This window comes from Culex pipiens, chromosome 3 (genome assembly GCF_016801865.2).
Source record: "Culex pipiens pallens isolate TS chromosome 3, TS_CPP_V2, whole genome shotgun sequence".
Taxonomy (NCBI): Eukaryota; Metazoa; Arthropoda; class Insecta; order Diptera; family Culicidae; genus Culex; species Culex pipiens.
In genome coordinates, this window is record NC_068939.1 from 140901039 (window position 1) to 141429938 (window position 528900).

Consider the following 528900-nt stretch of genomic DNA (forward strand, 5'->3'; position numbering starts at 1 on the left):
TTCTCGTTTACCTCTTAAAGGGGATCTTAGATTATTTGCCGACGATTCTTCTTTATTTTATAACAGTAGACTAAATTCTGTAAATGATTTAAATTTGAAACATGACCTTTTGATTGTTTCTGAATATTTTAGAATAAATAAACTTACATTGAACATTAATAAAACAAATATCATCAATATCAAAAATTCCAGCCTTTCTACACCTAACCCATTAATTCAAACTAAAATTGAGTTTCCAGATATTGATATTGTATCTGAATTTAAATATTTGGGTATTCTTTTGGACAGCAGGCTTAATTGGTCTTCACATGTTAACTCGTTAATTCTAAAACTTAATAAAATAACCGGTATTGTTTTTAAAATAAAGCATAAGCTTCCAAAAAATGTTCTCATTCTGATCTATCATTCTTTATTCAACTCTTTACTGTCTTACTTAACTGCCGTCTGGGGGAATACTTACGATTATCTTCTAAATAAACTTCAAATAGTACAAAACAAATTTCTTAAATCGATTTTCAACCTTCCACTTAGAAGTCATACCGTTGATCTATATACTAAAGAGAAAAACATTATGCCTGTCAGAGGAATTTACATTATTCAAGTTTGTTCTTTTATATATAAAAGTTTATCAAACCAAACTCATACAAATACAAAATTCGAACTTTCTTCTCACCAACATGGTACAAGAAATCATAATCTGCTTAAACGTCCAAATGTTTCCACTTTGTCTGGTGAACGTAGTATAACCTTCAAAGGTGCTAATTACTTCAATTTCTTTTTTAATAAATTTGGCTTATGTTCATCCCTAAGCATTTTCAAAGATCGTTTGAAATTGTATCTAGCTCAACCTGAAATAGTTGAGAAACTTATTAAATCCATTGACATTTTAAGTTAAACAATATTTTATAACTATTACTTCATGTTTCCTTTATTGTTCCGATACAGTTGTCCATTCTATATTTTCATTTGCCACATTCATCTCGTAGGTTCTTTTTTTCTTTTATTTTCTGTCCAGCCCGTAACAGCCAGTTCCGAACTCCTGTAAAGGTTTCCACCGATGGAGTTCTGTCTTCAGCCGCAGTTCATTATTTACTTTATAATTGTATTTATTTATTGTATTTTTTTAACCGAAAAGAAGCAGGTTTTTATGCCAGCATTCTAGTGGCTTTTCCTGTCCAAGGAAAATTGATCAAATAAACAAACAATCAATCAATCAATCAATCAATTTATCATTCTGTAGTAGAAAATGTGAGACACAAGCAAAATATGTAAAAACAGACTGTTAAAACACTAAACTAGAAAGGCAGAAGGAAATGATGGGTGGTGGTAATTGTGGTAATGAATATTATTGCGCGTCAGTATCGTGTTAGCAGCTGTGCCGGGATGACGGATTTTTGTGGTGTTCTTTTTGTGCTGTATTCGTGATCGTGATCAGAGGGCATAATTGGCAAAGGGAGCGCGTGGTCGAAAACAATATTCGGAGTGAAAAGTGACTTTTTTGTGTGCCTTTTGTTTCGCTTTTTTGTCGTGAATTGTGTGCTGCGACGAGGCGCTTACCGTACTGAATAGAGCGTCCAATTTCCCGTCCCGGGAAAAAATTTCCCGGGAATTCCCGGGATTTCCCGAAAAAATAAAATTCCCGTTTCCCGGGAAATTTATAAATTTCCCGGGAATTCCCGAAATTAAAGCAAAAGTACACATTTTTTATACTTTTTGGAACCGTTTTTTTAGATGCTCAGAGAAAAATAAATGAAGATGATTTTGTTCAATTAAATTTATTTTATAGCTCATATACAGACACTTTGATATCTGATAATATTAATTTTTGAAGCTACGGGAAAATTAAGTAAGCTTTTTCAAGAATATTTGGAGTTATTTCATAAAAAATATATTAAATTGAAATTTTTTACGTTTTTGTTTACCATGATCTAATGAGTTGAAAATCAAAATGGAATCTTAACATTTTTTAAATAGTTTTGAGCAAGAAGAATTATTTCAATTCGTTAAATACCTGGTTGTATATTACAATATGTAGTAAAAGAAAAATGGAGCACTGGTGTAACAATTGGTGTTAGAAGGTTAAATATCAAAACATGTAAGACTGATTGTGACATGATGTTAATTCGAAATATTTGAATACATTGAGTTGTTTGAAGTAAACAAACAAGAAAAGTTTGATTTTTGCTTTGCCATTTTGTCCAAGAACTGAAACCACTAATTTCTGCATGTTTTTTCCAACTTTTTGTATCAAACCACACTCTCTTTTACTGGTCACAGGGGAAGAAAATAATGTGAATGATTGTGGATTCATTTTAGAGGAAAATCTCGTAGGTTTCGCAAGTTAAACACTCGCTCCTAACTCCATCCAATTTGCTATTTTTTTCTATTTAGACATCTAATTTTGCAAAACTTTTAAAAGTAACTTGCTTGCGCACTTGTTATTGAGCTATTTATCACTCTATTTCAGTTGAAATCGCCTTCAATGAGTTGTAATTGAACGTCAAAGTGCTGACCTTTCAACATAAGAGGTACGACGGAATTAGATGCTGTTTCACTACTCACTCTCTAATTAGCTTAATAAAAAAATAAATGACATTATTTTTTGATTTATTGTACTATTGGAGCTTATAAAATAAGAAAAAGATAACATTTTCTTGCAGTTTATGATTTTTTACATGCAGTTAAGCTATTAATTGATCTTCACAATTGTTTTATTCTTTCAGTCGCTGTTCTAAACAACTAAGCTGCAGCAGAACCAAGATCTAAACAATTTTCAATAAATTTAAATTTCCCGGGAATTCCCGGGATTTCCCGGGAAATTGGTTGAAAATTTCCCGTTTCCCGGGAAATTTGTAACCCCGGGAAATTGGACGCTCTAGTACTGAATTATTTGTGTCTTGAGCGTCATTTTCGTTGAGTTGTTTGTGTGTTATGTGCTTGTGCAATCTTAATTAATTGTTTTGTTATTTTCAAAGCCCTTTCTATATCAACGCTGATCGGAAGGCACGGCGTCGGGTAAATTGTGTATACATTTTTCGAATAAGGTTTTTTTTTACGGTGAAAAAGCCATTTCTATATAATGATCGATAGACGCGCTGACATTTTGGATCGTCGAGATAAAAGTGAAGCAAAATAACTGTGTGTGAGTGACCTTTCCACAGCATCGTTGCTCGGAAGGCTTGCCGATGGGTCTGTTATGAAAGTCCTCCCCATAGCATCGTAGCTCGGGAGGTATCGAAAAGCCGATACCTTATCCTACTAACCCAAAAAATATTATTCACGTGATGCTTGAAGGAGATGCTGTGAATTCAACGGTCTCACGCGGTATCGACAGGTATATAGCGAAAAGCTGTATGCTTGATGAGTCTGCAACTTCAACTATCGGACTAACATTCCTCCCTTTCGTTGACCTGCAGGTTTCTTGGGAGGGCGCCGGTATTGACTAATAAAGTAGGGATCTTCAGAGGTTAAACAGTGAACGGATGGTTGGCTCCCACTGATCATTTTTGATTCAGCTGATCTGTCAAAAACGGATTAGCTATTAGCAGTCAACCATGCTCATGCTCAAATTTTATTGTTGTTTTAACTCAACGATTTATTGTTGAAATAATTTTTAATTTGTTGTCGTCGATTTAACTTTAATGAAATTAAAAAAAATATAAATACAAAACTTCATAAAATTAAAGTTCAAGAATTTAAAAATCGCAAAATGAAAAATTTTTAACTTCAGATTGGATTGATAGAACTTAAAAATGTAAAAGCTTAAAACACTTAAACTGTAAAACAATTAATATTAAAAAAAAATCTGCGGAAATTTGTAAACTAAAATTTTAAAAAATATATTTCAAGTTTAAGAATTTGATAATTTAAGAATTTAAGAATTTAAGAATTTAAGAATTTAAGAATTTAAGAATTTAAGAATTTAAGAATTTAAGAATTTAAGAATTTAAGAATTTAAGAATTTAAGAATTTAAGAATTTAAGAATTTAAGAATTTAAGAATTTAAGAATTTAAGAATTTAAGAATTTAAGAATTTAAGAATTTAAGAATTTAAGAATTTAAGAATTTAAGAATTTAAGAATTTAAGAATTTAAGAATTTAAGAATTTAAGAATTTAACAATTTAAGAATTTAAGAATTTAAGAATTAAAGAATTAAAGAATTAAAGAATTAAAGAATTAAAGAATTAAAGAATTAAAGAATTAAAGAATTAAAGAATTAAAGAATTAAAGAATTAAAGAATTAAAGAATTAAAGAATTAAAGAATTAAAGAATTAAAGAATTAAAGAATTAAAGAATTAAAGAATTAAAGAATTAAAGAATTAAAGAATTAAAGAATTAAAGAATTAAAGAATTAAAGAATTAAAGAATTAAAGAATTAAAGAATTAAAGAATTAAAGAATTAAAGAATTAAAGAATTAAAGAATTAAAGAATTAAAGAATTAAAGAATTAAAGAATTAAAGAATTAAAGAATTAAAGAATTAAAGAATTAAAGAATTAAAGAATTAAAGAATTTAAGAATTTAAGAATTTAAGAATTTAAGAATTTAAGAATTTAAGAATTTAAGAATTTAAGAATTTAAGAATTTAAGAATTTAAGAATTTAAGAATTTAAGAATTTAAGAATTTAAGAATTTAAGAATTTAAGAATTTAAGAATTTAAGAATTTAAGAATTTAAGAATTTAAGAATTTAAGAATTTAAGAATTTAAGAATTTAAGAATTTAAGAATTTAAGAATTTAAGAATTTAAGAATTTAAGAATTTAAGAATTTAAGAATTTAAGAATTTAAGAATTTAAGAATTTAAGAATTTAAGAATTTAAGAATTTAAGAATTTAAGAATTTAAGAATTTAAGAATTTAAGAATTTAAGAATTTAAGAATTTAAGAATTTAAGAATTTAAGAATTTAAGAATTTAAGAATTTAAGAATTTAAGAATTTAAGAATTTAAGAATTTAAGAATTTAAGAATTTAAGAATTTAAGAATTTAAGAATTTAAGAATTTAAGAATTTAAGAATTTAAGAATTTAAGAATTTAAGAATTTAAGAATTTAAGAATTTAAGAATTTAAGAATTTAAGAATTTAAGAATTTAAGAATTTAAGAATTTAAGAATTTAAGAATTTAAGAATTTAAGAATTTAAGAATTTAAGAATTTAAGAATTTAAGAATTAAAGAATTAAAGAATTAAAGAATTAAAGAATTAAAGAATTAAAGAATTAAAGAATTAAAGAATTAAAGAATTAAAGAATTAAAGAATTAAAGAATTAAAGAATTAAAGAATTAAAGAATTAAAGAATTAAAGAATTAAAGAATTAAAGAATTAAAGAATTAAAGAATTAAAGAATTAAAGAATTTAAGAATTTAAGAATTTAAGAATTTAAGAATTTTAGAATTTAAGAATTTAAGAATTTAAGAATTTAAAAATTTAAGAATTTAAGAATTTAAGAATTTAAGAATTTAAGAATTTAAGAATTTAAGAATTTAAGAATTTAAGAATTTAAGAATTTAAGAATTTAAGAATTTAAGAATTTAAGAATTTAAGAATTTAAGAATTTAAGAATTTAAGAATTTAAGAATTTAAGAATTTAAGAATTTAAGAATTTAAGAATTTAAGAATTTAAGAATTTAAGAATTTAAGAATTTAAGAATTTAAGAATTTAAGAATTTAAGAATTTAAGAATTTAAGAATTTAAGAATTTAAGAATTTAAGAATTTAAGAATTTAAGAATTTAAGAATTTAAGAATTTAAGAATTTAAGAATTTAAGAATTTAAGAATTTAAGAATTTAAGAATTTAAGAATTTAAGAATTTAAGAATTTAAGAATTTAAGAATTTAAGAATTTAAGAATTTAAGAATTTAAGAATTTAAGAATTTAAGAATTTAAGAATTTAAGAATTTAAGAATTTAAGAATTTAAGAATTTAAGAATTTAAGAATTTAAGAATTTAAGAATTTAAGAATTAAAGAATTTAAGAATTTAAGAATTTAAGAATTTAAGAATTTCAGAATTTCAGAATTTCAGAATTTAAGAATTTAAGAATTTAAGAATTTAAGAATTTAAGAATTTAAGAATTTAAGAATTTAAGAATTTAAGAATTTAAGAATTTAAGAATTTAAGAATTTAAGAATTTAAGAATTTAAGAATTTAAGAATTTAAGAATTAAAGAATTTAAGAATTTAAGAATTTAAGAATTTGATAATTTAAGAATTTAAGAATTAAAGAATTAAAGAATTAAAGAATTAAAGAATTAAAGAATTAAAGAATTAAAGAATTAAAGAATTAAAGAATTAAAGAATTAAAGAATTAAAGAATTAAAGAATTAAAGAATTAAAGAATTAAAGAATTAAAGAATTTAAGAATTTAAGAATTTGATAATTTAAGAATTTAAGAATTTAAGAATTAAAGAATTAAAGAATTAAAGAATTAAAGAATTAAAGAATTAAAGAATTAAATAATTAAAGAATTAAAGAATTAAAGAATTAAAGAATTAAAGAATTAAAGAATTAAAGAATTAAAGAATTAAAGAATTAAAGAATTTAAGAATTTAAGAATTTAAGAATTTAACAATTTAACAATTTAAGAATTTAAAAATTTAAGAATTTAAGAATTTAAGAATTTAAGAATTTAAGAATTTAAGAATTTAAGAATTTAAGAATTTAAGAATTTAAGAATTTAAGAATTTAAGAATTTAAGAATTTAAGAATTTAAGAATTTAAGAATTTAAGAATTTAAGAATTTAAGAATTTAAGAATTTAAGAATTTAAGAATTTAAGAATTTAAGAATTTAAGAATTTAAGAATTTAAGAATTTAAGAATTTAAGAATTTAAGAATTTAAGAATTTAAGAATTTAAGAATTTAAGAATTTAAGAATTTAAAAATTTAAGAAATTAAGAATTTAAGAATTTAAGAATTTAAGAATTTAAGAATTTAAGAATTTAAGAATTTAAGAAGTTAAGAATTTAAGAATTTAAGAATTTAAGAATTTAAGAATTTAAGAATTTAAGAATTTAAGAATTTAAGAATTTAAGAATTTAAGAATTTAAGAATTTAAGAATTTAAGAATTTAAGAATTTAAGAATTTAAGAATTTAAGAATTTAAGAATTTAAGAATTTAAGAATTTAAGAATTTAAGAATTTAAGAATTTAAGAATTTAAGAATTTAAGAATTTAAGAATTTAAGAATTTAAGAATTTAAGAATTTAAGAATTTAAGAATTTAAGAATTTAAGAATTTAAGAATTTAAGAATTTAAGAATTTAAGAATTTAAGAATTTAAGAATTTAAGAATTTAAGAATTTAAGAATTTAAGAATTTAAGAATTTAAGAATTTGATAATTTAAGAATTAAAGAATTAAAGAATTAAAGAATTAAAGAATTAAAGAATTAAAGAATTAAAGAATTAAAGAATTAAAGAATTAAAGAATTAAAGAATTAAAGAATTAAAGAATTAAAGAATTAAAGAATTAAAGAATTAAAGAATTTAAGAATTTAAGAATTTAAGAATTTAACAATTTAACAATTTAAGAATTTAAAAATTTAAGAATTTAAGAATTTAAGAATTTAAGAATTTAAGAATTTAAGAATTTAAGAATTTAAGAATTTAAGAATTTAAGAATTTAAGAATTTAAGAATTTAAGAATTTAAGAATTTAAGAATTTAAGAATTTAAGAATTTAAGAATTTAAGAATTTAAGAATTTAAGAATTTAAGAATTTAAGAATTTAAGAATTTAAGAATTTAAGAATTTAAGAATTTAAGAATTTAAGAATTTAAGAATTTAAGAATTTAAGAATTTAAGAATTTAAGAATTTAAGAAATTAAGAATTTAAGAATTTAAGAATTTAAGAATTTAAGAATTTAAGAATTTAAGAAGTTAAGAATTTAAGAATTTAAGAATTTAAGAATTTAAGAATTTAAGAATTTAAGAATTTAAGAATTTAAGAATTTAAGAATTTAAGAATTTAAGAATTTAAGAATTTAAGAATTTAAGAATTTAAGAATTTAAGAATTTAAGAATTTAAGAATTTAAGAATTTAAGAATTTAAGAATTTAAGAATTTAAGAATTTAAGAATTTAAGAATTTAAGAATTTAAGAATTTAAGAATTTAAGAATTTAAGAATTTAGAATTTAAGAATTTAAGAATTTAAGAATTTAAGAATTTAAGAATTTAAGAATTTAAGAATTTAAGAATTTAAGAATTTAAGAATTTAAGAATTTAAGAATTAAAGAATTAAAGAATTAAAGAATTAAAGAATTAAAGAATTAAAGAATTAAAGAATTAAAGAATTAAAGAATTAAAGAATTAAAGAATTAAAGAATTAAAGAATTAAAGAATTAAAGAATTAAAGAATTAAAGAATTAAAGAATTAAAGAATTAAAGAATTTAAGAATTTAAGAATTTAAGAATTTAAGAATTTAAGAATTTAAGAATTTAAGAATTTAAGAATTTAAGAATTTAAGAATTTAAGAATTTAAGAATTTAAGAATTTAAGAATTTAAGAATTTAAGAATTTAAGAATTTAAGAATTTAAGAATTTAAGAATTTAAGAATTTAAGAATTTAAGAATTTAAGAATTTAAGAATTTTAGAATTTAAGAATTTAAGAATTTAAGAATTTAAGAATTTAAGAATTTAAGAATTTAAGAATTTAAGAATTTAAGAATTTAAGAATTTAAGAATTTAAGAATTTAAGAATTTAAGAATTTAAGAATTTAAGAATTTAAGAATTTAAGAATTTAAGAATTTAAGAATTTAAGAATTTAAGAATTTAAGAATTTAAGAATTTAAGAATTTAAGAATTTAAGAATTTAAGAATTTAAGAATTTAAGAATTTAAGAATTTAAGAATTTAAGAATTTAAGAATTTAAGAATTTAAGAATTTAAGAATTTAAGAATTTAAGAATTTAAGAATTTAAGAATTTAAGAATTTAAGAATTTAAGAATTTAAGAATTTAAGAATTTAAGAATTTAAGAATTTAAGAATTTAAGAATTTAAGAATTTAAGAATTTAAGAATTTAAGAATTTAAGAATTTAAGAATTTAAGAATTTAAGAATTTAAGAATTTAAGAATTTAAGAATTTAAGAATTTAAGAATTTAAGAATTTAAGAATTTAAGAATTTAAGAATTTAAGAATTTAAGAATTTAAGAATTTAAGAATTTGATAATTTAAGAATTAAAGAATTAAAGAATTAAAGAATTAAAGAATTAAAGAATTAAAGAATTAAAGAATTAAAGAATTAAAGAATTAAAGAATTAAAGAATTAAAGAATTAAAGAATTAAAGAATTAAAGAATTAAAGAATTAAAGAATTAAAGAATTAAAGAATTAAAGAATTAAAGAATTAAAGAATTAAAGAATTAAAGAATTAAAGAATTAAAGAATTAAAGAATTAAAGAATTAAAGAATTAAAGAATTAAAGAATTAAAGAATTTAAGAATTTAAGAATTTAAGAATTTAAGAATTTAAGAATTTAAGAATTTAAGAATTTAAGAATTTAAGAATTTAAGAATTTAAGAATTTAAGAATTTAAGAATTTAAGAATTTAAGAATTTAAGAATTTAAGAATTTAAGAATTTAAGAATTTAAGAATTTAAGAATTTAAGAATTTAAGAATTTAAGAATTTAAGAATTTAAGAATTTAAGAATTTAAGAATTTAAGAATTTAAGAATTTAAGAATTTAAGAATTTAAGAATTTAAGAATTTAAGAATTTAAGAATTTAAGAATTTAAGAATTTAAGAATTTAAGAATTTAAGAATTTAAGAATTTAAGAATTTAAGAATTTAAGAATTTAAGAATTTAAGAATTTAAGAATTTAAGAATTTAAGAATTTAAGAATTTAAGAATTTAAGAATTTAAGAATTTAAGAATTTAAGAATTTAAGAATTTAAGAATTTAAGAATTTAAGAATTTAAGAATTTAAGAATTTAAGAATTTAAGAATTTAAGAATTTAAGAATTTAAGAATTTAAGAATTTAAGAATTTAAGAATTTAAGAATTTAAGAATTTAAGAATTTAAGAATTTAAGAATTTAAGAATTTAAGAATTTAAGAATTTAAGAATTTAAGAATTTAAGAATTTAAGAATTTAAGAAGTTAAGATTTTAAGAATTTAAGAATTTAAGAATTTTAGAATTTAAGAATTTAAGAATTTTAGAATTTAAGAATTTAAGAATTTAAGAATTTAAGAATTTAAGAATTTAAGAATTTAAGAATTTAAGAATTTAAGAATTTAAGAATTTAAGAATTTAAGAATTTAAGAATTTAAGAATTTAAGAATTTAAGAATTTAAGAATTTAAGAATTTAAGAATTTAAGAATTTAAGAATTTAAGAATTTAAGAATTTAAGAATTTAAGAATTTAAGAATTTAAGAATTTAAGAATTTAAGAATTTAAGAATTTAAGAATTTAAGAATTTAAGAATTTAAGAATTTAAGAATTTAAGAATTTAAGAATTTAAGAATTTAAGAATTTGATAATTTAAGAATTAAAGAATTAAAGAATTAAAGAATTAAAGAATTAAAGAATTAAAGAATTAAAGAATTAAAGAATTAAAGAATTAAAGAATTAAAGAATTAAAGAATTAAAGAATTAAAGAATTAAAGAATTAAAGAATTAAAGAATTAAAGAATTAAAGAATTAAAGAATTAAAGAATTAAAGAATTAAAGAATTAAAGAATTAAAGAATTAAAGAATTAAAGAATTAAAGAATTAAAGAATTAAAGAATTAAAGAATTAAAGAATTAAAGAATTTAAGAATTTAAGAATTTAAGAATTTAAGAATTTAAGAATTTAAGAATTTAAGAATTTAAGAATTTAAGAATTTAAGAATTTAAGAATTTAAGAATTTAAGAATTTAAGAATTTAAGAATTTAAGAATTTAAGAATTTAAGAATTTAAGAATTTAAGAATTTAAGAATTTAAGAATTTAAGAATTTAAGAATTTAAGAATTTAAGAATTTAAGAATTTAAGAATTTAAGAATTTAAGAATTTAAGAATTTAAGAATTTAAGAATTTAAGAATTTAAGAATTTAAGAATTTAAGAATTTAAGAATTTAAGAATTTAAGAATTTAAGAATTTAAGAATTTAAGAATTTAAGAATTTAAGAATTTAAGAATTTAAGAATTTAAGAATTTAAGAATTTAAGAATTTAAGAATTTAAGAATTTAAGAATTTAAGAATTTAAGAATTTAAGAATTTAAGAATTTAAGAATTTAAGAATTTAAGAATTTAAGAATTTAAGAATTTAAGAATTTAAGAATTTAAGAATTTAAGAATTTAAGAATTTAAGAATTTAAGAATTTAAGAATTTAAGAATTTAAGAATTTAAGAATTTAAGAATTTAAGAATTTAAGTTTTTTTCAAAAAACTTCAAAATTTCAATGAAATTAGAAGGCAAATCAACTGAAAACAATTTAAGAGCGAGTTTTTCACCAATGTGAAACAGGTCGTATCGAGGTGCTCCGATTTGGATGAAACTTTCAGCGTTTGTTTGTCTATACATGAGATGAACTCATGCCAAATATGAGCCCTCTACGACAAAGGGAAGTGGGGTAAAACGGGCTTTGAAGTTTGAGGTCGAAAAAACATTAAAATTCTTAAAAATGCTCGCATTTCCGTAAAACTTCATCAATTCCAACTCTCTTAGATGCATTCGAAAGGTCTTTTGAAGAACTTCAAAATGTGTCATAGACATCCAGGATTGGTTCGATTTTTTCTCATAGCTTTTGCAAATTACTGTTAAAAATGGATTTTTTTAAAACCTTAATATCTTTTTCCAACAGCCTCCAACACCCATACTCCCGTAGTTCAAAAGATAGGTAATTTCATGGCCTATAAGCCTACGGAAATAACTTTTTGGCCAATCGCAGTTTTTCTCATAGTTTTTCGATTTTTCTATAACAAACATTTTACAACGTTAGTTTTTGCCTTGTAGGCCGTCATAGCGGCACTTTTTGGTCTCAATTTTGTCATATTCGGAATCCTCGGAAAATTTCACGTAAGTTAGAAGTATTGGAGTTGTAAATTTGATTTCAAAAATAATTAAATAAACATTTTTGTAAAAAGAAATAGATCTAATTTACCTTGTGATCGAAACGTCAAATGCCGTATTAAGTAGGCGAATATCTGTTTTACTCCTAATCCGACAAAATGTTAAAAAATATTTTAATTCATTTTAAATTGCATTTTTTCCAATCAAATTTTCAACTCCAATACTTCTAAGTTACGTGAAATTTTCCGAGGATTCCGAATATGACAAAATTGAGACCAAAAAGTGCCGCTATGACGGCCTACAAGGCAAAAACTAACGTTGTAAAATGTTTGTTATAGAAAAATCGAAAAACTATGAGAAAAACTGCGATTGGCCAAAAAGTTATTTCCGTAGGCTTATAGGCCATGAAATTACCTATCTTTTGAACTACGGGAGTATGGGTGTTGGAGGCTGTTGGAAAAAGATATTAAGGTTTTAAAAAAATCCATTTTTAACAGTAATTTGCAAAAGCTATGAGAAAAAATCGAACCAATCCTGGATGTCTATGACACATTTTGAAGTTCTTCAAAAGACCTTTCGAATGCATCTAAGAGAGTTGGAATTGATGAAGTTTTACGGAAATGCGAGCATTTTTAAGAATTTTAATGTTTTTTAGACCTCAAACTTCAAAACCCGTTTTACCCCACTTCCCTTTGTCGTAGAGGGCTCATATTTGGCATGAGTTCATCTCGTGTATGGACAAACAAACGCTGAAAGTTTCATCCAAATCGGAGCACCTCGATACGACCTCTAGAACAAACCGAGCAATATTTACAAATACTGCCTCTTAAATGCATTTTCCTGCATTGATAATCATATTTAGCATGTTTTAGCTCGTTTAAAAATGTTTTGAATTTTTATGAAATTCAAAAAATACAATTTTCGTCGATTCATCGATATTTCGGTACCAATGATTGCAAAACAATTGGACAGGTGTATAATGCATTTTAAAACGCTTTTTTCATTCAAATGTGAAAACATGGCTCATAATTTCAATTTTTATACTTTTTTTTATTTTTTTGGAATGCAAATGGGGAATTGTTCGCCGTCCACTGTCAGCGCTGTTCCATCGGTTTTAAGCGGTTTGAACTTATATCGAACTTACCTGAATTGAAATTTCTCTTCGACGAACCTTCCAAGTCCCAGTGTCATCCTTAAATCAATAAGAAACCCAAATAATTACTCGGCAATTTTTTTAGTACAAGAACTTCAGCTCGTTCCCCATCATTTTTTTTTATTCGGTACAAACAAACAAAAGTGTCGGGACACTGACCCTTTTACAAATCTTCCAACTAAAGAGAACTGGAGTCTGGCCGTTAAAATAAGGAACCATCAATTTGAAATGTTTTGCTTTACTTCTTTTACTGAACGCTAAAAGCCTCACAAACCAGGGAGTGATTTGGTAACATTCGTACCACAAAATGGTTTTTTGAGTTGTTTCTTTTTTTTCTTGTTTTCTAATCTAGTGTAAAATCAAGTTTCTCGTGGCAAATGTCGCTTGTTTTGATATAGGTTTTTGTTGTTGTTGTGAAATATAAATAATAGTTGCTGATTTTAAGCTTCCGGTTCCCTTTTCCGCCACGCATGAATTTGTTAGTTTGAATAAGTCTAGTACAATTTGTTACATGATTTCGTCTTCTTGTCTGGTAGACACAAATATCAGCCGCTACAAAGAAAATAAGAAGAAAACGAAGTACATCTACATAAATTATGAACCTTGGTTTTGCTTTATTCCACATCGCGTGCGTGTGTGTGTGTGTTGACCCTCGATTCGATTTGCTATCCAGCTTCATCGAGATAACGTCACGACTCTATCATGAAATTGCCCTTTTGCGTTCCGAAGAATCCTGGAACCACACGCGGTTTAAACTAGCAGCAGTACATTGAGTTGTTGATACGGGTTACGAGTAGTACAAGAAGTGGCCTCACTGTTGACCGCATTCATCGGAACCAGAGCTTGAGCCGCAGCGCGTCCACCCCGTTCAGATAGTAGTGGAAGAGCCGCTTGTCCCGCACGAAGCCCAGGTTCTCGTACAGCCGCAGGGCGGGTCGGTTCGTGATTTCCGTCTCCAGCACGACCTCGTCGGCGTCGTCCTCGAGCATGGCCTGTTGGATGAGTGATGAGGAAAAAATAAAAAAAAACTTGTTAAATGTCCAATGTTTGAGCCCATCACCAACATTTGTTTATTCTTTGCATTCAAAAATCTATCGAGAAATTAAAAGTGAGAGTGTGTGCGTGCAACATGGAGTTAAACTTTTCAAAGTGCTATGATAATCTTCACAGCAACTTCACAGAAAGTTTAACTCCATGTTGCACACACTCTCACTTTTAATTTCTCGATAAGCTAAGTACGGAGATTATGGAACGCAGGTAAGAAATGTTGCGCATTCTTTTCGTTTTTATGAATTGAAAAATAAAAAAATATTTTAAAAAAAAGCAAAAACTAAGGTTTTTAAATTCTGGAATTTTGAATTACTTAATCCACCTTGAGGTGGTTTGTGCCTTCCTCAGACTAATATACTCCTAATAGGGTTGTCAGATGTTCAATCTTATGTACTGATGGGATAGGCTGTTGGTTAAGCATTAGGGTGACAAGAAAAATTGATTAAAAAAAACCCTGAAGAGATACCCCCTAGCTCGGATCTTCTTGCACTCTTCGACAAAATTATAGGAAATTAAATTTCCTACAGGAATCTCACACTTTGACAATTTTGGGCAAGACCTGCGCCTTCTGCTGCCAAAATCCTGAAGCGATGTTTTTCCCCATACATTTTTGCGATTTTCCCCATATAAACTTCAACGATAAAAAAGCGACCCTTAAACCTTAACAGAATTGGCTCAAAATTGGCACAGATATTTATTATTGCCTAAGGAATCGATGGTGTCGTTTTTTTTATTGTCACCCTAATGGGTAATCAAGAGACCTTTCCAACGAACCCAAATTATTGACAACCCTATCAAAAGTACTAAGCACTTCAGAGTTATTTTAAACTTTTTTGAGGCCCTGTATTCTCTTAATGAATGTGAGGAAGGCACCAACCACCTAAAGGTGGATTAAGTAACGTTTTTGAATTCTAAGTTGTAGAATTTTAGTTTTTTTCATTTTTGAAATTATAATTTCTTTGAATTTTATTTTTGGAGCATTATTACATTTTTTGATTTTAAAAATTCCGTCTTTTTTCATCAATTTTAATTTTTGTATTTTTTAATCCGGCAGAAACTTTTTTGGTGTCTTCGGTATGCCCAAAGAAGCCATATTGCATTATTAGTTTGTCCGTATAATTTTCCATACAAATTTGGCAGCTGTCCATACAAAAATGATGTATGAAAATTCAAAAATCTGTATCTTTCGAAGGAATTTTTTGATCGATTTGGTGTCTTGGGCAAAGTTGTAGGTATGGATACGGATAACACGGTAAAATAAATTTGTTGATTTTTTATTTAACTTTTTGTCACAAAAACTTGATTTGCAAAAAACACTATTTTTAATTTTTTCGATTTTTTATATGTGTTCCGTCCGGAAAGAGTTTAGCGTGCACTCGAGCGTTGCTGAAGGGAGCGCTAACCAAAACAAACCACACACACAAAGTTGAGGAAAAACGGCGCGTGCAACGACAACAGAAAGTACCGCTAGTTTTGCTCCACACCACGACGTCAGCAGCATTCTTGATCCACCTCCCGTCCGAAAAGGAGGTGTACGACACGCGAGGGCAAGTTTCGCCCAACATCGACGCGATCCGACGCGAACCCCGAACCGGCTTCCGAGGAAGCAAACCCCCGACCGCGAATCGTTTGTGAACTATGAGAAATAGAAGTTTAGTTTAGTAATTCATTAGTTTGATCCGCCCTCCATCCGATTCTGCCTCCGAAAAGTGGTTCCTCCGTTGTCCACCAAGGGTGACCGCACCCGAGAGTCCGCCGTCGCCAAAATTACAGTCCACACGCTCCGTAGTTCGGTCCCGACCGAACAATATGTTTTAGAGGACTTCAAATGCCAACTTTTCAGAAATTTCCAGGTTGTGCAAAAAACTTTGACTGAGTCATAAATTTTTTAATCAAAAACGAAACTATTGGCACTACGCCCCCCGGGGCATGGCCTTCCTCTAACGTGGGATTTCTGCTCCAGCGCCTCTGACGAGACAGGAGAAACCGGGACCGACGTTTTACTTCACCATCCGATAGAAGCTCAGTGGATAAGGCGAGAATCGAACCCGCGTCTCATAGCATCATCGGGATCGGCAGCCGAAGCCGCTACCCCTGCGCCACGAGACCCAAAAATTTTTTAATCAATACTGATTTAAAAAAAAAAACGAAATATTGGTCGCAAAAATATTTCACATTCACTTTTTGATGTAAAATCAAATTTGCAATCAAAAAGTACTTTAGTGAAATTTTGATCCCTGGGCCTTGTAAAGTCAAGGGGCATGATTTGATCCTAGTGTATTAGTTAAAATTTGGGTATACATTCTTTTTTATAAGCACTATGGACACCACTTCATGCTACGAGAACTCGCTTTGTCGCAGCCCCAGGGCTTAAGCGTTGACCGATAAGCTGTCTTCGTGAACTAGGTAGTTCTCCGATAGTGAAAATATCACAATTGCACAAGACACCGCTGCTTCTGTGACTTTTTCACTATCACAATGTGGGATTTAGGTTGGGACTTCAGGATAGTACAATTGATTTGTTGCTTAGCATTAGCATTTAAAAAAATCTGTATCCTTTCCAAATCTATTTGATGTTAAAGTTAGTTGCAATTGTTAAGTAAGAGTAATGCTGTCAATAAACTTTGATTGATGTAGAATATTAGGCATTCTTTTATGTCAAATTGTCCATAGAGTCTCGATCAATCAATAATGTAATGATATCGGACAAAATTCGTTGATCTGTTGAACTAACGGTTTTCGGATTATGGTTGTATTGACCATTGTTGCGAATCGAGGAACTACGGATCTTTTGACGTAAATGGTCATTTCTTTTTCAAATCGCGGTTTCTATCCTATTTGTATATCAGTTCATAAATTTTCATTGTTTTTGATAGAAGTAGTACTACAACAGTTAAAGGAACTTTTACTTTTGAACATTAAGTTTAGAGGATTTTAGATTAAAATTTAGATTTTCAATCCAAAGTAGTTAGCAAATGAATATTTGGACTTAAATGAATAATTGAACATTTTGGACTTATGAATAACACTCAACTGTGCATTTATTCTAGAGTCAGATCCATACAGCGTCAGTGTTTATTTGGTCGAAGTGTACTAATTCATTGGCAGATCTGATTCTAGTTGTAATGTACGACAAGACTACTGACGGACGTGACAGGACGAGGGCCCAGTTTAGAGGTTTCAACATCAACGATGTGCGGCTGGACCACCCTCCCAAAAAAAAAAAAAAAAAAAAAGTACTTTAGTGAAATTTTGATAAAGTGCACCGTTTTCAAGTTAAGGCCATTTTTAGGTAACTTTTTTGAAAATAGTCGCACTTTTTCATTTTTTAAAATTAGTGCCCATGTTTGTCCACCTTTAAAAAAAATATTTTTGAAAAGCTGAGAAAATTCTCTATATTTTGCTTTTTTGAACTTTGTTGATACGACACATACTTGCTGAAATATTGCCATGCAAGTATTTAAAAACAGGAAAATTGATGTTTTCCAAGTCTCATCCAAACAACCTACCATTTTCTAATGTCGATATCTCAGCAACTAATGGTCCGATTTACAATGTTAAAATATGAAACATTTGTGAAATTTTCCGATCTTTTCGAACACATTTTTTTCAAAAAATTTAAATCAAGACTAACATTTAATATTACGCCCTTTTAAAATGTTAGTCTAGGTTTAAAAAAATTGAAAATATTTTTTTTGCAATTCCGTCGTGAAACTACTTACTTTTCCTGTCATTCTTGAACGACGAAATAGCCTACTTTTCTGTACCAAAAATAACAGAATCGAATAGCAACACTTTTCAAAATAAATGCTGAAAAGTTCTACTTTTCAGCACTCAAATGGGTGCTGAAAAGTTGAACTTTTCAGCACTTGTTTTGAAAAGTAACACTTTTCAACATTTTTTTTGATTTAAACGATTTATTGACAAAATACATGAAAATTTGACATAAAATTTCACTCAGTGTGTGTTTTTTGGAATTGCAAAAAATGTTGTATGGAACTCGTTGCAAAACTTGATTTTTTCAGCACTCTTCGTATTTATCCAACTCGGTGAACCTCGTTGGATAAATGTACGACTCGTGCTGAAAAAATCCTCTTTTTGCAACTTGTTGCATAAACTACTATTTCGAAAAGATCGGAAAATTTTACGAATGTTTCATATTTTAACATTGTAAATCGGATTATTAGTTGCTGAGATATCGAAATTAGAAAATCATGGGTTGTTTGGGTGATACTTAGAAAACATCAACTTTCCTGGCAATATCTCAGGAACTAAGGGTCATATCAACAAAGTTCAAAAAAGCATAATATAGAGAATTTTTGCAGTGTTTTATGTTAAACAGTTGGGGCGCCAAAATCAATAGTTTGTATATTTCTACAGAAATGATTTTAAAATATAATTTAAAAAAAAAAACAAATTTATTTTTTTGGGGCTCGCAAGAATAAAAAAAAACAGGGATTCTAAAGTTCGAAAATTATTCTGATTTCTGTTGCTTCATGTTATTTTGCACGATTTTTTAAAATTTATTGCCATATTTTGAGTTTCTACGAAATATATTTAATTTTAACATCGGAACATACACTTTTCTATTGAATTGTTACATTTTAAAATTAAGATATCTCGATTTAAAAAAAAACTTTGAGATATTTTAAACACTTGAGGTGCTCGATGTTCCCTTCCTTTAGTTTAAGCAATCAAATGGCTGTAACTTTTATCCAATAAGACCAATTTTGTTTAAATAAAATGTTTGCACGTAATCTGAAAATCACTTTTTATTTTTGACGTAACCAGCGCTGTTTAGGTTTAGGAGGTTATCAATTTTTTTTCTCAAAAGTTGAATTCTGGTTTGAAACAAAATTTATTCAAGGTTTAAGAATTGATTGACTTACGAACTAAAAAGATAAGAATGGGGAGATCTCTGAACTATATTCCTACATTCTAAAGATTAATCAAATTTTTATGCGTTCATTTTTAAAACGCATAGCATGAAGACAAGATAAGAATGTTATACTGTACTTGTTTGGTAACTGGACAGAGAACGTAGCCCAGTCACCGAATGCTGCTCGCTAACTAGGCTGAACGAAAAATAACGAGGGGATTTACAATGCTTACTATTAATATTTCTTTAATTGTGCCTTGAAATCAAATAAAAGTTTGAAAAAAGTTTTTTTTTATTAAACATGATTTTGTATCCATTAACCCCTCGGCCGTTTCGGCAGGCCAAGGATTGATACCTAAGAGCATGCAATGGCACTGACCTTGTTGCGTGCTCTTCGGTTGACGTCCACGTAAGGAACATCCTGGAAGGAGCGTAACTAACTACATCCGTAGTTCTGTTAGATCATCCGAATTATCTTGATCAGAACAGTATAGCTCTGGTTCCTTGCGAGTGTCCTATTTTCTTACCTCCACGTTGGCTTGGTTTTCATGATGACCTAGCTGGTGGCCTGTGGAAACGGATCGTAAACCTTTGACCATCGCGGGTCAGAGTCGAGACGGCTAAAAGAAAGGGGCGCGACAATGTGGGAAAGGGAAGTAATTTGTGATTGTAGACGGTATTGTTTTGATTCGCAGTATGTTGAGTCAACTGCTGTGGATGTACCTGAAACATCGCACAACGGGGTTTCTCTTCTCTTCATTCTCAGCTACCACCTATCTCCTATTTTTATTTTGCTCTTCTGATTCCCAATTCTTCACTGATTCTTTTATTTAATATCCAACATTTGATTTTAATTTTACTAACTTTTGATTCTCTTATCTCTCAAAGATTTTCCACTCTTTTCTATCAATTGATACTGCTGTAACAAACTTTGTTTTGTTTTTTGTTTCCTTAAAAATATACTTTTCCTTAATGTACTAGTAATATCAAGTCTATTTATCATTCGCCTAATCTTTTTTGATTTTATTGCGAATTTAATTATTTGAATGATTCTTTATCTAACCTATAAATTATCATTACTATAATCTAAGCTTGTTTTGTATCTCTATTTATTAACTATTGTCTAATTTTACATCTAATACATCTAGCTTCTCATTTTTATTCTTCAAAATACACTCATCATTCTCTTACTATTGATACTTGATTTTTATAAAACAAACTCTCTTTTACTGTCAATTGTTTTCAATCTTCACCCTTTTTTCAAACAAGTGAGGTTTGAGCCCTTACTCAATTTATGGAATGGTTAAAGGATTAACACAAATAATACTATTGTATTTTTGGTAAACTTTTAAAACATGCTTAGGACCAAAAATTGTAACAAAACACCGCGACAAAAGAAATTGCAACAGATAAACACGACTCAACAATAGGGAAGATTTCAGGAGAAAACAATATACAGTAAAATAACAACTAGTTTTTAAATTCAAACTAAAAATAAAACAGTTTTTGCTTTAATGAAAGTTGATAGGCACACTATAAATGGTTAGGCGCTTATACTTACATCAAACCCTACGTAATGTACCACCCCCGGCCGAGTTAAAATGCGTAACCGGAAAAGAAGGTGTGCATGCCTGGCACGAACACTCAAAGCGTGTTCTAGCGTGCTGCTCGTACTGACTCAGAGCAAGGGTGAGATGTAGGTGTAAGGGCAGTGCGTGTTCGTTGGGAACCTAGTGCATAAGATCGGTCAAGGCCCGTTCTTACACTGAAAATTGCGAATTGCGAATTAACGATCCTGAAACCTTAACTGATTTGGCTCAAAGTTCCTTATTTTTGCCTAAAGAAACGATTCAGGGGGTATCGCTGATGACGATTTTATTTATTGTCACCCTAATGGGTAATCAAAAGACCTTGCCGATGAACCAGAAATATTGAACATATCCGGAGTTTTTTTTTCCGAAAAGGTCCAATAAACCAAATTTTCAGTTTTTGCTTTTTGGGTGTTTTTTAATACATCTGACTCAAGGCGGTCTCAAAAACACCCAAAAAGCAAAAACTGGAAATTTGGTTTATTGGACCTTTAAAAAAAAAACTCCAGATATGAAATGAGTAATGAAGCATAATTTGTTAAACGTGTTAAGGGGAAATTATGCAATTCTGACTGAATGGCACCAACCACCTGAAGGTGGATTAAGTAACGTTTTTCTAAGTTTGGAATTTCCCCAAAAATTTTCAAGTTCGACAACAAAGATTAAATTTTCATTTCATCCTCACCTGAATCGCCTTCTGCACCAACGTCGTCCCGATCTTGAGCTTTCGGTAGTCCTTGTCGACGGCCAGCATCGCAATGTAGCCCCGGCGGATATTCTGGCGGTGAATGTCCAGCTTGCAGACAATCGCCCCGACGCAGCGGCCCTCGTGCAGCGCCAGAAAGCACAGCCGGGGCCAGTTGTGGATAAAGTACCGATAGGTGTAGATCGAGTATGGTTCGGACAGGTCCTTCTGGATCAGCGCCATGATGCTGGGCATTTGCAGCTCCGACTCGTACTCCCGATAATCGATGGCGGGCTTGGGCGGTTCCTCGGGGACTGGCGGCACGGGCTCCGCAACCGGTTTGGCCGGGCAGTGCTGGACAGCGACGACGGGGGGCAGCGACGATTCTTGGCAGTTCCCACTGACGGCGACGTCGGCCACCGGCGGTTGGGATTTGGATTTATGCTTGTTCCGGTGCCGTTTCTTGCTCACGGCACCGTTCGAGGTGGTCGTGCCGTCCTCCGGATGGTGCTCCTCGCAACCGGACACGGTCCCGTTGGTCAGCCCGTTCTTGGTCTTATTACTATTCAATTGCAGTGCTTGGTCCAGCTTTTCACTAACTTTATCTACTGAATTTTCGTGCGTCGTCGTCGCGTCCTCCTCCAGAAGACCATTCTGCAGCCGCTTCCCACTAGTGCTAGTCCTATTTACATCAATTTCGGCTGAATTTGGCTGCTGCTCCGGACTCAGATTTGTGCCGATATTTTTAGACTTGTTTCTCTTTTTCGCCTTCTTCTTTTTGCTGCCGCTGGTCGCCGTCGATTCCAACCCATTTTCTGTTGCCACCACTGCCACTGCCGTTTCCTCTGCCGTAACTTCCATCGGAGGGGGAGGAGGAGGATAAGATCCGATTCCTCTTTCCTCTTGCGAAAATCCTCCCAAGAAAAATAAAAAACCGTTCCGCGATCTTTCGAAGGCTCAAATCAAAACAAACTCTTCAACAGGGTATTACATAACGGGAAGAAGCGGGCAAACGAAGCACACGGAAGGCCCCGGAAATAGCTCTCGAAACCTTTGGGGGCAAATTTGGTCAGAAATTTTCACGCAAAACCTCGAAATCCGACCGACTTGGTTCTTTTCGCTCGCGCACTGTCACGAACGATTTTTGATGGACCTTATTTTCCTTCTCTCCCTTCACTGCAGATGACGTTTGTCAACAGGGCGCCCCAGGGTAGGGATGTCACAATGTCAGATCTCAGAGCTAACAGATGTGTTGGTATATTTGGTACAGAGTTTTCGATGGCAAACCTCTGCAAACAGAAAAAAATCCTGTCTAATAATTTTGAAAGAAAATATTTCTAGATTAAATTTTCAAAAGGTTCTATCTGCATAGGAAATGCAAGAAAGCGTTTAGGCTTCTGGAGTTTTTTTTAAAAAGGTCTAATAAACCAAATTTCCAGTTTTTTTTGTTTTTGGGTGGTTTTGAAACCGCCTTGTGTCAGGGGTATCAATTTTAAATTGTTTTTTTTTTTTTTTTTTAATTTAAAATCTTAAAATGTTAGAGTTTTATTATTTCAGAATTAAAGAATTGCAGGCCAAGGATTGATACCTAAGAGCATGCAATGGCACTGACCTTGTTGCGTGCTCTTCGGTTGACGTCCACGTAAGGAACATCCTGGAAGGAGCGTAACTAACTACATCCGTAGTTCTGTTAGATCATCCGAATTATCTTGATCAGAACAGTATAGCTCTGGTTCCTTGCGAGTGTCCTATTTTCTTACCTCCACGTTGGCTTGGTTTTCATGATGACCTAGCTGGTGGCCTGTGGAAACGGATCGTAAACCTTTGACCACCGCGGGTCAGAGTCGAGACGGCTAAAAGAAAGGGGCGCAACAATGTGGAAAAGGGAAGTAATTTGTGATTGTAGACGGTATTGTTTTGATTCGCAGTATGTTGAGTCAACTGCTGTGGATGTACCTGAAACATCGCACAACGGGGTTTCTCTTCTTTCCGTTTTTATCTACCATTAGAGAGCCTGGAGCTTATTGGAGAACGGACATCTCAAGCCTGAAGTGCCGATCGAGGCACGGGAGCTGTCAGACGGAGGTGCCTATCGAGCAAAATCCTTTGTCTTTTGCTCGATTGGTATCTCCGTTTGACAGTTCTCGTGCTTCGATTGGTGCTTTTGGTTTGGGATGCCCGTTCTCTAATAGGATCCAGCCTCTCTATCTACCATCTATATTCTGTTATTTTCTTGATTCTCTTATTTCTCAACGTTTTTCCACTCTATTTACTTATTGATGCTGCTGTAACAAACTGTCTGTTTTCCCTTAATTTGGCAGCGATTTATTTTGTTGTTAATTTCTTTATCTACTTCATCAATTACTATCTTTCTTTTACTATTGATTCTTCAAATAGTTTATTTCTTTCACGGTCCATTGGTTTCAATCTTCAACCTTTTCTTCAAACAAATGAGGTTCGAGCCCTTACTCAATTTTTGGAATGATCAAAGAATAAACACAAATATTACTATTGTACTTTTGAAAAACTTTTATAAAATGCTTAGGACCAAAATATTGTAACAAAACACCGCGACAGAAGAAATAGCAACAGATAAACACGACTCAACAATAGGGAAGATTTCAGGAGAAAACAATACACAGTAAATCACAATAAGTTTTTGAATTCAAACTAAAAATAAAACAGTTTTTGCTTTAATGAAAGTTGATAGGCACACTATAAATGGTTAGGCGCTTATACTTACATCAAACCCTACTTAATGTACCACCCCCGGCCGAGTTAAAATGCGTAACCGGAAAAGAAGGTGTGCATCTAGGTGTGCATGCCTGGCACGAACACTCAAAGCGTGTTCTAGTGTGCTGCTCGTACTGACTCAGAGCAAGGGTGAGATGTAGGTGTAAGGGCAGTGCGTGTTCGTCGGGAACCTAGTGCATAAGATCGGTCAAGGCCCGTTCTTACACTGAAAATTGCGAATTGCGAATTCAGAATTAAAGAATTCTATCCAGGTTTTTAAGCGAAAATGACGTTCGAAAGGTGAACGCCCGAAATGTCAAAATCACGCAATGGTACCAACATTACGAAAAAAGAGTGCCATGGCATGACAGCCACATTTTTTTTCTAATGTTGGTACCACTGCGCGATTTTTGACATTTCGGACGTTCACCATTCGAACGCCATCTTCGCTTGAAAACCTGGATAGAACCGTAAAATTTTCATAATTTTGGTATATTGGAATTTAAGGAGGATTTTAGTTTTTTTATTTTATTCTAAATTTTAGAATTTTAGAATTTTAGAATTTTAGAATTTTAGAATTTTAGAATTTTAGAATTTTAGAATTTTAGAATTTTAGAATTTTAGAATTTTAGAATTTTAGAATTTTAGAATTTTAGAATTTTAGAATTTTAGAATTTTAGAATTTTAGAATTTTAGAATTTTAGAATTTTAGAATTTTAGAATTTTAGAATTTTAGAATTTTAGAATTTTAGAATTTTAGAATTTTAGAATTTTAGAATTTTAGAATTTTAGAATTTTAGAATTTTAGAATTTTAGAATTTTAGAATTTTAGAATTTTAGAATTTTAGAATTTTAGAATTTTAGAATTTTAGAATTTTAGAATTTTAGAATTTTAGAATTTTAGAATTTTAGAAATTTAGAATTTTAGAATTTCAGAATTTTAGAATTTTAGAATTTTAGAATTTTAGAATTTTGGAATTTTAGAATTTTAGAATTTTGGAATTTTAGAATTTTAGAATTTTAGAATTTTAGAATTTTAGAATTTTAGAATTTTAGAATTTTAGAATTTTAGAATTTTAGAATTTTAGAATTTTAGAATTTTAGAATTTTAGAATTTTAGAATTTTAGAATTTTAGAATTTTAGAATTTTAGAATTTTAGAATTTTAGAATTTTAGAATTTTAGAATTTTAGAATTTTAGAATTTTAGAATTTTAGAATTTTAGAATTTTAGAATTTTAGAATTTTAGAATTTTAGAATTTTAGAATTTTAGAATTTTAGAATTTTAGAATTTTAGAATTTTAGAATTTTAGAAATTTAGAATTTTAGAATTTCAGAATTTTAGAATTTTAGAATTTTAGAATTTTAGAATTTTGGAATTTTAGAATTTTAGAATTTTGGAATTTTAGAATTTTAGAATTTTAGAATTTTAGAATTTTAGAATTTTAGAATTTTAGAATTTTAGAATTTTAGAATTTTAGAATTTTAGAATTTTAGAATTTTAGAATTTTAGAATTTTAGAATTTTAGAATTTTAGAATTTTAGAATTTTAGAATTTTAGAATTTTAGAATTTTAGAATTTTAGAATTTTAGAATTTTAGAATTTTAGAATTTTAGAATTTTAGAATTTTAGAATTTTAGAATTTTAGAATTTTAGAATTTTAGAATTTTAGAATTTTAGAATTTTAGAATTTTAGAATTTTAGAATTTTAGAATTTTAGAATTTTAGAATTTTAGAATTTTAGAATTTTAGAATTTTAGAATTTTAGAATTTTAGAATTTTAAAACCTTAGAATTTTTAAATTTTTGAATCTTGAATTTTGAATTTTTGAATTTTGAATTTTTGAATTTGGAATTTGGAATTTGGATTTTGGAATTTTGAATTTGGAATTTGGAATTTGGAATTTGGAATTTGGAATTTGGAAATTGGAATTTGGAACTTGGAATTTGGAATTTGGAATTTGGAATTTGGAATTTGGAATTTGGAATTTGGAATTTGGAATTTGGAATTTGGAATTTGGAATTTGGAATTTGGAATTTGGAATTTGGAATTTGGAATTTGGAATTTGGAATTTGGAATTTGGAATTTGGAATTTGGAATTTGGAATTTGGAATTTTGTATTTTGAATTCTCGATTTCGAATGCAGATCCATTCGTATTTACGAATCCGCTCTGTTTTACAGTAGCCTGCCCTCCTTTATGTATTTAAGTATCAAAAGCGTGATCAAAAGTGTGTTTACTTTTGATTTAAAAGATTTTTACTCTCTTTTTAAATTTACCAATAAGGCTTTCTAGACAGAAATTTATCGACACATTCAAAGTATGTTCACATTACAGCTGGAGATTTGTTTGCATGAAGCTTTCTATCTCTTGTTAGCATTTTTTTTTTGTCAGGCGACTTCTAGCTGGTTTTTTTTTTACTGACCGTTCGAAATGTCAGCCAACATACTTCGCAGGGCTTTGACAGCTCGAGCTCAGTCATAAAGTTATCTAAGCCCGCTCTCACGCACACTTGCACGCCATTTGTTTTGCTGGACGGTACAAAATTTAACCTCAATCTTTTTCGTGTACGTACACGCAATAACTATATTGTTTGCATCAGGACACTGTGACGGGAAGTACGTCATTTTTGGGTTGATGTTTTTTTTACTTGTGCCTAGAAAGCCTTAAGCGGTGTATGCACATCGGAAGGAATCGGTCAAGAAAAAAATCAAATGAGCAGCAGCGGCAGCGAAAGCAAGCCAGAGAGGATGAAGAAAAGCCCCAAGAAAACGCTCCCTCTCCTTTGTTCTGCTGTTCGTAAAGCTGTTTCTTGACCCCTTTCCTTCCGATCTCCATACTAGCCTTTATTCGTACTGCAAGTACACAACCATCGACATTTTTGACCAAATAGTATCTGAAAAAACCGCTTAAAACATGATTATCTTTCGAACACAGACGCAGAACTTTGTGCCTGCCATCGTAGTCTCAAATGTTATCGACCACTGAATAAAGCAACCCCTGAAGATTGTCTAGCGAACTGGCGCGCAAAGTTCTGCGTCTGCGTTCGAAGGGTAATCATGTTTTTAACGATCATTTCAAATTTCTCCAGGCCAAATCTGCCCGATCTAGCCGCACTGCCGTGCGCTACCATCCGAATGACATTTCTTTTGCGACGCGTCGTCGTCGTCGCTACCAATATCACCTGTCAAACTGGTCCGCCGCCGCCATCGTTCTGTCAGTCATTCCCGTGGTGTCACAAAAGAAGAGGAAGCGAAACGCGAAAGCTGCAAGGAGCAAATTTTAGCCGCACTTGAACTCGTAAATTTCCCCGTAAAAAGTGGTCCGTTCTTGCTGAAATTATCGCCAAAGGTAAGATTGGCGCGTTGGGAGTTGGTTATGGGTGCGCGTTTCGCTGGCGGCGTGAAATTTGGCCGTATTTCGGTCGATTCCGTAACCTTGTTGACATATCTGCGTTGGTAGCAACTCGATGACTTGTGCGATTGTGGAGCAGAAGCTTCGTGTTTCTCCCTTTTCCGCCAACTTCCTCCGACCCTGCGCCACCGTTCAAGAGGATCAACTTTTGTGCTCAATCACGACGGGCGTTTGTTCGAGAATAAAGATCTTTGTTTTTGGCAGGTTTGATTCGTGCGTGACAAAGGAGGAAAATTACGTTACGATCCGGAAGTTCCGTTGAAGCAGCTGTGTAGAAGGATGGCCGGAGCAACGATGTTCGATCGCGCTCAGTCGCTGAACCAGATGAACCGCCAGGACTTGTCCAAGATTGTGGCCTCGGACTTGGAGGTTGATGAAAATGATGAGGAGCAGATCCGGCAGAAGGAGCAGCGGATTCTGGAGCTGGGCGAAGCGTACAAGAAGGAGGGTAAGGCCAAGGAGCTGGCCGATCTGATCAAGGTCACGCGTCCCTTTCTGAGCTTCCTGAGCAAGGCCAAAGCCGCCAAGTTGGTGCGTTCGTTGGTGGATTTGTTCCTGGACTTGGAGGCGGAAACCGGAATCGAGGTCCAGCTGTGCAAGGAGTGCATCGAGTGGGCCAAACAGGAAAAGCGCACCTTCCTGCGGCAATCGCTGGAGGCTCGGTTAATTGCGCTTTACTTCGACACCGGAATGTACACCGAAGCGCTGGCCCTGGGAAGTCAGCTGCTGCGCGAACTGAAGAAGCTCGACGACAAAAATCTGCTCGTCGAGGTGCAACTGCTGGAGAGCAAGACTTACCACGCGCTCAGCAATCTGCCCAAGGCGCGGGCCGCCCTCACTTCGGCCAGGACAACCGCCAACGCCATCTACTGTGCGCCGAAGGTTCAGGCCACGCTCGACCTGCAGTCGGGCATTCTGCATGCAGCCGACGAGCGCGACTTCAAGACCGCCTTCTCCTACTTTTACGAAGCGTTCGAGGGCTTCGACAGCGTCCAGAACGCGCGCGCTCTCACCGCGCTCAAGTACATGCTGCTGTGCAAGATCATGCTCGGCCAGAGCGACGACGTCAACCAGATCGTCAGCGGGAAGCTGGTGAGTAGCTGCGTAACCCTAATCGCGTAATTCGCAGTTCTAACCCGAATCTTTCGCAGGCAATCACCTACTCGGGCCGGGACATTGACGCGATGAAGGCGGTCGCGCAGGCCTCGCACAAGCGCTCTCTCGCCGACTTCCAGGACGCGCTCAAGCAGTACAAGCACGAGCTGGAGGACGACGTCATCGTCAAGGCCCACCTCGGCACCCTCTACGACACGATGCTCGAGCAGAACCTGTGCCGCATCATCGAGCCGTACGCCCGCGTCGAGGTCGCGTACATCGCGGCCCAGATCGCCCTGCCGATCGCCCAGGTCGAGAAGAAGCTGTCGCAGATGATTCTGGACAAAAAGTTCAGCGGCATCCTCGACCAGGGCATCGGCGTGCTGATCGTGTTCGAGGAAACCCCCGTCGACAAAACGTACGACACGGCCCTCGAAACGATACAGCACATGGGCAAGGTCGTGGACACGCTCTACCAGAAGGCCAAGAAGCTGACGTAAGCGAGCCGAGACGAGACGAGAGACTTCTTCCCCCCCCTTTCACAAACACACACACACGTTTATTTTGTTCTCGTGCTGAAACCGTGTTCTCGTTTTGCTTAAAAATTGTCCAATTTATTGAAAATACAGTTCGTTGTTCGCGCGGCAGCGGAAGAAAGAAGAATAAAAACCACAACACATGCATTAAAAAAAGCAGAAAATTTGTAGTGCTACCGACTTAAACTAACAGAAGAAAAGAAAAAAATGAAACACAAAACACAGTTGATTGAAAATGATGATAAAACAAAAGAAATAATAATGCGATTTATAGGTAACAGGAGTGCGTAATCCTTTGCAGTAAAGTAATTTAGAATGAGCATAACAAATTCAAATCATAATCAAATAAATTATTTCGTAAAAATCCAACGAAAATGTTTTTTTTTATATTGATGACTAACTTATCGTGAAAGTTTCTCTAACTTTAATTTGAATATTATGGTTTTGATGGATTTCAGTCCTTTACTTCGCCAAACAAAATTTATATTTAAAGCTTTTAGAAAATAGTTTTTGCAGGGGCGCTTGCCCTTAATGACGTTTTCATGATGTTGCATGTAACTTAAAAACAGCGCACTTGAAACAGATAAAAATTTTGCAGTTGATTTTGCAGCTGAAAATTATTATTGAAATTTAATTGACAAATTTTTTCGATTTAAAACAACTTTTTTTCTAAGTGTATTTCTTCGGAACAAGGTTGTCAACGTTAACATTATCGAGGTTCGATAACGATAGTTCTACCGTTATCGTCGTGACTATAACGATAATCTGTCGTTATCGTTATTTCGATAGATCTATCGGCGATAATCTTTAGCGCCGATAATGGACGATAACTCATTTTAAAATCTTTCTAAAATCGATTAATTTAACCATTTCCAGAGTTGTTACGGATGGCGCGTATCGCGCGGATTTGGCGCGGATAGCAATTTTGATAAACAAAATAATTGAGAACGATAGAATTTCTTTCAAACTACAAAGGAAAATATTGTTAGAAATTAAATAAATTCAATCTTTTTCGTTGAGTGCGAAAACATCAATTTCTAAGAAGTTTCTTCTAAAAATTATTTTTTCATACGAAACTTTGAAATAATCTTCAAGGAGCGATTTTTTTAATGTATTGAGATTTGTTATATTAATTAAACATAGCATTACAACTCATTATTTTTAAAACATCTGCTTAACAATTCAAAAAAATACCAATTTTATTAAAATCAAAATAACAAAATTCAAAAAATTACAGAATTTTAAAAAAAATGAAACTATGAAACTTTTTAGATTTTTTATGTTTTTTCACTATAAAAAAATATTTTTTAAATTTTTAGTTTATTGAAAAAAAAAACAAAATTCTGTTGCCACTCTGATTCAGGTAGAATTGAATCTACTCCCAATTATCACAACATGACGAAATCCACTTAGAAATTTGCTAAAATCTCCGTCTGAAAGCGAAACGTAATATTAAAATTAAAAAATAAGAAATCTGGAATTCAACCATTTGAAATAAAAAAAAAAAAACAGAATTCATAAGGCCGATGCAAATATTTAAAAAAGTTTTTGTCCCTCGGTCCTGGCCGAGGTTGAGGGGGGGGGGGGGGGGGGGCAAAAAAATAAAAAAAAATATAAAAATTTAAATAACAAGCCATAGTCTTGACATTTAAATGAAAAACGTGTTTTAAAATGCATTTTACACTAGTTCAGTTGTTTTGCAATCATTAGTTTTCAAAAAATCTAAGATCTGACAAAAAAAAATGTATCGAAAAAAAAAGATTTTGCATCGAAAATTTTCAAAAAATCTTAAGATTTTTTAATAAACCCAAACATGCTAAAAATGATTTTAAACGCAGAAGAATGTATTTTAATTTGATTTCAGCTAGTTGCACTTGAATTTTCATTGAAATTTTGAAGTTTATTGTAAAAATATTTTTTTGCCCCCTGATTTTTCGGGCCAATTTTGAAGGGGGGGGGGGGGGTCCCAGCACCGAAAAAGACCTAATAAAAAAATTTTATTAAAAAAACCATATTGCGCATTTTAAAAATTTTAGTATTTTCGAAAAAATACGGTTATTTGTCAATATTTTAGTATTTTCCAAAAAACTCTAATAATGTGTAAAAGCATACAAAATTTCGCTGATGCCCGTTTGCATATTTTGATAATTTGAGTATTTTCGAAATATACTCAATTATTTGTGAAAATTGTAGCATAGACTAATTAAAGACTAAACACTCCGAACAAAATTTTCCAAAAAATATGACTCATAAGCTGTGAACCGCGGGTACTACGTTGAACCGCATCGGCTCGCCCCTTGTATGACAGATCAACCTGGCAGCGCTGGCCTTTTTCGATTCTGTTTTGTGCTGATTTACGCGCGCATCTTGTTTGGTTTTGTTTTGTTTGGCAATCAAGGCAGCAGGCAGCAAATAAATCTGTTCAACAGATCGCCGACGACCTCACCGCCGGATGATTGGTATCATCTCAAATCCGGTCAACTCGGTGGTCCCGATTGCCTGCGACACTCTACCCAAGGTCGGAGTTTTGGACACTAGGCGCGTGTTAGGCATTTCCACGCTGGAAATTATCCGTGCCAACACGTTCATCGGTGAGGTTGTCGACATCGACGGGTCAACATTCCGGTCATCGGAGGTCACTCCGGCGAGACCATCATCCCAGTGCATCCCAGAGCTTCCCAAGAACAAGATTGCCGCCCTGACGGAACGCATTCAAGAGGTCCTCATAGCCATGGCCAGTGCCGGAGACTGTTTTGCCCTCGCTCTGGCCCAGAGCCACTTACTTCTCATAGCCGCTTGCTGCTGGGCAAGAACAGTCTCGAGAAGAGCCTTGGTCTGTCCAAGATGAACGACTACGAACACGGAGCTGCTGAAGAAGGTTATTCCAAAGCTGATGAAAAACATCCAGAATGAACAAAAAAACAATTTATCTAGATTAAGTCGAAAATGTTTGTAATCAATTTATTGAACATAAATATTCAAGTGCATGATAAAAAGTATCCGCAACGTTATTGCTGAGGTTCGGAATGCCAAGTTGGCAGTTCAGGGCAAAGATCTTGGCCGTGTGGAGGTACGTCGAGGCCCAGATGGCGTCTGCATGAACTTTCTTGCCTTTTAGGGTGACGATTTCGGGTTGGAGGAGGTCGGGTTTTCCCCGGCCATATCAAACGGAGGCGGCCCACGTCTTGACTCTAGATACGCCGACTTTGCTTGGCAAACCCGACGGTGTTCACGTGGTCGTTTTCGGAGAGGGTGATGATTAACAGATTGTGAGGCCCTTGTTGCCGTTCGAATCCCGAAATGGCCTTCAAGCGTAGGCGTTTCCACCGTTCAGCAGACACGCGGAATGTGAATCGCTAGAAATTCGACCGCCCTCGGGATTTCACTTGGGATCAAAACAAAAACACAAACAATAACATTCCTCGAAATGTCATGTAAAAGTCAGAGTTGCCAGTTGATGACATTTCGATCTGTCATTTTTTGACAGTGAACCGGCCGTGCCGAGGGGTCATAAAAAGGTTGAGTCATGGTTCAGAGCCCACTGTGTAGTCTTTTATTAGTCTATGATTGTAGTGTTTAAAAAAACTCTAATAAATTAAAAGCATACGAAATTTTAATTTGTTCAATACCCATATTGCAAATTTTGAAAATTTGAGTACTTTAAAAAAACGGTATTTTGTGAAAATTTGAGTATTTTCAAAAAAAAAACTTTATTAAAATGAAAAGTCATACAAAATGTCGCATCGCTTAATATTTTGGAAATTTGAGCATTTTCGAAAAAAAATACGGTAATTTGTGATTTTTTTTGGATTTAAAAAAATTCACACGAAATTTCAATTCGTTTGGTACACATATTGCAATTTGGAAAATTTGAGCATTTTCGAAAAATACGGCATTTTTTGAACATTTTTATTTTGTGAAAAAAGCATACAAAATTTCGCTTCGTTTGATGCTCGTTTGCATATTTAGAAAATTAGAGTATTTTCGAAAAATACTCAATTATTTGTGAAAATTGTAGTGTTTAATAAACTCTAATAAATTAAAAGCATACTAAATTTTAATTTGTTCAATACCCTTATTGCAAATTTTGAAAATTTTAGTACTTAAAAAACGGTATTTTGTAAAAATTTGAGTATTTTCAAAAAAAAAAACTTTATTAAAATGAAAAGTCATACAAAATGTCGCATCGCTTAATATTTTGGAAATTTGAGCATTTTCGAAAAAATACGGTAATTTGTGATTTTTTTTTGTATTTAAAAAAAACTCATACGAAATTTCAATTCGTTTGGTACCCATATTGCAAATTTGGAAAATTTGAGCATTTTCGAAAAATACGGCATTTTTTAAACATTTTTATTTTGTGAAAAAAGTATACAAAATTTCGCTTCGTTTGATACCCAAATTGCAAATTATGAAATTTGTAGTTTTTTCGAAAAAATACGGTATTTTGCGAACAATTTTTAGTACATTCATTCATATTTTGAAACTTACTACATTTTCATAAAATATATTCTTTGTGAAAGCATTGAAAATTGAACAAGATATGGTTGAATTAGGGAAACAGCATCCAATTCCAGCGTGCCTCTAATGTTGCCATATCAGCACTTTGGCATTCAATTACAGCTCATTAAAAGCGTTTTCCATTGAAATCATGTGATAAATAGCTCAATAAGAAGTGAGCAAGCAAGTTTCTATCAAAAGATTTGCTAAATTAGTTGTTTAAATAGTAAAAATCAGCAAATTGGATGGAGTTAGGAGCGAGTGCTTTACCAGCCAAACAAACGAGAATTTCCCCTTCTTTTTAAATGTTTATGATAAAATTTATCGTTCCCCAGTTATAGCTTATTTTTAAGTATACATTTTCGTTTTTTTTTGCATTAAAAAAATGCTTGTTAAAAGAAAAGCATCCGGTAATATTTTTGACTAGCTGACAACATTTCCTAAAATTTGCTCTCTGCAACATTGAAAATCGAATAGATTCTGAAATACAGCCTCACAAAGAATTCGAATCGATGAAAATGTTTTTGTCACCTAATGGGCTTGCAATTTTCAACTGACGATTTTCAATGTTAAAAAAAGGAATTTTGGCGAAATTTTCTAATCTTTACAATAAAAATATTCCAAAATTTCTATAATTAGGTCCTAACTATAAAATTCGGATAGTTATCAATTTACAGACCTTTTTAAAAGTAAAACTTGTTTTTAAAACAAAGAGCGAGTTTGTTTGTCATAGTCTAATACCACGTTTAGCAATACAAACATGTTATTAATCCTACAATGCATTGTATTATTGCCTAAGAAAGCCACAAAGCTCTCCAGTTTGGATTTACCAACAACGAGATCGAGTTAAAGATTTAACAGATATTGTCGATGATATTTTAAATTGGATATTGAACCTAGTGATATTTTAAAGAGCGCACATATGAGCGAATTACGAGCACGAGCAACGAGCAGACATGAGCTGAAAAATAGTAGCGAGAAATGAGCGCTCACGAGCGTGTTGGCGCGTGAGGGCCGCAACACTGCTACAAAGTTTCATTGATATCGGAGAGGGTCAAGTTAAAAATCACCTTTTATTCCGTTAATCGTGAAAAAATCAAGATAAAAAATTTAAAAAAATATAAACATGGAAATTTAAATATTTTAAAATTTAAATGTAAATATAATCCATATTTGATTATTGGCGTTCAAGAGCCAAACGATATGCGACACCTAGTGTTGAGTAATAGAACAGAGCGAAATATGACGATTGAAATTTCCGCTCTTTGAGGTTATGTATGCGAATTCTGTTTTGAGCAAAAATTCGAGCTGATCTTTTGTAAACTTTTGATGCTCTATCAACAATATTTTTTTAATTTTTTTTTATTGTGTTAATTTATAGAGGGCATAAAGTTTACACTTATACTACTTGATTTTTTCCCAATAGTTTTTCTAAGAGCGGTAAATTCAATTTTATGTTTGCATTCCTATATAAAGGCTAGTATGCAGATCGGAAGGAAAGGGGTCAAGAAACAGCTTTACGAACAGCAGAACAAAGGAGAGGGAGCGATTTCTTTGGACTGGTGAAGAAAAGCCCCAATAAATCATTTCCTCTCCTTTGTTCTACTGTTCGTAAAGCTATTTCTTGACCCCTTTCCTTCCGATCTGCATACCAGCCTTAACCGAACAGCGAAAATTTGAATCGCCATTCTTCGATGCTTTGCCCCATCTGCAGGAATGGAGCACTTCCATTCGAGCAGTTTTTGCTTTTTTCTACAATGTATTTCTTATGGAGCGAACTGTCAAAAACTGCTCGACTGCGGGTGCTCCATTAATGAAAATTAAGTCCAGATTTTTGAAGCTACGTAATCTTTGCATGTCTCTCAAACCAAATCTGTCAGGCCCACCAAAGTGCCCCCCGTCAACGTCACCTGTCACGGACACGAGAGAAAAAGAGCGATGACCGCCGCAAATCGCAGAGAGAGCGGGAGAGAGCAGCACTCACCGCTCAAACCAACCGAAGGCTTGCTGTGCACTCACTCCAACTTCCCTTCAGTCTCTTTCGCAGTCACTCTTCGGCACACACTTCGGCAGAAGACACGGAAAATGTACATTTATTGGTGTAATTAGCGTTCATCTTTGGCCGATTTCCGACGGATAACCGTTCCAAAGTGTTGTAAATAGTGAAAATAATCAAGTTGTGAGTGCGGGTCGTGGGGGGAGTGTGGAATCGGGGCGGAAAAGTGCCGGAAAAGTTGGCAAAAATTGCTTTGTCTGGGGGGCTCAGAAAACACGATTTCGCCGGATTTTTTTTTGGTGAGTTGCGCGTTCTGAGAGAGTGAGCGACCGGGGACGGACGACGCTTGCACGCAAACACACGCAACGCGAAGGCTTGCTCGTTGCTTGTTCCGCGACTCTGTGCTTCTTCCCGAGGTGAGAGTGTGTGAGTGTGGGCAAGTTTTAATCGGCACGCAGGTCAGTACACTCTGCTGCTGCTGAGCGCGGTGAGAGTGGTGAGTGTGAGTGGTGCAGGTCAACGCGGGCCAGTGTTGTAAGTAATGGTTAATTTTTGTTATGCGTAGTTACAAAGGGACTTAAAATCTTTATAAAATTTGGTTAAATCGAACAGTTTGTCATTTGTCTTTCGGTCCATGTAATAACGGGTCACTGGATAGTTTTGATCAAAACATCTAAGAATCGGTCTTAAAAAAAAGGAAGTCTTTGAAATTTATGGATAATCGGGAAAAAATCAATCCAGCTAGACGTGAGACAGAGCCGTTCTTAAAAAAATAAATAAATAAAAGCTTTAAATTAAATGCTAAGAATTTTCAAAACCTTGCTAAACTAGCTGAATTTTGTTTTTTTCAGCTATTTAAGGATTTTGGGCCAAATATTAGCAAAATCAGTCATTATTTACCCATTGATATTCGATGTTGAAGTTTGTATGGGAAAAATGGGATAAATGTTTGGAAATCCCTATTTTCTTACTGTTTTTTTTTGCATAATATTATATTAATATTCGAAATATTTACATTCCCAAAAGTGAGATTCTCATTAAGATTTGATGCTCTTCAACTTTGTCGAAGATACTAAATCTGTAAAACTACATCCTGAAAAGTTATTAGTAGTTGAAAAACATGTAGAATAATAAAATTATGTTTAACTTAGTATATTAAAATTTATGTGTAGAGTTTTTTTTAAGATAACCAAATTAATAAACGGGAATTCCCGAAAAAAAAAACGGGAAATCGAGCATTTTTCGAAGACCATTCCCACGAAATTAGGCCGAGACTCGCGGGAAATTTTGAACTTATAAATATTGAAGCAAAATTATATAAACTAATCAGAACATTATTTGAAAAATTGGACGTTCAATGTTCGATGTTCAAGATCGAATTTGAAAATTTCGAGAATCGTCACCCTCTACGCGCAAGCTTAAATGCGCCGGCGTTAGAATCAACTTGATCTGTCAAAATTTCATCAAAATGAGGGAGGCATGGATTTACGGCAGCAGACTTGGCCGAATGGTTACGCTGTCCACTTTGTAAGCGGATGATCATGGGTTTGATTCCTATCTGCTCGAGCCTTCCATAGGATGGGGAAGTAAACGTCGGTCCTGGCCTTAGTTGTTGTTACGTCGTTAAGTCATTCCAGGGTAGGAGTCTCCGCAATTAAAAACCATTTCTGATAACTTTTTCCATTTGAATGAAAAACAAATTTCAACGATTTAAGCTTAATTTCAGAACTTAATTGGGTCCTAAAATGATGCTTAGATTGCAGATATTATTGTTTACAGCGATAAAGCTTATTTTTCTGAGTACAATGACCCTTTGTACGACCACAAAGAGTTTAAAATGGATTTTTAAATCAATTTTGAAAAATTAACCTCGCGGTCCTTCTTGACAGAAAAGGTCCTACTTGACAGCTCGTTCCAAGGGGACCATAGTTGATCCATCGAAAAAATGTTGTCTTGTCGATAACTTTTTTTTGCATAAAAATGAAAAAAAGTGATCAGAAATGGTTTTTAATCTTGTTTTTTACCGTTGTACATGAAAATTTACATAGGGCTTTAGTACCCAATTGTGGAATACCTGAAACTAACTGATAGTTGAATTTTTAAAAATCATGCAATTCATAAATTTTTTTAAAAGGTTGAGTTTTGTTGAGTCCATTGCTTTAAGTCATTATTTTGTAAAAAAATGCATTCCTGAAGAAAACCAAAGCTTGTTTACATCCGCAAGAAAAAGTGTTCCGAATTTGTGGATTTCAAAGGTTACTGTTTTTCTTCAAAAACTTGTTAAAAAACGTAAAAATGTACAGTCATTCAATCAAAAGAACACAAGAAAAGCTTTCAAATGAAGTTAAAAGCGAACCATTATGTCAAATTATCGATTGTTATTTTATAATTATTAAAACATTGGGTGACCTGTTAAACTGTTCTGAATGTAAGGAGTGACTGTTTTTAGTGTCGTCACACAGTTGTTGTTAATATTTGCCAGCCTTTACATAGCCTCACTTTTTTGGCTTCCTCCTCGAAGTCGCTAATACTTTATTTCGGATAGGGGAATCAAAAACATTTTATTTTCGTTTTCATATTTAGGATCATTTAGCCTAAATATAACACATTTAAGGGGTTACATACATGTAGAAAATCACAAAATTTCATATTACAGAAAATTTATTGAAACCATTAAAAAGATGATTTTCAATCACTTCTGAAACATTCATGAAGATATTCCATGATTAAACTGAGTTAGAGACGATTTTAGGCTCAACATTTTGCCGTGCGCAAAGCGGACTGTCAAACTTTCTGAGTGTTTTTTTCGAAACACCGAGTTGATTTACGGGTGCCACGATATCTCGAGATGGGATGAACCAAATTGGCTGAAATTTGGAGTAAAGACTCCCAAGACATATCTCGTGTGCATGACAAAGCCCGATTTTGAAATTTTACTTTTTAAAAAAATACAAAAATCAAAAACTGACGATTTTTTATATGAAAAACAGAACAATATTTTTATCTTTTTTTAAAATATTTTTTTTTGAAAATCGGTCTTCGTCATGCACACAGGACTGGTTTAACGAGTCTTCACCGAAATTTTGAGCCGATTTGGTCAAGGCAGTGTTGAGATATCGTCTGTGTGTGTGGTGGGATGTTGATCAAACACATTTGTACTGGATTATCTCGGCACTGGCTCAACCGATTTAGTCTGTTTGGTCCCATTCGTTCCGTCTTGGGGTCCCATAAATTAAATTTATAGAATTTAGTTAAGTACTTCAAAAGTTATGCTAAAAAACGATTTTAGCAAAAGTTCGGAAATTGTAAAAAGGGTGGTTTTTGAAAGAAATCCCATCACTATACATTTTCAGAAAGGTATTTAAAAGACCTTTCCAACGAGTTAAAAAAATTGAAGATCTGACAATCCTATCAAAAATTATAAGCACTTAATTGTTATTTTTGCACTTTTTGGAGGTCGGATCTCAGATATTTTGATAAAAACGTTGTCCGGATCTAAAATGCGACCTATCGTTGGATAGGTACCGTAAACCGGAGTGACTTTGATAGGATTTCAATTTGTTTTTGGAATATTTTCCAACAGGTAAGGTTTTTCTCAAGATTATTATTTTTAAAACATGTACTGGGGTAGGCCACACAAAGTCCATGCACTATTTTGCTAAAAAAGGTTTTTTAATGGTTTTTAGAAAAATAGTTCCGTCAAAGATTCTTAGTTTAAATTCCGGGGTTACTTTGATAGTCATAGTTTTTCTTGTTAAAATCATATTTAAGATGTTCAAACTTTATTTGTACGTTAGATGTACCATCACTAAAGTAGCTAGTATAGTTTTAAAGAAAAAATCAATGTTTATATTTAATTAACTAAGTTTATAAGCTTTTTAACAAAATACGTTTAAATTTTAATTAAAATTGTTAAAAATTCGGAATTTTGCAAAAAAATTTTAAAATCGTTTTGTTTATAAAATTATTGATTTATATTGCATTTTTTAATGAATTCGAAGCACGAATCACAAGTTTTCACATTATTGTAAGGTACGCACATCGGAAGGAATCGGTCAAGAAAAAAATCAAATGGGCAGCAGCGGCAGCGCAAGCAAGTCAGAGAGGGTGAAGAAAAGCCCCAAGAAATCGCTCCCTCTCCTTAGTTCTGATGTTCGTAAAGCTGTTTCTTGATCCCTTTCCTTCCGGTCTGCATACTAGCCTTAAACATGAAATTTGTTGAACTGAAATAACCTAGAAATTTGGAGATTTTTTTTAAATTGTGTTTCATAAACACATATATTTATTATTTATAAATTTATTTAACCTTCTCCTAGTGGAAAATTGTGCAATGAATCCGAAAATGCATTCCGTTTACCGATTCTAAATAATGTTCATTGAGAAAATCATGACAATATGAGAAGTTTAAAATAATGACTTTCATCAACATTTTCTCAACTATAAATAACTAACTTTTTAAACTTTTCAAAATTTTATGAAGAGTTCTTCTTGAGGTACTTTGAACACTTCTCTACCACGGTCAGTATGATTCTAAACCATTCCATACGTATTTTAATTGTACTCTTCATTTTGCGGAATAATCGCGATCCTATCAAAGTCACCCCGGCTATCAAAGTCACCCCGTTTTACGGTAATCCAAAAATCTTTCTAACGAGTACAAAACATTGAAGATCTGACAAACTTATCAAAAGTTATGAGCACATAAGTGCGCTGGTTTATGAAGATCTGACTACTCTATCTAATGGTATGAATAATGAGTCAAATTGATAGAACACTGAAAGGTCCGCCCTTTTGTGTCTATTTTGGATAGCATTGCGCTTTAAATGTGAGGAAGGCATCAACCACTTAAGGGTGGATTAAGTAACGTTTTTATATTAGAATTTTAAAATTAACGCACTGTTAAAGGCTGATTAGAAATCTCTCGCTTAAATTCGGGCTAAAATTTTAGTGCACGGTATTCTATAGGTTTCAAAAAAGCTGTTAACAGCAAAACAATCGATAATTTCTGGAGTTTTTTTTGAAAAGGTCCAATAAACCAAATTTCCAGTTTTTGCTTTTTGGGTGTTTTTGAAACCGCTTTGAGTCAGGGGTATTAAAAAACACCCAAAAAGCAAGAGCTGAAAATTTGGTTTATTGGACCTTTTCAAAAAAAAAACTCCAGATTTGTAAAACAATTTGAAAGGAGTCTTCAGAACTTCTGCTTTGCTTTCCCGTTGCTTTGGACGCTTATGAAAAGTACGCTCAAAAAAAGGTTTGAGTGCCGACCGTGGGATTCGAAATGGCGACCTTTTGGATTGTGAGTCCAGGAAGTTGTTTTCTTCACGCAGAAAAATAAGGCATATTTGAATCAACAAAACGTTTTGTTGATTTGAAAATCAATTTTTTTGTTGAATCAACGCTAAACATCAAAGCAGCTTTTTCAAAACAACAAAAGACTTTTGTGTAATCGATAAAGTCAAGGTTTGTTTCAACGCAAAATCGGCGTTGATTATATTCAACAAAAATTTTGTTGATTCAAACCTCGTACAGGCTGATTCTACAAAACTTTTTTCTGCGTGTTCTTATTCCAAAATTGTCAAACTTACGGACCCAATCCTGCAAGAATCTGATTGTAAAAATAGTCAAACTTTGTTGTAAATAACTATAAAGACAGTAATTTAGTGGTTGAATAGAAAATTATATCGATAGTTCCCGTAGTTTTGAAGATACTAAAATTTCTGTAACAGAAATCTGGGTGCTGCTGTACAACTTAACACAATGTTTAAAATGTTTTAAGAAAAATTAAATATTAGTCTTCAAAATTATCTTCATCTCCTCACCCCACATCTGGCACCACTGCTCACCGATAAAACTCGAGTTCCGCTAGTTCTGCGGGTTCTCGCCTCTCTGAGTGACGATCGCTGTCTTTCTCGCGAGAGACCTCAAACCCGACAAACCACTCACACTCTCCGCTTTGCGCTCCTTCCCCGGACCGTGTTCCGTTCCGTCCGTGTCAGACTACAGCCGCCTCGGTCTCCTGTATGTACAGCAGCAGCCCAGAGTGAAGAAGAGCCGTGGTGTGTCGTTCGTGTGTCTCTCGGTGTCGGGTCGCGAAAAAACAAATGGCGTAACACCGTGTGTCCTCCTCATCCCGGAATCGTTGGAATCGTCGTCGTGAATGTTCCCGAAAGTTTCGAGAGTCGGCCGCGGAGCGTGTAAAAAGTGTAGAATAGTGTTTTGGGCCCCGTTGTACATCCGGCACTGAGCAGGGGGAAAAGTGGAAGCAAAAAGCTGAAAATTCTTTGTAGGATATTGTGTGTGTGTGTGGGGTTGTACATAGAGGAGGTTCCGCCGTGCGCGTTCCGGAACCCGGGGGTTGGCCGAGGTCGTGTGTAAATAGTGAGGGGCCCCTTCGACAAAGCAATTTCCTGTGCAGTTACTAACCATTTCCGGTTATTTTGTCTAGTTTAAACCTCTTACGGTGAAGATTCTCCGGATATTCCCCGGAAGCTCAGTTCCCCGGAAGAATCTGGCCAAAAGCGCCACCGTTTGTGTGTGTACAGTTAGTTATAAAGACGACGACGACGGGAAAATCTCGAGAGCTGCCTTTTTTTTTTTGCTGGTGGCCAAATTTGCTGCTGCGTTCTTTGCCCTCCTCTCCAGTTTTCGGGTCGTTCCCGGGGAAGAAGGCGACCAGCAGTGCGCAGAGGGTGTGTGTGGCCGCGAGTTGCCTGTCTGTGTGCGTGCGAGCGAACGAGCTTGAAGAACCGTCTCTGGAAGAGCTCCAGCACCTGAAGAGTGAGAGCAAGGCGCGATTAGCATCAGGAAGATTTGCCCGGAACATCCGGAAGATTGTGTGTGAGGAAGAATCGATCCCGGGGTGGAATTACGGTCTACCAAGGAAGACTAGTATTGTGCGTGTATCCGCTTGTACTAACGCAGCTTCCGGAAGAGAGAGAGGAAATAACATCTTCAGAAGAGTGCACTTACCGGGGATTTGCCGTTGCGGAACCGGTTCTTGCCGCAGAAGATAGTGTGTAAACAGGCCGCGACGACAACATCAACAGTGCGTTTGTTGTGTGGTTTTTGTTTGAAAACAACAATATCAGCGTTTGCACACGTCGTACACACACACATCTACGCGAGTTTGTAGTCGGTCCACCCACGACGACGGCGGCGAATAGCCAAGCCAAGAGTGTTAAGGTCACTAAGTGCAAGTGCAACGGCGGGGAAGGGAAGAAGTGAGTTAAGCGTGAAGGTGAGTGAAGAAGGAAGATAAGCTGCGGCGCGGCAACGACGACGGTTTGTAACGCGACGCTCAGCTCGAAACGGACATCGGACATTGCGCAAGGTAAGTGTCCAACACACCGCGTTGGGGATGGTTGGGCTTGGGATGAATCTTGTGATATAAGCTGGGGTCTGATGATAACTGAAATAAATCCAATTTTAACCAAGTGAGATTTTATCTAAGGCAAGTATTTTTTATTGTAGAAGGTATTGTTTTGATTCACAGCAGTTTGAACGAACTGTTGTGGATGTTTTTGTATTGTATTGTAATTTGCAATGGTGCACAGAAAAAAAAATCATGGTAATATTACATCTGGGAAGGGGTACATCTTTTATGTCAGAAAAAAGGTGTAATTTTACCGCTGGAAATGTGTAATTTTACCACTATTCTGGTGTAATGTCACTTTTTCAGTCTAAATTGAGATAAAATTACATCATAAAAGAGGTAATATTCAACATTCCAAAATTACAGCTTCCAAATTTACATTATTTTTTTCTGTGTGGTGTCAAACGAAGCAAAATTTTGTATGCGTTTTCAATTTACTAGAGTTTTTTTTTGTTGGAAAATACCAAATTTGCACCGTATTTTTTTCGAAAACCACGATTGCACATTTGTAAAATTCGAGTATTTTCGAAAAAATGCGGTATTTTGTGAAAATTTTAGTAATATCCAAAAAAAAAAAAGTCTAAAAAAGTGAAACAGCATACAATATTTCGCTTCGTTTGAAACCCATATTGCATAATTTTGAACATCCAAAAAACTACCGTATTTTGTTGAATATATTGTATTTAAAAAAAAAAACTCTAGTAATGTAAAAAAGCAAACCAAACTTCGTTTAATACCATTATTGCACATTTTGAAAATTTGAGTACTTTCGAAAAAAAAACGGTGATTTGTAAAAAATTTAGTATTCTCAAAAAAAAAAACTCGAATACAGTCATCGCACTTATTCGGAACATTTTTGTGATAATTAATCAGTAAGATGGCAAATGCAGCTTTTCTGTCGACCCTACTATTTTAAGGACCTTCATTTGGACATTCTCTTGCAATTTCACAAGTAAAATTAATACCTTTTGAACAAAAAACATCATTTCAAGACAATTTTATCCAGAGCAGCAAAACACTGCCTCCAATTTGCCTGTTCCATAACTGTGGGATGCAGGGTTGCGAATGAGCGAGCGCTCACGGAAGGAGTGCTCGCTCCAGCTGGAGCGTGAGTTTTTATCAGGTAGCTCGTGCTCGCTCACGCTCACCGGAGCATTTTGCGCTCACGTGAGCTGGAGAGCCAAAGTAGGTAGTTGTTTTTCCCTGTTGAAGCATCTGCCTGTTTGATGCAAAGTTTCTAGAACTATCTCAGCACAGGCAGCAAAAACAAACAAGAAAGTGGTCAAACGAACAAAAGTAAGCAATGAAATTGATTTATTCGGCGAACCGAAATATACGTTCTATTTTAAATTCAGAATTAGCCAAGGGGCAGAATAATTCACTCTTGAGTGAGCTAACAAAGAGCTAACTCATTCTTAATATAAAAAAATCATTGACGCGAGGAGATACACTGATATGTAGAAAACATTGAATTATAGACAAATTATGTTCATTTCAAGTTTTTAGAATCCGGACCCAAAGCGGTTTAAAAAAAAAACAAAAAAAAAATAAATTTGTGTTAATGGACCTTTAAAAAAACCTGCAGTAAAATTTATTAAAATTATAATCATCCCTCATATTCGAAACATTTTAGAGAATGTCCATATTCAAAAAATCATTTATATTTTCAGAGGCTTGTTAGCGGAAGTGTTAAATATAATTTACTTGGGGGAAGATGAGCCACCCTTTATGTGGTAAAACAAAACAATGACAATTTATATTGCTTCATTCAAATGGGTTATTTCAAACACTAGCAATTTGGAGGTTTATTTGTAAAAAAAGAACTGTTTCAACAATTTACGCTATTTTCTAGAATGAGAAAGAGAAAAATTAACTTTATAAAAATGATCAGGGGTTTCCAAGCACTGAACGATTTGCTAAACGGAATGACTTTTTTAATGGTTGATCATTCTGACTTGCACGCTGGAAAAGTAGTCAAAATACTGTTTAGGTATATAAAACAGTTTAATTTTATATTTTAATCAACCTAGCATAAACATTTAATCGAACTTACCACAGCATAAATCTTTTCGAAATAATTCATTGTTTTGAAAGTTTATAAGGTTTCCAGTCATTTTTGTTTACGCGCTCATATTCTTCCCCAAGTAATTGTCTCTGCTTACCTTAACTATTATTAAGGTAAGGCCGATTAATTCGAAAATATTTATATTTTCAACTCTGACTGTAGGTCTCCAATATGATTTGACCCTTGCGAATCCAATTTATTATTCAAAAACATAGTTAATGAGAATAAGCTATTCCAATTAATATATAAACAAATGTTCCTAAGTGATGTTTCCACTGACATGCTGCGCCTTATGCACAAACTTTAACTAGGATTGAAAAACAAAAACTTTCTGAAAAACGAAAAACTATTCGATTCGCGATACTTCCTAAGTGAGCGCTCCGTGAGCGAAAAACGAGCGCGAGCGCGAGCGTGGGGCAAACGCGAGCTGAAGAAATCGGAGCAAACGTGAGCTAGCTCGCGCAGCGCTCCTCCTCACGAATGAGCGAAAAATGAGCGCTCACGGGCGCGTGAGGATCGCAACACTGGTGGGATGTTATTGTGCCTCCCACAATTGTGGAAAACCTGAATTTAACTGATATTTTCACAAAAAAAGTTATCAGACCATTCATAAAACAGAAGTTATTATTTTGTAAAAAAAATGTACTCATGGAGAGAACCAAAGTTTGTTTACATCCTTAAGAAAAAAAAATGTTCCGAATTTGTGGATTTCAAGGGTCAAAGTTTTTCTTCAAAAACTTGATATGAAAGTTAAAATTTGCAGTTGTTCGATACAACATTCGAAAGATCGCAAGAAAAGCTTCAAAATGAAGGCAAAAGCGAATCATTAAGTTCGATTTGCTATGATTTTTTGAGCATTGGCCGATCTGTAAACCGTTCCGAATTTGAGGGATGACGATACAGTCCAGACTCGATTATTCGAAGGCCTTGGCAAAATTTCGCTTCGGATAACCGAAACTTCGGATAATCGAACCAAGAAAAAAAAATCTTTTTCGTTCTCTGCTTTAGTATGACCTTTAAACTACTCTAGAGAGTGATTTGGAATTTGTAAATCCAAGATTGCGGCTAAAATGGCGATGATGAAATATTGAAAAAATGCATTTTTTAATTTAACATGCAATCAACCATTCAAATTTGACTAAAATTGGGTCGCAGAACTGGAATTTGATGTTTAAAGTAAGATTTGAAAACGATATAAACGATGAAAAGCTTAGAAAGCTTCTATTGGAAACCAATAAACTCTGTTAAATAAACTTACGAAATCATGGCAAAATGAAGCCTACTTAAAGGCGATTTTAGGAGCACATGGGAAACAAATTGTATGTTGCCGGATGAATGTCCTATGTCACAAAAGTTCTTGCATAAACATTGGACAGTTATGCAAAAACGGACAGGGCAAAAGGAATCGAAAAGCTATGATATCTTACATGTTGTAGGAAACATCGGTAGACAAGCTACTATAAAACGAGTATAAGTCGAGCCACAAAATATATGCGCCAGCATTCTCGCGCCAGTATTCGAAGCTCAACTTGACGACTTGGTGACGAAGCGTCGAAAATCGATGCAGTGTGATTTTTTAGCGATTTTTCCGATTTAAATTCATGCTGGATCGTCATATTTACGAACATGGAAATGACGTCCAGCCATAAAGTAAAACCTATACCTTTCTTTAGTAAGAAAGGCAAAAAGCTATATTATTGTATTGTGGGTCTACCGTCGTAACAAGCCAGATGTCGACGGTTTTTGACCCCGGAACATACCCGCATAGCTTCAGTGAGTATGGTAGATGTGTTTGGATGTCCTGGGTCATTCAAGGACTCTCTGGAGTTATGACCTTTGGGTCTACTACCGTAACACGCCAGAGGTCGACGGTTTTTGACCCCGGAACATACCCGCATAGCTTCAGTGAGTATGGTAGACTACTTTCCAGATGTGTTTGGATGTCCTGGGTCGTCAAAGGACTCCCTGGAGTTAAGATCTGTCGGTCTACCGCCGTAACAAGCCAGAGGTGGACGGTTTTTGACCCCGGGACATATCCGCAAAGCTTCAGTGAGTATGGTAGACTACTTTGCTGATGTGTTTGGATGTCCTGGGTCATCTAAGATCTCCCTGGAGTTAAGATCTGTGGGTCTACTACCGTAACAAGCCAGAGGTCGACGGTTTTTGACCCCGGAACATACCCGCATAGCTTCAGTGAGTATAGTAGACTACTTTACAATACACTAAGCACTAATTCTCCATACAAACTTTCGAGACAAACCTTTCGGCCCTGTCTAAATATATTTGAAAAATTCGAAGCGCACGAGTTTCTGGGGACTCCAGTTGGGCCTGCGTAGAAATTTTGTTGGACGATGTAACATGTCTACAAAGTTTCGTTGTTATCGGAGAGGGTCGAGTATAAAAGTACCTTCTATTCCTGATTTGGGCTGGAATCGCTCTATGTGTGCTACTATGTGATATACTGTGTGGCAGTAAATTACAAAGGCAAACCAACATAACTAAACAAGCTGCTACTGTTTTAGCAAAAGAAATGGCTAGATTAGCGAAACATTAGCAAAATCAAATCAGAAAAACTCTTTCTGCTAATTTTAGCAATGGATCCTTTTTCTGTGATTGTCTTTCAGTTAGTGGGGATAGAAAACCTTAAATTTGCATTGGCCTGAATACGTCAAACTCTAGAAAAACAATGAAAATGAGCCAAAGACGAAGTGTGAACAAACAGTCCGACTTACATTGTCTTGGTTGATTTTGTGTCATCCAAATCAGGGTAGAAGTTATTTTTTTGTTCAAGAATAACATATTGAATCATGGCTTGCCAAAGTCATGAAATTCCAATGAATTCCCGTTCATCACCCTCTCTATCAACACAAGAGCCATTTTAAGTTTGAAAATGTAATATTCGTAGAATAATATGCAGTAGATTCGCAGTTCTCAATACTATTTCGCAACTCTGCTCAACTATTGCTTCTTGCACATCCCACTAACGTTGTCTTTTCTCTCTCTCTCCGGTTTCTCTTCCATGTCCCATAGACAACGCCGCTTCTAGACAACGACACCGACCACTTCCCACCAGCAAACGCGGCGGCAACGATCCAACACACTCCTCGCACCCGGCTAAGAACCGTGGGATCAACAGCGTTCACTCGTTGTAACACTGCCAGTGCTGTGCCCGCAAAGCTACCAAAATTCATCTGGAAGTGGTATGTATCCCGTGGTAAGAACTCCCCTCATGAATCTACACATTTTTCTTTATACTTTTTGCTTTCGGTTTGATTTGTAGCGCGATACTTTTGGGTTTTTAGAGTTTTCTGGTAGCAATTCTAACCGTAGACTTGGGTGTACACCCAAACGAAGATCTTGTCAGCGATTCCATCGTTTGGGTGTCGCGTCGGGGGTTGTCGTAGCGAAGGACAGGTGTGGACGGCAGTGAGAACACGAGGACGTGCGAGGTCCGCGACGAGTTCTAGGCCAAGTTTACGAAGATCTGCGATTTTTATAGCTGAGAGTTTTGCGGTCAATTCCCGGGCCAACTCAAGAAGACGTAAAAGTTGTGCCAACACACACTCACACACGCTGCGTACAGCAAGAAGACGAGCAAGAAGAAGAAGGGTCAACAACTGGAACTGCTGCTGCTGCTGCTGCTGGACTTGAAGCTATAGTTGAGATAGGACAAAACCCAGAAGGCAAGAAGCACTCTTACGGCGGTCGTCTCTCTTGACGATACATACAAACCAAGCACTGAAATTGGTGTTGTTGTCCGGTTGTGTTCCGTATTGCATCTGCTGCCTCTCGTAGTCGGTTCTTGCATGCATGTGTGTGTGTGCGTCGGTAGATTGTGAGTTCCCACAGCAGAAACTGTAAACGGGAAAAAAGTACCACTCACAGCCAGCGGAGGTTCGACACTGAGAGAGGCAAAAAAAAAAGTGTTTGTGGTGTTCAGACGAGATGCTTGTTTACATCGAACTAGGGTGTGTGTGTGTGTGCGGCGCCCGGAATGATTTCCTGAACGAATACACGGGCAGGGCTGCCGCGCGCACTGTGGGATTTGTTGACGGAAGAATCTTGTGTTTTGGAGTGAACAGCTGCTTGAGGGTTTTTTTTTTCTTTAGAAAATTATCATTCATTAATGAGTTCATTGTTATTTTGCATTTTTTAACTGTAGAAAAAATGTTTTGATGTATAAAGTACGTTGTATAATACTTGTTGTCTTCAAATTGTGACGATTTGGCCTGGAATTTGAACAAGGCCGAGAGACAAATACTTTAAATACAATTTGTAATGTTATAGTTTAAGTATTAAATTTAGAAAAAAGACTTTATTTTACTGCTTTTTAAATCATCACTAGGTGTGTTAAACACAAATGTCTGACCTTATAAATGGGCGTTTTTTTTTAAATATTTTTGGAGGTATTTCAATTGAAAAAAAATCATGAAAGTTCATCGCACTAACACTCTAGTAGTGTTATGTTCAGTTTTCACAAAAAAAAGTTTTTATAAAAAATACGCGCTGTGTTTTCAATATTCGAATGAAAACTGTCTAAACATATTTTTTTACTGGGCAGGTGTCAGTAAACCTTGAAAAATATTTGCAACTAATTAAAAATCTTTTTTTTTTCGAGCCAAAAATGTCATTAGGGTACACAACCAAAACGTAAACATTCGGGATTATTCCACTATTCCATTCATTAGTACATTCCCTCCAAAAACTCAGATTTATAGCAAATATTAGGAAAAAAATGGAAAACACAAAAGGGCCAATAACAATGTTCACTCCAAACAAAAAAAAAGGTCAAATGTGCCCTTTTCTTTTTCGTTAGTTTTTCGTAGTTGAGGAGCTTTTTGTGCTATAAAATGAACGTTTCCTAGATTCTTAACACTAATTCACTTCAAAACAAAGTCTGGTGAAAAATAAACCAAGGGTTTCTACAGAAATACAATATTTAATACCATCCCGCGTCTGCTGTTCAGTGCACTTTTGAAGAATTTTTATGTTTCACATACTGTCAAACGGCGTGACTTTGATAAGTTTGCGATTTTTCCGCAAAATGAAGAGTACAATTAAAATACGTACGGAATGCTATGGAATTGTACTGACTGTGGTAGATAAGTGTATCAAAGTACCTCAAGAAAAACTTTTCGTAAAAATTTGAAAAGTTTAAAAAGTTAGTTAACTATAGTTAGGAAAATGTTTATGAAAGTCATTTTGTATTCTCAAAGTGTCATGATTGTGCTTCGTGCTTCGAATTCAGTATGAAATGTAATATAAATCGATAATTTTCTAATCAAAACAAGTTTTAATAAATTTCAGGCAAAATTCCGACTTATAACAATTTTTCCTAAAATTTATATGCTTACAAACTTAGTTAACTGAATATAAACATTGATTTTTTTTCTTAAAAACTATATCAGCTACTCTAGTGATGGTACATTTGACGTACAAATAAATTTGAACATCCTCAATATGATTGTAACAAAATAAACTATGACTATCAAAGTCACCCCGTAATTTAAACCAAGAATTTTGAACGTAACTATTTTTCTAAACACTGTTTAAAAATACACTTTTTTTACTTTGTGTAACTTACCCTTGAGAAATACCTTACCTGTTGGAAAATATTCCAAAAACAAGTTGAAATTCTAAGTCACCCCGGTTTACGGTACCTTATCGACACAAAAAATCACAAAACTTCACCAATTATCAAAATTTTCACTAAATTTCTCATTATTTCTAACTAAACAAAAGGGCCCATCAACATCATTCAAAACAACAACCCGGTGTCAGTGCTTAGGAGCCCTTTCAGTTCTCTGTTGGAAAATTAAAAAAAAAGCTTTTTTAACGAAATTTTGTTATTTTTTTTTTGAATTTGCGAAAATCAACATAAATTAAGAAGTATTAAAGCAGAGTTGAGCATAATTATGCGTTTCATCGTCTCATCAGTTAAAATACCAATCAGCCAAGCTTCTTTTTAAAATAGGGTTTGAAACAAGTTGTCCACTTTTTGCCAGCGATTTTCTCGACCGGCGGTTTTCGGTTTTGTGCTCGAATTAAATGTTTGGCTCGATTTTTTTTCTTTTTTTCTTGTTACAAACGACGAACGCTGAAAAATCTGAGTTGAGTTCCATCTTTTAAATTGGATTTTTCATTGAAACGTTTGTTTCCCTGATTGAATGTTATTTGCCGTGTCAAACTTCAAATCTGACAGGGTGGCCACTCAAGTCGGGAAGTCCGGAAGTCGAAAAAAATCCGCAAAAAAAAAAAATCAGGAAAAAGTTGGTAATTTGTTTTTTTTTTTGGTAAAAATTGATGACTTATTGGAAAATATAACTCCTAAAAAAAATAAACATTTTTTAACAATATTCAAATCTATTATTTATTTTTAGCTGAGTTGAGTACAAGTATGAGTGATTAAAAAAGAAGATAAAGCAGGGTTTTCATTTATTGGAAAACTGAATTGGAGTGAAATTCAAACGTTTTTTTTTCTTTAAAAAGGGTTTTTTTTACCACTTGAAGTATAGTTCATCATTTGTCATTTAGACATTTACAAATATGCTTATAGAATTTGGCTTTTCAAATGTTTTGCATAAAATAAAAGGTGAAGCATGCATAATAATAATCTGGCTTTTGCATTAAAAAAAAAATGAAATATGAAAATACTGACAACTTCATTTATCAACATTGATATTCAAATATTCATGGCAGCAGGCTTGGCCGGATGGTTAAGCTGTCCGCTTAGTAAGCGGAAGATCGTGGGTTCGATTCCCATCTGCTTCAACCTTCCAACGGATGGGTAGGAGTCGTCTCCACGCTATAAGTACAGTCATCCCACATATTCGGAACGGTTTCCAGATCGGCCAATGTTCAAAAAATCATAGCAAATCGATAATTGAACTAAATGATTCGCTTTTACCTTCATTTGAAAGCTTTTCTTGCGATCTTTCGAATGCTGTATCGAACATCTGCAAATTTTAACTTTTATATGAAGTTTTTGAAGAATTACTTCGACCCTTGAAATCCACAAATTCGGAACACTTTTTTCTTACGAATGTAAACAAACTTTGGATCTCTCCAGGAGTACATATTTATTACCAAATAATGACTTCACACACTGAAACCAATGAAACTCAAGCTTAGTGATGTTTTATACATGGTTTGATAACTTTTTTGTGAAAATATCAGTTAAATTCAGGTGTTCCACAATTGTGGGAGGCACAATAACATCCCACAATTATGAAACAGGTCATTTGGAGGCAGTGTTTTGCTGCTCTGCACAAAATAGTCTTGGAATGAAGTGTTTTGCTCAAAAAGTACTACTTTTACTAGTGAAATAGCAAGATAATGTCCAAAAATAGTACGGTCGACAGAAAAGCTACTTTTGGCATGCTATTGACAAATTATCATCAAAGTGTTCCGAATTTGTGGGTGTTCCGAATATGTGGGATGACTGTACAAACAACTCACCAAACCAAGCCTGCTCCGGTGGTATCGCTGGCGGCGGTCCGCAATCCAAAGGTCGTCAGTTCGAACCCTGGAGTGGAAGGTTCCTTGGAGTAAAAAATAGGTTCGGGTGCTCTCCCCATTCAAGCTTTTGAACTCCTAGGTTCGAGCAGAAACTTGCAATAGAGACCACAAAAGACCCGGGGGTTGTGAAAGTGAATGGTTTGATTTTGATTCAAATTGAATATCAAAATCTACAAAAATAAACGAAAAGTAGACTAAACAAGATTTTACGCGAATCCCCAGATATTTCTTTTTTATGTTTTTTAGGATTTAAAACTGCTATCGTGTTTCAAGTTATTTGATTTAAAAAATGGAAAATTTAAGAAAAAAAAATCCCTTTTATGGTGATGAATGTTTTTGCTTGCAATTAAAAAAATAAACCCTGATTTTCATTTTTTTTTTCAATCAAAATAATGTGTTTTTAACCCTTTGAGGCCTGAATTTAGAAAAAAAAATGTATTTAGTTAATGATGGGAAAATGATCTGAAAATTATAGGCTACTTTCGAAAATGTTAATTGTTTGGGTCACATAAGCAGGGTTACCAGGTCTGAACAAAAAAAAATCTGGCAAAAAATCTAGAAAAAATCTGGCAAGCCACTTTTCTCAAAGTAATTAGCAATTTTGTATTCAAAAACAGTGTATTTTCACTTTTTATACATAATAGATTTACAAAATAAACAAAATGCATCAATAAAACAATTTAAGGAAGAAATAGAAAATTGTTTTTTTTTTCAAATTGGTACTCAAAAAATCTGGCAATGCCAGATTTATCTGGCAACCTGGCACCCCTGCACATAAGGGTTAAAATATTTTTTAATTGTATTTTTTTAATAGTTTTTTTATGTTTCTATTCTCAATGTTTTTGCCAATGAGATAAAGAGGGCATCGAGTATGAAGGTAGTGAACAAATCATGGGCAGGTTGAGGTGAGAGTGAATATCGACAAACAAATAGTTGGTTGTATTTTTTCATTTATTTCCTAATTTTTTAATGCATAGCTAATTTTATTAACCTTCTTTAGTAGTTAATTTTCCCAAGGCGCTAATATGGAGTTGCGTTGGAGAATTTGAACGGTGTGCGTCGCGGTACTCGCGCAGGATTTTCGTTGCCGTTTCCGTCTTTGTTGTTCCCTCGATTGTGCGTGTATTTCGATCCGGGCGGTTTCGCGTTTTCGCATTTTAGTTGGTTTTATCTTTCCACAGCCGGCTGTCTAAGATTAAATCATTTATGCTAAACTCAACACCAAATAACCGGGAATAGTCTCATCCGCATACTCCGACAGTTTGCCTTGAGAATGCATAATACATCACACCATTAAACAAAATTTATTGATTATTGGGTCGCATCATCATCCTCTATGTTGAATCCTGGCCATTACCCTTACCCACTAATAAAATCCCAAGTAGAAGTAGTTTTCCGGCACACGCGGGGGTGTGGATATCGTATAGAACCCACCCTTGGTAGCAGCCTGTGCTAACTAACATTCCCGTCCCATTCCCTCGAGATCTACAAACTGACATGGCGGGCGCCGTTGGTGGCCAACGACTGTTTCCTATTCGCACCGGCTCTAGTTTTGATGATCGTGATGTTTTATCTTTTCAGCGCATTCATGCATGCTGTTGATAAGGGAAACTTTGATCGTTGAAGCGTGTGACCGGTTGTGCTGATGGGATATTATGGTCCTGTTCAGCAACGGAGAAGGACAACCACGGGTGGTCTCTCATGCTCATGCTCATGCTCAATTTTCTCAAGGCGCTAATATGATTATAGTTTTGTTTTTAAGATTCTGAATATTTACATTTTATTTTTGTTTGGTTGGCTGTCAAATTTGTATGGAAATTGACAACTCAAAATCCTAATATTATTTCTTTGGTTATTGGAAAGCCCATTTTTTGAAATTCTGAACCGGCCGTCGGTGTGCCTTCCAAGCGGCAGTGACATGATAAGGGTACCTTCAAGGGCAGCATAATACAAAATTTGCTTTATGTTTAAGCCGGGAAATGCTCAATGACTTTCTCTGCCATTCTGAATTTCGCTGCCGGCCGGTGGATATCGCATTTGAACACACACAAGCATAAAAATAACACCTCAAGCGATGTAACTTAAAAAAAGTTGTTAGTCGAAAAAAATATTAAAGCCTTTTCAGTTAATGAATCCGAGTAGCTGTAGCCTAGCATTTTCCTCAACAAATTTCCGAATACCTTCACATCGGTTATCCCCTGAAATCATCCAATTTTGCGCGGCATTGCGAACTCATTTCGAGCACGTTGGAAAGCAACAACATCACCAGCAGCAAAAAATAGTCAGCTTCCTTCAGTAAATTGGCTAATAACTTCATATATGCAAAAGGGGCCAATTATTGCCTCGCGCTCTCGCCAAGATCGATTCGCTGCCTTCAACAAAGCACGCCATTGCCTGTTGCTTCTGTTTCTTCCTTCCTTTCGGAAGCCCGAACGAAGAGTAGTTGTTCAGAACAGAACCGAAAGGAAAATGTTGATTCTAGCGCTTTTTTTTTTGCTGCTGCTGCTTCAATTCGTTGTAAAGTTTGATGGTCAATAAAACCATTGTCCCGGCTGGTATTGGTGTCCTGACGCATACACACATGTTCAACATCAACGAGAGAACCCCTTTTTTATGGCGGCTCTTCAAAGTTCTGTTTGAGTACCCATAGTACGACCAGTGTACACGCTCGATTCTCACACTACCACAAGCGAAATTGCAACGAGTGTGATGGTATTTTTTGCTGTGTTGCTGCACGAGGGTATTGTGGTTCTTGTTTTCTTTTCTGCCCGATCGCACTTCTTCAAAACCCAGAGAGAGAGAGCCAATATAAAACTCCCGATTACACCTTTCTATAATGTCAAAAACCTGACAGGCAAAAAGAAAAAAAGAGGAAAGAAGAACAAGAAGTTATGCTGCCGGTAAAAAGACCATCAGTCAGAACCAGAAGAATTGCGACGAGTGTGTAATGAAAGACGGAACAAGAGCACTCCCGTTTTTCCTCTTTTCCGTCACAGTACAGTAAGACTCCGATAGCTTGACGTTTGATTAGCTGTCAAATCTCCTTGTTCTTGCTCGATTGTCCAAACCTAAAAAATGTCAAACCATCAAGGTTTCCCCGTAGAACCGACCGCTAACTCCCTGTGGTGGTTTCCGCCGGGGGATCTGCGCCAAGCCATCGCAAAAAAAAGAATAGCAACAAGAGGACCCTTTACTCATGTCTTGTTGTCACCCTATGTGTGTGTGTGTCTGCGTTCTTTGGCATGCATGCATGATGTTCCATAATGTGTAACCTAACTATCTACCTCTTCCCCTAATAATTGATTTTTCTTCCAATTTCCGCCCCGGTGCTGGTGCCGAAGGAAGAAGAAACGAGCACAAGTGTAAGGCCCGGAACAAATTGACCGCCCGTGGATGGCGTTTGTCGGTGGCGCCATCTTTTGGGGTTTGTTTTTGTGTGTTGAGGAATTTGTTGGCATCCGTCGCTGATAGAACTGGAAGAAAGGGGATAGATGGATTTTCTTTAAAAATGATTTCAAATGAGGTGTTTAACAAATAGAAATTTCTAAAGTATTTTTAAGTTCAGAAAGTTAAGGAAATTCTAGCTGAAAAATTAGAGATTTTTTACATGTATTTTTTGTTTTTTTTTTGTTGTAAATTTGGAAAAAAAAATAAGTACAAAGAAACACAACTAAATTTGCCGATTTTTTAATCAATAAAAATAATTTCAAAATCCGCCCGCTTTTCTTTGTTTCTAGTAGAGGTGGGCAAAAAAAGAGCGAGCCGCTCAAAGAGCCGGTTCATTAAAAAGAGCGAACGAACCATGGCTCCCAAAAAATGAACCGCGGTTCTTTTTTAAACTCCGGTCTATTGCAAGAACCGTTCCAAAATGGAATAATTTTTAAACCTGTTATAAATATAATTTATTGAATTTCTATCAAATTGTAGTGTTAAATTTGTTTTTGAGAATTGATAATACAATTTCAAATATTTCAACGCTAATAAAAAAATAATCCCAACATTGTCCCTTAATGTATTTTTTCAAGTACTTTATGATTAAACGACATTTTCAGAGCTGATATTTCATTGGAGAGTCTATAGCAACTTTCTTATCAATATATATTGAAAGACTCTCAATAGAATTGATGTCAATCTGTGAACACCACTTGATAGTTTTCAAGCTTATATTTTCAGTTTCCAACTGTTTTTTTTAAATTCCAAAAGTAAATGTTTTTTAAAACTAAATGAAGAAACTTTTTTATTGCATTCATCGTACATTAAAGTATTCCCCGAATAAAAATTTGAGCATTTCAAATTGCCTAACTTGTAAATTATTAGCAAAAATCTACTAAATAGCTTCGAGATTTAGGAAAAAATAAACCCTCTTGGCCGAATAAACTTCAGCGTTTATAGACTTTATTTATCAAATCAGAATGTAGAAAAGAGTTAACAGTATATTTACTCTTAATATAATATCATCATGAGTTCAATTTTGGCAGTGCCATTTTAAAATTAATAGAAATTTCTCCAAAGTCCTCGATTTAAGTAGAGTTGGGCAAAAAAAGAGCGAGCCGCTCAAAGAGCTGATTCACTGAAAAGAGCAAAAGAACCGTGGCTCACAAAAAAAGAACCGCGGTTCTTTTATAAACTTCGGTCTTTTGAAAGAACCGGCCCAAGATGGCATGATTTATGTTATAAATATAATTTATTGGACTTCAAAAAAAAAAAAAAAAGTATTAAATTTGTTTTTGAGAATTCAAAATGCAATTTCAAATATTTCAATGCCTATTAAAAACAAAAAAAAAATTTTTTTTTAAACAACATGAAAATATTTTCCACTTTACAACTGATTATAAATTAAAGTATTACCGGAATACAAATTTGAGCATTTCTAATTGCATAATATTATCAAAAATCTTCTGAATAGTTTAGAGATTTTGGAAAAAAAATCCTTCTGTCCAAATCGACTTTAGCGTTTATAGACTTTATCGATTAAATCAGAATGTAGAAAAGAGTTCACAGAATGTTTTCTCCATACAAAATATCAGCATTAGTTTAATTCTTGCAGAAATAAACGCAATTTTAAAATCAATAGCAATTTTTACAACATCCTGGATTTAAGTTTGGATGCCATTCAATTACTCGATTGTTAGGTTCGAGTCGAAATCTTGACATAGAGACCGCCAAGACCTTTGGGTTTCCAGGACATTTTCTCGTTTTCAGTTTTAATTTTTTTTATCAAATAATTTGTAAAAGTCCAGTGTGAAATAACTTTTAAAATCACGAAACGAAACTATTGGCACTACGCCCCCCGGGGCATGGCCTTCCTCTAACGTGGGATTTCTGCTCCAGCGCCTCTGACGAGACAGGAGAAACCGGGACCGACGTTTTACTTCACCATCCGATAGAAGCTCAGTGGATAAGGCGGGAATCGAACCCGCGTCTCATAGCATCATCGGGATCGGCAGCCGAAGCCGCTACCCCTGCGCCACGAGACCCACAATAAAATCACACGATTCTTAAAAAAAACATTTCGATCAAACATTTCGAACAATAAAATCACACGATTCTTAAAAAAAACATTTCGATCAAATATTTGAAAAAGAGCGAAAGAGCCGTTCAAAAGAGCGGATATTTTTAATGAGCGAACGAAAATGAGCGGCTCCTTAAAAATAGCGATTTTGCCCACCTCTAGTTTCAAGGGACACCAACCCGTAACTTTTGAGTCATAGAAAAATACGGAAAACAATTGCTATCGAGTTATATATATTTTAAATACTTACTCCAAATATTTAATATAACACTTTTTCATTTTAGTCTTTATAAAAAAAATCAATATATATTTTCGAAGAGATCAGAAAATTTAAAAAATGTTGAATTTGTTTAGATTGCAAATTGAATTATTAATTGCAGGAGTTAGACATTTTTGAACTTTTCGAATTACATAAATATTTTCACAGAGGGACACAATTTTAAAAAATCGAAAAGGTGAAATGTTTAGTTAAAATCAAACTTCGTGTGGCTATATCTCGAAAACGACGCACTTAAACGTTAAAAAAAGTAAGATTTTTACTTTCCAAAAATCACCTTTGAAAAATCAAAACACGACTGCAACATTTTTTTTCCGTACATCTCTATGGATCTTGTTGCAAGATTTTGTCCCTGAATTAAAACATTTCTTTTAAAAAATTATTAGATACGGATTTTGGGAAATTGATTTTTTGTACAAAAAATTATTTAAAAATCGACAAAAACAGGATCGTGTACCTATTTTTACAAAACAGTCCTCATTAATATCGCAACTTTGTCGAGGATACCAAATCGATCAGAAAATTTCTCCAAAAGATACAGATTTTCGAATATTTCCTTTTGTGGTCAAGGGAAGAAACCCACAAAATTTTAGTCAATTAAAAAAATACACAAAACTGGCCGATTCCATGACAAATTGCTCAGCTAATTACATGATCTCGAAGTATGGAGTGTAAGGTGTTGTTTTGCTATGTATTATTTATTAGATGTTGACTCGGTCGCAGCACCTAAGATGACCTAAAAAAATAAGTTTTATGAATAAAAAATAGCTTATTTTGTTTAATGTTCAAAATATGTTGGAACTATTGAAAAATCCATTGCTGTCTGCGCAGCTATTTCTTTTCTTGGTTTTTGAAGGGACTCCGACTCCGACTCCAAAAAATATTTTTTTTTTGTATTTTTCAATCCTACTAAAACTTTGGGATGCCCAAAGAAGCCATTTTGCATTATTCGTTTGTCCATATAATTTTCCAGCAGCTGTCCTTGAAATAAAAATTATAAAAATTCAAAAATCTGTATCTTTTGAAGGAATTTTTTGATCGATTCGGTTTCTTGGGCAAAGTTCTAGGTATGGAGAATGCCAACTTTTCAGAAAATTCCAGGTTGTGCAAAAATCTTTGACCGAATTATGATTTTTTCAATCAATACTGATTTTTTCAAAAAATCGAAATATTAGTCGCAAAAATTTTTCAGCTTCATTTTTCAATGTAAAATCAAATTTGCAATCAAAAATTACTTCAGTTCAATTTTGATAAACTGCACCGTTTTCAAGTTAAAGTCATTTTTAGGTAACTTGTTTGAAAATAGTCGCAGTTTTTCACTTTTTTAAAGTAGAGCACATGTTTGTCCACTTTTGAAAAAATATTTTTGAAAAGCTGAGAAAATTCTCTATATTTTGCTTTTTTGAACTTTGTTGATACGTACGACCCTTAGTTGCTCAAATATTGCCATGCAAGTGACCAAGACTAACATTTTAAAAGGGCGTAATATTGAATGTTTTGACCTTTTGAAATGTTAGCCTTGATTTGATTTTTTTGGAAATATTGTTTTCGAAAAGATCGGAAAAATTTCACGAATGTTTCATTTTTTAACATTGAAAATTGGACCATTAATTGCTGAGATATCGACATTAGAAAAGGGTGAATTGTTTGGGTCAGACTTAAAAAACATCAATTTTCCTGTTTTTGAAACTTTGCATGGCAATATCTCAGCAACTAATGGTCGTATCAACAAAGTTCAAAAAAGCAAAATATGTAGAATTTTCTCAACTTTTCAAAAATATTTTTTCAAAAGTGGGCAAACATGTGCATTTATTAAAAAAAAACTGCGACTATTTTGAAAAAAGTTACCTAAAAATGGATTTATCTTGAAAACGGCGCACTTTATCAAAATTCCACTTAAGTACTTTTTGATTGCAAATTTGATTTTACATCGAAAAATGAAGTTGAAAAATTTTTGCAACCAATATTTCGATTTTTTGAAAAAAATAGTATTGATTATAAAATTCATAACTCGGTCAAAGATTTTTTGCACAACCTAGAATTTTCGGAAAAGTTGGCATTTGATGTCCTCTAAAACATATCAAAAAATAAAAAAAAATAAAAATAGTGTTTTTTTGTAAATCAAGTTTTAGCGACAAAAAGTTAAATAAAAAAACACCAAATTTTTTTTACCGTGTATTATTTTTTTCCAGTGTAGTCCGTATCCATACCTACAACTTTGCCGAAGACACCAAATCGATCAAAAAATTCCTTCAAAAGATACAGATTTTTGAATTTTCATACATCATTTTTGTATGGGCAGCTGCCAAACTTGTATAGAAAATTATATGGACAAAGGGAGCGTTCTTTTATTACGTAACGCAGGGGAGGGAGGGGGGGGGGGTCGGAGGTCGTGTTACGCTCCATACATAATTTTCAAAATTAAAAAAAAAAATTCAAAATTTTCAAAATTATTAGAGTTTTTAAAATTTGTATAGAAATTTTGTTACGAGGGGGGGGGGGAGGGGGAAAGGGGGCTAAAAATCCGATTTTTTGCGTTACGTAATAAAAGAATGCTCCCAAACTAATGATGCAGAATGGCTTCTTTGGGCATATTGAAAGCACCACAAAAGTTTCAGCCGGATTAAAAAATACCAAAATTAAAATTCTAAAAAAAAAACGATGTCGCAGAGAATTGTCATATGCTTTGTAGGTGAACTATACCCTTTCTCAGCCTATTTCTATTATCGGCCTATCAGCACTTTGATCATGAATTACAGCTTATATAAAGTGTTTTTGACTGTTCCAAAGTAATAAATAGCTCAAATAAAAGTGAGCAAGCAACTCTCCATTGTTGAAACATCTGAAAATGTTGATTTAATAGCTGAAGTTCAGTTTGCTGCCGAAGGGGAGAATAAATTGCTTCATGCAATCAACGCCAAAACAACACGCAGCATCCACAAGCCAAACCAGCTTTCAACGAGTTCCCAAAGCTAGGAAGGACTGAACTGCTCGCGTTCCCCTGTTCTCGTTCTCACTGTATCTACCTACTGCACACAATCCTACAAGTCTAAAATGTTTCACTGACCGTCGCGAGCTCGTAATTTCTTATTTTATTAATCGAACTGTTTATGTTTTGGTTTCTTACTTGTTTTTTTTTTTCCTCCACTTTTCAGTTGCAGCATCCACTCGAGCCCGAGGCGATGAAGCTGCTCGGCGGGCACGACGACGGGGGCGGACGGGGGGCGGCACCGATCCGGTCACAGGACGACGCCGCGGTCGGGTACGTGTTCCAGCGGCACCCGAACGAGACCGAGTTCAACCAGTTCGCCCAGAAGCAGTCCCGGTGGGCGTCCGGCGATGACGCCATTATCGACGTGAGTACTAGTGCCGGTGTGCCTTGTGAGCGGCGTTGCTAAGAAAAGTGTTTTTTTTTGTTACCTTCGCAGAACCAAGACAAGTGGAAGTACAACCCAACGCTGACGAACCACAGCACCGGAGGGCTGCTTCCGCCGCCGACCATCTCGTCCGTCACGAAGCACCAGGTCCACCAGCAGCACCAACAGCATCAGCACGCCAACGCCGTGGCCCAGCAGCAACAACAACAGCAGCAGCAGCAGCAGCAACAACAGCTTCAACAGCACCAGCAGCAACTCTCGATGATGAACCATCCGTCGCAGCAGCACCAGCAGCTGGCGAACCACCTGGCCAGCCACCACCAGAACCATCTCAACCAGACAATGCTCAACCACACGGCCGCGGCCGCCGCTGCCGCCGCCATGGGCAACGTGCCCACGATGCAGATGCAGATGCAGGGCGCGGCCGGCATGTACGACCACCTGCACCCGCCGAACGTGAACGTCAACGGGGTCGTCCAGAAGCCGCCGGGGCCGCCCGGCCAGGAGCAGCTCGTGTATCTCGGGGGCGGCGCGCAGCAGTACGGCGTGCTGGCGCCCCAGAACCAGTACATTGCACGGAACAACGCCGCGGTGAGTGTGGGTTAACAATAGCAGCAGCAGCAGCAGCAGTGACCTCAACCTGGTGGCTGGGTTGGGGTGAAAATTGGCCCCAGCGCACGGGCCCCCAATAGCGAACAGATTAATGTTTGATTGAGTTTGCTCTACTTTTGCTCTTCTACGATGGGGGGGAAGGAGGCAACGATTGTGGTGTGGGAGATGGGAGGTTCGAAAGCTGCAGACAGCTGCTGCGGCGGTGTTGTCCCCATTTTTGGGGGCCGCGCGGAATACGATACAATGACCGTGGGTTACCGTATTTTTTGGCAAAGGCTCCCTCGCTATCTGCAGTAGATGTCCAAATAAATAGCAGTCAACTATGCTGTAAGCGACCAATGCCCCTCATATTACCTGTTAAGCTCTTTAAATGTCTACTCCAAAGTGGGAAGCAGCAAACCCAGCCGGTCGCTACCCGGTTTGACGACTGGGTTCCCACCCCAGACGAATGTTGTCTCACCTGCTCTGTACGTACTCTGTGTGTGAGTACGCGCGGTTGACGACTCTTGGCCGGCCTTGACTGTGGTGCTTGCGCGCCGCTGTCCAGCTCTTATCGAGGTTTTTTCTTCTTCTTTTTCTCTTGCCCCACGTTTTGCGAGCTTCTTTTTTGTACGTGTGCTTCCTTTTCTAGTCGCGTTCGTTCCAAGTTGTCTGTGCTCTAGCTGGGACTGTGAACTCCTTCGCAGCGACCTTCTCGAGCCGAGTTGTTCTTGCTGGTGTCTTTGGCCATACATGGAGCATATCTAGCGGTAGCCGGTTCTGAGAAGACCTCCGTAATCGCATGCAACGCCTCAAATAATTAGGAATCGCTCGTTCTACTTTCACCCGACTTGTGCTGATCAACATCGCGTATTGCTGCTGCGCCGAACAGCGGCAATTATAAATTTGAAATTCAAATGCTAATTTAATTATTTTTATTTTTGCGGAGACCACTCTTCCAGAACACGCCGACACTTGGCTGCTTGGCGCAGAGCTTTGGCGGAGATTCTCCCCTTCTCCAATTTGGTGCGAATGAACGTGAGCTCTTTTTCCGGTTGCTGGATTGAAGAAATCTCCTGTAATTCAACCAATCCAATGTATCTAGCTGGCTGAAATATCGAACCCGAAGTAAATTTATGGGAATAATTCTCGTTTTTTTTTCGCAGATCGAATTTTTAATTTCTTTTAGTTTTTGTCACAAATGTCAAAGATGGCCATAAAAAATGGGTATGCAAATGTATAAAAATCTTGAAAACTAATTTTCGGATCAGTTTGGTGTCTTCAGCAAAATGTTAACACTACAAAATTTTTTTTTTTCATTGCACTATTTATTGTTGGTTTCAAAAAAAATGTTTTAATATTTTAGATTACAATACTTGTTCACTGATCTAAGATTTACGAGGAGATAATCAATGCATTTTTTTATTATAGTGGAAATAAAATAACTAATATTTTTTTTCTAGAGCTTACCCATTTGAAACTTCTTTGCATGTGCCTCAAAATTTCTTTTAAAACAATTTTACCCCTTGATCATTTTGCTTTGTTATTGTTTGCTGACATTTGACTGCTTTTTAAATGCGCATTAGCTGTAGCCAGTTATTTAGTACTGATTTATGTCAAGAAAGAAGCAAAATTAGACAATTGTATGATTCAGATTATTTTTTTTGTTTTTTTTTTAATCGTTTAAAAAATTATTTATTTTTTTGGTTTTTAAGTATTTTAACACAGTGTAAAACAAAAGAAAATTGTTGAATTTTTTTTCTCTCAGCTATTTGAAAATATTTTTCGCAGAGATGATCAAGAATAGACTCTATTTTTAAATTTGAAAAAGACACATCTTTCGTCAGATTTAACATAACTTGGAAGCGGTGCTTTGCATCAAATATCCACAAAAGCCCACTCAAAAATTATTTTTGGAAAACAATCGTTTTCCTAACTTTTCAAAATTCACTATTTGTTAAAAAAATCTTGTTCCGCATGCACTGCAGCTTAAAAGTTGGAACTTTTTGTCCATTAAATCATTTCAAAAAAAAAAAAAAATATCGATGGGGCTAAAGTTTCGCAAAATTATATTTTTGTTGTTAAAAATGAAATGAACTCATGTTTTTTTCTGAAAAGTCCTACACCATTGCTAAAGAAACAAAATCGATCAGACCTTTCCCATGGAGGTATTAGACTTTGACAAACAAACAATTTCACACTTTTTAACAGTTTGCCTGCATTTGTTTGCAGAAACGTCAGCCTGCATTCATTTTGCTTTGCTTGCGAGGTTGGCAAACTGTCAAACACGAAAAAGTTTGCGAGTGTGTCTGTCATAGTCCAGTACCTCCTTCACTTTTGGACACTTTTTTTGTAAACAAGCTAAACAGTGCTTGAAAATATTTGTTTAAGACTGTAACAGAATCGGAGACTAACATTTCAAAAGGGCATATAAGCTCTGTAAACGAAGAGCGTGTCCCACTCACTCAAATTGTGGGGTGAATAGAGCGTAAAATTTTTCGTTTCCCGGGAAATTTACAATCATTCCGGGAATTCCCTCAATTCAAGTTGAAGTATATATTGTCTTAACTTGATGTAAAGTGGAACATTTTTTTTGAAATGTGCTAAAATTATAAATATTTGAAAGAACTCAATTACAATTTAGGGGAAATTCTCGTATGTTTGGCAGGTTAAGCAATCGCTCCTAACTCCATCCAATTTGCTGATTTTCACTATTTAAACAACTAATTTTGCAAAACTTTTGATAGAAACTTGCTTGCTCACTTCTTATTATTGAGCTATTTATCACTCGATTTCAGTTGAAAACGCTTTTAATTAGCTTTAATTGAACGTTCTGACCTGCCAACATTAGAGGCACGCTGGAATTAGATGCTGTTCCCCTACGTAAGGTTTTTACATATTTTTTTCGTCTTAATTCTTTTGCCCCTTCCTGCCAAAGCAAAATTAAGATTTTTTAGTGTTTGTGTTTACTTCAATCAAATTAAATGACAATTGACAGAAAAACGTTCAATTTTTTGCCTTTTTGAAATGTTATGCTTGATTTTTTTTAAATTATTGTTTTCGAAAAAATCGGAAAATTTCACAAATGTTTCATAATTTAACATTGAAAATCGAACCATTAGTTGCTGAGATATCGACGTATCGAAATATCGAAACATAAATTTTCCTGTTTTTAAACCTTTACATGGCAATATCTCAGCAACTAAATGTCGTATCAACAAAGCAAAATATAAAGAATTTTCTCCGCATTTCAATTTTTTTTTCAAAGGTGAACAAACACTAATTTTAAAAATATGATAAACTGCAGCTATTTAAAAAAAAAAAACTTAAAAATTGCTATAACTTGAAAACGGTTCACTTTATCAAAATTTCACTGAAGTACTTTTTGATTGCAAATTCGGTTCTACATCATAAAATGAAATTGAAAAGTTTGTGCGACCAATATTACAATTTATTGAAAAAATCAGTATTGATTCGAAAAATCATAACTCGGTCAAAGATTTTTTGCCCGTTCTGGAAATATCTGAAAAGTTGGCAGTTGATGTCCCCTGAAACATATCAGAATATTAAAAATGTCTTCGTTTTGCAAATCAAGTTTTAGTCACAAAAAGTGTGATTAAAAATCACAAAAAAATAACCTTGTATCATTTTTTCAGTGTAATTCTTATCCATAGTTACAACTTTGTCGAAGACACCAAACCGATCAAAAATCAAATTTTCAAGAAAAAAAAAATGATCGTTTTGGAAGAATTGTTAGCTACTGAATAATTTGAACGCTTATAGTGGGGGCTATCCATAAACCACATAGACATTTTAGAATCGAGGTGTTGCTTGAAATTTTGTTAAATATTTATTATCGCGGACTTTCTTTAATATAAAACAATGTACACTTGTTCCGTTGTACTTCAACTCTGCTCGTCCAAGGACGAGCTCACCTTTATTAAGTATTTCCATGTCGGTAGATCAACTACCTCCCTAGTATTATAATTGACTACCTATCGACTTAACTTCATTTTATCTCCTAGATTTAGTCATTGCGTTTACCTGTTGACGTACATAAGTTTTATTGTCTTATATCGCCAAACAGAGATGGTAAATATGGGAAAAAGGGCGTGTTGTGGTTCAGGCCACAACAATTTACAAAAAAAAGCAAAAAAACTACGCGCTTTATGGACGGTTCGGTGACTGTTAGACAATTCAGTTCCCAAAAAATCGGGATATCGTGGAGAATTTCCCTTGTCCCCAAGTCTCGAAGCGAAGCAAAGTTAAACCAGATTTGGAACAGATTCAATTGAATAAACCTTGGTTTAGTAATTTGGCCGATTTACTTAATTTAATTAAACAAGTTAACCAGCTCTGGTAGTCATTCTTATGAAAACAATAACCAAAACTGAGAAATTAACATGTTTTTTAAATATTGACAGTTTAGATCTATAAGATTCAAAAACGGGTCAAAATCAGTTCAATGCTGCTTGCACTGGTTGATCGTTGTCGTGGTTATTTGAAAAAAAAAACATGTTTTGAATGAATCGTATCACAGAAAAAAAAGTAGTAATCCAGCTGCGTGTAAAAGGCCTGGGTGTAAAGTAAATGTTGCATTATTTTATGAAATTATATGTAATATTACACCCTGAAATATGTAGCCCATTAGTATGGGAAACCTACTTGTCCGAAATGTCAAGCTCATATATGGGTTTATCCTTTTCATTCCTCATCGGTCTGATGGCCGAGCGGGCTAAGGCGCCAGTTCGTACTGTTGGTGCTGGGTTTGAATCCCGTCGCTTGCAACTTTTTTTTTGTGTTTACAAAACTTTAAGTGTCTTTTTGACGAAGGTGATGTGCATGCTTTTGCATGCGATTTTACCATCGGATTTTTTGCTGTGTAACCTTTCCCTCAATGGGAAAGGCAAAAGTTGCGAATCGTAGAATTGCAACAAAAGACCAGAAATTGTATAAAGTAAGGCATTGCTATTGCTCACCACAAGCTAATTACACCACCGATCAACCGGTAGAAGAGACTGTTCTACCTTGAGACGGTAGATGGTCTGTCATGGTCCCCCGCCATTACCATTACTGCTCAAATTCTCACGCCACCGATCTCTTGAAGCTCATCTTCCATTGCCATTTTGTAGGTCGCCGCAGAGCGTTTTGTTTCACGGGCTTCGCCGGCCGGTAATTATTGATCACCGGCAGAAAACTTTTCTTTCCGCCTTTGGCTCTCTTTTCCTCTCTGTTTCATCTTCCATCCTTGAATGCAAAATTGGTCACTGCCGCAGCTGCTTTCCCCTTTTGTCTTAATTCGATGACGTCAAATGTAGGGGAAAAAGGGGGATTGTCACCACACATGCTCAATAACTATTGTTTTGTTTGGTGTCTTCCACAGATTAACACGTCGGCCACGAAGAAGCTGTGGGAGAAGGGCGGTGGCAGCAGCAACGACGTCAAGGTGGCCACCGGAGCGGGCGCGACCGGGCCGCTGGCACCGCTCCAGCTGCACGGCAGCACCGACCACCAGGTGTGGCGCGACTCGACGTGGTCCACGCAGGGCGACGCGATCCTGGCCTCGCGGCGCATCTTCCCGCACGCACCGGACACGAACCCGACCGGGTCGACGGGGATTTTGAGGTGAGTTCAAGGTTAAACACTCTTAGTAACATCAAAATATCTAAATTTGTTTACTTCTTTTTTAGCCCACGAGACTCGACGGGTGGCCTCGGCGTCAAGATGGTCGAGTACGTACTGGGCGGATCGCCCACGAACAAGGAGAGCCCGCTTGCTAGCCTAGAACCTCGATTTAAGGGATTGAAATTCGATGATAATGACAAGGTGAGGAACGTTGGACTTTGCCAAGTTTGTTGGACGATGTTTTATCTATTATATATACTTGATGAGATTAAATTAAAACATTTAATAAATATAAATGCATCGTTTGATCAGATCTGGTCGAATAGAACTTAAACTTGAAGAAGTGTTACTCTATCAACGACCATTTCCAGCATTTTTTGCTATTCAAATCAGTTTGTTTTCTTCGGAAGCTCCAGGTCATGTAAAATCTTACGTAGGATTTTGCTTATTCTGATCATTGCCCAGGATTTTGTTTTGCTAAAAAGTCGAACAGCAAAAAATATCCATCTGTAAAGAGTAAAATGACAAAAAATATTTTAACACCTAAACTAACAATCATAAAAAGTTACCATGCTCGTTGGACTCGTTAGATGCGGATAAACCTTAAAAAAATACTGTTCACCTTCAGATTCGGTTTGAAAATGTACAATTGGAAAATTCACTTTTTTTTCTGCCGATTTCCGTTTTCTGCCACATAAGCTGAACTGTCGATTTTTACCGCTTTTTTGTTCTTGGATCATTTTATTTTTTCAACAGAATATCTATTCCTGCTATTGAGCTTTTCAGCCGAACCCGGACAGACGGTAATAACAAAATTCATGCCATTTCAATAACAAATACTGTTGAAATAACAGAAAATGTTATGGAATCTTCTTGAAAAATATGTTTTTACAAAAGAGTTTAATAACAGTTTATGTTATCATAACAAAATTTGTTTTTGGACTAATATTGGTTGAAAGCCAAAACAACTTGGGAATAACATTTTTTGTTATAGAAGAGTTGTTAAAATAACAAAAAATAATAAACAAAGATTTGTTCAAAGAATAACTAAAACTGTTATTAGTCTTTGAATACAATAACAATCCAATAACAACAAAAAAATAACGACGAATAACAAATCCTTTTATAAATAACATAAAATGTTATTGGCCTAGTATTTTCAAACATCAAAAAATGTTATTCCCAAGATGTTTCCGTCTGCCTGGGAATGGTTTTTTCTGACATTTGTTTATTTTTCATTCTGATCAAAATCTGACGAGTTAACAATTCCAGGCACTTTGGCGAATGATATTGCGCTGACTATTATGCATTTTTTTCTGTTAAATCTGCCTTTTGATTTATCTGCCGAATGGTCATTTCTGTTTTTTATTTAATGGAAATCTGCCGAATGATCATGAAAATCGATGAAAATCGTCCGAAGGACAATTTCTTCCAGTTTAATTTTTCTGTCATTTCAATCGATCGGCCTTCCAATTTGCTAACGACCCGGGCAGACGGTAATAACAAAATTCATGCCATTTCAATAACAAATATTGTTAAAATAACAGAAATTATTATGGAATCTTCTTGAAAAATCCATTTTTGCATAAGGGTTTAATAACAGTATATGTTATCATAACAAAATTTGTTATTGGTCTGATATTGGTTGTAAGCCAAAACAACTTTGGAATAACATTTTTTTGTTATGGAAGAATACCTGAAACTGTTATTGGGTTGATCGGATTAGCTTTTAAAATAACAAAAAATAATAACAAAGTTTTGTTCGAAGAATAACTAAAAATGTTATTAATCTGTTATTACAATAACAATCCAATAACAAAATAATCATAACGTCGACTAACAAATCTTGTTATAAATAACATAAAATGTTATTGGCCTAGTATTTTCAAACATCAAAAAATGTTATTTCCAAGTTATTTCCGTCTGCTCGGGGAATGATTTTCTGCCTCTCTACAATTTCTGATTTTGGTCATTCTCCGCCAAGTTTTTCTTGCATTTTTTGTCTGTTTAGAGTCCATTTCTGTTTTATTTGAAAATTAATCTGCCGAATTAGCATGTCTGCCTTGAACAATTTTGTTTTCGATGGGACTCAGCTATTACGTTAATAATATAAATTTTTACTGCAAACTAACTATTTCTGCCATTTTATTTGGTCTTCCAACTGATCTGTTCTGCTGTTTCTTTATTTTGCGAATCGATGGGAATCAGCGGTTACAAAATCTGTTGCAATGGGAATCTGCCGAAGTTTATTTTTCCTGCTATATGAATTATCCGGCCCTCCAATTTGATAGCGATTGATTTTTTGACTCATTGTCTGCTCTAAAATAAATGAGCTCATTTTTCTGCCATTGTGTTTTCTGCCTTTTTTAATTTTTCGATTCGATAGGAATTAGCTGAATTATCATTTTCGACGTTCCTTAATGTTTCGATTCGATGAAAATTTGGGGTTGAGATTTCCAAAAATGTGCCCACGTGGTTTATGGATGGTCCTTTTCTCAATTTTGTGATTCGTTGGGAATCTGCCGAAGCAGTATAAATCGTAAAAAAAGGTGTTGCAATGGGAGTTCGAGTACAGTACAGTTTCTGCCATTTATTTCTGCTGTTTTCTGCCATTTACTATGCATTTTTCGTAGAATAACTAATTCTGCTATTTAATTTTTTTTGGCTAACAGTAATTTATGTTGTTACATTACTTTTCAATACGTTATATTTCGATTTGATAGAATTCTGCCGAATCGATTTCTGCTTTTTCAATAGGAATCTGCCGAAGTACAGTTTCGGAAGCGATGAAGCTTTTTTCGGTTACTTGTATTAGAATTTGAAAGACAAAATCAAATGGCAGAAACGGTTATTCAGACACAATTGAATGGCAGTAATATTTATTCTACTATAAAATTATTCATAGTTAATGGCAGAAAATTATATTCGACAGTAATTTATGTATGCCGAAGTACAATTTCTGCTGTTTATTTTTCTGCCTTATATCATTCGGCTCTCCAGTTTGGTGGCTGCTGAATGACAACTTCTGCCGTGAACAAATCTGCCGAGTAGTTCTTACTGCCTTAGTCTACCCAATGGCATGTTTTATTATAATAATCTGCCGAAGTGCCATTCTGCCGAATAAATAAGTTTATCCGATGGAACCTGCCGAATCTTTTATTATAATAATTGTCTAATTTTTGTCGTTACTTTTTCTGCCATAATTTTGCTTGCATAACCTGCCAATTGGTAATTTCTGACATTTCTGTCGTTAAAAAAGATTTAGGAATCTGCCGTTAAAACGTCATTGCTTCTTTAGTATTACTTCTGGGTGATCTATTTTAGTTCTGCCAAACAACTCTTTCTGCCCTTGTCTGCCGAATGGTGCCTTCCATTTATTTGATTCCAATAATATGTAATTTGTTTTTTTATTCATCTGCTGAATGGGCATTTCTGCCGTTTAGGGATTTTACATTTCTGTGTTTCAATTATTCTATTCATGTTGGCAGGTTCCTGCCATTTTACGATTCGGCCTTTAAATTGTTAGAAAAAATGATTTTCTGCCCTACGAAATACCTATTGCTGCAAGGTGGTGTTAATGTTGCTAACATGACTAGAAAGGCAGAGAGCACTGTTGGAATGTTTTTCACTCAACCTTAACTGTCGTCTGACTTTTTCTGAAAAATAATCTTTAAATTTTTGGAACGATCTTCATATTGCCGAGTTTGGAAAGATTTAGAAATATTTAGAAAAAATAAAGCTGAAGCAAATGTGCGTAAGCGAAGTCGGCAGAAACCATTTGAGAAGCTATCCCAGATACAGATGAAAAAATAAAAAACAGAAAACAGAAAGAATCAAGATTCGAGCTGGAGATCCTCAAATTTCTTTTAAGTTTTACACACAAATTGTCGCAAAATCTGGAACTTGTTTAGCGAATCAATATTTAGACTGTAAGTAAGCTTCGTAAGTTACGTAAATCTTATCTTAATTTGGTGCAAAATTCATGTGTAGTGTCCATAATACTAATTAAAATTTTCCTCTTTCCTTTTCAGACATCTGACGATAAAGATAAAGCCAACTCGCCATTCGAATCGAACGGTTTGAAAAAGGAGGAAGTGAACTCGACAAACGGAGTTGTGATCGTGAACGGAATTGATGACGACAAGGGATTTAAGTAAGTCTTTCAAGATTCCTTTTGGTGAAAGATTTCTCACTAACGGCAAATTCCCACTTTCCAGTCGCACTCCCGGCTCCCGCCAGCCATCGCCCGCGGAGGAGCAAATGCCGCGCGGCTCCACCCTGCTGGACGCGCCGTCCCACCACGGGTCCGGCTTCCCGCAGCACCCGTCGCTGCACCACATGCTCGGTTCGGCGGCGGCCGCAGCGGCTGCTGCTGCCGCAGTCGGCGCCGGTGCCGCCGGCGGAGCGAACGACGTGGCCCAGCAGGCGGCAGCCGCCGCGCTCGGCTCGTACCACCCCCAGATGATTAACCAGATGAGCCAGATGAGCCAGCTCAGCCAGATGAACCAGATGAACCAGCTGAACCAGATGCAGAGCCACGTGATGAACGGCGTGGGCGGGATCCCGCAGATTACGCAGGTGGGTTGCGGGTTGGGCGATCCGCGTCTGTTGACTTTGCTAAAAGAATAGTGTTTTGATTCCGTTTTAGAGCCAAATGGTTAGTCAACCCGGCCAGGGTCCGAACCAGATTGAGTCTCCTGCGAATCTGCTCCAGCAGCCGCATAACTTCGACGTACAGGTAGGTGTTGCATGTTTTCTTTCATTAGTCGCCAAACAAAAGCACAAATGACAAATATCACAAACGAAGCGAACGAACGAGGGTTGCAATCCTGGATAATTGGGACAGCGCGAATGGCATGTTGCTGAAACACGAATCAGCTGTTTCGAAGACGTTCTGCGCATGTGCTCACCTGTTGATCACAGAAAACATTGAAAGCCAGATGGCAGCACAAGCGATGAGAAGAGTTCCACGCCAAACAACACATATGTGTCAAAATTTGTATTTTCACTTAATTTCTGCGGAATACCAACGTGACTGGCTTAATTTTACTAGTTAAATATTGCTTATTGCGAGATAAAATCACTTTTCTCCTACGCTATGACTGACAGGAGGTTACAGCCGCCGAACTACCGCTTTGTAAAAATCAGCAGGTTGAAATGAAATTCAGCGTCAGTTTGCCTGCCAACCTGATTTGTTTTGAATATTTTCCAAAAAGTCAACAGAAAACTCAAGGCTACCTTTGACAACAGCCAAAAATTTGTTCTGTGGCTGTCATGCGGCCATTCTTCTGCGGTAATATCAGCGCGCGTGGACTCTAATTATTAACGCCCGCGATAATACTAAAAATACATTTAGAAACCATTGTTTTAATTTGAAACCCCTATTTCTAAAGAGATGAGCCATTACTATAGCACAGCCGCTTGGAAGGCACGTCGGCGTTTTTTTTTTGCGAATGATATGTATTCGAGGGTTGTCACCACCTAATACCCAGGACTGGAATAACCTGTATCTGCATAACCCAAGCCTGATATAAATTATATTTTCCCATAATTTCGCTGCCGGTCAGCGGGTATTGGATTGGACCACACACACACATCCCCTTAAAAGTACTGTATACAACATTATTTACAGCAACGTTTGACTATTTTTACAATCACATTAATGCAAGATTGGGTCCGTAATTTCGACAATTTTGGAATAGGAAATAAAGACACTAACTTCCTGAGTTGCCGGCACCCTTTCTTGTTTTTGTAAGAGAGCATTTTTTTTTTAATTTCATAACGCACCCTTATCTCTCTTGTAGATAACTGCACATACAAATTTATTTTTTTGAAAACAATAAAATTCCAGCAATTTTCAATCTTTAATAATGAGGCTTTCTTTGTTTTTTTGTTTTCCTCTTTTCTGCATTATTTGATAAAATTTGATGTAATATTACAACCAGAAATATGTAGCCAACCAGTACGGGAATCCTACTTGACCCAAATTTCAGGTTCAAAAGGCGTTTAACCTTTCCATACTCAACTGGTCTGATAGCAGAGCGGGCTAAGGCGCCAGTCCTCTCTGTTGGTACTGGGTTTGAATTCCGTCGACTGCAACTTTTTGTGTGTGAATAGAAAAACAGTACATGACTTTTTCGCACAAGGTAATGTGCCTGCTTTTGCATGCGATTTTACCATCGGATTTTTTGCTGTGTAAGGCAAAAGTTCCAAAAATAATGTTTACATGTAAAAAGTCTCAAAAATTCATATTTCCGATTATTTATTAAATCCTTTCTAAAGATTATTTACTCATGAATGTTTCATAAATATATTTCATTACTTAAGTGAGTTGAAGACGATTGAAGTTTAAAGTTTTGCCATGCGCAAAGCGAACCGTCAAACTTTGTGAGCGTTTTTCTCAAAATACCGAGTTGATATGCGGGCGCCACGATAGCTCGAGATGGACTAAATTAACTGAAATCTGGAGTGAGGACTTTCAAGACATATCTCGTGTGCATAACGAAGCACGATTTTGAAAATTAGGTTTTAAAAAAACAACAAACATCAAAAACTGTTGATTTTTTTTTATATGAAAAGCAGAAAAATATTTTTATCTTTTTTTGAAATAAACTTTTTATGAATCGGCCTTCGTCATGCACACGGGACCCGTTTAGTGAGTCTTCACCAAAATGTTGAGCTGATTTGGTCAACGTAGTGTTGAGATATCGTGGCACCCGTTTTTTTTGAAACTGCTAACTTAAAATAGCTATATCTCGGCAATGGTACATCCAAATGTCTTCATATTTATTTTGTTAATAGATGAAAAATTATATTTTAATGCCCTAAAAACAAATTTAAAAAATATTTAGTGTATACTCATACAAACCCTTTACATTTTTGCCAATTTACATGTATGTAACCCCTTAATATCGGACGAGAATGAAAAAAATATTAAAAACACAAGTTTCATAAATCTAAAATTCAGGATCAATTCGAATCGTTTTGCATCTTTCGATAAAGTTGCTGAGACTTTCTTTCAAGAATCTTACACTTGTACATATTTGGACGGGATCTGCGCCACCTGCCGACGGAATCCTGAAGTTTTCTCCATTGTTTTGCCTTTTTTTCAAACAAATATCAATACTCAACAGCGACCCCCCCCCCACCAAACCTTATCCGATTTGACACAAAACTAGCTCAAAAACGAAAAAGGTGACCTCGAAGAGTTCTCCTTGGGACAAACCATAAACCCCGTGGACACTTTTTGCCTTCCTCACCTAACTGAGGAAAGGCTATAAAATCACTCGAAAAACGAAATTCTTAATTTGACCTCCTAGACCCACCTTCATGTATACTTATCGACTCAGAATCACATTCTGAGCAAATGTGTGTGTGTGTGGTGGGATGTTGATAAAAAAAATTTGCACTGGATTATCTCGGCACTGGCTGAACCGATTTGAACCGTTTTGTTGTCATTCGATCCGTCTTGGGGTTCCATAAGTCGCTATTAAAAATTATAAAGTTTAGTAAAGTACTTCAAAAGTTATGCTTAAAAAACGATTCTAACAAAAGTCCAGAAGATTGTAAAAAGGGTGGTTTTTGTAAGAAACCCCGTGATGTTATACATTTTTGGAAAAGTATTCGAAAGACCTTTGCAACGAGTTCAAAAGATTGAAGATCTGAAAATCCTATCAAAAGTTATATGCACTTAAGTCTTATTTATGCACTTTTTAGAAGTCGGATCTCATATATTTCGATGAAAAGTTTGTCCGGATCTATCATGCGACCTGTCGATGGATAGGTGATCAGAAGACCTTTCCAAAGAGTTCAAAAGATTGAAGATCTGACAACCCTATCAAAAGTTATGCGCACTTAAGTGTTATTTATGCACTTTTTAGAGGCATATATATTAGGGTGGGTACGTTTTTCAAAAAGTTCTCGGATCAAGTTTTAGTATGGTTCCCCTTGTAGGGCATGCCCATAGGGACTTTCATACCAAATATCAGCTCATTTGGTTGTAAACTGGCTGCGCGCATCAGGGTTAAAGTTTACATGGGAATTACTATGGGAAAATTGGACTTTTGGTTCAAGCGCTCCTACAGGTCTGGGAAAATAACGCGCCAACTTCTGGTATGGTCAGGCCTATGCGGAATGGTCTGGAGAACAATTTCCCGAAAAGAGCATATGGATTCGTTGTCCCTAGACCTGGCGCATCGGCAAACAATCCGATGTCTCCGGAATCAACGGTTTTTCCTCAAAAAGCATCAAATTTTCCTTAGCATGCTATGAAAGCTTGATGCACACCGCGACGCCATAGTCAGGTAGCTACCACGTGGGTGAGAAACGGCTGGAATATACAATTGCAAACTTTCTTTTAACTAGAAAATGATCATTGCGAGCAATCCTGATATTATTCAGTCGAATTCTGAATCTTTGCATAGCAAATTTGTATTTTTTTTGCAAATTTTTCATCCACGTGGTAGCTGCCTGACGTATGGCGTCGCGGTGTTCATTAAGTTTTCATAGCATGCTAAGGAAAATTTGATGCTTTTACAGGGAAAACCGTTGATTCCGGAGACATCGGATTGTTTGCCGATGCGCCAGGTCTAGGGACAACGAATCCATTTGCTCTCTTCGGTAAATTGTTCTCCAGACCATTCCCCATAGGCCTGACCATACCAGAAGTTGGCGCGTGATTTTCTCAGACCTGTAGGAGCGCTTGAACAAAAAGTCCAATTTTCCCATAGTAATTCCCATTTAAACTTTAATCCTGATGCGCGCAGCCAGTTTACAACCAAATGAGCTGATATTTGGCATGAAAGTCCCTATGGGCATGCCCTACAAGGGGAACCATACTAAAACTTGATCCGAGAACTTTTTGAAAAACGTACCCACCCTAATATATATATTTCGATGAAAACGTTGTCTGGATCTATCATGCGACCTGTCATTGGATAGGTAACCAAAAGACCTTTCCAACGAGTTCAGTAGAATGCAGATCTGACAACCCTATCAAAAGTTATAAGCACATAACTGCCGTTCTACGCATAATTGTCCCATGTCAGTTTTTGACGATTTTGACTTTATGCCATTTTTAAGTTAAGTCTGATGTGTACTTTAAGAAAAACACATAAAATCTGGTACTTTGTTCGGAAACTCATCAAAAACAGCACCAAGTCTGTTTGTCCCATCGTTGAACTTCTACGCATAATTGTCCCACCAAGTATTTTCTTACACGGAATCATTAGTTTTACTAAGCATTATGCCTTGTTTGCCTGATGTATAGCAAGAGAATCACAAATAAGGGTGATAAACTGCTAACTGGGGCGATTAGGGACACATAGGGTGAATAGGAACCCACGGGACAATTATGCGTAGAAACACAGAAATCGGTCGAAAAATTTCAATCGCGTTTTTCTCAGTTGCACTTTTTTGAACATGGGACAATTATGCGTAGAACGGCAGATAAGTGCCCTGAATTATGAAGATTTGACTACCCAATCTGATGGTATGAATAATCAATCAAGTTGATAGAACACTGAAAGGTCCGCCCTTTTGTATATATTTTGGACAGCATTACCCTCTAAATGTGAGGAAGGCAACACCACCTAAGGGTGGATTAAGTAACGTTTTTTAAATCTATTTGTTTTCTAAGGATAGGAAGTGTTACAATTCAACAAGGCTGAGTTCTTTTTTTAAGAACATCCAGTATTTTTAGATCTTAGTCAAACAAAGAAAGCTCTTCAAAGCTAACATTGTACCGTTTGAAGGTGAGCAAAGGACACCCATGCAGCACCATAAACTTTCATTTACTCTGCGCTATCGTTCACCTATGTACGTACGTACACACAGGAGGACACACGGTCCGTGATGGGCAACCATCACGACACACGTGTGGTGTGGTGCATGTGTGCTAGCCGAGGTGGGGAGCAGGAACGGCTGGTCGTTTGGTTGACAATGATGACGACAATGTCAACAAATATAACTCTATCACGTTCGATAATGACACTGACGAGGGGCGATCTACAGCCGGGGTGCAACCCCCGGACTGGACAGTTGAATAATGTGGGTCGCGACAACTAATGATTATTGCTGATGGGTTCCAACCCCTCTGCCCCACCCCCAAAGCCATTAACACGGGCGCACCCCGTTCTGCGCTGCACCTTGCCACACGAAACATCCTGTGTGGATGCCGCCATCCATAACGTAATCTTGCCCCAAGTGCCGATAGTTTCTGGAAAGTCATTCCGCCACAGACGGTGTCCTTGCAGCGGGTGTCTTTAAGGGGGATAGCAGCAGAGTTGGGAAATAAAAAAGAGGGGGGTTTCCTTTGATTTTATTGCTTGCAACACCACCACCCCCTCGCACGATGTGTGATGATGGTTGTTTTCGGCTTCTTTCACGAGGGGGATTTCACTTGTCCCGAAAAAAAAAAACGATTCTCCGATGGGGCGTGAAGCAATCGCACGGTGCGACTCCCATTAACTGCTCCGGGTATCGATATGGGGGTCCGGTCGTTATTTGGAACATATTCGTTTTATGCAAAACTAAAAGCGGGGGGCTGGCATGTATGTAAATGTGAATCACCTCCCCCGTCCTCCCTTCAGGAATGTTTTTATGTGTCCCGGTGTGTGTTACGCCATGGACACCATCACTTTTTTTTTGTGTGTGGGGAGAGTCGTACATTGCGCGCAAATAGTAATAATAATGATTGTAGTCTCGAACCACCTCCCCCGAAAAACCTGCTCTATTTGAATATGTATGATGATATTTTTGTTGTGAATTTGGGTTACACGGGCACAGCCGTGTGTGTGTGTGTTTTGGGTGGGAGGATGCGGGTACGAAACTATTTTGTTATTTTCCCCCCTATGAACACTTGGTGCTGTAACAAAGATAGTGTGAATCGATGAGGGTTGAGTGTCATTATCAATTCGGTGGGGTTCGGTTTGAGGGAGTGTGGGTCTCGTGGCGCAGGGGTAGCGGCTTCGGCTGCCGATCCCGATGATGCTATGAGACGCGGGTTCGATTCCCGCCTTATCCACTGAGCTTCTATCGGATGGTGAAGTAAAACGTCGGTCCCGGTTTCTCCTGTCTCGTCAGAGGCGCTGGAGCAGAAATCCCACGTTAGAGGAAGGCCATGCCCCGGGGGGCGTAGTGCCAATAGTTTCGTTTCGTTTTTAAGGCGAGTATTCATCAGTGCTTGATTTCGTATTTTTTTCTTTCAAAAATGGAATCAAACACTAACTTTTGACGCATAAATTTTCCTTAAGACTCTTAGAATTTTAAGAATTTGTTTTTTTTTATTGCGGTTAATTCAAATAATTTGCAATAATTCCAAAGGAGAGTAAAAGTTTTCTTATCTAATCTTAACTAACACAAACGCAGCAAGTTTGATGAAAGCATGCTGGAACGTCTCTTGATAAGATTATGCCCAAGCTCTTTTCTTGTCAATATTGATAATTGCAGTTAGAGCGTCCAATTTCCCGGGGTTACAAAATTCCTGGGAACGGGAAATTTTCAGCAAATTTCCCGGGAAATTTGAAATTTATCAAAAATTATTCTGATCCTGGCTCTGAATAATATTTTGCAACAAAATTTAAAGAGTACCAATCTTAAATAGTTAAAACAAGTTCAAAAACATTCAACATTAAGATAGTATATATTTTTTCAAAATGTATAAGGATAATTCTCCACCAACTCACACGAAATCGGAAAAAGTTGCCCCGACCCCTCTTCGATTTTCGTGAAACTTTGCTCTTAGGGTTAATTTTGGTCCCTGATCACGAATCCGAGGTCCATTTTTCGATATCTCGTGACGGTGGGCGGTACGACCCCCTTCATTTTTCTGGTTTTTTACTAAGACACGTTTTTCAGTGATTTGTAGCTCGCAACCGTGAAGAGATAGAAATTTGATGTCAAAGGGACTTATGTGTAAAATTAGACGCCAGATTTGATGGCGTACTGAAAATTCCGAAAAAACGTATTTTTGATCAATAAAAGTTAAAAAATAGTTTTATAATCGCTGCCATTTCCCGTTACTCAACTGTCAAAAATCGTGAGACATGTCATTTTATGGGAAATCTAATGTACTTTTCGAATCTAAAATAACCCAGAAGGGTCATTTTTCATTTAGAACAAAAAATTTCATTTTAAAATTACGTGTTTGTTCTAACTTTGCAGGGTTACATTTTAGAGTGTAACAATGTTCTACAAAGTTGTAGAGCAGACAAAACAAAAATTTTGATATATAACTCGTGAAGAATACATGCAAACCTACTGAAAAACGTGTCTTAGTAAAAAACCAGAAAAATGAAAGGGGTCGTACCGCCCCACCGTCACGAGATATCGAAAAATGGACCTCGGATTCGTGATCAGGGACCAAAATTACCCCTTAGAGCGAAGTTTCACGCAAATCGAAGATGGGTCGTGGCAACTGCTGTGTGAGTTGGCGGAGAATTACCCATAAGCATCTTTTAATTCGTTCAAATAATCAAAAAATAATGACAGTGAGTTAACCATAAAATTGCATATACATTTGTGATAAATTATTTAAAATAGATAAATTAGTTGAAATGAGAAAAAAAACATGCAGAAAATTTGTTTTTCTTGGCAAATATTTTTTTCAGAACAAATCTTACTGGTTTGAGGTCATGAATAAAAAGCATTGAAATTACCTTAAAAATCTGCTTTTTTGCTCTTAACTGACACTTTTAATCAAATTAAGCTAGTTCTTCATACACAACCCTCTTTCAGACATATAATGAAACCAATGCACATCACCTTAGTCAAAATAAACACTTCATATTATACACTGCATGTACAATTTTTGCAAACACAAAAAAAAGTTGCAACCAACGGGATTCCAACTCAGCACCAACAGTAAGGACTCACGCCTTAGCCCACTCGGCCATCAGATCGATGAAAAGCTGTAAGGATAAACGCATCTATGAGCTTGACATTTTGGTCAAGTAGGTTTCCCATACTGATGGGCTACATATTTCAGGATGTAAAATCACCCCTTTTACACGCAGCAAGATTACAGTCATCCCTCATATTCGGAACAATTTCCAGATCTGCCAACGTTTAACAAATCATAGATAATTGAACATAATGATTTGCCTTTTCCTTCATGTGAAAGGTTTTCTTGCGATCTTTCGATTGATGTATAGACTTGCTGTACATTTTTACGTTTTATATCAAGTTTTTAAAGAAAAACATTGACCCTTGAAATCCACAAATTCGGAACACTTTTTTCTTACGATGTAAACAAACTTTTTTTTCTCTCCAGGAGTACAATTTTTTTACAAAAAAATGACTTTACACTCTGAAACCAATAAAACTCAAGCTTAGTGATGTTTTAAACATGGTCTGATAGCTTTTTTGTGAAAATATCAATTAAATTCAGGTGTTCCACAATTGTGGGAGGCACAATAACATCCCACAATTATAAAACAGGCAATTTGGAGGCAGTGTTTTGCTGCCCTGGATAAAATAGTCTTGAAATAAGGTTTTTTGTTCAAAAAGTACTATTTTTACTAGTGAAATAGCATGAGAATGTCCAAATAAAGGTCCTAAAAATAGGAGGGACGACAGAAAAGTTGCATTTTGCATCCTATTGACAAATTACCACAAAATTGTTCCGAATTTGTGGGTGTTCCGAATATGTGGGATGACTGTACTACTTTTTTTAGCTGTGTACATTCTTAGTTGTGAACGTTTCAGAAAATAATATCATCTGAAATAAACCTTGAAATTAAATTTAGAAAAAAGACGAATTAGTTTAATAAGAACAGTAAATTGAATGTTATAAAATTATATACAGTTCTCATGTACCAAAAAGTTAAGAAAATTTCTACTTCCGCTTGAATTTCGGTAATTCCGGGGAAAATTTCCCGGCAAACGGGAAATATTTGTTATCGGAAAATTCCGGGAATTCCCGGGACGGTCTAATTGCACGTACATCCGCGAACGCCCGAAAATGTATAACAAAAATTAAAGTGGCCAGCCCTACTGCGTTGAGTTTAACTCAGAGAGAATTCTAAAAATTGAGCATATTTCACAGCATCTACAGGGGAGGAAGGATGCGTAGACATACCGTACCGAACACTCCGATTTATGATAGCATTGTTGTTGTGTAGAGTTTGTTAAGTGTTATAATATATCATTAGTCATCTTTAAATTCATCATGTTTTGTGCATTAAATTACCTTCAGATCCTGAAGTTATAGTACAGTTTAAGGGTAATAATTATTGTTTGTTTAAAAAAAAAACAATTTAAACAAATTATGAAAATAATAATAAATGCATCTGAAAATAATTTCGAAAAATATAAATAATAAAGAACCCACCCATTTTCATCCAAGAACGGATAAGTTATAAATTTACTGAAACTCTTATGTCAAGTGCAGTTATTAATTACATTTCATACAAGCATTGGAGACATAACCGGAACTAATCACGCTTATGCAAACTTTGCCAACGTCGCGTTCGATTAAAAGCTGTATGTCCATAGATAACCGCAGGATAGATTGTTGCCTGCCCTGGTATCGTTATCCTTCCGAAGTGAATATCCCAATGAATAAAACAGGGAGGGAAAAACAATAACACACAGATCTCGCTCCTGTCAGCAGCAGAGCTTGCATCATCAACAACATCGACGTTGTGTACGAAAGTATTACCAATATCGGAAAAATAAAAAAAATTAAATGCGATACAATATCTCTATAAACATTGTACAGAGCAGAGATGGGTGGCAAGAGTGTATGAAGGAAGAAAATTAATTTCCAACTTTGTCCTGGATCGTTCAGGATTGCAAGCTCGATAGGTTGCGTTAAAAAAAGCAAAATGACTACCCTTCACATTGTGGCAGCACTACCGGCAACTATCGATGAATACATCGTCCTGCAGAATGTGCACTTTTGAGTTCCATTATGAAGCACCTAGAAGGATGATTGCAGCACACGTGTGACGTTTCCTGGGATATGACAGCAGCAGTGCCATCATAAAGCGCCGCGTCAGTCACTCGGGCCTGGGAAGCCCCCCCCCCGCTCGATTGTAAGTGGCAATCAAATGTGCTTCCCTCACGTGTCGACCGTGCGTTCTGAATGTTGGTGCGTAAGGATGATGCACCAGCCCACACTCCGTGACCTGCATTGCTGGTGCACCATTTCGAGAAGGCGCACTTTTGCCTTGCATATCTACCTTCTTTACGACAGTGCGAAACGATTACCATAAACCACACCCGCAAGCAAAACAGAGTTTAAGTTTGCCATGGTTTAGAAAATTGCAGCCCGCATTTCACTCTCAAACGGTATTGCCGCCCTTTCGGAAGAGTTCTAGAAGTCCCCTTGGACGCACACATTTTTAAGCGGCGAGAGTTAGAAACTCGGTCTGTGGGACACCACCAGCAAAAAAGAGTTCCACAATTCCACTTGTTTGTGAGACAGCGCGCGACAACAACAAGAATTGTTTACCACTCCGCCCAGGGTCAGCTGCGCCAGAGAAGTTGTGGTTGCGTAATGTCAGGCAGCAATCGCGTGTACACACCTTTATTAGCGATGCGATGATGACCTATAAAAGGAGCTGCAAGCAGGGGAGGCTGGTGGGAGACGTCACCCGTTGCGTAATCAAATATACTTCTTTGCGACATTTGACATTAGTTCTGATAGTTCCGTTTAGTCAAGTGTCATTTGAGTTAAAATTTATGTTGAAATAAATTCCTTAAAAATATATCAATAAAATGACATAAATTTTGAAAACTATTTGCAACGGCCTAAATTCTTCAATTCTTGAATTCTTAAATTCTTGAATTCTTAAATTCTTGAATTCTTAAATTCTTGAATTCTTAAATTCTTGAATTCTTAAATTCTTGAATTCTTAAATTCTTGAATTCTTAAATTCTTGAATTCTTAAATTCTTGAATTCTTGAATTCTTAAATTCTTGAATTCTTAAATTCTTGAATTCTTAAATTCTTAAATTCTTAAATTCTTAAATTCTTAAATTCTTAAATTCTTAAATTCTTAAATTCTTAAATTCTTAAATTCTTAAATTCTTAAATTCTTAAATTCTTAAATTCTTAAATTCTTAAATTCTTAAATTCTTAAATTCTTAAATTCTTAAATTCTTAAATTCTTAAATTCTTAAATTCTTAAATTCTTAAATTCTTAAATTCTTAAATTCTTAAATTCTTAAATTCTTAAATTCTTAAATTCTTAAATTCTTAAATTCTTAAATTCTTAAATTCTTAAATTCTTAAATTCTTAAATTCTTAAATTCTTAAATTCTTAAATTCTTAAATTCTTAAATTCTTAAATTCTTAAATTCTTAAATTCTTAAATTCTTAAATTCTTAAATTCTTAAATTCTTAAATTCTTAAATTCTTAAATTCTTAAATTCTTAAATTCTTAAATTCTTAAATTCTTAAATTCTTAAATTCTTAAATTCTTAAATTCTTAAATTCTTAAATTCTTAAATTCTTAAATTCTTAAATTCTTAAATTCTTAAATTCTTAAATTCTTAAATTCTTAAATTCTTAAATTCTTAAATTCTTAAATTCTTAAATTCTTAAATTCTTAAATTCTTAAATTCTTAAATTCTTAAATTCTTAAATTCTTAAATTCTTAAATTCTTAAATTCTTAAATTCTTAAATTCCTAAATTCTTAAATTCTTAAATTCTTAAATTCTTAAATTCTTAAATTCTTAAATTCTTAAATTCTTAAATTCTTAAATTCTGAAATTCTGAAATTCTGAAATTCTGAAATTCTGAAATTCTTAAATTCTTAAATTCTTAAATTCTTAAATTCTTAAATTCTTAAATTCTTAAATTCTTAAATTCTTAAATTCTTAAATTCTTAAATTCTTAAATTCTTAAATTCTTAAATTCTTTTAGGTTTGAAATTCTCCATAGGTTTTTTAAATTTTGATTGTGTTTAAAGTTTGTAAATTTTTAAATTCTAAAAAAATAATCTCAATAAAAATGATTAGTGTTTAAAACTTTTAAATTTTTAATTCTGAATTCTGAAAAAAAAATCTCGATAAAAATCAGACTTTAAAAAGAATTTTAAAATTTTAAATTAAATGCAATTAAAAAACAATTAAACTTATTTTATAAATATGCCAAATACAACTAAAAATTAAAGATTTTTTTAATGGAAACTTCCATCGCTTTTATTAAAGTAAAAGTTTCTACTGAAAAAATAACAATCCAAAATTAAAAAAAAACGAAGATTTATTCTAAAAGCCAAATTTTAAAGCCACCACTTGTAATTGTCCTAATCGGCAGATGATGAAAGCAGCCCAGTGTTGATGGATGCACCACCCGTCGACCATCGTCTAAAGCAAGTCTAAACCGAGTAAAACGGGACGACCAAAGTTGGTGAAGGATGTGACCCAGTTTCGCCCGGGTGTGTGCATTCTGAGCGCAACCAAGGGGGCAGGATGTAACTAGCAGAATAATTTTCATATTTTTGCCCTGCTAGGTTTTTCATACCTCTCCTCTCCACGTCCTCCCCTCATGAGGGAATGAACTTCAAATGGCCAAGTCCGAGTAGAAACTGGAATGTGTGCCTGAATACAGATGGAAGCATTCATGCAGTTGAAAATGGAAAGTTCTCCGCCCCCTGTTCTGTGCAAGGTTGAAGGCCCCAGCTTGGTCCAGTTTGATTCTTGCGTGCCTAAAGGTAGACAACCCGGGACCAAAGCAGCTGCACTAACCTCTGGCCAGGCAGTCGCTTGAAATAATGATCGCATTTGTAAACGCGCAAACAAAAGACCATCATTATACCATTAACGCGACTCTCTCTCTCTCTGTGTGCGACTCGACTGTATGAGTGGGAGTTACCTCCCATCCTTCCCCCTTTCCACTCAAAACCAGTGCTCCCCGCCAGAGTGCGCTAATCGCTCTTTACCCCGCAATGTATGCCACCAGCAGCACTGCTTGGCACTGTTGTTGGCGTCGACGACAATATTAACAAACAATGCATAAATTACGGCGCGGGGAAATCCCAACCCTTACTTCACCGAGGTCCTTTGACGGACCGTTTGAAGAAGGTGCTCCTCACCTGTGTACGTCAAAGGACACGGAACCGGGGTTTTGGTTTATTTGCGCGCGCGGATTACTCGCGCTATAGTGGTTGTAACCCCGAGAAGGTTTAATTAAGATTGCTAATGAAGTTACTGTACAATTTACTGTTGCAATTCAAAAAATAGAGAATCTGTTTCGAAATAAATAAAAATCCACACAAATTTGCATGTTTATTAACGTGCCATACCAGCTGCGTAGTTGAGAAAAAAAATTATAAGGATTGTAGATGGAGTTACAGTACAATTTACAGTTTCCGTACAAAAGCAAGTAAATCTGTTCCGAAAATGTCATTTTGAAAATCTACACAAATTTTATTTTTTGGCGACGTGCCCTTCGAGCTGTGGTGCCATAGATTGAACTGCTCAAAAACAAAAAAAAACTAAATTTTGTAGTTTTTATGGTTTTCTACGGTAACAACCAGTTTTCGTTTGTTGGGCATCTTCGAAAGGTCAAACAAGCGCGGGCGCCACACTTTCATGGAAATGTGGAAGAAAATAAATATTCGAATAAAAATGTGGTCCAAGCTAACTCACAAAGAACACTTTCGAGAGGTGTTGCCAGGGGGTGGTAAACGGTGTTTGTCTATATTTAGGCTCCCTTGTGTGGTGCGGTGTGCCACCTAGCGGTAGAAAACGACATCTTCAGGATGTGTGACGTGCCCACAATTGCTCACATGGCGTGCACCATCAGGAATAAAAGTATTTCTGCTTGTCTGTCGATGATAATGATGTATTCCATGCAACATTGTGTAACGACTGACTGTCTCAAGAAGGTAGAGAAAAAGGTTTAAACAAACTACTCAAAAATCGTCGTCGAACGTCAATCCTCCAAAAAGCCGCAGCCCAATGCGACCAGTCATCAATTATTCCGCCAGTAGTATGGTCACCCAACTGAAAGTGCCAACAATATCCAACTTTCAGTAGCCATTTCTGTAATATTGATTTTGACCACCTTTTGAACCCCCCTCAGCCAAGTTACATTTGACAAGCACCAAGTCCAACCTGAACAGCGGTGTTGATAAATAGCTTCTAACCATTTCACATCCAGCAGCAGGCAGTGTTGCCATTATTGCTGACGGTTGATTGCTATCGTCGACGCCACACTTTCCTTCCGATTTTTTTTTGTGTTGTTGTTTCGTTTGCCACACCTACGCCGCCCAAGATTCAGGTGATTTTTACCTTTTTTTCTGTTGTGCGCGAAGACTGAAACTATAAACACGAACACACCATATTTTTTATGCCCTTCCCTCCGTTTTTCGTACATTTGCGTCGGCTTGATTTGAATTCGGTTCGATTACTGATGTTTCGTGTGTTCTTTTTCGAGAGGAAATAAAAATTGAATATTTATTTGAGGATTTTTGTTCCTGTGCGAAGAGGTTTTACCTTTAGCGAGGGTGGTTTTTGTAACTCTATTTTTTTTAAGGTATTTGCCAATTTTTTTAAAAAAACGTCGATTTTAATATAATTCCTCACTTATAAAAATGGTCTTTCAGAAAAAAAACCTAATGTTAAAGCAAACTTTAAAACATTGAAGCTATAATTCACTGAATTTTTAAGACTTCTTTGTGATTTCTTCATGTGTGGTCAAAATTTTATGTTTTTTTCAACTCAGAAAATTCTACCGGAAAGTTTTTTTTTTTGTAAAAATATAAAAATCTGTATCTTATGATGGCCATTTCTAATTGATTTGAAGTCTTCGGCAATGTTGTTGTTTCTTACACTTCTTTTTGCCTAAAAAAAAAGCTTTGATTTATTTCCATTAATAATTCAATTAACATTTTCCAGCTGGTTATTGAGGTAATTTAATATATTAAATATTGCTATTCATTTTATTCATTTATTTGATAACATTTAAATAAATATTATTACACTAAACACGTTTGCTACGGTCTGTCCACGCATCCCTCCTGCCTTGTAGATTTTATGAAATATAATCCGTTCATATAATCTTCTCTGCGGTTAAAACACCGCAGTAGGGCTGGCTGCTTTATTTTCGGTAATGCATTTTCGGGAGTTCTCAGATGTACTGTAATAATTACATAATAATGACAAGAAGACTTTCCTGTATGCTTTCATCGAAATGGCTACGTTTGTGTCAGATTAGATTGAAAATTAGAGATTAGATTCGAATTTGTTGTATATGTGTTATGGAATTCAAGGTATTTTTTAGTGATTTTTGTGAAATATATTGAAAATGTCAAAAAATATTTTTAAATACTCAATTAAATTTGCAATTGAAAAGCACCGATTTTTTTTGATTAAGTGCACCGTGTTGGAATTATAGTCACATTAAGGTTATAATTTCCAGAAATTTAAAAAAATCGCTTTAAAAAATACGTGATGAAAAAAAAACAATCCTTAAAAGACTTTGATGAGCTGAAAAAATCATAAAATTTTCTCTCTGAGACTCATTAACAATTGAAATAATTGAAACATCGTCTGATGTTTTCAATAAAAATAATTTTTGTTTCAAAACATAACATGAGAAAAAATAACTATTTGTAGACCTTTTCATAATTTTAAAATTTTGTTTCAAAATATAAAATGAGGAATTTGATCTATTAGTAGACCTTCACAAAAGTTATACTTAATTTGAAAATTTTAAAATTATTTTAATTGAAAAGATCAGAAAATTGCACAAAAGTTTCTGTTTTTTACATTGAAAGATGAACCAATACCTAGTTTCCGAGATATCGCCAGCTTAATTGAGATTGATATATCTAAAACCAGATTATGCACCATCACCATCACTTGGCTCCAAAGATATCTTTTTGAGTCCATAAAAAGAATAAATTTAGTTTGGGAATCCAACTTTTAGTAAAAAAAGGTAAATAAAGAAATGGATATTTTGTCAGGGTAACAGCTCAAAAAATAAAAAATCGTGATATAATTTGCAAAAATCTAAAGAACTATTCATAAAATATTTTTTGTAAATAAATGTTCCAACTCCTTGCTCGACTTATTTGTAAATTGGCCACATCAAAAGGTGCTGGTGGTTATGTTACACATGACCAATATGACAAAGAACTTAGAACTTTTTTGTTGAGTATGCTTCAGATCAAGGTTGTTAACGATTAAATTATCGAGGTTCGATAACGATAGCGATAATTCTATTTTTATCGTCGGGACGATAACGATAATCTATCGTTACTTTGTCCGATAATTCTATCGGTGATAATTTTCAGTTAATGTTTTAAAGTACAAATACTATTTTTTTAAATACCGTATTTATTTGAAAGTACTAAAATTGATCTAATTTGCAATATGGGTATTAAACGATTCGAAATTTTGCGTGCTTTTTCACTGTGTTAGAGTTTTTCACTAAAATTTTCACAAAATACCGTATTTTCTCGAAAATACTCAAATTTTTATTATTTGAAATATGGGTATCAAAAGATTCGAAATATTGCATGTTTTTTAACTGTTTGTTTTTTAAATTGATTGAATGAAATACTTAAATTTTTACAAAATACCGTTCAACTGTTTTAGAGTAGAGTAGAGTAAATGAAAAAGCAGCTTAAATTTCGCTTTGTTTGAAACCCATATTGCAAATCATGAAAATTTGAGTATTTTCAGAAAATTCGGTATTTTGTGAGTATATCATTCAAAAAACTCTAAAACAGTGAAAATGCATACAAAATTTCAAATCGTTTCATACCCATATTGTGAATTATGAAAGTTTGAGTATTTTCGAGAAAATACGGTATTTTTTGAAAATGGGAACATTTCAAAAACAGTTAAGATACATGCAAAATTTCAAATCGTTTGATACCTATATTGCGTATAATAAAAATTTAAGTATTTTCGAGAAAATACTGTGTTTTGTGAAAATTTTAGTATTTCACTCAACAAACTATTAAACAGTTAAAATACATGTAAAATTTCGAATCGTTTGATACTCATATTGCGATTTGTAAAAATTTGAGTATTTTCGAGAAAATGCGGTATTTTGTAAAAATTTAAGTATTTCACTCAACAAACTATTAAACAGTTAAAATACATGTAAAATTTTGAATCGTTTGATACCCATATTGCGATTTGTAAAAATTAGAGTATTTTCGAGAAAATACGGTATTTTGTGATTTATTTTAAATATTTATGCTTTTAAAATTACCAAATTGTCAAAAAAACATTTACTATGGGGAAGCTTGAAACTTAAACATGATTTGGTTGGTTATAACGATAGATTATCGTTATAGTCCCGACGATAACGATAACGATTATCGTTATCGTAAGACGATAATATTATCGACGACAAATCTATCGATTAAGAACCTTGCTTCAGATATTTCGGGTTTAATATAGATAAAGTGATTCTTTCACAGTTTTGTCTAAGATTTTTCAGTCATGAGACTTTTTTTCCATGTGGATAACTCGACAATTCCATGCAGGTTTTAGTTGGTTGCCTAGTAAACTCTTTCAATCAATTAAAATTGATTCAATTTGTAAGAGACTCCTATTAAAATAAACATCAGATTGTTTTACGAGAAGAAATCTGTTTCAAAAACTTCCAAAGTACCCCCATCTGAACAGCCCTTCATTTTTGGAGAAACTTCCTCCTGGGCTCAAACCCCCTCACTCCGGTTAGTCTTTATCGGTTATTGCTGGAAGTTGCCTCTACTATAACATGGTAACGAAGAGAGGTGTTAATTTCAAGGTCAATTACATTTCGAAACCCCTCGCAGGTTAATCCACTTTTCTCGGCTGGCTGTGGTCCCACATCGCGGCTTGCTTTCCATTTCCCTTCTGGCTTTTCCGGTCTGGCTGGTCGAATTGGGAACGCTCAGAAATTAGCTCGGAAAGTTGGCTTTTTTATCGTTTTGACCTCGGGGCGGCCATTAAAGCATTTTTCGAAGAACTTGCCCCTCCCCCGGGATTTTGAGGTGGGGAATTTCTAACCCAGGAGCACTAGCAACTAGTGAAGTGGGAATTAATCGCTGGTGGTGGCATTCGACATCTGTTTCATTATTCATGCAGCTTTCGGTTCTAAATAATTAACGAAAGCATCTATCGCTAGTGGGGCCGATCAACGCGATTGCGTTTGGGGGCTTTCCGGGGATATCGAGAGCGCCATCGAGCTAATTGATGGTCCACTTCCTACTTGATTTAATGAAGTGAATTTTAATTTTAAGCACAAAAACACAAAAATTCGCTGTGGATTTTTGTTTAGGATTTCGAAAAGGTTAGAGATTTTCTATTATTAGTAATTTCTGGAAAATCAATGAAATTCTTTTTTTTTATTTACGAGAAATCTTAATTATCTTGTTTGAAATAAAACACAGTTGCTGCCATATTCTAACCATGTACCATTTTCCTGCTTTCTTTTTTTAAAACAATAACCACGTTCATCACAACATAATCAGCTAAACCGATCGATGGTCTTCAATTTCTCTGGAAATTACATCGTAATAAAAAGAAACAAAACCTTCCCACTTTATATACTGGCCATCACGGCACGTGAAGCTTGTTTGACCCAAAACATGGACTTTTTTCCCCCTCTTCTACCCTAGAAGAATCAATTTTGGTCTCATCTCGTCCTTAATCTAAGCCACAGGCGAACTCAGCCCATAACTAGATTTATTGAGGGGTGCTGATGGAATTAATTAGTTGGTCAACTTTCCGACACCACCCTCGGTGATTCACCCAAATTGATACGGTTCAACTGGTGGAAACCACCCTCTCTTCTTTTCAAAATGTTTTTTTTCCAATTAAATTCCCCATCGACCTCCTTCACTGCTGAACAACAAAAGAGAACTTCTAAGCAAAGATCAACATTTGCAAACGTTCAATATTAATCGCTCAACATCATTGCTGACGAAGAATCTTTCCGCAAAAAAAAGAAGAGAAAACAGATTCGTCCGCGTAATTAGGACAAACACGCCCAGAAACAAACTCTTTTCCTCGCCGTAAAAGGACCGCGTCCCGTAGTCCCCCTCCAACCTCTCCTGTTTCCGCGCTAGCACAGAGTCCCGCCGGGAAAAAAAACTTTTCAATCTGTTGCGCTCTCGATGGGGCCCCCCCTTTTGTCGTTGATTGTCGCGGCGCGATGTCCGAACATCATCATCCCGGAAGTGGATCGAGGATGGGGAGGGGTGGGGAAGTTGTTGCTTCGCTGCCAATAATGTCCTCGACGTCAGTACATTGGGCTATTGGTAGTTCATCGATCCATGCTGGTGGTACCCCTCGCGACCGGGATTTGATTTGGATCGTTGGGGGATGAGGGTCGTTGGGCATTTTCTGGAGTTGGGCCAAATTAGTCGCACTCTTCTTACGAGGGAAGTTGTGTTTAGACTGGGTCGAGCAACAGTTTTCTTCTGGACGAGGTTGTCTTCCGTTGGGTAAATATTGGATGAATACTTGCGCTTCCTTCAACAGGAAGGAAAAGCTTTAAGATATGAGGTTGTCTCAGCTTTGGGTGGAAACTGAAAAATGAACTAAGTTCATTATTTTTTACTGTGGTAAGATTATAAGAGACAGATGAATATCTGGAAAAAAAATTAATTTGTTGTTGGTTTGAGATAAAAATGTCTTTTTTATCACAACGTAACTTATGGATGGTCTCTAAACCATCGTTCTTTAAAAAGTTGAGCAGTTCTTTACAAAATCGATCTTTTTTTTTGAATTTTAATTTTTGTATTTTTTTTTTTATCCGGCTGAAACTTTTTTGGTGCCTTCGGTATGCCCAAAGAAGCCATTTTGCATCATTAGTTTGTCCATATAATTTTCCATACAAATTTGGCGGCTGGCCATACAAAAATGATTTATGAAAATTCAAAAATCTGTATCTTTTGAAGGAATTTTTTGATCGATTTGGTGTCTTCGGCAAAGTTGTAGGTATGGATATGGACTACATTGAAAAAAAAATGATACACGGTGTCCTCTAAAACATATAAAAAAAATAGTGTTTTTTTGCAAATCAAGTTTTAGTGACAAAAAGTTAAATAAAAAATCACCAAAATTTTTTTACCGTGTATCATTTTTTTTCCAGTGTAGTCCATATCCATACCTACAACTTTGCCGAAGACACCAAATCGATCAAAAATTCCTTCAAAAGATACAGATTTTTGAATTTTTATACATCATTTTTGTATGGACAGCTGCAAAATTTGTATGGAAAATTATATGGACAAACTAATGATGCAAAATGGCTTCTTTGGGCATACCGAAGGCACCAAAAAAGTTTCAGTCGGATTAAAAAATACAAAAAAAATCGAATGACCGAAATCTGAGAGAACTGCTCAGCAAAAAATACTGGAAAAATACGTATTTTTTGTGAAAATTTTCATGTAACTAACGTCATGATTCGAAATCCGGACACTTAGTACCATATTATTTTTGTTATAGCTGGCAAAAAATCATGTAATAAGTTGGAAATGTAGAAATATCATCAGGATATAGTATAAATAGTCAGTTTTAAGGGAATGCATGCAAAATATGTCTTTTCTAACAATTTCTCATCAGAATTTTAAAATTAAAATGACTTGTTGTGCTTCGAATCCCGGACACTGATAAGAGCTGATTCGAAATCCGGACACTTTTGCTTCGAATTCCGGACACTCGATTTTACTTATGAATAGCACAAATTTGGACTGAAATGTTAGTGAATGGCATTCTTTAGGTCTCAAATAAGCTGTTAACATCAAAACAATTGATAGTTTATATAAAAAATGGCTAGAATTTAAGGAAATCAAAACCACTAATTTCTGCTTTGCCTTCCCGGTGCTTCGGACGCCTATGAAATATTTCCGTTGAAATGTTTCGCATTTTTGGTAAACTTATAATTTTATTTTATTTAATTGTTTCGGCATTAACTACAGCGTTCAAGCAATCTTTAAATGAAAGTTGATGTTAGAATTCATCAAATAACACAGTTTTGACATTCATAATGCGCACTTATATCCAAATAATTGATAAAGCAAGTTAAAGTGTCCGGGTTTCGAAGCGTCCGGGAATTGGGTCCTAAAATGAAGCTTAGATTGCTGATATTATTGTTCACAGCGATAAAGCTTATTTTTATGAGTACAATGACCCTTTGTACGACCATAAAGAGCTTAAAATGGATTTTTAAATCAATTTTGAAAAATTAACCCCGCGGTCCTTCTTGACAGAAAAGCTCCTACTTGACAGCTCGTTCCAAGGGGACCATAGTTGATCCATCGAAAAAAATGTTGTCTTGTCAAAACAAAATTTTGCATTAAAATGAAAAAAAGTGATCAGAAATGGTTTTTAATCGTGTTTTTTTACCGTTGTACATAAAAATTGGCATAGGGCTTTAGTACCCAATTCGAATCATGACGTTATAATAACAATGGATAGCTGCCATCATCCCGATTCCAAAACACGATAATTTTTGGATGTTTGCATGATTTTTCATTCGCTTATTGCCAATGAGCAATTCTCTCAGATTTCGGTCATTCGATTTTTTTTTGTATTTTTTAATCCGACTGAAACTTTTTTGGTGCCTTCGGTATGCCCAAAGAAGCCATTTTGCATCATTGTCCATTTAATTTTCCATACAAATTTGGCAGCTGGCCATACAAAATTGATTTATGAAAATTCAAAAATCTGTATCTTTTGAAGGAATTTTTTGATCGATTTGGTGTCTTCGGCAAAGTTGTAGGTGTGGATATGGACTACATTGAAAAAAATGATGCACGGTAAAAAATATTTTGGTGACTTTTTGTCACTAAAACTTGATTGGCAAAAAACACTATTTTTATTTTTTTTTATTTTTTGATATGTTTTAGAGGACATCAAATGCCAACTTTTCAGAAATTTTCAGGTTGTGCAAAAAATCTTTGAGCGAGTTATGAATTTTTGAATCAATACTGATTTTTTCAAAAAATCGAAAAATTGGTCGCAAAAATTTTCCAACTTAATTTTTCGATGTAAAATCAAATTTGCAATCAAAAAGTACTCTAGTGAAATTTTGATAAAGTGCACCGTTTTCAAGTTAAATCCATTTTTAAGTGACTTTTATGAAAATAGTCGCAGTTTTTCATTTTTTAAAATTAGTGCACATGTTTTGAAAAGCTGAGAAAATTCTCTATATTTTGCATTTTTGAACTTTGTTGATACGACCCTTAGTTGCTGAGATATTGCCATGCAAAGGTTTAAAAACATGAAAATTGATGTTTTCAAAGTCCCAACAACACACCATTTTCCATTGTCGATATCTCAGCAACTAATGGTCCGGTTTTCAATGTTAAAATATATTTTCAAAATTTTTAAACCAAGACTAACATTTTAAAAGGGCGTAATATTGAATGTTTGGCCCTTTTGAAATGTTAGTCTTGGTTTAAAAATTTTGAAAATATTTTTTTCGAAAAGATCGAAAAATTTCACGAATGTTTCATATTTTAACATTGAAAATCGGACCATTAGTTGCTGAGATATCGACATTAGAAAATGATGTGTTGTTGGGACTTTGAAAACATCAATTTTCCTGTTTTTAAACCTTTGCATGGCAATATCTCAGCAACTAAGGGTCGTATCAACAAAGTTCAAAAATGCAAAATATAGAGAATTTTCTCAGCTTTTCAAAAATATTTTTTTCAAAAGTGGGCAAACATGTGCACTAATTTAAAAAAATGAAAAACTGCGACTATTTTCAAAAAAGTCACCTAAAAATGGATTTAACTTGAAAACGGTGCACTTTATCAAAATTTCACTAAAGTACTTTTTGATTGCAAATTTGATTTTACATCGAAAAATGAAGTTGAAAAATTTTTGCGACCAATTTTTCGATTTTTTGAAAAAATCAGTATTGATTCAAAAATTCATAACTCGCTCAAAGATTTTTTGCACAACCTGGAAATTTCTGAAAAGTTGGCATTTGATGTCCTCTAAAACATATCAAAAAATAAAAAAAATAAAAATAGTGTTTTTTTGCAAATCAAGTTTTAGTGACAAAAAGTTAAATAAAAAATCACCAAAATTTTTTTACCGTGCATCATTTTTTTCAGTGTAGTCCATATCCATACCTACAACTTTGCCGAAGACACCAAATCGATCAAAAAATTCCTTCAAAAGATACAGATTTTTGAATTTTCATACATCATTTTTGTATGGCCAGCTGCCAAATTTGTATGGAAAATTATATGGACAAACTAATGATGCAAAATGGCTTCTTTGGGCATACCGAAGGCACCAAAAAAGTTTCAGTCGGATTAAAAAATACAAAAATTAAAATTTAAGAAAAAAGACCGATTTCGTAGAGAATTGCTCCAATGTCTCTCATATAGCCAAAATCCCATAAGCTTCAGTTATGCACGCCTCGGTTTTGCATCCCCCATATGCGGTGCTAAATCGATGCATGACTGTATGTCTAGGTTTCCAATAAAATAATTTTTTTTTGCTTTTTGGGTGTTTTTGATATCGCTTGAGTCAGTGGTATTCAAAAACATCCAAAAAGCACAAAATGAAAAAAAAAACGCCAGAAGTGGTTCCAGCCACAACAAACGTCCAAATGGTAATTTTTATGCGAAATTTGCTGAACCTTTTGAAAAAATACTTTCAAAAGCACACGATGGAGTTTCAAGGGTTAAAAACTTAAAAAATCAGGTAAAATAAAGCCAAAATCATCACTTTTTTTAAATCGTAAAACTTTGATGTCTCCCGAAGAAAACATGCAAACCCATTTTGTTTATACATCAAATTTGTGTCTGCTCTACAACTTTGTATAACATTGATGCACTATAAAAAGCCACCCTGCAAAAAACACTTCATTTTAAAATGAAAATGTTTTAAATGACGTTAAACATTAAATTTCTCATTAAATAACATGTCTCTCGATTTTTAACCATTGAATAACGGGAAATGGAAGCGATTTTAAAAGTATTTTTGTTTCATTAAAATTTGTTGTTTACGGAATTTTGAGTACGCCATTAAATCTGGCGTCCAAGTTGTACACAAAAGTCCCTTTGACACAAAATTTCTGTCTCTGCGGTTTCGAGCTATAAATCATCGAAAAATGGACCTCGGTTTCGTGATCGTGAGTTGGCAGAGAATGATCCAACACTTTTTAACCGACTTCCCTCATTTGGGTGTGAGCTCGGTCAAATCAAAAACTCTTCCCCACAATCTCGGTATAACTTTGCTCTTCGATGATACGAGTTTGCCAACTTGGTGGAAACATGGCTTATTTTTTGTAGCATTTCATCTCATTCTCGAAACTCCAGTTCCCAGCGGAGATTCCGTGCGAGTGAGGGAGGAAAAAGTGTTGATAATGATGGCCCTGGTTCATGCTGAACTATCTATCTAGCTGTATGTACAATGTGCAGACTTCAGCCTCTCGGGGGGCAGGGAGGGTGTGAGCAATACACTTCTTGTCCGGACCTGACGATGATGGAAGCGCTCGGCCGAGCGAGAGCATATTTTCAGTTTCATTCAATTAAATGTTATTAAATAAAAAATAAATTGAATGCTTACTGGCCAGGCTCTCGGCGGCCAGACATCTGCCCGAGTGTTGCAGTTGGCTGGGAGTGCAGTGATGCCAGCAGATATCGTGCCCTCCCAACAGTGGGAATAAGTGCCCGGAGTACATAGCGTGTGGGGTGATCTACCGCGCTAGATGCTGGTGTCTTCCTGCACGGCTCTAGCTGGTGGTGAACTCTGTCTAGTACATACAGCTGAACAGGCCTACCCCTGAACGTGTGACAGATGACTGGGTAAACGGTATAGAACGGGACTGTAAATTATGGATTTTTTTTTTGGTTGAGTTTCCAGACATCTATACATTGAGCAACACTGAAGCCATTACATGAACTCAAAATAAAATCCTTGCTTTGCGGGTCGATTGATTGCTCACGGACAAGGCGATGCCGTGCGCCACCACGGTCGATCCATTTGCACGTGAACCTGTTACAGAAAGGCGAAACCCTCAATTTTATTAATACGTTCCCATTTGTGGGCTGCGCTGCTTTCAGCCGAATCTCCACAGCCTTAACCACAGCGCAATTCGATTACACGAACCCAATTCGAGAGTGTTTTGGGCGACGCCACCTCGGACAACTGTGCGTGCTCCCGGAAGAAAGCCTCCCTCTACGGTCTGTAATTACGCGTTGGTTGTTCAAGCGCGGAAGGGTTCGATTGGGCTTTGAATTGTAGAGTTGTGTTTCCAGCTCTGGAAATCGATAAACGAGCGCTGTCTTAATGACTCCCTGAGGTGTGTAACCTGGAACGGATCAACGGGATGGGGCGATTAGTTTTATCCCGGAGTTTGGTATTAATTGGAAACGCTCTTGGGGCCTATTTTGAGGGGCCAAGTTTTGCACCCGGGGGCAATTAACGGTTTTATGGTGGGTTGTTAGGGGCATGATGGAAATTATAGCTGTTTCTTGTTTTCTTATGATTTTAAAGAAATACCGGCAAGATAAATATGGCAATTTCAGAAAAAAATATGTGAATTTACTCGACACGGAAAAAAGAATCACATGTAAATTCAGTTCATGTAAATTTGAGATTCGACGTAAATGGTTGAATCACACGTAAAATCATGTTTTTACGTATAATTTGTTGCAAATTTACATCAAATTGCATTTAATTTTAAATGTTTAATGGCGTGCAAAAGTGTTACATCATAAATGATTTAACATTTAGAAATATTTTTTTTTGTGTATTACATCCGAGAATGGTGACTAATTTTGCGTCAATAAACGTGTTGTATTGGATCAGATTCATGTGATATTTTCATCAGTTTCTGTTGAATTTCACATTTTACCTGGCAGTTTACACATTATTCGAGGTAAAATTACATAAAAATGTGGTACCAAATTTTCAACCTGCAAACAAAATTTTTTTGTCTGTGTGGTTTCGAATTTGGAAATCATTTGTACACTCCTTGATAAAAAATTAGAGCGTCCAATTTCCCCGGCTTACATAAATTCCGGAAAACGAGAAATTTGCAGCCAATTTCCCGGAAAATCCCGGGAATTTCCGGGAAAGTTTAAAAATTATTGAAAATTGTTCAGAACATGGTTCTGTTTAATTTTTTTGCAACAAAATTTTATAAGACAGCGACTTCAGCGGTTTAAATAAGTGTGTCGTTCAATGAGTAGTTTGACTGCATGTAAAAAAAAAACAATTAACTTTAAGAAAACACATATTTGAATGATGAATTTAGGTATATTTCGTTGAGAAGTATTTATTTTATCAAGGTTTTGGACAGTAAGTAAAATATATCCATACTCCACAATCATAAAACTTACTTTAAACTTGCTTCTATGACCAGTTTGAGAGACTGTGATTAATATTAACATGAATTAATATTGATATTTACACATAAAGTTGGAATGGAAAAAATCAGAAATAATGTTTTTCATAAAACATATTTTTTCTAGCGCAGAGTCATATTTGTTTCTACTTTCAAACAAAATAGTAATAGAAATTAATAATAAAAAAAAATAAAATATTTACAATAAATTTTCTTACCTTCTGATTTATTCAATTATTACAGAAAATCTAATTGAAAAAAATCGTAAAAAAAGCTTAAGATTCGCGAATTCCCGGGAAATTTACAAATTTATTATACTGTGTACGTAATTTTTAGAAGACTCCCAAGATACAAACTTCTGTATTTAAGATGCCCACCGGAACAAACCCCTGAATGCCCGCCAAAAAGTCATTTTTGTTACACTCTATTCTGTATATAAAAGTCAGTGAATTAAAAAATCCAAAAATTCAAATAGGTGCAAAATGTCCAAATAGGTACAAAATGTCCAAATAGGTGCAAAATGTCAAAAAAATCTGTAAACAAACAATTGTATTCGTGGATTTTGGATGAAAGTTATTTTATAAGGTTTTTTGCCATATGTTCATGATTCCTGATTAACTGTTTAAATTTGGAAAAATACTTTTAGATAAATTTTCTCATAACGATACGTCAATTCTGCAAGGCACCAAGTTGTTTATTTGATTTTTTTTTTGTTTCTGAACTTTAAAGATTAATATAAATATTTAGAATGGTTCGAAAATATGACGTAAGTTTTGTTGCTTTGTTAGGGATTATGACTCTCAATTTTTTTAAATTTATTTTTATGATTCGAATCGAAGCAAGATTTTTTAAATTCGATTCTTAAATTAATTTATCCCACTCCAACTCCGAAGCTTCACTGAAATTCTAACTTCCAATAAATCAATCATATTATTCCAATTAGTCGTTACACAACCTTTGAGCCCTCCAAACGTCTCCGATTGCTCATGCAGTGCTCTCGACGTTCCATTTGCATAGCCCTCTTTTGAATTTCATATCGAATCCAACACCCCAGTTTTAACCCCCCCTTCAGCTTCATAAAAATGTAAGCACGAAAGCCCCCCAAAATTCTTCCCGCTGCTGTAATCAATCTCTGATACTGCTGTAATCATATTACCAATCTGATGATTCCTATATTATGTACCGTCGTCGTCGTCGTCATCCCAATTACATAATCCTGGAGCAACTACCAACACCCACCAGCAGCGCGAACATCAATGACGTCACTCGGAGGTTGTGCCGGCTGCTCCCCAAAATGTCTGTACAAATCGTTTACGTAATTTGCAGAGATTACCCGAAATCACCCACAACTCTTTCTAGAACGCTCAGGGTTTTGTAGTTTGACTTTCAAATTTACTAAATCGAAGATTTATGCCCCCGGGGAGGGTGGTTAAGTGGCAGATTATGCTACAATATGGTCCCCCAAACGCGAGAGCGGGACTTTGTTTTGGGTGGACCGCGACTACCGTAGCCGAAGGCTATTTTGATTGCCCACTAAACTGTGCGAGAATGGGAGCGCCGGCGCTCTCACGAGCGCGCGAGCTTCCGGCGAGAAACTCAAACTGTGCACCAAAACAATTCCGTCTAAGTGACATTTTAGCCAGATGTTGGCCAGATCGCCGCAAATTGAAATTCATTGGCCCCGATGTGAGGCTCAATTCTGCGGGAAGGGAACCCGCATGCAAACCGGTCCAGGAAGCGGAGCTCTCCGTCCCGCGGCATCCCACCGGCATATCTGCACGAGCCTACTTCGACTACGGGAATGACATTTCGAGCTGCACTGAGAGTACGTGCGCTCCCATCTAACGGTTTCTCGCTCTCGCGTCTTATGTACCAAGCTTTTTGATTACGTTTTTCCGTGTTTTCTTACTGTCCGGCTGTTCTTCTGAGTTCTTTCGGTTTATGTACTTTCTCCCGGCGCTCTCTGTTTTGGTCCGTTGCAGTCATGCGCTCGAGAGCGGCGCTCTCGTGAGTGTCCGCTCTCTTTGAGTTGGTTTACTTTTCCACGCGCTTTTCCAACCCATCGCGCTATGCGTTTGCTGGAAAACTCTCGGCGAAGCTTTGCGAGAGGGAGAGAGCGTGAGTTCCCGTGGGGGTGCTCACGAGCTTTGGCGAACTGTTGATGGCCGCAGGTCTGCGGTCTCGCCGTCGGACCAGTTAGTCGATATCTGACTTGAAATGGATTAACTTCCTCGGACGCGCGGCGGAACCAAGAACTCGAGAGAGCAGAACAGAACTTTCACCAAAACATAACAAATAATAATAATCGGGGTAGGACGTGCGGCGCGTTTCTTGGACCCGACGACCCGGTGTGTCATTTGTTGCCTTGAAGCCCAGAACATAGCGTATATTGTGTGCAAACCGTCGCTGTAAGCACTTAGTGAATGTCTTAGTTAATCGTAGTTCAACTCTATGGTATTTGCGTAGTAGCACATCAAATATCGCGTTACTCTATTTAAACTCGATGTAATAACCGTAAGCTGTGACGTTACACTATTTACCCACCGGTCTCACCTGACACCACCACCAAAATACACCTTCCAGTGAAGCAAAAGTGACCAGCAATACCTATCTAGAACCACCACCCGCGCTACAATCAAAAGCATCTTGTGCAACCTAACCGGATTTCACCGTAGTCGTGTACACTGTAACAAATAAAAAAAAAAAGAACAAATCTATTTTACCGTAACAGCGCGCTTCCTGCGAAGTGCTGTTCCTCATCCCCAATATCTCCGGCGCAAGTGGCGAGTGATTGATAGAACAGAAACATCGCCGATATTCCCCAAGTCCAAGTCGCAAGTGCGAAGTGATTCGTGAAACAGTAAACAGAAGTGGTGTGCTCGCGCAGCGAAGGGAAATTTGAGCGAGTGCTAAACAATTTCTCAAGTGCGTGAAGAGTGGAGTTCGGGGCGGAACACCGCACACAATCCAGTAAACATCCAGATCGTGGAGCAGAACCACCACACTTTCGGAAAAGGTGATTATCCCCCCCCCTTTTACCTCCTTCTCGCATTTTCTCCGGCCATTAATGTATACACACTTCCAAATCATACTTCTGGGCGGAGGTCGGTACGCGCGATCCAGCGATCGCGCACTTGAAGCGATGCTGAAGAGGAAAGAATTAAAGTGTGAAGTTCATTGAATCTAACAGTACCGCGCTGCGAACCTCCAAGAAGACGAAGAGAGAGAGAGAGCGTTAGAAGTGGTTGGAACAGGTCGTCGGTGGAAGAAGAGCGGGTGCAGATTCCGGAACGACGAGCATAGCTCTGGGAAAGTCTGGGTAGGGGCGAAGCCCCGAAATTGGGCGTTTGAGAGGGGCGGGCGGAAATTCATATGATCCGATTCGCACGCCTCGTTGATGGATGCTTGGGAAATTTGTCTTTGCTGAAGCTTTTGGCGCTTCGAGACAGAGACGATGACGTGCGGTGATCCATTGTTGGTGGCTGAAGAGTGGCACCCCCCGCGTAGCTGTGTGTGTGTGCGCGCGCCAGGGAATGGGAAATTTAATTTCCCAAAGCTGGAGCTGGAATGTTGACGTGTCGTCGGGGTTGATTGGGTGCGTAGTGGTGCCTTCTGGTGTCTCCTGAATAGAGAATAGATTATGGCTGCTCAAGCTGACGGCGAGAATTGGGACCGACCGGGGGAATTGACCACAGGACGTAGTTATGGTATGGTATGGTTGGTTATCGTATCTATTTTTAAAGATAATTTGATTGTGCCTCTTGTCTTGTGACTTTGAGGTTCCTTATCGTATTGAATCTAAGGAATCAGTGCTTGCCGTAAAAACCGAACGAGGGATGTCATTTATGTTCGGTAGTAATTTGACATGAAACATGTCAGAAAACTACGTATTTTGATGAGCCCAATCAATTTCAATAAATCATCTTTGCGTTTAACTTTACGAGGTAGGTCTGGCCCCTGATTTTTCAGCATTCTCTGGCTTTTGATTCTGACAAAATTCGATATCAATCGTTTTGCTTGTAATACAAATTATATACCACCATTCTACAAAATATTGATTTTCGTATCTGAATTGTTGACATTGTGGCAGAACAGCTATTTATGATAATTGTAACCGTCACGACTAGATTATTCGAAGTTCTCGCCATAATCTTACCCCGGATAATCATTTTTATCGAATTTACTTCATGTGCATCCATAATTCTATTAAAACCATTTTGACAGCCATCTTGGGTTACATCGTAACTTCACATTTTAGAATTTTACAATGGGTTTTCTACGAAAAATCCTAAATACGAAAGTTAAGGTCTTTTGTTGATAAGTTGAAAATGAGTGAAAGACAGATTCGTACCTACATAAATTTTAAAATACTTGAAAATTTCTGCGGAAAAAACACTTTGAGTTGAATCTTTCCAGAAATGTATTCCAGAGATCTTACAAATTTGGCAACCTTGCCTAAAGTCATGAATACTCAAGTGATTTTATTAAAAACTTTTCATGGCCGTATATCATGAAATCGAGATCAACATGACTCCCACAATCGTCGTCTTCGGAAATGACCTCTTTTGTCAAAGATCTGGCAACTCTACTCAAAGCCATAAATTCTCACGGAAGTTTTAAAATAATTATAGCTGTATGTGATTGAGTTTCGGTATAAATTACTTCCAAAACCGTTTAATTGTACGTCCTGGGAATGATGCTTCTTTAAGAAAATTACCAAACTTTTGGCAACACTGTCTCTAATGAATACTCATTTGTTTTTCGAATCGATTCTTGTTCAAATATTGTGAGCTGTGATGAAAAATATCCGTTTGTGATACGTTTATAAACAGTATATTTTTCTTCAAATGTTAATGATCTTTAATTGTCGTATGTCGTTAAATTGAACCGTTTCAATAAACGTCTTTGGAATATTTTTTTTTTATTCTTTCTAAAACATCTTCGTGGGTCCCGAGCCGTTCCTTGGAATCTCAAAAAGTGCCTAAAGCAAGAAATAACTAATTGGGGACAATCGCAAATCGCTTCAATCCGATCCAATGGATACGAGTAATTTGTAGTATGGACAGTAACCAGGGTACATCACAAAAGATAGCCTTCTCAGGTGGTCGCAGTGAACTTAACCCAATGCCCATTGGGCAAAAAAAAAAAGTTATGTTTCATTATGTTTTTGACATAGGACTATGTCTTTACTTACTATATTGGGGGGCCAGTTCAGAAATTCGATCCAAAGCGTCACTTTTAAGCGTTAAAAAAGGGGACATTTTGAACGCTTATATCTTTTTTCCCTGTGAATCAATCCAGATGGTTGGACCACCAATCGAAAGAGGAAGACTTCAGCTATTGTTTAACTACATAGATAGTCAGACTAAACATAGTTAAAGCACTTAAAACATGCAATCAAAATGAGTAATTTTTCAGTACAAATCGGACAGATGACCAATCAGAGCGAGCGTATGCATTCGAGACCGCGCCCCTTTTGTGCCGTTCTCCGGCTCTGCCGCTATTTAAGCAGAAAATTTCGCAAAAGCAAGTCACTTTGGAACGAGCACTCGAACTGTGCACGTCGGGCCGGCGCGGAGCAGCAGCAGCAGCGGCCAATAGAAGAAGAGGACCAGCAACCAGAAGGAAGAACCACCGGCAGCAGAAGGAGTGAAGCGGACCGCGTTGAAGTCACTATGATACGGCGGTTCTCATGAAAAATGACGAATTGGTGGTGGCCACAACCTGGAGTGGCCGGTGCCCTCAAAGAAGGTTCCCCCGGGGCCTGGGGGGACATTTACAGAAACATACGAGTTGTTGCAATATGGGTATCAAAATTCATGGTTTTTGATACTGAACATGAAAATTGACAATTCGACCGTAGTGGCCACAACCTGGAGTGGCCGGTGCCCTCAAAGAAGGTTCCCCGGGGCCTGGGGGGACATTTACAAAAACATACGAGTTGTGGCAATATGGGTATCAAAATTCATGGTTTTTTATACTGAACATAATAATGGCCATTTCGACAGTAGTGGCCACAACCTGGAGTGGCCGGTGCCTTAAAAGAAGGTTCCTCCGGGGCCTGGGGGGACATTTACAGAAACATACGAGTTGTGGCAATATGGGTATCAAAATTCATGGTTTTTGATACTGAACATAATAATGGCCATTTCGACAGTAGTGGCCACAACCTGGAGTGGCCGGTGCCCTCAAAGAAGGTTCCCCCGGGGCCTGGGGGGACATTTACAGAAACATACGAGTTGTTGCAATATGGGTATCAAAATTCATGGTTTTTTATACTGAACATAATAATGGCCATTTCGACAGTAGTGGCCACAACCTGGAGTGGCCGGTGCCCTCAAAGAAGGTTCCCTTGGGGCCTGGGGGGACATTTACAGAAACATACGAGTTGTGGCAATATGGGTATCAAAATTCATGGTTTTTGATACTGAACATAATAATGGCCATTTCGACAGTAGTGGCCACTACCTGGAGTGGCCGGTGCCCTCAAAGAAGGTTCCCCCGGGGCCTGGGGGGACATTTACAGAAACATACGAGTTGTGGCAATATGGGTATCAAAATTCATGGTTTTTGATACTGAACATAATAATGGCCATTTCGACAGTAGTGGCCACTACCTGGAGGGGCCGGTGCCCTCAAAGAAGGTTCCCTCGGGGCCTGGGGGGACATTTACAGAAACATACGAGTTGTTGCAATATGGGTATCAAAATTCATGGTTTTTGATACTGAACATAATAATGGCCATTTCGACAGTAGTGGCCACAACCTGGAGTGGCCGGTGCCCTCAAAGAAGGTTCCCTTGGGGCCTGGGGGGACATTTACAGAAACATACGAGTTGTGGCAATATGGGTATCAAAATTCATGGTTTTTGATACTGAACATAATAATGGCCATTTCGACAGTAGTGGCCACTACCTGGAGTGGCCGGTGCCCTCAAAGAAGGTTCCCCCGGGGCCTGGGGGGACATTTACAGAAACATACGAGTTGTGGCAATATGGGTATCAAAATTCATGGTTTTTGATACTGAACATAATAATGGCCATTTCGACAGTAGTGGCCACTACCTGGAGTGGCCGGTGCCCTCAAAGAAGGTTCCCTCGGGGCCTGGGGGGACATTTACAGAAACATACGAGTTGTTGCAATATGGGTATCAAAATTCATGGTTTTTGATACTGAACATGAAAATTGACAATTCGACCGTAGTGGCCACAACCTGGAGTGGCCGGTGCCCTCAAAGAAGGTTCCCTTGGGGCCTGGGGGGACATTTACAGAAACATACGAGTTGTGGCAATATGGGTATCAAAATTCATGGTTTTTGATACTGAACATGAAAATTGACAATTCGACCGTAGTGGCCACAACCTGGAGTGGCCGGTGCCCTCAAAGAAGGTTCCCTCGGGGCCTGGGGGGACATTTACAGAAACATACGAGTTGTTGCAATATGGGTATCAAAATTCATGGTTTTTGATACTGAACATAATAATGGCCATTTCGACAGTAGTGGCCACAACCTGGAGTGGCCGGTGCCCTCAAAGAAGGTTCCCTTGGGGCCTGGGGGGACATTTACAGAAACATACGAGTTGTGGCAATATGGGTATCAAAATTCATGGTTTTTGATACTGAACATAATAATGGCCATTTCGACAGTAGTGGCCACTACCTGGAGTGGCCGGTGCCCTCAAAGAAGGTTCCCCCGGGGCCTGGGGGGACATTTACAGAAACATACGAGTTGTGGCAATATGGGTATCAAAATTCATGGTTTTTGATACTGAACATAATAATGGCCATTTCGACAGTAGTGGCCACTACCTGGAGTGGCCGGTGCCCTCAAAGAAGGTTCCCCCGGGGCCTGGGGGGACATTTACAGAAACATACGAGTTGTGGCAATATGGGTATCAAAATTCATGGTTTTTGATACTGAACATAATAATGGCCATTTCGACAGTAGTGGCCACTACCTGGAGGGGCCGGTGCCCTCAAAGAAGGTTCCCTCGGGGCCTGGGGGGACATTTACAGAAACATACGAGTTGTTGCAATATGGGTATCAAAATTCATGGTTTTTGATACTGAACATGAAAATTGACAATTCGACCGTAGTGGCCACAACCTGGAGTGGCCGGTGCCCTCAAAGAAGGTTCCCCCGGGGCCTGGGGGGACATTTACAAAAACATACGAGTTGTGGCAATATGGGTATCAAAATTCATGGTTTTTGATACTGAACATAATAATGGCCATTTCGACAGTAGTGGCCACTACCTGGAGTGGCCGGTGCCCTCAAAGAAGGTTCCCTCGGGGCCTGGGGGGACATTTACAGAAACATACGAGTTGTTGCAATATGGGTATCAAAATTCATGGTTTTTGATACTGAACATAATAATGGCCATTTCGACAGTAGTGGCCACAACCTGGAATGGCCGGTGCCCTCAAAGAAGGTTCCGTCGGAGCCCGGAGGTTTTTTTACAGAACCATACGAGTTGTGGCAATATTGGTATCAAAATTCATGGTTTTTGATACTGAACATAATAATGGCCATTTCGACAGTAGTGGCCACAACCTGGAATGGCCGGTGCCCTCAAAGAAGGTTCCGTCGGAGCCCGGAGGTTTTTTTACAGAACCATACGAGTTGTGGCAATATTGGTATCAAAATTCATGGTTTTTTATACTGAACATGAAAATTGACATTCCGACAGTAGTGGCCACAACCTTGAGTGACCGGTGATCTCAAAGCAGGTTTCCCCGGGTCCCGGAGGGTCTTTAACAGAACCATACGAGTTGTGGCAATATGGTTATCAAAATTCATGGTTTTTGATACTGAACATGAAAATTGACATTTCGACCGTAGTGGCCACAACCTGGAGTTGCCGGTGCCCTCAAAGAAGGTTCCCCCGGGGCCTGGGGGGACATTTACAAAAACATACGAGTTGTGGCAATATGGGTATCAAAATTCATGGTTTTTGATACTGAACATAATAATGGCCATTTCGACAGTAGTGGCCACTACCTGGAGGGGCCGGTGCCCTCAAAGAAGGTTCCCTCGGGGCCTGGGGGGACATTTACAGAAACATACGAGTTGTGGCAATATGGGTATCAAAATTCATGGTTTTTGATACTGAACATAATAATGGCCATTTCGACAGTAGTGGCCACAACCTGGAATGGCCGGTGCCCTCAAAGAAGGTTCCGTCGGAGCCCGGAGGTTTTTTTACAGAACCATACGAGTTGTGGCAATATTGGTATCAAAATTCATGGTTTTTGATACTGAACATAATAATGGCCATTTCGACAGTAGTGGCCACAACCTGGAATGGCCGGTGCCCTCAAAGAAGGTTCCGTCGGAGCCCGGAGGTTTTTTTACAGAACCATACGAGTTGTGGCAATATTGGTATCAAAATTCATGGTTTTTTATACTGAACATGAAAATTGACATTCCGACAGTAGTGGCCACAACCTTGAGTGACCGGTGATCTCAAAGCAGGTTTCCCCGGGTCCCGGAGGGTCTTTAACAGAACCATACGAGTTGTGGCAATATGGTTATCAAAATTCATGGTTTTTGATACTGAACATGAAAATTGACATTTCGACCGTAGTGGCCACAACCTGGAGTTGCCGGTGCCCTCAAAGAAGGTTCCCCCGGGGCCTGGGGGGACATTTACAGAAACATACGAGTTGTGGCAATATGGGTATCAAAATTCATGGTTTTTGATACTGAACATAATAATGGCCATTTCGACAGTAGTGGCCACAACCTGGAATGGCCGGTGCCCTCAAAGAAGGTTCCGTCGGAGCCCGGAGGTTTTTTTACAGAACCATACGAGTTGTGGCAATATTGGTATCAAAATTCATGGTTTTTTATACTGAACATGAAAATTGACATTCCGACAGTAGTGGCCACAACCTTGAGTGACCGGTGATCTCAAAGCAGGTTTCCCCGGGTCCCGGAGGGTCTTTAACAGAACCATACGAGTTGTGGCAATATGGTTATCAAAATTCATGGTTTTTGATACTGAACATGAAAATTGACATTTCGACCGTAGTGGCCACAACCTGGAGTTGCCGGTGCCATCATGGAATGTTCACCTTGGGAGAACATTTATGACAATTTTGCCGACAAATCTATGAAACAAAATAAAATAATCTTATTTCAGATTTCACTAGCAATCCAAAAACACATTCAAATTGTTTGGTCCTATGTCTTTCGGTTATGTCTCTGACATACCATCTTGAACTTTTTTTTTCAATAATTCATCATGGCCGTATGTATTTTTCGATAAAAATATAATTCTAAAACCGTTTTGGGAATGTTTTTTTTTCGAATGACAGATCTGGCAACCATGCCGAATGTCTTTCAGAACTGTTAAATTTTATGTCTACGCAGGATTTTTTTTATAAACCTTCCCGATGATTTAAACACAAAACATTGCAGTTCTGGCAATCCTGTGAATGAATGTTTTTCTTCTTCTGAATTTATCGGACTTTAAAAAGGAGGGTGTTGTAGATTTTGTTGGTTTTTTCCTGTGCTTCATTGAATAAGTGGCAAGTTTTCCTTTAAGAAAAATATCGAAGAACTGGCAACCCTGTTTTAAGTCATGAAATTTGATTTAAAAAAAATACTTCCAGAACCGTTTTCTTGCATTTTTTGGAGAATTTTTTTTTCGCTAAATATCTAAGATCCGACAATCCTGTCCGAAATTGTGACCGCTTCATTGTACTATTTGGACAAGTTTTCAGTTCGGAAAATATCGAAAATCTGGCATCCCTGCCAAACGTCATGAATATTTATGCAATTTGGAAAAAAAAATCATAGCGTATCTCGTGAACTTTCAGAACATTGTCATGATAAAGTTTCGTTTTTTGAATACGAGAGTTCTGGCAACCCTGCCTTATATCTTGAATTCTTATGTGATTATTTTTAAAATGTTTCATTCGCCGTAGGTTATAAACTGGATTGAAATAACCCTCAGTAAGTTATTATTGTACTACTTGAACAGTTTTTTTTTTATCTTGGGACCTGTCGAAAAAATTATTAGCATCGAAATTTTGGCAACCCTGTATATTAAAATATTTGTCTCCTATGGAATTTATCAGACTTTGAAAATGTCGGGTGTTGTATTTTTTGTTTAAAAAAATACTGTAGGAGTTACAAAAATGTATTCATGAGACAGAGCAGGAAAATTAGAAAATCTGGCAACCCTGTTGCAAGATATCGTCAATGCAGTGTGATTCAGGTCATGTTTCAAACCAGAATGTTGTGATGCTTGATGAAAATGCCGCTCAGACCTTGTTACATTTTGGTGCATGAAAATTTGAAACACATTCCGACAATCTGAAACCTTTGCCGAGTGACTGTATTTGGCTGCAGCATTGTTTGTTAGCGATCATTAATTTGAGTGTAAAAATGAAATTTTCAAATCTTCAAATCTAACCGAATTCTTTCCCAAACAATCTTCATAAAGAATCCGCTCGCAGCGGTCGTTGATCTTCCGGAAATCTTAACGAATTCCTCTATCTAAACAAAGTTATCAGTCGAAACTCGTTATCATTCCTCATCTGAAAACTGTCCACTCTCTGCGTTCTGCTCTTTTTTTTGTGTGTCCCATCCAAATGTTTTCCACGAGAATTTTTCTGTCATCCGGCACAATAGAAACCTTTGTCGTGTCCCATTTGGGGATGTTTACCAGAACGGAGATTCCTCGTCGTCCTCCTACAACACATCGCAAACATCAGTAAAAGTCGACCCTCTGTGTGTGTGTGTGTGCGATAAGCCATGCGGCCATCGCCATAATTCTCCGATATAAATTCATAGTGCACCCTCCGGACCGCTCCACCACCGAGCTTTCGTCACGGCCAATGTCTAGTGTAGAACACACACCGAGGCTGAACAAGAAGGAAAAGTACGCTCGCGTTCCGCCTGGCCGATGATAACAACGTTGATTATGCCTCCCAGACCCCGAGAGCTTCCCCAGTCTGGAGCATAACGAGAAATCACAAAGCGGGGAAATGAGGCTGCTCCTCGGATAAATATTCATGCTTGGATTCTTCGTTTGGGCCATGTTCTCCTTTCCGACAACATGTGCACCACCCCAAGATTCATAGACCAGCGCCGAGCGCGATTGTTCAGCCCGCCGAAGACGAACTTCTTGACTGTTTCAACCTTCGATCGGGTTCGCCCCCCTTCTTCCATTCGCCAACTAGTTGCATAATTTTAATTTCTTAGATAGCTTTTCCTCGCCGTTTCCGCTTCTTCCCAGCTCGCTTGAAAAGCCGGGGATATCGAAAGTTCTACACAATACACACACACACAATCCATCGCATCAAACCACAGTCGGAAAGTTTCCGACCAACTCTTCTTCGGGCAAAGGGTTGGTTGTTTTGGCTGTGGGTGTCGGAGTTGGTATTGAGTTTTGAGATGAAAAGTTTCGACGGTAGCGCGCAGCACGGAAATCAAGAGCTTAATCTGGCTCGTATCTCACTTACGCGCCGAGATTTTGAGCAGGAGGAGGAAAGCTGAGGGTTGTTGGGTGTCTGATGAGAGCGTTCTTTGTTTCGCCGTGAAGTTTTGCGTGATTGTTTGTTTGTGTTGGCGAACGTAAGGATTTGCCACTGACAGGAGATTGATAATACTTGTATGGGAAGAGGGAGGTACTTTAAGCTAACCGGATTTTTCAAGCTCAACGGAAGCTTAAGTTTTTTTTCTCGATTGAAGTTGTTGTTAGACACCACACACAGACGGTCGAGAGTAAAATGCTCTCGATTTTGTTTGAGAGGTTTGTGGTAGCATAGAGAGAATAATCCTTTCGAATTACAGATCTTCTAACTCGTCGAGTTGTGGTGGCCGACCCTGTAAAGGCGTGGTATTGTTGTATCCAAGATTACGGGATCGAATTCCGTTGTCGGCACATTTTTTTCGTTTGTACAATTTTCCTTTTTTTAGAATGAAACTGAGAGTAAATTGCTCCTCACCGCTTTACTTTCAATGTAGACATTTCCCTTACTTCAGTTCTTCTATAGCTTGAAAACAGCATTTCCTGCAATGCAATACGTCCTTCAATCCGTGGTCCGTAATTTTACCGCCGATATTGGAGCTTTTTCCTCTCAGATTTTGTTTACTTAAAAAAGTAAAATTTTGGACACCAAAAACCAACAGACTTCGTCACACTTTAAGAGAACTGTGCCTCACTACGCCATTGACACTCACAGGAAAAAATACATAAAGATATCAAGTCACAAACATCAACTGCGCGCTCCCTTCTGCCCAATTTCCTCCGGACTGACGGACGAGTCGTTTTGTCAATTGAGAACGTCGACGACGACGTATGTATGTGCAATCCGATCGGGTGTGTCGTTTGCTTGTCTGTGTGACCTGTTTGATTTTATCTGTACGGTCAGTTACGAGGAGGGGGGGTTGAGGACGACCGGGTCAACAAATTGCTCCAGTACGCAGATGTGTGTAGGGTAGGCCGGTCTATTGTTGGCATTTTTCTAGTAGATTGACAGATGTTCCCACCTTTCTCCAACCACCTTGGTGCGACGAAATTTCTCATGTTAAAGACGTGTTTACTTTGACATCGGCGTACAAATAAGTGAACGAACAACGTGTCATCCATCTCTGCGTGAGTGTGAGCGCCGAGTTCGTGCGTAATGTACGCCAAGTGGCTTAATAAATTGATGCCTCGACATTTTTTATACCACTTGGGGAGCGCGCCTTGGTTCCATTCCCAGCGCCGAAGTGTTGCCCTTTGATAAAGCCATTTTGTAAACACACACACACTCACACATGTTTGTGTGTTCAAATACCATTCTTTTGGGGCGTATTTGCGATGCATGAAAGTTGTGGCACAGTAATAAAAGAAAACGCATAAAAATTCAATTTTTTTAAGCAACTAAGATAAGGCCGGCTACGAAATTATGAGAAAGTTAAAAATCCTTTTTTTTGGCGTTCAACAGTTCAAAACCCGTGAATCTATAAGAAAGTATACCCGTAAGCCGGCCGGCTACGAAATTACGAAAATGTTGAAGAATATCTTTACTTTTGTGTGTTCAACCAATTATTAATCCTTAGGCCGGCTAAGAAATTATGGTAAACTTTAGGTCAACAAATTGGCCTATCTGTTTCTGTTCTAAAACTCAACCTCAACATTTCGTCATCAATCATAACAATAACAAGTCCCTTTCTTCATCCCGCTCACGTGACCCTTTTTGCCGTGAATTCACGTCGTTTTCTTGACACGCCAAAGTCCTCTCCCGCGACAAGACAAATTGATCTGGCGCTCCCGGTCTTCGCTGCGCGGCATCGCCCTATTAGAGAGTCCATCATCCTGCTCACGGGTCGGGTGTGTGTGTGTGGAACGTATCAAGAATGGTTCAATTATCGGCGGTGACGTTGACGGGTCGCTACTGGTCTTGGGCAACGCTAGTGAAGACCATGCCGGCGGTGTATTGATTTTCGGTTATAATGTCAAACGGTGCCGCCGCAGGGTGGTCTCTCCGAAAGGCCATTAGCAAGTAATTTGATCAGCTTGGCTTGCGGTAGAAATTGGTTGATTTGACCGGTTTTAGAGAGTTGTCTTAAGAATTCGGTTGGGAACTTACAAATCTTAAGCGAAACGCTAAGAACTTGCATCTACTTCAAGTCTAGGCCCGCTTCGGAGGGTCGTCAACCCTACAAACGGGGTCCAATTAAAACGGGACTGCAAACAACGGCGTCCGCGCTTGGCGGAGCCTCGGATTTTACGCTGGAAAAGGCACACAAAGCGGAGTCCGCGCAAATCAAACTAAATCAAACAGCAGCCAAAACAATTTCTGGCTGCGCTGGTATGGTGTGGAATTTGCTATTGGCACCCACAGATGGCGCCCGCGGCACCGGTTCCAGCTGGACATTACTCAGCTGTTAAAGGGCTTGCGGTGGCGACCGGTTTTGAAATTTAACCTTTCCACAATGGCCAAGTGCACAGTAAGCAATCGAGCTACTAGTTGGCAGATTTAGTGCTAACTAGCATTAAATTCTGCAGAAAATAGCTCTATATGCGCTTGTAATGCTGATTTAGTGCTTAAAGCTGGAAATCCCCGCATTTTAAAGGTTTTAACTGTAGCTAAACGTTTCCAAACCGTGGACCGCGACCAGCGGTGGTCGTTTTCCCCAACCCAAAAAAAAATTTCAGGATTTTCACTTTTCGCGTACCTCGCGGTACGCAATTATAACCGTTTCGAAACGTTACTACACTTTCTCTGTGGGCACATTTATCCGCGCGCTTGACGTAAATCACCATCGGTTCATAATTGAATCTTGAATTGCTCCGCGCGAAACCCGCAAATCTCCGCGCCGCGGGAGATTGATTAACAACGCCGCCGCGGACAGGTTGTTTTGGCGGTCCCCTATAAATAGTTGATTGGATCAAACTGTTTTCAATTGTTGCGCCCAGCAGCATCAGCTTTGAGCCGGACTTCCATCCATAATAAATCCCGCGACAATCGCCCGGCGATAAGCTCTAATTTTATTACCGGGGAGTTGGGAGGGCGCGCAGATTTTCCGTCGTTTAGATTTAAAAATTAAAGCTGATGGAACCACCGTCCAGGGTTCGCTTCCAGGTCGACCTAGTGCACGGCGCATAAATTAGCATAAATTGGCGCGCGCGACGCCGAGGTCAGCTGTGGAGACAAATCTCCTCCAGAAAAGTTTGTGGAGTACACCCAAACGGAAGCGTTGTGACAGGAAGTGTTTTGTCGATTTTAGAAGCATTTGTTGACGAATTTTCGGTTGTCGGTATCGGGTAACGTTCTGCCTAAGGTCGTCAAGCATCCCTATCATAGCGGTAGCGTCACAGAACGTCGATCAAATGGTTCCAGGTTCGAATCTCGAAAATTCAAACACTTTTTTCCCTTGATTTCTGCACTCTTTCCCAGGTTTGAGTGCACAACCAAACGACCTCAACGTGACTGCCACTCGACTTTGCCACCTTCGCCGAGAGCCGCGCTCAATTTGTCTTCCCAATTCGCCGGAGGTTTATTGAATTACGTGGTCCAAAGTGCGCACTTGCTGTGCTGATTACCGGTGGTGAACGTTGATTTGCCGGAATTTTGGGACGGTGTAAATTTTGAGGAAAAAGCGATTTAAAGCGTTCAAAGAAATGCTGCGAACGAACTCCGGCGGGACAATGGCCGATTGAGTTGCCGCATCGTAACGGGATGATCCGCGGACTGAACCGTTGATGGCGGGGCACTCCACAGACTTCAACGATATTCCAATCAATGTGCCAGGTACTTCTGGAGTGTGTGTATTCTCCGCCGCCGGATCTAATGAGGTTCGTCGTGTGCGCGTTGAGTGCCGCCCGTAGACGAGCGGAGAAGAACTTCAAACTGTGTGTAGAAGCGCTTCTTGTTGGGGCATCACCTGGAGGTGCTTCAACCTATATACAACGTCTAGGAGAGTGAGGGAGAGAGTGTGCGAGAATCCAAGTGGGTTAGCCCCGGACGGGCGGAAAGATTGTAATTGAGTTCCAAAAGTCAGTGGCCTCATGAATTATGAATCGCGCTTGGCAGCTTTTGGCTCATTATTTTCTTTTTCCTCCGGAAGGTTTCGATTTTTTATGTTTCTAATCAGAGTGGAAAAGAAAAGCAAAGCTCGCGCGACCGTCCGACGACGCCAGAGATGCCAACTTGTGATAACGGTCCTTGTGGGGTACACGCGTCCGGTCCTGGACTTTCCTTTTTCCGAAGAATTTGAATAACTGTTAGAACGGTTAGTTTCTTCGACCTCGAAGGAGGTTGACCACTCCCTTCCCCACACACTGCAGATAAAAAGATTGTGGACTATTGTGCTGGCCTCCTTTATCCCACTTAATCCCTTCGGGGAGTGGCGCCGACTCTCCTGGGACCACGTGGCCAACCTTCGTTGACATTTTCAAGCGGTGGCACGTGGAGCGCTAACAAAAGGGTTTCGTTTTTTTTTCGGGGCGTATTTGTTGATTCTTTCACTTTCTCTCGGGTATTTACCGAGATAAGCCCGAGATGTACAGCGAAACCATCATCCGGTGGTGCCGGCATATCGACATTTGTTTTGAACAAATATTTGCGCTTATCACGCACATAGCCTCGAACGGTTGTTTTGCTGGTATCAACTTTCATAAAAAAAAAAATGTTGAAGATCTCCGACTCGACCAACTTCACTCAAAGTACCCGCTTTAATTACTGCAGGGTGGCCACCTCGGGAAAAAACCGGGAAAACCGGGAAAAACCCGGGATTTTTATCCACCGGGAGAAAACCGGGAAAAACTCGGGAATTCGACTGACAAACCGGGAAAATATTTTAAGTTTATTTAAATTTTGACAAAAGCCCTCTTCAATGTATTCAATATGTTCTTTTCTCAAATAGAATATTATTCCTGTTATTCTAAATGAAGAAATCGCGAAAACTAGCATTTTTTTTCCTCTACAGCAGCGGTTCTCGACCACATGTACCCCTGTGGGTACCACGAGCGGTCTCAGGGGGCCAGAAAAAACCCCTCAAACGTAATATTTAAGAAAAATAAATTGATTTGAAGCAAAAGCTAACAACCATATTTAAGGTGCAATGAGTTCCGGGCGAATTATTTTTGACCAATCAGAAAATGTTTAAAAAAATATTTGAATGATAAACCTATAATTTGCATTCGTTAAGAAATTTTAAGAATTTAAAATAAAGTGCACCGTTTTAGAGTTTTTTCTTTTTGTTTTTTCTACGAATATTTGTTTCAAATTTGTAAATTGTGCCATTTAATTTAAAACATTCAAAATATTTGTAAAAATAATCATATGTTTCATAATTTGGATATTGTTAATTTGACCTTTGTTTGCTAAAATATTAGTTGTGCATAAAATTTAAATCAGGATTTTTTTTTTAATTTAATGATCAAGATTTGTCCTTCAAAGAAAGCAGTAAAGAATTTTCTCAACCATTCGATTTTTTAAAGCTAAAATAGAATGATTTTTTAATGAAAATAGCTACAACTTCTAAAAAATACTATTAAATAGCATGTTTATATCTGAAATCAAAACTATTTTTGAAAATTTTTCAAATGTATATTTTGGGCAGTTTAAAAAATCTCTGTTCCAAAAACAATTCGTCGGTCATCATAAATTTATACAAAATTATTATTATGGAATATGGAAGAAAAAATAATAGAAAAAATAAAAAAAAAGTCAATGAATATTTAATTAACAGAAAGAATATCTCCAAAATGCTTGGCATTTTCAGCAGATAGTTTAAGAAATACAGAAAAACATTTTATTTTGAAGCTTTACTAAGAAAACTGATTTGAAGAAATGTACATGGACGTTAAGTAAAAAAACAAAAAAATAAAATATAACAAAAAAATTAAAGAACAAGTCATAGTCTCAACATTTGAATGCAAAAAGTGTTTAAAAATGCATTTTACACTAGTTCAGTTGTTTTGCAATTATTAGTCTTCAAAAAATGTACGGAAAAAACTTTTTGCGATATTAAAGACCGAAAATTAAAAAAAAGTTCAAGATGGTATGTCAGAGACATAACCGAAAGACATAGGACCAAACAATTTGAATGTGTTTTTGGATTGCTAGTGAAATCTGAAATAAGATTATTTTATTTTGTTTCATAGATTTGTCGGCAAAATTGTCATAAATGTTCTCCCAAGGTGAACATTCCATGATGGCACCGGCAACTCCAGGTTGTGGCCACTACGGTCGAAATGTCAATTTTCATGTTCAGTATCAAAAACCATGAATTTTGATAACCATATTGCCACAACTCGTATGGTTCTGTTAAAGACCCTCCGGGACCCGGGGAAACCTGCTTTGAGATCACCGGTCACTCAAGGTTGTGGCCACTACTGTCGGAATGTCAATTTTCATGTTCAGTATAAAAAACCATGAATTTTGATACCAATATTGCCACAACTCGTATGGTTCTGTAAAAAAACCTCCGGGCTCCGACGGAACCTTCTTTGAGGGCACCGGCCATTCCAGGTTGTGGCCACTACTGTCGAAATGGCCATTATTATGTTCAGTATCAAAAACCATGAATTTTGATACCCATATTGCCACAACTCGTATGTTTCTGTAAATGTCCCCCCAGGCCCCGGGGGAACCTTCTTTGAGGGCACCGGCAACTCCAGGTTGTGGCCACTACGGTCGAAATGTCAATTTTCATGTTCAGTATCAAAAACCATGAATTTTGATAACCATATTGCCACAACTCGTATGGTTCTGTTAAAGACCCTCCGGGACCCGGGGAAACCTGCTTTGAGATCACCGGTCACTCAAGGTTGTGGCCACTACTGTCGGAATGTCAATTTTCATGTTCAGTATAAAAAACCATGAATTTTGATACCAATATTGCCACAACTCGTATGGTTCTGTAAAAAAACCTCCGGGCTCCGACGGAACCTTCTTTGAGGGCACCGGCCATTCCAGGTTGTGGCCACTACTGTCGAAATGGCCATTATTATGTTCAGTATCAAAAACCATGAATTTTGATACCAATATTGCCACAACTCGTATGGTTCTGTAAAAAAACCTCCGGGCTCCGACGGAACCTTCTTTGAGGGCACCGGCCATTCCAGGTTGTGGCCACTACTGTCGAAATGGCCATTATTATGTTCAGTATCAAAAACCATGAATTTTGATACCCATATTGCCACAACTCGTATGTTTCTGTAAATGTCCCCCCAGGCCCCGAGGGAACCTTCTTTGAGGGCACCGGCCCCTCCAGGTAGTGGCCACTACTGTCGAAATGGCCATTATTATGTTCAGTATCAAAAACCATGAATTTTGATACCCATATTGCCACAACTCGTATGTTTTTGTAAATGTCCCCCCAGGCCCCGGGGGAACCTTCTTTGAGGGCACCGGCAACTCCAGGTTGTGGCCACTACGGTCGAAATGTCAATTTTCATGTTCAGTATCAAAAACCATGAATTTTGATAACCATATTGCCACAACTCGTATGGTTCTGTTAAAGACCCTCCGGGACCCGGGGAAACCTGCTTTGAGATCACCGGTCACTCAAGGTTGTGGCCACTACTGTCGGAATGTCAATTTTCATGTTCAGTATAAAAAACCATGAATTTTGATACCAATATTGCCACAACTCGTATGGTTCTGTAAAAAAACCTCCGGGCTCCGACGGAACCTTCTTTGAGGGCACCGGCCATTCCAGGTTGTGGCCACTACTGTCGAAATGGCCATTATTATGTTCAGTATCAAAAACCATGAATTTTGATACCAATATTGCCACAACTCGTATGGTTCTGTAAAAAAACCTCCGGGCTCCGACGGAACCTTCTTTGAGGGCACCGGCCATTCCAGGTTGTGGCCACTACTGTCGAAATGGCCATTATTATGTTCAGTATCAAAAACCATGAATTTTGATACCCATATTGCAACAACTCGTATGTTTCTGTAAATGTCCCCCCAGGCCCCGAGGGAACCTTCTTTGAGGGCACCGGCCACTCCAGGTAGTGGCCACTACTGTCGAAATGGCCATTATTATGTTCAGTATCAAAAACCATGAATTTTGATACCCATATTGCCACAACTCGTATGTTTTTGTAAATGTCCCCCCAGGCCCCGGGGGAACCTTCTTTGAGGGCACCGGCCACTCCAGGTTGTGGCCACTACGGTCGAATTGTCAATTTTCATGTTCAGTATCAAAAACCATGAATTTTGATACCCATATTGCAACAACTCGTATGTTTCTGTAAATGTCCCCCCAGGCCCCGAGGGAACCTTCTTTGAGGGCACCGGCCCCTCCAGGTAGTGGCCACTACTGTCGAAATGGCCATTATTATGTTCAGTATCAAAAACCATGAATTTTGATACCCATATTGCCACAACTCGTATGTTTCTGTAAATGTCCCCCCAGGCCCCGGGGGAACCTTCTTTGAGGGCACCGGCCACTCCAGGTAGTGGCCACTACTGTCGAAATGGCCATTATTATGTTCAGTATCAAAAACCATGAATTTTGATACCCATATTGCCACAACTCGTATGTTTCTGTAAATGTCCCCCCAGGCCCCGGGGGAACCTTCTTTGAGGGCACCGGCCACTCCAGGTAGTGGCCACTACTGTCGAAATGGCCATTATTATGTTCAGTATCAAAAACCATGAATTTTGATACCCATATTGCCACAACTCGTATGTTTCTGTAAATGTCCCCCCAGGCCCCAAGGGAACCTTCTTTGAGGGCACCGGCCACTCCAGGTTGTGGCCACTACTGTCGAAATGGCCATTATTATGTTCAGTATCAAAAACCATGAATTTTGATACCCATATTGCAACAACTCGTATGTTTCTGTAAATGTCCCCCCAGGCCCCGAGGGAACCTTCTTTGAGGGCACCGGCCACTCCAGGTTGTGGCCACTACGGTCGAATTGTCAATTTTCATGTTCAGTATCAAAAACCATGAATTTTGATACCCATATTGCCACAACTCGTATGTTTCTGTAAATGTCCCCCCAGGCCCCAAGGGAACCTTCTTTGAGGGCACCGGCCACTCCAGGTTGTGGCCACTACGGTCGAATTGTCAATTTTCATGTTCAGTATCAAAAACCATGAATTTTGATACCCATATTGCAACAACTCGTATGTTTCTGTAAATGTCCCCCCAGGCCCCGAGGGAACCTTCTTTGAGGGCACCGGCCACTCCAGGTAGTGGCCACTACTGTCGAAATGGCCATTATTATGTTCAGTATCAAAAACCATGAATTTTGATACCCATATTGCCACAACTCGTATGTTTCTGTAAATGTCCCCCCAGGCCCCGGGGGAACCTTCTTTGAGGGCACCGGCCACTCCAGGTAGTGGCCACTACTGTCGAAATGGCCATTATTATGTTCAGTATCAAAAACCATGAATTTTGATACCCATATTGCCACAACTCGTATGTTTCTGTAAATGTCCCCCCAGGCCCCAAGGGAACCTTCTTTGAGGGCACCGGCCACTCCAGGTTGTGGCCACTACTGTCGAAATGGCCATTATTATGTTCAGTATCAAAAACCATGAATTTTGATACCCATATTGCAACAACTCGTATGTTTCTGTAAATGTCCCCCCAGGCCCCGAGGGAACCTTCTTTGAGGGCACCGGCCCCTCCAGGTAGTGGCCACTACTGTCGAAATGGCCATTATTATGTTCAGTATCAAAAACCATGAATTTTGATACCCATATTGCCACAACTCGTATGTTTCTGTAAATGTCCCCCCAGGCCCCGGGGGAACCTTCTTTGAGGGCACCGGCCACTCCAGGTAGTGGCCACTACTGTCGAAATGGCCATTATTATGTTCAGTATCAAAAACCATGAATTTTGATACCCATATTGCCACAACTCGTATGTTTCTGTAAATGTCCCCCCAGGCCCCAAGGGAACCTTCTTTGAGGGCACCGGCCACTCCAGGTTGTGGCCACTACTGTCGAAATGGCCATTATTATGTTCAGTATAAAAAACCATGAATTTTGATACCCATATTGCAACAACTCGTATGTTTCTGTAAATGTCCCCCCAGGCCCCGGGGGAACCTTCTTTGAGGGCACCGGCCACTCCAGGTTGTGGCCACTACTGTCGAAATGGCCATTATTATGTTCAGTATCAAAAACCATGAATTTTGATACCCATATTGCCACAACTCGTATGTTTCTGTAAATGTCCCCCCAGGCCCCGGAGGAACCTTCTTTTAAGGCACCGGCCACTCCAGGTTGTGGCCACTACTGTCGAAATGGCCATTATTATGTTCAGTATAAAAAACCATGAATTTTGATACCCATATTGCCACAACTCGTATGTTTTTGTAAATGTCCCCCCAGGCCCCGGGGGAACCTTCTTTGAGGGCACCGGCCACTCCAGGTTGTGGCCACTACGGTCGAATTGTCAATTTTCATGTTCAGTATCAAAAACCATGAATTTTGATACCCATATTGCAACAACTCGTATGTTTCTGTAAATGTCCCCCCAGGCCCCGGGGGAACCTTCTTTGAGGGCACCGGCCACTCCAGGTTGTGGCCACCACCAATTCGTCATTTTTCATGAGAACCGCCGTATCATAGTGACTTCAACGCGGTCCGCTTCACTCCTTCTGCTGCCGGTGGTTCTTCCTTCTGGTTGCTGGTCCTCTTCTTCTATTGGCCGCTGCTGCTGCTGCTCCGCGCCGGCCCGACGTGCACAGTTCGAGTGCTCGTTCCAAAGTGACTTGCTTTTGCGAAATTTTCTGCTTAAATAGCGGCAGAGCCGGAGAACGGCACAAAAGGGGCGCGGTCTCGAATGCATACGCTCGCTCTGATTGGTCATCTGTCCGATTTGTACTGAAAAATTACTCATTTTGATTGCATGTTTTAAGTGCTTTAACTATGTTTAGTCTGACTATCTATGTAGTTAAACAATAGCTGAAGTCTTCCTCTTTCGATTGGTGGTCCAACCATCTGGATTGATTCACAGGGAAAAAAGATATAAGCGTTCAAAATGTCCCCTTTTTTAACGCTTAAAAGTGACGCTTTGGATCGAATTTCTGAACTGGCCCCCCAATATAGTAAGTAAAGACATAGTCCTATGTCAAAAAAATCAAAAGATTATTAAATCAACCCAAACATGCTTAAAAATGATTCCAAACGCAGGGGAATGTATTTTAAATTTTAAATTATTTTTTTTGAAATTTAGATGTTCTATGAAAAAAAAATTTTTTTGCCCCCTGATTTTTCGGGGCAACTTTGAAGGAAGGGACAAAAACTTTAAATAAAATTTGTACCAGCCTTATGTGTTGTTGAAAAAATCGCAGCTCGATCATTTTTTATGATTTTTTACCATTTTGTGTTTTGGGTATTTCAGACAGTTTTTCTAAACTTACCGAAGATACTTAATCGATAAAAAAAAGTGTCAAGATACCGTTTTTTTTATATTTGTATGGAACTTTCCTGCACTGCTGCCAAAGTGTATACATTTTTGTTTGGACTAATGATTCAAAAAGACTTTTTGGTTAAAAAGAAAGTACTCACCAAAAAATAATAATTAATTCACAGAAATTGATAATTCTTGGAATAATCGTTCTTCTTGAATACACAAAACCTTTTTTCAAAGAAACTTTACGAGCATTTATATAAATGTTGATAACAATGTATTTTTGCAAATCTTTTCTACAAAATTAATAAATTGTAAATGCCATTTCCTGCTTTCTAATAATAATTAATGTTATTCTAAAAAATAAAAAAGTTTTTTTTTTATTTTTGGTTTGTAAAATCTATAGAGCATGATGATGAAAAATCCCAATCATTAGAAAAATTAGAGGTTTGGATTGGAAACAGATAAGAACGGCTTCGTTTTCAACTTACTTACTTTGTACTCAAGATATTTGAAAGCTTTCTTGAGGATCTCAAACTTTGAACCAAATGTATGCGTTCCAAAAGTATGTTGATACCAACGTTAGCCTAAAAAAAACATTGTAATTTGGTTTAAAAACATTCCGGAAAATTCCCTTTTGGTCTCGGGAGAAAAAAAAAAAATAATTGAAAATCGAAATCTGGTGGCCACCCTGAATTACTGCCAAAAACCATCCATCACAGACCAGCTTCGGGCACGAGCTCAAACTTTGTAATTCACATTAAATTATTTCCAAAAAATGGAGGGAAAATTCCTCTTACATTTGGAGTAATTCCAGCTCTGCCAATATTTGCGCGAATTTTACGTGTCAAGGGCGCGGCGTCTGCTCCAGAAGAGTTCCCATTAGTCATGGGCTTGCTCGCACAAGTGCGGGCTGTCTGTCATGCTTTTGGAAAGAGAGGCAATTGTAGAAAATTCTTTCGGTGTCGTTTGTCAAGAAAAGCTGCTCAAGTTGAGGAACATCTCTTCGCAGATTAGTTTTGGTTTGTGTTTTTTGGAATGATTTGTGAGCTGGAATAATCGATAACGTTTGTCTTCAAATTACAGTTGAATTCGAGCTAGAGAAATCGAGTTTTCCTAATTTCGAGCAATTGTCGTTGCGGTTAACTTTACGTTTGTAGGGCTGGCCGCTTGAAAGACGGCTATTTTTGGTAGTCTTGCAACACTACAGTCATTAAAATTATTAAAAAGGCGATTTGACACAACTTCAAACAAGAAATTTCAAAAACCGACGCCGTGCCATTCAAGCTACGATGCCATGCAAAGTGTCAAGTACCTGTCCAAACTTCATCTTTAACACGACCGTACAAGCAATTAACAGCAACACGCATCACGAAATTCTTCCCATTGCTGCGGATGTGTAACAGGTTTTATTGGCCCGCGCGAACGTTTGTTATTGGCACACAAACAAAACACTCACGAAGCCGGAAGATTTACGGCAATTGCCTCCACCAAAAGGTCGTAACTCACGACGGTGTGTGTGTGTTCACGTTGCTCCAGAGGCAATTAGGACCTGCTAGGGACATATGCCGCGGGCCCCCAGATAAGTCCAAAAGTTGGCCATTCTTTCCGTGACCCTTCGTACGTGAGTTCCGAGCGAAAAAGTTAACTCCACGACACTACATAACCGGTGGATCTAAGTTTTGGACCGTTCCGGAAAGGTCGAGCGGCAAAAAAATCGATTCCCTCAGAATGTAAACAATTCAACAGCCCCACCGGTGTCGTCGCCCACTTCTTCGGAGATACCAACCATTTTTTTTGTTTTCTCCAGAATCGGTTAAAAAAAGATCCGAGCTTTCGACGGAGACCTTCGGGGGGGTGTCGAGTAGCGGAACACGCCCCGCTTTCCGACTTTTGTTCACAAATTCATTACCCGTACCCCTTTTTTCGGTCCTTGTGCGGGGGGGAAGGGTTTTGTTTGCTTTTTCGCCACACTGTGCTGTGTGCCCTCTCTGGAAGCTCATCGCTTATTTATATAGGCAATGTCGGGGAAAAATTGAATGGAAAAGTGTCCCCCACGGCCTCCGGGGATGCTGACGGGGGTGGTCCCTTTTGTCCGGTGTGTGGCCTTCCCCGGATTGCAAACTTGTATAGAGGAGTACACCGCAGGATAGCTGGATATTGGTGAATGGAAGAAGTTTTTGTGTTTTTTGCCTGAGCTTTCGGATATGCTCGAAAAAATCTGGACAACGCGCGTCTGGAGAGCAGCGAGACAACATGGTTCAGAGTTGCGGGGGAATCCTGCAGGGATTGGATGGAATTTTTGTACAAACTCCAGAAATAACCGGGAAAAAAACCCCTGTAATTTTACATCAAATATGATGAAGATTAGAGAAGCAATCGAAAATATGTAAAATTACATATAATCAAAATAGATCTATTTTTTTGCGTCAAATTTCATGCAATATTACTCTATACCGTGTAGTTTTACAACATAAAGCAAGTACATATAAAAAACGTGGTAAAATTACATTCTATAAAAGGGGTAAATCTTTTATGTCAGAAAAAATGTTTAATTTTACCTCTAAAAACGAAAAACGAAACTATTGGCACTACGCCCCCCGGGGCATGGCCTTCCTCTAACGTGGGATTTCTGCTCCAGCGCCTCTGACGAGACAGGAGAAACCGGGACCGACGTTTTACTTCACCATCCGATAGAAGCTCAGTGGATAAGGCGGGAATCGAACCCGCGTCTCATAGCATCATCGGGATCGGCAGCCGAAGCCGCTACCCCTGCGCCACGAGACCCACCCACATTTTACCTCTAATAATGTGTAAATTTACATCTGGTAAACGCTAGGAGAAAATAATCCCAAAAAAATATCAAACCGGCGATTGTTATATCTAGCTTACTAAGTCCGCGCCCTCACCCGCACGGCCAACTCGCCGCTGTGAAAACCGAACGATCAAAGCCGATGTATCTCTTCGTATCTTGTAAATCCCATAGAGGTATATTGGCTCGTCCACTTTTCACAGCGGTGAGTTGGCCGTGCGGGTTGGGGCGCGGACTTCGTAAGCTAGATATAACAATCGCCGGTTTGATATTTTTTTGAGATTATAGATATTTTTTCCTAGCGTCTGCCAGATGTAGATTTACACATTATAAGAGGTAAAATTAAACCTTTTTTCTGACATAAAAGATGTACCCCTTTTAGATGTAATTTTATCACGATTTTTTGTTACAGTGTAAATGAAAAAAAAATCGTTTAAATTTACATCAAACAGTTTGAGGAGCACATAACGATACGTAAAATTACGGGTCTAGCTCATTTCCCCGAATGACATTTCCCCGAATGCCATTTCCCCGAAAATCATTTCCCCTAATTGGTCACATCTCCGAATACCACTTCCCCTAATCATCCACATCCCCGAATGCCATTTCCCCGAATATCATTTCCCCTAATCGGCTATATCCCCGAATGCCATTTCCCCTAATCGGCCATTTCCCCGAAGTGACACTTACGCCAATTGCCGTTAATTTAAATTTAAAATTACCCGAATTTGCATATCCCCTAATCATCATTTTCGCTAAAGCCTTTTTCCATGACTAACAGTTATTTTCTTTCTCAATTTTATGAACAAACAGCTTTTTCGGGTATGCTGTTGATTAAATGTTGTAAATTGGGTAGTAAAGCCCTTTGTCAATTTTTATGAACAACGGTAAGAAACACGATTAAAAACAATTTCTGATAACTTTTTTTTCTTCATTTTTATGCAAAAAAAAAGTTATTGACAAGACAACATTTTTTCGATGGATCAACTATGGCCCCCCTGGATCGAGCTGTCAAGTAGGAGCTTTTCTGCCAAGAAGGGCCGTGAAGTGAATTTTTAGAAATTGAATTAAAAATCCATTTTAAATCCTTTGCGATCGTTCAAAGGGTCATTGTACTTAGTAAAGCTTATTTTTCTTGTGAACAATAATATCACAAATTTAAGCTTAATTTTAGGACCCAATTACTAAATTTTTTGTTGTTCAATTAACATTTGTGTTCAACTGCATGATTAGATGTTGTTTTTGAGAAATTTGCAAGGATTTTTTTTCGAATTTTGTTCAAAAATGCAAAAAATCGAACAAATAGTTACATAAGGCTGGTACAAATTTTTGTTGATTATACTTTTCGCCAAATCCCAAACCAGCAATGTGAATAAAATGATCAGTGTGAACTGGGTTCTACTGATACGGGGTACTACGAAAATCGCACGGTATGTTTTTGAATCATAAAAAATAACAAAACTTCTATTGCATTATTATTATCATGTCTATAAGAAAAAGGTATTTGTTTTGAGAATATATAAAAAAAAACTGTAACAATATTCATTGTATTTGAATGAATAGTACCAAACCTTCTAACACCACTTCCCCCCTAAAATGCTACGTCTATTCTGAGTGAAGCCAAAAAGAAAGTTGATCATTCAAGGCCAATACGAACCTTTCAAGAAATATTATATGTAGTTTGATGTGATAAAAAGTGCCATCATTTTTTTTTCTTATAGAGCTGTCGATCTTCTAGATATCAATAATTCTCCATCTATCGATGAATTCTTCAGTCCCTGTTTGCTTTAAAAATCTCTTCCGGTTGTCAATAATTTCAGTTTTCATGGCTTGCACAGACATTTTGCTCGGCGAAACGAAGCTTTAAAGGGTGTTTGAAATTTGTGTGTTTTTGTTTGATGGACGTTGCCATGATTCTCTCCCATAGCTGGGTATCAAGAAAAAAATATTTTCAATCGAGTCTTCATTTTGCATCGTTCTGTAATCTGATGATTCTCTTCCTCGACGGTCCCTTGGATATTGACAAGCAGAGAGTCGACTGTAAAATGCGATTTCCCCGAACGCGGTCAAGCCGAAATGCCCGGTGCCCAGGAGCGCGCGCGCTCCGGGGCACCGGGCATTTCGGCTTGACCGCGTTTGGGGAAATGGCGTTCAGGGAAATGACTATTCAGGGATATGACTAATCGGGTAAGTGGCATTCGGGATTGTGGCCCATTCGGGAAAATGGAATTCGGGAATGTGGACGATTAGGGGAAATGGGAAATTCGGGTAAATGGAATTCGGGGAAATGACTATTACGGGAAGTGTCTTTTCGGGGAAGTGGCATTCGGGGAAATGTCCCTTCGGTAATATGGGTTTCGGGGAAATGTCATAGATTCGTTAAATTCAAAAATTGTTATCTCACGAAGAACGAAGTTGACTTTATACACCCAAAGGAAAAATATATCTCAAAATCTGCAACAGTGGATTTGCTGCAGAAAATGTCACATTTTATAACATTTTTTGCAGCAAGCCCCTAGATCATTTTTGCTCGCGTGTAAATATTTCAGCGATCTGCAGTTCTCACCAACACATATAAATCTGTGTTGCTCTAACATATACAGCTGGCCGGTCCCCGAGCAACAATCCAAAGAGAAAAATATGTTGGTGCTCTTTCACTCTCTTTTCATCAATCGTCCATGGCGCGGTGGTAGCGTGTCGGATTAATAATCAAGAAGTTGGTGGTTCTGTTAAAGTTTTGTGAAATACAACCAAAAAGCCGTCGGTAATGTCGATAATTGTCGGTAACGGGCAAAAATGTCATACCCCTCATCGCAAAAAATGCATGAGGACAGTTTTCATGCAGATTCTGATATACTTTCATGCCGCCATGCATCAAAATCATGCGACCGCCGTTTGGGTGTAGCTGTCGGCCACCATTGCTAGTACCAACCACTAGTGTCTTCCTTTTTATCTACAAGGACTTCGCCGCCCTGGGTTCCTAAGTGTACGAGAGTATGGCACGGAGCGACGGCGCCGAATACCCATATTTACACAAAGAATTTTTAGAGCGCCTGCCGCGGGATTCGAACCAGCAACCTCTGGATTGTTAGTCCAGTGCGCGGTCCGATTGATCCACACGGGCGGGACACACCTTTTGATACAAATGTACGCAGAAGCCGGGTGAAAAATACATCTTCCGATGTAAATTTACTACATTTTCACATGTGTATTTTGGAGTTAGTTTCGTGCCCAGATAGCGGAATGTCGAACTTTATATTTGTAGCAAAACCATATACATCAGTTCTGACATGCACAGAGGATGTATGGCAAAAGTTTTGGCTTGGGAATTTCACTCAAATTGCTAGTGTAAACAAACTTTAAATTCAACGTGAAAAGTTATGCACTGAAACTGCTTCCTTGGCAGGTATCCCTTGGATGTGTGTAGAATACGCAATTTTGCTGCACTAATCCTAACTGTGATAAAATTGACTTTCTCACAAATAGGATTATTTTGATTCAAAAATACTGGTGCTTCATTTCAGAGCGTTTTCCTCCATTATCGAGAGCTTAAATTCATCCGTGTTCAAAAATTTAACCAAAAACACTCGTTTTGCTGATTCTATAGGATGGTGAACTCTACAACCTCAGCCAGGTAGATTTCAAATTTCTTTCGCATTTATGTGCGCAAAAAAAGTTCAACTATTTTGGCCCTTTTCTTCGTTCTCAAACTCCACGTTCCTGAAAATAAGTTACCCTTAACAAAAAAGAACCGGTGTACGAGCGCGGGACTCCTAATGGTGTCGGAAACTGCTTAGCTCTGAATAAATTAAGCACTCCCTCTCCCCTGTTCGAAAAAAATCCCGCCAGCCCCCCATAGTCGTCGTCGTCGTCGTCGAGTAGGGATTGTTTTTCCTAATTTTCTCGTGCTTTCGCTGGCTTTCGAACAATCCGGCAGGAAAAGCTACTCCGCCGTCACACTTGAGACTTGACGAGTATGCAGAGGGGGGGAGCGCCGAGGTGTTTAAAGTCGTAAAATGGGATTATTTTGGATCTTTCGCGTTTTTCCCCGAGCTTTGTAATGTGAGTTTTTGTTTCCGCGATTTGCAGAGGGCTCGTACGGAGTTTAGACAGCGCTTAAGGTATTTTGGAGGAGCTCGTATTAAGCGAAATTAAAGTTGTGCCCCGAAAGCAAAGTGGCGTATGGTTTTGAATAAATTATTGCGTTTATTTGCGACCTCCGGCGTACTCGCACAAGTGCGATTGGAAATTACCCCGTTTGATCCTTGACGGGGCTTTGATCCCCCTCCATGTGCCAACCCTTTGCGTCGAGAAAAGGGGTCGTACGGTTAGGTAATCGACCGTGAAAGTGTGGAAAATCAACGCCCCCGTGCAACAAAGGGTTCACGCAAAACTGGCTCGTCCCTGCGGTGTGTCACGTGAACTGTGAATTTTGCATGATTTGAGGTAAATATTTGAGAGCGGAACGATCTTGATTTTGAACGGAGCGTTTTGCTCTCAGGTTAAGAGTAATTTGCTCTCATTTTTGAAGCACTTTTACGACGCCGAAATAGTTCAAATTGTAACATGATTTGCGTCTCGAAAGTTCGAATCTGACCGAGGAGAGTTTCAGAGCGGAAGGCTCTCGATTTAAAACTGAAAGTTTTGCTCCCAAGAAAAGAGTTACTTGCTCTCATTTTTAAAGCTCACTTACGACGATGAAATCGTTCAGATTATAAGGTCAGCCAACACGATTCTCGTGACTTGAGTTCTAATCTGAATAGTCAAGTGTAAGTTTGAGAGTAAAACGCTCTCGATTTTAACCTGAAAATTGCTCTCAAATTAAGAGCAATTTGCTCTCAAGATTGCGCTCTCGATTTTGAACTGAACTTTTTGCGCTCAATAAAGAGCAATTGTTCTCATTTTTACAACCTTAAACCACTCAAAACTGTAACATGATTCGCCTGATGCGAGTTCGAATCCGACACGTTATAGTTTGAGAGCGAATTGCTCTCTTGTCTTGTTCTCAAATAAAGAGAAAAACTCACTCATTTTAGTCCGACGAGCGTGAAAACTAAACGTTCTCGATTTCGAACTAAACGGTTTGCTCTCAAATGAAGAAAAATTTGCTCTCAAATTAAGTGCGATTTGTTCTCAAGATTGCATTTGCAAGAAGCAAGCAAGTTGCTTGGTATAGAAACGCTCTCGATTTTGAACTGAACATTTTGCTCTCAAATCACTCAAATTGTAAGGTCACATGACTCGCCTGACGTGAGTTCGAATCCGACAGGTTATAGTTTGAGAGCGAAGTGCTCTCCATTTCGAATAAATTGTTCTCTCATTTTAATCCGACTGGTGAGAGTATGAGAGCGAAACGCTCTCGATTTTAAAGGAAACGTTTTGCTCTCAAATGATCAGCCTAAATTAAGAGCAATTTGCTCTAAAATTAAAAGCAATTTGCTCTCATGATCGAGAGGGCTTGCATGAAAGCACACAATCAAGCTGCTTATGAGTGAAACTCTCTTGATTTAGACTTGAACTGAGTAATTTGTCATAATTTTTTGATTTTTTAAGGTAACAATTGTAACATGATTCGTGTTAAAATCCGACAGGTTAGAGGTTGAGAAAGAAATGCTTACAAGTTTAAACGGAACAAATTCCTCTCAATTTAAATCGGCCGAATCCGACCGGTGAGAGTTTGAGAGTGGAATTCTCTTTTGATTTTGAATGTAACGATTTGCTCTCAAATGAAGAGCAATTTGCTCTCAAATCTTTTCACTGTCTGGTTAGAGGTTGAGAACAAATCACAGGTCTATCATTGCTGAGCAACTAAAGATCTCAAAACTATTTTTTTGAGTCTTTTTTAAGATGTTGACACAGCTCAACGTTGACGATCCGCTCGTCGCGAGTTCGAATCCCAGCGGCGTCAATTTTCAAACAGTGTTTTTTCTTATATTCTTAGAATTCTACTTTTTTCCAACACGTTACGATGGCATTTCCGCTTCGCAAAAGTTTCAATTTACCGCCGCGTCCAAACCATGCACCTTACACCGGGCTGAGTTATGCACTTTCCCGGAAAAAAAATCGTGTTGTTCCCAACCCACGGCGAAATTGGAGTTCAGGGCTGCCATTAGAAACGGTGGTCCTCGCCCCACAAAGGGGTGAACTTGTCGAACTCTCGCCGTGCCAGCCAGCCAGTCCGGCGGAGATCCGGTGACTCGCCACCTGTCGGGCGCCGGAATGTTGCAATAAATCAATTTTATGTAACTCCCCCCTTACCGACCGTGTTCTAGGAGTGTCCTGTGCCGAAATTTTTCTCTGCACTCTGTTGTGTGTTGGGGAATGTTGTCAAGGTGGTTGGCGTGCTTTTTTTTTTTTTGCTCCACCTCTTCACTGCAAGCTGAGAGCAATTTTCAACGGGTTGGAAAATTGGAGCCCCTCGTTACAAGCTTGTTGAATCGTGGCACTTTTCATTAGATCGAACTAGGGAGAGGGCGGAGGTTCGATCTGAAGGGTCATCGTTTTTATTTTCTGCGAGCTTGCAGCTTCGCGACGATGATTTATGGTGAGAACTAGGTGGATTGCGGTGTCAGAAATTGTGTACTACACGGTTACGTAATTGGGAGCGATTATCTCATCATTGAGTTGAAAATAATCCGCAATAGATCAGACTCAGACTAACATTCCCATCCACTTCCCAGAGACTCTCCTCTTGTCGTAGCCGGCGCCGGTATTGATCAGCAGAACAGATGCAAAACGCAACCATGTTTTTTTTGTTCAGTTCTCTCTTTCTTTACTCAGTTACGATTGCGAGAATATGGCATTAGATGCCGTCAACATTTCCTTTGGGTGTACCAAACATAATGTTGTCATCACATTTTATTCAGAAAACCTCTCCAAACAAACTTCCACATTCTGCAATCAGTGCAACCAAGCCCATCTCAAAATCCCATTTCCATCAACGTCGGTGCAGAACCCGGCAATTTTAACACAGTGCGCTTAAGTTTTTAATCACATTTAGCTCCGCTTACAAACGGCTTGTAATTCAAATGCGACGCCGCTTTCTCCAGCGAGTTGACTTAAACGCTGGTAATCCGAGATGACACCGCCGGATTATCACCGTGTCCTGTCCTCGACGTGGCCGATTCGAGGTCGCCAGGAGTGTAGTTGAAAAGGGACGAAATGCATTTTTGAACAATAGCCTCGCCCTACATAGAGACACACTCTTTACTGACTGAATTCTATTATCGTTTGTACGGCGTCACAGACAAAAATAACGGTCAGTTTGAATCAAAACAAATTTTCGCTACTGAAACAGAGATGGCGCCACATCAAATCAAATTTGAGTTCAAAGTCAGACCAAGAGGTTGCGCTAGTGATTTCAAGATCCACATCTGTTTGTCTGTGGCCCTACTATGTACCGAAGGATGCCAAGCCGACCGGGAGGTCGGGGGAAGTTCCATGGAGTGGCCATCCAATGGGATGGCGCAATAAAAACTAGTGGTTGGATTACTGCTGCCGTCACACAGAGCTACTACACCACTCAACAATGTGACAGATAGAAGTTCATCATTTTGTGTTTAACTTTTTTTCCTGTTCCATCTGTGTCCCCTCGGCCGAAATTTCCCACTTTGACGTCCAACATTTATCATTGTTCCAGCTGTTTCTCGTGCGCTAGGGGGGTTTTTTTTCCGGTGGCCGAAACTCGCCGCAAAGTGGGAAGAGTCTGGCGGGGCGCACACACCCCCATAGTGTATTAAATTAAACATCATTTCCATTTGTTATCACCGCTATCAAACGGCCATGCACGGACACGTTTCGGAGCCGGACGCCGCACAAATACGGTGACACGATAAAACACAGACGAAGGTGGTTGAAAAAGTGAGATTGTCGGAGGATTAAGGGGCACTGTGAGAAAAAATCATGACCTTAGAGGCGCTTAGCTATACAAAAATTGAAGCATTGATAAAATTTAGAAAAAATATATTAAAAACGCCCTTAACATTTAAAACAGACGAAAAGTATCAGGGCGTTCTGTCTTTCAGAGACGTCGCTGTAATTTTAAAAAAACTCTTAAAAACTTTAAGAGGGCGTTTTCATGAATTTATGAAGGGACGCTTCTGATCAAAAGGGCACTTGAATTCAAAAATAAAAAGAAAAAAATCATTGAAAACGCCCCTATCAAATTCTAAATAGACCATAACTTTGTTAAATTTGAAGGGCGTTTCGTTTTACAGGGGCGTTTCTGTGTCACTATTCAAAGTCAACTCTTAAAAATTCTTCAAAAGGGCGTTTAACTTAAATACTCTTTAGGGTGTTACTGATCTGAAAGGTACATACTTAAAAATCGTGAAAAAAGGTTTTTTGATGAAACGCCCTGCATTAAAAATTACGATGTTTTGTTATAAAGGGCGCTCCTGTAAAATTTATTAAAAAGCTCTCCAAAAATGTGAGAGATAGCGTTTCTTCTGAATTTTCTTTGATCAAAATGGAACATGTACTGAAATCATTAATTATTTGAAGATGATTTTAAACGCCGTACAAATTCTTTAAGGGAAAAACGTGTTAGATTTTGGGGGGCGTTTTGTGTTTTAGGTCTCTATGATTTTATTAAAAAAGTAAAGTAAAGTAAAGTACATAAAGAATTCAAAGCCCTGAGGAATAAATAAAGACTTCATTCCGAAATGCGTTGTTGGAGAAGAAGGGCGCATCCGGCTATAATTTTTGAGGGGGCGTTTTAAATTTTTCTAAGGGGCGTCTCTGTGTAATTTTTGGAAGTAAATTCTAAGAAAATATTGGATATAATTTCAAGTTTTTTCCGCAGTGTCCAACCCGATCGAGTCCACATCCACAGAGCACGGGTCAACTGTTCACCTCCGTAACGCCCCCCGGTCTCAACCGCCCCGCCGGATAAATATAATCACACTAAAACGTTACGGTTGACACTCCTCGCCATCGTCCATCACATGCTAAACGCGCATATGGTGTGGTAGTTTTCTCTTTTCTTTCCGTAAAAAAAATCCACGCCCTTCCGGCGTCCGAAGTCCTTTTCCTAGACTTGGGGTTTGCCTTCTTTTTTGTTATCTTGAATAGCGAAGTTCGCTTTCGGACATTTCTTTGTCCCTAACCACATACCGTCGAGCCCTGATAACGGCGGATGACTTTCCGACAAATTATTTAGTTTCAGCGCGCGGAACTGATTATGTCATCGCCGTCGAGTCAGACCCTGATTGTTTCGTGTACGTACTTTGTGTTTCGAATTACGACGTGTAACGTCGCGCACAAATTGAGAACAATCTCGCAGATTGGGAAATAAAAGAGTTTTTTGCCTTTTCCGTCATCTTCGTGCAACAAGATTACACTCGAAAGCGGTTGAGCTTTGCGGTTCGTACTTACGGAATTCGTTTTCAAAAGCCTTAAGTGCGGCGAGCCCTCCAAGACCGCGACCCGGAGTCTCCCGCGAGAGTTCGGCGAAAGACGGTACGAAAAGTCTTACCTTTTCTAGTGTGGGTACCCGGGTAGACAGTAACCATTTGGGTACTATTAACTGTATGGTTATTCTACTTCACGTCAAATAGTCTTAAAATGTTTCGGATATGGTAAACCCAAGTTTGGTGAGGTAATTTTACTGTTTTGTACGGTAACCAAACAATCCTCTTTTACCCGGGTTGCTACATGGAGCAAAAGTGGAGGAAGGCGACGGAACAAAAAATAACTTTGAACACGAAACTAAAAAGACTTTTTGAATTATTGAAGATGCTAGCGAGCGCAGCGTCGGCGGTGCTGGTGGTGCTCCAGACTGTAATAGCAAAGTACTTTACATACAAGAGAGAAAAAAAGCATCACGAAGGCAAGACCTGGGAAAATCAGACCAAAATGAAAATGGGAAGAGAGGTTAGGTTGAACGCAAACAGCGCAGTACTTGGAGGTACTACTCCGGTAACCGCTCGTCTATGTGCTCGTTCTCGCTATAATACAGAACTAGTGTAACAAGAAGAGCTGGGAAATCTCGTGGCATGTTCCGTGAATCGCTGCATAATTGGACGAATGGTAATTCCACTTCCGAGGAGAATAAACCACCTGTTTGCGCGTTGCGTTACGCAGAACGTGAAAATCGGATGAGCTCAACCCTAGGTGATGAGCTCACGTGACACACTTTCCGGGGCGCAAGTTTTCTAATTTCGGTGTCAGACAGCGTGTCGTTGCCGCCAAACATCTATCACATTGTTTGATTGGGAGAAATTTGTACGGTAAAACCTGTTTCGTGGCATTTCTAACAAGATGATGACAACCGCAGGTGTGCGGGGATTTCGAGGTTCCTTGAACCTCCTCGGCGGATAGCATAGTCCGCGGATCAATTCTTGAACTGCCCATTCCCGGCGGCGGAATGAATCACAGACTATCCAATTGTGTGTTCCACTTTGCTCTCCACTCTTCTTCCTTATATACCTCTGTGCTGCGATGGAGTAATAGCCGGAGCGCTCCACTTCAGCGCTTGTATCGGGCATAATCTAAGATAATTTACCATTTACCCGGGGCTGCTACTCCGCGCGCTGTCCAGTTCACCAGCTGGCGTCGTCGCCGGACTAGGCAGAGGGGCAGATCTATCTTCTGCCAACCACCTGCCGTTCCCACGGCCAAGGCAGCCAGTGGTACCACGTAATAGTACGGGTCCGTTGAACTCTCAGTCACGGTACGGAATTTCATTGCTGGAGAAGTTCTACGTTTTGGTGCGGATTCCAACCTTGCAGTTCTAGGAGGCTCATAATTGACCGGAATGACGACCCCGGACGCCGGAAATTAGGGTAGTCTAGCCTGGAGTACGATTTTATGGTTCCACGCTTCTTGTATCACTTTCAAGTCGGGTCTTCAAGTCTGCATCCAATCGAGAAAATGGCTCACTTAAGCTGGAGATCGATATTTTGACGGGTCGGTTTCACATTTTTTTATTTTTCTCAATTCAAATCAAGCTCATTTTACTCTCAGTCAACTGTTCAGACTGTTTGGGATCTCTCATACCGTAGATCGGTAAATTGAGAGCATTTTTCTCTCAGTTGACTGTTGAAGAGACTGTAGATTGGTAATTTGTGTATATTTTGCTCTCGATTTCACTTTTATTCTTTCAATTCAAATCAAGAGCTTTTTTCTCTCAGTTGACTGTTGCAACTGTTAGAGAGCTCTGCAACTGTAGATTGGTAATTTGAGAACATTTTGCTCTCGGTTTCTCAATGATCCGCTCAACTCAAATCAAGCTCATTTTATTCTCACTGTTTGGTAGCTCTCATACTGTAAGTCGATAAATTGAGAGCATTTTACTCTCAGTTGAAACTGTTTGTGAGCTCTGCAGATCTACAGTGATTGGAAATTTTAGGTATTTTGCTCTCGGTTTCGCCATTTTTATTCTCAATTCAAATTAAGATTATTTTTCTCTCAGTCGACTGTTGTGACTATTTGGAAGTTTTTACTGTAAATCGATAAATTGAAAGCTTTTTGCTATCGGTTTCACCATCGTTCTCTCAATTCAAATCAAAAGCATTAAACTCTCAGTTGATTGTTTAAACTGTTTGAAAGCTCGGTTTCACAACTATTCTCTCAATACCAGTGTTGCAAATGAGTGATAAAAAAGCTATCAATAGATTATCTCTGCACCAAAAATATCCGAGAGTATAGCGGCCGTCACTGTAGCTTGTGAGATCTCTTCTTGTGTCTCGTGATTTCCAGCGATGTCATTCTCTCTCTTTCACTCCTCCCCTTTTCCTCGACTATGCGCTCTCACCGCTGAGTCTCTCAATCTCTCCGAAAACTGCAATGAGAGAACGCGAGATGGCGATTAGGAGCCGACCACGCATGACGTCCTGTTAAACTGCGTTTGCGAAATTGGTTTTGTGGCGGCTTTTATGGTTAAACGCTGTTGCGGTAGCATGATCGTGGAAGCGGGAATGAGAGAGAAAAGGAAAATGTCAATCGCGAGTGTGTAAACACGAAAACGTGTTCGGCTATGTTCGGCGCTGAGAGTTTCAATGAAGAGAGAAGAGCAGTTGTATTTGAGGCATGAATATTCAGGCGAGATAATTGTAGTTGCTGAGAGCTGATACTTTGATATTTTAACAACCCTGCTCAATACTAATCAAGATAGATCAGTAATTTGTGAGCATTATGCCCTCAGTATCATCATTATCCTCTCATGCTGAACCAAGATCATTTCACTCTCTGTCGACTGTTGCGGTTAAAAAGTCCGTAAGGAAGTAAATTTCAAAGTTACGGGTCGTAACAAGCAAGACCCTAAGGATACCTGCTCAGGTCCAATAAAAGTGAGCATTTTCGGCAACCGTCCAGTACAATGACCTTCGGCTTACGGTCTACCAAATTACACCAGCCGTATTCGCTAGAAGATACGCAATGCGAAATGTCTAGTGCTGCGGACTGCGGACATAACCTCCTTCCCGCGTGAAATGGGAGTTGCGTGAGGAACGGGTGATTTGCCGAGGAAGTAAGGCGCAATGATACGACCCAGCAAGGACCGGGGATATTGGACGACGTTATGACTAATGATTGTTTGTTTCCGCTGACGAAAAAATGCGACGGAGAGTAATGGTCCGCCGTCAACCCGTATCAAGAATTTTAGGGTTCCTTAAGGTGGTATCTCCAGAAGTTCACCGTTTCAAAACTGTAACACTGTACTACTCTTTTGTGGCACATGCATCCAAACCACACACGGAACGCATTTACCGGTGTGGCACTGAACCAATTCAGTCAAGAATCAAAATTCCACACGTCCGAGGTTCTACAGACTGCTCCGTCTCGTAGGTCACCGTCTTGGAGCCGTAACGCAAACATAACCTCACAATTTTTTGACAGTTCGATGCGCTTTGTTTACATGCTTATATGCGAACTGTCAAAAAGTGAGGTAACGGTAACGTCGCAGGGGGACCGCTGTAACCAGTAAGAATCGCTATAATAGCACAACTACCCCGGGCGCAGTTATTCGCGAATAACACTCTTGCAATAACCGAGTCGCGACACACAGGGTGTGAACCATTGGGGGGTCGTACACTGCCTGCCGGTAACCAAAACATTCCCAAAATATGCCCCGAGAACGTCTCTCCAGCGGATTACTGTGTCTGTGTCTTTATTTTTCTTCTCGGCAATTTTCCGCCTTTCTGTGTGTGTGTTTTTGGTTCGTCCCTCCTCACACAGAGAAACAAACAGAAACACTCCCGCACGTGTGATGGACCTGTCACATCATCATTATATCGTCATCAGAATGTTTATTTTTAATACACGCTCTGTTTCGGCTTTTGTGTGTGGGGGTTGGCCGAAGAGGTTCTTCTGTGTGGCTTCCTCCAGGTGTGTGTGTGTGTGTGTGTGTTTGTGCTCTGTCAAACAGTCAACAAAGACGCGCGCCCCAAAGGAGTGCAAGGATTCATTTTTTTTCCGGACAGCCTTAGGCGAAGTTATGAATAGACAGTGCTCGCTCCCCCCTTCTCGTAAGTAGGTAACAACCCCATTTTACACTGACTTGCAACGGGGGGAAAATGCACGCAAGGTTGAAATGCGATTTTTCATTTCATGTTATTTATTATTTTGAGAAATAACTGTTTATTACCCTGAGGAAGCTCAACCGAAACGTCGGAAGTTGTCAGATCCTTGTTTTGATTCTCCGAATTTCGGAAACTTATTCTCATGTTTTTTCTTTCCTTTGGATTTGGATTTCAACGAATCATCGTTGCAGCTAAAGTTACGCAGTAGGGCTGGCCATTGAAAAAAAAAATCTAGATTTTTCGCTTGCCATCGAAAGAATGACTGCGCTTGTGTTTAATTCGTTTGGTGGTTAACAAATCGACCTTCACCACGAAGCGAAAAACAGGCGAGACTGTAGGGTCACGCGACGGTGATCGTCGCGACACGAGTTCAAACCCCACCGGAATCAACTTTTTTCTTTTGCTCGCTTCACAACTCAAATCTGGGTGTCCAACCCTGCCGCAAACATAACGGAAAGCGAAATAGCTGCTACAAAAAGGGGAAAATCATTTATTTTAAGGCCTTTTTACCTCCTCCGCTGGGACCTCCGCCGTCGACGTCGTGTGGGGTTCGTGCAGTGAAGGAATTTTCCGGCGCTCAACTTGAAGTAGCCAGAGACAGCCTAAGGCTCCCGATACGGTGTCACGGTGAAACTATTTTCCACAGGTAGCGCCACATAACTGTGAGCTTCGGAGAATCGCTTGCGGGCGCCAAGACCCCTCCTGTAGACGACCCGCTTTGTACACACGGACGGGCATAAATGACTTTCCAACCGTGAGTGTGTGTTGGTGCACTTGTGGTCTGGAGAACATTCTTCACACAGGAAGTTTAGCCTCCTTGGGCTATTTCGATAAAGGTCGGAGGTAATCAGGACGTTGAGTCACTCTGCCTGCAAAGTGACAAATGTATGACATTGTCAAGTTTTCGGGAGGGCGAGAGTGTTGTAAACGATACAGGCTCGACACGAGTAGTTGCAAGTTGGACCTGCTTGTTCAACATACATTTTGCATCAAAAGTCACAAAGTTCTGGCGACAAGTTTTTCTGCTACGAGTCACGTGGTGGTGGCGCGGTGCCACGTGCACGGTACAACGTGTTCGGCAACAAGTCCATTGTTGTGTCGAAGAAACTTGTTCTTGGACTCCCGGGAGAGCAACTTTTCCAATTTACGCATCACAATGGCGCTCTCTCTTACATCACCTTCGACGGATGCATTCTTCAGACTTCTTCACCATCTACTCCCGGATGAAGGAGAAGTTTCGCTTCTGGATAGAGCTGATTCTGATCCGGTTCCGTGGCATTTTGGGTGTCGACTGTAATGCGGAACTACGGAAACTTGGACGTGGTTGGGCACTAAGAGTTGCTTAAGATGGGAATGAGCAAGCGGAATCAGTTGCTTAAATTTTGTGACTTCTCTCTACCTCTCTTTTAAACCTTAAACTATCGCTCCCAGCGGAGTACACGGAGAAAAATCAGTTCCCAAAATCGTGAACAAGTGTTCATGAAATTGAGAACCATGAATAAAGTGTTCAAATTTCATGGCACGTTATTCAAAAATTTACCATGGAATTTGAACACATTGTTCGTGGTTCCCAATTTCATGAACACTTGTTCACGATTCTAGGAAATGATTTTTTTCCATGTAAAGAAACTCGGAATTGAGTAAATGCTAAACGTTTCATTAGCCTCCTACGCAACACACTCAGCTCGTATCAACCAGCGCCAGACAGTGCAGGGATCTTCGCGATGCGGTCAATTAACGGTTGACCAGCCAACCCCGGACCATTGATGCTGCTGCTCCACTGCGAAACCAGGATTTACGATGTTTCCAGTTGGATGAAGCGCCTCAAAGAATTTTGCTAGCACGCGCGCTGATGCGATATTGGAAGAAGGCCAACCTGGTCAAGCATGCAGACGGCGTGCAACGTGCAAGCGGATAGGTGTTTCGACAGAACCAGTTCTAGCAGGGTTCTGCACGCACTGCTAAACTTTCCAAACGTGAAACACCCGTCCACGTGGGGTGTGCGCAACAAAGAGAAACTATGCAGTCTACTGACCACCATTAATTACACGCGAGATCTTCAAGAGTACCTGCTGCCAAAGGGGTATAGCTCTATATGCGAAGAAACTAGACACCAACAGGTCGGAAGTGAAACCCAAAACCCCCACCCCCCACAAATACACATTGCCGGTCTAGTTCTTGTCGGAGATCTCTACCGGTTGAATGCCGAGTTGATTACTGAACAACTGCCGCGGAATCTCATTGCGCATCGCGAGCTCAAACTCACCGATCCGAAATGGAGTAATATGTTAAAATTTATCCAACATTTTCCTGCTCCTGCCCCGCGCGTCGCCGCCTCTACTTCACAATTAGGGCGTCCAAATTTCCCGGGTTTTGAATTTCCCGGGAAACGGGAAAAATATTTTTGGAATCCCGGGAATTCCCGGGATCCCGGGAAATTTATGAAACAGTCATAAAATCTATGGTTTTATTATATTTGTTATGTTTTTTAAGCTTAAATATATTTCTTTTTTATATGACATGATCAGAACAGCTTAAAAAATTTATTTGAAAATATCTTTAAAAAAAGACAAGAGGCGACAACAAATAAAATGACAACAGTCAATGTAAAATTTTAGATAAGTTTTGATAAGTTTTGAATTTGAATTAGCGACTTTTGAATTGATTTTTTTTCCATAAGTAAATAAATACACCGTTAAAATTACAAAAATATAAAATTTGCTTATTGATGCTTGTATTGAAAAGTTCAACTTTTACAACAAAAAAAACTTTGCAGAAAAACATATTTTAAAAATTATCTTTAAGTTACTAGGAAAAAACAGGAATACAGTCTGGATAGATAAGTAGATTTTAAAGCAAAAAATTTAAAAATCGGTGTTCTGTGAAACTGTTTTGTTCTGTTCCTGTTTTAACCAAAGTTATTCAAAACATCATGCAAAAAATGGCTAAATAAGTGTCTTAATTCGTTTCATTTGTTCTGATTTGCCCCTCCTGGCACTGTTTGATGAAAAATAATTTGATTTGATTTTTATTTTAAATCATAAATATACCTGGGTATTTCAATCTTTTTTTAAAGCGCTAGGCATTTTGCAGATCGGTAAACTAAAATTTCAACAGTTTTCCCTAATTACCAAATCATGCTGATATATGCCGAATACAAGTTAAAATGCATTAAAATTATTATCTTTTATGAGGTATTCAACTGTTCATCTATTTCCACAACTAAATCTAAATTTCCAGACTAAAAATTGTTTTTTTTTTTTTTTTTTAATTTCGGGAATTCCCGGGACAAATTATGAAAAATCCCGGGATTCGGGATATCCCGGTTTGGGAAAAATCCCGGGAATTTTGTCCCGGGAATTCCCGGGATGGACGCACTATTCACAATGTTGTCTTACAATTTCTCGGAAAACAAACCATACTTCAACTGCGGCCCCACAGCAGCAGTTGAAGAGAGGAGTTCAAGCGGCGTCTGGGTAAATACCAATTGCTGCTTCTTCTTGAGCTGAAGCGTGCACGTATGTACGTGAAGAAAACCGGAACGAAACCCAGTTGTGTACGCTCTTTATTTTCCCTACCTTTTCTTGGTGGATTTTTTCAATTTTTAATGCCTGTTTCCGCGCCCCGGTGACCTGTCCCACCCCTCTACCCTTCAAACCCGTGTACACCTGACCGACGAAGTCGGTGTGAAGAGATGATACCGGGGGAAACTCGCGTGCGCTACTTCCGAGATTGGGTTTTTGGAGCGGGGTTGGGGCGCGGGGTTGCGGGGTGGTGTGTAATGAAAATTAATAAATACCAGATGTACTTCTTCTGGGCCTTTGGATCAAGTTGGTGGGTTCAGACTAGAGATAGCAAGAGATTTTTATTTCCGGCGTCTACGGGATTGTGTGCCTCTTTGGGCTAATAAATCATCTAGACTCGGTGGAGTTCGGTGAACTCTGGGCGTAGAACGCTGCGGATGTTGGGTGATCTTTAATTCGAGTTAGACTTTACATAACTTTAAGCTATTCACAAATTAAGGGCAGATCGCTCATTTTCAGTTGCTTTGATTTGTATCCTCCTTAAAACAGTTATTTTCTCTCAAATCAAGAGCCATTTTTGATCTTTCTTATTATAGGTATAGGTAATTCTCTACAATTTTGCAAATTTTTCGCGATTTTTCAACTTTAATTTTTTGATTTGTATGAAACTTCATTTATGAAGTCCGTGTCGATCAAAAGAAGCCATCTTGCCAAAATATGTATTTTTTTATTTTCGATTTTTATATGTTACATGGGGATTAAAAATGACATCCTTTGATCCATGGTGCGTGAAAAATTTGAAAATAGTGTTTTTTTTTTTTGGAAAATATCGAAAATATTTGCAAAAAATATTAAAAATATTTTTTTATCATCGAAAAGCATCACAAACTTTAAAGTGGCCACTACTGAGTAAAGTTTACGGCAGTGATGATTCGTTTTTAAACGTTTCCAGCAATATTAAAACCTGTTCTGCATTTAGCGATTTTTCTCTTACTATTTTCTAATCCAACTAAGCCTATCTTATATAAACAAAATTCCAGACGATTGACTACATAAGTTTTTGTTCTCTTGTTGTCAATTCAGATTAAAAGCCGTACTATACATTTTCAAACGTGGAGTGAAACTTAAACTTTATCACGATCTAAAATTAAAAAATTTCAGAAAATTTCATACGACAGCTGCTTCCCGTAAAAACTATAACCTTTAAACACATTATGCCGTTGCCTAGAGTATATACTAGGCCTTATACCCTCCCAAAAACAGTTCAACTCCAAGCGAAACTTATTTGAGGCGATGTCGAACGCAGTGAAGATTTTTCCTTGTCCCCTTAAAAAAGTGGAGCATCAAACCGCGATGGACTGCTGTCCTGTTGCTGTCCTGGGAAATCATCATACATACATGGCGAAATCCAGTCTGCAATCCGCTAAAATCAAGATGGTGAAGCGATGCGACAGAGCAGAAAATTTCATAATATTTTTAGTGTTTAACATTGCAAATAGAACCAATTGAATCAATGTAATATATAGGGTTATTAAGTGGCAATGAAAAAAACTATTTTTATTAATTTATTCTAAAATAATGACAATTTTCGGAAGTTTTCTCTTCCCTTCGAAAATATTTTTGGCAGGAGTGCTTTTGCCTAATGAAATGTTAGTCGTCCACAAAATACCATTTTTCGAAACTGTTAACCTAATAATGCCTTAAAATCGAAATTGTGCACTTTTTTAAAAATTGATGAATTAATTTAGCATTTTTTGATTTTTTTTCAATATATTTTTCTATAAATAGTTACGATAAAATGAATTTTAAGACTAATAAACTATACAACAAAATAAAAAAGAGCCTATTTCTAAAAATATTTTTCTCGGATTCCTCGGAAAATTTCAAAGAAAATTTGAGTTTTTCGACGCGCCACGCTCAAAAACAGGAAAATGACGAAATCGGCAAAAAATAAACTTTTTTCACTAAAACTGCGATAACTTAAAAGTTTCAGCGATGACCTATACATGTTATGGTACCAAAATTTTGTTATTAAAACACGCAACCTGCGCTGCGAAAGAGCAGAAAATCCCACGAAAGTTTTTGTTTTTAACATTGCAAATCGAACTAATGGAACTTAAGGGTATAATTAGGTGGGACTGAAAAAAAAATCTTCACAAATTTTTAACTTTAAAGATTATTCTAAAAAATACGTCCAAAAAAGAAAATTTCTCAGTCTTTCTTCATGAAATATCAATTGCTCAAAAATAATAAAATATACAAAAAAATTACGTATTCTACAAATTGAACATTTACTTAAAGAAAGTTAATAAAAATTGAGACTTTTTTCTCTGTATATATTTTTTGTACAACTTTGCCGAAGACACTAAATCGCTTAGAAAATTCCTAATGTTTAATAGTCAGGACCCGGTGCCTGCAATCCCCGTTACAGTTTATATGGAATTCCAATAAAAATGTAACAGAAAAATCAGGCTTCGGGTCCAGACTGTTAATGTCAATTTTGTATGACCAGCCCTCAAAATTGTATGGGGACTTGTATGGAAAAACTATTGATGTAAAACGACTTCTTTTGGCCTATGGAATAAATTGAATTTTCCTTAACAAAAAAAAAACAATAAAATTATTTTTTTAAACTACGAAATTTTAGAGAAATGATAAAATATGTTTATCGAGCTAAAAGGAAAAAAACATAAAAACGCGCTTTGAGATTTGAACAGAAGCTCTTTGGATGAGTGTCCAATATTTTACCGCTGTGTCACGAGATCTTGCAATGATGGTCTTCGCCGTTGCACTCTTTCTTTCTAAATCGGAGATGATATCGTCATTCATTTGCAGTAGAGCTGCAAGTGGATGTCATCAGCTTTGTTGCCATTGAATGGCAGTGAATTAAAGGGTTTGGGTGTAGGAAATTATAGCGAATATTTTAAATCGAGTTAAGAGGGAAATTCTCCCTATTTTCAGACATCGTGTTTCGGTTACATCAAATTGAGAACGTTTTTCTCGATATCCTATTTTTCCCTTTCGTTCAAGACTAGTTATAAGAGTTTCTCACCTTCTGCGAGCCTTGAGAAAAGACCAATTTCCGAAATTGACTTTAAATTATGACACCCAGCATCGCCTCGCAAGGGTGTGGCGGCGATGTCTCGCGGTTCGCGAGGGAAAAAAGGCGAGTGCGCTAGTCGCCGCGGTAGAACGGTATTTAATTAACTTGAAAGCATGCTGCCTCTTGAGGGCCGCCCGTTGTCACCGAACGGAGACGTCGTAATTGGTGTCATCACGCGACACCATGTTCTCCGCGAAGAGTATGATTTGGAAGTGTATGTGTGTATAGATCCGGGTCCCCAAATTTCTCCACCTCGCCCCCTGTGTAACAACAACAACTCTTTATCGCTTTTCAGTACGCTTCCACAACAACGCCCGGGCAAAACAGGTCGGCGGCCACAACTAATTGATAGCGACATCATCGATAAGAGTGCGCCCCATTAGGCCCAATCAAACACAAATATCGACGACGTGATAAGGCGCTCGGAACTACGCACTTCACACGGGCGGAGTGCTCGATACGACGTGTCTTCAGAGTTGGACCAGAGTTCGCGCGCGACCAAGCGCGAGCGCACAACACCTTGAGGCTTTAAAGAAGAGTTTTCTAGTTTTTAGAGAGTTTCTTGTTTTTTTGTTGATGTTTTAAATAGTTTGATAACCGTTGGATTTCGCGGAAGAGCAGAACACACCAGTGGCCTCTAAGTAGAACTTGTAGCACAATATAGTTCGTACCAGTTATCCGGAAGCCTTACTACACGCGCGAGAGTACAGCTGCGCAGGATATGACACAGAGTGGGTTCGAGTGAAGTGTGTGATATCTCGACGTTACTGTTATCAGGACCAACTGCAGCAGCACCAACTCAAATTGAGGGATTTCCAGAAAGTGTCGCGCTGTGGCACCACATACATATTCATGGTGCTTTGAGATATCGCCCACTATGCAAAATACGTATTATTTACGATAACAGAGACGCTCAAGCCACAGAGAGAGCAGTCAAGAAAAAAAAACATATTTTTCCATTTGTAACCGACCGCGCGCATAGTGATTCCTGAAGTGAAGTCATCTGTGTCAAAGCAACGACGACGACGACGATGACGCGCCCTCTATAATAAAAGATAATGAACGGAAAAATAATCAAAATAATAAGAGCTGTGCTATAGTGGGTGGCGTTCCAGGACTTCAAGGACGACGACGGCAGGAGGAAGCCATCCAACTAAATTAACCGAGAAGAAGACAAGGAAGAGAGACGCCAGAGTGTGACGAGACGACGACACCATCAACTCATCCACCCGAAGGGTGGTGTGGGGGCGCGCGTTGAACGCAGAATAGTAACAAGCGTGAAGTTTGGCTACGCCTGACGGAGCACACTTTCTTTCAAGAGCTGATTTGTACCCACCCGAAAAAGGAGCTCCTCCTCACTCCGTTGGAGTTGCTGTAGAGAGGTGCAATCAGAGCGCATCGTAAAAGAAGTGAAGAAAATCGAGTGTGAGTTGTGCGGAAGAGGGGAAATTTTTATATTTTTTTTATTATATCGCGGTGTGGAAAGTATAACGAGAAGAGAGTCGAGCGAGCGTGAAAGGGTTCCGGAGATCGTAATCACGCGAGATAGCGAGCGATAGTTGTGACAGGAGGACGACATCTATCTGAGGGGGGAAAAAGCGTTGATAATAAAAATCCAATAAAATAAATGAAGAAATAAGTGGGCCAGAAGTCGAATTCAATTTCAAATCCCCCGAATCAGTGTGTTGTGTTGTTGTGTCCTGCGTGGAAAAATCAGTCGCGTATTGCGGAGGAAAGTTCGTAACATTTCGTGGCCACTGTGTGCCACGCTAGATTGTTAATCCTTAGAGGACGATGGTAGTGCTGGAACACGCCACAATGACGACCGCCCTGCTGGGTGGACCGTACGCACAGGGTGCCCCGGCGCTCAAGCTGATCCCGAAGCGCTTCCTCGGGCTGCACCAGTGGCTCAGTCCGATGTGCGCCGCCAAGGACATGAAGGAACTCGTAAGTGTTGATGTATTTTTGTTTGTGGAGAAAAGGTTTCAAAATCGTTGTCATTATTATTGTTATTTTTGGAACTTATTTTACTGCTTTTTTGTGTCAAACATTGTAAAATACTCACCAAAAGTCTTTGGAGTCTTATACTTGGTTTATCTTTTCGCTTCAGGGTGTCGCCTCGATTCGAAATATCAAACTATAACTGAAGTCTGAAATTGAGTTTGACGTCCTCAAAGCTGCTATAAAATTTAGCCACACTTTCCAATATTGGCAATTTTTATTTTATGTTTTTTAATTGTAACGTGAATAAAAACTTTAGGAAAATCTTTTATTTAACCCTATGGGTCATATTGGTCAAAAAATCAAAATTTTCGAAACTAGCATATAATTTTCGCATAGTCATTAAAATCATTTCCTCATTATTACCAAGGGGATGATGTAAGAAGAAGATTCACAATTCCGCATACTTTATTGCAAGATGCTTTAGGTAAACATCAAAAAATTGGATAAAATTTTAAATAAACAAAAAAAGCTATAAATCTTTTTATTTTATCTGTTTTTGATAAGAAGCCAATTATTTGAATCATTTTATAGTCGATAGACTATTTTTCTAAGCTCCAAAACATATTTTTTGTTGAAAAAATATTTTTGTTGCAAAATTGGCTTGCCTAATTTGTGTTCACCAATATCAGTGTCTTGAGTTTGTTTATCTTTTGCTCTTTGGTCTGACAGGGGGATTGGCAGCCAAACCCACTTTGGTCTGACAGTTTTGGTCTGACAGCTTTATGCTGGATTTTGGTCTGACCACGCGGGGGATTGGCAGCCACACCCCCTTGATTATTACCTTAAAAAATCAGGCCTGAAAGGGTTAAGAGCGAGTCCACGAACAGGGCGTACCCCTTTGTATAGGACGTCGTTTGGACCTCACCAATCTGCTTGAAATTTTCAGGGGTTGTTTGTACACGTAAAACTAGCATCCGGCTAAAATATGAGCACTCTAGGTCAACGGGAAGTGGGGCAAGTCGGGTCATAAAGTTTGAAGGTGCAAAACGTCGAAAATATTAAAAATGCTGTAACTTAGGCAAAATTCAATTTAATTTCAAAATTCAAATTGCATTTGAACGGGTTAAGCATTTCTTATTTAAAATTTTAAATTAAATTGACTGGGATTAGTAACTTTAGTAAATCGAAGCCGATCCTTTATCATTGAAATTTTACTCTAATTTTGCAACAAAAAAGAAATAATCATGCATATTTTTTGGAAAGATTATATCGGCTGTGATACTACTAAAACTCATCCTGATTAGGTAGAGAACAGGAAAACCAGAATATTAGAAGTAATCAAAAGTGGCTATGATATTGTACAAAAATCAAAAAAGAATTAATTTTTGCTTTAAATTTTACCCTCAAAATTTGTTTTTGCCTGAAAAATAAATAAATTGATTATAGATATTATACGAAACAAACAAATTCTTAAATTTTAAATTATTCTTCCACCAATTGCTGCATAGAATTATATTCCAGCAATCTTAGAACAAGAGAATACACCGGCATCGATTTACTAACGTTACTAATGACAACAAAACATACACTGAAATAAAAAAAACAGTACCAAATTCCTTTAATTCTAGGAATTTTGCATCTTTTTCTTATTTAGTAATCGGGTTTTTGGATTACTTAATAAGGAAAGGAGCCAAAATTCCTAGAATTTAGGAATTTGGTACTTTTTTTTTCAGTGTATGCAAAATATCTTCTAGGGTAGGCAGAAAAAAATGAGGTAAAAAAATGCTAGAATTGCAATTTTGTAGAACAATTTAAAGTAAAATATTCTGAAATCTAATCTAATCTAATTTGTTTATCTTGCTCTCGCCAATGGATGATTTCATTTGACATAAGCAGGATAGACTGATTGTTTACAAATCCACATTGGGCCAATCACATTATTTTGTTTGATTTACAGTTGAAATAATGGGGTAACTTACCTGTTTAAATTTATTATCGAATAAAAGAAAGCTTCTCGAAGGAACACGTGCTTATAGAACGAATTTTAACAATTTTGAATATCTTGCGAGTAAATTAAATATTGCTGATCTGGCAACACTCTCTTGAGGTATGAGAAGTGAAGTAAAACTTACAACGCTTTTGAAATCCTGAAGAATTTTGATGAATAGAAGTTCCAATACCGGCAAAACATTGCTTGAAAGCTATTGGAAAAAATCTATCCAAATATTTGGTGCTTTTTATGGTAATTTGTTTTCATAAATTTGCTGAAAACATTGATGAGATAAATCTTTTATAACTGACCTTTTCTTAGAAATGTATAAAAACTTGCATGAATGATTCAAGGATGCAAAATGGCTTCAATGACGATTTCCAGGGTTTTTTTTAAAAGGTTCAATAAATAAAATTTACATTTTTTTTGTGTGTGATTCAGGGATATTCTAAAATACACAAAAAGCACGTAAATTAAATTTTGTTAAAATGTTCTTTTTAAAAAAATTCTAGATTTGGGCTGCCACCCTGTCAATTGCATCACCTTCATGTGTGCAAAACAATTTTTTTCTCACAGAGAAGGAGCTGAGAGAGAGAGTGAGTCCTACAAGCAAAATATTCATATCATATGTGTGATTGAGGTTTTTTTTTTTTGCTTGCTGTACAACCCACTTTTTGCCTGTTGACAATATGTTCAGCGTAGACCACATGTGAGCTCGCTGCGTGTTCGCTTTTTATGGATGTTTTTATTGATTTTGGTTGGTACTGTTTTTTTTGTTGTTTATCATTCGAGGAGGGTCTCCTCTTCTTCAAAGGGCCTCCTGTGCTGTGTCACCTGATGAAGATATGGCTCGTTTCGCGTGCATGCCAAAGTAGACAGAAAAGAAGGTGTCAGGCTAGGAAATTGATTAAAAAGGTCGAGAACGCCCCCTCACGGTTTATCTATAATCTTTTAATTCCGCCTGTCAAAATGTTCGTGTTCTACCCGCGCGCGTACTTTCTAACCAGCAGATGGCGCGCAAATTAATCGCTCGGAAGGGTAATCAGGATCGCAAGTAGACTTAAGTAGCATCCCGTAATGAAGAGCTGCCAACGTACAGAAAAAGAACACATTCATCATCCTTAAGCATTAACCCCGCGGGGTCTTCATCCATCGAACAGAATTAAGTTAGCTCACAGCTCTTTAAATTAGACCATCGGAAGAAGCGCAGCGGCGAAGGAAGTCTGCACATCAAGATACCTCTTCTTCCGTTTTTTCTCAGTCATCCGGCGTTGGATATCGACGGCGAGGACATCAAAAGCTTCCCGTACTGGTATTTTTTTTTCTTGCTCGTTTCGACGCGCAACGGAAAAGCGCAGCGCCAGTCTTATCTCTCTAATGACTCTTACAACATTACGAGAGGGCGGGTGTCATAAACCGAGCGCGCTATAGCCCTCTCGCGGGAAAGTGTCTCACTTAGTATGGCTCCCTGTTTTTTCGCTGGTGGATTTAATCGATTTTTAGATAAGAGTTATACGGCGACGACAGCTTCTATCTGGGGTGTTAAACTGACAAATTACTAAAGTATTGCTAACGTTGTTGCTAAACGTCAGAAAAAAAACTTGACTTCAATAGGATTCGAACCTACGCCTAGCGCCGAACCTGTCACTTTACCAACTAAGCTACACTCGCTGGCGGCAAAACGGTCGCTGGTTACCTCCACTTTCAAATGGGTGTTCCATACCGTAAAATTTGGCTTTCGAGCTGGAAAAAAGCCCGCTACGTAGTTACCACTCTGTTTATCTTTTCGATTATGTGTCATTAGTGCACGCGGGCATAAAATGCGCCAAGTGCGATGTGTAGCTGGGGTTTCACTAATGACACACTTTTAAGGAGTGTGGTGCGCGTATCGTGCTGCATCGTAAGGATGAACAACTTCCTGCGAGGAAACGATGTCATTGCCAAGCTCTGCTTCGTCGAAGAACTTGCGCACGATTTGCTCGGGAAAAAACTTCGACGAAACTATTTGCAGAATGGGAAACTTTGTGCTCGCTCGAGTGGTTGAAAAATTTCATTACCTGAAAGCTTTCGTATGGAATTTGTCCTTTGGAAAATGTATACCTTCACGTGATTTAACAGTGCATCTCATCACGTTGCAGGGATCATTTCTTCCGAGAATGTCTTGAGTCGCAATCCATTAGCTGCAAAGAGTAGATTTCTGCGACTTCGCGATTAGGCCACAGATCGTGCACCAGTCAGGAAGTGAGCTCTATTATTACCTCCAAGTCCCATCCCCGTGGACAATTCCACGAATAGAGAGGGCACTTTGTTTGATGGAGCCATAGTCGTCGTCACCATTGGCCATCACATCATTGTGGTCGTATACGAGAGCAAACAATTTCGACACAATGGCAGTCTTCTTCTTTATTTTTTCGTTGTACAAACACCATTGCCGCGGCCGGTTACTATCGCGAGGTACTAACCCATATATCGATTCCATACCCCACCAACAACAACAACGACGAGCACTTGGAACCGTGCGCGTCAAGTTACGGCGCGACGGAACACGTGGGGGTCACAGGAGCAAACAAGACAGAAAGAAGACGAATAAAAAAAATGTTCGAAAAATGAGAAAAGGGCGTATCATCATCGTGTACAAACAGCACTTAGTTTGACGCAAGGAATGGGTGGGCACGGTGAAGTTTGGAGCAGAACTTGGATTTCTAAATGGTCAACAATGTGTCGAGGAGAATGGTACAGATGTTACCTTTCATTTGGTGGGTGAATCAGAAAATTTGGTTGAAATAGGTTGAAGTTATTGCAGTTTGAAATCTTGCATTTAAGCGTTTCATAAATTTAAATAACATCAAAACGGAAACTCTCGACTTAAATTGAGAAGTTAAAAATTAAATCTGAGAGAAGAAAAAACGTGTAGCTCTGCCCTTTCGTTGGGTAAAATATCAAATTTGGTTGAAACAAGTTATTGACGTTTGAAATCTTGCATTCTAGCGTTTCATGCGATTGCAAATGTCAAAACGAACACGCACAAAAAACGGGTGAGAGTAAAATGCTCTCGATTTTTAATTCGAGATTACAACTGAGAAGAAAATACCTTCGAAGTACTAATTGTCGCGATAGCCGATACTGCAAAGGCACGGTTCTGATAACTGAAAGGTTCTTGGATCGATTTCCACTGATTTTTTTTTGCGAGAGTATTTTTTTTAGAATGATTTTGGGAATAAAATGCCCCTGTACAGTTTTACAATCAATTTTCATTTATCTTTACTCTCGATTGGATGATTTTTTCGCTTTAACCATGTATTAAGGTGTCAACAATGCATTGAAAGAAAAGGCACAAAAATCCCATTTGTTTGATGGGTGAAGCGCCTAATTTAGTTGAAATGAGTTTCATTTTAGCGTTTCAAATATATTTAAAGATTGATGGTGGAGCTGAGACGAGAACGCCATCAAATTTCTGATTGTCGTGATGACCGATCAGGTTTACCAGGCCATTATTTAAAAAAATCTCGCAAAGTATCGATTAAAAATCTGTAAAAGTATGGCAAATGAAAATCTAACAATTTTGAAAGTTGAAGGGATATGAAATAATTCAATAGTTTGTAGAATTGATATGGTTGATTTTATGGCACCAAACATGTTGAATTTTTAGAAAGATAAACCCAAACGATTTTTTTTTTGTATTTTCATATAAAATCATTCATTTTAATCAAAAAGATGATAAAAATGGTCATAAATGAAAAATCTGGCAAAACCTGATAAGATCTGGCACAGAGAAGGATAAATCTTTATTCTGGCTGACACTTGAAAAATCAGGAATTCTCAGATTTATCTGGCTACCTGGCAACCCTGTGGCCGAAACAGTAAAAGCACGATACTTATAAGTCAAAGATCACGGGATCGATTCCCGCTTCTTTTATTTTTTTCTCAAATTTTGTACAGTTTATATCTTTAAAATGATCTTAGGAGTAAAATGCTCTCAACTTTTACCGTGCACACCCGAAGCCCGGTCCCACAGTCCTTCCAGAACCAACGACGACGGCGAACTCCGGTGCCACAGTTATGAAAGTTTATTGTGTCATGGATCGGGTACTTTTCTAAAGGCCTTCACACTCCGGCTGTGTCTACACACAAAAGCTTACACGACTCTATCGTTGTGTGTTGGTAAATGCCACGTGCTTAAAACCCTAGAAGACCCAACTAGTTCTGTTTATACGACTCTTTTTTTTTTTATAGTCAACACTATAAAAAGGAATCAACCCCGCCTTGGACGGAACTAGGAGTCCCCAAGGGTGTGCAATGCGAACGTTTTCCCCCGTCATAATCCAGCCCAAGTTTCGGCTTGAATGCGAGCAGAGAAAAAAAATATGAAGAAGACCACTTCACTTTTGTTGACATTTACGACTGTTTGATGTTTGCACAACTAATGTGCAGGATTTCTGGACGTTCCGGAGAGCAGTTGTTCTGGGACGGGAAGTTAATTTTTCCTCCCAGAATAATCCGCCGAATTGCGCAATAATGAATCGAAATGCCTCGTTAGTGGCCCGCCGAGAAAAGTGGACTTTATTGACGTTTTATTCAAAAGTGTCCTGCTTGACCTTTGGTCACGTCTGCGAAAGGAACGTGACGGAGCCCGAAAAAGGATGCGGCCAGGACCTTTGCCAATGGCGTTCCAATTATTCACAAAATGTGAAAGAGAAAAAAAGTGGGCGACTCAAAGTTGCACCTTTTCCGAAAGAGCGACTTGAAGAGTGAGGTTATAGCAATAATCGAGTTTTGCTCGTTTTACTCGCTGTGCGCTTGCAACATGGTGGCAAAATTAATTAAGTTGGAAAATTGTTTGCTTTAATGGGTTTTATTTGAGTGCCGAAGTTTTCGAGTGGCAATCGTGAAAATGAAAATATAAAAAAAAAACTTTGAAGACGGCGAGACTTGAACACGCGCCATGCGCGTTGGTCCGCCCACTTAACCAACTGAGCTGCCGTCGCTTCGTCGGAGTGCTTGACCAAACAGCTTTACAATGGCGCGTGGCATTTCAGCGCGTTACTGGTGTCAGTTCAGGGTGACATTTCGTGCATTTGAACTTCCATACCGGGATATCACATCCATTGTTGGGAGTGTTGCAGTCTTGCCGTGTCATAAATAGAACGCCACTTGATGAAGCTGGCATTGTGTTTGTATCGGCAAACATAAATGTCAAAAAGTGCCATTTTCCGTCCCGGGCAGAAGCGTCATCCGTATCTCTTCTAGAGATTGAACGAAGAACGTCGTCGTCGTCTTGGTGTTGTAGACCGGTATGTTAACATGTCGATCACATGCAACCCACTTCAATTTGAATATTTCATTCTGCTGGCTGCCACAACCAGGCAGGACCCGTTGAGGAACGATGACAATGACGACGACGTTCACTTTATTTTCGCTTATCTATCAAAACATTTGAAGACTTGGGGCCGCACAACGACGGTGTTGCGCTGTCACCGCATCAGCAGTAACTTCGAAAACCGATACCATCGTCGTCGTCGTCGGCGGAAACTTTGTCCACACGGGCACGTACCTCTAGGGGAGCTATCCCAATTAGTGGCAGCCCCCCTTCCCATCTTCTACAAGACCTCTGGAAGAAGATTTATCGCGCTGCCAGGAAACGTGCTGACGCGCCACTTCTTGCCCAAGTGTCGAATCCGTGCGTCTTTGGTGTGACAAAAACCCGTCACTTGACCCGTTTGGCCGAGCTGTTAAGCCGACATTTTGCGCTGACGCAAGCGCGAAAGCTCTCTTCAACAAGCTAATAATAACAAAATCGTCTACGTTTGGGTTGATTTTGTTGCTGCAACGCAAACCCTTTTCGACCGTCCAAAGTTTGACTAGTTATGACTTGTGATGGAAGAATGGGAACGATTTTTTTTAAAGGTATGTCTATTTAATGTTATCGAGGGGCTGGACACTGTTGTAAAAACAAGCAAGCTGGATCGGGCTCGTGGCAGGCGCCGGTACTGATCAGTGTGGCTTCTTGTTTAACCCCACTTTAGCGCTGGTGTTCATTTCAGAAGATTTGACCGAGTATACGAATCTGTTAAAAAAAAGGTATTTCACCACCAGCTCCTAAAGAGCTTACCGGTCTCAGTTCAGGATTCCTCACTGTGTCTACAGGAATCCATCTCCAAACGTATAAATAATAACAGTAACAACTGGTGCAGTACTTCTATGAGCTACCTCCATCACAACGATGACCTTATACCATCCTCATTCCACTCTAACCAAGCAGGACATCGGAGCCGGACGGACAACCAAAGTGGGGCCCATCCAAATGTAATATTCGGAGTGACATTTAAAGGACCAACGGGGGAGGGGTGGATAATGTTTTTACTTTCACGTGACGTTGATGTGGCGTTTTGTGGCTTTCCTTCCCATCATTTCTCGATGGCTCTGAATAATTCAGCAACCTTTAATAGTTGGGCTACACTAAATTCGGGTGGATTAGCGTTCTGTATAATTTCTCGGAATTCCAGCCAACACGAAATTTGTTACCTTGCTGTAAAAATCGAAGAAGAAAAAAAATACGAATGACCATGAGCTTTTCGTGCAAACAAAGCCCTGCTGGTCAGCAGAATTCTGCAACGTTCCAAACTAAAGCACAGCTTAGTCGTCCCGACTAATAACCGCAGTGACAGCAAAATTCGTTCGCTTCGTTTAGTGCCGAGAAGGGCTGATGTTTTGGCCCGTAAAGCTTCATTACATTACGCCACCCTCGTCGGTGCGCTGCCGTATATTGTTGCTCTAATTAACCGAAAATATTGTTATTAATTTCTGCCCTTTTTTCTCTTTTCTCGTTTTAGGTAAGTTATTAGTGCACGAACGGCGGGGGGTTTCTAATTCGTCGTCTGGCGCTCTGCAACCCACGGGAAGGTAGGAACACACCGCAGCAGCGGCGATGTTGTGGAGGTCGCATTTCCAATTAACAACCTTGTCGACGCGGAGGAAATTTATTTAAATGTGGCGAAAATGTGGTTAAGTCATTCGCTACCGCCCCAAGGTCGTAGGATGTGTCCTTGATGACCTACGCTAGAATTTGGGTTTTCAAGAGTGTAAATCGTTTCGATTTCATCCTTTTCATATTGAATATCAGAGATTTTTGGCTGGACCGGATTATGCCCAATTTTCCCAATGACCTAACGACCTCGGAATGACCTACCAAGTTCGAGAGTGCGAGAGTTAATACCACACCCGGGACTATACTTTTCCATAGCTTCGCTGCCGGCCTGCGGGATCTAAGCGTTTTTACAGTCTGACCAACCTTTTCAGTCAATGTTTCGAGCTTCAGATTTTCCCGTAAATTAAACCTGAAGCTCCGAAGTCCTATTGTTTCGGACGACCTATCAGCATAATTGGAAAAAAGCGGCTCAAGTAAATTGAATCAATTGAAGCCCAAACAAAAATAACACTCAAATCCATCACGAACAGGGCTCAGCCAGTGACTGATGGATAGCTGACGCCAACGCGCGGTTAGTATACAGTGGAAAAAAAAGCCAACACTACAATTGTAATGGATTATTGATTGAATCCGTGTGTGTTTGTGCGCGCTGGTCAGGTGAAGTTGATTGCCACCCCCTCGCGACTCGCGTGATCATTGTTGGACGGGGAAAAATAACGGCCGCGAATGGAATGGTTAATGGTTTCTGGACTCGCTCTCTCTCTTGTGAAACACACAAAAAGCTCACGTGGCGAAGGACCGGCATTCCAGAAATATGATTGTGCTCTACGACCTATTGGACGCGACGACAACAGTGCCGAAGGATGTTTCCATTTTAATTACGGAGTTGTCGTCCTGGACACAACAGACACCTGGGCTCAGGTGGCCACTCGTTGGTTGTTATTGAATCGAACATCGCCGACACAACAGGCCCGATGTAATTGTCACTCTCAAGTGTCGCTTTTCATTTCGCAATCGATTTCATTGTTTACACGTGAATTGTGTTATCAGAGCGACGACAGCACCTTTACTTGTGACTTGGCATCACAGTAAAAAAGACATACTATGAGTTAACAATTTGAAGGTGTAAATTAACAACTTATTTATGTAATTTTACCCATTTCTTATATAAAATTCAAATATGTAATTTTACATTGCCAACTGTGTAATATTACATAGGAAAGGTGTGATTCTCATCGTTTTCTATGTAATTTTAACCTTTACATTTTATTCATGTAAAATTACATGCAATGAAAATTAAGCTCTTTTGTATTTAATTTTACCTAAATAACTGTGAAAATCTAGTTTCTTAAGAAAAGATGATAATTTTATCTCGCTGATGTTATTTTATCCAGTTTCGTATGTAACATTACAAATCCGTAGTTTCGCATTAGAATTTGTGTAAAATTACACCACCAAGGTTATTTTTTCATTGCTTTCAGCGATTTTTTTTCACATAATGTAGGTAAAATTACATATAATTACATTTTAGCTGTGTCGGTTAATTTTGTTTTAGCTGTGTCAGGCTCCTCGAACACGTTACCTTTTGTACCAATCAATTGTCTTTTGGACGACACTCTGTGATAACCGGGGTTCTGGTAGAATGTGGGCACTCTGTGTTGGGGGACGATGAGTTGCATGTCGTGTGCAGATAGCATCGTTTCCGAACGTAAGTAACCCACATTGCACTTTGTTGTAATTGATTGTTACGTTATCTTGTGTAATGTTTGTCTCCGCAAGTGTGACACACTGTTTGAGCGATGATAAGGGCTTCAATCAGGTTATTAATTATTTTCCTGAGGAGGAAATGTAGCTTGTTGTTGTTCATTTGCAGCAAGTAACAGACGACACTGGCGGCCAATTCTTCACTCACAGACTGTCCAGGGTTAAAATACTCTGGATTTGAACTGAGAGAATGAATCACTACTGAATCATTTCCAGTTCTTCTCCACTGATTGTTAGAAAAACCCGTTGCCAAGCAATTCTTCTCTCATAGCAGTCTATCGAGAGTAATATGGACTCGTTTTACATTGAGAGAACGGTCACCTTTGTGAGAAAAAGCATGAGAGTCATCTCCAGATTACCAAGGCCGCGCCCCAACCCTCTCGGCTATCTACACGTTTTCTCATGCAATATTACATGCTTTTGCTCACAAAGGTGATGTACATACTTTTACATGCGATTTTACACGGAAATTTTTTACTGTGTACGATGTACTGTTCTACAACCAGTTCGAGAGCTATTTCCTCTTAGATCGACGACGTGCCACCCGAGCATCAATATTATGCAATGGACTCAATAAAACAAAAGTTCAAGTTTATTTTCGCCGCTCCAACAGCATGAAAGTGAGCTTTCCACACAACTAAATCATCCATTTTATCTCTCCTTTTTTGCGCAGTCGTACCTCAAACATGAACCAGAAACGGCAAACTGTGTTTACGACCAAGTTTGCGCAACCCTTTGCCAACTTCACAGCCAGATGTACAAACACCAACGAAAAAAAAGAAAATTTGTGCTCAAAAATTTCCTGCCAAGATTCCCTCCTCAACCACATTAGTCAGCTTTCTCGCACCCCCTTCCACAATTCGCAGGAAGCAAGGACGATTGCGTTACACAGCATCCCTGAACCCGGCGGGCGAAAAGAAGGAGGGCTTTCAAAAGTGAATTCAATTTTCGACTTTCTTCCACAACCCATCTCGGAATGCGCGCATATTTCTTGCCTTTTTTCTGTTGTTGCTCTCTCGTTAAATTTTTTCTTCAAGTCAATTTCAAACAGCAAAGTTTTGATGTTTTTTTTGCTTCGCAAAACGAAAGGCATACATGCGATCGTATTGATGCCTGGAACTGGCAGAACATTTTAAACAGTCATCATTTGCTGTTTGTGCAAGCATATCGTACAGAAAGTTGAAATTTAATATTTTCGATTTTCGTTTTTAACGGTGGCTGCATCTGGTCGGGGGGGGGGAGGTTTTGATTGAAGTTTGTGACTTTATTTGAAATCATTTCACGTTCGTCACATAAGGCCCTCTGATAAGGTTTGTACACTCACAGAAAACGGTCGAGAGTAAAATGCTCTCGATTTGGACCGCTCTTGAATTGCCAACCTGGCCGAAACTGTAAAGGCATGAGCTTGTGAGGCAAAGGTTGTGGGATCGATTTCCGTCAGTAACACTTTTTTTTATAAACTTGAGGGTAAAATACTCCCACTTCGTTTTGGTAGCAAGTACTTTTTTGTTTGAGTGTACCCAGCAAACTTTCACTCGATGTTGCTTCAGGAAGCGATTAAAATTCCATTAAAATTTTGTGCTGCCAAAGTTTAAAAATAAAATTCTTAAACACACACAAATTAGCCTCGTGTGACGTTCGTGCACTTTACCGTGTCGTGACTTCCGGTCGGTAAAGTGAAAAATTATTGTTCACTTAATTGTTGCCAACTTGAGCGTGTGTTGTGTGAGTGTGACATAAGCGAACGAGACATCCTTGCAAAGTGGTGGCCACTTTCCCCTGCGGGGGGACCAGCTTTCTCTAATGACCTTGGCCCCCAGACGTTGGCTGCCACTGTTCTTTTTTTTCGAGAACTTCCGGTCACGTACAGGGGCTACCTTCTTTCTCATGATGGAAATAGTTTCGCATCTCGACTCCCGAGAGGATGAAGATGTCCGGTTTGAAGTGGCTCCATCAGAAAATGACGACGATTGGGGGGTTCGGTCACGTCCCGGTAGTGACCGCCGGGAGTGAAAATGACGAGCTTCGGAACGGTGCTGGCAAAACCGCAAAACGATACCAAAGTGTGGTGGTGGTCACCGAGTGTGAAGATCTGGGTCAAGTGGCAGATGGATTTTGGACGGGTTCGACTCCATGTGATGGGATTGTTATTTGTGGGCTCTAGGCGAGAAACTGAAAAAAATGATAATATGAAGTATGGCCGCAGGTTGAGTGGAGAACACTGACGAGGAGGACGTCAATGGCATACCGATTCTGACGATTGACAGAGGGCCAAAGTTTGAAAACCTATTGAATTGCGGTTGATGGACCACACACAACTTCAACAAATGGATTTTTTTTTTCGTAGCCAATTTCGGTGAAATTTGGAGTTCCAAAGTTGCGGAGGAATTAATATTGAATAACTTGAACATCATCGCGGAATAATATCGAAATTTCTGTTAGGACTTTGCCTTGAGACGCCTATATTGTGGCTAGAAGGACTTAACCCTGCGACTTTCAATAAGACTTTTGTTTGACTTGAGACACTCGGACGCACACAGCTTCAACAACAATTTCCATGACTTTGAATTGAGGCGTCTAAACAGGAGTTAGACTTGAGACGCTTAAATAGGACTTCAACTTGAAGCGTTTCTAGAGATTTTCTTGTGACGTCTAAGTAAGGATTTTGACTTAAGAGACGTAGAAAAAATATTTTGACTTGAGACCCCTAAACGAAACTTCCACTTGAGACGTTTTAAAACACATTGACTTGAGAAGTTTAAACAGGTCTTTGGCTTGAGACGTTCAAATAGCACTTTGCCTTGATACAACTAAATAAAACGTTTACGTCTTAAAGAACATCGTCCTGAGACGCTTAAATATGGATTGACTTGAGAGACGCCTAAAACGAACTTTGACTTGAGATTTTCTATAAGGCTTCGGCTGGATACGTTTGATTGTGAATTTGACGGAATTCGTCCAAATAGGGCTTTGGCTTGAGACGCCTAAAAAGGACTTAGACTTGAGACACCTGAAAAAGAATTCAACTTGAAGTGTCTCAAATTTTTATTACGCTCAAATTCTAAGTAGGTTTTTGACTTAAGAGACGTAGATATGATATTTTAGGTTGAGACGCTTAAATAAAACTACGTGAGACGTGTAAAAACATTTTGACCTAAGACGCCTAAATAGGACTTGATACGTCTCAATAGGGCTTAGACTTGACTTGAACTTAATGAAACTTTACGTCTTAAAGAACTTTGTACTGAGACGCTCAAATGTGACTTGGGTTGTGAGACGCGTATAAAGGCTTTGACTTCAGAGACGCCTAAATAGAACATTGACTTGAGACTCCTTTATAATACTTTGGCTTGATACGTGTTATTGTGAATTTGACTGTAGTCGTCTAAATAAGATCTAAATAAGACTTAAGCTGGAGATGTTAAATTTGGAATTTTCCGAAATAAATATGACATTCACCTACGATGCCTAAATAGGACTATGCCTTGAGACGCTTGAAAAAGATTTTGACTAAACACTTAAAACGGAGAAGTCTTATTTGGAATTTGATGTCTAAAAACGACATTGACTTGAGACGCCTTTATAGGCTTTTGCCTTGAGACGCTTAAAAAGGACTTTGGCATAAAACACCTCTATAAGAATTTGGCTTGAGACGCCTAAACAAGACATAGACTTAAGAATCTTAATGAGATTTAATCTGGAAATTTTTATTTGGGAATTTGGTTTCAATTGCTAAATAAGTCTTTTACTTGAGACGCTTGAAAATCATTTGACTAGTGACGTTTCAATACGACTTTTACTGTGGTTCACTTGAGAAGATTAAAAAGGACTTTGACTAGAGACGTCCTATTGCTAGCAAATTTTGAATTCAGACGTCAAAATTATTATCTAGAGACGTTAAAAAGGACTTTTGAGACGCCTCAATAAAAACTAGACATCGACTTGAGACGCTTTAAAAAGACTTTGATTTGAGACGCCTAAACATAACTTCAATTTGAGACGGCTAAATAAGACTGGTCCAGGGTTTTCTGAAATTCTCTCCACCGCAAACCAGTTGATCGATTCTCGTAAAACTTTGTCCTTATCTTTCATCAGAATTTTTATGTACAGCACCTCTTCTAATCGCTTTCATCACGCAGCCACCTTTTTTTTGAATGCCAGAACTGCGGCTCCCCAAACCACATCCAGTCTATAATTTAGATTTCTGTTTTCTTCTCCGGCCTGCTCCAACCAAATAAATCAACAACCAAACATAAATTACATCGCACTCCGACGCCGCCGCCGCCGCTAATGTTGCTTTGGAAAAAGTTTGATCGCGCGCGATTTGAAGCGTTTTAGGGCGATGTTCTGGAAGTGCTTCGAGCAGCATAACCGCCGTGACACAGATTCCGCGCGTCTCGCTTCGAGGTCGTTGACGGCGGTGCTTCCCCAACTCCAGCGTTCAACCTCGACATTGTGCGTGAACTCTTTGGCTAACTTGTTCACCTGGGAGAGAGAGGAAAAGCGGAGCAAGTTGAAACTTTATGGCGCTCGTAAATTAGGGTTCGCCAACCTGTTTTTTTTTTTTTGTTTGAGGAGTTTGCCACTTTCGCCAGCGGCTATTACGGCGGATTTTGGGAAGATATCAGATTAGCGGAGAATTGACTGTAACAGGCTATATAAACAAGCGAAACGCCACACGCCCTACCAGGTGTAAATCAATCCGCCGGCGTCTCGAACCAAATTCGAATCCAGAAGTGGCGTGTCCTCAAGATATTCAGCGACACGCCATCATCGCGCGCGGAATTCTTTGGAAGAGCTCGACGCTTGACGCAGTAATTTATTTTTAAAACCAACTCTCGACTCGTGAGCGGGAGTTCCTTCGGCGAAAATTTTCCCCTAATAAGAAAAAAAACTGAAAAAAATGAAAAGGTGAAAATGAGCGTTCTACGCGCTGACTGACCGACGGCAATCGTCGTACACCCAAAGAAGAAAATACTGACAAAGAATGTCACTCGCCACTGCGCGAAGCGATTCGTCTTGACATGTTTAACTACCTTGCGTTCTACGCTTCGATTCTCCGAAGCCATCGTAGCATAGCGGTAAGGCGTCCGAATACCAATCAAAGGGCAAGGGTTCGATTCTCGGTCCAGATGTTTTTTTTTTTTTACGAATTCCTCCTTTTTGTGTGCCCACCGCTCTGCGTCCGTTCCACCGGATGACGGCGTCGGAGGTAACTGAATGCCGCCGCCCGGTTGATGGACTGATGGATGGCCGGTTGATTTTCGGCTTAGTTAGTTTTTAACGTGCACGGCTTCGTCAACACTTCCATGACCGCGCGCGTCCTCAGCTGCAAATAGGTACCCCCATCGCTGTGATCTGTTTTCGTTCATTTCGGTGGCAAATCTTCCATCTCGGACTCACGTAATTTCAGCTCTGTATGACGTACGAGAGATGTTCACAATGGTTTGCGTCGTCCGAAGAAGAAGCCGTTGTTGGAACTGCTGAAAAGTGCAGTTTTTCTCCCTCTGTTGATAGCCGGAAAATCTTGTTTATTATTGATGCTGAGTTATGTTTTTCCGTCTATCCGCTGAGCTCTTCCCCGCATTCTCCGGATTCCCCCCCACATCCTCTTGTACGCAACACATGTTGCGTTCTCGCCGAGATTTGTTTGATGATGATGGTTGAATCCCGAGCTGCTGGTGTGTGAATCTCAGTATAGGGACTCAAGCCGTTGTTGACCAAGCCTCGGCAAGAGGGTGGGCAAGATTTTTATTTTTATGATTTTATAAATAAACAAATACACACATTTTCACACTCATATTTTTACGAACGTGGCCGTCGTCATCTCGAGAGGGAGAAAGAGAATCGCGTTGGAAATGTGCAGCGGCACTCTGAGAAATGGTTTATAGAAGACCACGACTGGCGAGTCCCGCGGCCCTTACGGCATTCCGGCAGAACAGTCTGGGCACGCCAGCAAGTCTGCAATCCTAGCGCGATGGTGGTGCAATTTTGTATATTTTGAAGACATCATTACCCCCTTTGCGAGCTTTGATTGATGCGAGCGCGCGCTAACCAGTCGGAGGGTCATTACCGGGAGCTCCTGTACCGGCAGTGCCAACTGCTGTGATTTTGCGGTCGATGCGCGATTATTAATAGTCTGTTTACTGCGCAAACTTTGCCGCTGGATACATTCCGTGGGATTGTTGCGGGCGATCACGTTAAGAGAGTAGCTGAACGGGAATTGTTCGATACGGAATGAACTTGCTTTTTAACCTCTCATCTTTGATTATGATTTTGTCGCTGGCTTAGGGCGTACAATTTTCAATCGTCAACGGAACAACTCTTCTGTGTATCATTTCCTAAATCTCTTCTGAACTCTCAAAACAATATCAATGAGTTATTGATATTCTCATGATTTTTTCTGTAAATTCCTGAGCCTAGCTACACAGAAAAAAAATATCATAATATTCATCACAGAATGGTGACAGATTTTATGTTAAAAAACGTTACTTAATCCACCATTAGGTGGTTGGTGCCTTCCTCACATTTTGAGTGTAATGCTAGGAAATATCTGAGATCCGGCTTTCACAAAGTTCATAAATAACATTTAAGTGCTTATAACTTTTGATAGGGTCGTCAGTTCTTCAATCTATTAAACTCGTTAGAAAGGTCTTTTGAATACCTTTCTAAAAATGTATAACATGACGAGGTTTCTTACAAAAACCACCCTTTTTAAAATCTTCCGGACTTTTGATAAATTCGTTTTTTTATCATAACTTTTGAAGTACTTAACTAAACTTTATCATTTTCAATAGCGACTTATGGGACCCCAAGACGGACCAAATGAGATCAAAACGGTCCAAATCGGGTCAGCCAGTGCCGAGATAACTCAGTGCAAATTTTTTGATCAACATCCCACCACACACACAGACATTTGCTCATTATGATTCTGAGTCGATATGTATACATGAAGGTGGGTCTAGGAGATCAAATTAAGAATTTCTTTTTTTGAGTGATTTTATAGCCTTTCCTCAGTAAGGTAAGGAAGGCAAAAAGTGTGCTGATGAATTTGTATCAGTTTTTGATGAATTTTCATCATTTTTACATTTTTACCACCAGCGTGCACAGCATGGGGCAACATGGGACAGTTTCCCTTCCATCCTCAGAAATTTGTTCTAAAACTGGTCAGGGAGTGTCCATCACACTTTTTTTGACACAAAATATATCACTCACAATTCCCGTTTTTTCCGAAACTCTCTTGAAGAAAATTGTCATTACTGGCAAACACTCACGAATATTTCACTATATTGGACTGTTTTAACTTATATTTTACTGATAAATAAATAAAGCATAATTATTTCATTCAAATTTTGCTTTTATTTATTTTAAAACTGGATGTGCGACAAAAGGTCGAAAGACATAACGTCGAATGGAAAAAAGGTCGAATGCCAAAAGGTCGAAAGATATAAGGGCGAATGGACAAAGAGTCAAAAGTGGACAAAAGGTCGAATGGAGACAACGAAAGGAACAATAGGTCGAAAGGACAAAAGGTCGAAAGGACAAAAGGTCGAATGTGAAAAAAAACTCATATTATTAGTTATGAATTTATAAAATATTTTTGAAAAATATATTTTCTTACAAATAAATTCGTTTTTATTTGTGAGAGTTCATTCATCCTTTTAATAATGATTTTTTTTCTCTTATAAACAGAAAAATTCCAAAACATTTTTTGACAAGTTTTCCATTTATTAAATAATAGAATTTCATATAATAATATTTTGTAATAATATAGTGATTATTATTATTTTATTTCAAACATAAGCAGTTCTTTAAAAAATGCGACTACCTAAAAAAATATTCCAAAAACAACCTACTCTCGATTGCTGTAATATTTTTGTGAGTTTTCCATTCTTTCAAACATGAGCAGTTCTTTTAAAAAAATATATATTTCTTGATTTTTTTAAGTTATACATTTTTTCTTTTTTTCCTTTCCACGTTTTACCCATTCGACCTTTTGTCCATTCGACCTTATGTCTTTCGACCTTTTTTCATACATTCTTTAAAATAAAAAAAAAAACAAATTATTTGCTCTACAGCATTGCCTTGGCGTTCTCGATTGTGAGATTCCTACTCGAAACTAAGTGTCCGAAGGCTTGATTGTTGAGGCAATTGCAAACCTCTTTTTACACCTTAGCTTCCATCCACCTTGGGATTCGAACTGACGACCTTTAGTTTGTTAGTCCAACTGCCTACCAGCGACTCCATCGAGGGAGACAACTCCTACACCTGGACTGAGCTAGCGACCTAACCCCTTAGGGTAGTCCGGGGCCAACATTTACTTCACCATCCGACGGAAGACGTGGTGCCACCGGGACCGTCTGGGATCAAACCCAAGCCGGCTGGGTGAGAGGCAACCACGCTTACACCGCGGTCACCAGCAATTCATTCTTTAAAACTTATGCTTAAATATCTTTGCAAAATCTCAAGTTATTAAAAATCTTTTCATACTTTAAATTTGTCTGATCAGAGAAGAAAATTTCAAATGTTAACAAGACAAAGCCAAGTTTTTGTGTCCTACTTTTATTATGAGTTGACTAGGTAAAATAATTGACAATAAAATCATTGTTAGGTCAAACTTTCAACAAGAAATAAAATTAATAAATTGTTATCAGTTCAATAATTTTTCAAGACATTTTTTCATTATAGTAGAAATTTTGGTATTTGGATCAAAATTGTTTGCAAAATTCTTTTCTAGTATATAACATTGTGTGACAGTTTTTAATCAGTACGGTTCTTCAATTTGAGTTTAATTTTAAATAGAATCTGGTTAACAAACAATCATTTGGGACTTACGCAAATAATGGTTTATTAAATGAATATATTTTCATCATCTGGTGCTCATTTAAAAATGCTGTATCTTGAAATTTTCTGATCGATTTGGTTGGTATCTTCGGTACAGTAAAAAAAAAAATAAAACTATGGAATATTTGAAGAAAAAAAGCTTTAGTTTTATAAAAATCATCCAATGTTTGTTTAATTTTCTATAAAAAAATGAAATTGCGCCTACATACAATTTTCGATTTCGGTATATTTGAAAAAAGTATGTTTTAGATGAATAAAAATGCCAATTGTTTAGCCGAGGCATCTTTTACATTTCTGATATTTTTTTTTTTCGAAAATATCGAAATAATGGTAGCTTACATTTTGGCAATTTCATTATAAAACTGTTTGCGTATCCTGTCACGGAACAGCATGCTTTTCATCTAAAAAAATAAAGTAAATAAAGTTTCACTAAAAATGCAATTTAAAGGGAGATTTCCGGAATTGTAAAAAAAAACAGTTGTTTCTTCTCGTTGTAAAACTTGATATTTTCAGAACTCGTCGTTTATTTTTTTATCGTTTGATAACATTACGACTTTTGCTACTTTTTTCAACTTATCGTACAAAATCCTACTAATTTAAATAAATATTTTGTTATGTTATGGATTTTTTTTTTTTCATTTCTTCATTTTCAATCTAACAACGATACTTTTGACTCTCTTTAAGCATCAAATCGATCAGAACATATTTTTGAAGCATTTTCGATAGAATAGCTATCAAATTGGAAGGAGAACTCGCATGAGTGAACAAAAGAAATAATAGAGAAAGTAGTTGCTAAGTTTTGACCCAACCATTGAAACTTTTGAGTTTCTAGTTTCGCTAAAAATTCAAATTCTAATTTTCAGCGAAAAATCTCCGGTATGAAATCATTACCAAGTCTAAAACGTTGTTCAGTTCCAAGAAGACGGGCCTAGAAATAAGAAGCTTATCAGGAGCCTTTTGCCATGTTCTACACTGTTTATTCTGTGCTTCAAATTCCATTTCCTGCACTTCGTGGTAGAACCTTACCTTCAAGTGCTCAATTTCTATTTCAATAAATGTACTGTTTCCAGCAAGGTAACTCATTAGGTCAACTCACACCACACTAGCTGGAATTGTTTCCCACTAGCATCGTTTGCAAAATTCTTAAAGTCATTAGGTCTCGAACACCACCAATCAATCCCTCCGCTCCGCTCGACCAGCCTTATCGCCGCTTGAGGTAGGTCGTAAACGCCCATCCGATTTCCATTCAATAAAGCCCCGCCCCCCCTCGCTCCCGCACGCCACTTGCTTTAATCCTTCCCCAGTGAGGAGGAATCCTCACTGCTCACACACAACACAACACACAACACAAGAGGAGGCATTATTTACATTCTCAAAGCATGAAACCTTTTGCGAACATAGCTCTGACGCGGCAAGATTCTGGTTTCTTCTGCACATCTCTTTAAGCTAAAGTTATGCTGAAGTATTCCGGGGGTTGGGTGGGGTGTGGGCAGGACCCGAAGGGATGCCTCATCCAACTTTATGGAGGCCTGCCCTTACCGTTAGTTTCTGGCCAGCTCTCTTCTCCATCGTCATCTCGAGCTGCTGCCAGAGTTGCTGAAACTGGTTTTTGCGTCGTTTCTGGTTTGTTGTAACTGTTTTCGGCGTGGTGTCCGAGAGCAGCGTTCTGAGCGGACACAGTACGCAGCAAAACTCTTGATTACAGGACAGCCTCAAGGCGGAAGTTCTGAAATGCTGAATTTTGCACTGTGCGCGCACCCCCCCCGGAAACCCTTATCACACAAGTGGACGGTCCGAAACTTGGGACTTGGAATTTTGCACTGTAATTTCTTCCCCTGCTGCCATCTTTCATCAGATTGTGGCGACGACGGCCTCGTCGGTCGGTTGTGTACGATTATTATAACGTTTCTTTGTTGCAATCATCATCCAGTCCAGTTTCGGGGAGGAAAGCAGCGACCTGCAAAAAAAGAGAGACGAAAATGGGAAAATAACTTCCTCATTCTGGTAATTCCTCTTGTGCTTTGGAGCGGCTGCGGTTTTATGGTGGTCATCTCGGGGGAGCTCCGAGTCTATCATCGTTTGTGATGTGCCGTCCCACGCCCCACCCCGAGAGTCCGTCCTAGTTCCGGCTGCTAAACGTTGCCAAACGTTGGTTGGCTGTGTGATCCTTCCCAAGCCGGAAACGAGGTCAACAAACCGCAATACTTGTGGTTCTCCTGCACAGAGATGCTCTGCGGAGGATTGTGCTGCACCTTAAATTGAACATTTCATTTCATGAACATTCATCGAGCCTACGATCATTCAATTTGCAATCTTTTTTTTTTTTTTTTTTTAATAAATCCACAATCTTGAACTCGGAGTATACTTAACAAATCTCAACGTTTTCGTAAATAGACTTTTCGACTGGTAGATGTTCTAGACGAGTAAGGTAGCCTTCAAGAGTGAGCTAACAAATTCCACCAATTTAACTCAAGTAGGTCCAGCACTGAGCTTGCGAGACTCCGTGCAGCACCAGCTTCCCGTTTTTCCCCCAGAGTCAAGTCGGGTGCATCCAAGAGAGAAGGGCGCACATTTATCATATTATTTAATTTTAAACATCCGCCGGAAGTTCGTTTTTCTACACAAATCTCCCCGCAGAAGCGGACGTCGGAGACAACCGGTTGTTGCTGGTGTCTAGTCCGTCCGACCGTTTCTTCGTCAAGCAGCAGGTACCGGATGAACCGACCAGAAAAGTTGAGGGTACGTGCCGCGAGGGACGGGGTCAGCCGGAAGGGGAAAGCTTGGAAAAGTTTCCGGGAGCTGGTGTTTCCAAATTCTTCCACCCTTGGGCATTTTTTGGGTGAAAAGGTAGGATTCGCCACAGACACATCTGTTCGTGAAGGTTGGTTGATAAATTTGATATTATTCCTTATCGATTTTCACATTAGTCTTCCAGGGCCTGGCTACCGTGGTAGCCGTAAGGTTACGGACAAATCACGTCCAAGATTGGAGTAGAAATCTTGCTATTCTCCGATTGTCTGTGATTTCTGCTCGGGTGAGTAGTAGGGTCAAGACCAGGAGACCGTCATCATTCATGATTTATTGGTTTCGGCAGTCTTCCCGGTCCCCCTGCTCGATATTTCAGGCATTTTGCCTTCCCGTTGCCGCACAGGAAGTTAAAGGCAGAAATCAATGACGGGAGATCGATGCGACACCCGCACACACGTCGAACCAATTCTCGCCCCAAACTAATTTATGGTGATTTATGACTTTTTTGCTCGACCAACTGAAACAAAACACTATCACACAACAATTGGTGCACGGTTGTGTTCCGAAAATTCATAACTTCATTAATTATGCATGTTAAACCGGGATAAAATTCGCGTTCGCCGCCGTGATGAAGAGGTGCTGGCGATAGGGAATAATATTTATTTTACTTCTTCCCCCCAAAAAAAAAGCCATAATTACCGTCGAACCAATAAAATGAAAGCTTATTTATGACCGGGTGAATTAATTATGAATTTTTATCACTCACTTTCCGCGCCGCGCCGGCCAAGTAGGACAAAGAAGTGAATTGGTGTTAATCCTGCCTCTTTCCTCCGTTAGTTCGGTGAAGTTGCGGAACGGTGATGGTTTGGTGCGATTTCCGCAAAGTTAACCTTAATTTTTTCGAGCAAAAAATCATCAAAATGAAATGAAATGTCAAATTGAGGATATTTGTTGTACTTGGATTGCTTTTTAATGTATACTTCTTATTACTTTATCGCATTGTTATATAAAAAACAGCTTTTTTTAATTGATCCTGAACATAATACAGTTAGATTGAACTGGACATCGGCATACGAGAGGATAAAGAGCACGATTCGGTAGTAAAATGGTACTGTGTGCGGACTGAGAGGATAAATCCTGAAATTACCGAGAGTACTTTACTCATGGGTTCATCTACATAAAAAGTTCATCATCAAAAAAATGTACCGGTACCGAGACTCGAACTCAAGACCATCGGCATATTGAACCGTGCCTTTGCCGTATGGGCCATCATGGTTCGATGACGAAGTGGCTGTCATTTGTCCATATAAGCCACTCAATAGGATGAACTGTTCCAATGAACGAATGAACACGTGAGAGGACTATACTCTCGCAAAATAGCACTTTCCTCACGTTTCTTTTCGTGAGGACTATCCCCTCGTTCTTTAACTTTGGGTGTATGATTGCTGGGAATCAATGATTTTTTCGAGAGTAAATAGATTATAAATAGATTATTTTCGAAAAAAATCAATTTCTGCAATGCATTTTCTTGTTTTATGTTTAACTGATACATTATGAAAAATAAAAATAAAACACTCATTTTCGACCTTTTGTCCTTTCAACCTACTGTTTTTTGACCTTTTGTCCATTCGATCTTCTGTCGTTCGACCTTCTGTCGTTCGACTTTTTGTCTATACGACCTTCTGTCTTTCGACCTTTTGTCCATTTGAACTTTTGTTTTTTGAGAGTAAGTTATATTAGATTATAAACAGATTATTTTCGAAAATTATCAATTTCTACAATGCATTTTCTTGATTTATGTTTTACTGATACATTATGAAAAATTTGAAAAAAAAAACGCTCATTTTCGACCTTTTGTCCTTTCGACCTACTGTTTTTTGACCTTCTGTCCATTCGAACTTCTGTCTTTCGACCTTTTGTCCATACGACCATCTGTCCGTTCGACCTTTTGTCCATTCGAACTTCTGTCTTTCGACCTTTTGTCCATACGACCTTCTGTCCGTTCGACTTTTTGTCCATTCAAACTTCTGTGTTTCGATCTTTTGTCCATAAGACCTTCTGTGTTTCGACCTTTTGTCCATTCGAACTTCTGTCTTTCGACCTTTCGTCCATTCGAACTTCTGTTTGTTCGATCTTTTGTCCATTCGAACATCTATCTTTCGACCTCTTGTCCATTCGAACATCTATCTTTCGACCTCTTGTCCATTCGAACATCTATCTTTCGACCTTTTGTCCATACCTCGGGTGAGTTTTCAAAAAGCCGTAAGAGCCATTGTGACCTCTGACACATTTTTTTGTTTTTCTCGAAAATGAAACAAAATTTCATTTATTTTAAATTTGGGGCACTTGAAGGACGTGTAGATGAACAATCTCGAGCATTTTTGATATAAGTTTTTCGTAAGTAGGTCGAATACCGATGCAAAAAGGACTTTGTTTACCAATGGCTCTTACGGCTTTTTGAAAACTAATCCGAGATACGACCATTTGTCCGTTTGAATTTTTGTCCATTCGAACTGGTGTCCGTTCGACCTTTTGTCCATACGACCTTCTGTCTTTAGACCCTTTGTCCATACGACTTTCTGTCTTTCGAACTTTTGTCCATTCGAACTTCTGTCCGTTCGACTTTTTGTCCAAACGATCATCTGCCTTTTGACCTTTTGTCCATTCAAACTTCTGTCCGTTCGACCTTTTGTCAATTCAACCTTCTGTTCGTTCGATCTTTTGTCCATTCGACCTTTTGTCTTTCGACCTTTTGTCATACGTTTAAAAAAAATCCAGTTTAAAGTTTGTTTTTCGGTTTATTAAAAAAAACAGTTTTATCATGGCAAAACTTGATTTTTTCAGCACTCATACACCCAACCGGCGGTCGCATGATTTTGATGCATGGCAGCATGAAAGTATATCAGTATCTGCATGAAAACTGTCCTCATGCATTTTTTGCGATATAGGGGTATGACATTTTTGCCCGTTACCGACAATTATCGACATTACCGACGGCAGATTGATTGTATTGCAGAAAAAAAACATTAACAGAACGAGGATTGAACCATCAACTTCTAGGTTGCTGATCCGACACGCTACCACCGCGCCATGGACGCTTGATGAATGGTGAGGGACAGAGCGCGAACATAATGTTCTCTCTAGATTGTTGCTCGGGGACGCGCCAGCATTCTATGTGTTGGTGAGAACTGCAGATCGCTGACGTGTTTACACGCGGGCAAAAATGATCTATGGGCTTGCTGCAAAAAATGTAATAAAATATAACATTTTCTGCAGCAAATTCACTGTTGCAGATTTTGAGATATATTTTTCGTTTGGGTGTAGCATTTATCCAACGGGGTTTACCAAATTACCGAATCGTGCTGAAAAAATCTACTTTTTGAAACTTGTTGCAGTTACTACTATTTTGATTTTTGTTTTGATTTGATGATTTTTTTTTTAATTCTAATTAAATAAAATTTCACAATTAGTATTTTTTAACAAAATTGGTAGTTGAAAATCGGTAAACCTGCAGCCAAAATGTTTTTTTTTTTGCAATTCCGTCGTGAAACTACTTAGGGTAAATATACCCATTTTAATCACTCTAAGCCGTTCGACCAATTCTCATCACTTTTGCTGTTTTCGCTATTAAATCAGCATTTTCAGCTGTATCAACAATGGAGAGTTGCTTGCTCACTTTTATCTGATCTATTTATGACTTTGAAACAGTCAAAAACACTTTATGAAAGCTGCAATTCATGTTCTAAGTGCTGATAGGCCGATAATAGAAATAGGCTTAAAAAGGGTATACTTTTCCTGTCATTCTTGAACGACGAAATAGCCTACTTTTCTGTACCAAAAAAAAACAGAATCGAATAGCAACACTTTTCAAAATAAATGCTCGGTGAACCTCGTTGGATAAATGTACGACTCGTGCTGAAAAAATCCTTTTTTGCAACTTGTTGCATAAACTACTATTTTTTAAATCGGATGTACGATGAATCCTTTGATTGATCCTAATTTAATGTATGAAAACAGATTAGTTTTATGTAGCCCCTCGCCAAAGCGCTAAATTACAAATTTCGATTTCTTAATTTCGTGCAACTGAAATTAACTAAAAATAACAGTTGTTTAAACTTAAAATCCTAAAGAAAATAAAAAAATAAATTCAAATATGGATATCAAACTAAAAAATTAAAAAATAAAATACAATAAACCACCGAGATTTCATGAGCAAAACCCATCAAACGATCAACCAATCCAAGCTAACGCGCTGATCCCGTTCGAGTTGATCACGCAGCAGCACCGCAAAAAGAAACGAGTTTGACCTCCTTTGGGGAGGAGTTCTTCTTTCTCCATTCGAGGCCGACGCAGCAGAGGAAGCGAAGGAAAATTGGATCATTCGCGCACGCGAGAAGAAAGTTCAAAACGAAGAGAAAGGCGAACGACGACAAAACCAATGATCCGAAGCTCGCCGGGAACCGCTCAAGAACACCTCTCCAAAACCAAGCCAGCAACGATGCGTGGTTGTCTGTGTGTGTGTGTGTGAGTATCTCGCAGTACACAAGAGGAAGCATAATTTCTGCCGTGCGACGACGTACACACTAACCGTTATATAATCGGTCAAAGTAACGGTATTCTTCTGATTCTTGTTTGGAGTCGCGAGTCACGAGTCAACGAGCGTCTCAAAGAAGGAGGAGGAAGAGAACTCAGAGATTTTTTTTTTCGAGAGAGAGAGAGAGAGGTGTGCGTGTGCGAATGAACGAAGTAGGAGGAAAGAGCAACTCGCGTATTTTCCAGATGATCGAAGCTTTGAAGCGGGTGAAGAAGAGAGTGGGTGAGATGTCAAAGAAGTGGATTGTAAACAAACCGTTTCACTCGTTTGTCGGATGAGGCTTTTGCTCCCTCGGTAGTGATCCTTTGCTGATCATCATTTATGATCATCATCGAGATCGCGAAGCGGACATGATAAGCTGAGCAAAGACGAATGATCCGTCAGAAAGATCAACAAATGTAACAATTGCACTGATCAACCCGATCGCGTCCTCCTTGTACGTGATCATGAATCAAACCTGCTCGCCGACCTACTAAATGCGGGTGGGTGCATGAGTGTGTATTTCTTTGCCCACCTATGTACTCCACAAAACCCGAACTGCAGATCACACACTTTACTATGTACTTGATCAAGCTCGATCGCGCTCTCTCTCTCTCACGAAGTCTCGATCATTCAACAAAACAGATGTTCGCTCTCACCCCAAAGAGTTCGCTCAATCTCCAACGTTCGAGCAGTTTTGAGTGTCTCTCACTCGTGGTTTGTTGATCTTCGATCGACGATCTTCGGTTCGGCTCTTTCGCGAATGCGGAACGCGACTCTGGTCTTTGTCGTCAAAGCCGGGGTTGGCTGGAGAAAGGAGAGTGCCTCTCTCCGGCAATACACAGTTATTCTGCGGTTAATGGGTGCTTTAATTTAAATTGAGGATGCCCGGGCTGGTCGTCTTCGGCATCTTACAGACCCTTCTCCAGGAAATCAAATCAAGCTCGCTTTCGGTAGTACCTACTAGCGTTTAGAAGCAGGCATCAGCTGTCTCGCGGTTGGGATGCTAATCATGGCAAGAAGGAGGAGTGCTACCGTATTTATGCTTAGCCCTTCCAGCTTTTTTTTGCGTTGTTGTTCTGTCTGTGGTCGACCGCCAAGAAGTTTGCGCGCTACCGTGAAGCTTTTTTCTTCCCGTCCCCCTCTCGGGTCGTAAAGCTGTAGAGATTTTAATGAGGGCACAGCAGCAACTTTACACCGACTAGACTTGCCCCTTTGCGGGGTTGAAACCAGGAAGATCGCCATCTATTTCTTGGGATTTGTGCTGTGGGGCTAGATGTTTATAACGCGATGTTGTTCTGTGTAAGCTAGATTTTTTTTTTCTTTCTCTCGTTTTAGTTCGTTTTCCTTTTTTAATTAGAAGTAATAACCTCACGTTTACCAACGCGAAAACGTAACGGTTCACGTGGCGTGGCGTGGCGGGCTTCCTGAGGGTTATGTACTGAATTGGAGTTGGACTGTGCTTGGTGGAAGTGGAACGATTTCTTACGGGTTGGTGGGCTTTTTAACTCCATCGTGTGGAAGTCTTGCTATTACTCATCAGCAAAGTCGAATTTCTTACAAATTTGTCAGAAGTTCTGACATTGAATATCATAAGAAAAAGCATTAAAAAAATGAAGAGATGTTAGTTTTATTGGTTGATGTTTCAACACTTTTAATTTTCTTTGATTGATATCATCGAAATAAACAGAATTTAATCTATATATATAAAAAATTTCGACGGTTTTGTTCGAACGCGAATCAGTTCAATATGGAGCGTCGGATCGAGGTGCTTTTTGTTGCGTTGGGTTCGTATAAGCCCAAGGAAGGTTTATACGCTACCTAATTGACACATTGGCCACTCTGGAACCGATTCCGGAGCATCCGCAAATTGTATGGAGAAAGTTACGTAATACCAAATTTTGATCACAGGAGGCTTAAAAAGCAAAAAAGCAAAAAACGTCAACAAACGAAAAATAAGGCAGAACGAAGTTTGTCGGGTAAGGCTTGTTTTCTATAAAAAGAATGATCGTGATATGTTAATTGAACATGGTTCAAGAAATCTTGAAGATGTTTTTCCTTACTGATTCAAGCTGGTATTTTTTTCAAACAATCCAGACTCGATTTTTAGAAAAAATTGCAAAAATTTAAATTTGGCTTATAAATTTTTGGAAACTTAGGATAATCAAGGATTTTGATAATTAAGTCTAGACAAAAAACAATACCAACTTAATTATAATTAAAATGATCAGTACAAATTTTATTTAATATTTTACTTCCACTCTCCCTCAAGTTATTGAAAAATTGAATTGCAATTGATTTTTTAAATCAAAGAAACCCTGTAATTGGTCATTTAGAAACATGAAGTTTGGAATCACAGTTATGGAAAATACGTCAAACTTGAGGAGAAAAATATTTCCATGAATTCTTAGGAAAAATTGTGATGCATGGCAACATGAAAGTATATCAGAATCTGCACGAAATCTGTCCTCACATATTTTTTGCGATATAGGGTTATGACATTTTTTTTCCGTTACCCACAATTATCGACATTACCGACGGTCTTCACTGAACGAGGATTGAACCTCCAACTTCGTGGTTGTTGATCCGACACGCTACCACCGCGCCATGGACGCTTGATGAATTTTGTGGGACAGAGCACCACCAAGTCATTCTTCTCTTCGAAGTGTTGCTCGGGACGCGCCAGCATTATATGTGTTGATGAGAACTGCAGATCGCTGACATGTTTACACCCGGGCAATAATAAGCTATGAGCTTGCTGCATGAACTGTTATAAAATGTAACATTTTTTTTTTTTTTGCAGCAAATCCACTGTTCCAGATTTTGATATATATTTTTTCTTTTAGTTTTCCAAAAATACCCGAAAATAAAATATAAAATAAATAAACATAAACAGTTTTTCATGAAGTTTATCAAAGTTTAAATATTGTGTGTGGTATTCCAGGGTTTTTGAAATTAAAAAAAAAGTTTCACAACAACAATTATGCTCTTATTATTGGTTATTTTCCGTCTCTTTTGTGTCGCTGTTCGAGTGCATGGGGGGGGGTGATTGGTCATTATAATTAAATAATGGCATCAGTAGTGCGTTGCCTGTGTGGACGCTCAGTCCTGTTTTTTCGTGTTATTTTCCGTCTCTTTTGTGTCGCTGTTCGAGTGCATGGGGTGATTGGTCATTATAATTAAATAATGGCATCAGTAGTGCGTTGCCTGTGTGGACGCTCAGTCCTGTTTTTTCGTGTTATTTTCCATCTCTTTTGTGTCGCTATTTGTGTACATGGGGTGATTGGATTTCTTCTGATTCGTGTTGTTTTCATCTCTTTTGTGTCGTTGTTTGAGTGCATGGGGTGATTGGTCTTCTTCTTCTTCTTTTTTCTTTATTTTTAGTTCGCGCGTTCGTTGGCCAATGAGTTTATTTTTGTTCTCTTTACATAGTTTTCGATAGAAACGATCCGAATTCTTTTTTTTTCGAGACAAGCAAGTCGTATTGCTGGATTAAGTCCTTTCTATATCATCGATGATCGGAAGGCACGCCGACGAATATGTTTTAAGGCTTATGATATAAAATTATTTTAATGAATAAAGCCCTTCTTACATCACCGTTGATCGGAAGGCACGCCGACGAAGAATTTCTGGAGGATCGCGGTCGAATTAATACTATATTTAAAATTCTAGATAGCTATCTTTCGGATTCGATTGTGAGTAGCGGGACTTCGCGGTTACTATGCAACGTATTTTTTGGAGTCTTTTTATTTTTTAAATTTATAAGTCCTTCTTTTATCATCGTTGATAGGAAGGCACGCCGCCGGTTAAGTTCGTTTAAGTTATTGTTTTAATTTCATTACAATCAGTTACGTGGTGTCCTGTTTTCTTTTCGTTTATATTCGTTGATCGTAATAATTTATTCCAACTGGCAGCTTTAGTATTAACTCATCTACTATTTTTGACATTTGCTCGCGTTATCTTAATTGTACCAACAGTAAAAATATACTGATAAGTCCAGCCCATAGCACTACCGCTCGGTTGGCACGCGTTCGATTAAAACAAACTTTTTAAATAATCAATAATTTATCTTTCCGCAGCCGGCTGCCTAAGATTTAAAATTTCAACCGATAAACAAAATGCTCATGGTCACATCACTGCCACTCGTGAATCCTGACCTCATACCCATCTACTAACCCCCTCAAAACTCATGTGATACTTTGTCGGAGAAGCAGTCGATTGGGCGGTCTCTATCACTCAAGTATCGGACTAACATTCCCATCCACTTCCCCGTGACCCTACCACTGGTCGTGGCCGGCGCCGGTATTGATCAGCATGATAGGGGCCTTTGAGAAGTTGCGAAGCGAGGAAAGATAGCACCCACTTATCTTCCACGGCTCGTGGATGTAACTTCTGGAGGTCCTGGTCAATAACGGAGTAGCAACTGCGGGTGGGCACCTATGCTTATGCTTATGCTTAACAATTATGCTCTTATTATTGAAATACAGAAATGTTCAAGTGTCATTTTTTAACGCGAACTGTTCACCCTCTAAAGCCATTTTTTTCTTTAAAAAACATTACTTGTCTTGTTTATTTTTTTTTATGTTTCATTTTCAAGTATTTTAATTTACATTTATTTTGTTTAGTTCGTCTTTATTTTTGATAGTATTTGGTTAACTCTACCACCTCCTATAATCTTTTCTTAGCTTTTCATTTTACTTTTTTAAATAATTTTAAAGTCACTTTTTCAATGTTTTGCTTATTTTTCATATAATTGCAAAATTGCGTATAGAGGTATAGTCTGGGATATTACAAAAATAACTGCATATTTATTTAAGCATGACATATAAGTAATGTTATTCAAAAACACAACCAAAGTTTACCTCTGAAAAATTACACTTTTAACATTGGAAAAGTCTCATTAAAAATTTGAAAAAATTAAAACCTAAAATTTCGTCGGCGGTTGGGTTGTATAGGTGTACCTTTAAAGAGATCTACAGATATTTCATATAACAAATGCGAAATCATAATGTTTAAAAAAATGAATCGTGAAGGTGTGAATTTCATCACTTTTTATGTTTCAAACTCATATTTATTTATTTGAAATCATTGTGATTTATTTTACCGTGGATTGAAAATGATTCCAAAACGCTGATGTTTATCATTTATGTTGAAATGGCAATTTCTAACTCTTTTTCAAAAACAAAAAAAAATGGCTTTGGAAATATGGAAAACATGAAAAAATCAACTTTATTTTTTCAGTCAATATCATTGAAATTATTGATCCGATTTTCGACAGATAAAATTTAAAGTTTCGTGAAATTTTAGGATTTTCCTTTACAGAAATCTAAAATTGTATAATTTAGCACTTTGGTCGTGCACACAATACAAAAGGGAACATCAGTTAGGTGTAAAATTACATGGTTTAGAGGTTAATGTATTTTTACATAAATGGAAGTAATTTAACAATTCTTTAAGTGATTTTTTTGACAATGGTTGATGTACACATTTTTAAATGTAATTTTACTAAGATTTCCTACTCGAACGTAAATTTTATACTACCTTGTCATCAGAATGGCTGACAATGACCTTATTGAATGGTAAACGGGTATGATTGATAAAAGGATTAAGTTATTTGATAATCCATTAGAATTTCTGGGCAGCGAATGATCGCGTAGGTTAAAGCTGTCGCACAGCAAATAAAGTAGTAATCCAGTTGCGTGTAAAATGCCTTGGTGTAAAATAAATTTTGCATTATTTTATGGAATTCTATGTAATATTACACCCTTTCATTTCTTCATCGGTCTGATGGCCGAGCGGGCTAAGGCGCCAGTCCTTACTGTTGGTGCTGGGTTTGAATCCCATCGGTAGCAATTTTTTTCATGTTTACAAAAATTGTACATTCAGTGTGTAATATTAAGTGTCTTTTTTGACGAAGGTGATGTACATGCTTTTGCTTGCGATTTTACCATCGGATTTTTTGCTGTGCAGAAATAAAGAATTAACAACAACAACATTAGAATTTTCTATTTTTAATGGTTCTAGTGCTATAACGACTTCAACTTTATCTTCCAATTACACTTTGATCACGCTGTTTTCAACGAGATAACAACTCCAACTCTTCTCCCCTCTGTTCCACACTCTATTAAAGCTAAAAACCCATTCCCATCACGGTTAATAAGCTCGTTCGCCAGAATCACCTTCCCCTTACTAAGCACATCGATGAGCGGAGCAGCCGGTCCCGACGAACCCGTCCCAGATAGCCGGATAGGTAGCGATCTAATTTCCCGCATACCACAAGCTCGGCATTTTCGCACGGGACACGTGGAGTACTGCCGAGCTTGTTATTATGATATTTTTTTTGTATTTCGCAAGCCTTTGCACAATCTGCGGTTGTTACGGGGGGAGTGCCGGTTGATTGCGATCATCTTCCACAGTGGAGAATCGTTCTTTGATATCGCGGGAATATGGCGGGGTAGGAATGTCCGTATTTGTTTGTGTTATAAAGTTATTTGAAATGGTATTTGCAAATCATGTTCTGTGATTCGAAATGCTTATCATCCTGTTATTTTTTCACAGTTCACAGGTTTGGTTCAAGAACTCCCTTCCAGGGATAAAAAAGTTGATAGCAAGACTCAGCAGATTCCGCTTTGGAGCACCAAAATCCAATTTCTACAAATCTCGTGTGTTTGCACAAATTCCCTGCAGCTCCACATCGATTTCCATGCCAACGTTATCCACGTGAACGCCGTCAATCCCCCCCTAGGGAACCTGCACCTGACCCCAGTTATTAACCTACCAGATTTAAAAAAAAAAGAAGAACCCATTTCGGTTACGGATTAAACACTGGATCCCGGACTTTAATTGGTGTACCCAGAACCAAACTAGGGATCCTGCTCCGAAAAGCTCATCCCTGACGCGACGACAGGACCGGGCTGATTTAATCGGAACAGGCCTGATTGGTTACGTGCTCGGTCAGTCGCGAAAGTGGGCTTAACGTTTCGTCCAGAGAGCAGGTATAAGCCGGGTCACGGGACTCTGCGGGATCCCCGGGTTGGTTAGATTTTCAATTAGCAAATACTACCGGAAGGTCCTTCGCGGAGAATAGCGTTTTGTTCTCACATTTAATTCTTCGTCCAATTACCCCGAAAGTGTGTGTGGGTGTGCGTCTTCCAGCTTTCCAATCAAGTTCCCGGCGGCCGTCGACTTCGTAGAACAACCAACGGGGTGAAAATGAATCTTCCCAGAACAAAGGATTGCGCGCGCGATGAGATGAGAAATTACTTTTTAACGAGGTCCTCGTCGTTTTTTTTTTTTTGTCTCAACCTGCTGCTCGTGGGAACGAGAAAACTTGTGCAATTTTATCAATTTTTCCGGAAAATTAAATTCCCGTTTCGAGCGGCGAAACCGCACCGGCGACGACGCTGACCTTTGCCATTTCCGGCGCCTTGAGTGAATTAAAGCTCAAAGATGTATCTTATGTGGAGCTTTGATTTTTTTTTTCCGTTTGGGGGAGCAAAAAACACCCAAAAGCGATTTATGGCATCATTTCGCCCCCGCTTTCCCCAACCGAAAAAAGCGCACAAGAGACTCTTCTCGTTGTAATATTTATGAAAATCCGTAAGGTGAATGCGAGAGGAGGAGCCTTTTCGCCTCTTTTCAACGCTCCTTCCGAAGGATATTGGGGGCGGCGTTCAGGACGACCTCGTGTGGTGAAAATGTATATGCAAAAACCTTTGCCTTTCATGTTTTGCAAATTTAAATCGTCTCAACGCTTTCTTTTTTCTTCTCTATATCTGAGTTTGATTTTTATTATGCTTCCATTCGGGTTTTTTTTCTTCTGCTTTGAGATGGTGAACACTTCTTGTCAGAAGTTTCGCCCATCTGGTGTACATCAGAACGTCACCATGTTGTTGATCAAGCGGAGCACGGTGGGTTGATTTAGGGAGGGCGTCGAGAAAAATGTGTAAATTTGAGTATAAAACTCAAGATTCTGTGAAATGTGGTCCTTTTACAGATTCCTGTCTGCGGTGGGCTGGCCGATTTGACCCTCTACAACACTAAAATAGAAAATAAAAAATCATAAATTATGCTACAGTTACAGTTACGCTACCATCATATATTTAGAAAATATCAATGAATTTATGAAAATATCTTTATTTTTCTTAAACTTTTCGTTTGTTTTCTCAAAATAACAAAAATAAAAAAGGTTTCAAAAGTTTTTATTTTATAAAAAAAAATATACATAAATAAGTATTATGCAATGTATTCTGAATGGTTTAAATCGATTTCGCAAGTTATTCAGAGAAAATGTACATCAAGTATTTTTTTTTTTTGCTTTGCCTCTTGATTTTTAAGAAAACTTTGAAGGAAAGTATGATAAAATGCTTTATACATCGTTACAGTTATGCTACCATCAAAAATTGAAATATATCAATGAATTTATGAAAATATCTTTTTTTTTCTTAAACTTTTTCGTTTTAAGTCTCAAACATCAAGATTTGTCAAAAGATTCAAAAGTTTTCACTTATTTAAAAAACTTTAATAAGTATTTGGAGTGTATTCAGAACTTTTTACAATTGATTTTACAATTTTTCAATAAAAATGATTTTTGTTTGCCCCCCTTGATATTTAAGGAAGAGACAAGAACTTAGAATAAAATTTGCAATGGCCCAATTAAAGCAAAAAAAGGTAAACAAGAAAACGTGGCAAAAATAACATGAAAAACATTAATACTTTATTGTGAAAAAATACAACAAAATGTAAACAAGTTAAATTTATACTAAATTACTAAAAATATGGTATACAAACACAATATTAGAAAATTATGAATTTTCGTAGGACAAATATTGTACCAAATAGCTAAAATAACACATAATATAAAAATAAATTGTTAAAAACAATTGAGCTGAGCTGTTGTGAACAATGTTTGCGTTTGTATCAATAGGCAAAACTCATTACGCACACAGAAAACAAAATTTTTGATGTTACATCATAAAGGATGTAAAATTTTTGCACGCCATTCAACCTTTAAATTTTTATTTAATTCGATGTAAACTTGCAACAAACCATGACTTCGAATCTAAATTTTGCATCAACTGAGTTAAAATGTGATTCACGATTTCCGTGTCGAGCGAATTTACACTTTTTTTGTGTAGTTTTTGGGTCATTCGCTCAACAAATTCGTAAACTTTGAAAAATACGACCTTACTATCATACACAAATTGAACAAATTCAATCCATGGGAAAATCGTTTTATTTTATCTACCTAAGCTTTAATTCATTGATGTGTAAAAATGATTGCATAGAAAAAGACGAAAATTACACGTCGCTTCTGTAAATTTACCTAGTTTTTATGTTTTTTTTTAATTATTTATTTATTTATTAGAGTGTAGTTTTAATCTTTCTTTTATCATTATTTAGTCTTTGACTCAGAAAATGGGTGAAAAATCACTTCTTTTTTGTGTACTTTTTCCGGAGTGTAAACAATGAATTTATACAGACGAAAATAAAAATTTCACTTGCCTCTGTAAAAAAAAAAACATTTCTACTCTTCCCTGATGTACTTTTGTTTAACGTGTAAAGAATTAAATTACATTGACAAAAATGACAGTTTGGCAAGTTGTTGATGAATAATTATACAATTAAAAGAAAAATGTAATTTTACATGACAAACATAGTAAATTTACATACTGAGGTAATGTATTGTCTTTTTATATGCTACACACAAAAAAATATTTCCGAATGTTACATCATTTATGATGTAACACATTTGCACGTCAACAAACATTCAAATTTAAATGCAAATTAATGTAAATTTGCAACAAATTATACTTTAAAACATGATTTTACGTGTGATTCAATCGTTTACGTCGAAATTCACGTTTACATCAACTGAGTTTACATGTAACTATTTTTTTCCGTGTCGAGTAAATTCACATATATTTTTCTGTGTTTATCATCTTAACACATTAATCTAGATTAAATTATATAAAATTGTGATTAACTTACGACTTAAAATATTCATGTTTTCGAAGATGTTGAAGTTATACTAAAATCTTTATTTCAAAAATCTCAATCAAACCCACCTTGTCTGCAAACTTTCATTCACCAAAAGCTCGTTCCCGGGTTGGCGGCGACGGCGTGGGTGGCACTCCAAAACATAAATTTGCATAACAAAAAAGATGCTCGAGACGCGAAAGGACAGGGACAACAATGACGACGACGACGGAGCCGATAGCTACCGACGTCAGCTGGGTGAAAATCACAACAATACCGAGCGCATCAGACTCGCCGTTGTGGCCAAGTTGTTTGTACAATGTTGAAGGTTGATGGCAGCATACGGTGAAATGGATGTTTTGCGTTTGTGGAAAGAATTGGGGAGCGTTTTTCATGCAGATTAGAACGTCGTGGTTTGTGGTGTTGTGGACGAAAGAGTAGAAAGTTGCTTGAGTTGCAGACTCTGAAGGTTCTGGTGCTAAACGAAATCTAGAACGAAGAAAAAGCTCACTTTTCACCTCACTAATTCGACCAATTGCCAAGAGTTACATCTTGATAAGCTGAAGAAGTCAACTCTCCAATCCGTTCGAAAATGTTATCCCTTAGAAAAACGATCCAATCTCTCTGTACCTAAAATAGTACCTTGTGTAGGAATCAACCGTTCGTTTAGTTTCATCGTTCTCGATTTCGCTTGATTGTCCTCGGAAAAGTACTACCCTCCCACACCTACGAGCCCCAGTGAGTGATGTCCGGGGATCCTGTGTCCTGAAGGAGCCCGCACGACAGAAGAAAGCAGTTTGAAGCCACTTTTGAAGAGCGTGTCGCTTGGTTTCATTCTTTGCTTCATTCCGGTGATAAATGATATCCCTGGCCTAATCAGTTGAACAAAGACGCTTTGCAGAAGGGGGGAGAAAAATTGCGAACCCGAACGGATAAGACAGTCCCCACTTGTCCCCCCAACTCGAACTTTCACAACAATCCGGCGATACTAAAAATAAATAAAAATAAAACATATCATATTGTTCGAACGTTGGCGAGAACATCCTTCCGATTTCTTCTTCGTGGCAGTCCTTGTTCCCGCAAGGACGCTGAAGGTTTGGGTTTCCCACCGGGCCAGGATTTATGACCGTCATTGCGCGCCCGATGCTACGAATATATCGCCTGGAAATCTCAGATCGAATTGCATTCCGGTTATTGTACACCTGTTCGCGGGGGGCAGGGAGGGGGTTGTCATTTTCACTTGGGCGGAAGTTTTTCTCACGAAACAAGACTCGGCCAAACAAGATTTTCCAAGTTTCTGCTTTACTTTAAACTTGTTCGGACAGTTGTGTCGCGCGCTGTGAATTCGATATGGAAAAAGGGTGTGGGAAAACTTTGAGTGTCTCGGATATCTTAAGATTAAGGCTTGAGTTGGAGTAAAATCTAACAACAGTAAGCCTCTGCTATTAACTTTTCTCTGAATAATTATAAACGCGATTTAATTAGTCCTTCTCGTAGCATCGGCGCGTGGAAGGCACGTCGGTGAATATTTGGTAAGGTCCAATTTATCACCAAACTTCCTTTGAATTGCTTCTAAAAAATCACAAATTCAACTCTAGATTAAATAAGTCCTTTTAGCAGCATCGCTGCTCGAAAGGCACGCCGGCGAAAAAAAATATTTTCCTAATATCCAGCTTCTTTGAGGACCAATCTTAATTTCTGCGAAAAGAACAGAGATCCAAGAAGCAGAAACAGGCAAACGGCGCGCCCAACCGCGGAAAGATTGCATTTCCGCCGCCGCAAACAACAATCCGACAGAGAGCCGTTTCCGCCTTATTGTTCGCTGTGTTGGGCGAAGATGGCCTTGCAGACAGTGAAACACCGATGGTTTGACAATGGCATCTATTGCATCGTTCGAAAAAAAAACTTGACTTTTCCAATGAGAACCAGATAGTATCAATACTTAAACCTCTAATGTACATTTAAAAAAAAAAAGATGAATTCAATTCCAGTCCACAGAAATAGTTAGGTCTATGAGGGTTAACCTGTAACCGGTTCCCGGACACCTAAAAAACGGCCAACTTAACTTTTTTTTTGTAAAACCCCGTCATGCTGTATGTCAAACTTCTTGAAATTGAAAGATACGAAAGTATAAGGTCATGCCGTTATTCTCTGACAAAACCAGACTACTCCGGAATCGGTAACCGGTGGCCATTAGAGGGCACTTTCAGAATACGCAGGAAAACCTATCATGCGACATTTCAAACTTCATGAAATGAGTAGATATGATAGTTATAGGCCATGCCGTTGTTCTCTGACCTAACTTGGCCACTCCGTAATCGGTAATCGGTGCCATTAGAGGACACTTTTGGTATCTGCAAGAAACCCTATCATGCGATATATCAAACTTCGTGGAATTCGAAGATATGACGATTTGAAGTCATGCCGTTGTTCTCCGGAACCGGTTACCGGTGGCCATCAGAGGACACTTTCGGAATCTACTAGAAACCCTATCATGCGACATATCAAACTTCATGAAATCGGAAACTATGACAGTTTAAGGACATGCCTAGCCTTTCCGGGACTGGTTATTGGAATCCGGACTCGGACTCTAGGCTTTTATTTGATTTTTGGAGCTTACAACTATTCCAAGAATAAAAATCTTAGAAGTTCAGGCCACCATGAAATGACAGACATGACAGATAGCTAGTTTGTTTTTGAAGACTTTGAAATCTGGCAACCCTGAATCTAGATCAATTTACAAAATTTCAAAAATGAACAACTCTAGACATAATAGAAATTTGACTTCGCCAATCCTCAGCAAACAAATTATAAGATGTCGCACCACCGAGGTCCCACTGTAGTTGGCTCCACCGAGGGGGACAACCAGCCAATGATTCGAACATCCTACGGCGCTGTCTATACCCGAAAAAAAAAGAACGCGACTCCTTGTCGCTGGCAACACTGCCGGGCTAGCGTGGAAACTTTCTGCCCGGAAGATGCTTTTAGTTTTGGTTCTTATCCACGGAGGGCGAGGGGAAAGGGGTGGAAAAAGGGACATTCCGTGCGCGTGGGAGCGCAAAGTTTTGTGGCTCCAGGCTGTCTGTCGGATTCGTCGTCGAGATGGGCTGGTTTGGCAAGGTGTTCGCAGGGGGTTCCGAGAACGATTTGCGGCGAGTGTCCCTCGCGAATTAATTGGAGTTTGGGGCGAGTTTTAAGACGCGTTTGGGGGGGAAATGTTGTGTTTGAAGAGTGTGTTCCTTGGCGTGGGACGGAAGACGGAAAGTTTTGAGCCGCTGGGGGAGTTTTGTGCGGTTGTTTGATTGACGGTGAATCTGATTAAAATAGATTAAGTTCGGTTTTTTGCTTTTAACTGACGCACGCTTTTCCTCTTTCTCGTTGCAGGTACGTAATTATTAAAGTTTAATGGATCTTTTCTCAGCGAACGGCATTAGTAAGTAGTACCATTTGGAGCAGATGCTGCGCTCGAACGAGCACGGAGAAGACCCCGGAAAAACAATGACCATTAAATAACCGTCATAAAATGACGCTTTGGGAAATAATAGCCATATGGAAATGTTATTGTCCTTACCCTATACGAGAGTGGTAGTAACGGTAAGACGTATAGTTTGACAACCTTGTGGTGAATAGTATCGTCATGGTTGTTCTCTACTCGGGAAGACATCAACCTCCTCTCTGAAAAGTATGAACTCGCATATCAAATAAAATATGCTTTTGTCAAATTGTTTCGCCAGAGATTGCAGAAATTGGTTACGCTTTTCCTCCGTTAGTCGCGAAACACACCACTTAATAACATTCGTGCTCAACTTCCATGAATGCGAAAAAAAAATCTGATAAAAGCTTTTTCTCGAGCACATCTCGGCTACAGTTTCACTCTTAATGACTCCTCCTCGGTCACCATAATTGAATATTCAATCATAATGGCGGGGAGACGCTGCCAGTTTTCTGGAGGGGTCCCCAAAGTTCGTGACCTTCCTCGGAGTGGTGTCCCATCTCCCTCCTCTTAGCTGTTCACGAGAAGCCGATCGAAATCAAATTCCAAACACACAAATGGCATCGAATTAATGGTTCGTCCATCAGCAGGCCCTGTAATCAATCTCCGGCGCGACCTTTAGGCGTCCGCTGGAATGCCACCTACTTTTTTTGCTCCGATTGCCAGAAGAAGGGCAGTCGTCGTCGGGGGCCATCCACCCGTTTGTAATTTAATATGTACATACATTGACGTTGAATAGTTTCACTTGTCCCGGGGTCACCACAACTTGACACCCGACTGGAAATGTCACCAAGTTGGGGGTGGTGTGCGTTGCCAGATGGAAAATTTCCACACTGAAAACAAACCGATTGCAAACTTACCACAGTAAGGGCTTTCCTAATCAGATTTTCCAATTCTTCAGATTGTTTTGCTCTGATTGCGTTCGCCGCCAACTTCAAGCTGGTTGTGTGCTATACTTGAGAAGCCCCGTGCTTTCTACGCGATGAAATCTAATAAATTTGCATTTGCATATATTAGCGCGCGTGTGCCCATTAGCAGTGAAAGCTCCTCGCCGCAGCAGCAGCAGCCGGGCAAGAAATTATTAAAGCTTGCGACGGTCGATCTCGCCAATTTATGTATGGTTGAATTATGCTCAAGTGCGCCCGCGTCTCTTATCGTTGCTGCGCCACGCGAAGGATGCATGAATAATGGAGCAGCAGTCAGCAAATGAGCAGGGTGAGGGCCCCTTAAAGATTGATAAGAAAAAAAAAAACAAATTTTGAAAGTCGTGTCACTTGCCTAGAATTGTTATATCCAAGTTAGTAAAACACTCTTTTTTTCTCGTACTGTATGTACCATAAATTATAAAATCATAATTTGTCAATGGTCATATCACTTGCTTAGGGCGTATCCTGGCCTCTTCCTCTATCCTAACTTAAAAAAAATATAATTTTTTAAACCAAATTGACGAAAAAAACATTTGTTTTGTCATTCAGGGAGTAATTTATATCGCTTGACAGTAAAATCATACTTTGAAGGTTAATCTTGTCGATGTTCATAATGCTTGCTTAGGGCGGATTCTAGACCGTTACCCTATCAAACCTCCAAGTTTAATTCAAAATTGAACCATGCAAACACAATTCAACCTAAAAGCAAAATTTTTCAATCGTTACGGTTGGATCCAAGAAATTTACCGTAATCTTATTTACGGAAGTCTTTTTGACAAATTCTCGGAATTCTGAAAAATATTTGTATTGAATATCCAAATTTCTGCGGAACTGGAAACTTTTAAACATATTTTCAAGTTTTGTTACGAGTCATTTTAAAATATTTTAAAAATTATTGCAATTATGGTGTAGAGTACTGCAAAATATGTTTTGAATATGTGTTTTTTTTTTCATATTTTGCTCATACATTGAGAATTGTTTCTTTAAATTGTTTACATAATATTAATATGAAGATTTGCACTTAACATTTTAACATAGCTGTTTTTTAGATTTTTAAGATTCGAATAAAATCCTTTTGAATTTTATGGTAAATTTAACTTTTTCTCCTGAAATAATTAAAAAAAATGTTTGTTCAAGTGTCTACAAAGGCCGGGTTTCCCTCCCCGTAAAAAAATACTAAGGGCAAATTCATTTATAAACTTGAAAAAATTACGTGGCTTTTTTTTCAATACTCTTTTTAAAAATATTTTAAATTAAAGCACTTCAAAAAAAATATTTCCAATTTTTTTTTCTTTTAACTAAGAATTTTTATATCAATATAAAAAAATTAAAAAAATCTAGCTATTAAAAATTCAAGTTGAAGCTCAATATTGTGGAGGTAGAATTTTCAAAAATTTCAAGGAGCATTGTAGTAGACAAACATCAGTCAAACTAAAAAATATATAGAATCGCTAAACTCAAACTCTTAACTAAACTCACTTACCTCGGAGAACATTGGATACTCAAATTTCTGATCTCATTGTTCCCCCTTAGACATGAACAAACCTGTAATATTGACTAGAAATCCGTGTAAATTTACATCATGTTATGTGTGATTGCAGTTTTCCCACCTAAATTAAGGTAAAAATTACATCGAAAAAAAATCAAACCATCCACTTTAACGACACCCAAAATTCCGAGTCTAGAGAATCGTTCCCTCAAACATTATTGAGAGCCAAAATCGAGAGAATAACGCTACCAACTCCCACCAGCATAGAAAATGAGTTAATTCGTTAATTGATACAATAAATCCCCAACAAGTGTATGACCACTCCTTAGTCACCAAGTTGTGGTGGCCGATGCAGTTAAGTCATTGGGTTAGTATGTCAAAGGTCTCTAGTTCGATTCCCGTAGTCGACACTATTGGTTTTTTGTATTGACGGATGAACTTTTTTTTTGTGTTCTCTGTGTCCGTAAATAGTACCACTTTTCTCTCGTCTCGAGGCCATTATTCTCTCGGACTAGCGCTGCCGAGTTTTGGGTGAAGTTTCTGCTCGAACCAAGGAGTCCAAAGGCTTGAATGGGGAGAGCACCCAAATCTATTTTTACTCCAAGGAACCTTCTACTCCAGGGTTCAAACTGACGACATTTGGATTGCTAGTCCAACACATCTTGCTTAATTAGCAATTTTTGAGACTTCGGACAAAGATTTTTTTTATTTGGATTAAAACTTGGTTTTTACATTTTCTATGAACAATAAATTATTTTTGGAAGTCCAGACAAAAAGTCTGTTGTAATAGGGGAAAGTGGGGCAAGTGTAACAAGCTAAGGAAATGCTCGTTATAACCCATCAAAAACGTTAAAAATCTGTCGGATTTTTTTATAATCATCTTGTTCCAGGTCTTGACTAAGACTTTGATAGAAGAAGTTTTTAAAAAATCCTGTTTTTAATGTAAAAAAATGATTTTAAAAAATTTGATTTTCCGTACGTTCTTCTCAACTAGCGGGGCAAGACGAACAACCCGTTGGGGCAAGAGGAACAATGCATGAAATAACATGTTAATTTGTTAACAATTGAACTGTTATCACTTAGGTACATCAGATTAGAATGTATTTGAAACGTTTCTTTAATTTTTAGATTAATTAATAATATTTTACTAAAAAATTGATCGTTTATACAAAAACAAATTATTACATAGATGAAAAAAAGGAAATTTTCATAATATCACTATATTTTGTACGGAATTTTTTTTATCAATTGTTTATCAGTTTTTAAGTACTTTTATGTATTTATTTCCCAATAAAATATGATGTTGCAGCAATTCTTTTTTTTTCTATAATAAAAATCCATATGGTACACTTGCCCCACCTGGACAAGGTTTTTTAAAAGCTCTCAACAAAAATAGCCAAAAGTTAAATCATACTTTATAATAGGTGCAAGTCATTGGTAGGGACACTACTGATCTAGGAAAAATAGCATTTTGATAAAATGAGCCTTAAATCAAACCCTAAGCCTTATTTTGTACTTTCCAAATATTATAAGAAAACAAAGGTTTTGAAAAAAACTTCATTAAATCTCATGTCCCGTGGCGTTTACGTCGTTTTGGCGGTTATGTGGTAGTAGAATCAGCTAATTGCATTGCTAGCAACAATTCCTCATACTGGAAATAATCAAAATTGTAAAAATTACGGCCGTACGAGCGATTGTTCCTCTTGCCCCATATGGTCGTCTTGCCCCACCTTCCCCTATAAAAAAAATCTGTTTTTCTAGATTTTCTGATCAACAAATTTGTAGGCATTGCTGAGTAAAGTAAAGTAAATCTTTCCCAGTTCCTGAGGGGAACACCCTTGAAGAGTATCGGGGCCGGCATTTACAAAGCGGATTCAGTGGCAATTTCATTCTCAACTTAATGTTAACATGTTAAGGTTAATGTTAACATTCCCTAAGGTGTCGTGATAAGGTCCAGTTTGTGACGATACACTACCTTCCCTTTACTAAGCAATCGATTCCAGAAGGGAAAAGATTACCAGTTGTGTTGGTCCGAGACGGGATTCGAACCCCGATCTACCGCTTACGAGGCGGAAGCGTTACCACTGGGCTACGTGGCTCGTGGCATTGCTGAGTACTTCTCAGAAAAAATAGTCCTAGACTTTAAACCTATCTTAAAACAATTTGAGGTAAAAAGGGATTTTTTAATTCAATTGTATACAACATCGAGTTCAAACCATGTCGGTCGGCGAAATCGGAAGCTGCACGCACACACACACACACCCACACTCACGCCAAAGTCCGGAAGCCCGGAGCCTAGGATAACACCAAGGCAAAAGGACACATCGATTTTGCCCGGCGGCATGGTGGGTCCTTCTATGGTGGCGTCGTCGTCGTCGTCGTCGTCGGCGGCGTCAGCAAACATCAGCCCCCGCAGCACTAAATGGATTTAATATGCGAAGCATTTTTCATAGTTTTCCGCTGTGGGAGGGGACGGCTGGGAAGAAGTGAAAATATGGTTATAAATTTTACATTTTTATGATGCCCGCGATAGGATCCCAACAACGGCGGCAGCGAGCTTTTTTCATAAGGATGAAAGATAGTGACAGCTCGATTTTATGCGAATTGATGGCTCACTCCCCTCGCGGAAGGATGTATCCAAATGGAGCGCGAATGAGTTGTGAGTAAAAGTCGAAGCTGTTACAAATTTGCGCTTGTTTGGATCATCGCGCGTATCGTGATTCAATTAGGAATGAAAAGCGTAATAATTGAGTCAACCCCTCATAAAAGTTTTGAAGGAGTGATACCAAGTCGCATTCAAACGTTGGCTGATATTGTTGGAGTAGTTCACGCAAATGTATTTTTCCCGTTGATTCTTTGCAGATCCTTAACGTCAGCTAAATTGTCTCCCTCAATCATAGGCCGAACAAGAAGAAGTGTCATCGTCACGACCTCTCGACCCTTTCCCAACCCCAACCCAGGCTGACGAACTTCACGAAATGTATTGTCGGTATAAATCAGCAAATTGGAGTTCTTTGCCCCGGTGTAGATCGATCAAATCATTTTTTTTCCCCCGGCGACGACGTTTCCCAAAACGGGGGTAAAAAAAGCCTATCGATTTTATATTTTTCTCCGGCAAACGATTTTCCCCGTTTTTCTTATCATAAATCGGGGTGTGGGGGGATCCTTTTGTGTTCCGGCAGATAGAACGAGAGAGGACGTCACTCTCAGGCATGAAATCGGATCTACGGCAAAATTAATAGTTCCATACTGACTAGGACCGATAGGCTCGTCGTTAACCTTGTGTGTGTGGGGCGCCTTCTCCGTTGGATTTTTTTTTCCAGGAATTTCCTTTCCCGTCAGTGTAGTGCAGCTCCTCGATTTGATAAGATATAGTGAGGGCGTTCTGGCGTGGAGTTCCCATGTACAGTGGTACCGGGATGAATCCTCTATGACGGAGCGTTCTTGGGACTGTCCTCGCCACGGTCCAATAAAGCCGATATAATAGGGGAAAAGAGGGGGATGGGGTGAGCACATTTTTCCACATTGTCATCACTCGTGCGATTATCACTTGAATGCCGATGTGATTCCCATTTTTTTACGCTGGGCTTGAAACGAACTGCTTGATTGTCGTAAAATCTGAACGTTTGAAAGGATTTGTCCCAGCAGAAAAGCAGTGTATCTTACTCTCATGTTTATTCCCGAAAAAGTTCATAAAAAACGGGAATCGACCCTGAGACACCTGACTCAACAACACAGCAAAAAATCCGATGGTAAAATCGCATGCAAAAGCATGCAATCACCTTCGTCAAAATAAACACTTAATATTACACACTGCATGTACATTTTTTACAAGCATAAAAAAAAGTTGCAACCGACGGTATTCATCAAACCCAGCACCAACAGTAAGGACTGGCGCCTTATCCCACTCGGCCATCAGACCGATGAAAAGCTGCAAAGATAAACGCATATATGAGCTTGACATTTCGGTCAAGTAGGTTTCCCATACTGATGGGCTACATATTTCAGGGTGTAAAATCACATATAATTGCATAACATAATGCAATATTTATTTTACACCCAGGCCTTTTACACGCAGTTGGATTACTACATTTTAAGCTGTGAATACAGGGCCTATACAGTATCGGCCACTTCGTCTCGATAGGATCACGTAGGCAACGAATCGATATTTTACCCTAAGCGGATATATAAAATGTTTCAGCAACGATTTTTTTTTGCTGGAGTGCTTTATTAAAGTTTAAGTTTTATTCCATACAAAAAAAAAAAAATTGAAATATTCAAAAGTATGTATTGATTTTTTTTTCGTATGTAGATCAGATAAGGTAAGGCGTCAATTCCCAGCTGTCAAAATAGTTAGCACGAAACCCGGATTTTATATGGGATCATCCATAAACCACGTGGACACTTTTTTGTGAATCTGTTACCCCCCTCCCCCCCCCCCCTCGTGGACAATTGTCCATACAAAAAAAAACTTTTTTGTTTGGATCGTGGATAATCGCCAAAAAATCATAGTTTTTAAAAACGTTGAGAAAAAGTCGAAATTTTTCAGTTAATTTTTAGAGGTAAAATCAAATTTGCAATCGAAAAGTAGATAACATGTATTTTGATATCGTGCTCCGTTTTTGAGTTATAATTTTGTTTCACGTTTTCAAAAACCATTTACTTTTTCGAAAAAAATGGTGTGCCTTTGCTGAAAATATTTCATTTTTGGTCATCTCCAACAAATAAAAAAAAAATTGTAATTTTTGCGATTTTTTTGTATGAAACGGCCAGGGTGGCCACTCAAGTCGGGAAATCGGGAAAGTCATTCATTTCTGCTTTAGTAACTTACTTTAAATTTAAGGATCTTTTCACTATTTCAATATATTTGAGTATAGAAAAGCTGTTAAAGGCATTCAAAATCTTAATGAATATTGGAGTCTTTGACACAGATTTTCATTATATTTTTTATGAATCAAATGATCGCTTTAATTTTTGTTCATCAAACAAGAGGTAAAGTTAATGAAAAACTAATATAAAAATAGAGCATTATGGCCAGCTTAAAATTATGATTCTATTTCATTTTGTCACATAATTGGATATTTGGTAACAGATTCCAACTTGAGTTTGGCGTTGGTTTTTTTTTTTTGGTGAATATTTTTAATTGTTTAACTAAATTCATTTAGTAATTTGAAATATATTTTTTCCAAATGTTGCCCTTGAACTTTTTTTTGTGAGTATGGCTAAATTACCTATCATTGATAAAGCTTGATTTTCAGTTTTCGGAAAACATAAATATCGAATAAAATCCAAAATTGAAAAACTTTTTTACGTTTGGGAAACATAAAGAAAATATTGAAATTGCAAAAAAATAATCCAATAAATTTTTAGTTATTGCAAAATTATTTAAAAAAAATTGTTTCTTCAATTATTTTGCTTAAAATAAGTGGGAAAACATAAAATCGTATCAAACTTAATTTTCATTGAAAAAAAAACAGTTAAATACTGACCACTAGATAAATTAAAATTGATTAGAAAATTTAATATCAAAAATTACAAAATTAAAATTAAATTTTATGAAAACCTTGACATTTTTCTTAATTTTTTGAATGAATAATAACAGCAATTATGTTTCAATCATTCTTTGATTTAAAATGATGATGAAGTTTTGAAAAAAAGGAACGCTATTTTAAGTTAAGTTATCTTTAACTTTTTGTTATTTTCAGTTGAAACGAAGTATCAAAAACTATACGTTTGCCAATTTGAAAAATAACATGGAAGTTATAAGTATTGTTGAACATTCGATTATTTTTTCAAAGACTAATTGTTTGTGTTTCTACTCTGAATCATAATAATGAAATTCCTTTTTGAAGTGTTTTTTTTATTTATTGTTTAGTTTTTGTATTTACAAAAAATGCCTTTTTTTGGATTTTTTTAAAAAATCATTGTGATTTTTTTTTCGCTGGTAAATATTGACTGTTCTTATAGAAAGTTTTTAGTTTGAAATCATTCTTTAGATAAGAAATGCCTATTATTTGAGCATTCTGGAAAAAGTCGGGAATAAGTCGGGAATTTGAAAATGGAATTTGAGTGGTCACCCTGGAAACGTGAACTTAAAAAATAAGTAAACTTTTTTAAGAGTATTACTTTTTTTATGATATAAAAATCTCAGAATTTCTCAGAAAAAAATTTATTTTTTCAGCTAAGCACCTACCGAAGACTCCAAATCGATCAGAAAATCCGTTCTCAAGATATAGAATTTTGAATATTTTTTGTATGGACAGCTTTCAAAATTGTATGAAAATGTTCTACTTTTCAGCACAAAAATGGATGCTGTAAAGTTGAACTTTTCAGAAATTGTTTGGAAAAGTAATACCTTTCAAAAAAAAAAATTGATGTAAGCGATTTAGTGTTGGATCGTTGGATCAATGTATGACTCATGCTGAAAAAAATCCTCTTTTCGCAACTTGTTCCATAAACTACTATTTCTTATCAAACTGACTAAGTTTTGAAATTTAATTTTATTTTCTGAAAGTACCTAAACTTTTTTTAAAATCATTGAAACATTGAAGATTGGCCACTGAACGAAATAATTACGATTCACGAGATATCGGCAACTGCTATTAATATTTCAGAAATCTGGAAAAATTGTTTAATTAATGTAAGTATTACAAATTGTCATTAAATGTTTTTTTTAACGTTTATTCAATTCGCTTGTACAACTTAGTTTTTTTAATTGGTCGATTGAAAGATACGATTTGAATCATGCTAGAAACAACCGATTGTCTCAAGTTTCCACTCAAACTCACTAAAGCCCGGCGCTCAAACCCAGATGTTCACCACAGCTCGCCTTGTCAGCAGGCACAAACAAGTTCAAAGACTTTTATGCTGCCTGTCTCTGCACTTGTACTTGCTCATGTACGGCCGCGCGCGCCACCAAATACCGTTAGCCTGGCCAATCTGGTCATCGGCAGCACTGCACTTCTCTCCGATCATAAACCTGTATCTCGAGGAGAGGGGTATCTTTCTATTGCCTCTGCACATTCAAATTACCCTTTCTTCTCATCGTTTGAACGCCCTTGCGCACGCCAGGACCATCGTCGTCGACGACGACGACGATATTATATGGCTTATTGCAACATAATGAAAGGCTTTCCTCGCTTCATGGTCAATGCCAGTGCAATTGCTCGGCTGACTCCGCCGTAATGACCAACATTAAGTGAGAATCAAGCGAACGAACAAAAAAAAAACGCGGACATCGGGACACGATAATGATGGATTCGATCGATTGGAAACCCGTTGGTTCTCGTTGACCGTTTTTTCCCACACTGCTGCTCTCCGAGAGAACCGGTCCCAGGTCGTTAGAATGTAATTGAGGTCCCCCCGCAGCCAAATCACAGGCCTTCAAGAAGGATTCACGTGATGCTCTGCTCTGCACAAACGGTTTGGCGCTCATCAATCTTGTTTGGTGGTTTGCTGTGTTTGACGGATGCGTGCGCCAGAAGAAACTGTCACCCGTATTCGATTATCAGCTGACGTAACACCCTCACATTGGTTACCCGTAGAGCGTTACGGGTTATACCGTGAGAAGGGGAGTCTAGGAAGAATTTTTCTTCCCTTAAAAGGTACTTGGAGGAAAATGGGTTCCCAAAATCGTGAACAAGCGTCTATGAAATTGAAAACCACGAACAAAATGTTCTAATTTCATAGCAATATTACATCTGGGAAGGGGTACATTTTTTATGTCAGAAAAAGGTGTAATTTTACTTCTGTAAATGTGTAATTTTACCTCTTTTCTGGTGTAATGCCACTTTTTTGGTCAAAAATGAGGTAAAATTACATCATAAAAGAGGTAATATTCAACCTTCCAAAATTACAACTTCCAAATTTACCTTATTTTTTACTGTGCATGTTTTTCCAAAACTGGAATGGGATTTGAACACACTTTTTCCGTGGTTCCCATTTTCACGGACGCTTGTTCACGATTTTCGGAACTCATTTTTCTCCGTGTAAGAGCTGATGCAAGAAAATTCTAAACTTTGCCAGTGACTCACTTATTGAAACAAAAAGACGGTCCCGCAGTGGAGAACAAAACAAACCTGGTGGTTCGATCAATACCAACGTGCGGGTTTCCAGCAGAGGAAACAACACCGCGATTGAGCACGTCAAAGGAGGCGTCGAAAAACCAACCAACACGTGACAACTCCCTTTTATCAGTCAGTGTCCTTTTCCTTAACCAGGGCGGATATAGGCACGTAGTCCTTCTCAGCAAAGTCCACTGTGTTGTTGCTTCTTTTTGGGACATCCGAATGTAGATTTTCAGGGGTTAGGGGAAGGTGTCAAGAAATGGACTTATGAAAACTTTTTTTTTTACTAACAAAAGAATGCTTAAGAGCAGAAAACTGTTGTTTTTGTCAGTCAATTCGAACAAGCTAGTGAAGCTGAATTGGGTCCTAAAATGAAGCTTAGATTGCTGATATTATTGTTTACAGCGATAAAGCTTATTTTTCTGTATACAATGACCCTTTGTACGACCACAAAAAGTTTAAAATGGATTTTTAAATCAATTTTGAAAAATTTACCTCGCGGTCCTTCTTGACAGAAAAGCTCCTACTTGACAGCTCGTTCCAAGGGGACCATAGTTGATCCATCGAAAAAATGTTGTCTTGTCAAAAAAAAATTGCATTAAAATGAAAAAAAGTGATCAGAAATGTTTTTTATGCGTGTTTTTTACCGTTGTACATAAAAATTGACATAGGGCTTTAGTACCCAATTGCTCAGCTTCAAGAATGTCAAACCTTTGAGGTCCAAAACTGGTCACTCTACCCTAGCAATAACGGCTATTGTTTCATTGACCCGACCTCATCACGTTTCGTTATCTCTTCTAGCTGTGCAGCAGATCGAGTAGGCCGGAAACGAGGCCAAACCGTCCAAGGTGACGAAAACCGCCCAACCCATCGGTCACAAGCCAGACAATCGAATCGCTGGAACAACGGGGAGAAATCTTATTGTTTATCCCGGTTACATCACCGGCCACGTGTCCGTCCCCAAAACCAACATCCGACGCAAATTTGTACAATATCCATCATCTGCAGGCGCGGTCGTTGCCGAAATGTGGACCAATCTGGCGGCGGTGGCCACAGAGTGACGGTTATTTGGTTAAAGGAGGTTGGAGAATTTGGAGAGGAAGATGACGACAACGCATCGTTCTTCGTCAGTATCGACAGGCGCTCTTCTCGGCACGCAGTTTTTGATGGACATGTCAGGGTTCTCCGACTCTGAGTGCCTGTCATCGGGCCGGCTCTGGTGACGGACTTTCGAGGGGAAGAACGCTTGCTCCCGCCGAGATGGAAATGAATATATTTGGTGTGGCGAAGAAAGCAATCAGTACGATGTCAGTTTGGACTGGCAAGGTTTGTTTTTTCAAAGGCGGTTATCAGCAGCTCGTTTGCGAGCAATATCCAAAAATAGGCCGAACTCTGTGGTGTGTTGACTTGAGCGAACGAAATTACGTAAAACGTATAAGCCGCCCCTCTGATGTTCAAGGATTATCAACCGGCGTAGTCTGGAGCGGAACTCCCATTGTTGATAGCGCGGAAATCGCCCCGTGTAGCAAACACCATCCGGTGCAGAACACCGTGAAGAACAATGCCGCCGCGCCGAGTACACGACATTTTCATTAGCAAGCTCTTTGCCTCATTATTGCTGGTCATTAGTCACGAACCGAGCAGCAAAATAGATGAGATAACAAATTTCCTTCGTCAGTCGAAAGGCGACTTTTTTGTGGACGAAAAAGCCACAGCTTAAAATAGCATCGTCGACTTATCGAGAGAGAGGGGACGCAGAAAAAAACTGTCAACCCTGTTCTCTCACTCCACTTCCGCGTCAGCATAATTTCCATTACCCAAACCAACCTCCCTCTCTCAGTAGATTTCCCCATTTTCCTACTACTTTATGAGGGGGAGGGGACCATCGATATCGTCGTCGATTTGAAACAAAAGCGACCCCGCTGCTCACCCCCTCAACCAAGTTCGACAGGCCAATCCCAAATTGATAGAAAGCGTCAACTCATGGCAAAAGATCAACCGAGCGCCGAACTTGGACGGTCTTGTTCAGCGGCTTTTAATTCGATTGAGCGAGCGCGATAACAAAGGGTCGTCGTCGTGTTCGTCCTTTTTCCCCGGTGAAAGCTGATCCTTGCTCGGCGGTTTTCCCGGTCTAAGACATAGACGTGCTGAATTTATGACGTTTTGGGGCGTTGACGTTCGGGGTTTCGGTCATGCAGCGTTTGGAGATTGCAAGCTGGAGCGCTTCTAGTTTATTAAAGTCTCTTCTATGTTATTAAAGACTCGTGAAATGTCCTTTAAGATCGTCAGACCATTTTCCTCTTAATTTTCCTGCGAAACGCTGTGGACTTGGCATTAGATTGTCCAAGTACAAAAATCCGATACCCAAAATAGAAACGTCATTTCATCAGCTGTCAATTCGTACGATTTTCAAAGCATATTTACATACAAATCTATCGGATGTATTTTGGACCCATGTGCTAGTTGCTGACAACTAATAACTGTGTATTGCTACGCGCTGTAAGTATGTATGTATAAGCTCTCATAAATCGACCTGTGACTGCATTTGTATTGGTAAAATGACATTGGTTTAACTAGGGTATTTTAACCATTAGAAGACCCCCTAGTAGAGCCGAAGCACATTTTCTTTTAAACAATTTTGACTATTTGTTCCATCAGTTATTTGTTTTTGAGCAGAAAAATTGCCATTTAAAAAAAAGTTTTTTTTGCCTGTTATGGACCCCTTTTTCCTATAGTGGGCCCGGGTCCATAATCCGATTGTGGACCTGGGTCCACTATAGGCAAATTGTTATTTTTATACCAAATTTTACCGATATTTGATGTTTTGATGCATGGTGTAGGTCCAATGATAGATATAATGAATAAAAGATGGATTTTGCTCACTTTTCATTATAAACAAATATGTTTATTTCCGAAAACGATCAGAGAAAACGTTTCAAAAACAACTATAAGCATAAAAATAATCAAAAAAGTAATTTTGATGCAAATTTTTCCATATTAATTACATAAATGGTTGAACGAAACTAAACAATAGATTTGTTTACAGTTGCTGATAAAACCACGAATGTTTATTAAAAAAAATGTTTTGTTGTTGATTTATTATTATAAAATATCATTTCAAACTGCAATTATGATGTTTCAGTTAAGTACAATTAACTAAAGTTTTGATTAATTATAAATTCTTACAGCTTCAGCATTTTTGGTACTGCGAGTTGTTTGTGGCTTTCTCAGTCAATAAAACACTAGTGCACTAATTAGCTCCTTTAAAAATGATTTTCCCAACACTAAAATAGCCCGCAAAACCCTCAAAACAAATTCCCAAATCCTCAAAAACATCCGTGACCCAGTACAACCTCTGCAAAAGTCCAAAGTTGTTTACAGTATCCCCTGTAACAACTGCCAAATGACATACATTGGCATGACTAAAAACAAACTCCAAACCAGAATGTACGGACACAAGCACGATGTAAACAAACTTCAATCTGTAGTGGTAAGTGGCATTACCAATATCGAAGAGCAGAAAGACAAGCTAAAGGATAGAACTGCGTTAATTGAACATTGTATTGAAGAGGGACACTCGTTTGGTCTGGACAAGGTCCAGATCATCGACAGTACATTCAAATCCACTGCTCTGCCGATATTGGAAATGTGTCATATTGCTGTCAAAACAAACACAGTTAACCACCGTACCGATGTAGAGAAGCTTGGCACTACCTACACAGGAATACTACACTCCATCAACACACATATTACACGCAAGAACAATATCAGCACAAACACGTCCCTAGAGGAACTCACCAAAAACCAAAATGAACCCAACATTTGAGCCAAAACTATTGAGCCAAAACTGTACCAATCCCATGTTGTCCCAAAAGTAGCCAAGTGATCGTAACAGTGCGTAGTGATAGTATGAGATCTCCGAACAAATCTCATGTTTGTGCAGTATGTTCTTTAATTATGTTTTATGTTCAAATCTAACCGTTCAATTTTTGTACCAATAGCACCACCAACAACACCATCCCCCTAGACACGTCCCACCGTTTGCAACTAACGTTTTTAACGATAACGATTAGACCATAAGTAGGGTATTTTAACCATTAGTGGACCCCCTAGTAGAGCCGAAGCACATTTTTTACAAATTTTTAATATTTTAAGCACTTTTTCATAACCCTCTGTACAAAACAATGAAATCTGAAGTCTTTTGAACAATTTTGACTATTTGTTTCATCAGTTATTCGTTTTTGAGCAGAAAAATAGCCATTTGAAAAAAAAGTTTTTTTTGCCTGTTATGGACCCCCTTTTCCTATAGTGGACCCGGGTCCATAATCCGATTGTGGACCCGGGTCCACTATAGGCAAACTGTTATTTTTATACCAAATTTAAACGATTTTGGATGTTTTGATGCATGGTGTAGGTCTAATGATAGATATAATGAATAAAAGATGGATTTTGCTCACTTTTCATCATAAGAAAATATGTTTTGTTAACAAATTTGGCTTTAAACAACGAAAAAATCTAACAGACATTTAAACACATTTATTTCCGAAAAAGATCAGAGAAAACTTTTCAAAAACTACTGTTAAAATAAAAATAAATTTAAAAATGTTATTTTGATTCAAATTTTTCCATATTTATTACATAAATGGTGGACCACTCACGTTTATTTAAAAAAAAATTGTTATTGATTTATTATTATAAAATATCATTTCAAACGACAATTATGATGCTTCAGTTAAGTACAATTAACTATAGTTTCGATTAATTTTAAATTCTTACGGTTTCAGAATTGTTGGTACTTTTAACATGAAATCAGCTATATTTATACTCATAATTGAAAAAATATGCGTTTGGGTTGATTACAACAAGCATTTATTGTATGTTTAAGACAAACTTTTGCTTAAATACAACGTTTTCTTCATTTTTGAAGGTTAAATTTACAAGGGTCCACTTTTGGAAAAGTTTGGATTTTCGTTGTCCTATATTGGACCCCCCAAATTTTTGCTCAAAAATGAGCAGTTCTTCGCTTTATTTTAGTAAAGTTCCTTAAACTTACATTATTTCGACTTGCTGAAGTTAAATGATCAGTCAAAAATGATTGGATAGTTAATTCAATAATAAAATATAAATGCTGTTTTGTTGTGAAAATGCTAGTGGCCATGGCTGATTTCAGATGTCGAACTCAAAACAATTATTTTGATGAAAAGGACGATTCAATGTCAGTCAACATTGTTTTAAATGATGCTGAACATGCCAAATAAAAGATTTGTAGACAACAACACGCTTGAAATTGTGATTTTATTGAATTTTTCATCAAAAACCCCTCAGAGGGTCCACTATAGGAAAGGGGTCCACTAATGGTTAACGTACCCTATGTCCATTTCTTTGTTTGTTTTGATGTGTATTTTAACTTGTTTCAACCAATTATAGTTTCCCTTGAAAAAGGCTCAAACCCGAGCCGAAACGTCGGGCAATTTCAAACAACAAAATCGTTTGATCTGTTTTATTGACTGAGAAAGCCACAAACAACTCGCAACAAGTGTACCAGTCGAAAACAACCCATAAATTTTTGGTACTTTTAACATGAAAACAGCTAATAATTGAAAAAAAATATGCGTTTAGGTTGATTACAACAAGCTTTTATTGTATGTTTAAGAGAAACTTTTGCTTAAATACACAGTTTTCTTCATTTTTGAAGGTCAAATTAAAAAGGTTCCACTTTTGGAAAAGTTTGGATTTTCGTTGTCCTATATTGGACCCTCGTTTCGTTTTATACATGCAAAACCAGTCTCCACATATTTTTTTCCAACTGTCAATACAAATATTTAAAATGTTGGAAAAATTGTATTGTGAGAAGAAACATCGAAAAAAAAAAAATATTTTTATGTTACAATGTTTATGTCCTCATGAACTTTTGAACCAAGACAAAAACTTTTTTAAATATTTGCAATAACCTAGGATCTTGAAATAAGTTACACTCTAAAAAAAACCCGACTCTTAGCACACAAAAAAAAACATTTTTTTTTAAAATAACCATTTTTGTAAAATATATTTTTCGATATGTTTAATTTCACAAATGGCATCTTTTAGTCAAAATACATTTGGCAGTGTTGCCAGTTTTTCAAATTTTGGCAAGGCTTTCGAATAATCGTGTCAGTACTGTGTACTATTAATTTTCATATCGTGCCCCTTTTTTAAGTTACAGTCACTTTTTTTGTAAAAAAAAATTGTTCTGCAAAATTGCTTTACAGACATTAAGGATTGGCCCAAGGCAGCGGATGTTTTGTTCAGGATTCTGAAATCAACTCTAACATTAGATATGGTCATAAATATGTGTTTTGGGCGTTTTTGGTCCCTTCCAAATGTTGTTGTTTTATTGAAAATTTCGGCAACTATTGGCCTATCTCAATGTCCTTTTTGCAAATGTAAAGGAATCTTCCAAATCTTTTCGAAAAATATTTTCAGAAATGGTCAAGCTTGATCATGACTTCTACAAGTCAAAAAATCACGTTAAAAAAATAAATTTAAGTGGCCTCAACACAAAAACGGTCCACGCTATCAAAATTTGCTTTTTGATTGAAAATTTTACTTCACAGCTAAAAATATTTTTTTTCACGGACAGCGTGAAAGCCGCGAAATATGGCTTTTTCCGCAAAATTCCGTGAAATTTTATTTTTGCGTGAAACTGTAACGAATTTTCTCAAAATAATTTATGAAACTCAAATTGGAATAAAATAGTAGTTTATGCAACAAGTTGCAAAAAGAGGATTTTTTCAGCACGAGTCGTACATTTATCCAACGAGGTTCACCGAGTTGGATAAATACGAAGAGTGCTGAAAAAATCAAGTTTTGCAACGAGTTCCATACAACATTTTTTGCAATTCCAAAAACACACACTGAGTGAAAATTTATGTAAAATTTTCATGTATTTTGTCAATAATTCGTTTAAATCAAAAAAATGTTGAAAATTGTTACTTTTCGAAACAAGTGCTGAAAAGTTCAACTTTTCAGCACCCATTTGAGTGCTGAAAAGTAGAACTTTTCAGCATTTATTTTGAAAAGTGTTGCTATTCGATTCTGTTATTTTTAGTACAGAAAAGTAGGCTATTTCGTCGTTCAAGAATGACAGGAAAAGTAAAAAGTTTCACGACGGAATTGCAAAAACAATCTTTTGAACTACTGTAGAGTTAAGCGAGTGAATAATTAATAACACTACTCGACAAAACAAAACTTGTGTCAAGGGATTGACGATATCTCATCGGTTCCTCAGAGAAAAGGCATCCCCGAATCCGATGCAATCGACAGAATTTGATTTTATGTCCACGCGGACTGACGAGAAGCTGGTAAATTTTTTAACATAAAAAAATCGAACAATTTAAAAAAAACTTGCGTCTCCTCCCAACTATATGAGCCATCTACAAAAATATGGAGGCGCCTGGTGCATAGCCATTTCCTTTAAGCACAAAGGAAACAACCAATACAAATGTATAAAAAAGTTGTCAAGTTCGGGGGGTCCACAGCTAGCATTTTTTGTACGATTATAAAAATAAATATTAAAAGTTTAAAATTAAAATATTTGAAAAACTTTTTTTTTAAATATATTTGTTTACTAAAATTTTATGTTTCTCAAAGGTCTATGGGTACTTCGGGATGTCCATGGTAATCCAAGGACTCCCTAGAGTTAAGATCTATGAGTCTACCGCCGTAACAAGCAAGAGGTCGTCGGATTTTGACCCCGGATTATGTGCGTATAGCATCAGTGGATATGGTAGACTACTATATGAATGTAATGGGATGTACATGGTCATCCAAGGACTCCCTGGAGTTAAGATCTACGAGTCTACCGCCGTAACAAGCAAGAGGTCGTCGGATTTTGACCCCGGATCATGTGCGTATAGCATTAGTGGATATGGTAGACTACTATATGAATGTAATGGGATGTACATGGTCTTCTAAGGACTCCCTGGAGTTAAGATCTACGAGTCTACCGCCGTAACAAGCAAGAGGTCGTCGGATTTTGACCCCGGATTATGTGCGTATAGCATCAGTGGATATGGTAGACTACTATATGAATGTAATGGGATGTCCATGGTCATCCAAGGACTCCCTGGAGTTAAGATCTACGAGTCTACCGCCGTAACAAGCAAGAGGTCGTCGGATTTTGACCCCGGATTATGTGCGTATAGCATCAGTGGATATGGTAGACTACTATATGAATGTAATGGGATGTACATGGTCATCCAAGGACTCCCTGGAGTTAAGATCTACGAGTCTACCGCCGTAACAAGCAAGAGGTCGTCGGATTTTGACCCCGGATTATGTGCGTATAGCATTAGTGGATATGGTAGACTACTATATGAATGTAATGGGATGTACATGGTCTTCTAAGGACTCCCTGGAGTTAAGATCTACGAGTCTACCGCCGTAACAAGCAAGAGGTCGTCGGATTTTGACCCCGGATTATGTGCGTATAGCACCAGTGGATATGGTAGACTACTATATGAATGTAATGGGATGTACATGGTCTTCTAAGGACTCCCTGGAGTTAAGATCTACGAGTCTACCGCCGTAACAAGCAAGAGGTCGTCGGATTTTGACCCCGGATTATGTGCGTATAGCATCAGTGGATATGGTAGACTACTATATGAATGTAATGGGATGTACATGGTCATCCAAGGACTCCCTGGAGTTAAGATCTATGAGTCTACCGCCGTAACAAGCAAGAGGTCGTCAGATTTTGACCCCGGATCATGTGCGTATAGCATCAGTGGATATGGTAGACTACTATATGAATGTAATGGGATGTCCATGGTCATCCAAGGACTCCCTGGAGTTAAGATCTACGAGTCTACCGCCGTAACAAGCAAGAGGTCGTCGGATTTTGACCCCGGATTATGTGCGTATAGCATCAGTGGATATGGTAGACTACTATATGAATGTAATGGGATGTACATGGTCTTCTAAGGACTCCCTGGAGTTAAGATCTACGAGTCTACCGCCGTAACAAGCAAGAGGTCGTCGGATTTTGACCCCGGATTATGTGCGTATAGCATCAGTGGATATGGTAGACTACTATATGAATGTAATGGGATGTACATGGTCATCCAAGGACTCCCTGGAGTTAAGATCTACGAGTCTACCGCCGTAACAAGCAAGAGGTCGTCGGATTTTGACCCCGGATCATGTGAGTATAGCATCAGTGGATATGGTAGACTACTATATGAATGTAATGGGATGTACATGGTCTTCTAAGGACTCCCTGGAGTTAAGATCTACGAGTCCACCGCCGTAACAAGCAAGAGGTCGTCGGATTTTGAGCCCGGATTATGTGCGTATAGCATCAGTGGATATGGTAGACTACTATATGAATGTAATGGGATGTACATGGTCATCCAAGGACTCCCTGGAGTTAAGATCTATGAGTCTACCGCCGTAACAAGCAAGAGGTCGTCAGATTTTGACCCCGGATCATGTGCGTATAGCATCAGTGGATATGGTAGACTACTATATGAATGTAATGGGATGTCCATGGTCATCCAAGGACTCCCTGGAGTTAAGATCTACGAGTCTACCGCCGTAACAAGCAAGAGGTCGTCGGATTTTGACCCCGGATTATGTGCGTATAGCATCAGTGGATATGGTAGACTACTATATGAATGTAATGGGATGTACATGGTCATCCAAGGACTCCCTGGAGTTAAGATCTACGAGTCTACCGCCGTAACAAGCAAGAGGTCGTCGGATTTTGACCACGGATTATGTGCGTATAGCATTAGTGGATATGGTAGACTACTATATGAATGTAATGGGATGTACATGGTCTTCTAAGGACTCCCTGGAGTTAAGATCTACGAGTCTACCGCCGTAACAAGCAAGAGGTCGTCGGATTTTGACCCCGGATTATGTGCGTATAGCATCAGTGGATATGGTAGACTACTATATGAATGTAATGGGATGTCCATGGTCATCTAAGCACTCCCTGGAGTTAAGATCTACGAGTCTACCGCCGTAACAACCCGCATAAAGTTTTACTATAAACCTACAGTAGATGTTATGGTTATCACACGATAAATTCTATGGTTATTTTTACCATGATTCTACAGTAGCCGTTATGTTTTTTCACCATAGAATATATCTTATTTTGGGAATTTATTATAAAAAAGGGGTATTGTTAGGCACAGTCACCATAAAAATTTCGACTTTTCCCTATACAAAAAAAAACCAAATACTATACATTCTACCGTATTTTCATTGATGCCTTTTCCGTCCAAAAAATTACCCTGACTATAGAAAACATAATACATTTATAATAAAAACAGTAACCATTACAATGGTTTGCACAGTAAATTCACAGTTCTTCATGGATTTTTCCATACTAAATAGTACGGTTTAAACTATATTCGTACATTGAAATAAATAATAACTACAGTAAGTTTTATTGTATTTTAATTTTATTTATTTTATTTTTTCTCCACTAAATTGTACTGTAAAACATATATTTATACATTAAAATTAATGGTCAATATGGTAAGTTTTATTGTATTTTTATAGTTTTTTTCGTAGATTTAAAAAAAATAGTACTTTTTTTCCGCGTCGTTTTCTTTTAATATTCTGCTTCAATCCGAACTTTCTGACGTTGTTCGAAATGTTTGTAGCCGGTGCCGGAACTACTGCTTCGTACTTGGGATGAACTCTCGCGTATTTATGAAGAACAATCCTCATTGGAATAGGCCCCTGTAAAAGAGAAACACACTAAATTAGACATAGGGAATATTTTCATATGTTTGTTTCGGTACAAATGCTATTAAATTAGCTGTTACTAAAATTCTAAAATTCTAAACTTCTAAAATTCTAAAATTCTAAAATTTTAAAATTCTAAAATTCTAAAATTCTAAAATTCTGAAATTCTAAAATTCTAAAATTCTAAAATTCTAAAATTCTAAAATTCTAAAATTCTAAAATTCTAAAATTCTAAAATTCTAAAATTCTAAAATTCTAAAATTCTAAAATTTTAAAATTCTAAAATTCTAAAATTCTAAAATTCTAAAATTCTAAAATTCTAAAATTCTAAAATTCTAAAATTCTAAAATTCTAAAATTCTAAAATTCTAAAATTCTAAAATTCTAAAATTCTAAAATTCTAAAATTCTAAAATTCTAAAATTCTAAAATTCTAAAATTCTAAAATTCTAAAATTCTAAAATTCTAAAATTCTAAAATTCTAAAATTCTAAAATTCTAAAATTCTAAAATTCTAAAATTCTAAAATTCTAAAATTCTAAAATTCTAAAATTCTAAAATTCTAAAATTCTAAAATTCTAAAATTCTAAAATTCTAAAATTCTAAAATTCTAAAATTCTAAAATTCTAAAATTCTAAAATTCTAAAATTCTAAAATTCTAAAATTCTAAAATTCTAAAATTCTAAAATTCTAAAATTCTAAAATTCTAAAATTCTAAAATTCTAAAATTCTGAAATTCTAAAATTCTAAAATTCTAGAATTCTAAAATTCTATAATTCTAAAATTCTAAAACTCTACAATTCTAAAATTCTAAAATTCTAAAATTCTGGAATTCTAAAATTGTAAAATTCTAAAATTCTTAAAATCTCAATTTTCTAATTTCCTAATTTTCTAATTTTCTGATTTTCTAATTTTCTAATTTTCTAATTTTCTATTTTTCTTATTTCCTAATTTCCTAATATCCTAATTTCCTCATTTCCTTATTTTCTAATTTTGTAATTTCTTAATTGTTAATTTTTTTAATTTCCTAATTTCCGAATTTCCGAATATCCGAATTCTGTAATTTCTTAATTGTTTAATTTTTTAATTTCTTAATTTCCTAATTTCCTAATTTCCTATTTTCCTAATTTCCTAATTTCCTAATTTCCTAATTTCCTAATTTCCTAATTTCCTAATTTCCTAATTTCCTAATTTCCTAATTGCCTTATTGCCTGATTTCCTAATTTCCAAATTTCCTTATTTCCTAATTTCCGAATTTCCGAATTGCCTTATTTCCGAATTTCCGAATTTCCACATTTCCTAATTTCCTTATTGCCTGATTTCCTAATTTCCTAATTTCCTAATTTCCTAATTTCCTAATTGCCTAATTGCCTAATTTCCTAATTGCCTGATTTCCTAATTTCCTAATTTCCTTATTTCCTAATTTCCTAATTTCCTAATTTCCTAATTTCCTAATTTCTTAATTTCCTAATTTCCTAATTTTCTAATTTCCTAATTTCCTAATTGCCTTATTGCCTGATTTCCTAATTTCCAAATTTCCTTATTTCCTAATTTCCGAATTTCCGAATTGCCTTATTTCCGAATTTCCGAATTTCCACATTTCCTAATTTCCTTATTGCCTGATTTCCTAATTTCCTAATTTCCTAATTGCCTAATTGCCTAATTTCCTAATTTCCTAATTGCCTGATTTCCTAATTTCCTAATTTCCTTATTTCCTAATTTCCTAATTTCCTAATTTCCTAATTTCCTAATTTCCTAATTTCCTAATTTCCTAATTTCCTAATTTCCTAATTTCCTAATTTCCTAATTTCCTAGTTTCCTAATTTCCTAATTTCCTAATTTCCTAATTTCCTAATTTCCTAATTCCCTAGTTTCCTAATTTCCTAATTTCCGAATTTCTGGATTTCCTAACTTCCAAGTTTCCTAATTTCCTTATTCCCTAATTTCCTAATTTCCGAATTTCCTAATTTCCGAATTTCCGAATTCCCAAATATCCTAATTGCCTAATTTCCTTCCAAGATTCAGCATTTTGAGATTCGGTCTGATGAGCAGCTCTATATGTTTATACATTAAATACAAAATTATGTGAACATTTCTCGAGTTTTATAATTTTTAAAAATTTTATTTTTTGCATTTTGAGTGTTTTTAGAACCGCCTTGAGTCAGGGGTATTCAAAAACACCCAAAAAGCAAAAAGTGAAAATTTTGTTTATAGGACCTTTTCAAAAAAAACTCGAGATTTGTAATTATCAGTGGCATTCAAATTTGCAAATCCTATTATTTCATTTATTCATCAAAACAAATTTAACACTGGCACCGTGCCAATAAACGTCAAACGCTACTTTCTGTTTCTGTTATTTTTCAGTTGCGTACCACTCAACAAAATTCTTTTCGTGACCTTTTCCTTGACTGTTGTTTGAACGTTCACCGTTGAGCATCAACACACAACTTACCTAACGATTTTCGCCTCCAGACGAAACGACCATCCTGAACAAATCCGGCCGGAAGTGTCCGCAGCAGGCGCCGGGTCTGGTAGAAGAAGTCCCTGTAAAAAAGAGGGACACACACAGTTTGTTCAGACAATTGCTCTCGCAAACTTGACCTTGACCATTCTCTTTTGAACATAACCAAACTTGTCCGCACGATCAGCAAACGTCAAATCAAAACAAATTGCTGCCGAATCTTTCTCCGGATCTCTTCCGTAAAAGATCCGGCAACAATTCAGTAACAACTTTTCAATAGGGCGAAACCCTCAGATGTAAACAAACTGAGTTTTTGTCAGAATCATATAAAGCGAACAAAACTGATCCTAAAACACCCTCCATCATCACAAAATTCCGAAAATACGTAGTTTTACAAGCAAAAAACAAAAGGGCTAATCAACAACATCAATCAAAACAAACCAAATTGAGTTTCCGCCCTTGTGTTTTCATCCAATCACGAGGGGCGAATGTAGTGTTTTCTGCAAGTTCCGACGTATATTTAGAAACACCAAATTTTCGTTATAATTTAGTGAATTTTAACCTGAAAATCCTCAAAATGGATCAAAATGTATGTTTCTGATGTCTCTGACCACAATTCCACAACAAACACAGATTTGTATGATCCTAAATACATAACTTTTTAATTTCAATTATTGTAGTATCGGATCTGGTCTGGATTCAGAATCTAGATATGAAGGTCCATAATTTACCGGTTCTTGGAACATCCGGGGATTCTGGGTCTAGCAGTTGCAGGACAAAAAGTTAGTTTAGGAGGAATGCCGTACAAAATCATCGCCTCTGTAACCATTGAAGCTATGCAAAGATAGAGAAGGCAGGATGGTGTCGCGGGGTGGTCTAGTCGTCAGGTGTCATGTCTCCCACTTCCGGCGGGGACACCCCAAGGAACGTCACTTCAATATAGACCACACCGTCAAACCGACTTGCTTGTTACGGTGTATCCTGGCTCAACGATTCTTGGCCTGAATCGGACTCCTTCTGAAGGATCTCTAGACCAATTTTTTTATCACAGAGGTTGCAAATATCACTGTATTATCACTGACTGTAACGTTTCACAATGATAAAATAGTTGTTTCACCACTTTTTTCTTTAAAAACCCGAAAAATGAACAAAAAACAAAAGGGCGAATCTGTTGTTTACTTTTGCTTTGCGGCGTAACCTGACGGGCTAAACCGTTGTTTTGGTTAAGTGGGTGGCGAATACGGTGGGGCGAAAATGGAGGCACGCTCTTCAAAAAGGCGTAATTTGTTTTTCTCAATTTTTAATAGCAAAAACACCTTAATTAATTTCAAATTGCTCTCTATGATGAAATTATTGCTATTTTCTATTACGTTTTGACAAAATTGATGGTTTTCATGCTTTTTTGTGGAAATAGGAATTGATCGGAATTGCAAAATTTTGAATGTTGATTTTCCCGAAATGGCAGGATCGTAGGTTTCGCCCTTTTGAAATGTTGTTACTGAATTTTGTATGGCTTGAAGTTTGCGGAGGGTACCAAAAAAAGGTAAACAAATCACTTTGTGCATCAGCCAATAGCTTGAGAAATTTGCCTGAAAATGCCTGCTGCTGTTGCGGGTGCGATTCCGCCCTCTCCAAGTTCAACAAAACTCCTTATACTCACCCAAATATGAAAAAGTTCCGCCATCCCAGAGCCGTTCCGGTTCGGTCACCCGGCAAATTTGTCCAAGACCGTGTTGGACAAACGCCGGATGTTGCCTTTTTCACGAACACACGCGATTTCACTAACACTTTTTCGATTAAACAGCGGCCAAACACGATCGACACAAACATGATCGAACACGCGCGCGATTGAAAACAAATGACAGCTCGCCATGGTGCGTTCGTTAGGGGAGCGTCGCCCAGTTTAGGTGTCATGGTGCGTTCGTTAGGGGAGCGTCGCCCAGTTTAGGTGTCATGGTGTGTTCGTTTTGTGATCCTTAATATTTTTTGCCGTTTTTATTATTGAATAAAAATGTTTATATGTTTAAATGTTTAAATGTTTAAATGTTCAAATGTTTAAATATTTAAATGTTTAAATGTTTAAATGTTTAAATGTTTAAATGTTTAAATGTTTAAATGTTTAAATGTTTAAATGTTTAAATGTTTAAATGTTTAAATGTTTAAATGTTTAAATGTTTAAATGTTTAAATGTTTAAATGTTTAAATGTTTAAATGTTTAAATGTTTAAATGTTTAAATGTTTAAATGTTTAAATGTTTAAATGTTTAAATGTTTAAATGTTTAAATGTTTAAATGTTTAAATGTTTAAATGTTTAAATGTTTAAATGTTTAAATGTTTAAATGTTTAAATGTTAAAATGTTTAAATGTTTAAATGTTTAAATGTTTAAATGTTTAAATGTTAAAATGTTTAAATGTTTAAATGTTTAAATGTTTAAATGTTTAAATGTTTAAATGTTTAAATGTTTAAATGTTTAAATGTTTAAATGTTTAAATGTTTAAATGTTTAAATGTTTAAATGTTTAAATGTTTAAATGTTTAAATGTTTAAATGTTTAAATGTTTAAATGTTTAAATGTTTAAATGTTTAAATGTTTAAATGTTTAAATGTTTAAATGTTTAAATGTTTAAATGTTTAAATGTTTAAATGTTTAAATGTTTAAATGTTTAAATGTTTAAATGTTTAAATGTTTAAATGTTTAAATGTTTAAATGTTTAAATGTTTAAATGTTTAAATGTTTAAATGTTTAAATGTTTAAATGTTTAAATGTTTAAATGTTTAAATGTTTAAATGTTTAAATGTTTAAATGTTTAAATGTTTAAATGTTTAAATGTTTTAATGTTTAAATGTTTAAATGTTTAAATGTTTAAATGTTTAAATGTTTAAATGTTTAAATGTTTAAATGTTTAAATGTTTAAATGTTTAAATTTTTAAAAAATTAAATGTTTAAATGTTTAAATGTTTAAATGTTTAAATGTTTAAATGTTTAAATGTTTAAATGTTTAAATGTTTAAATGTTTAAATGTTTAAATGTTTAAATGTTTAAATGTTTAAATGTTTAAATGTTTAAATGTTTAAATGTTTAAATGTTTAAATGTTTAAATGTTTAAATGTTTAAATGTTTAAATGTTTAAATGTTTAAATGTTTAAATGTTTAAATGTTTAAATGTTTAAATGTTTAAATTTTTAAAAAATTAAATGTTTAAATGTTTAAATGTTTAAATGTTTAAATGTTTAAATGTTTAAATGTTTAAATGTTTAAATTTTTAAATGTTTAAATGTTTAAATGTTTAAATTTTTAAAAAATTAAATGTTTAAATGTTTAAATGTTTAAATGTTTAAATGTTTAAATGTTTAAATGTTTAAATGTTTAAATGTTTAAATGTTTAAATGTTTAAATGTTTAAATGTTTAAATGTTTAAATGTTTAAATGTTTAAATGTTTAAATGTTTAAATGTTTAAATGTTTAAATGTTTAAATGTTTAAATGTTTAAATGTTTAAATGTTTAAATGTTTAAATGTTTAAATGTTTAAATGTTTAAATGTTTAAATGTTTAAATGTTTAAATGTTTAAATGTTTAAATGTTTAAATGTTTAAATGTTTAAATTTTTAAAAAATTAAATGTTTAAATGTTTAAATGTTTAAATGTTTAAATGTTTAAATGTTTAAATGTTTAAATGTTTAAATGTTTAAATGTTTAAATGTTTAAATGTTTAAATGTTTAAATGTTTAAATGTTTAAATGTTTAAATGTTTAAATGTTTAAATGTTTAAATGTTTAAATGTTTAAATGTTTAAATGTTTAAATGTTTAAATGTTTAAATGTTTAAATGTTTAAATGTTTAAATGTTTAAATGTTTAAATGTTTAAATGTTTAAATGTTTAAATGTTTAAATGTTTAAATGTTTAAATGTTTAAATGTTTAAATGTTTAAATGTTTAAATTTTTAAAAAATTAAATGTTTAAATGTTTAAATGTTTAAATGTTTAAATGTTTAAATGTTTAAATGTTTAAATGTTTAAATGTTTAAATGTTTAAATGTTTAAATGTTTAAATGTTTAAATGTTTAAATGTTTAAATGTTTAAATGTTTAAATGTTTAAATGTTTAAATGTTTAAATGTTTAAATGTTTAAATGTTTAAATGTTTAAATGTTTAAATGTTTAAATGTTTAAATGTTTAAATGTTTAAATGTTTAAATGTTTAAATGTTTAAATGTTTAAATGTTTAAATGTTTAAATGTTTAAATGTTTAAATGTTTAAATTTTTAAAAAATTAAATGTTTAAATGTTTAAATGTTTAAATGTTTAAATGTTTAAATGTTTAAATGTTTAAATTTTTAAAAAATTAAATGTTTAAATGTTTAAATGTTTAAATGTTTAAATGTTTAAATGTTTAAATGTTTAAATGTTTAAATGTTTAAATGTTTAAATGTTTAAATGTTTAAATGTTTAAATGTTTAAATGTTTAAATGTTTAAATGTTTAAATGTTTAAATGTTTAAATGTTTAAATGTTTAAATGTTTAAATGTTTAAATGTTTAAATGTTTAAATGTTTAAATGTTTAAATGTTTAAATGTTTAAATGTTTAAATGTTTAAATGTTTAAATGTTTAAATGTTTAAATGTTTAAATGTTTAAATGTTTAAATGTTTAAATTTTTAAAAAATTAAATGTTTAAATGTTTAAATGTTTAAATGTTTAAATGTTTAAATGTTTAAATGTTTAAATGTTTAAATGTTTAAATGTTTAAATGTTTAAATGTTTAAATGTTTAAATGTTTAAATGTTTAAATGTTTAAATGTTTAAATGTTTAAATGTTTAAATGTTTAAATGTTTAAATGTTTAAATGTTTAAATGTTTAAATGTTTAAATGTTTAAATGTTTAAATGTTTAAATGTTTAAATGTTTAAATGTTTAAATGTTTAAATGTTTAAATGTTTAAATGTTTAAATGTTTAAATGTTTAAATGTTTAAATGTTTAAATGTTTAAATGTTTAAATGTTTAAATGTTTAAATGTTTAAATGTTTAAAGGTTTAAATGATTAAATGTTTAAATGTTTAAATGTTTAAATGTTTAAATGTTGAAATGTTTAAATGTTTAAATGTTTAAATGTTTAAATGTATAAATGTTTAAATGTTTAAATGATTAAATGTTTAAATGTTTAAATGTTTAAATGTTTAAATGTTGAAATGTTTAAATGTTTAAATGTTTAAATGTTTAAATGTTTAAATGTATAAATGTTTAAATGTTTAAATGTTTAAATGTTTAAATGTTTAAATGTTTAAATGTTTAAATGTTTAAATGTTTAAATGTTTAAATGTTTAAATGTTTAAATGTTTAAATGTTTAAATGTTTAAATGTTTAAATGTTTAAATGTTTAAATGTTTAAATGTTTAAATGTTTAAATGTTTAAATGTTTAAATGTTTAAATGTTTAAATGTTTAAATGTTTAAATGTTTAAATGTTTAAATGTTTAAATGTTTAAATGTTTAAATGTTTAAATGTTTAAATGTTTAAATGTTTAAATGTTTAAATGTTTAAATGTTTAAATGTTTAAATGTTTAAATGTTTAAATGTTTAAATGTTTAAATGTTTAAATGTTTAAATGTTTAAATGTTTAAATGTTTAAATGTTTAAATGTTTAAATGTTTAAATGTTTAAATGTTTAAATGTTTAAATGTTTAAATGTTTAAATGTTTAAATGTTTAAATGTTTAAATGTTTAAATGTTTAAATGTTTAAATGTTTAAATGTTTAAATGTTTAAATGTTTAAATGTTTAAATGTATAAATGTTTAAATGTTTAAATGTTTAAATGTTTAAATGATTAAATGTTTAAATGTTTAAATGTTTAAATGTTTAAATGTTTAAATGATTAAATGTTTAAATGTTTAAATGTTTAAATGTTTAAATGTTTAAATGTTTAAATGTTTAAATGTTTAAATGTTTAAATGTTTAAATGTTTAAATGTTTAAATGTTTAAATATTTAAATGTTTAAATGTTTAAATGTTTAAATGTTTAAATGTTTAAATGTTTAAATGTTTAAATATTTAAATGTTTAAATGTTCAATTGTTTAAATGTTTAATTGTTTAAATGTATAATTGTTTAGATGTTTAATTGTTTAAATGTTTAATTGTTTAAATGTTTAATTATTTAAATATTTTAATATTTTAATATTTTAATATTTAAATATTTAAATATTTAAATATTTAAATATTTAAATATTTAAATATTTAAATATTTAAATATTTAAATATTTAAATATTTAAATATTTAAATATTTAAATTTAAATATTTAAATATTTAAATATTTAAATATTTAAATATTTAAATATTTAAATATTTAAGTATTTGAATATTTTAATATTTTAATATTTTAATATTTAATATTTAAATATTTAAATATTTAAATATTTAAATATTTAAATATTTAAATATTTAAATATTTAAATATTTAAATATTTTAATATTTTAATATTTAAATATTTAAATATTTAAATATTTAAATATTTAAATATTTAAATATTTAAATATTTAAATATTTAAATATTTAAATATTTAAATATTTAAATATTTAAATATTTTAATATTTTAATATTTTAATATTTTAATATTTTAATATTTTAATATTTTAATATTTTAATATTTTAATATTTTAATATTTTAATATTTTAATATTTTAATATTTTAATATTTTAATATTTTAATATTTTAATATTTTAATATTTTAATATTTTAATATTTTAATATTTTAATATTTTAATATTTTAATATTTTAATATTTTAATATTTTAATATTTTAATATTTTAATATTTTAATATTTTAATATTTTAATATTTTAATATTTTAATATTTTAATATTTTAATATTTTAATATTTTAATATTTTAATATTTTAATATTTTAATATTTTAATATTTTAATATTTTAATATTTTAATATTTTAATATTTTAATATTTTAATATTTTAATATTTTAATATTTTAATATTTTAATATTTTAATATTTTAATATTTTAATATTTTAATATTTTAATATTTTAATATTTTAATATTTTAATATTTTAATATTTTAATATTTTAATATTTTAATATTTTAATATTTTAATATTTTAATATTTTAATATTTTAATATTTTAATATTTTAATATTTTAATATTTTAATATTTTAATATTTTAATATTTTAATATTTTAATATTTTAATATTTTAATATTTTAATATTTTAATATTTTAATATTTTGATATTTTAATATTTTGATATTTTAATATTTTAATATTTTAATATTTTAATATTTTAATATTTTAATATTTTAATATTTTAATATTTTAATATTTTAATATTTTAATATTTTAATATTTTAATATTTTAATATTTTAATATTTTAATATTTTAATATTTTAATATTTTAATATTTTAATATTTTAATATTTTAATATTTTAATATTTTAATATTTTAATATTTTAATATTTTAATATTTTAATATTTTAATATTTTTATATTTTTATATTTTTATATTTTTATATTTTTATATTTTTATATTTTAATATTTTAATATTTTAATATTTTAATATTTTAATATTTTAATATTTTTATATTTTTATATTTTTATATTTTTATATTTTTATATTTTTATATTTTAATATTTTAATATTTTAATATTTTAATATTTTAATATTTTAATATTTTAATATTTTAATATTTTAATATTTTTACATTTTTACATTTTTATATTTTAATATTTTTATATTTTCAAAACTTTTATTACATGATTCGCATTATTTAAAAAATTCGTTCAAAAAAAGTTCACACTGTGCAACTATAACATTACAATTAAACTTACTGTAACAAAAATTTGGATAAAATGCATTATGAGATTTCCAATAACAAAACCATGTTATTTGCTGTCTTCATGAATTTTACGGTAGTTTTATTGTTTCAATTTATAACATTTCCAATAACAAAACCATGAAATTGACTGTAACCATGAAATCTACGATAGCTTTATCGTCATTCCAATGAAGTTAAAAAAAATCAACCATAAACTAACCATAGATATTATAATATCTATTGTAACTGCATGGTTTTGACAATGCAAATCATCATATAATTTTATGCGGGAAGCAAGAGGTCGTCGGATTTTGACCCCGGATTATGTGCGTATAGCATCAGTGGATATGGTAGACTACTATATGAATGTAATGGGATGTACATGGTCATCCAAGGACTCCCTGGAGTTAAGATCTACGAGTCTACCGCCGTAACAAGCAAGAGGTCGTCGGATTTTGACCCCGGATCATGTGAGTATAGCATCAGTGGATATGGTAGACTACTATATGAATGTAATGGGATGTACATGGTCTTCTAAGGACTCCCTGGAGTTAAGATCTACGAGTCCACCGCCGTAACAAGCAAGAGGTCGTCGGATTTTGAGCCCGGATTATGTGCGTATAGCATCAGTGGATATGGTAGACTACTATATGAATGTAATGGGATGTACATGGTCATCCAAGGACTCCCTGGAGTTAAGATCTACGAGTCTACCGCCGTAACAAGCAAGAGGTCGTCGGATTTTGACCCCGGATCATGTGCGTATAGCATTAGTGGATATGGTAGACTACTATATGAATGTAATGGGATGTACATGGTCTTCTAAGGACTCCCTGGAGTTAAGATCTACGAGTCTACCGCCGTAACAAGCAAGAGGTCGTCGGATTTTGACCCCGGATTATGTGCGTATAGCATCAGTGGATATGGTAGACTACTATATGAATGTAATGGGATGTCCATGGTCATCCAAGGACTCCCTGGAGTTAAGATCTACGAGTCTACCGCCGTAACAAGCAAGAGGTCGTCGGATTTTGACCCCGGATTATGTGCGTATAGCATCAGTGGATATGGTAGACTACTATATGAATGTAATGGGATGTACATGGTCATCCAAGGACTCCCTGGAGTTAAGATCTATGAGTCTACCGCCGTAACAAGCAAGAGGTCGTCAGATTTTGACCCCGGATCATGTGCGTATAGCATCAGTGGATATGGTAGACTACTATATGAATGTAATGGGATGTCCATGGTCATCCAAGGACTCCCTGGAGTTAAGATCTACGAGTCTACCGCCGTAACAAGCAAGAGGTCGTCGGATTTTGACCCCGGATTATGTGCGTATAGCATCAGTGGATATGGTAGACTACTATATGAATGTAATGGGATGTACATGGTCTTCTAAGGACTCCCTGGAGTTAAGATCTACGAGTCTACCGCCGTAACAAGCAAGAGGTCGTCGGATTTTGACCCCGGATTATGTGCGTATAGCATCAGTGGATATGGTAGACTACTATATGAATGTAATGGGATGTACATGGTCATCCAAGGACTCCCTGGAGTTAAGATCTACGAGTCTACCGCCGTAACAAGCAAGAGGTCGTCGGATTTTGACCCCGGATCATGTGAGTATAGCATCAGTGGATATGGTAGACTACTATATGAATGTAATGGGATGTACATGGTCTTCTAAGGACTCCCTGGAGTTAAGATCTACGAGTCCACCGCCGTAACAAGCAAGAGGTCGTCGGATTTTGAGCCCGGATTATGTGCGTATAGCATCAGTGGATATGGTAGACTACTATATGAATGTAATGGGATGTACATGGTCATCCAAGGACTCCCTGGAGTTAAGATCTATGAGTCTACCGCCGTAACAAGCAAGAGGTCGTCAGATTTTGACCCCGGATCATGTGCGTATAGCATCAGTGGATATGGTAGACTACTATATGAATGTAATGGGATGTCCATGGTCATCCAAGGACTCCCTGGAGTTAAGATCTACGAGTCTACCGCCGTAACAAGCAAGAGGTCGTCGGATTTTGACCCCGGATCATGTGAGTATAGCATCAGTGGATGTGGTAGACTACTATATGAATGTAATGGGATGTACATGGTCATCCAAGGACTCCCTGGAGTTAAGATCTACGAGTCTACCGCCGTAACAAGCAAGAGGTCGTCGGATTTTGAGCCCGGATTATGTGCGTATAGCATCAGTGGATATGGTAGACTACTATATGAATGTAATGGGATGTACATGGTCATCCAAGACTCCCTGGAGTTAAGATCTACGAGTCTACCGCCGTAACAAAAAAGAGGTCGCCGTTTGGCTAAAGTGGTAAGCAAGGACTTTTGTTCATCGTTCAAACTTAAATATTTCGATAACTTTACATCGATTGTAGATCTTAACTCCAGGGAGTCCTTGGATGACCATGTACATCCCATTACATTCATATAGTAGTCTACCATATCCACTGATGCTATACTCACATGATCCGGGGTCAAAATCCGACGACCTCTTGCTTGTTACGGCGGTAGACTCGTAGATCTTAACTCCAGGGAGTCCTTGGATGACCATGTACATCCCATTACATTCATATAGTAGTCTACCACATCCACTGATGCTATACTCACATGATCCGGGGTCAAAATCCGACGACCTCTTGCTTGTTACGGCGGTAGACTCGTAGATCTTAACTCCAGGGAGTCCTTGGATGACCATGTACATCCCATTACATTCATATAGTAGTCTACCATATCCACCGATGCTATACGCACATGATCCGAGGTCAAAATCCGACGACCTCTTGCTTGTTACGGCGGTAGACTCATAGATCTTAACTCCAGGGAGTCCTTGGATGACCATGGACATCCCATTACATTCATATAGTAGTCTACCATATCCACTGGTGCTATACGCACATGATCCGGGGTCAAAATCCGACGACCTCTTGCTTGTTACGGCGGTAGACTCGTATATCTTAACTCCAGGGAGTCCTTGGATGACCATGGACATCCCATTACATTCATATAGTAGTCTACGATATCCAATGGTGCTATACGCACATGATCCGGGGTCAAAATCTGACGACCTCTTGCTTGTTACGGCGGTAGACTCATAGATCTTAACTTCAGGGAGTCCTTGGATGACCATGGACATCCCATTACATTCATATAGTAGTCTACCATATCCACTGGTGCTATACGCACATGATCCGGGGTCATAATCCGACGACCTCTTGCTTGTTACGGCGGTAGACTCGTAGATCTTAACTCCAGGGAGTCCTTGGATGACCATGTACATCCCATTACATTCATATAGTAGTCTACCATATCCACTGATGCTATACGCACATAATCCGGGCTCAAAATCCGACGACCTCTTGCTTGTTACGGCGGTAGACTCATAGATCTTAACTCCAGGGAGTCCTTGGATGACCATGGACATCCCATTACATTCATATAGTAGTCTACCATATCCACTGGTGCTATACGCACATGATCCGGGGTCAAAATCCGACGACCTCTTGCTTGTTACGGCGGTAGACTCGTAGATCTTAACTCCAGGGAGTCCTTAGAAGACCATGTACATCCCATTACATTCATATAGTAGTCTACCATATCCACTGATGCTATACGCACATGATCCGGGGTCAAAATCTGACGACCTCTTGCTTGTTACGGCGGTAGACTCATAGATCTTAACTCCAGGGAGTCCTTGGATGACCATGGACATCCCATTACATTCATATAGTAGTCTACCATATCCACTGATGCTATACTCACATGATCCGGGGTCAAAATCCGACGACCTCTTGCTTGTTACGGCGGTAGACTCGTAGATCTTAACTCCAGGGAGTCCTTGGATGACCATGTACATCCCATTACATTCATATAGTAGTCTACCATATCCACTGATGCTATACTCACATGATCCGGGGTCAAAATCCGACGACCTCTTGCTTGTTACGGCGGTAGACTCGTAGATCTTAACTCCAGGGAGTCCTTGGATGACCATGTACATCCCATTACATTCATATAGTAGTCTACCATATCCACTGATGCTATACTCACATGATCCGGGGTCAAAATCCGACGACCTCTTGCTTGTTACGGCAGTAGACTCGTAGATCTTAACTCCAGGGAGTCCTTGGATGACCATGTACATCCCATTACATTCATATAGTAGTCTACCATATCCACTGATGCTATACGCACATAATCCGGGGTCAAAATCCGACGACCTCTTGCTTGTTACGGCGGTAGACTCGTAGATCTTAACTCCAGGGAGTCCTTGGATGACCATGTACATCCCATTACATTCATATAGTAGTCTACCATATCCACTGATGCTATACGCACATAATCCGGGGTCAAAATCCGACGACCTCTTGCTTGTTACGGCGGTAGACTCGTAGATCTTAACTCCAGGGAGTCCTTGGATGACCATGGACATCCCATTACATTCATATAGTAGTCTACCATATCCACTGATGCTATACGCACATAATCCGGGGTCAAAATCCGACGACCTCTTGCTTGTTACGGCGGTAGACTCGTAGATCTTAACTCCAGGGAGTCCTTAGAAGACCATGTACATCCCATTACATTCATATAGTAGTCTACCATATCCACTAATGCTATACGCACATGATCCGGGGTCAAAATCCGACGACCTCTTGCTTGTTACGGCGGTAGACTCGTAGATCTTAACTCCAGGGAGTCCTTGGATGACCATGTACATCCCATTACATTCATATAGTAGTCTACCATATCCACTGATGCTATACGCACATAATCCGGGCTCAAAATCCGACGACCTCTTGCTTGTTACGGCGGTAGACTCATAGATCTTAACTCCAGGGAGTCCTTGGATGACCATGGACATCCCATTACATTCATATAGTAGTCTACCATATCCACTGGTGCTATACGCACATGATCTGGGGTCAAAATCCGACGACCTCTTGCTTGTTACGGCGGTAGACTCGTAGATCTTAACTCCAGGGAGTCCTTAGAAGACCATGTACATCCCATTACATTCATATAGTAGTCTACCATATCCACTGATGCTATACGCACATGATCCGGGGTCAAAATCTGACGACCTCTTGCTTGTTACGGCGGTAGACTCATAGATCTTAACTCCAGGGAGTCCTTGGATGACCATGGACATCCCATTACATTCATATAGTAGTCTACCATATCCACTGATGCTATACTCACATGATCCGGGGTCAAAATCCGACGACCTCTTGCTTGTTACGGCGGTAGACTCGTAGATCTTAACTCCAGGGAGTCCTTGGATGACCATGTACATCCCATTACATTCATATAGTAGTCTACCATATCCACTGATGCTATACTCACATGATCCGGGGTCAAAATCCGACGACCTCTTGCTTGTTACGGCGGTAGACTCGTAGATCTTAACTCCAGGGAGTCCTTGGATGACCATGTACATCCCATTACATTCATATAGTAGTCTACCATATCCACTGATGCTATACTCACATGATCCGGGGTCAAAATCCGACGACCTCTTGCTTGTTACGGCAGTAGACTCGTAGATCTTAACTCCAGGGAGTCCTTGGATGACCATGTACATCCCATTACATTCATATAGTAGTCTACCATATCCACTGATGCTATACGCACATAATCCGGGGTCAAAATCCGACGACCTCTTGCTTGTTACGGCGGTAGACTCGTAGATCTTAACTCCAGGGAGTCCTTGGATGACCATGTACATCCCATTACATTCATATAGTAGTCTACCATATCCACTGATGCTATACGCACATGATCCGGGGTCAAAATCTGACGACCTCTTGCTTGTTACGGCGGTAGACTCATAGATCTTAACTCCAGGGAGTCCTTGGATGACCATGTACATCCCATTACATTCATATAGTAGTCTACCATATCCACTGATGCTATACTCACATGATCCGGGGTCAAAATCCGACGACCTCTTGCTTGTTACGGCGGTAGACTCGTAGATCTTAACTCCAGGGAGTCCTTGGATGACCATGTACATCCCATTACATTCATATAGTAGTCTACCATATCCACTGATGCTATACGCACATGATCCGGGGTCAAAATCTGACGACCTCTTGCTTGTTACGGCGGTAGACTCATAGATCTTAACTCCAGGGAGTCCTTGGATGACCATGTACATCCCATTACATTCATATAGTAGTCTACCATATCCACTGATGCTATACGCACATAATCCGGGGTCAAAATCCGACGACCTCTTGCTTGTTACGGCGGTAGACTCGTAGATCTTAACTCCAGGGAGTCCTTGGATGACCATGGACATCCCATTACATTCATATAGTAGTCTACCATATCCACTGATGCTATACGCACATAATCCGGGGTCAAAATCCGACGACCTCTTGCTTGTTACGGCGGTAGACTCGTAGATCTTAACTCCAGGGAGTCCTTAGAAGACCATGTACATCCCATTACATTCATATAGTAGTCTACCATATCCACTAATGCTATACGCACATGATCCGGGGTCAAAATCCGACGACCTCTTGCTTGTTACGGCGGTAGACTCGTAGATCTTAACTCCAGGGAGTCCTTGGATGACCATGTACATCCCATTACATTCATATAGTAGTCTACCATATCCACTGATGCTATACGCACATAATCCGGGGTCAAAATCCGACGACCTCTTGCTTGTTACGGCGGTAGACTCATAGATCTTAACTCTAGGGAGTCCTTGGATTACCATGGACATCCCGAAGTACCCATAGACCTTTGAGAAACATAAAATTTTAGTAAACAAATATATTTAAAAAAAAAGTTTTTCAAATATTTTAATTTTAAACTTTTAATATTTATTTTTATAATCGTACAAAAAATGCTAGCTGTGGACCCCCCGAACTTGACAACTTTTTTATACATTTGTATTGGTTGTTTCCGTTGTGCTTAAAGGAAATGGCTATGCACCAGGCGCCTCCATATTTTTGTAGATGGTTCATATAGTTGGGAGGAGACGCAAGTTTTTTTTAAATTGTTCGATTTTTTTATGTTAAAAAATTTACCAGCTTCTCGTCAGTCCGCGTGGACATAAAATCAAATTCTGTCGATTGCATCGGATTCGGGGATGCCTTTTCTCTGAGGAACCGATGAGATATCGTCAATCCCTTGACACAAGTTTTGTTTTGTCGAGTAGTGTAATATAGGGTTAGGGATTTTTGACGATTTCGTGGACGGCGTGAAATTCGTGAAATTTATCAATTTTCTCAAATCATTTTTTTAAATAACAACACAAAAAATATTTCATGCATTAAGACTATTTAAGTAAATGTTATTAGGTTTCAATTGAAAAGCTTAATATGAACCATTTGAAGAATTGTTAAGATTTTTCAGGTTTTTCAGAAACGAACTAAATTTAGTAATATTTTCATTCGCTGTTATACAATTTTTTTCTGTTCTCATTTGAATACAATTTTCGATTTCGTTACAAATTATATTACTTTTGCCTATTGTTTTTAAATCTATTTTTTGTTCATGGTTTTCATCTCAACCTTGAAAATTATTTTAAACGTCGCAGAAAGTTTGAATTATTTTACTCATTTTGGCTATACAAGATTGTTAAATCTTGCTTTGATATGAAATTCACAGAAGCAAATCACCGAAAACTTTTTAGCTTTACTAATCGAATACTAAAAAAGCAGTTCAGTAAATGAGATAACGCATCCCCCACATTTTGTTTCAAAATATATATAGCCCATCCATAAACCAAGTGGCATTTTTTTTGAAAATTACGAGAATTTTTTTGTGTCACGTTCAAATGTAGTAAAGATTTTTTTTAGTTTATTGAAGAATAAAGCCTAAAAAGAAGTTTCTGTAATTTAAACACAAGATTTTCAGAATTATTTTAACATTTTTTACGTTCCGCAAAATTTGTGTGAAATTTGGTGTTTTGAAATAGAGATCCCCGTGAAATTGGCAATTTTTGAGCGTGCAAATCACTAAGCCTAAGGATGACTAATGTTGCAAAATGTTTTCTTCGGTCACCGAAGGGGGGTACTCAAAGTTTTATCAAAATCGGATAATACAAAATATAAATTTGTTAACAAATGGCTCATTATTCAGAAAATTGATCAACTCGATAGAAACGATAGACTCAAAAGAGGGACATCTACCTTGTAAGAAGAAATTATTGATAAAACCAAAACCTTACAACTATTTACAGTATTTTCGCCCTAATCGTTCAAAATTTGCGATAGTTAAAAGTTCTTACTGAAATTTCTTGTCGAATATATCCAAAACTGCTCTCAAAATTCCAATGATTCGATGAAAATTACAGGTTTCGAAATCTTGCGATAACAAACCCCCTCGAAAAGCGTAATTACCACTAACGAATGGCCCCATTTAATTCCATCTTTCGTCAAACCACTCAAATCAGGGATGGGTGGAGGAGCCCATTAGTTTGCTACTATTCAACCAGAACACAACCACGGTGGGGTCCTTCAATGCCGGCGAAAGTGCGCGAGGTGGTATCAAATTACGACGACTTTATTGAGCGCCTTTTGAAAAGATTTGCCCTTATTTCTACCCCCGCGTTCTAGGACGCGTTTGGCGCGTGCCTTAATTTATGGCCTGCCTGACACCCCCGTGGAACTACGAATTCGAGAATGATGCCGATGATTATGTTTATGATGACGATGATTATGACGGGACGGTTGGTATCGCGAACTACTTTGAATAACAACTCGGGGTGTAGCGATAATATTTATTTATTTATTCTCACTATATTTTATTCCGGCTTCGTTACACATTACGAAAGTCGGAGGTCCTTTTACGAAAGCCGAACACTGAGCGAGCGTTAAAAGGAGGCCATTATTTATCACCACGCCTAAATCATTAGTGGCGGTGTGGTGAAATTGAGAAATGGATAGACGTAACTTTGTTGGCGTTCTACTGGTTACAGCTCGGAACTAGGTTATGAATAGGACCCATTACGGAGACCACCTTTTTATGGCTGTTTGTTGGAAATTCACTCCCCTTTGCCAGATAAGCCAGTCGGTGACCACACAGATTGGAAATAGATTCCGTTCGTGAACCACGAGGACGACGACGGAGGAAGGCGACAAACACTCACTTAATTAATATTTGCGTAAATTTATCGAACCTCCGGGGGCGACAGGTGATCAAATCACTCCCAGAGAGTCGATAAGACACACTGTTGAGACGTGGCTGCTCTAATTGAAGGCTCGTTTGCTCGCCACCCGGCGAGGTGCGATGGAAAATTTCCATCGCGATGGAAAGGGAACCACTTGCTGAAATGTCCCTGTCTCGATTCGACGAATTCCCTCGCGATGGCCAGGCAATACCATCTCTGCAATCCAGGACACAGCCTGTCAATAAAGTCCTCTTCCCGAACACTTTCAGGCAGTATCGACGCGAGGGGGCCATCGACGCCAGTGACATCATTGGCGTCATGTTGTTTTTAATGAGTTTACCCCTCCCCCCTTCATCACCCATCAACAGAGGGAGTGTATCATCATTGTTTTGATAGTAAACACACACACCCAAGCCAAGGGAAGCGGGCCGTCCCCCGTGTCGATAAGATTGTCTTCCCGAACTCATTACATCCGATTATTGCCAGTCGACCGGGTGGTGGTGGCACAGTTAATGGAACTTTGATAGTTGGAGAGGGGATTTCGATCCAAAGTTTCATCCTATTACAAACAACAACCCCCTCCTGGAAGGTTGTCGTTACGAATAGATAACGTGTGTCGTCGTTTGGACTACAACCGGAGCGTTATCGCGTTTGAGTCGTGTGATTCGTGACCGAAATACATCCAGGTGAATCCTGGGGCTTGAATTCATTGCGTGATAAGCGAGCTTTTGTTTTGTTTCGTGAATCATAGCGCGGATTTACGAAGGTGGTCGATAAGCGGTCGAGGGCTCGATAAGTCCGAGTTGACGTGATTCAGCAGAATTCAAAGCTGAAAATACTAGTTCAGACTCGATTATCCAAAGCCTCGATTGTCTGAAGTTTCGATTATCCGAAAGCTTGTTTGGGGCTTCGGATAATCGAATCATAAACACAAAAAAACGTATTTTTTTATTTTCTACATCCATAATTCAGAGGCGAGAGACTCGTTCCCTCAAAATTTATTAAGGGCTCAGTGGCAAAAACGAATGAATTATGCCACCAGCTCACGTTTTCATTCGTTAAGTGAAACAATAATTCTCCAACAAGTGTCGTACATCGACTTCCGAACCATTACTTGGTCACCAAGCTGTAGTGGCCGAGGCAGTTAAGTCATTGGTTTAGGCTGTCTAAGGTCTCTGGTTCGATTTCCGTGGTTGGCAATTTTTGTTTTTTTGACGGATGAACTTTTTTTGACAAATGATCCTCGAGGGAATCTCTCGTCCATTTCGAGCTATGTTCTCTGTGTCCCTAAATGGTCCCACTATTCTCCCGGCTCGAGGCCATTATTCTCTCGGCTCGAAGCCATTATTCTCTCGGCAGCGCTTGCCTAGTTTTGGGTGTACTTTTAACTATAATTCGGGTTCTGAGAGAGGAGCAGCCATATTGGCTTCGGTCGTGTTGTCTTTCGTCGCGTATAATTTGAAGAAATTTTCGCTGAATTTGTCGTTTTCGTGAACTGAAAATAAGTGCAATCGGTAGAATAAGTGATAAGCTATTCGGGGAAAGTGGAGTTTTCTCAAATATTCCGGTTTTTATGTGGTTTTTCTGTGATTTAGTTTTGCGGAGTTGCCTATTTCTGCGATGTTTTTTTTTCTTCTCACAGAATTGAGAGAGGGAAGCGTGCGTGTGGTACTCTCTTTGGTGTGAAGATGACCAACCGATACAGTGGTATTAGTGTTCAGCTCTCAGACACCAGAGGTGTGCACTGTGCTTGTGTATGCTTTGATGTGGGAGAGAGTGATGATAGGTTGATGGTCACGAATTGTAAATGTGTGTGGGTATTAAGAAACATCAGCCTACTGTGATAATTGATGTGATGTGCCTGTGTATTTGCTGCTGCTGTTTGTGGTGTCACCGTGGTTTGGGGGTGGTGTGGTGCAGCACCCACTATAGCGCCAGCGGTGGGAGAGATTTGCTGTCAGTGTATTTTTTTTTCATTCCCTTCCGCTGCATGCTGGGCAAAGGATTCGTGCTCCACGGAACCATCGGTGTTTTGGAGGCACTGGAAAGGCCGCGGTGCACCGGGTTGTGTAGGCGGCGATTGACTGCTGTATGCTGTTGGGACTATAGTCGAACGGAGGGAGCATCGGGTCGGATGTTGAATACACGGAGCAGTAAGGCCGACGACAAACGGATTTGTGCGGTGCTGCAGTCGTTGGGCGTTGTGGTCGGGTTGCACCTGATTTCGATGCTGCGGCGGCGGAGCAGTCTCCAGTCTTCAAGACCCCGGTGAGTTCGTTCCTTGATGACATCTCAAGCGTGTGTGTGTGTGTGTGTGTGTGTGTGTGTGTGTGTGTGTGTTAAAGAATGAATCATGAGTGTGAGAGTAAAAACCATTTGCGAGTGAGATTTTTTTTTCGCGAATTAATTTTCTCCTTGGCACGAACTTCTACCCAATTTAGGGTACTTTGACAGTACAGGCTGTTTTCATTATATTGATGCCTTTCAAAAATAATTACAAGTCTAATTTAATAATCTTTCTCACTATAATGTTGAAGTCTAAAAATGTAAATTAGTTTATGTGTGTATGAGAGTGTGAATGAGTTTTTCTATATTCTTTTTTCAGCCCAATATATTCACCCGCGTAAAATCTCCAGAATCGGTCGATAATTCCAAATAATATCTCACTGAAAATAATCGTTATAGGGTCATCATTAAATAACTAATAATACGCGTTCTTGATCATTTTGCTGTCGTTTCGTTAGTTTGTTCACGCAATTCAAATAATGTGTTAAATTTTCACGGTGAAAAACTAATTTCTATAGAATCGTTTATCGAAAAACACGCTGACATTTAGGATAGACCATTAACTCGCGTTTTTGCATTTTTTGATTCGATTGTGAGCAGTGGGACCTCGTGGTTACTCTGCAACGTGTCTGTCGGAGCCTTTTATTTGATATTTTATTTTTCAAAAGTCCTTCTTTTATCATCGTTGACTGGAAGGCACGCCGCCGGTTTAGTTCGCTTAAGTTATTTTTTTAATTTCATTACAATCGGTTACGTAATGACCTGTTTTCTTTTCGTTTATATTCGTTGATCGTAATAATTTATTCCAGCTGACAGTTTTAGTATTAACTCATCAAACTATCGATTTTATTAAAAGTAAAGCGTCTTTTATTTACTATTTTTGAAATTTGCTCGCGTTATCTAAATTGTACAAACAGTAAAAATATACTGACAAGTCCAGCCCATAGCACTACTGCTCGGTTGGCACGCGTTCGATTAAAAAACTTTTTAAATAATCAATTATTTATCTTTCCGCAGCCGGCTGCCTAAGATTTAAAATTTTCAACCGATAAACAAAATGTTCATGGTCACATCACTGCCACTCGTGAATCCTGACCTCATACCCATCTACTAACCCCCTCAAAACTCATGTGATACTTTGTCGGAGAAGCAGTCGATTGGGCGGTCTCTATCACTCAAGTATCGGACTAACATTCCCATCCACTTCCCCGTGACTCTACCACTGGTCGTGGCCGGCGCCGGTATTGATCAGCATGATAGGGGCCTTTGAGAAGTTGCGAAGCGAGGAAAGATAGCACCCACTCATCTTCCACGGCTCGTGGATGTAACTTCTGGAGGTCCTGGTCAATAACGGAGTAGCAACTGCGGGTGGGCACCTATGCTTATGCTTATGCTTATGCTTTAACTATAATTCGGGTTCTGCTACCTTATTTAAGTCAAATTAGAGTAGAGCCCATTTAATAAAAAAGTGCATTTTTTCCATTGGATTAAAAAAAATCTTAAAACAGCGTTTTTTTGTTGTTCGTATTATCCAAAGTGATTTTTCCTATACCTTCGAATAATCGAGGCTGGGCTGTATTAGAGCAATTCTCTAAGATTTCGGTCATTCGATTTGTTTTTGTATTTTTTAATCCGGCTGAAACATTTTTGGTGCCTTCGGTATGCCCAATGAAGCCATTTTGTATTATTAGATGGTCCATATAATTTTCCATACAAATTTGGCAGCTGTCCATACAAAACTTATATATGAAAATTAAAAAATCTGTATCTTTTGAAGGTATTTTTGATTGATTTGGTGTCTTCGGCAAAGTTGTAGGTTTGAATAAGGACTACACTGAAAAAAATGATACACGGTAAAACATTTTTTGGTGATTTTTAATTTAATTTTTTGTCACTAAAATTTTATTAGCAAAAAACACAATTTATAATATTTTTTTTAATGTTTTAGGAGACATAATATGCCATCTTTTCAGAAATTTCCAGGTTGTGCAAAAAATCTTTGACTAAGTCATGAATTTTTTAATCAATACTGATTTTTTTTTTCAAAATTCGAAATAATGGTCGCAAAAAAATTAAACTTCATTTTTCGATGTAAAATTAAATTTGCAATCAAAAAGTACTTTAGTGAAATTTTGATAAAGTTCACCGTTTTCAAGTTAAAGCCATTTTTGAGTAATTTTTTTGAAAATAGTCCCAGTTTTTCATTTTTTTTAAATTAGTGCACAGTAATTTTGAAAAGCTGAGAAAACTATTTTTGAAAAGCTGAGAAAATTCTCTATATCGATCCTTTCGAAAAATTTTGTTTTTAAATTTTCAAATGAAGACTAACATTTCAAAATGGCGTAATATTGAATGTTTAACCCCAGGATTTACGATATAATTACAACTACCATTAACACATAATGCATATCTAGTTGCTACACAAATCCAGGGAAGCCAAATTCTTTGATATTGAATGTCTGAACGCGAAGCTCGTCAAACTCTCTAAATAATTTCGTATCGTCCGGAATTCGAACCAGATTTTTTGGGTAATATATATAATTCTGAGGATTTGATCCATTTATTTCATGTAAATTTGATATTTTTTTTTATGTGAATTCAAAGTTTTTGACAACTTATTTAAATAAATTAATAATCGTCGACGTGCCACCCGAGCTTCAATGTTATGGAGTGGACTTTCTCCATTAGCTAACGCGACCGTATTTGAACTCGTTTAAATTTTGATAAATTATAGTTTGCAGCTCCAGTAACACCCTGTAAATTGCTTAAATTGCCCTGGAATTCGTGATTCTAGCAATTTTTCGTCTGCATCGCTCGTTCGCTCCCTCCAACCTGTGTAACGATATTTTCGAAACCATCAAGCTCTTCACCTGTGCAAAATTTATGGAATTTTCTACCGAATCAGCTTCTCTTTCTTCTCCGGACGTTTCTATGCTTCAGACTGACCAGCAGGTCCACTTCTGAATTTTCAGCGAATTTCTTCGTTGCCGCGCGCTACGGCAGTTAGGTTTTGATCGTTAATAAACATTTTATTCCCCGGAATTCCAGTTCGCTACAACACCACCGCGCTTCCCCCCAGAGTTCGGCTATAAAGTTATGACGATCACAGTGTGTCCAAGTTGACCCACATTGTAGCGCAAAATCTTTGCGTCGCGAAACGATTTTCGAAACTAGGGCCGAATTTACCCGTGCAGGTGCCTGTTTTGACGCCGATGATTCGCCCCTCTCGACAGCGAGGAAGAAAGCAAGCGGAGGTCAGGAAGTATTCGGATCGGAATTCATATTGCACTTGTTCTGGCCGGTCGTTTGATGATAATTAAAATTCCGGCCGAGCTCGCCCTCGTTGGTGTACGGTCCCGAACAGAAGGCAGAAGGCTGACGACCAAGGGACACCTGGGACGTCGGCTGCAGTTGACGCGGCTGTTGCTGCTAGAGTGTCCGGAACGTCATTAAATATGGGCCGAATGGCGCTATAAAATTTGATTGAATTTAGGGCGAATTAACGGTTGCTGAGATGAGCGGGAAGGACTTTAACTGACTTACAGTCGTCGCATAAACCTAGAGAAACATGATTTTGATTAGAAGCGATAAAGATTTGACTTTGACTTTGCCTACGACTCTGGCTTTGACTTTGACTTTGACTTAGACAGGACTTTGACTTGGAGCAGGACTTTGACTTGGAGCAGGACTTTGACTTAAATTTTGACCGAATCCTTAGGTTGGTCTTTGATTTGACTTAGTTTGACCTTTTGAAATATTAAAAGTGCCACAATTTCCACTCGCGCTGAAAAGCATTTTGATGGATTACCTTCAGTCATTTCTCTTCTTTTGTGGTGTCTAGAAATGTTGAAAAGTGCAACACTGTACGCCAGCCAGCAAAACCATCCAATCGATAATGGTGCCGGCTGGCTTTTCAGCTGCAGCCACAAATAACGTCAACAAAAAAAAAAACTACAAAAGGAACAAATTACAAGTGCTTTCTTGCCTTTACAGCTAGCGCTTTCAGAGGCATTGTTTTCAAAAGGATATAGTAACGTTTTGTTAAAATATGCTAAATCCATGAAATCTCCTCGTAACAACATCCGGCTTTTGTTCGTCGAGGGAGAGAAAATCTTGTTCTAAAAACCAAATCACATTATCGTTTTGTTTTACAAACACCCCACACACGTGTGACACTGATATGATTTTGCGCCTAGATTTCCGCAAAGACACACAACACAACCGCAAAAAAGGGAAATCATTTTGCAAGCGCCGCCACCACACATTTGAATAGACCATTGTGTCTGCGTCGGTGGTGAGGAAAATCCTCCCACGGCACGTTACGTTGGCACTCCTGCAGACGTGCAGACATCCTTTTCCAGCTCTTGCACGAGTGCCTTTTGTGTCGAGTGGCAGGGTAGGTGGTCCTTTATTGGTTCTAACCTGCCTAAAAATATTACACAGACAGTTCAACTCACGTTGCGCTAAAAAAAAACAATGGGTCGAAATTGGGCACAATAGGACCAAAAAAGGCACACAGGCCCATATTTCCCGCGTCACTCGCCGTCATAATCGCGTACATGCTCAAGAGGCCGGAAGCGCGATGAGAGCGGTGTCCACGGCTGTCTCATCCCTTCCAAAACGCCCGCGCGACAGTCTGGCTGCAAGCTGGCAGCACTGGTCGCAGCGCAGCGATAATGTCATTAGGAGCGCGTTATTTCACGCACAATTGAGTTTTGACTTTCCGTGCAGCGATGCGGAAAAAAGGCGCTAGTTTGTGCTAGAATGTTAGTGGGTCAAACATTGTTAGTTGTTGGGATATGATGGCAACACTGACTGGTGACGGGGGGGGAAACAAGGAAAATTTCAAATTTCATTAAAATAAGGACCCCGGTTGGGATTATGATCAAATCAAACGTTCTAAATTGCAATCGAATCATGCATGTTTGCACACACACACACTGGGTCTGAAAAATCCCACCAGATTAAGCATTGATTCCGCATCTCATCCAATTGTTTACGTTGCGAGCAGATATCAGGTTCTGCACTGAGTATCGATTACTGATTCACGTGGCATCGCCATTCGCACACACGCGACTCCAAAACCAGATGAAATCGAACTCAAATCAACTCACTGATACCACAAGTTGAGGGAGGAACGAGGGAGGCACCAGTTATTTATTCGCTCACAAACAAAAGCTTTTTCCCGCGAGGTTGACGCGGTACAATTTTCCAGCTGCATGGATGTGGCAAATTGAGATGCACTCGACAGTGATGCCAGCTTTCGAGCACTTTCTCATCATCTATTGATTTGCGTTGTCATGCTTTCTTTCCATATGTTGTTGGGTTTCTTTAGACGGAAACTGACATTGTAATTCAGCATCCATCAGAAAGTGTATGAAACGCCCACAAATGTCGCAAAATGTACCCATCAACTTGTGTCTCATGGGAAGATTGTATAAAAATGGAATTGCCTCCGAAGTAACTCAAAACTTTCAAGCTTAGCCAGACATATTTTCAGGGATAGTTGGCAATGAAACATGTACAGACATGAACCTCTGAGATCTCAAATTGATCTTGACAATTATTATTTTTATCATTTTCTCTGGCAAACAAAATCCAAGATAAAATTTGGCAAACTCTGTCCTTACTATCCTACTGTACTGTCTGTTTATCTATGCCAAAAACCTTCTAGGTTTCTGGCCCAGAGCACTCGAAAAGTGTTGGGTTGCTGGAATATTTGACTGCATGTTTTATTTTTTTTCTCCAGTCTGCAAACGAAGCATTTATCAGCCTGTTTATTTTCGAGTCTTGGTATCATTTTATTCAATATTTAACTCTGAAATAAAAATGGAGGTCAACAAAATCAAATGCAAATCTTATCACCTCAAATCTCATGGCCAATGGTCGCAGCGCTTGCTTCGAGCGTATCCTAGACCTTTTACCTTCCCAAAAAACCGCCCGAATCCAAGTGAAACATACTTGAGCACATCGTGGAGATTTTCCCTTGTCCTCTTAAAAAAGTGGAGCATCAACACTGCCCGTCTTCCAAATACCCCTGGTGCGCGGTGGAGATGGGAGCGGCTGGCAATGGACGGCTGTCATAATGGTGAGAATCTTGTTCAGGTGAAATTGGTGCTATTCCCAATTATCAATTCATAGGCAACTTGGGCTTAGGGAGCGTTCTTTTATTACGTAACGAAATATTTTGGATTTTTTTACCCCCTCCCTCCCCTCGTAACAAAATCTTCATACAAATTTTAAAAATTTTGTATGGAGCAGAACACGGCCTCCAACTCCCCCCCCCCCCTCCCCCCAACTACGTTATGTAATAAAAGAACGCTCCCTTAGACAATCTAATGTGATGATGGCTTAATCTACGATCTATCCTACATGGTTGATGTCTTCCTCACATTTTGCCAACAATGGCTGATATGATGGATTTGGGACAGAAAAGTATATAAATGTCACTTAAGTGTTCATAACTTGAGGCAGGGTTGCTAGATCTTCAATGTTTTTAAACCGTTGGAAAAGTCTTTCGATTACCTGACCACCGATGGGTCGGATGATGGATTCGGACATAGTTCGGACATTTAAGTGAAATCCGGCCTCAAAAAAGTTCATGAATGTCACTTAAGTGGTCATAACTTGAGACAAGGTTGCCAGAACTTCAATGTTTTGGACTCGTCGGAAAAGTCTTTTGACTATCTTACCATCGATGGGTAGATTATAGGATTATAACCTTACCTCAGTGAGGAAGGCAAAATAGTTAAACAGAAAAAAATCCGATTTGTTTATTTCACCCTGAAAATTTTTGAAAAAAATATTTAAAATAAAAATTAAAGTGTGATTTCACCCCTAAAGGCTAGTCTGCAGATCGGAAGGAAAGGGGTCAAGAAACAGCTTTACGAACAGAAGAACAAAGGAGAGGGAGCAATTTCTTAGGGCTTTTCTTCACCCTCTCTGACTTGCTTGAGCTGCCGCTGCTGCCCATTTGATTTTTTTCTTGACCGGTTCCTTCCGAAGTGCGTATACCGCTTAAAGATGTGTGACATCTGTTCCAGCATAAAATCACAACATAAAATGTTCACCGTACTAATTAACTTTCATGATTAAAACATTCGTGATATTTTTTTCACGTGGGTATTTCAAAACCGGATTGAATTTTAAAATTTGATTCCATGATCAGAACAATTTTTAAATGTGACATTCCGGTCGCTAATGTTTTTTTTCCAAATTTTAATCATTCTTTCTTCTAAATTAAAGACATTTACTGCACAGAAAAAAATCTGATGGTTAACACAAAAAAATAGTTGCTACCGACGGGATTTAAACCCAGCACCAATAGTACGGACTGACGCCTTAGCCCGCTCGGCCATCAGACAAATGAGCAATTCTCCATCACAACCGGAAATGGATTTTATTTGTATTTTTTTGATTTGGCTCAAACTTTGTGGGGGCCTTCCCTATGGCCAAATATGCTATTTTGTGTCATTGGTTCACCCATACAAGTCTCCATACAATTTTGGCAGCTGTCCATACAAAAATGGTATGTAAATACTCAAACAGCTGTAACTTTTGAGTGAATTTTCCGATCAATTTGGTGTCTTCGGCAAAGTTGTAGGTATTGTTGAGGACTTTTGAGAAAAAATAGGTACACGGAAAAAAAATTGCAGATTTTTTTATCAACTTTTTTTCACTAAAACTCAATTTCCCAAAATACGTATTTTTTTTATTTTCGAGATTTTTTATATGTTTTAGGGGACAAAAATCCGCAACTTTTGAGCCATACAGAAAAATGGTCAAAAAATCTGCCGCCGAGTTATGAATTTTTGAAAAAATAGTGATTTTTGGAAAAAATCGAAGTTTCATGCAAAAACAAGTTTGACATTATTTTTTAATGCAAAATTGAATTTGCAATCGAAAAGTACTACTATCTCACCAAACAGCCCACCATTTTCTAATGACGGTATCTCAGCAATTAATGGTCCAATTTTCAATGTTAATACATGAAACATTCGTGAAATTTTCCGATCTTTTCGAAAAAAAAATATTTTGAAAATTTTTAAATCAAGACTAACATTTTAAAAGGGCCAAACATTGAAAATAACGCCCATTTAAAGTGCTAGTCTTGATTTAAAAATTTTCAAAATATTTTTTTCGAAAAGATCGAAAAATTTCACGAATGTTTCATGTATTAATATTGAAAATCGGACCATTAGTTGCTGAGATATCGTCATTAGAAAATGGTGGGCTGTTTGGTGAGATTTTGAAAAATTCAATTTTCGTGTTTCTTTTTCTTAAAGCGGCTCTATCTCAGCAACCCGAGGTCCAATCTTCAATGTCTGTTAGACAATTTTATAAAAAAAATTCTGAACTTTTCAAAAACTATATTTTTAGAAATGGTCACTCATGGTCACTATTTTTAAAAATTGAAAAACTGCAAATATTTCGCTAAAATCAAACTTTCGGTGGCTATATCTTGAAAACGGAGCCCTTTATCAAAAAATCTGTTAAGTACTTTTCGATTGCAAATTCAATTTTGCATTTAAAAATAATGTCAAAGTTGTTTTTGCATGAAAGTTCGATTTTTTCCAAAAATCACTATTTTTTCAAAAATTCATAACTCGGTGGCAGATTTTTTGACCATGTTTCTCTATGGCTCAAAAGTTGCGGATTTTTGTCCCCTAAAACATATAAAAAATCTCGAAAATAAAAAAAAATACTTATTTCGGGAAATTGAGTTTTAGTAAAAAAAAAGTTTATAAAAAAATCTGCAATTTTTTTTCCCTGTACCTATTTGTTTCTCAAAAGTCCTCAACAATACCTACAACTTTGCCGAAGGCACCAAATTGATCAGAAAATTCACTCAAAAGTTATAGCTGTTTGAATATTTACATACCATTTTTGTATGGAAAGCAGCCAAAATTGTATGGAGACTTGTATGGGTGAACCAATGACGCAAAATAGCCCCCACAAAGTTTGAGTTAAATCAAAAAATACAAAAAATAAAAATGGTCGAAATCGGCCGATTTCGTAGAGAGTTGCTCAAAAGTAGAATTGATTGGATACACGCATATATGAGCTTGACATTTCGGTCAAGTACGTTTTCCATATTGATTGGCTACATATTTCAGGGTGTAATATTACACAGAATTTCATTAAATAATGCAAAATTAATTTTACATCCGGGCCTTTTACACGCAGCTAGATTACTACTTTTTTGCTGTGTAGGTTGACTTAGTATAAAGAAAAATAAACTTTTCATTTTCTGCCCTCATATTTTACCATACTGGAAATGTAAACATTCCATAGAACTGTGATCCATTAGGTTTCTTGAACCAAAAAAAAAAACGTCATTTTTTTAGTTGTTGTCAGTTCTATCCATGTATGATAGATTTGGACTCCCTGAACGCGTTCCACTCGACAGAATCGATTTTTAGTGCATTCCCTACCAGTAGATACAATTCTAAATTTTGTATATGAATGCTACGGAATCATGTTGAGCAACCATGCGCACCTCTTTATTTTTGTGACACTATGGAAATTTTCAATTTTATTTTTGTCAGGAAATTCACTGAAATTCAATTTTGTCGATTGGAGTATGTTTAGGGAGCCCAAATCTATTGTAGCTTGACGCAATTGAAGCGTGAGTTGTGAAATGTTGTAATTTTGAATCCCCTCACAAAAACATGTGTTCAGCTTTAAATCATTTTTGTTGCGCATATTCTGAGCGTAGGTCAAATTCTATCATTTTATCATATTTTTCGTTCGGAGCAAATTGGTCCATATTTATTCAAGAGAATGCATTCCAGGTGCTGAATACTAATGCCGTTTGTTCCAGGAAGCTCCCCATGTGAAATTCAAAACTAACATCTTTTTTCTCCTCCCTTCTCCAGCAACTATTCCGATCGAACCCGGGCCTGCCAGCGGCCAGCTCGGCCGTACCGGGCGCCCCCAACGGCCAGCCGCTGCCCCAGTCGGCGCTCTCGCTTTCGGCCCAGCAGCAGCAGTTCCTGGCCCAGCACAATGCGGCCGCTCAGCAGTACGCAGCGGCGGCGCAACAGGCCGCCCAGCAGCAGCAACCGTACGTCATCAACCCGGGCCAGGACCCGTCACCGTACATGGGCGCACTCATCACGGCCGGCGTCCCGCAGTACTACGGCGTGGCGCCGGCCCCGTGGGGCGTCTATCCCGCCAACCTGATCCCCCAGCAGCCCCAGTCACAGCCCCGGAGGCCACTGACGCCGTCACAGCAGGGCGCCGAAAATCAGCCCTACCAGGTGGGTGTTCCGAAGGGACCATTTATACCAATTAGGCAGTTTTAGTAGTCACGTCGTGTAGCGCGTTCCAACCCAGGTGGCTCCAGGTCCTAGTAGAGGTCATTTGATTTTAAACGGTTTCGATGCTCCACGTTTACACAAAATAAATAAAATAATCGCATTTACGCGATGTCAGCGTTGTCCTGGAACCATCCTCGTTCACTTATATTGCGAATATTTACTCGCGCTCTCTAAGCTTCATGCATTATTCAGTGCCGAGCCCAAATCACTCACTTGATAAAGTCGAAGCTAGCTTCTATAGAGTTGTGTAAAGTGTATATTTGTACAGAAAAAGGGTTCGAATCGCTCTGCCCCCCAGAAGGCCGAGCCTCTTCAATCCCCCCACGAGTTGTTCCCACCAGCGGGTTATTCCCATGGTGCCAATTTCCGGCAGCAGCAACAGCAGAAAAAAAGGAAAGGGTGTAGTGCGATCCTGTTTTGCAATTCCCATGAATTAATTAGCAATAGAAGGTTCTCGTCCTGCCTCGTAACTGAATCCTTTGGTGGAAAACAGTAACCAACATTTACCAACCCCCACTCACAGTTGATTCAATTCATTAAAAGCGAGCCTGGAAAATGAACGGGTAAGCGATTGCATTTGATGTTGCATCGATGCGCGCCCGGATTAAATGGTGATTAAACATTAAAACGCGCGCGCTACTAACGGTAATTGTGCTTAATCATTCGCACGCTGGCTGGCAGAGGGCAAACAAATTTGGATAAGAGGGCGAAGCAGGAGGAGGGCCATTATTTTTACGTTCATTATTAAACAACTGAACGGGTTTCATTTACATTTGATACGCTGGTGCTAATTGGTATTGACCAGTTTATTCATGCTTTTCAAATCAAAATGCTTTCACAAAATTATGACTAAAATAATTAAATTCAATTCAAATTCAAACCTTGTAACGTGTCCAGTTGGCATAATAACTATATACACAATGCAAACGACCTGATAATCCTCAGCAAAGAGTCCTGACACCGTCGGTGAGGGGGAGGAGGAAATTCATGTTTAATAATTGCATCACGGGATTACGTCCAGAGCGATTTCCATCAAAGGGCAGTCGAAGGGTGTTGTTTATGTCACAAACGATGTTACGGGGGAAGTAAGGTTTACGACAAATTGAGAGTTGATTGGACGTGACCCTGCGATCCAATAAGCGTTGAATTTGCTTGTAGACCATTTGTTTAAATTATTTTTTCGACTTCAGCCCAAATTAAGCCATTTGCAAAAAAAAAGTAATTCATTGATTATCGTTAATTGTAAAGTATAGAATGTGAAATTGAAAAAAAACTGTCGATGTCTCAGAAATTATTTGTTCTATTTTCTTTATTGCAAAGTGGAATAATTCGATTTTCTTTGTAACAGAATGAAACTATTGTGAAATGTCAAGCTCACAAAAGGGCAATGTCTAAAATAGGTATATAAAGCATTTTCTAAATGTTTGGTATCATTTCAAAAGAGCAGAGAATTTCACAAAAGTTATTTTTTTTCAATGAAAATCGAGAAAATAGTTTTCAAAAAACCCGTTCCTTCGTGAAATATTTGAAAATAAAAAAATGTTTTTTTTTTCTCGAAAATTGACATAAAAATGTCTATAACATACAAAAAATGTGATCTCTTTGAAAAAAAATATTGCTTAGGCTGGTACAAACTTTATTAAAAGTTTTTTTTTTTCATATAATTCACATTTTTGCGAAACAGATAATTTTGTTTTCTGGTATCATTGTTTGAAGAAAAAAAAAATATAAATTTGAATCTGTTTTTATATTTTATATATTTTTTGTGTTGTTTAGAAAACAAGTTGGTTTTATAAGATTAGGCTGGTACAAATTTTATTTCTAGTTTGTCTCTCCTCCCTCCCCCTTCAAAGTTGGCCTGAAAAAATCAGGGGGCAAAAAACTATTTTTTCATAAAACTTCAAAATTTCAATGGAAATTTAAATGCAATCAGCTGAAATCAATTTAAAATGCATTCTCCTGCTTTTAGAATCATTCTAAGTATGTTTTGGTTGCCTTAAAAATCTTTAGTATTTTCGATGTTTACGCAAAAAGTTATTTTTTCGCTAAAATGTTTGTTTTCGACAAATCTTTAATTTTTTTGAAAACGAATGATTACAAAACAACTGAACTAGTGTAAAATGCAAGCAAATGTTGAAACTATGGCTTGTTATTTCAATATTTATATTTTTAATTTTTATATTTTGGGGTATTTTTATTTTTTCTGTGTTCAGGAGTTCATTTTTAGCAACTTTTGTTCTACGAAAAACTTTTTTTCTCTTGTTTTATGCACCCAAACGGCGGTCGCATGATTGTGATGCATGGCGGCATGAAAATATATCAGATTCTGCATGAAATCTGTCCTCATGCATTTTTTGCGATATAGGGGTATGACATTTTTGCCCGTTACCCATAAAAAAATGCGACATGTCCGTTTTTTCACAGTAAAGTGGTTCTATTGAAAAATGTATTTAACAATCTGATATTTTTATTTATCATGGTGTTAGTTTAGTATGTTTTGAAGATTTTTTCAAGACAGTTTTTTGCAGTTCGCCATAATTGGGTATTGGCAGGCTACAATAATGGATGTATTTATAGTACAAAAATTAACAAAAACCGGAACATTTAAAAATATCCAACCCTGTACCAAAAGCATCGTTAGAAGTCCCTCTTAAATACGCCCAATTGAAAAAGTTTATCAATTTTGATAGAATTAGTCATTTTAGAGAAAAATGCCATTTGGGTTATAATCTTGAGTGATTCGGTCTAAATAAATTCGATGCCAACATTTTAAAAAGCATCATGTACAAACTATGCGTTTTGAGAAAAACGCATTTGAATGTTGAGCATCCATTTTCAATTCCCATTTTAATATAAAAGCAAAATAAGATGTTCTAATGATAACAAACGATGAAAAACGTTTCTTTTATTGATACTTGATCATCCAAAATCAATAAAACATTATTTCCGTAATTTTATTTGAGAAAAACAAACATAAATTCTTTTGAAATCACCAACGTCTATATCACCCTGCTGTGCTGTTACATTTTTTAAAGTTAAAGAAAAGGGTTTCAATGCATTATTTGTTCGTTTGGATCCTATTTAACATGTACTCATGTTACACACATCGTAAATAGTCAAAGCAGGCCCGATTTACCCCTAATAACAATGTCGCATTTTTTATGGGCTATACTGTATTGCAAAAAAAAATCCTAATAGAACGAGGATTGAACCATCAACTTCTTAGATGTCGATCCGACACGCTACCACCGCGCCATGAACGCTTGATGAATTGAGAGGGACCGAGCATCAACATATTCTTCTCTCTGGAGTGTTGTGTTGTTGGTGAGAACTGCAGATCACTGACATGTTTACGCGCAGGCAAAAATGAGCTATGAGCTTGCTGCAAAAACTGTTATAAAATGTAACATTTTCTGCAGCAAATCCACTGTTGCAGATTTTGATATATTTATTTCCTTTGGGTGTGCTTTTCTTGTTTCATATATAGTAATTTAGTTTGCATTTATCTTGTTAAGGGAACGTGCTTTTAAAACGTAACGCAAAAAATGGATTTCTGGACTCCTTCCCCTCCTCGTATCAAAATTTCCAGACAAATTTCAAAAATTTTGTGTGGAGCGTAACATGGCATTCGCTTATACCTACCCCAGAAAAAATACATTTTTAAAACATTGGCAAAGTCCCATAAAACAAGTCAAGCTTCCACCCTAATTTTTTTATAAATTTTAATAATTGGAAAGATCAAAAATTGGTCGAAAACTTAATTTTTGGAATATTTTTAGATCGAAGACCGCCTAGAGGCGGATTTGGGTTTTAGAGGGTTAAATTTGCATTCTAGAAAAATCGTACAATAAACAAACATTCTAACCTGGCGCACCACAGCTGATCTCCCGGACATGCATAATGTCCACAGTCTACAAACGGTCGTCGCGCCGCGGCATCAAGTACCCGCAGGAAGAATTAATTTAACAGTAATTAACCTCCTCAACCACGCCACACTGCACTCGGCGTGGGGGCATTCCGGTCTCAACCACCATCCATCGCGAGCTTCTCTTCCGAAGCGCAGCATACAACCGGCCGTAAACATTAAGCGGTCACTGATGCCCAGCCCGGGAGCATGTTGACAGCTCCCATACAAACTGAGCGTACCTCTTTTTGTGGGCCCAGTGGGCCTAAGATGGCGGCCCTTGATATTATCTAGCCAATTTTTTGAAAATGGCGAATAGTTTAAATAAATATAGTTTTTGCCTTGTTTCGGTTTAAAACGACAAAATAAGCAGTTTGGAATCATTTTTGTAAAAAACTTGTTTAGAGATACGCCTCGTCCAAATATTAGTCTAGAACAGTTGAAAGGAGCGTGCCACGAAAGCCGTCACGAAAAAAAAGATTCCCATGCAAATATTGAGTTGCGTAATTAATGGGCGGATCCGACGAGGCCCACTGGCCATCTGTCGGTGAATACGCGCAACTCACGAAAACTGTCATCTTAGGGTCCGGCTGCTGATGCCCCTTGTTTCGCACACGTACTGCTACTGGCACTGTGGAGGTATTCTCCAGGAATCCAGACCACGAGTCAAGAGTCGCACACGGTCGTGTAACCTTGCTGCTGCTGGGGGTCCTTACCAGGTCACGTTACAACCACCATAAAGCTGGATGGGGCTAATGTTGCCACAGTAGTTCTGCAAGTAGTGCACACGTTTTCGGGTGATGTACCGTGGCGGCGGTCATTGCACGACCACCATGAGCACAGGTTGTTGAACACGCCGTGCACATATGGTTCGCCGGGACCATTTCTTGTCAGGGTTGTGCTCGCTTGACTCACTTTCTCGAACACGAGATTACAATTTTCAACCATTCGTACGACGTGTGGCAATGGTGCACTCAAAGCTAATTTGGCAACACTGGCAACCCTGGTGGCGACGTCTACGCCAAACTTTGACCCAAACCGATGGTTCTGTCACGGGAACGGGCGACCTGTTGCTGCGCGGTCGTGCGTGCATGGGTCCGTGCTGTGCTAATTGGAAGGGCAATTTCATGCCAAAACTTGTACCGCACCAGCTATAACCGGTGTTTGGTGAAAGGTACCGCCGCGTCACAGCCCAGTTATTGGCAGCACCCTTCAAAAGTTGTGCAGTAATAACACGCGACACTTCACCTGAGTGTGTGTGTATGTGTTTTGATAGTACAGGAAGAGGTGTGAAATTTTGCACTGCACGCGTAGCATAAAATTGTTGCTTATGAATAGTTTGCATTTAATTAGCATACGGCAGAAAGTTTTGCGCAAGCTTTGAGGAGGAGTTTTCGAGGTTTACGCTCGCAAAAAAACAGCTAATTTGATGCGCAAAAACTATTGCAGTTTAATGAACGCGAGTGAGCGAGCTGGTACCATCAACGCAACAACTTTGGAGAAAAAAGTTTAACATTGAGGGCTTTTTTTGCACTGATAAAAGTTTTATCTTAATTTTGACCATAATCTTCGCTTGATGTTGTTTTATGAAGCAAAATATGTTAAATGATTTTTGTTTTTTTTTTCAAAGACAAAAATATTTATTTACAAGGCCAAACCAAAAAAAATGCACATTTTTTTCAGTGTATCCAGTGTGAAAGCTGTCTTAAAAGTGTGGTACAGTCATCCCTCATATTCGGAACAGTTTACAGATCTGTCAATGTTTAACAAATCATAGAAAATCGATGATTGAACACAATGATTTGCTTTTTTCTTCATGTGAAAGCTTTTCTTGCGATCTTTCGACTGATGTATAGGCTGTACATTTTTACGATTTATATCAAGTTTTTAAAGAAAAACATTTACCCTTGAAATCCACAAATTCGGAACACTTTTTTCTTACGATGTAAACAAACTTTTTTCTCTCTCCAGGATACATATTTTTTACAAAAAAATGACTTCACACTATGAAACCAATAAAACTCAAGCTTAGCGATGTTTTAAACATGGTCTGATAACTTTTTTGTGAAAATATCAATTAAATTCAGGTGTTCCACAATTGTGGGAGGTGCAGGTCATTTGGAGGCAGTGTTTTGCTGCTCTGGAGAATATAGTCTTAAAATGAATTTATTTGTTCAAAAACTACTATTTTTAATAGTGGAAAATGTCCAAATAAAGGTGCTAAAAATAGCAGAGACGACAGAAAAGTTGCATTTTGCATCCTATTGACAAATTATCACAAAAGTGTTCCGAATATGTGGGATGACTGTAGCAGATAGTTAAAGTTATCTACTTGTTGTGACTGGTTCTGCACTCAGAGACCATAAAACGTGTTGATTTATATGCAAAAACAGTATGACATGGATAAAAAATTTGTTTGTTTTTGAAACGAAATTGAATGCTGACATTTTTGTTGACTAAAAATTGTTTCAGATGACGACTTCCATCATTGCCATGATTTTTAGTGAGACGATATAAATGTGGCTTCGTTTACAATAGTACGACAAAATTCTTTCGACAAGTAGAGTAGCATTTTGGTACTGAATACTTTTTGGTAACGATTTTCCTCTTCTTTGTGAAGTTATGAAAAAAAATATTATCGCTTTTTTGACGTTACGAGAAAATTGCGTTTTAATGTTTGACCTTGAATAAACCAAAACTAGCGCACGGAATGTAAACAATAACAAACACGTTTAGTTTGGTTGGCCATTCTGTGCATTGTCCTGAAGTTTGGTTGAATTTGGTTGCAGGAGTCCCGAGTTATAAATGCACATGTTTACGGTAGTCGGGCGTGTACGTGTGTCAATCGCGTGCTGACTAAAATTCTTTGGGCCAGTTGTCGCAACTTACAGCAATTTTCAGGGTGGGTCAAGAAAGCACAATCAGCTCGAAACTTCTTTCATATGAAAAGTGACAACAATGAACGGAGCCTTTCCGGTTTTTATTGAATATCTCAGCATTAAATTGAATTTTAGTTTCTGTTAAGGTCAAAAAGTGTGTGTCCGAGCTGCACAGAATGGCGTTCTCAACTCAATTTGGTTCAAAATGCTCGTGCGACATGATAGGACGACAACGACGATATGCTGATTCATGTGATGATCAGCTTCACCAGAATTAAAAAACAGTACTCAAAGAATTAAAACTATTAGCATTTTGCAGATTTGATTTGCATAATATGTACAAATATTATTTAACAAGATTTTTTGTGTAGGTAAATAATGACCTTGCAAATTCTTTTCAAGGCCATTAAAAGTTTCATGAGCCATTAAAAAATTAATATTTCAGATAACATAAATCCAGAAGTATTCAGAATTTCCAAAATTTAATTTTGAAGAAAAAATGTGGCTCCGTTAAGCTTCGTTTACATTACCATTTTTATAAGTACAAGATTTATAGAAAAAATATTAAATATCTATCTAGTGTGAGGCAAATACCCACGTTTCAAGTGTTGCATTCACGCCATGAAAGCTATCAGTATAATTGCCATTTTATGCAACAACCACACATAATTAACACGAAAGTAAAAACACACACATACACCTACCCGTACGTACCCCCTTAACTTTCCAGCGCTTCGATGGCCGCGCACGAGCCACACGAGTGCAAGTGCGAGTGCATCCTCGCGCAAGTGCCACGCCGCAAACCGTGACAGAATAAGTATTCTTTAATTGCTAGATAAAAATGCAACCACTATTGCTGCTGCTGCTCTTCCAAACCCACTTTCCAGCGACTTAACACACAAATCATTTAAGCTCCCCTCCGGTACGGTAGACGAACCTATTATCGTCTGCTGATCGGAGGAATAGGCACGCAGTGGTTTACCAACTCTTAATTATCCGGGCTGGAAGTTTGCGCTTCTTGGTCACGTGTAACCGGCGGAACCAATAAACTTCTGGCGGGCGCCGGTAATGACCCGAAACACTCGATGTGTTCCTTCTCTCACACAGGAGTTGTGTAATTCTGTACATTGTATTGCAAAAAGCTAGTAAATAAGAATCTTTCTCTCTTTAACACTGCCCGTTACTCACTCGAAACTCATTAAATGTCCTTTATTTTTAAATTATTCACTAAGCAATTTTAGACGTTAAGGTGCTGTACATAATGTCAATAATGCCCTAATGTATGTTTGTATATTATTTTCTCTCTCTTTTTCTCGTTTCTCGTTCATTCGACTATATATCACACCACCAACACACGAACTCAATCATGCTAAACCCAAATCGATATAAAAAACTAAAAAAAACAACACCTGTTCAACAACAACATCATCAACGACGCCGAACAAACAACAACAACAGGTGATATCGGCGTTCTACGACCAGAGCGGCTCGCTCGTGATGGGTCCCCGCACCGGTACGCCGATGCGGCTGGTCAGCCCAGCGCCACCGGTGCTGGTTCCGCCGGGCGCGGGCGTTCCGCGGGCACCCCAGGCACCGCCCACGATCTATCCGCCGCAGCCCCAGACGGCCCAGCAAAGCATGTACTCGGCCCAGAACGGATCCGGTGTCGGCGTCGGAGGTAAATCGAACTCTTTTTTTTATTCTCCTTCTTGAGGCATCCCTAATTTCGGCCTTGTGTACCATAAAAAAAATCTACTAACGTCTAAAGGGTGCAACCTCGACAGTTTGACAAATCTGTATGAAACGACACTATTTGCTTCGCTCTTTTGTCACTGTCAAACTATCGAGGTTTCACTCATTTAAAAAATAACCTGCATTTAGATCGAAAATAGGTACATTTACCCCCAAAACTGAACCTAGTTTACACCCGATTGGGTAATTCGGTTGGGCGCGACAAACAGGGTGGACGGATCAAAGGATGTCATGAGCTGTGTTGCTTTTTTTTCGTCTGTTTGTTTCGAAACGTTGGTCACCGCCGCCCACCGGTGGGCCAATCTGGCAATCAACGGTTCGATTCATCAGGAGATTCTCCCTGAGGGGTAAAAAGTGGCACCATGGCCATGAGAAAAAAAAAATCTTTGCACTTCTGAGAACATATCAGCTGCTGGGATATGGTCATTTGGTTGACAGTTTTTTTACTGACTTTCTTTTTTGGATTTGCAAATCGATAAAATTATTTGCTGATTGGTCGCCAATTACGGTGTGCGATAAAACAAAAAGTGGAAAGCAGATCAATGGGAGTTATGCTGTAAAATTGACTTATTTTAATTAATGTTTCATATTCGGTTTCAATTCAAGAGTTTTGTTTTTGAAAAGGTCCTATAAGCTATTGTGTTTCATATGTTTATAGGAACTTTAAAAAAACTCTAGAATTTTACTACCGTCATCAGGGGTGAGATTGGGTAATAAAAAATGCTGAAATTTGTATCTCCCAATCTCACCCCCAGACCCAATGTCACCCCTGATGACGGTACCAGGTTCGATAACGATTCAATTGTGTACACTTCAATATATTTACTTACGCATCTTTTTTGTGTTTTTTTTTTAAACTACAATCTTCTAACAAATCTTTGTATTTATTGTACATTTGTTGTCTAATTTCAAACATAATTTTTCAGCACTAAAATTTTTCAGCACTTGCATTTTTGTTGATGATAAGTAGGCCATTTTATCACTATAGAATGACAGGAAAAGTCAGTATTTTGTAAACGAAATTTAGAAAATTGATTTTTTCGATACTGTTTTAGCTTTTTGAGTTGATGAAAAACAAGTATTTTGTAACTTTTTCAAAACTTAATTTTTCGTTAAATTGCGATAATTCCTCACACACCAAACTCTCATTACTGAATTCAGTTAAATTTACTGAAATCTGCACCATTGAAATTTTCAGCAAATGAAAACTTGCTGAAATTTCAGCAAACTTTGACAGCTCCATACAAATTTTAACTGAAGTTCAGCGAAAAACTAACTGAAAATTTCAGTAGTGCAGTTTTCAGTAAATATTAACTGAAAACGAACATCAAAATTTGCTGTGCATGTTTATACAGAAAAGTTTTGGAATTGTCTGCTCTACAACTTTGTAGAACTCTGTTACACTTCAAAAGTCACAACAACACAAAATTTCTAAACATTTTATTTATTTTAATTGAAAAATGCAGACTTAAAAAGTAGGGGAAATATACCCATTTTAAAATTGACATGTCCCAAATTTGTCTAAATTCGAGTAACGAAAAAGGTTGAATTTTTGAAACCATATTTTGTTTGTTTGTTTTTTTTTTTCGATGATAATTTGTTTTTTTTTGGAATTCTGAGTACGCCAATTATACATAAATGTCCCTTTGACACCCATTTTCCATACCATCAGCAAGCAATTCTGGCTACAAATGATTGGAAAACACGTCTTTAGGGAGCGTCTACTATTACGTAACGCTAAAAAAGATTTTTGGACCCTCTACCCCCTCGTCACAAAATTTCCATACAAATTTTAAAAATTATGTAGCACAGCCGCCCAGTAAGGAGGGGGTTCAGAGATTGTCCACGATCCATACAACAAAGTTTTGTTTTGTATGGAAATTGTCCACGAGGGAGGAGGGGGTGGAGGGTCTGATATTTCAAAAAAGCGTCCACGTTTTTTATGTGTAAATTTGCTAAAATGTTTGGGGAATAGCCAAAAGTTCAAAATTCCACCAAAAGGTGGCGTTACATGTGTCAGATCATTATCAAGTGTGAGTTCCTTTTGTAAAATTTTACAATAGAGCAGTTCTCTCAGATTTCGGTCATTCGATTTTTTTGTATTTTTTAATCCGACTGAAACTTTTTTGGTGCCTTCGGTATGCCCAAAGAAGCCATTTTGCATCATTAGTTTGTCCATATAATTTTCCATACAAATTTGGCAGCTGGCCATACAAAAATGATGTATGAAAATTCAAAAATCTGTATCTTTTGAAGGAATTTTTTGATCGATTTGGTGTCTTCGGCAAAGTTGTAGGTATGGATATGGACTACGCTGGAAAAAAATGACACATGGTAAAAAAAATTGGTGATTTTTTTTACTTTTTGTCACTTAAGCTTGAAACATTCAATATTACGCCCTTTTAAAATGTTAGTCTTGGTTTAAAATTTTTTTTCGAAAAGATCGGAAAATTTCACGAATGTTTCATATTTTAACATTAAAAATCGGACCATTAGTTGCTGAGATATCGACATTAGAAAATGGTGTGTTGTTTGGGTGGGACTTAGAAAACATCAATTTTCCTGTTTTTAAACCTTTGCATGGCAATATCTCAGCAACTAAGGGTCGTATCAACAAAGTTCAAAAATGCAAAATATAGAGAATTTTCTCAGCTTTTCGAAAATATTTTTTTCAAAGGTGGGCAAACATGTGCACCAATTTAAAAAATGAAAAACTGCGACTATTTTCAAAAAAGTCACCTAAACATGGATTTAACTTGAAAACGGTGCACTTTATCAAAATTTCACTAGCGTACTTTTTGATTGCAAATTTGATTATACATCGAAAAATTATGTTGAAAAATTTTTGCGACCAATTTTTCAGTTTTGAAAAAATCAGTATTGATTCAAAAATTCATAACTCGCTCAAAGATTTTTGCACAACCTGGTAATTTCTGAAAAGTTGGCATGTGATGTCCTCTAAAACATATCAAAAAATAAAAAAAATTAAAAATTGTGTTTTTTTGCAAATCAAGTTTTAGTGACAAAAAGTTAAATAAAAAATCACCAAAATATTTTTTTTTCAGTGTAGTCCATATCCATACCTACAACTTTGCCCAAGACACCAAATCGATCAAAAAATTCTTTCAAAAGATACAGATTTTTGAATTTCCATACATCATTTTTGTATGGCCATCTGCCAAATTTGTATGGAAAATTATATGGACAAACTAATTATGCAAAATGGCTTCTTTGGGCATATCAAAGGCAAAAAAAATCCAAAATCCAAAACTTTTAAATTAGTGTAAATGTTTGCTCACCTTTGAAAAAATATTTTTGAAAAGCTGAGAACATGTGTCAGATCATTATCGAGTGTGAGTTCCTTTTGTAAAATTTTACGATAAACAACTTTGTCCAAGACTGCAAAACGATCGGAGCTAGCCCTGACAAGTTATTGGCGATTCAAAGAAGACGTTTTTGTATGAGAAGATTTTTTTCACCAACTTTTACGATCAATAGTGAATCTTAAACCTTTATTAATTTCGCTAATAAAATCACAGTGACTTATTTTGAGTTCGATTTTTTTTATTGCCACCCTAATGGAAACTTGCACGGGATCGACATTGGTCCCAAACTGAAATCTTACTTGACACAAATGATTGGAGCTTTGACGTCTTTGGAACAAATGATCTGAATGGTATGGTGGACATTAGGGTTATCAAATTTTTAGGGTGTTTCAGATTTGGTTTCTCCTTGTGATGACAAGCTAGCGTTTCGATGTCTTCACTAAAGTTGTAGGGAACGCTATTCTGATCAACTTTGCTGAAGGTGTCCAGCTCTATCTTTAAACGGAATGATTTTAGATCCAATTTCGTGGTTTAGGTTAGGGTGATTCGAAACAAACATAGTTTTTATTGATCAATTTAGTCTTGCGCCGTTTATTTGTTTATTGGGTTTATTGTTTGTTTTTATTTGATTCGACTACAAAAATGCTCTAAAGTGATATGAGAAAATGTTATCCAATATGGTGGCGATGAACTAATCAGATTATTCATTCATTTGGTAATGCGATACAAGCAATCAACCACTTGAACTTGACTATTAAGGGAGGATTCTCGAATGCTATTTCAAAGATAAGAAACAATATTTTGTTTCAATTATGCGATGTTTGTCTGAAGAACTTCGGATAATTGAGACTTGAGAGTTTGGATTGTGTACAAAATTTCAACAACAAGAATCATACGAAGAAAATTACTCAAATTTCAACCAATTACCTTTCCTTGCTTGTGACATCAATCAATGTTTTTGATTAGCCTCGTCACTTTCGCGTTTCATTATTACCGATTGTCACTACCTAATCGTCTCAAACTGCTGCTCTCTCGCCATTCGGCAGCAGACGAAATTGTACGATACCGTACGATTTTTTGTGCATTGCAATTATAAATTTCGCTTATAATCAGCAATTCCATATCTCCATTGTGGTTCGGCTTGGCCTCGGCGAAGTAGGAAAAAAAAATTCAAGCGAAACTAGATCATGCACAATTTGCAGGAAAATTAGCTTGCGATGAATTACTCCGGAGACAGCATCCAATCACCAGCCACAGTCAGTCAGGCAGTGCTGCCAGTCAAGATGGAAGATATGAATCGCTCTCGATCTCCAGCCACGGCCGTCGTCTTCTTCGGTGGAAGTGCAAAAATCAACCCGCACGGGGAAGGAGGAGGAGACGCCATCGTCGAGCTGTGTATGTGTTCCAGTTTCTCCGATTTTTATTCCGCACAAAACTGCACAAGTGATGATGAAGATCGTTTGGCATCACAAAGAAAGCATGTGAGCATCGACGAAAAAAAAAAAAGTTAAATGCAACGACGAGGCCACTTTCTCCAACACCCTTCGAGCGTCAAGTGTGCAGTTCCAGACATAAATGGTGCATCGGCAGCAAAACTTTGGCTGGGACCGGGACAAGCGGGGCAACAACCACACATTCAAGTAATCAAGTAATTGATGCCCTTAATACCAGCACCACCTTCTCTAACGCGTTGACCGACGGACGTCGACTGTCAGCCAGAGCAGGTCTCAGGACCGAGGTCGATGAATCTACATGATGGTGCCGCCGTCACTGACGGACTGGGTGCGGTGGTTGAGTGTGGACTAGGTTTGATGGATGACCATGGCCGCATCTCAATGCCCTCATCCCCAGCAGCACACACATGAAATCCGCTCTGCTCTGATGTGTGTTGTCCAGTGTTTGGATTGGTATGACTCTAATTGAGATGAAAGTCACCTTATCACAGAGATTACTGTAACAGATGATTGATAATCGTCGTCTATCTAATCTGCGAAATGAACACAGTAAAAAAATCATGGAAATATTACATCTCGGAATGAGTACATCTTTTATGTCAGAAAAATGTGTAATATAACCTGTGAAAATGTGTGATTTTACCACTTTTTTGGTGTAATGTCACGTTATCAGTCTAAATCGAGGTAAAATTACATAATAAAAGAAGGAATATTCAACCTTCCAAATTTACACATTTATTTTACTTTGGAGGAGACAAGTAAACAAAACACGAAATGACAAGGCAGTAAACAAAAATTGGAAGGTTGAATATTCCTAGGGCGTCAAATTTTCCCGGGTTTTGAATTTCCCGGGAAACGGGAAAATAATTTTTGAAATCCCGGGAATTTTTTAAAGCTGTCATAAAATCTATGTTTTCATAATATTTGATATGTTTTCAAGCTTAAAATCATAGAATAAGCAGAACAATATTAATTAGTGACAATCTACACTTCAATCTAAACAAGGACGACCGTTTTGAAATAGATTAAAAGAAATTAAAAACTGTTTTTTTTACCCCCTGTCGTGCTTTGGATTTTAAATAAACTTAAATTTTTAATTCAAATGTGATTCAAATTAACTAAGTGTTTTAAATGAATATATTTCATTTATATATTTTTTATATGACATGACTACAAAAGCTCGAAAATTTTCTTTGAAAATGTCTTAAAAACAATAAGCGACAGCAAATAAAATGATTCCAGCCAATGTTAAATTTTAGATAAGTTTTGAATTTCTTGTTTTATATAAAACATATTTTACAAATTATTTTTTGTTACTACCGCCAACTGATGAAAATCAGGACTACAGTCTGAATAGGTACAGGAGATTTTAGAGGAATATAATTGGAAATCGAATACTAGGAATTAAAATGATCTGTTCCTGTTTGAACCGAAGTCATTATGCAAAAAATGGCTTGAATAGCTGTCTTAATTCTCTACATTTGTCCTGATTTGCCCCAGATTTTGCCGGAATTTGATGAAAAATAATTTAATAGGATATTTTTGTAAATTTAATATCCTAAATATAAGTAAATATAATACTCTTTTTTGATTTTTTTGAGATTTTAATGCTTTGAAATTCGTATCGCTTACTATGTATTCAACTGTTCATCTATTTCCACAACCAAATCTGAATTTTCAGACCAAAATTTGTTTTTTTTTTTTTGCAATTCCCGAGCAGACGAAAATAACTTGGGAATAACAATTTTTGATGTTTGAAAATACTAGGCCAATAACATTTTATGTTATTTATAACAAGTTTTGTTATTCGCCGTTATGATTTTTTTGTTATTGGATTGTTATTGTAATAACAGACTAACATCATGTTTAGTTATTCTTCGAACAAATCTATGTTATTATTTTTTGTTATTTTAACAACTAATTCGATCATCACTTTCTGTTATTTTAACAGTATTTGTTATTGAATTTAGTTATTACCGTCTGTTCGGGTTTCGGGATTTCCCGGGACAAATTACAAAAAATCCCGGGATTCGGGAATTCCCGGTTTTAGAAAAATCCCGGGATTTTTGTCCTGGGAATTCCCGGGATGGACGCACTAAATATTCCTTGTTTTATTATGTGATTTGACCTCAATTAAGACTGAAAAAGTGACATTACATAAGAAAAAAAAGGTAAAATAACACATTTTTAGAGGTAAAATTACACATTTTTTGGCGAAAAAATGTACCCATTCCCAGATGTAATATTACCATGATTTTTGCCTTTCTTACTAAAGAAAGGTATAGGTTTTTACTGTGCTGGTCAGGGTGAAGGTGTTGATGAATTGATTGACAAGAAAAATTGAAAATTTTATAAAATCTTGGGATACTCCCTGGTCCGATTCTTAAGATAAGATAAGATAAGAAATTGTGCCAATTCTGAGCCAAAACGCCATTTTAAGTTTTCATGCGACTTTTTGAAATGTTAAGCTAGATTTTTGAAACTTCTTACTATTTTTCCCAAAAAGCCAATCTCATCACCTTTCTTTTGCGTCTAAGACAGCTAAAATCGGATGAAATTACGCGGAGATATAATTTTTCGAAAAAAGAGGTTTTTTTTCGAAAAATTACGAAAATTGCCTTTTTTAACCACCCTAGCACGATGTAGGTCACCGTTATGGCCAAACAAAAAAATACGGGTCTAATAATTTTGACCAAGGAACCCCCAGAAAATTTTTGAGCCCGATCGGAGAACTTTTTTTCGGTTTAGGCCAGGGGTGCTCAAAGTTTTTGAATGCCGGGCTAAATTTGAAGCTCACACGAGCGTACGAGCCAAATGTAAAAATTCTTTGAATGAAAACAAAATATTTCATTTCATTATATAAACCGAAAAATACATTTACCTTGGATTTTTTTTCTTCGAAAATTCAGGTATTTTTTGTTTTTTTTTTGTCGTTTAAATATTAGCTAGAAAAAAAAATTCCAGCAGTTTTGTTCAGAAAAGCTTCCAATCAAATGGTTCAAAATTATTAACCAAATACAGAATTTTTGTAGCAAATGTTATCAAATGCCGTGGTCTGGTCCAGTTCGAGGGGTGAATGAACATTTTGTGGCTGGAAACACCAATATTTTCACAAGGATAAAGAAATTGAAAAAAATAAATTAATTCACTTGTATTTTCAACATTTTTTTTTATTTTAAAATGTCCTATGCAAAATTATGTATTATTTTAAAATAAAAAACAATTGCAATGATAAATCGTTGCAAAAGGATGTTTTAACAATTATTCCTCCAATTTCAATAAAATTTAAAAAAAAATGTCTGTCTGAATCAGATGTTATGCACAGATTCGTAACCAAATGTCATTAGTTCAAATCCCGAGGAGGGATCATATCATATAGGAGCAAAATAAATTTGAGGCCCAGTTTTTTTAAAAAATAATATGAAATACCTGTATTTTTGCAATCTTCGCAGTTCTCTACTTTAATCAAACCAGCATTCTCATAAACACTCAACCAAACCACACAACATTTGTTTCGTACAGTCAATATCAAATATGGAAAAATCTTTATTTTTATTTTTTTTAAACATCTCTAACAATCTCGTAAGGTTCATTAAAAAAGCTTGAACTAAACCTTAATTTTTAAGAATTAACACGTTTGGCCCGCGGGCCATACTTTGGTCACCCCTGGTTTAGGCTCTTTTCAAATGGAATTGCTGTATAAATGTATCATTGTCAAATGTGAGATGAAACTGTAAAATTTTATGTCACACAACTTTGTCGAAGACCGCAAAACGATCCGAGTAAACTCTGACGAATTATTAGCGATTTAAAGAAGACTTTGTTGTATGAAAAGTTATTTTTTCATAAACTTTACGATCTATAGCTAAACAGATTTCGCTCAAAATTTTCTCAACTATTTTTGCCAAAGGAATCGAAGCAGTGGGTATCCCTGAGGTCGATATTTTTTATTGTCTCCCTTATGTTGAAGGTAGGTCCTTGAGAAATGAAAGATTTTTTGGTCAAAATGTACATTTTTTTGTAAATATTGCAATGCAAAATTATCAGCATCACGATAAATAGTATCATATTTGTATAAAACGGTCCCTTTCAACTTAACTTTTGCATCTTAATATTGGAAGTCATTTTTCAATTAAAAGAACATATTTACAAATTTGTAAAATTATCATACTTTTTCCCTTGTGGATTAAGTCTTGAGATTCTGCAACAATTTAACAAACAAAAACAGTTAAGATTACGTTAGAAAAAAGATCTAATGTTAACTTTAAAATGTTTTAAATTCACCATGTTTTAATTAAAATTGATGTAATATTACATCACGAGAGAGGTAATATTACACCATAAAATTTGACACCTACCAAATTTACACTTTCACACAGCAAAAATTCCGATGGTAAAATCGCATGCAAAAGCATGCAGATCACCTTTGTAAGAAGGGTTGCTGCACTTCCTCTGATGTGGTAGCTGGTTGAATACACAAAACTCTTGTCTAAACTGCAAAATGTGAGCGACAAAAAACAAAACCAATTTGTTTCACTATTCCATACGACGAAAATTTCCAATTTCCCGTTTGCTTTTTTTCTTCTCCAGTTTAATTAATATAATAGCTTAAAGCACAGCGACCAAGTACAGAGTACCGTTTTCTAAAAATCACTGTAACGTGAAATAAGCCACCCCCCAACACTGACCGCTTACTTCTTGCGGTGTTTCAATTAGCCTAGCGCGCGTTACTCAATCGTAGCGTGGCGTAGCTAATCGAAGTTGGGAGACACAAATTAGTCCGGCTGATCAGCCGTGACGAAAACTCCGTGATGTAATTTACTTACCAAAGCGTATCGTTTTTTCCTTCTTTTCTGCAGGTCTCGCCCTAAGCACATCGTCGCTGACCGCGCGGAGGGACTCGTTTGACCGGAACACATCGGCCTTCAGCCCCTCGCTGGACTACACGTCGGCGTCCACGAACGCCGTGGTGAGCAATGCGGCGGCCGCAGCTGCAGCCGCTGCCCGGAAGTGGCCCGTCGGAGCCGGCAGTTACGGCGGGTTGAGCGCGGTGGCCGCTTCGGCGAGTCCGCTGGGTGCTTCGATTACGCCACCGCCCGTGTCCGGGCTAGGTGCGCTCGTGACGAGTCGGGCTCCGGGTGCGGAGACCAAGTATCGGCAGGTGAACCAGCTGGCGCCGGGAATCTCCGGCAACGCCATGTTTGGCTCGAGCCAGTCGCTGTTTTCGAAGCTTTCCGGATCGGTGATGCGACCTGCAGCAGCAGCCGCGGCTGCCGTTGCGGCTGTGGCGGCCGCTGCCCCGGGTCTGGATCGACCCCCGGGACGGTCTCGGCTGCTCGAGGACTTCCGAAATCAACGCTACCCGAACCTTCAGCTGCGTGATCTCACCAATCACATCGTGGAGTTCTCCCAGGATCAACACGGATCTCGGTTCATCCAGCAGAAGCTGGAGCGGGCGACGGCCGCCGAAAAGCAGCTGGTCTTCAACGAGATCCTTGGCGCGGCGTACAGCTTGATGACGGACGTGTTCGGCAACTACGTCATCCAGAAGTTCTTCGAGTTTGGCTCGCCCGAACAGAAGCAAGCCCTGGCCCAGCAGGTCAAGGGGCACGTGCTGCCGCTGGCCCTGCAAATGTACGGCTGCCGCGTCATCCAGAAGGCGCTCGAAAGCATCCCGGCCGAGCAGCAGCAGGAAATCGTCCGCGAACTGGACGGCCACGTGCTCAAGTGCGTCAAGGACCAGAACGGCAACCACGTGGTGCAAAAGTGCATCGAGTGCGTCGACCCGGTCGCGCTGCAGTTCATCATCGACGCGTTCCGCAACCAGGTCTACTCGCTCAGCACACATCCGTACGGCTGCCGGGTCATCCAGCGGATACTGGAACACTGCACGCAGGAACAGACGGCGCCGATCCTCGGGGAACTGCACGCCAACACCGAGCAGCTCATCCAGGACCAGTACGGCAACTACGTCATTCAGCACGTTTTGGGTAAGCGATTCCCTTCATTTTTTAACTCCGATCACATTTTAATCTTGCCCTTTTTTTTCTTCCTAGAACACGGCAAGCCGGAGGACAAGTCGGTGCTGATTGCGGCCGTCCGCGGCAAGGTGCTGATTCTGTCGCAGCACAAGTTCGCCTCGAACGTGGTGGAAAAGTGCGTGACGCACGCGACGCGGGCCGAGCGCGCCCTGCTGATCGAGGAGGTGTGCTCGTTTAATGATGCGTAAGTATTGCTGGTTTTGTACGTCTTGAGGGGAAATTTTAAGTTTAAAATTGCTATTTGGTCCAGAACAAACATACTATCAAATTGCGTCAATTGTAAAGTGACGTGTGCCTTACCGAAGATCTACACAGAATAAAAAATACAAATTTTGAATGTTCCATCTGATTTGATGTGAATTTCCATGCAACTTTCTTCAAAATTTACATCATTTTGATGATACCTTTTGGTACAAAAGTAACATGTAACATTTTTCTAAATAAAAAAAAAACAAAGTTAAGGGGGGGAGGGTCCACCAACTCATAGGAAAATGGAAAAAGTTGCCTCGACCTCATCAATTTCCGTAATACTTTCTTTGCTCTAAGAGATAATTTTGGTCCCTGACCACGAATCCGACATCCATTTTTCGACATATCGTAACGATGGCGGTACGACCCTTATAATTTTTCTGGATTTTAACTAAGACACGTTTTTTTAGTGATGCGAGCTCGGAGATAGAAATTTGGTGTCAACGGGACCTTTGTGTAAAATTGGACACCCGATTTTTGATGGCAAAATCAAAATTCCGTTAAAAACGTATTTTTCATCAAAAATCGATGCCATTTCCTGTAATTCAACTATCAAAAATCGCGAGACAACTCATTTTATGGGTAATTTCAAATTTAATGTACTCTTCGAACCTGCAATAACCCAGAGATGTTATTTTTCTTTGGGAACAAAAAATTTAAAATTAAATGTTTTTTTGAAACATTGCAGTGTTACTTTGTAGAGTGTATCAAAGTTGTAGAAAGTTGTAGTGCAGACTAATACAAGAATTTTGATTCATAAACAAATGGGGTTCCCCATTTTTTTAACGAGTTATCAAAACTTTAATTTTTATGAGAAATTGTTGATTTAGAAAATGTTTGACCAGTTTTTCGAAGTTTAATCCCTAAAACTCCAAAGTGTGCCCATGAAAGATTTTTTTTTTTTTTTGATAATTAAGCGAATTCTGCATATGAATGACCATTTGAACGTTTTAGTGGCTCGTGTATTGCTAGAATTAGAGGATTTTGTATTTAATTTTACATCCACCGGATATTTTCTGTAAGTTTACATCTTTACATGTGTTTATTAATCACAAACGATGACTTTTCACCTCAATTTTAAATACTAGCAACTTTCATTTATTCATGAAATATTGTAGCTTTCGCTATTCAGTGATTTCAAATGTAGGAGGTCCTACATGTACAAAAGGGAAAAGGGATACCTTAAAACTAACTTATAAACTATATAAAGAGCGGATCAATGCAGCTGAAGACTGCAATGATTTTTGTCGAAATGCATCAATTATCTTATTGGACATAACATCCAAAGTGTCAACTTCGGCTAATTGATGAAGTTCACTGGTGCTGAACCAGGGAGGAAGTTTCAGAATCATTTTCAGAATTTTGTTCTGAATCCTCTGAAGTTTTTTCTTCCTGGTTAAGCAACAGCTTGTCCAGATCGGCACAGCATAAAGCATGGCAGGTCTGAAAATTTGTTTATAAATTAACAGTTTATTCTTGAGACAAAGTCTAGAATTCCTGTTTATAAGTGGATACAAACATTTAATATATTTGTTACATTTAACCTGGATACTTTCAATGTGATCCTTGTAAGTAAGGTTTTTGTCAAAACCAAGTCCAAGATATTTCACTTGATCCTCCCACTTTAAATTTACCTCATTCATCTTTATAATGTGATGACTTTTTGGTTTAAGAAAATCAGCCCTTGGTTTGTGAGGGAAAATAATAAGTTGAGTTTTTGCAGCATTTGGAGTAATTTTCCATTCTTTCAAATAAGAATTGAAAATATCCAAGCTTTTTTGTAATCTTCTTGTGATGACACGAAGGCTTCTGCCTTTGGCGGAGATGCTTGTGTCATCAGCAAAAAGTGATTTCTGACATCCTGGGGGCAAATCAGGCAAGTCAGAAGTAAAAATATTGTATAAAATTGGACCCAAAATGCTTCCTTGAGGGACGCCAGCACGTACAGGTAGTTGATCAGATTTGCTATTCTGATAACATACCTGCAGAGTACGATCCGTCAAATAATTTTGAATAATTTTCACAATTTTTCGAAAATTGAATTTTCATTAATGTGCGTCATCATTCTATTAAGAATTATTCTTTCGAATAATTTACTAATAGATGAAAGCAAACTAATGGGCCGATAGCTTGAGGCTTCAGCAGGATTTTTATCCGGTTTCAAAATCGGAATTACTTTGGCATTTTTCCAACTACTGGGAAAATATGCCAAATCAAAACATTTGTTGAAAATTTTGACCAAGCTACTTAAAGTTGCTTCTGGTAATTTTTTAATTAAAATGTAAAAAATGCCATCCTCACCAGGGGCTTTCATATTTTTAAATTTTTTGATAATAGATTTTATTTCATTCAGATCCGTATTAAAAACTTCATCTGATGAAAATTCTTGTTCAACAATATTCTGAAATTCTATTGAAATTTGATTTTCAATAGGACTCAAAACATTCAAGTTGAAATTATGAGCACTCTCAAACTGCTGAGCAAGTTTTTGAGCTTTTTCCCCATTAGTTAATAGAATATTATCACCATCTTTTAAAGAAGGGATGGGTTTTTGAGGTTTCTTAAGAACCTTTGAAAGTTTCCAAAAAGGTTTGGAATAAGGTTTAATTTGTTCGACATCTCTTGCGAACTTTTCATTTCGCAGGAGAGTGAATCTGTGGTCAATAACCTTTTGCAAATCTTTTTGAATTCGCTTCAGTGCAGGATCACGAGAACGTTGATACTGTCTTCGGCGAACATTTTTCAGACGAATCAGAAGCTGAAGATCGTCATCAATAATGGGAGAATCAAATTTGACTTGGACTTTTGGAATAGCAATATTCCTAGCATCCAAAATTGCATTAGTTAATGATTCCAAGGCTGAATCAATATCAGCTTTGGTTTCTAAAACAAAATCATGATTTAAATTATTCTCAATATGATGCTGATACCTGTCCCAATTAGCTTTGTGGTAATTAAACACAGAACTATTGGGTCTGGTAACTGCTTCATGAGAAAGTGAAAAAGTTACTGGAAGGTGATCAGAATCAAAATCAGCATGAGTCACTAAAGGACCACAATACTGACTTTGGTTTGTCAAAACCAAATCAATTGTTGATGGATTTCTAACAGAAGAAAAGCAAGTTGGCCCATTCGGGTATAAAACCGAATAAAGACCAGAAGTGCAATCTCTGAACAGAATTTTACCATTGGAATTTACTTTTGAATTATTCCAAGATTGGTGTTTGGCATTAAAATCACCGATGATCAAAAATCGAGATCTATGCCGAGTAAGTTTATTCAAATCCCCTTTGAAATAATTTCTATTTTCCCCAGTGCATTGGAATGGCAAATATGCAGCTGCAATCATAATTTTCCCAAAAGAAGTTTCAAGTTCAATGCCCAAACTTTCAATAACTTTTAACTTAAAGTCACGTAACGTGCTATAAGTCATACTACGGTGGATAACTATTGCAACTCCACCGCCATTTCGATTCATTCGGTTATTAGTTATAACTTTATAATCTGGATCACTTTTCAAATAAGTGCCAGTTTTTAAAAATGTTTCGGTTATAACAGCAACATGCACGTTATGAACTCGTAAAAAGTTGAAAAATTCATTTTCTTTCGCTTTTAAAGAGCGAGCATTAAAATTCATAATATTGATGGAATTACTTAGATCCATGATTAAACTTCAGGGTAAGAACAACATCATTCGCAAATTTTAATCCAATCTGGATTGCTTCCATCATGGATGTAGCATTACTCATTGTTTGAATCAAACCAAACAGTGAGTTTTGCAAAAAAGTCATTTTTTCAAACGTAACATCGCCGAGATCAGAAGATCCCAAAGCGTTGCCAGCAGAAAAATTTTCAAATGAGATTTGAGGTATCTGCCCAATTTCAGAAAGATTGGTAGAGGATTTAAAATTCGTGGATGAACCCGAAACGACGTTAGCATAAGAAATGCCATTGTTGTTACCTAACTTTTCCACGGTAGGGGTATTTCTAGCATTGTTCGAGTGAGACAGCACGAACGTTTGATTTAAAGATGCAGGTACAACCTGACTTTGAGAAAATTTCGGTTTGGATTTCGGCTGATGCTTAGCACGAGAATCCAAAACCTTTTTTCTGATGGGGCAATCCCAGAAATTTGATTTGTGATTTCCACCACAATTTGCACATTTAAATTGGGTGACTTCTTTCACGGGACAATTGTCCTTGTCGTGAGAAGAATCCCCGCAAACCATGCATTTTGGAACCATGGCGCAATGATCAGTACTGTGACCGAATGCCTGGCAACGCCGGCACTGGGTCAGATTCTGGCCATTACCGCCATGTTTCTTAAAATGCTCCCACTTTACCCGTACATGGAACAAAAACTGAACTTTGTCCAAAAGTTTCAAATTGTTGATTTCATTTCTGTTGAAATGAATCAGATAAAATTGTGAAGTCAAACCAAAGCGAGAAATATTCCCGTTTGATTTTTTCTTCATCGGTATTACTTGGGATGGGGCAAAGCCAAGCAACACCTTAAGTTCGTTTTTGATCTCATCCACCGACAAGTCGTTGGAGAGACCTTTCAAGACCGCCTTGAATGGCCGAGCATTCTTGGTCTCATACGTGTAGAAATTGTGTTTGTGGTTTTTCAAATAACCAACAAAAGTTTGGTGATCTTGTAAAGATTCCGTCAACAAGCGACATTCACCTCTTCGACCAAGCTGGAACGAAACCTTCAAATTGCAAGTTTCCTTGCAATTCTTCAGTTGCGTTCGAAAGCTGGCCAAATCGGAGACGGAAGTCACAACAATTGGCGGAGCCTTTACTCGTTTCTCGACGGCAGAAGGCTCAGTACGAGGAGAAGGTTCCTTGTCATCAGTTTCGGATAAAACACCGAAACTGTTTGTCAATGGAATTGGAGGATTGACCTCACATTCAGAATCAGAATCAGACCTCAGAAGAGGCTGTTTTCTTTTTCTGTTTCCGTTAGCCGGTTTAGCGTTCAAACGCTTCACCGACGTAACGACCAAATCTTCAGAAGATTTGCGTTTACCTTTGTTTTGACGCATTTTGCAAGCAAAGTTCTCTTAAAAAGATGGCTTCGTTTGTAAAATACAACAAAATTTCAGGTGGGGTTAGTCTTGAAAAGACTGTTTAGAATTTTGGAAAATAACTCAGGTAGTCTTTAAAAAGACTGTGAATTTTGTTTTGAAATAACTCTGAGGTTAGGTAGTAAAAAATACCGCAGCTCTAGTGTCCGTTCACCACGAAGGTTCGCAAGACACTGAAATAACAGAGCTTTAGGACCCTATTGGAAGATGAATTCTTATGTTACTTTAAGAATATGACTTAATTTATGACCAATTTATTGAATGGTCTAAAATAATTACTGACGATTTATTAAAATGTTGAGCTATGGTTTCCAATTTCAATAATTTTTATTTTTCTTAATATTTTTTGTAAACAAACTTGGTGAGGAAAATTAAGTTGAAATTTCAATACGAATCAAACTCCCGAACGATATTTAAATCATTATAGGCCATAGGAAAAAAAATCCATTTTTTTGCGTTACGTAATAAAAGAACGCTCCCTTTATGAAACATTACACTGAAATAGTGGTAAATTTACACATTTTTAGAGGTAGAATCGAGATGTATCCCTTCCCAAATGTAATATTACCATGATTTTTTTTACTGTGTAGGATTTCCATCGTGCAACGTACTAAATTTCAGTAAATTTAACGACTGAATTTGGCCAGCGGAACCGGTTCCAGGTGATCTGATAGAGGACATTACAGAGATTTTCTGAGCGATAAGTTCATTGTGTGACATATCAAACTTCATTAAATTTAATCAACAGGCCATATATGGCCACAAGAACATCCCAATGTCCTATCTGGCCACCGGAACCGGTTCCCGGTGTTCCGATGGAGAGGACATTACAGAAAGTAATCTTCAAATCCCATCATGCGGCATATCAAACTTCGTGAAATTTCTTGATATGGCTTAATGTGGCCGTACGAACACCGTTAAGACCAAAGCTGACGGGTGGAACCGGTTCCCGGTGTTCCGATGGGGGACATAACACAAATGTTCTTGGATTCATGTCGTGCGACATATCAAACTTCATGAAATTGAATGCTTTTGCCAAAATTAATCTTAAGAACATCATATGACCTAAGTTTGGCCGCTGGAACCGGTTCCCGAAGTTCCGCTGGGGGCAATTCTGGAAATGTTCTTGAAAAACCCATCGGTCACTCCGAAAGGTATTACCGGTAGAAATTAATAAAGTAAGAAATGATGAACAAAGGTGGCAAATCCTTTCCGTGTAAATTACTAACAAAGAACTTTCCCCTCTTCTACCCTTCTTCCCGCAGTGGCCTGCACGTGATGATGAAGGACCAGTACGCCAACTACGTGGTGCAGAAGATGATTGACGTGTCGGAGCCGACGCAGCGGAAGGTGCTGCTGCACAAGATCCGCCCCCACATGAACTCGCTGAAGAAGTACACCTACGGCAAGCACATCATCGCCAAGCTGGACAAGTTCTCGCTCAAGACGCCCAACTCGATTGCGGGTGCGGGTGCAGGTGCGGGTGGTGCGGCCGGCGGCGGTCAGGTGGTGGCGAACGCGCCCGGCGGCGGTGTGACGGAAGTGACCGCCAATGGTACGCCCAATGGAACCACCGGTGGTCAGCAGCAGCAGCAGCAAGGGCAGCAACAGCAGCAGCAGGTGGTGGTCGCTAGTAATGGTGTCGTGACGGCAATGGACACTGGGGCGGCAAGCTTGGGCCCGATTGGACCACCCCCGACCAACGGGGTGATGTAAGCGAATCTGGTATGATTTATACATATATATATACATATAAATATGTTAGCGGTTAGGGAGAAAGTAAGTGGAAAGTGAGATAGCGCTAGCGCGGAGAATCTGAACACAACTCCCCACCCCGTTTAAGGACACAACAGGAGGTTTGTTTGGGGAATGTGTGGAGGTCCGGTTGGGAGCGTGCGCGCGCGCCCCCTGAAAAAATAGGCACTTTTGTAAATACTGTACTGTTTTTACGCTCGGAGATATTTTTCATCTCCTTCGAAATCATGTTCGTGTGTTAGGCTAACGTTTTCGATTTTAGTTAACACCTTCTCATCTCACTCTTGTTAGTAAACTGATTATTCTGTAGGCAGAAGACGGATCTCACTCAGCAGTGTCCTAGCCGGAGAGCGCGTATAAACTATTTCGTCGTCGTTTATGTTTTAGGTAATATTTTTAATGATGAAATATTCTTAACGGAGATTGCGCGCGCGTGCGCGACTTCAGGACGCACGCATTCTGAACAAACACACTCCACGCACACTCAACGCCATAGAGTCAAAAGACTAGCAGAATTTGATTTGCTACTCGAGAAACAAGCAACCACAAACCCGCAGAGATTATCGTGACAGAAATTTTAAAAACCCCCAAGTAATTTTAACCTTCCAACAAACCACAGAAACACAATAGGCAATTTAAAGTATTCTGGACTTCTCCAACACACACAACCCTCTTCGGAGAAGAAAACAGATTTTGCGCGAACGCTTTTCGAACGACGACGATGACGGCGGTTTTAGATTTGTAAGGGCAAAGTAACGGGAGAGAGCGCTCGCTCGCGGATGAACGCTAATCACACAGAACACTCTCTTTGTGTAGGATTTTTGCATTATATAAATATAAATTATTGATTAAAAAGCGACAAAGAGATCCGCGCAGAAGTGTGGCATTGGAAAAAAACACACACTCTCTCACACACACACACATAAACATATAAATATTATAAATACTTTAGGTGTATTCTTGTATTGTAATCACAAAAAGGTAGAAGAAGGAAAAAAGTCTCAACTCTAGCGCGTAGTAGGAACTGAACTTGGCAGGAGAGAAGGGATAGCGCATGGATAAAAGGCCAACACCAACTCGCGGAACGGAAAGTCGGTCGTGTTTGCGCAGGGATTTTGCAGGCAAAACGTGTAAAGAAATCTTTGTTGTGTGACCCGTGGAAAAAAAAACTTGATAACAAAACAGTGTGAAAAAACGAGATCGTTCGAGTTTCATTGGGAGAGCCAACTTAAAAGTTGGCAAAGATTGACCAGATCGATTCAGGGTGGCCACTTAAGTCGGAAAATTGGGGAAAAAACCGTGGGATATCTTATACCTTTTGAAAATTTAACCGTTTTATGAAAATATTGTTGATTTTGTTTTTCACAGCAATAAAAAATAAAAAAAATATTTTGAGAAATAAGTGTTCCAAAATTTTCTTTATAGATTGGGGACAAAAAAATGCATAATTAAATTAACTGGAAATAATTTCCTGCATGCAGATTATTATAAAAGTACAGGTAAACTGATTAAATCTGTATGAAAGAGAGTTGCTCTCTTGCTTACTGTCTTGCTCCGAAAAGGACTAATAAGAAAAAGGTTTTTTGCAATTAATGGAAAAAATAGGCGTTTTTAAAAAGCTAGAAAAGTTTTTTTTCACAGCTGCCGTTTCAAGACGAAAATGATCAAAAAGTATTTTTTTTAAATTATTTTTTTCAGTAAGCAGTAAGCAAGAGAGCAACTCTCTTATCGCTCTTTCTACTCTGTTCTTGCTCTAAACAGCAAAGTTATTATTTTTTATTGAGACGATGAGCAAGAGAGCAACTCTCTCACCGCTTTCTCTACTCTGCTCCCGCGCTCTACACAGCAAGATAAGTTTTTTTTTTCTATTAAGACAGTGCAAGAGCTACACAGCAAGAGCAAATTGTACGCGATAGCAAAGAAGACTCAAAACGGAAAGGGAGTTGATTTCTTACTTACTGTCATGATCGAAAAAAAGATCTGAAAAATATTTTTTTTATTTTTTTTTTCGTAATTGAAAGTTGACAATTCAGATAAAAAAGATTTACCGATATTTTTCAAATTGTAAATTTTTGATTACAAAATGATAAGTAAAAACGTTTTTTTTATTCAATTCTCCAAAGAGCAAGAGAGCAACTGTGCTTTAACCTCACAGCAAGAGTAAACTTTAGCAAACGTGGGAGCAAAGAAGAGTATAAATGGAATGAGAGTTGTTCTCTTGGTTACTGTCATGATCAAAAAAGAATTCTGCAAAAAAAAAAATTTGTAATTAAAACTTGAAAATTTAGAAACAAGAGATTTACCTTCTATTTTTTCGAAACGGTTAAAAAAAGTATTGTTATGAATTCTCCAAAGATCAAGACAGTGAGCAAGAGAGCAACGCGGTTGCAAAGAAGAGTAGACATGGAACGAGAGTTGCTGCTTTGCTCACTATCTTGTCCTGAAAATAATTCCTGAAAAATATGTTACGAAGCAACAAAAAACTTCAGATTGACCAAAATAATACTTGAGAAATTCTTTCCCGATCAAGACAGTGAGCAAAAGAGCAATTCTCAGCAAATTTGTAGTGCTCTGCTCTGCTCCCGCCATAGCAAGCGCAAGAGTAAACTGTAGCTAATCGGGTGCAAAGCCGAGTAAAACGGCGAGAGAGTTGCTCATTTGCTTACGGTCCTGCCTAATTCGGAGAGATTCGTTTCATGGAGAAACAACTGTTTCAATCAGTTTTTTGGTGATCTGCATTCAAACTTCGCATAAAATTTCAAAACTCAAGTAGTATATACTTTCCCATAATTTCATAGCCGGCCGAAATGTTATTAGCTTGGCTTAAGGTGGCCACCCTGTGCACAACAACAGTTGCAGCGGGAAACTAGGAAGAAGAAAAAAAGTCGGTCAAAATCGGATTATCCCGGGCAGATTCCACCCTACACGTTTCGGTTCCGATGCACTAGAGCGACAAAACAGCAGCGCGTGCCGCGCAATGTTTTAAACCTTTGAGTAACTTTAGAAGTAGGGAAAAGCTCGATTGTTCGTTTTTAAGAAATAAGGCTACCGTAGGAAACAAAAACAGAAAGAAAACTGCAAGAAACAAGCATTTTAACGTTTTTTCAAATGACGAAATGAGTAACTGCGAGAGAAAAAAATAAACCAAGTTGGTTGAGAAAAAATGTTAGAATCACGCAAAACAAAAAATAAGCAACATCGTATCAATTAGTTATTTTATTGTTAGAAAACCAGCTGGCATAGGGATCATTTTTTCGATGGAAATAAACAAAGAATTTGAATAAGTACACGTAAACCAGCGAGAGAAGAGGCAAAGAGGGCCCCCGCAATCCGGAAGGGGTGACAAAAAAAGTTAAAAATCATCTCTTTTCTTGCAATTTCTCTCTCTCTCGTATGAGTTGGCTGATTTAGTTTAATTGATACTTTATAAGGGACTGATTTGAAGCTTGAACGATTGTGGTCGGGTGACGAATATCCTCAATTTTCGTTGCTGGAAATATGCTCTCTGTCAAATATGATTAACCTATCGTGGCTAATGAAAATTGTTAGGACAAAAATCGTGCTGGTGAGAAATTAGACAAATTTAAAAAAAGGAAATCCGTATCGTTTCTCCACAACTGCAACAACAAAAAACTTAACTCTTTCCTCAAAACGACAAACAAAACTCAACAACTAGGCATTTAACGCCGCGAAGAGTGGCAAATTTTGGCAGAGACGATCGATCGATTTTATGTTTTCTCTCGTTCCGGCGTTGCGGGAAAATTGCGCACGCATTTAATTTAATTTTTAAACCCCATTTAAAAAAATCCAACAAGGTAATACAACTAAATATAATCCCATAGTGGAAGTAAACTGCGAAGAAGAAAAAAAACATGATAGCATTTATTAAGAAGGAACGTAAACTTGAATGGAAAAGAGGAAGACAGTATAAAAAAAGAGCAAGCAAATGTGGTTATCTCTCAAATAATTGAAGGTAGTGTTTAAAACTGCAAGCAAAGAAAGGATAAAATAAAATGAAACTCTTCAAACACATAGATAAAGCGAAATAAAAAAAGTGAACAAGTAAAATCAGTAGCAGTAAGGAGATAATTCCCACGTTTTACATGCATTCATTTTCTGTCAATTTTCATGTAACTGTCAAAGGTTAAAGTAAGGTAGGAAGTCGAATAAAAAAAAAAAGAAACTGACATAAACTTAATTCGCGACAAAAGTTAGAAAAAAAAAGTAAGCTAAATTTTAATTTTTTGAACGAATATTTTTCAAGCAATTTCATCCAAAATCACTCAAATTTCGTCAAAACCAAGCTGCGCCAGCTTTTTTGAGACAAACGTCAGAATTTGGCTAAATTTTACCCTAAAATGAGTACTTTTTTGATTTTGTCAACTGTCAGATTATGCTAGATTTTGTCTCATTTTAATCCAAAATTGAGTCTTAACACTAATTTCTGCGTATGTTTGGTTTTAACAAAATTTGAATGTTTTCAGATGAGGGTGCTTTTTGCAAAGTTTGCCTTTCGCATCGCTTTGGTGAAAACACAGGAATCGCATTTTAATCATTTGGCTAGCGCAATTTCGACTGGCAATGGCTAATTAAATTTTGCGTAAAATGCTTCCATCAAGATAATCAGTTTTTAGACAGGTTTGTTTTTGCTCATCTCATAAACTGCTTTAAAGTACTCAAAATTGAGTACTGCCTCGAAGGTACGCACACACTCAAAATAATTCAATGTTCATCAAAACCGAACCTACTCAGAAATGAGTAATCGGGAGAAATGTCAGTTTTGAGTGACTTTCACTCAGAATTCTACAAAAAAATGATTTAATTTTACTCAGATCTGACAGTTTCCATTTTCTCATTTCTGAGTAAGTTCGGCTTTGTAGAAAACATGAAATGTGCTCATAAACTGGTTTGAATTGTTATTACTTGTTTCAGAGTTATTTTTACTCATAAATTTTAAAAATCAAAACCACTCCGAATTTGATTTTTTGTGAGTTTGCTTTAAACTCGTTTCACAACAATTTAATTCAACTTCCTTTTTGAAAAAAATCTCGAGCGCAAATGAAATTCATTTGAGAATTAAAAAAATGGACTCAAACTTTTTTCCAATACGGTGTAAGCAATTTTGGGTAACTACTTACCTTTCCCAAACTGAATTAATTTGCTGCAAGCTGCGGGGCAAACTGGCAATCATTCGATCCTTAACATTACGTCGAAAACTTTCAAGTCGCAAAATTAGCGCGATTGTCTGATTAGGAAAAACACAAACTTGGTGCGCAAAACATACACACACACACACTGCGAACGGGGTAAACACGTGCCTTCTTTCTCACACGAATCTCGTTTCGTCCTTGTCTTGCTTGGTTTTGTCTAGAGAGCCTGGAGCTTATTAGAGAACGGACATCTTAAACCAAAAGTACCAATCGAAGCACGAGAACTGTCAAACGGAGGTACCAATCGAGCATAAGACAAAGGATTTTGCTTGATTGGTACCTCCGTTTGACAGTTCTCGTGCTTCGATTGGTACTTTTGGTTTAAGATGTCCGTTCTCTAATAAGCTCCAGGCTCTCTAGTTTTGTCTAGTTTGATTATGTTCTAACTCGCGGGACGGAATACACGTTCAGCTCTGCTGGGTGTTGTTTTGCGCATCGAAGGGGCTTTACCCTAAATTGGGTACGCTGCAGGTGTTTTGTTTACTTTAGGGTTTTTTTTATCGTTTCTAGATAAACTTTTCCACTTTGAAAAGTGTAGTATTTTTGGTAGGACTATTAATATTAAAATATATAAAACTTTTCTAAAACTAAACCAATAAAGCAAGCCACTGAGACTCAGTGAGTATAGTAAAGAGGAAATTAAAACGATGAGGATGTAATTTGAGTAATCCACACACACACACACACACACAATTAAGGTGAAATAATGTTGTATATCGCTGTACAAAATTTATATAGTTATTTTATACCGGACTAAGACAGACCAGAAAAGCAACTTTTAGCAAAACGGCAAAAAAAATCACACAAAAAATAACAATTGGAAAAAATAGTGTTAATTGTACATTAGAGTTCACATGTAGAATTTTGAAAATGCATAACAAACAAATAAAAAAACGCAAATCAACATCGCCTCCTCCAGCCGTTTGTAAATTTGTGCAGTTACTGCGAAAGTCAGGAAAAAAAAACAAGTGTAAAATTTCGTGTAAAAATAATGTGTTTTTTCGTGTAGGAACATTTTTAAAAACGCAAAACCAAAATCGAGAGCCACCTTTCGAGCTCTTACGAGTTGGATCCGTGTGCAACTGCAACCGGCGCAGCTCTGTGCGCCTTGCATGTAAATAACCTGTGTAGTATTATTCCACCCTTCCCCCCCAGTCCGGTGGAAACCGACGCGCGAAAGTTAGGAATCGGAGGAAAGGACGTCACGATTCCAGTGTAATGGTGTTTTGATAAATTTTCGACATGTTTTCCGAAGCGTGTTGAGGGGGTTTTAATCGCTGTCCGTTTTTAATTTTCTATTTCACGTTTAAAATGTTCTATTTTTCGTTAAAAATGATGGTAATGACCCACTGAACAAACAACGGTGCAAGATAATTTAACCTAAAAGGACTAATTACTCATCAAAGTGCAGTCATGACAACAAACCGCTGTCACTACACTCAAAGTAAAAAGTATCCTTTTTTCAAGTTCACCCGTCGTCACCCTTTAAAAGGGTATCGAAAATGTACTGAATTTGACATACCCTTTTAAAAGGGTGACGCCGGGTGAACTTTAAAAAAGGATAGAAAGTATCCTTTTTGAGGATTGAAAGTACCCTTTTGAGGGATACTTCTGACTTTGAGTGTACGGTTTTGCATCCTCCAAGGTGAGTATACTAGATAAGGTAAGGTAGGTGTTCCAGGTGTCAGAAAATAGTTTGATTGAAACCTAAATTTCACGATTTTCTATTTTTTTTTGGGTTGTTCAGCATACCTAACTGAATCGAAAAATGCTTTGAAATGAAATATTCGTTCAAAAAATTAAATTCAACTGAAAACGTATTTCGATTCAGTTTGACATGTCAAACAACCTTACAAAAAAAAAGTCCGGTGAAATTTGCCGAAAAATAAAGCACAGTTTTGACAGCTGGAAAACACATTTAACCTTATCTAATCTACATACCTTGGCTACCCTCGAATGAAAAACAAACATTTCGTGAAAAAAACTAACTCACATTGCCTCAAAACCGAACTTATCCAAAATTGAGTTCAGTAAGCAATGTCAGATTTGGGTGATATTTTTACAAAATTTGAAGGGAATTCATCCAAATCTGACATTTGATTCGATACAAATTTTTGAAGTAGTCCAGAGTATGTTTTGCAGTGTTTGCAGTACTTACACGCTCATCCAATTTTATTCATTTCTAAGTTATTTGACTCAAAATATGTCAAATTAGAAGGAACTTAAAATGTGAGTCTTGATACTTTTCTTTTAACTCATAGTTGATTAAATTTCACCAGCATTTGAGTTAATTTTACTCAAATTCAGTTATTCCGAATGAGCCTGTTAAACCCGATAAGAAATTTGCCTAGTTCTTTGTCGCAGGCCCCCGGACAACATCTAGAATTTGGCTCGATGTAGAGCAAAATGTTTTATCTTTTCGTTTCCTAAATTGGACAGTGATTCAAAGCTTTCCTGAACAACTCGCCGTGTAACTGTGTAGCACACGCGCCCACTTGTTATTTGTTTTATTCTATGGATTAGACACCAGAACAAAGCTTAAATATTGTCATTGAACGCAAAATCCAGTCACAGCGAAGGAGAGCAACAGTTCGTACACAAACAGTCTGTGGAGCTTGAAGTGTAAAAATGTAATGAAAATATTTGTAATATGTTTGTAAATCGGAATTTTTCTATAAATATATTTTAACAAAAACAAACCAGAAATCGCGCGAATCTGTAAAGTCATCAAAACAAGCAACAAACAAAAAAAGAGAAGCTATCATCCAGTGTTAAGGCGCAAAATCGTGATATGTACAGAGAACAAAACTTTTTTACTAACCCGAAGAAGACAAAAAAAGAAGTATCAACCGCAAAACAAAACAAAAAAACAAACACACACACAGACCACAAATTCAGAAATAAATTATTCAAAAATCGGCCCATTTTTGTACGACGGCACACACACACACACACACACACACTCATAGGCAGTTTCGACGCAAAAGCGAAAACAAATTTTGTTGTTGATGCGAGATCCATTTTTTATTCGAGGCAAGAGAGATAAAAACAATCTGTGATTCAAATGCTTTTTGTTTCCTTTTTCATAAAATTTCATTTCGGTTTGTCCTCATGAGTTGATATTTGTAATAGGAAAAGAAAACTAACTTTGAACATAAAGTGCGAACACGCGAAATCGCTGTAAAATGTGTACAATTTTATAAATAGGCTATTTTAAAAAAACAAAACAAACAATCGATGGATCATGAGAAATTCTTGAAAACGTTTCTGCCTTCTGAGAGAAGCACCTGGTGTTGAGCGCGAGCTGTGCTACGAACTACGTTTTTACGAATAAAATAAAATAAAATGCAATAACAAAAGAGTACCCACTTTTTGAAAAGCGGGGAAAATAGAACAGCATTTCGCACGGACACACAAACACACACGGAAAAGTATTTTTGTACAGAGGAAGCAGCAGTTTTATAGCGCAAAAATAACTCAAGAATTTTTCCTTGTACGATAATCGTGTACATTTATTTTACAACATACAAAACGCTTATTTGTAATTAACTAAAGAGCAAAACGCGCGTGAACTGTAAATTTTTGTGAAGAAAATCATCTGTACAAAGCAAAGCAAAACCAACACCACACACAAACACTAGCGAACGTGAACAAACAAACAAAAAAAATCAATGACAATATTTTTGAGTTCGAATCCGGCTTCGAAATCGTCGAGCTCTCGCGATCGAGCAACCCTTGTTGAATATCCAATGCGGGAAAACATTTGGTTTTCATCAGAATTTACTCAGATTGCGTCAAACGCTGACTTACTCAATATTGAGGTTGAGTCAAATGTCAAACAATGGGTAATTTCCCCATTTACCCAAACTTCAGTTGAACTAGTTCGGATTTGAATTAAATTTACTCTAATTTGACACTTTTCTAATAATTCATTACTGAGTAAGTTTGTTTTTGACGAAATCTTTGTTTTTTTTTTAATTATATTGAAACAATCAAACAATTATCATTAGAAAGCGATGTACATAAAAAATAACAACATAGCAACAAAAGTATGGGTTGGAATTAAGTATTAACGAGACAAGTTTCTAGTAAATGAAATAGAACACGTAAAAACTGCCACCAAACTTGCAAATAAATAAAAAAGAAAAAGTTCGAACGGAAAAAGCACACAAACACTCGCAGCGTCACTCTTTTAGAAAAAAATAATTTAATTTTAAAAAATCCCACATTCAGTTTTGAGAGCAATGCTTAAAAAGTAACCATTTAGCGCGTTGGATAAAAAGGAGACGAGACAAAAACAACAAGAAAAAAAAAGAAAGCGGCGAACGGAGAATAGAAGAAACCAAATAGCAAGCGGAAAAGGGCGATTGATTAACAAAAGGGGAAAAAACGGATGGGGAAGTGGCTCCCGAGTCGGCCAAAATTTGGACGATGAAAGAGGGTGCAAGAGGCGATGGTGGATCAAATTCATTTTAGTATAAACACAAATACACACACACACGAAAGGTACGCGGAACCTTAAAACTACTCCCAGCTGACAGACGGAGCGTGGAATGCATTGAGATTTTCCAATTTAAAGCTAGGTGTAACTTCGGTAATTTTTAAGATATTTTTTTTATTTTGGCTCACATCTTTTCGTTTCACACAAATCTTCTCATCTCGCTGCATTTTCCGGTAAGCAAATAAAACAAACAAAAAATAAGCCGAATAGATTGTAGTACGGAAGCATAATATAGCCTCTAAGCAATAAATCAAACAGAGAATAGACTTTTGTGTGCATCTTTTGGTTGCCCATTCACTCTTTATTTGAATGTTTTTTTTTTTGTTTAATTATCATTATTTCTGCAATCGTCACTTTTGCGACGCAATTCTCCTCTATTATTATTAAATAATATTAATTTAACAAACCTACATCCTTATCGATATCATTCATTATAATTATAATTACTACAATTATTTTCACCGTGTAAGCCCTGAGGCCTGAAAGCAAAGGTCGATTTAAAAGGAAAGGACAGCTTAACTAATTTATTTTGTACTACATTATTGGAACAATGTCAATGTCCATGCTGCAAAAAACGGAAGGAGTTAGAAAACGCAAAAAAAAAACATCTAGAGCTATCTGTATAATTTTTGGAGGAATACTTTGAAGTAAAGCCCTATAAATAATGCATTATAAAAAAACTAATATTGATAATGAAGCAACTATAAATATTATACTATTATCAAGTAAATATAAATTTTCTGTAATATTGAAATTTCATCTGAATTTTTAATTTATCTGATCCGAAAAAAACTCCCAAATTACTCTCACTGTCAACTCAATCGGAATTCGTAAACGATTCGAATTGAATTCCGTTTCCGAATTCCGATTGAGTTGATTTTGTAAATCCGTAAAAAGTGTAGGAGAAATTTCTTTTTTGCTTTATTTTTAACTTAGCTTGGTAACATATTTGATTTTCAATGTTAAAAATTACAATATATTAAAATTTTCAAAATAAGGCCTAACATAAAAAAAGACAGCATTGCCTTGCCTTTTCGATTGCAAGATTCTTACTCGAAACTAGGTGTTTGGAGGCTTGATTGTTGTGGCAATTACAAACCTCTTTTTACACATAAGCTTCCATCCACCACGCGGGATTCAAACTGACGACCTTTGGATTGTGAGTCCCACTGCCTGCAGGCGACTCCACCGAGACAAGACCCAGGGTGACGACTCCTACACTTGGACTGAACTAGCCACCTACCCGGCCTCTAGGTTAAACAGGGTGGCCACTCAAGTCGAAATCGGGAAAGTCGGGAATTCGCCAAAATTCACCAAAAATCGGGAAAATGTCTGGTATCCCAAGCAAAACATTATTTTCTAACTCTTGCATAATTTTGTTATATTTTGTACCTCGTTTTGTACAATTTACAAATTTACTTGATTCTTCTTTTGGAACTAACTTTAAATTTAAAGGTCCCTTTAAAAAATTCAATCTTTATGAGAATGAAAAGTCTATTTAAAACATTAAAAATCCTGGTCAATATTGAATGCATTTGATACATATTTTCAGAATATTTTTATGAATAAAAAGTTAATGCAAAACTAATTAAAAAAAAACTAATTTTTTACGATTGTGTCCATCGGAAAGTTATGATTTTGTTTTAACGGAATTGTAAAATAAATCAAACTTTGTTGTAAATTATTTAGTGACAGTACTTTAGTACTTAAGACATTATTTAAACTAACTCCTAGATAATTTTTCTAAATTATTTGAAAGAATAATAACACTTATCATGTTTTAAGTTTAAAATTTTAAATTTTAAATAAAATTAAATTGAATATAGACTACAATTTTAAATTCTGTTATCTTTAACTTTTTGCCATTTCCAGTTGAAATAAGCATTGAAATTGTAAGTATTGTGAATTAAAATAAAGAGTGCTTCCATTTTTGTATAATTTTTTTAAGGTTATTGTGATGAGTTTTAAATTAGTTTTTTTTTAATGGTAAATAATGACTTTTTTTATAAAGAATTTTATGTTAGAAATCACTTTTTAGACAAAAATGTCAAAAATGCATTTCTGGAAAAGTCGGGTTTTTGAAAATGGAATTTGAGTAGTCGCCCTGGTTGGACCGGGCCCAACATTTACTTCCCCATCCGACGGAAAACGTGTTCAAGTAGAACCTTTTCTGTTTAGAAGGGCCAGGAAGTTTTTTTTTTAAATTAATTTATAAATCCCTTTTTGAATTCTTTGCGGTCGTACAAAGGGTCATTGTACTCAGCAAAATAAGCTTTATCGTTGAGAACAATAATATAATCGATTTAAGCTTTATTTTAGGACCCAATTCTATACAAAATCGGATGATTTTAACTAATTTTATTTTTTATTATTTTAGTTTGGCCGAAACTTTTTGCGGGGCTCAATATTCAGAGAAGGCTTTTTCTCAATGTCACAAAACTTGTTAAATTTTCTGTGATAAAAATGTGTTAAATGTTTTAAAAATGTCAAAATCAGCCTTTACATTTCAAAAGCAATTAAAAAATAAATTTTGACTCTTTTGAAATAAGGCTTTCTAGGCCCAGTGAAAAAATATAATTTAACTCAAAAATGACGAACTCCTCGTCACTGTGTCCTGATGCAAACAAAGATCGAGCTGTAGCTGTCACAGCCCTGCGAAGTATGTTGGCTGACATACTGGGCAGTCAGTCAAAAAACCCAGCTATAAGTCCCCTGACAAAAAATTTTTGCTAGAAAGAGATAGGAAACCTGATGCAAACAAACGTCCAGCTGTCATGTAAACATACTTTGAATGTGTTGGTAAATTTCTGACTAGAAAGCCTTATGTAAGAAATTTTGAATAAAAAAATAATTGGAAAGATTTGTAAATTTTACAGAGATGTCACTTTTTCAACATTGAAAATCGGATAAATAGTTGCCGACTATTTCACTGTTTGTCAGCTACCTGATTTCTAGAAATTAACCTAATGGACACTATTTCAAAAATTTAAATGAAATGTTTCAAATATTTTTTAAAAAGAAATGTATAGGCGTCATCCACAAAGTACGTCACACTCTAGGGGGGTGGGGGAGAGAGTTGCCGCAAGTGTGACAAGGGGGAGAGGGTGGTACACGAGACTGTGACGTCACGGTAGACTATTTCTTGAATACTGAAAATTCAGCTTTAAAATATAGCTTAAAAAAGTTTTAGATAATAGATTTAATATGCCTAAATCATCAGATAAAAAGAAATAGTTAGATTTCTGTAACTACAACTTTAAAAACTGAAACTGCACAAAAACAAGATGGTGGGAGGGGGACCCCCGTTCAGCAAAACGTGACGTACTTTTCGAGGGGGGTCAGAGCCAGCGTGACAAAGTGTGACATAGGGGGGAGGGGGGGGGGGTTAATTTTGGCCGATTTTAGCGTGACATACTTTATGGATGACGCCATATTCATAATTTCATAACACCAAGGGCAATTTTTTGTCAATACTTCTGTGTGGTTCAAAAGTTGCTCTTTTTGATCCTCTAAAACATTTTCAATCGAGGGGCGCGACAACAGTAAAAAAATTAATAATTTAATTAATTAACTGCCGAAATTAATTAATTAACGTTTGTTTACGATCAAAACATCGCCACCTCTTTTTCCACCACATTGATTTGACAGTTTGACATTGCGAGTAATGTTGTTGTGTTTGGTGCAATTTTTTTGGTGCCGAAAAGTCGGTCTTCAGGAATGTTTTCTCCCGGTGGTGGTCCATAGATCATTCCGGTGGACATTTCGGTAGCGGAGACTCTGAATTCTTATAAAAGTTGGCATGAGCACCGGGCCAACGGCGGATTTGACGGTGGATACAGGAACGATGCAAGTGGGTGGACGATGAAATGACTGCGACGGAAGAGGTCAGTCTACTCCCAAACTCGCCAACGCGCCGGACGATGTTCTATGCTGCCTCCTCCCGAGCCAGGTGTGCATCTCCCAGTTGCAGTCAAGCGTTTTGCGACAACGGCGTCGAAACGAAAAGTTCAAGTTCCGTCCGGAGATTCCGACAATTGAGCAGAATGCCGCTAACGTTGCCGGTGCGGATCATACCCGTTCAGCGATACGAAAACGTCCGCCGAGCCCGATACGTTCAAGAGTAGAATTTGGCCAGGCCATCTCGGAGTTGTAGGTGCATCCCGGTGGCGAAACCGAATTCAAAATGAAGGTATTATAAAAGTTGATTAAGTTGGACACCAATGATTTAATTCACTGCTGCATTCTTTTAGGCCACCTTCATCTACGTCGCGATAAAGATACAAACGTTCTAAATCATGCCGGTCCACGACCTAACAAAGTTTTCCAGCTACCAAGTCTTCTTCATTGGTGAGCGACGTGTCTAGCTCAAATCCCGGCTCCCTGCACCTTGACCGATGTGTACGAAAGTAACTTCGCGGATGTTCGCTGACCTTGGCGTTGGTTCCCAGAAGGTTGCATGATCGATGAGTGAAAAAACAAACGGTTCAGGGTCACTGGGAATCAACAACGTATTCCTCTGCAAATGGCGTCGACCTCCTTCAAATCCACCGGGACGGTTGAACTTCGTCAGATTGTCGCTTCAAGAAACGGATCTGTAATAGCGGGATTCGTTTAGGGGTTCCTTTGAAATTCAAACGAGGGTCAGACTGGCCAGGAGCTGAAGGCGAACCCCGCGAAAGGCCATCCCGATTCTACAAGCAGCATTCTCACCAATCGCAGCCGGACGAAAAATACACGTCTTCGTCGGATCGGATAAAGCCCCGGTAGTTAAGGGTGCTCATCGATCGCTCGATTCTCACATTATGGTGGCCAGAATTTGATGCATGAATTTGCTTTGAAATATAAACTATGGTATAAAATAGCTTGTATTTATTTATAACAATGGGCAAATAAAAATCACTATTCAACGCAAGTTCCGAGCGCGGAACACGCAAAAAAGTAATCGTTGTAGTAAGGTGTGATCTTGTTCCACTGCGACAGCTGAATCACCAGCTGGCACTGCTTGTCCCGTTTGCTCGTCAGATTCGCGTACGGTTCGTACTCCACAGATCGGTTCAGCTTGCCACGATGGTGCTGTATCTGTTGCTGGTTCTGGAGCAGGTGCAACGGCGGCAACGGAGGAATCATTTTAAACGGTGGAGAAAAGTTCACAGGAAACGTCGACGGCGGCTGATCAATTATGCCAGGAAATCGTCTTCCGAACAGATGGCATCTAAGCCGGATTAGACAACGGGAAGCTTGGCGGAAAACCGACAAGGAAACCACCTAAAACAAACACCAAATTAATCAGCAATCTTCCATCGTTCAAAATCCCCTCCTTACTTTGCTCCCCGCCTATGGTGCTGCTGCAAACTCTCCAAATAATGCTGCTGCATCGCTGGAGGTGGCGTCGGACACTGCGACCTCGGCGGGTCAACACGTTCAGATCCAGCTGCAACCTCGCCTCCCTCTGTTACAATCGGACCAAATCCTCGTGCACTCCTCCCAGTCGTTCAGCCGATGCCTCCGCCTCTGCAATTGGATCCTAAAATGAAGCTTAGATTGCTGATATTATTGTTTACAGCGATAAAGCTTATTTTTCTGAGTACAATGACCCTTTGTACGACTACAAAGAGTTTAAAATGGATTTTTAAATCAATTTTGAAAAATTAACCTCGCGGTCCTTCTTGACAGAAAAGCTCCTACTTGACAGCTCGTTCCAAGGGGACCATAGTTGATCCATCGAAAAAATGTTGTCTTGTCAAAAAAAATTTTTGCATTAAAATGAAAAAAGTGATCAGAAATGGTTTTCAATCGTGTTTTTTATCGTTGTACATACAAATTGACATAGGGCTTTAGTACCCAATTCTCCATTGGATGAGTTTCGAAGCCAAACATTTATGGCAACGACCTCAAATCCCAAGTATTTCATTAAAAAAAATTCTAGCTCGCGACGTATCTTCTTTCTAAAACTAAATCAAAACAAACTTGACAGCTGCGCGAGCGAAAGTGACACGAGGCAAATCAAAGTTTTCAAAGCAGGTGTGGTGCTGTCAAATATCAAATGACGCGAGGAATTTAATTCCTTAATGTATTAAATGGAAAAATTAATTCATTAAGGCCAATGTCACGCCCCTCGTTTTCAATAGTTTTGTTTTTTTTTGGATTATCACTTTATGTTGGTATTAATTCAAAAAACTTCTCAAGTGCCTACAACTGAGATCAATTTATAATGCGTTTAGAATCATTTTTAGCATGTTTGGGGGTTTTCAGTACCTCAACAAGTTTTTTTTTCGCCTACGTAACGAAAGAACGGTCCAAAAGTGGCGATGACCATTTTTTCTTCAATAAATTGTTCCTAAAAGTACGACGTGGGGGCCGATTTCAGCGTGACGTGCAAAAATAATAACAAAAATAAACTTTTACTTTCTAATGCTAAATATTTTTTTTAAATATTTTTTTCCGATTTTAGATATTTTCAAATTGATGCAGACTTTTTGATTAAGCGAAATACAGATGTTCGTTACGAAACAAACTCTGGAATAGGAAGAATATAACTAATTTCAGGGTAGCGTTTCTTCACCGTGTATGCGACACCTTGTCCGCTATCACCACCTTGAGCTGCACAGGCAAACATTTCGAGAAACGTCAAATTCCGAGCAAAGCCGCAAAGCGTCCGTACTTTTCGTATCGATTGCAGGAAATTATTTGTGGTTCTTTGCATTTACAAATTGTTATTAATCAGTCTACTCTTGCTAACATGGCCGGGCTGGAATCGATGATCGTGGAGGACAAATCGCAACAGGCGCAGAAAGCTGTGGATCGGGAAAAGGTGGGTCATTTTTCGGTTGTTCTGGGTTGGGGCAAATCATAACACTATTTTGGTTCGATTCCACCCGCCAGACGTGTCCGCTGCTGCTGCGCGTGTTCTGCTCAACCGGCCGGCACCACTCGGCTTCCGAGTACAACCACGGCAACGTGCCGACAAACGAGCTGCAGATCTACACCTGGATGGACGCGACGCTGCGCGAGCTGACCACGCTGGTGCGGGACGTGAACCCGGAGACGCGCCGCAAGGGAACCTACTTTGACTTTGCCATCGTATCGCCGGACCGCTCGTCCATGTACCGGATGCGCGAAATCGGCGTGACCTGTTCGGGGCAGAAGGGCGCGGACGACACCAAGACGCTGGGCCACGCAAAGTTCACCATCGGAGACTACATGGACATTAACATCACCCCGCCGAACCGGATGCCACCGCCGCGCCGTCCGAGGCCCTACTAGGGACGCGCGAACAGGCCCGGGGGTGGCGCTGTTGGCAACGGCAGGGGCCGCGGGTCGTGGTAAGACGAACAACTCATCGATGCATTTGGAATAGGAATCGTAAGTCTTTAACGAATAATTTCAATACTTGTACTGGCAACCCGCCAAGAATACCCTTCAACAATACCACATACTATGAAATGAAACTATTTGCTAATATTTGGATGGCTTCCGCCACGTTTTATTCAGTACAAAAGAAATCCTCGTAATTTTTATTACCAATTCTTCGTGAGTCTCCTCTGTCCACACAAGTTCTCGCTTGCTTCATTCGGAAATCTTAACTCGTAAAATGTAAAAAAAAATAAATACAATCCTAATGACAAAGATGCGCCACTAGGAGAAGAAATCAATCTCCATCCTAGTTTCTATAGTACTGCTGCTGCTGCTGTTGCTGGCCCTGCTGCTGCTGATTTGGCCGCTTCACCTTGTTCTTCAGCTGCAGCTCATCCTCCTCTTCCTCTTCCTCCTCGTCGCGCTTGTTCGGGTCGCACAGGATGCCGGTTTCGTAGGTGTACTCGCGCTTCTCGCCGTCCGGGTCGACGTAGCCGTAGCTTCCGCTGGAGATGAGAAATGGAAGGTGGGAAAAGGGCGAAAAAAAGGAGGTCGATTAGTGTGTTGCCAAGTAACATTTCAAAGTTAATAGTAGCGGGGGTTGCAAGTTGTTGATAAGGGATGGTTCATGCTTTTCAGGGGAAACTTATAATCAATTTGAAGGAACGTTGCAATTAAGTTTTAGTTATATGAGCATTTTTTGTACTTAATGTTAGAGAGTTGATGTCGAATGCAATCTCTGATTGCTTAATATAATTTTTGTTAAGTAGACCTTTTGAATAAATAGTTTAAAAATTAAGAATATTGTTATTAAAAAATCGGAGTGACTTTAATTGTCACTTTGTTTCTTACATGTTTTGGCCTAGAAGTGAGAAAATCTAATTGAATTTGTCGAATTGACCATTTGTATGGTTAGTTTCAATGTTTCACTTGAAAAATGTACAATTAAATGTTAATTGAACTAAGTTTATTCACTTTCAATAAAATATAGGTTTATAAATTTGGAGTTATGACAATAAAAAATCCCAATTTTCATCAAAATTAATTAAAAATTACATTTTTACAGCAAAATAATCAATTTTTTGTTGCCATCAATACCAATTTTGCACCATTTCAATTTGTTTTTCAAATATACCTAAAAACATGTTAATAATAAATATATAAATCTGAACATATTCTTGAATTTCGTTTCAATAACACTTAACCCTCTACTGCCCTAATTTTTTTCGAAAATTTTTATTTTTCCCGTGTTCAGGATGTCATTTTGAGCAACTTTTGTTCTACGAAAAACTTTACTTCTCTTGTTTTATGTTTTTCTTATTTCATTTTTAGTATTTTAATTTGCATTTATCTTGTTTAGTTTATGTTTGTTTTTGGTGGTATTTGGCCTACTCTACCACCTCCTATCATCACATTTTGCCTATCTAATTTTTTCATGTTTTTACAGTAAGTTTTTAAATTTTTTGCATGTTTTTCAGATTTTGTGCTATAAAATGGAACCATTATCATTAAAATTGTAAATAAATGCGTAGAGGCATAGTCTGGGGCACTAGAAAAATTACTGCATACTTCTTTTTACTTAAAATATAGGAAATGTTAGTAAAAAACACAGCCAAAGTTGACCCCTAAAAAAATTACATTTTAAAAAAACATTCAAAACAAGTCAAACTTCCAACCCTAAAATTTTCCAAAATTTTTAAAGTTCTTCTTTCCAATGCTTTTTGAAGATCAAAAATTGGTTGAAAAATTGATTTTTGGCGATTTTTTAAATCGAAGCCCGTCTAGAGGCGGGGTTGGGTTGTTAAGGGTCAAAATTGTTCAAAGAATAGGTTAATACAGCCAGATTTGAATCCATTTTCATTAAGATAAGCATGACACTTTGAGAGTATTTAAATAATGCCATTAATCGACGTTTTCATTAAAATAGTTAACTTGTTATATAAACTCTTCAAACTTGTTGAAAACTATTTCTTGAGATACTTTGCACACTTTTCTACCCAGCTTCCTGAGCTTATCCTGAGAACATCCAATGCTTGAAAAGGAATCTGTCACTAAATGGGACTGTTTGATATTTGAAAGAAACCTTTTGTCAACGATCATTTCCGAAAACTAAATTTGATCGCGACGGTCGGTGAACGTGAAAACAAGGACGAAACGAACGAGCACCACTCAAACAGCCGCCCGAACGAAACAACGTGCCATTTCTCTTTCTCTTGTTTTTCGTCTCTCTCTCTCTCTCTCTCTCTCTCTCTCTCTCTCTCTCTCTCTCTCTCTCTTCCTTGTATTCGCTGCGTTCTAACAGAAGCCATTTGAATGCAATCATGGTAGAGATGATCGGAATCTCGGTAGAAGGTCAAACGACCGTTCTCTGAGCAAATGTATTTCTAGAGGGAGGCCAATAAGTTATTGGCAATAACTGTATGAGTGACTTTGCGTAACATGACTCGTAAACGTAAAAGTGAAGACGGACCATTTTTCCAAAAACTATCGAAGCACATGTTCCAAAAACATGAAAAAAAAACTCGCAAAGGCATTCTAAATAAATGCACAGGTTCGTTTGATATATTTTAATAATCTGCTATTTTCTTAAATCATGTTTTTTCATGTTTTTACAGCAACTTTTTAAATTTTTTGTTTGTTTTTTTCACATTTTCTGCTATAGAATTTATTATTTAAATTTTAAAAAAATGCATAAATGCATAGTCTGAGACAATACAAAACAACTGCATACTTCTTTTTACTTAAAATATAAGAAATATTAGTGAAAACACTGCCAAAGTTGACCCCTGTAAACATTATTTTTTTTTAAACATTGGCAAAGTCACGTTAAACAAGTAAATCTATAAATATTTTCTATAATTTCATTGTTTAACATTGAAAATTGGAACAAAAATGTTTAAGGCTCTACCATTTATATACAGTAGACTCTCTGGTTGTCAATATCCAAGGGACCGTCGAGGCAGAGAATCATCAGTTTACAGAACGATGCAAAAGGAAGACTCGATTGAATTTTTTTTCTTGATACCCAGCTATGGGAGAGAATCATGGCAACGTCCAGCAAACAAAAACAAACTTATGTCAAATACGCTTCAAAACTTTATTTCGCGAAGAAAAATATCTATGCAAGCTATGAGAAAGTGAAATTATTGACAACCGGAAGAGATTTTTAAAGTAAACAGAATCCAAGGGACCGTCGAGGAAGAGATCCTTCAAGCAAGAGAAAATATCGAGGAATGAAGAGAATTGGAGTATGCAGATTGAAGGGACTGAAGAATTCATCGATAGATGGAGCAATATTGATATCGAGAAGTTCGACAGCCAGAGAGTCGACTGTAACAATATACCATGGGAAGGTAACTGAAAAACATATTTTTTGATGTGTTTTGAATTTTGATGACTTTTTTTTCAAAGAATTTCTTGCATATCTTTTATTTTTTTTACTGTGCTGAGCTAACTTGTCTCAAACTTTTGTTTTAATTTTATTGGTTAAGATTTGTTTAATTGGGAACGTTTTTTAACTCAGATCATGCAAGGTGTTTAGGTATTTCATACTTCAATTCGTTCATGCTTTTATCATGCTTTGGTTATATCATGCGTTGGATTTAAAAATTATTCCGGCTTCAAATGTTAGTTTAATGATATGAATATTGGTAACATTACCTAACTGGTCATTTTCATAAATAATTATACTTAAACAGCATAATATAACAGACTTCAAGTCGAACTCTTTTTCCGCAAAGCATTCCTCGCAATAACCTACCGTGTGACGCAGTCAATGCCGATGGTTTCCTCCTTGAAGGAACCGTCGTCGTTCTCGAAGCCCCACGTGATGCTGCCATCTTCGTGCTCTTCGCGCCACTTTCGCAGAATCTGCGCCACTGGCTTCTTGCGTCGGTCGTCCTCGGCCTGCTGGCGCTGGCTCGTCGGACGGTCCTCGTCGTAGTGCTGCTGCTGGATACGAGCCGGAGCTGGCCGCTGCTGGACGACCTGCTGGGGCGCGGGCCGGTACTGTTTGGGCGCGGGAACCGGCGCCGGTCGTTGCTGTGGTTGTTCCGGGGCCGCCAGGTTAAAGCGTTGCGCGTTCGAGGACAGTTCCTTTTCGGTCGAGAAGAACCGCTCCGGGATGGGCTGGGCCCGCGGAATCGGTGCCGGTCGGTTGTCCTGTGAGTTGAAGCGGGAAAGGATGTTCTGTTGAATGTCACGTTCGTCTAATTCATCGGGGATGGAGTGCTGTTGGGGAGGCGGACTGGGATGAGGAGGAGGAGCGGGTGAGGAATGGATGATGGGCAGGAAGGGGGCGGAATTTTCGTGGTGATGTTCTTCGTGCTCTTCGGTAACGGGTTTCGCTTCCGACTCGAAAAACTTGGGCGTGGAAAATTGGATCGGGATTTGTTGGTGGGGACGGATTGAGGAGGACGGGAAGCCGCCGCCGCCGCCACCACCGCCGTGGTTTGGCCGGCGAACGCGCAGGATTTGGGTTTGTGGGGGGAGCACTCGTTCCTCGCGAATCGGCACGCCACGTACTACGGGCAGCGGAATGGCCCCAGGGATGTTGATCCGAGGTGGGGCTGGCCCGTACTGGGCCGCTGCCAGGGACACGAGTCCCACGGCGAGAATCTGCGAGAGAGAGAAAAAAAAACGAATGATGCAATCAGTTACTGTAAAACAGATTCGTTTCGCCAATTCTTGGTAAAATGGCTTTGGGGGCCACCTTGAAATGAAATTGATATGCAAATTGGCAGAATTTAGAGACAGCAACTCGCGACTGGTCGCGTGGTTCTGTGAGCATTTCACAGCTGGGTGTAGACAATTGGGACACGGATACTGAGGTTGTTGCTTCGATCGGAATCTACTTGCGGGAATTGCTCAATTTTCGTAAGGCGTTGGCAGTGAACCGTTGAAGAAACGTTACTGTTAGTAGAACCACTCATTTGGCAAGTTGAACTTTTTTTGAATAAGCTAATAAAAAACAGCTTTATCTGATGTTATTCCATCTATGATCTAATGTTGGCATACCGGCATTTTGACGTTCAGTAGGAAGTGAGCAATCCAGTTTCTGTCAAAAATTTTGCAAGATGAATTTCTTAAAATAATAGTGATAAATTGAAAAGTGGATGAGAATAGGACCTAATCGTTAATCTGCCAAACCTGCGAAAATTTCCTCTATTTTTAATGACTTGAGTTTAAAATTATTTAATCTATTATTTAATTTAATATTTTTTGTCTCCACACTGAAGCAATTCTCTCAGATTTCGGTCATTCGATTTTTTTTTTGTATTTTTTAATCCGGCTAAAACTTTTCTGGTGCCTTAGGTATGCCCAAAGAAGCCATTTTGCATCATTAGTTTGTCCATATAATTTTCCATACAAATTTGGCAGCTGGCCATATAAAAATGATATACGAAAATTCAAAAATCTGTATCTGATACACGGTTAAAAAAAATGGTGATTTTTGTCACTAAAACTTGATTTGCAAAAAAAACACTATTTTTATTTTTTTTTTATTTTTTGATATGTTTTAGGGGACATCATATGCCAACTTTTCAGAAATTTCCTGGTTGTGCAAAACATCTTTGACCGAGTTATGAATTTTCGAATCAATACAGTAAAAAAAAAAACGAAATATTGATCGCAAAAATGTTTCAACTTCATTTTTCGATGAAAAATCAAATTTGCAATCAATAAGTACCGTAGTGAAATTTTCATAAAGTGCACCGTTTTCAAGTTATAGCCATTTTAGGTAACTTTTTTGAAAATAGTAGCTGTTTTCTTTTTTTTGCCTTTCTTACAAAAGAAAGGTTTAAGGTTTGCTTTTGGAAAAGCGCTTTTCTCAGAAATCTTAAAAAATTCGTGCATGGCGAGGATTCGTCCCAGGAAAAAATCCTATTACTAAATTGAAGGTTTAGATGCGCTCTTTCGATTGAATTTTGGCCCGAAACCCGGAACCCAAAGTCTGATTTTTGAGAGCTCTTTTTCTGAAATACATGAGCGATGTCTGTATCCGCTCTTAAAAATTTGTGTCTTCCATCACTGGAAAACCGCTCGTAAAACCCACAATTTTTATAAGTCAGATCTGTAGCCGTGGGGTCGGAGACGAACATTTTATTTTTCGATTCACAATTTTAGACCAGTAAATGTGGTCAAAGCCATTTTTAGCGGTATTTTTTGGACTATTTTACAGATAACACTATCAAATTAAAAGAACTCAGTTTCAAACAAAAAGCCATTCGAAAACATGCGCCATAAACCGCTTGGGCCCTAAATTTGAAGCTTTTCCAATATGTATTTCCAAATTTTTTTCCTATTAAATTTTTGGATTTATACAAAATCATATACTGAACATCAAATCGAAGTCCCGGCTCGTTCTCACTCGAAAGCTCGACAAGTCGTCAAGTCGAAGCTTCAACGCCAGCGCATTTACGCTTGCGCGTTTTACGCTGCGCGTGAAAGTGTTCTTACTGGCTTCTCATAATAGATCGACAAAGTGCAATAGCGCTACATATTTTTTTGAGTTAATCATAGACTAACAATAAAGACTGAGCACCCTTAATTTTTTTTTCTAATAATGTACCAATATGTTTTTCTTAATTAAATTTAAATATCTTGCGACAAATAATATACCCCTGAAATAAAAAAATGCCATTTGAGGTTTAGCCTAAAAAGAATCGAAGCTTTAGGTAAAATTCTCACTTGGTGGTATCATTATGTTTCTGAAAAATTAATTGCACCAATATATTTCTCGGAGTTTCATCATTTTGTAAGAAAGGCTCTATTTCTCCTCTGGTGATATTAAATCGGGATTTTTTTTAAATAAGTGCACATGTTTGCCCACTTTTGAAAAAAATATTTTTAAAGAGCTGAGAAAATTCTCTATATTTTCCTTTTTTGAACTTTGTTGATAGGACCTTTAGTTGCTGAGATATTGCCATGCAAAGGTTTCAAAAACACGAATATGGATATTTTTTAAGTCTCACCCAAACAACCCACCATTTTCTAACGTCAATATCTCAGCAACTAATGGTCCGATTTACATTGTTAAAATATGAAACATTCGTGATCTTTTCGAAAACAGTAATTTCAAAATTTTCAAATCGAGACTTACATTTCAGAAGGGTCTAACATACAATATTACGCCCTTTTGAAATGTTAGTCTTGATTTAAAAATTTAAGATATTGTTTTCGAAAAGATCGAAAAATTTTACGAATGTTTCATATTTTAACATTGTAAATCTCTTTAGAAAATGGTGGGTAGTTTGGGTGAGACTTAGAAAACATCAATTTTCGTGCTTTTAAACACTTGCATGGCAATGGAAAACTGCGACTATTTAAAAAAAAAGTTACCTGAAAATGGCTTTAACTTGAAAACGGTGCACTTTATGAAGATGTCACTAAAGTACTATTTGATTGCAAATTTGATTTTTCATCGAAAAATGAAGTTTACCGTGTATCATTTTTTCCGTGTGGTCGTTATCCATACCTACAACTTTGCCGAAGACACCAAATCGATCAAAAAATTCCTTCAAAAGATACAGGGGAAGTCAATTTCTTTGTGTTAAAACGAACGAAAGTAGAATGTAAAAATCAGGATGTCATGGTGAAGACGATTGGAGGTTTTCTGTCAGCTATCACAAACAATGTCGAAATTTCGCAAGCACATAGCTAAGCAAAGCTAAGAAATCCACTTGTACGACCCCGGGGTCTTTTGTGGTCTCTGTTGCAAGTTTCTGCTCATTTCTAGGCGTCCGAAGTTTATGTGTGGTGAGCAGAGCTGAAAATGTCAGGGGCCCTGACGCGAAAATCGGCGACGCATACACGGTTTTTTTCAGATCCATTCACTGAACCGCAAAACCGTGACATAAACAAACCTGACTCAGTCGTGAGTGCCCTAGCTCACTGAGCAGCTGCAATGCGAGGCAGTAGTCGACCAACGCTCATTCGACGTTGCACGCACACACATAGAGAAACAAGTTTTTACACAAAAAGTTGGTATTTATGCGTGGAAATGTAATTTTGAATATAAGTTATGGTTGTTTTAAGTGTTTTGCACAGTCTAGAACCATTCACTTGTTTAAAAATAGTCAAAATAGTGTTTAAAGAGGATTTTACGAGTCAGTCATACGACACGAATTGAGTGAGTTTAGCTCATTTTTTTCACGTCTCTCATTCTCCAGCAGCCGACCGGCACGAGTCAGGCGGCAGTGGTTGAACGGACACAGTAGGCTTACAGCCAAATGCTAACAGTGAACTGACATTTTGGTTTGCTTCATGTGTACGCTGGGTTGGAAACATTTGCAGGCCTGGTGGGGAGTCACTCAAAACCTCTTTTACGCAAGACTTTTTGTTTATAATATACAGTAGTTGTTCGGTAACTGGGCGTTGTTTAACTGGGCTGCTTTTAAGACCATTTTCATTTGGAACCCCGATCGTACAGGATTTCAAATGCAAGGCGGAGTTCCAAATTACTGTGGGCTTAACGGGGCGCTCGATAACTGGGCCGTAGCCCAGTTAAAAAGCAGACAAACGTCAAAAAACCAAAACAAACCGAAATCACCGAGGGGTTAATGGATGCAAAAATCATGTTCAACAAATAAAAAAACTTTTTTCAAACTTTTATGTAATTTCAAGTCACAATCAATGAAATATGAAAAGTAATCATTGTAAACAAATTTGAGTAACTTTTATTTTTATCATCAAATAAAAATTTCATCAAATAAATATTATGCATCGGAAGTCCCCTCGTTATTTTTCTTTCAGCCCAGTTACCGAAAAACTACTGTACAGACATCGTCTTTGAAGAAAATGGCATCCCTCTATACGGCTTTTTCGTTGCGATCAGGCCCGGCTATTTTTACCATAACTTTTAAACGGCTAAATGAAGCTGTAAAAATTTTACCTAAAAGTGAACCGAGTGGACCACCTCCGAATAAAATTCGTTCCGCCTTAGCCGAGATAATCAAGCATGTTTTTGATCAACATCCCCACACACGCACATTTATTCAGAATTTAATTCTGAGTCGATAAGCATAAATCAAGGTGGGTCTAGGAGGTCAAATTATAATGATCATTTCCAAGTGATTTTATAGCCTTTCCTCAGTGAGGATGGCAAAAAATGGGGTAAACACAGCAAAAACAATAAGAATGGCAAGTGAGACATATTTAGTCGATTGCAAAAGATGCATAAAAAGAGTCTTCGTCAATGGAAAAGGCTTGATTGGATTTACCTATAAATTGATAAAAAGGTTTTTTGTAGTTAGTTTTGTTTCTCTCACCCTTTAGCTTTATCCTTCAACGAAAAAAAAAGAACCGGTAGTCTTAAATTGCCGACTCTTGCTGTGTAACCCCATTTTCCGATCTTATGCAATGTTCCACCGGTGGAAGGTGGCCCGTTTCGATATTCCTTATATGCGCAGACTTGTACCGGTAGATCGGGACCACTTGCACTTTCACCGTTGTTGATCAGCTGGACCAGTTTCCAGACGACTTGTTCGAGTTTCGGGAGCGCAAACCAGATTTTGCGAGGATTTTTTCTTACGTAACTATGGCGATCACCGGCTAGGAGGGTTAAGGTACTGTGCTGTTTAAAAAAAAGTGCACCGACTCTTTCGGTGTACGAAGCAACTGGAACGAACACCGTTAGTTGAACCACCTACATGACTGTAATGCTCAAGTCGCCCCTACATGACTTAAATTCAACTGGAGGCGCTTCAAGTGCGACTAATTTTGGTCACCTTCCGTAATTAGGCAGGCGCTGCACGTGGCAATTGTCCCGAAACTACCGCGTTGCGGCCTGTAACGGTTCATTGACTTTGGTAGGCACAAGTGCAGCTGCGTGACCAATGAGCTGTAAAGTGTTCGTGGTGCGTTTTTTTTTAAACTGTGCCTTAGTTTCCAAGAAGAGGAAGCTATATTAGCTTAAAGCCACGACACAGTGTGTGTGGTTTTGGAATTGCGCAAATAATCGGTGCAGTGGTGTTGTTTTTTTTACATCTAGGAAGTGTGTCGGAGCTTTCTGAGGCGCAATTTTGTGGTTATTATGTGGCATCGTTTGGAAATTAATTAAAAATCAATTTGAAGCCATTGGCGCGCTGTCATGTTATGTGGAAAGTGGTTTTCCCAAAATTATGCTTTTGTTTAATTAAGACTTGTTGGCATGTCGATGTAACACTTCGATTGGCTGAACAATGCAGTAGAGAAACAATTATAACTACAAAAATGAAATATAACTTTTTGTTTCAATTCATTAGTAAATCAAATAAATCAGTTGACGAAGACTCAAATTCTGGTTTTTTCTTAGATGAAATTGTAAGAAATTTTCTGACCTTTTCGAAAAAAATATTTTCAGAACTGGACAATCATGGACACTATTTTAAAAAGTCAAAAACCGGTAGTTATCAGACATAGAGGAAATATACCCTATCTAATCAAACACCTATCTTCGTCATATGGAGAGTTTGATGCTCGAATTAAGCTCCAAAAATACTATTTAAGCTATAAACTTACCAGCAAAAGCACCGCCTCGAGTAAGCACGCAAATTTATGCCATTTACTGGTCAAAAAGATCAAATTTAATGCACTTTTGATCATAATTTCTATTTTGCGAGACAATTTCTCATCATTTTGGTGGCACACACATCCACACGCAAGATCAGAGGTTAACTGCTTAACGAAAGTCGCCATCAATATCTTTTCACTTGCGCATGTTCTTTCGCACATTAGTTAGTCACTCACTTGAAAAATAATCCCGAAAAATGTAAATAATTAGCAAGCGCCGCCATCAACAAAACTAACGCGCTAACTCATCTGATGTTTGAATTTTGACTACCCATTCCAATCGAAGGCCGAAGAAAACCGAGCGAGGAGCGAAGGCAAATAAAGAACAAAGGGTGGCCACCAACACCACCAGCAGCGCTTGTGGTGTTGCCAGGAAACTTTCGCTATAAATGCTACTTTTCGTGAGTGTTCGCTTATAATTTCATCAATTTTGGCAGCACTAAGCAGACCCAAAATAGCGCTGGAAGAAAAAAAGAACTAAGCTGAAAATAGAAAAATGGGCGTGGCCCAATGCACTCGACTGATTAGAATGCATTTTTGAAATATTTTTTTTAAATGCTTGTAAAAGGAATAGCATAACTTTTAATAAAAGTGAAAATAAACAGAAATGTTCACAAAAAGTTGCTCTACTCGTTGGTGTACTTGGTTTTAGTGAATTTCAAGGAACAATCCAGATTATCCAGCATCATTCAAACGCGACCGCTTATTAGGCTTAAAATGGGCATATTTCCCCTAATTTAACTTTGAATGGTTATTTTTTGAAAATCGTGCATTTAAGGGGTTACATACATGTAGAAAATCACAAAATTTCATATTACATAAAATTTATTGAAACCGCTAAAAAGATGATTTGCAATCACCAATAGAAGGTTTCATGAAGATATTACATGATTAAACTGAGTTAGAGACGATTTTAAGATCAACATTTTGCCGTGCGCAAAGCGGACTGTCAAACCTTCTGAGCGTTTTTCTCGAAACACCGAGTTGATTTACGGGTGCCACGATATCTCGAGATGGAATAGACCAAAATGGCAGAAATTCGGGGTGATGACTCTCAAGACTTATCCTGTGTGCATGACGAAGCCCGATTTTGAATTTTTGCTTTTTAAAAAATACAGAAATCAAGAATTGATGATTTTTTATATAAAAAAAAACACAAAAATATTTTTATCTGTTTTTAAAATAAGTTTTTTTTTTAAATCGGTCTTCGTCATGCACACAGGACCGGTTTAACGAGTCTTCACCAAAATTTTGAGCCGATTTGGTCAAGGCAGTGTTGAGATAACGTGGCAAACGTTTTTTGAAACGGCTAACTTCAAAAAGCTATATCTCGGTAAATATACAACCAAATGTGTTTTGATTATAGATGAAAATGTACATTTTAATGCCCTGAAAACAGATTTTAATTAAATTTAGTGTGTGCTCACGCCAACCCCTGACTTTTTTGTCGATTTACATGTATGTAACCCCTTAATCAAAACACTTGTAAAGTACTTTTCGATTGAGGTTTTGCAGCGCGACTGTGTTTCAAATGTAGGTGGCGCCAAAATGAGGTTACTTGCCAAAAATCGCATTCCTTTCTGCTGTATTGAAGAACAAAAGCGCTTATTTCTCATGATTCCCTGCATCAATCATTATGAAACTGTTTGCAAAAGACGAGAAAAAAATTTTTCCTTTAAAATAATGAACATCAATTTTTGGGCGCGCAAAAATTTGTGAACTTTTTCTTTAAAAATCATGTTTCAGAACACGAAAAAATTAGTTTCCCCATATATATCAATGAAATAAACAGTGATATAGTTGATAACAGATGTGTTAACGTACATTCAACATTTTTTATTAATTTTTGACAGACTTTCTTGCCAAATAGTCCAAATTACTATCTTTTTATAAATTTACTGTTTTCTCATAGAAAAATCAAACAAATTTTGGAAAGTTGTACACCAAATTGTTGTAAATAATTTTTCTCATCCGAATCCGGCATAAGTTTTGTAAAAATGTTGATTATGGAGGAAAAAACACATTTTTTCAAAAAATCATAGGTTTAAGCTATTTGTTCATAGGTGGCGACATGTGTCTTTTAGCTTTGCTGCAAATCCTCTATAGAGAATTTGCAGCAAAGCAAAAAGACACATGTCGCCACCTATGAACAAATATCGTAAATCTATGATTTTTCGAAAAAAATTGTTTTTACCTTCAAAATCAACATTTTTATTAAACTTATGCCGGATTTGGATGAGAAAAATTATTTCCAACAATTTGGTGTACAACTTTCCAATATTTGTTTGATTTTTCTATGAGAAAATTGTAAATTTAGTAAAAGATAGTAATTTGAACTATTTGGCAACAAAGTCTGTCAAAAATCAATAAAAATTGTTAAATATACGTTAACACATCTGTTATCAACTATATCACTGTTTATTTCATTGATATATATGGGGAAACTAATTTTTTCGTGTTCTGAAACATGATTTTTAAAGAAAAAGTTCACAAATTTTTGCGCGCCCAAAAATTGATGTTCATTATAGAGGATTTGCAGCAAAGCTGAAAGACACATGTCGCCACCTATGAACAAATAGCGTAAACCGATGATTTTTTGAAAAAATGTATTTTTTCCTTCATAATCAACATTTTTATAAAACTTATGCAGGATTCGGTTGAGAAAAATTAATTCCAACAATTTGGTGTATAACTTTCCAACATTTGTTTGATTTTTCTATGAGAAAACTGTATATTTAGAAAAAGATAGTAATTTGGACTATTTGGCAAGAAAATCTGTAAAAAAACAATGAAAATTGTTGGATATATGTTACCACTTCTGTTATCAACTATATAACTGTTTATTTCATTTATATATACGGGGAAACTCATTTTTTCGTGTTCCAAAACATGTTTTTAAAAGAAAAAGTTCACAAATTTTTGCGCGCCCAAAAATTGATGTTTATTATTTTGAAGCAAAAAAATTTTCCCGTCTTTTGCAACCAGTTTCATTAAGATTGATGCAGGGAATCATGAGAAATAAGCGATTTTGTTCTTCAATTCAGCAGAAAGAAATACGATTTTTGGCAAGTAACCTCATTTTGGCGCCACCTACATTTGAAACACAGTCGCGCTGCAAAACCTCAATTGCAAATTCGATTTTACATAAAAAAAATGAGGTCAAATAATTTTAAGTACAAGTTTTTTTTACAAAAAAAAAACGCTATAAAAAATTATAACATGTCGAAAAAATTTTGGTCTATACTTCTGAATGGTTTAAAAGATTCAGGGGTTTGTCCAGGGGGGCGACATCTTTATCTCAGTACAGGCAGCTCAACCGTAGCCAAAACAAGCTGTCAATTACGGCACCAGAATTCGCGATTAAAAGCTCAAAAATTTCGACAGATGGCGCAAAGCATCGAAGAATGACGATTCAAATTTTCGCTGTTCGGTTACATAGGAATGCAAACTTAAAATTGAATTTACAGCTCTTAGAACAACTTTTGAGAAAAAATTCAAGTAGTACGAGTGTAAACTTTTTGCCCTCTATAAACTAACGCAGTAAAAAAAATTGAAAAAAAACGCTGGAAATTAACAAAACAGAATTCGCATACATAACCTCAAAGGGCGGAAATATCAATCGACATTATTCGCTCTGTTCTGCTACTCAACACTAGGTGTCGCATGTCGTTTGGCTCTTGAACGGCAATAAAAGGGAGCTGACATTTATCACACGAACCATTTAACTTAGCGACTTGTCATTTGACTTTTACTATAGAAATTCAGAAGCGAAGAAATTCAGAAGTTGTGTTACTAAAAAAAATATTTGAATTATAAAAAAATATTTTGGTTTTTAGAGAATTTGCAGCAAAGCTAAAAGACACATGTCGCCACCTATGAACGAATAGCGTAAACCTGTGATTTTTCGAAAAAATGTGTTTTTACCTTCAAAATCAACATTTTTATAAAACTCATGCCGGATTCGGATGAGAAAAATTATTTCCAAAAATTTGGTGTACAACTTTCTAATATATGTTTGATTTTTCTATGAGAAAATTGTAAATTTAGAAATAGATAGTAATTTGGACTATTTGGCAACAAAGTCTGTCAAAAATCAATAAAAATGGTTAAATATACGTTAACACATCTGTTATCAACTATATAGCTATATATTTCATTGATATATACCGGGAAACTCATTTTTTCGTGTTCTGAAACATGTTTTTTGAAGAAAAAGTTCACAATTTTTTGCGCGCCCAAAAATTGATGTTCATTATTTTAAAGTAAAATTTTTTTCTCGTCTTTTGCAACCAATTTCATTAAGATTGATGCAGGGAATCATGAGAAATAAGCGATTTTGTTCTTCAATCCAGCAGAAAGGAATACAATTTTTGGCAAGTAACCTCATTTTGGCGCCACCTACATTTGAAACACAGTCGCGCTGCAAAACCTCATTACTGTGCGCAGTTTGCACGCGATATTAATCTCAACCCCCCAAGTTGGCTGCCGTTATCATCCTCCTGGGTTTGTCCCCTAAACATATAAAAAAATATCCAGAAATTAATAAAATACGGATATTGGGAAATCACATTTTTTTCGTGTACCTACAACTTTGACGAAGACACGAAATCAATCAAAAAAATGCTTAAAAATTTACTGATACCATTTTTGTATGAACAGCTGCCAAAATTGTATGGAGATTTATATGGGTGAATCAATGACACAAATTGGCTTCTTTGGTGATAGGCCCTCACAAAGTTTCAGCAAATCCATAAAAAAAAACAAAATATAAAATTTGTCGAAACTGGCCGATTTCGTAGAGAACAGCTCATGTGGAACGTGTACTCACACAAAAAGTTGAAAATATCATTAAAATGGTGCATTGCTTCAACGGAAGACTTTTGTTCCAATTCCTTAGTTATTCCACGATCCTATCGAGCTAAAAACAATCCATCATCTATCCTCCTGGCAACGTGGTTCCGTTCCGTCGTCAACGCACCTTGAATACATAAAAGACACACAAGATGTGCCAATTTGATGAGCACTTTCTATTTATGGCTTTTATTTTTGCATTCGCGAGTTAATTTAGATATTTTGCACACAATTTGCATTTCGTGGCTCTTTTATTTGATCGTTTTTTTTTGTTGAAACTCTCTCTTGACTTGAGTGTGAACGGCGAAAATTGCATTTTAAACGATCCGAAGCGGCACAGTTTAAAATCGAAAGTTTTCTCCATTAACTGCTGCACTTCTCGGTGGAGCTTCAACGGTCATTATGCAATTGATGTTGCAGTTTGCAGATTTCGGAACTTGCGCTGGAACCTCAAGTTCAAACTTGGCTGTTGCTAATTTGGCGAGATCACTTTTCGAGTTTGGTTTTGCAGCTTTCTTCTCTATTATTGGATTTTTAATCGGAAAAATATCGTATGTACGGTGGACGATTAATTGATGCTTCAGTTAATTAATCAACGTTCTTCTCTCTAGCGCCGACATTGTGCACATTTTTGCAATTTTCTCGCATGCTTCTCCAAACAAATGGAGAAACACGGTGGAAAGTGCAATAATTGGCCAACATTGTGCTCTAATTTTATAACGACGTGTGAATTACTCAATTATCGTCTTCGCGTTTTGGACCATCGAACAACATTAACATGATATTCGGGCGTTGCCAGTGTTGTTGTGGGTTATTGTTACTTCCAAAATTAATGCGCGATCCGTAAACGAGGTGAGGAAATTTCATCATATTTGTGGCAAAAAAAAAATCGTGGCTCGAGCTATCAGATATGTTATGTTATGTTGTGAGGCATAACGAGATGATTACATATTGAACTACATCGAAGTGAACATTATGTATCGTTTTTTCAATCAGGCTTATCAACAAAACGTAACAATAATTATGATATTGTGAGCAAGCACGCGTGATAACATGTTTGTTATATATAAAAAGTCTGATTGCGATTGAAAGCATCAACATAGTGCAAATACGAAACAAATGTTTGGCATTATTACGTTCTAGTCTAATCTAATCTAACACAAACGAAGCCAGCAATAATTGCAGTACATCGAAGATCACCCAAAAATGTTTAACAAAAATTAGAGCGGCCAGTCCTACTGCGTTGTGTTTACCTCAGAGAGGATTCTGTGAACGGATCACATTATACAGAATCTACAGGAGAGGACTCCAAAAAATAACGTTCTGAGAACAACATAGTTTCATTTAAACATTGCATCAAGATCATTTGACCTTAGTAGAGTTTTAAAGACTTTCACTTATTGCGCAAATTAATTTAACTTTGATTCGGCCTTAGTGACTTTTTAGTAAAAAAGGCAATTTTCCGGAATTAAAAAAAAACAAATTTCATGGGGCGTGAAACATGTTAAAATAACCTAGAAAATTTATGTCAATAGAACTAAAGCAGAGATCCTTAGTTAACATTCCAACTCCCAAGGCTCCAAAAAAATTGGAACGGTAACTTTAACTCGCTGCAAAAGTGGGCAAACATGAGCACTAATTTGAAAAAAAATATAATAATAACTACGACTATTTTGATTGCAAATTCGATTTTACATCGAAACATGAAGTTGAAAAAAAATTTGCGACCAATATTTCGAATTTTTGAAAAAAATCAGTATTGATTTAAAAATGCATTACTCAGTCAACTATTTTTTGCACACTCTGAAAATTTCGGAAAAGTTTGCATTTGATGTTCCCTAAAACAAATCAGATAAAAAAGTGTTTTTTGCAAATCAAGTTTAAGTGACAAAAAGTGAAATTAAAAATTACCATTTTTTTACCGTGTATTATTTTTTCAGTGTTTCCTTATCCATACCTACAACTTTGCCGATGATCGATGAAAAAATTTCTTCGAAAGAAACAGATTTTTGAACTTTCATGTATTATGGACTGATATGGACAAACTAATGATGCAAAATGGCTTTTTTTGGCATACCGTTGATGCCTTCGGTAAAAGTTACAGCGGGATTAAAAAATACAAAAAATTAAAAAAAAATACCGATTTCACAGAGAATTGCTCAAATGAGTACCCTTTTTTACCAAAACTTTAAATTTTAACAAGACGTAACAGTTGTCATGTCAAAATGCGTTAAATAACTTGAATTTTCTTCAGTAACATCATTTAATTTCTTAAAGCCAATGCACATATTTTGTAAAAGTAACATCCCTCCCATCTCCAAAATATCTAAAAAAAATCATGAAAAAAAATAATGACTACATCAAAATCTTAAAAATTCAAAAACAAAAAAAAAATACAAAAACTTTGAAAAATATTTGCAACTGCCTTATTAGGATGTAACAAAATGGGTCAATTTTGCGGGCATTAGGGTAGAGTAGTCATCAATGAGACACGGGGAACAATGATAAAATGGCTCTCACAAGACGTAGTTTCAACCAATCTGGCTCATATTTGGGGGAAAGGCGTGTCTACTAGATACACGTCTACCATAAAAGTAACTTTGGTTATGGACGCTCCCTTGCAAAGTTATTCATACATGTTTGATTCTGGGGTGTAAAAGTAAATTTTGACTAAAAATTACATTTTCGCTCATAGGCTACCATTAACTTAAAAACTAATATTTCTCAAAATTTCTTTCGACATTTTACAGGGCATGAGTTGGGCTATAATGTCATTTTATTAGGTTTGACCAAAAATTAGAATATACCCAGAATCCAGGGCTGTCTCATTGTTCCCCACTCTTTTCGGCCCATGGGTAACAATGAGACACTTTGATTTTTCTTCAATAAACTTTTCAAAATCTATGGAAATCTTTCAAAACATGAATTGGAAGTGATTTTTGGCATATTTATTGAGTTTAAACTTCATTTAACCAAAAATATAAATTTATTTCGTAAAATATATGGATTTAACAAAATTTAAATACTTTTTAGTATAACTTTTGTTAATTAAAGTTTCATGTTGACAAAATTGTTTGAAAATGTTCAAAGCAAGTCGCAATGGAACAATATAAAAACATGATGTTTTACTAAAAAAGTATTGATTTTTGAAGAGTGTCTCATTGTTCCCCAGCTGTCTCATTGTTCCTACCAAATGCGTCTACAATGAGACAGTTGAATAACTCTGGCTGTAGACGTCAGATCGATCTCATATTTTGGTCAATGTTAGAACACATTAAAAGAAAGAAAATGCAACAACAAGCTCATTAAAACATGCTGATGAAAAAAAAAAAATACAAAAATCGTTGAAAGTTGAAAACCAAAAGTGTCTCATTGATGACTACCCTACCCTATTGCAGGGCATGATCCTCTAGAAGTACTGAGCCTGAATTTTAAATGAGATTTAACCCGTAAAATCGGTGTTTTTTTGAGTTTTGCCAGTTTTAAGCCACATAACGATTTTTGCATTTTTCAAAAACCTCATGAGCTCATACGCATACTTCCAGGGAACAACTTTACCGAAAAGTGCGAAATGATTCGTCAAATACTAAAAATGTTACAGAATTTATAACACCGCCGCAGAAAACATCAACTTTATCTTCAAGCTCTTCTGGCAACCATCAGCTTGCTTGGTTGCATGAGAGTCGCGAAGCCCTCCTCAATCTTTTCTGCAGGAGCAGCAAGTGCTGCCAGAAGAGTGTCTAATCTAATCTAATCTAATCTAATCAGACACTAGCGCAGCCAATCTTTCGAAGGGATCATGGAGAGTGCCTTAGGTTAGATGACGCCTAGCACTCTTCTTGTCATTTATTAACATTTGCAGTGCACCATTGCATCGGAATGCATTGAAACATCACAAGCGTTAAAGCGGCCAGGCCTACTGCGTAAAGCCGTATCACAGAGATGATTCGTAATTGGGTTGAGTTTGAGCACTGAGTGTTCGAACAACAACACAATTCTGAATCGTCAGGGGAGGAAGAAGTGTGGGGACACACCACCATACGCTCCGAGATTTTGGTTGTATTCGTTGAGAGCACCATGCTAAGAAGGTTTGGTACTCCGGGACCCTCTGGGATGGGACATTGTATTTCCACGAATGCCCTGGACACTAAAGTTGAAGTTTTCAACGGCGGTGTTACAAATTCTGTAAAATTCAAATAATGGATGAATCCTTCGCGCTCTCGGTATATCTTGGGGATCATGCCCTTAAATGCCCGCAAAATTGTCCCGTTTTGTTACATCCTACATGGAGAAAAAAGAGTTCCCAAAATCGTGAACACCCACTCATGAAATTGGGAACCACGAACAAAGTGTTCAAATTCCATGGTACGTTTTTGAAAATCGTACCATGGCATTTGAACACTTTGTTCGTGGTTCCCAATTTCATGAACGGGTGTTCACGATTTTGGGAACTCTTTTTTCTCCGTGTAAAAAGTATATTGGAAAATTTCTAATTTTTAAGGGAAAACGTATGTTTTCCCTATCAAAATGCCAAAGTTTAAGCCTATATTTTTCCATGCAGTTTTGCCCGCTTAATCTATATTTCTCCTTGGAATGTTGAGTTTATATTTAAAATACTATGTTAAACCCAAAATTGTTGCGACCACTGTGCAATAGTTTCCGAGATATCGTCAGATCAAAAAAACAAACGAGAGTCGATTTTCAAAAGTGTACTTAATTACTCTTGTCAAGAGTCTTGACTAGAACTTCACATCATTCCTTTGGAAACCAACAACGAGAGAGGTATTCCTCGATATCAGCTCCTGAAAAGTGCTAAAAAGTGCAAAAAATGCCTCACGGCAAGAAAAAGAGGCGGTCCTCGCCAGCAGGATCGGCAGATTTGAAGAAGTTAAAGAATGCCGAAGCGCTACCTGCAAAGCCAGGCAGTTTGGACAAGGACGCTCAAAATTCGTCAGGAAACCAGTTCGCTACCCTCCCTGTGGACGTGAGCGAGAAGAAAGAATTTGAACGACGGGAAAAGTTGCCACCCATTTTTGTGAAAACATCGTCATCGGATTCGGTGCGAAAGTTGCTGACCGGGTTTATCAAATCTGGTGCTTTACGAGCTTCCATTCGCTTGTGTGCTGATGGACTCAAAATTCTGCTACCTACCAGAAAAGATTACAACTACGTTCGGGATTTCCTGAACAACACAAAGATTGAATACTACAGCCATGACGATCCAGGTAAACGCCCCATGAAACAGGTCCTCCGAGGCCTGTACGACATGGATGTGAGTGTGCTGAAAGAAGAGCTCAAAACTCTTAAGTTGAACGTGATCGAAGTCTTCAAGATGACGAGACACAACAAGGACATCAAGTACCGTGATCAACTGTACCTGGTTCATCTCGAGAAAGGATCGACAACGCCGTCTGAGCTGAAGGCAGTTCGGGCAATTTTCAACATCATCGTGACTTGGGAACGTTATCGTCCAGTGCACCGTGACGTGACGCAATGTTCGAACTGCTTGCACAGTGCATAGTGGAAGGAACTGTTTCATCAAGAGTCGCTGTGCAACCTGCGGAGGTGAGCACAAATCTCAAGCTTGCAACACAATCAACGAGAACATCGAAGCCAAATGCTTCAATTGCGGTGGCTATCATTCGACCAAGAATCGAAGCTGCCCAAAACGTGCTGAGTTTGTCAAATTTCGGCAGCAAGAGAATACAACACCTCCAGGCTTCAGTCAGCAACCGAGGGAAAACCAACCAGCATCAACGGGTGAAGGCAGTAGTGACCTGTTTTCACCACAAGAACTTCTGAACATTTTTATCGAGATGACAACAACTCTGCGTGGGTGCAAAACTCGTCAGGAACAAGTAAGAACGCTTGGAGGATTTATCTTCAAATACAGTTCGTAGTTTACTCTTTCTACTGGTTTTCAATATTTCAATGCATTTACTTTTTTTAGTTTTAAGTAACTATTATTAGAAAGTTCAATAAAGACATTTTTAATTAAATAATGTAAAAAAAATAATTGCACGGCAAATCTATTTTAAATTTATCGATATTAAACCTTTTTACAAAAAGGTGTAAATATGTAACAATATTAGGTAAACTTAAACAGAAAAGCACGCAATTAAGTTTCACAACGACCAATCAATCCACATTCGCGGCTGAACCCGCTGTTATAAAATACAACTCGAACTGAATCGGCCAAACAGGAATGAAACTCGCGTACCGAAAAGAAATGTATTACCAAACTGGACTGGCGGTTCACAACCATAACTACCCAGATTGCATGTTCTCAAAAAACGTAGATGTCGTTTCTCGCAGGACCTTGAGACAAGGTTGTAGCCAGGTTAGTTCAAAAAATTACGAAAAATTGGATCACAACAAACGATTACGTGTGATAATTTTGCCACTTTCGCCTGTGACGAACAATTAACCATGCTGCACTTTCTCTAATTGCCGGAAGAAGAGCGTTTTGAGTGGTTGGTTATGTTCAGCCAGCCACATGCAGGGGTAAGCAAACAAATGAGATTGTTAAAGCTCTCTGCCAAACGAAACGGAAAGCCTAGGCTTGATCTTAACGACGTCGTTTCGGTTGACTGCTGCGCGCACAAAGTTTGCAGTTTGCACTTCCTGGTCGCGTGGCCTGCCCCGGTGGTCCAAGGTTGGGGAACCGGCCTCGCCAAGATGCCAAGATGTTTCAATATCAAGTTTACTCGGTCCGGCGAGGAGATTTGCTGCTGCTGCGTCTGGTTTGGTTAGCGCAGATGTTGTCTCTAAGCTATCGTTGCGTGAAAACGGTGCGTTTTGCCTTGGACGACCGACGATGGGCACGAGCCAAATGGCATCCGTTTTAAGTTAGATAATAATCAATGGGGCATAATTGGACCTGGCTTTCGTAGCAATTATGGTTTTAATTATGGGAAACTTGTTCATCGATGTTAATTGGAAATGAGAAGTTATTGACTCTTAAAGTTTTTCCAAACAGAAGTTCATCCAACTCACAAATTAAAAAAAACAAACGATAAAAAAAAAGTTTCCAAACCATAGTGCTTCCGTGTCAACATTCGCCAGAACTCAATCTACTAGAACTTAGTTTATCATAGAACCGCCATCTGCCCGATTGGTGTGATTGACTGACCCGCCCCGTCACTAAATAGTAAATGACCAGTTTTCACGCGCGCCACATTCCGAGGCACAATCACCGGAGGCCGCTTAGGAAAAGTGAACGTTCGATGTGGTAAATAAATTAATCCAGACACATTCACACGAATTAATAATAGTTTTCAACGCAAAGTTTAACCAAACCAAGCCGATCCTGTTTCGGTGTCTTTGAAAAGAAAAAAAAAAAGAGTTGCTGGCTCGGTGTCGGAACGAGTTCGCCAAACGCACAAGTTTGTATCTGTTGCAATTAGGGTAAGTTACTAAAATCGGAGTGACTTTAAAAAAGGCGTGGAGTTTTGTCGCGCAGCTGGGCAACTGAACGCACATTGTCTTTCTATTTTTTTTAAAGCGTTATGCTTAATCAGCAAAGATAGATGTGGATAAAGTTAATGGTTTTTGGATGAAAAAATGATTCGATCGACGATCGTTTAAAAATGGCACGAAATTGGACTCATGTTTCATAAAGTATTCGGTGAATGCAAATATTATTTAAAGTTTGACACACTTTGCGGGGTTCGCCAGAATATTTTGTCGGGGACTAGAGCGATTAAAAAAAAAGAATTTCTGAGGGTTTTTTTTAGCATTTTTCTTCAGAAAAGTCGAAGAAAACCGATGGTTTCATGTACATAAGGGTGCTCTAAATCCGGTCTACCACCTGAAATCGAAGATTGATTGTTTAGGCTAAATTCCAAATTTGAGCTCATTCCGACCACGGGTACCCCTCCCTCTAAACGCTTGAAGTTTGTATGGGAAAAATCGTCAAAATGTATGAAGAAAAGCAACTGTTTTACATTTTTTACCAGTGGAGGACGCAATAGTAATCCGATTGTTGCTAATTCTCGGAAATAACATCTTCATTAAATTTGGAAAAACTTTCCTGATGAAACCATATTTTTAGGATTTTTTGATGTGGTCAGAATTGAAGATTCTTCAAAAAATGTTTCCGAAAAGCATTTTCAAAACATTTTATGAAGTTCGAGCGTAGCAAGACGAATTCCGACTGAAATCGAGAATAGGCCATATCAGGAACATGATTCTGGTCTTTCTATGGAAATTGCCATTCCTTAGCGGATTTTCAACGGATGTAATATTCCAGGTTGCATTCGACTGGTCATTAGTTGTACTTTCAGGGAATAATATGGAATATATATCTCATCTCAGCAAAAATGACACGCACTGAAAAAAGTGACTTTTTGCCACGGTCTCGGAATGTCTGGAAAATCTCCGGTGGACATGGACTGTTACCTTGTTCCAGTACAACTAAAAACTAAACTAGAATAATTTTCTTTTCGAATGCTACTTTAATCATCAAAATCAGTTGAATTTTCGCAAAGTTATGAGCCGGTTCTTAGATATTATGATAAAAATGTAGTCCGGATCTATCATGCGAACCAAAAGGCCTTTCCATTCATTACAAAAGATTGAAAATTTTACAACCCTTTCAAGAGTATATTTATGTAAGGAAGGCATCAATCATTTTGAAGTGCTTCAAAAGACCTTTCAAATGCATCTAAGAGAGTTAGAATTGATGAAGTTTTGCGGAAATGCGAGCAATTTTAAGATTTATTTTGTTTTTTTGGACCTCAGACTTCAATGCCCGTTTTACCCCACTTCCCTTTGTCGTAGAGGGCTCATACTTGTCACACCCAGAACTGGACATCGACATACGAGAGGATAAAGAGCACGATTCGGTAGTAAAATGGTACTGTGTGCGGACTGAGAGGATAAATCCCGAAACTACCGAGAGTACTTTGCTCATGGGTTCATCTTTAAAAAAAGTTCATCTATCGAAAAAAAAAGTATTGGTACCGAGACTCGAACCCAAGACCTTCGGCATATTGAACCGTGCCTTTGCCGTATGGGCCACCATGGTTCGGTGATTAATTGGCGGTCATTTGTCCATATAAGCCACTCAATAGGATGAACTGTTCCAATTAACGAATGAACACGCGAGAGGACTATACTCTCGCAAAATAGCACTTTCCTCACGTTTCTTTTCGTGAGGATTATCCCCTCGTTCTTTAACTTTGGGTGCATGAGTTCATCTCATGTATAGACAAACAAACGCTGAAAGTTTCATCCAAATCGATACGACCTGTTACACATTGGTGAAAAACTCGCTCTTAAGAATCTACACCCAAAATTACAGTCATTTAAAAGGAAATCTTGAAATTGTTATAATTATTCTGTGGGTGTTAGTTTTTAAAAAATCTAATTTGAGAACCTTAAGGGGTTACATACAAGAAAATCAACAAAAATGTGAGAGGGTTTTTTGTGCACACACTAATACTATTTTTTAAATATTTTTTCAGGACATTAAAAAATACATTATCAACTATTATCAAAATAAATTTGAAGACATTTGGTTGAATATTTGCCGAGATAAAGCTATTTTAAGCAAGCAGTTTCAAAAATCGGTTGCCACGATATCTCCACACTGCTTTGACCAAATTGGCTCAAAATTTTGGTGAAGCCTCGTTGAACCGGTCTCGTGTGCATGACGAAGGCCGGTTTTCAAAAGTTTATTTAAAAAAAAAGATAAAAATATTTTTTTCTGTTTTTGATTCAAAAATCGCCAGTTTTTGATTTTTGTATTTTTTTAAAATTTAAAATTTTAAAATCGGGCTTCGTCATGCACACGGAATATGTCTTGTAAGTCTCACCTAAAATTTCAGCCAATTTGGTCCATCCCATCTCGAGATATCGAGGCACCCGTAAATTAACTCGGTGTTCAGAGAAAAACGCTCACAAAGTTTGACAGTTTGCTTTGTGCATGGCAAAATTTTGAGCGCAAATCGACTCTTACTCAGTTTAATCATGAAATGTCTTCATGAAACTTTCAGGAGTGATTGAAAATCATCTTTTAAGCGGATTTGATAAATTTTCTGAAATATGAACTTTTTGATTTTCTGTCCGTCAAGGGAATGATGGAGCAATGAATATCACAAATCCGCATAACTGATTTCAAGATCATTCAGGTGACCACCGTTTACCCGATCAAAAACTAATGTGAACAAATTAGGCTCTGACTACTATTTAACTGTTGTATAGGGCGCCCAATTATTTGATTATTTTCTGGCCTACACATTATTTTGCAACTCAAAACCAGTTAAAGAAATGAACAAATACAATTTTGTTTACAATTGTTTTTTTTTCTGATCCGTTTGCACCTACGTAAACAACCAAAATTGTTTACGTTTTACTCTTTGGTCTGACAGCTCTATTATCATTGGCCTGGACCAAGCGAGGGATTGGATACAGCACCCTCTTGGTGTCCATAACCGGATTGACGTCCTATTCGAACGTAGATTCTGCATCCATCTCTCTTACACGGTTTGTGTAAATTAATAGTATTATTTATTACTGGATTTCAGATTTGCATAAATGTTTCCAAGTGGTTTATGGAAGGTCCCTAGAATGAAATGAGGATTTTATATGGACATTTTTAGAAAGGTTTAAAATTAGACCATGCTTTTAAAGGCAATTTGTAGATCTGCACAAGGCGTATAAATTGCTTTAAAAGTTTTGCAAAGGTGCTTCTTGGGTGCTTCGTCGTTTCAGAGAAATCGACGAAAAACAAAGCGTAACACCTGAGCGCAAACGAGGGTTTTGGTGTATTGGCGCTATGATTTTATTGGACATAAAACCGATCATGTAAACTTGATTTAAAATTTTCAATTTACCAAAAAAATCTGACTCCCCAAGCTGCCATGACAGCTACCAAAGTTCAATTTCCCTTTGAGGTTATGTTTAGAGATTCTCTCCTCTATTCGATTAAATTAAATTCATCATCCCGGCACAAGAATCGGACTCACGATCTCTGGATTGGAAGTCGCAAGTCGAAACCAGGTCTGGTCAGGACTCCCAGTGAGCATTGTTAACTTTTTGAAGGGATTCTGACAAAGATTTGCAAAATCAAAAATCATGAAATAATCCCTAAACGGAAAATTTCTTTGATGATCACAACTCGACATTTTCGGAGATGATGTCAGTAAACGCTTCAGTTTCGTCGAGGTATGATTGATTTGGGCTCACTGACCACGCTCAGATCGAGAGAATTAAATTTTAGTGAATTTCCTTCAAATGAATGAAAAAAAATTCGGATATAAATGCTATAGAATACCCATCAGTTGCTATGTACCCTTGTATAATATGTATAAGATATAACTGATTTGGATATAATCCTGATTCAATTATAAATAATATTGAGTTATACTAGAAAGATTCCGTACAATCGGTAGCCTCCGGCATGGAACTCACGTGACTGAATAAGTCAGTTTCGTCATCCTAGTGTGTTAAGCAGGAAAATATAGCATTTCATATAATTAAAATTGATCCCGTCATCAGGGGTGACATTGGGTCTGGGGTGAGATTAGGTTATGCAAAAACGCACTCCTGATGACGGTATAATAATCTTTTTTCACAGTATTACTTTTATTAGTTTGAAGGTATCCCATTGGCATTCAAGAAAATTAAAAAAAAAATGAAACAAGTGAAACTGTTGCGTTTTCGAACAATATTTGAACCACCTTATGTTAAACTATTCCTCACTGTCTAGTACACCGCCCTTGTTGCAAACACACCCTACGGGTGTCAACTTTTTTTTTGCCCAATCTCCAGACCAAGGCTTTGCGGCTTTAGCACTATTCGATTTGCATCATGAACCCGCCACTAAAGTAAGTAAGTGTAGAAACCATCGATTGCGTTGTTTCAGCAACCTTACAACTAGTTCAACTGGTTCTGGTGATCCATTTTTTTCTTCTTTCTACTCTCCTTAACAGCAACACTACACTGACTGGTAATAAACTGTATATAGCATGCAATCACTATATAACTTGACTGACTGGGTGCAATATCCTTGAGATTATTAATGATCTTTCGCCTTTTCTTCACGCTGACGCGCGACCAGGTTGCAACGTGGCATCTCAAGCACTTTGATTAACGTATAGGGAAAAGTTCAACCACTTAAAAGGGCTCGATCTTCTTGAACTTTTTCGAAAGAAACTTGCCAACTTTAACATTTCGAGACACTTTCCACCTACCGGTAATAACGTGTTCTTCATGGTCTGGGTTGACCTCGGGATGGGCCTTGAATCACTTTTGCCTGCTTCTGCTGCTGCTCCAGAAATAATTTTTCACCAAGTCACTGGGCACGGTTCCAACAAACGACGACGAACCTCCTTCTCCTCTGATAGACTCGAACCTCCTGATCCGTTCGTCGAGACTTTCCGAAAACAAATAACCAGCTGCGGACCGCGGCGCGTGGGTCTTATACTAAGGGGAGTGTTTTTGGGCTGGCGGAGTCGTCGTCGTCGTCGTCGTTGGCTGGTAACTCTGGTCCCCTCTCACTCCGCGCGCTCTCTACGGTACGGATTGATTGCCGGGGCCGCCTTGCGCCGCCGACCGATCGGGTGGAGTCGGCTTTCCTTTCCCAGCCGGGTTCGTCAGGCTGACGAGGAAAACGGAGCTTTGAGCTCTGTGTGTTGGGGAGTGTGTGTGTGGTGCGGTTCAACTCGCGATCAACGCGAACCGTTGATTGTTGGAGGTCGTCGAGCGGGAGTTGTGGCGCAGAGTTGTACGAAAAGTTGGGATTTGCGGGTTTCATGATGTTTTGTTTGATAAAAAGAGAAATAATTATAAAATGTTTCAATAACCCTGCGTCTCCAGTGCATTGATTCTTTAGCAAAGTTGAGCATCTGTGCCAATTTTGAGCAAAATCGGTAAAGGTTAAGGCGACGACGTCGTCGGTTTAGAGGTCGCTCTTGAACGTTGAAGTTATTATCGTCAATGCGTCTTTTAATTACGAAAATTTTGGTACCCATACATGTATAGGTCATGGCTTACATTTAAAAGTATTTCTCTCGTATTCGTCATTTTCCCATTTTTCACGCATGGTGCGTCGGAAAACCCAGTTTTTATTTTCAAAAAATTGAATCTCGGAAAACATAACTTCACCATTTTTTGATAAGTTATGTAAAAATTTTCCAAGGAATCCGATAAAAATATTTTCAGACATTTCAAACAGCATTTTAAGTTTTCATACGACCTTTTCAAATGTTAGGCTAGATATTTCTAAATATATTTTCATTAAAAGCCTATCTGATACCCTTTCATTTGCGTTCTAGACAGCTAAAATCGGTTGAAAATGGCAATTTTTCCCTAACACGGCGTAGGTCACCCTAATGGCCAAACAAAAAAAAATACGGGTCTTAGGGGGAGAGGGGGTAATATGCACCCCCGGGGCAAAATGCACCCCCTGCTTTTCTCGGTATTTGGAAGAATTTTCCGGGGAAAAATCATAGAAATTGGAAGCTTAACATTCCTAAACCATGCTGAAAAAATTTGAGCATCGTAGTATAAAAACAGCTTAAGTTATTTGCAAAACTTTAAAATGTTGTGTTTTTATCTAATTTTCATTGAACTTTCATTATGATTTTTGGACAGTATAACAAGCATTTATTGTTATTGTAAGTGTTGAGGTATATAGTTTTTGCCATAATCTTTACTATTCTGTAGATAGATGAGTCCAAAAACATAAAAAATGCATTTTTAATTATATTTTCTGCAAAAAGCGTGGTCGGGGCAAAATGCACCGCTGTGAAGCTCCTTTGTAAAAACAGCGGTGTCATCTGGTGGTGACTAGTGAAAACTGCTTTTACCCGGTGCATTTTGCCCCATGTTGTGGTGCATTTTACCCCGTTGTTGTAGTGCATTTTGCCCCAATGTTGCGGTGCACAATGCCCCGCATGGTTGTTTGAATTGAAATAAAAATGTTTTAAAAATTTGATATTTTTGAACAATTTTGAGGTTTTTTAAGACTTTTTTCACATGGATGACGAAGGATAATAGTTGTTTTAGAACATCGAACAAAATTCTTCCACAGTAATGCTGTAATGGTTGAGCAATCACAGTTTTCCCTTAGGGGGTGCATATTACCCCCTCTCCCCCTATTATTTCGGCCAAAAAAGCACCAGAAAATGTTTGAACACGATCGGAGAACTTTGTCTTCGAATCATACACAGAAGAAAAAATGATGGTAATATGCATCAGGAAATGGTGACAGATTTTGTGGCTAAAAAAGTGATGAATTTTACCCCAGAAAATGATGAATTTTCATCAGTTTTTGATGAATATTCATCAGGTTCACATTTTTACACATTTTTTATGTAAGATTACTCAAAAAAGAGGCAATATTGAACCTACCAAATTTTCAACATTCCAAAATTCAACTTTTTTTTCTGTGTACTGTTTTCGTGGGAAATTGCTGAATACACACCTGATTGAAACAGTTTTTGTACTGATTCCTAGCAATTTTAGAAAATTTATCAAAAATATTGACTTTTTCAGCAAATCGAAGAGGGGGTGCAAGAAAGTATTTTATTATTTTTTCTTGTCCAAGAAAACATTGTTCCTGACATCATAATCTACACAGAAAAAAATGATGGTAATATTCATCAGGAAATGGTGACCGATTTTATGAAAAAAAAAAGTTTAATTTTACCCCAGAAAATGATGAATATTCATCAGTTTTTGATGAATATTCATCCGGTTCACATTTTTAAACATTTTTTGTGTAATATTACTCAAAAAAGAGGTAATATTCAACCTACCTAATGTTCAACATTCACAAATTCAACTAAGAAGTGAGCACCCAAAATTTCTCGACATGACCTTAAAATGGGACAGGTTGTGCACTAGGCATAACAACCAAGGAAGTTGTTATCTTCTTATTTCAAAATTACCAAACATACGGATCCAATCCTGCAATAATCTGAATGTAAAAATAGTCAAACTATGTAGTAAATTGCTTCGTTGACAGTACATTAGGGGATGAATTAAAAATTATTTCAATAGTTCCCGTAGTTTTGAAGATACCAAAAGATACATCAAATTCGAAGTCCCGGCTCGTTCTCGCTCGAAAGATCGACATCAAGTCAAAGCATACAAAGAAAAAAAAAGTTGAATTTTGGAAGGTTGAAAATTTGGTTGGTTGAATATTACTTCTTTTTTTGTGTAATATTCCTGAAAAATTGTGTGAAAATGTGACCCTGATGAATATTCATTAAAATCTGATGCAAATTCATCATTTTCAGAGGTAAAATTAATCATATTTTTTGTCACAAAATCTGTCATAATTTCCTGATGAATATTATCATCATTTTTTTTCCGTGTAAACGCCAGCACATTTACGCTTGCGCGTTTTACGCTGCGCGTGAAAATGTTCTTTCTGGCTTCTCATAATAAATCGACAAAGTGCAATATCGATACATTATAGACTCAAAAAAAATCAAATTATTCGCTCTACAGCATTGCCTTGGCGTTCTCGATTGCGAGATTCCTACTCGAAACTAGGTGTCCGAAGGCTTGATTGTTGAGGCAATTGCAAACCTCTTTTTACACCTAAGCTTCCATCCACCCCGGGATTCGAACTGATGACCTTTGGATTGTTAGTCCAACTGCCTACCAGCGACTCCACCGAGGCAGGACCCAGGGAGACGACTCCTACACCTGGACTGAGCTAACGACCTAACCTTCTAGGTTAGACCGGGGCCAACATTTACTTCCCCGTCCGACGGAAGGCGTGGTCAGACAAATCTCGTCTCGAAAAATGCCACCGGGACCGTCTGGGATCGAACCCATGCCGACTGGGTGCCCTTTTTTTTTAAAAAAAAATGTCAATCCAATATGTTTATCTTAATTTAATACCCAGAAAAAATGATGGTAATATTCATCAGGAAATAATGACAGATTTTGTGTCAAAAAAAAAAGATTAATTTTACCCCAGTTTTTATGAATATTCATCATGTTCACATTTTTTATGTAATATTACTAAAAAAGGGTTAATATTCAACCTACTAAATGTTCAACATTCCTAACTTCAACTTTTTTTTCATCATTTTCTGGGGTAAAATTAATCATTTTTTTGACACAAAATCTGTCACCATTTCCTGATGAATATTACCATCATTTTTTTCTTTGTATCTTGCGACCCTAAAGTATTCGAAGCTTTAGGTAAAATTCTCACTTGGTGGTATCATTATGTTTCTGAAAAAATAATTGCACCAATATATTTGTCGGAGTTTCATCATTTTTCAAGAAAGGCTCTAACGTCATGATTCGAATTCCCGGATGCTTCGAAACCCGGACACCTCATCTTGTTTTATCAATTATTTGGTTATAAGTTCGCATTATGAATGTCAAAACTGTGTTATTTGATGAATTCTAACATCAACTTTCATTTAAAGTTTGTTTGAACGCTGTAGATTAACTACAAAACAATTAAATAAAATAAAATTATAAGATTACCGAAAATGCGAAACATTTCACGTGAAATATTTCATAGGTGTCCGAAGCACCGGGAAGGCAATGCAGAAATTTATAGTTTTGATTTCCTTAAATTCTAGCAAATTTTTATAAAAAAATATCGATTGTTTTGATGTTAACAGCTTATTTGAGACCTAAAGAATGCCATTCACTAACATTTCAGTCCAAATTTGTGCGATTCATTAGCAAAAACGAGTGTCCGGAATTCGAAGCAAAAGTGTCCGGATTTCGAATCAGCTTTTATCAGTGTCCGGGATTCGAAGCACAACAAGTCATTTAAATTTTCAAATTCTGATGAAAAATTGTTAGAAAAGACATATTTTGCATGCATTCTTTTAAAACTGACTCTCAATACTACATCCTGATGATATTTCTTCATTTCCAACTTATTACATGATTTTTTGTCAGCTCTAACGAAAATGATATGCTACTAAGTGTCCGGTTTTCGAATCATGACGTTATTTCACCTCTGGTGATATTAAAACGGGTTTTTAACGTTTTTTTACTCTAGAATGAAACCATTATCATTTAAAAATGCTTAGAGGCAAAGTCTGGGACAGTAGGGTGGGTCACAATAGCAAAAAGTTGAGCTAGATTGGATAGGCGGGCAGAATATCATAGTTTTATATCCACAGAAGCTCTCCTGAAAATTTCAGCCAATTCGGTTAAGAATTCGAGGTGCCCACTCGATTTCAATTTTGTATTGGATTTTGGATCAGTTAGTATGGGGAAAACGACACTTTTTACACTTTATTGTTCTAAAAATCCAAAATTGAACCAAATAAAATTCTGTGCGAGCTGTTTATAGATTTTTATATGGGGAACAACTTTGTAGAACATCGCGAAACGATCTGAGCAGAACTGGCTTAGTTATAAGTGGTTTAAGTCAAATGGTTTTTCCAGGGTTAACCTCAGGATTAAAGTATAGCCTTTTTATCAAAACGGTCACTATGATCAAAGAAACAAAACTGTCTGACAGGTGAAAAACTTGTTTTCATTTGTTGGAAACACAAACTGAATTCGTGTCGAAATTGAGGTAAGTGTCGATAATTTCCGGAGGATTTTCTACTTTTTGACCATCAGTTCCTTCCTTCCTTTCTTTCTAGCCACGGTTGTGATAACCGAGCTTATGGAAATGGAACAGCGTGCCAACATAGGAGCGGGTTGGCAGTATGGCGCGAAAGGAGATCCCGATGAAACCAACCTGGGCGAAGGTTAGCCAGGACGACCGGTTCGCGAATACCGATGGGGGCAAACAGATAAAGCCATCTCCACACAATATGGGATCCGTGTGGCCCAAACTCAGAAATGTAACTCGGACGAATTTAGAGAATAAATAGTAGGTAGGCGATTTTCAACGGATGGTCAATATGAACAATGCGAACCTGACCCGAAGCCTCGAACTAACCGTGGCCAACGTCGACGAAGCTCCCGAGAACGAAGCCGTGATGGAACCGTGCGTTAGAGGCAGCAATCTAGTTTCATTGCTGTTTAGAGTTAAGCAGACTAATTTTAATTGAAAATAAAAAAGAAATAAATAAATTTTTTCTCAGGTTGGGGTCACTTTTTTAACTTACAAATATATGCAGCTTTAACCTTTTTAAAGAAAAAATCTTTTTAGGCGAGGGCTTTCCGTTTTGCATTTTGCCAATTTTTCTGGATCAACACATATTTTTTTGCAAACTTAAGTAAACTTGGCCCAGATATCGACGAAATACAAAGCGTTACGCCATTGCATTGAAAAAGTTTAATTTAAACATCTGGATTAATAAAAAAAAATCTTTCATCAATCAAATTTGTAGCAGGAAAAAATTACATGAGCAGCATTTTCTGAAAATTTTATTGCTTTTGATTACACGAAATCTTAAACAAAACTACCACCTCCGGTCATCTCGATCCTGATCCAGCGGCTCCGAGTTCTGACTGACTATGGGAGGGGGGGGGGGGCAGCCTATCTCGCCAAGGGAAAGGGTTAACATTTTGGGGGAGCAAAAGGTTCCGTGCCCCCCAAAGTCGGCGCTCCAGTCCTGATCTCTTTGATTTTTTTGGGCATAATATTTGCATAACATTGTGTGGAGATGGCTTTATCTGTTTGCCCCCCCCCCGCGCCATACTGCCAACCCGCTCCTATGTTGGCACGCTGTTCCATTTCCATAAGCTCGGTTATCACAACCGTGGCTAGAAAGAAAGGAAGGAAGGAACTGATGGTCAAAAAGTAGAAAATCCTCCGGAAATTATCGACACTTACCTCAATTTCGACACGAATTCAGTTTGTGTTTCCAACAAATGAAAACAAGTTTTTCACCTGTCAGACAGTTTTGTTTCTTTGATCATAGTGACCGTTTTGATAAAAAGGCTATACTTTAATCCTGAGGTTAACCCTGGAAAAACCATTTGACTTAAACCACTTATAACTAAGCCAGTTCTGCTCAGATCGTTTCGCGATGTTCTACAAAGTTGTTCCCCATATAAAAATCTATAAACAGCTCGCACAGAATTTTATTTGGTTCAAATTTGGATTTTTAGAACAATAAAGTGTAAAAAGTGTCGTTTTCCCCATACTAACTGATCCAAAATCCAATACAAAATTGAAATCGCGTGGGCACCTCGAATTCTTAATCGAATTGGCTGAAATTTTCAGGAGAGCTTCTGTGGATATAAAACTATGATATTCTGCCCGCCTATCCAATCTAGCTCAACTTTTAACTATTGTGAACCACAGTACATAAATTACTTCATGCTTATTTTTACATATATTTTAAAGCAAATATTAGTGCAAATATTAGCCAAATTCGACCACAGCAAAAATGTTTTTTTAACATTGGCAAAGTCACTTAAAAAAAGTCAGACTTCCAACCCTAACATTTTCGTAAATTTTGAGAATTCTTCGAAGATCGAAAATTAGTTGAAAAATTGTTTTTGACGATTTTTTTTAAATCGAAGCCCATCTAGAGGCAGGGTTGGGTTGTAGAGGGTTTAAAGCACTGAAAAATATTAGCATAAAAATGTTAAAAAGTACAGTGTTGGTAAAACAAAAAAATACTTTAAGGTTCCAAGGTCGATTTTAGTTTGTTAAACCATAAATCATTTCAACATGTTTACTACATAATTTAAATTATGCTATTGCTAAACGATGCAATTTTCAAACGCAAGTTTATCAGTTTCTTTACAAACGTTTGTAGAATGAAAGGTTTCAACTGATTCTATTCAATACAAAAATGAAACAGATTTTTTTCCTGATTTGATTTTATAGAATCCTTCGGATAATTGATTTTCTAAAATATCTTCGAAATATCTTTGGATAGTTAATTAATGAATGTTTTGTTGAAAGCATTTTTTGAAAATTCAGCTTGAAACATGCAACTTTTTTTTTAATTAAGTGTCAGGTGATAACGATTTTTGAAAAAAAACTACACAGCAAAAAAAGTTGAATTTTGGAATGTTGAAAATTTGGTTGGTTGAATATTACTCATTTTTTGAGTGATATTAATCAAAAATTGTGTAAAAATGTGAACCTGATGAATATTCATCAGAAACTGATGAAAATTCACCAATTCCTGATGTAATATTACACATTTTTTTCACCACAAAATCTGTCACCATTTCCTGATGAATATTACCATATTTTTTTTTCTGTGTACTCTGGAAATAAAATATGGTATTGACCAACGATACAGACATTTTTGATTCTTCTACAATTTGAAAGAAACTTGAAATCAATCAATTTTTGAACCAGCTGGCAACCCCGTTTCAAACACTATTTAAATTTCAGAATTTGCAATGACGAAGAAATACCAACGTCAGTGCACTGTAACAGAGAGAGAGAAAAAAAGATCAACCTCCAAGTCGCACCGAGTAGACACAACATAAGAAAACCGGATCAGTGCACTAGGCAATGTGGAACCGCATTATAGTGAAAGAAAAAAAAAGGCATGAATCACAAATAAATTAATAATAGGTGGTTGAGCACGCTGCGTTGGATGCCAGGCTGGCGCTTGACTTATTGGTGTGGCCAATGTGCGCAAGAAATTGTGCCCCAAATTGTATCACACTGTCTTTTATGGTGTATGATTCAACGAGTTTTGATCTCCGTTCTAGGTGACTTTTATTGGGCTTGTACTTAGAAATCAAGAGTTTTTTTAACACTAGCTATTGTGTTTCATATGTTTATAGGTCCTATTGACAAAAATCTTTAGAAATAGAAAAAAAAACTTACATTTTATCCAATTGAGTTTGAAAAAATGTACATTTGATTTTCTGCTTGAAAAAGGGAAACCAATCCTTGAAGAGGTCAAAATGAGCAGAGATTATCTTGTCTAGAATACGGATTATGAGCATTTCCTGCATCGTTGATTTATTCAAAAAAAGATGTTTTTTTTCTGTCAAAAGTCAAGCCTTAGCTTTCAACTCTGAAGGAATTCTGTTGCGTGGCGCAGTACAGCTGACGATTTCACCCTGTAGGAAAGACTTTAACGAGCTTTTGAGTGTTTGCTGAAGCTTGATTGGTACAAATGAGGGTTCTGATCGTGTTGAATTTAAACTGGACAAAACTCAAGAATTTGCTGTAAAAATAAACCAATAAAAAAATCGTCCTGATAGCGATCGCAAAATGCGAGTTGTAGCTTAGTGATGGTGAACGGTTGGCTGGCTGGTGGTGGATAAGAATGGTAGAGTTAAACGGCGCTAAAAATGCCGGCTGGGTGTAGCGGTAGACAGGGCCGTTGGACTATTGAAGTGGAACCCGGCATGTACGGAATTTAAGGTATCCGTATGATGGCAGTGCTTGGCGTTTCCGCAACCTTTTGTTGTTGTGGGTAGTATTTTGGATATGGTTCAGTGTGATTGTTTCTATGTTTGGTCGGTAGGTTAGTCACGTGATAAAAATTTCCATTGAATTTATTGAGTAGAGACAACCGTGTGCAATGGTATGCATTAAGTCAATTGAAAAATCAATGAAATTGCTTCGTTTTGGCTCAAAATTCGACTGGGGGTTTCTTTGGCCCAAAATGACGAGCGGGTAAAAAATCCCGGGAAACTGGCCATTTTTTAGCATTTTGATTCCCGGGAAATATGACGAGTCTCCCGGGATTTTTGACACTTATAAATATTATCATGAATACTTTCAGTAAAATAACGTAATGAAAATAAGTGACATTATATAAAATTTATTTAATGTACAGAAAAAAATGTTTAAATAAAGCGAGTTGGCAAATTCAGCAAACCAACAATTTGAACCAAAAGTTTGCATAAAAAAATAGCTGACACAGCCAAGAAATGATTAACTATAGAAATGAGTAAAAATACTGAAATTCTCTACTTCAAAATTGAAAAATTATTCCATTTAAACTTTCAGTATAGTTTCCTTTGCAATTACAGTTTAGGAAAAAAAACAACTTAATATTGTTGTCCTGTATAGTTCGTTTAAATTTAAATTTTTTGATTCCCAATTTTTTGTAAACTGATGTCCAATTCGAAGCAATTCGAAGTATTTTTTTTTGAAAAGGTAAAAAACAAGCTTTTATTTTTGCTTTTTGGGTGTTTTTAGGTGTTATTCACAAACGCCCAAAAATCAAAAATAAAAATTTGGTTTATTTGAACTTTTCAAAAAAAAAAAAAAATACTTCGGATGTCTACTTCGACATATGCATTTAAAATAGGAAAAAAATATACAATGAGAACTATTCAAAACAAATACAATATTGTTTTGAGCTCCAAAAGGCTTGAACATGCATTAGTAGATTCGGAAACCGTTTGTACACAGTAAAAAATTGTGAAAACTTCGAAGATGTAATTTTGAACGGTTGAATATTACCTCTTTTACGATGTAAGTTTACCTCAATTTAGACTATTACGTTACCTAATCCACCTTAAGGTGATTGGTGCCTTCCACACATTCATAAACTGAATACACAACACAGCATCAGAAAGTGTATAAATAACACTTAATTTATCCAAATATTTGAGATCCGGCCTCAAAAAAAGTTTATTAAAAACACTAAATTACTTATGGGAAATTCTCTACCAACTCACACGGAATCGGGAAAAGTTTCCCCGACCCCTCTTCGATTTGCGTGAACCTTTGTCCTAAGGGGTTACTTTTGTCCATGATCACGAATCCGAGGTCCGTTTTTTGATATCTCGTGACGAAGGGGCGATACGACCCCTTCCATTTTTGAACATGCAAAAAAAGAGGTGTTTTTTGTAGCCTGAAACGGTGATGAGATAGAAATTTGGTGTCAAAGGGACTTTATGTAAAATTAGACGCCCGATTTGATGGCGTACTCAGAATTCCGAAAAAACGAATCCTCAGAATCATCGATAAAAAAAACACTAAAAAAGTTTTAAAAATTCTTGACTGTAATTTTTTTTGAAACATGTCATTTTAAGCGAAATTTAATGTACTTTTTGAATCTACATTGACTTAGAAGGGGGTAGTTTTTTCATTTATAACAAAATAAAATATTTTAAGATTTCGTGATTTTTCTAACTTTGCAAGGATAATTTTTAGAGTGTAATAATGTTGTAAAAAGTTGTAGAGCAGACAATTACAAAAATGTTGATATGTAAACATAATGAGTTTGCTTATAAAAATCACGAGCTATCGTGATTTTACGAAAAAAAGTTTTGAAAAAGTTGGTCGTCGTCGATCATGGCCGTTCATCATCACCCGCGACAGACACGGGCGACGAAACAAAGAGAAACGCAAAAATCAACTTTTTCAAAAAAAATTTTTGGACCGACATTTTACTTCCTCATCCTATAGAAGGTTGGGGCAGATGGGAATCAAACCCAGAATCATCCGCTTTCAAAGCGGACAGCTTAACCATTCGGCTGCCTTTACTTAGACTTTACGGAATGTTTATTTTTAGGTTTCAAAAATCTAGCACACAATATCCAAACATGAAAAATATGGCGCTATGGAGTAGTTATATTTTTTTTTAAATAACATGTGGTTGTGCAGCGATTTAACTGGCAAAAATGGTCTTCTCAATAGACTGGCTTGTCGCTATATAGAAAATTTAAAAAATGATCAATTGGGTCCTAAAATGAAGCTTAGATTGCTGATATTTTTGTGTTCAGCGATTAAGCTTATTTTTCTGAGTACAATGACCCTTTGTACGACCACAAAGAGTTTAAAATGGATTTTTAAATCAATTTTGAAAAATTAACCTCGCGGTCCTTCTTGACAGAAAAGCTCCTACTTGACAGCTCGTTCCAAGGGGGGAGGGGATGTTGTCTTGTCAAATTTTTTTTTGAGTTAAAATGAAAAAAAAGATCAGAAATGGTTTTTAATCGTGTTTTTTACCGTTGTACATAAAAATTGACACAGGGCTTTAGTACCCAATTCAAACGATAACAAAGTTTTTTTATGCCTTTTGGCCCTCAAAATAACCCCCTAAAATTTGGGAGCGATTGGTTGCGTCCACACTTTGCGCATTGCATTTCATTTTTGTATGGGAATTAGTATGGAATTTTGCAATTTGGTTTTTTATCATTTTTTTTTTCATTAAATTTGCCAAACCAACACAATAGCGTAAAAATTGAGAAAATTCTCTAAAACTTTCCAGAAGAAAGTATCTATCTTGCTATCTTGCTCCTGTCAAAAGATACAGCGTGCTCAAAACTGGTCTATAACGTGATTTCAGAGCAAAAAACACGTTTTAGACCAGTTTTGAGGACGCAGTATCTTTTGACAGGAGCAAGAAGTACAATACTTTCTATGTATGTAAAATCTTGACAAAAAGTTTGTAGGCAGAATGTTTTTGCCTTCCTCACCTTACTGAGGAAAGGCTATAAAATCACTCGAAAAATGAACTTATTTATTCGACCTCGTAGACCCACCTCTACGTATACCTATCGACTTAGAATCAAATTCTGGAAAAATGTCTGTGCGTGTGTATGTCTGTAAGTCCGTGCACCGAAAAATATGCACACGATTTGGACCGTTTTGGTCTCATTCGATCCGTCTTGGGGTCCCACAAGGCCCTAGTTAATATTATAAAGTTTAGAAAAGTACTTTAAAAGTTATGCTTAAAAAACAGTTTTAGCTAAACTTCGTATGATTTAAAAAGGGTGGTTCTTGTAAGAAATGCTATACATTTTCAAAAAGTTATTTAAAAGACCTTTCCAACAAGCCCAAAACGTTAAAGATCTGACAACCCTATCACAAGTTATAACTACTTATGTGTTACTTTTTAGAGGCTGGATCTCACATATTTTGATGAAAACATTGTCCGGATCCACCATGACACCTATCGTGGGTTATCAAGAGATCTTTCCAAAGATTAAAAAAATAGAAAATCTGACAACCCTATTTAAAGTTATAAGTACTTTACTGTTTCTAATACACTTTTTGGAGGGAATCTTAGATATTTTGATAGCAATATTGTCCGAATCTTTCATTCGAACTATCGTTGGACAGGTTTTTACCAGACCAATAAAGTTGATTTGTTAAACATGTTAAGGAGGAATGTTGCTGTATTGACTTAATGTATTGACTTTATGAATGTGAGGAAGGCACCAACCACCTTAAGGTGCATTCAGTAACGTTTTTATATAGCGTTACAAAGTGTTTGGATTTTGAATTATGATGTTAGCCTAAGTCATTGTTTTTGCCCCATCAGGGTAAATTTAAGGAATTTCGGACATGATTTGAGAACATATGAACTCGTAGTATAAATAAATGTAATGTTCGTTGTAATCAGTTTAAAAAAGGGATGTGTATATCTACAATAGAAAATCTTAGCTTCCTACATGCGACTATCGTAAATACTGTCGTGATTACGTGCCCGGTTTCGGCACTATACTAGGCCCTGTAATGCATGCTTACACTATGTGTCTAATCAAGAAAACTGTACAAAACTAAAGAGCTATTTCACTTCATTATCACACCACCAAACCCATTACGGGGAGCTCAGCTTCCGCTAGGGGTGGGCCCACTTTATTGAGTGCCCGCAGTGTCATAATATCAGCTGCTGGCGTTCAACACGTGGTCAGCGGTAATCTTTTTTTTCACTTTGCATTCGTAGAACTAGGGGACCGGTGTCGTGCCTTACATGAGTTTTTTTTACCAGCTAGCCGGTTCCAAAATACAGTCCACATTACCTACTGGTGGAACATACATCCTAGAGTTACTCTACACCTAGCTAACGCCACGTGCTTCAACCGTGACCAATTGGTGGTGCACCTGAATGAATTAGGCGCGCGCAGCTTAGCAATTGCTCATCTTCACTTGCTGCTCCTCGAAACTCAATTCGTTCACTTTGCTCGTATTAGACATGCTAAAATTAAGTTTTCTTGTACTCTTTCATCATAAAAAGGTATTCAAATCGTTCATCGTTGCGGTCGTCCAACGGCCTCTTCAGAGGAATATGCTCTCGTTCTGCGCAAATCCGATGTTGCTTATTCCATTTTCAGCTTGGTCCCTGGGGAAGTGTTTCTCAATGCGCCTGAAAGTAGAAGTAGAATAGAATTGAGCGAGATGAATGTGGTTGGTTGAGCGCCGGCAATGAAATAAGAGCCGACCAATTTCGGGGCAGGTTGCGAGCAGCACCAGCAGCAGCACTGATTGCCCCTGAATGACGACTGTCTGTGGGGAATTGGTGCTCAACTCAGGTGTAACAACTTGCCGTGGTGAGATACAGCGATACAGTGAAGCTTCCGATATGAGCAATTCTCCCAAAATGGGCATTTTTTTAACACAATAAATTAACATTTTTGGAAAAATCTATTTTACATGTTTTAGATGACAAAAATGTAATATTTTGAGCTATGAAGCTGTGAGACTTCTCAGAAAAAGATGCACTCTAAAATATTTTACCCATTTTTATTAATTCTAATTTTACACAGAATATAGAATTGCTCAAAATAACCTTTGTTGAAACAACTATTTTTATGTTTTAAAATTACAAAATTGGCATCTTTGAGCAACACAGAAAAAAATCAGTTTCAGATGAATTTTCATCAGGTTCAAATTTTTACCCATTTTTAAAGTAAAATTAATCATAAAAAGAGGTAATGTTAAACCTTGGTTGGTGTCAATTTCAACCTTCCAAAATTGGACTTTTTTCCGTTTATGACACAGTTTGGTGAAAATTCATTTGGCAGAGTTGACAATTTAAAACTTTAGAAATTTATCTTGAAATGCCAAAACAAATTATGAATCATAATATAAATTTCTATAATAAGATATCGTGCACCATCAAGTTATAGCCACCTAAATCTCATTTTTTGGTGGAAAAACCCTGGCTTTTATTTCCTTAGAAGTATGACCAAGCTTTCTTTGCGTTAAATTTTATGTAAAGTACTTTTTGATTAAAAATTTGATTTAACATCTAAACATATAATCAAAACGGGGTTTCGACTTTTTTCACGTTTCAAAAAATTGAGTTTTTTTTCGAAAAACTAGCAACACTGAAAAATTAATCTAGACCAACTTGATGCAAAAGATGCAATTTTTTGTCATCTGGAAAAACATCCAAAAATATGATTTTTTTTTCGCAATATTTTCTGTGTGTGTAAAATTTCGAAAAGGTAAAATAAACATTTGTATCTTTTTGCCTTTCAGGTGTTTTCGAATATTAGATTACTTTTCAAAACAACTGATGCGCCATGAGTTTCATATGTACGTACATACGACCTTTTGAAATAGTAAGTGAGAATACCCCTCACTCAAGGCGGTTTTAAAAACACTCAGAAAGCAAAAAAAAATGGTTTATTGGTTCTTTGGAAACAAAACTTCAGATTTGGACTTTTTTAAAGTGTAACTTTTTTTAACTAAGAAGCCCCAAACCAAACATGTCCAACCTACTGCCCAGGGGTCGGATCCGGCACATATTTGAGATTATTTAATTATGTTTTGTATTTTTGCACACGGCATTTTTATTGACATAAGGTGTTAAGCATCCTACTTTTTTGAATCTTTGAAACTTCTAATATCAAGAACAAAATTTGAGAAGTTTGGAACGAATTTTGAATATTTTTAAATCATGACTAACATTTTAAAAAGGCCAAACATCGAATATTACGCCCATTTAAAATGCTAGTCTTGATTAAAAAAAAACATATTTTTTTCGAAAAGGTCGAAAATTTTCACGAATGTTTCAACATTGAAAATCGGACCATTAGTTGCTGAGATATCGACAATAGAAAATGATGGGCTGTTTTGGTAAGACTTCGTAAACTGCAATTTTCCTGTTTCTTTTCTTTAAGCCGCTGTATCTTAGCAACCAGAGGTCCAATCTTCAATGTCTCTTAAACAATTTTATAGCAAATTTTCTGAACTTTTCTAAAACAATATTTTTAGAAATGGTCACATATGGTCACTATTTTTAAAAATCAGAAAACTGCAAATATTTCGTTAAAATCAAACTTTTGGTGGCTATATCTTGAAAACGGAGCCCTTTATCAAAAAATCTCTTGAGTACTTTTCGATTGCAAATTCAATCATACATAAAAAAAATAAAATTTTATTTTTTTCCAAAAATCACTATTTCTTCAAAAATGTATAACTCGGCGGCAGATTTTTTGACCATGTTTCTCTATAGCTCAAAAGTTGCGGATTTGTTTCCCCTAAAACGTATCAAAAAATCCCGAAAATAAAAACATACGTATTTTTGGAAATTGAGTTTTTGTGAAAAAAGTTGATTAAAGAATCTGCAATTTTTTTCCGTGTACTTATTTATTTCTCAATAGTCCTCATTAATACCCACAACTTTTCCAAAGACACCAAAAAGATCAGAAAATTCACTCAAAAGCTACAGCTGTTTGAATATTTACGTACCATTTTTGTATGAGCAGCAGCCAAAATTGTATGGAGACTTGTATGGGTGAACCAAAGACACAAAATAGCTTCTTTAATCAGAGGGAAGGCCCCCACAAAGTTTGAGCCTAATAAAAAAATACAAAAAATAAAAATGGTCGAAATCGGTCGATTTCGTAGAGAGTTGCTCCATTTGAAAAGAGCACAATTTTTCTGGGGGTTCCTTGGCAAAAATAATTGTACCCGTATTTTTTTGTGTGGCCATTAGGGTGACGAACGCTGTGCTAGGTTGGTCCCAAAAAATGGTAATTTTCGTAAATTTTCACTTCATCCATTTTTTTTCTAAGGATCATAACCTCACACCATTTCATCCGATTTTAGCTGTCTTGGACGCAAATGAAAGGTGATTAGTTAGTCTTGCAAGGAAAAATAGTTTCGAATTTAAAAAATCAAGCCTAACATTTTAAAAAGTCGTATCAAAACATTTAATGGCGTTTGGACCGTGTCTGGACCAAAGCGTCTATGTCTGAAATAATTGTTATCGCATTACTCGAGAAATTTCACCCCAATCGAAAAACATCATAAAACTGGAGGTGTCGACCAGTACGTTACCCAGATATTATATTTTTGAAAATTAAAGTTTTGTTGTGTTGATTGTGGTTTTTGTGAAAATTTACGAAAATGTCCATTTTTAGATCATCTAGCACAAGGTAGGTCATCCTTGTGGGCAAAAAAAAAAGAAAACTGGCCTAATTATTTTGGTTAAGAAACCCCCAGAAGAATTTCGAGCCGAATTAGAGAACTTTTTTCGGAAAGGTAACCCATCGTTAGTTAGATAATTAAAAGACCATTCAAATGAGAAAAAAAACATTGAAGATCTGACAACCTTATCAAAAATTATAAGCACTTAAGTGAGCAATTCCAGCTCAAATCAGGGATTTTTCTGGTACTTTTGTACCCGACCCTCTCCGATTTCAATGAAACTTTGTAGACATGTTATCCTAGGCCTATATAAGCCATTTTTGTGTATATGGAGCCGATAGTACTCGAAAATAACATTTGAGAAGGGCGTAAGTTATTTAAATATTTTTGTATTTTGCAATTTAAAAATTACTCTATCTCGAAGCCGTTGCATCGTATCAAAAAGTGGTCAAAGACAAACTTATAGGAAAAAAAATACACTGAAACAAAAATACACGCCACTTCTATGAGATTTTTTGATTTTTAAGTTTAAAAGTTAAATTTCAAGGTGATGTTACAATTTTTTTTCGTTCAAATTTTTTGAGGAAATAGCCTAAGATGTTACAAAAAGGCTCATGAAAAATACAGGATGGTATGTCTCTCCTAAAAAAATACAAAAATCATTTACTGAAACTGATTTTTTGAAAAGTGGTCTGAACGTCAAAATTTTTAAAAACCGATAGTGGAAATCGATTCCCCAGACAATTTAACATAAAAGTCTCCATATTGACCACTGTCCTAAGTCCAATCCATGGGAAGATACAGCGGTTTAAAAATAAAATTGTTGAAAAGTTTATATATATATAGAATATTTTTTTCAGTGTGGTAGGAACCTGGATAGTAAATAAGCTTACGAAATATTTAAACGAGTCAAAAAATCTCATAGAAGTGTGTGTTCTTGTTTCGGTGTATTTTTTTTTTCAGAAAGCCCGTCCAATTTCCTATAAGTTTGTCTTTGACCACTTTTTGATACGATGCAACGGCTTCGAGATACAGAATTTTTTTTAAATCATCGTTATACAATTTTTTTTCTGTTTCCTGATTTTTTGAGGAAACTTTGATTTGAAATTTCAAAAAACTGCAGATATATATAGAATCAAATCAAATTAGAGTACTTAAGCAAATCAGCATCTCAAAACTCACCTCGTCTCATCGTCGGTGGACCGCGTGACGACACTTCCGGAGACGCTGCCACTGCCGCTGCGTTGCCGTTGCCGGTGCTTCTGGCTGAGCTTGTCCTTGAGCACGATCAGCGACAGACCGCCGATTATGCTGAACACTCCCATCACCGTAATCGGCAGGTACTGGTCAGTGTGTTCCTGGAAGACAGAGCAAGAGAGCGAGGATAGGATTATGGGGGTAGGATTAATGTGGTGGCAGTCTATAGATTCTAGGCACATCTGAATGGCTTCTCGTTTGGTCCCTAGCCGGTTCGATTCAATTAATGTCTCATTCTGGAATGAATGGTGGGGTTGGTTGAGTTTGTTCAATATGTGTAATATGTCAGCTGTGTGGTTTGTGGACCATGCAGAATTGAAAGGACTATAGGTGCCATACGTTATTTTCCCTCCAATCCTGGCTGGAGAAGGTCTAGTGCTAAACTCTGAACAATCATTGAAATTAATTGCATGAAACTAAATCAGTTGAATTAATTACAGCTGATTATTATTCAAGACAACGTATCGATATGGAGCATGGAGCACGATCTCGGCAATGGTAAGAAGGGTTTTGTAGTTACTACTACTAGCAGAGTCATACCTTATATAGGGAATCTTCCAACGCTGACAAGCACAGCTGTTTAGCTTTTGCTGATAAAATAATGTAATGGATATGGCAGGTGAGCTGCAAGGTCTCACGTGTACATATATTTAAATTGACTGCATTTGAGTAAACTAATTTTTACTGTTTTCATTGACCACAACGGGTTTTTTGAATTTGTTATTAGGTCGTTTGAAAATTTTAAACTTCAGACTTTAAAAACAGAACAGAAGATTAGTTTTAAATGTGTATGTAACCATTGCCAGGACTTTTCGTTCAGAGATTTAAATTTGCGTCAATCTCTATAAGCAATGAATGCAATCGTAAAACTTACCAGTAGCCAGAGGTACGGCACGATGATGAGGGCAATCCCGGCAGCAAAGTTTCCCGCGCCAACTCCCAGATTGCGCATCGTCGTTGGATATTGGTAGGCAGTGAACGTCGGGATAATCGCGTTACAGGCTCCCACGGCGCACTTAACTATTGATGAGAACAAGGACCAAAAAGTGGGGCAAAATTTGAGTTAGTAATGTTGAATTCACCCCCCTAAATGACTTGCCACAAAGACTACCCAAAACCCCAAAACGAAAACTATGCATCGCCTCCTCACCTTTCCAGCAGCTACTTGACTGAGATTTTCCCGAGGTTACGTAATTAATTAATTAGGATGGAAAGCAGTGTCACGTCTGTGACAGGTGGGGGCGTTGAATCGGGAAAGTTTTTTTTGTGTTCTTGCTACTTCTCTCCTCTTCAACCATTTTGTCGTCAGTTTCAAGCCCGCGCGATTGCCCGAAAGCTTTCGCTTTAGATGTTCCGGCGTGTTCTTCTCCCGTGGGAAGTATGTCGATAGAGCGTACCGAAAGTTGGTCTTTTATTCTACGCGAGGAACGGGTCCAAGCGAAGGTACGCAACAATTTGTGTTAGTTTAATTTTGTTTGTTAAACATAAGGCTAACAATTTGAAATAACATTTTATTTTAAGATTTTGTCAAAATTTCCTCCAAAAAATAAGCCCTCTGGTTTTTTAATGGAAATAATTGACTACAGTTCAAATTTTCATAGAAAAAAAAACCTGTAAACTATTCATATTAGATTGTATATTACTCATGCAATTTCAATCTAAACAAAATGTTTTTATATTGTAACAAATTTTTAATGTTAGGCATTACAGATTTGTAAAGCATGAGCATGAGCATGAGAGATCACCCATGGTTGCCCCTCCGTAATATCCTTTCAGCACTACTGATTATAGGCTTCGACGATCTAGTGGTGTTTCCCTTAAGAGTGCGCTGAAAAGATTAAACACCATGATTGCTAAAGCTAGATCAGTTGCGAATAGGTAACAGTCATTGGCCACCAACGGCGCCCGCCATGTCAGTTTGTAGATCTCGATTTTAAGGGACGGGAATGTTAGTTAGCGCAGGTTGCTACTAGGGCAGCTGATTTACTCTGTGCTTACACCCCACGAGCGCCAGGGTGTTTGGTCAGGATTCATCATAGCAGATGATAATGTGACCCAAAATCATAGTGTTTGTTGAACGATATTATGTATTATTCTCCAGGCAAGCAATCGGATGCTGCGGATGAGCCATTTCCCGTTTATCTGTTGTTAAATTTCAAATGAAATGATTTAGTCTTAGACAGCCGGCTGTGGAAAGATAAAACCAAAATCATTTGAAATTAATGTATGAAGGATTGAACATTGCAATTTTTAACTTGAGATGATTTTACGAGTTTTAAATGATTGATGTTTAGTGAGTTACTGGTTAACGTTGCGAACGACGAGTTACAATGTTTTGTTAGGCATTAAAGATTTGTAAAGACGTAAAAGTTAATGGAAAAATAAATGTATAAGAATTCAATGATATTTGGCAATTTTTTATGGTAGCATAACTATAATGAGCTCCAAAGCATTTTGCAATAATTTCGAAATTATGAAAATCAGGTTTGAAATTTGAAATTGAGTTTTTTTTGTCCGTATTTTAATTTTTACAGAAATGTTGATAAAGCAGGCTTAAAATGCAAAAAATTCTAATCTTCTACAAATTTGTGGATGCTTGTGGTTAATATTTAGTCCGAAATACACTCTAAAAAACGTTTTTTTTTATTTTTGTTAATACACAAAATCGCAAAATCACTTTTTCATTCGTGTTTTAGAGGATCTAATACGACAAGTTTCAAGCTTTGATTTAGTATAGAGCTCACATTGATTGGCAACTTTGCTATACTTTGACAAAAAAACGTTATTGAATCTTCGACAAAAACCTGAACAATTATCCAACGAAATCGGAAATGGATTTTTATTAATATTTTTGATATGGGACCATCCATAAACCACGTGGACACTTTTTTGGAAATCTCGACCCCCCCCCCTCCCCTCGTGGACAATTGTCCATACAAAAAAAAATCTTTTTTGTATGGAGTGTGGACAATCACCACCCCCCCCCCCCCCTAAAGTGTCCACGTGGTTTATGGATGGTCCCTATGGTTCAAACTTTGTAGGATCCTTCCCTAAGACCAAAGAATTCATTTTATGTCATTGTTTTATCCATACAATGCTCCTTCCAATGTTGGCAGCTGTCCATGCTAAGGAAGGAATTTTCTGATCGATTCGGTGACTTCCAAACATTAACAAAGTCAGATAAAATAAGATAAACAACCAACCTTGAAATCATGGATGCTCAATGTTTTAGATTGGTAGGTAGGGTGACAATAAAAAATCGACACCATGGATACCCTCTGACTCGATTCCTTAGGCAAAAAAGGGCTCAAAATTGGCAAAGATACTTATTAATGCCTAAAGAATCGAGCCAAGGGTCTTCTCGAGATTTTTCAAAATTTTCAATTTTTCAAGATTTCCTAATGGCTTGTCTGAAAAATACGTTTTTCAATCAAGTAAATCTGAAAAGACATATGTGAACCAGTCGAAGTTTTTTTTCTTCTTTTTTTCATGGTCTGTTTTAAATATTTTAAACAGAAAAGGAAATTTTACCAACAGTATCGTTGAAAAAAGTGTTTAATCAATTGGATAAAATAAATAAAAATCATTAAAACTTGAAAAAATGTAATTATAATTATTTACTTCAATGCTCATGCCTCAACAAACATATTCCAAGGTCTGATCAAGGTCGAGGGCTGGTTGGCCATTTTGTGATAAATACTGAAGACAAATATCATGTTAATGATTTATTTTTATTTGCATTTATGCACTATGTTTTCCTTGAAATTTATATTTTTTTTAACGGTGCCACAAACTTTGAAAAAAATGCAATAATTATATTTTGAATAAGGTTTAATTGTAATAATAAAAATTTGCAATTGGATTTTTCTACAATTATTCCTCTATTTTCAATAAAATTCAAATAAATTTGGTTCTGCCAGAACCAGATGTTGGTCACTTAGATAAGTAACCCATATGTCATGAGTTCTAATCCCGAGACTGGAGGTTTTTAAGAGCAAATAAGGGTTGAGGCTCAGCCCATAAAAAATGAAATAGTATGGAATATCTATATTTTTGCTATATTTACAGTTTTCTACTTTAGTCAGATTTGAACGTTTTAAAACTCATTTTTAAAAATATGTGATGAAATTTTGACCGAATTACTACTTGCAATCACATTGAATCTTTCAATAAGCAAAATGTTTATTTCTTATAATTTGGGATCAAAGCATGGATACATTATTCTTTTTATCATTACAAAAAATAAAAAAAAGTCATAGGAAAGCTTGAAATTTAATTTGCAAAAAATACAAAATTACTTTACAGATGGGTCAAAGGGCCATTTTACATGAGCATTCAAAACGGCCTCCCTTAAATATCGTGACTTTGATGACTTGACTTTGATAGGTTTGCAATTTTTTCGCAAAATGAAGAGTACATAAAAAATACGTACGGAATTGTATGGAATCATGACCGGGGTAGAGAATGGTTCAAGGTACTTCTAGAAGAAGTTTTCATTAAATTTTGAAAAGTTTAAAAAGTTAGTTTACTATAATTAAGAAAACGTTGATGAATAGCATTATTTTCATATTCTCAAAGTGTCATGATTTTCTCAATGAACATGATTTCAAATCGGAAAACGGAATGCATTTTTGGATTCTTCGGACAATTTTCCACTAGGAGAAGGTAAACAAAGTTAGTAAATAATACAAAATTGTGTGTTTTTAAACATAATTAAAAAAAAAACAAATTTGAAGACATATTTCATACGAAATATGAAAACTTTTGATTCGTGCTTCGCATGCAGTTTAAAATGCAATATTAATCGTTTTATATTTTATAACCAAAACTATTTTTAACAAATTTCAGGCAAAATTCTGACATTTTAGCAATTTTACCTAAAATTTATATGTATTTAGTTAAAAAGCTTATAAACTAAGTTAACTAAATATAAACATTGATTTTTTTTTTGTTAAAAACTATATCAGCAACCTTAGCGATGGTACATTCGACGTAAACCTAATGGACCTTGTGTGGCCTACCCCAGTTCATGTTTAAAAATAATAGTCTTGAGAAAACCCTTACCAGTTGGAAAACATTCCAAAAATAAATTAAAATTCTATCAGTGTTACCCCGGTTTACGGTACTTCTAAAATTTAAAATTTTCTATTGGATAAACATAAATTCAAAAAAATAATTGGGGACGACTCACAAAATTTTCAATCTTTCCCAAATTTTATGTGGATTCCCACGCTCGGTCACGGTTCACGTAAGCCTTACACGATTGAGGTTAGGTGGGTCCCTTTCTACTCTCCTTAATACTTTTACGCTGTCCCACCTGACTTCTTCTGATGTACCTTCCCCCTCTCCTTATCCCTTCTTTCTCATCACCACATTCAAAAAGCCCATAAAACTTACCTATCATTGCGAGCGTGATAATCACCCAGAGATTGCCGTCCGGGACGAAATTCATCACGATGCACGAGATGCCGGCAACGACCATGTACAGGAATAAATTAACACGTAATCCCAGCTTCAACACGACCACGATGCTGAGGCAGATTGCGATCGATTCCACCGAGCCGGCAAGGACCTGGGTAGAAAAAGAAGAAAGAACGATGTGAGCCTAGCTTTTCCAAGCGAAACCGTAAACTTTGTGGGTGGTGGGAAAAGTTATGGAGGCTCGACTTCTAGAACGGCGTTGGATCGATCAGGTGCGATATTAGTTTTGATAGTTGCGCTTAATTAGATTTGTATTAGGTGTGACGGAAATTTGGAGGCACGGCATGTCTATTAGATTGGAACTATTGGAGATGAGATGACTAGGAAAAACTATAATTTGAGAGGTTATGGTTAACGCACATCAAAGTGTCCGCTCGATCACCTGAATCTTGATAACTCACCGTATTCAGATAGATATCCCCTCCGAGATTGCTCAGGTGCAACGTAATTCCAAAGTAAATCAGCACGATGCCAAACCAAACCACCAGCATGACCAGCGTAGTCCGCAGGAACTTCATCCGGAACAGATCAAAGATGGACACGACCTCCTCGGCACTGTCCTGATCCGGCGAGGCGAGCGTCTTCTCGTATCCCTCCGGTAGCCGGAACCCGTTCGTTTTGGCTGCCCGATCGATGATCAGCTTCAACTCATCGATCCTGCCCTTGGCCAGCAGCCAACGAGGTGACTCCGGCAGCCAGTACCAGATGCTGAGCAGCATCGCGCCCGGAATCGTAATGATGAACTGCATCAACCGCCAATCGCGGGTAAAGTACGCAATCCCCGCAGCCAGCACGTACGAAATGGCCACCGGCAGGATGTTCAGGATACCGACCACGGTCCGATAGCGGCCACTGACGAGTTCCACGACCAGCACGAAACTCACCACCGCCACCGACATCGAGGCGAAGCCGATGATGACGCGAAGGGCCATGTACAGCTCCAGCGAGGTGGCAAAGCCCAGAAGGAAACCTGCAAAGAAATGACGAGGGTCGCGATTTAGTTATACCGATCATTAGCGTTACTCTATTTATAAACGGAAGATTAATCCGCAAACCTGCTGCCGGGTTGCGAATTTACTTCCTCGAGTAGGACGTTCTGCCCTGGAGACATAAACGTCCCGATTGATCACCATATACATAATAAAAAATGCCACCGACAAGTTCAAACTAATTGAAGACTGTGGTGCAAATTATAGTAATCGCCGGTTGGTAGCCATTTTTGGGCTACCCAAGAGTCCGGTTCATCAATTAAGCTGAGCCAAAGTTAGTGTCTTTGAGCGGGATGCGAATTTAACCAGTTGTTTATGGATATTTATTGAATGCTTCCTTGTACATATATTAAACAGGGAGTTTGGGGATCCTACATTTCTGGCTTTTTAATTTGGCAACGTACCGTCAACTGGAGTTTACAGTCAAAGATGAGTTTAATGAAATTTCCAATTTCCCGGGGTTACAAAATTCATGGGAAACAGGACATTTTCAACAAATTATTCTGATCCTGTTTCTGATTAATATTTTGCAACAAAATTGTATAGAACGGTCAAAATGAGTATTAGAAACAATTAATGGCTTATCTGCTTGTAAAAATCATACAACTTTAAGAAAGTTCATCAATGTTCTAATTTTAAATGCTGCACTTTACATTGTACCAAATTAAAATATATGTTGAGAACCAAATCAAACTGTTTCGAAAGTGTCAATCCATGCTGCACAATCATAACATTTCAGTCTCAGTGACCAGTTTGAATGAATCAGTTTAAGAATAACATTTACACAAAATTCAATAACTTATCCCAGAACAAGTCTTACTGACTTGTGAATCAATAGATAATCTTTGCCTTAAAAATCTAACGTCTCGTGCTTTTTATCATGAAACACTGTTTCATAAAGCGAGTTTTTGAAATATGTTTGCTTTTTTGGACACCTTTCATAAGCTGCAAAGTTTTTTATAATGAATTTTCATGGTTTCATTTATGGTATGATTTTTGTTACACGGTATTCAGCCAAATAAATGACAAAATTTCATAGTGCAAAAAGTGGATTAAATTACACATTGTTTTCATATTTAACCCTGTTATGCCCGTGATAGCACCAGTGTGCTTCATAAATTTATATCTTCAAACTGTAGTTTCTCGAATACTATTAAACAAACACATCTTGCACAATCCTCTTTGAAAAATTCATCCAATTTGGTCACGGTAAACAAAATTGTTCGACAAATCTCAATTCTGATCATTGCAACAAATAAGCAAGATCTTTTTCCAGTTGGGCAAACTTCAGAAATAGAGGATTTGCAGCAAAGCTTAAAGACACATGTCGCCACCTATGAACAAATAGCTTAAACCTATGATTTTTTGAAAAAATGTGTTTTTTTCCTCCATAATCAACATTTTTACAAAACTTATGCCGGATTCGGATGAGAAAAATTATTTCCAACAATTTGGTGTACAACTTTCCAAAATTTGTTTGATTTTTCTATGAGAAAACTGGAAATTTATAAAAAGATAGTAATTTGGACTATTTGGCAAGAAAGTCTGTCAAAAATTAATACAAAATGTTGAATATACGTTAACACATCTGTTATCAACTATATAACTGTTTATTTCATTGATATAAACGGGGAAACTCATTTTTTCGTATTCCAAAACATGTTTTTAAAAGAAAAAGGTCACAAATTTTTGCGCGCCCAAAAATTGATGTTCATTATTTTAAAGCAAAAAAAAATTCTCGTCTTTTGCAACCAGTTTCATTATGATTGATGCAGGGAATCATGAGAAATAAGCGATTTTGTTCTTCAATCCAGCAGAAAAGAATGCGATTTTTGGTAAGTAACCTCATTTTGGCGCCACCTACATTTGAAACACAGTCGCGCTGCAAAACCTCAATAAATATTATCTGAGTTAAACCTTATTATTATTATTTTTTTGTACCTTAAAACGGGGTGGCTGTGATAGGTTTGACAATTTTCCACAAAATGAACAGTACAAATTAAATACGTACGGAATGGTGAGGAATCATTCTGACCGTGGTAGAGGAGTGTTCAAAGAACCTCAAGAAGAACTTTTTATTTAATTATGAAAAGTTGAAAAAGTTAGTTAACTATAATTAAGAAAATGTCGATGAATAGCATTATTTTAATCTTCTCAAAGTGTCATGGTTTTCTCACTGAACATTATTTTGAATCGGTTTACTGATTGCAATTTCAGATTCTTTGGATAATTTGGCACTAGGAGAAGATAGAATAAGTTTGTAAATAATAAATATTATGAATTTTTGAAACATGATTAAAAAAAATCTCAAAATATATAAGCATTTTCATTTGAACAAATTTCATACAAGATGTGAAAACTTTTGATTCGTGCTTCAAATTTACTTTAAAATGCAATATTAATTGATAATTCAGACGTTTTAACAAATATATGTATGTATTTTGTTAAAAAGCTTATAAATTTAGTTAACAAAATTAAAACGTTTATTTTTTTCTCAAAAACTGTATAACAACCTTAGTGATAGCATATTTGACGAAAAAATAAAATTTGAACACATTCAATCTGATTTTAACCAGGAAAACTATGACTATCAAAATCACCCCGGAATTCAAACTAAGATTTTTTAACGGATCTATTATTTTAAACACCACTGAAAAAACACCTTTTTTCAAAAAACGTGCATGGATTTTGTGTGGTCTTCTCCAGTACATGTTTTAAAAATAAATGAAATCCTATCAAATTCACAGTATATTTCAGCTAGGAAAATGTATACTTTCACTTGAATTTGTAGATTTCCCGGGAAACGGGAAATATATTTTTGGGAAATCCCGAGAATCCCCGGGATTTTTTTCCCGGGCGGGAAATTTGACACTCTAACCTTAATACACAAAAAATAGTTTGCGTAAACGTGAACAATCTAAACGTCAGCAAGAATATGTGCATCTTTGAATGTTGCACTATGAAAGTTGAAAATATTTCCTTCGGACCACAATAGAGAATATTGAATAAACCACTGTGGTGCCCCCTACAGCTTGGTAGACTCGTAATGCTATACTATGCTGTGATATTTTAAGAGATTTCCAACATGTTCCCAATGTCATGAACATTGTTCACGTTCACAAAAATTCATTTTTTAAGTAAACAGTAGGGTGCCCAGAAAAAAATGACTCCTTGCTCCACAAGCGGAAAACGGTTTTTTGGGTTATTTTAAGCAGCTGTGCAAATTTTGAGCGAAATTGGTTGAGATTAACCCATTGATACCCGAGCCTAAAGTTGGTGATAAAAATGTTTTTCTTACAAAAATGACTATTTTAAATCGCTAATAACTTTTCGGGATTAACTTTTACAGCTTTTCTACAAAGTTGTAGAGCATTAAATTTTGAATAAGAATCTCACTTTTGAGAATATTTGGATGGAAGTTGCGCACCGTGCAGATCAAACCGTAAGAAAGTTGAGTTTTCCATACATTTTTTTCAATTTTTCCCATGCAAACTTCACCTTCGAGTATCAATGGGTAAATGATACTGCTCATATTTGGCCCAGAGTTCTAAAATAGCTCAAGGAACAATATTCAGCTTGTGGAGCGAGGTTTTGAGAAAAAGTCCTATATTTGCACAGAAGAAAAAAGTTGAATTTTGGAATGTTTAAAATTTGGTAGGTTGAATATTATACATTTTTTGAGTAATATTACTCTAAAAATGTGTGAAAATGTGAATCTGACTATATGATCCTTCGAAGATTTTTTTTTTAATTTCAACCTCAACATTTGCAAAAGGCCCACAACATTTATTTTCGACCAAATTCAAATTCGAGCTCCTGATCTAATTTTACAGAACAGTTTTGTTAAGCTAATGCCCTAAAATTTTGATTGAAAATATATAAGATTTCTGGATATTGAGAGTCACCTAAAACCCTTTGAAGGTAGGTATGTTGAGTAAGTTTTACATCTAATTTGAGTCATTCTTCACATTTGCTTTCAAAGATTTGCTTCGATCAAAGCAAACACATGGACAGACCATCAAAAATTCCATTTCCATCCCTAAACTGATCAGGTGCCTCTCGAATAAACCGCGTACATCCGATCAACCCGCTCGTGCAGGTCATGTCACCGACGCCGTTTCTAAAACTGTGCGCCTCTCGAGTTGATAAGTAGAGATACCAACTCAATTTGTAGTGTGCTGCTCCTGCCACTCTGTGCATCAGTAGAATGTCGACAATGCGGGTCGTTTCTTCCGACTTGAAACTTGTATCGTAATTTTGCTATGACATTAGTTCACACTACATGGCGTTTCTCGGAGGAACGTCGTCGCAAATCGCAACCAAAATGGGTACTTAGCAAGCTAGCTTCGGCTAAAACCAAAGTTTAAGTGGCGGCAAATTGATTTGATCATCGTCGTGCAACAGGGGGGGATTCTGCTGGGTGCCAGCTACAACATATAATTTGATTTGCCGACGTCAACTACGACGACGACGATGGCGGCGGGTTTGAAGAGTACGTTGTGAGTGTTATCTCCTCTGGAAGCTGTTGTGAACGAAATTTCCTGGGTGGTATATATGGTATGTTTCGATTAAACTATTACGGATGTAGGTAACTCACAGTTTTTGTTCAAATGCAATAATCGTGATTGGGGGTGAAAGTGCGGAAAGTATCAAGTGTTGGGAGTTTGAAATTTTGATCTAATGTAGATTTTTGGGTTGATTAAAGACTTAAATAATTATTTATTTATTTTTAAAAATAGTTTCGATTCTGATCATAGTTTAAACAATTAATGTGGAAAGATTCCATGAAATGCCAAATAGTCTCACGAACTGCTCTCTTCCCAAGCTGCTTACTTTTTATCTACGGATGATCTCGTTCACGATCATATTGGTTGGTGACGGAGTCAGTGGCATTGTACCTAAACCGCTCCTTTGTCGATCACACGGTCGGTTATCTCCGGCGTTATTGCTGTTTACATTCCAAGCATGCTCTCATAAAACAACACTTTAGCGATATCGCTCCGTGCCAGAAGTGCACTGTGTCACCGTCGTTCTCACCTTGAGCCACCATTTAAAACCGATTAGTGTCCGCTTGAAACGTGATGTTTGCAGCTCGTCTAGAACTTGGGGTATTTTGCCTGCAGTTAGGGCTGTTTAGAGTTGTTTTCTTTATTAATTGAGAATACCGTCCGCATCGGCACGCGGCACGACCTCCTCTTCTATTGTTCTCCACCAAGCAATTTGTCCAACCTTAAACAAGCTTGGTGTCCGTGATTGCCCATCCCATCCCCAACCCAACTCGAATCGACTCGACTCACCTGTAATGGCTTGAATCAACGCGAAGAACATCAGCGTGTGCCGTCGGCCAAACTGGTCCGAAATCCAGCCGCTGCCAACACTGCCCATGGCGGCCCCCGCCAAAAAGCACATCTCCACGATACTCATCATCCTGGCCCGGTCACACACCAGCCCGAACTCGGCAATGACCGTCTGACCGAAAATGGTTCCATCGAACTCGTACGCCGCACAGCTGACCTGCTCGAACTGCTCGGACACGTTCATCGAGGCAAAGTACCCGGCGAACCCGTCCGCGGTCAGCTGCTCGTACGGCACGTTCAGCTGGGAACACTGCGCTCCGTTGGGCTGCGTCAGGTTGCGCCATAGGTCCACCGGAACCGACCGGAGGTGGGCGGGACGGGCGCACCAAAAGTCGCGGGATGCTGCCTGGAAGCAAAAAATAAATAAAGGAAGGTGAAGATATTAAACAAAATAAAGTGTGATTAATGTGCTTGATTGTCCATAACCAGCTCATACCAGCTAGGCTAGCTGTCGGAAGCAGTGAATACGGGCTGAAGTATTGTCGGAAGAATACATGATGAATAAAGCATGTTTACTTGGTAACACAAATTTGGAAAAGATTTGCAATCGGCAAATTTTGTACATTTTTCCTTATTTCTATCGTCCAAAAATCTTATGCAAAATTGGCTGAACTTTTCGAAAAAAAACTTCCAAAAGCACACGATCGAATTTTAGAGGTTTGAAATTCGAAAACCTGATTAAAAATGGTTGAAATCATAATTTTTTCAAAAAACTTTTTGGTAAAATTCTGATAACTCGTGAAGAATACACACAAACTCCTTATTTTTCTATATCATTTTTTTTGTTTTTGTCTGCTTTACAATTTGGTTTTGAGTAATTCTCTACCAACTCACACGAAATCGGGAAAAGTTGCCCCTCTCTGATTTGCGTGAAACCTTGTCCTTAGGGGTAACTTTTGTCCCTGATCACGAATCCGAGGTCCGTTTGTTGATATCTCGTGACGGAGGGGCGGAACGACCCCTTCCATTTTTGAACATGCGAAAAAAGATGTGTTTTTCAATAATTTGCAGCCTGAAACAGTGATGAGATAGAAATTTGGTGTCAAATGGACTTTTATGTAAAATTAGACGCCCGATTTGATGGCCTACTCAGAATTCCGAAAAAAACGTATTTTTCATCGAAAAAAAACTCCTTAAAAGTTTTGAAAACTCTCCAATTTTCCGAAACTCGACTGTATAAAAATTTGGAACATGTCATTTCAGGGAAATTTAATGCACTTTTCGAATCTACATTGACCCAGAAGGGTATTTTTTTTTCATTTAAAACAAAATAAAATATTTTAAGATTTCGTGTTTTTTCTAACTTTGCAAGGTTATTTTTTAGAGTGCAATAATGTTCTACGAAGTTGTAGAGCAAACAATTACAAAAATTTTGATATGTAAACATAAGGAGTTTGCTTTTAAACATCACGAGTTATCGCGATTTTACGAAAAAAAGTTTTGAAAAAGTTGGTAGTCGTAGATCATGGCCGTTCATCGTCACCCGCAACCGACACGGACGACGAAACAAAAGTATTTTTTCAAAACTTTTTTTCGTAAAATTGCGATAACTCGTGATGTTTATAAGCAAACTCCTTATGTTTACATATCAAAACTTTTGTAATTGTCTGCTCTACAAATTTGTAGAACATTATTACACTCTATAAAATAACCCTGCAAAGTTAGAAAAAACACGAAATTTTAAAATGATTTTTTTTGTTTCAAATGAAAAAATGACCCAATGTAGATTCGAAAAGAACATTAAATTTCCCTTAAAATGACATGTTCCAAAAAAATTTACAGTCGAGTAATGGAAAACAGAAGAGCTTTTAAAAGTTTTAGTGTTTTTTTCGATGAAAAATACGTTTTTTCGGAATTCTGAGTACGCTATCGGGTGGCGATAATCGGGCGTCTAATTTTACAAAATAGTCCCTTTGACACCAAATTCACTGTTTCATTCTGAAAATTATTGAAAAACACCTCTTTTTTCGCATGTTCAAAAATGGAAGGGGTCGTACTGCCCCTCCGTCACGAGATATCAAAAAACGGACCTCGGATTCGTGATCAGGGACAAAAGGTACCCCTTAGGACAACGTTTCACGCAAATCGAAGAGGGGTCGGGGCAACTGCTGTGTGAGTTGGCGGAGACCTTTAAAAAAAACTCTTGGATTGTTCCTTTTCCCCATACGGTCGTCTTGCCCCACAAGAAGTTGTTGAACAAAACATTTATTTAACTCCTTGTTTGTTAAAATTACTCTCAACAAAATATTTATTCATATTTCTAGTTCTGGGTTGTTTTTTAACTGGGCGCTTGACAAATGTAAACAAACAGTAACAAATCAAAATGATCGAGGGGCCAGTCGACGCAAAAATAATTATCAACAAATATAATACTATTTTTATTGTTTTATTGAAATATCATGTCATATTAAAAGGATTTTTAAAGGATTTTTTTTTTGAATTTCTTTCAGTTATTTTTTTTAAGAAAATATATTGCGCAATTCCCACTAACGCGGACTTCGCACTTAATTATTGCTAATGATCACACTATTGCAACTTGTCAGACTGGCTTGAGAAGTTTTGAATTTCCTCAAAAATGATCAAAGCTTGCCGAGGTTAATCGCTTGTTTTCCAGCTGCCACTCGCAGTTTTGGAGTGCGAAAGTCCAGTTTGGTGGAAACTGCGACTGGAAATGTAAATAAACAACGAGCGGTTGCCTAGTTTTGTGAATTCTTGTTGTCAAAAGTGCGAGAGAAAACTGCGGACAAAATCCAAGTTACAGTGAAAGAATCAATACTGGAGTTTTTTTTTGAAAAGGTCCAATAAACCAAATTTTAAGTTTTTGCTTTTTGGGTGTTTTTTAATACCCCTGACTCAAGGCGGTTTCAAAAACACCCAAAAAGCAAAAACTGGAAATTTGGTTTATTGGACCTTTTCAAAAAAAACTCCAGAATAATGCATTGACGTTTCTCTCGTCAATTTTCGATCAACCCAGTTAACGAGCAGCATTTGATAACTGGGTTATGTTCTCAGCCCAGTTACCAAATAAGTACTGTAGTTTAGTTCGGTGTAGCAATTTTGAAAGGCAAGTCGTAATTTTTTAAGTTACTATCCAGACTCGGTCCATTTTTGGTTGAGTTGTCTTGGTCGTAACCTACAATTTAGATAAAGAAAATTTAGATTAGACTTCAAAAGTTAATGAGAAAATTCATGTGGACAAATGTGGAATAAAACAGTTGTTTTTATCATAGTCAAGCAAAGATACAAGAGAAAATCATTTCCTATTTAAGGGCAAAATAACCCGACTGTACTCAACTCATCTGTATGAAAAATATATTCTTAACAAGATTTTTGAAAAACTAGCATACTTATCTTCATTTCAGAAATCGTTTCATGAAATTTAAGTAAACATCCAAAGCACCCTGCTAGGTGAACCACCACACTCGGTGTCAATCAAAGCTACTTTTTTTTCCTGCAACTGTTATTGCCACCGCAATCCTTTGAATTTTAATCTACTACACACATCGTACGCCGCCGCGACACGGCGCTGACCGGAGCCGGTTCCGTTCGTCGAGGAAGGTGCGTAATCAACCGTTAAATACGCCAGTTCACCGTTCGTTAGGCGCTCGATTTAAATAACTGCCCGGTGTGGTGGTGGAGAAGCCACACGCGACGGGCGGTCATTTAAATCGATACAGTTTGGTTGATTTTTTTATCTTCTGATGTTACGGTTTGTGTGTTGTTGTTTATTTTTATACTTTGCCTAATTGTTATGCCGATTCGAATTGCGTTCGTGTTATAAAAAATAAATGAATCGTATTGCGATGGCCAAGGTCGAACGGGAAACGGTTCTAGGGGTGATTCCATCGACTTTAGGACGTGACGTATTTTTTATGGGTTGATTGTATCATAGCAGATAAAGTTCAAATTATTTTTTTGTCTGTGCCATAAAATATTGAACACAATTTGTTGTTATAGAAGCGTTTGAACAGTCGATTTGTTTGTAACTTTGAGATCAAAACAAATAAGTCATGATGAAATACGTAATAAAAACCGAAATTCTATGACCATTTAGAAACGATTCCTAATAATTTAGACCATTTAGAAACGATTCCTAACATATTGACTTGGTTGAAATGTGTTCAAGTCACCAAAAGGAGTTGATTCCCGAGCAGACGGAAATAATATGGGAATTTTTTTTTTTGATATTTGAAAATACTAGGCCAAAAACATTATATATGTTATTTATAACAGGATTTGTTATTCGTCGTTGTGATTTTTTTTGTTATTGGGTTGTTATTTTTGTTATTTATTTTTTTGTTATTTTAACAACTAACCCGATCATCCCAATAACAGTTGAAGGTATTCTTTCTTAACAAAAAATGTTATTCTAAACCAATTACAAATTTTGTAATGATAACATAAACTGTTATTGAACCCATATGCAAAAATGATTTTGTCGAAAAGATTCCAAAACACTTTCCTTTATTTTAACAGTATTTGTTATTGAAATGGTATGAATTTTGTTTTTATCGTCTGCCCGGGTTCAATTCAATTTTCGACTGTTTTTAAAGCTAGCTTACAATTCTTTTTTTTATTTAAATTTTTTTTAAGGTTAAAACTGAGAAGATAAAAATAACATCCTTGAAACTTGTTTTGAGCTCCTAGCTCCAAACAGTAAAAATCCGTATAATTAGTTTTTTTAGGAAAAAAACATATTAAAGATGTTTTTAAACCCCAATGAAGCTTATTTTTTGATTCAGATGAAACCGTATAATGTTATGTGTAAGTCACCCTCAAAATTGTACCAAAAAATCAGGGACAAAAAAATGTTGAAAGTATGCACGGTGATTACGATTAAAAATCATCAAGTCTGATATTTGGCACCATGGAACCATGCATGAAAGAAGGCCCTTTCCTGACAATTAGATGAATTGAAATACTTCATCGAGGGGCTAAAATAACTTTATTTTTGATGTTTCCGATCCAAATTATCTAAATAATTGCAAGTAGACGCATAAAAAACGTTACTTAATCCACCTCTAGGTAGTTGGTGCCTTTCCTTCATTTACGTTATGAATAAAATAAGTTATGAATAAAAAAAAATCAAACTACCTACAGACTTTTTTTTATTTTATTCATAACTTTTTTTATTAGGTCCTTTTTGGTGCTACGACCAGGTTGGGACCGAGGATCGGTTTAAAATCTAATATATAATAAAAATAAAAAAACTCCTTACAATCCATACTTGGAGATCATGTAACTGACAAGGGTTACTTGGTCCAAGCGGGTCTTGCAGGTCTTGAACCTGCCGATGTATTCGGAGAAAATACCCCACAGCTCCACCGAACTGTAGAGCACCTCTCCGGCTTCCTCCTCCGTGGCTCCACCGTCTCGGGAGCCACCTTGGTTGCTTCCTGCGGGTCGAGGGCGATCCATCGATTTTCTGATCTGCTTCTCCGCCTTCCTTGCCGGTGGTTTTGGTTTCGACGCTTGCTGGCGCCTCCGGATGAAGTCCGCCCGCTTGGGGCAGCTGCGGTCCGTGGCTTCATAGGCTCCAGAGCAGTTAGCACACCGCTTCGGCTCTGCTTCTTGGACTTTGCACTCGTCCGTCTTGTGGGGACACCCACAGTTGTTGCACCTCCCTTTGAGGTGGCAGTTTCTGGTTCCATGGCCCAGCTTCAAGCAGTTCCTGCACTGGGTCACGTTCGGTCGCTTGTTCCGGTATGCCTACCACCGGATGAAAGTGCTTGCCACAACCTTCATTGCCGAGAGCTTCTGGTGTATCCCTTGGGGAAGACCACAATGTACGGAGTTTCGTTCACGGTAGACTTTTCCTTCCACTTGATGACATGCACCTCCAGCGCGTCCAGCTTGAGATCCCTCTTCAGCAGGTACTTGACCTCATCAGGTTTCAGTTCATCAGGCAAACCACGAAGAACCACCCGATGATTTCGTTCGCTCCGTCGTTCGTAGGTGTAGAATTCCACTTTCTTCCTCTTGAGAAGCTCCTGCAACTTGTCAAAATCTTTGACAGAGAAGCAGGTCACCTTGGTTCCAAATCGGGTTAGTTTGTATATCGGGTTGAAACCAAATTTAAAACTTTCCACTATCGCCAAGAGCTTGTAAAACTCCGTGGTGTTCTTCACCACCAAAGGTGGTTGCTTTTGTTTACCTACCGACTGACCGGGTGGTGGAACCGCCGGGGCGTCTCCTCCTCCTGCTGGGCTGGCATTGTTGTTGTTTTCGTTTTCCGCTAGCGGGTTGAACTTGTTGTTATTGAGCACATTCTGCTCCACTTTTCCTTCTCCAACGACAGCTCCGGTGATCTCAGGGGTCTTCTTCCGCTTCCGATTTCCGGGGATGAGTTGGAAATCACCCGTCTCGGAAATCTCTTCCACCTCCATCCGTCAAACAACTCGAGGTACGCAACGTTGCCTTTAGCGCGCACGTCGCTGTCTTAAGTTATGTCCACTTAAATGATATCTATGTACTTTTTGGAAGCCGGATCACACTTAAATGTATGTAAACTATGTCCGGATCCACCATCCGACCCATCATTGGTTAGGTTATCAAAAAACTTTTCCAACGAGTCCAAAACATTGAAGATCTGGCAACCCTGTCGAGATATGGCCACTTAAGTGAAATTTATGTACATTTTTATTCCGGATCTAAAAAATAGATGAAATTTGTGTTCAACCCCATCATATCACCCATTGTTGGTAATGAGTTAGGAAGGCTCCAGCCACATAGGTGGATTAAGTTAGTTTTTTTTGTAGCTTTTCTGTTAAAAAAATTTCAATATTCTCTAAATAAGTGCAAATTGACGCAAATAACAGAATAGCGAATGAGCTTATTGATTAATTTATATTGTGTAACTTTTGGAACTTATGTTCAAACTGCACAGGAAATTATTGATCAGTAACGATGTTCTAATACCATTTATAAGCAACTGGAACATTCCATTAATTAAAAACATTGTTGTAGTGATATTTTTACATCATGAAATCCATCGAGACGATTGCATCATGGGAATTCTTTCTTTAGACGACGCCTCCATCCTTTGAGTCGAGTTTTCCTAGATATGCACTTTACGATCTATATTTGAATACCAGTTTCATAATTCTAATAGACATCGTCTTAGTGCGTTTAAATTCAAACCTCGTTAATTGCTCTCCACTTTGTGTATGTAATAGAGGCAATCTAAGATCGAGATCTTTCGATAGGATCTCTAATTGAAACGCACTAAAGTACGCGAAACTTCCGATTCCTGAAATATTGCCTGAAGAGTTCGGCATCAACAGACCTGTCGCGAATACCGGATCACGGCACGAGTTAAGTTCAATGTCACAGACTTTTTTTATGTTTTGTCTGTTACGCTTTGTTACTTCCGAAGAGCAAACTGTGGTCAACAAAATCCCGCCACTTTAAGAGAGTTGGTAAGATTGTAAACCGTGAAAAATTTAGTATTTCACTGGTTTCAAAGTTGTATTAGATTTTCTTTAAATTAAACCTTTGTCACATGAGCATTAACTTATTTTGTGCCGTTAATCGAATCTTCAGATTACGCTTAAAAATAAGCTATTAATAAATTGTCGATCAAACTATTTTGCAGTGACAATTAAACCTTGTCTCCCCTAAACGTTCGTCTTGTTCCTTGTTGATCCTTTGCCCCGATCCAGTTTAACCAGAATAACCACTTTTTTTTTATTCGCAACACAAGAGTTATAAATATATGGGTGAAAGGTAAATAAAAAAGAGTTGTTCATTGATCTAGGTCGTCAACTTTAGTTCGCGCGATTATTGGACAGTTAATAAAGCTAGAGTTTTTCCTCAAATTGTTCAAAATATGTATTTTGAAATAAAATGTTTCAAATATGTAGTCCAATGTATGATCCTTATTTTTTTTAACTGTGCAAAGTAACGCTACCTCGCAGGGAGAAACAAAAAAGATTCGCGCACGCAAGGAGTCGGCAAACAAACGGAACTGTCGACTGTGAGAGAGACTTCAACGCGTTTTGTTGTCGGAACATTCGTTTTGCAGTACGGGCACAATCAGGAAGTTGTGCGCCTTCCCACGACTGACTGATGGCTGAGCTCCTACCCCGTTTGTTGACCTATTGCGACAACGACTTAAAGGATTGATATATTTATCAGAAATGAATATTTTCGGTGCGACTAAAATATAGTTTTTTTGACATGCTTTTTAATATTAGACCATGACATGGTTAAGATTTGTTTATGATGATTCATTAAATGGGGAGGCAAAAAAAAATCGTCAAGCACCAAGTCCAATAAACTTTGATTTTTTTCCGGCATTGATAATCAAATTTATATTTGAAATTTGCAAAAAGGCATCTTTTGAGCCACACAGAAGTACATGCAACAATATTTTACTCAAGTTTTTTATAAACATTGAGATGAGAATGTTTATAAAAAACTTCTTGAAAATATTTAAAGAAGGACCAAAAATTCAACAGTAATCCCATTTCAAATATTTTTTGGCAACATTTATTTTTCTGGTTATAACGCATTTTTTCAAAAAAGTTATTGTTCTTTCCAAATTTTTGCTTGTTTTTTATGGCTCATAAGATGTGCAGTTCTCTCAGATTTCGGTCATTCGATTTTTTTGTATTTTTTAATCCGACTGAAACTTTTTTGGTGCCTTTGGTATGCCCAAAGAAGCCATTTTGCATCATTAGTTTGTCCATATAATTTTCCATACAAAAATGATGAATGAAAATTCAAAAATTTGTATCTTTTGAAGGAATTTCTTGATCGATTTGGTGTCTTCGGCAAAGTTGTAGGTATGGATATGGACTACACTGACAAATTGAAACACAGTAAAATTTTTTGATGATTTTTTATTAAACTTTTTGTCACTAAAACTTGATTTGCAAAAAAAAAACATTTTTTTTCATTTTCTGATACGTTTTAGGAGACATCAAATGCCAACTTTTCAGAAATTTCCAGGTTGTGCAAAAAATCATTGACCGAGTTATGAATTTTTGAATCATTACTGATTTAAAAAATAAATCGAAATACTGGTCGCAAAAATTTTGCAACTCCATTTTTCGATGTAAAATCAAATTTGAAATCAAAAAGTACTGCAGTGAAATTTTGATAAAGTGCACCGTTTTAAAGTTAAATCTATGTTCAGATAACTTTTTTGAAAAAACCCGCAGTTTTTTTTATTTTTTTTTTAAATTAGTACAAAAAAAATGAAAAGTTGGTATGCCCAAAGAAGCCATTTTGTATCATTATTTTTTCCATATAATTTTCCATACAAATTTGGGAGCTGTCCATACAAAATTGACGTTTGAAGGATTTTTTTGATCGATTTGGTGTCTTCGGCAAAGTTGTAGGTATGGATATAGAGTACACTGAAAAAAAATTATACACGGTAAAAATAATTTGGTGATTTTTTATTTAACTTTTTGACACTAAAACTCGATTTGCAAAAAAAAACACTATTTTTATTTTTTTTATATGTTTTAGTGGACATAAAATGCCAACCTTCCAGAAATTTCCAGGTTTGAAAATAGTCGCAGTTTTTCATTTTTTTAAATAACTCTTCGTGTTTGCCAATTTAAAAAAAAAATTTTTTTTGAAAAGCTGAGAAAATTCTCTATATTTTGCTTTTTTGAACTTTGTTGATAAGACCCTTATTTGCTGAGATATTGCCATTCAAAGGTTTAAAAACATGAAAATTCACGTTTTTCAAGTCTCACTCAAACAACCCACCATTTTCTAACGTCTTTATCTCAGCAATCAATGGTCCGATTTACAATGTTAAAATATGAAACATTCGTGAAATTTTCCGATCTTTTCAAAAAAAATATTTTCAAAATTTTTGAATCAAGACTAACATTTTAAAAGGGCCAAACATTCATTAATACGCCCTTTTAAAATGTTAGTCTTTATTTAAAAAATCTTGAAATATTTTTTTCGAAAAGAACGGATAATTTCACGTATGAGCAATTCCACGCCAAATAGGGAATCGGTTGTACCCGACCCTCTCCGATTTCAATGAAACTTTGTAGACATGTTATCCTTCGCTTATATAAGCAATTTTTGTGTATATGGAGCCAGTTCCACTCGATAATGTCATTTGAGAAGGGCGTAAGTGTTTTAAATATTTTTGTAATTCGGAATTTAAATATTTCTGTATCTCGAAGCCGTTGCATCGTATGAAAAAGTGGTCAAAGACAAACTTGTAGGAAATTTGACGGGCTTTTCGATAAAAATACACTGAAAGAAAAAAACACTCAACTTTTATGAGATTTTTTGATGTTTAAGTTTAAAAGTCAAATTTGAGGGGGAGCCCACGATTTTTTTTCGTTCAAAATTTTTGTGAAGATAGCCTAAGATGTTACAAAAAGACTCACGAAAAATGCAGGATGGAGCAACTCACCTAAAAAAATACAAAAATCATTTACTGAAACTGTTTTTTTGAAAAGTGCTCTAAACGTCAAAATTTTCAAAAACCGAATACGGGAATCGATTCTCCAGACAATTGACCATTGTCCTAAGTCCAATCCTTGTGAAGTTACAGCGGTTTTAAAAATAAAAATGTAGAAAAAATAGGTTTTTTGATGGTTTTTGGCAATTTCTATATGACAGACTTAATTGTTCAGTCTCGTAAATATTTTTACCGGAAAGCTCGTCCAATTTCCCATAAGTTTGTCTTTGACCACATTTCAATTGGATGTATGGGCTTACAGATATAAGCTAATTTACTATCCAGGTTACTATACTACACTGAAAAAATATGATGTTTTCAATTATGAGCAATGTAATTAGCTTATATCTGCAAGCTCATACATCCAATTGAAATGTTGTCAAAGACAAACTTATGGGAAATTTGACGAGCTTTCCGGTAAAAATATTTACGAGACTGAAAAATTAAGTCTGTCATAAAGAAATTGCCAAAAACCATCAAAAAACCTATTTTTTCAACATTTTTATTTTTAAAGCCGCTGTAACTTTACAAGGATTAGACTTAGGACAATGGTCAATATGGAGACTTTTATGTAAAATTGTCTGGAAAATCGATTCCCGTATTCGGTTTTTGAAAATTTTGACGTTTAGAGCACTTTTCAAAAAAACAATTTCAGTAAATGATTTTTGTATTTTTTTAGGTGAGTTGCTCCATCCTGCATTTTTCGTGAGTCTTTTTGTAACATCTTAGGCTATCTTCACAAAAATTTTGAACGAAAAAAAATCGTGGGCTCCCCCTCAAATTTGACTTTTAAACTTAAACATCAAAAAATCTCATAAAAGTTGGGTGTTTTTTCTTTCAGTGTATTTTTATCGAAAAGCCCGTCAAATTTCCTACAAGTTTGTCTTTGACCACTTTTTCATACGATGCAACGGCTTCGAGATACAGAAATATTTAAATTCCGAATTACAAAAATATTTAAAACACTTACGCCCTTCTCAAATGTCATTATCGTGTGGAACTGGCTTCATATACACAAAAATGGCTTATATAAGCGTAGGATAACATGTCTACAAAGTTTCATTGAAATCGGAGAGGGTCGAGAAAAAAGTACCTGAAAAATTCCTGTTTTGGGCTGGAATTGCTCGTATGCATCATATTTTAACATCGGAAATCGGATTAATCGTTGCTGAGATATTGACATTAAAAAATGGTGGGTTTTTTGGATGAGCCTTGGAAAACATCAATTTTCCTGTTTTTAAACCTTTGCATGGCAATATCTCAGCAACTATAGGTCGTATCAACAAAGTTCAAAAAAGCAAAATATAGAGAATTTTCTCAGCTTTTCAAAAATATTCTTTTCAAAAGCGGCCAAACATGTGCACTAATTTAAAAGCAAAACTGCGACTATTTTCAAAAAAATACCTGAAAATGGATTTAACTTGAAAACGGTGCACTTAATCAAAATCTCACTGCAGTACTTTTTGATTGCAAATTTGATTTTACATCGAAAAATAAAGTTGAAAAATTTGTGCGACCAATGTTTCGATTTTTTGAAAAATCAGTATTGATTCAAAAATTCATAACTTGGTCAAAAATTTTTACACAACCTGGAAATTTCTGAAAAGTTGGCATTTTATGTCCTCTAAAACATATATAAAAAAATAGTGTTTATTTTTGCAAATCAAGTTTTAGTAACAAAAAGTTAAATAAAAAATCACCAAAATTTTTTTACCGTTTATAATTTTTTTTCAGTGTAGTCCATATCCATAGGGGAGAGTGGGGAGACTTGATCCCCGGGGAGACTTGATCCCAAGCCTGTATCTCGTCAGCATGTGGGTAAAACAATTAGCTTTGTTCTAGAAAGTTGTGCGAAATTGACTAAAACTCATTGTAGAAAACAAAGAAAAAAATTGAAAAATGTTTAGATTGAGTTACACACATTTTGCTAAGAAGTGCTGCAAAAAACTTCCAAGAGATCTTTTTTCTTTGTTTTGATAAGTATAGAAAACACTCAAAAATTATTCAAAAAAATATTTTTTATACATAAATTGTTTGATAAACATATCAACTCCAAAACCCTTACGCATTTGACTTTAAATTTATCGTCATACTATTTTTACAATCAATTGTTTAAAAAAGTGCGTTTAGGGAGACTTGATCCCTGCATTTTTACAGTCACTGGAATCAGCCTCAAGATTAATTAATTGGGCAGGGTTTTCATACATAGTTTTCTTTAGTATAGTTGTATATAACTTACTGCAGTTTGAACCATTTTTCAAAAGCTTTGTAAATAAAAATTACCAGCTTTTGTAAACATGCTCAATAGGGTGGTCCAAATCCGGACTTTTTTGGGGCTACCCCCTGAAATCAAAGATTGACCCATCACTAGGCTAAATTCCAAATTTGAGCTCATTCTGACCACGGGAACCCCTCCCTCCAATCGCTTAAAGTTTGTATGGGAAAAATCGTCAAAATGTATGGGGAAAAACAACTGTTTTACTTTTTTACCTGTGGAAAGCGCCATAATTATCCGATTCTTACAATTTCTCAAATGTAGAACCTGCATTAAATTTAGAACAAGTTTTCCGAAGACACCATATTTTTAGGATTTTTTCCCGCGAAGTTATTAGCGCCCAAAACTGACCATTTTTGCGCGGCCAGCTGTAAGGGGCTACCTAACAACGATGTTTATTTCCAATTCGTACACGCACGTGCTCTTTCTCAGGTTCAAACTCTCTCACGAGCTTGCTCGCCTGCCTGCCTGCCTGTTTACCAACAAGCGCGCGCTGTTTCTCTGCTTGGACTTTTGTCGTCGTCGTCGTTTTCGTTTGCTTTCCGCTGCGCTGCGTTCTTGACATGTTTATTATAATTTTCAACTAAAATAGCAGGATTCTTTTGAGATATATTTAGCATATAAATTCTTAAATTATGACAAAAATAAAAAAAACTGCGCTGAAAAAAATAGTTTAAAGAAAAGACAGCTTAGGCTCGATTAAAAAATTACAGCAAATGTCATGAGAACAGGGTTTGTTTGTTTTTCCAAGCATTACACGCAGTTTTTCGTATATGCTAAAGAAACATGATAATGATTCAATTATTTAAAAAAAACTCTTCAGGTAATATAAATGTTGTTCCTTTAGGTAGTTTGCTTTATCAAAAATATACTTAGTACAAATCAAGGCAATTTTACAATTATTGCTACAAATTTTCATTCATACTCTCTAAAATTATTTTTTTATTCTCTCTGGAAATTTCTTTCTGTGTTCCTAGACCACCTGCAACAAATATTGCAACTGTTTATCATTTTTTGTCAGTTTACCTGTAAATTTTTCGATTCAGGAAACATCTCTTTTTGCACAATCGTTAACTACCTTCAGATCTTGCAGTTGCGGCCTTCCTTTAAGATACTCATTTGGATTCAGTTTAAAAAAAAATCTAAAGAAAATTCCTTCCTTTTTTATCTAAAAAAAACTGCATGGTATTTCTTGTAACAAAAGCAGATAAATTAAAATCCAAAACGTTTGCAATTAGGTTTGGATCAGAACAGATGACGATTCATGGATGAACTAATTCATCAAATTTGTACTCTCTCACGCTCTTATAATATGATATCTTTTGTTGATCACATATTACATTAAATTTTATATCTCAAAAGAATCCTGCTATTTTAGTTGAAAATTATAATAAACATGTCAAGAACGCAGCGCGGCGGAAAGCAAACGAAAACGACGACGACGACAAAAGTCCAAGCAGAGAAACAGCGCGCGCTTGTTGGTAAACAGGCAGGCAGGCAGGCAGGCGAGCAAGCTCGTGAGAGAGTTTGAACCTGAGAGAGAGCACGTGCGTGTACGAATTGGAAATAAACATCGTTGTTAGGTAGCCCCTTACAGCTGGCCGCGCAAAAATGGTCAGTTTTGGGCGCTAATAACTTCGCGGGAAAAAATCCTAAAAATTTGGTGTCTTCGGAAAACTTGTTCTAAATTTAATGAAGGTTCTACATTTGAGAAATTGTAAGAATCGGATAACTATGGTGCCTTCCACAGGTAAAAAAGTAAAACAGTTGCTTTTCTCCATACATTTTGTCGATTTTTCCCATACAAACTTTAAGCGATTGGAGGGAGGAGTTCCCGTGGTCAGAATGAGTTTAAATTTGGAATTTAGCCTAGTGATGGGTCAATCTTTGATTTCAGGGGGTAGCCCCAAAAAAGTCCGGATTTGGACCACCCTAATGCTCAATTTTGGTCTAAAAAAGAAAATTTTATGTTTTTAAATATTTTGCATGCTAAACTTGTTATATTTTGAACACAAACGTACAGGTTTAATGTGAAATTGCTGTAACTTATAGAAAATTAAAAGTTTGGATGAATAAGAAACATTTCGCTTAAGATTTCTTCAAAATGTTGAAAGGGGGATCAAGTTACCCCCAACATTTTGAAAATGCCGGTTTAAAATATTTTTTTAAAACGCTTGGCATAATTCAAAGAGTTAATCTGATGAAATAACCTTATCAGCCAAACATAGTTGAATGTTTAAGCTTTCAATTCATGCAAAAAGATCATAGTTTTGTGAGAAATTGACAGAGTTATGTGCGATACAAAAAAAGGGGATCAAGTCTCCCCACTCTCCCCTACCTATAAATTTACCCAAGACACCAAATCGATCAGAAAATTCCTGCATAAGATACAGAAATTTTAATTATCTTATATCGATTTTGTATTGACAGCTGCCAAATTTGTATGGAAAATTATATGGACAAACCAGTGTTGCAAAAGAGTGATAGAAAAGCTATCAATAGATTATCTCTGCACCAAAAATATCCGAGAGTATAGCGGCCGTCACTATAGCTTGTGAGATCTCTTCTTATGTCTCGTGATTCCCAGCGATGCCATTCTCTCTCTATCACTCCTTCCCTTTTCCTCGACTATGCGCTCTCACCGCTGAGTCTCTCAATCTCTCCGAAAACTGCAATGAGAGAACGCGAGATGGCGATTAGGAGCCGACCACGCATGACGCCCCTTCAAACTGCGTTTGCAAAATTGGTTTTGTGGCGGCTTTTGTGGTTAAACGCTGTTGCGGTAGGATGTTCGTGGAAGCGAGAATGAGAGAGAAAAGGAAAATGTCCATCGCGAGTGGGTAAACACGAAAACGTGTTCGGCTATGTTCGGCGCTGAGAGTTTCAATGAAGAGAGAAGAGCAGTTGTATTTGAGGCATGAATATTCAGGCGAGATATTTGTAGTTGCTGAGAGCTGATATTTTGATATTTTAACAACCCTGGGACAAACTAATGATGCAAAATGGCTTCTTTGGGCATACCGAAGGTACCAAAAAAGTTTCAGTCGGATTGAAAAATACAAAAATTAAAAAAAAAAACGATTTCGTTGAGAATTGCCCAGATACCTTTTTGGGCTAATAAAAGATTCGCAAATCAACTTTTGTTGTATTTTTTTATATTTGTATTGGATTTTGTTCATCGATTCCCCATGTCTGAATAAGCCTTCACTCGTACAAATTTGGGGGCTGTCCATTAGGGTGGTTTGAAGTTGTACGGAAAAGTTCAAAATGGACTTATTTAATTAGAGCAGGCATTTTCCGGTAAGATTTGACGAAAACAAAAAAAAAGCGAAAAAAGCTTTTTGCGATACTAAACATCGAAAATTTCCAAAAATTCTAAAGATGTATAAATCAATCCAAACATGCTAAAAATGATTTTAAACGCAGGGGTATGCATTTTAAATCAATTTCTGCTGATTGCACTTAAATTTCCATTGAAATTTTGAAAAAATATCCCCCCCCCCTGATTTTTCGGGCCATCTTTGAAGGGAGGGTGACAAAAACTTTAAATAAAATTTGTTCCAGCCTTATTACATTTTGATTTTCATAATTGAAATTTTTCAGTAAACTTAAAAACTAACACCGTAGCAGTATATTGGGGGCCCATCGCTCATGTCGAACCACCCTATTGTTGATAGAAACGGGCTATGAAGACATTCATAAATTTCGAGAGATTTTCTGATCGATTTGGCGTTTTCGGCAAAGTTGAACGTTCTGATTGAGAATAATAGAACAAAGTAACTCTTTTGAAAATTACCCGTTTTTATACATAACTTTTCTATTCTAATCTAATCTAACACAAACGCAGCTAGTCCGATGAAAGCATGCTGGAAAGTCTGGTGATTAGATAACGCCCCAAGCACTTTTGATTGAGACTATTAAAAAAATAATTTTGTCGATTAATTTAACCTGAAATAACTGTAACTCAAAATCGGTACCCTTATCAAATTTTTACAAAATTACTTTTGGATAAATCTAAATTAAGAATTTTATTTCACATTTTTTATTATTTCCAAAAACTTTTATTTTTTTCAAATCAGTCAAGGTACAATTTTTTCTGAAAACAGTCCAAACCCGATTATCTGAAGGCCTTGGCAAAATTGTACTTCGGATAATGGAATTTTAATTTTTTCGTTGTATTATTTTTTATTGTTGAGCTCAAATTTGACCTCTAAACTCTAAAGCGATTTTGAATATTAAAATCTAAAATGTCGGCGATGAAATATAAAAAAAAATGCATTTTTTTTATTTAAATAAATAGGGTCGGAGAACTCGAATTTAATATTAAAAGTAAAAAAATAAAAATACGTTTTTTTTGTTAGTGTTTCGATTGTCCGAAGTCCCTTAGAAACCTTTGGATAATCGAACTTCGAATAATCGTAGTTTCGGATAATCGGGGCTTCGAATAATCGAGTCTGGACTGTAGTCCTTATCAACCCTACAACTTTGCTGAAGACCCCAAATCTAGCAGAAATTTGCATCTTTTCTATGAATTGCCCAAATTTGTATGGAGGCTTGAATAAAGAAACTAATGGTGCAAAATATCCTTCTAGAACATGAGGAATCGAAGGATAAAGTTTCACACAAATACAATGAAAAGTAAATTTGCGAAAGACGTTATAACAATGAACAAAATGCTCACTAAATTGTATTACAAATAAATGTGTAAATATAGAAACTCATTCATAATGTCAAACAAACCACCAGCTAAAGATAAAGCCATTCCGTCAGATTACCTTTCTAGGTCAACTAGAACACACCGCAATAAAAAGTAGCACTCCTGGTGCAAGGTCAAGTGCGCACCCAATGCCAATGGCTGATTGTGCCAAGCTGTCCGCGTCGTCCGCTCTTGGCAAATAAATAATAAACCATAATCCGTGCAGAGCGTGGCAGTCGAGCAGTCGAAACTTTTTTTTAATTTAATAATTGCTACCAATCTAAACGCGTTTCGTTCCTTCCGATTGAATTTTGCATACCCCAAGCAACACCAGGCCCAATCAACGATTCGCGAGGCGTCACGGTTTTGTATTGTGTGTTGTGTGCTGAAAAAAGGGGTGGTGGTACTAAAGTGAAAACTTGGAACGGCCGGAGAACCGCCGTTGATGTTCAACGCTCGTAAAGAACCTCTGACAGCTTCTAGCGCACGCTCCATTCGAAATACGGTGTTGCACCAAACAACTGCGCGGGTTCGTTTCTTAACCAAGTCACTGTCAACCGGGTGATGTGTTGACGCAATTTGATTAAACCATCGATCTCCATAAATTGGTTTGTGATTGTCACGCTATAACTTGGGAGCGGTTTATTGTGCAAATCGTTAAACCTTTCTACTAATTTATGATTGAATTTAAACAAGAGAGCACAACACCAACGTTCGAAGTTTCTGTTGTTATGGCCCACAGTGGAGAAGAAGTGAGAGTCCAATACGCAAATACCTCGCAGATGACCTTTAGGCTGTGAACCTGTCAGTCAGGTGACTTGGAATATTCTACGTAACAATTGCAACAATGATATGATATAATTTGTTTCAAATTGCCAGCGCAAGCCCTTTCAGCATTGAGCCATTAGCTTCACAGGCATGGCATGGTGCCTCCTGTCCATTTAAACCGAAAACCCTAATCGATTCTTGCGAACCCGGGAAAAGGCTGTCAAAGCCCGACCACAATAAGCATACCGGTCTCCGGGCTCGTGGCGGATATATCGGAGTGACCAGCGCCCATCAAAAGCAGTAGTTGTTGGTCCAACAAAAAGTCAAGGCCAGGCTGCTTACAGAAATTGGTAGTCATTTACTAACGGCAATCGACCGATATCCGACTGCCGTTGCCATATGGTTGTGCTTAACAAAAAGGGGCTCATTAAAATGTGATGATTGACGGATTGTAGCAAAAATAAAATATTCATGTTTGTGAGCGATGCGTGTGCCGCTATGTGACTGCTGCTAACTTAGGAAAGGAAATGATAAATAATGTGTTTAGTAAGTACTAGTTGATATCGCGGGACTGTCGTTGATATGATGAGCTAGGCAAATTGTTTGACACTAGTTGACCTGGCAATCTTTTTATGTGGCTCAAAGTGTATGTTTTTTATTGTCAAACCAGTACTAGTGTACTTTAAGATGAGTCCTACCTGCGTTAGGAAACCCATATCACAATGGTCCTCTTATCTCCGCAATAAAGGTTCAAAAACCCTTTTTTGACATCAATAAAAAGGAATAAAAAGTATAGCGATATAAAGATTTATATGGATTTTAAATGTTGTTGTTATTTTATTAACGTGACTTTAACCAAGATCTTAAATGAGTTTTTACATCAGGATGGCCATATTACCCTCAGACCCCCCCCCCCCCTATGGTTTTGTTTACATTTTCGTTCAAGATTAATTCACCCAACTGTCCTTTTATTATCAATTTGATGTATTCGGCAAAGTTGTAGGTTAGGATCAGGATTGTACAATAGAAGATGGAAGAACGAAATAGGTCTGGCAACAATCGATAATATGTTTTAAAATGAATTAGGTTTTTTTTTCTCAGACATTCAACTTTTTGAATCTTGAAAAAAAAAATTTCTTGTTACAGTTGAGCAGTTCTCTCAGTTTTCGGTCATTCGATTTTTTTTTTGGATTTTTTAATCCGACTGAAACTTTTTGGTGCCTTCGGTATGCCCAAAGAAGCCATTTTGCATCATTGTTTTGTCCATATAATTTTCCATACTAATTTGGCAGCTGTCTATATAAAATTTATGTATAAAAATTCAAAAATCTGTATCTTTTGAAGGAATTTTTTGATCGATTTGGTGTCTTCGGCAAAGTTGTAGGTATGGAAATGGACTGGTTTTTCAGTGTCGAAAATATTTTTACCGGAAAGCTCTTCCAATTTCCCATAAGTTTGTCTTTAACCAAACCACATTTCAATTAGATGTATGGGCTTACAGATATAATCTAATTTACTATCCAAGTTACTATACTACACTGAAAAAATATTATGTTTTCAATTATGAGCTTATATCTGTAAGCCCATACATCCAATTGAAATGTGGTCAAAGACAAACTTATGGAAAATTGGACGAGCTTTCCGGTAAAAATATTTTCGAGACTGAAAAATCAAGTCTGTCATATGGGTAATTCTCCGCCAACTCACACAGCAGTTGCCCCGACCCCTCTTCGATTTGCGTGAAACTTTGTCCTTAGGGGTAACTTTTGTCCCTGATCACGAATCCGAGGTCCGTTTTTTTTATATCTCGTGACGGAAGGGCGGTACGACCCCTTCCATTTTTGAACATGCGAAAAAAGAGGTGTTTTTCAATAATTTGTAGCCTGAAACGGTGATGAGATAGAAATTTGGTGTCAAAGGGACTTTTATGTAAAATTAGACGCCCGATTTGATGGCGTTCTCAGAATTCCTAAAAAACGTATTTTTCATCGAAAAAACACTAAAAAAGTTTTAAAAATTCTCCCATTTTCCGTTACTCGACTGTAAAAAATTTTGGAACATGTCAGTTTATGGGAAATTTAATGTACTTTTCGAATCTACATTGACCCAGAAGGGTCATTTTTTCATCTAGAACAAAAATTTTCATTTTAAAATTTCGTGTTTTTTCTAACTTTGCAGGGTTATTTTTTAGAGTGTAACAATGTTCTACAAAGTTGTAGAGCAGACAATTACAAAAAATTTGATTTATAGACATAAGGGGTTTGCTTGTTAACATCACGAGTTATCGCGATTTTACGAAAAAAAAGTTTTGAAAAAGTTGGTCGACATCGATCATGGCCGTTCATGGTCACCCGCGACAGACACGGACGACGAAACAAAGAGAAACGCAAAAAGTAACTTTTGATGATTTTTGGTCTGTAACCATCAAAAAACCTATTTTTTCAAAAAAAATATTTTTAAAACCGCTGTAACTTCACAAGGATTGGACTTAGGACAATGGTCAATATGGAGACTTTTATGTAAAATTGTCTGGAGAATCGATTCCTATTGTTGGTTTTTGCCAATTTTGATGTTTAGAGCACTTTTAATAAAAACAGTTTCAGTAAATGATTTTTGTATTTTTTTAGGTGAGTTGCTCCATCCTGCATTTTTTGTGAGTCTTTTTGTAACATCTGGGGCTATTTTCACAAAAATTTTGAACGGAAAAAAAATTGTGGGCTCACCTTCAAATTTGACTTTTAAACTTAAAATTTTAAAAAATCTCATGAAAGTGGAGTGTTTTTTTGTTTCAGTGTTTTTTTCGGAAAGCCCGTCAAATTTCCTACAAGTTTGTTTTTGACCACTTTTTGATACGAAGCAACGGCTTCGAGATTCAGCAATATTTAAATTACGAAATACAAAAATATTTAAAACACTTACTGCCTTCTCTAATGTTATTATCGAGTGTAACTGGCTCGATAAACACAAAAATGGCTTATATAAGCGTAGGATAACACGTCTACAAAATTTTATTGAAATCGAAGAGTCTCGAGAAAAAAGTACCTAAAAAAATCCTGTTTTGGGCTGGAATTGCTCAGATATAAACAAGTAGCCTATCACATGATTACTCAACGTGAACTGTCACTAGAGCAAGTGGGATTGACTGTTTACATCTACAGATTCGCCCTGTTGAAAAGTAAAACGGAATTATTAGTTCTACTCTAACTGTTGGCGCCCTTGATTTTGACAAAAGATTATAATAGCCGTTTTTTATTCAATAAGTGAAGTAATTTCATTTAAAAAAAAAAGTAATAGGACTGCCTAATGCCGTCTGTACATTAATTAGAAAAAAATACGATTCGCTTAGTAAAATATTGAATCGAATTTACTTGACATTTTAATTTTCTTCCTTGTTTTGATTTCAATCAACCCAGCTGATGAAGCAATCAATTTAGGGGATTTCTTGCAGCGTGAGCCTGGTGCAATCGAACCGTCTCGCTTGTGCTCACTTATGACATGTAATCACCCGGAACGTCGTCGTGAAGAGAATAATTAACAGTTGTGCACGTGTCCACGTGGGTCGACCGTCCAACCGTGGCTCAGTTCACGGAATTCTGTTCGGATTAGTATGCATTATAGGCTCACTCCACTTTCCTAGTCACTCTACAATTATGTACACATTGTTGCACGATATCGCACCAATTTCAAGTTCATCAATCCTTTTGTTTGCCCGCAGAAGCCTCTGACCTAAATCGATTGACATGATCTTTTAGACGCGGTTCGGCGTGTCATTTGAGACTCTTCTAGTGAACTCGCGCGTAGGAGAACTCATGTGAGCTAGCTCGGATAAATATAGGGACATGTTCAACAAGTGGCTGATTGAAATGAAATCAAACACGCCACACCACCCGGCTCCTAAAACCAATCAATAGGCAAATCAGCCGTTTGCTAATAAAATGGATTCCAGACATATCAGGCAGCGTTGAGTGCAGCTGAAGGTTCGGCGGTTCAAGCTTAGGGTTTGTAGACCTATAGTTGTCTTAATACATATTTTAAAGTATCCTTTTAGATTTCATGGAATGATATAATCGTCGTTTTGTCAGGACAAATATGGCTGCCCAGCCATAGGGAATACGTTTTATTTGCCCACGAAGAGTGCTCTTAACTTCTCGTCTTTCCGCAGCCTGATGTCCTTGGAGCCCAGATATACGACACCGGGCGGAATCACGACCACGATTAGCATAAGGTGTGAGGAATTCAACGGCTGTCATTGCACCTAAGACGTCCAGAAGTCTTAAATCTCCCGAATTGGCCTACATCGGAATCAATTTACGACAATTTGTACCACTCTGTAACAATTTAGCAGGGGGCGCGAGTCGGATTCCGTGGGAAGTCGTGTGGTCACAAATTTACCTGAAGTTGATTTGTGTTCCGCAAAGAGGACCAGTTTCAAGTGCGTCGAGGGGGGTCTGCCTCCGGCGCTGGCACTGCATAGGTAAATTAGTAACGACAAGCAATTAACCACCATCATTATCACCAATAATGGCCCAGAATGCCTGGTAAGTTGGCTTTCTAATGGGAAACAGGTGTACTTTGGTGGCAAACATGGGTTTTGTGGGAAATTTTCGATTTACTGCTGGAATAAAAGCAGGTATTCAGACTCGTCGTTTTGCAGTTCCAATCAATGGATTTAGTAGCAAATGTCTTAGTTCAGGAAGTCTCCCGCGAAGTAACACCTTCGCAACGTAACATGATCTTGAGGCCCCTTCGCCAGGATATGCCAGGTGCTTAAATCAGATCAAGCACTGTTGATCTAATATATACATATAAAAAAACGAAATCATTTGCGAACAAAGCCAGCCCTGTTCTGTTCGATGTTACCTTCAGGCGATCTATTCCGCAAAGTGTCTGTTTTGCCGTCTAGAATCAAAAACAAGGAACGTTCTGCCCCTATGAACATGGATAGTGTGTGGGATTTGCACATGGATATCAAATTTAATTGATTTCAAGTGGATCATTGATTTAAGACATCAAATAAGGCAGCTTTGTCGGGAGGTGACCTTGTTGTTCCATGTTTGAGTGTTTTGGGCAAGCTGGTTATTTTTCAGGGTGTATTTCTTGCACTTTTTCGATTGAACCAATTCAATCACATAAAAAGTCTACAAAAGTAGACTTAAACATGCCTTCAGTTTGATAGAGTATCAACCATAAAAATACACAATTAAATAGTGATTATTACCGATACATAATATTTTACACGGAGGTAATCAATGCTGATTTCTCAAAGGTTTGGTTTAGTAAAATAAGCGTGAGCACGGTTGGCTGCCAATGAGCTGCTACTCCGTTATTGACGGATCAGCTGAAGTTACACAATGAACCAACAAATAAGTTTAAAGGTTTGGTATGGTTAAATCCAACTTAAAAAATTAATATTCTGAAAACAAGCTTTAAACCTATTCACAAAAATATTCCTTGCCATCATTCACTTAAATAGATTAACGTTTACAGAAATTATATTTCTAAAAGCTTTATCTCAGCCAAATATAATTCGATTTTGATGATTCTTGATTCATTTGTTTCAGAAGAATCTCTAAAGAGATTACCACAAAGTAAAATAAGAACAATAATGTGCTCAAAGCTCCAAAATAAAAACCATTTCCGTTTTTAGTCTCCAGAATTTTGCAAAAAAGGATTAAAGCAAATTCATGAACATGCATGAACATGATGTTTTATGGGGAAAACAATACACTCAACCCCTGGTGGTTGGTCACTTTTTCGTTTGACACTTTTTTAGTTTGGTTGGTCAAAGTCAAACTAAAAAGTGACAAACTGTCACATTTTACATGGCGCTCACGAACACTATCAAAACAAACGTTTGGTGGTTTTTGTGAACTCTGTATATAGGGGTGTCAAACTAAAAAGTGACACCGTTCGTATGACAACAGTTGATTTGAGTGTATTTCAATCATGTAAAGATACATTTTTGCAATTCCGCCGTAAAACTGCTTACTTTGCCGATCATTCTCGAGCGACGAAACGGCCTACTTTTCTCTACCAAAAAAAGCAGAACGGAAAAATTAGTACCTTTCAATACCAGTACTGAAAAGTTCTACTTTTCAGCTCTAAAATTGGTGCTGGAATGTTGAACTTTATAGCAATAGTATCAAAAAGTTACATTTTTCAATATTTTTCTGTTTTGATCGGTGAATTTACTCAGCACATGGATGTTTGGCCGTGGTGTACGGATAAGCGTGATTGCCTCTCACCCAGTCGGCCTGGGTTCGATCCCAGAAGGTCCCGTTGGCAAATTTTGAGACGAGATTTGTCTGATCACGCCTTCCGTCGGACGGGAAGTAAATATTGGCCCCGGACTAACCTTAAAAAAAACAGGTTAGGTCGTTAGCTCAGTCCAGGTGTAGTAGTCGTCTCCCTGGGTCCTGTCCTGGTGGAGTCGCTGGTAGGCAGTTGGACTAACAATCCAAGGGTCGTCAGTTCGAATCCCAGGATGGATGGAAGCTTAGGTGTAAAAAGAGGTTTGCAATTGCTTCAACAATCAAACCTTCGAACACCTAGTTTCGAGTAGGAATCTCGAAATCGAGAACGCCATGGCAATGCTGTAGAGTGAATAATTTGATTTGATTTATGGATGTTTGGCATAAAATTCCATTCAAAAAGCGTTTTTCTAAATTGCAAAAAATGTTGTAAGTAACTCGTTGCAAAACTTATTTTTTCAGCACTCGTCGTATTTATCCAACTCGGTAAACTTCGGTGGATAAATGTACAACTCGTGCTGAAAAATCTTCTTTTTGCAACTTGTTGCATAAACTACCATTTTCAAACGGATTGGATTAAAATTTTGTTTAAGTTTAACTGAAAACTACAACGAATGGTCGGATGACAGATCCGAACATGGTTTCCTTCAGGGCTGCGGAGTCGGGTCATATTTCAAGCGACTCCGACTCCGACTCCGACTCCGACTTTCTGGAATAAGCCGACACCGACTCCGGCTTTCAGATCCAACCAACTCCGACTCCAACTCCGGCCCACCAACTCTAGCCGACTCCGACTCCAGCTTTCAAAAAATGGTTGGCTCCGACTCCAACTCCGACTTCACATATTTTTAAATATTTCAAAAGTTAGTTTACTATTATTTTGAAAACATTGATAAATAGGATAATTTAAAAACTCTTTAAGTGGAAAAAACCGGAAAAAAGTTTCTAGTTTTACAAGTTTTAGACGTTATTGAAACAGAAATAAAAAAAAAAAACACCAGTTTTGAAGGCATTTTCAGAAGAACAGTTTGGTAAGCAAATTTGGATTTATTTACTTAATTCAATATTAAATTGTTATTTTTTTAATGATCATTAAAAAAGCTGACCTTACTGATTGATTTAACAAAAAAATTCAATTTGCTCACTTTTAAGTTGACATTTATAAGAAGCACAGTGACTATCATAGTCACCTTGTATTTTTAAATAACAATGTTAAACGAAACTATGTTTGAAAGCTCCATTGAAATTTTTAAGACGTACGCCAAGGCTGAAGAAGTTTATTATTACAAATCAATGTATCTAAAAAAAATCTTCGTGGTAAGAACGCTTAAGGGGTCCTTTGCAAATATCCGTGACCTAGAAAATAATTTACCTCGGAATTTTGGATTTATTTGAATTTTTTTATTTTTTTTTATATACATAAAAGGAGGCGCGCGATACTTCTTGCATCTTTACCTAAAACGAAGCTTTATGAATAATCGTGCGTCTCCATGAAAATATATGAAAAAACTTAGAATTGGATAAAAAACAAAAATCCACAGGATAAATATTTTCTAGGTCACGGATAATTTTTAAATCTTGAAATCCTGCCCTATCATGAAATCTTGAGATTTGTTCAACGATAATTTGCAACAATATCAAAATAGTTTGCCTAAGGATCAACATTCTCAGACACTTTGTTTTTGTTTTCGATTTCCATAAATAGTGATTATTATTTATATTTTTTGATGTACCTCCTAACTTTTTTCCTGAACATTGATTTACTTAAAACCACCAAGACATTTGCTATCGGGGTATAAGATGACTGTGTGTGTACTTTTTTCAGAAAGAACTAGATTAAATTTGGTCAAATTTGAGTTTAAAGGGTACATAAATATTGGTAAAAGGATGCAGTCAAAAATCAATTAAATATTTCTGACTACAAAACCAATATTTTTTTATTTTGTGTTATGATGATACTACATACTTGGGTAAGAGCTGATTAACAGGTTATCATTAAGTGATCTCTAAAAAATAAAAATGGCAACGTAGCGCATGCAACTTGAAAAAAACTCCAGCTGTACGAGTTTTTACGACTCCGACTCCGACTCCGACTCCGACTCCAGGCTTCCCAAAAAGCCCCGACTCCACCGACTCCGGCTCCGACTCCGACTCCGACTCCACAGCCCTGGTTTCCTTGTAGATAAATTTGACAAAAACTACATAAATATCACATATTTGGTTATAACTTGAGGTTTAATCTTCATTTTTTTTTAGGACAAAGAAAAGGTCTTTCGATTACCCTACCAACGATGTATAAAATGAAAAGTACAAATTACTGAAAACGTGTCTTAGTAGAAATCCAGAAATGTGAAAGGGGTTGTACCGCCTTACCGTCACGAGATTTCGAAAAATGGACCTCGGATTCTCGATCAGGAATCAAAATTATCCCGTAGAGCAAAATTTCTTGTAAATCGAAGAAGGCAGCAATTTTTTTCGATTTCCCACTTACAAAATTTCAAACATTATTTTTAGATACAAAGTTGAATTTTTAATAAAAATATAGTTGGTTTGGGCTGTTCGAGTGTCGGTTCAAAACGGAATCGACGTAACACCTTATAATGTGGCCCTCTTAAACCTTGCGGTTTCGTCAATGGATCCACAGGTGTGTATCGTTCTTTTTGCGACAAGACTCCGCCTCCCGGGTCTCCTAAGTGTGAAGGTATGGCACGGGGAGAGGGCACCGATTACCTATATTTTACACTTAGAATTTTTTTGCGTCCGCCTCGGGATTCGAACCAGCGACCTCTGGATTGTGAGTCCAGCGCGCGGTCCGATTGATCCACACAGGCAGACGAGTGTCCGTTCAACTTGATGGAATTTGTTGGGATTTGTTCGCCATTTTAACCCTTATGAGATCTCATTGACCCACGACAATCACCAGGCTCAATGTCACCCCAACAGACGGTTGGCAAAATTTCACTTTCAGCAGCACAGAACACACGCATGCATAACAACCCATCACACACAGCTTCCGCGTCCATTCTAAGCACATTCGCGGCTTTCTACCATACCGGGCCACACGGTTCAAGTTCAGCAAGAAATTGGCCCGCCCCATGCTCGATCGAAGGTGAATAAACCCATTAACCCGCTGACTCTTCTTCTGCACCTTGGCGCCAAAACTGGACATGTTCTTGGTTCGCTTTTTTTTACCGTACTCACATATGAAGAGCTCAGCACTGCAGTACTGTTCGATTCGTGTGAGGGAAAGTGATTTTTTGCTTCCAGTTTTTTTTTTTCGCTGAACCTCGCCGGGTAGCCGGCAACCGGTCCGTAGGTGCCTCTAATCGACTGGAAAATCGCCGTGGCACATGGAGAAACGCTTGAGGCCACGAGGTTCCCTCGAGCGTGGCCTAGGTCATGATCACACCGAATACGGAGTTGAGAGTTGGCAAAAACAGAATGGGAGCTATTCTTTCCCACCTTTCGTCGCCGGTAGAGTGTCAACTCGGCTGTGAAGGTTGGCTCAACCCGCGCTCTCCAGCGCCGGTTCATGAAACCGCCAGAGGTGATCTGGTTGACGATTTTGGAAGATTTTTGACTAAACGAATTCGTGCGCCACGATGATTTAAGATGTCAAGATCGCATGGGACATAAATTTAGTTCGCAAAAGGCTGGTTTTAATTTTGGCTGCCGACTCGTGTTCTTGCATTGTTCCACCAAGAAAAGGCGCAAATTTAGCCGCCAAAACAGACCGACTTGATGAATGCTCCTGAGAGGTTTGGGTAGAATGCTTACGCTGCCAAGCAGGTACTTCATGGTTAAGAAAACATTTGGGGTAAAGTTTTTTCGGTTGGAAGGAAAAGATTTTTGCTGAAGTTTGCGTCAACACCTCAAGGGAAGCCCTGTTTTGATTCCGACCTTTTTATGATGGCTGTAGAGCAGTCTTTCAGTAATTAGAAAACTGTTAGCAGTGAAGAGTGCCCCTCGAACACAATTGCTACTTGAAGTGATCATAAAAGGTATTTGCATTTCAAACATTGGCAAGTGGAAGCCATACACTTGAGATTTGATTCAGATCGTAAACAACAATGTTGCGATGGCGTGAATGTTAATTTATTAGTCAAACTAATAATTCTGATCAATTTTAATAAAAATTCAAATATTTATGGGTTTTTTATAACTAAACGTAATAGCACTCGCAATCCAATTTTAGTGAGGGGCTTCTTGATAGATCGCGAGATTTTCGAAAAATTTCAATGTTTTCGATGGAATAAGCAAAAAATGGCTCGAAACTCGAAACTATATTGTTTTTTTGTGAAATACCTATTTGCAGTACCGCAAAAGTTTGTTTTGTCAATGCTTGGATATTTTGAAAATTCATCCTTGCAAAACAACTGGATGGTATAAAACGCATTTTGAAACAATTTTTCTTCGATTGTTTCAATTATCATATCTTATTTATTATATTTATTGGTTATAATTTTACTAAAAAAAAAAAAAAAACCACTCACACTCACAAATTGAGTAGGCTTCCTCACAGTAAACACTCTCGATACTCACCGTGAGTGTGAGGGCTGAGTAAATTTACTCATATTTGAGTAAAATGAGGGTGTGAGTAGGCCGTTTCCAACAATTTGTTATTTACAAAATCAATGACTACATCAATCCAAAATCAAGTGACTTTATCAATCGGTTGTACATTCGAGGTAGCGTCAATGTCTATTAATCCGAAGGTTGTGTCTGTCTCGTATTTTTTTTTTTTCATTGTTTCAAAAGAAACCTTGGATTGTCAAAGTCCAGTGAATGGGCAATTATTTTCATAATTTTAAGATTGGTGACCGGTCGAATCCGTTGCGGATTGACCTACCGCAGGATAAATCGGAGGCCACAGACGAGGGCAGCTTCTGCGGGTGGATGTTGGCAGCCATACCAAAAGAAGATGGCCGTGTTGCTGTGGGTAATGGTCACTCCCTTCGACAGCTGTGCAACTGTGGCCACTCTCGATCGCTGACAGAACCAGGATACGCCAATGGAGCCTCAGCGGCCGCCGGTGGCCCTAGCCTTAAGCTGTCCAAAGCACTGGATCGGCCTTTTTTTAGTTTTCAGTGAACCTCCAAGCCAAACCCACCGGTGGCTACTGCAACTTCTCTGGCATGTCCCGATTCTTAACCAAAACACATTTGTACAAATGTCGACGAGCGGGAGTGGCCACTTACCTCAGCAACACGGCCATCCACTGCTGGTAGAGCTGTTAAAATTCACCCGCAGAGGCATTCTCCGTCTAAACAACCTTCGACCAATCCGTCGGTAGGACAGCTGGAAGCTGACAACAAACGGCTGAAAAAAAAACAGATTAAAATCAGGATTTGAACCACTGTGATAAAAAAAAAAACTTCTAATTGATAGCACTGTGCCTCTACCATCAGGACTACTTTTTCGCTGTTGAGTGAGCAAGAAAATTACCGATGTAGAGTTTGACATCTCGAAATTTGTATTCTAAAATAGCCCTCATGAGCGCTCAAAGCCCTCTTTGTGAGTAAATGAGGAAGGCCCTCACACTCACCGAGAGTGATGAGTAATTTACTCGCAGGTAACTTAGTTTTTCCTCATGGTTGAGTAACTTGTGAGTGAGTTTCCGAACTCTGAATTTTAGGAAGGTGCAAAATCATATTTTTGAGTAATGTTTTAAATATCGAAAATCTGAACATAAAATTACAAAAAAAAATAAAGTAAAATCGAATTGGCAATCGAAAAATACTTTACTTTTTTTTAAATGTACCGTTTACAAGCTAAAACTTTTTTTTGTAAAAAATAATTGTTGAAAAAAGAGCAATCTGATAAAAAGATTTTTTAAAAATTCTATTATTTTTTCCGGAACTTAGAAAATTTTACAATAAATTTCTGAGATACAGCCTCATAAAGAATTCGAATCGTTGAAAAATAATTTCTCTAAGTGTCACTTAATTAGCCTGTAATTTTCAAGTGACGATATCTCGAAAACAATTCGTCCGATTTTCAATGTTAAAAATTGAAACATTTGGATATTTTCTATTGTTTTCAAAAAAAAAAAAATATTTCAAAAATTTTATGATTTGATCTAAGATATGAAATAAGACAAATTATCTATTTATAAGATCTTTTCAATAGATAAGCCAGATTTAAAAAAGTTGAGATTATTTATACTGAAAAAATCTAAAAATTTCACAAAAGATTAAATTTTTACATTGAAAATAAAAACAATAATTTCCGAGATATCGTCAGTTAAAAAACAGGCTTATTAGGTATAAATTAGAAAACTCAATAGCAGAAAAATATTTAACTCTTTAAAAATATTTTTTCCAGAGGTGATTTTCTGTAAAGAATTATTTTTAAACTCAAAGAACCTAAAAAAATCAAAAAAATGTACAAGGTAATTCTCCGCCAACTCACACAGCAGTTGCCCTGACCCCCCTTTGATTTGCGTGAAACTTTGTCCTTAGGGGTAACTTTTGTCCCTGATCACGAATCCGAGGTCCGTTTTTTGATATCACGTGACGGAGGGGCGGTACGCCCCTTCATTTTTGAGCATGCGAAAAAAGAGGTGTTTTCAATAATTTGCAGCCTGCAACGGTGATGAGATAGAAATTTGGTGTCAAAAGGACTTTTATGTAAAATTAGACGTCCGATTTGATGGCGTACTCAGAATTCAAAAAAAAAACGTATATTTCATCGAGAAAAACACTAAAAAAGTTTTGAAAACTCTGCCATTTTCCATTACTTGACTGTACAATTTTTTGGAACATGTCATTTTATGGGAAATTTAATGTTCTTTCCGAATCTACATTGACCCGGAACTGCAACTTTGTTGAATATTATTACACTCTAAAAAATAACCCTGCAAAGTTAGAAAAAACACGAAATTTTAAAATGATTTTTTTTTGTTTTAAATGAAAAAATGACCCTTACGGGTCAATGTAGATTTGAAAAGAACATTAAATTTCCCATAAAATAACATGTCTCAAAAAAAATTACATTCAAGTAATTGAAAATGGCAGAGCTTTTAACAATTTTGTAGTGTTCTTTTCAATGTAAAAAACGTTTTCTCGCAATTCTGAGTACGCCATCAAATCGGGCGTCTAATTTTACATAAAAGTCCCTTTGACACCAAATTTCTATCTCATCACCATTGCAGGCTGCAAATGATTGAAAAACACCTCTTTTTTCGCATGCTCAAAAATGGAAGGGGTCGTACCGCCCCTCCGTCACGAGATATCAAAAAACCGACCTCGGATTCGTGATCAAGGACAAAAGTTACCCCTTTGGACGAAGTTTCACGCAAATCGAAGAGGGGTCGGGGCAACTTTTCCCGATTTCGTGCGAGTTGGTAGAGAATTACCCTATACCGTATAACGGGATGACTTTGATTGATTTGAGATTTTTCTGCGAAATGAAGAGTACAAACTAAATACGTATGGAATGGTATGGAATCATACTTACCGTTGTAGATAAGTGTTAAAAGTACTTGTAGGAAAAAAAAATCATAGAATGATGGTGATGATGATGAATAGTATTATTTTAATATTCCTCACGTGTCAATATATTTTCCATGGAAATGATTTTGAATCGGAAAACAGAATGCATATTCGGATTCTAGGTAACATATTTTTTTAGATGATAAAAATCATATGTTTTTGAAACATTATTAAAAAAATACATTTCTGGAGTTTTTTTTTAAAGGTCCAATAAACCAAATTTTCAGATTTTGCTTTTTGGGTGTTTTTTTAACACCCCTGACTCAAGGCGGTTTCAAAAACACCCAAAAAGCAAAAACTAGAAATTTGGTTTATTGGACCTTTTCAAAAAAAAAAAGTCCAGAATTTAAGCTTAATGTACACATTGATTTTTTTTTCATAAAACTGTACTAGCAACAGTACATTTTACGCAAAATTAAATTTGAAAACCAGAACTGATTTTGACAACAAAAACTGTAACTTTCAAGGTCACCCCTTAGTTCAAAATAAGAATCTCCAACGCAACTATTTTTTTTAAACACCATTGATTTATTTTGCATGGGCTTTGTGTGGAAAACATGTTTTAAAAAATGTTGAAACACACCATACCAGTTAGAAAAGATTTGAAAAATAAATTGAAATCCTATTAATGTCACCCCGGTTTACTGTACCTAAAAATAGCTCTAGCTTGAAAACGATACATTTTATCAAAAAAAATGTAATGTTGGGAAATTTTCGTTTGTTTGACAGGTTAAGCATCCGCTCTAAACTCCATCCAATTTGCTGATTTTCGTAATTTAAACAACTTATTTTGTAGAACTGTTGATAGAAACTTGCTTGCTCACTTCCTATTGAGCTATTTATCACTCGATTTCACGATGGAGTAAAATGCTGTTCTGAAAATTAAAGTAGTAAATGTTCAAAACAATTTCTACAATTCCACAACATCACTCAACACTCTTCCCAACACCTACCTGGAACACCAGACAAAAGATGTGGAACGTGGTCGGTATTTGGAACAGACACAGCAGAAACGTCCAACAGAACTGCCACAACCCGTAGTGGCCGATGTACTCGGAAATAATATCACTATCGCCATCCCCGCCGGCAGTCACATTACTGTCACTATCACTCTTATCGTCACCACTGTCAAGGTAGATGCTTTTGCCACCTCCAAGGCCCTTCAAATCACGGCTTGACTTTTGATAAATGTTTACGATCCCATAGTCCGGTGGACCATCCGTGGCGTCGAACCCTTTGGAACTCTGGTCCACCGGCGTAATGGCGTAAACGCCACCGTCCAGAGTTCCTCGCTGCTGCTGCTGTTGGTTATTCATCTGTTGGACGAAGTAGTGCCGTTTCATTCAAGTAGTTGGAACTACAAATCGCGAATATCCTACGAGGTGTTCATGAACACCAACTGGGTAAAATAGCACTCCGGATGTCAGTTGGGTCGGTAATCAACGACACTTTGTAACAACACTTTGATTTGCTGCAGGTGCCCCCTGACACTCTTGTTAGTAGAAGGCCACTCAATGATCCGGTAAGGACTCTTTTTGATCCAACCTCCCACGAGTTGACGACTTCGATCATTCGCACAAACTGCTGTGCAATTAGACACTACTGAGCTAAAAAGCTGAACAGAACATAAAAATTAACTGCTTCACACACGGCGTTCAACCAGTGCTTATCACTTATCACCGCCACTACCTTGGGCTAATTGTCGTACAGATCTTGGAGTTGAGTATTGACACTCTCAATTCTACCCAAAAAAAAAATCTTTTCAAAAAATCATTCAGAAGAATTCGCGAGGATGTTACTTGTTTGTTTGACGATCGGGAAACCGCGAGCTTAGCGTTGCACATGGAAGGAAGCGTTCGCAGACACTGAGTTCTGGTCGTCTGATAGCGAGCGTTAATATACCACGAAGTAATAGCAGCTATTGCTGGCCAGACCCAAACAAACAAACATGTGCGACACACAACAGCAGCAGCAGCAGCAGAGAAACGAGCGAGCGCCGCCGACGGACGAACGACGAGACGATCAACGAGACTATAGGCAACGCAATGGGTGTACAAAGCTACGACAGGCTGCGGTGGCTAGGGTGGTTTTTTCAAAGACCTTTTAAGGTTTGAAAACGGCCCACTTAATCACAAAAGCCGTTTTTGCGAATGCAAATTTGAATTTATTATAAAGGAATTAATCAGATTTCTATTTCTTCAGAAGAAAGTGTTTCATCAGAAATTCATTTGGTAACAAATTTGTACATACAAACATTAGCTATTGTGTTTCATATCTGGAGTTTTTTGAAAAGGTCTAATAAACCAAATTTTCCGTTTTTCCTTGTTGGGTGTTTTTTAATACCCCTGAAAGGCGGTTTCAAAAACACCCAAAAAGCAAGAACTGGAAATTTGGATCTTTAAAAAAAACTCCAGATATGTGTATAGGACCTATTCAAAAAAAATCTCTAGAAACGTATATTTTTTTCGAAACAAAAACATTGTTTCATTGATTACAATATCCTTCTCACATTTATTCGCATCACCCTAAGATCACTAAATAGAAAAACGGTGGTATGGAAAACAATCAAGTAATTTGTGTCGCTCATTTGCCTACGTCAAAATAGGAGGTGTAAGCTAGCAATCTTAATTTCAAAGTCTGTTTCACGTATAAGTGTGTTTTGAGGCTTTTGTTTCAGCATTTCAATTTTCACTTTAATAAAAACTATAGATTTGTATATGTTTCCTTCTTTGGCTAACTTGATTACCATTTATCAAATTTCAAAATTCCCACGCAAATTTCTTTGGGGTATCAAAATTGTTGTACTTTTTTGTATTTTTAATTTTGAAATTAGGAAAATTAAGGAATGCTAACGAAAGGATCAAATACAAGCCTATTCTTTTTTATAGGTCCTATAAACATATGAAACACAATAAAAAACTCTTGATGCTTATAAGAGCTTATAAGTATACTTCAATGCTTACTGTGAGCATCTCTCCCCTAGCAAAACAATCGGCGGAGCGTTTGGCATCCTTCGTGGGTATAACACTGCTTTGGGTCGAGCAGAACAGAGCTCTTCCGACAGACAGAACAAACCACGATCATTGTACAAAAAAAAACGGCCGATGATCGGGTAGACTTCGTGCAACACTCTCAATTTCAATCGGAACCTAGTATGATCGGCTTATAACGAGACGTGAGATCCCAACACGAATGGATGGAGTTAAATGAGTTTGATTAAAAGAGTTAATCGGATCGTTAGTTTAATACTTGAAAGTTGAATATTTTTCAACCTACTTTTTCTGCAAAATGATTTCGTAAAATTAACATAAACTTATTTCACCTTTTAATGTATTTCATCAGCAAGAAATCATTTTCTTTTTTTCTAAAATAAAAATGATCCTCGATATTTCTTTTTGCAACATCAAACTCTGTTACCGCCTTAAACTTTTAGACACGTTTCCAGTCATATTTGAGTGGCAAACAAAAAGAGCGATTGGTTCCACTGCACGTGGAGGTGCAGTGATCTTCTCTTTTTTTATCTACACACTAAATTAAACATGTATGAAAAAAAAATATTTATAGATTAAAGTATATTGTGTACAGTTTGAACAGAATTTTCGTTACAATCAGTTTGATTTTTTAACATTTCTACTGATCGAACGAAATAAGAGTGTACCTCTATCATTTTCTATAGACAAATTCATCAAATTATAACTACAATTGTACGTTGCACAGTTTAAATGCGATTATGTGATAATTTGGTAAGATTGGTTTTTCTTGGTGCCATCACGTGCATTGTCTTGGCCACGTGCAAAACATTTTATTTACTTTGATGATTAACGAGCTTAATAGTTCTAGAAGGTTGTTTGAATGGAACCGAAGAAAACAATCGTTCGTGTGAGAGTTTATCACGTTTTTATGGGTTGAGTTTTTTTTTCTTGAGAAACAATTTCTTTGGGTGAAGATTTCTTTACATTCTTGTATTTTTTTAAGAACCAATCATCTTAACAGCTTAAGGAAAAGGTGATGTGGGTAATCTTTTCATTTGCGATTTTTGACGAGTAGTCTTGTCGAAAAAGGAAAACAAGTATTTTCCTTCTTGAATGTTGATGTACAAATTTGGCAAATGACACAGTTTTGACAACTGTAACCGTTGATACAGGTTTTCTTTACTTATAAATAAATACATACGAACGTTCACCATCTTTGAGGTTATGGTTAATAGGGAAAAAGGGAATTAACAAATATTTATAAACCGTCCGTGTGGATCAATCGGACCGCGCACTGGACTCACAATCCAGAGGTCGCCGGTTCGAATCCCGCGGCGGGCGCTCTAAAATTCTTTGTGTAAATATGGGTATTCAGTGCCGTCGCTCCGTGCCATACTTTCATACACTTAGGAGCCCAGGGCGGCGAAGTCCTTGTAGATAAAAGGAAGACACTACACTGAAATAAAATAATAGTACCAAATTCCTTTATTCTAGGAATTTTGCCTCTTTTCCTTATTTAGTAATCGGGTTTTTTGGATTACTTAATAAGGCAAGGAGCCAAAATTCCAAGAATTTAGGAATTTGGTACTTTTATTTTTTTTTCAGTGTAGTGGTTGGTACTAGCAATGGTGGCCAACAGCTATAAAGTCAACTTCGTTTTTTTATAAACCAGCTAGTAGGGATTTGGTACAAAACGATTGAAAAACACAATTTGTTAACACACTGATACAACACAACAACAAGGTGGGACCAATATCAATAAGAATAACAAACTACCGAATCCATCTCCGGTTGGTGGAAAATGGAACGACTCTAGAGGGTGGTGTGACCTCCCTCTGTGATGTCATGCCGTGTCACTGACATCGGAGGCTTAAAGGAACCTTGGAATACCGCCATCGGTCTATTCCTAACCAGGCAAGTGTGCGATCAACAAGTTGAAAGTAGAGCTTACAATTAGTAGTAAGTGCGAAGGTGGAGAATTGTGCGCGAAGCACCCTACGTCGTTCAGATACGTCTAAAAACCTGCAGTACGGCTCTGCAGATGAACGATTACCAGCGGCTAGAGTTCAAATTCGTCGGCTGGTCCACTCACTACTCCCCGTCCACAAGACCTTTCGTGTTGCCTGGTCCGACACCCCGATCGCACACTCTCGACCTAGCAGCAGTAAGAGCGGAGGAGCCAGTTGCCAAGCCTAACCCGTCAAAGATAATCGTTTTCACTCTGGTCAGGGTGGCCATCAACACTAAGGAGCACGCTCGGACCGGAAGACCCTAATTCCCAAGGAGCGTTTTCCCCTCTCGGGTTGGCCGGATTGGGCAGGTCCCAGGTCGCCCGATTGCGTCAAAGAGGGAAGGCCTGAGATTCCAGTCGTGCTCTACACCACCACCACCACCGTCGACACTGTTCGGAGAACCGGTGTCCACCAGAACGCGAGCGCTCGCCGGCCGAACGGATTCGGCCCAGAAGTCGTCGTCGTCAAGGTAGCAGCGGTACGTACCGGCAGCGTCTAACATTATTATTTGAATCTGTGAAGTGGTTGTGGATAAATTTTCAATGGATTTTTTCCACGAATTTAAATTAATTCAATGTTTTTAGTAAGGTGGAAATATTTTATATCACGAATTAGCATGGACATAACTTTAAGCGGCTTAAAAGGTAACAAATGAATTTGACCAACATACCTAGATGTAATATCCATAAAAAGATCAAAACACTTTTTGAACTATTTGTTTCAACCCACCAGCAGTCGCGTACGTGTATTTTGTACACATTTTGTAATTACACTTGTAAGAAAGGCGAAAACACGCGACTTCCCGAAGGTTTTAAGCTAATAATATATTCCTGCACGGTTTTAAACAATTCGTTGATTTCCATAAAATGCATTGAATTTTGTTTTTTTTTTTGTTGTGTACAAAAGCCCATATGAACAATTCTCTATGAAATCGGCCGATTTCAAACATTTTTGTATTTTTTTTATTTGGCTCAAACTTAGTGAGGGCCTCCCCTATCAACAAAGAAGCCATTTTGTGTCATTGATTCACCCATAGAAATCTCCATACAATTTTGGCAGTTCTGGGAAGGGGTACATCTTTTATGTCAGAAAAAAGGTGTAATTTTACCTCTGGAAATGTGTAATTTTACCACTTTTCTGGTGTAATGTCACTTTTTCAGTCTAAATTGAGGTAAAATTACATCATAAAAGAGGTAATATTCAACCTTCAAAAATTACAGCTTCCAAATTTACATTATTTTTTCCTGTGTACAAAATGTTACGTAAATATTCGAAAATCTGTAACTTTTCAAGATATGTTTTGATTGATGTTATTGTTGGTATTTGAAGAAAACTATTCAGAAAAAATAGGAACACGGAAGTTTTTTTTTTATTAACTTTTGTTCAATAAAAAATCATTTTCCCAAAATCTTTAATTTTTAATATTTTTTAAATGTCTCGTCTTTTAAGCTATTCAGAAGTATTGACCAAAATTTTGCCGACGAGTTATGATTTTTTTAAACAGTGATTTTTGTACAAAATTGAATTCTCGTACTTAAAACTTTATTTTATGCAAAATGAAATTTGCAATCGAAACGTACTTTAAATTTTTTTTTGATTAAGTGCACCGTTTTCAAAATGTAGCCATTCAAAGTTAAATTTTATCCGATGAATTCCAGTTTTTTTTTACTTTTTAAAATAGTGTCCATGATTGTCCACTGCTAAAAATAAGAAACATTGAAGATTGGACTACTGGTTGCTGACATACAGCGGATAAAAGATAAAGAAACAGGAAAATACAATTATTGTTTTTTTAATTCTCACCCAAAAAACCCTCCATTTTCTAATGTCTATATCCCAGCAATGTAAAAATGAATGTAAAAATATGAATTCGTGATTAAGAAAACAGTTTTTTGAAATTTATTTAATCAACACTAACATTACAAAATGGCGTTCTATTGAATATGGAAAATTGCTCATATATTAACATTCAGTATAACCAATTCCACATTGTTATAGAAGTCAAATCGTAGTTCTAAAATTTTCTTTTTACCATTCTTTAACAATTGGAATAATTACAGTTTTGCCACAACTCAACTGAATTTTTAACTTTCCATACATTAAATTGGCACATGGGATTTCCATGCAAAAGCTCTCCGGAAATATCTGTCAAATAGCTAAGCAAATTACAACTAGAAAGGCGATTAGCGAGGGACTTTGCAATATTTCTAACAAAGCGGAAACCACAAGTCAACGATAAATTCCGGTATGCAAAATAAACTCTGCGAATCCGGCAGTGCAATGAATAAATTTTTAACTTTTCAGTACTGATGTCAGCCACTTACGGATTCACATCCTGTGGTTAAGCACTTTCAATTTCTTAGAAGTATCTAATCACATTTGGTCGATGCGATCTAATAAGTGCGATCAATATTACCCTGTCCGATCACGATTCAACCACACAAAGCGGTACTTTTTGTGCTCGTTATCTGCGCTGTAATGGAAGACTTTAATCCGTGGGCAGCCACCGCAAAGGTATCGAATAAAGTTGTCTTTAAACAGGTGTTCTGAGCCATAAGTGTGCACGATTAATTGTTCCGGCGTGAATTCAACACCTCATGAGGAAGCAGGCAGGACTGATGCGCGCGCGAGGGAATGTACCTTCAGATGCCAAAGAAGGTTAATCCACACACGTGATTATCGTGGCCGTTACGTGATTTTATCAGCATACATCTCTGGGCGACCGATCAATGGAGGGTTACGGCATGGCGTTGACAGCTTCTGCACTGTATTGACGATCGGTTGTGCGCCTTCCGGAGAAATTACCAAATTGCAGCCTGTGAGGCAAGCAATTCGTCGAGTCACGTAACTGCTGGTGTAAGGCCCGTAGAGCTGGTGACAGGTGATGATTAGAAAGAAAGTGCTTCCTGATCTTTTGTAGATTTAGCAGTAGCTACACCTCAATCCCGCAAACGCAGTCGTAAATCACACACAGGATTTATTTACCTTACTGTTGAGTTATAATTGACAAGGAAGACAACCTGACGAGGCGCCGCGACAGCTGGCAAACGGTTTGACCTCCCCCCGGCGAACTGGCACCCCTCGCATAGCGTAAAGTGTATGTACTTAGTACTATCTGAGACTACCCAGCGGAGAGTATACGCAAAGATCCGTTAGAGGAGACTCCTTATTCTGGGCATACCTACCTACCCCAAGCTAGTAGATAATTAGCGGTCGGTACCCGCGTGAGAACTTGTCTAGGCTCGTCGCAAGGGGAGGGCGCGTTGCTTTATGAATGGAATGACGATGTCGCTGGACAGCTCCTCGACCGATAAGGTCAACTGGACACTAAGCTCAACAAGGACACTTGGGGAATGAGGAGATTTGAGCTTTGTATTGTGAATAATTTGTGTAAATTTGTATGGACGTGTAGTTAAAATTATATAAGGGTCATTCCAGGTCAACTGAGTACACTTTTGGACTCGACCTTCACCAATTTGGACCAAACTTGGAGGGAACGTTCATCTATCGATAGTTATCAGAAATCACAAGTTGGGAGCTGTTTAGACCATCCCTCTATTTTTGGCACCGCCCTCTTTTTTGACGATTTTCTAAAAAACTTTTTTTTAACCCGTTGTATTGCAATCATTAGTTTTCAAAATATCTAAGTACAGTCATCCCTTATATTCGGAACAGTTTAAAAATCGGCCAATGATAAAAAAATCATAGTAAATCGATAATTGTACATAAACATTAGCATTTAGCTTCCTGTGAAAGCTTTTTGGGGATCTTTCGATTGATGTATTGTTTTCAAAGAAAGACATTGACCCTTGAATTCCACAAATTTGGAACACATTTTTCTTACGGATGTAAACATAATGTGATTCTCTCCAGGAGTACATATTTTCTACAAAATAATGACTTCACACGCTGTAACCAATGATGCTCAAGCTTAATAATGTTTTATGAATGGTCTGATCACTTTTTTTGTGAAAATATCTGTAAAATTCAGGTGTTCCATAATTGTGGGAGGCACAATAACATCCCGCAATTTAGAACAGGCATTTTGGAGGCAGTGTTTTGCTGCTCAGGATAAAATAGTCTTAAAATGAAGTTTTTTGTTCAAAACGAACTACTTTTACTAGTGAAAGAGCAAGAGAATGAAGGTACGAAGATAGAAGGGTCGACAGAAAAGCTACATTTGGCATGCTATTGAGAAATTATCACAAAAGTGTTCCGAATTTGTGGGTGTCATCCTTTGGGATGACTTTTTTTTGTCGATCCCAGACATGGTGAATATTACTTAAAACGCAGGAAAATGCATTTCAAGTTGTTTTCAGTTGATAGACTTCTATCAATTTCCATTAAATTAGCTACGGCCTCAAGTAACTTGAGACAAAGTCACCCAGACTCATTTTAATTTTCTTTCCATTACCTATCCAACAGTGTATAAGGACATTGTGACAATTATTTCAAGAGTAGTTGTCTCGACCCCTCTTCGATATACGTGAAACTTTGTCCTTTGGGGATTTTTTTCTTAATCACGAGGTCCATTTTTCGCTATCTCGTGGCAGAGAAAAAAAAGTCATTTTTTTAGGGGTCAACTTTGGTACTAACATTTACTTTATTTTATGTAAAAAGAAGTATGCAGTAATTTTTGTAATGTTCCAGACTATGCTTCTACGCATTTATTTCACAATTAAAATGATAACAGTGCCTTTCTAGAGCAGAAAATATGAAAAAAAAAACCCGATTTAATCCCACCAGGGGTGAGATAGAGCCTTTCTTACTAAAGAATATAACTTCTTTCAATTCACAACATCAACTTGATACAAAAAATCTTAAAGCAAGGTATTATTAATGATGTGTTTTCTAAAAGAAATTGGAAACGCAATTTTCACCAATAGGATATTTTTAATCGTACAAATTCTTAATCAAACAAGCGTTTATGACAAACGCTAGCATCGCTAGCTTCCAATGCGCAAGTGACGACACACACCGCGGTTTTGGTTTTCTAGTTTTGGTACGAGCCCAAAAACCGAACAAAGCAGGCGCAAAGCAAAACCGAGTCAACCGCACAGTGGGAAGCTTGCCATTCAGCGTCTACGAAAGTGAGAGAGTCAGAGGTAGATATTTTTACAACCGCACCACTACACACTCAATCGCAATACCTTAGGTAGATAGCCATTGGCGTCGCGAACTTTGAAAACTTTGAAAACGATATAAAGCTTAGAAGCTTCGAAAGCTCCTATTGGAATCCAATGAACTCTGTTAAATAAACTAACGAAATCACGACAAAATGAAGCCTACTTAAAGGCGATTTTAGGAGCACACGGGAAACAAATTGTTTGTACCCGGATGAATGTCCTATGTCAAAAAAGTTTTTGCATAAACATTGGACAGTTATGCAAAAACGGACAGAGCAAAGAAACCGAAAAGCTACGATATCTTACATGTTGAAGGAAACATCGGTAGACAAGCTACTACGAACGAGTATAAGTCGAGCCGAAGCATTCTCGCGCCAGTATTCGAAGCTCAACTTGACAACTTGGCGACGAAGCGTCGAAGCGTCGAAGCGTCGAAAATCGATGCAGTGTGATTTTTTAGCGATTTTTCGGATTAAAATTCATGCTGAGTCGACATATTTACGAAGCTGGAAATGACGTCCAGGCTTAAAGTAAAACCTATACCTTTCTTTAGTAAGAAAGGCAAAAAGTAAATCGTTCTAAAAATTGATCGGGATTGCCGATAGATGTCTAATTTGTTTCAGATGCTCACTCATGGTCTGTACACGGAGAAAAAAGAGTTCCAAAAATCGTGAACTAGCGTTCATGAAAATGGGAACCTCGAACAAAGTGTTCAAATTTCATGGTACGTTTTTCAAAATCGTACCATGGGATTTGAACACTTTGTTCGAGGTTCCCATTTTCATGAACGCTTGTTCACGATTTTGGGAACTCTTTTTTCTCCGTGTACTATGAATGTAGTAAGAAATTTCGGATAAAATCAGAAATGAAAAATGTTGGCGAATGTCACCAGGGGGGCTTTTACCTTTTTTAGGGATTTTTTTCCTTATGGTAGGTTAATCAAACGGCTCTAACTCCAGAACCATATTATGAATCTGGATGAAAATTTGGGAGGTTGTAGATCTCGAAAAATGCAATATTTGAGATAAATAAAAAATATGAAAATGAAAAAAATTTACCATATTTTCATTTGAAAACTGTGTATTTTGTTGAAAAGTCTGGCTGCATCCGAAAACAGATGGATAATTCGAAATTTGCGCGGCAACTCGCCCAGGTTCAGCACACTAGTTTTCATCTGCATTTAGAAGAATCGAAATCGGATTTATGGGAGCTGAGAACGGCGCGACACAAAATTTAGCAAAATTTTACCACATACGAACATCACTCGACCTCCACGAAGTTTATTTTCTCTAAATTCGAGTGTTCGAGATAGACGAGTTCTGTCAAGGTGAATCGATAGAGCGTCGAAAATCGATGCAGTGTGATTTTTTAGCGATTTTTCGGATTAAAATTCATGCTGAATCGACATATTTAAGAAGCTGGAAATGACGTCCAGGCTTAAAGTAAAACCTATACATTTCTTTAGTAAGAAAGGCAAAAACAAGCAAAAAATTGTAAAAGCGACTTTAAATAAAAAGAAAAAAAGAAAGGCAAAATTTAATGATAGGTGGTGGTAGAATAGGCCAAATACTACCAATAGCAAAGATAAACTAAACAAGATAAATGCAAATTAAAATAGCAAAACGTAAAACAAGGAATACATAAAACAAGTGGAATAAAGTTTTTCGTAGAACAAAAGTTGCTCAAAATGAACTCCTGAACACGGGAAAAATAAAAAAAATTGCAGTAGAGGGTTAAAGTTTGCGAAAAAGACGTTTTTAACATTAATTTACAGCCTAAAATGGTGGTTTCTTACGGACTTTTATGTTAACTTTGCCGCCAGAAGGGTTATTTTTTCATCAGGAACATTTTTTTCTATTTAAAATGTGCTGCAAATGCAAATTGCAAATGACCCATATGGGTTATGGCCGATTCGAATACTGACGTGAGCAGGATAGACTCTTTGTTTACACTTCAACATTGGCCATTCAACTGGCCCATTGTTTTGTTTGATTCAATTTCCCATAAGAAATAACATGTCCCACATTTGTTTACTATTGAGTAATTAAAAATGGCAGAGGTTACATTTTTTTGTATTCTTTCAAGAACGCCATCAAAATAAATATAAGTCCCACGCGATTTCGATATCATCACCATTTCAGGCTGCAAATTACTGAAAAATACGTATTTTTCGAATGTTCAAAAATGAAAGGAGTCGTACCGCCCCTCCTCTTCGCGAGATATCGAAAAAAAGACTTCAGATTTGTGATTAGGGATCAAAATTACCCATTAAAGTGAACTGGCATTGTGCAAAATTTCACGCAAATCGAAGAGAGGTCGGCAATTGCTATGTGAGTTGGCGGAGAATGTCACGAATAAAAAAGGTGCAGGTGGTTATGTTACACATGACCAGTATGACAAAGAACTTTGCAAGATGATTGTTGAAATTTTCGATTAGAATGTCCGGTCCAAATTCCCCCCTTATAATAACCGTCCTATCGAACTAAGGGGACGGAAATTGCAAGTGGAGCTGAAATAGAAATCGAAGTTAAATCAATTTACTTTCCTTCACCACTCGAAAGTTACCAAGATGCGGGAATGTTCTTGCAAGGCTGTTGCAAGCAATCGGTGGCAGTAAAGGGAATTTGAACAGCAGACATTAAAAACTACCCTTACAGGGCTCTTAATGATTACGAGATAGTTATTTTAAATTTCCAGAAACAGATTTTCGCAGTGGCACAAAAAAATGTGCATCGCAGTAATCTATTTATTACTTCCTGCCTAATAAGCAATATATTTTAACTGCTTAGTTTCAGATAATGGCCAAATGCAACTTTTTATGTCCAGTATCAAAAATCATAAAGTTTGATACCCATATTGCCCCAACTCTTACGGTCCGGCAAATGTCCCCCCATCGGAACATCTCCAGTCCAGGTGGTGGCCAGTTCCAATGATCGACTCCCGGGACTGCCATGTCTTAGCTGGTCCTTGCCTCCAAGCCATCTGCTCCCAGACCTCCAGGCCGTCTGCTACCGGGCCACCAGGCCATCTGCTTCTGATGTGTTCTCGTCGACGTCCAGCAATAGAATGAATTTTCGGGACCGACCGAGCCGAGTTTTGTTGGCTCGTCAGCGATCCGAAAATTATGAGGTGGAGTGGGGGTGAATTTAGATACATCAATCTCACGTCTCTCGATTGACTCATTGGGAAACGTTCGTTCATCCAATCAGCGTGCACCAAAAAGAGGGGAAATTTGCCGAGAGGGGAACTCGTCACGTAACGTTTTCGCTTCGCGAAAATTTTGGATTGACACCACGTATAGAAACCTTAGGACAAAGTTCTTTGTCAAAAAATAATTAATAAAAAGCTTTTGATTGACCACGGGTGTCAAACCTTATTGTACAGAGTTGGCTGTAATTCTTATTTCCAGATTTGTTAAACTATGTCGCAATGTATAATTTTTGCCAACATGTCATGTCAGTGACATAGCAACCTACACATTTTAGCATAGCCGTAGCTGCTACTTCGTTATTGACCAGGACCCCCAAACATTGCTCCGTGGACCACAGATGAAAAGTAGGAACCAATCATCACCCCTTCGCAATTTTCAAAGGTCCCTATCGTGCTGATCAATACCGACGCCGGCCACGACCAGTGGTAAGACACGGGGAAGTGGATGGGAATGTTAGCCGATACTTGAGTGATGGGACCGCTAAATCCGCTGCGTCTCCGACAAAGTATCCCATGAGTTTTGAGGGGTTAGTAAGATGGGGATGAGGTCAGGATTCACTGTGGTAGGTGATGCGACCATGAGCAATTTGTTTATCGGTTGAAATTTTAAAAACCTTAGGCAGCCGGCTGCGGAAAGATACCTATCTAGGGATTTAAATATAGTATTAATTCGACCGCGATTCTCCAGAAATTCTCCGTCGGCGTGCCTTCCGATCAACGGTGATGTAGTGTAACACGAAAAAGTTACTTATTTAATTTTATTTATTTGGCAAATCGAACAACAGTATAAATTCAACGTTTTCCACGCTTGCCGTGGGCTTTCTTCTTAGCTCTCGGCTTAGACTGACGAGTCTTCACACGTCCCACGAAGACCAGCCCCGGCGTTGCATGATCTTCATCGGTAGTGGTATTGATCTCCGAACCATTGACCTCGAAAAGATCGTTGTTGTTGTGACCTTCAGCAGCCTCGTTACATCTCCCCCCGCTAGAACTGCCAAGCGACTCTGGAGTGATAGCAGTTGTATTCAACACATCATCGCTGTCGGGTCCAACAGTAGTTATGGTATCTCGATCAGGCGAATCGTGTCTTGTTCCTTCGTTCGTAATATTTGTAGAGGCTTCATGGTATTTGTAGTCACTGTTCTTGCAATATTCTGGCAAATGACGACCAGCAGAGTAAGACAGTTGCTGCATCTGTCGTCGTATTTTGAAGATCTGCGTGGCCTTGTTCAGTGATCGGTCGACCTCCAGCAAATACAAGTAAGCATCTTCGTTTGATTGCTGTTTAATTAACTGCTGCTGGATGTGGTGTGGATAATGGTACCCAATAGTGTCCAGAAATGATAAGTCAGGTAGTGATGGTATCACAAATGACATCCGGCGCAGCATCCCGATGAAGTACAGGGCCATTTTCGACCATTGGCCCTTCTGTCGATACGTTCCGTACAGAAACTCTTCCATCACGTGTCGCTGCACATCGTCGCCCCAGAACCTCCGCAAGAAGGCCAATTTTACGTCCTCGTAGGTCCGATATTTGTTCCCGAAAACTTTCGCCCAAATTTTCGCATCGTGTTCAAGGCAGGATAAGAACACACTTCGCTTAGTCCACTGATTTACACGGAAGTTGATCTGCACCAATTCGATGTAGTCTTCGAAGTCCTGAATGAATTCCACCGCCGGGTAGTTGAAGATGTTGCCGTTGAATTTAGGTGCACACGGCTTGGAAAACCACGGTTTGAATCTGCTGTAGCTCATGTTGTTGTAGCTGGGATCTATCCCGGTTGAGCCCCCAAGTTGTAACACGAAAAAGTTACTTATTTAATTTTATTTATTTAGCAAATCGAACAACAGTATAAATTCAACGTTTTCCACGCTTGCCGTGGGCTTTCTTCTTAGCTCTCGGCTTAGACTGACGATTCTTCACACGTCCCACGAAGACCAGCCCCGGCGTTGCATGATCTTCATCGGTAGTGGTATTGATCTCCGAACCCTTGACCTCGAAAAGATCGTTGTTGTTGTGACCTTCAGCAGCCTCGTTACAGTAGGAAGGGCTTTATTTAATAAAATGATTTTATATCATAAGCCTTAAAACATATTCGTCGACGTGCCTTCCGATCCTCGATGATATGAAAAGGACTTAATCCAGCAATACGACTTGCTTGTCTCAAAAAACAAAAATCGGATCGTTTCTATCGAAAACTATATAAAGAGAACAAAAATAAAATTCATCGGCCAACGAACACGCGAACTAAAAATAAATGAAAAAAGAAGAAGAAGGAATCCGATCGCCCCATGCACACAAATAGCGACACAAAAGAGACGGTAAATAACACGAAAAAAAAACAGGACTGCGCGTCCCACAAGCACCGCACTACTCGACATAGAGCAATTCCAGCCCAAAACAGGAATTTTTCAGGTACTTTTTTCTCGACCCTCTCCGATTTCAATGAAACTTTGTAGACATGTTATCCTACGCTTATATAAGCCATTTTTGTGTATATGGAGCCAGTTCCACTCGATAATGACATTTGAGAAGGGCGTAAGTGTTTTAAATATTTTTGTAATTCGGAATTTAAATATTTCTGTATTTCGAAGCCGTTGCATCGTATCAAAAAGTGGTCAAAGACAAACTTGTAGGAAATTTGACGGGCTTTTCGATAAAAATACACTGAAAGAAAAAAACACCCAACTTTTATGAGATTTTTTGATTTTAAGTTTAAAAGTCAAATTTGAGGGGGAGCCCACAATTTTTTTTCGTTCAAAATTTTTGTGAAGATAGCCTAAGATGTTACAAAAAGACTCACGAAAAATGCAGGATGGAGCAACTCACCTAAAAAAATACAAAAATCATTTACTGAAACTGTTTTTTTTTAAAGTGCTCTAAACGTCAAAATTTTCAAAAACCGAATACGGGAATCGATTCTCCAGACAATTTTACATTAAAGTCTCTATATTGACCATTGTCCTAAGTCCAATCCTTGTAAAGTTACAGCGGCTTTAAAAATAAAAATGTAGAAAAATAGGTTTTTGATGGTTTTTGGCAATTTCTATATGACAGACTTAATTTTTCAGTCACGTAAATATTTTTACCGGAAAGCTCGTCAAATTTCCCATAAGTTTGTCTTTGACAACATTTAAATTGGATGTATGAGCTTGCAGATATAAGCTAATTACATTGCTCATAATTGAAAACATCATATTTTTTCAGTGTAGTATAGTAACCTGGATAGTAAATTAGCTTATATCTGTAAGCCCATACATCCAATTGAAATGTGGTCAAAGACACACTTATGGGAAATTGGACGAGCTTTCCGGTAAAAATATTTACGAGACTGAAAAATCAAGTCTGTCATATAGAAATTGCCAAAAACCATCAAAAAACCTATTTTTTCTACATTTTTATTTTTAAAACCGCTGTAACTTCACAAGGATTGGACTTAGGACAATGGTCAATATGAAGACTTTTATGTAAAATTGTCTGGAGAATCGATTCCCGTATTCAGTTTTTGAAAATTTTGACGTTTAGAGCACTTTTCAAAAAAACAGTTTCAGTAAATGATTTTTGTATTTTTTTAGGTGAGTTGCTCCATCCTGCATTTTTCGTGAGTCTTTTTGTAACATCTTAGGCTATCTTCACAAAAATTTTGAACGAAAAAAAATTGTGGGCTCCCCCTCAAATTTGACTTTTAAACTTAAAATCAAAAAATCTCATAAAAGTTGGGTGTTTTTTTCTTTCAGTGTATTTTTATCGAAAAGCCCGTCAAATTTCCTACAAGTTTGTCTTTGACCACTTTTTGATACGATGCAACGGCTTCGAAATACAGAAATATTTAAATTCCGAATTACAAAAATATTTAAAACACTTACGCCCTTCTCAAATGTCATTATCGAGTGGAACTGGCTCCATATACACAAAAATGGCTTATATAAGCAAAGGATAACATGACTACAAAGTTTCATTGAAATCGGAGAGGGTCGGGTACAACCGATTCCCTATTTGGCATGGAATTGCTCCATAGCAACCTACACATTTTTAAGATGAACTCAGTTTAGTTACACTACACAGCATCTCATATGAAAAACAATTAGTATCCAAAAACAATCTGCAAACTATCGATCAAATCCATCTAGACCACCCGTTACAGATTTGCACGATTACTTCCCATAAATCACAACCGTGCAGAACAGAGCACGCGCGCACCGTCTGCAAAATGGACAGCCGCTGGAAAAGTTGTCTCACATTGACCGCGGTCTTAAACACACCGTTTAATGAAGCATCTAATTAGGGCCATACCCGTCGCCAATCGTAATTGGTCACAATTGCTTGAGTCTCTCCCTACAAAAGGGTATGCGGCACGAAGAACTATTCAAACTGCACGTAAGATCTAGGTGACGCTCATTAGGTTTACTAATTTTTGCAGTATTCAAAACCGTCACGACGCTATTATACAGGTGACAATCAATCAATCAGTTCGAGATGGTTTCCCGATATCGTGTTTCACCTTTAGACACGGCTAAGTGTGTGATATATTGCAGAGGGTGGTTTCGGATCGATTGAGTAAACCGGGGGAAATCTTTGTTACAGCACATTTATTAGAGTTTTTAACCTAGTTTGCTTTAGTATAGCTCTTACCGATTGTTTGATCCTTTGGCATTACAATCAATGGAGATGGGGTTATGTACATACTTTGTGTAACAATCTCATACATTGTTTGAAAAATGGGGCGTTTTGTAATATGGGAGATGATTTACTGATAAGGTATTGTAACTTATCCAACGTATAAATACACAATTCAGCGCAACCTTAAGTTAAGTACCGTAGCATGTGACACTGTACACCAAATTAAAGATATATTTGAATATTGTTGATTCACTGTCGGAACGAGAGTCAGGTGCGCGTTCCAGCTTACCATAAATGCTCTTAAACAAATTCAACAGCGATATAATCATTCGTTCTTCACCTTCGTTACCATTACAAGATTTAGCACACTGATATTACACATTGAAGCAGCAAGGGTTCTAAAATCTAACCAAAAATTTTCTTCTTTTTTCTTGGTAACAATTTGCATATATCAAATATGGTTTCAATACAATTATGATTTCATCACCTTGCACAATCTCAACTCAAACGTACAATACTTTCAGCATTCACACAACTTCAATGTTCACATTTCGCCTAGGTTCGTTGCTGAAAAACAAAACTCCTACTGCAGGTTTGCTAACAACTACTCCATCCAACAACTTTAAGTACTTTCAGAAACTACAATTAATTACACAGACACACATTTTGATTCCTCTTCACAGATTGCGATATGGGATTTGGGGAGGTTATAAAACATTTAAAGCGACGCTACAGTATATTATCAGCCCTAGTATCTGGTTGATTTATTACTTGTTGATTTATCACAATGAGACATTGATTTGATATAATATTTCTTGATATTTTTTTCTGTTTCCACTTGTTTACCCATAAATTTCGAGCGTTTTTTTGCCAGTTTTGTAAATCTACTGTGCGTCCCCATTCGGGAGCTGCAACATTCTAAATGCAACATGTTTGTGTTTGCAGTGCAACGGTTGTGATGTCGCATGAATTCGTATCAAGGGACGTATGCACCTTTTTACACAGCAAAATAAAACAGTTTTCTCAGCAAAAACAAACGATTTGATAAACGCCTTTTGGGCTCGCCTTTTGGCAGTTCATCATGTATAATTCTTCATTTCAGTGTATTTTTGCCGAATTGATCGATTTGTCAAATGTGAGTTTACAGAACACCGCATAATAGATAGGAAAACCTATGTTAAATTTTAAACCTGTTTCTGATTTTATTTGACACCCAGCGTTCAAACCCACACTATGAAATATTTGATCAGATAGTGTGTGTAAGCATCGTGTCAAAAGTGACAGTAAGTCAATTTTTAGTTTGAGTTCATCAAACCAATGAGGGACAAACTGAAAAATGTTAAACCACAAAATTGAGCATTAAATTAAATAACAAATTTCCAGCCATATTTAGGAATACAATTTAAAGCAAAAAAAAGGTTTTACGTCTGATCAAAAAAAAAAATAAAGCTTTGTGAAAAAATTATAATACTTCGCAGATTTGGGAGTTTTTCAAACGAATGAGCATTATTCTTGGATCTTTGACAGTTTAATAACCAGATCATGTTTCATTCATCCATCTAATTTACCGATTCTCACTATATAAATAGATTACCTTGTAAAAATTCTAATCGGTTTTTATGCTTACTTCTTACTTAGCTGATAATTATTTAATTTCAGATGTAAACGCTTGTAAAAACTGTCATTGAATTTCGAAATGCGAAATCATACAGATAAAAGAACATTTCTAGAGTTTTTTTTAATAGGTCCTATAACCATATGAAAGACAATAGCTCATAGAACCTTTTCAATAAAATCTAGATTTGTTTTCCCTATTAGTTCCATCCGTAAACGGATGATGTTTTATCAAAATAAAAATCTAACGGTTTTTCAACGCAAAAAATAACGAAAAATTGATTATTTTGTTTAAACTCACTGAGAATTGACGCATATTTTTCAAATACTTCTCCATCCGATGGATGGCTGGAGCAGATCGAACCCATGATTATTCCCTTGCAAAGCGAACAGCGTAACCATTTGGTCACACCTGCTCCAAAAATCAGTTATTTAAATCAAATTTACCTTTCAAAGTAACAGCGAATGATCGGATTTTGCATTTAGAAAAAAAAACGACCTTCATGATACATCAAATTTCCGATTGCACCGCAAAACATACAAACAAAAAAATGGACATGAAACATCGAAGACTCAAACATAAATAACATTTTGCATGTGTGCTGTGTGATTTGTTTTCATTTAAGACTATTGTAGGTGTGGCTGTATGTCGATCAACGTATACATTCTCCAATAAACTGTTTTGTAAATAATAGTCCTTGTGTACATTATTCAAATAGCGTGTATATAAAAATCTCACTGGACCAGCCAGTCGAGTTCCCGAAAAATTCGTCAGCTATTTTTTGTTATCTGTTGTGTGCCTTTGAAGTGGGAGTCTGTGTCTAATATCTGGTGAGAATATTTTAAAACTGGTAATGGCTATTGTTTTCGTTCATTATGGCAACGAATAATTTTAAACAGTATCGTCTTCTTGCATCACTATCTCTTGCTTTCGTTCTTTTAAATGCTTCCGTTTTATTTGTGATCTTGACACAACTTTTTGTTACATTCCAATATGAATGTAAGACAAGAGAGCAAAGCGATTTCTTCCATTGGTTTCTTGCATAAAAACTACCCTCAATTGACAGATTACATAAACACCGCTCGTCGTCCTCGCCGTCGTCCGGATATTTCCGAGTTATAAACAATTTCATGTACTCTTACTCACAGGTTCTCACAGTTCTTTGAAAATACTTTCATCTCAAAAACGACTCCTAGTTATGGCAGTAGTATAGATTTCGCTCTAAAGTTCATCTTGGCAACCATCTAATTGTAACCACATCGAAATGTACATCCTTAGGCCACCACTTCTGTGTCGACATCTCTGTTATTATTGATAAACAAATATATTTCAATGCTAAAACGAATTCATAAAGTCATACGCCGTACTTACTTGTCGTCATCGCGTTCCTCGTGTTCATGATGCTGCATCGTTTCCGGCAGGAACACAATCACAATAGCGCCAAAGATACACCACGCCGTCAGCAGGGACATCAACAGATGGTCTTCGATCTTTGGCTGGTGGAGGGAGAGAATTTGGTTAAGAGATTAGATGACATTATATCATGTTTAAATTATGGCATTTTGACACTTGAACGTCCAACACAATTCCAACTTACACGGACACCCAAGCCTACAACCTGCTGGTTCTCGGTCATAACTCAACCAATTGGGACGATTTTTTTTTTCTAATATTTGTAAGGATGTCTAGATAATCCTAAAACTTTGCAAAACTCGATTTGATGAAATCTGTAATTTTTGCTAATCTAATCTAATCTAATCAGACCCTAGCGCAGCCAATCTTTCGAAGGGATCCTGGAGAGTGCCTTAGGTTAGATGACGCCTAGCACTCTTCTTGTCATTTATTAACATTTGTAGTGCGCCATTGCATTGAAATGCATTGAAACATCACAAGCGTTAAAGCGGCCAGGCCTACTGCGTAAAGCCGTATCGCAGAGATGACTCGTAATTGGGTTGAGTTTGAGCACAGAGTGTTCGAACAACAACACAATTCTGAATCGACAGGGGAGGAAGAAGCGTGGGGACACACCACCATACGCTCCGAGATTTTTGGTTGTATTCGTTGAGAGCACCATGCTAAGAAGGTTTGGTACTCCGGGACCCTCTGGGATGGGACATTGTATTTCCACGAATGCCCTGGACACTCTATTTGCCGTGGTTATAGCGCCACAACTCGCTCGTATTCCTAATTCCAATCAAAGCTCACCAAGTCGTCATGGCCTAGTGGTTAGCATTTTTGCTTACCAATCCAAAGGACGGGGGATCGAACCCCGCCTCGAGCGACTTTGATTTTTCGTTCAATTTCAAATTTATGTGTTCTTAACTTTCTCGTTGGGAGCAGATGGGCATCGAACCCAGAACTATTCGCTTACAAAGCGAACACCGTAAAATCTCGGCATTCCAGTGCCGAACGCACGGAATTCTGGGCGATTTTTTTTTACACGAGAATCAAAAAAATTTGAAACGATGTTTTTGATCGCAAAAATTACAGATTTGATTAAAAACGAATTCGGAAAACTTCCAGGATCATCCAGATATCCTTACAAATCACTAGAAAAAAAGATTCATCTCGAATGGTTGAATTATACCCGAAAACCAGCGAGTTGAATTTACCGTTCCAACTTTTTTCAGGGGTTGGGAGTTGGAATGTTAATAAAAATCATCGAAAAGTTGACTTTAGTTCTGTAATATAAATCAATTCCTTAATTTTACTTACCAACATGGAAAGATATGGAGTAAGCACAAGGGCGAATCCTGCCGCCAAGTTACACGCTCCGACGCCAACATTCCGGATCGCCGTCGGGTACAATTCCGCCGTGTAAACCGGCATAATTGTGTTACCAGCGCTGATAGTGAATTTTCCTGTAAAAAAAATAAAAACAATACTCAGCCATGACATTCACTCCGCCATTCAAATGCACCAACCAATCATCAGGAAGGTAATCTTGAGCGTCAGATATTCGGGCTTTCCCTCCACGACGGCAGCGCAGAGGCACGCCAGCGAGCAGGCAAAGAACGTCGCACAGAAGAGCCACTTCTTGCCGGTTCGGTTGATGATGTACATTGCCAGGGCGATGGCTGGTATTTCGACCAGTCCAGCTAGAGCCTGAAAGAAGATTATTATTAGCTTGGTGGATACGGGTCTTTGTGAACATGTTGCGCGACAATCAGGATTTGCCTAACTTCAGGCCACTGTCGCAACGCACATGTGTCGCGCAACACTTACCGAGTTGAGATAGATGTTGCCGCCGAAGCTGTTCATGTTGAGCACCAGCCCGTAGTAGACGAGATTCATGGTGAACCAGATGCACAGAAAGCAGAACGTCACCAGCCGGAGATACTTGGTGCGGAACAGTTCGCACACGCCGGCCCCCGTTTCTTCCTCGTCCGTTGGGGGCTTTAACAGCTTGTCCAGGTTATCCGGCAGGGGTCGGTTGTTGAAGGCGGCCGCCTTCTTGACAATCTCCTTGACCTCGGCAATGCGACCCTTGCACAGCAACCACCGCGGAGACTCCGGAAGTACGAACCTGGGACGAAAAAAAAACCGTTGAAATTGGTTCCCAAAAATAGAGCGCGATTCTGCCGAGCGGGCGCTGTCACGTTTGTAAAGTAAAGAAAAACAAGCGGGACAAGTGGTTCACGTGGGTGTTTACGTGATTGGTTTCTTGTTACCACGTTCCTCGCCAAATTCACGTCTAATTGGTTGGCTGTCAGTAGTCAATCGCAATGGCAATGGGTTGACAGAATTTACGGGGTTGCAACGGGGTGGTTTAAACCCGTTGAGTTGGGGACGCTTTTTGTTTCATTTGGATTTGCCTCATTAGTAGGGTTAGTGAAATTTCACGATTTCGCGGACAGCGTGAAATCCGCGAAATTTGGATTTTTCCGCGAAATCCCGTGAAATTTTATGTTTGTGTGAAACTGTAACGATTTTTCTCAAAATATTTTATCAAATTTAAATAGAAATAAAAATAATCTTAAGAACTACTGTAGAATTAAGCGAGTGATTTCCTTGTTAAATTACTAATACAGGATTAGTGAATTTTGACGGTGTCGTGAAATTCTTGAAATTTATCAATTTTCTTTTATATTTTTTTTTCAAATAAGATCATAAAAAATATTTAAATCATAAAGACTTTTGAAGTAAATTTTGTTAGTTTTCAATTGAAAAGCTTGATAAGAAAATAACTAAATTTAGTAATATTTTCATTCGTTCTGGTAAAACATTTATTACTTTTTTATTTGAAAGGTATGATTTCAAAAGTAATTAAAAGAATCAAGCTTTGTTTTATTCAAAATTCAATTCAAATCACCTTTAAAAAACATTTCAGATTTTTTTCTGAGTCCTGTTTAATTTTAACGACATTTGATTAATTGGTTTGATGATTCCCGTCAAAGTTAAAAAATACCACCTTTTTTGTTTTCTGTTCTAATTTTGAATAAAAAATTAGATTTCGTTACAAATTATATCATTTTTGTCCATTGATTTTAAATATAGTTTTTGAAAAGAGAGATGAAAACCTTAAAAAATATTTTGATTGGGCTAAATGTCGCAGAAAATTCAAACTATTTTACTCATTATGGCTGGACAAGATTGTAAAATTTTGCTTTGATATACATATATGCAAATCTGCGAAATTTTGTTAGCTTTATTAGTCGAATATTAAAAAAGCAGTTCAATAAATGAGAACACGCATGTCCTACAATTTGTTTCAAAATATGAATAGAGCCCATCCATCAACCAGGTGGATTTTTTTTTTGAAAATTGAGAGATTTTTTTGTGTCACGTTCAAATTTAGTGAAGATTTTTTTTAGTTTATTGAAGAATATTATATAATAAAGCATAAAAAGTAGTTTCTGTGATTTTAGCATAAGATTTTCAGAATTATTTTAACATTTCTCACGTTCCGCGAAATTTGCGTGAAATTTTGTGTTTTGAAATTGAGGTCCCCGTGAAATTTGCTATTTTCGAGCGTGAAAAATCACTAAGCCTACTCATTAGGTATTCCGAATTACGATTGCCAAAATTATTAAAAATGTATGGGAATGAATTTTGTAATGTTGTAATTTTGCAAAATCTAAGAAATCTTTCAAAGTGAAGAAATGGACAAGGTAGAGACCAACTCCAGCCTTTTGCCTTAAAAAAAAAACATTCGGATAGTGAATGATAAGCTGAAAATCTTCAAGAAAATCATTCATTGGTACAATATAACGCAATACAAGCAATAAAACAAAATAAAACGTTACTTAATCCACCCTTAGGTGGTTGTTGCCTTCCTTACATTTAGAGGGTAATGCTATCCAAAATAGATACAAAAGAGCGGACCTTCAGTGTTCTATCAACTTGATTCATTATTCATACCATCAGATCGGGTAGTCAGTTTTCATGATTCAGGGCACTTATGTGCTTATAACTTTTGATAGGGTTGGCAGATCTGCAATCTATTGAACTCGTTGGAAAGGTTTTTGATTACCTATTAAACAACAGGTTGCATGATAGATCCGGACAACGTTTTCATCGAAATGTATGAGATCCGGCCTCTAGAAAGTTCATAAATAACACTTAAGTCACATGGTTGGAACTCCATACATCCTGTCAGCCCAAAAAGTGGGACGATTGTTGAGCTCTGCCGCTGGTATAATGTAAATTTGTCCAAGCTAGTCACAGCCTACTCAGCATAAACAACTGTCAAATTAGAATCTCTTATATCACTCGCAGATTAACAGATAGACCTTGTTTTCGTTTTATCTACCAATTCTGCGTAATTCAAGCAATGTTTCCAAACATGATCGACTTGTGGAGATTATGTTGCTTTAGTGGCGCGATTTCTTTGTCAACACTTCATTTTGTATGCTCTTCTTCAACAGTTAAAGCTTGCTCATTCTCGTTATTTCACTGATGGGTTGATAAAATCGTAGTTATAAAAAGGAAAGGAGCAGATTTTGATATTGCGAATGGGGGATTGGAAGACGTCTTCCCTTATTTTTGTTCGATGTCACAGAATTCAAGCCATTTTACCAGCACTAGCTAAATACCTGTTCCCAAAGGAATAGAATGATTATTGAACATGCAATTTTTAACTGCACAGATTTTCCCGGCATTTTGGAGCATGAAAAGTATATAAATTGCAAAAACAAACGGCTGACACGAGAGGCGTGCGAGAAGAAACATGAAAATTCAAATCATGGCTTGCTGCGATTTTGTTTACCTGAAACATCTTCTCAATATACCAGTTTTGATCGGACGAGGGGTCAATGCATATTTCATGTAGCCGGTATCTGTTTACGATTATATGACATTGTAAAAATCAACCATTTTTGGCCAATTTTAGCGTGATTTGGCAGTCATCTTTAGCCCTTCAAAAGTGTCCGAGTTTTATTACAAGAGTTCAGTCAAAAATGATGTAGTTAAATTTCACGCCGAAGTGCTGTTGAGTCAACATTATTTGCTGGATGGAAATACGTGCTGTTATTCAAAACTTATAATACATAATTTGCTACTATTAATAATTTTATAAAATTCAAAATATTCTTAGTACACGCACTATGGACGACCCATCGGTGCAAAACTGCCATAAAAACTGGTAGAAAAGCTATCCACCGCGAGAGGCAGCACCTGTACTGTCCCCGTTTTTGAACCTAAAGTTCCACATATGTGCTTATAACTTTTGAAAGGGTTGTCAGATCTTCAATCTTTTGAACTCGTTGGAAAGGTCTTTCGAATACCTTTCTAAAAATGTATAACATGACAGGGTTTCTTACAAAAACCACCCTTTTTACAATCTTCCGGACTTTTGTTAGAATCGTTTTTTTAGCATAACTTTTGAAGTACTTTACTAAACTTTATAATTTTCAATAGCGACTTATGGGACCCCAAGACGGATCGAATGAGACCAATACGGTCCAAATCGGTTCAGCCAGTGCCGAGATAATCCAGTGCAATTTTTTTTATCAACATCCCACCACACACACAGACATTTGCTCAGAATGTGATTCTGAGTCGATAAGTATACATGAAGGTGGGTCTAGGAGGTCAAATTAAGAATTTCGTTTTTCGAGTGATTTTATAGCCTTTCCTCAGTAAGGTGAGGAAGGCAAAAAAAGGTTTCTTAAACTTGCACCACTCTGAATAAATCGTAAAAATGCCCATATAAATAAATTATTCGCTGAGAAATTATGGCGAAATCAGATTTGAGATGTGCAAATAGTTACAGCACATCGTAGGCGTAACACACACGTAACATCCGGTGGCGATTATCACTCTAATGGGGTAGTCACGCAAAGCTTCTTGAAAAGTTTCCACCCAGGTTGAGCGCAGCTTCACTATTCCACCGGATGGTCGAACAATTCGAACATTCATTCATCACTTGATCACGCGCCGGCAGCGGAATCTAATTAAGTCGGCTCAACTGGCGAGCGGAGTTGACTTACCACAAAAAGCACAGAAACACCCCGGGCAGGCCGATGCACAGCTGCAGGTTGCGGTAGTCCTGCGTCAGGTAGGCAATGCCGGAGATCATGATGTACGACACCGGCAGCGGGAACAGGTTGTACATTCCGGCGATGGTTCGCCACTTGCCGTCGACGTACTCGATCGCCAGGATCAGGCCGGCGTACGTCACCGAGACGGACACGATGCCGAGCAGGGCACGCAGTGCCAGCATGAACTCGAGCGAGTTGACAAAGTATAGCGCTAGACCTGTGAGATGGAATGGACAAAGGTTATGGGATTCGGGGTTGGTTTCGTCCACGAAACTTACCGAATATCGCCTGCAGTACGGCCGAGATGAACAGCATCTTTTTGCGGCCAAATTTGTCGGACAGGACGCCACTGGTGATGCCGCCGGTGGCCACCCCAACCAGGAAGAACATCTCGGCGACGTCCTTGAGGTATTCCTTGTCGCACACCAGGCTCCACTCCGAGGCCCACGTATTGCCGAGATTATCGTTGATGTCAAACTCCCACGAGCTGCAGGCCACGTGGGACATATTAGCGGCCAGGCTTAGGTTTCGCTGTTCGATGGCAAGATTTGCCACAAGAAATGAAGAAGAAAACGGAGACGATTACACACCTTCACACCAAGGTCACCTGTATGTTTACTAATTAGTGTGATTTAGTCAACACCTACCAGCGACTGTTGCGAGTCAAGCGAGCTCCAGTCGTAATTCAGGATCCGGCAGTCCTCCTGGGCCCGGGTCACGTTCCGCCACAGGTCCACCGGGGTGTCGTTCAGGTTCGACGGCCGTCGGCACCAGTGACTTTTTTCTGCTGCCTGGGCGATAACGGCGATGGAGTTGGAGATGTGGCCCGCAGGTTGAGGGGGAAAAAAAGAAAGAAAACGAAAACAACCGTGATTACAGCCATCCTTTAATTATGGAGCACGCTGGCGTAATCTTTTGTGACTTTTGTCCAAGCCGAGCTTAACGAACTGTGCGATGATCGGTAAATAGGAGCCAACTAGCTGAAAACGGTATAGAATTCTTATGCTTCATTGACTTGAAATCCCGTGACAACGACGGGAACAATCGCGACTAGAGCGTCCAATTTCCCGTCCCGGGAAAAAATTTCCCGGGAATTCCCGGGATTTCCCGGAAAAAAATATTTCCCGTTTCCCGGGAAATTTGTAAATTTCCCGGGAATTCCCGAAATTCAAGCAGAAGCATACAATTTATTAACTTTTTGGAACCAATATTTTGAAAATGCTCTGAAAAAATTGATGAAAAAACTTATCATTATTTTGTTCAATTATATTCATTGTTAAGTTCATATATGTATCAGATTATCAAAAATTTTGATATCGACATTTATTCCTGATAATATTTCTGAAGCAACTGAAAAAGGATCTTGCATAATAAAAATGATTTACTACAATATAGATATGATTTTTTACAGAATTACTGGTGTTATTTCGTGAAAAAAATATGTAAACCCCTTACTGCCAAAGTAAGATAGAGATTATTTTTTTTCATTTTTTATTAACCATGGTCAAATGAGATGTTCGTACAATTTGAATTACGTTTTTGTGCCATGAAAAAACTTTCAAACGAAGTCAATTATAAACCTGAAAATCATGTGGTATAATAAAACCTTAAAAAACATAATTAAAAGACTACTTTGTATGGTTTGAGAGGTGTCAAAAATGAAAAAAAGTTATTTATTCAAAACTTGAAGTAAAACAAACACGAGAAGTATGGCCTTAAGGAAATAATAAAAAGCTGTACCATTTTGTTCAAGAGCTGAAACCAGTATGACTTATTATAGATAAGATATTTGACATGAAAAACATAATATCTGCATGTTTTTTTTTTTCATTTCCAATATGGGTATTGTTAAAACCACACTCTCTGAAACAAGTTTAAAAGAATTCTGATTTTTGAGTATGGGTTCATTTTACTCACTTGATAAAAAACTACTTCCCATTAAAAAATACCTGAGATACTTTTTGGATTTATTTTACTTGATTTATTGCAATTTAAAAAAAATGTTTTTCTTGTAGCTGTTTGATTTTTTACATGCAGTCAAGCAGTTATTAGACACCTATTTTAACCCTTAAAGTCGCTGTCTTTTCAATTTTTTGCATAATATTAATCGAAAACAAGTTCAGAAAAAATTATATAACGTCATGATTCGAATTCCCGGACGCTTCGAAACCCGGACACTTAATCTTGTTTTATCAATTATTTGGATATAAGTTCGCATTATGAATGTCAAAACTGTGTTATTTGATGAATTCCAACATCAACTTTTATTTAAAGTTTGTTTGAACGCTGTAGTTAATACCAAAACAATTAAATACAATAAAATAATAAGTTTACCAAAAATGCGAAACATTTCACTTGAAATATTTCATAGGCGTTCGAAGCACCGGGAAGGCAAAGCAGAAATTTATGGTTTCGATTTTCTTAAATTCCAGCAAATTTTTATATAAACTATCGATTGTTTTGATGTTAACAGCTTATTTGAGACCTAAAGAATGCCATTCACTAACATTTCAGTCCAAATTTGTGCGATTCTTAGTAAAATCGAGTGTCCGGAATTCGAAGCAAAAGTGTCCGGATTTCGAATCAGCTTTTATCAGTGTCCGGGATTCGAAGCACAACTAGTCATTTTAATTTTAAAATTCTGATGAAAAATTGTTAGAAAAGACATATTCTGCATGCACTTTCTTGAAACTGACTGTTTATACTACATCCTAATGATATTTCTAAATTTCCAACTTATTACATGATTTTTTGGCAGCTATAACAAAAATGATATGCTACTAAGTGTCCGGATTTCGAATCATGACGTTATATTTAAAATTTCCCGGGAATTCCCGGGATTTCTCGGGAAATTGATTGAAAATTTCCCGTTTCCCGGGAAATCAGTAACCCCGGGAAATTGGACGCTCTAATCGCGACTGATAATTGCCGATTGAATACCAATTTTAAGCAATTATTTATTCAGGTGTCTATAACCGAAATTATACTTAAATTGAAACCAGAAATTGTATAAAAGCCTGTTAATGGCTGTTTCATAAAATCACATGAATAAAAAAAACAGCGAAGGACACTCATTAACTAATTGAAACAACATCAAATTAACGTAAAACAAAGTATCAGAATCACCATTAAATCAACACGCATAATCCCATAATCACCTTCATGAATATTCATTCGATGGGCGATCACAACGTGTCATCAAACACGCACCATCCCCTCGAACTCCTGTCAGACGGATATCCGCGTTAATAGCTTGTCACTTGAACGTAATAAACAACGTACGTAGAAGAAACGGTTACAGCGACCAACATTGGAAAACGGATGCTGCGAAATCTCATCGTCCTGTTATTTTTTTTTGTGTTTGTTTTTCCACGTGGGTGGAGTTTTGATGCGATTCGCACAAACGGCAATATGCATCTCCTGTGCAAGCAAAGGGTAGTTGTGCAAAGTTTTAGTCAAAGGCCGATAATCGCTTATTTGTCCAAGTGAAATTGCGCAGTTTTTGAATTTCATTCTATTTTTGATAATTTTTTTTGAGAAACTATGCAATAGAAAGGTTCAAATTTAAGTACTTTTAACTCACTGTTTCGTAGGCCACCTTTACCAATTGTCTGAATCCCATATGTTCCGATACACGAAACAAACAGAAACGAAAATCAACGCACCTGAAACGTGGGCGAGTAGATGTGAAACGTGTTCGGCACCTGGAACAGCGACAGCAAAAATGTCATCACAAACTGCCACTTGCCGTAATCGCCTATCAGGTCCCCAATCACGTCGCACTCCTCGTCGGCATTTTTGTGCTTCCCCGGGGGACTCTTGCCGGATTTGTTGTTGCCACTGCCGTTGCCGCTGTGATTGTTGTTGTTGCTGCTGCTGTTGTTGCTATTGTTGCTGGTGGGGGCGGCGGCGTTTTTGGTGCTGTTCGAGGTTGGGGTGGTGGCCAACGGGGACGGACTGGTGCTGCCGGTGGTCCCCGTGGCCGCCGGATTCACGTACAGTGTCGCCGACCGGTCGTCCCGGGCTGGTGACGCATCATCCGCGGCGGAGGAGGTGCTTTTTAGCTTGAACATCTTCACTGAAAAAAGGAGGCAGATGAGAGGGTTGTGGTTATAGCGATTGAATGCTATTTCAATTTAAATCTAGCTTAAATTTTGTATTTTGACAAAAGATCACTTAATCCAAAATTGTAAGTTTTTTATAATTATTAACAAAATAAGTCATTTTTGTTTATTTGTTTGCCATTATATTATTTAAGGGGCTACATACATGTAAAAAATCACAAAATTTCATATTACAGAAAATTTACGAATCAACTTAAAAGACGATTTTCAATCACTACAGAATGTTTCAAGAAGATATATCATGATTAAACTGAGTTAGAGACGAAATAAGCTTAAAATTTTGCCATACGCAAAGTGGGCTGACAAACTTTCTGAGAGTTTTTCTTAAACCCGAATTGATTTACGGTTGCCACGATATCTCGTGATGTGATGGACCAAATTGGCTGAAATTTGAGGTGACGAATGACCAAATTTAAAACTTTGCTATAAAAAAAACAAAAGTTGACGATTTTTCATATGAAAAACATAAAAATATGCTTATCTTTTTTGAAAATTATTTAAAATCTACCTTCGTCACGCACACGGGACCGGTTCAACAAGTCCCCACCAAAGTTTTGAGCCGATTTGTTCACATAAGTGTTGAGATATCGTGGCATATCTCGGCAAGGATACAACCAAATTTTTCCAAATTTGTTTTGTTAAAAGATGGAAATGCAAATTCTTATATCTTGCAATCAGATTTAAAAATAAAGTTTAAATGTGTCCTCATACCAACCTCCCACATTTTTGCCGATTTACATGTAACCCCTTAATTGGATCAATGCAAGATGTGCACGTTGTGTTGAACAAATTACTTTTCAGTGGCGCCAATGGAACATGGCTGGCAGCTCATCAGATTATATGGCTTAATGCATACATTAAACCTGTACAACGACTAAGAATTGTAGCTTTCGTAACTCACAATCGCATATTACTTTCTAGTTTATTATTTTCACTATAGCATTCTAAATCAGACGATTAAAGTTATGTAAAAAATCTTGCCAATTTTACCAAACTTGATCTCAACTGAGCCAAGAGAGCATCACAGGACGATATCTAATGCAAATCAAGTCACATAACTCTGATGCCCTTCCACGTTGCGTTCCATGCTCACGGTTGCACTTTCGCTTCTTGAGCAACAGTAGCAACAGCAGGGGTTGTTGAATTGCTGGAGGTCATCGTCTTGGTTGTAAATTATCTGTCAACCCCCTCGTAGAACGTTGCCCAAGCATGACACATTGCTCTGTCCGTGCATGGTTTCTGCTACAAATTTAATTATTTTAGGAATGAGACAATTTGTTCTTCCCCAAAGTAAACATTTGTCCATGTCATGTCCCCAGCTAAGCTGAAACTGTATCAGTGTAGCAAATGTAAACCGTTTGTTGTGGATTCTTACTCTAACCTCTCAACGTTTCGGAAAGCAGTCCGCAGTCCCACTGCTGGCTGTGAACACTTACTAAACGGTTGCGGTCAGATAAACAACCGCAATCGAAACACACTTGGTTTCCCGAAAAGCAGCGTGTGCCAACACGGTTTCACGTGGTTCAGAGTCAGGCACGGTGAAAATGTATGATTGAATTCAATCCTAAATTGATATGCAAAAACTAATCATTTCATAGCTGTGGATTCGATTAATTGCAAAAAAAGTTTTTTTTTTCGGATGACCTTGCGCCTTCAATAACACGTGAAAAAACCAACCTATTTAAAGGGTAAAATGTAAATGTAAAAAATCTCAAAATTTCATATTAAGGCAAAATCGTAAATTCCACTAAAAAGATGATTTCAAATCACTCCTGAAAGTTCCATGAAGATATTTCATGATTCAACTGGGTAACAGGCGATTTAAGTTTGAATTTTTGCCGTGCGCAAAGCGAACTGTCAAACTTTGTGAGCGTTTTTCTCGAAACACAGAGTTGATTTACGGGTGCCACGATATCTCGAGATGGTATGGACTGAATACGCTGAAATTTGGGATGAAGACTCTCAAGACAAATTCCGTGTGCATGACGAAGCCCGATTTTTAAATTTAGCTTATTAAAAAAATACAAAAATCAAAAACTGACGATTTTTAATATGAAAAACATAAAAATATTTTTAACTTTTTTTAAAATAAACTTTTTGAAAATCGGCCTTCGTCATGCACACGGAACCGGTTTAGCAAGTCTTCACCAAAATTTTGAGCCGATTTGGTCGAAGCAGTGTTGAGATATTGTGGCACCCGTTTTTTGAAACTGCTTACTTCAAATAGCTATGTCTCGGCAATGATACAACCAAATGTCTCCAAATTTGTTTTGTTAAAAGTTGAAAATGTATACTTTTTGCAATTCCGTCGTGAAACTACTTACTTTTCCTGTCATTCTTGAACGACGAAATAGCCTACTTTTCTGTACCAAAAATAACTGAATCGAATAGCAACACTTTTCAAAATAAATGCTGAAAAGTTCTACTTTTCAGCACTCAAATGGGTCAATCAGTCAAATCAGCACTTGTTTCGAAAAGTAACACTTTTCAACATTTTTTTGATTAAAACGATTTATTGACAAAATACATGAAAATTTGACATAAAATTTCACTCAGTGTGTGTTTTTTGGAATTGCAAAAAATGTTGTATGGAACTCGTTGCAAAACTTGATTTTTTCAGCACTCTTCGTATTTATCCAACTCGAAGAACCTCGTTGGATAAATGTACGACTCGTGCTGAAAAAATCCTCTTTTTGCAACTTGTTGCATAAACTACTATTAATGCATTGAAAACATATTTACAAAAAATGTAAGTGTGTGTTCATACCAACCTCTGACATTTTTGCCGATTTACATGTATGTAACCCCTTAAAATAACATACATTTCTGTTGTCCTAATGTTATCCGTTTTGTTTTTCAAAATATGATTTCTATAGTTTCAAAACCATTTTTCCAGTAGAAACTAATGAATTCTTCTGTTATCATTTTGGTCTGACAAACAAATAAAAACAAATAACAACAACGTAGTTTCTCCGTTTGAAATGGTTAATATCTTCGATTGTTTTAACTGATACATTTGTTTACGTTTGATCGGCTTATTTGGGTAAAAATAAATAGTTGTTTCTTTCAACTCAACGGAAACTATCTGTTTATTTTTACAAACGCAATCCTCCGCATCAATCACAAAATGTTTATTTAAATCGAAACTTTTTTTAAAAACAAGCTCTCATTTAAAACGTCATGCTTCCATGTAATGTTGAAAAAATGATAGTCATGTGTGTGCGTGTTAAAAATGAGAGCTAAGCAAAAATTTCTTTTGGAAAGCTGACTATCGGGGAAAAAAATATTAAAGAAGGGGTCCAGAATGCTTAGAAATCGATGCATTCACTCGCGAGCACAAATCTAACGCGATGCAAATCTGCTCACGTTATGTTTTTTAGAACAAACTAATGATAAAAAATTTGGTATGTCTGATATTTGGCACCGTGAAAGAAGGGCTCTTTCCCGACATTTTGTGGGGTCTTCCGAAATATTTTGTCGGGGGGTCTAGAACAATTTTTTTTTTTGAAGATTGTTTTTCGATTTTATGGGATATTTGTTCAAGAAAATCACAGAAAATCGGTGCATTCATGTTGATATCACTCAAATTTCTTATCAATATGCCTTGGGTACACAAACCAGCTACACTCAACCCCCGGTGGTTGGTCACTTTTTCGTTTGACACTTTTTTAGTTTGTACCCCGTTGGTTGGTCAAAGTCAAACTAAAAAGTGACGAACTGTCACTTTTTACACGGCGCTCACGCACACTATCAAAACAATCGTTTGATAGTGTTTGACAACAGTTGGTGTCAAACCATCGGGGTTTGAGTGTATATTTGACTAATATTTGACCTCCAACAAAAAAAAATCGAACCAAACTTACCAGATTGCTAGCTTTCTTTGAAATTACCCCTGAGTTCAAGCTGGCAACCCCGATACGACCGAAAGTAAATCTTTCCTTTGTACAATTTGTCATGAAATTACAGCAACACATTGCCCGGATACAAATTTGAGCATTAAACAATGCAAAACATAGATTATTTATTTTTTCAATCCACTGCCACATCACTCTAATACATTCTAAAACATTTTAAAATCAACCACATTGTAAAAAACAGTTTTCTGAACAAGTTCCATAGAAAAGTATCAGTTTTGGTTCAATATAAGCAGAGATATGCCCAAATTTCCTGAAATAAATAGTGCCTTTCTCCAAAATTTCTTATTTTAATTACCTTTCACTGTCCACTGGGTTTTGAAATGCATGCTATAGAATTATTTTCATGAATTCCGTCAAAACTTGTTGTAATTTTTATGTTTCGAAAAAATATTATTACACCCAGAACTGGGTATCGGCATACGAGAGGATAAAGAGCACGATTCAGTAGTAAAATGGTACTGTGTGTGGACGGAGGGGATAAATCCCGAAATTACCGAGAGTACTTTACTCATGGTTCATCTTCAAAAAAAGTTCATCTAACAAAAAAAAAGTACCAGTACCGAGACTCGAACCCAAGACCTTTGGCATATTGAACCGTGCCTTTGCCGTATGGGCCACCATGGTTCGGTAACTACTTGGCGGTCATTTGTCCACATAAGCCACTCAATAGGATGAACTGTTCCAATGAACGAATGAACACGCGAGAGGACTTTACTCACGCAAAATAGTATTTCCCTCACGTTTCTTTTCGTGAGGACTATCCCCTCGTTCTTTAACTTTGGGTGTATCATTATAAATATCTAGGTAGGCAGTGCCCATCATGTAAAAGGTAATTAAATAAAGAAATTTTTGAGAAAAGCACTATTTATTTCACGAAATTGGGCATATCTCTGCTTATATTGAACCAAAGCTGATACTTTTTTATGGAACTTGGTGTAAAGGGACAGAGAATTGAAAAATAATTTTTGGAACCTATTGTTTTGCATTGTTTAATGCTCAAATTTGTATCCGGGAAATGTGTTGCTATAATTTTATGACAAATTGCACAAAGAAAAGATTTATTTTTGGTCGTATAGGGATTTCCAGCTTGGATTTCGGGATAATTACAAAGAAAGCTAGAAATCTGGTATGTTTAGTTTGATTTTTTTATTGGAGGTCAAATATTAGTTTAGCTAGTTAGAGTCCCCAAGGCATATTGATAATAAATTTGAGTGATATCAACATGAATGCACCGATCTTCTGTGATTTTTTTTTGAACAAATATCCCGAAAATATCCCATAAAATCGAAAAATAATCTTTAAAAAAAGTTGTTCTAGACCCCCCGACGAAATATTTCAGTAGACCCCGCATAATGTCGGGAAAGAGCCCTTCTTTCACCGTGCCAAATATCAGACATACCGAATTTTTTACTTTTGAGGTCTCGAAAAAATACACCGTGTGCTCTTTTCAATTCCTACCGTTTATCACTATCGACACTGAAATCTCTCTCTTTCACACTCGAATCGGTTAGTATAACAAATCGTCGCTGTCTTGCATTTTTGGCCAAATTGAGTTAAGAACGCCATTTTGTGTAGCTCACACCTTTGGACATTCACAGATCCCCAAAAAAATCGATTTCATTCCTGAGATTTTCAACAAAAACCGAAAAAACTCCGTGCTTTGTTGTCACTTTGCATATGAAATACGTTTCAATCTTGTCGTGCTATCTTGACACACCCTGAAAATTGATGTAATTGCGACACCTGGGCAAAGGGATTTCAGGTCAGAATGCGTTTGACACAAGTACCAGCTCGACTACACAGTAAAAAAATCATGGTAATATTACATCTGGGAAGGTTATGTCAGAAAAAATATGTAATTTTACCACTTTTTTGTAGGAATGTCACTTTTTCAGTCTAAATTGAGGTAAAATTACATCATAAAAGAGGTCATATTCAACCTTCCAAAATTAAACCGTCCAAATTTACATATTATTTTACTGTGGACCGTAAACATTTGTAATTATAACTCGGGACTCCAGCAACCAAATTCAACCAAACTTCTTGTTTTAATAATCGAATAAATTGCTTAAATCAATCTCCACTATGCCAAATTCATATTGACGGGAGGTACAAATGAAATTTGCAATGGATTACTTCATACATTGTCACTTTCTCCCTTATTAAATTATCACATTAAGAACAAATTGCTCGGTAAAACCATCTTGAATACCTCTTCATGATCAACATGCAATTCCCCGGGTTTTTAATCGACTATTCGAGCTGCGTGAATCCAGCGCAGAAAGTGCAAAAGAGGGCTAACCGCAATCGCCCTCCCCGCCGCAGTGTATTCAGTAGTTTGCGCTCGCAAAGGAGCATCCCACTTGTCATGATATTGTGTGTGCCGGTTGGTTGAAACTAATTGAATCGCGAGAATAAACAGACGCCCCTCTGCGGTCGGAATCTGCGCGACTGCACCCCGACTGGCCGTTTGTTGCAAAGTGAGCCAACCAACCGCCCGATGAACGAGAATTATGCTACTTCCATCGAACAGCACATTTTGATACAATTTGCAATGGATCGGACAGTACACCGTCTGCCGACGCCCACAACCACCATCAGGCCCCGACAGGGTTGTCAATCATGGTGAGAATGTATCAAGTTGGGAGTTGAATTAAAGTCGCCAGAGCCGGAGATCACGCAGTCACTCACTCAATTGAATTCATTCAGTAAAAATTGCTCTTGTGCTAATTGAATAAACAGAAGTGACTACCTGTCACGCGTTAAGTTGTGCGCTTGGTGATGGAGTGAGCTAAGTTACAATGAGAAGCATTGAGTACTACTTCTAAAAAAAAAAATAACAAAATTTGTTATTTGTTCGGTATACTGACTTAGAAATAAAATGACCATATAAATCGCACAAATGGAAAAGTTTCTAAGTGTCCATAACACAATCTGTTATTATTTTTTCTTTTGTTTATATGTTTAGATCTTTGGGATAATTTTGTCTAATTTCGTCGGGGTCATTATTTTGGCCATGAAATGGGATCCTTAAGCTAAAATTATTTTAAAAAGTTGAAATTTTGGAAGTTGATTTTTTTAATTATTTGATATACCCCATAAGGGACTTTGCTAAAATTGGCTAGAACTATGGGATAATTATGACCAATTTCGTCAGGGTCATTATTTTGACCATGAAATGGGGTCCTTAAGCTAAAATTATTCTAAAAAGTTGAAATTTTGAAAGTTGTTTTTTTTTAATTATGTGATTACCCCCTAAAGGACTTTGTTTAAAATGGTTAGAACTATGGGATAATTTTGACCAATTTCGTCAGGGTCATTATTTTGGCCATGAAATGGGGTCCTTAAGCTAAAATTTTTCTAAAAAGTTGAAATTTTGAATGTTGATTTTTTTTAATTATTTGATATACCCCCTTAGGGACTTTGCTAAAGTTGGCTAGAACTATGGGATAATTTTGACCAATTTCGTCAGGGTCATTATTTTGGCCATGAAATTGGGTCCTTAAGCTAAAATTATTCGTTAAAGTTGAAATTTTGTAAGCTGATTTTTTTAATTATTTGATATACCTCCTAAGGGATTTTACTAAAATTGGCTGAAACTATGAAATAATTTTGACCAATTTCATCGGGGTCATTTATTTCTCCATGAAATGGGGTTTCAAGCTAAAATTAATCCGATAAAATTAATTTTTGAGAGTTCATTTTTTTTATTTTGTTATATTCCCTAACGGAATTGATTTATTTATTGAGAATTTTTGAAGTGTGAATAACAAAAACTGTTATTATTTTCACAGAGCCAGGAAGTCGGAGCTGACGTTGAAGCTCGAGCTGGTGTGAGACCTCGGAGACTGCATCGGATTCAGCAAATTTTCAGCAAATTTTACTTGGAGTCGGAATCTCTGAAGCTGGGTATTTTTGGAGAGCTGAAGTCGTCGTTGACGTTATATCCTGCACCCAGAGTCGGAGTTGTCTTCAAAGTATGGATTCAAAGTCGCTTGGAGGTACCCGACTCTGCAGCCCTGACTAGTACAGAGGAGTTATGGCAACTGCAGGTTTATTTGCAAATTACAAATAAACCAAAACAATAACTTTTTTTGTTATGGAGACATACCAGTTCAATAACATTTTTTGTTATTATGCTGCTCCACCTCTCCGCACAAAATAACAAATCTTGTTATTCCTCGATGATTCCTTCTGTGTTATTGGTTTGTTATTGCAATAACAACATAATAACAATTTAAGTTATTCTTCGTACAAAATTTGATTTGTTATTGATTTTTGTTATTTTAACAACTTATCCGATCATCCCAATATTTCGATCTTCTCACAATATCAAAAACTGACCTTCCCAAGTTATCTCTGGCAAAGGCGTCCAACTATTTAGGAGCTTTTTTTAATTTGTCCAAAATAAGGGACATCTAATCTTCATATCACAAAACTAGGTAAATTACTAATCAAGTTCTCCTTTTAAACGCAATAACCAATTGTGGTCATTTCAGTAGCTCGTAGTAAATATTAAAATTGCTTTCGAAATGATACAAAGTACAGCCGACATTCAACAACAAATCAGTTGTAATCGAACCGAATAGCCAAACATCATTAGCATCCACAACAAGCAAGTAATCGTAAACACTGCTTGTGTCGGATTTACTATATTCTGACTGTTACAAAATTAATAATAATAATAATCAACATACTCGCTTTAAGCCTCTGACTTGATAACCACACATAGCTCAAACGGAGCAGCATCCCTGCTCCCCGTTATCACGCGATTTGAGACATGGAGCCCAACCCCGTCACCAACAATCCGTGACGAAAACCAATTACGGCAATAATCTTGCCCAGCCTGTTATAAATAGCGTCTAAAGTGACGGAGTTCAACGTTTGCACTTTTCACGCCATAATAATTTTGGTGTGGTTTTGGAGATTATAATTTTTTTGGTTGAAATTTGATGACCTGTAGACATTCGGGTTCAAAATTTGATTTCTACCTACAATGTGTTACCAACTTCCTATCATGAATAGAGAGTTTTAACTCCAAATCAATTTGAGTAATTTATTTTAAAGTCGGCTTCAAACGATGTAATAAACCAAGGTAATTATCTTCAAATATGGAATAATTAAATGCTGCCACAAAACGCACCATCGACCCCATCCGACCTTGAAAATGTTGAGGCTGAATGAACAACACACCTACACTTTACACACCCACACATGCATACTCTCAGGAATCTATCCATCAACATTCTCCCCTTCCGAAATTCAGGCGAGCGAAGTGGGGAGGGGAGGCCGGCTTTTCATTTTTCGGTTGATTTCAGTTGACGTCATGTAAATTCATCTCTTGTGGCCTGGGGCATTCTTTATTTGCTTTGTGGTCAAATTTGAAATGATCTTGTTCCTGCTCCAGAGTAGTGCCAGCTGGTTAAGAACGGAACGGAATCGACGTAACACCGTATAATGTGGCCCTCTTAAACCTTGCGGTTTCGTCAACGGATCCACAGGCGTGTATCGTTCTTTTTGCGACAAGACTCCGCCTCCCGGGTCTCCTAAGTGTGAAGGTATGGCACGGGGAGAGGGCACCGAAAACCTATATTTACACTTGGAATTTTTTATCGTCCGCCTCGGGATTCGAACCGGCGACCTCTGGATTGTGAGTCCAGTGCGCGGTCCGATTGATCCACACAGGCAGACATGTCAGCTGGTTAAGATGCCAGGCGTAATAAGGAGCACTTGTTGGAAATAACTCATAAAGAATTGTTTACCCTCATTTCTGTTAGGCATATTGTTTGTACAATGAATATTCAGTTTGTTGAGGAGAAAATAAACCGTGAAATATCCACTATCGTAGTTGATTTCAGCAAATTAAACATTTTAAAAACGCATCTACAGACTCGATTATTCGAAAATGCTCTAAAGTTATTTGTAAATTTTAAATCCAATATGGCGGTGATGAAACATTGAGAAAGTGCATTTGGTATTGTAACAGGAGCTCAACCAATTAAGTCTTAATTAAAAGAAGCCGCTGAACTCGAGTTTTATGTCTAAAGCGAAAAAATACGAAAATACGAATGTTTACGAATAATCAAAACATCGGAGAATCCAGGCTTCAAATCATCGAGTGTGGACTGTAATTGCATAATTTCAAACTGATTGATTATTCGAGTGCTGAAAAAATCAAGTTATACAACATTTTTTTGCAATTCCAAAACACGCTTTTTGAATTAAATTTCATGTCAAATATCCATGAGTTAAGTAAAACTTAAAAAATATTGAAGAATGTTACTTTTCGACACTATTGCTGAAAAGTTGAACTTTACCTTTCAATGTATGCATTTTAAATTCTGTTATTTTTGGTAAAGAAAAGTAGGGCGTTTCGTCATTCCTGAAGGACAGGAAAAGTTGACAGTTTCACAGCTGAATTGCAAAATAGTAGTTTATGCAACAAGTTGCAAAAAGAAGATTTTTTCAGCACGAGTTGTACATTTATCCAACGAGGTTTACCGAGTTGGATAAATACGACGAGTACTGAAAAAATAAAGTTTTGCAACGAGTTGCTTACAATATTTTTTGCAATTCCGAAAAACGCTTATTTGATGGAATTTTATGTCAAACATTCATGTGTTTAGTAAATTCATCGTTCAAAACAAAACAATATTGAAAAATATTACTTTTCGATACTAGTGCTAAAAAGTTCAACTTTTCAGCACCCATTTCAGTGCTGAAAAGTAGAACTTTTCAGCACTGTTATTGAAAGGTATTAATTTTCCATTCTGTTATTTTTGGTAGGGAAAAGTAGGCCGTTTCGTTTCTCCAGAAGGGCAGGAAAAGTTGTCAGTTTCACAGTGGAATTGCAAAAAATAGTAATCTATGCAACAAGTAGCAAAAGTTTTTTTCAGCACGCGTCGTAAATTTATCCAACGAGGTTTACCGAGATGAAAGTTCTACTTTTCAGCAATGAACTCTTGAGCATTTGTTTTGTAAAGTACTACTTTTCAACATTTTTTTTATTTTAGCGATTTATTGACAAAATCCATAAACATTTGACTTATAATTTCACTCAAAGGGTGTTTTCGGAAATGCAAAAAAAAAATTGTATGGAACTCGTTTCAAAACTTGATTTTTTCAGCACTCGTCGTATTTATCCAACTCGGTGAACCTCGTTGGATAAATGTACCACTCTTTGTTTGCAACTTGTTGCATAAACTACTATTATGTGATTCTATTCACCAAAGTGTAATTTTTCCGAGGCCTTTAGATAATCGAGTCTGGACTGTAATACCATAGATAACATTACCTTCTCTTTTTTTAATCCGCAAAAACGTGAAAAATAATGTGCGAGATCAGTAAATAACAAAATTATTAATCTCTTAAAAAATCCTGGAAAAAGTGAAACAAACACGAAATCCGTGTGAATTTTGTTCTGCGGTGAAAATTTCTTAAAATATTATGCATAATGAAACATTATTTAGGCTGCGCATCATAGTATAGAATAAGTGCACAGATTTTTCAGATAAAATTTTGTTAAAAACTAGATTTTGTTTTTTTTAAGTTAAAGGTCGATAATATTTTGCAATTCCGCTGTGAAACTATCAACTTTTCCTGTCCTTCTGGAGAAACGAAACGGCCTTCTTTTCCCTACCAAAAATAACAGAACCTCTCAATACCAGTGCTGAAAAGTAGAACTTTTTTGGGTGCTGAAAAGTAGAACTTTTCAACACTAGTATCGAAAAGTAACACTTTTAAATATTTTTTTTCTGTATTGAACGGTGAATTCAGTAATACATGAATGTTTGACATAAAATTCTCGGTAAACCTCGTTGGATAAGCGTACGACTCGTGCTGAAAAAAATCTTCTTTTTGCAACATGTTGCATAAACTACTAGGGGAACTATGCCCTTTCTCAGCCTATTTCTATTATCGGCCTATCAGTACTTTGATCATGAATTACGGCTTAAATGAAGTGTTTTTGACTGTTTCAAAGTAATAAATAGCTCAAATTAAAGTGAGCAAGCAACTCTTCATTGTTGATACATCTGAAAATGTTGATTTAATAGCAGAAAACGGCAAAAGTGATGAGAATTGGTTGAACGGGTTAGTGTGATTAAAATGGGTATATTTCCCCTATTACAGTATTATTTGGATATGCACTCCCCTACGGATCACCAAACTATTGTCAAAAAATTTCATGACTTAAAAAAAAATAGTATTAAAAAAAGTTACAGCGATTTTGAAAATTCCGAAAAGAAAGGTTAATAACCAAATTACAATTACATTTTATTAGAAACAGAAAACGCCGAACTGTTTTCCATATTTTATTCTTGACTTTATTTCCAAAGCCACCTTATTTAATTTTGTTGAAATATGTGAAATATATATATATATATAGAACGAATACGTTAATTCGAATTTCGCTACTTTGAATGTTCACCAATTCGAATGCTCTCTAATTCGAACGTATTCGAATTAAAAAGAACACAAACGTCAAAACCAGTTGTCAATCACATTTTTTGACGATTTCCAAACACGTGGTTTCGTTCTTTTGACATCAAATTTGATTAGCAAATTCTGGTTCGCGCATTCAAAGGTAGTTCCATTCGAATTAACGAATCCGCTCTGTATATTAAAAACATTTAAAATTAGGAAAAGAATCGAAAAATAACAAGTAATGCCATTTTCACTTCACTTTCGAAAATTTCGCATAAAAGACTTGTCCTCGATAAGAATCCCCTAACGATCATCAACCTTGACAGGTTTATTTGTCCTTTGCACACAATTTGCTTACACCGCAACATCCCACCGCATGCTAGCAAACACACAAACTCACACACGTCTCAGCGCAAATAGTTGGCAAAACGTTTACAAATTAATTTAGAGCTTTCCATCATACTTTCCCACGAAAAGCTCGACCGCAGAACGTCAACCGCGCCAGGAGATCAAAAGCTGCTGTTGCTGCTGCCGGCATGTCACTCGAGGTTAGCAAGCTCATCAAACATCAGCCGGGTAGACAAACTTCAGGTCCCACCTTTGAGCATCATAATCTCGAAACGGCAGCTTTTCCTCCGAATTTCCCACCCTCGCGCTTAATCGCAACGGTTTCAATCTAGAGGTTTTTTTTTTTTTGTGCAATGTCAACCAGCAGCTGTACGTTCTGCAATATTTGCACAGTAAATTGTGGAAAACCACACCAATGCTGGAATCTTTATCATATGTTACACAGCGGTTGGGGCTGGCGACGACGAACTTGAAGGACGAAGTCACCGCACAAAGTCGGAGTGTCACCATGAAAAAAAAATGTTGGTACCCAACTTCATCTTCATCGTTTTCATATAAACCGTACACATTCTGGCAAAACCATAAACTCTAGGGAAGTGAGAGGCTAACCTTCATCATGGTAATCATCATCATTTTCTTCGTCGTGTGAAGATCCTGTGGACTGAAATTTCAAAGCTTGATTCTAGTTTGAATCGGACACAGTTGAATATTGATTCCGAATTATTTCTTTTAATCCTAAGGAAACGTAACAAAAAGTTAAATGAAATGATAGAGTGCAAATAAATATGTCCAATTTTTAACAGATGCAACTCAATCGCATGTGCTTGAACGAATTCATCCCCAAGGAGTACCCACACTCCCAACCAGAGGGGTTGGGGGCCAAAAAGACCAACATGTTGTCATATCATCCCCAACCTATATTAAGTCTGTAACACTTGTGTTCAACATCTCTACCCGAAATTTGAACCCCCATGCATCAACAGCTGAATCGTACGAACGAACCAGCGAAAGTGAGTGTGTTACGCCGGCTTTTTATTTATGCATTTTAAATTTCATTAAAATTACATTTCTCTCCACCGCCACCAGCCACCTTGTGTCCCCAAACCTCGTTATGCTACACAGGAACAGGTCCTTGACAGGCAGGCATTCAAAGCAAGGAGCACGTGGCCTGCGTACACACCCCCAGGCGGGCCGGGCGAGCCCTCTTCATTTGTCACTAACGAGGAGCAGGGCTGGCAGATGGTATTGAATGTTTGGTTTTGCTTCGCATATAATTCGAGTAGTTTGCACATTTTTAGTTAAAGATTCAATGAAGGATTAGAAAAAAAATGCTTGTGTTTGTTTTTGCTTTTAAATAAGGATTACTCCACACTAGCAAAGTTCCATTACCAGCGAAAATGAGAATTAGTGAACCACAATGATGTTAATATTTTTAAAACTCTCAAAAACTCACCAAAGAGTGAATGTACCCACTGAGAATTTTGGCTCGAGCTTCGAGTCAATCTGGCTGAAGCCTGAATCCAGTCGAGGCTCGAGCCAAAATTCTCAGTGGGTAGATATTTATTTGATTAACGTGACTTTAACCTTAAAATGTTAATTCGTCACTTAATGAGTAAATGATAGTTTCATGAATATCACTTTTATTTGGCCTTCTGCAAAAACTGAGAGTTACATTCACAGTTCATTTCAGATATTTGTACTGCAAATGAACAGTAAAGAATGAAATTTGTTTTGAATTACCAATATTATCTAATCTAATCTAATCTAATCTAACACAAACGCAGCCAGTCCGATGAAAGCATGCTGGAAAGTCTTGTGATTAGATTACGCCCCAAGCACTTTTCTTGTCAATATTAATAATTGCAGTACATCCGAGAACACCCCAAAATGAATTGCAAAAATTAAAGCGGCCAGCCCTACTGCGTTGTGTTTACCGCAGAGAGGATTCTGTGAACGGATCACATTTCACAGAATCTACAGGGGAGGAAGGATGCGTGGACATACCGTACCAAACGCTCCGAATCAGTTGGGGTTGGGTGTGTAAGTGTAAATTTGGCAAATAATAAGGTTCGTGGAAATGGACAAATGGGGATTGGGAAAATGGAAATGGAGAAGGGGTAGGAAAGATATTTCATTTAATCAATAGAATATAATTTGTATTGGTATGGTATGAAAAAAAAAACTTTGCAAAAAATTATGGAAAGATCTCACCAAAACCTGGATATCTTCAATAAGCAGCTTCAATCTTCATTTTCCTGCAACCGGAATTTGACACAGCCAGACGTCACCTCCTCTGGGTTCTTGATAGTTTTCGGTCGACGAACCGAATCAAATAGAATCTGCTTCCATTTAGGGGCTGTTTAAGTGAAGGAACAGGCTCTTTGCCGGAAAGGCTGGAACCATCAGGAAATCTTCACAGTTCCGCCATACGAAAAGGTTCACGGAGAGCTTCACTTTTGTCTTCAGCCACAGAAAGATTCTCTTACAGAATAAAGTCAACCGAAGAACAAATCCGAAACCGTCGTGGAATTTTGTAACAATTGGCCAAAAGATGCCAACGAGAAATAACTTGAAGAAAAAAAACCGAAGAAAACGTCAAATTTACGGCAGCGAAAAAATTTTACGTCCAAACTCGCCCATGGCTACTTCGATCCTCTTGTTTTGAATTACCAATATTATGCTCAAAAACGCAAGACACTTGATCTCTTTTAAATGCAGTACTAAAATATTGGAATAAGCTTCAGTTAAATTAAAATTTGCACTGCAGCTGAGCAACTAAACCCAATCGATTACATACTAATTTAAACTTGTAAACAACAAATTTTACTTATGTTTGTGAAGCACAAAGTGAAACTAATTTCAAATAACACATACTTTTGTAAGCAACCGCCTTATTTTAAAATTACCACTAAACCAAACTGTTAGCTATTTTCCATCCTCCGTCCTCAAAAATAACGTCAATATCACTTAAGTGGTTCTAACTTCTGGCCGACTTAAAAAAACATTATTATAAATTAATTGGTCATAACTTGAGACCGTGTTGCCAGATTTTCATTGTTTTGATTTTATCGGAAAGATATTTAATTTACTTTCCAACAGTGTACAATAATACGGGTTTCAAATTAAATTCTGTTAAGCCAGTGTAGAGAAAACTGAGCAACATTTTTGGTTTCACACAAATACACAGACAAACAGACATTTGTTTGGGTTTCAATTTAGTCGATAATTATATATCTAGAGTTTTGCCTTCCTCACCTGAGATTAGGCTATAATCAGACTGATGGCAAGCTTGTCAAAAAGTGAACCTCGCTTTTGACAGTCCATATAGGGTGAAAGCTCCATAAGCTGGTTGCACAAAATAGGGTATACAGTCCATTTATGAGTAAATTTGAAAATAAGTTTATTTAATATTTAGGTTTGTAGTTTGAAATTGTTATTTTTTTGTCAAGTTAATTTTTTGGTTAACCGAGCCATGCGGTAACGCCTCGTAAATGGGAGTCAAGAATCCGGTGCGTACCAACATAGCTGGTTATCGTTTCCCTTCTGGATTCGATTTCTAAGTAAAGGAATTGTAGTTTATCGTCACAAGCTGGACATTATCTTCTTGGAATATTGACATTTAACACTAAAATATATTAATAAGTTAACATTAAAAAATGTGAACGATTGACTTTGTCCTCAAAAGGCTGGATAATATTTTATTTTTTCTAGTTTTTTTTTACATATTCAAAATCTGGGTGCAGAATAGTTGTTCGCAAAGCGGCCTCAATTTAGAACTGTCAAAGTGGAACTAATTTACTGTTCGCAAAACGATACCAAGAAGTGGCAAGTATTGTAATCGATCTATAATTTATTTTGTCGCTGGTGTCGCTGGTGGTCAAAACAAGTCATTTCCGCAGCAAAAAATATGTCACGCTTGAGCTTGAACATAGCCTTCCACTTTGTTTATGTTTACAGCTGTAGTGCAGATGTATTAGTGAGGAGCAGTGGGGAGCATTCAAAAATCACGTTACGCATTCTGTCTTTTCAGCACCCAGTTCAAAATTATTCACAAAAACAAAATTTAAAATAATTTTTCACAAAAAAAAACTTTTTTCAATCGCTCATTTGCAGGCTCTTTTACCCTATATTTAGCGTCAGAGGGGTAAAGCGACCAAATAGCGGGGTCCACGGTCCAACCAATGTGAGTAGCGCGGCCCATACATACAATTTGACAATCTTGCCATCAGGCTGGCTATAATCCTGCTCGGAAAAAGAAACTTCTTGTGTCGTAGACCCACCTATACCTATCCAGAACATTGAAGATCTGGAAACCCTGTTCCAAGTTATGACCACTTAACTGCCCCTTTTCGCATAAATGTCTCATGCAACCAAGCAAGCTGATAGTGCTGCCAGAAGAGAGTGAATAAAAAGTTGATGTTTTCAGCGGCGGTGTTATAAATTGTGTAACATTTTAAATCATGGACGAATCTTTTCGCACTCTTCGGCAAAGTTGTTCCTTGGAACATGGACTATGAGTTCATAAGGTTTTTGTAAAAATCAAAAATCGTTAAGGATCTCAAAACTGCCAAAAACCAAAACGCACTGATTTTACAGGTTGAATTCAATTTAAAATTCAAGGTCAAAGCGCCAGGTCCTGTCGCAGCCATATTTGGGATTCGGGCTCAGTACACTAAGCGGATTTATTGCCTTCATTTTCAAGTCTTTATTGCAAGCCATTTTCAACCACAAATGGTTAAAATCTGGGTGCTGAAAAGACAGAATGCGTAACGTGATTTCCGAATGATCCCCACTGCTCCCCACTAATACAACTGCTGCACTACAGTGGTAAACATAAACAAAGTAGAAGGGTATGTTCAAGCTCAAGCGTGACATATTGTTTGCTGCTGAAGTTACTTGTATTGAAACATTTTAGATCTGTTGATTTTAAAGTTTACGCTGCAAAATTAAGTGCTTCGCGCTTTTTTTGTACGTAGACTAAACGATGGGCGGCCAAAAGAGTCCTTTGTTTTCCACGTGACGAACAATTGCGTCAGAAGTGGGTGGAATTTTAGGAATCGGAAGAGCAACCGAAAGGAAGTTCCGAGATTTGGTATCTTTGAAGCGCAGTGATAATATCGGAGTATGTTTATTCAATATTATTTGGTTGGTTCATTCATAATAATTGATAACTCGTCGCTAACATTCCAAAAAACTTCATAAACATAGGTTAATGCCAATCTCGATTTCAACCCTCTTCCTAAATTTGTTGACTATGAATACTTCCAAAGCTCGACGCCCTTGACTTTTTAATTCCTGACAAAATAAATTGTGGATCGATTACAATATTTGCCACTTTTTGCTATCATTTTTCAAACAGTAAATTGGTTCCGTTTTGTGTGTGTGTGTGCAACCAACCAAACGGGACCACGCGGCCGCTTCTTACAAATTGAGTTGTTTCCATGTATTTTCAGATCTACATTCTATACATGCAAATAACTCGCATAGGCATTTGGAAGGTGTTAGCTCTGCCGAGCTTCGGTGACCCATTTCTACGCACAGTGGGGCCAAACCCGGTGCTAATCCCATGAAATTGATTACGAGATAGGCCGCAGGTTTTTTGACCTCAAAAATAGTGTTCTATACGTAAAAAAGCCCGATAAATCGAATGGTGATGACTCCATCCACCGGAGACCACGAGAACAGGTCCATTTTGCCCCGTTTTCCCCTAAAAATCAATTTTCTCAAACTATTTGACCTGTACAGAAAAAGGCCGCAGGTTTTCTGACCTCAAAAATAGTGTTCTATAAGTAAAAAAGCCCAATAAATCGATTGGTGATGACTCCATCCACCGGATACCACGGGAACTAGGGGAAAAGGGGCAAAATGGACCTGTTCCCGTGGTCTCCGGTGGATAGGGTCATCACCAATCGATTTATTGGGCTTTTTTACATATAGAACACCATTTTTGAGGTCAAAAAACCTGCGGCCTTTTTCTGTACAGGTCAAATAGCTTGAGAAAATTGATTTTTAGGGGAAAAGGGGCAAAATGGACCTCTTTTCGTGGTCTCCGGTGGATGGGGTCATCATCATTCGATTGATCAGGCTTTTTTCGTATAGAACACTATTTTTGAGGTCAGAAAACCTGCGGCCTTTTTCTGTACAGGTCAAATAGTTTGAGAAAATTGATTTTTAGGGGAAAAGGGGCAAAATGGACCTGTTCCCGTGGTCTCCGGTGGATGGGGTCATCACCATTCGATTTATTGGGCTTTTTTACGTCAAAAAAAAAATCAAACCATCCACATTAACGACCCCCGGGTCTTTTGTGGTCTCTATTGCAAGTTTCTGCTCGAACCTAGGAGTCCGAAGGCTTGAATGGGGAGAGCACCCAAACCTCTTTTACTTCAAGGAACCTTCCACCCCAGTGTTTGAACTGACGACCTTTGGATTGCGAGTCCAACCGCCGCCAGCGATTCCACCGGAGTAGGCTTGGTTTGGTGTGTTGTTTGTACTTCTGGCATGGATACGACTCCTACACGTGGATTGACTTAACGGCCTAACAACCAAGGCCGGGACCGACATTTTACTTCCTCATCCGATGGAAGGTTGCAGCAGATGGGAATTGAACCCAGAAACATCCGCTTACAAAGCGGACAGCGTAACCATTCGGCCACGCACTGCACTGGCTTTTTTACGTATAGAACACTATTTTTGAGGTCAAAAAACCTGCGGCCTTTCTCGTAATCAATTTCATGGGATTAGCACCGGGTTTGGCCCCACTGTGCGCTGGCTAGCCGAGCGCGAGGTACTTCAGCTTTATCGACAAGCCCCGCCCTGAAGAACGTTTGCACCAATCGGATTCAAACGTTATTTAGAACTTCCGAACCCTTGTCAAATGGACAAGGACCCAGCACGTATATAGTTGATAGTAACAGTATTCCTAATTCCAGTCATAGCTCACTAAGTCGCGATGGCCTAGTGGTTAGCATTTTTGCTTACCAATCCAAAGGACGAGGGATCGAACCCCGACTCGAGCGACTTTGATTTTTCGTTCATGTTCAGAGTTTCAAGATTTATATTTCCTATGCTTTCTCGGTGGAGCAGATGGGAATCGAACCCAGGACCATTCGCTTACAAAGCGAACACCGTAACCAGTCAGCCACGGCCGCTCCCAGTATATTGGTTCCGTTTTGACAGTTCTAAATTGAGGCCGCTTTGCGGACCACTATTCCGCACCCAGGTTAAAATTTGGTCATTTTCTCAACAAAAAAAATTGTTTGGCGGCCAAAAATTTCACAAAAAAACTTGTTTACATCTGGGGTTACCTTGGCAGCATGCTTCGGTCATGCTGGTTTGCGTTGAGGTCGTATAGGTTCGTATAACTCCAAGGAAGGTTCTTACGCCAAAAAGTGACAACTTTCGCCACTCAAATCACAGGAGGCTTTATAAGCAAACAAACTTAAAACGTAAAGAAACGAAAAAAGACGACACAAAGTTTGTCGGGTTATGTTTGTTTACAATAAATTTTAAAAAATCGAAAATTATTCAAATTCCATGAAATGAAATTATTATTCCACGTTGAATTTTGAAATTTTACTCAGAAAAAAATATGAATTTACTCAACATGGAAAAAATGAATCACATGTAAACTCAGTTGACTTGAAATTCGACGTAATCGGTTGAATCACACGAAAAATCATGTTTTTACGTATAATTTGTTGCAAGTTTACATCAAATTACATTTAAATTAAAATGTTTAATGACTTCCATTAAAATCATCTGTTACATTATAAATGATGTAACATTCGGAAGTATTTTTTGTGTATAGGTAATTGTAAAAACTGTTCTCGTCTTTTATCCACAGCTATTTGAATTGTGCAAGAGTTCGCAAAACTTTCACCTCTCCTGGGACCACTGCCACATTTTGGAGGCACGTCTCGTCTCTGAACAAGCGTAGTACGACATCACAGACCGTACACCGAGAGCATGCTGTTTGCACACAGTCAACCAGCGGCAGAAAGTCTACGACACGGAGGGAGAAGATCCCACCCAAGTTAGGAAAAGCCAGAATGGTTTCTGCGGTGATTTCGAGAGATAAACTGTCCTCGTCTCGTTGATGTGCTCCAGCTCCGCGGCGTGCTGCTTTCCGGGGGTTGGAACATGACGACACGCTAAGGGGCAACACACTTTTCGTGGACCTAGGGTACTACCCAAATCTAATGGTTCTGGAGGGTTGGGTTGGGTTAGGTTGTAGGGGAGGAAAATCTCGTTAGAACAGCTTCGTTCAGACACGGGCGTCGTGGCCAGGTCCAGGACTTTTCCGAGAATCGTTTAGGCGGGAACGACACACGCCGCCACAATGCTAAAAAGACCGTGATTTGATATGCCGAAACGATACCGAAACGACGTAGTAAGTACGGTAGTAAACACATCGTCGTCGTCGTCGTCGTCGTTGTCTTCGGGGTCGTTTGTGAGCCGTGAGATATGGTCCGAGTCAAGACAAGATGAGATCTCTTCGGTGCGTAGTTTGCGCCGTTCACCGAAGAAAGTGGTCCGTGGGAGCTGTTTACTCCTTCATTTTCTCCTTACGAGGGATTCCATGTGGAATGACGATCAAATTGATTTGACTGTCGGATTGCTCTACACCCAAACTTAAAGACCAAGCGGATAGTCCTTTCGAAAAGAAACGAGAGGAGTACTTTTTCTCGAGAGTTGGCGGGTGAACTTTTTGGAAAATGAACCCGCGAGTAAAGTATTCTCGGTAATTTCGGAATTTATTCTCTCCGTCCATTCACTACCGAACCATGCTATTTTTTCTTTCGAATGCCGATGCCCAGTTCTGGGTGTTGGAATCGTGCATAAACCACGTGGCCTTTTAATTTTAAAAACCAATTAATGAATTAAAAATGAAGTCTTTAAAACCAACATGACTTAATCACAGAAAAAAAATCATGGTAATATTACCTCTGGAAATGTGTAATTTTACCACTTTTCTGGCGTAATGTCACTTTTTCAGTCTAAATTGAGGTAAAATTACATCATAAAAGAGGTAATATTCAACCTTCCAAAATTAAAGCTTCCAAATTTACATTATTTTTTTCTGTGATGAGGACATGATGCAGTATTAAAAGTTTCGTAAATTCATCTGGAATTGAACCTTCCAGAAGTATCATTTTACGAGATTTTGCAAAGCACCAAGCACGCGCTGGGGATGTCAACCGGCTGCAATATTTACTCTCCTAATTGAAATATGGCTCCATCAACGACGGTTGGTTCACGTGCTCATGGAAATTTATGTGGACAAAGTCCTTTAAAAAAATACCCCAAGAATTGAACAACCCAGTCAACTTATTTCGCAAACATTTTTGCCACCCACCCATCAGTCCATGTAAAACGCTGAGCGGGAACGATGTTCGCGATTCTAAAATATGATAATTTCCCGAATTAATATGCATGGCTGTACCGTGTTCAACGTCTGCTACCACACGAATCCCCCGATGTATATCGATCAGCACCCGATCTGCTTTATCTCGAGAGCCACGGCTAAATTCGTGATTTGATTTTCGCGGAAAAGTCACAACTTGCACGAAAATGCTAATCGGTGGGAAAATATGGACTCAGACGCAGATTTTGCCGAATAACACGTTTTGATTTTTCTCGCGGTGAGGCTTTTAACCACCTTAGATAAGGAGATTGAAGAGTAGTGAAGAAATTCTTCCGCAGCAAGCACTTAGATTAGCTGGATTTGTCTACTAATGAACATTCAATCTCTGGGTAAAATCACAATCGCTCACAGGTTGATTTTACAGTTTGTTCAAAATTCATTTTTTTATCAAAACACTGAATCACGCAAAACAGTCTATTTGTCTATGGTAATCCATTTGCTCGAAAATGATGTTCCTATTCGGAAAGATTCACCCGTAGAGACACGCCTGGCTGAGAAAGTACACCTGGCGCAACGGCGGCGGTGGAACCAGACGAATAAAAAAGGGATGCCCGCAACCCGGGAGAGAGAAAACATGCGGCATGCGATTTGTGGCGGTTGGTATTCATAATTTGGTTAAAGTTTTTAATGAACCACTTGACGGTGGCAGCGGCAAAGTCGTCGTCGGCGTCACCGCAAATGATGGCTTGAAAAGTCTGTGAAAACCCAAAATGAGTACAATTTCGACTGTGAACATTCAAGGGGAGGAAACAGGTTCAAGGTTCTAGACTGCGATTGAGATGTTGTTTAAGTTAATTTAAAGCACTTATTTTTCGGTCAAGATTATCGAAATTTGATGCAAATTGTTCCTATGGCATTTCTTTCAGTGGTTCTTAATCTTGTCTAACCGAACCATTTGAACTGATTTAACAAAATTGATCGTAATCATAGTTAAAACATCTGTCCTGGTGTCAACAAGTCTCCAATTGTCCCCACGTTGAACGTTTATTGTAGTTCTGGTATTCTTAGTGCGTGCATTTATTTTTCTAAAATCTAGAAACAGGAGTGTTCTTTTATTACATAACGCAGTTGGGGAGGAGTAGGGTCCAAGGCTGTGTTAAGCTCTGGTAAAAAAAATATGGAAACTTGGTTACGAAAGGGGGATGATGATCGAAAATCACAAAAAAAACGATCTGGGTTGTCATAGATTCTAAAACTCATTAACCCTCTGATGCCATTTTTCTTAAGAAGTTTATTTTTCCCGTCCTCAGAAGGTCATTTTGAGCAAGTTTTACGAAAAACTTAAATTTTCTTGTTTTTTTGTTTATATTTGTTTCAATTTGAGCATTTTACTATGCAGCAATTCCCACGAAAACAGCATGGAAAAAAACAAAAATGCTCGGATCGGGCTCAAGATTTTTCTGAGGGTTCCCTGGCCGAAATAATCAGACCCGTTTTTTTATTTGGCCTTTAAGGTGACCTACGCCGTGTTAGGGTGGTCTGAAAAATTGCCATTTTCGTCGATTTTCGCAAAAAACGCTTTTTCGAAAAATCATAAGAGCAGTTCTCTACGGAATCGGTCTTTTTTCTTTAATTTTAATTTTTGTATTTTTTAATCCGGCTGAAACTTTTTTGGTGCCTTCGGTATGCCCAAAGAAGCCATTTTGCATCATTAGTTTGTCCATATAATTTTCCATAAAAATTTGGCAGCTGTTCATACAAAAATTATATGTGAAAATTCAAAAATCTGTATCTCTTGAAGAAATTTTTTGATCGAGTTGGTGTCTTGGGCAAAGTTGTAGGTATGGATATGGACTACACTGTAAAAAAAATGCTACACGGTAAAAAAAATTCTGGTGATTTTTTATTTAAATTTTTGTCACTAAAACTTGATTTGCAAAAAAACACTATTTTTAATTTTTTTATTTTTTGGTATGTTTTAGAGGACATAAAATGCCAACTTTTCAGAAATTTCCAGAATGGGCAAAAAATCTTTGACCGAGTTATGATTTTTTGAATCAATACTGATTTTTTCAAAAAATCGAAATATCGGTCGCAAAAATTTTTCAACTTCATTTTTCGATGTAAAATCGAATTTGCAATCAAAAAGTTCTTTAGTGAATTTTTGATAAAGTGCACCGTTTTCAAGTTATAGCCATTTTTAGGTAACTTTTTTGAAAATTGTCGCAGTTTTTCATTTTTTATCATTAGTGCCCATGTTTGCCCACCTTTGAAAAAATATTTTTGAAAAGCTGAGAAAATTCTCTATATTTTGCTTTATTGAACTTTGTTGATGCGACCCATAGTTGCTGAGATATTGCTATGCAAAGGCTAAAAAACAGGAAAATTGATGTTTTCTAAGTCTCACCCAAACAACCCAACATTCTAACATTTCACTAACATTTCAAATGGGCGTAATATTAAATGTTTGGCCCGTTTAAAATTTTAGTCTTGATTTTAAATTTTTGAAAATATTTTTTTCGAAAAGATCGGAAAATTTCACGAATGTTTCATGTATTAACATTGTAAATCGGACCTATAGTTGCTGAGATATCGACATTAGAAAATGGAAATCTTATGAAAATATTTTTTTCAAAGGTGGGCAAACATGGGCACTAATTTTAAAAACTGAAACTATTTTCAAAAAAGTTACCTAAAAATGGCTATAACTTGAAAACGGTGCTCTTTATCAAAAAATCACTAAAGTACTTTTTGATTGCAAATTCGATTTTACATCGAAAAATGAAGTTGAAAAATTTTTGCGACCGATATTTCGATTTTTTGAAAAAATCAGTATTGATTCCAAAAATCATAACTCGGTCAAAGATTTTTTGCCCATTCTGGAAATTTCTGAAAAGTTGGCATTTTATGTCCTCTAAAACAGGGGTGCTCAAAGTTTTTAGAGGCCGGGCCAAATTTGAAGCCCAAATGAGCTTGCGGGCCAAATTTGCAAAATAATTAATTTAAATAAACGAAATTCCGTTATTTTAATTTAAAATAATTGAAAATACATCTTTAGTTGTTTTTTGAACATTTTCTTTAATTCGAAGTAAGGCAGTTTTAAATATTTTTTAAAGTTTATGTCACTTCCCTTCAAAATTAGTTCAAAAAATTCAGGGGGCAAAATTTTTTTTTCACAAAACTGGAAAATTTCGATGGAAATAGAAGTCTAATCAACTCAAAATAATCTTAAATTATTTTTTCTGCATTGATAATATTATTTAGCTTGTTTGGGCTCGTTTAAAAATATTTTGAACTTTTATGAAATTACTATGTTCAGCACCACAAAATCTTTTTTTCTTCCAAAAATAAAATTTTCTTCAAAACTTAGAAATTTAGGAAATTTATGATTTTGCAATCAACTTGACAGGTATATAATGCATTTTAAAACACTTTTTTCATTTAAAATTTAAGCTGAATGTACTTGTGATTTTAATCAAATTTTTTGTTTAGATTTTATGTTTAGGATTTTATGTTTTAGGAACAAGTAAATATAAATTCAAATCATTATTAAAAAAAAGGAAGATTCAACAAAAAAACATTTTAACGAAAAAACATTATACATCGAAAATTCACTAACATTCAAATTACTTTTGAATAAATAACCCGAACATTCTCAAATGATACCAAACGCAGAGGAATGCATTTTTAATTGATTTCAGTTGATTGCACTTATATTTCTGTTGATTTTTTGAGGTTTTTCAAAAATACATTTTTGCCCCTTATTTTTTGAGCCAATTCTTAATAATTGGGTGAGGAGAGGGTTGGTCGATAAATTGTAAAATAGTTGCAACAGCCTTATTTCTTCCATTTTAATATTTTGTCTGACTTGTTATCCAGCTGTCATGAGTTCGAAACCCGAGGGAAGGTTTCTAAGTACACAGTAAGTTTAAGGGTCAGTTCATGAAAGGGTCATTATGACTTTTAAATTAATATAGAATACTATTATTCTTGCAATTATTAAAGATTTCTACGTAAGTGAAATTTAAACGTTTTATAAATATTTCCAAAAATGTATTATGAAAGTTTACTAGTTCTACTCACTTCGAAACTTGTGAAATTGTTTCAATTATTAAGATCTTTGAACAACATATTTTTGTCCTTAATTGGGTATCAAAATATTGAAACCTCATTATTTTTTACTAACAAAAAATAAAAAAAAGATTATCATAAAAAAGTTCAAAATGAACCTTGATTTTGGAAAAGCATAAAATCACTTGACTAGTGGTCAACGGGCCATTTTACATTATTATTCAAAATGGGTCCGCGGGCCACAAAAAATCACCTCGCGGGCCACGTTTGGCCCGCGGGCCATACTTTGGTCACCCCTGCTCTAAAACATATCAAAAAATAAAAAAAATTAAAAATAGTGTTTTTTTGCAAATTAAGTTTTAGTGACAAAAAGTTAAATAAAAAATCACCAAAATTTTTTTTACCGTGTAGCATTTTTTTTCAGTGTAGTCCATATCCATACCTACAACTTTGTCGAAGACACCAACTCGATCAAAAAAATTCCTTCAAAAGATACAGATTTTTGAATTTTCACATATCATTTTTGTATGGACAGCTGCCAAATTTGTATGGAAAATTATATGGACAAACTAATGATGCAAATTGGCTTCTTTGGGCATACCGAAGGCACCAAAAAAGTTTCAGCCGGATTAAAAAATACAAAAAAAATCGAATGACCGAAAACTCAGAGAATTACTCATAACTCATCGCCATTTTAACGATTTTGATTGTCTTAGACGCAAATGAAAGGTTTATCACCTTTGGCCTTTCAAAGAAACATAATAAGAAGTTTCAAAAATCTTGCCTAACATATGAAAAGGGCGTATGAAACTTTAAAATGCCGTTTTGACGTAGTCTGGACCAAAGAGCTTATATCTGGAAATATTTTTATCGGATTTCCCGGACATTTTTACTTAACAAACTAAAAAATGGGAGGAGTTCATCAACAGGATTCCGAGATATGATTTTGCTGCGATAACTTTAAAATTTCAGCGATGACCCATACATGTCTGGGTACCAAAGTTGCGCCTTTTAATTACAAAAATTTTGGTACCCAAACATCTATAGGTCATCGCTGAAATTTTAAATTTATTTGCCTTTCATTTGCGTCTAAGACAGTCAAAATCGGTTAAAATGGCGAGGAGTTATGATTTTTTGAAAAAGTTGTTTTTTTGCGAAAATCAAAGAAAATGGCATTTTTCAGACCACCCTAACACGACGTAGGTCACACTAATGGCCAAACAAAAAAATACGAGTCTAATTATTTCGGCCAGGGAACCCCCAGAAAATTTTGAGCTTAATCCGAGCACTTTTGTTTTTTTTTTTTTTTTTTTCATGCTGTTTTCGTGGGGAATTGCTGATGTATATCATGTTTGTATTACTATATATTATATAGGCTAATTCTACCACCTCCTATCATTACCATTTGCCTTTTTAGTATTTTCTTGTTTTTACAGTCGCTTTTCCATTTTTTGCCTTTTTTCACATTTTCAACTGTGTAGACCTTCATCATTTGAATTGTAAAAAAAATGCACAAAGGCATAGTCTGGGACATTACAGAAATTACTGCAAAAAGTCGGAAATAATATTTTAAAATGGCTGTATCTCAAAAACAACATCAGCAAGCCTTTTGAAACTTGGCCCAGAGAAATTTGAAAGTCATCAGATGCAAAATCTATCGTAATCTCAAAATGCAAAAAATCGGATGTAACTTCTTAAAAGGGCTGTATCTCGAAAATTACATCTGCGAATGTTTTCATTTTTTTCTTTCCATCAAAAATTGGCTGCTTAGTTGATTTTTGACGAATGTTTAGATCGAAGCCAGCCTAAAAGCGAGGTTGGATTGTAGGGGGAGAATGTCCCATAAAATGACATGTCTCGTTATTTTATAAATGGTTATGTGATAGACAAGGGCAAAGGATGAAAAATATTCTTTGTGTTGAAATATTTTTTATATATTGTGGAACAGGCCACATTTTTTCTAAAACAAACTCAAGATAAAATGCTTGGCAAGTCTAATGTTTGGCATCATGAAAAAGGGGCTCTTTTCCGATTTTTGGTGGAATGAATGGAGACATTTCATTGGGGTGTTCAGAGCAAGTTAATTAATTAAAATTTTATCAATTTAACAGGATATTTCTTTAGGAATGTTACCACATGTGCTACATATTTATCAAATTTCTCAAAAAACATACCTTGACAGACTCTTAGTGACAAATTTAATCAATTATTGACCATCAAGTTTTGAAGCCAAAATTACCAGGATTTGGAAATACCAAGAAGACTGAATAAAAAAACTTTGATACTGGTTGTCATGAAACCGCATAGACCCAATTACAAATTTAAGCATAATTTAAAACTTAATCAAGAAAATTTCAGTGAAAAGGTATTTTACGCCCATTTTTCTCAAAGCGTGTTCCATAATAAACGTTTTTTTTTTTCTCGAAACGATTATTCAGGTGTAAATTTATGCTCGGGAAACCTATAAGATCGTATTTTTTGTAGATAATTGAATCAAATTCAAGTTCCTGAGACAACTTAACATTTGAAATGTGCATAAAAAGTGCATAAATTAAAATTCATTTATTAATAATGAAAGTTGCAAAAATTAGAATGGACTTTTTCTTGGTCGGCTCGAAAAAAAATCTGCTCGAAAAATCAGGGGGGGCAGAACTTTATTTTTTTCAAGAAACATCAAAATTACAATGGAAATTTAAGTGCAATCAGCATTCCCCTGCGTTCAAAATCATTTTTAGCAAGTTTGGGATTATTTAAAAAAAAAATGAATCATAAAAGTTTTCGATGTACAGTACAGCCAAAAAAACGCTAAAATGTTTGTTTTCGTAAAATCTATTTTTTTTTAAACCAATGATTACAATTAAAGATGTGTAAAATGCCGAGACTATGGCTTGTAATTTCCTACAACCAATTGGGGTGTTTCACACTTCATTTTGTCGTATTTTTTAGTCCTTTCACTTTTCATTTACCTAGAGTGCTCATATTTGATACAAAAATTCTCTGAAAATTTCAGGCAGATTGGTGATGTCCAAACGACATCCCTAACAAATGGGTATGTAACATGCAATTTTAAAACACAGTAACTTCGACAAACTCAACCGGCAGCGTGCCTTCCTATCAAGGATGATAAAGGAAATACTGACTATATCACTGCTAGCGAACAATAAAGAACGCAAACAATCTCGATCAATACTGCAGAGCAACCGCGTGGCCCCACTACCCGCAATTGACTCGATCATGAGTATTGTCCAGTAATTCTGCAAAAAGTTATATTCATCAAATTTAATGTTTGGAGAAGAAAACTGTACAGTTCCACCCCATGAGATGCAACATCTTCGTCAAAGGTCAACTATTTCCGTTTTACTGCATCAATCCTGATCCGAAGTCCTGTCAACCATCCAAAGACGAGGAATGTTTGTTCACTTCATCCCTCTCCAGAGTGGTTTGTGGACAGCCTTACCAGGAATCCCCTTCACTGGAAATGTTGCACGGAATTACACACGTAAATCTGAGGCACACACGTACTATACGAGCTCTCTTCCGTTTAATACGATGATGCTGTATGTTATTTTGCGTCCCCAACTCTCCGAGCGTAGCAGTTGGTAGTCCTTCGAGCCAGCTCTTTCAAAACTGGCTCACTAGTTGTGTGATTCAATAATCTTCCTACGAGGCCACTTGCAGTGTAGAGTAGCCCGGGGCAAGTGTGCGCACCTAACAAACATTGTTCTGGTTTCTACTGAAAATGAACGATTTATCAATAGATCTTGTTCTCAAAAGCAAGCTATACCGATTGCCTTCAAAACGTATTACCAGACTTTTTCAAAAAAGTTATGTAGTTCGAGATGTAGGCAAAATCTGTAAAAATCTGCCCCGGCCTTGGGGCAAGTGTTCGCATTGGGTATTATAATTTATTAGTAAACTATTTTACATTGGGACCGTGGTGTAGGGGTAAGCGTGGTTGCCTCTCACCCAGTCGGCTTGGGGTCGATCCCAGAAGGTCCCGGTGGCAAATTTTGAGACGAGATTTGTCTGATCACGCCTTCCGTCGGACAGGGAAGTAAATGTTGGCCCCGGACTAACCTAAAAAGGTTAGGTCGTAAGCTCAGTCCAGGTGTAGGAGTTGTCTCCCTGGGTCCTGCCTCGGTGGAGTCGCTGGTAGGCAGTTGGACTAACAATCCAAAAGTTGTCAGTTCAAATCCCGGGGTGGATGGAAGCTTAGGTGTAAAAAGAGGTTTGCAATTGCCTAACCGTGCGATGCACTGTTACCCCGGTTTACTCTACATATAAGGATATCTCATCAACTGGGGGTGGCTCGGATCACAGTTCATGAGCAGGTCTGTTTTAAATGTATTCATCCATTGGAATATGGCATGTTTCCAACCAAATCGGGACAAACTTAGTTCAGAGATGGCCGATCAATCCAATTTCTGGTAATCTGTAAAAAAACTAACTTAATCCACCTATGTGGTTGGAGCCTTCCTCACAACAATGGCTGTACACAAGTTTCATCTATTTTTTAGATCCGGCTTCCAAAAAGTACATCGCTATCACTTAAGTGGCCATATCTCGAGACAGGGTTGCCAGATCTTCAATGTTTTGGACTCGTTGGAAAGGTCTTTTGATAACCTAACCAACAATAGGTCGGATGGTGGATCCGGACATAGTTTACATACATTTAAGTGAGATCCGGCTTCAAAAAAGTACATCAATATCACTTAAGTGGCCATATCTCGAGACAGGGTTGCCAGATCTTCAAGGTTTTAGACTCGTTAGAAAGGTATTTTGATAACTTAACCAACAATGGGTCGGATGATGGATCCGGACATAGTTTACATAAATTTAAGTGAGATCCGGCTTCAAAAAAGTACATCAATATAACTTAAGTGGCCATATCTCGATACAGGGTTGCCAGATCTTCAATCTTTTGGACTCATTGGAAAGGTATTTTGATAAGTTAACCAACAAAAGGTCGGATGATGGATCCGGACATAGTTTACATACATTTAAGTGAGATCCGGCTTCAAAAAAGTACATCAATATCACTTAAATAGCCATATCTCGAGACAGGGTTGCCAGATCTTCAATGTTTTAGACTCGTTAGAAAGGTCTTTTGATTACCTAACCATCGATGGGTCGGATGGTGGATCCGGACATAGTTTACATACATTTAAGTGAGATCCGGCTTCAAAAAAGTATATCAATATCACTTAAGTGGCCATATCTCGAGACAGGGTTGCCAGATCTTCAATGTTTTGAACTCGTTGGAAAGGTCTTTTGATAACCTAACCAACGATGGGTCGGATGATGGACCCGGACATAGTTTACATACAGTTAAGCGAGATCCAAATATATGTGAAAACACATTTTTATACATAACTTTTGAACTACTTATCGAAACTTCAATCTGTATAAAACTCGATCTATGGGACCCTAAACCAAGTCGAAAGCAACCAGTTCGGGTCAAATCGGTTCAGCCAGTGCCGAGAAACATGAGCTAGTTTGTTGGTCACATACATACATACACACACACATACACACACACATACACACAGACATTTGTTCAGTTTTCGATTCTGAGTCGATATGTATACATGAAGGTGGGTCTACGATGTTTTTATACGAAGTTCATTTTTAGAGCAGGATTATAGCCTTACCTCAGTGAGGAAGGCAAAACTGTAATTTCGCCGCAAAAAATTAAATATTCTCCATATTTCATCGATTTCAACCTTAGGCGTCCACCAGCTGATTCATCCAATTGGAGAGCAGGCAGTGTACCAAACTCCAACGCAACAGGAATGCCCCATCCGGGCAATTCCTATTCACAGCCCGGGTGTGGGTGGCGCACGAGATGTGTCCAGGGGACAGAGAAAGGAAAACAAACATCCCACCTTCGCAGCTGCTCCCAGTCTAACCTAGCTCACCAAACTGACCCCGCATCCATCGTTGACGTCGACCTGGGTCAGTCGATGAGGGGACGCTGCTGACCTTGCCTTTAAAATGGAAGGAAATGGAATCAACGCTGGCGCTGTCCCACGTATAGGTCTATCTATTTCAAGTCCCTCTAGCTGGCAAATGGTTGATACCAACACGGTCAGCGCGCCTTCAGCACCATCAGGAAATAAATGTCTCCTTTTGGAATGAAAATAGACTTTGATTTAAAGGATTTCAGCCGGATTGGCCGTTGAAAATGACAAAAGTGCCGGGATTGTTAGCCATTTTAATCGAAATCGTATTAGGGCGCCGACAGGTTGGTCGGCCAATATGTGCAGACTATTGGGTTTAAACTGTTTCTGAAAATAGAACATGCAAGGACATTTGGGGGGATAGTAAGGTGGTCCCCCTTTTTTGAAACGGACTAGCGTTTGTGAATACATAACCTTGGTTGTGCAGTTCTATGACGAGAAGGAAATTGAAAATATACGCAAATACATATTCAGTACACAAGGTCAAGACAAACTTGATTTCTGATGTCTTCAAGTTATGTTTCTCGAATTTTCAGTCTTTCATTCCCGGTCGGCCATTTGGCGGCCACGACTTTAAGCTAGTGAAACCCGACAAAAAGAAGATCTCACACCAAAAACCCGATTTAATCCCACCAGGGGTGAGATAGAGCCTTTCTTACTAAAGAATATAATCCAATGAACTCTGTTAAATAAACTTACGAAATCACGACAAAATGAAGCCTACTTAAAGGCGATTTAAGGAGCAAACGGGAAACAAATTGTTTGTAACCGGATGAATGTCCTATGTCATATAAGTTTTTGCATAAACATGCAAGCTTTTCGGTTTCCTTTGCCCTGTCCGTTTTTGCATAACAAACGGACAGGGCAAAGGAAACCGAAAAGCTACGATATCTTACATGTTGTAGGAAACATCGGTAGACAAGCTACTACAAACGAGTATATCTCGAGCCACAACACATATGCGCCAGCATTCTTGCGCCAGTATTCGAAGCTCAACTTGACGACTTGGCGTCGGAGCGTCGAAAGACGATGCAGTGTGATTTTTTAGCGGTTTTTCCGATTAAAATTCATGCTGAATCGAAATATTTACGAAGATGAAAATGATGTCCAGCCATAAAGTAAAACCTATACCTTTCATTAGTAAGAAAGGCAAAAGTAGCAATATTTTGACTATAATTTAAACTGTAAGCTTTATTCAAACTTTGAGATATAATTTCAAAAGGCATCTCCTTAATCACCGTAAACCTGTTTTAATCCCTGCAAACAAGGCAATTTCAAAAAGCTTCCATGTCCATTTGTTACCCGGCAGCGCAGTCCTTCTGGTAATCTTCAAAGGCATCCTCACCAGCTCCACGGTAAAAAGCTCGACCACGAAATTTTACCCAAGGTAAGCTCCTTATTGTTCACTTTTTTTTGCGCTATCACAAACCGCTTATTCGGTGAGGCTTATCTAGCTCGCATCAATCTAGAAAGTTACCGGAGCTGCAAGCGAACACCCTCATACCTCTTCACCGTGCCACGTGGCCAAGAAACCTGCCCGAACACGTGAGCCATCGCCGTGGTCGTTATTCTTCTCATTTCCCAATGGTTATCGCGTTATATGCGGTATTATCCTGGCGCGATTTATCCTTTTCCCACGACCACAAGAAGAGTGGCAGCATCAGCATAAACGTTGTCAGGATTTCTTTTTTTTCGCGTTACTTCTCCTCCTGGTGTTGTTATCTTTGGAGGACGTAGGTTTACGTCTTACAATATAGGACGAGAAGGTAAAAAAAGACGACACCGTGGCTAGCTGGTTCAGTTTCCGAGAACGAGAAAGGGTTGAAGCTGGATTTGGAGGATTACCTCGTAAGGAAATCAATAAAAATCTTAAACTTCGTGAGTTAAGAAAATATTTGGTATTTTTTGTAGCATCAGGTGAACTCTATTTTTACAGCGTTCAACATAAGGGAACACGATTTCCTCAATTAAAAAATCAAAAACCTTGTAACGTTGTTTGAAGTAATGATGTTACTCTACAATCTGTACATAGTTTTTTTAATCAAAATTACTACTGGAACCAGTGTGAACCGTTTTTGATCCATAAAATAGTAGTTTAAGCAACGAGTTGCAAAAATAACTTAACTCAAACTTAACTGTCAAGTTTTGCAACATTGTTTGCAATTTCGGAAAACACCCTTAGAATTTGATTTTTTTTACTGAAACAATAGTTTTCGCTTGAATGTTATTTGCCATCAAGATTGGTGTCAGACTCTAGAACAGTATCAAAAAGTGACGTGACATACTTTATGGATGACGCCTTATTGATTTAGCTTGATTTTATGGTATCTTCTCAAGATCGAGAGATTTTCAAATGATCAAAATCCAATTATATAAAAATTATGGAAAACATTTTTGATCACAAATCATTTCAACCAATAAGGAGAATTGTTTAAACACAAATTTCTGTTGCAGTTGTAAGTGTCATGTACAGTTTTCCCGACTTTGTTTTTCCTGATATCGTGTAACAGAAATTAAATCCTGATTTTTTTTATATGACTGTTAAACCACCGCCAAAGCGCTGAATATGTTTGTTGATTCGCGGTTAGAAGCCAATGTAATCCATATAAAATAAAGCAATCATACATATTTTTTGTAGTGCATTTCTTTTTTTATTAGTTAAGTGATTAATGACACCTTTGTTACAATCCAAATAGTGAAATTTAAATTTGAACGGAATGGAAAGGCGGTATATTAAAAATGTTATATAAAACGCTTTTTAAAATATGTGTTATGTAATACGCTTTTTGCCTTCCTCACTGAGGTAAGGCTATAATCCTGCTCTAAAAATTAACTTTTTATTAAAAGCTCGAAGACCCACCTTCATGTATACATATCGACTCAGAATTAAAAACTGAACAAATGTCTGTGTGTGTGTATGTTTCGATAACTAGTTCAAAAGTTATGTATAAAAATGAGTTCTCACATGTATCCGGATCCATCATCCGACCCATCATTGGTTAGGTTATCAAAAGACCTTTTCAATGATTCCACAACATTGAAGATCTGGCAACCCTGTCTCGAGTTATGACCACTTAAGTGATATTTATGTACTTTTTTGAAGCCGGATCTCAATTAAATGTATGCAAACGATGTCCGGATCCATCATCCAACCCATCGTTGGTTAGATAATCGAGAGACCTTTCTAACGAGTCCTTAACATTGAATATCTGGCAACCCTGTCTCGAGTTATGACCATTTAAGTGATATTTATATACATTTTTGAAGCCGGATCTCGATTAAATGTATGTAAACGATGTCCGGATCCATCATCCGACCCATCGTTGGTTAGGTAATCGAAAACCCTTTCCAACGAGTTCACAACATTGATTTTCTGGCAACCCAGTCTCGAATTATGACCACTTAAGTTATATCTGTGTACTTCTTTTTCTGAATCTTAAAAAATAGCTGAAATATGTGTCCAAACCACTCATATTACCCATTGTTGGTAAAAAGTGAGGAAGGCATCAATCACATAGGTGGATTAAGTTAGTTTTTTAAAATATCAATGCTGTACGGTCTCAAACAAAATATTAGCTAACAAAACAATTTGTCGAGCTGAGTATTTTCACACATCATAAAATTTCATTTTCCATCGTTGCCATGCCCGACCTGCCTTAATTGATGGCCACATTTTTCTCCAACTTGCTTCATTAGCCCTGGAAATGCCGTACAATCGTATCATTAGAAGTTAATCTGATGTCTGTCTGGTGTGAAGCAGATACATTCCGATTGTAAGTTATAAATAGACTCTATGTTCCAAATAACGTTTGAAAGGGGTTTCAATTTTACTGAAGAATCATCATAAATTTAGAACATTTTCTAAAAGAAATCTAGTGTCAATTGCAGGGATGGGATAATCGCGAAAAAAACAATTTCGCTTGCAAACCTTTTCACCCGCAAAAGAGAGAAGAGGCAAATCGCTCCCGAAATTCTCTAAGAAAATCAATCTGCTGATGATTTTTGTGAATTTCCTTGTCAGCACCACTCAAGAATATTTATTTCACTTTGTTTACACACATTGCCCATCTACAAAATGTGACAGGTCATTGATGATGATTTTTTAGATTCTTTTTACCGATCTTTCGTGCGCGAGAGAGGAAAGCCATGCTCCATTCGGATTTTTTCTCTTGATAAACATCCAAAGATTTTCTTTTGATGATGATTATTCCCTCGCTGGTCAATTGACTTAATCTGGAATTCTCTAGTTGTAATTACATCGACAACGTCAAATGAAGAGTCGACTTTATTTTTTATAGAAAAAAACGTTACTTAATCCACCTTTAGGTGGTTGGTGCCTTCCTCTCATTTATAAAGTGAATTACCCCCTACAGACTTTTTGTCATGTTTTTACATACACTGCCGGGTGGAAATAATCCATGTAAATTCAGAGCATTTTTTAAATTGCTTGTAATTTTAGATAGGTAAGTCAGATATTGAAAATTCTTAATCCACAAAAAAAGTCATTTCATAACCTTTCTAAAAATATATAATATGGCAGGTTTTCATGCAAAAAAAAAACACCATTTTTTGCAAACTGTGAAATTTATATGCAGCAGTTTTTTAAGCATAACTTTCGATGTGCTTTACTAAATCTTAAAAATTTCAATAGGGACTTATGGGACCGAAAAGAATGAGGCCAACACGGTCAAAATCGGCTCAGCCAGTGACGAGATATTCCAGTGACATTGATTCAGTACACATGTCTACATACAGCCAAACACATAGACATTTGCTCAGCTGGTGATTTTGAGTCGATATATACAAATGAAGGTAGGTCTACGACGTTTTTATACAAAGTTCATTTTTCGAGTGATTTTATAGCCTTCTTTCAGTAAGGTGTGGAAGGCAAAACATCAGGTCATAATTAAAAAATTATTTTTGAGAAAGTTTAAAGCAATGAAATGTTTAATTTCGCACAAACTGTCCTACCAAAACGAAACCAACTAAACTCGAGTCAACCCCGAAACGAAAATGGAAACGAAACTTTTCTTCGCTAAAGTTGCCTAGTTTTCCTCCTAGCTAAGCTGTGTCATGTTTCGTTTATTTTTTTTCCTGTCTTACTTGTTCACTTTTTAAATTCCCTCTTTTCTCGCAGCACATTTCCTATCCTTTCAGCAAAGACTTGTAAGACTTGTGTTACACCTCTCTCTCTATATATCAATTGGGAGCGCGCTTGGGAGTTGGTTCTTTGTGGTACACCTACAAACTGAATATATTCCGTTCGGTCGTCTGCTTGGTAAATCCCATTAAGTAAATTGTGTGCTCGGTGAGAGTGAGATGTTTATAATGACACAAACACACAATCGTTCTCGTTTTCTGTGATGGCATTTTACCTGATTTTTTTGTGTGTGATGTTGTTGGACCATCTCCTTTTCCACTTTAATGGTTACACGAATTTCCATCTCGCAATGCAGGATTGCGAGGCTAGATGTGTCCCTCTTTATGGTCCAGGCTATCGCCAAGGTGTGTCTTTTTTTGCAGACTCATAAGAGCTTAATGATGTGTAATTTAGCGCGGTTGTACATTGATAATAGAGGATGGGAATAATACTGATCTGGCGTGTTATTTGTTGTCATTTTCTTAAAGTTTAAGACGCACAAAAACGTACACTTCTCGTTATTTTTTTAATTTGCCTCAAGCTCTCAGCCTTCATTTGAGCAATTCTCTACGAAATCGGTCTTTTTTCTTCAATTTTAATTTTTGTATTTTTTAATCCGACTGAAACTTTTTTGGTGCCTTCGGTATGCCCAAAGAAGCCATTTTGCATCATTAGTTTGTCCATATAATTTTCCATACAAATTTGGCAGCTGTCCATACAAAAATGATGTATGAAAATTCAAAAATCTGTATCTTTTGAAGGAATTTTTTGATCGATTTGGTGTCTTCGGCAAAGTTGTAGGTATGGATACGGACTACACTGGAAAAAAATAATACACGGTAAAAAAAATTTGGTGATTTTTTTATTTAACTTTTTATCACTAAAACTTGATTTACAAAAAAACACTATTTTTAATTTTTTTTATTTTTTGATATGTTTTAGAGGACATAAAATGCCAACTTTTCAGAAATTTCCAGGTTGTGCAAAAAATCATTGACCGAGTTATGAATTTTTTAATCAATACTGATTTTTTCAAAAAATCGAAATTTTGGTCGTAAAATTTTTCAACTTCATTTTTCGATGTAAAATCAAATTTGCAATCAAAAAGTACTTTAGTGAAATTTTGATAAAGTGCACCGTTTTCAAGTTATAGCCATATTTAAGTGACTTTTTTGAAAATAGTCGCAGTTTTTTATTTTTTAAAATTAGTGCACATGTTTGCCCAGTTTTGAAAAAAATATTTTTGAAAAGCTGAGAAAATTCTCTATATTTTGCTTATTCGGACTTTGTTGATACGACCTTTAGTTGCTGAGATATTGCAATGCAAAGGTTTAAAAACAGGAAAATTGATGTTTTCTAAGTTTCACCCAAACAACCCACCATTTTCTATCGTCAATATCTCAGCAACTAATGGTCCGATTTACAATGTTAATATATGAAACAATTGTGAAATTTTCCGATCTTTTCGAAAAAAATATTTTCAAAATTTTCAAATCAAGACTAACATTTTAAAAGGGCGTAATATTGAATGTTTGGCCTTTTTGAAATGTTAGTCTTGATTTGAAAATTTTGAAAATATTTTTTTCGAAAAGATCGGAAAATTTCACAAATGTTTCATATATTAACATTGAAAATCGGACCATTAGTTGCTAAGATATTGACGATAGAAAATGGTGGGTTGTTTGGGTGAGACTTAGAAATCATCAATTTTCCTGTTTTTAAACCTTTGCATTGCAATATCTCAGCAACTAAAGGTCGTATCAACAAAGTCCGAATAAGCAAAATATAGAGAATTTTCTCAGCTTTTCAAAAATATTTTTTTCAAAACTGGGCAAACATGTGCACTAATTTTAAAAAATGAAAAACTGCGACTATTTTCAAAAAAGTCACTTAAATATGGCTATAACTAGAAAACGGTGCACTTTATCAAAATTTCACTAAAGTACTTTTTGATTGCAAATTTAATTTTACATCGAAAAATGAAGTTGAAAAATTTTTACGACCAAAATTTCGATTTTTTGAAAAAATCAGTATTGATTAAAAAATTCATAACTCGGTCAATGATTTTTTGCACAACCTGGAAATTTCTGAAAAGTTGGCATTTTATGTCCTCTAAAACATATCAAAAAATAAAAAAAATTAAAAATAGTGTTTTTTTGTAAATCAAGTTTTAGTGACAAAAAGTTAAATAAAAAAATCACCAAATTTTTTTTACCGTGTATTATTTTTTTCTAGTGTAGTCCGTATCCATACCTACAACTTTGCCGAAGACACCAAATCGATCAAAAAATTCCTTCAAAAGATACAGATTTTTGAATTTTCACATATCATTTTTGTATGGACAGCTGCCAAATTTGTATGGAAAATTATATGGACAAACTAATGATGCAAAATGGCTTCTTTGGGCATACCGAAGGCACCAAAAAAGTTTCAGTCGGATTAAAAAATACAAAAAAAATCGAATGACCGAAATCCTAGAGAACTGCTCATTTGATTCCTTTTGAACTAGATCAGAACTAAGCAAATGTAGACACACAAATCGCGTTTGAAGTGCTAATAAATGGAGAAGAAATTTTCAAAATTTGAAAAAGGAGAAAAATGCTGAAATCTGTTGTTTAATTTAAACTTTATTTTGACATATTTTGTGTAAAATAATCAACTTTCTTCTTTTTTGTTTCATTACATTCCTAAAGTCTTGCAATGGTTTGATGAAGCGCAAAACCAAATCAGTTGCAACATAAACTTGAGATACATGTCCTCGCAAACACTCTCAAGCGGATAAACATTCGTACAAACAAAACTCTGACATTCATTAGGGTGGTTTAGTCATATTTTTCTATTATTCAACATTCTCGACATTTCCATTATTCAACATTCCTCAACATTTCTTTTCATGTTGTTAAAACAAAAGGGACAAAAGTGATAAATCTCGCTTACTTCTTCAAAAGGTTTAACCTACATAGGAAATCCATGGCGCATTTGTCGTTTTGGAAAGTAATCTAGAAATAAAATGAGCTCAATGTTTAATGATCACCCAAAAACTATCACATAAGATAGGAAAACTGTTATTGTACTGCATAACATTTGGAAATATCTAAGAAAAGACATTTTAAATATTTAATAATGATAATATTTGTTCTGGATTAGTGTTGAGAAGCATCCGAATTCAGGATTATCTTAGCTATTTTATCAAAATAAACGAATTGAAATGGCATATGGGTAATTCTCTACCAACTCACACGAAATCGGGAAAAGTTGCCCCGAACCCTCTTCGATTTGCGTGAAACTTTATCCTAACTTTTGTCCCTGATCATGAATCCGAGGTCCGTTTTTTCGATATCTCGTACGACCCCTTCAATTTTTGAACACGCGAAGAAAGACATGTTTTAAATAATTTGCAGCCGGAGGTGGAAATGTGGTTTTAAAGAGACTTTTATGCAGAATTGGACGCCCGTTTTGATGACGTACTAAAAATTCCGAAAAAACTTTTTTTTTTCATTTCGATTTGTGATTTTTGTTCTACACTCAACCTCGGGTGGTTGGTCACTTTTTCGTTTGACACTTTTTTAGTTTGTACCCCGTTGGTTGGTCAAGGTCAAACTAAAAAGTGACGAACTGTCACATTTTACACGGCGCTCATGCAAACTATCTAAACAAACGTTTGGTAGTGTGTGTGAACTCCATGTAAAAAGGGTGTCAAACTAAAAAGTGACCCCGTTCGTTTGACAGCAGTTGGTGTCAAACCATCGGTGTTTGAGTGTACAACTTTGTGGAACATTGTTACACTCTAAACAATAGCCCTGAAATGTTAGAAAAAACACAATTTTTTAAAAAGAAATTTTGTTCTAAATAAAAAAAAGACCCTTCTAGGTTATTGCAGATTCGAAAAGTACATTAAAATTTCCCTTAAAATGACACGTTCAATTTTTTTTCGATTAAGTAGTAGTTTTAAACTCGGCCTCGTGGCGCGGTGGTTAGCGGCTTCGGTTGCCGATCCCTAAGTTGCTATGGGGCGCGGGTTCGATTCCCGCCTTATCCTCCTGGCCTTCTATCGGATGGGGAAGTAAAACGTCGGTCCATTAGCGTAAAAGAAGTTTTGGGTAACTCACCACACATAACCTTCGGACGCCTAGAAATGAGCAGAAACTTGCAACAGAGCCCACAAAAGACCCGGGGGTCGTTAAAGTGGATTGCTTTGCTTTTTTAATAGTTTGAAAAAACACAGCAAAAAATCCGATCGTAAAATCGCATGCAAAAGCATGCACATCACCTTCGTCAAAATAAACACCTAATATTACACACTGCATGTACAATTTTTGCAAACACAAAAAAAAGTTGCAACCGACGGGATTCAAACCCAGCACCAACAGTAAGGACTGGCGCCTTAGCCCACTCGGCCATCACACCGATGAAGAGTTAGGATAAACGCTAGGATAAACGCATATATGAGCTTGACATTTCTTTCAAGTAGGTTTCCCATACTGATGGGCTACATATTTCAGGGTGTAAAATCACTTTAAATTGCATAAAATAATGCATAATTTATTTTACACCCAGGCCTTTTACACGCAGCTGGATTACTACTTTTTTAGCTGTGTAGTAGTTTATGTTACAAGTTGCAAAAAAGAGGATTTTTTCAACATGAGTCGTACATTTATCCAACGAGGTTCACCGAGTTGGATAAATACGACGAGTGCTGAAAAAATCAAGTTTTGCAACGGGTTCCATACAACATTTTTTGCAATTTCGAAAAACACCCATTGAGTGAAATTTAAAGTCGAATTTTCATGTATTTTGTCAATAAATCGTTTAAATCAAAAAAATGTTGAAAAGTGTTACTTTTCGAAACAAGTGCTGAAAAGTTCAACTTTTCAGCACCCATTTCAGTGCTGAAAAGTAGAACATTTCAGCATTTATTTTGAAAAGTGTTGCTATTGGATTCTGTTATTTTTGGTACAAAAAAGTAGGCTATTTCGTCGTTCAAGAATGACAGGAAAAGTAAGTAGTTTCACGACGGAGTTGCAAAAATGTGTTTTTCGATGAAAATAATTTTGAGTATGCCATGGCATCGGGTGTACAATTTTACATACAATTCTCTTTGGCATTAAATTTCCACCTCATCACCTTCTCAGGCTGCAGATTATTGAAAAACTTGTATTTTTTTTTTCGCATATTCAAAAATGGAAGGAGTCGTGCCGCCCTCCGTCACGAGATATAAGAAATGGACCTCAGATTCGTGATCAGGGACAAAAGTTACCCTTTAGGACAAAGTTTCAAGCAAATCGAGGGGGGAGGTCGTTGCAACTTTTCCCGATTTCGTGTGAGTTGGTAGAGAATTACCCAACAATAATTTGTTACATATTTTGAGGTAAGCGTTTGACTTTCTTTCAACTTGGGAACATTTATTCAAGAATTTCCATTGATAAACAAATATTGTCAAGCTCAAACATGTATTCAAACCGAAAAAAAAAAACAAATTATAATAAATTAAAAAAAATCATTATTTTCAACCCTGAAAAATCGAATCACCCTAGTCACACCGCTCAAGGAGCACACTCCGGGTGGGTTGTACCTGTGACGATGTGTTTATCCAGGATCCAGTGGCACGTAAAAATTCGTTAACGATACACCGATTCCGAGCGGGGCTGACTGCCAGCCGATCTGCGATGTTTGGTTTCCCGTCGTCGACGTTGTTGGTCGGTAAATACACTTTTGGTATTCACGAGGGCAAACTTGTCTGGTTATCCAGTGCTGTTAACCTTCCGATTGTAAAACAGAGCATACATTTGGAATAGGATTTTCAAATGAAGAAACCATGTTGAATATTTTTTTCGAAATTTCGCTCAATTTAAAACAAAATTGTTGTAAACGAGTTACAAAATTTGCATCCCTTAATTCAAATGGAATTAAAATCCTTGACACAGATTCGACACCATCCTGGTGGGATATTCAACATTTCCAGTTCCTGAATCCTGGGTGCAAATGGAAATGACTAGCCACAGAGCAAAGGGAAATCGTTTTACGTCACATGTGAGAATTTGCAACAGTGTCAAGGTCTAGTCAACATTCAATTGGCCAGGCACTGAAAGTGAATACAGTTTTAGTTCGTATACAACGCAGTTTCCCAGCAGCTTGTGATCAGATGAAGAGATTACAGAATATCCATTTAAGGTTTTGCTTCCTGGAAGCGTCAAGTTTTACTGAGAAAACGCTCGAATAAGTTGTAACCTTCCGATCCCCATAACTCCCCTTTACGACCTTGACCGATTGAAGTTACGATAGGTCGTAACACATAACCTCGCACAATAAACACACCCCCACTAAATGGGTGGTGGCCGTGAACATCATACGGCATGATTTATCTTTTCTTGACCTACCGATAGCTAGTCAGACATATCGCAGAGAGAGAGAACGAGTAGGAACAATGTTATCATCGTTTTTACCCATCTGGAAAAAAGGATGCTCCCTCCCCCCGCAGAAGGCCATTAAATCGGATCACTATAATGGAACGATAAGGTTTTGCGGTAAAATAGTGTGCAAGAGCTGGAGGAAAACCGTTGGAAGATATGTTTTTCCTAGCTGCTATTTTGTTACAACATGACGTGATGATGTTGTCCAAACGGATTGTGTTCATAAATCATACGTGGCGTATTATTATGGAAATATCATAACAAGACTTCAAACAATGATTTTTTTAATATGGTTACTTTTTCTATGGTAAATTTAGTTTTAGTTCTTGCATCATAAGTTTATTTATACAAGACCTGGCATGTCTAGATGATTCTAGAACTTTGCACAACTCTATATTAACAAATTTTTCTTTTGTGTGTGTAAAATAAAGTACATTACAATAATACATAATATTATGATGTAATTAATTAATATAAGCACAACAAATTTTGCTATTTATTTTCATGTGACTTCTTTTCTTTTATTTTTACGCAATAAAAATAATAATTAAATCTTAGATCTTTAGATTCAGTAAATGAAAACTTGCTGAAATTTCAGCAAAATTTGACAGCGCCATACAAATTTTGAGCAGTTCTCTAGGATTTCGGTCATTCGATTTTTTTTTTTGTATTTTTTAATCCGACTGAAACTTTTTTGGTGCCTTCGATATGCCCAAAGAAGCCATTTTGCATCATTAGTTTGTCCATATAATTTTCCATACAAATTTGGGAGCTGGCCATACAAATTTGATGTATGAAAATTCAAAAATCTGTATCTTTTGAAGGAATTTCTTGATCGATTTGGTGTCTTCGGCAAAGTTGTAGGTATGGATACGGACTACACTGGAAAAAAAATAATACATGGTAAAAAAAATTTGGTGATTTTTTTATTTAAAAAAAAATGTGTTCATGAAATTGGGAAATTTTAATTTCTTGCTTCCAAATGGAATCAAATGGAATTCAACGGCTCCAAATTAGTCAGATTCGAGTGGTTGATTACCTGTTAGATTATCTAATGAATATTTTCAATATTCAAACACCGCAATAATGGCTATTACTAGATCACTTTGGGGCATTTTTTAGGGTAATATATGAGCCAAAGACCCAAACTAAGACAATGAGAAATATAACTTTTTCATGATACGATTAATTAAAGAAAAAAATGTTACGAGAATTTTGGATAATGCAGTTTGGACTGTTTTCAATAATTAGACCTATACCGGTTTTGAATTGAAAATGTTTCATTAGCTGCTGAAAGCTTTTTGTAAAGTTTTGGTTTATCAAAAAATCGAGAACAAAATTTAAAAAAAAAGTTAATTCCGCCTCAAAAATGTGCTAAAAATTAACACCATTATCAACATTAACAACATATTTCACCATTAAGTTTTATACCATCCAGATTTTATAACATAAAGTGCCATACTATAGTTGTATTTACCAGAATCACAAGTTGACCGTTCCGTCACGATGTTCACTGGATAGCCAAAATCTGCAAACTGTTCACTGCCCCCACTATACAAACACAGGCCAGCTGGTTTCGATCTTCGGGACGCCAACTTCTGTTACCAGCCCAGATCTGCCTTCCTGTCTTCCCGGCAACAACACTTAAGTACACTGCCAAATATTTCTAAAATGTAGATTCGCAGTTTTCAGCTTTCGTTTTCTTTTATCAAGCGACGCGGTCGTAAAATTCGGAAAAACTTTGTTGGCCTTTATCGGCAGACTTCACAAAAACCACTTCACTTTGAGAAACGAATAAACCCGGAAACCGACACCGCATACACTGCCAATCGTTAATTTTGAATTTCCCAAAATGTTGGTTTCTGATTGGTTAAGTGGAGGACGCTGCAGGCTGCCTGCGTTTTTTTTTTTTTGTTTTTTTTTTCAAGTACTAGCCGATAGTGTCGGTGCAAAATTTTGGAACCACTTCAAACCACCAGACACACTAAGCAACACCCGACGTGCTGATAACGTCCTCACTGCCCTTGGTTCTGCCTGCCGGGGGTCAAGAAACCGTCCCCAGTTCCAAACCTTTTCTCCAACTTCTGTCTGACTGGGAAAAACTGTTCTCCGGAAAAATGCCTTCAACTGTTGCAGGAAAATTCGCGCGGGAAAAGCAACCAAACCAAACTTCAACCTCCAAAATGGTCTCACACACTCCAACCTGGCTGGGGGGGAAAACACGTCGTAATCGAGCGAATTCACAGCGTGAACTGAACGTTGCCAGCGATATTTTGCAACATTTTAGCGTCTGTTTCGCGAACCAAATCGAGCGCGCGCCTGTTTCACACACAGCATCCGACAGTCTTACAGCATCACGTCTACTGCTCGAATCAGCATCTCAACGGCGGATGCTGTGCGGAGAGAGGGCGAGAGTGTTATCGCACGTTTTCAAAACAGAGAGTGGGAAGGCCGAGAGAGTGGGAGAGAAAGTTTAATACACTCTCAAACGGTTCATTTCGAATTTGAACCAGCAGCACGTGTTGATCGGTGGTCAACGTTACCTATGGTCTTAGTTGGTAATAACATTAAGAAGTTTAAAAACCACTTTTTGATTTGACTCGTTTTTATATTTACGTAAGCAAATTTACTATCCAGGTTTCTACCACACTGCAAAAAATATTCTATTTTCAGTTATCAGCAATGTAGTTAAGCTAATATCTGTAAGCCCTTACATCCAATTGAAATGCTGTTAAAGACAAACTTATGGGAAATTGGACGAGCTTTCCGGTAAAAATATTTACGAGACTGAAAAACCAAGTCTGTCATATAGAAATTCCCAAAAACCACGAAAAACCCCGTTTTTCAACATTTTTATTTTCAAAACCGCTGTATCTTCCCAAGGATAAGACAAAGAACAATGGTCAATGTGAAGATTTTTATGTAAAATTGTCTGGGGAATCGATTGCCACTACCGGTTTTTAAAAATTTTGACGTTTAGACCACTTTTCAAAAAAACTGTTTGAGTAAATGATTTTTGTATTTTTTTAGAAGTGATATACCATCCTGCATTTTTTTGTCAGTCTTTTGGTAACTAGGCTGTTAGGCTATTCCTTCAAAAAATTTGAACGAAAAAAAATCGTGACATCACCTTTAAATTTAAGTTGTAGACTTAAAAATAAAAAAATCTCATAGATGTGGCGTGTATTTTCGTTTCAGTGTATTTTTTTCAGAAAGCCCGTCCAATTTCCTACAAGTTTGTCTTTGACCACTTTTTGATACGACGCAACGGCTTCTAGATACAGTAATTTTTAAATTACAAAATACAAAAATATTTAAATACCTTACGCCATTCTCAAATGTTGTTTTCGAGTACTGTTGGCTCCATATACACAAAAATGGCTTATATAGGCCTAGGATAACATGTCTACAAAGTTTCATTGAAATCGGAGAGGGTCGGGTACAAAAATACCAGAAAAATTCCTGATTTGAGCTGGAATTGCTCATATACAATATTACAGCGAAAATATGTTTACATGATTCAATAATAGGTTAGTTCAACGATTTCGTCAAATGTAATATTCCATTTTTTTAGTGTGTGGACAATCGTCGAACCACCCCTACCCCTAAGATATCCACGTGGTTTATGGATGGACCTTTGCCAACATGACAAATTTTCCAGAAGTTTAACAAATGTTCAAATATCTCTAATTATGACATCCTAGGGATCATCTATAAACCACGTGGACACTTTTTTGGAAATCTACACCCCCCCCCTCCCCCTCCCTCTCCCTTTCGTATACAATTTCCATACAAACAAAATATTTTTGTATGAAGCGTGGACAATCGTCAACCGTATCGTGTCCACGTAGTTTATGGATGGCCCCCTATTGATAAATCTCATGAAGCGTAAAATTTTGTAAAATCATCATGAAGAAAAAGTTTCATTTAAAAAATTCAAAATTTATCCAATATCATTCAAAATTTATCCAATATTTTTCACCAATTTTGTCTCCGAAATTTCGAAAAAAAAGTATAAAAATCTGCTAAAACTAAAATTAATTGCACATTTATCAACTAAGACATGAGCATAATGTCCACTTCACCCGTGCAGGAAACAAATAATTGGGTAAATCATGCATTCCAGACTGACTGAAATCGCGTCGCAGAACTTAACTTTATGTTTAAAGTGAAAAAATAAATAAACACAATTTATCATGTATTTGGCTGAATAATGTTAGTCTTTCGAAAAAAGTTAAAGTTTAAGATATCATTATCTCTTCTAAAAAATTAATGAAATGTTTCAAATACAATATAATATCATGTTTCTAATTAATAACAATTCATTTTTAATCAAATGAACATTATTTTTCATGCATTGTTCCTTTTGCTCCAACGGGTGTCGCCTCGCCCACCTAGTTGTAGAATGTGTAACTGAAAAACAATAATTTTAAAATCATTATTTTATGGTACAAAACCATTTTTTAAACTCATTTAAACTTCAAGACCTGAAATAAGATGATTATCAAATTATACGACTGTTTTTACGATTTTTATGGGTTTAACGAGCATATTCTTAGCTTGTTTAACTTGCCCCACTTTCCCCTTCCCGTCTTCAAAAAAAAAATAATAACAAACAACATAGTCCGCAGAACAAAACACTACGTTGAAATTTGAAAATTCACAAAATTGTAAAATAGTGCAAAACATTATTTTGTCTATTATACTTGAGATGGAAAAAACAAAAAAAAATCCGGCAAAACATAAACAAACATAAACAACACAAATTTTCCCTATAACCGTCAAGAGAGAGAGACAGAGAGAGAAAGAGAGAGTAGAGGGGACGCTACATATGAGAGGGAAATGACGAGCCGTGAGAACAAAAATGAGAAAAATGCTGTAAGAACATCTCACACTGAGAGCGGCTGGTAGCAACATTGTAGCAAACATTGAATCACTCATGGAGTCGCAATGTGGAGGAGGGTGGAAATTGGGTGGAAACAGGCGCGAGAACGAGATGGCATCAAAACAAAACTGACTAACGGGGTGGGGGGAGATGTTGCACGCTGTACGGTACGGAACGACGCAACGCAACTTTGGAACTTGTTGCACGGAAAAGCAGGTGATGTGACAAATTTGAAAACGTCGCGTGACAAAATTGGCTTGGTCACGATGCTGGTCGTTTTTGCTAATTCACAATTTAACAATTTAATTAGAATTATCAGTTAAAAATATTACATTATGGAATAATCTAGCTAAATCAAAATGAAATCATTGAAACCATCACAAAAAAAATGAATTTCGATTAAAAAACAGGAAACCAACGTACAACGATGATTAAATAACTGACTGAGAATGAGGAACGTAAGGATTCGTCAAATTATCTGATTATTGTAAGTCATGTTTACTGAGTGACAAGCGGAAATGGTTCCTACTAGACTTACATTACACGAACCTTCCCTTATGAAGATGCTGAAAAGTTGAGCTTCGCAACAAGGCAAAGGTGCCGAAAGCAGTTTCAGGTCTAATTTTTCAATAGATTTTATTTAGTTTAGCCGTTTATTCTATTACGGCACTGCTGATTCATGGCGTTGACATCGTAAGTTTCACGCCTCACCACATTTGCATATTTTAAACTGGAAATAGCTATTTGAACTGGTTAGTGAAACAAATTGAAACAGAACGATTCAACAAACTTCTGAGGGAAGTCATTTCCCTTGGCAGCAACTAAAATTCATTCAATTTGAAATTTTGTAAATGTAAACTCTTCATCCAAAGCTACAAATTTATACAATTTCCACGGACAACTATTTTGTTAAAAGTAAAACTCACCACTTTCTCCTCGATTATGGAGCAGTACCCACAGGTACAACCGAAGCCTTAGCACAAGAATAGAAGAAGGACAGCCTTACTCAAGATGGCATTAAAAAGCATCACCACCATCGTCGTCGTAGACGGAGCCAAGAGTAAAAGTTTCGCGCCAAAAGCTGATGATATGCGAATAATGCATAGCGAATTAGCATAATCGCGGCATAAATATGATTTAACATGTACATATTTTTGCAGCACGGCACGACTTGTGAGTTTTTGTCCCATGGTTGTGTGGTTCTATCTCCCTGGTTTTACGGATGATAAAGGTTGAAGATATTGGCAACTGGTAAATTGAACCCTTTCGAAATTGAACATTGTTAAGCCATAAATCTCCGAACTGTTGACTTTGTTGCGGAAGGAGATGACTTGTGCAACTTTGAACAATCTGATAGCTTTTTGAATCAGTGAAATTGGGTGACAGTATCCTGAATTGGCGAAGTTTAATATTAAATATATTATAGCTAAGAATTTTCTGAACAGATTTTTTAAACCTAACTAAACCAGTTAAAAAATTAAATGATTTAAGGTCAAATATAAAAAGGTAAAAAAGGCTGAAAAAATTGCGAAAACAAAGTCCAATGCACAAAATATTGAATGCTAAGAGATCATTATTTTTGCATAATTTCAAGGTTTTTTATGCACTCCACGATACGTTTTAAAAAGAATCAAATTGAGTTTTATAAAGGAAACATATTCAAAACAAGCATGTTTTATTTTTATTTTGGTTTTCTTAAGAGAATAGAGATTGCATGTTTTAATAATTAAATATTTCAAAATTATCGTTCTAGAGCTGAATGATTCAAAAAATTGAGCACATACATTTTGAATGAGAATAAGGATTTCAATACTTTTTTGAGCTTTAGCTTTTAAACGTAAGCAGTTTTTTAAACATTCAAAAAAAATAGGGAAGAATAAGAAAAAAACTAACTGCATCCTCCTGTATGGAAGTTGCCTTATTCACTTCTTTCCAAAAATTGGACAAGCAAGAAATCCGGAAATAATTGAAGTTCATTTTTAGAGCAGGATTATAGCCTTACCTCAGTAAGGAAGGCAAAAAACTGACGGGCAAAATCCAAAATACATTTTCATTGCATTATGTTTTGTCTGCCTATGTGGATCAATCGGACCGCGACTGGACTCACAATCCAGAGGTCGCTGGTTCGAATTCCGAGGTGACGCAAAAAATTCTAGGTGTAAATATAGGTTTTCGGTGCCCCCTCTCACCGTGCCATACCTTCACACTTAGGAGACCCGGGAGGCAGAGTCTTGTCGCAAAAAGAACGATACACGCCTGTGGATCCGTTGACGACACCGCAAGGTTTAAGAAGGCCACATTATAAGGTGTTACGTTGATCCTGTTTTATATTTTCAACATCAATTTCCAAGATTTACATGCGCGAGATAGCACAATTTACAAAATAGATATATACTTTAAAAACTACAGTTCAAGCTATCGATGATCAAATGTTAGGATTCTACACGCAAAGAAAATCCGGTGAACGTTGAATGCTCAAACGGCTTGTCCCATCCGATGTTCACAACTGTGAACATCGAATGGTCAGATTTAGAAATTTACACTAACACCATCACAACAATTATCAAAGTGTGCGTGTGTTTCAATGCGAAGCTTCATTGAACAGCGAACTTCTTCTTTTGCACCCTTCGAATAGCGAAGACTTGTTTTTGTTAACGCTTGACAATTGCAGTTTGTTTTGATATTTTCACGCGCGGTTTTTTTAGTCACGGTGAATTTGCGTTCAAAATAGTTTTTATCGGCAAATAACACCAAGTTTGAAGCAAAAACTGGCCCACAAAAGTCGGCCGAGGTAAGTTTGACCGATTCCCGACTGTTTAAATAAGTGTCTGCTTTGTTTACAGGTTTCAGGATAACGCGATATTTTTCGTTCCAGTGAAGTTTGCTACAAAACAACTCATCAACGCAAGTACGCTCGAATCTTCCGTCGTGTCCGGCGTTGTTCCGACGTCCACTGGGAGTTGCGCTGGAAGTCAAACTGCACCGTACCAGTGGAAACGGCTGGAGGGAATTTGGCTGCACTACGAGGCGTTGAATTGTGGCGAATTCGTGTACTATACGGTGTCACGCCAGATCCGGAGCAATTTGGGGCTACTTTGTCTCGGTTTTGGTCGCCGTGGGTTGTTCGAATGGTGCAAAAAGCCAAGAAGGATGACGTGCTGCGGTTTTTACGGTGGAAATGCTTCAGGTGAGCTTTTTTCTGGTGCAGCCAGGTGCCACCTAACTCCATCGGCCGCAGGGGGACAAACAGTAGCCTCCGAGTACTCGGTGCTGTGCTTTAGGGAGTAGTCCACGTGCGGCAAACGATCCAAGCATAAAAGGTACACTTGACTTTACTGATCTCCCAGCGCCCGTTGGCCATCACGGCAGGTTCGTCAGATGCGTTCATGTGGTAGAGAATGTACTTGTGAAGTGAACCCTGCAGCGTGTGATTCTTTGGAAACAACGCCCTTGGGCAACTTCCGGGAACTTTGCCTCGCACCTTACCCTTGACGCAGTATTCCCGAGCAATTCACACCAAGCACTCAACCCACAAATACTTACCCTCGGAAAACCAATTGAAGATCAGACCATTCTTGAACATTTACTCACTACTCGCTGAACTAAAATTATAATTTACTTTCAGATCAACCCGATCACAGCTGCAACGTTGACGACTCCTCTCGAAGCAGGACGAAAATCTCTACGACTAATTCGGCTAACGAATGCTGGCCCGGGTGACAACCACTCGGCTTCGTGGGCTGGTAAACCGGTGATCACAAGCGCAAGTCGGTCCGCTGTTGCATCGTTGACCAAACCTGCCGGTGCTGGCGTTGAACATGCTGAGGGAGGGTCAGAAGATTCGCGGACTGACGGATACGACCATGCCGCGCCGTCTCGGACCGAAGCCTGCGACCAACATCCGCAAGCTGTACAACTTGGCCAAGTTTGTGGTGAAGTACCCGCTGCCGGAGGAGGACGGCAAGAAGGCTAAGTCCAAAACGCCCAAAATCCAGCGTGTTATCACGCTGGTGGTGCTTCAAGGCAAGAGACATCGTCTGGTCAAGAAGAAGCGTTGCGTCACGACCGAGTACATGAAAGTGCTGGCCCTGCGCCGTCGGAGCGTATCTGCCGCCGGACCCGACTGTCTTCGATGCGTGAATCGCTCAACTCACTGGGATCCGAGAAGGAGACGGACAAGACTGATCGAAGCTGCCAAGAAGCGCGACGAGGCCAAGACCGTCAGGATGTCCGAGGCCGGCAAGAAAGCTGTCGCCGAGGAAAAGAATATCGTGAAAAAGGACGGAGCAGATCGGTTATGGCAGCGCGGCCAAGAAGGAGGAGAAACAGAGGAAGTAAAGAGGTGACCTGGCCTGGCGGTTTATCTAATTTGATCGTAATGGTGACACAAAAATTTAGAGTTAAGAAATCCTACCACACTCTGCAGAATAGACTTAAATCAATAGTTAACATAACAATTTGATATTAATAAAACAAAATACTGCTTGCTTTTTAATCTCATATTCTTAGGAGGAATATGAATCAAAACATTTTTTTTATTGCTTGAACACCAAATAAAACTTAAATGAGCGTGATTTCAATATTCAATGCTTAGATTTGTTTTATTTACCGTGTTGAAGCAATAAAAATAAAATGTTTTAATTAATATTTTACGTACATATTTGGTTTGCGTCCTGGGGGGAAAAAAAGCCACCTAGTGGTGAAAAGCAGTACTAGCCTAGCCGCAGCAATGTACAGTGGCGCCGCCAGTGGTGAATAGTGCAAACAGCCAAAAGCTGCGGGCGGCGACACGCACACAATCAAACCAACTGTCAAGTTTAGAGAAAGACAAGTTGAACATCGGATGGTCAACGCGCTTTGAGCATCGAATTCTCATGATCGTTTATGATCATTCGATGTTCAAGATTCTGGTACCAATGCTCATAAAATTCGCATTGGCGGTTTTGCGTGTATATAATTTTTTGTTGTGCTCAAATATCTTGTGTGCCGTCAATATGGCGAACATATGACTGGCAATAAGTCACTCAAATTTAACTAATATTGGTTGCTAAACTTGAATTTGATGTTTAAAAAAAAACAATTAAAAATATTGTTTTTCGATTCGATAAGCCAAAGGTTTCAAATCTTGAGATAGTCGAGCTTGGACTGTATCTTATTTTTAAATCCAAACTATAGAATATTTTTTAATCTTTGGAAAACTTGCAGTTAAGGTTCTTCCCTTAACCCTCTATTGGCCATTTTTTTTCAAACATTTTTATTTTCCCCGTGTTTAGGTGGTCATTTTGAGCAACAGTTGTTCTACGAAAAACTTTACTTCTCTTGTTTTATGTTTTTCTTGTTTCTTAAGTATTTTAATTTGCATTTATCTTGTTTGATTTATCTTAGTTTTTGGAAATATTTGGCCTATCTACCACCTCCTATACATTTTACCTTTCTAATTTTTTCATGTTTTTACAGACTTTTTAAATTTTCGCATGTTTTTCATAATTTCTGCTCTTAAATGGCACCATTATCATTTAAATTGAAACAAAAAATCCGTAAAGACACAATCTGGGACACTTCAAAAATTACTGAATATATTTCTTTTTACTTAAAATATAGGAAATTTTAGTAAAAACCCCAGCCAAAGTTGACCCCTAAAAAAAATTTTTTTAAAGCATTGGCAAAGTCACACAAGTCTTCAATCCAATGCCTTTTAAACATTAAAAAAAGGTTGGAAATGGATTTTTAGGTTTCGTTTGATAAACGGAAGGTCGTGGTTTGAAACCCACATGGCTTGGCACCACCTTTCCTCGTACTTTTGACATGTTTCGAGGACCGGCTATGCTCTGTATATTTGCATCTGCGGAGTGCGCTGGGCCCAACCGCAAAATGTGCTTGGAGGGACAAAAAAAAACTGCTTAGCAAGAGTCCCGGGCTTTTGGGATTTCACTGGGAACACATCCTAAGTAGCGTAATAAAAAAAGTGCACTTCAGTTCTAGCGACACATATGGAAAGTACAACAGCACAGAGGAAAGGAAAAATGTTACGGCGTGTGGACAGATCAACACACTTGCTCAACAATAGCGCGTGTGCTTTGTTCCCCAAAATGCCCAAGAACAGCAAATTGGCAGCCTCTGCAGATCTAAAAAATAGATCAGCAGGTCGACAATAGATCAAATAAATGGTCGCAGTGGACTCATGGCAATCAAACAAAAAAAAGGCAGGGTTGAGTTGTAGAGTCTTAAATGAAAATGACCTAATGAACTCTTTTCCATAATAGGTTTAATGAGCTTCTAGATTAAAAAATTTTTTTTTGATCGTTTCTAACAAAACAAAACTGAAAAACTTATTTTTGCAATTCCGTCGTGAAACTATCTACTTTTCCTGTCATCCTTGAACGACAAAATAGCCTACTTTTCTGTACCAGAAAAAACAGAATCGAATAGCAACACTTTTCAAAATCAATGCTGAAAAGTTCTACTTTTCAGCACTCAAATGGGTGCTGAAAAGTTGAACTTTTCAGCATTTGTTTCGAAAAGTAACACTTTTCAACATTTTTTTGATTTAAACGATTTATTGACAAAATACATGAAAATTTGACATAAAACTTCACTCAGTGTGTGTTTTTTGGAATTGCAAAAAATGTTGTATGGAACTCGTTGCAAAACTTGATTTTTTCAGCACTCTTCGTATTTATCCAACTCGGTGAACCTCGTTGGATAAATGTACGACTCGTGCTGAAAAAATCCTCTTTTTGCAACTTGTTGCATAAACTACTATTTTGCAATTCCGTCGTGAAATTACTTACTTTTTCTGTCATTCTTGAACGACGAAATGGCCTACTTTTCTGTACCAAAAATAAAAAAGTTGAACTTTTCAGCACTTGTTTCGAAAAGTAACACTTTTCAACATTTTTTTGATTAAACTATTTATTGACAAAATACATGAAAATTTGACTTAAAATTTCACTCAATGGGTATTTTTCGGAATTGCAAAAAATGTTGTATGGAACTTGTTGCAAAACTTGATTTTTTCAGCACTCTTCGTATTTATCCAACTCGGTGAACCTCGTTGGATAAATGTACGACTCGTGCTGAAAAAATCCTCTTTTTGCAACTTGTTGCATAAACTACTATTCTAGACTTTTTATATTTTTGTTCATTTTTCAATGGTTTTCTCCAAACTCACTGCATTTAGCATACAATTTTTGTGTAGCAAAAGTGACGAACCACCCTAATGTTTCATACAAACATTGGAGAAGAACTATCTTATATTTTGATTAAAACGAAGTGCACATTTTCCTTGGTACCCCAAAGTTGATTCCTGTCGAATTTAGTTTAAATATCATTTTATCATAAATTTTAGAACTAAGATTAGTATTTTTCTTTAAATGTATAATTTGGCATTTGCAATTGTAGAAAAGAATCAAAACAATTTAACGAATCGAATTAAAATGGTCGCGGATAAAATGATTCTCCGACCTTTGAAATGTCTGCTTACGAACCAAATAACTAATAACAAACTGCATGAAAGGAACTAAATTGCCGAAACATACATTATGATCCATCTCTGGCGTTCTAATAATAGTTACCATCACCAATGCCAATGCCAAATCGCAACAAAAAAAACACCTAAATAAATCCAAACATCTCATTTCGACTCACCTTTCGCATTTCCATTGCGCTTGCATCGCTTGGACTGCGACGGCTGTTGCTGATGCTGCTGCTCGTCCAAAATCATAATCCGTTCTTCGTCATCGCTGTCACGCCCATCATCGACACCGGAAGTGCGATCATTGTGCTGCCGCTGACCACCGTCATTGACGGTTCGTCGCTGGTTCCCCCTCGCGATGATTCGGGGAGCCGCGGACGACCGCGAGTCAGATCTATCCAACAGAACTGCGATTTCAAACTCATCCCCACACTCTTTACTGGCGGAACCACTAGCGGTTCCTCCTCCTGCCCCACCACCAGCACTGTTCCCCGTCAGGGACCACCTGTGGGCCATTCCGAACTTCGGTCGGTTATCTTTCCTCCAATTAACGCTTCCAGATCACCAGGATCACCGTTTTCACCACTAATTTCACCACGATCGCCTTCCCCTTATTCACGCCACTTTCACTGAGTCGACACTGCGTACTGCGGAATTTCACGCACTGAGAACTCACTTAGGACCGATACGGCACCGAGTCGCACTGACCACATCACCGTTCAACGGTCAATCCGCTTCTACATCTGGGAATTTGTTGATAACATAGAGAACCCGGCTGGAAATTGCCCCGCCTGTTGGACCTGTGCGTCGTCGTCGTGTCACATGTGGTTAATTAGTGTGTTGATTTGCAAGCGGCCGGCCAGCCAGTCGGAGTAGTTCTAATTGTATGCAAAACTGTCCCCTGAACGAGCACTGGCGTCCGTGGCCAGTTGGGCCTGCCCCCGGATGACGGCCGAAGGAGGAGGCGGCAAAACCACGTGCGAATCGCTCAGGTAGATAAACAAGGTTTGTGGTTGTTTAGCTGAAAATTTATCGAAGACAGAAATTAAATGCTATGTTGACAATTCCAAATATTTTTAATTCAATTGAGATCAAAAAATAGACCTTATTTTTACAGCTTGTTGCTTAAATTACTATGTTGGATTCTGCTTAAAAAACTGGGATCTGTTTCGCATTTTAACTTGCTAGAGAAAAAGTTCAAGAATATTATGAAAATTAATAAATTTTGAAATATCATATTTGATCAACCTACAACATGGTTCCAACCAAAATTATATGGATTTAGTTTATCTTGAAATCAAATCTCCAATGAACAACCAATGATTTCTCGGCAATTTTCAAACAGACGTCAATCTTAATTCCACCTGAATGCACTCACTCAGCACCGGCCCCTCAATCAAGGTGTGCATCAGACGCTGCTCACACAAAAGTTAATGTGTCCATTTGCTGCGTTCATGTGAGAGCGAGATTTAACTGGCTCAAATTTCTACTCCCAGCCTAATTGACAGTTACACGCGTTCGAATTGTAAGCAAATAGCGCTGAAATTCCTACCACTTCACCTACACACCTGGGTTGGCCTTTCCGAATCTGCTCTCGTCCGTCAGCTCGGCGGGAATGATTCAACTTTGTGTGCCAGAGGCAGAGTGGGTGAAAATACCTGGTTGCCTGTTTTCACATGACGATTTCGTTTCGCATGTGTAGCAGATGCATTCGAAACTGCACCCGAAAGTCGGGGAAGAATTTCCAGGCAATTAACTAATGACCAGCAAAGTTAATGGCAACAGACAGGTCATTTTTAAACAGATTCGGGGTTAAGCAGAACAGATGAATTCTTGTATTTATTTTCCATCGTTCATTTTTTATTTTATTGATAAAACTATGTTTTCTTGCTCTTTTGGAATATCTCAGGATGTAGACAATGAAAGTTTAATTTTCTGATTTGTTTCCATGGATTCAAGTTTCAACGCTATGTACAATTTTCTACGGTAAGTGATTGTAGCTAGGGCATTTGTCCCTATTTTAGGCCTACTAAGCCGAGTACACTTTAAATTTGATGTATTCTCTAAGGCTGAGATAGACAGCCTTGCTTATAGTACATAAATAAGTTGGTATGTTACGAAGTATTTTATTGATATGGTGGCATTTTAGTGACAGTTTTTGCAACGGGATTGTGGAACCCACCAACAAAAACACATTGCCGGTGGTTGGAGATTCGAGGGATGGCTCTCATTCGTGTGCTGAGCGATAAGCGGTAAGTTAAAGTGGTAAAATTTTTTGACCTAATGAGCAACTAGCAATTTGCCAAGTATAAAGTGAATAGTGATATATTTATTGCTTTATTTCTAATTCAAGAGGAAAAAGCTAATTATTCTTGCCTTCGAAAATGAAGATAATGACAGAACATTTCGTTGAATTAACTTTGCTAGACCCAAAATAGGGACAAATATCCTAAGCTACTACTGGCCATCATTGAAGGAACGGCTATTATCCACTTTTGGAAAAATTGAGATTTTTGCTCCAGGTGGTAGAGGATTTTCCAACGCACCTTCCAAAACATTAATGTCACTAAAAATGTTACGTTCTGGCTGCCGAAGAAAAAAAACAAAAAATCAAAACAAAACTTTATTTAACGCCACTTGAGAGTAATACGTGGTGTCATTCATTTTGATGGGCAAGAATAAATCACTTTTTCCTCTTAAATTTGAAATAAAGCAATAAATAGATCACTCTTCACATGTTTCTTGACAAATTGCTGGTTGCCCATTAGGTCAAAAATATTCACCACTTTTACTTACCGCTTGTTGACACTCAGCGTCACCACGGTTTTCATCACTCGGCACACGAATGAGAGCCTTTCCCCGAATCTCCAACCACCGGCAATGTGTTTGTGATGGTGGTTTGCACAATCCCATTTCAAAAGCAATCACTAAACTGCCACCAAATCAATCAAATTAAGGTTACTTCGTCCACCTCCGAGCATGGCTGTATTTACAGTCCATTTCACACATTTTCAAACTGTGACAGTGTGTGTGTGCACTTTTCACAGCATTTGTCCCGACCCCTCTTCGATTTGCGTGAAACATTGTCCTAAGGGGTAACTTTTGTCCCTGATCACGAATCCGAGGTTCGTTTTTTGATATCTCGTGACGGAGGGGCGGTACGACCCCTTCCATTTTTGAACATGCGAAAAAGAGGCGTTTTTCAATCATTTGCAGCCTGAAACGGTGATGAGATAGAAATTTGGTGTCAAAAGGACTTTTATGTAAAATAAGATGCCCGATTTGATGGCGTACTCAGAATTCCGAAAAAAAACGTATTGATCATCGAAAAAAAACACTAAAAAAGTTTTTAAAACTTTGCCATTTTCTGTTACTCGACAGTAAAAAAAATTTGGAACATGTTATTTTAAAGGAAATTTAGTGTACTTTTCGAATCAGCATTGAAAGGTCATTTTTTCACTTATAACAAAATTTTTCATTTTAAAATTTCGTGTTTTTTTCTAACTTTGCAGGGTAATTTTTTAGAGTGTAACAATGTTCTACAGAGTTGTAGAGCAGACAATTAGAAAAAAATTGATATATAGAGATAAGGGGTTTGCTTGTAAACATCACGGGTTATCGCGATTTTACGAATAAAAAGTTTTGAAAATGTTGGTCGTCGTTACTCATGGCTGTTCATCGTCACCCGCGACAGACTCGGACGACGAAACATAGAGAAACGCAAAAACATTTTTTTTTTTTTTTGTAAAATCGCGATTACTCGTGATGTTTTTAAGCAAACCCCTTATCTCTTATATATCAAAATTTTTGTAATTGTCTGCTCTACAACTTTGTAGAAAATTGTTACACTTTAAAAAATAACCCTGCAAAGTTAGAAAAAACACCAAATTTTAAAATCGAAAAATTTTGTTATTAATGAAAAAATGACCCTTCTGGGTCAATGCAGATTCGAAAAGTGCATTAAATTTCCCTTAAAATGACATGTCTCAAAAATGTTTACAGTCGAGTAACGGAAACTGGCAGAGTTTTTAAAACATTTGTAGTTTTTTTCGATGAAAAATACGTTTTTTCGGAATTCTGAGTACGCCATCAAATCGGGCGTCTAATTTTACATAAAAGTCCCTTTGACACCAAATTTCTATCTCATCACCGTTTCAGGCTGCAAATTATTGAAAAACACATCTTTTTTCGCATGTTCAAAAATGGAAGGGGTTGTACCGCCCCTCCGTCACGAGATATCAAAAAACGGATCTCGGATTCATGATCAGGGACAAAAGTTACCCCTTAGGACAAAGTTTCGCGCAAATCGAAGAGGGGTCGGAGCAACTTTTCCCGATTTCGTGTGAGTTGGTAGAGAATTACCCACAGTCTTTCTCGCATATTACGGGTTTATTCATTAATTATTTAATATTTAATTATCTTTAAGACTCATAAATGAATGGGGTCGAATTTTTCATGCTAATTATGAACGTAATGCAAGATTGATTTCATTCTTATTTTGGTTTGTGGATTAAAACATCAAAATGATTTAGCATGTTCGTCGACCAAATTTTTGGGGCTCTACTACATTGGAGGTTGGATCCTAGGAGCAATAGACCCAAAATAGGGACCAAAAATGTTTTACAATTCAAATCAAATAAAAAGTCCGCACTGCTCAGTAGGCACAAACTTGGGACATATACCAAACTACCTACCTAGGCGGAAATTTGGTGTCGATCACAAGAACACGTATTTCCCAGAATACTTATTTTGGCATAATGGTCAATTTCAATGTTTGTGCAGATTAGCTGCTTTAGTTTGATTCTTTCCCGAAGTTTAGATCGGATAATAATAGAACATGGACAATATAATTACAAACTGAAACGTAACACTACATCAAAAGAATTAAATCTATTGACGAAGTCTTGGAAATAAGATATTGGTCACACCTTCTAATCACCAATTCGTCACAGCGCACCCTATAATGTCCAATAAATTGAAATCCTTGTATCAATAAGTGGTCATTGATATTCCATTAGCAATTTCAATCATTCAGGTAAACACGACGAATATCCGTTCCTATCAGATGAATTTAATCAATTATTCCCCGCCCGTCTCGACAAGGCGAGCGCATCAAAGAGAAGCAAAAACTATTCCACTAATTCAAAACAAACATCTCAATCCGCAAAGTCTGATATCTTATCCCGAGAATCGATCGCCAAGTCGTGCCTCCTCTGCTGCAGCGGCTGCATTCTTCATCGCGCGTTTGAACTCTATAATTGTAGTATGTTAATCTGCGTCGTCGAGTCAAGTCGAGATACTCGCGGACGCTCACTCACTCACTCACTCACGATGGCCGATCGATCGGACGAGGGCGACGCGCGTATTATCAAGATTCCGATTATAATTAAGCACTAGTTAGGCACGGTGCACCGATAAAACACAGTGTAAATGTCTTTATTAATCAATCGATGCGCGAGCAGCTTTCAGTTTAAGTCCAGCAGCACTTCAGGTAAAGGCAAAAGTCGGTGCGTTATCGCGACACTATGCGGCTAGCGGAAGCCCGTTAAGCAGCACTAAAGCGCGCCCCCGATATACGGCTAAACGAACGCCAAACTGTCACGCCGAGCTGTCCCGCCGCCGCCGTCCATCACGATGGCTGACCGCAACGATACTGACGTGATGATCTCGCGCCGACGATGCCCCTTGCAGCAGCGCTGATGCTGTTTTTTTTTTGTTGGTGTCCGCGCCAAATCAACATGTGCACAGGGAGCTGGGTACTCTACAATAACTAAACACACGGGCAGTACAAATCAACCTATACCGGTAGCCGGTACTTGACAGGTTTTAGCGTTGACCAGAGACGGAGCAGTTGGCAGGGTTATCGAAAATCTCTCAGCATGGAGTACATCAAATTAAGAACCACCCTATCGCTTAGAACCAACCCAACAAACACATCGAACGAGCAGCCCGAATTGGGCGCATCGATCTCCGACCGCTCTGATCGCGTCGATCGCGACGATTTACGCGCTCAGCTGCCAACAAACATGTTGCGCTGCGCTGTAATTATGGAAGGTTGCGTTTTCTTCGGCGCACCGCGAAAGATCGGCAGATGCTGCCTGTTTATGCTGTATATAGTTGTTGTCCCGGCAAAATTATGCTCAAAACGGATCTGATGAAGTTGGTAGCAATATGAAAGAATTTGGAATAATTGGGTGAAGTTTTGATAAAAAAAACTCGATCATTCTGAATTTTTAATTGGATGATCAGGCGAACAAAATTGGATTGACATCAAAAATTCATTTCAAAAACTAACTTGATCCACCTAGGGGAAATATACCCATTTTAATCACACTAAGCCGTTCGACCAATTCTCATCACTTTTGCCGTTTCTGCTTTTAAATCAACACTTTCAGATGTTTCAACAATGGAGAGTTGCTTGCTCACTTTTATTTGAGCTATTTATTACTTTGGAACAGTCAAAAACACTTTATATAAGCTGTAATTCATGATCAAAGTGCTGATAGGCCGATAATAGAAATAGGCTGAGAAAGGGTATAGTTCCCCTATGTGGTTGATGCCTTCCTCACTCTTTGCCAACAATGAGTAATAAGATGGGTTTAGACACAATTTTCATCAATTTTTCTAAGATCCGGAATAACAAAGTACATAAATATCATTTTAGTTTTCAAAACTCGAGCAGGGTTGCCAGATTTTTAATATTTTGGGCTCGTTGGAAAGGTCTTTCGATTACCTAACCGACTATGGGTCGGATAATCGATAAGGACTTTGTTTACATTAAGTGAGATCCTACTACAAAAATGTACATAAATATCACCTAAGCGGTCATAACTCGAAGCAGTGATCGTCAATGTTTTGGACTCGTTGAAAAGGTTTTTTATAACCTAACCAACGATAGGTTGGATGATGGATCCGGACATCGTTCAAATACATTTAAATGTGATCCGGCTTCAAAAAGTTCCTAAATATCAGTTATGTGGTCATAACTCGAGAAAGGGTTGCCGAATTTCCAATATTTTGGACTCGTTGGAAAGGTATTTCGATAACCTAACCAACGATGTGTTGGATAATGGATCTGGACATTGTTTACATACATTTAAGTGAGATCCGGCTGCAAAAAAGTACATAAATATCACTTAAGTGGTCATAATTCGAGGCAGGATTGCCTGATTTTCATTGGTTTAGACTCGTTGGAAATGTTTTTTGATAACATAATCAACGATGGGTCGGATAATAGATTCGGAATAAGTTTACATACATTTAAGTGAGATCTGGCTACAAAAAAGTACATAAATATCACTTAAGTTGACATAACTCGAGGCAGGGTTGCCAGATCTCCAATGGACTCCTTGGAATGGTCTTTCCATTACCTAATCAACGATATATAACATGATGATATTTGGTGTGATTTCCTGCAATCATTCAGTTTTCGAAAATATGCAAAAACACATTTTTATACATAACTTTTGAACTACTTATCAAAACTTCAAACAATTCAATTGCACCGTATGAGACCCTGAACCAAGTCGAATGCGACTGGTTTGGTCAAAAATGGTTCAGCCAGTGCTGAGAAAACTTAGTGACATTTTTGGTCACATACACACACACATACCCACAGACATTTTTCAATTTTCGATTCTGAGTCGATATGTATACATAGGTGGGTTTTCGAGCTTCAAATAAAAAGTTCATTTTTAGAGCAGGGTTAGGCTTAGTGATTTTTAACGCTCAAAAATTGCAAATTTCACGGGGACCTTAATTTCAAAATACCAAATTTCACGGAAATTTCGCGGAACGTGAAAAATATTAAAAAAAATAATAACTATCTCAGAAAGTACTTTTCATTCTTGTTTTCAATAAACTTACAAAATCATAGCTTTATTTTGACGTGACTTATAGTAATTTAAAAAAATCCTCGTATAGCCATTTATTGAACTGCTTTTTTAATGTTCGACTAATATAGCTAAACAGTTTTCGCTGATTTGCTACTATTTTATCCTTTACATTTTATTGAATTTCATATCAAATCCTAATTCAACAAAACAATCTAATAATTAAAATAACTTTGTTTGCGACATTTTGCCCAGTTGAAAATATTTTTTGAGTTTTCAATGAAGTTTTCACCTCACTTTTCAAAAACTAAATTTAAAATCTTTTGCCTATTGATTTAATCTGTAACGAAATCTTCAAAATGTTATTAAAAATCCGAACAGAAAACAATCATTTTGTTTTAATTTCCACGGGAGCCATTTACGCAAATAATGAAATATCGTGAAAATTGAGCTATGTGAAATGTTCTTAAGAGGTGACTTTAAAGATAAAAAACTAAGTCGAAAAAAACTAAGAAATAAATATTAATTTAATTTTGAATAAACCAAGCATGGCTCTTTGAATTTCTTATAAAATTATATGTTTCAAATATCAAATTAAATAATGTTTGAATTGTTGTTTGGGGTCATGAAAATATTACTAAATTAAGTTAGTTCTGAGTAAAATTGATAAACTTTTTTTAGATTATCTAGTAAATAGCAATCTATTTACTTAATATTTTTCTTTACACTGATGAAATTCAATTTGTCAATCTATTTTTATTTTGCTCCTCCAGTTAGATCATTGACCGGAGGAAAAGGGAAAGACGACTTTTTCCACTTGATGTTACTTTTACAAGAATGTTTGCTATTAATTGATTTAAAAAAAAATCAAAAAATATCACTTTTTAACAAGTTTTGGTTGAAAAATATAGAATTTATAAAAAAATGCGAGATTACATTTTTTTCTTTTGATGATTTTTGTTAACATCATTTTAGCTTTTGCTGCATTCACTTCTTAGTAAATATTCTATCAATTTCATGTTAATGTAGGTTTTTCTAACAATTTTTCAAATGGTTCATATCACACTTTTTAATTGAAAACTAATAACATTTACTCAAAATTTCATTAATGAAAGAAATATTGATTATGTTATTATTTTAAAGAATTGATTTGAGACAATTGACAAATTTCACGGGATTATACGGAAATCTTCAAATTTCACGAATTTCACGCTGTCCCCGAAATCATGAAAATTCACTAACACTAGATAGCTTTACCTCAGCGAGGAAGGCAAAACTATTTGATAAAAATTAAATAACAGCATGCATTTTAATTCACAAAGGTGACAAGAAAAATTGAAAATATATGAAAATCCTATAAGACATCCCTGGCTTGATCCCTTAGGCATCTTTAAAAGCAAATTTTATACGATAACACTGTCCATTACAGTGGAAAGACATAGTCATTTTTTCAGAACTAATTTAGAAAACAAACTCTTCACATTTTGATTTATTACAAACTTTGTGGGTGCCTTCCCCATGCCCAAAAACTTCAATTCTCCATACAATTTTGACAGCTGTTGATATAAAAAAATGGTACGTAATGTTCGAAAAAAACCCATAATTTTAAATTTTCGAAATTATTTGATTTATTTTAGGGGACAAAAAACTGCAGTTTTAGAGCCATAGAGGATTATGGACAAAAAGGGAGCCGCCGGGTCGTGATTAAAAAAAAGTTTTTTTTTTGGAAAAAAAATAAATTTTAGTCAAAACAATATTTTGATTTCAGTTTTTAAAGTAAAATCAAATTTGCAATTGAAAAGTACACTCCAGTTTTTTTTATATAAAGTACACCGTTATAGCCACTTAATGTTGAATTTGAACTTGACATTCTCGTTTTTCGATTTTTTTTTAAATAGTGTCGGTGATTGTCCTATCATAATAAGATGTCGATAAGTTTAAAAAAAATTCAAACAAATTGTCTTAGGGAAGATTAGGCCTCTGATTGCTGAAATACAGCGAATAAAAGAAAATGAACAAGAAAATTGAAGTTTCAAAAGTCATTCAAACATTTCCACATTTTCTAATGCCAATATCTGGTCCAATTTTCAATCTTGAAAAATGATTTTCTCATTGATAAAAATAGTTTGAATTTTTTGTGATCAAGACTAACATTTCAAACTTAATATTTTACTATTTAAGATTCCATGACACTCGTCTCTTTGTATTCACAGTAATGCATTCCGCTAAAACGCTCAACCAAACCACAATTCCATGACAAGTTTCAATCATGATTCAATCAATTAAAAGCGATGGAAAAGTTAATAATACATAGTTCATGGCTGTTAAAGATATGTGCTACACTAAATTCTGATTTTTTGTTAATTTGATAAATTTAATTGATATCATAAGACTCAACAACTCGCCATAAATCACTCTGACAGCCAACTGCTACCGAACACAAGACAAACAGCACAAATCACTTAACCGTGTGCTCATCAAATCATGTGCTCGCGCGGAGGCACCTCTCCAGATCTTGCCATACCTCCTCCATCGGTCATCAATGTCCTCTCCGGCAAGCGCCACTGCCACCGGTCATCATCTATGCGCCGGTCAATATTTACCTAATTCGTCATTTAGCTACACACTACACAACACAACTCTTGAACGGTTCTTCTCAGTCAACCCCGTAGACAAGCTGCTGTCCTGTAGTTCAGCCCGTTACGGCGCACTCTGATCAAACACGGCCATATTGATTAATGGGACAGACTGCTGTAAAGTCACGTCACTTTCGTTCGTTGGTCGTTGCGCAAAGTTTGTGTACAGATTGTCTACCCGGGGAGAGCCGAGGGGCACTTGGCCGGGGGCGTGATCACGTCTACGATCATCAGGCTGCAGGGAAAAATCTGCGAAAGAAAAGCGAAAATTGAAGATGACAAATGATTTATAGGTTAGTTTTTCTGCATCGTCTTCCGATCCGGCCATTCGGAGTGCAGCACACAACGATCAGAACAATAAATCATCATCGGATGCACGGCGCTCTATTCGTTGACGCTGGTCTGGTGTTTGTTTTTGAGATATTCAGCCCGTTTGCCTAATGGATGTTAATATATGTTAAGTGTAGGGATCGATGATGCTCCACAGCGCATGAAGTGAGAAATACATCAATTACAACGGGTCGTTTGAATACAGAACAACCTGTTCTGATTGGCCTTGGCAGTCAAATTTGTATACAAGACTATTAAATTAGTTGTAATTTTACATTGTATCAATATTTAAACTTTGATTGTTTGTTCAAAAGTATCATGAATATACCATCATGCGTCCCCTTTAAAGATAGAAAATGATATTTGATAATGTTAAAGCTCCAAGGACTCCCTGGAGTTAAGGCCACTGTAACATACCAGATGTTGTCGATGTTGACCGTAGAGCAAACTCACACGATGCCTCTGTGCTCTCTTGTATTAAGTTTGCTGGTTTTCCTATCTAGTTAGCATAAGCGAGCACAAAGGCATCGATTACTTGGATGATCTAGGATATCCCAGCATTTCAACAAAGCAGTCTGTCATATACTCACTGAAGCTAGGCTTGACACACAGGTCCTTGGAGAACCTAGGACATCCCAATAATCAACAACATTGTTTACCCTACCCGCTGTAGTCCGGAGTCAAAGTCAGACAACCTCTTGCTTGTAATACAGTACAGACTCGATTAACCGAAGGTTTTGGCAAAATTTCACTTCGGATAATCGATTCACAAAAAAAATGTTTTCGTTGTTTTATTTTTGATAGTCGAGCTTCAGTATGAGCCCTAAACTACTCTTAAGTGATTTAAAAAATTTAAATCCAAGATGGCGGCTAAAATGGGGCGATGAAATATTGAAAAAATGCCTTTTTTTGTTTAAGTGGCAATCAACCGTTCAAATTTGACTGAAATGGGGTCAAAAAAGCTAAGCAATTCACTTTAACGTTCCCCGGGTCTTTTTTGGTCTCTGTTGCAAGTTTCTACTCATTTCTAGGCGTCCGAAGGTTACGTGTGATGAGTCACCCAAAACCTCTTTTACGCAAAATGGACCGATCTCGTCTCGAAAAATGTCACCGTGTCCGTCTGGGATTGAACCCAAGCCTTACTGGGGTGAGAGGCTAAAAAAACAGTTTTGTTCATGATTTGATTATCCAAAGTTCGGATAATCGAAACTTTGGATAATCGAAACTTTGAATAATCGAAAACGCACATATCTTAATCCCAGGGATTCTTTGATTGACCTGGGACTCCTCTAAATACCTACAGTGCACTCAAAGGCTCAGAGTTAACAATTAGTTGGGATTCAAGATCTAGCTACCTCTTTCTTGATACGATGAGAGATGCAGAGGTCTCCAGGACTCCGGATAACCGAGGATATCTCCATCAAACCTATCTACCGTACAAAAACTATGCTGTTATGATTCCCTCTTCTAACTACCATCAACTTCCTCGATTCTATGTTTCCTGTACTCAGTGGCATAGTTTAGCTGTGCCTCTAAACTTTCAAACAGTTGATAAAGTTCTGCCACCGCGAGTAGTACACAAATTACGTTCTGCGCTAGTCTGTATATGAAGCTGATAAGCGGGATGCTGATTATAGTGTAAGTAACATTGATGGTTGAACTTGTAGCGCAAACAGATGATCTTGTTGTTTTCAAAGGATTTTTCTTTTCGGAACCATCACTTTATCGCAAGAATGCCAACCAGAGTCCCGGTGGTCCTACCAGTACGACCCTATGACGTGCGTTCTGGAGAACCTGGCACAGGGCAACTTTACCGATTTGGAAGAGGAAGTCTTCCACAATGCGTCCTACATTGAGCTAGCGAACGCGACCTTCTCGCAGTTTGGATCGCATCACTTCGCGGTGCTTCCGGACTACGTCACCAGGCTGACCTTCAGCTACGGCAAAATTACCGAAATCTATTTCCTGTCGGAAACGTTGGTCGCGTTGAAGGTCTTCAACGTTCAGCTGGAACGATTCTTTGTGGCGGAACGCGAAAACCAAGTGCTTCGAAGGTTGGACGTTAGTTCCCGGCTTCTGGCGGAGATTCCCAGCAGCATCGCGTTTCTGGTTGGGTTGAAGTCACTAACGTTCAGCGGTTGCAATCTGACCACGGTCCGGCTTGAGCTGTTCAAGGATATGAAGAACTTGACTGATCTTAACCTGTCGGACAATCACATAAGTTCGATTGAGGTTGATTCAAAGCTTTTTCTTGGCTCATTGCGGACGCTGTCACTTGAGGAAAATCGTTTGCAAGAAATTGATCGATTTCCGGAGGCTTTTCCAGAGCTGAGGACACTGAGTTTGTACGAAAACAACTGGTTCTGTGACTGGGTTACGGCAGTACGGAAACAGATCTTCAGAGCAATGATCGTGGTGTACGGTAGTGAATGTCAAAGTTCCGATAACGGAGGTTTGTGCTGCAATAAACGACCTTGATCACTGGAACTTGTGTTTGATTGATGTTGATCATCGAAAACCTCCCATCGAAAGTAAGTCTCTGCTCATTATTTCGTCCAACAGAACCGGTGTTTCGAGGATTGGCCTAGGTTATGATCAGCCCCTAAATCATCAACAATAACATGCCGTCGTCGGCATCCAAAAAACAGTAAACAGCTCGTTCCGTCTCGAGTCGCGGATATTCACCATCACGAAGTGTCGCGTGATTTCAATTAAGTTTTTGGCGTAACGACGCATCTACATGCTCATATGACTCTCCGTCGGCGGACTTTGCAGCACATGACGAGATTTAATTATACATCGTGTATTGGTTGATACTAGGGTGAGTAGCCCTAAATTGGGTTTTTTTACATCGAAACTCCCTAATCAATTCACGATGTTTTGTTGATCCAAGATAATCGCTTCAATTATTAACCCTTAAAATAGTGTATGAATACAATTCTATCAATAGTAAAACAATACACCCTACTTTACTGACCAATTACCGAAGCTGATTAGACGTTTCTGAGAGCGACCAAATGGCAACAGTAGCCATGTTCGTCTCTGGACGAGACGAAAATTTGTTGTGACATGAGAGAAAAAATTTCACAATGTCTGCAAGGACTCGGCCGTCTCAGCCTGAGCAACCGTGACGACAAACTCTTTCTACAAACCCTGGATTCGAATTCGAATCTGTGACATCAGAGTCGAAGACGGTGCCTCCTCAATTGGTTCAACCCTCCGCAATCATTACTTAATCGCAGGCGTCACCGGCTAATCACGACATCCGAATCGATTGGGTTCAAGCCGCCGTCTCAGCTCAGCCGGTTGACAGAAGTCGTGCAATTTCTATACAACTCAACGTATAGTCGCGTAGTTCGGCCGGGACCGGACGTTCATGATGGGGCTGACAGTTGTCACCAAACGAGAGCTAAGCAGCCTGCTCAACTTAGCAAATGTCAAATGATCGTCCGATTACGAAGCTCTTTCTCTAACCTAAGGAATAATGCAAATTTTCTATGCAGAACAAGTTTTAATTACCGTTTTTCTGGAGATTTTATTGCTTGACCATGAGCGCAGTGCAACTGCAACTGTAGCAACATAAATCAAATCGTTGGACAAATTAAGCAGAGAACGCTTGTACTATTTTCAGTGTGTATAGAAAGGCTACTGTATTCAGTGAGTATATTTGTTTTGAAATACTTTATGGTTTTGGACTTGTGCCTCGTTAGTTTACATTAAAAAATATTTAAAATAAACATGTCTAAAATCACATGCATTTATTGATCCTTGCACTGTAACTTGGATTTGGCCCGCACTTTTCTCTCGCACTTTTGACAACAAAATTTCCAAAAACTAGGCAACCAGCAGTTGTTTATTTACATTTTCAGTCGCAGTTTCCACCAAACTGGACATTCGCACTTTAAAATTGCGATTGACAGGTGAGCAACATCGGATCGCTTTGATCATTTTTTGAGAAAATTAAAATTTCCCAAGCAAGATTGACGAGTCGCAATAGTGCGATCGATAGCAATAATTTAGTGCGAAGTCTAAGTTAGTGAGAATTGCGCAATAAATTATAACAAATATTTAATACAATAAATTATTTTTCGCGGTTCAATCTTGAGAAATTGAAACTTTTTTTGTGAATGACCCCATCAAGGATGCCAGATTCACAGATTTGTGTGTGTTTCAAGACTTTTGAGCTTGTGCCAGAAATTTTTTGAGGCACAGAGATTTAAAAAAAAACGTCATTAAATTAATATTTTGTAAAAATATCAACCGATCTAATTTCGTTAGTCTTCAAATGCTTAAAACGCAATTTCTGATGATGTTTCATAACTGTAAATCGATTTATTTGAATCTTAGGTAAATGCAGAGACATACACAGACTTTTTTACAGACATTTTAAACAAACCATGTGGCATCCCTTGTCCCACACAAAAGAAAACAATTGAAAACATTTTGGTAACTTTGTAAAAAAAATTAATTGTCGCGTGATTTTTGTTAAGTCAATTCTAGTAAACTTTGCCCCTTTCATACATAATCCAAAGTAGCAAAATGTTATTGCAAGAATTCAGTGGTACAGTCATCCCACATGTTCGGAACACCCACAAATTCGGAACACATTTGTGATAATTCGTCAATAGCTTGCCAAATGTTGCTTTCTGTCGACCCTACTATTTTAAGGACTTTCATTTGGCCATTCTCTTGCTATTTCAGTAGTAAAAGTAGTACTTTTTGAACGAAAAATTTCATTTCAACACTATTTTATCCACAGCAGCAAAACACTACCTCCAAATTTCCTGTTTCATAATTGTGAGATGTTATTGTGCCCAAGTAACATTTTTTCCCAGGAGTTCTACAAGAGCTCTTCAAAATAGCTAGAGCATAGCAGTTTGGACCGCGGTAGGATAACATTCTATTCAAAACTTCTTCAGGAGTTTGAAAGAGTACTTAAAGAGACTTTTATCCCACCGCGGTCCAAACTGCTATGCTGTAGCTATTTTGAAGGGATCTTGTAGAACTCCTGGGAAAAAATGTTACTTGGGGTGCCTCCAACAATTGTGGAACACCTCAATTAACCTGATATTTTCACAAAAAACTATTTAAAGGGTGCTATCCAAAATGCAAAAAGTGCGTAAATAACACTTAAGTGCTAAAAACTTCTGATAGGGTTGTCAAATCTTCAATGTTTTGAACGCGTTAGAAAGGTCTTTTGAATACCCATCCTACGATAGGTCGCAGCTTCCAAACAGTGCATAAATAACTCTGAAGTGCTTATAACTTTTGATAGGGTTGTCAGATCTTCAATGTTTTGGACGCGTTGGAGAGGTCTTTTGAATACCTATCCAATGGTTGGTTGCATTAGAGATCCGGAAAGCATTTTCATCAACATATCTGAGATCCGGCCTCCAAAAAGCGTATAAATAACACTTAAGTGCTTATAACTTTTGATAGATTTGTCAGATCTTCAATATCTTAGACGCGTTGGTAAGGTCTTTTAAATACCTTTCTGAAAAAAAAAACACCCTTCTTACAATCTTCCGGACTTTTGTTAAAATCGTTTTTTTAAGCATAACTTTTGAAGTACTTTACTAAACTGCATATTTTTAAAAGCGACTTATGGGACCCCAAGACGGATCGAATGACAAAAAACGGACAAAATTGGTTCAGCCAATGTCGAGATAATCGATTTTTTGATCAACATCCCACCACACACACAGACATTTGCTCAGAATTTGATTCTGATTCGATAGGTATACATGAAGGTGGGTCTAGGAGGTCTAATTGAGAAGTTCATTTTTTGAGTGATTTTATAGCCTTTCCTCAGTAACGAGAGGAAGGCAAAAAGTTATCAGACCATTCATAAAACATAACATAGATTCGGGCTCAGCACTTGGGGATCATGCCCTGAAATGCCCGCAAAATTGACCTGTTTTGTAACATCTTAATGTACATCAATGAACCTAACACACCATGCGTCTCCATAAAAATGTTTTAAATGATTACTCAGATGGAGACGCATGGTATTTTAAGTTTATTTGATGAAATATTAGATAAAATTTAACAAAAATCTATAAATTCTTTAGTATACAACAAAATGTAATTTTGATAAAATCCTTCCAATCATCAACCAGAATCAACTGCTGAAGTTGGCCAACCAATAACAACGCACCATCATCAGTAACATCACAACTCTGATTATCATCGCGGCTCGTTATCTATGAGAAGAAAAAAAACAGAATAGAGTACAGTATAATTCACCTAGTGCCAGTGGTGTGGCACCACCAGCAACAGTCCCAGAATATTTGTTTGCTGTTGCTGCCGTTTCGGAACAGGTCAACTCGCTCTCTCTCTCTCAGTCAGGATGTCCACAATTTAATCAGGGATGATTGTTTTAACACAACCAACCACGGTGTCAGTGTTGGCACTCGCAAACGGTCCAAATCCGCACCCCGGGAGGGCAGTTGCAGTGGGGGGCCAGATTGCGTGTGTTTGTTCGCCGCAGAAGAAGCGAAACCCCCGAGAGCTTATCAGCCTATTTAGAGTGATTGAATTACCACTTAGATTTTGCCTTGATTCCCAGTTAAACCCACCAAAGAAGAGCGTGTACGAGTGTGGGGCAGTATATTGTTATGGATTGTTTTTGAGAGAAATTGGACGCACAAACAATTTGTAGAAGATGTTGTTGGTTTGAGGTGGAAGATTCTGCAATTCAAACAAATTTGAATGTTGCGAAACAAGTACTTCCCAAGTAACATTTTTAAACCAACTAGCCACCACCTAGATTTATTGAGGTTTTATGGTAGCATCTTGATTGCTTAAAAGTTTTATTTGAGTTTTCACCGCAACCAATAAGCAAGAACTAATTAATACGTTCTAACAAGTTTTTATGTCTCGGACATAAAACCTGGTGAAAATAAAAGCCGACTGGCTTTCAATAAGGTTTTATGAAAGTTTTCATAAAGGCTTGAAAACCAGATGGCAATGCCATGCTAAACGGTGTTATTGCATGCTTCCCATCTGTCAAGTGCTATTAGGCATGAAGTAAGCTCACATAAAACCATAAGTTCCTATAAGAGCATTTAACGCAGCCAAATGGCAATGTTTAAATATGGCGCTAAACGCGTGGTTTGATTGAATAAGATTGACCGCCATCTTGGCAGAAAAAAAATGAAAAAGCATAAATTTGATTAAAAATTGATGAAAACACACAATTATGATAAATTTCTGACATCGTTAGCATAGCCTTGGAAGTTCGAAAATAATGTACACATTGTTTGCGAAAAATATGTCATTAAAAACTGTGATTGTAGAAGAAATATTTTTGATGAAGCGAGTTGATTTTTTTGGCTCTATCTCCCCCACACTTGTCGATAAAATTTCAACCGCAGCTGAATTTGAGCCACCAATTGCGAAGAATAAGCTTTTATATTATTTTGACTACCTCCAATACCTATCATATCATGATCGCCATTTTTGACAACCATCTCCATTATTTCATTTGACAAGACGAAGACTTATTGTTTGCCAGAATAAAATCTGTTTGTCATAAGCCGCATGAAGACGCATGAAATGTCATTTTTCCCTAACTCCTAACAAGGTTTTAACAAAGGTTTTATTAAGGTTTGAAGGAGGTTGTTAGGATTCAGTTGTAAAGCCTTGAAATCCTATGTGGGTTTTATAAATAGGCCGTAACAACCTTTTGCGGACACACAAGATCCTCTGTACAGTCATCCCACATATTCGGAACGGTTTCCAGATTGGCAAATGTTCAAAAAATCATAGCAAATCGATAATTGAACTTAATGATTCGTTTTTACCTTCATTTGAAAGCTATTCTTGCGATCTTTTGAATGCTGTATCGAACATCTGCAAATTTTAACTTTTATATGAAGTTTTTGAAGAATTACTTTGACACTTGAAATCCACAAATTCGGAACACTTTTTTCTTACGAATGTAAACAAACTTTGGATCTCTCCAGGAGTACATTGCTTTACTTTACTTTACTTTTACTGCTCGTACAACTTCCGGGTCATGAGCTGTCTCCAGATGCGCTGCCACTGGACTCGGTCCTGGGCTGCTACTCTCCAATTCCGCTGCGGAACTCCCACACTTTCCAGATCTTCCTCCACCTGGTTCACGTTGCGCCCCCCTCCGCCGCGTTCCAACCGGCTCCGAATTGAACACCAACTTCACCGGATTGATTGTCTGGTTCGGTTGGCGCGCATCCAGCGCGTCCGGCATTCTGGCGACGTGTCCGGCCCACCGGATTCGGCCAGCCTTGGCGACCTTCCGAATACTTGGCTTGCCGTAGAGTTGCGCCAGCTCGTGGTTCATCCTTCTCCTCCATTCAGTGTTCTCACGCACGCCGCCAAAGATCGTCCTAAGCACTCGTCGCTCGAAAACTTCAAGCGCTTGCAGGTCCTCCTCGAGCATCGTCCACGTCTCGTGCCCGTAGAGGACGACGGGTCTTATCAGCGTTTCGTACATGGTACACTTTGTATGCCGGGAAAGGTGACCAGACCGTAAGGTCTTGTGGAGTCCGTAGTAGGCACGACTACCGGTGATGATGCGCCTCCGAATTTCTCTCCAGGAGTACATATTTATTACCAAATAATGACTTCACACACTGAAACCAATGAAACTCAAGCTTAGTGATGTTTTATACATGGTTTGATAACTTTTTTTGTTAAAATATCAGTTAAATTCAGGTGTTCCACAATTGTGAAAGGCACAATAACATCCCACAATTATGAAACAGGCCATTTGGAGGCAGTGTTTTGCTGCTCTGGACAAAATAGTCTTGGAATGATTTTTTTTTTTTTTTTGTTCAAAAAGTACTTCTTTCACTAGTGAAATAGCAAGATAATGTCCAAATGAAGGTTCTAAAAATAGTAAGGTCGACAGAAAAGCTACTTTTGGCATGCTATTGACAAATTATCATAAAAGTGTTCCGAATTTGTGGGTGTTCCGAATATGTGGGATGACTGTATTTACTCTTAGCTTTAAGAACAATGTAATTACAAAAGCCGACTCGGTCCTAACCAGGTCTCAGTACCGAAAAGGACCTAATAAAAATAATTTTATGATAAAAAAACCTTTTGCGGAGGTTGGGATTTATCGAGGATCTGGGGAGTTTGTTTCGACTATGTGATTTTAATGTTGGTTTTGGCTGATAGGTTTTATAACGATTGTGACAGCTTTGGTAAAGCCTAAAATGTTACTTGGGATTTTAACCATACAAACTTCATAATATTTTGATCATAAGATGCTTTCAATATAACATCGACCAATAAAATTTCTGCGCAAATTTAGCTCGAGGGTAATGGGGGGTATGGGTTCCGAGAAACACATGCACTTTGAATTTTTCAGAAATATTTAGACAGGGCCGAAGGATTTTTCTCCAAAATTTGTATGGAGAATTAGGGTGGTTCGTCGCTGTTGCATACAAGCAAAAATTGCATGGGAGTAGCGATCAGCACTAATTTTGCATACCGTAACACTTTGGACACTTTGGAGAAAAACCATTCGGTCCTCCTTTATGCTACCCCTCGAGTTGAGCCAATTTTCAATTTTTGTAGGTCACTGTAATGATTATGGATGTACAAACAGACTAAAATTATGAATAACAATATGTTAGGATGTTTTACGTTACTGTACAAGAAACAAAATATGACGAAGGGTAAGGAAGTATTTTAGTTCGAATAACTGAAAACTAAATTACACATGAGACAACTATGCACTTATGAGCAATATAGCAATGTAATAATGATTAAATTGAAAATGTAAACATTAAACCGTTTTGAAAAAACTAAAGTGCTCGTGTTTTTGAGGATCCCAACATGCAAGATAAATGCATATATGAAAATACGAAAAAATTAAAAATATTTCAAACAAAAAGAGTAAAGTATTTTGTACAACAAAAGTGGCTAGGGGTTGGGATCAGGTCTAACAAATTTGCAAAAATTTGCATGACCTGATTCCAATCTCAATTATGCAACAAATTTCACGAGTTCGATTTTCAAGCATGGCAGTCTTTACTAGGTCAACCCGTTCCCAAGTAGTGCGAGAATTCAGCGCGATTCTGAAAAACAATGCTTCAACGAAGTCAAAGAAAGAGTTACTCCGCGCGTTGTCACCGGCCGGTCGGAAGACGATTATTACGAAACCGTAATTTAAGTTCATTGAGCAAATTTTACATACGTTTCAAGAGGACGACGACGGTGTTCTGTACTGGAATCTCCAAGTACTAGTGCACGAACGGATCTCGTTCTGGTTATCTGCCCACTTGCAAATTCTCGTTGGCACTTGCCCTGGTCGTACCCTGGAGCAAGTGGAGTTATTAATTACTGATAATTAAACTAATTTAACACTTGAACCGCACATCGAAAGCTGAAGAAGCACTTTGACACCACTTTCGATTCTATGCTGGGCCTGGGCCTGGCTGCCATTCATCATCAAGACCGCGCGGTAGAACGTCTCTCGTCTTGATTGACCGCGCACACAATCCGAATCACTTCTCTTCTTCACACCCCATCAGGCCGTTAGGAGATTCGGAGGACCATACGTGATGCAGAGTTAATTGTTCACGGTAATTAAAATTCATTTATCGCGCCCGATGACGACGGCTCCCCGAACTCATCGCACGTCAATACATTAAAATTCATCACGGCCAAAACGGTGCCCCAGCGCGGCGCGATTCTTCAAATATTTGACACATCCCAAAACTAACAAACTTCAGCCATCCGGCGGTGTGCGCCAAGTCTTGGACAGCCAACGACGACCAGAACAGAACGCGCCAAAGTTCGAACTCAAACTGGCCGGCCTGGCTGGCCGCGCGGACCGTCGGATTGAATTAGAGCTCAGTGCAAATAGCGGCGCGGTGACGGTGACGCCGACAACGATGCCGTTGACGGGCATACAAAGTTCGATATGACCGTTGATATTTGCACTTTTGAAAGGAAGGGACGAGAGAACCGCGCGGTGTATGCTGCACAAAGTTTGTGATTTTTATCGCTGGGATCCCTCGCAGGCAACCCGAGGGGGTTTGATTCGCAAATATGCGCATGATTCTTCCGGTTGCGATGATACTGATACTGAGACTGAGTGGATATCAACGGAGATATTGAAGCGTGAGTGACAGTCATCTTCGAACAAACATCATTATCCTCTTGCCTCAGTCTTCAAAATTTCGTGTTGACCTTCAACCATGCGTCTCCATAGGTCTCCATGTATCAAGATGTTGAAAAACCTAGCTACATGTTGGAATTGTTGGGATCCACAATTCTACGGCAAACCTTTGTCTGAATCATTTTAATAGCATAAACGTTATAGTTATAGTCGAAAACGACAGTACATTTGAAATATCCTCAGTGGAGACGCATGATATCTGATGTCGTTGTCAACCGAAGAGCATAGTACTGTGGTTTTGTTTATTCATTCATTCATTCAACTTATTACTGATTAAATCACTTCTTATCAAATAATCAATCTAAATCGTATGATATTTACGGACACAGCAGGATGTGAACTTGAAAAAATATGAAGCACTTGGTGGTTTGAATGACAATCTATAATTAGATGCTAAGTAAATAAGTAAGTCTTTCCCAGTTCCTCAGGGAAACACCCTTGAAGAGTATCAGGGCCGGCAGTTACAAAGCGGATTCAGTGACAATAGATCGCCTTCCCTAAGTCTCGTTGATACTGTCCAGCTTGTGACGATGCACTACCTTCCCTTTACTAAGCAATCGATTCTAGAAGGGAAAAGATCACCAGTTGTGTTGGTCCGAGCCGGTAATTGAACCCCGATGCTAAGGGAGTTTCAAAATTCTAAATTTTGTAGAAGAAAAAATCATCGTTAAACAGAAAAAATGTTACTGTTGAGCAGTTCTCTCAGATTTCGGTCATTCGATTTTTTTTGTATTTTTTAATCCGAATGAAACTTTTTGGGTGCCTTCGGTATGCCCAACGAAGCCATTTTGCATCATTAGTTTGTCCATATAATTTTCCATACAATTTTGGCAGTTGTCCATACAAAAATTATGTATGAAAATTCAAAAATCTGTATCTTTTGAAGGAATTTTTTGATCGATTTGGTGTCTTCGGCAAAGTTGTAGGTATGGATATGGACTAAACTGAAAAAAATGATACACGGTAAACAAAATTGGTAATTTTTTATTTAACTTTTTGTCACTTAAACTTAATTTGCAAAAAAAAAACACTATTTTTTTTATATGTTTTAAAGGACATAAAAAGCCAACTTTTCAGAAAATTCCAGGCTGTGCAAAATATCTTTGATCAAGTTATGAAATTTTTGAAATTAAATATGTCTTTATTGAACTATTTTATAATAATTACATTTCAGTTATTACATTTTTTACCCACCATTTTCTAACGTCGATATCTCAGCAACTAATGGTCCGAGTTACAATGTTAAAATATGAAACATTCGTGAAATTTTCCGATCTCTTCGAAAAAAATATTTTCATAATTTTTAAACCAAGACTAACATTTTAAAAGGGCGTAATATTGAATATTTGGCAAATCAAGTTTTAGTGACAAAAGTTTAATAAAAAATCACCAAAAAAAATTTAATTTGTAACATTTTTTTCAGTGTAGTCAATATCCATATCCAACTTTGCCGAAGACACCAAATCGATCAAAAAATTGCTTCAAAGGATAATTTTTTTTTAATTTTCATACATCATTTTTGTATGGACAGCTGCCAAATTTGTATGGAAAATAACATGGATAAAATATACATGCAAAATGGCTTTTTTGGGCATACCGAAGGCTGTCATCTTAGGGTCCGATTGATCAAAACATTGCTTCAAAAGATTCAAATTTTTGAATTTTCATACATCAATTTTGTATGGACAGCTGCCAAATTTGTATGGAAAATTACATGGACAAACTAATGATGCCAGATTTTCAGCCGGATTAAAAAATAAAAAAAATAAAATTAAAGAAAAATGACCGATTTCGTAGAGAATTGTTCCCCTTCTTTAAAGAAGGAAAATTCAACTTCAAAGGGAAAATTAAACTCTTGTCAGCAATAGAGGAGAAAAGCAACTCGCGACAAAATTTTGAGGCTAGGAATTTTGACAGGTATGACTATCATAAAGTATTCGCCTCCTTTTCTCTCCCACAAAAAAACTGGGGACAATGTAGCTGTCAAACTAGGCCAAAATGTTAAAGTCACTCACAAAATGAACTTTGAGTGATTTGAGTTCATTTGTGACGTCACGGTTTTCTCCTCTATACTGACAGGCAAGAGAGTTTTCCCTTCTTTAAAGAAGGGAAAATTCAACTTTAAAGGAAAAATTCATCTTTCGTCAGCAATCATCACAAGTTAAGAGCGCTTTCCTTTCTTTAAAGATGGGAACATTTAACTTTTGTCAGCAGTTATCACAATAAAGGCGAAATCTAAATACTTCACACTTTAAAACTGATCATTTTTTGAAATAAAGTACATTCATAATAAAAATGAAACTTTTCTGGGGAATGGGTCATTCTGGGGAATGGACCATTCTGGGGAATGGGATTCTGGGGAAGGAACCATTCTGGGGAATGGATTTCTGGGGAATGGCATTCTGGGGAATGGGATTATGGGAAATGGGATAGAACCTTCCGTTGAACGGGTGTAAAATGCATTTTTAAAAACTAAATGTTGGAGGCTTGAATTGCATTGAAGATTGAGATCCAAATAACATGAAAAATCATAAAATTGCTCCCATTTGCGTAAAACTTGATCAATTCCAACTGTCTTAGATGCATTCGAACGGTCTTTTCAAGCACTTCAGTTTTTCTCATAGCTTTTGCAAATGACCTCTAGAACAAACCGAGCAAAATCTACAAATACTGCCTCTTATTGCAAATTTGATTACATATTTTTGTCTCCCTGGAGGGTAAATAAAACAATTATTTCAAAAACAAATCAATGAAGAAAACTTGTACTGTCCACTCAAAGCTTTAAATTAGGAATTAGATGTACTAAGGCCTCGTGGCGTGGCACTATGGGGTTTCAGGCGGCCATAAATCGAAAAACCGACATACTCTAATTATTTTTTTGGTATTTTTTTTCGAAAATAAACATTCTAACTAAGAAAAATCCGGAGTTTGAAAGTTGTAGGTTCAATATTCACTGAATTGCAGACCTTCAAAGGCGAAAATGGTAAGAAAAAACATGTTTTTTTGACAAAAAAATGATTATTTTTCATAGTTGTACTGTGTAGCTGTTTATGTATTTTTTCCTGCATCATTATAAATATTCAGAAAGGTAATTGATTCAACTTTTCAATAACATTTTACAAAACACACTTTTATAGGCTAAAAAAAATAATAAAAATCAAAAAAGATGGATTTTTATTCAAAATTTAGTTTTTTTTTTTTAACTTTGTTAATGGAGTACTTTTTTTGTGTGCATTTGTGCGATCTGAAAATTTTGCAGCTTAAAATTTGAACCATGTCCTAACTTGTCTCCAAATTTCAAAGTGCACTTATGTGCACTTTTTTAGTTATGCCATTTTGAACATTTTGATTCATGCAAGAAAATTAATGATTTCGCGTATACGCTTGGTTAAAATCACATTATTTACCTGCGGAGGCAGAAATGACGTACCTGCTATGTATGTTTTGAAATTGATTTGATATTCATGACTTTGTTGGTACCGTAAACTAGGGTGACTTTGATAGCCCGGGGTGACTTTGATAGGTTTTTCAAATGCCCGTCAAATTAATATTTAAACATTTTTGAGAATTTTGAGTATGTAAGCATTAAGGGAAAGCTTATTATCGAACATATATGCAAAAATGTGACTGTTACATTGGATGTATCAAAAATAGTGGCCAAATCAAATTTCTATCAATGTCACCCCGGGCTATCAAAGTCACCCCAGTTTACGGTACTTAGGTACGTTTAATAAAATTAGAAATTCCTATTCTAAGTATTTTACAGAAACGATTCGTCGAATATTCATATCAGTTCGTTGTTGTGTTCTTTTGAAAGTATGGATAATAATACCGTAGTGTCCCTGTACGATATAACGAAGCACTATTCTGAAAACGTGAGAACTGCTTTCGAGTATATTTGTAAGAATTACAACATTGCAGAACCATCACATGATCAACTCAGGAAAAACCCACAGAGGAAAAACTACGCATGCTGTTCTGTAGCTTCAAAACGAGGTATACAAAAGCCCATAGAAGAAGTTCATATTTTAAGTAATCTAAAGACAATCGGTTACATAGTGATTTTGATTTAGAAGAATTTATCGTGGAAAACGTGAATTTTGCAAGTGGATCAACCAAAAACGTGGACGAGAATCCATACAATGTTCCATAAAATAAACCGTCTAAAATTCTAAAACACCGCAAAAATCAAATTTTAATTGGAGGGGGATGGGGGGGGGGTCTTCAAAGAGAGGTGGATTTAAACTCAAGAAAAAGAGGAGGGAGATTGAACGTAAATCAGAAACTTTAACATAGCATAAACCGCCATTCCGTGCATCAAATAGACAGAGCAAGAATATCAAAATTCACCACTTTAATGCATGTGGCCTCAAATATATGAAAAAATCGAAAATTAAACTTTTTTTTTTTGGAAAAATATCAAAATTCATTTGTTTTCATTATACTAAGAACAAACAACACAAAAAAGTCACAAAAAAGCAAAAAAAATTTTTGGCCGCTCGCTTATACGGAAATACCCCATAGTGCGTGGTGGTTAGCGGCTTCGGCTGCCGATCCCTAAGTTGCTATGAGGCGCGGGTTTGATTCCCGCCTTATCCTCCTGACCTTCTATCGGATGGGGAAGTAAAACGTCGGTCCATTTGCGTAAAAGAGGTTTTGGGTGACTCACCACACATAATTTTCGGACGCCTAGAAATGAGCAGAACCTTGCAACAGAGACCATAAAAGACCCGGGGTCGTCAAAGTGGAGTGCTTTACTTTTTAAAGTAAATCTGTATCTATTCTATCTGAAATCACTCAAAAATATCCATCAAAATATAATGCAAGAACGTGATAAAAACAGCTGTCCCAATACAGCCCTGGGTCCCCAAGTGACGGTATGTAATCCTTGAAGACCTGCCTAACGTGTATTTGAGAAGAAAAAAAATGAATTCAATGAATATTGTCACAGGTAACAAATCAAGATCACGCAATACACGAGCTATGTTGCGCTACAGTGCATTCATGTTGCATAGTTACTTTGCGTAGTGATACGTATCATCACTCGTGGCGAGACATGTTGCATAAATTTGGGCTTGTCTCAACAGTGAAATCACACTAGATCGGCCAAAGCAAAATCCAAAATTTTGCTGCAGCAATTTTATTCTAGCGTGATCCCTTAAAAAACGTGAATCATTCTTTTTTTAAGGCATTTTTTGTTTATTATTATTATAATTCTCTGTTAAAAAAGATTGATTTCGTTGGAATAATGTTCGCCAGGACGACATTAAAACTTTGGCAAAAAAAAGTGATTTTGAGTAATTTGAGTTTAAATGTGTTCCTAACCGGCACCGTGGCTTAATGGTTGCGGATTCTGTCTCACAAGCAGAAGGTTCAGAGATTGAAATTCCGGTAAGTCGCCTTATAAGTTGAAAAAATTATAAGAACAAAAATCGACCTGAATCAGGTGAGATGCGATGACGCACCTTTGGATTGGTAGTCTAGGACGCTTGTTGGTCATAAAAACATATCTAGAGTAAATTTTCAAAACAACCTATGAGTCATAGGTTTCCCATGCAGATAGGACCTTTCGAAAATTTAATCGAGATATACCTTTTTTATAATAAATACCTATCTCTGATTTACCTGATGGGATTAGAAGTTTGAGGACCCGTCTTGTTTTCGCTTTTCTATGCGGAGCCAGACAATTCCCAGTGAACTCGGAATTGAACCGCAAGGTGTTCTGTCATTCTGAAATGTGTCGCGGAAGGCAGCGCTATCGCGACCACCACAATATAATCCAAGTCGGATACTGATTACATTTTCCCATAATTTCGCTGCCAGTCAGCGGATGTTGATTACGAAGACACACTCACACTCGAATTTAAGCCACCGTGGCTAAGACAATCGGCGGTTTGAATCTCAATTCAAAAGTCGTCTGTTCAACTGCCAAGGTCATATCGACGTCGTCGTGCTATCTTGTCGCACCCGCCATTTTGACGTTCCGAGAAAAACGCGTTTTAATGTTTGACCTTGAATATTCAAAAACGAGAGCACGCAATGTAAACAATAACAAACACGTTTTGTTTGGCTCACCATTCTGTGCATTGTCCCAAAGTTTGGTTGAAGTTGGTTGCTGGAGTCCCGAGTTATAATTACAAATGTTTACGGTAGTCTAGCTTGTACGTGCGACAAACGCATCCTGACTTTCCTGGCCTGAAATCCCTTTGGCCTTTTGTCGCACTTACATCAATTTTCATGATGTGACAAGATAGCACGACAAGATTGAAACTACTTTCATATGTAAAGTGACAAAAATGCACGGAGTTTTTTCGGTTTTTGTTGAATATCTCAGGATTAAAATCGAATTTTGGGGATCTGTGAAGGTCAAAAGGTGAGACATTGTGAGCTGCACAAAATGGCGTTCTTAACTCAATTTGGCCCAAAATGCACGTACGACAAGTTAGCACGATGGCGACGATATCAAGTCTTTTCCATATCTTACTCAATGATTTCAACGTAAGCACCAAATAGGAACCTTGTACATTTGTTCAAAGCTGACTTATCAATGTATTTCTTTCTCGTATAAAAAAAATCTCAGATTTCAAAAATCTTAAATTGGTTTATTGTTGTATCACTTACACGAAAATATCATTCACGTATGGGCATATTTTGGCATTAAAAACTACAACATTGTCTTTTTTTGTACACATATACGACAGAACGTAACGGATTAGCTTCGCTAGTAGTATTTAAAATAGAGTTAGTGTTCAAAGAGAGAGTTTGAGGAGCGATGTAGATCCTTCTGAAATCATCGTCGTTCAATGTTATGGTATCTGTAGGAGTAGATGAACTCTCCTTGTGGAGCGAGTGGCGAGTGTCAAGCGAACACTGAAATACAAACTAAAATAGGATTTTTCTGAGAGTTAGTGCCTTCCGTTCTCGACTCCGTCCGTTGATCGTCGTTTGCCAAAGTTCTCTCCGTCTTCGATGGTCTCCGGCAGCGGGTGACCCTGAGTTTCGGGCAGGAAAAATACAAAGAACGCACCTATAAGTGGCGTCAAACCGAAGATTACCGGCGGCAACCAATAGGCAAGAGCTCCCATTCCGGCCACGAATGGAGCAATCATGGAACCGATCCGGGCAATCATCGAGGCTGTTCCGATGCCAACGTTTCGCACCACCGTTGGGAAGAGCTCTCCCGCGTACAGGTAAACCGTTGGGAAGGAGATGCTCATGCCGACGAGGCCAATCGACGCAAGGCCAACGTTCAGCCAGGTCACGTTTTGTGGCACGAAGGCGATCGCCAGCATGGTCAACCCGGTGACGGTGTTCGATGTGATGAGGGTCTTTTTACGTCCGTACGCCTTCATCATGTAGATGCAGATGAGCGTTCCGGGAAGTTCCAGGGCGGCTCCGATGGCCACGTTGACAAAGATGTCACCACCCGAGTGTCCGATGTACTGGGCCACGCCGAAGAACGCAAGTCCACAGACGAACCAGTTAAAGCACATGTACAGGGTTTTGGCGCGCAGGTTTGGCGTGCGGAACAAATCGAACACGTTGCCTTTGGCCGCTACGGCAGTGTTCTTCGTCTTGGCGAATTGCTCCACCTCGCTACGGATGTTGTCCGTTGACAGTTTGTTACACTTGGCAGCCTTCTCCAGCACTTCGACCGCTCGCTCCGTGTTACCAGAGGTGAACAAGAAGCGAGGCGATTCCGGGACCAGCCAGTAGTACGAAATCAGCAGAACAGAAAAGATCGATATTCCAAACTGGAAGTGGTGCCAGTCACGTAGGAAATACGCGAATCCCGCTAGCGTGAGATGACCCAGGTTGAACGGAATCTGGTACAGCACGGAGAACAGCTCGCGCCACTTGGGGCCAATGATTTCCATGATGAGAACGAAACTGAAAGAAAAAAATTAAAATTAATTTCCAGCGAACTTGCATAAATCAAGCACGAGCTCACCTGGTGACCATCGTTCCACCGGTGGCAACGGCCGTAATAAAGCGCAGAACAACGAATCCCCAGAACCACGGAATATAAACGGTCGCAACACCGGAGATGAGCTGAATGATGACCGCAGCCACCATAGGGGGTCGTCGTCCAAACCTGTTATCAGAAAAGAAAAATAATAATTTATTAGACACCATTAATTAAACTTCTCGCAAACTATAACTTACTTATCCGCCAACGACCCAAACACCACTCCACCGACCAGTATGCCAAACATGAAAATAGTTTGGGACAGATTGACCAGATTAGATTTTTCGCACACCAGATCCCACTCGCTGATGATGGTCGAGGTGAACACGCTGCGATCGTACTCCCAGCTGGTGCATTCCTTCGAACAGGCGTCCAGCGTCGTGTTCGAGGCGCAGGTGTAGTTCATGGCCGCACCCAGGAAGATGATGCCCATCTGGTGCCAGGCCACGGGAAACTTGAGGGGGAACACCACCGCGCAAACCATGATGTGCCACCAGCCCAGCTGACCCATGGCGCGCTGGATCGGGTCCAGGTTCCATTTGGAGTCACTCTTTTTCGCACTCGTTGCCGTCACTGTTGACGAAAAAGAAAGGGTTTCTGGGCATTAGAGACAAAAATTTGATAAATATAATTATTTCCGAGCATGAAAATAGACAGTATGACAGCAGTGGCCGGAAGCTCCGATGGTGAGACATTTACCGTCAGAATCGGCCACAAGCTTGATTTTCAGGTTATTTTTGAAAAGACTTTCTCTGGATTTTTATTATCTTACAATGTTCTTTGCCATACTGATCATGTCGGTAACATAACCACCAGCACCTGTTTTAAGCAGGGGGCGACATCTATATCTCACTACAGGCAGCTCGCCCGCACTGCGGGCCCCGCAGTTAACACAAGCTGTCAACTTCGACACCAGAACAAAAGGGAGCTGTCACAAAGAAACTGCGCACTGTAAAAAAAAATACAAAAACTGCAGTCATAAAATGGAAATAAAGTAATTGGGTCCTAAAATGAAGCTTCGATTGCTGATATTATTGTTTACAGCGACAAAGCTTTTTTTCTGAGGACAATGACTCTTTGTACGACCACAAAGAGTTTAAAATGGATTTTTAAATCAATTTTGAAAAATTAACCTCGCGGTCCTTCTCGACAGAAAAGTTCCTACTTGACAGCTCGTTCCAAGGGGACCATAGTTGATCCATCGAAAAAATGTTGTCTTGTCATTATTTTTATTTTTTATTTTTTGCATTAAAATGAAAAAAGTGATCAGAATTGGGTTTTGATCGAGTTTTTACCATTGTACATAAAAATTGACATAGGGCTTTAGTACCCAATTGTTGTTTTTATGTCTTTTATGTAAAATTTCACCGCAATGTACGCTTAAAAGTAAGTGTTTGTTTATAAGGTGATTTTTATCAATTTATTTGCAAAATAAACTACTAAAGTTGGGATTATCAAGCACACATCGGGCCGCTGACCTAATTTAAAGTTGTACTTTAATTACCCAAGATGGCGGTCTTTAGCATCCCCCTGGTTTTAAGCAAGCTTAGGCATATTTTTATTGTTATCCCCTATAATAGATAACAAAACAAGTATGGAAGCTTTAAGCTTATCCGCAGATCATGATTTAAAAAAAAGTTCTAAAAATGAAATCAAATAGTAACAAACTATTGTTCAATAAACAAGAAATAAATAAATTAAATACAAAAAAAATGCTGATCATTGAGACTCATGCTGTCGGAAGAACATGACCAAAATTAGCAGCTGACCTTAAACCTATTTGACACTGGGCAAAAAATGGATAGCAAAAACTTGATTCATTTGCGTGAATAAGACCTTCATCATCTTTGGTTGCAAACTTGAAACCTTATTTGTAACATGACTTAAAAGTAACGGTTACTTACTATTAACGACCCAAAGTCAACGTTGGAAACATTTTTTTTTTAATTTGCTCTTAGATAATATTGACAACATGCCTGATACAGGTTTTGTAAATTCAATTTGTCTCCGAATCGTTATTCTTCAAATCAAAGTGAAATTAATATGTTTAAACTTCAATTCCTCGCATAAACGTTATTTGTTGTTGTGTGTTGACCAGGAGAAAACACATGCTTCGCGAGCCAATGAGGCAAATAACTATATCCCAGGCATGTACCAACACGTGCATCCAACGTGTCGAACGAGTGAAAACAACCGGCAAGCCTCCGGTGCACCATCCGCGAAATCACGTGAGCTTCTTTCAATATTTTTACTATTTATTTAAAACGCGTAGCTGCGTCGTGCCTCGACCCACAGTAGCGGCCGCCGGCATTTAAATTCACTGTTAAAATCATCGTTATATTACATAATTTTAAATGAATTATGAAATGATTTTATGTCAAAAAAGTGTGTATTTAAACTTAAAAAAAACATAAATTGCACTTCTCCTACGAAATAAAACAAATCAAATTTTATACCACATTTTTCTACTGTGTTTATACCTATTTTGCCAACGAGGTGTCAAAGTCGGAGAGATAGGCTGTTTGACCCCAACCCGATACGCCGAGATCACGTGATGCTTTTGGCTAGGTCATGTCTATCTGCGGGTGTCAAGACCGGCCCCCAACGACTGTCATTTCGCGGAGTTTATTTTTAGCGGACGGATATTAAATTCAGCCAAGCGTGGCATTCGAGATTTTAACAATCATGTTTCTTTCATTGGAAGAGAGGGTATGCGCATAAATTTTTATTTATTTATTTTTTAAAACTTCTTTTCATAATTTAAAAAAAAGTTTCAAGTAAGGTAGGGGAGTGTGGGGTAATTTGGACACCCTAAGGAAATTGCTCTGTTACGGGCTGTATGGATATTTTAAAGGAATGTGGATGACAACAGAGCATAATAGTGACCATATTTGATGGAAAAATGTAATTCATTTCGATAAATTTTGATGAAAAACCCATTTTTATCGCAAAAGTTAAAAGGTGTCCATATTACCCCCACATTTTTGTGTGGGGGTAATATGAACACCCCTATGGGGTAATTTGGACATGCCTTGTGGGGTAATTTGGACATGCCTTGTGGGGTAATATGAACACCTTTTGTGGGGTAATTTGGACACATGTTGAAGAATAAGTTTAACATTTGATTTTTTGAGCATGTTTTTTATCCTTCAACCTGGTTTTGTAATTGCTTTATATTTTGAAGTGTTGCTCACAATATTTCATCAATGGTTTAAATAATGATTTTGTGATAGAACTATAATTCAATAGGAAGATAACAAATAGTTCAGTGTAGTATACATAATTTAATCATTAATACTGAAATGATTTAAACATTGATGCTGGATCAGGCACACTATACTTGTTTTTAGTGATTAAGGTATCATTTATGTTTATATAAATCAATCTTTATATAGAATTTATTAGCCTGAAAATATCATTTTTTTAATTTTTACATTCTGTAGCCCTTCAAATTTAAATATTATTGTAAACCAGCATAGAAATTAGAAATGTCAAAGAAGTTAATTAAAAGCAATCAACATTAAAATCTTGTTGAACGCCAAATGTACAGTAATCAGATTTTCATCAATTCGAATATTGGAATAAATTTATCTAAATTAAAAAATAGGGGTTTTGTGAAACTTCTCATTGCTCACATTCATTTTTGATTGTTTTGACATATTAAATCCCACTAAATTTATCTAAATCCCTTTAAAAACTCATCCAACCATGAAAGTTACTTTTTGTTGCCTGACAGGTAGACTTTCAGGTATGTCCAAATTACCCCACAAGCCATGTCCAAATTACCCCCATAGCATATTCTATCATAATTTGCCATTTTTGATGATAAAAATGGATAAAATGCACAATTTTTATGCGTACATATCTCAGGCATCGTCCAAGCAACCCCCTTAAACAATAAATGTCCACTTTTTTGCCATATAACCCCTGCAAAACCTTATTTCCTAACCTTCAAATATTAGAATTTAAGGCAGTGCCAACCGGCCTTTGGAAACTTTTACACATTATACCAAAACTACTTAACCTATTCCAACTTTTTTGGTTTGTCCATACTCCTAGGCCATTACTAGTACTAGCCTTATCACTTAAATTGCCGTTTTCACTTTATATCCGAAGAAAACGTGATTTTTAAAGGGGTGTCCAAATTACCCCCACTGTCCATATTACCCCAAACTCCCCTACTTCAATTTTAAAAATTAAATTTTAATCGATTGGAAATATCTGTATTATTATTTTTATTTTTTTTTAAAAAGACCAATAAACCAAATTTTCAGTTTTTGTTTTTGGATGTTTTTTAATACCCCTCAAGGCAGTTTCAAAAACACCCAAATAGCAAAAACTGGAAATTTGGTTTATTGGACCTTTTCAAAAAAAAACTTAAGATATGTTCCTACGTAAGAAACCTACTCTCCCTTTTAATAACTAATTTTCAGAGGGATGTCCCAACATTCAATCAAACTCTCGCGAAATAGCGTCATTCAGGTTGTCATGGAACAAGTTTGCAACGGACAGATAGAAAACTATCCATCACACGAAAGTTTTCGACATGCTCTCGTGATGCCCCGTAGTAGGCCAGACGACTATGAAGGTGCACAGATTAAATTGTTGTCCACACTGTCCGGCTGACAATGGCATCTGGGTGATTTGACTGCGAAAAAAAATTGGCGAATCCAACCGGTGTAGCTTAATGAACGATTGTTGATTGAGCTATTGTGAACTTATCCGGGGAGTTTTTTTTATTGCCTGAGATGTTTTCATATGACAATTTGTGAAGCGTGAATCTTAGTTAAAAAGCACGAATTAGGTAATTATAAAATAATTACCTTGTTAATGTTACAAGTTTGAGTTTTTGCATCCCTTTAAAAACCACAGCAATAATTCTAAACTTTTTCGCAAATCGACTTTCCTTTGTTTATTTTGGCTTGAGTCAAACTAAGTCCATGCATAATAATAAATAGTTTTTTTCATCCAATTCTTCATAGAATTTTGCGGAATTGTCATACAAATTGTTGTTTACCCCAAATAAAGATAAATTTATGGTAAACTAACATACAGAGAAACCTCTTTTTGCGCGGTGGCATTAGGCTTTTTATTTCGTCGATTACTCTAAAACCATATTTTTGAAGCTTCAAAAAGAGTTTTGTAGATCTGAACAAAACCTACAATTTGCATTTAAAAGATTGCAAAAATGTTGCATCGTTCCAGAGAAATCGACAAATAAGAAAAACGTAACGCACCGCGTAAAAAGAGGTTCCTCTGTATTTGAATAATTAGAATTTTATGATGAAATTTTATTTTTAGGTTTAGGTGAATCAATATGATATGATGTATTCGATATCAACATTTTCGCTTATTTTGAATATCCTTCATACAAAAATGTATGGAAATTTTAATGCGTACCATTGGCCCGCAAATTTCTTTTTGTGAAAACAGATGGTAAAAAATATAAAGAAGAATTCGTGCTTGCCATTTCATTAGGGCACATAACTTTTTAAACAAGGGTGTGTCCCTTTTACACTATTGTTTACAAAATTTATGTGCCCTTTTGAAATGTTAGGCTCCAATTGGCTGTGCTAAACATTAGTTAAAAGGTTTCAATGATTTCGTGGTTTGTTATCCTTATTTAATTAACTTCAAAAATTAGATCAAAACACCAAAAATTGCATTTTGCCCGTAACCACCGCACATGGTGGGGCAAGATGGGGCAGCTGCCCCACCATCCTTAATTTATTTTTCTTTATTTGGTCAGGGGGTGTCCATTGACGACGTTATTTTCAAAACGTCTATATTATAGCCCCACCTTCCTCGATAAGCTGGGCACGTAAGCGTAACTTACACAAACATTTTTTTACTTTTCGCAAATTCAAAAAATTAAACCCAAATATGATCCTTTGAGGTACAAGTTAAGTATCTAAATAGTTGGTGCGCACTTCTATATCAATGTTTGTGTTTTTTTCACCAAACATATTTTCAAAAATTCAAAATCAGTTTTGAAATTTAAAATATTTAACACACAATTTTGGAATTTTTATGACACAAAAAAAATATAGAGCAATTCCAGCTCAAATAAGGAATTTTTCTGGTACTTTTGTACCCGACCCTCTCCGATTTCAATTAAACTTTGTAGACATCTGGAGTTTTTTTTGAAAAGGACCAATAAACCAAATTTTCAGTCTATGCTTTTTGGGTGTTTTTTAATACCCCTGACTCAAGGTGGTTCTGAAAACACCCAAAAAGCAAAAACTGGAAATTTGGTTTATTGGACCTTTTCAAAAAAAACTCCAGACATGTTATTTTAGGCCTAAATAAGCCATTTTTGTATATATGGAGCCAATTGTATTCGAAAATAACATTTGAGAAGGGCGCAAGTTATTTAAATATTTTTGTATTTTACAATTTAAAAATTACTGTATCTCGAGGCCGTTGCATTGTACCAAAAAGTGGTCGAAAACAAAATTTTAGGAAATTGGACGGGCTTTCTGAAAAAATACACTGAAATAAAAATACACGCCACTTCTATGTGATGTTTTGATTTTTAAGTTTAAAAGTCAAATTTTACGGTGATGTCACGATTTTTTTCGTTCAAAATTTTTGAGAAAATAGGCTTAGATATTACAAAAAGACTGACGAAAAATGCAGGATGATGTCTCTCTTAAAAAAAAATAAAAAAAAAAACATTTACTAAAAATATTTTTTTAAGAGTGGTCTAAACGTCAAAATTTTTAAAACCGGTAATAGGAATCGATTCGCCAGACAATTTTACATAAAAGTCTTCATATTGACCATTGTCCTATGTCCAATCCTTGGGAAGATACAGTGGTTCAAAATTAAAATGTCGAAAATAGTTTTTTTTGTGGTTTTTGGAAAAAAAATTATATAACAGACTTGATTTTTCAGTCTCGTAAAAATTTTTACCGGAAAACTCGTCCAATTTCTCATAAGTTTTCCTTTGACAGCTTTTCAATTGGATGTATGGGAAAACAGATATAAGCTGAAATACATTGCTCATAACTGAAAATAGAATATTCTTTTTAGTGTGGTAGAAACCTGAGTAGTAAATAAGCTTACGCAAATATTAAAACGAGTCAAATTAAAAAAAAAACTGCCAAAGGCAAACTTATAAGAAATTGGACGAGCTTTCCGGTAAAAATATTTACGAGACTCAAAAATCAAGTCTGTCATATAGAAATTTTCAAAAAACCACAAAAAAAACTATTTTTCGACATTTTAATTTTTAAGCGCTGAATCTTCCCAAGGATTGGACAAAGGACAATGGTCAATATGGAGACTTTTATGTAAAGTTGTACGGCGAATCGATTCGCACTATCGGTTTTTAAAAATTTTGACGTTAAGACCACTTTTCAAAAAAACAGTTTTAGTAAATGATTTTTTTTTTTTAGGAGAGACATACCATCCTGCATTTTTCGTCAGTCTTTTTGTAACATCTAAGCCTATTTCCTCAAAATTATGAACGAAAAAAAATCGTGACATCACCGTAAAATTTGACTTTTAAACTTGAAAATAAAAAAATCTCATAGAAGTGGCGTGTATTTTTATATCAGTGTGCACAGGCTCAACTCGAGAGGAAGCATGGTGTTTAAGGAATTTTTCAAAAATATTCAGACAGGGCCGAATGGATTTTCTCTATAGTTTGTATGGAGAATTAGTGCTGATCGTTACTCCCACATATAGCATGCAGTTTTAGCCTGTATGCAACAGCGACGAACCGCCCTAATTCTCCTTACAAGCCACCAAAGCATTTAGGACCCTATTACACGTGTATTGAACTTTTTATCATATGTAATTTAAAATTTTGATCTGATTAATTCACACCAGGGTTCTAGAACGGCGCGCCAGTCAGCAGACGCGCCGCAATCATATTAGCACAATCACTGTATCGTATCGTATCAGTTAACAAAAACCCAGGTGAGAAAACGGCGAATCCCATCTGAAATCAAAACAAACGTCATATCTGCCACACGCTAGCCACCTCAATTAGGACGACGGATGATGGCTTGCCGACACGTTTCGTTTACAAATGCCCGCCAGATTTATGACCATGTTCGCAACTTGGTAATTTGCGTTCATCGGCAAGACTAGCAATGCATGACCAGTAGTCAGTTCAGCTTCCATAGCTGGAGATTTTATTAAGTGCACGTTTTGCAACGGAATTGAAAAACTTTCACTAAACTGCACGTGCGGTGGGCATTTCGAGATCCCTTTCCCGCGAAAACGTAGCTGGGTGGGCGTTAAACTGTAACGTAACGTCCGTATGGAAGCTTCCATGGCTCGTTCCGCAAGATCGCTGTACAAGATGGATGTTTTCGTCGCGAGTAAATATTTGGGAATGCAAATTTGCACTCAGTTGCTTGCTCAGCTTGTCCAGTAAGGCTGCCGGATCAAGATCGAGAGTTTCTGATGAATCGTTCGTGGTGATAATCAGTCAACAAATCAGCGGTACACGTGCTAATTGAGGCACACTTGCAGACGAATGCCGACGCAAATAGTCACGTTCGGGAATTGCCCAAATTGGGGAGATTTCACTTTGGCCAAGGCTTCCCAAAAGCCGTTACGTCGCCGAGCAAACAGTAGTGACTTAACGTGTGAAGTATGCCGCGGATTTGCTACAGTGTGACTTATCACAAGTTGTTGTTCGCGATAGGAGAAATGATCAGATCTCTGTTGATCGTGAAGAACTTGGGCTCAATCGATATTGATGGTATAACTTGTACTGAGCATTCTCTTGCTTCCCAAATTGAAGGTTGCGTCGAATGTCACGGGTTCGACCCACTTAAACCTATTTAACTCTTGTCAAGAACTTCAACTTACTGCTACTTTGTGTAGATCCCCGTTTGTCTATCAAAGATCGCCGTCACGGTCTATCGATTTATCACAGGTACTGTGTCCAATCTTCAACGCTGCATTCACTCTCACTTTCCGTTGCAAATGGATACAAATCATCAATCACCGCTATAAACCAAGCCGACCTTCACTCCACGGTACCGATTTGTAGTTCTTTTTTTTCGCGATCGATAAATTACAACTTGTCGCGCTTAAACTCTTGTTTCCATGCACAATCCCACGCGTTGACCACGGTCTGCACACGACTTCTTGTAATTGCTTGCTCTACCTGCACTTGTAACTGTTGTGCCACCGTGATCTACCGTCGCGATCTTGTCCTGAGCAGTGCCCGCTCCGTACTAGGTCCGGCGAAATTGTTTATCTTTGCTTTTATACCACCGCCAGAGTTCAGGCTCTCTTCAGGTGACTCTGGCGAACTCTCGCGATCGACTTCTCGCGCGCTCAGGTGTTTTGGGGAACCCTTTCGCACTGGGTATACCTCGCTGCGGCGGGAAGTGATCGCAGTTCTGTAGAGATCGGCGAGTTCAAGACTGGATGTTTTCTTGCCCAACAACTCTGAGCGTAGAGTGCGCCAATTGCTAGCGAAATCATACCGCCAAATTACACCAATGTACTAAAGATATCATTCTTATTACACTCAACCCTCGGTGGGTGGTCACCTTCTCGATTGACACTTTTTTAGTTTGGTTGGTCAAAGTCAAACTAAAAAGTGACGAACTGTCACTTTTTACATGGCGCTTACGCACACTATCAAAATAAACGTTTGATAGTGTGTGTGAACTCCGTATAAAAGGAGTGTCAAATTAAAAAGTGACCCCGTTCAGTTGGATGGTGTCAAACCATCGGAGTTTGAGTGTACTAAGCTAGGGAAAGAAGCAAACGAGCAAGTGAGTAACTGCGTGATCAAGTGAGTTAGTCAATGTACGATTAAGTCAATTAGTGAAACAAGCAAGCGAGTAAGTGAAGACGCGAGTAAATCAATGGGCTCGTGAGACAATGAGCGATTTAAGTAAGTAAGCAATTAAGCGAGCATTTAAGTGAGTGAGTGAGTTAGCGAGTGAGTAAACGAGTCAGTAAAAAAACGAGTGAGTGAGTAAACAAGCAAGTAAGATTAACGGATGAGTGAGAGAGTAAGCAAGCGAGCGACTGAGTGAGTGAATAGGTGAGCCGATGAATGAGGTAATGAGCACTTAATTGACTGAGTGAGTGAATGAGCAAGTGAGTGAGTGAACGCATGGAAGTATTTGAGGCGTTCATTCGCATTTGTTCTTTTAAAAGTTGACTGTGAACCGTTTTATCTTTCAATTATTCTCATTCTTGGAACAGATATGTTACCGACGTTCACGGACAAAATTTGATTTAATCAACACATGTTGACCCTAACATCTCTAGCAAATAAGTGATCACAACCAGGGCTTGGCACCAAAAGAGAGCAGAGAGTAGTTTCGCTCCACTGAGAGGAGGAAGTATCCCCCACTCGATGGGTAAAACCTGGGAGGGAGAAGCGAAGAGGACTTCTTATTCTTATTCATTTTCTAGTTGTTGTTTTTGTTTTTTGTGCAAGATAATTTCTCTTCGCATATAAATTTCCAGTCAGTCGTCATCTGCCTTTCTTGACAATTCAAATTTTCTTGCAGCACATTTCAAAACAGTGCTCAAGATCGTGCATGACTCAGGTGATGCAACTTTCTCTGAAATTTTTTTTTTTTCATTCATAACATATTTTTTAAGGTCCTCTTCCGTGCTGAGACCAGGTTTGGACCGGGAATCATGAAAGTTACATTTAAAATAATGATAATATTTTTTCAAACAAATGACAGCAACATGAAACCTATCCCTTTTAATTGATCTGAGTGGGTCTTGCTGAGTTTCAACTGGATGCTGAACTCGTTGAAGAACCTCCTCAGCTCAGCCGAACTGTAGAGTACCGCCTTGCCTTGTTCCTTCGTGACTCCACAGGCGTGTGGGGGGGGGGTTAGTATTTTCTTTGCTGCTTCCTGCTTCTTGAGAGCGATTCTTCTGTTTTTAATCCGGAACCACGCCCGACAGCGGAGGAACTACGTCGGTGTGAACGCCGGTACTGCCGAACTTTGTTTTCCATCTTTTCCATTCTGGTTGCAATAAAATTCAAAACCCGAGCTGTGGAGGAAGTTAAGTGAATTCGCTGTGACGTAATCATTCTTCCAAGATGCCGGTTTTGCAGAGTGATTTTTTGAAAAAAACGGTGGCTTACGAAAACGGTTCCGCTTCCTATCTATCCGTGTTAACCTCCAGCTCGCCGTTTTCCCCTCTTTGTTCTCATTTTCGCCCAGAGAATTTGCGTCACTTCCCTCAAAGCTCGGGTTCTACTGAACGATTTATATATTTTAACACATTGACTACTACTCAGACATGCATTTGAACGAACTGTACCTGCACTTCCCGTTCTTATATGCACATCTAGGAGGCACAGAACGTGGTGTTTTTACCACCTTACGAGAACGCGTGCCGAACTCTTAGCGGCTCTTTGAAAAATTGTACATGTTTTTTTTCTACTATACTTCACTTATATTTTGAACTAGGCCAGTTCTTTTCATGAACTGGTGTAGCGCTGAAGCTCAATCTGAGATCTTCAACAAACAATAAAATATTAAATTAAAACTCACCTTAAACAACAATGAAATGGATATATTTGCTAGTAAAGCGCACGATTGGTTGTTTCCTAATATGGAAATCCCACAGCACAGGTTCAAAAAAGAAAAGGGCAAAGAATACGCAATAAACGGGTTTCCATTAAAAATGTTCCTCAAACATCCGAATTTCTTAACGTAGCTCACTTGGCAGATATTCCGGATATTTTACATTTGTTCCACACACGGATAACTGATGAATTTTTCACTGTACGGTTTAGTTAAGCCTCATTTTACACATTTTTGAAATCAAAAAAACAAAACAAAATTGAAACCAGAAATAAAATTGACATTTGCACGTACAGCCAAAGTTCTGACACAGTGCCCGTGCGCGTACTTTGATTAAAAACACGGTGTTTTTAAGTCTTAGAAGAACAAGAGCAGCACCCGTGCCGTGCCGATGCACCTCTGCTACTACTACTACCAACTTAATAAGTCTTAGTTTAAGCACATGTATGTATAACATAACATTGTTTGATTTATGGTCATAAGGAAGTATATCTCATGAAAACACATTTTAAACAGAATTTTAATAAAAATTAGCAAAAAATAAATAAACGTTTATTACATATTTTTGGCCTCTTTTGCATTTAATGAACGGTCTCAGTCCAAAAATACATTTACAAATTAAAATACTTTTTCAAATTTATTGTCCATCAAATACAATACTGCTCTAACCAAATAAAAACAGTAACAAAAAATGAAGGCGGCTCTCACTGACAGTTCGCAAGTGGCTGACACTGACAACTAGGTGTATTCTTCTCCGCCCGACTCAGGGTAAAACCGTATTTCCCGAGATCACTCGTAGTGGACTTTTTGGCACGGGAGGTTTTTTTATAACAAGATACCTTGCTTCAGGCCTGCTATACCTTAAAAACCTGCTGGAAAGGAAATGTGAATAACTTTACGAATGTGCGAACCTGCTGGCTAGTGTAACTAGTAGCGACTAGAACTCGTGTACTGTGAGCGAACTGTGAGCGCGCATAAACCGGTTGACGCGTTCTGCGTTGAGCTTGTTTTAAGGCTATGTTTACATTATGGACGGTTTGGAAATTTGGGATTTCCCAGCCCGCATGGTTTTTAACGGCGATGAAGTGCAATAAAGTGAACTATACGTCAATTTGCGCAACTTTTAAATGCCGTTATGATATTTTCTGTATTTTGGGTTACTTGAAGCTTATTATCAACGTCAAATCGATATTGTCATACTATCTTGTCGCACGTCGCTTTTTGACTTTTCGAGTAAAACGCGTTTTAATGTTTGATTTTGTTGTATCGTTCCGGAGTTTGATTGAATTTGGGTTGCACTTATAGCAATTTTCTGGAATCGTCAAGACAGCACGATAAAATTTAACTTTCTTTCGTATGAAGAGTGACAACAATGCACGGAGTTTTTTTGGTTTTTATTGAATATCCCAGGATTGAAATCGAATTTTGAAGATCTGAGCATGTCAAATGCTAAGGCATTATGAGCTGCACAAAATGGCGACAAAATAGCACGACCACGACGATTTAATTTAGAATTAGGCAATTGCAAAATTTATTTCAAGGATGCAAAAATGTTGCCTAATATTTAATTTACATTTAAAACCTGTTAAATAGATTGTAAATTATTCAGAATACATTGTACAACGCTTATGCATGCAAATTAAAAAAAGACTTTTATCTATTTTACAAATTTTGAGTTTGGTAATCTGTACAAAACAAAAAGTTTAGCAAAACAAATATTTTCAAACATCCATTCTCGGATGAGCTTTCAAAAAGCCGTAAGAGCCACCGTGGCCTCCGACACTAATATTCGTTTTTCTCCAAATTGTAATAAAATTTAGTTCATTTCTAGTTCGGGGCACTTCGAAGACGTGTAGATGAACAATCTTAAGCATTTTTGAAATTGATTTTCCGTAAGTAGGTCGAATACCTAAGCAAAAAAGGCTTTGTTTATCATTGGCTCTTACGTCTTTGCGAAAATTAATCCGAGAATGATATTTTGTAAATTTTTGTATACTGCCCCTGATCAGATAAATGTCCCATATGCATTTTCAACACTTTTGAGTTATTGATGCAGTTTGATTCAAAAACTTGTGCTCTTTCAAAAGAGCCTACAACATCCAATACTTCGTTCTAGAAATCAGGAGGCAGTTTGTCATTTTGACAAAACAATTAAAAAACAGTAAATTTTTCAACTGTTCAATCTGTTTGAGTCATGTCACTCCTGCACCACACTACCAAGTGAATTTGTGCTGATCGGAGTTGAGATACAACTACCCTTCGAGTGTCTACATTCTTGGTCAATGAAATTGAAAGATTGCGACATTTTCCTGTGATGGTGAGCGTGAATTTTCGAGACCTTTCAAGTCGGGAGGGATTTCCGCGCAAGTTCATCGTTGTCCCACACAGTTCAAATTGGGAGGGCCGCCCTCACGGATTTCTGGTTTGCGTGTAGATATCACTGAATTCATTCAGTTAAAAATGAGACTACAAAATCGTATTTTATCACAGTAATTAAATTGTAAATTGATTCAATACAAAAAAAACTACATTCTTCCCAAACTTCATGACGAATATGTTTTATTGGCAAATAATGCATTCCTGAGAACATCACAATCTTTTCATATGCGTTCCGGCAAATGGGGCGAATTGGGACAGCGGTTCTAGCCATACAGCAATTCCATTTGAAAAAATCCTAACCGAAAAAAAAGTTCTCCGATCGGGCTCAAAATTATTCGGGAAGTTCCTTGGCCAAAATAATTAGACGCTCATTTCTTTTGTTTGGCCAATAGGGTGACCTACATTGTGCTAGGGTTGTTCGAAAAATGGCAATTTTTGTAATTTTTCGCAAAAACCACTTGTTTCAAAAAATCATATCTCCGCGTGTGGATCAATCGGACCGCGCGCTGGAATCACAATCCAGAGGTCGCTGGTTCGAATCCCGAGGCGGACGCAAAAAATTCTAAGTGTAAAAATATAGGTATTCGGTGCCCTCTCCCCGTGCCATACCTTCACACTTAGGAGACCCGGGAGGCGGAGTCTTGTCGCAAAAAGAACGATACACACCTGTGGATCCGTTGACGAAACCGCAAGGTTTAAGAGGGCCACATTATAAGGTGTTACGTCGATTCCGATATCTCCGCGTCATTTCGTCCGATTTCAAGTTATCGCAGTTTTAGTTAAAAAGTTGATTTTTTCCGATTTCATCATTTTCTTGTTCCTGAGCGTCGAAAAACTCAGTTTTTATTTTGAAAAAAATCATATTTCGAAACGTACGGTTCGACATCGCCAATTTTTTTATATGAAATTTTGGTCCAGACACCATTTTAAGTTTTCTGTTAAGCTAAATTTTTTAAACTTCTTACTATTTTTCCCAAATAGCCAAACTTATCAACTTTCTTTTGCGTTTAAGACAGCTAAAATCGGATGATATGGCGCGGAGATATGATTTTTTGAAAAAATAATTTTTACGAAAAAATACGAAAATTTCAATTTTTTGCACCACCCTAGCACGGTGTGGGTCTCCCTAATAACCAAACAAAAAAATACGGACCTAATTATTTTGGCCAAGGAACCCCCAGAAAAATGATTCGGGCTCATCAGAACTTTCGGAGAACTTTTGTTCGGTTTAGGCTCTTTTCAAATGGATTTGCTTCAAACTTTTGCACAATATTTTGATGTTTTTGCTTGTTTTCAGTTGGAACAGACACAGAACAACATAATTAGTAGAGTAATACGGGGCAAAAGTGCGCACGTGGCAAAGGTGCGCACCAGCCTTTTAAATACTTAATTTCAACCTAAACAGGTAATATTTGAGTTTTAGACTTGTCTTAGGGTCAATTTTATGTATTTACAAAAATTTAGTAAAAAAATTGAAGTTTATGGAAGTCATTGGGAAAAGTCACTTTTGGTCCATTTTGATCTAGTATTTGAAGTTTACAAAATAAGATTTACAAAACTTCAGGATCACGAAATCTTTGAAACCTAATGTTTAGCCTAGCCAATTACCTTGCTAACCCTTAAAGAATTTTTGAAATTCCTCTTCTTCTTATTTTTTACCAAGACTTTGTAACCTATCGCTTGTACGTAGTACAATCTCTGGTTACAATGCTTTGCATAATCCTGTCAAACTGAACCGTAGGGACAAGTTAGGACATTGTAACTAACCATTACACTTTAACAACATAAAAACAAACACACAAGCTATCCCTTCGGCAAGCACGACTCACATCTCTATTGCGTCAATTTCGAAATACGCAAACAAAAGCTTAAAATTTTATAAAAGGGACTTCTTCATTTTGAATCGTCCTCATTTGCCGCTACCGACTAGAATCCGTTACACATATTCTAGTCTCACCTGTAAAAGTCTTGTAATTTATAGTGCAGTGAAATTGTTATATTAGTGTTGAATGTTAACAGCATTCCAGTAGCGGCGAAATGGTAATTTAGTGTCTTTAACAATGTGAGTCGTGTCTAAAGAGTGTCTTTTATTGTTAATTTAGTGTCAGGGAGTTGGTCCCAACAATTCACCATCCAAACTAAACGCAAAGGACCGCGCTCAACGTCAAAAGAGGTCGTTTGGTTGGTGGTGCATGGAGTGTCACAAATAGTGGTAATTATTAATCAATTGTAAGATCTGCACAAAACGCTAGAAATGAACTCCTTTCCAGAACCTCCAAGTTGGCAAAGCGCGCCAACCCGAGAATTCTGTAGAGCGCAATGGCGGAGGCCATCCGGTGAGTTCATTGTTTAACCACTAGACACGAAAGCACAAGTACTAAAACAAAACTTAAACGCACAGGTTTTTTCTACCAAAGACAAAGACACAAAACCAAAGACACCAAAACCGTTGCTGCGCCAGGCCTGGCCGGAGGAAGATCCTCCGACTTGACTCGACCACCGCGGGATACACATGTCAAATGTGAGCAGTTGCAGATCTTTACATCTCTCTCTCATCTCCAAGAGTCTCAAGTTCTGGTTTTTATTTAATTTTTAATTAATGAACTAGTGGTGGTAATTGCCCCCTAATTCGTTATTACAACTTTTCTAAAAAGAAATTTGCGGGCAAAGGTGCGCACTAATACTAAAAAATCAAACACATTGGATAACTTTTATTTGTCATAAAATTGATAAATCACTAAAAAATAGTATTTCTGCCAAATAGGACCAAAAAATAAAAATTATTCGAAAATAGGAAGGTTTTTAACCCTAAAATTGAAACTTTAGTTACATAAGTACTGCTTAGTTTAAATTAGTTACTATACCATAAAATTATCTTAATTTGGGGTAAAAAACAACCCCCAACTGAAAACATGATGAAATTTTAACTCTTAGAGCCTCTTACACAAAAATTAACTGGAAAATCACTTTACCAAAGGTGCGCACTTCATTTTTTAGAGCAATTATCTGGCTCTCGAGATGTAAGCGATTTGAGGTAAATTCTAGTACTACGTTTTGAAGGTCATGGACAAGGGTACCATTTGGAATATATGTACAATGAATCAAAAATATTGTATGGTCACCACACAGCAAATAAAGTAGTAATCCAGCTGCGTGTAAAAGACCTGGGTGTAAAATAAATGTTGCATTATTTTATGGAATTCTATGTAATATTACACCCTCAAATATGTAGCCCATCAGTATGGGAAACCTACTTGACCGAAATGTCAAGCTCATATATGCGTTTATCCTTACAATTCTTCATTGGTCTGATGGCCGAGCGGGCTAAGGCGCCAGCCCTTACTGTTGGTGCTGGGTTTGAATCCCGTCGGTTGCAACTTTTTTTTTGTGAGTAGAAAAATTGTACATGCAGTGTGTAATATTAAGTGTTTATTTTGACGAAGGTGATGTGCATGCGATTTTACCATCGGATTTTTGGCTGTGCAGCAACAGAACGTTTGCCATTGGGTGCGCACCTTTGCCCCACTCTACTCTACATCAGTTAAGAAATTCAAAGTGATTAGGGAAAGTCCCGTTTCGCCCCAGTTGTCGTTATCTAAATATAAATAAAATAAATAATAATAAAACATTACATTCCACTGCTTATACTAACCACTGAGCACAAGTACCACCAGAAGCTTTAATTGTCGGTTAATTGACCGAAACAAGAGGAAATTTGATCCTTCAGCACTACATTGCCAGACCGAACCCACTGCGTTAGATACTATCGGTTAACGACTCAATTAACTCTGCACATTCCACAACTTATCACTACACTTGCTGTGTGACGATGAGGTTATCTGCCACTTGATGCCCGATCGAAACCAATCGATCGTGGGAACTTTCTTCCGAGTTGAAGTAGTTCAAGATCTATCATTTATTTCCAATTGACGTTCTTGCAAAATACATTGTTGAGCCAGACTTGCAGTCGCCAACAAACGCCCATCACTAACTGCAACTGCTCGGAAAGAAAAGGTAGTCAATACTATGTGCACTTATCGCGTTTTTGCACGTGGACCGGCGCTCACGTTTGATTGGCGGTGCATCGGAGATTAGATCAAATTACGGGTAACCGCAAAGATATGACTTTCACTGGAGCGCTGCAGCAGCAGTCAGTTTATCTTCCGTAGACTGTTGAATTACCCAGAGGGCTATTACACTACCGACGGTGGCCAACCCTCCAAGTGGGCAAGTTCGAGCCGCCAGATATTCAACGTGTGGCTCCTACTATCATCGGAAGTGCACTTTGTATACGGTTGCCAGTTGGGCTTATTCCATAGGGGATTTAGGGTACATTTGTTTCCTTTAAACTCAACAGATGGCACCATATAAGTGCACCCTACCTCTCGGAGTGCTTTGGATTTTTTTTTGTTTAGCTCCAACCAGAGTACGATAGTGACATGCCAAATTGCATCCACGGCGGTGCATTGCGTTTTGCGGAATTGCATTAAATTGGCCATCTCTCTTGTCTATACAAATGAAAGTGCCCGGTGTTTGGGTTTGCGCACGCCACAAGATAAATGTGCCATAATTCACCTTTATTGCACTTATTTCAATTAGACAAAGTAGCTTAAACAAGCAAATAATTTAGATTTAATGATCAGGTTGATTGACATTTCTGCAAGCCTTGCAATTCTACTAAACGCTAAACTTAAAACACCATGAAACCGGAAATCAACTTGTTTTTTTTTAAATGTAAATCGTCCTACGTGAATGAATGCATCCTTATCAGCACAACCATGTATACTCAAAATAACGCAAAGTACTGTGCAGGTTCAAGTTCAATGTTATCACATTTTCGAAGTTCTTGACACAAATGGCCTGAAGGCTTGCGTTACGGTTGGTAAATGCAATCGTTTGATTGTAACACGAGGTAAAAGAAACCAAATCAAGTTTAATGTTTTTGTTTACGGCATGACAAGACATTTCATAAAACTAGTACCGTCGTAAGAACAGTTCAATATTTGAAACGTACAAATTCTAAGTTAGAAGCAACCCTTAATGAGGTAGAATGAGAATAGACTCAACTTCTTTACGGCGTACCGAATCTGCATAATTTATGAATTCTATCAAACTATCAAGTTTGATAATAGCAGAGCAAACAACCCTTTCCGATTCCGATAGCAAAGCAATGTAGGGTAGATACAGCTATTTTGAAACTGTAACAATTTGTGTTTGCTTAACAATTTATGTTACAAATTAAAAAAAAAAACTTTGTCGATACATCTTACCAAAACAAAACCAAAAAACGTTACTTAATCCACCTTTAGGTGGTTGGTGCCTTCCTCACATTTAAAGGGTGCTATCCAAAATAGACACAAAATGGCGGCGTTTTTCAGTGTTTTATCAATTTGACTTCTTATTCATACCACTAGATTGGGTAGTCAAATCTTCATGTTGCAGGGCACTTATGTGCTTACAACTTATTATAGGGTAGTCAGATCTTTAACTCAATTCATGCTTGATCTGAGATCCGGCCTCCAAAAAATGCGTAGATAACACTTATGTGCTTATAACTTTTGATAGAGTTGTCAGATCTTCAATATTTTGGACGCGTTGGAAAGGTCTTTTGAATACCTATCCAACGATAGGTCGCATGAGAGATCCGGACAAGGTTTTCATCAACATATCTAAGATCCGGCCTCCAAAAAGCGTAAACATAACACTTAAGTACTTATAACTTTTGTTAGGGTTGTCAGATCTTCAATGTCTTAAACGCGTTGGAAAGGTCTTTTAAATACCTTTCTGAAAATAGCATGGCAGGGTTTCTTGCAAAAACCACCCGTTTTACAATTTTCCGGATTTTTGTTAAAATCATTTTTTAGCATAACTTTTGGGTCCCAAGACTGATCGAATGACGCCATAACGGACAAAATCGGTTCAGCCAATGTCGAGATAATCGAGTGACAATTTTTTGATCAAAATACCACCACACACACAGACATTTGCTTAGAATTTGATTCTGAGTCGATAGGTATACATGAAGGTGGGTCTAGGAGGTCTTATTGAGAAGTTAATTTTTCAGGGGATTTTATAGCCTTTCCTCAGTAACGTGAGGAAGGCAAAAACAAAAAACCAGAAAAAAACACTTGGGGGAAATTCTCGTATGTTTTGCAGGTTTAGCACTCGCTCCTAACTCCATCGAATTTGCTGATTTTCACTATTTAAACAACTAATTTTGCAAAACTTTTTATAAAAACTTGCTTGCTCACTTCTTACTGAGCTATTTATCACTCGATTTCAGTTGAAAACGCTTTTAATTAGCTTTAATTGAATGTCAAAGTTCCGACCTGCCAACATTAGAGGCACGCTGGAATTAGATGCTGTTACCCTACTTTTCCTGTTAAAGTGTCATACAGTTTAACAGCTGTCGAATCAGATTCCAGCGTTTTATCGATTTCCTTTCTTTGAAAAGCATCCTATAGCTCCTGCTGGTAAGCGTTTGCACAACAGGAAAGTGGTCAAGATCTTGTTAGAATCAGGAAAACTGTTTTCAAAGAACAAAAAATCCCAAAAATGGTTTACAGCTAGTGCGCTGAGCATAAATGATAAAAGGGGTTTTTGAGTATTTTGTTTGGATAAAATAAGACCGTTGCAAATATTTTTCAAAGTTTACGTTTGAGTCTGAATCTACTGAAAATAATTTAAAAAGCATTTTTCTGCATTGATAATCATATTTAGCATGTTTGGGCAATTTTAAAAATGTTTTGAATTTTTATAAAATTCCGACGTACAGCACCGCAAAAACAAAATTTTACGAAAAAATAAATTTTTATCGATAATTTTATATTTTGGAAACTAATGATTGCAAAACAACTGGACAGCAGAATGCCCAGAACTTTATTTCAAAACCTCGCTTCACAAGCTGAATATTGTTCCTTGACCTATTTTAGGACTTTGTGCCAAATATGAGCAAAATCGGTCAACCGGTTACCCATTGATACTCAAAGTTGAAGTTTGTATTAGAAAAATCGAAAAAATGTATGAACAATCAATCTAAAACTTTTTAGACCATACCAAAGCTGTAAAACTCGACCCTGAAAAGTTTTTCGCATTTTTAAAATGTAATTTTTGTATGAAAAACAAACTTCCGGCTCGGGTATCAATGAATTAATCTTAACCAAATTCGCTCAAATTTCTCAAAGATGCTAAAAATAACTTTAAAAACCGTTTTTCGCTGGTGGGGCAGGGGTTCATGTTTTCTGGACACCCTACTGGACAGGTGTACAATTTCGAATCACGAATAATTTTTATTCATTTGTTTTCTTTTTCTTGTTTTAAACATAAAATTATAGTTCTGCGACCCCATTTTAGTCAAATTTGAATAGTTGATTGCCTGTTCAATAATAAAATGCATTTTTTCAATATTTCGTTACCATCATATTGACCGCCATCTTGGATTTTTTTAAATCACTTGAGCGTATTTCCAAAAGAGTCCACGTGGTTTACGAATGGCTCGTTAACAACACTTTCCCAAATTTGGTGGAATTTGAAGAAATCACTTTAAACCCCCTTAGGGAGGGTGACACTGGACTAAATGAGACTTAAACAACACTCCTTAAAAAGATGCTGGAACGGTTTCACTTTTTCTAATGGATTTTCCAACTACTTAAGACAAATTTTGGAGAATTTTGTCATACACAAATAGTCACTATCTTAATCGCGATCTAAGCCGTTGAAACAAAGCAATGACACTACCCTTTCCCTAAAATTACCAACTTCTCTACAAACGGAACTTCCGCTATCCAGCAATCGCAGTCTCAACTTTAAACGCAGATCTATTTATAAACCCAACCATTGCAATATCCATTTCAATTTAATGTTTACACTACTGTCCGCCGATAAAGTATCGCATTTCAATCCTCCTTACCTCCGTCCTCGGTTCGGGAGCGCATTTCCAGGTTGGTTTCACCCATCGTGAAGCGAAATTTCCGTAATCCAGCAGACCGATAAACTCCAACAACTATCACTGGTCCCACAAAAAAAAAAGAACTGCTTCTCAACCCCGAAGGAGTCCGGCCCGAAATCTGCGCACGCGACTGGACTGCGCGGAACAGCGAACCGAAGTGTTCAACGGCCGGCGTACGAATGACAGCAGCAATCGAATCCTGCTACTCTGAACACAAACTGTGAACCAAATCGAAACAGTAACAGAACCCAGTCCCACATGCGGGATGACCGCGGTGAGGCGTAGGAGAGCACCGCGTGGACGACTAAGAAAAGTGTTGTGCAATGAAAAAGGGTGTTTTTGTAAGAATACTCGCCATGTCTCTAAGAAGTTTAATTAAGAAGTTTTTTGGTTTTTTGTTTTTAAGTTTTCTATTTTATTTGAGTTTTAAAGATTTTTAATTTTTAAGTGTGAGCAACTCTCTACGAAATCGGTCGATTTCGACCATTTTTATTTTTTTTGTATTTTTTGATTTGGCTCAAACTTTGTGGAGGCCTTCCCTATGACCAAATAAGCTATTTTGCGTCATTGGTTCACCCATACAAGTCTCCATACAATTTTGGCTGCTGTTCATACAAAAATTGTATGTAAATATTCAAACAACTGTAACTTTTGAGTGAATTTTCTGATCAATTTGGTGTCTTCTATTTATACTTAAAATTCTCAAATTTGCTCCCAGCCCAAATTACTTTTCTTTGTTGGTTGATCTGAAGAGCCACTTGTGAATTTTTGTATGTATTAAAAAGTAAACAGCCTCCAAGGTTACTGTTTTTGAGACGTGTAACAATTAATTTCATCGAATTTCTCCCATTCAATTAACTACTTCTACTAAAACAGTGAAGTTTTAAAAAATATCCCGATTCTGAAAATGCTTCAATTTTAGGAGTTTTTGGAGCCTACAATGATTCAAGGAAAAAAAAATAATGCAACAAATGATGGCAATTGACTTTGACAGATGCCCTGATATGACTTTTAACAGTATAGAGCCGTTGGGCACTCTTTAGAGCCATCGACATAGGTTTTAAATTATTAATTTATCTAGGCCGAATCACTCAAGATGATAACCCAAATAGCATTTTTCTCTAAAATGACTAATTCTATCAAAATTTAGGAACCTTTCCGATTGGGCGTATTTAAGAGGGACTTCTGACGATGCTTTTGGCACAGGGTTGGATATTTTAAACTGTTCCATTTTAAGATATAAGGTATGAAATTAAGGTAAATTTTGTACCAAAAAAATCCATTATTGTAGCCCACCAATACCCAAATTTGGCGAACTGCAAAAACTGTCATGAAAATATATTTGAAACATACTAAACTAACACCATGATACATAACAAAATCAGTTTGTTAAATACATTTTAGAATGGAACATTTTTTCTGTGAAAAAATGCACATGTTGCATTTTTTTAAGGGCCATACTGTACTTTTTGATTTTTTGATAAAGGGCTCCGTTATCAAGATATAGCCACCGAAAGTTTGATTTTAACGAAATATTAGCTGTTTTTCGATTTTTAAAAATAGTGACCATGAGTGACCATTTCTAAATATATATTTTTTTAAGTTCGGAAAATTTGCTATAAAATTGTCTACGAGACATTGGAGATTGGACCTCGGGTTGCTGAGATAGAGCCGCTTCAAGGAAGAGATACACGAAAATTGAAGTTTTCTATTTTTTTTTTAAATTCAAGACTAATATTTTAAAAGGGCCAAACATTGAATATTACGCAAAAAAATAGAGTACAGTCATCCCTCTTATTCGGAACAGTTTACAAATCGACCAATGTTCAATAAATCATATAAAATCGATAATTTTACATAATGATCTACTTTTACCTTCATGTGAAAGCTTTTCTTGCTATCTTTCGATTGATGTATAGACCAGGGTTGCGAATGAGCGAGCGCTCACGGAAGGCTTGCTCGCTCCAGCTGGAGCGTGAGTTTTTATCAGGTAGCTCGTGCTCACTCACGCTCACCGGAGCGTTTTGCGCTCACGTGAGCTGGTGAGCCAAAGTAGGTAGTTGTTTTTTCCTGTTGAAGCATCTGCCTGTTTGAAACGAAGTTTCTAGAACTATTTCAGCACAGGCAGCAAAAACAAACAAGAAAGTGGTCGAACAAACAAAAGTAGGCAATGAAATGGATTTGATCAGCGAACCGAAATTTACGTTCTATTTAAAATCTAGACATTTTTCGAACAAGGAACAAAAAACTAATTTCATAATGTAAACATTCATTGACGTGAAGAGATGCACTGTTAGTTCACAAATCAAATCCATATTGGACCATATTGTATTGTCATTATGTACAAAAATATTGACAATTTATGTATATTTTATTTATTTTTAAATAATCTTTTAAACAGTTACAATCATCCTTGTTCAAAAAATCATATATAACTTGTAATTCTGGAGTTTTTTTTAAAGGTCCTATAAACCAAATTTTCATTTTTTGCTTTTTGGGTGTTTTTGAATGCCCCTGACTCAAGGCGGTTCTAAAAACACCCAAAAAGCAAAAATTTAAAATTTGGTTTGTAGGTCCTTTTCAAAAAAAAACTCCAGAATTGAATATTTTCAGAGGTTTTGTTGCGAAAGTCTTGAATAAAATTCACTTGTTGGAAGAAGAGCCAACCTTTTCGTGGTGAAAAATATTGACAATTTATTTGATTTGAGTCAAAAGGGTTATTTCAACTCTTAGGAATTTTGAGGCATATATTTAAAATAGAACTGTTTCAAAAATGTTACCCTATTTTCTAAAATGTTTGCCAAATAAAGACTAACCTTATAACAACAATGATTAGCCGTTTCTAATCACTGAATCACTGAAAGATTTAATAAACGGAATAACTTTTTTTTAATGGTAGCTCATTCTGACCCGCAATCTGGAAATGCAGTCAAAACACTGATTAGGTACATAAAAACAGTTTAATGTTATATTTTTAAAACTGGAACGCCCAACGCATGTTCAACTTACACGGACGCCCAAGCCTCCCAAAAAAGGTGGAACGGTAACTTCAACTCGCTGGTTCTCGCAAGGTTCTCGGGCATTACTCAACCAATCGGGACGATTCTTGTTTTCAGTGATTAGTAAGAATGTCTAGATGATCCTAAAATTTTGCAGAACTTGATTTGATCAAATCTGTAATTTCTGCGACCGAAAACATCGTTCCACCTTTTTTTAAAACGACGGCCTCTGCGGAATTTTTGGCGAATTTTTTTTTACACGCGAAAAAAAAAGTTAGAACGATGTTTTTGATCGCAAAAATTACAGATTTGATCAAATTAAGTGCTGAAAAGTTCTAGAATCATCTAGACATCCTAAAAAATCACGGGAAAGAAGAATCATCTTGATTGGTTGAGTTAAGCTCGAGAACCATTGAGTTGAAGTTACCGTTCCAACTTTTTTAGAGCCTTTTGGGCGTTGGAATGTTAATCAAACAAGCATTTAACCTTGAATCGAGCTTACCAAAGCATAAATCCTCTTGAATCAATTCATTGTTTTGTAAGTTTTTATAAGGTTTACAGACCCTTTTATTCAGGCGTCTATACCCCTCCGCCCCTCTCTGCTACAATAAGGCTTTTGAATTCTAAAATATTTATACATTCGACTGTATGTCTAAAAAATTATTTGACCCTTGCGAATCCAACCTTTTATTTAAAAACATGATTGATGAAAATAAGCTATTCCAATTCATATATCATAAAATTTGTTCACAAAGTCATATTTCCACAGCCCTACTGCACCTGACGCAAAAAATCCAACTAGAATTGAAAAAAAAAAACTTTCTCAAAAACGTTAAATTTTTAGCGACATGTCCAAAATGAGCGCTCCGTGAGCGAAATATGAGCAAATATGAGCGCGAGCACGAGCGTGGAGCAAACGCGAGCTGAAAAAATCGGAGCAAACGTGAGCGCGGGCAAACGTGAGCTAGCTCGCGCAGCGCTCCTCTTCACGAATGAGCGAAAAGTTTTACTTTTACTGGTGAAATAGCAAGAGAGTGTCCAAATAAAGGCCCTAAAAATAGCAGGGTCGGCAGAAAAGTTGAATTTTGCATTCTATTGACAAATTACGACAAAATTGTTCCGAATATGTGGGATGACTGTACTTTTTGATTGCAAATTCAATTTTGCATGATACTTCGATTTTTTCCAAAAATCACAATTTTATCAAAAAATCATAACTCGGCGGCAGATTTTTTGGCCATGTTTCTCTATGGCTCAAAAGTTGCGGATTTTTGTCCCCAAAACAGATAAAAAAAATCTCGAAAATAAAAAAAAATACGTATTTTAGAAAACTGATTTTTTATTTTTTGTTCCGATTTGCGTGAAATTTTGTCCTAAGGGGTTGTCCCTGATCACGAATCCGAGCTCCATTTTTTGAATCTTAGTCAATTTTATAGCAAATTTTCTGAACTTTTCAAAAAAAATATTTTCAGAAATGGTCAGTCATGGTCACTATTTTTAAAAATCGAAAAACTGCCAATACTTCGCTGAATTCAAACTTTCGATGGCTTTATCTTGAAAACGGAGCCTAATCTCAAAAAAATTGTAAAGTACTATTCGATTGCAAATTTAATTTTCCATTTAAAAAAATTAGGCCGATTTTCCATTTAAAAAAATTAAGCCATTTTTTTTGTAAAATTTCATTTTTTTTTTAATCACTATTTAAAAAAAAACATCATAACGCGGCGGTTTCTCTATGGCTGAAAGTTGCGTGTTTTTGTCCCCTTAAACATGTCAAAAAATCTCGAAAATAAAAAATAAATATTTTTGGAAATTGATTGTTTTGAGCATGAGCATGAGCATGAGCATGGTTGACTGCCAATGAGCTGCTACTCCGTTATTGACAGATCAGCTGAAGTTAAACAATGAATAAAAAATGATCAGTGGGAGCCAACCATCCGTTCACTGTTTAACCCCTGAAGACCCCGACTTTATTAGTCAATACCGGCGCCCTCCCAAGAAGCCTGCAGTTCAACGAAAGGGAGGAATGTTAGTCCGATAGTTGAAGTTGCAGACTCATCAAGCACACAGTTTTTCGCTATATACTTGTTGATACCGCTTGAGACCGTTGAATCCACAGCATCTCCTTCAAGCATCACGTGATTATTATTTTTTTGGGTTAGTAGGATAAGGTATTGGCTTTTCGATGCCTCCCGAGCTACGATGCTATGGGGAGGACTTTCATAACAGACCCGTCGGCGAGCCTTCCGAGCAACGATGCTATGGGAAGGTCTTTTTGGTTAACACACAAAGTCACTAACACACAATTATTTCACTCCACTATTATTTAATCCAAAATGTCAGTGCGTCTTTCGATCATTATATAGCAATGGCTTTTTCACCATTAAAAATAAAACCTTATTGAAAACATTATACACAATTTACCCGACGCCGTGCCTTCCGATCAACGATGATATAGGAAGGGCTTTGAAAATCACAAAACAATTAATTAAGATCTCAAAAAAAAAATCACAAAAAAAATCACAAAAAAACACCAATTACTCAATGAAAATTACGCTCAAGACACAAATAATTCAGTAAGTCATGCTATTATTCGATCACCACAATCACTCACCCCTAACGAACAGCGACACAAAAGCACACAAAAAATTAACCTGCATAATCACGATTTCGCGTCCCCACTTCCAGCGCACCAATGATGCTATTATTCGATTAGCACAATCACTCATCCGATACGAACAGCGACACAAAAGCACACCAAAAATTAACCTGCATAATCACGATTTCGCGTCCCCACTTCCAGCGCACCAATGATGCTATTATTCGATTAGCACAATCACTCATCCGATACGAACAGCGACACAAAAGCACACCAAAAATTAACCTGCATAATCACGACTTCGCGTCCCCACTTCCAGCGCACCAATGATGCTATTATTCGATTACCACAATCACTCATCCGATACGAACAGCGACACAAAAGCACACCAAAAATTAACCTGCATAATCACGATTTCGCGTCCCCACTTCCAGCGCACCAATGATGCTATTATTCGATTAGCACAATCACTCATCCGATACGAACAGCGACACAAAAGCACACCAAAAATTAACCTGCATAATCACGATTTCGCGTCCCCACTTCCAGCGCACCAATGATGCTATTATTCGATTACCACAATCACTCATCCGATACGAACAGCGACACAAAAGCACACCAAAAATTAACCTGCATAATCACGATTTCGCGTCCCCACTTCCAGCTCACCAATGATGCTATTATTCGATTACCACAATCACTCATCCGATACGAACAGCGACACAAAAGCACACCAAAAATTAACCTGCATAATCACGATTTCGCGTCCCCACTTCCAGCGCACCAATGATGCTATTATTCGATTACCACAATCACTCATCCGATACGAACAGCGACACAAAAGCACACCAAAAATTAACCTGCATAATCACGATTTCGCGTCCCCACTTCCAGCGCACCAATCATTTTTTGGAAATTGATTGTTTTGTGAAAAAAGTTAAAAAAAATCGGCAATTTTTTCGGTGTACCTATTTTTTCTTAGATGTCCAACAACTTTGCCAAAGACACCAAATTCGCAATTCGCAATTCGCAATTTTCAGTGTAAGAACGGGCCTTGACCGATCTTATGCACTAGGTTCCCGACGAACACGCACTGCCCTTACACCTACATCTCACCCTTGCTCTGAGTCAGTACGAGCAGCACGCTAGAACACGCTTTGAGTGTTCGTGCCAGGCATGCACACCTTCTTTTCCGGTTACGCATTTTAACTCGGCCGGGGGTGGTACATTAAGTAGGGTTTGATGTAAGTATAAGCGCCTAACCATTCAAAGTGTGCCTAACAACTTTCATTAAAGCAAAAACTGTTATATTTTTAGTTTGAATTCAAAAACTTATTGTTATTTACTGTGTATTGTTTTCTCCTGAAATCTTCCCTATTGTTGAGTCGTGTTAATCTGTTGCTATTTCTTCTGTCGCGGTGTTTTGTTACAATATTTTGGTCCTAAGCATTTTAGAAAAGTTTTTCAAAAGTACAATAGTAATATTTGTGTTAATCCTTTAACCATTCCATAAATTGAGTAAGGGTTCAAACCTCACTTGTTTGAAAAAAAGGGCGAAGATTGAAAACAATAGACGGTAAAAGTGAATTTATTTTATAAAAATCAAGTATCAATAGTAAGAGAATGATGAGCGTATTTTGAAGAATAAAAATGAGAAGCTAGATGTATTAGATGTAAAATTAGACAATAGTTAATAAATAGAGATACAAAACAAAAGATACAGATAAAGAATTATTCAAATAAATAAATTCGCAATAAAATCAAAAAAGATTAGGCGAATGATAAATAGACTTGATATTACTAGTACAATAAGGAAAAGTATATTTTTAAGGAAAAAAAAACAAAACAAAGTTTGTTACAGCAGTATCAATTGATAGAAAAGAGTGGAAAAGCTTTGAGAGATAAGAGAATCAAAAGTTAGTAAAATTAAAATCAAATGTTGGAAATTAAATAGAAGAATCAGTGAAGAATTGGGAATCAGAAGAGCAAAATAAAAATAGGAGATAGGTGGTAGCTGAGAATGAAGAGAAGAGAAACCCCGTTGTGCGATGTTTCAGGTACATCCACAGCAGTTGACTCAACATACTGCGAATCAAAACAATACCGTCTACAATCACAAATTACTTCCCTTTCCCACATTGTCGCGCCCCTTTCTTTTAGCCGTCTCGATTCTGACCAGCGGTGGTCAAAGGTTTACGATCCGTTTCCACAGGCCACCAGCTAGGTCATCATGAAAACCAAGCCAACGTGGAGGTAAGAAAATAGGACACTCGCAAGGAACCAGAGCTATACTGTTCTGATCAAGATAATTCGGATGATCTAACAGAACTACGGATGTAGTTAGTTACGCTCCTTCCAGGATGTTCCTTACGTGGACGTCAACCGGAGAGCACGCAACAAGGTCAGTGCCATTGCATGCTCTTAGGTATCAATCCTTGGCCTGCAACTTTGCCAAAGACACCAAATTGAACAGAAAATTCATTCAAAAGTTACAGATTTTAGAATATTTACGTACGTTGCCAAAATTGTATGGAGACTTGTATGGATGAACCGATGCAATTGCAATGGCACAAAATAGCTTCTTTGGTCGTAGAAAAGGACCCAACAAAGTTTGAGCCAAATAAAAAATACAAATAAAATACATTTCCGGATTTGGCAGAGAACTGCTCATTTTTTTTTTCAATAATTCGCAGCCTGAAATGACGATGGGTAGGAAATGTTGTGTTTAAAGGACGTGTGTGTAAAAATGGCCTAATTTGATGGCTTACTTACTTACAATTCTGAAAAAGCGTATTTTTCATAAAAAGTTCAAAAATTCTGCCATTTTTCGTTACCCGACTGTAAACAAATTTGGGACATGTAATTTTAAGGGAAATTTAATGTACTATTCGAATCTGAAACAATCCAGAAGGGTCATTGTTTCAATTAGAACACAAATTTTAATTTTAGAGTGGCGTGTTTTTTCTAACTCTGACAAATTATTACAATGTTCTACAAGGTTGTAGAGCAGACAATTACAGAATTTTGATAAATAAATATAAGAGGTTAACGTGTAACTATCACGAATTATCGCGATTTAAAAAAAAAACGATGTTTAGAAAAACGCAAATATTGGATGTTTTGAATAAAAAAAGAAAAGAATAAAATTTACCAGAACATTGAATTCAAATTAATAAAAAAAAAGCCAACTTTGATCAGCTCCGCCTCATTTAATGTACCCAAAAACTCTAGCGAGGGTCACCTTCCACTAACCTTTCTTTATGGGATAGGCGAATCTTCTAGCAATAAGGTATATTGAACCTGTTATATAGCACAACAATGTGCGGTGTCCAGATAGGCGATGAAGTGGCCGTGAATTTCAACGTCTTCCAACAAAACGATTCACACTCTTAAAACTTGGATAGCTGCTACATTAATTGACCGTTGGTCGGCTTTAATCAAACGTCAAACGAACTTGATCTTGGGATAAAATTGACACGACTAAAGAAAATATTTGAATGAAATTTTGATAAATTTTAACGCTGATGCTGCTTAATTTTATAATAAAAACTGAAATAGTTTGAATTTTAAAGTTTTCACTGTGTTCAAATGTCGCGAAACCGTTAAGAAACAGTCGGCTGTTTGAAGAAAGCTCAGCAACTCCCGCACGACAAGCGCAAGTGCGTCGTTTATTCCATTTAAGTCACTTTAGACCGCGTGCAATTGCCAAAAATATTCCATTTTGAGGTTTATAACCGACAAGGCACACGTATAGAGGTCTGTTTAGGTAGGTAGTGCCGGTGGCAACAGGGGCCCTGGAACCAATTCTGGCCAATTGGCCGCATCAGATCATCCGATTAAAGCTTCTTCTTTGGTGCGGGATGAATTTCTGGACCGCGGCTGAGGTAATCTTAAGGTTTGTAGAGAAAAGATCGCCGTGCCATACGAGAGCGGAAACATAAGTCACCAATTTCGGTCATTGGGAATTTGGCAATTAGAGTTGAATTGAATAAACTCATTGGTGGGTGTTAAAAGAGAGTCACCAGCGCCCGGCGTTTGTACCCTTCGAGAAACAGGTATTTGCGGGGTTTTTCAAATTTGTCAACCGTCGTGACTTGCGCCAGAAAGCAAGTCCGCAGTCATCAAGCTTTTAGCACAAAGCGCTACCGATATTGACGGTGCTCAAAACATTTCGGATTGATCGCAGTCTAGCATGTCGCTGTCGTCGTGCTATCTTGTCGCACCCGACATTTAGACTTTCCGAGAAAAACGCGTGGCAAGATAGCACGACAACATTGAAACTATTTTCATATGAAAAGTGACAACAATGCACGGAGTTTTTCGGATTTCTATGAATATCTCAGGTTTAAAATCGATTTTTGAGGATCTGTGAATGTCAAAAGGCGAGGCAATGTGAGCTGCTCAAAATGGTGTTCTTAACTCAATTTGGCCCAAAATGCACGAGGGCGACGATGTGCTAAAAGTGAAGGGGTAGATTAAAGTTTCGTCTGACTGGTTGCGTTTGGATGATTTTAGATTCATTGACTCATCATAAGAATAGACCCAACGCAATAATCCTTCTGCGAGTTGACCCGAGAACGGATGGCCGAGCAGAGGCAGAAGAATCAGTTTTTTGTTTGGGAATAAAATTTCTCGCTTGGAAGCAATCAGCACGACGTGGATGTGGCGAAGAAATCAAAAATTTGGTGCTTTAAAAATACTTGAGAAGAGATTCGCCACGGCGTGGCTGAAACTAAATATTATAAACCGAGATATCCCATGGGAGATTTATACGTAGAAAGTTGTGGCCTGATTCAGAATCTATATACAGTCCATACTCGATTATCCGAAGTTCGATTATCTGATGGTTTATATGGAACTTCGAATAATCGAAACACAAACAAAAAAAAATCGTATTTTTTTATTTTCGTACTTTTAATATCAAATTCGAGTTCTGCGACCCCATTTTAGTCAAATTTGAATAGTTGATTGCTTATTAAATAATAAAATGCATTTTTTCAATATTTCATCACCGCCATTTTGGTCGCCATCTTGGATAAAAAAAAATCTAAATCAGTTTGAACTAGTTTAGGAGTCATACTAAAGCTCAACAATAAAAAATAAGACAACGAAAAAAATTTTTTTTCGTGATTCCATTATCCGAAGTGAAATTCTGCCAAGGTCTTCGGATAATCGAGTCTGGACTGTATATGAAAATATTCAGTGAAAATTGCGTTTTTCAAAATTTTAATGTTTTTAATTTTTGGTACTTTTTAGGGTTCCGCAAATCCGGTTTGACTGTCAAAACATGTTACACTTTAACGACAACCATATGGTCTGAGAGGACCAAGGTCAAACTAATGTCGCATAAAAAACGGATGTCTTTAATGTGGAATATCTTTTGACAATCAAGACGGAACCCTAAAAAGCGTTTTAATGGCAAGAGATTTCTCTACAAATTTGTTAAATAAATTGTTAAATAAAATATTTTTAAGGTCGATCCACCAAGAAGGCCAGATCAATTAAAAATCAATACCTAATCTAATCTAATCTAATCTAACACAAACGCAGCCAGTCCGATGAAAGCATGCTGGAAAGTCTTGTGATTAGATTACGCCCCAAGCACTTTTCTTGTCATTATTAATAATTACAGTACATCCGAGAACACCCGAAAATGTATTGTAAAAATTAAAGCGGCCAGCCCTACTACGTTGTGTTTACCGCAGAGAGGATTCTGAGAACGGATCACATTTCACAGAATCTACAGGGGAGGAAGGATGCGTGGACATACCGTACCAAACGCTCCTGTTTACAGTTTCATATGTGTTTTGTAAAATGTGTTAAGTGTAAAGTATAGTGTGCTTATATAATCAAATAATTATAATAATGCAATATAATGATCATTTAATAAAATCCCTTCACCTATATATAATAACCACGTACCCAAGCACACAAACAGCGACACAAAAGAAATGAAAATGAACATGCAAAAACAAGACAGCGCGTCCCCGTGGTCAGCGCACTAATGATGCCATTATTTAATTATAATAACTACTCACCCAAGCACACAAACATCGACACAAAAGAAATGAAAATAAGCATGCAAAAACAAGACAGCGCGTCCCCGTTGTCAGCGCACTAATGATACCATTATTTAATTATAATAACCACTCACCCAAGCACACAAACATCGACACAAAAGAAATGAAAATGAGCATGCAAAAACAAAACAGCGCGTCCCCGTGGTCAGCGCACTAATGATGCCATTATTTAATTATAATAACTACTCACCCAAGCACACAAACATCGACACAAAAGAAATGAAAATAAGCATGCAAAAACAAGACAGCGCGTCCCCGTTGTCAGCGCACTAATGATGCCATTATTTAATTATAATAACCACTCATCCAAGCACACAAACAGCGACACATAAGAAATGAAAATGATCATGCAAAAACAAGACAGCGCGTCCCCGTGGTCAGCGCACTAATGATGCCATTATTTAATTATAATAACCACTCATCCAAGCACACAAACAGCGACACATAAGAAATGAAAATGATCATGCAAAAACAAGACAGCGCGTCCCCGTGGTCAGCGCACTAATGATGCCATTATTTAATTATAATAACCACTCACCCAAGCACACAAACATCGACACAAAAGAAATGAAAATGAGCATGCAAAAACAAGACAGCGCGTCCCCGTGGTCAGCGCACTAATGATGCCATTATTTAATTATAATAAACACTCACCCAAGCACACAAACATCGACACAAAAGAAATGAAAATGAGCATGCAAAAACAAGACAGCGCGTCCCCGTGGTCAGCGCACTAATGATGCCATTATTTAATTATAATAACTGCTCACCGAAGCACACAAACAGCAACACAAAAGAAATGAAAATAAGCATGCAAAAACAAGACAGCGCGTCCCCGTGGTCAGCGCACTAATCACAGATCAATTAAAAATCAATACCAAAAATTAACCCTCTCCCACCCATGGTTACTCCAGAGCACCAAAACTCTGAACTCAAATATCTCGGAACTGACACAACTTTTCATGATGCTTTAAGTTGCAGGTGTTCATGTAGAATGTATACTAACATCTCCCCAAAACTCATCAAATTTGGTTAAGCACAAGTAAAGTGACAGAGTGAAATGTAAACAAAAATGGGCCAATTTTAGAGAAATAAATAAGACCTGTTTTCGAAAGCCCGTAAAAATTACCAAACACAAAATTATATGAAACAAAAAATGTTTTGCTATCATTTGAACCTTGGACAAGAACCCCTGTGAATAACATTGTGAGTTTGGATCGGTTTTAAGTGTTTTTCAACCTTTTTCATTTGGTGCACCAGAGCACCACCTAGGCATATGAGCAACTAAATATTCAGGAGCACTTTTTTCTAAATTACAGAAAAAGCTTATTTTTATCAAAACAAAAGTTTATAAACGTTTTGACTATTTATAAACAAGACAAAACATTGTTATTAGACCGATAGTTTTATTATTTTCCTCATTTTTCATGAAAATGGTTGTTTGTGGGTTTTGAATGAGCCAATCATAGAAACCTGAAAATGCAGAGCTTTTAGAATTTGCAGTTAATACTTCAGAAATATGGTCTTACAGCAAAGAATAAGTAGTTTTTAACACATTTCGAAGCATTTTCAAACAAATGAACCGATAGATTTGAAGAAAATGAGATTTTGTGGTTCAAAAAAAAGTTGCTCATTTTCCTGATGGTGCTCTGGTGCACCACTTCAAATTCTACGTTTTTGCCCCGATTCGATGTTTGTGGGTCAAAGTAAAGTAATTCCTGCATTATTGTACCAAAATTAAGCCATTTACTATTTTTACGATAAGCAAACAGCTCACCAGCAGAGGCAAATTTCGTCTAATTTTCCTCCCGGACATCATTTCCTCTGGAGGAACCTTGGTGATTGAGTGCGCGGAGGAATTGTGGGCTCTGACCGCGGCTTGAAGTTCCCTCTCAAAACCAGTTCCGCTCAGAGCAGCAGAGGCCATGGCCTTGTTGACCAACTTCATGTAACACTCGGCCATCCCGTTTTGTCGAGGGAAAAGTGGTGTTGAGAAGACTGGCTCGATTCCTCGCTCCAAACAATAGTTTTTATACTCTTCTCCGTTAAACGGTGGCCCGTTGTCGGATTTGATCACTTTCAAACAGCTACGTGGACTAGCATCGCCTATAAAAAAAATACTTTTTATTACTTTTTGAACCATAGAATTATCATTTATGGTGATCAGGATACTATTTAGCTGTATTCTGAACCTCCAAATAAGAAAAAAAAACTATTATGGTGCAAATTTTACAATCACATGGTAGCTGTTTGACACGTGGCGTCGCGGTGTTCATCAAGCATTCATAGCATGCTAAGGAAAATTAGATACTTATCTGGGGAAAACCGTTGATTCCGAAAACCCCGGATGTATTGTCGTTGAGCTCGATGGGGGTTGGACGAATCGACCTGGTCTCTTAGGGAAAGTTGTTCTCCAGACGATTCCGCTCAATTCTAGCCATCCTAGAAGTTTCTACATGTTTTCCCCAGGCCTGTAGGAGCGAATGAACGAAAATTCAAAATTTCCCATAGTAAATCCCATGTAAACTTGAACTCGCTTGAGACAAGCCAGTTTTCAACCAAATGAGCTGAAATTTGGCGTGAGAGCAGGGATGCCACTTGGTTTTTGAAAATGTCTGTAAAAAAGTCTGTGTATGTCTGTGCATTTGTCTAAAATTCAAATATATCAATTCACGGTCATTTAAATCCATCAGAAACTGCGTTTTTAAGCATTTGAAGTCTAACGAAATAAGTTTCGACAAAAAAGATTACAAAATATTAATTTAATGAAGTTTTTAAAAGTCTGTGCACCTTAAAAAATGTCTGACACAAGCTCAAAAGTCTGTGAAACACAGACAAATCTGTGTATCTGGCATCCCTGCGTGAGAGTCCCTATGGGTATGCCCTACAAGGGGAACCACATCAGAACTTGACCTGAGAACTTCTCAAAATCCGTACCCACCCTACTGTCTACACTTTTTGTTTCTTTTCGATTCTCAAAATTGCTCTTAAAAAATCTGAGACGAACATAAGCTTTATCATGAAAATTTAAAAAAATATATATATACCTTTAATTAACCCTCAATGGCAAAACCGTTCAGACTCGATTATCCCAAGGCCTTGTTCACATTTCAGTTCGGATAATTGAATAACAAAAAAAAATTTTTTTCGCTTGCTTATTTTTGATTTTCGAGCTTGAGTTACTCTTAAGTGATCATGAATTTTTAAATCAGAGATGATGCACGGTTGGCCTGAACGAACTTATTATTGAATTTGAATGTACCTAAAATGTTTTGATGGGGAAAGTCAGTTTAAGATGTCCCCTTTCAGGATTTGTAACTCCCAAAATATTCTATGCAGGGATTTTTAAATGCCGTCCATTTTAAGATTTTTTTTACTTTGTACTGAAAAAGGAGAAATTCAGTACATTTACAGAGCAATATCATCATACAAATCGGTTTTTATGTATAGGAACTCAATGGTTACATTGATTGAGGCCTTCTGGGTTGTCCATAAACTACATGGGCTAATCAAGGCCATCCTAGGATCCCTTTATCTCGTCAAAACTAACAAAAACTAAATAAATTATGTTAAATCTTTTTTTTTTTCCAAACCTTTGGATAATCTAACTTCGGATAATCGAGGCTTCGGAAAATCAAGTTTGGATTGTCATTTAATTCAACTCAATTCATTTATTATGTTGTTTTAACAATTGCATTGGTGCAGTTGTTATCCTGAGCTGCGATATGGACTACCTTTCAACAGCTGATTTAATCAAATCAAATTTTGTTCGAAGTGGGGGAAGTGTTTACTGGTACTAAGGAGAACGAATTGAACAGAGAAGGGAAAAAATGTAA

The 528900-nt window shown here is 37.2% G+C and overlaps 11 protein-coding genes across 18 annotated transcripts; 5 read left to right on the top strand and 6 right to left on the bottom strand.

Moving 5' to 3' along the window:
• Positions 1 to 13644: 13644 nt before the first annotated feature.
• On the bottom strand, positions 13645 to 22530 carry LOC120417525 (N-alpha-acetyltransferase 30A-like). The gene is made up of 2 exons (XM_039579608.2): positions 21353 to 22530; positions 13645 to 14141 (listed from the first exon to the last, which is right to left on the bottom strand). The coding sequence occupies exons 1-2, from the start codon at positions 22211 to 22213 to the stop codon at positions 13977 to 13979; spliced, it is 1026 nt and encodes a 341-aa protein (XP_039435542.1). The 5' UTR covers positions 22214 to 22530; the 3' UTR covers positions 13645 to 13976.
• A 4750-nt stretch (positions 22531 to 27280) lies between these two features.
• LOC120417524 (26S proteasome non-ATPase regulatory subunit 11) lies at positions 27281 to 29217 on the top strand. Its single transcript, XM_039579607.2, has 3 exons — positions 27281 to 27435; positions 27703 to 28590; positions 28650 to 29217. The coding sequence occupies exons 2-3, from the start codon at positions 27778 to 27780 to the stop codon at positions 29091 to 29093; spliced, it is 1257 nt and encodes a 418-aa protein (XP_039435541.1). The 5' UTR covers positions 27281 to 27435; positions 27703 to 27777; the 3' UTR covers positions 29094 to 29217.
• A 6473-nt stretch (positions 29218 to 35690) lies between these two features.
• On the top strand, positions 35691 to 277818 carry LOC120417494 (maternal protein pumilio-like). Of its 3 annotated transcripts, XM_052709635.1 has the most exons (16): positions 35691 to 35808; positions 42071 to 42955; positions 48093 to 48276; positions 61525 to 61725; positions 61798 to 62337; positions 67721 to 67962; positions 68028 to 68163; positions 71994 to 72115; positions 72180 to 72540; positions 72611 to 72700; positions 241113 to 241496; positions 249798 to 250017; positions 259731 to 260861; positions 260928 to 261096; positions 267517 to 273366; positions 273577 to 277818. In XM_052709635.1, the coding sequence occupies exons 3-15, from the start codon at positions 48265 to 48267 to the stop codon at positions 267965 to 267967; spliced, it is 4059 nt and encodes a 1352-aa protein (XP_052565595.1). In that variant the 5' UTR covers positions 35691 to 35808; positions 42071 to 42955; positions 48093 to 48264; the 3' UTR covers positions 267968 to 273366; positions 273577 to 277818. The 3 variants fall into 3 exon arrangements, with proteins under 3 accessions (XP_052565595.1, XP_039435503.1, XP_039435504.1); XM_039579569.2 differs by lacking the exon at positions 35691 to 35808 and having other exon boundaries at positions 41637 to 42955; XM_039579570.2 differs by lacking the exon at positions 35691 to 35808 and having other exon boundaries at positions 41638 to 42955; positions 48093 to 48262.
• On the bottom strand, positions 208793 to 213985 carry LOC120417495 (uncharacterized). Its single transcript, XM_039579572.2, has 3 exons — positions 213630 to 213985; positions 211961 to 212052; positions 208793 to 209505 (listed from the first exon to the last, which is right to left on the bottom strand). The coding sequence occupies exons 1-3, from the start codon at positions 213881 to 213883 to the stop codon at positions 209474 to 209476; spliced, it is 378 nt and encodes a 125-aa protein (XP_039435506.1). The 5' UTR covers positions 213884 to 213985; the 3' UTR covers positions 208793 to 209473.
• A 6535-nt stretch (positions 277819 to 284353) lies between the features above and the next one.
• LOC120417539 (histone deacetylase complex subunit SAP18) lies at positions 284354 to 285178 on the top strand. Its single transcript, XM_039579621.2, has 2 exons — positions 284354 to 284528; positions 284600 to 285178. Exons 1-2 carry the CDS (start codon positions 284457 to 284459, stop codon positions 284978 to 284980), a joined length of 453 nt encoding a protein of 150 aa, XP_039435555.1. The 5' UTR covers positions 284354 to 284456; the 3' UTR covers positions 284981 to 285178.
• On the bottom strand, positions 285174 to 312874 carry LOC120417538 (uncharacterized). Its single transcript, XM_052709641.1, has 4 exons — positions 312670 to 312874; positions 289595 to 289687; positions 288831 to 289231; positions 285174 to 285576 (listed from the first exon to the last, which is right to left on the bottom strand). The coding sequence occupies exons 1-4, from the start codon at positions 312688 to 312690 to the stop codon at positions 285378 to 285380; spliced, it is 714 nt and encodes a 237-aa protein (XP_052565601.1). The 5' UTR covers positions 312691 to 312874; the 3' UTR covers positions 285174 to 285377.
• Positions 312875 to 325631: 12757 nt separating this feature from the next.
• LOC120417531 (organic cation transporter protein) lies at positions 325632 to 376286 on the bottom strand. The gene is made up of 7 exons (XM_039579613.2): positions 375376 to 376286; positions 342439 to 342844; positions 336554 to 337122; positions 336069 to 336243; positions 331546 to 331691; positions 330597 to 330772; positions 325632 to 326400 (listed from the first exon to the last, which is right to left on the bottom strand). The coding sequence occupies exons 1-7, from the start codon at positions 375763 to 375765 to the stop codon at positions 326313 to 326315; spliced, it is 1950 nt and encodes a 649-aa protein (XP_039435547.1). The 5' UTR covers positions 375766 to 376286; the 3' UTR covers positions 325632 to 326312.
• Positions 376287 to 392314: 16028 nt separating this feature from the next.
• On the bottom strand, positions 392315 to 483124 carry LOC120417504 (organic cation transporter protein). 5 transcript variants are annotated; one of them, XM_052709636.1, is made up of 12 exons: positions 482564 to 483124; positions 472012 to 472293; positions 461750 to 462319; positions 405125 to 405537; positions 402107 to 402250; positions 401738 to 401990; positions 401409 to 401676; positions 397204 to 397504; positions 396903 to 397083; positions 396694 to 396839; positions 395350 to 395474; positions 392315 to 395280 (listed from the first exon to the last, which is right to left on the bottom strand). In XM_052709636.1, exons 3-12 carry the CDS (start codon positions 462090 to 462092, stop codon positions 395253 to 395255), a joined length of 2202 nt encoding a protein of 733 aa, XP_052565596.1. In that variant the 5' UTR covers positions 462093 to 462319; positions 472012 to 472293; positions 482564 to 483124; the 3' UTR covers positions 392315 to 395252. The 5 variants fall into 5 exon arrangements, with proteins under 5 accessions (XP_052565596.1, XP_039435515.1, XP_052565597.1 ...); XM_039579581.2 differs by lacking the exons at positions 472012 to 472293; positions 482564 to 483124 and adding an exon at positions 466505 to 467514 and having other exon boundaries at positions 461750 to 462597; XM_052709637.1 differs by lacking the exons at positions 472012 to 472293; positions 482564 to 483124 and having other exon boundaries at positions 405125 to 405532; positions 461750 to 461914.
• LOC120417506 (40S ribosomal protein S6-like) lies at positions 456550 to 459054 on the top strand. Its single transcript, XM_039579584.2, has 2 exons — positions 456550 to 457289; positions 457728 to 459054. Exon 2 carries the CDS (start codon positions 457921 to 457923, stop codon positions 458446 to 458448), a length of 528 nt encoding a protein of 175 aa, XP_039435518.1. The 5' UTR covers positions 456550 to 457289; positions 457728 to 457920; the 3' UTR covers positions 458449 to 459054.
• On the top strand, positions 473909 to 474861 carry LOC120417505 (toll-like receptor 7). Its single transcript, XM_039579583.2, has 2 exons — positions 473909 to 474012; positions 474072 to 474861. The coding sequence occupies exons 1-2, from the start codon at positions 473981 to 473983 to the stop codon at positions 474850 to 474852; spliced, it is 813 nt and encodes a 270-aa protein (XP_039435517.1). The 5' UTR covers positions 473909 to 473980; the 3' UTR covers positions 474853 to 474861.
• Positions 483125 to 490131: 7007 nt separating the features above from the next.
• Positions 490132 to 513564, bottom strand: LOC120417543 (organic cation transporter protein). Of its 2 annotated transcripts, none has more exons than XM_039579625.2 (4): positions 513348 to 513564; positions 491717 to 492092; positions 491502 to 491645; positions 490132 to 491440 (listed from the first exon to the last, which is right to left on the bottom strand). In XM_039579625.2, the coding sequence occupies exons 1-4, from the start codon at positions 513391 to 513393 to the stop codon at positions 490456 to 490458; spliced, it is 1551 nt and encodes a 516-aa protein (XP_039435559.1). In that variant the 5' UTR covers positions 513394 to 513564; the 3' UTR covers positions 490132 to 490455. The 2 variants fall into 2 exon arrangements, with proteins under 2 accessions (XP_039435559.1, XP_039435560.1); XM_039579626.2 differs by lacking the exon at positions 513348 to 513564 and adding an exon at positions 500349 to 500729.
• Between the last annotated feature and the right edge of the window lie 15336 nt (positions 513565 to 528900).

Excerpts from the sequence above, each read along its gene's own strand:
- LOC120417525 (XM_039579608.2), bottom strand. The coding sequence starts at position 22,213 with ATGGAAGTTACGGCAGAGGAAACGGCAGTGGCAGTGGTGGCAACAGAA. Across the intron at positions 14,142-21,352 it reads TGGTGCAGAAGGCGATTCAG|GCCATGCTCGAGGACGACGC; the intron begins GTGAGGATGAAA and ends CTCATCCAACAG.
- LOC120417524 (XM_039579607.2), top strand. The coding sequence starts at position 27,778 with ATGGCCGGAGCAACGATGTTCGATCGCGCTCAGTCGCTGAACCAGATG. Across the intron at positions 28,591-28,649 it reads AGATCGTCAGCGGGAAGCTG|GCAATCACCTACTCGGGCCG; the intron begins GTGAGTAGCTGC and ends AATCTTTCGCAG.
- LOC120417494 (XM_052709635.1), top strand. Across the intron at positions 61,726-61,797 it reads GCGATGACGCCATTATCGAC|AACCAAGACAAGTGGAAGTA; the intron begins GTGAGTACTAGT and ends TTACCTTCGCAG. Across the intron at positions 62,338-67,720 it reads TTGCACGGAACAACGCCGCG|ATTAACACGTCGGCCACGAA; the intron begins GTGAGTGTGGGT and ends TGTCTTCCACAG.
- LOC120417495 (XM_039579572.2), bottom strand. The coding sequence starts at position 213,883 with ATGACACCTAAACTGGGCGACGCTCCCCTAACGAACGCACCATGGCGA. Across the intron at positions 212,053-213,629 it reads CGGAACTTTTTCATATTTGG|GGACTTCTTCTACCAGACCC; the intron begins GTGAGTATAAGG and ends TCTTTTTTACAG. Across the intron at positions 209,506-211,960 it reads CTGGAGGCGAAAATCGTTAG|GGGCCTATTCCAATGAGGAT; the intron begins GTAAGTTGTGTG and ends TCTCTTTTACAG.
- LOC120417539 (XM_039579621.2), top strand. The coding sequence starts at position 284,457 with ATGGCCGGGCTGGAATCGATGATCGTGGAGGACAAATCGCAACAGGCG. Across the intron at positions 284,529-284,599 it reads AAGCTGTGGATCGGGAAAAG|ACGTGTCCGCTGCTGCTGCG; the intron begins GTGGGTCATTTT and ends TCCACCCGCCAG.
- LOC120417538 (XM_052709641.1), bottom strand. The coding sequence starts at position 312,690 with ATGAAGAACACGTTATTACCG. Across the intron at positions 289,688-312,669 it reads TGAAGAACACGTTATTACCG|ATTCTCGCCGTGGGACTCGT; the intron begins GTAGGTGGAAAG and ends TCTCTCTCGCAG. Across the intron at positions 289,232-289,594 it reads GGGCCATTCCGCTGCCCGTA|GACAACCGACCGGCACCGAT; the intron begins GTACGTGGCGTG and ends TTCAACTCACAG.
- LOC120417531 (XM_039579613.2), bottom strand. The coding sequence starts at position 375,765 with ATGAAACGGCACTACTTCGTCCAACAGATGAATAACCAACAGCAGCAG. Across the intron at positions 342,845-375,375 it reads TCTTTTGTCTGGTGTTCCAG|GCAGCATCCCGCGACTTTTG; the intron begins GTAGGTGTTGGG and ends TTTTGCTTCCAG. Across the intron at positions 330,773-331,545 it reads TGCCGTACCTCTGGCTACTG|GAACACACTGACCAGTACCT; the intron begins GTAAGTTTTACG and ends TCTGTCTTCCAG.
- LOC120417506 (XM_039579584.2), top strand. The coding sequence starts at position 457,921 with ATGCTGAGGGAGGGTCAGAAGATTCGCGGACTGACGGATACGACCATG.
- LOC120417504 (XM_052709636.1), bottom strand. The coding sequence starts at position 462,092 with ATGGCCCACAGGTGGTCCCTGACGGGGAACAGTGCTGGTGGTGGGGCA. Across the intron at positions 401,677-401,737 it reads CGTACTGCAGGCGATATTCG|GTCTAGCGCTATACTTTGTC; the intron begins GTAAGTTTCGTG and ends TCCATCTCACAG. Across the intron at positions 395,475-396,693 it reads CTCCATATCTTTCCATGTTG|CCAAAGATCGAAGACCATCT; the intron begins GTAAGTAAAATT and ends TCCCTCCACCAG.
- LOC120417505 (XM_039579583.2), top strand. The coding sequence starts at position 473,981 with ATGAAGCTGATAAGCGGGATGCTGATTATAGT. Across the intron at positions 474,013-474,071 it reads AGCGGGATGCTGATTATAGT|GATTTTTCTTTTCGGAACCA; the intron begins GTAAGTAACATT and ends TTGTTTTCAAAG.
- LOC120417543 (XM_039579625.2), bottom strand. The coding sequence starts at position 513,393 with ATGGGTGAAACCAACCTGGAAATGCGCTCCCGAACCGAGGACGGAG. Across the intron at positions 492,093-513,347 it reads CTCCCGAACCGAGGACGGAG|TGACGGCAACGAGTGCGAAA; the intron begins GTAAGGAGGATT and ends TTTCGTCAACAG. Across the intron at positions 491,646-491,716 it reads TTTGGGTCGTTGGCGGATAA|GTTTGGACGACGACCCCCTA; the intron begins GTAAGTTATAGT and ends TTCTGATAACAG.